The 576716-nt window shown below is 40.1% G+C and overlaps 1 protein-coding gene across 3 annotated transcripts; it reads right to left on the reverse strand.

Moving 5' to 3' along the window:
- Window positions 1–35445: 35445 nt before the first annotated feature.
- On the reverse strand, window positions 35446–448724 carry LOC149163670 (dihydropyrimidinase-like). 3 transcript variants are annotated; one of them, XM_089431798.1, is made up of 13 exons: window positions 448527–448722; window positions 448281–448436; window positions 275322–275373; window positions 274891–275160; window positions 274454–274665; window positions 177795–177915; window positions 177459–177546; window positions 177289–177367; window positions 65452–65539; window positions 65218–65258; window positions 65035–65087; window positions 35869–36025; window positions 35446–35764 (listed from the first exon to the last, which is right to left on the reverse strand). In XM_089431798.1, the coding sequence occupies exons 1-13, from the start codon at window positions 448605–448607 to the stop codon at window positions 35573–35575; spliced, it is 1590 nt and encodes a 529-aa protein (XP_089287924.1). In that variant the 5' UTR covers window positions 448608–448722; the 3' UTR covers window positions 35446–35572. The 3 variants fall into 3 exon arrangements, with proteins under 3 accessions (XP_089287924.1, XP_089287925.1, XP_089287926.1); XM_089431799.1 differs by lacking the exons at window positions 448281–448436; window positions 448527–448722 and adding an exon at window positions 447901–448002; XM_089431800.1 differs by lacking the exons at window positions 177289–177367; window positions 177459–177546; window positions 177795–177915 and having other exon boundaries at window positions 448527–448724.
- Between the last annotated feature and the right edge of the window lie 127992 nt (window positions 448725–576716).

Consider the following 576716-nt stretch of genomic DNA (forward strand, 5'->3'; position numbering starts at 1 on the left):
TGCAACATGAGTACTCCTTGGATGAGGAATTAAATTTTTCATCCAATGAGTACTCCTGCTCGAAATTTGAGTAAAACCTTAGGGAGATAAGTTGAAAATATGAGTTCAAAAAGTAGTTTTATTATTCTTTAATCTTTTTATTTTTTAACTCCAAAAATGGTGAATAATCCCCCATGGTTGACAGCATCATCTTGAATCATGTTGGTTCTTATATAGTTTATTTTGGTTGTATTTTTTTTAGGAGGCCCATTTTAGACCTCAAAATTACCCTAATGAAGACATTCTACGGGTGCATTGTGTTGCTTGGACACACTGCGACCTGAAGACATACAATAAAAAACTTTCGAACTGCGAAAACTGGCGAACATAAAGAAAGAATAAAATTTATGTTTTGCAACCGTGCTCCCCATGTATGACTCCTCCAATGACTGAGCGATAGGATCGTGTGATACATATGGAGGATGCAAAAATCATAGAAAAAATTATTTTTAATGTGTGCGATAGAGTGATGAGGAGCCTAGAAAGATTCAACACATTTCTGATCAGAAGTGGAACTGAACGCAAGACTACGAGAACCTGACATAACCATTAGCTCGGGATGAAGTGCCTTGACAACTTGGGGAAGTTCCAACACCTTAGAAGATGGATCATCAAATATTAGTGGTTTGGAAATATCGAGAGAAGAATAATTAGGATCGTGACCAAGCGAATCAATGAAAAGGTCACGACAATCACGATCATAAAGTTAAATATCGCGAACAGAGGCATCCTCATATTGAAAAAAAGAAATTTCACCCTCTAAATTTTCAGAAATATGAGATGAGATATTGGGGAAAATAAGAATAGAAGATTCTTCCTCTCTGCATTCAGATGAAAAACTGACATTCCACATGCACATGTTCTAAGAATGATCGAAAGTAGTGATGTCATCAGAAACTAAGTTTTCACGAGATTCAACAGGAACGATAGAATCATGGAAAATGTCAGGATAATGCAGAAGAGGTGCAGAAGGAAAAGAATTATCCTTCATCACAAATTCTTGTTTAGATGTAGACTCCCACACATAATCATCATAAATGATATTGCAAGTTGGCTACTCAGCACCAACTCCATCCAAGACTTGATCCTCATGAACATCAAGAGAAAGATTCGAAATAGGTGAACACAATAAATCATCATCTGAAGGACCAAAGGAACCAAAGGATGGAGGACGAGGAGATAACACTTCATCGTATCCATCAAATTCGCAGTCCAAATCTGTGCTGAAATTCTGAGTATGTGGGGTGGGAGAGGATGGTGGTAAATCAATGGATGAATTATCAAGCTCTACCACCTCAACCTGCGGAACTAGAGATATTTGATGAGAAGGCGACAAAGGGTCACTTGAAAAAACAACTTTTTTTGTTGCAGCTTTAGAAGCTCTAATACCGAGGTATGTTGGGAGGGGTTCAAAAGATTCAAGCTTGTGCGGATTATCTGAAATGTGAACAAGATACAAAAATATGGCTATCAATAAAGTCCAATCAACTTCATCGTAAGGAAATTCAAAGAAAAATGAATAAAACGATCGTGAAAATCATGGGTATATTGATCAGGTGCTTTTCATAAATTCAAAATTTTCTTGCATAGAGTTTTACGATCATACATATCAAAATCATGGAACAACTCTGTGACCAGGTGTTCGAAAGAGTGAATGGAGGCTTCATGCAATGTGTTACACCATTCCCTTACACGCCCTTCGAACGTGAGAATGAAAAAACTACAACCAACATCCTCACAGTGGATGTTGTGTTTAGTGCAGAAATCAAGAAAGTGCATGGTGTGCTCAAATAAGGTTGTTTCACCCTCTCCATTGAATTTTAGATTTGAGAAGTCATCAATAATTCGCGCCGACACTTTTAGATTTGTGGGTCTAGAAAAACATGTTGGGGTTTTGATTTGGGGTAAATCCATACATGAGTGCATAAATTCAAACATACTTCATGGGCTCAACTTATCATCTGGCCCTCCTAGCGCCAAAAATGTTGATGGTGTTGGACCCACCAACATTTAGGGGATCTCCCTGATATGAAGTCCCAACTAGACCTCACATCGTTTGGAGTAGGAGTCCCAACAGCGGGGTGTTAATGATCTGCCTTGGTTGCAAATACACATAGAGTGGTGCATGGTGTCTTTGGTGAGAACAAGTGTGTGACCTTGCGGATAGTCAAGTGCGATGCATGAACAGTTCCAACACACGAAGGGAAAAGAGAGTGAGCCCCTTAGAAGAATATAATAGTATGTAGCTTAAAAGGAACACACAAGCATAATGACATCATGAGATAACATGTGGAATAGTCCACAAGTTAAGGTGACAAATTAATACAACAACACGCATTCAACAAGATTCATACAAATGCAAATGAAATAGTTCATAAGCATGAGCATAAGTTAAATAACATACATTGCAAATACAATAAGAATAGTCCTACTATATTCACAACATATGCATGAGAGCGTATCGGCTCTAAGTTTCATTAAAAGTGAAAGTTCCAATCATACATACACCATTGACGAACCACTAGCCCCAATAGTGGAATGTTAAAGTCAGCAACACCTACTCCTAGAAATAAGTATACTCCCTCTACGCTACAGAGAAGCCAAGGCTCTCACGAAACTCCCAATCTCCTCCTAAGCCTAAGCCTAGCCAAAAGCTTGGCTCCCAAAATCCCATTACATGAGTTATGAGGATATATTTATAACAAAAAGGGGTGACTCTTCACATTCCCATTGTGACTCTTGGAATCCCCTCATGACTCTTTAACTTCTTTACAAAATGACTCATTACATTACATCATGACTCTTCACATTACAATATTGATACTTGGAACTTCACTTTACAAATAATTAAAAATAATATTACATTTTACACTCATACCCATATAAGGAAAAATAAGGTAGAGAAAACTTGAAAGCCTAAGAAGACAAAATACTATGATGCTTGAGTTTGGGGAAACTCTAGCTCAGCAACTTCCACTTGATGCTTCTTGGTCACATATTGGTGCCAAGCTCAGTATTGTACGATGACATCCCCAAACTACATGATGGTGTTTAGATGGAAGTGAACTCTAGCCTCCATATCATCCAGGTACAATGACTTGGAGCCAGTTTTAAAATTCCTCTCGAGCAAGAGTAACATTGTTCTAATATGGACATGACCATCGATGTAATTCTGAATGTTTTGTATGTTCAACTCCAAATCCTCCTTGGCGGAAATCTGTCTCAGTTGCTCCAAGTACTCTTCAATCTCTTGCCTGACTTGGTGTCTATGTTTTGCTTCAGTGAGTGATCCAATTGATGGAATCCTATGTTTTTCACCATGAAATACAAACTGTTGTATAACCGTACAAATGAGGCATGAATACTTCCAATGAACAAGGCAACCTTCTTATTATGAATCAATATTCGAACTCTTGCTTTCTCTAGCTTTGTTTATGGCTTCATTTTCTTTGGCAAGTAAAGAAATGCCCCTTTGTATCGCATTGTCCATTCATGCATGGAGACAATGGAAGCTTGTACATTCTTAAGAGTTTTGACAAAGGCTCTGCTTTTCTGCTGCAAACCATGCAAGTAAACAACTGCCTTATGTATGGTTATGAGCTCCTCATAGAGGTACCAAATGGTCTCTCCAAGTGTTGATACTTCACCAAGTATCGCTACTCTCATTTCCTCCAAGTAGACCTGTGTGGACACTGCTTTCTTCGCTATTGCACGATGTTGTTCTATCTCTTGCTGAGAAACCTGTAAGTTCTGTGACAATTACTTATTCTCTGTAGTCAAATATTGTGTTTGATCTTGCTACACCTACAAAGGCCAAGTTAACTTTGGAAATGGCATTTGGATTCTTGCTGGTGTCTGCCATTATCACCCTCCCTTTAGTGAATGCAGGTGATGCGTGATCATTAAGAAAAAAATTTCTTCGTGCTTGTACAATTCTCTTATGGAATTCATCATAAGACAGATTGTACAAGTCCATTACCGGATCGTCATTAAGAGCAACAACATCCCCTTCTTTGCTCGGAGCTAACTATGTTGCTCGAGGTTGTGGAGACTGAACAATGACCTATGGTGCACTCGACATCAGGTCAACATCCTCATTTTGTGGCTCCAATTCCAACTCCATATCTGAAACTTCAATCAAGTCTTCAATCTGCTGAGCAAGCTCTTGATTCAGCATTAGTCCACCCTCCTCCTCTGTTGCTGGCTGGTTTTGTTCTTGCTCTTCAACCTGTATCGACGTTGTTTCTTTTTCTATGGCACCTTTCTTTTCTTCTTCTTACTGCTTCTGCTTCTCTTCTTGCTCTTTCCTCCTCAACTCTCGTTCTTCCTTGAGTTCTTATTCTGCTTGCTTCAATCTTAGTTCTTCTTTCTGCAAGTTCTAATTTTCTCTCTTCCTCCACTCTGATCTCTATATCCTCTACTTCCTCTTCACTTCTGCTTCTAAAGTTGCTTTCATAAGCACTAGATCCGCTTTCATCTTGCAGATTTGTTCTCCCCTCTAACTATCAACAACCTTTCTCTTTCCCTTATCTTGTATGAGATTGAAAATTTCTGTTGGTGCTGCTTCCAGAGTTGTTGCCTTCTGTGGAGTAGCCTGTGAAGTCCTTGCTAAATTGACCAGCTCATGGGGTTTGGAGGCATTGTAGCAATTCCTCCATGGATCCTCCTCCGGCCAATGAAATGTCTCGTTGAGCCACTGAAAGTAAATTCTCACACAGTGGTCTTCGCAAATTTTATGGGGATCATATGGATTAAAGTCTCGGGTATCAAATGCAAACTTCACTATCTCCTTTCCCTTGGTATTCGTGACTTTCAAGTTCTTAATCTCATATAATCCATTTTTCAAAGGAAGAGTGGGCCATGGTGCTTTCTTCTTCCTGTGCAAGGCTGCTAACAACCTTGTGGCGAGATGATATGACACTTCTTGCATGAGAAGCTTGTTGGTGGCATACCTTGGCAAAACGTGTGGTAGATTATCTCTATCGAACACTCTAAAGAATGTGCCACTTGGTGAGGCAAATCAATCTGCGATCTTTACTATTGCCTCCATTGCTCATCGTGACATGCAAGGTTGTTCAAAGATGATCTTGTAAAGCAGGATGGTGAAATGGTTAGTTATTTGTTCCATTACTCCTCGATGGTTGCAATCTGAAATTAGTTTGCAATAGATATGCACGACAATTTATCGTGGTGTCCATGTCTAGTTCATGCCAGGAAAATGATTTTGTGCACATATTGCATCCAGTAAATATGCAGACCTATAAAACCTTGCTTTCTCACCCTTGGGAGGATTTGAGGCCTCTACTACATGGGCTCTCAATTGTCGAGCCAACAGATCTAACCAATTGAATGACTTCCCCTCACTCATAACTTGGTTCAATAAGGCTACTCACCCTTCAAGAAACGTCTCTGTGCTCTAGTGACCATGGATCCTACAAGCTAAGATAACCAAGACCTAGTAGGCCTTCCTGAGAGACTTCATCTTGTATAAATGTGTGGGTGTCTGTCGAAACTTCGATGGCTCTTTCACCCAACCTTTAACAATATCTCTTGTGTTCACATAGCTATTGGTGGCATAGAAATACAAATCCATGAGCTTCACTAGCTCGGGAAAATGATACATGTGTTGATAATCCTCTGCCAGAAAGGTAGCAAGTTTTTGTCCGCTGGAATTGCTCAATGTCATGGTCTTCTCATCAATGTGTGGAACAATCCAGTTGATGACATCTACACATGGGAAGGCTGGATATATGCATGAAACCCTATGTAGTACTAACTACCAGATACTGAGATAAACCTGTCGATCCTCTAGATCTGCCTGAAGGCTCTTTGCTGAAAGAGCTTCATTAACTTGCTTCCATGTTAGTGTTGACTCATTTTCTATAAATAGTTGAGTGTCCACATATACTAGCAAGTCTACTGGCATTTGCTCAACTGCTTCCCCAATACTACTTTTAGTGGTCTCTTTTGAAGCAGATCTCTTTGGTTCCATGGTAATGATGACTGCTGGAGAGAAGTGCTCAACAACTGTGGTATCTGTGGTACAAAAATGACACTCATGGCAAGCAAACACTAGCCTTTTGCAAATCTAACTTCACAACATGATCAAGCAGCAAACTAGACAACTGATGAGAGGGATTGCACTATTTTCATCAACAAGCAAGGGAGACAGATTGTGGGAACTACATATTGCATAGTCCCAACAACCAAGGGTATAGCTTGAGGCTTGCGATTGCGCAATGCACAGTTCAGCCTGGGCATTGACTGGGAGAGATTGCGCATTACGTAGTCTCAATGGCCAAGGTGAAAAGCTGAGTCCTGGAACTGCATAATGCGCAGTTGGGCCAACCTATACTGCACAGTTTGAGAGGAAAATCTCTTAGATTGAGCCTTAGGATTACGTAGTGCCCAGCTGGGCAAGGCAAAATCTGGCCCAGGAAAGTGTAGATATGCCCAGTGGAAGTTTGGAAAACGAGTAGAACTAAGTGATGATGTGAGCTTGGGTGCAAATCTGACTAAGTATGAATGAATCAATGTAGATCAAGTGCAGAAACTGAACAAACATAAAGATAATCAAGTATGTGAGGGCAGTCGTCACAACGACGACCATTGGTGCAAAAACAAGAAAACCATGCGATAATTGTGAAAGGAAAACAACAACTTAGAACAATATTTTCACAAGCTAAAATAATTTGAAACACCAACAATCATGAAGAGAAATAAGACAAACAACCAAAACGACAAAAAGCGATAGAAAAAGCGGCAAAAGACGATAAAAGCGACACTCACTCGTAAAAGTGAGGATGACTGCACCAAAGGTTCCTTGATTCCCTCAAGAATTCTAGAGCTCCAAGATCAAATTTGCAAATGAGCTTTAGAGGCACCGATTAAATAGATTTGAGCGAATTAGGGTTTATGACGTGCATGACTAAAATCAAGGAAAAAGTGACATTTGGAAAAAGTTTCTAAAAATAGCAAGTGTGCCTCCTTCGAGATATTAATAATGGATCCTTATTTTTAGGGATGCTTTTTACTTTTTAGCTTTTTTGATTTTCCGAGGAAACTTGCCATGCATGTTGCTGGGAAAGATTGCGCAATTCTGGGGAACTGGGCAACTTTCTAGCTCAGTGCACTGCGCAGTTTCTAAGCTCAATGAGAGATTGTGCAGTTTCTGGGCTTAGTGCTGGGCTGCCTTCCATGAATGTGCAATTTTTGAGCTCAAGGCTGACTGCTAGTCTAAACTGCGCAATTCCAATCATCAAGGCTGCTTGCCCTCAAGGATTGCGCAGTTTCTAAAGGAAAGACCAGAACTACTGTAAGACTATTCGGGAGAGTAGCTTGTGACTTAGAAATATCAGTTAAGTGTGGAAACAAGAAAACACAAGCACAAATGAAAAGGATAAGTCTCAATCAAAGAGTGAATACCTGAATTAGTGCAAGATAAGCTCCTGTGGATAGGAAGGAAGGCTCCAAAATCAAAGCATAAGAAAAATTTTAGAGGGTAGTTGTAATCGATACAACACAACCTTCATCTATCCTCCTTGGATAGATTCACCATTCCACCTATATCACAAATATACAATTTTCATGAGATATATCATAAAATTTTCAATCATTATTTTTTTTTTACAAACTTTCTTCATATAGAAGCCATGTCTCACAACCTTGAGACTCTTCCCATAATATTGAGATCTTTGCAAGTGGAAATATTCTTAGCTTTAATTATGGTCTTACATTCCATGCCATACCTAAGGAATTCCACCTATAATCTCCATTTTGACTCAGTTAAACAATGTTAGTTTCTCATGCATAAAATATTTTCAACATAACATTACAATGACCACTAAATTGGTTTCCAAGGGCATTCACATAGTCCTTCATTCAATCATTTCAGTTGCATACCATTGAAATAAAACATTCAATATATAAATATATATCATCATAATCATTTTGGAGAATAATCTCCCAATCATACTTTTAATGCAACCAAACAATTCCATTGAGATATCCATCTCAAAATTTATTGGCAATGCATGTTCCCAGTTTACATTCTATGGGGGTGACAAATTCACACCACTCGCTTCAACAATAAAAAACTTTTCAAAACTATTAACAATCAATGCTTTCCATGATATTTAGTCATATAAATTCTTGTTCCACACAAGCTTGCATGCATTTAGTGCATCAAGCATATATATTACTAAGTTTTCAGAAATCATGATCATATGAAATGTAACAATATTTCATGTCGAGAGTTTCACACTCTTACCATACCCTACTAAGTATTTTGTCAAACATGTATTCACATATTAGCCATCCCATGAATATTCATATCCACTAAGGATAATCAACATTTAGGCTTCCCATAATATTTTACATCACTCATAACTAGATGAGAAAATCATTTGTTTTAGCTCTAGAAGCTCATGGGCCAATGCACTTGGCCTTAAGCATTCAATGAATCACACATATCCATGCATTCCCCTGAATGCATTACCAAGATTTCTCTTTTACCTGTGAGTGTATCCCTCATTTATCTAAGTGTTGTCCACCATGATATCTCACACATGCATAGATTTCTAAGATTTCCAAATCTTAGAAATTGAATCCTCTCTAGACCCAATGTTTGAATCATAGCTCTAATGTCACTCTATAACACACCCATAACAAACCCAATTCACTCAAAGCCTTTCTAAGTGCATAAGTGTATAGGCCCAACCTCCAAGGTTATTTTATGGTGACAACATTATCAAAATTCCTCTTCTTTGAACCACCTTAAATTTATTTTCTAAGATACTATCATCTTCTACTTGTAAAGATATTTCCATTGATATAAACTTCATCCAATTCTAAACTCCGGACACAAACATATGTTGATTTGGGGTAGCATCAGATCTAGGCCTCAAATTTTGTAGGGAGGCTTGGGAACATGTATTCTAGAGAACACACAAAGCATTTCGGGAAATTCCACCCAGAGACAATTTTATTAAAATAATTAATATTTTTAATGGGATCCTAAGTCTAAACTTAGGAAATTAAAAATATTAATGGGTATTAATCTAATTGTGGGTGTAACTTCTAGAAGAAGACAAGGATCAAGCTAAAATGATCTTAGCCATTGATTAGATTTTAATCTGGGTCATTGAATGTCAACGAGAAGATTATTTAAGGAAGCTTGAGGGTCATTTGGAAAACACACCGAGAGATCAAGAGATTGAATTTTTGAATTGAGAAGTTCTTAGGAGGAAATTTTGATCAAGTAGATTTCTTGCAATTGAGGGGCAGAGATAGTTGGGTTGGAGTATCTTCTCCAGAGCCTAGGATACGCAACAGAGAGAGGCAAAGAGACACCAGAGGGGTTCACGATGAGCTAGAAGCTCCCAAGCAGAAGCAGCTTAGTCACCCACATAGAAGTCTGAGTTTTGTAGAGGAGCTGACATTTCTGATTTTGGAGGGTTGGAAATTGCTCCAGAAGGCAAGACATTTCCCAATTGAGCTGATGCAGAGCCTCAAAGAGCTCCACACAGGCCCACACTGCGCAGGGGCAGTGTAGTTGTAGCCAGGGATAGTTGATTCAGCTGCTAGAACAACTAGGATTTGCGGGGTTGAGTGAGGTAATCTCACAATTATTCTATGCCAGTTGTATTTCTTTGTAATTGGATTGTTGGGAGGGCATACAGAGATGTATTCAGAAATTAATGCTTAATAATAATAAACCCTTAGACGTACTGCACTGGTTATCCTGCATTAGGTTTTCCGGGGACATTTGTCCAAAAATAACCGTGTCCATTGTGTTGTATTTTCTTTCTTGCTCAATCTCTTGTTTCCACATATAATTTAATTAAGTGAAGGATGCAATGTATGTATTATGATATTTGTTGTAGGAAACTGCAAGTAATTTGTTTAAAGGAATTTAAAAAATAGGAGTAATGCCATCAGTTGCTGCAATAGGGATTCCGGTTGAGGAATTTTCACATGATATTAGCGTTGTAGGTGAAGCAAGAAGAGCAGAGCCGGTATATCCAACACTGAGTAGTAGAGGGAGTTTGAAAAATCTGCATGAGGCAGCAGTTCGAAACCCCAGAGGGTTTGCACAGTTCTTAGTCGGAGCGCTGAAATTTCAAGGCAGTCCCTCTTCGAGTGAGTCGACGGAGAGGACTCCTAGTTTGAATTTTTATCAGGGCAGAGGGAGCAACGCTGAAGTTTTAGCGTGAGAAGAAGTTGGTGGGATGAAAAATTTTTTGTAGGCAGTTTGCTGGGTAGAAAATCGTTAGAAGAGAAGGAAGAAGCATGGTTGAGGAAATTTCTTCCTCAGAAGAATTCCGGCCAAGAATTATGTTTTATTATTCACTGAGTAGCAACAATAAGAAGCAGAGAGGAGTAGTTCAACAATTTTCTTGGCAGAGATGACAACCGAGATACCTCTAGGAGGGAGGTGGGCTGGTTTAGAGTTGTAGTTCGAAATAGCTATAGATGGGCAGGATCCTTGAGGAACCCACCTCTTGGATCAATTCCTTGCTATGAGAGCCCATATCAGAAGTAGCAGGATGTACTAGTGTCAAATGGTGTTGAGGAGTGTCGGGGAGACAGTTGTAGTGGTTACGAGCGCAAGAGACTGAGCAACGCAGAGTAGAGTTAGCAACAATGCAGATGGCATAGACAAGAGGTCAGCAACAACGCAGTAGATTCAGAGGGTCAACGCAGAGATTAGTAGCAGTCAGGGTTCAACATTCACGTGGTATCATACTGAACACAGTTAGTTCAGTAATTTTGGATTTTTTTCTATTCCTGATAGAGTAGCAGCAAAAATTCATAGTGTAGTAGCATTTGGCAGTGGCAGTGCTAGCAACATCACAGATGTATCACTTGAGAGGGAGTTGTAGTACAGATGCAGTGTTGACAGTGGCAGTGTCAGTAATAGTATAGTTGCAGCAGCAACATAGTAGTTGATGGAAAACATGGCAGCCATCAAAAACGCAGAGGATGATGCTTCAAAGTTAGAGAAGTATGTAACAATGTATATTGCTAGAGCACATTCCTCACTAAGAGGGAGTGTTGATTTGGGGTAGCTTAGGGTGTGCTCTAGGCCTCAAATTTTGCATGGAGGACTGGGCACATGTATTCCAAAGAACACAAAAATCATTTTGGGAAATTCCACCTAGAGACAATTTTATTAAAATAATTAATATTTTTTAATGGGACCCAAAGTCTAAACTTAGGAAATTAAAAATAATAATGGGTATTAATCTAATTGTGGGTGTAACTTCTAGAATAAGACAAGGATCAAACTAAAATGATCTTAGCCATGGATTAGATTTTAATATGGGCCGTTGAATGTCAATGAGAAGATTATTTAAGGAAGCTTGAGGGTCATTTGGAAAACACACTGAGAGATCAAGAGATCGAATTTATGAAGTGAGAAGTTCTCAAGAGGAAATTCTGATCAAGTAGATTTCTTGCAGTTGATGGGAAGGGATAGTTGGGTTGGAGTATCTTCTCCATAGCCCAAGATATGCAACAGAGAGAGGTAAAGATACACCATAGGGGTTAACGCTGAGCTAGAAGGGCCCACACAGAGCTTGACGCTGAGCCAAAAGGGCTCATGCAGAAGCAACCTAGTCACTGACGCAGATGTTTGAGTTTTGTAGAGGAGCTAACATTTCTGAGTCAGGAGGGATGGAAATTGCTCCAGAAGGCAAGACGTTTCCTAGTTGAGCTGAGAGCTCCATGCAGGACCACATAGTTACTGCACAGGGGCGGCGTAGTTGTAGCTAGGGGCAATTGATTCAGCTGCCGGAACACTTGGGATTTGCCGGGTAGAGTGAGGTAATCTCACAATTCTTCTCTGCTAGTTGTATTTCTCTGTAACTAGATTGCCTGGAGAGCATCTAGAGTTGTATTAAAAAACTACTAGTTAATAATAATAAAACCTCAGAGATGCTGCACCGATTTTCTCGCATTGAGTTTTTCTGGGGACATTTTTCCAAAAATAACGGTGTCCATTTTGTTGTATTTTCTTTCTTGCTCAGTCTCTTGTTTCCACATATAATTTTATTAAATGAAGGATCCAATGTATGTATTATGATATTTGCCATAGGAAACTGCAAGTAGTTTGTTCAAAGGAATTTAACAAATAGGAGTAATATCATCAGTTGCTGTAGTAGGGATTCTGATCGAGGATTTTTCACAACATATGGCAAAGATCACCTCTCTTAAAGCCACATTAGGATCCATACCATTGGCATGTGGTAGTTCTTTGTTCCCATTCCCCATCTTACAATTCTACGTTAGATAACATGTCAAAATACATACCCAGATGTCACCATTGTGTAGGTTCATGGCTATAGCTAAACACATCAACCTACCCAACCCATTTAGATCTAGGAATTTCCATATAAACCATTTATAAAAGTTCCAAATCTATGGTCTTCTATATTTTCCACCCTCAAGGATACATCTAGATTTCCCAAAACTTCCATATACATTTCAATTTTGGAAAATGCAAACCTTCTGGATTCCTCTTGATCTTAGCCTATCCTAAAAATCCTCTTTTTACAAAAAGGAAGATATCCAAATATTAGGATTTGAAAATTTAAAACCATTCCACATCACCTACCATGGTAGGTGCCACTTTTACCACCACATCGACTCCTTTGCACTATTGTGTCACCTCAACATGCAATTCTAGCTACCCAAGTCAACTACGACATCAACATGCCACATCACCAACATTCATCCATATTGCCATGTCAACAACCATGTTAGTTGACACATCACCCAAACCTATCCACACTAGATAGGCTATGGTTATTCATGTGGGGCTCCATGTGATTGACAGTTCACATGCCACATGGATATCCAAGTCATGTTTCTCAGCATAATGCATGGTTTGGGTCCTTCCACAAGACTCCATGTATCTACCTCAAATTCAACTTACTTAGCTCTAGATCTAGTTTTTCTAATTTTGTCTAAACACTACATTCTAAAAATCCAAAATTCAAAATATCATGTAACTCTTCCATCCAATTGCACATGTGCTAGGTTACAGGTAGCAGGGTTACACTCATTCATACTTATGTACTTTAAAAAAAATTCAAATGCCTCAAAATTCCACACTTGACATATTTTGGATTCACATAATTTTTCACTTAACAAATTTTAAATGCTTAGATCTCAACATTCGAAATGTCCTGGTGCCGATACTTCAACACTTAATAGGTCCCAAATGCTTGGAATTTTGCATTAGGCAGATTCTTAATTTAACTAAATCTCAAATGTTTTACATCCAACTTTTTTGAAATTTCACACACCCCCACCCCTCTCCTACCCCCACCTAGGGCCACAATCATGGTCCCCGCCATCTCATGCAACCAAGCATTGGGGCTTTAAGAGTCAATGCCCAATTTTCCAATTTACAAGCTTCTGATAAGCATTTCAAGCCTACTCTTGAGGAATAAGATTGATTCTAATAGATAAAATACTTTTCCCAAATCCTTCTAAGTGTTTTGACATCATCATTAGCCTGTAAAGGCAACCAAACTCCTTTAATCCACAACATTTAAATAGCAGTTTTCTCTAAGGAGTCAAAAGAGGTTAGTGTTCACAATATTCCCTACCTGAAAGAAACTTCTCACTCTTTTCAAGCCAAATAAACATAGGGTTACAACCAATATAGTACCAACTCAAGGTCAAAATCAAGTCCTACTTTCACAAGAAACATACTCCTTTTAAGGAACAAAAACCAAAATATCCCAAGGCATCTTATCCCAAAACAGGGATACCTTTGAACTTTTCAACCATGTAGTTGTCCCAACATAGATTCTTAATATTCACATCCATTATAAAATCCTGTAATATGAAATAAAGTCTTTCAACAAATTTCCAAACATTCAGGAATTATTCAATGAACCCTTTAACACTTTATATAGTATGTTATGTGAATAATCTTTCCTCTAAGTCTATTTAAAACCAAGATTTTACTCAATCACCTAGGTACACATCAACAATGGGACACTGTTATCATAAACAACAGATTCAAGGCTTTTCTAGCCTATTTGGAGCAATCATATCTCCCATGGTTGAGACTCACTAAGAATCTTACACAACCATCAAACCATCTTGGCTACCCACGAGGTTGAGGGGTTAATATCTAGTGTCTTCTCAATCATAATATCTTACTTGACAAAAGGCAAATTACAACCATAAACATTAAAAGTAACCAAGGCAGAGAATCTACTAGTTCCACACTCATGTAAGCCATTCCATCTATGCTCATAGTCATGAAAATCACATCATAAGAGCACATTAAAGTTCAATGGGTATATGAATGTTACATAGTCATCACAACCAAAATTACCAATTCATACCATGATGATGTCTCACACAGATCAAGATTTCCATTCAACGGGAAGATACATAATATACACAATTCATCAACATCATTTCTATCTCATTGAATATTATTTACGGTATTTACGGTACATATTTAAATTACACAAGGGCAATTATCTGATTAATATGATTAATTGCCTGCAATTGATGAAAAGTGAACCACTTTCCACCCAACCGTAGGCTCAACTATTTGTTTTATCCTATGCAATTATCCATCTTCACTTGTTTTATATATATATATATATATATATATATATATATACATGGTTGATATTGAAATATTTCATTTATGGTTCATGTTCTCCATATTAAAATGCTAATACATGCACCCTCATATTCAAAAGTAGAAACTATACATCCATAGAATGTAATCTCTCTCTCTTTCTATACACCCATTGAAATAATATATTCATCGTTGCCAATAAAATATTATTTTGTTATTAATATATTTTTATTTTAAATATTATATGAACATAGAAAGATTACACATTATGAAATATCAATAATATTATTTTTACATACAATCTATCCATATGAAACAGTGAAGGAATTGCATGTTTTATTTATTTATTTATTTATTTTATTTTTTATTTTTACCTTCAATTACTTTATCTCTATATAAAGTTAATGTAAAACTAGGGTGGAAACTGAAGTATTTTATTTATGGCTGACATTGTTTTTTTTTGTTATCACTATTTTTTTTGTCAATATAAGTATTATTTTAATTTTTTTAAATATAACATTAGGAGACATCTCTTTCATATTGGGCTATAGAGCGCCTCGGTGCAACTAAGGTATAAATAATTATTTTTAAAATACTCTAAATACAAGTAGTACTATTGCAATGCTATTTAACACTACTAAATTTAAAATAATTCAATATATTATTAAATATACATGATTAGTGATATGAACATAAATAATAATAATAATAATAATATTGAAAGGACATGTTTCAAAGGACATGATTGTACATGAAAGATAATCTCCATCTAGTACATATACATAGCCCTATTGTATTCTTACATCATATCAGTTTGTACTCAAACACTTATATGTATTATTATTTATCTTTATGGTGTTTTGACTTTAAATGGCCAAACGCCAGAGGGTGGCTAAAGACCAATATCAAAGAAAATATGGTTGATAAGGTATGACCAATCACCATAATAAAATAATGAGGCTATGATACCAATGTGATAGCCAAACCTTGCTCATGAACTAATATTTAAAAAAAATATGAAATATGAAGAAATCCATAAGGATGAATAATAATATATACTAGTGCTTGAATACAAAATGATATGATACGAGAATACAATGATTGTATATATACTAGATGATATACTATTTTATGAAAAGTCATGTCCTTTCATAATTATTAATTATACTTCTTAATTATCATCATTATTATTTATATTATTTTATACATATTTATATTCATAGCAACTAGTGGTTCATAATTAGTAATATATATTAAGTCATTCATTGTTCTCCCTAATAAATTAAAGCCCATTAAAAATTACTATAAAAATACTATTAATCATTTTTCTAGAAATAGTAACATGTATGTGTGTGTCACATTTATTTTTTTCAATCACAAAACCATAAATTATCTAGACCTCTTCATCTTATTCCATTGAGGCCAAGGTGCCAAATGGATTAAAATTCAACAACCCTATAAATGCATGGATAATGTTGTAGCTTATATTGTGTTTGAAGTTTATTTATCAGTTATATCACTATCGGGAGTTCAAACTCAATGAAACTCCTTTATATTCTTTACCCCCCCCCCCCCTAAAAGTAAAGAAGTATTTTAATTGTGGTAATTGCATAGTGGAATCGCTAAAAGAAAGAATTGTAGAATCGGCCTTGGTGTAGCCAAGGTTGCTATACAAACAAATCAAATCGCTATATAAATGGTTATATGGAGCTAGATCTGATATATATGTGTGTGTGTGTGTGTGATAGCTGCATATTGAAAGAAGGAAGAAACAAAGTAATATATCGGATTCGTAAAAGAAACAAGTGTTAAAGTGTTTAAGATCTGGACCTGAAATATATATATTGCGTTTTATAAAGTTTGGCGGGTCCGCAATGTTATGGATGATTGGTTCCGCTGATAGTGCCGATTGCGATTTGCAATTGCAGGCTGAACCCAAAACATATATACATCGTGTTTAAAAGTCTCGGCGGGTCCGCAGAGCAATGGGTGTTGGTTCCGCCGATTGCGATTTGCAATAGGTTGATCCGATATTTTATATGTTACATTTTAATATTTCTGGCGGGTCCGCTGTATACCATAACACATTATGTACAGGCGTTTGGTTCTGCCGATTGTGATATGCGATGGGCCGGACCTGAAGCATATATATATTATATTGTAAAGTCCTGGAAAGTCTGCGATATCGCATAACGTTTTATATATATATATATATATATATATATATATATGGGGTTCCGCCGATTGCGATATGTGATGGCTGGACCCGATATGGTTTATATGCTATGTTTAATAACTTTGGCGCGTCCGTCTTATCGCAATTTATTAAGGTTTGGGTTGATACACCATTTGAAAGCGCCGATTGTGATTTGCAATAGGAAGTCAATGGAGCATTGAGCAGGCGAACCCTGTGGAATTATGAAACAGATTTAATTCTTTTTGAGTTCCACGGTAAACCAAAGGTTTCCGTTAATTTCATTGTATAAAGGGAAAATCAGTGTTAAACCCAAATTCAAAGAAAAGGAAATTGGTCCAGTTTCTTGGTGTTTTGGCCAATTGAAATGCACATGATACATGCGAAAGCCCAGATTTGTGCACGGCTAACACAATTTATCATGACTAAAATGGATTAATCATTATTTAGGCATATAGAGAGGAACTTGACAGTGGATTAACAGAGCAAGCCAACAGTTATCATCCTCTTCTAAATTGAGTTATGTTCCTATTATTTCACGTTCTTTGAGGTATATTTTACCCTCTGTAAAATCCTGTAATAGTTTTTAATTCAGATAGTTAGGGAAATAGTTTAGTAGTTTGACAGTTTCAGAGATTAGCAACTGTTTCACAAATGTATAAAAGGAGGAAAATTTAGAAAGAAGGGGTGGTTTGAATTTTGGGAGAACCGGGAGACAAGGCCATTGTATTTATGATATAATTGTTGATTAATGAAGAATCAGAAGTTTCCATGCATTTGTTGGGTATGATTTTGTGACTTCTCTGTTATGTGCCATCTTATGTTTTCTTCCTTCAAGTACGGTAATGAAGCTGCAGGTCTTTATTTGCTTAGGTAGATAAAGTTAAAGTTCCTCAAAAGAGCACTCCTATACTTGAAATATTCACCTTTCTTTCTAAGTTATAGATAGTAGTTTCTGTGCAAGGCAGCATATTATCTTTAACTTCTCCAAGAGTCATAGATAGTAGGTTCTGTGTTAAACAACATATTGTCCATGATTCAGTTCTCACCTTCATAATTCTTCTAAGTTACAGATAGTAGTTTTTGCGTAAGGCAGCATACTATTTTTAACTTCTCCAAGCTTTCTTCATTTATCATTCATATTTAGCTAGTCAAATGGCATTATGATATTTCCTTGTCACCTAAGTATTGAGAGTAAAAACCAAGTCTCCAGGTCCTTCATTCGAGAACACAACATACATCTAAGTGACAAATAAGTGACAGTAAATAATATTTATTAATGTCTTAAGCACAATTTCTCTACAACCAAGAAATTGGTTTCTTAAGGTTCAACATTAATTGGTGCCATTGCCGGGGAGAGAAGACACGAACATTTTTCCTTGGGTTTTCAATATTTTACTCTGGTTGTTCAATGAGGAGGAAATGTTTGGCTGTTTTGAAAAAAAGAAATTGAATAAGAGCACTTTTCCTTAGGTTTATTAAGTTTGAAACTGATTCTTGAGAATGACAAGTTTCAGCAGTTGGCTGTACATTCACACCTGTGATTTTCACTTACAACATTGATTGGCGACTCCACTGTACTTTGAAGTTTTTTTTCTTCTGGGTTTTAATGGCTCTCCCTGCATTCTTAGTCCATAAATTTGATCCATTTGATTTTATTGGGATCACTGGCTATCCTCATGATATGCCTGCATTTTCTGCGTGGAATGAGTATCTTCCAAAATTTAGTAGAATGGAATATGAAGATCCAGCTCAACATCTCCAAGAGTTTCATGAATGCATGGAGCAGCAAGGCATCATTCATGAAGATGTGAAGATGAAGTTGTTTTTGTTTTCTTTGGAACAAACACCTAGGGTTTGGTTTAGGTCTCTGCCTCGTTCAAGCATTTCATCTCTGAAGGATTTCCATTCAGTATTCAATTCTTATTGTAGAACTTATTATCCACACAAGTTTCTTTTTGAAGGTTGTTGTGAATATTATGATTTTAAAGAAACTATAAAAGCTCAAGATAATCCTATTGAGGAAACTAATGATCTTGTTGATAATATATCAAGCATTCATAGAAGTTATAGCCAGATTAACTATGAACAAGTCTCTGAAAGCGAGGAACTATAATTTTCTCAAAATGATGTGGAGAAGTTTATAAAGAATTTCTCTTCAATAATCTCCCAAGCAGAGAATTGGTTGACTATGTTCCAAGCAGATTGAGCATCATTTATCAAAATGATGTGGAGAGGTTTATAAAGCATTTCTCTCCAATAATTTCCCAAGCAGAGAATTGGTTGACTTTATTCTAAGCAAATCAAGAGAGTATTCAGATGGAGGAAAATTCAAACATGCATCAAGAATTTCTACTCGGCAGTCGAGAAGAGGAAGAAATAATTAAATTGCAAATAAATCCCCAGAGTTCCTATTTTGTTAAGTTTGATGATCCTCCTATCTATATTGAAAATGGTTTAAATGAGGAACATGACGAAGCTCTTCAAGTGCATTAGTTAGGTGTTGAACATACAGGGAGAAATCAACAAATGGGATATGTTGGACAACAATATATTGAGCCATCTATCATAGCAAAGGAGGCTATCTCATGTGAAAAAGCTGATGTGATAAAGAGATTGTATATTATTGCATTGAAGAAAAAAATGATGCTCATGAATTAGAGGTAAAAAATCTATTTGAAGTTGATCATATGTCATATAGTGATGTGAAAAAATTCATTTTTCTTCCTGAAGTTAGAATTACAAATTATTTATAGTCAAAGCTTAGAGATGAAAAGGGGAGACATGAAAGTGACATAGATCATTTTCTTAAAGATATTGCTGATTGTTCTGTTGAACATATTATCCCAACACAAGGTTTATTTGAGCAAGAACCTTCACACAAAGAATTTCTTTTTTGGAGCTGATCAGGACCATATTTTTCCTTATACTTTTGAAGATCCTGTGGCAGATTACATGGAAGAATTTATTAGCAGTCTACACATATCATTTTGTGGATATACTCTTAATTTTTGTTGTGAGTTGTTTTTATGCATAATTTTTTTTTTTTTTGTTCAGGATGAATTGCATTTTCAAGATTCACTCGCAGAATGGTTCTAGATTAAGCACCCAAATGCTAACCTGGTACCATTGGAAGATTGATTTCACTTGATAGAGATCAATCATATACATATGTAGGAACTTGTACATAAATAATCTCAGGTGTCGAGCATTTGGTTTCCAATTGCAGTTCTTCAGTTTAATCATTAGTTGATGAATAAGTGTGACTTTCCTAGTTGGAAACTAGTTTGCAGAGGTGTCATACTTCAAGATTGTCAGGTTTCAGTTGTGAAATTTCAGGGTTATCGCAGTTTTGGACTCCAAGCCCAACTAAGGCTACTGATCTACGATTCTCAATATTCCGCTATCAAAGTGCAAGAATCTTATCACTACAGATATTGGCATGGGTTCACTATACAAATGTTCACACAGTTAAGCTTGGCGAAGCAATATATGACTTTATGCCCAATGGATAAGGCACTGATCTGCAGTTCTTAGTGCTTCTGGGGCAAAAGCACTATTCCGAGTTGGAGCTAGATGTTGTAGCTTATATTGTGTTTGAAGTTTATTTGTCAGTTATATCACTATCGGGAGTTCAAACTCAATGAAACTCCTTTATATTCTTTACCCCGCCCCCCGGACCCCCCCCCCCCCCCCCCCCCCACAAAGCCTAAAAGTAAAGAAGTATTTTGTTTGTGTTAATTACATAGTGGAATCGCTAAAAGAAAAAATTGTAAAAGAATCGGCCCTGGTGTAGCCAAGGTTGCTATACGAACAAATCAAATTGCTATATAAATGGTTATATGGAGCTAGATCTGATATATGCTGACCTAGGTTGTCATTGATGTCGATATGGCAATATTATAGATACTAGATGATGATATGAAGCCAAGGGGAAGCAGAGCAGATCCATGAAGAAACATGAGCAAGGCCATTAGGAAAGCCAAGCCATGAGCCATCATTGAAAGACATTGCAAAGCCAAAGGAAGACATTGGAGCAAGAGGAGCCACATCGAAGGAGAATTGCATGTAATACATGCCCAAGGAGAACCAAGAGGAAGAAGTCATCAAAAGAGGAGTTAACACATCAGAGGAGTATTATAGAATATAAAAGAAGAGGCATATCGGAAAAACAGAAGCCATCAAAGTATGAAGGTATTAGAGAAGACATTGGAGCTAGAGGAGCAAAATAGAGCTATCGGAGCTATAGGAGGAGCCATATATATATGTCATATATATATGCCAAAGAAGAACATATAGGAGAAGCAAACAGAGCTATCGGAGGAGCAAAACAGAGCTATCGGAGGCATATCAGGACTATCGGGAGAAATATATGCCAAAGAGCCAAAGCAGAGCGGAATATATATATATATATATATATATGGCATATATTTCTCCCGATAGTCCTGATATGCCTCCGATAGCTCTGTTTTGCTCCTCTGATAGCTCTGTTTGCTTCTCCTATATGTTCTATATATATATATATATATATATATATATATATATATATATATATATATGCAGAAGAGTCAAAGGAGGTGGAAGAGTTAAAAGAGGCGGAAAACATATATATGCAATATACACTATCAGAGGCGGCAAATATATATATATATATATCGGCGATATTGTAATTGGTGGGTTCTACTATGAGCCACGACCTGAAACCCCCGACAGCAATATATATGTGCGGACCCGATGAGACATATCTGTTTGGGTGTATAGCCAGGTGAAGTCCACTAAGTGTGTCGAAGCATGGTTTTTTAAGTGTATTTCATATGTATCGTTATATTTGGGCTCTAAGCCTTGCCACATTAAAGCATGCAAATTGCAATAAATAAATATATATATATATATATATGATTGCGATAAAGAATGCGGACCCGCTGCAACACTGCAATATGACCTAATGTTATGTCGCATCTGCCATATCGCAAGTGCTTAAGGCCTTGCCGCATTGGAAACGCCAATTGCGATATATGTTGCGGGCCCGATGGTCCCACTGCAAGGAAACTTAATACTATATCGCGTCCAGCAGGGCCATCGGCCATCGACGATGTCATGAGCTTGACTTATATAGGACTTCCGGAAGCTGCGACTATCAATTGTAATTACACAACGGACCCGATGAAATTATAGATGTGGGCGTAAGGAATTTGAAGTCCGGCCTTAAGCATTCGGTCGGTTTTTTTCCATATATTCCTGTGTATTTCAATATTTGTATTGCCAAGGGTTTTTTAGGATAAAAGCTTATAATAATGGTTCCGTAGTTCAGTGGGCCTAAACAATTGTGATTGCGATTGCGATGGTGATGTGGCATGTGGGGCGTTATTGATTGGTACAGTCTCTCCGTAAATAGTAAAGTCCTGTGTATGAACGTTATTAAAGAAAAAAAAGGGACTTCTCTGATATTGTTTAATAAGCATCATTTCTTGTGTAATTCGGCCTACTCTTCTGAATTAACGTGTCCATGAAGCATTGGTTAATTCGAATAGGCAGAGGAAACTACAGCGACTGAGGAGGGAAGCCAAAGGATCAAGCGAGCGCAGATTAAACTGCAACGACTGAGGAGGAAGTCGAAGAGCCAGCGGAAAGAGGAAACCGATTGTCAGAGGGATCAAGAAGATAAAAAAACAGAGAACAAGGAAAGTTGAATGTTGTGGTTAAAAATCTGGAAGAAACAGAGGTAGCTATAGGGTCCAGCAGAACAGAAAAGGGCCGAAGGACCAACAAAACAGGAGGCATTCGGAGGATGAACATCTCTGCTGATTGTGTTACCCTGTGAAAGACTCAAACTTGTGATGAATTAATCAAGTATGCAATGTAGTATGTAGAACAATTCTGGGATGTAATAAGTAAAGTTTTATCTGACATTGTTTGAAGGGAGAAGTAGCCAACAGAGAAGCAGTCATGCTGAAGCATTTACTGTGATAGTTAGAACAGATGCTTGAACATAAAGTTGGTTCTTATGTAGAGCTTAGTGCAACTAATAGTAGACTCACTAAAGCTGTGTGGAGACATTATCAAAGATCATGAAGGCTATTGCAGACTCTGTGTGGACAATATGAAGAGTTGTAAAGACTCCTTCATAAGAAGACCGGTTGTCATTGATGCTGTAGCATGGAGACTACAGTGAAGTTGTAAACAGACAGAACTCAGTAAAGAAGAGTTCTGGGAGCAGAACATTACTATCAAACATGCCTTGACAAGATTGGGTCAGAACCCTTGGGGTTGGTGCCTCAAAAGTAGGAAGGATTGGTGTCCTTGAGGTTAGTGCCTCAAAAGTTGGAAGAATTGGTGTCCTTGGGGTTGGTGCCTCAAAAATTGGAAGGATTGGTGTCTTTGAGGTTGGTGCCTCAGAACTGGAAGGATTAATGTCTTAGGAGTTGGTGCTCTGGAGGTTGGAGCCTCACAAAAGTCCAAGTTGGTGCTTGGCAACTGATTGCAACCATTTATATATTGTATCTATTTTACTGCAAAGATTATATTAATAAAAACATTTATTCTTGTTGTTCATCCTGTGTTCTGAATATAAATGTTTTTTAATTGGTAAAACAATAATTGAAAAAGAAATACTGATTCACCCCCCCTCTCAGTATTTCCAACAATATATATATATATATATATATATATATATATGGTGATACTCGCATATTGAAACAAGAAAGAAACAAAGTAATATATTAGGTTCGTAAAAGAAACAAGTGTTAAAGTGTATAAGATTTGGACCTGAAATATATATATATATATATTGTGTTTTATAAAGTCCGACAGGTTCGCAATGTTATGGATGATTGGCTCTGCTGATAGTGCCAATTGCGATTTGTGATTGCAAGCCAGACCCGAAACATATATACATTGTGTTTAAAAGTCCCGACGGGTCCGCAGAGCAATGGGTGTTGGTTCCACCGATTGCGATTTGCGATAAGTGGATCTGATATTTTATATGTTACATTTTAATATTTCCGGTGGATCCGCTGTATAACATAACACATTATGTACAGGTGTTTGGTTCTGCCGATTGCGATATGCGATGGGCTGGACCCAAAGCATATATATATTATATTGTAAAGTCCCGGCGGGTCCACGATATCATATAACGTTATATATATATATATATACACCCAATATGGTTTATATGCTATGTTTTATAACTCCGGTGCGTCCATCTTGTCGCAGTTTATTAAAGTTTGGGTTGATACACCATTTGAAAGCGCCGATTGCGATTTGCGATAGGAAGTCAATGGAGCATTGAGCAAGCGGACCCGATGGAATTATGAAACAGATTTAATTCTTTTTGAGTTCCGCAGTAAACCAAAGGTTTGCATTAATTTCGTTGTATAAAGGGAAAATCAGTGTTAAAGCCAAATTCAAAGAAAAGGCAATTGGTCGAGTTTCTTGGTGTTTTGGCCAATTGAAATGCGTCCGATACATGCGAAAGCCCAGATTTACGCATGACGAACATAGTTTATCACGACTAAAATGGATTAATCATTATTTAGGCATATACAAAGGAACTCAACGGCGGATTAACAGAGCAAGCCAACAGTTATCATCCTCTTCTAAATTCAGTTATGTTCCTGTTATTTCATGTTCTTTGAGGTGATTTTTACCCTCTATAAAGTCCTGTAATAGTTTTTAATTCAGATAGTTAGGGAAATAGTTTAGTAGTTTGACAGTTTCAAAGATCAGCAACTGTTTCACAAATGTATAAAAGGACGAAAAATTACAAAGAAGAGGTGGTTCGAATTTTGGGAGAACCGGGAGATAAGGCCATTGTATTCATGATATAACTGTTGATTAATAAAGAATCAGAAGTTTCCATGCATTTGTTGGGTGTGATTTTGTGACTTCTCTATTATGTGCCATCTTATGTTTTCTTCTTTCAAGTACGGTAATGAAGTTGCAGGTCTTTATTTGCTTAGGTAGATAAAGTTAAAGTTCCTTAAAAGAGCGCTCCTGTACTTGAAATTTTCACCTTTCTTTCTAAGTTATAGATAGTAGTTTCTATGCAAGGCAGCATATTATCTTTAACTTCTCCAAGAGTCATAGATAGTAGGTTTTGTGTTAAACAACATATTGTCCATGATTCAATTCTCACCTTCATAATTATTCTAAGTTACAGATAGTAGTTTCTGCATAAGGCATCATACTATTTTTAACTTCTTCAAGCTTTCTTCATTTATCATTCATATTTAGCTAATCAAATGGCATTCTGATATTTTCTTGTCACCTAAGTATTAAGAGTAAAAACCAAGTCTCTAGGTCCTTCATTCGAGAACACAACATATATCTAAGTGACAAATAAGTGATAGTAAATAATATTTATTAATGTCTTAAGCACAATTTCTCGACAACCATGAAATTGGTTTCTTAAGGTTCAACAGATAAAACAATCATGCCATGTAAGCTTTCGATTTTCAAGGTCTCTTTATGACCTCATGAAGATTGATGATTCAAGAGTTGGAGAGGGGGACTAGTCCATTTGTTCACATTTTGAAGAGAAAAACGTAAAGAAGAGTGCATTGGTTCTTTTCCTTCAGGCTCAAAGATCCATTGAGACATTGATATCTTATTAGCGACTTGAATTGTCATGGTGAATAATTTAGTTGGAGTGCTCTAATTAGCTTAGGCCTTGTTAGCCTATGTTTTATTTCTCATCAGTAGAATACATCCTTGGTTTGATAACAATAATTAGAGTGGTTGGTGGAGCTTACGTATATGGGGCCTCATACTTATGCATATGGGGACATTTCCTAATCTTGTGATTTGAGCTTTGACCAAAATATGTTGTGAAAATTGATATAAGGCACCAACTATTTTTTTTTATATACTTATATTAGGGCATATTCCTTACGATTCTTAGACAAATTGACCTTGATAAACATGCCTATACCACTGAGGGATGTAAAACCTCTCAATGCCAAGATAGATGACATCCCCATTAGGCTTGGAGATATGTCCATGATGGGCTGAAATTGAATAGATAGGCTTGAGAATTCAGCCTAGATGTGATAATGTAGCTCAACACTTTTTTCTGCTAAAAAATCTTCGACCCAACAAGGAAACACAACCAAATTGTTTCTGCATAGCAATAGTCCTCGAGGAAAAACCATTTCACAAAAAATTCTATTAAGAGAAAAAAAAACATAAAAAATCCTGCATTAGGCTTTGGGCAATAAGTTCACAAACCTCTCATTTACACCACCATCATGGCCTTTGGAGGAGCTCACCGAAGTGTGCTCTCAATGTATCTCAAACATATAGCTTCATATTTAGTCATAAATATCAACTGGAATTTCTTCAAGGTTATTAGATGTACTGCCTTGTGGCAAAAAATTAAAATAAACTTGTGGGTGTGCTTGGGTTATATTATCTTAAAGACTGCTAAGACACACAATAGGAACTCCAAAATTGGGAAGAATCACACGAGAGCTATTGGACTCATTACGAATCATTATTAGCTCCCTAATCTTCCAGGAAGAAGGTGCAAAAATCACAAGCTAAATAGTTGGAAGGACATAGTAATTGCGATGAGTTAATGACCTAAGGCACATACAACATTAAGCCAAGACATCAAAACTCTTATCTTTCATATGTCTTATTGGGCAATATTCGTAAAACACTAGAATATTGCATTGGCTTGTATCTTTGGACAACCACTCCATAGTTCGATACTCCTAGAAAGAAAAAGGTAATGATAAATCTAAAAATATAACTTAACACATTTGCACAATGAATATATATAGGGAATCTACGATTCTATTCCTTGAATTTAAGTTGAAATGGAAAATAGCTAGAAAGTTCTATAATTTTCAGAACACATTCTACATTGTTGTTCATATAGATACGAGAAACCTAGGGAAGTGTGGCACATACAAATCAATAAAGCAATGTTGAAAATGTTTGCTTTTCAACTTTAGAGAATGGTATGAAATGAAACCCTCAAAGGCCACCTCTTCTTTCTCCTTGTTGTCAACATAGTGAAAAGTTTTTGAGTTTTAGACTTAATCAAAATAGCAAACTGAAGAATGATTCTTTTCACAATGAATTAAAAGGTGTCTTCTTAATTTGTTTTGTTACCCATCACCTGTGGGTGACACTAGACAAAATTTTCTCTTATATGGTCCTAAGCTGGCAACCAACAACCCTTTGCAGCCACCAGATAGTTTGATGTGCTACCATCTCCGCCACTTGAGCTAACCATTATGCTTTCTAGCCCATATTTTATGGTCGTATGTTTGAATGTGGGCCTTCCAACCCCAAAGGTATGGCTTCCATTATGTAGTTGGGTATTTTTGCTTAATTATCATGGACACCTTTTGGGCATGGATTAGTGGAGGGATTCGAAGAAAAGTATGGGCTTGGTTTGTACTTTGGTCCCCTTGTCCAATTTGGTGGTTAACCTTGTATCCTAATTCTGTGGGATCTCCTTTATTGGCTACTAGCTTTAAGAGTGCCACTACATAGGAAATCTCGATTTTCGCTGTGTTTTCCCGCTTTCTGACACCACATACATCACTCGCTCCGCTCATTATAACCCCTTTTGACATATCTCCCATCTGGGTCCACAAGCAGTTAGCCTTCCTCTCCCCTTGTCCACACTTTGGGTCAGGCTTGGAATAATGCCCCAGAAGTCGATGCAACTAAAAAGAAAGAAAAAATCATAATTTGTCCACTCTCAACAGGAAATGTACCATAAAATGAAAAATATGGTCGGGGCATACGAATTTAGCATGTGGGCAAATGCCAAACATGAGCTCTACCCCATCATTATGGCCATCACCCTGGTTCCTAAGGCCCCTCATATTGGCCCCCTTGCATCATTAAGGAACCCATGATTGTCCCAACCCCTAGTGGGCGATGAACTACCCAACCTTAAGGGGGTATTCACTGTTGTACCATTCACATCATGCTCTCATCCCCTGGAGCCCTGAACAATTTTAAAAGAAAAATCAATAAAAGGCAAATGGCATAAGAGGAAGGATGGAAAAACAAGAGTCGGGGTAACTCATGTACCACAATTAATCCTTCCTACATTCATACGCCCAAGTGTGGGCTTCCCTTATGTTAGCTACCCTTGTACTATGGCATGTGGCTTGGGTCTTCCCCTGATTCCCCACTTCATTCCATCATCATATCACATGACACCTGCCACTTGATGGATGTACCATGGACTTATTACTCCCTTAGAGGTTGAAACCACTTAATAGGGTCATTGATTAACCTCCTTCTTGAACTTGGAGACACCTATACACTCTAAATCCCATTATGGAAGGGCATGCCACTACGAAGTGTCCACTTGGTTCCATGGTTTGTAAGCTCATTTACTCAATTACACTAATGATTTGTTGTACTGGAAGGTGAGAAGACACAATGGATATTATATAGAATTATAGGTGGGTCTTCGTCTTGGGGTTTGGTCTCCCCATACAGGGTTCAAGCCCTCCATAGGGTCATATTGACATTTATAGGGTGTGTGTTGAGAGCTATGAGCCTCCACTATAGTAGAGAGCAGATAACCATGCCATGGGATCCTTCAACACCATTCATTGCTTGCTTATGTCCCACTTACTTGATGATGATGATGCACCTGGACCACCTTGCCCAGTCGACTACACACTTGCACCACACACTTGGCAGTTGATTCAAGGCCCAGATGGGGTTGTATCTTACCATGGGAGATAAAGGGAGGGATTGCATCATTGTTCTTACCCTTGCAGATGTGATACAAGTTTGTTTGATTCAGTTGGAGACCCATGAGAATAATTTTGTGCCCCCACAACCACTTGAGAGCACCATAGATCATTTGCTTGGAGATCAAGGGGCCACCCCCATCATCATTATTATTGGAGCCTTCCTACTCATTTTGGCGCATGAGGGACTTCATTTGGATTTCTAAAGGCCCTTCTAGCTATACTTCTATCATTTTGACCCTCTTGTGAGGTCAATTAGTCTTATTTTGGAGCTATTTGTTGGGCTTGTCACCAAAGTATTGTTATATTGCACATTATTTTATTATTAGGGGCATTGTTAGACCATGTTTAGCCATTCGAATCCCTTAGAGGATCATATTAATGTAGGAGAGGAATATCTGATCCCTCATTATCAATTGGATTGGATATCTTATAAAAAAGAATTCAGACCTGCACTTTGGACGAGTTTGGGAGTTCCTAATGCACTTTGATGTTTGGAATAATTACACATTTTTCTCTTGGAGCTTCTTTGGCATGTTTTGGATGGATGGATATATTCTTGTCAACTTGTAAGTGTTTTTGATGTTATTTCTCTTCTATATTAAATGTCTAATGTATGGAATATACTAGCACTTGGATAAAGAAAATATTGCATGCATTACTCATTGTTGATAAGAATGAATGTTCCTAAGGGGTCACTATGTATGTTGTTCCCTTGAAACTCCATCAAGCATTGCCAATAAGTATAAATGTCTAGAGTAACCTTCAAACCTCTTCACTAAGGTTTGAAAAGTTGTAATAGGCCTCCTTGAGATAGAGAAGTTTGAAAAACCAAAGAAATTTAGACTCCAATTCTCCCAAAGGGTATATGCACTGGTCTAATCCTAGGTGATCACCTCAAACTTTCTTTTCCTACTTTTTCCTTTGAATTCCACCCTAGCCTTAGTGGGTCTTCTAGGGAATCAAACACATTTCTTTGTAGCCATCCAATTTTGGAGTGAGTTGGAAGCCATATGTGCTGGTGTGTCCTCTAGAGGTCCTCCATGTTTGATGTCAATCCCACGGTTAGATTGGGAAGTACACCAAGCCCTAGTCATAAGATCATACTTGTCTAGGTTTCTCCTAGGTTAAGGTAGATTTCAAGGGTCTCATTATTAGAAAAACTCAAAGGAAGTTCATAATTTTGAGACCCTTCTCATCCTCCTCATTTGGCCTTGCATGACCGTTGGAAGCAAGATAAAAATTGTAAACTCTAGGTCAAACTTGGATCTTCCCAAGGCTTCTTTGTGATCCGTGTTGACTACTAGACAGAAACTTGATGATTATATGAAGAATCCATTCCCAAAGATGTACCAAATGACACTTGTGCCATCAGATATCATTAGTCAACAGAGTTTTTAAACTTTATTTCTATTTATTATCATCTTACTTGTACCTAGATTCCACACCTTGCGGGGAATTGTAATAGGTGATACTAATAATGATGAGTTTTGAATCTGTAACAAACCTAGGATGTTGAGACTCAATCAACAAACGAGTGCACCTTGGAGTGTTTTTTTGATCTGGTTAATTATCCCTTATTTTTTAGAGGCGAATAATTTTCTAGGTTTTTTCACTCACTTTTAACCCCAAAGTCGAGGTGACAGTTTGAAGGTTAAGCCTCTAAGACATCTTAATGTTTAGAGTCGATGTATATTACCATACTAAATCACAAAAACAAATTCGTGGAAGTTGGTTGGGTATAAGTAGGATTTTTAAATAATTAAAATATTCCCGCAAAATGAGATTTTTTAATTATTTTCTATGTAATGATGTAAATAAGTGGCTTTGGAAAATGTCTGGGGCATATGACTACTTGAAATTCATCCTTAGAGACCCAACATTGTCCTAAGACTCACTTTGAGGGTCAAAAAATAACTTATAGTCTCTCAAAAGCCATTTTTTCTAAGATCAGTGGCAAAAATGAGGAAAAAATTAAAAAAATTCAATAATTGGAAAAAATTATAAAATTTTCCAAAGCCAAAGAAAGTCAAACAAGTGACATAGAAATTAAAGTGAATGTCAAAGGTGATGTGGAAATCATGTGGGGCCCACCAAACAAGACTCAAGTCAAAGTCAAAGTTCCAAGTGGCAAGTCAAGGGGTGGTAAAAAACCAAGTCAAAGGCAGTGAAATTGTTCCACGTTGAAGTTCATGGGACATATGTATGAGCAAAGTTCAAGTTTTGATTTAATCAAATGTTACGATGAATTTAAAGTATAAGGTAAGGTGAGTGAGCAATGGACCCCACCTCAGCTCCCCATAGTCTACGTACAACCAACACTTGAGCATAAAACGCACATGCTAAAAAGGAATTCAACGCAAAAGCAAAAGATGAACACATATTTGGAAGTTTCGATCCAAGGTTTAGTTAAGTAGCAAATTTCATGGAATTTGCTTATTCAACTTGACTAATCAAGCTGCACGTAGCTAGTTATCATCTATGCACATGCCCAGATTGCACGCAACAGTCAAAATATTTCAACGCAGCGCTATGCAAGACAGAGAATAATCCAAGCATCACCCTGAGGATATACAACAGATTTCATGGAGGATATGCAACATATTTCGTGGAGTTAACTCCAACCATTCAATGAATTTCCTTCACTGTTGGCACATGACTATCAAGATTCCAAGTTGCCAGCCACACAATTTACACAACAGTGATGAGAAATCAACACAACCAATTAAGAGTAGTCAACCACAGTCCACGCAAGCTTGATTTGGAGGATACACACAGGATGGTTTACTCCTTAGTTTGTTGGCATGTTGACTAGGAATTTACATAAGCTATTTAAGATACTTGTTCCCCTTTGTTTGTAGTCATTTCTACACATGGCCAACAAGAGGATACATTGATTCTCAATTAGGAAATACGATGCTATAGCTAAGAGAAGAATTCGCTGCCACTTCACAACATGCTACATAAGTTCCTTTGCCACTTGAAACTTGGCATGGTCTTTGGGATTGTCATCAAGCTACACTTATCACTTGGTTTCTCCATTGGGATTGACTCCCATTTGCCTATTTAAATGAAATTTGGCTCTCATATTGTATCATGTAATATGAGCTATTGTGCTTGAGGAGACACTGCGGAATTGTATTCACTACCTGTGATATAATACAACAGTCTTTGGGGTAATTCGTGATGGTGTTATTCTCCTTGCATATGTGGTAAATTCTTGACTTCTTGTTATGCTTCTACTTATTTCCTCATGTCATTGTTTCTTTCATGCTTGTTTCAAGTTATTCTAGTATGCATATGTCTCATATTATCATAGGAATTACTTATTTTCTTTAGAAAAAAAACTCTTTTAGTGGACGTTAGATGTATCTCTAGGAACTTTTTCCATTGCATTTATTTAAATTTCATGTGGATTTAATGATTTGTGGTAAAGTTTTGTATAAGGATCATTCTTTGGTCTAGCTTTTCAAGCGTGAGAAGAAATTCTCGGAGGAATCAACCAATTCTTGAAAAATATTCAAAGAGAACCCACATGTGTTGAATTCCAAAGTCTCATCTATATCTTATTTTTGTCTTGCAAAGATTCTTTCAAGTTTCTTAAAGCTCTTATTTCTTGCATCAGAATATCAAACTTAATTTTTTTTTTTTTTTTTTGCACTTCATTTATCAATATCTAACTATTTCAAAGAGCTAAGTCATGGCTAGTCAAAGTGGAGAGCTTGCTCATACTCTTTGGCTTAGCCTCTTGTAGATTATTTTTGTAACATATTTTGTAGTTTTCCTGAATTAATATTTGTCATGTTGTTGTAATCTTTTCTAACCTGTTCTTTGCAGCTACTTGCGAAATTTATCATCAAAAAACTACTTACAAGTTTGCACACATCACTTTGGGGTTTGAATTTAACGACTATTTCCACCTTTAGGCCGAGTTCTTATTGGACAATGCCATTTTCTTCTTGAGGGAGGCCAAGTTCTTTTATCTATCTCTTTCTATTTCTTGGTCGTGGTCATAGAGGAAGCTTATCCTCTCTTCTTCTTCTTCAAAATCTGAATTTTGTTGAGCCTATTTGGGCCTCAAATTGCATAAATTTTCAGTTTGGAAAGATCTATGGTTTGAAATCAAATTTTTAAAGATTTTCCTTGGATTTTAGAGAAGACTTCATTGTCTTTTCTTCTTGTCACAACTAATAAAATTTCTAATTTTGGAAGCATGGATTTTACCCATTGATATCTCTATCTCTCCACCGTTTGGAGAGGCTTGGTTGTTTGATTTTGTTGGTTTATTTGATTTTGTATGCATATTATCTAATTGAGAAATTAACACAACATGCATCACACTCATTTTGCATGCACTTTAATACTACATGTTTTAAATCCATAACAAGTTCAAATTTTTTGCATGCACCATTTTTTCACTTGATCTTATTTGGCTTGAACATAGTTCCAAGTTTACTTACGCTTCACCATTAAACACATCTTACATGCATCAAGTATTTGGACAAATTTTCTCCATAAAATAACATTCTATTTCATGTCAAGCAAGTACATTTCAAGTTGAAATTAATTTTCATTGTTTGGTTAATTTACTTACATGCCCCAAATATAACTAAAACTTACATCCAGCTTAAGTTGTTTGAATAGACTTTTTAGAGACATTCTACTTCTATTCACTCCTCATTGTGAGATCCAAACCTTTGGGCGAGAATGAGGTCTGAAAACTATAATTCAATTGTAACTTTACTTTAGCGCTAGGTAGTAAAATAAATCAAGAACACCATTTCATCACATTTACTTTACTTGCAAAGTTCTTAAATTTCTTGTCAAGTTGATGGTTAAAAGTCTCACATGCAAATCTTATGTCAATAAGCACTTTGGATGCAAGTATTGTAATCTCTTAATTTTGCAACAAGTTTAGTTTAACTTAATTGTGCTTGGAAATTGGTTTACCCTTGAAGCTTAATTACATATTGCCATTTTGATGGTTATTGGCCTCACTTTCGAGTACTCTTATTTTGTTGCAAACTTAATTGCATGTTGTCATCTTGGTCTAACATTTGAGTTCTTTTTACCATCTCATTTTCACAAGTAAATTTATAATTGTATCCTTTTGAGCAAGATAATTTTCATGCTTTGATTTGTAAATTTGTTCATCTTAAAAATATTTATAATATCTTGTGTTAACAATTTATGGTTTCACTTTTCAAGATTACTTTGGCTTTCCACTTGAAAGCATTTCACTTCATTTTAAGCAAACATAATTTCATTTTTAGAACAGTAATTTATTTGAAGGCACTGGTTGAATGCTCATGTATTGATGGTTGTCATAATTATTTGATTTCATATTGCTTACATCACATTTGCTTATAAATATTTAAGAGTAATCCATAACACTATAACACTCTCTTAGAAATTCACATCTTTAACTTAGTTTTCCTTTAGGGACCACCCCCCTTATCTAACCTAAGAAATAACTTAAACGGAGGGAGTCGGGATTAGCGTGACATCCTTGTATCCTTTTGAGCAGGATAATTTTCATGCTTTGATTTGTAAATTTGTTCATCTTAAAAATATTTATAATATCTTGTGTTAACAATTTATGGTTTCACTTTTCAAGATTACTTTGGCTTTCCACTTGAAAGCATTTCACTTCATTTTAAGCAAACATAATTTCATTTTTAGAACAGTAATTTATTTGAAGGCACTGGTTGAATGCTCATGTATTGATGGTTGTCATAATTATTTGATTTCATATTGCTTACATCACATTTGCTTATAAATATTTAAGAGTAATCCATAACACTATAACACTCTCTTAGAAATTCACATCTTTAACTTAGTTTTCCTTTAGGGACCACCCCCCTTATCTAACCTAAGAAATAACTTAAACGGAGGGAGTCGGGATTAGCGTGACATCCCCTTATTTGAGTTCCCTGCCACCAACCACACCTTGTGAGGTTGAAGGTTTTTCTTACTAATCTGTAGGTAGGTATAGGCGGCAAGAGTAACAGTCCCACATTTTTATCATTCTTTATCCCACAAGGCCACCTAGAAACTTTCTTTCTAAAGGGGCCTTACGTCTAGACCATTCTTCATCAAAGAATATCTCAAATTCCTAGGCCTAAGCCTCCAGTGAGCCTTTCTTAGAGAGCCCCTCACCTTGCTTCTAAAGCAAGCGAACCCTATTATTTGAGTCTCTTTTGTGAATGGGCTCTAGAAATCACTACCTATCCTATCATTGACTCATCATTCCTATTGATTTCTTTATACTAAGACTCCTCCCATAGGTGAAAGTCTATAAAGAGCAGGGGACATCGACTAAGGTGATAGTGGTTCCTTGTTCCATTGTTGCCACTTGATCTAGTAGTAGTAGTCCCTTAGGAACCCTTAGTAGAACCCCTGCTAAATTGAGCGGTAACATCTCTACATAGAGAATTCTTCCTTAAACTCCAACATGTTTAATTCATGTCACCAAGATGATGTTAAATGTCAAAAACACATAATGTAATATGTGTTGCTAATCAATGCAGATTCCACTTGCATTTGGGAGAAAATTAATTTACTATCCAAACATAATTGGTCACAATAAAAAAAAAAACAAAATCCGACAACCAAACTTTCAGTCCATTTGAAGTGTATGCACACTTGATATTTCTAAGAGTGATAATTCTCCACAGATGAGATTTCAGAAAGGCAAATAGACACTTATATTCAACACGATAGAGTAGACCTCATCACAAACTCTGCCTTGAGACAGTCTGCTTGAAATGACATATACACACACACACGGTGTTTCTATCAATTTGACATCTTTCTGTGCCAAGTTTGAAGTTAAAAATATTTGTATTCGTTTTTGTTCCAATATATGAAGCTATAATAGAATCCACTTATCTTTATTGAACTTAGTGGCTTATCATATTAGATTTGTTCCGACAAACATTTTTCGAATGTCATTTGTTTTTCAAATTTGAACGTGAACATGAAACAAGTGACTTAGATTTCAGATACCACTCGATAAACTGGAGCTTTTAAAGAAGACAAGTATGTTGAGTCAATTTTGTCAATGCCATCAAAAAGATAGCCAAAAGGAGGCATGGGTATGTATTGCCCTGATCCTTCCTCAATCATCAATCTGTCATGTTCCCATACAACTTTACCTCTTGAAATTGTAACTTCAACTTTTCCCTGCATGGAAACAAATATAAAACAAATCCAGAAAGTTAAAAATTCAAGCCAACTTCAATTTCTCACTAAAACACTCAAAGAATATTTAAATATTCTGAAATTACCTTTCCTACCCAACCTTCATAGACATTTGTGTCCATCTTTGAGTGATGAGACTTGGCAGTTATTTGAAACGTTGCATTTGGATTCAGTATGATAATGTCTGCATCCGAGTTGGGAAGAATCGCCCCTTTTCTTGGATATATATTGAATATTTGTGCACTGCATAAGGTTTCACTCAAAATATGTGAAATGTAAACTAATAGATGGACATCTGAATTACTCAAAACATGATACAGACCTGTCCAAAATCTACAGATTTAATTTTTTCTGAAACTATATACACTGACTAACAACACGTGCGATCAATTTTAGCTCATACACAACTAGAATCGCTCATCTAACCTAAAATATTACCTTGGTTTTTGAAGTAGAAAGATGGAAAGTTGATCAGTTCAATTTTAATAGCACCAAAATGCGACTGCAAAGTTGCAAACTTTAATGACGAAAGACACTAAATATTTGCAACATTTCGCATTCTTAAGTGCAAAATGTTTCTTTTATAAATATCTGGTTCTGAAAATTCTCCTCAATTGACAATAACAGGCCTAATAAGATTGATTGTATCTATTAAAGTAGATATTAGTTTAATAATGGTCAATTAAGTATTAGGCTTGGGAATTAATAAAGTCTATTTGAGTTTATTTCATCCTTTCTCTGTCTTATTTCACATTACTGTGTATTTCGGTTTATCTCACATTCATAAAGTGGATTGACTCGACTGAGAAAGCTTTTGCTGTCTCACTATTCACAAAACACAAACACAAAGAACTCTTTCGAGTTTTCTTGGTTTCTTTAAGTGCTTGGGTTCAATTTTTTTTTTTCAGCAGCTGTTTTCAGCCATCATTTCCAGAGATCATACAATACAACAGCACAGGCATACACAATCCTGTACGAAATTGCTCAGAGTAGATTTTTTTTGTTTGTAAGAAATTGCTCGACATGCACAATCCTGTATGAAATTATTCAGAGAAGTAGAAAAAGTTTTGTAAAAATTGCTCAGAAAAGTGGAAAATTTTTGTATGAATCCTGTAAGAAATTGCTCAGAGAAGTAGAATTTTTTTTGCAAGAAATTGCTCGGCATACACAATCCTGTACGAAATTGCTTAGAGAAGCAGAAAAGTTGAAAATTTACGGCCCATAATATCTTATTTCTCAGATTCATTGACAGTATAGACGAATTGGAAGAATATTGACGTCAGATTCATTGACAGTATACACGAATTGGAAGTATATTGACGTTTTTTTTCTTATATAGGTGCCCAGATTTGCAGATCTGGAAGTTTTAGCTGTTGATTTCTCTGCAGATCCAAGGAGAAATTGACTCTTTTGATGCTGGTTATTAGCCGATTATTTTGAGCTGTTTGAGGGCAGATCTATCTAGATTATTAATTTTCAGCTATCATATGTAGATACGAGTTTTTTGGGCTGATTTGGGACAAATTCCTCACAAATCTGCGCCTTACATGGTTGCTACAGTCGTCTAGAGCCATCTATTTTTCTGCACTCTTGACTTGTATCTACAGCTTCGTTGTCCAACATCATGCTAAAAGGCAATCATAAATTTTATGGGAAGAACTACAGCTTCGTTGTCCAACATTCATGCTAAAAGGCAATCAGAAGTTTTATGGGAAAAACTACAATATGTGGAAACAACGTATGTTGGCCATTTTTGAGAACAGGTGTTTGTCAGACATCGTTCTTAGCAGAACTAGGTAGATCTTCATAACTATATCCGTTAAGTAAGAGCATCTTCTATTATCTTATGCTGCGTACTTCATCAGTTCCGGGCTGGACATGAGTGGGGCTGCACGGTCTTCAAAGGTTTCATTATGAAGATACAAAATTCACTGCTGCATTTTCTGAGAAATCGATTTTACTTCAGATATGATGTACTCGAGGATTCGGTTCTCAGCGATGCTTGAATATACAATTGCAATTTTCTGTCAACTCTGACGAAATAAACGACAGATCTCACGACTGCGGATATATATTTTCATAAATATTGTAGTCCGAGACTCCGAGCACATCTGAATAGAATAAATTAAAAGACTTGGACGGCATGGTGAGAGCTCATATGGAGACAATTTGTTTGTTTTTGAGTGATATAAAACTGCGTGCCTTTCCAAAGCTATCTCATTGCCTTCTCCCTCAAAGTCTGCAACGGACAACTGTGTATTATTTTATTCAAATATGTTACGTCTGAATCCTGATCAATAAGGATACATTATTATCCGAAAGCCATCTTTGCTACTTCAATCATTTTAATTATGCATAGCGTGGCATGACCTCTTAAAAAAATGCTTTGCAAATAATTTTGCAACTTATCTGCCATAAAGTTGCCTCACGATTTCTTTTCAATTATTTCACACAGTCGCATGACTGTAATTGTTTCTCCAACTGGCAACTATTATTAGCTATGACAAAACAGACACATGTACTGACAGACATCAACTATTATTAGCTATGACAAAACAGACACATGAACTGACAGACATAATAGAGTAGCAGACTTGCTTGGGTAACTCACAATCTACTAGACGTCAAGCGAGGTAATCTCGAAGAATGGAAGTCGAAGGGTAGCACACAACTTGTCCATCAAAAGAAGGTGGATACTGCAGCTCCGTATCAAAAGAATGAGACCATAAGTGACACTATCTTACTGGCACGTCTTTGATGAAAGGTTCTTGACTGTACTCATCACCCATGCCATATGCAAATATTTTGTCTGGAAATTCTTCAAGCATATCAGTCGCACATTCATTCAATAGCTGTAAAAGCATGTTCCTCATTGGGTACAGTAAAGCAGTCATCTATTTTAAGTATGATCCATGTTTGAGGCAGGAGGTTGTTTTGCAATTCAAATGACTTAACATACTCATATTTGCTATTTGCCATCAAATTACATGTCTCGAAGTGGAATGCGCCAGGTTCGGGTTCGCCAGTAAAACTGTGCCCTAGCCAGTGTTTATTAGATAAACTTGACCTTATGTTGGAGTGGAGGTTGTGTCAACAGTTATGGTTAACAGTTGTGGTTTTGAGCACTTAGTATTGGTGACTCATGGTATTGAGTTCGCCGTATTACATGTAGTTGAAGCTGTTAAAAGGCTTGTGTATCCTCCATTGTATTCAAGCCATAGTTGAGCAGTGAAGGCTCAAGTTGTTGGCTGGCTTGGCTGTGTTTTAGTCAAAGACAATAATTGTAATATTCCTAATTAGCCATGGCTAATTGGAATATTCGATTTTGTCCAAATTTTACCTTCTATAGTTATTTGTAAATAAAAAAGTGAGGAAGGAGGATATAACTCACTTTTAGAATAAAAAGTCGCTTTTTAGTAGCACAACGTTGTGACTTAAAGAGAAACCAAGGGGGCCAAAGGGGACGCAGAAATGGAGCCCATGCAGACACATGGAGGGACTTTGCAGGAGGGAAGACACATGTGGCAAGAGGGGAATCACGCAAGAGGAGGTGAGCCTTGGGATTGAGAGAGGCAAAGGCTATAAATGAGGGAGGAGCCCCCTTATTTTGATCATTCTGTGATGAGCATTTGTGATAGTCATTTCGACATGGAGCACACTGACTGTTTAGCTAGTCTGCAGCACTGTTTAGTGCATTGAGTGTCTCTGTTCAGAGATCTCACCCTTAGCCTCGGGGGACTTCGAGAGCCTGCTTGGGCAAGGTATTCCCATTGGCATTTCAGCGGTAGTTACATCATCGTTTTGCAGCAGTAGTGGCAGTGTTTTGGAGGACTGCGCAACACTAGGAGAGGGACGTAGTTCTGAAGGACTGCACAGTATTGTGAGAGGGACGCAGTTCTGGGTTGAGGGTTTGCAGGAGCTTTGGTGCTGAGAGATAGAGCAGGGGATCAGCCCTTGGATATTGGGGAGTTTTGGCAGGGGTTTCAGGCAGGTTTCTGGAGCATCTCATTCAGTGGCAGCGTAGAGCAGTGAGGAACTGCGCAGAACCCCAAGGGGGTGATTTTCGAGGGTCGGCCATTCCACGAGAGCTTTCTGGGTTTCTTGAGTAGAGTCCAATTCCAGAGTTTCAGCCTTTTCTGAGGAGGGGAGCAACCCCAAATCCTCATTTGATTTCTAGTAACAGCAGTAGCATAGTAGTTTCCCAGCAGCTTGGACATAGATCACAGAGGGGCCATTCTTTCGCTATTCTGAGTGTATTTCTTCACTTGCCTAGTGCAAGTAGAGGTGCCATCTTCCTAATCACCTCTTGTACTCATTTTATTACTCAGTATAATAAAATGGCTTAGCATTCTCTCTGCATTTCTTGTGTATTTGCTTATGGTTTATTTGATATATATCGTATCATTGTTATTTGTATCTCTTTGAAGTTTGAACCTTCTCGGCTATTATACCACTTGTGTGTTTCTATTATACTCTTAAACGGAGTCTGGAAAGGGCTAGGTAGCCTCCGGATCTCGTCCTCTTTTTAGAGGCGACATATCTGGTAAATGTCCTTCCAGTCCATCTCTGGTTGGACTTTGCTTGTGTTTGAGGTATATTCTTGATAAGGGATATTACAGTGGTATCAGAGCATAGATCTGGCTCACCCTGTGGAGCTAGCAATCTATGACACTGGGGGAAAAACCCTATATATGTTACAGAGGACGGAGATACAGGGACTCTGGGTGTACGTTGGAGAACACTTACGGAGAGGGAGACTGTGTTCTGGTAGTAGACGCAGAACAGGAGGTGCCTGTAGTAGACGCAGAGCAGAGGGAGCCTGTGGTGGACGCAAAGCAAGGGGCTCCGATGGCGGACGATGACGGGAAGATATTTGCAGATATGCTCCTCAAATCAGTGCAAGATCTGTCGAGGCAGATTGAGGTGATGGGGCAGAGATTCATGACAGTAGAGGCCATACAGCGTGAGAATCCATGGGTTTTTTAGGTTGGTGAGGGATCGGGCGCATCCCACCATTTTCCAAAGCAGCGTGATACTGCACAGCGGGTGGCCTCACATGCCCCTACACGCTCTACCATGCCCACTTTCTTGGGAGCAGACACAAGGGCCGTATCCCAGTGGGAGGCAGAGCCCAGATATATGGGCGATTATTTTGTAGAGTACAAGGTCTATGGGCAGGAGTTCAGGGACACCCTCTCATTCAGAGATTTTGTTCAGCTCCAGCGGGATAGTAGACCCCGCGACCATCACAGAGGGTACTGGCATTACCATGATGGTGACACCCACCATGCAGCGAGTAGATTCCACTTGTCTACGTTTGATGGTTCATCAAATAGTTCGGCAAAGTCTTGGGTGGAGAAGTTGGACATTTACTTCCAGCTTAACCAGATGTCAGAGACAGAGGCCATCAAGGTGGCAACATTGCATTTGGATGGCGAGGCCCAGGATTGGTGGTTTCATGGGATGGTTACACTCGGGCACTTTACAGTGATGACATATGCTGAGTTTACCAGGAGATTGATGGAGTGATTTGACCAGAGGAATTCAGAGCAGCATTTTGTTGAGCTGACAAGGCTCAAACAGACAGGGAGCCCAGAGACCTACATTGCAGATTTCTTGAGGGTCTCCGTGATGGTGCCAGACCTATCCACGACACGGAGGGTCTATATGTATGTTGAGGGGTTAGCAAAGCCACTTCGGGGTCTAGTCCGATCCACTAGACCAGCCACACTCCAGGACGCTATCAGTAGGACCCAGGACTTACAGGATGTCTTACCCCGGACCCGGACACCTTACGCCCAGAGACAGACTTTCCAGTCTAAGGGGAAGGACGTGAGGATTCCACCTCCAAAGGGGAATCCAAGACAAGTACAACTTGACAATGATGCCAGGAGGGAGCTGAAGAAGAAGCGGTTGTGCTTCACATGTCAGGAGCCGTGGGCACCAGGACATAGATGTGCTGCTGGTAAAGCACATTTTATTGAGGTCTTCTCTGAGAGCAGTGGAGAAGAGGATGACGAGGATGATGGGGAGGCAAGAGATAGCCATGCCATACAGGGACCTTTACCACCTCCACCACCAGCAGCAGGAGGTGCACCTTTTGCACCCACCAGAGGGGCCCTTGCAGCATTGCAAGGAGTTCCCAAGTATCTGACGCTACGCGTACGAGGGACGGTACGTGGCCAGCGGGTATCGGTTCTGGTTCACAGTTGGGTGACCCACAACTTCATCAATGCACAGATGGTTGAGCGGAGAGGTATACAGACAGAGAGCTTCGATGGGTTTTCAGTCTTGGTCTCAGGAGATCAGACCATGACGTGTGCTCGTTATGTTCCAGAGCTTTCAGTGACGATGGGCACCAACACATTGACTGACCACTTTTTCGTGGTCGATATTTTGGACACCAACATGATATTGGGTGTTCAGTGGCTTATCACTCTAGTGAAGGTCACGACGGATTGGAAGACCCTAGAGATGGAGTGGGATGATGAGAAGACAGGGAGGCATGAGAAGATATGGGGACAACACACATATCCACCTCAGATTGTTTTGGCTCATTGGATGGAGGCAGTCTTCCGGAAGGGAGACATAGAGTGGGCAGTGGAGCTGCGTGCATCAGAGGCAGGGACTATAGGGCAGTCGGTACATCCAGAGATACAGTCCATCCTTGATCGGTATGCCATAGTGTTTGGGGAGATTCCACCAGGACAACCACCGGATCGGGGGTTTGAGCACACCATCGAGCTAGAGCAGGGCATACAGGCAGTGATCACCACCCCCTATAGGCACCCCAAGGCCTATCGGGATGAGATTGAGAGGGCTATCCAGGAGTTGCTGGCTCTTGGGCACATTCAACCGAGCACGAGTCCTTTTGCTTCTTCTGTGGTGTTGGTGAAGAAGAAGGACGGTATGCTAAGGATGTGCATTGACTACAGGGCCCTGAACAAGAAGACCCTGAAGAACAGGTACCCCATACCCAGGACCGATGAGTTGATGGACAAATTGAGAGGGGCACGTTTCTTCTCAAAGATTGATTTGAGATCGGGATATCATCAGATTCGCGTGAGGGAGCAGGACATTCCCAAGACCGCCTTCAGGTATCACTATGGGCACTTTGAGTTCTTGGTTATGCCTTTTGGGCTAACCAACGCCCCAAATACATTCCAGTCCTACATGAATCACATCTTCCGTAGTCACTTGAGGAAGTTTGTGTTGGTATTCTTCGACGATATTCTCATTTACAGCAAGACTTGGGAGGAGCATCTTCAGCACATGGAGACAGTGTTGCGTATCTTACAGGAGCAGCAGTTCTATGCCAAACTCTCCAAGTGTGAGTTTGGATTGACGGAGATGTTATATCTGGGACACATCATAGGGGTGGACGGAGTGAGATTCCACGAGGAGAAAATCAGGGCCATCAGAGAATGGCCGGAGCCGAGAAACGTGACGGAACTTCGAGGATTCATTGGCATTTGTACGTACTACCGGAAGTTCGTCAAAAGTTTCTCACAGCTTGCTGCACCCCTGATGGACTTGACGAGGAAGGGGGCATTCAGTTGGTCGGATATAGCGCAGCGAGCCTTTGACAGGCTCGAGGAGATTATGAGCAGCTGCCCAGTGCTTGCATTGCTAGATTTTACGCAGCCATTTGTCTTGGAGTGTGATACGTCAGGAGAGGGGATCGGCGCAGTATTGATATAGGGAGGTCACCCTATAGCCTTTGAGAGCCAGAAGCTCCTTCCGCACGAGAGGTTGTATTCTATATACGACAAGGAGATGTTGGCCATCATGCATGCATTGGCTAAGTACCGAAAGTATTTGGTGGGCAACAGGTTTAGGGTGAGGATTGATCACAATAGCCTCAAGTTCTTTTTGGAGCAGAAGCAGTTACAGGAGAGGCAACAGAAGTGGATCAGTAAGATCCAAGCATATGATTTCGACATTGAGTATGTCAAGGGTAAGAACAACGTGGTAGCAGATGCCCTCTCACGTAGACCAGCGACGTTGTCTCTTATGAGCTTGGGTACAAATTGAAGGGCTCGACTCTTAGTAGAGTACTCCAAGGACAGGTTTGCATGTGAGATTCTGGACGGGCAGGTGGCAGATGACATGTACAAGGTGATCGATGAGATCATCTATTACAGGGATCAGATCTTCTTGACTGAGGGGTCTCATCTCAAGAAGAAGATACTCTAGGCATCAAATGACTCACCATTGGTAGGCCATCAGGGGTTTAACAAAACCTATAAGGCCATTAGAGAGAGGTTCTCATGGAAGGGCCTCAAGGAGGACGTACTCCAGCATGTCAGGGAGTGCAATGTTTGCCAGAGGAACAAGGGGGAGAAGAGCCATCCCGCGGGACTATTGCAGCCTCTTCCCATTCCGAAAGGGAAATGGGAGAGTATTTCGATGGACTTCATCACAGGTTTGCCCATGGTATAGGGCAAGGATTGTATCTTTGTCATCGTTGATCGGCTGACGAAGTACACACATTTCTTTGCCATATCCGCACATTATACAACAGCACAGGTGGTCGAGCTGTTCTTCAGGGAGATCTTCAGGCTACATGGTTTTCCTAAGACCATCATCAGTGATAGGGATAGCTGTTTTATGGGCAGGTTTTGGCAGGAGCTTTTCCGATTGGTGGGGAGTTGACACCGAGTACCAGTTATCACCCACAGACGGATGGGCAGACAGAGATAGTTAATAAGTGGCTGGAGGGCTACTTGCGTAACTATGTTAGCGGGCAGCAGCGAGCATAGCTGAAGTGGCTACATATGGGGGAGTATTGCTACAATACTTCACATCACATGTCCATTGGTATGTCACCATTCTATGCCTTGTATGGGTATCATCTTTTATCTTTTGTTGACGTGATGTTTGGTGATAGCAGGGCTCCTAGAGCCAAGATTTGGATCCAAGAGAGTCAGGATATCCTCCGAGCTCTCAAGATTAACATGGCTACAACGTAGAATTAACAGAAGCTGTATGCCGACAGAGGTCGGGTGGAGAGACAGTTCGAAGTAGGGGACATGGTCTACCTACGATTACCACCGTACCGACAGTCGTCGTTGAAGTAGAAGGGGGCTGAGAAGCTCAAGCCCCGCTTTTATGGGCCATACAGGGTGATACGCAAGATTGGACAGGTTGCATATGAGTTGGAGTTGCCCCAAGGTAGCAAGATTCATAACATTTTTCATGTGTCATGCCTGAAAAAGGCATTGGGGCAACAGGGGACGGTGACAGATGAGCTACCACCCATGGATGATGAGGGGCATTTGGTATTGCAGCCGGAGGCTATCATTGATACCAGGGAGAGGCAGCTGCGGAACAGAACGGTCCGGGAATTCATGGTGAGATGGAAGAATTTGCCAGATGAGGATGCCACTTGGGAGAGTGAGAAGATCTTACAGCATCCATCATTTCAGTTGCTTGAGCACAAGCAACATTTTTCCGAGGAGACTGTAATATTCCTAATTAGCCATGGCTAATTGGAATATTCGATTTTGTCCAAATTTTACCTTCTATAGTTATTTGTAAATAAAAAAGTGAGGAAGGAGGATATAACTCACTTTTCGAATAAAAAGTCACTTCCTAGTAGCACAACGTTGTGACTTAAAGGGGAGCCAAGGGGACCAAAGGGGGACACAGAAATGGAGCCCACACAGACACATAGAGGGACTGCGCAGGAGGGAAGACAGACGTGGCAAGAGGGGAATCATGTAGGACGAGGTGAGCCTTGGGATTGAGAGGCAAAGGCTATAAATGAGAGAGGAGCCCCCTCATTTTGATCAATCTGTGATGAGCATTTGTGATAGTCATTTCGACTTGGAGCACGCTGGCTGTTTAGTTAGTCTGTAACACTGTTTAGTGCATTGAGTGTCTCTGTTCGGAGATCTCATGCTTAGTCCCGGGGGACTTCGAGTGCTTGCTCAGGCAAGGTATTCCCATTGGCATTTCAGCAGTAGTTACATTAGCCTTTTGCAGCAGTAGTGGCAGCGTTTTGGAGGACTGCGCAGCATTAGGAGAGGGACATAGTTTTGAAGGACTGCGCAGTACTGGGAGAGGGACGTAGTTCTAGGTTGAGGGTTTGCAGGAGCTTTGGTGCTGAGAGATAGAGCAAGGGATCAACCCTTGCATATTGGGGAGTTTTGGCAAGGGTTTCAGGCAAGTTTCTAGAGCATCTCATTTAGTGGCAGTGCAGAGTAGTGAGGAACTGCACAGAACCCCAAGGGGGTGATTTTCGGGGGTCGGCCATTCCACGAGAGCTTTCAGGGTTTTTTTGGGTTTCTTGAGTAGAGTCCGATTCCAGATTTTTAGCCTTTTTTGAGGAGGGGAGCAGCCCCAAATCCTCATTTGATTTCTAGTAGCAACAGCAGCATAGCAGTTTCCCAGCAGCTTGGACGCGGATCAGAGAGGCGTCATTCTTTCGCCATTCTGAGTGTATTTCTTCACTTGCCTAGTGCAAGTAGAGGTTCCATCTTCCTGATCACTTCCTGTACTCATTTTATTACTTAGTATAATAAAATGGCTTAGCATTATCTCTGCATTTCTTGTGTATCTACTTATGGTTTATTTGATATATATTGTATCATTGTTATTTGTATCTCTTTGAACCTTCTCGGCTATTATACCACTTGTGTGTTTCTATTATACTCTTAGACAGAGTCTGGAAAGGGCCAGGTAGCCTCTGCATCTCGTCCTCTTTTTAGAGGCGACATATCTAGTAAATGCCCTCCCAGTCCATCTCTGGTTGGAGTTTGCTTGTGTTTGAGGTATATTCCTGATAAGGGATATTACAATAATAGATCTATTATTCGCTGTTTTTCCCCAATTGGGATTTCCCAAGATAAATCAGGGTGTACATGGTTTGAATGTTTGTTGCTTGATTATTATATCTATTTCTCTCTAGTGTTTTGAATCCTAACAAGTGGTATCAGAGCTTTGGTTGGCAAGGACCTGGCTGGCTGTTTGAATTGTTCCCATCGATGAAGTGTCCCCAAGAATGGACTTCGTTACACAAACTAGTTGCGCTGGTTGAAGCAATAGTTCGTTGAACAAACCAGTGGTGCCAGTTGAGCAATGGTTCGATGAGGAGCATGATGCGAGTGCATGGGATTGGTGTGATCCCATTCATTGTTTTCTGGTGCGAGCAGCGATAAGGGATTTGTGACCAAGTCCCCGAAGCCACGGTGTTGTTTCAGAACCTAATGTAGATTGGTACCACATATTTGTTCATTTTTGGTAGCAACGGATGTGCTCTAAGTTTCAAATTTTGCAGGGAGGCTTGGGCACATGTATTCTAAAGAACTTAAAAAGTGTTTTGAGAAATTCAACCTAGAAATAGTTTTATTAAAATAATTAATTATTTTAATGGGACCCTAAGTCTAAACTTAGGAAATTAAAATAATTAATGGGTATTGTTGACTTTTGGGTAGCATCGGATGTGCTTTAGCTCCGAAATTTTGTGGAGAGGCTAGAACACATGAGATCTCCAAGACTCAAAAATCGTTTGGGGAAATTCCACCCAGATTTTATTTTATTAAAATAATTAATATTTTTAATGGGGTTCTTAAGTCCAAACTTAGTAAAATTTAAATACTAATGGGTATTAATGAAAATATGGGTGAAAAGTTTCTAAGAGACGAGGATCAAATCTAATTTAATCTTAGCCGTTGATTAGAGACTTAATCTCCACTGTTCATATCTCAACAGGAAAAATATAAAGGAAGACTTGAGAGTCATTTGGAGACACACCAGGCAAATACTCAGTAACCCGAGTGAAATTGATTCTGAAGGAGTAAGAGTTCGATTTCAGAGGGAGAGTTGCTAGGTGAAAGAAGAGGAGGGTATCAGCATCAGTGGGAGACTAAGGAAGAGGGGACACAATGTATCAGAGGAACAACTCAGAGAAGCAGCGCAACAAGGGACGTAGTCCTCACGCAGAGATGATGCAAAGGTGACGCAGTGGAGGCTCGAGGGTCTCTTGAGTGTCAGAATTTCTCCAAAGGGTGGAGGAACATTATCTCAAATGTTTTTTAGAGGTTTCTCTATGTTTTGAAAATCATTCCTTGTAAAGAAATTGTTGCTGAAGAATAAAAAATAAACCCTCATCTGTTGCACCGGTTTTCCCGCCTTGAGTTTTTCCGGATACTATTGTCCAGAAATAATTGTGTTGATGTGATTGATTCTTGTGCTTGTATTTCACTGTTTTTTTCTCTATGCTATTATGTGACATTTGTAGTAGAATCTACTTTTGATGTTTACTGAAGGTTTTGTAAATAACTTATTGTGGAAAATAAATAGGAGAAATAAATCAATTACTGTAGTAGAATTTTGTGTTAGAAATCACGTGGTATCAGAGCAGAGATCGGGCAACAGGGTTATAGAATCTGCAATGAGTCGTGAACATGATGCTGGAGCAGCAACTCAAAATGACTAACGCAGTTCTCCCAAGAAAGAGGAAAGCACGAAGAATATAATGGATCACGACAAATCTTTATTCGCTTCCAGACTGGAAGAAGAAGGCGCTTGCTTGGCAAGTTCTACTTCCTCTGAGGTTTGGTATATTGATAGTGGAGCTTCTGTGCACATTACGGGAATACGAAAATGCTTCTCAAGCACCAAGAAGAACAAATAAACTTCCAAATCACCATGGGAAATAAGTCAAAATGTACCCACATAGGAAGAGGTACTATAGTTTTTCAAACAGAAGCAGGGGATCGGCTTCGAGCTACCAATGTGCTGCATGCGCCTGGATTGGGGATGAACTTACTCTCTGTATCTCAGTTACATAACAAGGGCTATGATGTTTACGTCATAGGGAAAAAAGTATATGTCAAACATCCGAGTTGGAAGAAGGCCAAAATTGGAGTCGGAACTAATAGACCGTATAACTGACAACTATAATCTCCAATGGCATCGATAGGTAGCAGTGGGAAAACATATTTGAATTGACTATGGCACAGAAGGATGGGGCACTTACACCATGGGGCTCTGAGAATTCTCAGAAGAACCGTCACCAGAGTTCTAGAATTAAGTACCAAACGAGACGATGTATGTAGAGGTTTCATTCTGGCAAGTACACCAAAGCAGCTTAGTCCAAAAGTAACAGTAGGGCAAAGAGTGTTCTGGGACTGATACACTCAGATATCTGCGGACCCATGTCCACAAAAGCTCTTAGTGGTGCCGAATACTTCGTCACCTTCATTGATGACCATTCCAGGAAGACTTGGATCTACTTTCGAAAAACCAAGGATGAGGTTTTTGATCAATTCGAAGAGTTTAAAGCTCTAGTTGAGAATCTGACAAGGAAGGGGATAAAATTGTTGCGCTCAGACAATGGTGGAGAATACATTGATAAAGACTTCACTGATTTCTACGCAAGGGAAGGCATCAGAAGAGAATGGACAACTCCATATAATCTGGAGCAGAATGGAGTAGCAGAGAGAAAGAACAAAACTATTGTTGAAGCAGCAAGGTCAATGTTGTATGATCAGGATATGCCCAAATTTCTATGGTCAGAAACATGTATCACACCAGTATATGTTCAGAACAGGACTCCTCACAGGGCATTAGGTAAGATTACTCCGGAGAGTGTCTTCACCGGCTAGAAGCCCGAACTGAGTCATTTCAGAATATTTGGGAGTTTGACATATTGCCATATACCTGAAGAAAAGAGGAAGAAGCTGGATCAAACTGTAGAAAAATGATATCTTGTGGGATATAGCGAGAATGTTTAAGGCATATCGAATCTACCATCCAGGAAATAGAAAGATCGTAGTACGGCGGGATGTAAAGTTCATGGAGGACAGAGCTTTTAGGAAATCCCGAGAAATGCCTTCCGAAGAGAAGTCAAAGTATGATCCATTGGTCCAGCCAATTCAACCACCAGAAACTAGCACCAGTGCTTCTCCAAAGGACAAGAATCCAAAGGCATCATAGCGGGTGGAATCTCAAGAGGAGGAGCAAATGGATCTACCTACTACTAATGGAAAAATGAGCCGGGAACTTCGACAGATACTACGAGATGCAGAGGATTTCATTAGAGCTTATAGGAACAAGAAAAGGGAGCGTAGACAACCAGATAGATACCAAGCTTTGGTGGCTCAGGTTGGAGAACCCTCTAGTTTTCAGGAGGCCATTCAACATCAAGTATGGTTAGATGCTATGGTGGAGGAATACAATTCTATAATGATCAATGATGTCTAGGAAGTGGTACCTAGGCCTCGGGACAGATCAGTTGTAGGTTCGGGATGGATCTATGTTAAGTTATGGTATGTTCTATGCTTATAACAGTTTATTTATCTTTCTTATTATTATCAACAGATTAGCAATCACATGTACATAAAGTAAAGTGTAGATAGAACATTAAATGATCGACAAAAAACAAGCCAAGACAAGAGACACAAGATGTGGCGGCTAGCCAGGGACAAACCCCTATGTGGGGAAACCATTTGATGAAATCTTCTTTTATCTTCAATAATTCAGCAGAGAGAAATAGTACATAAATCTAATTTACATCAGCAGCAGCAAACCCTAGATCAACGACATCAACATCAGCGACATCATCGACATCAGTATCATCGGCATCAGCATCATCGGCATCACCAGCATCAGCGTCATCGACATCACCGGCATCAACGCTAAACTAGGGCAGTCAATATCTTGCAAACCAACCGTCGGATTGGCTTGATTCCTTCAGCAAAAAATGTGGCCTTCTGAGGAGAGTCAGATCCACCTATAGCGCAGTTCAGAGAGGGAGAAAGATGGTCAATGCTGGTCAAACTTCGGATCTGCAGTTGCAGCCCTAAATTTGCGTCCTTCCTTGCACACATGTGAGAGAAGAGCCTTTTTCTGCGCAGTAGGAGAAGAGCCTCTTTTCTGTGCAGGAGAGAGAGAGAGATGTGATGAGAGAGTGTGTCCAAATGAGGAAAAGGCCTCCTATATTTATACACAAATGTTGATGATTGAATAGATGCGACTGTTGGGCTTCTGAGCCTACATGAGTTGTTGGTCAGCTTGATAATTATTCCATAATCAAAATAAATTCATATCTCCATAAATACTTATCGGAATCGGATGATCTTTAGATCAATCCTACACCTCTCGACGAGAGGAATCTAATAAAAATATTATCAGCCATGAATAAGATGACCCACATGGAGTTTGGCCCTAGTTGCCAATTTTAACACTCCCTCTCAACTAGGGAGAACTCCATCTGCAATCTGTCTGTCGGTCGCTAGTATTCATCCATCAAATGCACTGCCCTGTACAACTTGACCCTTGCTCTGCTTTGCTCTATCCTGTCTGCTCTGCTTTGTTCTGTTTTGATCTGCTCTGCTTTGCTCTATTCTGTTCTGCTCTGCTTTGTCCGAATTATGAAGAGGAAGAAATGATCGAGGATGTATCATACTGACTCAAAGTTAGTCTCAGAGTGTGTACCACTGGTCCCAGACCAGTTTCAACCGACCCGAAGTCAGCATCATAGTGGGTAGTGGGTACAACTCCTAACATTGGTCCCAGACCAGTATCATCCTCCACTGACTCAAAGTCATTCTCAAAGTGTGTACCATTGGTCCTAGACCAGTCTCAACCGACCCGAAGTCAGCATCATAGTATGTACCACTCTCACTGGTCCTAGACCAGTCCTCCACTAACCCGAAGTCAGTCTCAGAGTATGTACCACTGGTCCCAGACCAGTCTCAACCGACTCAAAGTCAGCGTCATAGTATGTACCACTCTTACTGGTCCCAGACCAGTCCTCCACTGACTCGAAGTCAGTCTCAGAGTATGTACCACTGGTCCCAGACCAGTCTCAACCGACCCGAAGTCAGCGTCATAGTGCGTACAACTCTTACCACTTGTCCCAAACCAATATCATTGATCCCAGATCAATGAAGGTCATCCTAGCATAGGGAGTACAGTCGATACAACGATGCGTCCATTGGTACTACTATGGTCCCTATCCTCATTTCCCTGCTCATTGATCAGATGAGAGGTACTTCCCATGAGTCCCAGACTGCATGGGTAAGATGCCTCGACAGGAGAACTAATCAATCCTGTCCTCACAGGAGAACTAATCATCCTGCTACACAATCGTCATGGAGAACACATCATCCAGACCTCACAGGAGAACTAATCATCTTGCTATATAATCGTCATGGAGAACACATCATCCAGACCTCACAGGAGAACTAATCATCCCGCTACATAGTTGCCACGGGGTGACACAGGGAAAGTTTTGATTCTTTTACCTCGTTCATCATATGTCGCTCCAAGAAGTACCCCGCACCCCCCCCCGGAGCTCCCAGAGCTCAATACATCATACAGGACCCTCATCAAAGGGTTTTTGAACGACACCAAGTCGTTCTCGGAAAGTCAAAATTTGACCTTTCCTAGGGGCTTTGTCAGAATGTCGGCGACCTGTTCATCTGTACCAATATGTTGGAGCCTTATAGCTCTTCGCTGCACCATATCACGAATATAGTGGTACCTAATATCGATATGCTTGGAGTGATCATGAAATACGGGATTCTCTGATAAACGAATCCCACTCTAGTTGTCACATAGGATCACGGTGGTATCCAATGTAAATCCAAACAGCTCACTGAAGAGCTTTCGCAACTAGACTGCCTCACAGAAGGCTATGCTAGCAGCGATATACTCTGCCTCGGCGGTGCTCAAAGCCACCAACTTCTGCTTCCTGCTCATCCAGGATATCGAAGCAGATCCCAAGGAAAAACAACACCCAGAAGTGCTCTTACGGTCCTCCACATTCCCTGCCCAATCAGCATCAGTGTATCCAAGTAGTCTCACATCTCCGACAGTCTATCTTAACCCATAAGTAATTGTGCCACGAAGATATCTCAACAGATTCTTGGCACCAATCCAATATATGTGGTGAGGTTCAACCATATGTTGACTCAACGTGTTGACTGCGAAGCATATATCTGGATGGGAGTTCACTAAGAACATTAATGCTCTGACGAGTTGACGATACTCGATGGCATTTCGTAAAATAGGTCTAGCAGCGCTACCGCTTAACTTCTTAAAGTCAAGCTCCATCGAGGTAGTAACAGGCTTGCAGTCAACCATACCGAATCTTTCCAATATCTTCACCACATATTTTCTGATAGGAAAATTTCCCTTAGCTTCTGCTAGACTTCAAGTCCTAGGAAATAGTGCATCAGTCCTAGGTCCTTCATTTCAAATTCAGAAGCCAACTCCCTCTTACATTTGTGAATGAGAGGGTCTGCACCTGTTAGAAAGAGGTCATCCACATACAACACCAGTATGAGATGCTTGTCATCTTCAACCTTAATGTAAAGGTTAGGATTGACTTCACTCCTAATGAATCCTAGCTTAATCAAGTAGCTATCGATCCTCTCATACCATGCTCGGGGTGCTTGCTTCAACCCATAGAGAGCCTTCTTCAACCCACATCTAAGTTGCAGGAAACGTGGCCCTAGGGGTCGTTTCCCCAGGGGAAACGAAACGAAACGCGTTTCCCCGTACCGTACGGCCTGGAAACGCGTTTCCAGCCGTACGGGCACGTTTCCCGAAACAGAAACGTGGCCGTACGGCCGGAAACGCGTTTCCAGGCCGTACGGGCCACGTTTCCCCAAAAAAACAGTTGTTTTTTAATTTTAATTTTTTTTTTTAATTTTTTTTTAAATTTTTTTAGGGTTTCCAGGATGTTCTAGAAACCTATTCTAAAGTTATAAAAGAGCAGTTTGTCTCATTCTCTCATCACACTATTCAGCAAGTCGTTTCTCTTGGAGACTGGAAGTGGAATTGGTGCATCATCTTCTTCAGCACCACCATCCACTGTTGAGCATTCTGCTGCTTCTATTTTTTATGAGGATTGTTATGACGAGGATTAGTCTTTTGTGACTTGTCTCTATAGTTCTTGCAGCCTTATAGTCTTTATTGTACTTGCAGCCTCATATACTAATATAAATAAAGGCTGATTTTGGATTTTCCAGTTCCTATATTTTTATTTTCATTATGTGATTATTCATGACTCATGAGTAAATGTGATGTAAATTTAATCTTAATGTTTAAATGTAATAAATTATAATCATATAATGTAAATGTATCATTAATGCTTTATGATTGCACATATATATATTAATAATTTTTAAATATTTTTAATATATATATATATATATATATATATATATTCGCGTTTCCCCGTTTCCAAAATTTGGGGAGGTCGCGTTTCGTATCGCTTCCCGTTTCGGAAACTCGTTTCCGTTTCCCCGTTTCGTGCAACTTAGACCTACATACATGAGATTTTCGATCATAAATCTCAAATAGGTTGCTCCACGTAGACCTCTTCTTTGATCGAACCATGCAAGAACGCGGTCTTGACATCCATCTGATGTAGATTCCATCCTTGTGAAGCCGCAGGGGCTATGATCGAGCGGGTGGTGGTATATCTGGCAACAGGTGCAAATATCTCATCATAGTCTATACCTTCCTTCTGGGAGAAGCCACGAGCGACAAAACGAGCCCTATATTTTTCCGTACTTCCATCTGTTGCATGCTTTATCTTGTAAATCCATTTAGAAGTGACAACTGTTTTGTCCTGGGGTCTGGGAAGTAGTTCCCAGACATCATTCTTCATAATAGACTCATTCTTCGGTCATAGCATCCTTCCATACTTGATGCTTGACGGCATCTGAGAATGATGAAGGCTCATTTTCTATGATCGTGCTCATGATGGTTAGGTATCCTTGATACCTTTTAGGTTTCTTACTTTCACGTAAGGTTCCTCGAGGTGCAGTGTGTCCTTTAGCATCATCGAGTAGCCCCCTAAGCCAAGAGGGCCTCTTCCTAGAAGAGGAAGGCTCAAGTGGATCAATAGAATCCATGGGTTCTTCCACATTAGGCATTGTTTCATTATCCTTTTCTTTCAGTTCCCTGGTGTTGGCTTCTTGAGAGCTCCTCAAAGTTGGAAGATTGTCCACCTTGCTAAGAGCCATATCTTCATCAAAGGTGACATCATGACTAATCACGACTTCCCTTTGACCGGCTACATAGATTCTATAGCCCTTAGTATTTTCACCATAGCCCACAAAGATTCCTTTCTTTCCAAATGCACCCAATTTATTCCTTTTCTCTTTTGGCACATGAAAACATACAGGGCTTCCAAAAATTCTAAAATGAGATACATCAGGTTTCTTACCGGTGAACATTTCTTCAGGAGTCTTGGAACCCAATGCTTGATGAGGGCATCGGTTTTGTACACATACGGCGATGTTTGCAGCTTCGGCCCATAGAAACTTTGGAAGTCTTTGATCATGAAGCATGGCACGGACAACTTCCACAATCATACGGTTCTTCCTTTCCGCCACACCATTCTGTTCAGGAGTATATGGTGTAGTAATCTCCCTCTTGATGCCAGCCTCTTTACAAAAGTCATGAAACTCGTTAGATTCATATTCAGTCCCATTATCAGTTCCTTAAGATTTTGATCTTCTTTTCAGTTTGATTCTTGATCAAGGCTTTGAAGTGTCGAAACCAAGAGAACACTTCATCCTTGTTTTTCCAGAAGTATATCCAAGTCTTTCGAGAATAGTCATCTGTAAAAGTAAGGTAATATGAATATCCTCCCAAGGAGTTCACAGGCATCATACCAGATATGTCTAAGTGAACCAGTTGTAATATATCGGAGGTCTTGCTTTGGCTTGAGGGGAATGGTCCCCTTTTGAGCTTTCCTTCGGCACATCCTGGACATACACCTTCTTTCTCTACTCGGAATTCGGGCATCCCTGTTACCATTTGTCTTACATCGGGTAGAGCTTTATAATGAAGGTGGGCAAACCTCCGATGCCAAAGTTCAGACTGAAGAGGTGTCACGAGACATGACACCTAGCGGACTTCCACTGACCTGATATAATGAATCAACTCAAAACCTAAGAGTGAAGGCATCATTAAAATTATTTTTCCATATACATACCTTACCATTGCTGCAGGTTACCTTGTAGCCTTTGTCTTCCATTGCCGAGATGGACACCAGGGTCTTTTTCAGGTCAGGTACATATAATACATCCTGGAATTTCTAGCCTTATTGAATGGAGGCCACCAAGCGCTTGTTGATAGACTCCCGGATGATCTTCTTTGTTGTGACTTCACCGGTTTCCCATTTGTTCCTGGCAGCGGTGGGTGCATTTGATGGAGGCTCAACAATATTGCCTCTCACATGGTCCAACACTCCTTGATCTTCTAAGGTTAGATCGAGAGACATCTTCCATCTGTGATAGTCAGACTTTTCACGGAGCTTGTCTTCGGCAGGGAAGAGTGTTGAGGACCCCATAGTTCTTTTAGGATAGTCTTCCCAATCTTCTCTTTGGTGATTGCTCTTGCTCTTGCTCGGGTTTTGTCTTCACCTCAGCTCTGATACCATGTTAAGTTATGGTATGTTCTATGCTTATAACAGTTTACTTATCTTTCTTATTATTATCCACAGATTAGCAATCACATGTACATAAAATAAAGTACAGATAGAACATTAAATGATCGACAGAAAACAAGCCAAGATATGAGACACAAGATGTGGCGGCTAGCCAGGGACAAACCCCAATGTGGGGAAACCCTTTGATCAAATCTTCCTTTATCTTCAATAATTCAGTAGAGAGAAATAGTACATAAATCTGATTTACATCAGCAGCAGCAAACCCTAGATCAACAACATCAGCATCAGCGGCATCAGCATCAGTATCATCGGCATCACCAGCATCAGCATCAGTATCATCGGCATCACCGGCATCAGCATCGTCAGCATCACCGGCATCATCGGCATCAACATCATCGGCATCACCGGCATCATCGACATCATCGACATCACCCCTAAACTAGGGCAGTCAATATCTTGCAAACCGACCGTCGGATCGGCTTGATTCCTTCACCAAAAAATGCGGCCTTCTGAGGAGAGTCAGATCCACCTACAGCACAGTTCAGAGATGGAGAAAGATGGTCAACACTGGTCAAACTTCCAATCTGTAGTTGCAGCCCTAAATTTGCGTCCTTCCTTCCACACATGTGAGAGAAGAGTCTCTTTCTGCACAGTAGGAGAAGAGCCTCTTTTCTGCGCAGGAGAGAGAGACATGTGATGAGAGAGCGTGTCCAAATGAGGAAAAGACCTCTTGTATTTATACACAAATGTTGATGATTGAATAGATGCCACTGTTGGGCTTCTGAGCCTACATGAGTTGCTAGTTGGCTTGATAATTATTCCATAATAAAAATAAATTCATATCTCCATAAATACTTATCAGAATCAGATGATCTTTAGATCAATCCTACACCTCTCGACGAGAGGAATCTAATAAAAATATTATCAGCCATGAATAAGATGACCCACATGGAGTTTGACCCTAGTTTCCAATTTTAACAATCTACAAGGTCAAATATGCTGCAGATGGCAGTGTGGAAAAATACAAAGCCAGGTTCGTGGCTAATGGGTATGCTCAGAAGGAAGGGATAGACTACGAAGAAACCTTCGCCTCAGTAGCCAGGGATACTTCTATTAGATCTGTGATATCCCTTGCAGCACAAATGGGGTGGGAGATTCACTAGATGGATGTTAAGACTGCGTTCTTGAACGGGGTGATAGAAGAAGAAGTATACATTAAACAACTAGAGGGTTTTGAGACACATGAGAAGAAAACTAATGTGTGTAGGTTGAAGAAAGCCTTGTATGGGCTTAAACAAGCGCCTAGGGCATGGTACAGTCGAATTGATGGTTACTTGCAGAAGATGGGATTCGTCAAGAGCGATGCAGATCCCAACTCTACTATCTGATTGTAGAGAATGAGCCTCTAATTCTGGTGTTACATGTGGATGACCTTTTCTTAACAGATTCATCCAGGCTCATCAAAGATTGCAAGGAAAACCTAGCTACAAAATTTGACATGAAGGATTTGGGATAGATGCATTATTTTCTGGGGCTGAAAGTTGGCAGCAACAAGATGGAATTTTCCTTGGACAAGGGAGATACGCTACAGAAATTTCAAAAAGATTCAGAATGCAGGGCTGTAGACCCATGGATACTCCAATGATTACCAACTAGAAGAAAATTGATGCGTCTAAAGATAAAGAAGTAGATCCCACCTTGTACAAGCAACTCATAGGATCCCTAATGTATCTGGTCAATACCAGGCTAGAAATTTGTTATGCTATCACCACCCTTAGTCAGTTCATGGTGGAACCGAAGAGGGTACACTGGGTAGCAGCTAAGCATGTTCTCAGATATATACAAGGAACAATTGAGCATGGATTAATGTACCCCCAAGGCAATGATATCAGGCTGAGCGGGTTCATTGACGCAGATTGGGCTAGAAGTTCAATAGATCGGAAAAGTACCACTGGTTGTTGTTTCAACATTGGATCAGGAATGACCTCTTGGTGTAGTAGGAAACAAAAATCCGTAGCTCTGAGCTTAGCTGAAGCTGAATATATGGCAGCTAGCACAACATCATGTGAAGCCATATGGCTTAGGAACTTGCTTTGTGAATCTATTCGGAAGGATGGAAGCGACCAATATTTTGTGTGATAATCAGAGTTGCATCAAGCTCTCTGAGAATCCAATTTTTCATGATCAGTTGAAGCACATTGATATCAGGTGTCACTTCATCAGAGACTGTGTCCAACGAGGGGCAGTACAATTACAGTACACTCCTAGAGGAGAACAGGTGGTAGACATTCTCACCAAGGCTCTAAGAACAACAAAGTTTGTTTATTTCAAGGGGAAGATGGGGATGATTGAGAATTTGTTTTAGTAGAAAAAACAGAGTGCAGTTATTAAGAGGGAGTTGCAGTGCAGTAGTTAGTAGTGACAGTGCTATGGGTAGCATGATGCAGCATATTGAGAGGGAGTTGCAGTACAGATGCAGCATGACAGTGGCAATGTCACGGGCATCAATACAGATTGCAGCAATGCAATGGATGAAGGGCAGCACGCCGAGCATCAGCAACATAGAGGACCGATGCCGTGGATCAATGTGATACTTCTGCTGGGAAATACTGCTAGAGTACATTCCTCGTTAAGAGGGAGTGTTGATTTTTGGGTAGCATCAGATGTGCTCTAGCTTCGAAATTTTGTGGAGGGGCTAGAACACATGAAATCTCCAAGACCCAGAAATCGTTTGGAGAAATTCCACCCGGATTGTATTTTATTAAAATAATTAATATTTTTAATGGGGTTCCTAAGTCTAAACTTCGGAAAATTAAAATATTAATGGGTATTAATGAAAATATGAGTGAGAAGCTTCGAAGAGACGAAGATCAAGTCTAATTTAATCTTAGTCATTGATTAGAGACTAAATCTTGGTTGTTCATGTCTCAACAGGAAAAGTATAAAGGAAGACTTGAGAGTCATTTGGAGACACACAAGGCAAATGCTCAGTAACTCGAGGGAAATCGATTCTCAAGGAGTAAGAGTTCGATTTTAGAGGGAGAGTTGCAGGGTGAAGGAAGAGGAGGGTATCAACATCAGTCAGAGACTGGAAGGAGGGAACATAGTACATCAGATGAACAACTCAAAGAGGCAGCGCAACAAGGGACGTAGTCCTCACGCAGAGATGACGCAAAGGTGATGCAGTGGAGGCTGGAGGGTCTCTTGAGTGTCAGAATTTCTCAAAAGGGTGGAGCAAAATTATCTCAGGCGTTTTCTCAGAGGTTTCTCTATGTTCTGAAAATCATTCCTTGTAAAGAGATTGTTGCTGAAGAATAATAAATAAACGCTCATCTGCTGCACCGGTTTTCCCGCATTGGGTTTTTCCGGGGACTACTATCCAAAAAAACTGTGTTGATGTGATTGATTCTTGTGCTTGTATTTCATTGTTCTTTTCTTTATGCTATTATGTGATATCTGCAGTAGAATTTACTTTTGACGTTTATTAAAGGGTTTTGTAAATAACTTGTTGTGGAAAATAAGTAGGAGAAATAAATCAGTTAATGCAGTAGAATTTCGTGTTAGAAATTTTCTCAGGTATTAATCTAACTATGGGTGTAACTTCTAGAAGAAGACGAGGATCAAGCATAAATGATCTTAGCCATTGATTAGCTTCTAGTCTGGGTCGTTGAATGTCAACGAGGAGATTATTTAAAGAGGCTTGAGGCTCATTTGGAAAACACACTAAGAGAGATCAAGAAGATCGAATTTCTCAGAGAGGGCAACACAATAATTGCTAGAGGAGTGATCGAAGTGATCTTTTGCAGTGAGGGGCAGAGTGTTGATTTGGGGTAGCATCGGATGTGCTCTAGCCACGAAATTTGGTGGAGAGGTTGGGAGTCGGGACACATGAGATCTCCAATACCCAGAAAGGGTTTGGGCAGATTCTAAACAGTTCAGGAGATATTAAAATAATTAATATTTTTAATGAAGTCCCTAAGTCTAAACTTAAGGAAAATAAAATATTAATGTGTATTAATATGAAACTGTGTTAGAATGGTCCAAAAGACATGGATCAAGCCAGATCTAATCTTAGCCGTTGATTAGGGACTTAATCTCGGTCGTTGATATGTCAACAGGAAAAGTATAAGAGGAGGCTTGAGGGTCACTTGGAGAACACACCAGAGTGATCAATCATTCTATTCTCTAGAGCGGGGTTTGCTAAGAGAGATAGAATTAGTGATCGGGAGTTGTAGTTGAGGGGCATTGAGTACAGAGAGACAGAGATAGTGCCAGGAGAGCAGCGCAGTAGTCGGGGAAAGTGACACAGAGCCATCCAGGGCTCACGCAGGGCCACGCAGAGGTAGCCGGGCGCTGCACAGAGGCCAGCGTTGCTAACACAGAGGGCCAGAGGGCTGACGCAGGGCCTCCCAAGGCTGACGCATAACCATCCGGGGTGACGTAGGGCCAACGCTGGGCAGAGAGGGGCTGACGCAGTCCAGAGAGAGGCTGACGCTGAGGTTTTTGGGGCAGATTGGTGCTGAGGAGCTGCTGGAAGAATTATTCGGGGTTTCAGCCAGGAGAAACCCAATGTGGGAAAAACGATACAGCAAGGGAGGTTTTTATTAGTCAACAATTCTTCAGTACAACAAGGTGCCAAACTGGCTTACCCACATAAATGAAAAAAAATAAAAAAAATAAAATAAAATAAAATAAAAAAGGAAAAAAGAAAAAAAATTCTCCATCACTTCTCCCAATTCCAGCGTCAGCCCGACTGACCTCTGCGTGGCTCTTAGACCCTCTACGTCAGCACTAGACCACTCTGCGTCACCCACACAGACCTAGTTAATGACTGCACAGTCTTCTGCTACCTCTGCGTCTACATGAAATGCCCTGCGTCTGCCTCTCCTGCCTCTGCGCTGATCTCTAGTGGCTGATCCTGTCTCTCTGTTCCATACTTGTTGTCTCCTCACTGCTCACCAGACCACTGGTTCAATTTCTCAACTAACTCCGCTCCAGAAATTGAACTTACTGGTCTCCCTCAGTGTATTCTCCAAGTGACCCTCAAGCCTCTTCTTATACTTTTTTCGTTGACAAATCAACGACCGAGATTAAGTCCCTAATCAACGGCTAAGATTAGATCTGGTTTGATCCATGACTTTTGGACCATTCTAACACAGTTTTATATTAATTCACATTAATATTTTAATTTCCCTTAGTTTAGACTTAGGGACTCCATTAAAAATATTAATTATTTTAATATCTCCCAAAATGTTTAGAATCTGCCCAAACACTTTTTGGGTATTGGAGATCTCATGTGCTTTATTCTCTCCACAAATTTTCATGGCTAGAGCACATCCGATGCTACCCCAAATCAACACATTTCCTATTGAGAGTGGCCAAATTATGTTTTTTCTTTTTCTTTTTGAGCTGCATCAACCTCTGGGCATTGTTCCAGGCCCAACCCAAGGTGTGGACAAGGGGAGAGGGAGGCTAACCCTATGTGGACCCAGATGGGAAAATAGATGAATGGGGCCTACATGAGTGGGAGTCATGTATATGGTGTCGGGAAGCGGGACCACGCAACCAAAATTGGGATTTTCCTTGTAGTGCCAACCTTAAAGCTAATGGCCAGTAAAGGAGGTCCCACAAAACTAGGATACAAGGCTAACCCCGAAATCAGGCAGTGGAGACAAGAGTACAAACCTAGCCCACTCTTTCCGCCGAACCCCCCCACCAATCCATGCCCAAAAGTGCCAATGACAAGTAAGGAAAATTACTCAACTATACCAATGAAAAGCCATACCTTTGGGGTCAGGAGGCCCACCTTCAAACATACAATCATAACAAGTGGGCAAGAGGTCACATGGCTGGCTCAGGTGGCGGAGGTAGTGGCACATCGAGCTATCTGGTGGTTGCAAGGGGCTGTTGGCTGCCAATTGAGGACCATCTAGGAGAAAAATGTTCTCCTATATACACTACCCACAGGTGGTGGGTAACAAATACCATTTATAATTGCAATTTAGCATTTTTCTCTCCAAAATTTACCTCCAACATAAGTTGGTTGCATAGAGACTCGGACCCCTTTCTTGATATTCTTTTCCCAAGCTTGTGAGAAGGTAAACATGTGACCATGCAGTTCAGGTATGGTTGAGTTCTGTGTCAGAATGGTGGCACGTGAGTAAACTTGAGGGACTAGGTGGAACTTTGGTAATGAAGCTAAGTTTCTCCACTTGAGGTCCCTTGCTACCATATATATCTTTACAAGGGGAAAACTTTAGAGAGGAAGTTCTCACCTTAGAATAGGCTATAGTAAGTCTAATAAAATTAACCAAGAGCATATCTACATCATACTTTACTTTACTTGCAATACAATTCTCATGCTTATGCTATCTTGAGTTTATTAAGTTTTATTTGCCAATATCATTCACTTTTCAAGTAGCATTTCGCTTTATTTGCAAGTATTGTGTGTTTAACTCTACAAATATTTACATTTCTTGTGCTTGGATCTATTCTCATTTGAAGTTCACTTGGCTTATCTTGAAATGCTTGGAGTTTGTTTAATTATGTTGGATTATCTTTCATTGGTGTAACTTTCCTTCAAGTTATCTTCTTTGAACAACTTTTACTTTCCAAGTGTAATTGTACCTTTACTTGCTTCCATTACATGTTCTTACTTTGCAAGTCTAGTTTCCTTCCTTGAGCAGTTATCTTTTGCAAGTACTTATTTGGCACTCGTCTTAGCATTTCAATTCTTGCAAAAGTTCTATCTTGTTGATATCATTGCTTATTTGTCTTATATATTTGATTATCTCTACACGCTCATGGTTATATCATCTATTTGTTAAAGTATCTAAATGTTGTAATTTGAAGGTTGATATGTCTCTTGATTAACTAATCTTTTCATCTCCTAATACTTGTTTAGTCTCACTGACCATGCCTTAGATTTCCTTTAGGGTCTAAACCCCTTGGCTTCATCTAGGAGAGAGCCTAGACGGAGGAGTCGGGAATTGGGTGACAGCCTCAACTCTTAGCTTGCCCCCAAGGCCACACCAAGTGGAGTTAGGGATTTTCTCCATGCTAACCATAGGAGTGGAATCAGGTGGCAACAATACCCAGACTTAGGCACTTTATTAAATTAAACTCAATTGATAAAAAGACATCACTTTACCAATTAATTGATAAAATGAACTCCTAATTCTAAGAGTCATTTAATGATGATTCCCACAACCTGGATACCTTGCTTTTGCGGAAATACCAATCAATGTTACAATCATCAACAATACAGAAGGTAAATAGAACGTTAGAAGGATGTGACTTTAAATAGCTCTTAATGTAAGGCTTCATATAAAAGGTCACTAACCAAGGTCCTTAAAGGCAAGCATGAAATGTACTTCTTTGTTGGAGGAACCAGTGGAAGATTGAATTTTTACTCATTATTGTCATCTACCTCCTTTTTTCAAAAACTGCCTCTTAATATTTAATACTAGAAGACAGCAGTTACTAGTGGGGGTTGAGCATCTCTGCTGCTATGTGGAACATGGTTGCTTGCTTCATTGTTATTTGAAGGTTAGTGTTATTTGTGTCCCATCAGGTGGTTTTTTTTTATGAGATACAACAAAATACAATCCAGTTTAGAAATGGATTTTATGAAAATAATCAAATAAAATCATAAAAACCCTACTTTATTAATTTTTACTTTCATAAGCAATACAGTGACTGTTGGACAGCTAATCCGTTAGGGTTGGTGTGGAGGAATTCCAACAACCATAGAATTCCAAGAGACCTTTTGGAATATGAAACCAAGGGTATGTGATATGTATTTGTATGTACATCATGTAAATAGATTCTAGAATTGAATCACACGAGTTATCTATATTTCGCCCCTATTATTTTCGTGCGAGTTTAACAGTGAGAAAACTGACTACTGTAATACAGAATTGTTAATAATATTTAGCACAGACTTTTGTCTTATATACATGCCATCCTTAAAATGCCTTCCTTTGTTAAATACTTATTTTCCTTTTCATGATGAGAATTTCTATCAGTCAGACAGGTAGATTCATGGTCCTCTATTTAGTTATATTGATTTTCTTAGCAAAGGGATTGACATATGACTTACAATCATAATGGCAAATGAAACTAATATGGGAGGCTTCTACTCCTCCCCCTTTTGCTGTTGTATTTCCTCAAAGTTTGACAGAAATAACTTGATGTAATTGGGTAAGGGGTATGTTAAATATGACAACAAATTAACTAAAAGAAAACGTAAAATCCGAAATTTACCAAGATAAATAATTGGTGGTTAGAATAATGGGAAACTGATAGTTTTCGTAACGGTGCCTACATTGGTGGTTAGAATAATGGGAAACCGATAGTTTTCGTAATGGTGCCTACTTCACTTATACTGAAGCCCGAGAGTTGAAGTGATGTAAGCCTGATTGAAAATTCCTTTTGATTAATAAAACAACTTACGTTTCCCTGTGGAAGTTTCCTTGATAAACTGTCAGGGTTTTACCACAGAAACACTTGCTTGTTTTCTGTCATTATTTCTTTGTTGTAAATGATTACACAGACTTTGAAAAAGAACAGGGTACATGTAGGAGAACAAAAACGATATATGTTTTGAACCTCTTTGACACTAGACGCGACTCTAAAGCCTCATTCCCTTTAAAATACAGAATGAGAAGCAGCTTTTGCTTAAGATTCCAGTTCCAATTGTATAATGTCTGTCAGGAAAATGCACAAAAGAAAAACATTTTCCTCTAAAAATCATCGTGTAAATGCAATGACAATGAGGTAATAAGAATGTATTAAAATCAAAACTTGGAAGATAAATGCAGTTACTGACCATGCTGTGCTGGTGATACGAACATAATCCATGACTGATATTTGACCAGAGTTCTGGTTCAACAAGTTTTCAGAAAGTTCAGGTTTCACAAGTTAGATATTGGAAAACTAAAATGAGGGCAAAGAATTCCCACTCAAATTCATATAACAGCTATGTGCAACGAACACGTTACTGCTAACTTACCACCATTATATCCCAAATTAAGTGCATCCTTTCTTCAATTCCTGAAATAATTTACAAGAAGAAATAATTTACTGGCAAGCATGTGGAGAAATACAGAAGAATGTCCACTGCACCATAAATTAATTATTCACACCCAGAGAACAAACAGATTAAATACAAAATAACTGCATTAAAGAAAGATCATGTGCAAAAAGGATTTCCCAATCTGAGTTATGAAGCAAAGACAACTTGTACCATTTACACCGTTTGGAATTTTTCGAAAATCATTTAACCCAGCTTCTTTTTGTGTTGAGTTGAATGAGCAGTGATCTGTTCCTACCAACTGCATGCAGTCCACCACAAGGGCTTAATATAGTGGTCTTGGATATAAAAAAATAAAGAAGCTGCAAAATCATGTCTTCAAGTGAGAAAGAAACAAAGCTAACACTTCAATTTAGGTAGCCATTTCATGCATAGGTATCACATGAAAAAAATGCAGTATATAGACTGTAGGAAGGGGAGCAAATATCTTCAGAGAAATAAGAGGTGTCTATGAGTCTATTCAATTAGAAAGTAGTACTTAGTTTATCTCATCCCTTTATAGTAACAAAAGACAAAGAATCTATTACAAAATATTTCACCCACTCATCCATAATGGAAATAAATAAAAATCTCAAATGGGATAGATAAGATAACTTTATCAATATCCAACAAATGACCATAAATAGGTCAATGTGACTGAAGGATACAACCAGTACGACCGCAATGTGAGTGCAACGCATCTCCTAGAAAATGCCAAAGCTAAATGTAGGATAAAATGAAGTAAAGAAGGATACAATAATAGGACAGCCACATTGTTGAAATTTGTAGCTATGGTCGGTCTTCATCAGCAAGGTTTAGCCATATAAATATACAAGAAATGAGAAATATATATGTGGATTCCATGTCAACTTCAAAAGAAGAAAAATTGAATTTTAAATTTTGAATTTTTGCCTCCAAGTGTAAAGTCAGCTTCAAGTCGGCCCCAGTGAAGGGACACACCAATTCAGTTCATTCAACATCTATATATTGACATTCATCCTCTCCATTTGGGCATCAAATCAGATCACTTCAGTTCATATGTGAGGGGTGAAAAGGATGAAATATGAGGCAGAATAAAGGACGAAATCTGAGGCAGACCAAATTCTTCCGAGAAAGACCAAATTCTCTGAGGCAGACCGAAATTTCTGAGGCACAACTCACCAAATTTTTGAGGCTATTCATAGACAGTTTGACCAGGTTTGAACCGGGTTTGATTACTAGTTAGTTTGACTTGATTTGAGTGGAAAATTCAGATTATATTCCTTATTGAATTGGACAAATTTCTCTAAGAAAAGGTTGCTGGGTTTTTACCCTGGTTTGGGGTTTTCCCAGGATATTTTTTGTGTTTCTTGTGTTTGGTAGTCTCTTCATGTTTCTACTGTCATCAATGTTTTTAAAACTGGAACCGTTGACCGGACCAGTCCACCTAATGAACCAGTTTAGTGACCAGAACTGGTCTAACTGGGACTGGTTTGGTCTAAATGAACCGGTTTTAGAAAAATACATTAAATAATTAATTTTTAATGAAACAAAACTATTTTTAAGATTTAAAACCATGATTCCAAGCCAATAGAGACAAAATATGCAAAGTTTTCTCATTTATATACCATGTAAAGGTGAATATATCAAAATGGCACTGAGTGCAATACATATCATCGACAAAATAGCAAAATACATAAGCAATGAGGCTCTAAATGGCCTATAAAGTCCAGAAACAATGCTGCAAGCTATGAGGCCATTGGCCTACTACAAGTCTACAGTGTACACATGATCAATCATCAAGTTCATCACCACTACTAGCTACAGGATCATCATCAGGAGCTACATAAACATCATCTGGTTCAGAGTCTAAGGATGCCTCAGCCTAATCTACAACCTCAGTAGCAATGCCACCAATAACAATAGAAGTGGACCTAATGGAAGCACGAGTTTGTCGACTTGCACGACTAGTGCCTTCCATTGGTTCTTTGCCTTTCCTTGATGCCGCTACTGATCCTGGTTCTGATGCCGCCACAAAATCTACTCCATCCCCCGCTAAAGCCATGTCGATATCAAAATCAGCCTCAAACACATGATCTTCAGTCTTGTCCACCCATTCTGATGTTGGATCAATATCGTCCAACACAATGGGATCTAGATCAGGTGTTTTGTTCATCATTCGGTTGCTCCTCAATCGAAGGTTGTATTGCACGAAAACAAGATCATTTAAGAGTTTTTGTTCCAAACAATTTCTCTTCTTCGTGTGTATGCGCTAAAAAACAGATCAATTGCGCTCACAACCTGAAGCACTGCAAGTTTGGCTAAGGACTCTAATTGCAAACCTTTGCAATTGAGGAGATTGGCCACCAAATGACTCCCACCAATGTGCTGCAAAGAAAAAGACATTAATTAGTAACTTAGTTTATAATTTGAATTGTAAAGAATGTAAACAATTTTAGCTTGAAAAGAAAAACAAATTGGAAATTGGAATTGCTTCCCTGGTTGATCCACATCTTTTGCCATCTTTGCCAAAGGTACCACCTGCCATAGTGAAAACAGTAAGTTGTCTATGTATTTCCAACTGGTCTGCATGGGTAGGGACTGTTGTCGCGCAGATTGACACGACAACGCTCAGACCGGGGGCTGTCACTCTGATCCCCGATCCCTCCGTTTAAGCCTGTCTCCCACGGCTAAGGGGGGTAGACCCTATGAGATGATGAAGACCAATTGCCAAACAGTTGGTTTGGGAGACACGAAACACTACCAGCACTAAAATGATTTTATTAGTTTAGCGGACCAGTGCCTTATGAAATTAATGTTTAAATGACTACTCACTAAATGTTGCGGAGATGTAAACCTTGTAGAGCAATCATTTATCATTAAATAACTCGAATGATGCAAGATATCCAGTGAATTCACAATGCTTTTAACGATGATCTAGCAATTTAAAACTTCGAAAGACAAAGCTCGATACACAACCACGTAATTTAGATGCTAACCAGATATTACATTCATGATCATTTAAGCATGCCAAATCACATAAAAGATGATAAACATTAATCCCACATTAAAATTTTAGCCTCAGCAGAAAAGATAAGAACAAAAGAAATTCCCAGGCTAAGACTGAGATTGCAAATTTTTTATTTTATTTTTTATTTAAAAATTTTATAATTTTTTATTTATTTTTTTATTATTTTTTTATAAAATCTAAAAATTTAAACAATTTAAACCTAAGATCAAAGCTTAAAAAATGAAATTTAAACTAAAAAAAAAATTAATTCCTAATTTAAAATCTAAGTTAAAACCTATTCTAAAGTCAAAAACTAAACTAAAGCAAACATTTTAATTCTAAACAAAAAAAACTTAAAAAAAAAGACTATTGAAATAAATCTAAAATTTTAAAATTATAAAACCTAAATGCTAAAGTTTTAAACCTAAATCTAAAGAATTAATAAAACAAACCAAAACTTGAAACGCATATAATTCTAAATATGAAACAACTAAATCTAAAAAATATTAATACCCTAACTAAAATACGAAATGCAAAAGCCAAATATGTATGATATAACCAAAAACAATCAAAATCCGATTACCTGTTACCGTGCGTGAATGAGAATTATATATTGACGAATTTTGGGTTGGCGCCCACGCTAAAGCCGCTATTTGTCTGCGTGAAGGAAGACTGGGCACGATTCCGCTTGTTAACCAAAGGAATTTCGACGGCGATAAAGATCTTGCAGGCCCACGAAAATTTTCCAGTGGTAGCTACACGCTACGACTTCGCACAATGCCACTGATCCGCAGGTTTTTGCAGGGTCAGTCACCAGGCGGCTTGATGCCTTGATCGTTGCCCTCTCAGTTTTAGCTATTTTCTTTTTTTTGTGCAGTGAAGTTAAATCGATTTTCCTCTTATCACTGTCCACATACACGTCAGAGCTTTACACCATCTTTTGAAACCAGCAACCAGACGGCAGAGAAATAAACGTGTGGGTATGAGTAATACGCTGCGGTGACAGCAGCTATAGAATGGCAAATGATCAATTGATACGTTAAAAAAAAAAATTGAGATTGCGTGGCAAGTATGTGCGGGTGAGGGGAAGTATGGAGACGGCTGAGCAAGTGGAGGCAGCTAGTGCAGAAGTAGTGTGGGTAGAATGCGCATGAACAGGAGCAGAGAAACACGTTGGTTGGTAGCAAATCTATATGCGGGCAGCTTAGTGTGAAATCAATTGTGGAATGGGGAACAACGTGGAGGATCAGAGAGCAGAAGTGAAACAACTTGCTCTGTAAAAATTCTTCCTTCCTGCAAATCACCTCTGGGGAGCAAAAAAGATTTCAGATCTGCAAAACCCTGGACGGCAAAATGATAACCCTGCAGAAAATTGATTTTTCCTTCAGATCTTATCTCAGGCCTATAACCTGCCAGAAAGAAAACAAAGCCCGACAGATATATGCAAAGTTTTAAGACAAAACCCTTCAAAATCAGCTTAGAATCACAAAAATTTTGCAGCTCTAGAAAAAGCCAGATTTGGCGATAACAGCTTTAAATTTTTCAAAATTTTAGAAACTTCAAATTTGCTGTGAAAAGGCTTAGAAAAATCTCTCATGCAAATCAGAAAAATAATTTAAATGATTAACCCAAGGTAAAATCAGCTGGGCTCTGCAAGGAAGAGCCTATGGGAGTTGGCTGGTTCAGCCTAGAACTTCCCCAAACGCCCACCAATCTTCTTCAGTAAGGGTTTTCTGCACACCTTAAATCAACCATCAGTAAAGAGAGCAAAAATGATGCTAGATCTCAAAAAGCAATGGAGATACCTGCCATTACTTCAGAAACCCTAACACCATTCAAACCCTAGCAAGTGAACAAGATACCTGTGCTCACAATACTCTAAGATAAGCTGTTATTAACGGCTGAAAAAATAAAATATGCAGAAATTAAAAATATCACAGCACTTCCAGAGAGTAACACCAACAAGATTTGAACCCCAAAGTCTTCTTTTATTAACCAGAAAACAGATTACAAGAGAGCTTCTTCAGCACAAGACTCACAAATGCAATGATTTGAAATGACCCCCTAAGACCCTATTTAAAGGAAAAAATCCCAACGGCTAGTTCGAGTGATCCATGTCGAAATGATCTCGACCGTCGATGAGGATCAAGACATCTCTTAATCTCATCCGTCGAAATTATTAATTCATTAAAAAATGAAATTTTGCATGTATTTACTCAAAATATTATTATTTTATTATTTTTTTTAGGGTTTTTGCTTTATTTTATAATTTTTTATTTTTTATTATTTTTATTTTATTTTATTATTATTTTTTATTTTTTTATTTTTCAGTTATTTATTTATTTATTTTTTAATTTTTAAATTCATTTTCTAAATGGATCCTCGAACTTAGCCTTTGGAAAAAATTCCCTAGGACCTAGGACTTAGGACTCATGAGGGGGATTAAAACATTTTCTAACCCTCAAGACACTTTACATCATGACTTTTACAATTTACATCTTAAGGGGACAAACCCACTTAACATAGACCCTCATAAACCACCCAGTTCTGCGACACAACTATAATCTAGCAGATTAACACACTAGGATTCTCCTAAAATTTTAATGACAAAATCAATCCCGGCTTTGGGGTCAGGCTGAAGGAAAACTTTGCCGATCATGGATTAGTGAGACAAAAAACCTTCCGGGACGTAGATTATCATTAGAAAGTTAGGTCCACCCAGGCAATTTACATACACGACTCATATCTGCTAAGATTATTTACATTTCATATATGCAGATTGGGTTTACAACATAAATCGATCAAGCTGCTGATGACTGCAGGATGGCACGGACATGTCGATCAAGTGCTACCCCCTTTTGCAAAGAAAAAGGGGGTGCACTGCATGGGTAGTTGACCGGTAGTGGTCAACATCTGGCTCTACTTGGGGACACGTTGTTGCACTGTAGGAATGTGAGAATCCAGAATCTGCACCCATACAACACACAGATAAAAATAAGTATCATCCATCCAAAAAATCATCATATACATTAAGCATAGGAAAGATAAAAGCTCTTCATTTATTAACTATCTAGTAACATGAAAAGTGAATCTAATCCTAAAATAGAAATGAAATGCTGAAAAGACAATGAGTAGGGACAGAAATACAATACAAAGGATGCCTTATGGCATCAGATATCATCTCTGAAGAACAGCTTGAGCATTTGGCCATTCGCTGGTAGATCAAGTGGTTTGCCATCCAATTTGCTCAAGTGGAATGAGTTTGGTCCAGCTATATCTCGAATAATGTAAGGTCCCAGCCACAAACTGTCAAACTTCTTATGTTTTCCTGGTTTCTCATTCTTGCGATCCCAAAGCAATACCATATCTCCAACCTGCAAAGATCTAGATCGAGAACATTTATCAAAGCTTTTCTTAATATTAGATTGATTTTTACATATAGCGTCAAAAGCTGTCCTACGAGCTTCATCTAACTCGACAATCTGATCTATTCTATTCTGAACAACATCTTTATTAGTAGAAAAATTCTGGAGAAGCTGATAAGCTGGCAACTTCAGGTGCACAGGTAAAGTAACATCCAAGCCATAAACTAACTCAAAGGGAGATTTACCAGTAGCCTTCTTCTTAGTGATTCTATCTGCCCATAAAGCATATTTGATTTTGCTGTCCCATGATTTCTTGTTATCTCCTACTATCTTCTTGATAATGGTTATGAGATTTTTGTTACTTGATTCAGCCAAACCATTACCTTGAGGATAGTAATTTGAGGAATGAGATAAGACAATGCCATACTTGAAACAAAAAGATGAAAACTCTAAGGAACTAAAAGCCTTGGCATTGTCGGTAGTGATCTTAGCAGGGACACCAAATCTAGTAATGATGTTATTTTCAATGAAATCCATAATAACCTTTTCAGTGGCATTCTTAGCAGGAATGGCTTCAACCCATTTAGTAAAATAATCCGTAGCAGTCAAAATCCATGAGTAGCCATTGCTAGAATTTTCATGGAACTTCCCTATGAAGTCCAGACCCCAATGCTGAAAAGGTGCCTCTACAATGACAGGTTGTAGAGGAAGGGCAGCAAGCTTCTGTTTCCCAGTGAATAGTTGACAGGCTTGACACGCTCTAACAAACTTGTGCACATCAGAAAAAATCGAAGGCCAATAATAGCCAGCTCTCAGGATTTTGTGGGCGGTAGTTCTAGCAACATAATGACCACCACAAAATCCTGAATGAAACTCAGAAATTAATTTCTTGGACTCAACGTCCTCAACACACCTAAGCACTAAGCCTTCAGGATTTCTCCATCCAAGGCCATCCTTCATAAGGCAATACTTAGTGGCTTTTAGTCTAAGAGCCCTTCTCTTATGAGCAACTAAATGGTTAGGACATGCAAGATTCATCAAGTAATAAACTATGTCCTTATACCACTCATGCTCCGCTAATCTTTGCAACTCTGGCGAAGATAGATCGCTAAGACATAACAAACCAAGGGTCTTTTCATTACCTTCAGTTAACATCTGAGCTAAGCCTTGGCCTTTGATCAACTTGGTGGGTCTGATTTCCAAATCATACTCCTGTATTTTAGTAACCCACCTAGCACGAGTCCCTAAGCAATCGGTTTGAGTTAATATGTCCTTAACAGCAGAATGTGGGATGAAAGCAATGATTTTAGAATAACCCACATAAGTTTTAAAGTGCTTAAGAGACTTAACCAGGGCATAGGCCTGCTTTTCCATGGTATTGTACTTCAATTCGGAATTTTGAAGTGCTCTACTCATGAAAGCAATAGGCTGCTCGTGACCATCTTTATTCTTTTGAAGTAAGACACCGGCAATGGTATCTTCGGAAGCGAAAGAAAAAATCATGAAATCCTTGGAATAATCAGGACTCACTAAGACAGGAGCTTTTGCGATAGCAGATTTGATTTCTTGGAAAGCCTTTTTGCCGTCTTCTTGCCAAACAAATTTTGCATCTTTTTTCAGAAGACTTTGAATAGGCTTGGCTATTTCTGCGTAATTTGGGATGAATCTTCTAATAAAATTTATCTTTCCAAGGAAAGACTGAAGGGACTTAAGATTATGCGGAAGAGGAATCTTTTGGATTGCTTCAATTCTTTCAGGATCAATCTTGATTCCTTCTTTAGAAATAATATGGCCCAGTAATTTCCCTTCCGTTACCCCAAAAACAGACTTAGCCGGATTCAAAGAAATCCCATACTCTCTACATCTATCGAAGACTTGCCTAAGATGATCTATATGACTGATACCATCTTTGGAGAAAACAGTAAGATCATCTTGGTAAATTTCAATAATTTTCCCGATTAACCCTTTGAAGGCATAATCCATAGCCCTTTGGAAAGTAGCCCCAGCGTTTGTTAATCCAAACGGCATTCTAATGTATTCAAAAGTACCCCATGGTGTCGTGAATGTGGTTTTGTGACGATCTTCCCTTTTAACCCAAACTTGATTATACCCAGAAAAACCATCTAGCAGCGACATCATTCCAGAGCCGGTTACTCTTTGCAACAAAGTTTCCATGTTTGGCAAAGGGTAATTATCTTTTTTGCATGCTAGATTAAGGTTTCTAAAATCGACACAAAGTCTTATTGTACCATTCTTTTTCCTAACAATCACCAAATTCGAACACCATGTCGAATGCCTAGTTTGAGCGATGATCCCTGCTGCAAGCATTTTTGCAAGTTCTTTCTGGACCAAGGGGGCTAGCTTAGGATTAATTTGCCTAAGTTTCTGACGAAAGGGTTTAGCATTTTCATCCTTTAAGGGGATAGTATGCTCCATGACATCTTCCCTATAGCCCTTTAATTCATCATAAGAAAAGGCTAAAACATCTCGATATTCGCGAAGTAAATGAGTTAACTTCTTTCTTTCCTCCAAACTAGTACCTTTACCAATTTTAACCATTTTCGGGTTTTCAGAAGTACCAATATTAATTTCGAGGTACTCGCTTGGGTCCATCTTGTTTTCTTCTTTTAGCTTCGTAGCATCATGTCGATCAAAATTTTGCTCAAGAGCAACCACATTCCTAGGAGTAGGATTTATGATATGCTCATGATTTAAAACTCCCTCCTCCTCAGAAACTATCCGGAAATCCTCAAACTCATCTAAACTATTAAGGAAACAAATGACTTGTTTTTCGTCATTAAAAACTTGCCAATGCTCTGAGTTGTCTGGAACAGATGGTCTGAATATTACTTCCATTTTAATCTTATCGTTAATTAATTCATCAGACAACTGGAAAGTAGTAGCAGCTACAGCAAGTTCATCTACCAGACTATTTTGCTCTCTCGGAATTGCTTCGAGGTCAAGGGCATCAAAATGCCCCATAGTATCCCACACAGCATTTCTGTAGTTTCTTAATCTTTGATTTCTGCATGTGAATTTATTCTTAAGCTGCATGATAACTAAATCAGAATCTCCTTTAATGCTAAGCAATCCAACCCTCAAGGACTTGGCCAATTCAAGACCCAACAATATAGCCTCATATTCAGCGACATTGTTGGTTGCCTCAAATTCTAATCGATAGGCAAACTTGAAAATGTGACCAAGGGGAGATCTAAGCACTATTCCCGCACCTTTACCAGCCCTAGATGATGCACCATCAAAGTACATATACCAAACTTTATCCTTGAGACCCTTAATCTTATCATCGGGAGGAATTATAAAATTAGACATGATGGCGTAGTTCCCAATGTCAGATTGCTCCTTAATTATTTCGTTATGAGGTCTCCTAGGATCTTCAACATGAAACTTTCTTTCGGACTCTCTATTTAGTCTTACAAAACCATCACCACTAGGAGAAGGAATCATGGCATATGACCAATTCATTTGAATACTTCCTCCTAGATCAGAGGCCCACTTTCTAGATAACAGCATACCCCAGGCATCAGGCACATCAACAACAACAATATCCATGACAACCATGATGTCTGGGTAAACTGAAAGATGAACTTGCAAATCTTTGATTAAACCATGTACTTCGATTTTCTTAGAATCCATGGCGCATATGTTATAATAGGGTCTAGAAACTCTTAAGTTAAGCTATTCCATGACCCTTTTAGTCATTACACAAGCGGATGCACCAGTGTCCAACATGCAATTATTCAATTTATACCCATTAACTAATAAGGTGATGAAAAAAGGCTGGTGATCTTTGTTATCAGCATCTAAGCTTTGCAGATATATGGAAGCATCATGATAGCCAACTTCCCGAGTCTTCTGTTGAGAAGTATTGACTTAGGACCTTGAATCGCTTTTAGTAACTTGTCTCTTTGGGAAGGGATTTTAGCAATCTCGGAGACAGGAACCCAGATTTTAGCATTGTTATACCAATTTCCCAAATCGACATCTATTCCAGAGTTTACACCAGGGTTAAAAGTTCGAAGGGGTATTTGATTCCCACTTTGATCTTTATCCTTTCTCTGATAGGTCAAACCCTTATCTCTAGCAATTTCCAAGATTTGCTCAGGAGAGGGTTTTTCACCATATAACCTAGCCAAAATATCATCTTCGTTTTCAAGGTTATTTATACTAAACGCTAATGACAGATTCTCAACATCACGACTCGTTTCCTTAACCTCCATCCAATCATCCAAAGACAAAGGAAACTTGCTGCCTACTACATTTATTTGATCGCCTGTTCCAAACATTCCACTATCTAAAATTCTTCTAACAATGGGACAAGTGGCCTCTTCATGAAGAGCATCACAAACCCGACAATAAGGAGGAGCATTATCAACCAAATTAGTCAACGGATTAGGAGGTCTCTGCTCACTAGTTTGACCCTTTCTTTGCCAATTGTTATTTCTATTATTATTGTTTCGAGGTTGAAAATTCTACGTTTGCGATCTTTCCATTTGAATCAACCTATTCTGCAAAGTGGTTATCTCCTTATTATGATTAATTTCCATAGTTTCAATTTTTTGAAGCAATTTTAGAACAAGCTCACTTTCAGGTTCTTGGGCTGCTTTTCCCTTAGGTTCCTTTAGTTTCGTAGCAGCCCTATAGAAACCTGGGATCTCAGACTTTCCAGATGTGGCCTTGTCCTTTTCAAGTTCTATAGCTAAGGATTGGCAATCTCTATAATCATTAAGTTTAGCACGCCTTAATTCATAAGATGGTTCAGGACTAAAGGCATCAATGTAAAAATCTTGGAGAGTTTTATCTGTAGGTTTATAGTCTTGAGGTAATTCTCTAACAATTCCGTTAAACCTTTTATTAAATTCTTCAACATTTTCATCCTCTCTCTTTTTTATTAGGCTAAGAGCTTTTACTAGGTGTCTTCCTTCTCTCTTATCTCCATATTTTTCTTTAAATGCATTAATGATTGACTGTAAAGAGTTAAATGAATTCTGAGGCTTTTCTGCAAACCAATCATAAGCATCGCCTCCTAGAGTTAAGATGAAAAGAGTCATTCTGACATCCTCATGATCAAAATCAGCAGATCTTGCGTATTTAGCCATCCATATGCTAAAATATCGCAAATGAGAGTTAGCACTAATCGCATTATTTCCTTGAAAATTAGGCAATTTATCGATCCCAATAGATGGAATATCGTTGGGATATCTTGGAATATTAGAAAAATCACAAGGGGCATACATATCCATGATGTTGTGCCTAGCTTGACCCTTAAATAACAAATGAATATCAGAGAGGGCTTCTTGACCAAGGTCTACAAGAAGTGTACGAGAAGCGAGTTTGTGTAATCGTACCCTGAGGACCTTTTTAGGATCAGGAGTAGGGTTGCACAGACTGCTTGGATGTCTTCTAGTGTACACTCTTGAAGATAATATATGAAGTGGAGTCGCCACCTGAACAAGAAGTAAAGCAAGGAAGAGCTTGAGATGAAAGAACCAAGGACAGAAAAAAATCTATCCCCGGCAACAGCGCCAAAAAATGTTGTCCCGCAGATTGACACGACAACGCTCAGATCGGGGGCTGTCACTCTGATCCCCGATCCCTCCCTTTAAGCCTGTCTCCCACGGCTAAGGGGGGTTGACCCTATGAGATGATGAAGACCAATTGCCAAACAGTTGGTTTGGGAGACACGAAACACTACCAGCACTAAAATGATTTTATTAGTTTAGTGGACCAGTGCCTTATGAAATTAATGTTTAAATGACTACTCACTAAATGTTGCGGAGATGTAAACCTTGTAGAGCAATCATTTATCATTAAATAACTCAAATGATGCAAGATATCCAGTAAATTCACAACGATTTTCACGATGATCTAGCAATTTAAAACTTTGAAAGACAAAGCTCGATACACAACCACGTAATTTAGATGCTAACCAGATATTACATTCATGATCATTTAAGCATGCCAAATCACATAAAAGATGATAAACATTAATCCCACATTAAAATTTTAGCCTCAGCAGAAAAGATAAGAACAAAAGAAACTCCCAGGCTAAGACTGAGATTGCAAAATTTATTTATTTATTTTTTTTAATTAATTAATTAATTAATTTATATATATATATATTTATTTATTTATTTTTTATTTATTTTTATATTTATTATTTTTTTATAAAATCTAAAAATTGAAACAATTTAAACCTAAGATCAAAGCTTAAAAAATGAAATTTAAACTAAAAAAAAATTAATTCTTAAATTAAAATCTAAGTTAAAACCTATTCTAAAGTCAAAAACTAAACTAAATCAAACATTTTAATTCTAAACGAAAAAAAACTTAAAAAAAAAGACTATTGAAATAAATCTAAAATTTAAAAATTATAAAACCTAAATGCTAAAGTTTTAAACCTAAATCTAAAGAATTAATAAAACAAACCAAAACTTGAAATGCATATAATTCTAAATATGAAACAATTAAATCTAAAAAATATTAATACCCTAACTAAAATACGAAATGCAAAAGCCAAATATGTATGATATAACAAAAAACAATCAAAATTCGATTACCTGTTACAAGCCAAATATGTATGATATAACCAAAAACAATCAAAATTCGATTACCTGTTACGCAAAAATTCGATTACCTGTTACTGTGCGTGAATGAGAATTATATATCGACGAATTTTGGGTTGGCGCCCACGCTGAAGCCGCTGTTTGTCTGCGTGAAGGAAGACTGGGCACGATTCCGCTTGTTAACCAAAGGAATTTCGACGGCGATAAAGATCTTGCAGGCCCACAAAATTTTTCCAGTGGTAGCTACACGCTACGACTTCGCACAATGCCACTGATCCGCAGGTTTTCGCAGGGTCAGTCACCAGGCGGCTTGATGCCTTGATCGTTGCCCTCTCAGTTTTAGCTATTTTCTTTTTTTTGTGCAGTGAAGTTAAATCGATTTTCCTCTTACCACTGTCCACGTACACGTCAGAGCTTTACACCATTTTTTGAAACCAGCAACCAGACGGCAGAGAAATAAACGCGTGGGTATGAGTAATACGCTGCGGTGACAGCAGCTATAGAATGGCAAATGATCAATTGATACGTTAAAAAAAAAAATTGAGTTTGCGTGGCAAGTATGTGTGGGTGAGGGGAAGTATGGAGACGGCTGAGCAAGTGGAGGCAGCCAGTGCAGAAGTAGTGTGGGTAGAAAGCGCGTGAACAGGAGCAGAGAAACACGCTGGTTGGTAGCAAATCTGTATGCAGGCAGCTTAGTGTGAAATCAATTGTGGAATGGGGAAAAACGTGGAGGATCAGAGAGCAGAAGTGAAACAACTTGCTCTGTAAAAATTCTTCCTTCCTGCAAATCACCTCTGGGCAACAAAAAAGATTTCAGATCTGCAAAACCCTGGACGGCAAAATGATAACCCTGCAGAAAATTGATTTTTCCTTCAGATCTTATCTCAGGCCTGTAACCTGCCAAAAAGAAAACAAAGCCCGACAGATATATGAAAAGTTTTAAGACAAAACCCTTCAAAATCAGCTTAGAATCACAAAATTTTGCAGCTCTAGAAAAAGCCAGATTTGGTGATAACAGCTTTAAATTTTTCAGAATTTTAGAAACTTCAAATTTGCTGTGAAAAGGCTTAGAAAAATCTCTCATGCAAACCAGAAAAGTAATTTAAATGATTAACCTAGGGTAAAATTAGCTGGGCTCTGCAAGGAAGAGCCTGTGGGAGTTGGCTGGTTCAGCCTAGAACTTCCCCAAACGCCCACCAATCTTCTTCAGTAAGGGTTTTCTGCACACCTTAAATCAACCATCAGTAAAGAGAGCAGAAATGATGCTAGATCTGAAAAAGCAATGGAGATACCTGCCATTACTTCAGAAACCCTAACACCATTCAAACCCTGGCAAGTGAACAAGATACCTGTGCTCACAATACTCTAAGATAAGCTGTTATTAACGGCTGAAAAAATAAAATATGCAGAAATTAAAAATCTCACAACACTTCCAGAGAGTAACACCAGCAAGATTTGAACCCCAAAGTCTTCTTTTATTAATCAGAAAACAGATTACAAGAGAGCTTCTTCAGCACAAGACTCACAGATGCAATGATCTGAAATGACCCTCTAAGACCCTATTTAAAGGAAAAAATCCCAACGGCTAGTTCGAGTGATCCATGTCGAAATGATCTCGATCGTCGATGAGGATCAAGACATCTCTTAATTTCATCCGTCGAAATTATTAATACATTAAAAAATGAAATTTTGCATGTATTTACTCAAAATATTATTATTTTATTATTTTTTTTAGGGTTTTTGCTTTATTTTATTATTTTATATTTTTTATTATTTTTATTTTATTTTATTATTTTTTTATTTTTCAGTTATTTATTTATTTTTTAATTTTTTAATTTTTAAATTCATTTTCTAAATGGATCCTCGAACTTAGCCTTTGGAAAAAATTCCCTAGGACCTAGGACTTAGAACTCATGAGGGGGATTAAAACATTTTCTAACCCTCAAGACACTTTACATCATGACTTTTACAATTTACATCTTAAGGGGACAAACCCACTTAACATAGACCCTCATAAACCACCCAGTTCTGCGACACAACTATAATCTAGTAGATTAACACACTAGGATTCTCCTAAAATTTTAATGACAAAATCAATCCCGACTTTGGGGTCAGGCTGAAGGAAAACTCTGCCGATCATGGATCGGTGAGACGAAAAACCTTCCGAGACGTAGATTATCATTAGAAAGTTAGGTCCACCCAGGCAATTTACATACACGACTCATATCTGCTAAGACTATTTACATTTCATATATGCAGACTAGGTTTACAACATAAATCGATCAAGCTGCTGATGACTGCAGGATGGCACGGTCATGTCGATCAAGTGCTACCCCCTTTTGCAAAGAAAAAGGGGGTGCACTGCATGGGTAGTTGACCGGTAGTGGTCAACAGGGACCATGCGCTCCAAGCAATCAATCAATCCAGCTCTGACCTCCCCATCATGCAAATCTCCTAGCCGATCTTTATAATGATACTTTGGGTTCAAAAAATACCTAGCTGCATGTATAGGACGATGGAGTTGATTATTCCATCTGTTATCAATGATCTCCCATATACGACCATATTTAGCTAACCTGTCCTTGTAAGCTGCTCGTATCTGCTCCTTTGCCTGATCCATAGCCTCATAAATGTAGTCCATGGCCAATTTTTCCCCATCCACCATCTTTAGCACCTTAACAAGGGGCTCCGTAATTTTCACAAGCTCTATAAACCTTTTTCAAAAAGAATTGTCAAACACTTTCTTTTTGGTGTCTTTTCCATCTTGTCTACGAGCCCACCGAGATTTAGACCATTCTTCGGAAGAAAACATTTTCTGCAAGCTTTTATGTTGAACATTGAGACATTACAACGTGAGGAATTGAGTTGGAAATCTCGTAATTGTAGGCCTAACAAGTCTTTGCCCCTAGTGTTTTTCCTCATTAGGTTCAATACCCATGAGTGGTTGTAAATGTATTTTGTAATGCACTTGGCATGCTCTATAGTGTTTTTTACCCACTCCACTTTTCCTATGTTCTCAAGCATGAGGTCTAGCAATGTGCAGCACATGGAGTCCAAAATATGGTCTTATATTTGGACTCAAGCATCTTTCCAGCAAGAACATAGTTTGAGGCATTATCGGTGATGACTTGCACAACATTCTGCTCCCCAAATTCCTGAATAATGTCATCCAAAAGCTCAAATAGAAGGGTTGCATCCTTCACCTTACTAGATGTATCAACTGATCTCAAAAACATGGTTCCTTGAGGGCAAGAAACAAGGAAATTAATGATAGTGCGGTTCTTTCCATCGGTCCATCCATCTGACATGATGAAACAACCTGTTTTGAGCCATAAATATTTAAACTCAATCAAATACTCATCAATGGAAGATATCACTTTTTGCAAAAGAGCTCCCCTCAAGTCATGCACACTAGGGCCTTTGAAGCTCTTTCCTGCAGCTATAACAGAGTCCCACATAGCTTGGTAATAAGGTGAGCGAGCAACATTAAATGGGATATCTGAATCATACCACCATCTAGCAATGTATTGATGAGAAGTTTCTTTGCATTGTTTTTTCCAATGTTGATCCAAAGTGGGTTGACGATTTGGTTGGGAGGAAGTGGGATTAGAAGAGGCAATGTTGGTAGAAGATAAGAAAAAAATTTGGATGTTTGTTCTCTTTGTTCCTTTTGATGGTTGGCCACAAGAAGGATGAACATAGTGAAGGGGTCATTGGTGGAAGGGAAGAAGTTGAGTCTTGAATCTCATAATCATCATACCCACTCTCTTTCATGGCTTCTAATAATTCCCTCTTCTTTGCAATGCCATCTTGGATGGCCTTCTCCCTAGCCTTATCCTCATAAAACTTTTCAAGCTTGGAAATGTATTCTGCCCTAATAGGACCTAACATTGCATTTGGTGCACCACATGGCATTACTTGGCCTCTTATCCCAGCCAAGTGTTGTTTCAATCTAAGAATACCCCCACCTCCAATAGATTTATGGCATAATTTGCATACCATTTTTCCATCAATTACATCACAATGAGCCCATGCACTGTCCTTTCCTTTTGGAGCCATGTTTGCTTGAAATAATTACAATTTGCAAAGAAATCTGCCATTTAAAAAAAGTTGCAGCTTAGCAACATGGAAAACCAAAGCTAAATTTAGGAAAACAAATGCACATGTTGGCTACAAAATTTGATAGCATAGAACTAGAGATTTGATAGCATAGATGATAGAAGTAAGAAATTTATAAATTTATAACACAAAAAAATTTAATTCATAGACAACAGTCAAATGAAGAATTACCTGGAAATGCAAACTAGCTTCCTTAGCCTCCTCTTGAAGATGCCAACTCCACTGATAGCTACAAACTATCTCCAAAATAGCTCCAAGTCCAACTCCAAAATGACTACTCAAGCAAAAACTCAACAATCTCCAAGCTCCCAAGTAAACTCACAAACACTCATAAACACTCCAAATGAGATGTGTGAGACAAATGAGAAGGAGAAGGGCCTCTTAAAGGCTTGGAGAGGGTGTTTTTGGAGGGAAAGCACCATTACTTTCCATCCAAAACCCCTAAACAACCTTGGAAAAGCCGCTCTGTGGGTCCTCGGTGGGCATGGCAGGTAACCGGTCAATTTAGGACGGAACCGGCCGGTTTGCTACAAACCCGCCAGTTCCGTCCTAAACCGGCCGGTTTGCTACAAACCGGCCAGTTCCGTCCTAAACCGGCCGGTTAGGGCCAAATTCTTGCCAAAAAGCCTCCTTAACCATGTTTTTCAGCCAGTTCCAACCGGTGGCCTTGCTGACTGGTCAGTTAGACCGGTAATCGATTAGCTAGGCCGGTTTTTAAAATTATGACTGTCATTATTGTTTTTACTGTTGAAGAGTCTCTATGAATAATTGCTTAATGATGAAGTGACACAAGATAAATAAAGAAGTAATCATTGGAAGTAATTATCAGTCTAGGAAATCATGAAAAATCAACATGGATTTAGAGCCTATGGTTAAAGAAACAACCATTAAAGTAAGGATGATAAACTTCACTTTGAAATTAGCCCTAGAAGAGAGCCTCGGTCTAGGAGTCCGAATTTGGAAAAGTAATGTCTGCTGGAAGAAGGCCAAGTTCTTTCCAAGGGAAACCTAATTAGTACTATTCATAAATTTGGTTAAAGCCTTGATGGTAGGTATGTTCTCTTCACTAGAAAGGGGTCGAAGCCTATATAAGCAACAGATAACATTAATCATTAGGAGAAAGACCAAAGTTTTTGAAATGTGTAACTAGGTTCGGTCTTCATAATGTCTATTGTATTCATGATTTTATGTATTTGATGAAAAGAGAAAAATAAATTTATTATTTTCATTCTTGATGCATAGCTTTCATGCTCAAGGTAAATTTATTTGTAGGTCAAACACCCATTGAGTGCTTCTAGGTTTGTCATAGAATTATGAAGTCAAAAGAGTCATTGTCATACATGTAAGATCCCTTTGGGCATGTTGTATCTTGTAAAGAAGTTTTTTGTAGAGTCAAAAATGTCATAAAGACCCTCCAAGACCTTGTCAAACAAGTCGGCCTACAAGAAGGATCAAGTCATCCTAATGGACAACAATTCTATGTATAAGAAGGAACTCGATCTCGTTTGGATACACAACAAGCAAGTTCGATCTCCTCAAGAAAGAAGCTTGAAAAGGACGAAAATGAGGGATAAGAAGAAGAAAAGCAAGATCAAAGTTCCTTGATGTCTCTCTCTCTCTTGTGTTAGGGTTTCTAAAGTTGTTGGGCAAGTGGAGTTGCTGGAATGTTGTTGGGCAAGTTGAAGTGCTATAAAGTTTTTGGGCAAGTCGAAGTGCTGGAAAGTTGTTGGGCAAGTCGAAATTGTTGGAAAGTTGTTGGGCAAGTCAAAGTTGTTGGAAAGTTGATGGGCAAGTCAAAGTTACCAGAAATTTGTTGGGCAAGTCAAAGTTGCTAGAAAATTGTTGGGCAAATCAAAGTTGTTGGAAGTTACTGGGTCGAAGTAGCTGGAAATTACTGAAATTGTTGAAAGTTGCTAGGTCAAAGTAGTTGAAAGAAAAGTTCATTAAGAAGAAGTTTGACTTGGTCTTGGAGGGGTCTTTGACAAGGGTATTAGGTCTTGGAATTCGTCATCTAAACATTTCATAAGAAGAGAAGACTTCTGGTGGGTTTTCCTCTCAAAGGAGAGGTTTTGGCCCTGGCTGAGGTGACAAAGCTAAGGTGACAACAACAACAAGAAAACACAAATTGAAGATCATCCAATTGAAGAAGGATAAAAAATGGCCGAGCTCAAGAAAATCATATCGTCTACACATCATCTTCAAGGAAGCAATCTTGGAAGAAAAAGAAGACCTCAAAAACCCTACCTCCATTTGAAGGACTCGACATTTGAAGCACCTTGGGAAGCCTCCACATTCTACAATCATCATCCAAGGAAGCAAGAAAAAGTGTTCATCATCAAAGAGATCAAGGTGATTTTTATCACATTGAAGCAAAGATCACATCTCAAACATCCTTGAAGAAGATCATCAAGGAAGAAACATCATCGGGAAAGCATCAAGTTGAAGATATCATCTTCACTTGATAAGTATCTTTATATTTATGTATGAATCTACCATCAAAATGATTTCCTTCTGCAAGGAGAGCAACAAACTGGTTGGGTCATCAAATTTCCTTTCATGGAAAAAGAGGAAAGATATGATCCTTGTTGACCACTCTGTGTCAACGACCCCATAGCAATACACCCATTTTTTCGCAAAAGGGATCTATCATGTTCGAGTGTTTGCATCATTCAAATTCATCATTATCAGCCATATGTACACTAGAGTTTTATAAACCCATTTTACATTTTGTAATGTAAATGATCCTAGTAGGACAAAAGTATGTAACAACCTAGGTAAGTTTATCTTTCTAATGATGATTTCTATCCTAAGAGATTTTTTGTCTCACCGATTCATGTGTGTTCCTAAACACGGATGATCGGTGAAGTTTTTCCCTCCGGCCTCACCCTAAAGCTAGGGCGGATTTTGTCGTCGGGATTTTAAATGAGTCCTAGAGTTATTTATCGAGTCTTTGTAAAAGTGATTTGAGAATAATTCTAACTATTTGGTTAGATTATTTTATTACAAGTCACTTAGTCTACTAGATCATATTTTGAGTCGCAGAAAATGGATAACTTATTGAGGGTCTATAACGAACGGGTGTTTCCCCTTCATGGGTTGGAAATGTAATATTTCATGTAAATAATATTTTAACTATAATGCTAAAATATTAGAGGGTTGAAAAAATTAATAATCCCCTCGTGAGTCAATTAATTAGATTTTCTGGCTAAAATAAATTAAAATGCTAAAGCCAGAAATTTAATTAATTTAGGTCCTAGGAAAAATTAAATTCTCCAACATTTAAAATTCGTGGGTTTTTAATTTTTAATTTTTGGAGGTCCCCGGCCAAGGGAATATTGAAAATTTCAAGATATTTTGGACCCTTGGACCTTAGTAGTCAATTCAAAGTCAATGTTTTGAGGCAATTAACTCAAAAAAATAATTTTTGAGTTAATTAAAAAGAAATTAAAAGTGAAATTCGAATTTCCTCAAAACGTAACTTAATTTCAATGGTGATGATTAAAAGATCATTTGATCTACATCAACGGTTGAGATTGCTTTGACAGGGATCAAGCTAACTAGCCGTTGAAGAATTTGTCTATAAATTAGGGTCTCCCTCTATTATTTGGATCCAATTATTGAAAGGTGTACTTGCTCTGAGAAAGCTCTCGTAACTTTTTTTTGGTTAATAAAATGCAAATACTTTGGGGTTTCAGACCTTGGTGTTCCTCTTTCAAATTTATGTGGTAATATTGCTCTTAATACTCTATTGCTTTTATTTGTATTTGCTGGAAAGAAAGAAGAAATTATTTTAACATCCACGAGGCTAAAGATAGCCTATGGGACAGATTGCTTCTTCATCTGCTTGATGTATTCGGCCCTTTTTTTGTGAAGCTTCACAATAAATGCTCCCATCTTCTCGACAAACTCCTCGTTAAATAGATTATCCCAAGAGCTAGCTGCCAGCGTATCTACATAACTTTCCCTGTTGTCTTTGAAGGCCTCACATTCTAAAATGAAATGTTTTTCTGTTTCCACTTTTCCGGAAGAACAAAAAATGCATACCCTTTCCTCCCACACTTCCTTTGGCCTTTTCCAGCGCCCTGTTTCACCACGGAGTTGATGAGAATTAGTCCTTAACTGAGCAATAAGAATTTTGGCTCTCCAAGAGATATTGGCCTTTATGTATGCTTTTGGTTGATGATTATGAGTGGGATTAAACACTTCAATATAGTAATTTTTCTTTCTTCCTAGCTCCTTCTCCCAAGTACGTTTGTGGAACTTTTCCATAACAAAAGCTTTTATCTCTTTGCTGTTTATGGGGCACGTGTTCAAGCAAATATCCCATTTACTAAACCATTTGTTATTTTGCTGCATCCAAGTTCTCTTGCTCTTGCACAATCTATCATTAAAGACAACCTTAGGCCATCTACCCTCTTCCATTTGCTCAATTTTTTTTAAATACCTTATGAATCTTTGAGGATTGATTTGTGCACAGGTATCTTGCACAAATTTCTAGGTTTTTAAAATATCATTTTGATTTGATAGAACTAGTAGGTATCTCTATTTCTTGATTATTTATGATTATTTTGAATCTCTATTAATCTAACAATCAGATCTAAGTTTTCAAAAGTTATTATTCAGGATTTGGGCATTTGGGGAAGTCCTCAGTTGGATTGACTCTCAAAATACATAATCTAAAGAACCTATTTTTTTTAATTCCTAAAGTCATCTTACAAAATATTTTATTTGCAAGGTTGTTCTTGGGCTTGTGCCTCTTTAAAGCTTCCAGTTTATTTATAAATATGTGCAAAATTGTTTAGATCTGACAAATAGAGGGCTTTGATCTGTAGATTTGCTAAATCTATAGAACATTATTGTAGATTTGTAAATTTCAAATTTTTTAATTCATTGGGGTTTTGGGTATTTCATATTTTTGTATATACATGCTTTGGGGTTTTCTATCTTTTGCTTGTGCGGGAACAGGTCTGAAGATTGCAGGCGATTTTTGTGGTTTTTGGAGACAGATCCGAGTCTTGGAGGGCAAGATCCGATCTCCATTTTATTTGCAAGTTGAAGAGAAATTCCAAAAAGATCGTGGGAAATTTTTTTAGGGGCCTTGAGGCCCTGCGCTGGCCATCTCTAGCCCCCTGCTCCCTCTTCTTTCCTTCTCGGCTTGGCTTCTCGACCTCCCTTTCTTTGCTCTCAGCCTCCTTCTTCTCGGCCGACTCCATTGCTCCTTCGTCCTCCCTCTTCTCCTCTCGACCCTCACTTCCAACTCTTGACCTCCATTACCCATCTCCCTTAGGGCCTCCTCTTTCCCTTGTCCCCTCGGCCCTCTACCTTTCTCGACCTTCCCTTCTTCTTCTCGGCCCCCTCTACCAGCTGTACGGCCTCCCCTCTTTCTTCTTCTCGGCCTCCCCTCTAAGCCTCCCTCTTCTCACACTTAAGCCTCTCTTGTTTCACTTCCTATCACCATAAATTTTTCCCAAAAAATTCTCAAAAAAATTTAACTTTTTTTTATCAAAAAATTATGAGTTTGCCATTTGGATTTGAAGATTTTCAGTGACTTTCGCAGCTTGTCTCCAAGTATCTTCAAGCCCCTAAGGGCTAACTGGTGCACATCTTCGAAACCCTTACCTCACTTCATTGATATAATTGAAAGCAAGACTAATACGAGCATAGAGTTTAAGTTAGCTGAAGTATAGCTGAAAATCTAGTTTGCATCTTTTACGCAGTACATCTTAGAAATAGAATTATTTTCAGAAACTTTTGCATGCTAAATTGATAAATTTCTGAATATTGTTTCACTGCTTTTTCGATAATTTATTTCTAAGTTTTAAGATCAAATGCATCACTATATAAATAGTTAAACTCAAAAATTTTCTAAATTATTAATTATCAGTTTGTCATTTAAAGTTTTTGTTGTTACACATAGAAAAATTTGAATCTTGAATGGTTATAGGATCAGTGGTTTAAAATAAATTGTTGGCATTGTCATTTGTTCTAAGAGTAGATTACTAGGAATGATATTTCAGGCTTTGATCTGAGTTTAAAGTTTAAACACTTAATCTAATTTCTAAAGTACATTTGTTTTTTACATGCTCATCCATGTTAAAGAAAATGTAACTAGGTTCGGTATTTATACATGTAATTTTGATCTTTGCAATTGTAAAGAAAAGAAATAATATTTTTGAGAATTATAAGAATGAGTTTCTTGCTCATTCCATAGGTCTAGGAAAGTCAAAGAGTCAAAGAGCTCTTCTTGAGCATTTATGAAATGTATATGAGTCAACCTAAAGTCAAGAACAACCCTCCAAGACCAGCACAATCCTCTTGAAAACAAGCAAGCAAAATGATGAAAAGAATAGTCAAGTCGACCAACAAAATTGACATAAATAATAGACACATCGGCTCAAATGAATTGACACAACAATTCATTAACTCATGTTGGCTTGCATGCATGGACGTACACCTATAAATAGGCAGTTGGGGTCACCGCAAAACAACATAGAAGTATCTCACATCTCTCTGAAGAAACTCAGATGGGTATAGGTCTGGACTTCGCATATTTTAAGGAGCACTCTCTCGGATAAAGCACAGTAGAGATACCATATCAGACTCATCTGAAATCTCGTCAAGAAGTCTCAGTCTCCTCTTTGTTACAGGTTTCGGTGCATCGTTGAAGCATCATACTCCTCAGTGAATATGAATTTTGGTATAAGTGCAGTCACAAGCATACACCCTCAGCAAGAAGGATTCCTATCAAACTCTATCTCTGTTTTCATATATCATAAGCACAATCACGATTTTGATGATTGTCGTCTCATTGTCTTGGAATATGCGTGATAAAGAAGATCAATGTGATCTCTATTGTAATGCAGCAGCCATGAAGCTCATAGCTATGATGAGTCTCTTAGTGGAAGTACAGGGATATTCTCAGTGATGTTGCAACAGTAATGTATGTCTCCATGATGCAGTGAAGATGATGATTTCAGTAGTATGAAGAAGAGGATTGGTGGCTTGGTCTTGGAGTGGCTCAGTTAGTCAAGGGTCATGGTCTTGGTGTTCGTCAATTGGAATCTCTATAAGAAGAATTTTATGCGGGTTTTCCTCTCCAAGAGGGAGAGGTTTTGGCCTTGGCAAAATGCCAACTTATTGTGTTCTTGTCTCTTTGTTATGGTAGCTATTTAATTATTAAAGAAGACACACTAATGATTAACAAGCTAAGCATTAATAGTTATCATGTAAAGAAGAATCTCATTAACTCCATGCCCTAGATTCTTCAACATGGTATCAGAGCTATGGTTGTAGTCTAAGGAAGGGCATAAAAGAGACACTTAAGGATCAGCTTCAAGAAGGACATCAAAACAAGTTGAAGGAATTGAAAGATCAGTCTTCAACAAGCAGTATACAACAGCAAGACAATTCAAGATCAATCTCAGTTAAAGTGAAGTCTCAATGCTAGTACTCAGAAGTTGGATCACTCTGAATCTTCAGATGGTTCAAACAGGTACAGGACCTCGGTGATGAAGTTCTCCTCTATCAGTCTCAATGAGCACAGCGAAGTATGATATCTCAGCATTCTTGTGATTACAATACAATCATTGTCTCGACCTCCTCATAATCGCAGTCCTCAACATGCTCATGATGGAGAGATACTAACAAGTCTTGGTATCTTTGTCTCAGTAATCTCTCGGCATAAAAATGATGGTTTCAAAGACCCTATAGCACCACTCAGTTTCGATGGAAAGAATCATGGTAATCCCACAGTAGGGAACAGTCTCATACACATCTCAATAAAATGATAAATCACAATGATGAATTCGATGACAATTTCGAGCTCACAACACAATGCACAATCCGAATGAATAGCACTCATAAGACATCAATGTCTCGGTGCAGTGTTACAGCGATATACTTGTCACAACATTGAATCTTGTAGCATGATGCTCGGATCAGGGCATAAACTTGCTGATGCTAAAGTATAATAAGGTCCACTTGTGTGATGGCAGTATCCCGAGCATGTCAAGAATGTGTTCAGTATAGAAGGAGTCAAAAGTCATGATGCCAGAAGGTCTCCAAAGAAGTTTTGGTAAAAGGATACTAGTGGTTCATGATGGGAAGCTCAAGCAAAAGAAGCATCAAGGTGAAGATCTCCTCTTCACATGCCAAGTAAGTATCTTTCAGTTTGTTGGTTTAATAAATTTGTTTTGCAAGGAAATAGAAATATTCCTCGTGAAAAAGGTCCTTGCATAAAATAAGGAGGATTGTAATAATCCTCATAGAAAGGAGAAATCATTGATGTTTATGGAAAGATCTATGAAGGCCAAGAATTGTTTGAATCCATCAAGAGATTCATAGTATTCATATGATATCACTCAAAAGTCCTCTCATACCTAAATAGCAGAAGAGGAGACATAAAGAGAGATATATGAAATGCTAGATATACTCTTGGAAATTAAAGTAAAGAAGGTCACTTAGACCTACACAATAGTAAAGGTATCAAAGAATGAAGGAACAACTTCATGAGGATCTAGGAAAGATGATGAGAAGGTAGTCATCATTGATGAGCAAGGTAACAAATATCAATAAACAAAGAAGGTTACCTCACCCAACAATTTGTGGTCTCTATGCTAGATAGAGAAAGACAAGTTGCAGTCTATGGTATTAAAGGATAAAAGAATTCAACCATGTGCAGAAAGGAAAAGCAAGGTTGGTCCTCAAGCAAAGGCAAAAATAAGTATAGTGAAGATTCAATGCTATAGAAATATTTTGGAAGCTCATATCACTGAAAGATGGAGGAAGCTAAAGAAAAGGGCCAAGGAAAGAGGGAGTATCAAATCTCTCCTATGAGTAAGATAGTATCCCTCACAAAAGGGTCCTATCATAAGCTCCTAAATCTTGTGTTATAAGATATGACAATGATAATAAGATGCATCATGGCATCATGGAAGCATTAGAAACAAGAGATCATGACATCACCATGGGAACCATGAAGGACAACATCCATGGCAGACAAACATATAGGATACATAGCTCTTGGGAACCTCAATGGACATTGACGAAATAAAGGAGTCATCTAAGGCTCATCATACATCAAGTCAAAAAGGAAACATCTGCCAGTTGGGGATATACAAGATCCTCAAAAATTCTCTGATGGAATCCTCATTGTAGGGTTCACTAATCTAGAGAGGAAGCAAGTGTTTCAACAAGAACTCCAACTTATGGAATCCATGAGATAATGGTGTGATGACATGAAGCAAATCAAGGGATTGAAGATCTCTTCAATCAAGGAAGTTGCTGGAAGAAGCCTAGATGACCTAAAGGTAAAATGAGGTATGTATGCGTGTATTTAATTTTATAATGTCATGTTGTATGGTTGCAAGTAATATAGATCATCACTTCTATCTTAAGAAGCATGATCAAGAGAAAATGATCTCCTCCTCTGAAAAGATGCAAAAAGGCATAAGTCACACTAGATGAAATCAACATAATATGTCCTCATATGAAGTATGAGGTGGTTGACTACAATTAAGAAACTTTGATTGAAAGATTCTGGGAATGGAATGTGTGAGGAAGGAAGAGATTGATATGCAACCCTAATGAAGGCGATCAACATCCAAAAAGACCAAGAAGACTTGACTAGGAAATCTCCCGGAGAGATATGAAGACTTTGATAATGAAGACCCTTGACAATGGATATCTTTGGGAGGTGTGTCAACATGTATGCAGGATGTTGATACCTACAAGAAGATGTCATGATGAAGAGCCATAATATCTGGATGAGTTCATGTAGGGCTACTAGAACAAGACTTGTAAGAACAGAGAAAAGAAGTAGCCATATGAAGAAAGTTCTAGATGTATGCCAAGAAGGCCACTTTCCATGAAGAAAGTTCTAGATGTATGCCAAGAAGGCCACTTTCCATGAAGAAAGGAATGACATGACGGAATAAGAAGGAAAGTGAACGATGGTTTTTGCCCTACAAGGAAGAAGCTCAACTAAATTTCATGACATCAAGGAGAAACTCCTGAAAGAAGCATGGAGAGAAAAGAAGTAGCCATATGAAGAAAGTTCCAGATGTATGCCAAGAAGGCCACTTTCCACGAAGAAAGGAATGACATGACGGAATAAGAAGGAAAGTGAATGATGGTTTTTGCCCTACAAGGAAGAAGCTCAACTAAATTTCATGACATCAAGGAGAGAAGTTGATCAAGCAGCGAAAGGACCCACGAAGTAGAAGTTGTTGATGTATAAAAGAGTCCCTAGCTAAGAGGGAGCTCTGATAGCTCCTTGATCAAGAGGGAGTTTGAATTAGATCACCACTGATTACAAAGGAGATACAATTGTGTTTTTCCACTTCATGTGTCATGCACTAGACCAGGACTAACAGCCATAAATCTAGATGAAGGTTGTGAATGGAAATGTAGACACATGATAGACACAACATTCTTGTCTTCACTTGAGAAGAAAGAATGGGAGGATTGGGTAATCATCTAGCATCCGATACTCTTTGAGGATGTGTAGGGCATCCAAGATAAGAGTAGACAAGAGAACCGATATTCTTTGAGGGTTGGGAACCCAAGATAAGAATAGTCCTAGAAGGTCATACTCAGTGAACACCCAGGTGGGTATGTACCTTGAGAGACAATGATGAAGGTGTCTATAAATCATTGGTTTCGCCAGCATTGTAGCTCATGGTCTCATGGAAAGATGGAGTTGTTAGTCAAGGCCTTGCACTATGACAATGCTGATTGATATGATGCTATACAAATGGGATTACCAATCTGATTCTTGTTATGAGAAATTCTTCAAATTGAGAATAACCAAGTACCATTATGAATACCTCCCTAGTTAAGAGAGAGTGTTGAAGAAAATGTAACTAGTTCGGTATTTATACATGTGATTTTGATCTTTCTACTTGTAAAGAAAAGAAATAATATTTCTGAGAATTATAAGAATGAGTTTCTTGCTCATTCCATAGGTCTAGGAAAGTCAGAGTCAAAGAGCTCTTCTTGAGCAATTATGAAATGCATGTGAGCCAACCTAAAGTCAAGAACAGCCCTCCAAGACCAGCACAATCCTCTTGAAAACAAGCAAGCAAAATGATGAAAAGAATAGTCAAGTCGGCTAGCAAAATTGACATAAAGAATAGACACGTTGGCTCAAATGAATTGACACAACAATTCATTAACTCATGTCGGCTTGCATGCATGGATGTACATCTATAAATAGGCAATTGGGGTCACCGCAAAACAACACAGAAGTATCTCACATCTCTCTGAAGAAACTTGAACGGGTATAGGTCTGGACTTCGCATATTTTAAGGAGCACTCTCTCGAATAAAGCACAGTAGAGATACCATATTGAACTCATTTGATATCTCGTCAGGAAGTCTCAGTCTACTCTTTGTTACAAACCTCGGTGCATTGCTGAAGCATCATACTCCTCAGTGAATATGAATTTCAGTATAAGTGCAGTCACAAGCATACACCCTCTACAAGAAGGATTCCTATCAAACTCTATCTTAGTTTCCATATATCATAAGCACAGTCACGATTTTGCTGATTGTTGTCTCACTATCTCAGAATATACGTGATAAATAAGACCGATGTGATCTCTATTGTAATGTAGCAGCCATGAAGCTCATAGCTATGATGAGTCTCTCAGTGGAAATACAAGGATATTCTCAGTGATGTTGCAACAGTAATGTATGTCTCCATGATGCAGTGAAGATGATAATTTCAGCAGTATGAAGAAGAGGATTGGTGGCTTGGTCTTGGAGTGGCTTAGTTAGTCAAGGGTCATGGTCTTGGTGTTCGTCAAGAATTTTATGTGGGCTTTCCTCTCCAAGAGGAAGAGGTTTTGGCCCTAACAGAATGCCAACTTATTGTGTTCTTGTCTCTTTGTTATGGTAGCTATTTAATGATTAAAGAAGACACGCTAATGATTAACAAGCTAAGCATTAATAGTTATCATGTAAAGAAGAATCTCATTAACTCCATGCCCTAGATTCTTCAACAATCCAGGAAGGATTAATTTAGTTTTATTTATGCATCTAGTGATCTCTGATTGAGTACTCATGCAAATGGATTTTTGAATATAAAGTGTTTTATTTCCAACATTTTACATTGGTTTCCTATTGTGTTTTTAGTAATTATTTGTGCAGACTTCATATTTTACATTGCTGGTATAAGTATTTGTTTTCACATTAAGATCATTTTTCCAAGCCTTAAGTTAAAAAACACTCAAGACATATTTCAGAATAACTCATATTTTAGGCCTTCCTTTCACATCATTTCACTTTGCATTTGCATACTAAGCTAGTACTTGCACATTAAAATTTTACTTCGAAGCATAAGCTTGGTCGATAGAAGCATTGAGGGATCAAACTTAGAACAAACATTTAACTAAAATTAACCAAGTCCTTGCATTTCACCTAGCTTTAAGTTTTGCATTTGCATATAAGATAGTCAAAACATTTAACAACAGTTTCCCATCCATTACTTGGCCTTTATTTCCTTCGCAAGATAGTTGACTCCACAAGGCCGTGGTATCATTTTCCTCAAATCAAATTGAATCCTTCAAAATCTTACGCAATATAAACAAGTATCAGTTGCTTAGTTGTGTCTCCTAGATTGGTTGGTTCCCAACTAATCTTCCCTCATTCCATTTCCATAAGGTCTACCCCCCCTTAGTCTGCTATTGGGAGACAACTCAAACGGACAGATTGGGGATCAAGGTGACAACCCCCGACCTGAGTTGTTGTCGCAGTGCCTAGACATTTTGTGCAACAACATTTTTTGGCACAGTTTCCAGGGATATTTTATTCTCGGCACTTCAATGACATTCTATCTTCATTCTCATCATATCATATTTGTCATTTTTGATGGCAATGCCAACATTTTTTGGCACTGTTGTCAGGGACCAATTTATTGGACCTTGGCTTTATGACAATTCTCATCTTTCATCTTCTATCCTTCATCTTTCATCTCAAGTGTCTGAGTTAGATTTTTGTCCAAGTGGCGACTCCACTTTATTCACTTCTTACAAGGGTTTGCATTAGAAGGAATCCAAGTACCCTGATTAATCCCACTCAAGATCCTGAAAAGGTTTTTAGAGTTCAATTAAACAAGCTCTCTTCCCGTGCACTCCTTGATAATCTTGACAGGAAGCTCTCTCTGAATGCATTTGCTTTTTTCATAGCAAGACATCATGGATGATTTGTATCCTCCTTGCAATTTCGCTAACATTCAAGGTTACTCGCATGACCTTCCTAAAACAGGTATGGATAAATTGCCTTCTTTCCAAGGCAATAATGTGGTAGCTGCTAAAGATCATCTTAATCACTTTAGGCATTTCATTAACAAATGGGGTGGTGCTAATGTTGCTCATGAGGATGTGAGAATGAAGCTCTTTGTGCTCTCTTTGGAAGAGGATGCTTTAGATTGGTTCATCGAAAGGCCTGATCATTCCTTCAATTCATTACAAGCTCTTACTAATGCCTTCAAGGATAAGTTTGGAGATAAGAGGGAAGAAAGGCATCTGGTTAAAGCCCTAAGTATCATAAAGAAAAAATAAAATGAAACTGTTGAGGAATTTAACAGAAGGTTTAATGGTATTGTTAAGGAATTACCTCAAGATTATAAACCTCCTAATAAATCTCTCCGGGACTTCTACATTGATGCTTTTAATGCTGATACCTCTTATGAATTAAGACGTGTTAAAAGTCTTGATTATAAGGAGTGTCAAACTTTAGTCGAAGAGCTTGAGAAGGATATGAAGGCATCTCGAAAATCTGAGGTTCCAGGCTTTGATAGAGCTTCCACAAAGCTAAAAGAGCCTAAGGGTAAAGAAGTTAAGGAATCTGAATATGATCCTATGCAAAAGTTACTTCAAAAGCTTGAAAGCATGGAGCTTAACCAAGCAAAATTAATCTCTAACCATGCCAAAGAGATAAGTACTTTGCAATCTAGGTTGGTCCAAATGGAAAGGCCGCAAGCTCAAAGTTCCCAACCGAGAAATAATAATGCTTGACAGAGGAAAGGGCAATCTAATGAACATCGACCACCAAATCCCCTTGAATCTGTCAATCTTGTTAAGGATGCCCCTCCATATTGTAGGGCTTGTGATGCCTTGCATGAAGAAGCTACTTGCCCCACTATTATGAGAATTGTGGAAAGTGGGATGTTTGGGGCAAGTAACCAGATTGATGTTGTTGGTAGGGAATATCACCTATCAAATGAAGATTGGGAAAGGTTTAAGGAGCATAATCATGATGTCAGGCCTTTCGCATCTTCCTATTGTATCAATAATTTTGACCATGACAATGATCTGCTAGTTAAATTATTCGGTGAAAGGCCCTCTCCAAATCATATTTTAGAAATTACGAAAGATAAGGGACTAACTTATCAAAGAAGGGATAAAGATCAAAGTTTCAAACTGATAATCATGCCCCCCCTTTGAAATTTTAGCCCCGCCTTCCAAAATCTGGGTTCCTGTCACCGAGGTTTTGAAAATCCCTTCCAAAAAGGCTAAGTTGTTAAATGCCATTGAGAATCCTTGTATTAATGTTGCTCAAGGAAAGGCTCATGAGATTGTCTACCAAGATGCTCCTGTGTATTTGCAAAGTATGGATTCTATCAATAATGAGCATCAACCTTTTTTCATTACCTTGATGGTTAATGGTTATAGGTTGTACAATTGCATGTTAGATTCGGGTGCTTCAGCTTGTGTTATGACCAAGAGGGTCATGGAACAACTAAATTTAAGGATTTCCAGGCCTTACTACAACATATGTGCCATGGATTCTAAGAAAATCGAGGTTCATGGGTTAATAAAGGATTTACAAGTCCATTTGTCTGTCTACCCTAACATTATGATCATGATGGACATAGTTGTAGTTGATGTTCCTGATGCTTGGGGTATGCTATTGTCTAGGAAATGGGCCTCTGATCTAGGAGGAAGTATCCAAATGAATTGGTCATATGCTATGATTCCTTCTCCTAGAGGTTCTAGGTTCATTAGACTAAATAGGGAGCTAGAAAGGAGATTCCATGTGGAAGATCCTAAGAGACCCCATAATGAGGTGATCACCGACAAACCTGACTTGGGGAATTACGCTATTTTGTCTAATTCCATAATCCCCTCAGAAGTTAAGGTTGATGAAAAGATAAGTGATCTGAAGAGTCAAGTATGGTATATGCATTTTGATGGTGCATCATCTAGGCATGGTAAAGGTGTTGGGATTGTGTTAAAGTCTCCCCTGGGGCATGTTCTCAAATTTGCCTATAGATTAGAATTTGGAGCAACCAACAACGTGGTTGAGTATGAAGCTTTATTGTTGGGCCTTGAGTTGGCAAAGGCCTTAGGGGTTAAATTGCTTCATATCAAGGGAGACTCTGATTTGGTTATCATGCAAGTTAAAAATAAATTTACTTGTAAGAATCAAAGATTGAGAAACTATCTGAGGACAATGTGGGATATTTTGGAATACTTTGATGCTCTTGACCTTGAAGCTATCCCAAGAGAGTAGAATAGTTTGGCCGATGAGCTTGTTGTAGCCGCATCTACCTTGCAGTTGTCTGATGAATTAGTGAAGGATAAGATTAAAATGGAAATTATTTTCAGACCTTCCGTTCCAAATAACTTAGACCATTGGTAGGTTTTTGACAATGAAAAGAAAGCAATTCGTTTTTTAAATAACTTGGATGGGTTTGAGAATTTTTGGGTATGCTGTAGGGAGGATGGATCTGATGACTATGAAGATATTATAAATCCTACTCCCAGGAATGTTGTTGCCTTAGAGCAACACTTTGATCAGCATGATGCCATAAAGAAGGGAGAAGAAAATAAGATGGATCCTAGTGAATTTATTGAAGTAAATATAGGTACCCCTAGTGACCATAAAATTGTTAAAATTGGTAAGGGTACTAGTAAGGAAGAAAGGAAAAAGATAATCGATTTACTTCATGAATATCGGGATGTCTTAGCATTTTCTTATGATGAGCTAAAAGGTTAAAGGGAAGATATCATGGAGCACACTATCCCTTTAAAGGATGAAAATGCTAAGCCCTTTCGTCAAAAGCTTAGGCAAATAAACCCTAGGTTGGCCCCCTTAGTCCAAAAAGAGCTTGCAAAAAAGCTCACAGCTAGAATCATTGCTCAAACTAGGCATTCAGCATGGTGTTCCAATCTGGGGATTGTTGGAAAGAAGAACGGAACAATTAGACTTTGTGTCGATTTCAGAAACCTTAATCTAACATGTAAGAAGGATAATTACCCTGTGCCAAACATGGGCACTATGTTGCAAAGGATAACGGGTTCTGGAATGATGTCCCTGCTAGATGGTTCTCTGGGTACAATCAAGTTTGGGTTAAGAAAGAGGATCGACACAAAATTACTTTCACCACACCATGGAGTGCATTCGAATACATTCGAATGCCTTTTGGATTAACTAACATTGGGGCTACCTTTCAAAGGGCTATGGACTATGCCTTCAAGGGTTTAATCGGTAAAATTAATGAAATTTATCAAGATGATATAACAGTTTTTGTAAGAATTGTATCAGTCATGTAGGTCGTCTTAGGCAAGTTTTTGATAGATGCAGAGAATTTGGAATCTCTTTGAATCCTATGAAGTCCGTTTTTGGAGTAACAGAAGGGAAGTTGCTTGGTCACATCATTTCCAAGGATGGGATCAAGATTGACCCTGAGAGGGTTGAGGCTATCCAAAAGATTCCTCTCCCTCATAATCTCAAATCCCTTCAGTCTTTTCTTGGGAAAACCAATTCCCTTAGGAGATTTATTCCAAACTACGCAGAAATAGCTAAGCCTATTCAAAGTCTACTGAAAAAGGATGTTAAATTCTTATTGAAAGACAATGGCAAAAAGGATTTTCAGGAAATCAAAGGTGTTATTGCTAAAGCTCCTATCTTAGTTAGTCCCGATTATTCAAAGGATTTCATGATTTTCTCTTTTGCTTCTGAAGATACCATTGTTGGTGTCCTGTTACAAAAGAATAAAGACGGTCACGAACAGCCTATAGCTTTCATGAGTAGAGCGCTTCAGAATTTTGAATTAAATTATACTACCATGGAAAAGCAAGCCTATGCCTTAGTTAAATCTCTTAAGCATTTCAAGACTTATGTGGGTTATTCCAAGATTATTGCTTTTGTCCCACACTCTGTTGTTAAAGATATATTAACTCAAACTGATTGCTTAGGGACTCGTGCTAGGTGGGTTACTAAGATTCAAGAATATGATTTAGAGATTAGACCCACCAAGTTAGTCAAAGGTCAAGGTTTGGCTGAAATGATGACCAAAGGAAATAAAACAACTCTTGGTTTGATTTGTCTTAACGATTCATCTTTGCCTGAGCTGCAAAGATTAGGAGAGCATGAATGGTACAAGGATATTATTTATTACTTGTTAAATATTACATGTCCTAACCATTTAGTTGCTCATAGGAGAAGGGCTCTCAGATTAAAAGCCACTAAGTATTTCCTTATGAAGGATGGCCTTGGATGGAGAAATCCTGAGGGCATTATACTTAGATGTGTTGATGAGATAGAGTCTAAAAAAGTTGATTTCCAAGTTTCATTCAAGATTTTGTGGTGGTCATTAGGTTGCTAGAACTACCGCCCATAAAATCCTTAGAGCTGGTTACTATTGGCCTTCTACTTTTTCTGATGTTCATAAATTTGTTAGAAGTTGCCAAGCTTGCCAACTATTCACAGGGAAGCAAAAGCTAGTTTCCCTGCCCCTACAACCTGTTGTTGTTGAGGCACCTCTTCAGCATTGGGGTTTGGATTTCATCGGGAAATTCCATGAAAATTCTAGCAATGGCTACTCATGGATCTTGACAGCTACCGATTATTTCACTAAATGGGTTGATGCCATTCCTGCTAAGAATGTCACTGAAAAGGTCATAATGAATTTTATTGAAAGTCATATTATTACTAGATTTGGTGTCCCAACTTAAATCACCACCGATAATGCCGAGGCTTTTAGTTCTATAGAGTTTTCATCTTTTCGTTTTAAGCATGGCATTGTGTTATCTCATTCAACTAACTACTGTCCTCAGGGTAATGGTCTGGCTAAATCAAGTAACAAAAATCTTATAACCATTATCAAGAAGATAGTAGGAGATAACAAGCGGTCCTGGGACAGCAAAATCAAGTACGCTTTATGGGCAGATAGGATAACTAAAAAGAAATCTACTGGTCAAAGTCCCTTTGAACTTGCTTATGGCATGGATGCGACATTACCGGTCCATCTTAAATTACCAGCTTACCAACTCCTTCAACATTTTTCTAGTGATAAAGATGCTCTCCAAAATGGGATTGATCAAATTGTGGAGTTGGATGAAATGCACAGGAAAGCTTTTGATAGTATATGCAAGAATCAATCTAACATTAAGAAAATCTTTGAAAAATCTTCTCGGTCTAGATCTTTGCAGGATGGACATATGGTTTTACTATGGGATCGCAAAAATGAAAAACCAGGAAAGCATAAGAAACTTGACAATTTGTGGCTATGACCTTACATCATCCGTGGCATTGCTGGTCCAAATTCATTCCACTTGAGCAAATTGGATGGTGAACCACTTGACTTACCTACAAATGGCCAAATTCTCAAGCTATTCTTCAAAGATAACATTTGATGCCATGGGGCATCCTTTGTATTGTATTTCTAACCTTACACCTTGTTATTTCAGCATTTCATTTTTGTTTTAGGATTAGATTTACTTTTCATGTTAATAAAATTATTGATGAGCTTTTATTTCATGTGCTTGTTGTTATATGATGATATTTGGATGGAGGCTACTTATGTAATTTTGTGTGTTGCTTGGATGTAGATTCTAGATTCTCACATTCCTTCGATGAAGCAAAGTGTCCCCAAGTAGAGCCAAATGTTGACCACTTTGTGTCAACAACCCCATAGCAGTACACCCCCTTCTTCGCAAAAGGGATTTGTCATGTTCGAGTGTTCGCATCATTCAGATTCATCCTTATCAACCATATATACACTGGACTTTTATAAACCCATTTTGCATTTTGTAATGTAAATGATCCTAGTAAGACAAATGTATGTAACAACCTAGGTAAGTTTATCTTTCTGATGATGATTCCTATCCTAGGAGGTTTTTTGTCTCACCGATTCATGTGTGTTTCTAAACACGGATGATTGGCAGAGTTTTTCCCTCTAGCCTCACCCCAAAGCTATTGAAGAATCTAGGGCAGATGGAATTAATGAGATTCTTCTTGTAGTATAACTATTTGTGAAGTATTTGACTTTTGCTTATCTTAGAGTGTGTCTTCTTTAGTTCATTAAATAGTTACCAAAAACAAAGAGACAAGAACACAAAGTGTTGGCATTTTGCCAGGGCCAAAACCTCTCCCTCTTGGAGAGGAAAACCCGCACAAAGTTCTTCTTATAGAGATTCCAATTGATAAACACCAAGACCATGACCCTTGACTGACTGAGCCACTCCAAGACCAAGACACCAATCCTCTTCTTGCATAGCTGTGATCGTCATCATCACTGCACTTTTTCTGAGATCATCATTGTGTTTGCACCACCGAGATCTTGATTGTTGTTGTATCTCGAGATAGAGTATTCTTAGTTAGATCCTTTTCATAACAATGATTACTATGCTCCTCCTTCTTACTTTTATTGAGACTATGACTGTGCTCTTCTTGCATTGAGATCATACTTACCAATGCATCAGAACTATCATCACTATATAACTGCTTCAGAACGGTATGGTTCTCTCTATTGTATATACACCAAGACTTGACTACGTTTTGAATAACTTCGTTGAAGAATGCAATCACAATGAAACAGAGACAGAGTATGACTCAATTTGAATGTCAAGAATATACCTTCACTGTGTTTGAGTATCGAACATATATCTCACAATGATTGCGATAGCGTTGAATGTTGTAATCATTAAAACCCCAAACAGTGATAGCGATTTTGAAACAACGTTTGCGTGGAGATAGTGTAGGGATATCGAGATAGCGTTTGCATGAAAAAAATGTAGGGATACCGAGACAGAGTGTTTTTCCACTGAGACAGAGTACCGATATTACAATCTAATCATATATATATTAAGAGCATGTGCCACTATAATATCCATCGAAGATTATAGAGACCTTTAATTGGAACCCACAACCTTGACTTCATGCGAGATCCCACTGTGCCATCTGAAGTTTCATTGTGTCCCAAAGATTGCTTTTTTTTTTTACTCTGAGATTATATTCTTATTCATAGTGGTTTGACCCACTCATTTAAGACGGCGTGTTATGGTGACCCTCTTATTGAGCCAACATATAATTTGTGTATGCTTTGAAGTTGTCTTCACTATTTTTCACGTCGTTTAGTTGGCAGTTCTCTTCTTTGGAGGATGGTGCTTGTCTTGGAAAGTTGCTTGACACTAGGTCGACCCATGTACATTACATAATTTTGACTCTTTGACTTTCCTAGACCTATGGAATGAGCAAGAAACTCATTCAAAATAATATTTCTTTTTCTTGACAAGTACAAAGATCAAAATTACATTGACAAATACCGGACCTAGTTACACTTTTCTTCAACACTCCCTCTTAACTAGGCAAGTATTTACAATGGTACTTGGTTATTCTCAATCTGAAGAATTTCTCAAGAAAAATCGGATTGGTAATCCCATTTGTATAGCATTATATCAACCAGCATTGTCACAGTGCAAGTCTTGGACTAACAGCTCCATCTCTCCACGAGACCATGAGCTACAATGTTGGCGAGACCAATGATATATAGACACCTTCATCATTGTCTCTCAATGTACATACCCACCCGGGTGTTCACTAAGTATGACCACCTTCTAAGACTATTCTTATCTTGGGTTCTCAGCCCTCAAAGAATATCGATCCCCTTGCCTACTCTTATCTTGGATGCCCTACACATCCTCAAAGAGTATCGGATGTCAGATGATTACCCAATCCTCCCATTCTTTCTTCCCAAGTGAAGACAAGAATGTTGTGTCTATCATGTGTCTATATTTCCATTCATGGCTTTCATCTAGACTTATGGTTATTAGTCCTAGTCTAGTGCATGACACATGACATGGAAAACACAATTGTCACTCCTTTATAATCAGGAGTGATCTTAATTCAAACTCCCACTTGATTAGGGACTTGTCGTAGCTCCCTCTTAGCTAGGGAATCTTCTATATATCAGCAACATTTTCTTTTTGGGTCCTTCAGCTGCCTGATCAATTTCTCTCCTTGATGTCATGAAATTTAGTTGAGCTTCTTCCTTGTAGGGCAACAACCATCGATCACTTTCCTTCTTATTCTGTCATGTCATTCCTTTCTTCATGGAAAGTGGCCTTCTTGGTACATATCTGGAACCTTCTTCACATGGCTACTTCTTTTCTCTCCATGCTTCTTTCAGGAGTTTCCATCCATCACATGAATCTTGGTTGCACTTGTACTTACAAGTCTTGTTCTAGTAGTCCTTAAAACAGTGCGAAAAACACGCATATAGATTTCAATGAATGAATGAATTAATTGATTTACATGAGCAAAATGAAGCTCAATAAGTAATACAGAGATATTTACAGTAATAGAAACATCGAGTTTCTATTAGGAAATAAAAACAACCAGTTTCTTCTAAGAAACTGCTAAAATGATAAAAATAGCAACAACTAATCAGAATGAGCATTAAACACTAAATAGCATTATTCTAATACCCTCCCTTAATGCTCAATCTATTTACAACACCGATAGACCCTCTGAATTTTACAAACTTATCAGGACCAAGAGGCTTGGTGAAGATGTCTGCGAGCTGCTCTGTTGTGGGAACATATCACAACAGAACGGATCCGTCTTCAACAAGTTGGCGAATGTAGTGGCAATGGGTTTCCACATGCTTTGTTCGTTCATGAAAGATTGGATTCTTGGCAAGTTTGAGCACTCCCTGATTATCACAGAACAAGGGAGTAGGACCTGTCTGGGAAACATGCACATCCGCAAGCATACGTTGAAGCAAAACTGCCTCACAAGATGCCTTAACTACTCCCCGATACTCTGCTTCTGTTGAGGAGAGAACCATTGCCTGCTGCTTCTTACTAGTCCAGGTGACAGCACCGAATCCTAGACTAAACACATACCCAGCTGTAGATTTACGATCATCAACTGAACCGACCCAGTCAGAATCTGTGTAACCTCTGAGTATAGGATCGGAACTTCGAGTGTACAGAAGTCCATAATCAAGAGTGCCATGCACATAACATAGCACACAATTCGCTGCTATCCAATGATCAGCCTTAGGAGCTGACATGAAGCGGGAAATGTAGCTCACTGCAAAACTGATGTCAGGTCTAGTGGCAATAAGGTAGATGAGGCTGCCCACTAATTGCCTAAATAAAGTTTCATCCACAAGGGGGGAGAGTGACTAAGCTGAAAGTTTGAGCCCTGGTTCCATTGGAGTCGTGGCCGGTTTGCAATCCTGCATTTTGAACCTGTCCACAAGATTTTTGGCATACTTGGACTGAGAGAGAAAGATGTTGTTCTCAGTCTCCCAGACTTCAACCCCCAAACAGTAATGAGGAAGTCCTATATCTGTCATATCAAAAGTGCTGCACGAATCCTGTTTGATCCCATGGATCAAATATGTTGAGCTGCTCATAATGATAAGGTCATCCACATAGACAACCACAAACAAAATATCATCACCAGTATGCTTGATATACAGGTTTGCATCATATGGACTTCGCTGAAAACCATGATCTATGAGGTACTGATCAATTTTCATGTACCAAACCCGAGGAGCTTGTTTCAATCCATAGAGTGCTTTAACTAATCAACACACTTTTTGTTCTTGACCAGCAACCTTGAATCCTAGACGCTACGTCACGTAGACTTCTTCTTGTAAGTCACCATTTAAGAAAGCACTCTTTACATCCATCTGATGGACTTTCCAATTGAACTGAGCTGCTAGGGCAAGGACAAGCCGTATGGTACTCATCTTCGTTGTAGGATCAAAGGTCTCCTCATAGTCGATGCCTTCCTTCTGTGAGAACCCTTGAGTAACAAGACGAGCTTTATACTTGTCTAGGGTTTTGTCAGCTTTTATTTCACTTTATACACCCATTTGCAGCTAATGGGCTTTTTCCCTGCAGGAAGATCAGAAAGGGTCCAAGTGTGATTCTTCTAAAGACTCTAGAATTCAGCTTTCGTAACCTATTCCCACTCAGGTGTACCCTTAGCCTTTGAATAGATTTGAGGCTCAAAAATACTGTGCAGGTTAGCCATAAGAGCAAAATTTACTGTAGACTGTTGTTTGCTCTTATGTCTAGAAGTTCTACCTTCAAGGAGCTCATTATCCCGAAGATCAGCAATGGTTTTAGCCCACCATTTTTGCCGGAGAGTAGAGGAACCAATATCAGGAGGAGGTGGAGAAGGCTCAGGAACAATAGGAGCAGCAAGAGGAGGGTTATTTTCCAGAGGAAGCTCAGGTAGTGCATCATCAAATACTGATGTTGCATCATCCCTCCCATCAGGTGGACCTACCGAAAGAAGAACATTGTAAGGCTGATCCTATCATCATGAGTTTCTGGCTTTTGGAATCCAACTTAGAACGCTTAGCAGCTGGAATCCAAACATATGCAACTGAGCCAAATACTTTGAGGTGACTGATCTTAGGCTTACGGCTAGACCAAACCTCTTCAGGAGTCTTCCCCTGAACAACCTGAGTAGTTGATCAGTTAAGAAGATAGACAGCAGTAAATACTGCTTCAGCCTAGAATTTGTTTGGAACACTCCTGTGTTGTAACATGGAACAAGCCATTTCAACAATCGTACGGTTGCAGTGTTCGACAACACTATTCTGCTGAGGAGTGTAGGGTGTAGTTAACTGGTGTTTGATGCCATGAGTAGCACAGAAGTTGGAGAAAGCAGAAGAACAAAATTCCCTCCCATTATCTGTCCTAAGAGTTATGATATTACAACCAGACTCTTTTTCAACTAAGGATTTAAACTTCTGAAAGATACTAAAAACATCAGATTTATACTTTAGAAAATACACCCACATCTTTCTACTGAAATCATCTACAATAAGCAAAAAATATTTGCAACTAGTAATAGAAGGTGTATTCATAGGACCACAAATATCAGCATGAATTAACTGGAGTACCTTAGATGCGCGCCAAGATTCTCCATCCTTGAATGAAGACCGATGTTGCTTGCCAGCTTGACAGGCGCCACATACTCCCAATTGCTGATTCTGAATATCAGGTAACCCTAACACAAGTCCCTCTCGAGAGAGCTGAGAGAGATACTGCATGTTTAGATGCCCGTATCGTTGATGCCACAGAGTGCTGATGGGAGAAACACGAGCTACTAGAGCCACTTCTGGAGAATCACCAGTGTCAAGAAGCTTATATAGACCATGATCCTCTAGGCCAACAGCGACCGTAAGACTAGTCTCCCTGTTGATAATGGAGCACTTGTGCGCACTGAACACTACATCAAGCTGAGGAGAGTTCCTCATAATCTAGCTAACAGATAGCAGATTAATTTCCATACCAGGAACATAGTACACATTTAGGAAGATGAGTGTGCGCTCAGCAGACTGGATCTGAACTGTACCTCTGCCAACCACTGTGTACTCTTCACCTTCGCCGAATACCACGGAATCACTGAAAGGTGAGAAGTCAATAAACCAGTCACGCCTGTGAGAGAAATGGCATGATGCACCAGAGTCAATGTACCAGGCAGAAGATGGGACATGATCTGAAGACCTTTTAGTCATAAAGGCGTAAAAGGCAGATTCTGTCTGCTCGGAATGTTCTGCAACATTCGCTGTCTGATGGGGCCCTCCCTGTTTCTTCAGTTCAGAAGCAATCCTCTGTCGACAATCTTTCTTCATGTGTCCGAACTTGTGACAATAATTACACTGCACATTTTTCTTCCTAGCAGGATCAAAAGGCTGAGAAGAACCTTTTTGCTGAAAGGACTGAGAGGACTGATATTTGGCAAGCAAAAGCATTTTCTGAAGAGGCTGATGAAGCACCACTACCAAACTGTTGTTTCCAACAATCCTGCTGCATGAGTTTGGTGCATAACTCCCGAAACTTCAAATCAACATTAGTGGAGGTAATGTTGAGTGTTTCTATGAAGTGCTCATAAGGTTTTGGTAGAATTTTCAGAGTGATGACTACCATATCTTCTTCCTCCATGGTCCGACCAATGGCTTCGAGCTGATCTCTAATATCTTTAATTTTGTTAAGATGTTCCTGTAAAGACATGTTCATCCATCATGATGGAGAACAACTGATTCTTGAGAAAGAAAGCTCTGCTCTTGTCGGATGTCTCGTGCAATTCCTTCAAATGTTGCCAGATTTCGGCAGCTGTCTTGCCGGAAGGAATCTGTGGTAATTGATCATCAGTCAGAGAGAGTTTGAGAAGCATAACAGCCTCTCGATTTCGATCATCAAACTTATCCTGATCTGTACCAGGTGTACCGGGACTGAGCTCTTTTCCTAAAATAAGCTGATCAAGACGCCTGTATTCAAAAATGGTCAACATTCTCTATTTCCAGATGTTATAATTGGTGCCATTAAAGCGCTGATTGCCTTCCAACATCAGATTCGTTAATGAGGCCATCAACACGTTTTTCCAAGACACAGAAAACAACAAAGGAGTCTGGCACGGATTTCAATGTAGATCCCTGCTGATCCGGACAAAAACTGATAGGTGTTGGAAACAAAATTCAAACCCACTGACTCGAAAAAATGAGGTATGGAAAATGATGCACCCAAAAAAATTCTGGCAACTACCCAGTTGAGATATCACAAAACCCACATCAAATCTGTAATCGGAAAAAAATTTCGACAAAAAAAATAAAATACCTGATTCCAACCGCAAACAGAACCGAGAAAAAAAAAATTAGTCGAATTTTCTAATGATCAATATAATTTCCGCGTGACGCTCGCGGGTCTACTAAAGTTCACGGGCAATCTCTAGTCGTGTTGTCCACCGCTGGATTCCCGGCTTTCAAATGCCCAAATCTCGTGACTGTGACTGTGACGGAGGATCGAACCTCTTACCAGACAGAAGAAACAAAACGCCTGAACGGAGACTGAGACGGAGACTGGTGGCCCCTTTTAAGCCTTAAAATAAAAAACAAAACGAAGGCAATTTTCGCTTTCCGCGGGTCAATAATGACTATCTTGGCCAGTAGTAAGATGGCCTCCCGAACAGAACAACAAGAAGCATCCCTACGACGTGCAGCGTTGCCCCAGGTTTCGAATCTCCGGGCCTTCCGAGACAGGGAAAGCGTAAACACCAGACGACTGCAAACGAGAATTTAGAGGGTAATTAACGGTTGATCATACGGAAATATTCAGTGCAACGTCCTCGGATGTCTGACGTCTCAGAGTATTCCAGTGACGGGTATCAAAGACCTCGATGGCCCTAATCAAGCGTCTCTAGTGTCTGTGCAGGGAGAGTCCGTCTCTTGACACGAAGAACAGGTGGACGTGCCGTCTCCAGCCACTGCTTCGCGGGTAAGAGTTGGCAAGCGGTGCGACCAATCGTGACGCCCAGTAAACAACCACAATTTTTCTCAGAATCCACGAAATTTTTCAAACAAAAATTTTTCCAAAAAAAATAGAACCTAAGCTCCGATACCATAAAACAGTGCAAAAAACACACATAAAGATTTCAATGAATGAATGAATTAATTGATTTACATGAGCAAAATGAAGCTCAATAAGTAATACAGAGATATTTACAGTAATAGAAACATCAAGTTTCTATTAGGAAATAGAAACACCCAGTGTCTTCTAAGAAACTGCTAAAATGATAAAAATAGCAACAGCTAATAAAAATGAGCATTAAACAGTAAATAGCATTATTCTAATAGCCCTGCATGAACTCATCCAGATATTATTCAAGAAATTAAAACATTATATTAAATTAAATCATACCTTACGAGATGGCTCTTCATCATCACATCTTCTTGTAGGTATTAACATCCTGCACACGTATTGTCACATCTCCCAAAGATATCCATTATCAAGAGTCTTCATTCTTTTCAGACTTTCATCAGAGCCTTCATATCTTTTTGGGAGATTTCCTAGTCAAATATTCTTGTTTTTTTGGATGTTGATTGCCTTCATCATGGTTGCATATCTCACGATCTCTTCCTTCCTCACACATTCCATAGCTTTCAATGAGAGTTTCTTTATTGTAGTCAATCACCTCATACTTCATATGAGTACATATTATGTTGATTTCATCTAGTGTGACTTATGCCTTTCTGCATCTTTTCAAAGGAAGAGAACCTTTTTCTCTTGATCATGCATCTTAAGTTAGAAGCAAAGATCCATATTACCTGCAACCATATGACATGACATTATAATATTAAACACAAACATACATACCTTATTTTACCTTCAGGTCATCGATGCTTCTTCCAGCAGCTTCCTTGATTGAAAAGATCTTCAATCCCTTGATCTGCTTCATGTCATATCATCATCTCAGGGATTCCATATGTTGAGTTCTTGTTGAAACACTTGCTTCTCTCTAGATTAGTGAACCCTATGATGAGGATTCTATCAGAGAATTTTGAGGATCTTGGATATCCCCAACTGGCAGATGTTTCCTTTTTGACTTTATGTATGTGTTGAAGCCTCGAAAATCGCTGCAACAACATCGGGGATAACCACCCGGTCCGGACCTTAGTACAGCTCCTTTTCCGTTTGGAATAGTGGCTCCGACTGGGGATAATGGGACCAGTTTCCCAGAAATAGATAAACGGGATGGATGGATGATTATAAACTACGCTAGCGATGAGCGAATAACTAAAAACTATTGACAAGAATATGATAACTATGATCTATCCCGAGAACTTATTGAGCTTTTAAAGTGCAGCGCTTGATGATCCATATCTATAAACGGGCATATAGATGACTCCATTTGACAGACATGGACGTTATTTTGTTCATGATTGCTATGCCTAAATAGTTAAGCAAAGCGATTAAAGCAATATTACCACACTTTATCATTTATATCATTGACATATACATGATTTAAAGAAGAGGCACATCATAAAACATCCAATAGTGGAATGAATAAAGATCTGCTGTTACAGCGCATGCATATATTCAACAATAGCAAGAATAATCAAATAACAATTCACATAGCAGGAATGAATTCAGACATAGATAGAAATACCATATGAGTCGCTATAGCACTCCCAAATATCAATCGCTATTTGTAGTTCTTCCTTCAACGCAAAAAACATCCTTAACAAAGACAATAGTGCACAATTGCATAAAGAAGCTTCCTTGTCAAATTAAGAACAACTGGTCTGGTTTCATAAAAGAATATTAACTGAAGCACAGTAGTGCAAACTTCAGTCTTTTTAGTCTGTTACAAAACTTTACGACCCTTTCCAAAACAACGAAAGGGTCTATAAATACTAAACTAATCTAAATATCTAATAAACAGAAATCCTACTTAATTGGCATCAATAACTTTTGATCCTATTTTTGCCATGCGATCTGGCAAGCGGGAGCATGATTCATCAAGTCGGCTGCTTTCCTTTGAATCTGAGCTGACTTATCACAAGCATTGGCTCTACTTCAGGAGGTTTGTTGAGGCGCGAACTGAGCTGGGCAACATAGGTGGCATCCTGAATATCGGGAATTATACACCCGATTGCATCTGTTAAACACTTAAGTGCGGCTCGCTGTGTGTGCGGCTTAATCAGAAAAAGCCAATATGCATCCATAGTTAAACTATTAATCCCAGCGATTAATCTCCCTTTCTCCTCTAAATCAGGATAGCATGATTGTTCCAATGTATTTGTTGTTGTCATCTTTCCTGGTGTACATTGGGAAATCATATTTGCTAAGTAGAGAGTGTTGTTAACTAGATCAACCAGATTGCTGGAAGTTGATTTACACCTTGAAGCTGCCCTTTCTGCTTTCATCACCTGAGTGTGCCATTCTGTGAAAAGTATGTCTTTATATGTTTCTGAAATCTTGGGCAAATTTGCTTCTCTCCCTTGATCAGAATCTTGCCAGTCAAGATATCCAGTTATGATCTCTTCGGCCTGGTCTAACTCATTTCTGACTTTCTCTACTTGCTGATTTATGGATGTCGTAAGCTCACACAATGGCTCTGCCTGAGCGATTTGTTGACACAGGAGCCTAATCTGGGATATCAATGCACTGTTGATTAGTGATGCTTCCTTTCTGAATTCTGCCACTTGTGAAGTGCCCTTTGCTTTTTCGAGCTGCGATGACAATTGAGCGATTTGCTCATCCTTTGTTTTCATCATTTGCTCATTCACTGCTCTTAATTGTGCCAATGCCTCTGACAATTCCTTTTGTTTCTGGATTGCGTTTTGGTCGATCCTTTGCCTTTCTTCCTGCAATTGCTGGGTTAATTGATCATTCATTTGCTGTTGTACCAACAATTGCTCTTCTGCTTGCTCTGCCTTCTGCTTTGATTCAGCCAACTCTGCCTGTAATGCGAAAATTTCTTGGTCCTTAGTCTTCAGTAAAAGACTTACCTCCGATGCCTTGTCGATTGTTGCCGCCAAATAGGCTCCGGCATACTGTGACAATTTTGTTAGGTCATCGGAGGGGTCGAATTCCTCCTTCCAAACCACGCTGCCCATTACAGTTTGTTCTGGAAAAAGGGGAGGTTGATCAATCTTCCTCCTTTTCCTTTGTCTTTTTACCACTGCTCTATGTCTTGGGCTGTAGAAAACATCCAGGGGAGGAATATCTTCTACCTGAAGAATGATTTGGTCGGAGGGGTCTTTTGGTATTACCTCAACATCCTTAGAAATGGGTGGGCCGCTGGTTCCACTTAGAACCGGAGGTGAAGTGATGTCCTGTGTATCATTTGTCTTGGAAGTATCCCCATCTTTTGAACATTCCAATCCACTGATGATGGAATGAAACTGCTGCCATTCCTGGAGTAGATTGGGGTCTATGGTAGTGTCCACATTGATATCGGTGGTGGTCTGTTTCTCCTTTTCGGCTTGGGACTCTTTCCGCACTGTTTCCTGCTCTCTTTTCAGCTGTTCCTCTTGTTCTTTCTTTTGCCTTTCCTCTTGCTCTTTTCTCTGTTGTTCCTCTTTATATTTCCTCTGTTTCTCCTCGTGTGCTCTCTTTTGCCTTTCTTCTTGTTCTTTTCTCTGACTTTCCTCCTGTTCCTTTTTATGATCCTTTGTTACCACCGGAGGTTCCTTTGACTGTTGCCGAAAAGGCTCGCTTGATGATGTCACCGGGGTTGTTGCTAGTAAATCTAGAGGCAGAGTTTACAACCTCTGTTCTCTAAGCTTATTAAACTCAGTCAGCCCTTCATCATTATATTTCATTCGAGCGAGTTCTTTAGCCTGACCTATTGTTTCGACTGAAACGAATAGGTCGTCAAACATATCTTCTTTGTGCTCAAATTTTGTCAATTTGGCCTGTTCTAGTGCATTGTAGGCAACTTTCTTTGGATCATATGGCCTGTTTGGGATAGTCGCCAGAGTTAAAGATTGAAGCTTTGTGGCTTCCTTTTCTGCATGTTTGAGATCATGCAGAGTATAGACACCACACCTGAAGGGAAAAGAGGGCCAGCCCCTCTTCTTTTCTTTCTTGAGAGTTTGTGTAACACTCTCAGCCATAATCTGATAGGCGATTTCTCTTGCTAGCAGCTTATCTGGTATATACAGAGGGAGAACATGTGGGTCGGCTTGGCTGCCGAAAACTCTTATGTAGGTAAATTTTTCTTCTCCAAACCAACTTGCTACCGTTGTTATATCAAACGAAGCTTGATAGGAAATCTTGGGAATGGATTTATCAAAAATAGAATAATGAATAGGCACCATAAAACCATTGCAAATTTGGTACAGATGGTGCTTGTAAGAGGACTTCCATAGTTTCTGGTGGTATATGTGGATAGCCGTGGGATCTTGTGGTGTCCATCTCCAGCCGAGCACGGGGAATTCAGAATTGAAACATAGCGTATCTAAGATATATGCACTGTAACAGAATGAGGGAATTTTCCTTTCAGTGACGATGGTCTGATGTCTAAAATCACGCACAGCTTGTGCTAATTTGTCAGAAAGGATGGTGGCCCAATCCATAATTATACCGTTTACAGCTGCCTCCATTAGAGGAACCATCTCTATGGTAAAATTAGCAGAGTCATGCAATCCCCATAATCTACACATCATTATTCCCGCATAGCAATAAGGAGAAGCAAGAGAATCAACCGAGTACTTACCGGAAGATTCGTGTTTGTGTTTGGCTGGATTTTGTCTCCAATCCCGGATGGGTTCGGATTCAACTTCATTTTCGCTTGCAAACTTCTCCAGGAACGCTTTATTATATATCTTCTCCGGCTCGGGCAAATGATACATTTGCCTTAGATCATCCGGCCTGAACGATCCGAAGATTCTTCCATCTCTAGTGTTGAAAGTTCTGTCCAAGATTGGGATTTCTTGAATCGCCCATCGCACTACGTCCGTGTATGGGAGAATTTGCTCCCTGGCCGCTATTCTGTGAAGGAAAGAGTCGGCTAAATCTTTGAGAGTACAATCAGACTTCCGAGTAGGATCCGCAGTAGCTTCTATTACTGTCTTTTCTGGTTCTTCGGCTTCAATTAGGTTGTAAGTGCCTTGCCAAGTCACTCTGGTGAGTCCCGTGCATGTAGTATCAGATATTAAGCCCTTCTTCTTGTCCACGAGAACTTGTCCCGCAGCTGATGTAGTTGAAGCGCCTGCGGTCTTCTTAGATTTTTTCCCCATCTTATTTAAGCTTCCTTCTATGGATGAATTCTGCACAGCGGCGCAAATATACGTGATACAGAGAAATAGCAATGAAAACTTGCAAGTGATGAGAAAATATGGACAGATGCGTAATAAGGGATTAGCCTTTAAAATGGGCGCGGACACAATCCATGGGAAGATTTTAGGAGCTATGATCACATTAATTGGCCATTGAAAACCTGTCATCTCTTAAATGCCCATTATATCGTTAATAGGCCGAATGATTCATTTAAGCGTGCAGTGGGCATTTTGGCGGTTGAGCGCAGATGAATGATTGCTTAACCGATCAGCTTTAAATATGAATGAACCGTGATATCCCATCACTTTAACGGTTTTTTATTGAAATCTATGCTTATCGCAATCGGGTATCGGGACAACCTTAAACCTTGCTGTATTGACATTATTCACAACCTCCGATCGCCGATAGCGATATCGCATTGCGTCGGGGGTATGACCTGAGCGCCTTTTTATTGTGGATTGGATATTGTCGATCCCTGATTGCGATATCGCATCGCACCGGGGTGGAGAGCTTTGGGCGCATCAAGAATGTTTTGTAGAATATCGCCGAACGCCGATCGCCGATAGCATATCGCATCGGAACTAATGGCATGTGGGTGCTTTAAAACTTGCATAAAGTATCGCCGATTGCCGATTGCGATATCGCATCGGCGGAGATTAATGTGCCGCTTATTTGTATTCCTTATGTCATTGCGATATGCGATCTTGCGATCGCTTTATCGCAATGACAAAGATTTGCTTTATTCCATTTAATGGGTTTTATAAAAAGGGTTTTATATAATGATTTCATTTGATTATCAGTCTTTTTGAAATAATGAAGTATTGATACCAACTAACTTCTAAAGGGACCCATTTCATATAATAAAAAATAAAAAGAATAATAATATGAAATGGGGGGTTGTTGTAGAGCACAACAATTGGCGATTCGCTGGAAGAACCAGTTATCTCTGGAAATCATAGAAATACTTAAGCTTTTTCAGAATAGAGTTTCAATCAAAGGGGAAAATTCTAATATAACTAGATTTCTATGCATTCTGAGTAAAATGAAACTATTTTGTTGACTTCCTCTTTTTTAAGAAAATAAATACATTCTAAGTTTAAAATAGGCCTTTATTGGTTTATAATGGTAAAATAGAATACCTTTCCAAATCAGCTTTTATAGTAAACTCATCTGTCATAGGTAGAGCCTCTGCTGCCAGCAAACATCTATAGTTTCGACAGGGGTACCTTTTAACCATGTGATTGTCCATTGTCCCATCCAATTAAGAGTGTGATTAACAGAATGAATTCAAAATATGTTTTCATATATTGTATTTCATTTCCTTTTCTGTTGTTGATAAGATAAAAAGCCATTGTCCTGGTCTGGTGGCCAGCTGTTGACAATGCCATTCACTGGTAGTAGTCTAACTGAACAAGCTGGCTCGTGATGAGACCCCTTGTCTTGTAATTTCAAGCCATTACCCTGTTTTGGTTTGCAGTATTGGTAATGTCAGATAAACTATTTCCCTATGAATATGGTAAGCAGGCTTGTGATAAGACCTCTTATCTTTAATATCTTATATTTTAGAATTACACTCTGAATAATCATAAACTTTAGTGAATGGGATGAACAATCTTCTCCTTAAGAGTAAATGGATGACAGGGTAAGAGTTGAAGATGCTGAAATTGGAGTGACTTCTATCTTGATATTGATAACCTTTTGAGACCAATTTGAAAACAGAAGATGATTTACAATACTTCTATGCTTTAAGAGGAGTTGACAAAATTTGAATTGTGGTTTCAGAATACAATATAAAACGCCCGCTGCCCGCAACACTGGCAATTATCCTTTTTGGTTAAAAGTTCTATTTATTTAAAAGCAAATATTCATACTAATTTTGTGGGACAACTTTTCAAACACAGCAAAAGGTCAATGGAAGATATCTCACAACCTTATTTTCTAAAAATCCTACAAACTATAAAATCCTACCAAAATGAAAGGAGAAGGGGTTACCTCCTCAATTAAAGAATTTCTTCAAGATAAGGCCATTAACAGGGAGAGAATCTCTCACACCTGATAAATCTTGCAATATAAAGGTTGAATGGCCTATCTTTTCACAGATCTGAAATGGTCCAAGCCATAACTTCTGGAACTTGGAGTGTTTACCCTTGTCCTCATGGGCTTTGTCCCATTTCAGAACTAAATCACCGACTTGGAATTGTTTTGAACCGGATGAGACTGAATCAAAAGCTGCTTTGATGACTTGCTGATGTTTGGCATGGATAACCTTGGCTTTTTCTCTTTCCTCTTCTAATTTTAGAATTTGGTCATGTCTAAACTGAATAGAAGAGGAAGGACTTTCCTCAATAAACTGCACTAGGGCTAAAGAAGGAATAACAAGATTTGTGGGTAGTATTGCTTCTTTTCCATATACAAGATTAAACGGAGAAGTTCCAATAGAAGCTTTCTGTGTTATCCTATCAGCCCATAATGCAAACACTAAGGATTTGTGCCAATTTCTATGATTTTGTTCGATAGTTCGCTTAATGATTTTAATCAGATTCTTATTAGTAGACTCCGCTAAACCATTACCTTGGGGATAGTAATTAGCAGAATACTTTAACTTAAATCATCTTTTAATAGCGAAATCAAACATAACATTGCCTGAGAAATAAGAAGCATTATCAAAAACAAGAGCATTTGGGACACCAAACCTGGTAATGATGAATTGATCTATAAATTCAATGATTGCTTCAGAATTTGCTGCCTTCAAAGGGATTGCCTCCACCCACTTGGTAAAATAATCGGTAGCAGTAAGGATATACTTATGCTGTTTGGAAGAAGGTGGATTAATTTCCCCAATGATATCCAATCCCCATTGCTCAAATGGTTGTTCAATGTTGACTGGTTGCAAAGGGAAAGCCGATTTCTGTTGTCTTCCACTAGAAGTTTGGCAATTAAGGCATTTTCTTACATACTCGTGGGCATCTCTAAATAGAGTGGGCCAATAATATCCAGCATGAAGAATCTTGTGAGCTGTTGTGTCAGCTCCAAAATGTCCTCCTGCTGGTCCATCATGTAACTCCTGCAAAACTTTTTGGGCTTCAGGTTTCTCAAGGCATCTTAATAAAACAGAATCATAATTCTTTTTAAAAAGCACATCATCAATAATTGTATAATTCTTCGCTTTTAACCTAATGGCCCTTTTGTTTTTGTAAGACAAATTTAGAGGTGCATAACCATTCTTTAAATAAAATATTAAATCTGCATATTGAGATCCAGAATCAGTAACACTTATCTGATTGATTTCTTGAGTTTGATCTGTATCGCTTGATTCTGGAATGTTGGATGCTCCTGCCAATATCCTGCAAAAACCTTGGCCCCTAACAATCTTTGCTGGTCTAATTTCTAAGTCATACTCTTGAAGCGCTGTGACCCAATTTGCCCTTTTTTCACCCAGCTCTTTTTGGATTAATAGTTGCCTAACTGCTGGGAAAGGAACTATCACTTTTGTGTGGGTTTTCAAAAGGAAGGGTCTATAATGCTTGACTGCTTTAAATACAGCAAAGGCTTGTTTTTCTACATCAGAGTAATTCAATTCAGCACCCTGAAGATTTGAGCTGAAGAACGAAATGGGTGCTTCCAAATTGTGTTCATTTAGTTGCGTGAGTACTGCAGCATAAGACACGTCGGATGCAATTGTATACAATGTAAAATGATTAGAAAAATTTGGAGTATTCAAGGCTAGGGCATTGATTATTGATTGCTTGATTATATCAAAAGCTTGCTTTTCTGCTGATCCCCACTTAAAGACTGAATTCTTCTTGATCATTGTTTGAAGTGGTAAAATAATTTGAGAAAAATCTGGAACAAATCGTTTAACAAAATTGATCTGGCCTAAAAATGACTGCATCGACTTTTTATTGTGTGGGAAAGGGATTTCAGAGATTTCTTTGATCCGATCAGGATCGATATAAATGCCATCTTTGGATACAATAAAACCTAAGAGTTTTCCTTGATCAAGAGCAAAGAAAGACTTTTTAGGGTTAAGAGAAATACCATATCTTTTGCAACGCTGAAAGATTTGATTTAGATCATGCAAATGATTATACCTCTTCTTAGAGAATACAGTAATATCGTCTAGATAGACGACTACTGTTCTATTAATCAACCCTCTAAAAGCTATATCCATAGCTCTTTGGAATGTCGCTCCTGCATTTATAAGTCCGAAAGGCATTTTCTGATACGCATATGTTCCCCATTTTGTTCTGAATGTGGTTTTAAGTTGGTCATCAGGATGAACCAGAACTTGGTTATATCCTGAGAATCCATCAAGAAAAGACATCAATTCGGAGCCTGCTACTGATTGGAGTATTTGCTCCATAGTAGGTAATGGGAAATTGTCTTTCAAGCTCGCTTTGTTTAAATTTCTGAAATCAATACAAATTCGAATGTCGCCATTTTTCTTTCTGACTGGCACCATATTAGAGACCAAGTTTGAGTGTCGGACAGGAAAAATGATCTTGGCTTTCAAGAGTTTGTTAAGTTCCGACTTTATCTGGCTCTCTAAATTTGGATGTATTTTTCTTAACTTCTGCTGAATCGGTTTCTGATCAGGAAGCATAGGAATGGTATGCTGGATAACAGATGTATCATAAGTCTTCAAATCATCATATTTCCAAGCAAAGACCTGTTTGTTTTTTCTTAACAGTTTAATGAATGCCTCCTTCTCTTCCAAGGAAAGTCCTAATCCTAAATTAATATTCTGAGGAGCATGCTCAGTACCTAGATTTATCAATTCGAACCTAAGGGTAGAACTTTGGAGCTTTGCATTAATTACAGGTTTAAACCTGTCTTTGATATCATAAAGATCTTCGAGCTTTACCACTGGCTTAGGAATTGAATTTTCCTGAGGTGTTTCTTTTATTTGAGAGTCATGCTCATCTTCTTCAATGATTTGATTATCATAGGACTTTTCAGAAGTTAAAAATTGTAAAATATCCTCATCATGGTTGAATACTCTCCAATTAGTGACATTATCGGGAATTGAAGGCCTAAAAATCAATTCTACAGAAAATCTATCAGGGTTGTAGTCTTCAGAAGGTAGAAGCTTGGAAGCTACATTGGCTAGTAAGTCGGCTGCCGAGTTTTGCGACCTAGGAATGGAGGAAATGTTAAATGCTGAAAAGTGTGAGGTAAGATCTTGTACTAGCGATTGATAATGCTTGAGGTGATTTGAAAGACAATGAATTGCATTCCTCACCTGTTTAACAATAATTTCAGAATCGCCGAATACTTTTAGATATTGCACTTTAAGGCCGATTGCTTTATATAATCCCTGGACTAAAGCTTCATATTCGGCTGTGTTGTTAGTGCATTCGAATTCTAACCTACAAGACAGCATTGTCTTTTCTCCTTGTGGACTAACCAAAATGCAACCTGCTCCTGAGCCCTCGCTGGACTTAGAGCCATCAAAATATAAAGACCAAAATAAAGAGGTATTAACAAAAGTATTTACAGTTTTCTCAGCATCATTGAAACATCTAGACTTATCAGTTTGTGAAAAATTTTCAATCTGAGATGTAAAATGATTGCCTGAAAAAGGAGATGGTTGGGCAACAAAGTTGCCAAAGAACGACTTTGACGAATAATTCCCCAGAATGTTGTTGTTGAACGCTACAGGTTGGTTTTCTTGCTCAAATTCAATAACTGTGTGGGTCATATGTTTCTCTCGATCGATCCTTATTTGATTTGGCTTGCCCTTGTAGGGAAGCCACATATGTGACCAATCAGTGGAAATATACCCATGCAATTTTTCGGACCAATCCCTACTCAGAATTAAACCGTAAAATTCAGGTATATCGGCTATTAGGATGTCAATCCTCTGTACTACTCTGGGATCAGCAGACAACCTGATAGTTACGGAATTAATTTCTCCCACAACCTGCACTTTGGTCCTGTCCAACTGTACAATATGAATAGCAGACTTTTGGGGTTCAATGTTCAGTTTAGAGCAAACTGAAGCTGGCATTATGTTAGATGATGCCCCCGAGTCAATTAAACAGTTGTGCAGGTTTCTGTTATAAATCTCATAAGTCAGCAGGAAGGGTGGAGTATGAGAATTCGACCTATCTCCAATTAGAACTGAATCAGTAGCTTCAACCATACCGGGAGGAGGTTGGCCTGAATCATTAGCAACTTTTGCATTGGGAAGAGGTGTAGAAGGAACAACATTCAATTCTTTAAGAAGTAATTTCTGCTGATGTTTTAACTTACTAAGCTCAAACATAGTAATGTTTGCTTTAGTTTTCTTCATGTCATCAACAATGTTATATTCCATTGAATCGGATACCACTAATGTTTTAGATGTTGAAGGAGAATTAGAAGTTGAAGGCTGGTTTTGGGGAACTACTACAGGTGATTTCTTTGGAGGAACTTTTTCCTTTGTTGTGGTAGCACCTGTACTCCTTTTCTTTGAAGTTGCCTGGGCAGGTTCAGAAGTACTTTTACTTCTAGTAGTAACCGGGAAGGCTTCTTCTTCATTATCGGTATCAGAATTGGGGAGTATAAAATCCCACATTCCGTGGCATTCAACTACTTCTTCTTCATCATCAGTTTGTGAGGTTGTTTCCTCTTCCTCTTCTTCTTGCTCTGAATCTGCGTTAGATATGACATTCGGTGGCTTTGGTTCAGTTTTCTTATAAGTCCTAAATGGTCTTTTGTTTGAGGTTTCGGCCACCTGTTTCTTTATTTCAACCATTTCGTTAGACAAAGTTTTCAGGACCTTTTGCAAACCCTCCATGTCATATGGGTCTTTTGGGGTTTTCTTCTTGGAATCCTCTTTGAATGAGACTTTTTTGGCTTTTCTGTCTTCCAAAGCAGCTTTCTTCTCTAGAGCATTGATGCGCTTTTCCACAGCAAGCGCTTCTTTCATATTTTCGGCTAAGGTAGGTTTCCCTGCTCTATCTACAAAGATGGCTATATTGGCAGGCAGAGCTGTTATATACCATTCGCTCCGAATTTGTTCGCTTGGTTTGGAGGCAGTAGGGATTTTATTCAGGAGTGTATTGAATCTAGCATTAAATTCCTTTATTGGTTCCCTATGCTCTATTCTCAGATTGGAGAGGTCGTTTATTAAAGTAGCCAAAGACCTATCATCTCCATATTTGGTAAGAAACTGCTCTTGGCAAGTGTTCCAACTGGTAATGGAACTAGAGGGTAAAGAAAAATACCAGGATCCTGCTGATCCTTGCAAGGTGTAAGGGAAGAGTCTAACAACAACATCTTGTTCTGTTACTCCTTTCAAGTTGACTGCTAACATAAAATTATTAATGTGTTCTTCAACCTGGGTCCCGTCATCTGGGTTAAATTTAGGTAGCCATTTTTCAGGAGCATCTAGTAAAGGATGCAATGGTGCAGGCATGTTGACTGCACCTGGCCTGGTCCATGGGTCTGCCATTATAATAGCAACAGTGGTTGATACTACTGTTGAAATTCCAGATGTATGGGAAGGAAATAATGCTGAGGAATGAGCAGGTTGGGATGTTGAGGCTTCTAATCCCTGGTGAACAACAATATGTAATGGGGGAGTGGATGGTTGACTTTGCAGAGGGGAAGATGCAATGGAGGATGTGGATGAAAGCTCTTCACTATCAGATCCTTCAGTAATTTTCTTCGCCTTTTTCCTTTTGGGTAAAGGGAACTCAGTGGGTTCAATACCGAGTTTTTCGCTCTGAAGTCTAGTGAGAGGATGAGTTAAATTGAACTGCGAAGTCGCACTGCTTTGTGATACCTCAGATTTCTGTGGTGAAATCGAGAAGCTCTGAAGTTTGTGGATAAGAGACTGGACTTCAGGTGATTCAAGACTTAATTGTTCTGGAGTATGATGGGTTTGAGCAGTGGTAGTTGATTCCCCTTCTTCTTGTTTGGATACCAGCGAACCAGTATGCAAATGGGAAGATCGAGGGGATTCGGAGGGAGGATTACTCTTAGAATGGCTTATGGGTTTTGGCTTATGTGCCATTCACAGTCGTTGGCCCTCCTTCTAGCGCCAAAAATGTTGAAGCCTCGAAAATCGCTGCAACAACATCGGGGATAACCACCCGGTCCGGACCTTAGTACAGCTCCTTTTCCGTTTGGAATAGTGGCTCCGACTGGGGATAATGGGACCAGTTTCCCAGAAATAGATAAACGGGATGGATGGATGATTATAAACTACGCTAGCGATGAGCGAATAACTAAAAACTATTGACAAGAATATGATAACTATGATCTATCCCGGGAACTTATTGAGCTTTTAAAGTGCAGCGCTTGATGATCCATATCTATAAACGGGCATATAGATGACTCCATTTGACAGAAATGGACGTTATTCTGTTCATGATTGCTATGCCTAAATAGTTAAGCAAAGCGATTAAAGCAATATTACCACACTTTATCATTTATATCATTGACATATACATGATTTAAAGAAGAGGCACATCATAAAACATCCAATAGTGGAATGAATAAAGATCTGTTGTTACAGCGCATGCATATATTCAACAATAGCAAGAATAATCAAATAACAATTCACATAGCAGGAATGAATTCAGACATAGATAGAAATACCATATGAGTCGCTATAACACTCCCAAATATCAATCGCTATTTGTAGTTCTTCCTTCAACGCAAAAAAACATCCTTAACAAAGACAATAGTGCACAATTGCATAAAGAAGCTTCCTTGTCAAATTAAGAACAACTGGTCTGGTTTCATAAAAGAATATTAACTGAAGCACAGTAGTGCAAACTTCAGTCTTTTTAGTCTGTTACAAAACTTTACGACCCTTTCCAAAACAACGAAAGGGTCTATAAATACTAAACTAATCTAAATATCTAATAAACAGAAATCCTACTTAATTGGCATCAATAACTTTTGATCCTATTTTTGCCATGCGATCTGGCAAGCGGGAGCATGATTCATCAAGTCGGTTGCTTTCCTTTGAATCTGAGCTGACTTATCGCAAGCATTGGCTCTACTTCAGGAGGTTTGTTGAGGCGCGAACTGAGCTGGGCAGCATAGGTGGCATCCTGAATATCGGGAATTATACACCCGATTGCATCTGTTAAACACTTAAGTGCGGCTCGCTGTGTGTGCGGCTTAATCAGAAAAAGCCAATATGCATCCATAGTTAAACTATTAATCCCAGCGATTAATCTCCCTTTCTCCTCTAAATCAGGATAGCATGATTGTTCCAATGTATTTGTTGTTGTCATCTTTCCTGGTGTACATTGGGAAATCATATTTGCTAAGTAGAGAGTGTTGTTAACTAGATCAACCAGATTGCTGGAAGTTGATTTACACCTTGAAGCTGCCCTTTCTACTTTCATCACCTGAGTGTGCCATTCTGTGAAAAGTATGTCTTTATATGTTTCTGAAATCTTGGGCAAATTTGCTTCTCTCCCTTGATCAGAATCTTGCCAGTCAAGATATCCAGTTATGATCTCTTCGGCCTGGTCTAACTCATTTCTGACTTTCTCTACTTGCTGATTTATGGATGTCGTAAGCTCACACAATGGCTTTGCCTGAGCGATTTGTTGACACAGGAGCCTAATCTGGGATATCAATGCACTGTTGATTAGTGATGCTTCCTTTCTGAATTCTGCCACTTGTGAAGTGCCCTTTGCTTTTTCGAGCTGCGATGACAATTGAGCGATTTGCTCATCCTTTGTTTTCATCATTTGCTCATTCGCTGCTCTTAATTGTGCCAATGCCTCTGACAATTCCTTTTGTTTCTGGATTGCGTTTTGGTCGATCCTTTGCCTTTCTTCCTGCAATTGCTGGGTTAATTGATCATTCATTTGCTGTTGTACCAACAATTGCTCTTCTGCTTGCTCTGCCTTCTGCTTTGATTCAGCCAACTCTGCCTGTAATGCGAAAACTTCTTGGTCCTTAGTCTTCAGTAAAAGACTTACCTCCGATGCCTTGTCGATTGTTGCCGCCAAATAGGCTCCGGCATACTATGACAGTTTTGTTAGGTCATCGGAGGGGTCGAATTCCTCCTTCCAAACCACGCTGCCCGTTACAGTTTGTTCTGGAAAAAGGGGAGGTTGATCAATCTTCCTCCTTTTCCTTTGTCTTTTTACCACTGCTCTATGTCTTGGGCTGTAGAAAACATCCAGGGGAGGAATATCTTCTACCTGAAGAATGATTTGGTCGGAGGGGTCTTTTGGTATTACCTCAACATCCTTAGAAATGGGTGGGCCGCTGGTTCCACTTAGAACCAGAGGTGAAGTGATGTCCTGTGTATCATTTGTCTTGGAAGTATCCCCATCTTTTGAACATTCCAATCCACTGATGATGGAATGAAACTGCTGCCATTCCTGGAGTAGATTGGGGTCTATGGTAGTGTCCACATTGATATCGGTGGTGGTCTGTTTCTCCTTTTCGGCTTGGGACTCTTTCCGCACTGTTTCCTGCTCTCTTTTCAGCTGTTCCTCTTGTTCTTTCTTTTGCCTTTCCTCTTGCTCTTTTCTCTGTTGTTCCTCTTTATCTTTCCTCTATTTCTCCTCGTGTGCTCTCTTTTGCCTTTCTTCTTGTTCTTTTCTCTGACTTTCCTCCTGTTCCTTTTTATGATCCTTTGTTACCACCGGAGGTTCCTTTGACTGTTGCCGAAAAGGCTCGCTTGATGATGTCGTCGGGGTTGTTGCTAGTAAATCTAGAGGCAGAGTTTGCAACCTCTGTTCTCTAAGCTTATTAAACTCAGTCAGCCCTTCATCATTATATTTCATTCGAGCGAGTTCTTTAGCCTGGCCTATTGTTTCGACTGAAACGAATAGGTCGTCAAACATATCTTCTTTGTGCTCAAATTTTGTCAATTTGGCCTGTTCTAGTGCATTGTAGGCAACTTTCTTTGGATCATATGGCCTGTTTGGGATAGTCGCCAGAGTTAAAGATTGAAGCTTTGTGGCTTCCTTTTCTGCATGTTTGAGATCATGCAGAGTATAGACACCACACCTGAAGGGAAAAGAGGGCCAGCCCCTCTTCTTTTCTTTCTTGAGAGTTTGTGTAACACTCTCAGCCATAATCTGATAGGCGATTTCTCTTGCTAGCAGCTTATCTGGTATATACAAAGGGAGAACATGTGGGTCGGCTTGGCTGCCGAAAACTCTTATGTAGGTAAATTTTTCTTCTCCAAACCAACTTGCTACCGCTGTTATATCAAACGAAGCTTGATAGGAAATCTTGGGAATGGGTTTATCAAAAATAGAATAATGAATAGGCACCATAAAACCATTGCAAATTTGGTACAGATGGTGCTTGTAAGAGGACTTCCATAATTTCTGGTGGTATATGTGGATAGCCGTGGGATCTTGTGGTGTCCATCTCCAGCAGATCACGGGGAATTCAGAATTGAAACATAGCGTATCTAAGATATATGCACTGTAATAGAATGGGGGAATTTTCCTTTCAGTGACGATGGTCTGATGTCTAAAATCACACACATCTTGTGCTAATTTGTCAGAAAGGATGGTGGCCCAATCAATAATTATACCGTTTACAGCTGCCTCCATTAGAGGAACCATCTCTATGGTAAAATTAGCAGTCATGCAATCCCCATAATCTACACATCATTATTCCCGCATAGCAATAAGGAGAAGCAAGAGAATCAACCGAGTACTTACCGGAAGATTCGTGTTTGTGTTTGGCTGGATTTTGTCTCCAATCCCGGATGGGTTCGGATTCAACTTCATTTTCGCTTGCAAACTTCTCCAGGAACGCTTTATTATATATCTTCTCCGGCTCGGGCAAATGATACATTTGCCTTAGATCATCCGGCCTGAACGATCCGAAGATTCTTCCATCTCTAGTGTTGAAAGTTCTGTCCAAGATTGGGATTTCTTGAATCGCCCATCGCACTACGTCCGTGTATGGGAGAATTTGCTCCCTGGCCGCTATTCTGTGAAGGAAAGAGTCGGCTAAATCTTTGAGAGTACAATCAGACTTCCGAGTAGGATCCGCAGTAGCTTCTATTACCGTCTTTTCTAGTTCTTCGGCTTCAATTAGGTTGTTAGTGCCTTGCCAAGTCACTCTGGTGAGTCCCGTGCATGTAGTATCAGATATTAAGCCCTTCTTCTTATCCACGAGAACTTGTCCCGCAGCTGATGTAGTTGAAGCGCCTGCAGTCTTCTTAGATTTTTTCCCCATCTTATTTAAGCTTCCTTCTATGGATGAATTCTGCACAGCGGCGCAAATATATGTGATACAGAGAAATAGCAATGAAAACTTGCAAGTGATGAGAAAATATGGACAGATGCGTAATAAGGGATTAGCCTTTAAAATGGGCGCGAACACAATCCATGGGAAGATTTTAGGAGCTATGATCACATTAATTGGCTATTGAAAACCTGTCATCTTTTAAATGCCCATTATATCGTTAATAGGCCGAATGATTCATTTAAGCGTGCAGTGGGCATTTTGGCGGTTGAGCGCAGATGAATGATTGCTTAACCGATCAGCATTAAATATGAATGAACCGTGATATCCCATCACTTTAACGGCTTTTTATTGAAATCTGTGCTTATCGCAATCGGGTATCGGGACAACCTTAAACCTTGTTGTATTGACATTATTCACAACCTCCGATCGCCGATAGCGATATCGCATCGCGTCGGGGGTATGACCTGAGCGCCTTTTTATTGTGGATTGGATATTGCCGATCCCTGATTGCGATATCGCATCGCATCGGGGTGGAGAGCTTTGGGCGCATCAAGAATGTTTTGTAGAATATCGCCGAACGCCGATCGCCGATAGCATATCGCATCGGAACTAATGGCATGTGGGTGCTTTAAAACTTGCATAAAGTATCGTCGATTGCCTATTGCGATATCGCATCGGCGGAGATTAATGTGCCGCTTATTTGTATTCCTTATGTCATTGCGATATGCGATCTTGCGATCGCTTTATCGCAATGACAAAGATTTGCTTTATTCCATTTAATGGGTTTTATAAAAAGGGTTTTATATAATGATTTCATTTGATTATCGGTCTTTTTGAAATAATGAAGTATTGATACCAACTAACTTCTAAAGGGACCCATTTCATATAATAAAAAATAAAAAGAATAATAATATGAAATGGGGGGTTGTTGTAGAGCACAACAGTATGATGAGCCTTAGATGACTCCTTTCTTTCCTTTAATGTCCAATGAGGTTCCTGCTATATCCATGTTTGATTCTAGTGGATTTTTTCCTTCATGATTCCCACGAGCTCTTGCTTCCAATTCTTTCATGATGTCACAAATGCATCTTATTATCATGATCATATCTAAAGATTTAGGAGCTTATGATAGGACCCCTTTTTTGAGGAATACCATCTCACTCATAGCGGAGATCTGTTACTCCCTCTTTACTTGGTCCTCTTCTCCAACTTCCTCCATCTTTTTGGCAATATGAACTTCTTTCCATATAGCATTGAACCTTATACTATTCTATCTTGATTAAGGACCAAACCTTTCTTTCCTTTCAGCACATGATTGAGTTCTTTAACCTTTAATACTTTTGTCTAAAACTTGTCTTTCCCTATCTAGCATAGAGCCCAGAAATAGCCGGATCAGGTAACCTTCTTGTTCACCAACATTAGTTACCTCGCTTATCAATGATGACTACCTTCTTATCATCTTTCCTAGATCTTCCAATTGAGATCTCATTAAGATATTCCTTCATTCTTTGATACCTTCAATCAGGTCCAAGAGATATGATCTTCTTTACTTCATTTCAGAGAGTATATCTTCTAGTAATTCACATATCTCTTTTATGTCTCCTTTCTTGCTACATAGGGATGAGAGAACCTTAAGAGTTCCCTCCCATGAATTCAAAGGAGACCATGGTATGTCCACTGACTTCTCTTAACTATAAGGATAATTACAATCCTCCTTTTTCCATGCAAGGACCTTTAAGTGATTTCATACGAATCCTATGAGTCTTCTTGATGCATTCAAACAATTCTTCTCCTTTATAGACGTTTTGCATAGACATCACTGACTTCTCTTATGGGAATTGTATCTATCCTCCTTTCTTATGCAAGGAATTTAGATGACCCAACCGATTCATAGATCTCCTTGCAGACATGAAGTCATTTAACCTAACTCGATTATAAAAATATAATTACTTGATTTGTGAAGACAAAATCTTCACTTTGATCACGTTGATGAAGAAGATGTATGAGGACTTCTTCTTGGATGATCCTTTTTCAAATGAGAAAGCCTTTCATCAGTAGATGATGTGTTGCTTCATCAGATGTTCGTCTTTCATAGTATAGATCAAGATTGTTGCAAGGGTTTCAACTTTCTTCAAGCTGATGTGATCTTCGTTTTGAGGTCCTTCAAGCTATCTTGCTTTGTGGACAACTTGATGAGAGTCTTGATGGCCTTTGATGATGACAATGGAGACAAAAGCTCTTGCTGATGTAGATTGCTCTTTGATCTAGGGTTTGATTCTGCAATGTAGATCTTGACATCCTTTTGGCTTGCTTTGACACCCTGCTAGAAATTTGATCTTTTAATGTCTCTTTTCTGCCCTTTGCCCGACTGTAACCATAGCTCTGATACCATGTTGAAGAATCTAGGGCAGATTGAATTAATGAGATTCTTCTTGCAGTAAAACTATTTGTGAAGTATTTGACTTTTTCTTATCTTAGAGTGTGTCTTCTTTAATTCATTAAATAGTTACCAAAAACAAAGAGACAATAACACAAAGTGTTGGCATTCTACCAGGGCCAAAACCTCTCCTTCTTGGAGAGGAAAACCCACACAAAGTTCTTCTTATAGAGATTCAAATTAATGAACACCAAGACCATGACCCTTGATTGACTAAGCCACTTCAAAACCAAGACACCAATCATCTTCTTGCATAGTTGTGATCGTCATCATCACTGCACTTTTTCTGAGATCATCACTGTGTCTGCACCACCGAGATCTTGATTGTTGTTGTATCTCGAAACAGAGTATTATTAGTTAGATCCTTTTCATCAATGATTACTACGCTCCTCCTTCTTACTTTTATTGAGACTATGATTGTGCTCTTCTTGCATTGAGATCATACTTACCAATGCATCAGAACTGTCATCACTGTATAACGGCTTCAGAACGTATGGATCTCTCTATCGTATATACACCAAGACTTGACTACATTTTGAATAACTTTGTTGAACACTGCAATCACAATGAAACCGAGACAAATTATGATTGAGTTTGAATGCCAAGAATATACATTGACTATGTTTGAGTATTGAACATATATCTCATAGTGATTGCGATGGTGTTGAATGTTGTAATCATTAAAACCCCAGACAGTGATTGCGTTACCAAAACAACGTTTGCGTGGAGACAATGTAGGGATACCGAGACAGTGTTTGCGTGGAGACAATGTAGGGATACCTAGACAAAGTGTTTTTCCATTGAGACAGAGTACCAATATTATAGTGTAATCATATATATATTAAGAGCATGTGCCACTATAATATCCATCGAAGATTATAGAGACCCTCTTTAATCGAAACCTGCAACCTTGACTTCATGCAAGATCCCACTGTGCCATTTGAAGTTTCAATGTGTCCCAAAGTTTGTTTTTTTATTACTCTGAGCTTTTATGCTTATTCATAGTGGTTTGACCCACTCATTTAAGCCAACGTGTCATGGTGACCCTCTTATTGAGCCAACATATAATCTGTGTATGCTTTGAAGTCATCTTCACTATTTTTCACGTCATTTAGTTGGCAGTGCTCTTCTTTAGAGGATGGTGCTTGTCTTGGAGGGTTGCTTGACACTAGGTCGACCCATGTACATTACGTAATTTTGACTCATTGACTTTCCTAGACCTATGGAATGAGCAACAAACTCATTCATAATAATATTTCTTTTTCTTGACAAGTACAAAGATCAAAATTACATTGACAAATATTGAACCTAGTTACACTTTTCTTCAACAAAAGCTAGGGTGGATTTTGTCGTCAGGATCTTAAATGAGTCCTAGTCTTATTTATCGAGTCCCTGTAAAAGTGATTTGGAAATAATTCTAACTATTTGGTTAGATTATTTTATTACAAATCACTTAGTCTACTAGATCATATTTTGAGTCGCAAAAACAAGTAACTTGTTGAGGGTCTATAACGAACAGGTGTTCCCCCTTCATGGGTTAGAAATGTAATATTTCATGTAAATAATATTTTAGCTATAATGCTAAAGTATTAGAGGGTTGGAAAAATTAATAACACCCTCATGAGTCAATTAATTAAATTTTCTGGCTCAAATAAATTAAAATGTTAAAGCCATAAATTTAATTAATTTTGGTCCTAGAAAAAATTAAATTCTTTAACATTTAAAATTCGCGGGTTTAAAGTTTTTAATTTTCGTAGGACCAAAGGAATATTGAAAATCTCAAGATATTTTGAACCTTTGGCCCTTAGTAATTAAGTCAAAGTCAATTTTTTGAGGCAATTAACTCAAAATAATCATTTTTCAGTTAATTAAAAAGAAATTAAAAATGAAATTTGAATTTCCTCGAAAAGTAACTTAATTTCAACGGTGATGATTAGAAGATCATTTGATCTTCATCAATGGTTGAAATTGCTTTGATGGGGATCAAGCCAACTAGCTGTTGGATAATTTACCTATAAATTAAAGGCCTCTCTCCATTATTTGGATCTGATTATTGAATCGTGTACTTGCTCTGAGAAAGCTCTTGTAACATTTTTTTTGGTTAATAAAACGCAAAGACTTTGGGGTTTCAGAGCATGGTGTTCCTCTTTCAAATTTATGTGGTAATATTTCTCTTAATACTCTACTGCTTTTATTTGTATTTGCTAGATAATAGCCTTTGAGGATGATCTATGCACAGGTATCTCGCACAGATTTCTAAGCTTTTAAAATATCATTTTGATTTGATAGAACTAGCAGGTATCTTTATTTCTTAATGATTTTATGATTATTTAGAATCTCTATTAAATTATTAATCTAACAATCAAATCTAAGTTTGCAAAAGTTATTATTCAGGATTTGGTCATTTTGGGAAGTCCTCGGCTAGACCAACTGACTCTCAGATTACAAAATCTAAAGAACCTAATGTTTTTTAATTTCTTAAGTCATCTTAAAAAATATTTTATTTACAGGGTTGTTCTTGGGCTTGTGCCTTTTTAAAACTTCAAGTTTATTTATAAATCTGTGCAAAATTGTTTAGATCTGGCTAACAGAGGACTTCTGCTAGATCTGTAGAATATTATTGTAGATTTGTAAATTTCAATTTTTTTAATTCAATGGGGTTTTGGGTATTTCATACTTTTGTATATACATTGTTAATTTTAGGTATGTTCTATGCTTAGAGCAATTTATTTCAATTTTCATAGTTAGCTCAATATCTTTTCCAGTTTAGCAATCATATCAGCATTAAAGTAAACTACAGATAGAACATAAACATAAATCGCAAAAGACATGCCAAGACAAGAGGACACAAGATGTGGTGCTAGCCAGGGAGAAACCCCAATGTGGGGAACCTTTGATCAATTCTTCTTATATGTTCTTCAATAGTTCAACAAAGAGAGAGAGAGAGAGATAGTACATTTACAACAGAAGTCAACACTTCGACTTTCTAGATAAGAGAATCGATCATCTCTACATGAGATCAGTTGAAGACATGCTGCTTCAACTGATTCTCCAAGCTGACTCCTTCACCTGTCATTGTGCTGCATCTCGTCCATATGTTGCACCTCATTGTGCTGCACCACACTGCACTCATCATCACAGTGCTGGACCTCGTGACCATCCTATGCACTTCACGTTGTTGTTCCTGTCACTGTGTTGTTCTCATCACGGATCTGCACCTCATCATCAATTGCACCTGTCACTATGTTACACCAAATCATACACTCAAGGCATACTCAATACATCATCATCATCATGCTGCAACACCTTGTCGCTACACTACTCACATCAAGCTGCTGCAATACTTCTGTTGCTCTTATCATACAACGTCCACTTTGCTGCAAATGTATATCAGCCTTAGCTGCTTGCTATGGCTTGCAGCCTAGTAGAGCGGCTAGGCTATAGTTACAGATTTCTTCAAGCAGTCCCAAACTAGACCCTAGATAGCAGTTTAGCCCTCTGACTTCTAATCTAATGACAGATGCTCCCAAACGTACCTCATTCATGCTTTTGACCAGCAGTGAGATAGTTGTAGTTATCGCTAGATGTGATAGCGGATGAGGGCATCTTCACGTCTCAGATTAGGGCCTCTTTAGGCCTCCTTACTACGGCTTGAGGAACTCTTCACCATGTCATTAAAGTTACTTCTAGACCTTCCTTTGACGCTATCCCTATGCATCATAAGGCTATGCTATGACTACGGCTAGGGCACTCTTGAATACACTTCCTTTTGACTGTGTCTAGAGCTATTTAAGACCTCCTCTTTCCAGCGTGCTTGAGTCCTTCTCTTGCTGCATAGGACCCTTACTGTGACTAGGGCTACACAGAACTGCAGCTAGGTCTCTTTTAGACCAGCGTGTAGACCTCCCCTCAGGACAGTAGATAGGGGACTGCTTCTAGGGCCAGGACAGCGACCAGATTGTGGCTAAGACACTTCCTTAGGTGTTGCGGCTAGGAGACTGTGTTAAGGTCATCTCCATCGGGTCATCCATGACAACATTATGTTGTAGCCAAGATTTCTCTAGGACAGAGTTTAGGTTTCTCTGCGTTTAGGGCATGACAGCATTAGAACCCTTGTTCCATGACTGTGATAGGAGGCTTCTTCATTAAGCAGCATTAGGGCTTTATTTCCATGCTAGCGTAGGTGTTTCTCCATGATAACAGTAAGGCTTCTTCCATGGTTTCATTAGGCTTCTCCATTGGAGCAACGTAGAGCCTATTCTCCCATGACTGTATTTACATCTAGGGCATGTTTTCTTAGGGCAGCGTATATCCTAGGGCACTCCCTCTAGATCTCATCTTCATTAAACCCAAAACAGGATGAAGAGAGATCACAAGAGTGAGAGTGTCAAATGACTTAAAGTCCTCTTCTATTTATACTAAAACGTAAAGCACAAGAGGGGGTTATTTGGTTGCTGGCCGACCTTGACGAATTGTCCGATAACACAAATAAATTCATATCTCCATGAATACTTATCGGAATTGGATGATCTTTAGATCAATCCTACACCTCTTGATGAGAGGGATCCAAGAAAAATATCAGCATCCATTAATAAGATGACCCACATGGAGTTTGGCCCTAGTTTCCAGTTTTAACACTCCCTCTCAACTAAGAAGAACTCCATCCGCTGATCCATATGTCCGACTGTACTATCTCTGCCATCAGTGCCCTGCTCTACTCTGCTCTGTTTTGCTCTGTTGAACCATGAAGAAGAAGAATTGATTGAGAATGTCTCATACCATTCTCTATTGACCCGAAGTCAGTTTCATCTGAAGAGAGTGTGTCACATCACTCTTATTAACCCAAAGTCAGTTTTATTGATCCCAGATCAATATCACAAGAGAATGTCTCAAACCACTCATATTGATCCTAGATCAGTTTCATTGATCCCAGATCAATGGAGGTCATTCTAGCAATAGGGAGTACGATAGATACAATGATGCATCCATCGATAGTACTACTATGGTCCCTAACCCCATTTCCCTGCTCATTGATCAGATGAGAGGTACTTCCCATGAGTCCCAGACTGCATGGGTAGGATGCCTCGACAGGAGAACTAATCATGCTGTCCACAGGAGAACGAATCATCCTACCCCACAGTCGCCACGGGAGAACTAATCATCCTGGCCCACAAGAGAGCTAATCATCCTGTTTCACAGTTGCCACGGGAAAACTAATCATCCCAGCCCACAGGAGAACTAATCATCCTATTCCACAGTCGCCACGGGGTATCACAAGGGAAGGTTGAACCTGTCATCCTGTACATAGCGCACCACCAGGGGAGGGTGAGTCGCCCTGTGGTCGTATGTTGCTCCAGTAAGTACCCCAAGCCCCCCAGAGGTCCCAGAGCTCAATGCATGCAGCATGCAAGACCCTTATAAGAAGGTCCCTCAACGACACTAAGTCGTTCGAGAAAGTCACAGATTTGACCTTTCCCGGGGCTTTGACAAAATGTCTGCGACCTATACATCAGTCTCAATGCGATGGAGCCTCCTCGTTCATCGACTTACCATATCCTAGATAAGGCAGTATCTGATGTCTATCTGTTGGAGCAATCATCGAATACAGGATTCCTCAATAATCGAATCCCCCTCTGGTTGTCACAAAGAATCACAGTGGTATTCATCATGTGTACAAACAGCGCACTTAAGAGCTTTCGCAACCATGCAGCTTCACATGAGATCATACTCGTAGCTATGTATTCAGTCTCGGCGGTGCTTATAGCAATCGACTTCTGCTTCCTGCTCATCCATGATATCGAAGCAGAATCCAAAGAGAACTAGCACTGAGAAGTGCTCTAGTGATCCTTCACACTGCCTGCCCAGTCAGCATTCGAATAATCATGCAATTTTATATTTCCAGCAGTGTATCTCAATCCATGAGAGATTGTGTCCTAAATATATCTCAGAAGATTCTAGGCACCAATCCAATGAGGCTCAACCAAATATGAGCTCACCATGCTAACTGGAAAACATATGTCCGGACGGAAGTTCACCAGGAACATCAATGCAAATGAGTTTATGAAACTCAAAGGCATTTCCCAAATCTGGCCTGGCATCATCACCATATAACTTCTGAAGGTTAAGATCCTCGAGGTAGTCACGGGCTTGCAGTTTACCATTCCACATCCAAAATCCAACTCCCTCTTACTTTTGTAAGTGAGAGGGTCTGCCCCTGTTTGAAATAGGTTGTCCTCATAAGGTGCCGGTATGAGAGGTCTATCATCCACAAATTTCGGGTAATGGTTTGGATCGGTTTCACTCCTAGTGAATCTCAGCTTCATGAGACAGCTATCAAACCTCTCATACTACGCCCGGGGTGTTTTGCTTCAAGCCATAGAGGGCTTTCTTCCACCTGTATACATGAGATTCTCGATCATGAATCTCAAACTCCTCGGGTTGTTCCAAACCTGTGGACCTGCTGCATGAGGGGAATGGTCCCCTTATAAGATTTTCCTTCGGTACATCTCAAACATGTACCTTCATGCTCTTCTTGAATTCAGGCATCCCTATCACCATCTGACTCACATCGGGTAGGGCCCCATAGGTAGACCTCCAGTGTTTATAGATACGATATTTCAATTGACATGATCCCCAATGGACCATCCTGCAACTCGATACAAATTGCCAACCCTGAACCCATGAGAAAAAGCATCTTTGAAAATTCTATTTTTTAACACGTACCTTTCCATCGATGAATGCCACCCTGAAACCTTTGACTTCCATTTCCGAGATGGACACCAGGTTCTTCTTGCGATTAGGTACATAAAATAGATTCTTGTAAATGAATAGAGTTACCCTCATTCAATTGAGGGGTAACATTCCCTACACCCTTTCCGGGATAGGTGGCATTGACTCCAAGTATAATCCCATGGTTGTTTCCGTCTCTACCAAATTCGAGAGAGCACCCTTCTATCCGATGAGGTGCCTTGAAGCACTACGATCAATAAGCCAGATTCCCAAAGAATCTGAAGGAGAGGGCCAATACAAGATAACGCTTCTTTATCTTATCAGAAAGAACATTTGATTCTTCATACCTGGGGTTCCTTGCTTTCTTTGAAGAGTTGGTCGTTTCCTTGATGACTTGCATTACCTGTCATTCCTTCGATCATTGAAGATGTCTCTGGAATGATTGTTATCATCATCAAGTGATGTGTCCCTACCTCAAACACTCCTTCGCATAATGGCCGAACTTATTACCACCAGGGCATCTGCCTTTCCTTCCACCCTTAGATCCAGACATCCCAATGAAGTGATCTTTAGGTAGGCCATCAGAAACTTTCGCTGCGCCATTCTGATAATATTCTCTGCTTCGACTTCACCCTCAGTGAATTTGAAGAGGGATGAGGAATCCACTGATCCTTTTGTCCTTTCCCAACTGTCTTCGGTGATTGCTCTTTCACTCTAGCTTGGGCATTGTCTTCACCTCACCACTGATACCATGTTAATTTTAGGTATGTTCTATGCTTAGAGCAATTTATTTCAATTTTCATAGTTATTTCAATATCTTTTCCAGATTTGCAATCATATCAGCATTAAAGTAAACTGCAAATAGAACATAAACATAAATCACAAAAGACATGCCAAGACAAGAGGACACAAGATGTGGCGCTAGCCAAGGACAAACCCCAATGTGGGGAAACCCTTGATCAATTCTTCTTATATGTTCTTCAATAGTTCAGCAGCGAGAGAGAGAGAGTACATTTACAACAAAAGTCAACACTTCGACTTTCTGGATAAGAGAATCGATCATCTCTGCATAGATCAGTTGAAGACATGCTGCTTCAACTGATTCTCCCAGGTGACTCCTTCACCTGTCATTGTGCTGCATCTTGTCCATATGTTGCACCCCACCATGCTGCACCACGCTGCACTCATCATCACAGTGCTGGACCTCGTGACCATGCTATGCACTTCATGTTGCTGTTCCTGTCACTGTGTTGTTCTCATCACGGATCTGCACCTCATCATCAGTTGTACCTGTCACTATGTTACACCCAATCATACACTCAAGGCATACTCAATACATCATCATCATCATGCTGCAATACCTTGTTGCTACACTACTCACATCATGCTGCTGCAATACTTCTGTTGCTCTTATCATACAACGTCCACTTTGCTACAAATGTATATCAGCCTTAGCTGCTTGCTATGGCTTGCAGCCTAGCAGAGCAGTTAGGCTATAGCTACAGATTTCTTCAAGCAGTCCCAAACTAGACCCTAGATAGCAGCTTAGCCCTCTAACTTCTAATCTAATGACAATTGCTCCCAAACATACCGCATTCATGCTTTTGACCAGCAGTGAGATAGTTGTAGTTATGGCTAGATGTGACAGCGGATGAGGGCATCTTCACATCTGAGATTAGGGCCTCTTTAGGCCTCCTTACTGCGGCTTGAGGAACTCTTCACCATGTCATTAAAGTTACTTCTAGACCTTCCTTTGACATTGTCCCTGTGCATCATAAGGCTATGGTATGACTGCGGCTAGGGCACTCTTGAATACACTTCCTTTTGACTATGTTTAGAGCTATTTAAGACCTCCTCTTTCTAGCATGTTTGAGTCCTTCTCTTGCTGCATAGAACCCTTAATGACGACGGATTATATCTCCTAGGAGGACTGCGGTTAGGGCAGCATAGAGCCCTTCTTTTGCTACGGAATAAGGCCAGCATTTAGAGTGCATCCAGACTGTGACTAGGGCTACACAGAACTGCAGCTAGGTCTCTTTTAGACCAGCGTGTAGACCTCTCCTCAGGACAGCAGATAGGGGACTGCTTCTAGGGCCAGGACAGCAGCCAGATTGTGGCTAAGACACTTCCTTAAGTGCTGCGGCTAGGAGACTGTGTTAAGGTCATCTCCATAGGGTCATCCATGACAACGTTAGGTTGTAGACAAGATTTCTCTAGGACAGAGTTTAGGTCTCTCTACGTTTAGGGCATGACATCGTTAGAACCCTTGTTCCATGACTGTGATAGGAGGCTTCTTCATTAAGCAGCGTTAGGGCTTTATTTCCATGCCAACGTAGGTGTTTCTCCATGATAACAGTAAGGCTTCTTCCATGGTTGCATTAGGCTTCTCCATTAGAGCAACGTAGAGCCTATTCTCCCATGACTATATTTATATCTAGGGCATGTTTTCTCAGGGCAGTGTATATCCTAGGGCACTCCCTCTAGATCTCATCTTCATCAAACCCAAAATAAGATGAAGAGAGATCACAAAAGTGAGTGTGTCAAATGACTTAAAGTCCTCTTCTATTTATACTAAAACGTAGAGCACAAGAGGGGGTTATTTGGTTGTTGGCCGACCTTGACGAATTGTCCCATAACACAAATAAATTCATATCTCCATGAATACTTATCGGAATCGGATGATCTTTAGATCAATCCTACACCTGTCGATGCGAGGGATCCAAGAAAAATATCAGCTTCCATTAATAAGATGACCCACATGGAATTTGGCCCTAGTTGCCAATTTTAACATGCTTTGAGGTTTTCTATCTTTTGTTTGTGTCGGAACAAATTTGAAGATTGCAGCGATTTTTGTGGATTTTGGAGACAGAACTGGGCCCTGGAGGGCAAGATATGATCTCCATTTTATCTGCAAGTTGAAGAGAAATTCCCAAAAGATCGTGGGAAAATATTTTTTTAGGGGCCTTAAGGCCTTGCACTGACCATCTCCAGCGCCCTACTGCCTCTTCTTTCCTTCTCGGCCTCCCTTTCTTTTCTCTTAGCCTCCTTCTCAATCGGCTCCATTGCTCCTCCGTCCTCCCTCTTCTGCTCTCGGCTTCTCTCTCATCCCTCACTTCCAACTCTCTACCTCCATTCCCCATCTCCCTTACGGCCTTATCTTTCCCTTGTCCCCTCGACCCTCTACCTTTCTCGAACTTCCCTTCTTCTCGACCCCCTCTACCAGCCTTACGACCTCCCCTCTTCCTTCTTCTCGGCCTTGCTCTACTCACCCTTAAGCCTCTCTTCTTTCACTCCCTATCAACATAATTTTTCCCATAAAATTCCCAAAAAAAATTAACAAATTTTTAACAAAAGATTTCTTAAATTTTTTTTCTGAGTTTGGCATTTGGATTTGAAGATTTTCAGTGACTTGGGCAGCTTGTCTCCAAGTATCTTCAAGCCCCTAAGAGCTGACTGGTGCACATCCTCTAAACCCTTACCTCATTTCATTGATCTAATTGAAAGCAAGACCAATACGAGCATAGAGTTTCAATTAGCTGAAGTTACGCTGCAAATCTAGTTTGCATCTTTTACTGTAGTACATTTCAGAAATAGAATTATTTTCAAGAACTTTTGCATGCTAAATTGATAAATTGATAAATTTATGAATATTGTTTCACTGCTTTTTCAATATTTTATTTCTGCGTTTTAAGATCAAATGCATCACTAAATTGGAAATAGTTAAACTCAGAAAATTTCTGAATTATTAGTTATCAGTTTGTCATTTAAAGTTTTTGTTGTTACACCAAAAAATCTGAATCTTGAATGGTTATAGGATCACTAGTTTAAAATAAATTGTTGGCATCGTCATTTGTTTTAAGAGCAGATTACTAGGACTGATATTTCAGGCTTTGATCTAAGTTTAAACACTTAATCTAATTTTTGAAGTACATGTCTTTTACATGCTCATCCAGGAAGGATTAATTTAGTTTTATTTATGCATCTAATGTTCTCTAATTGAGTACCTCATGCAAATGGATTTTTGAATATAAAGTGTTTTATTTCCAACATTTTACATTGGTTTCCTATTGTGTTTTCAGTAATTATTTGTGCAAACTTCATATTTTACATTGCTGGTATAAGTATTTGTTTTCACATTAAGATCATTTTTCTAAGCCTTATGTTAAAAAACACTCAAGACATTTAAGAATAAGTCATATTTTAGGCCTTCCTTTCACATCATTTCACTTTGCATTTGATACTAAGCTAGTACTTTCACATTAAAATTTTACTTCCAAGCATAAACTTGGTCGATAGAAGCATTGAGGGATCAAACTTAAAATAGACATTTAACTAAAATTAACCAAGTTCGTGCATTTCACCTAGCTTTAAGTTTTTCATTTGCATATAAGATAGTCAAATGATTTAGCAGTAGTTTCCCATTCATTACTTGATCTTTATTTCCTTCGCAAGATAGTTGACTCCACAAGGCACTGGTATTGTTTTCCTTAAATCAAATTGAATCCTTCAAATTTTTGCGCAATCTAAACAAGTATTGGTTGCTTAGCTGTGTCTCCCAGATTGGTTGGTTCCCAACTAATCTTCCCTCATTCCATTTCCATAGGGTCTACCCCTCTTAGTCTGCTATTGGGAAACAACTCAAACAGAGAGATTGGGGATTAGGGTGACAACCCCGATCTAAGTCGTTGTCGTGGTACCTAGACATTCTATGTGACAACAATCCTCATAGAGAAAGAAGTTTTTGGACATGTTAAGGGTTCAATCTCCAAACCATCTCAAGAGGAAGTTCAAGCCTAAGTTACCGGAAACGGCTCCTTGACTGGGCAAAACGCCGTTTTCCGTTTCTGATACGTTTTCAGCCCAAAAACGGCTGAAATACGTTTTTTCTGCTTCCAATACGTTTCCGATTTTTTAAAGCCGTTTTTCAGGCGTTTTGATGGGAAAACCCTCCCGTTTAAAGAAAAACGATACGGTTCAGCGAATTTTGATACGTATCCATTGTGGATTCATATGGCTGGAAAGAAAATTGCTCCTCTGCAGCTAGTTAACACGGACAGCTTTTGAAAAAGCAAGTACCTTCATCTCTGTTTTAACTTTTTGTATCCCTGTTATTTAATTCTTGATTCTGTTTATAATGAATTTTTTGTGGAGGCGGTGAAATACTGTAGTTATATCTTACGTATATATAATCTGTTAGGTTTAAATGGAGAAAAGAATCCTAGCATGTTGTTCATGCTATTGAGAATTAGCTTAACTATTGCTCATGAAGAAAGGTATATGCTGTTACAAATTAAATGTGATTGCAGAGTATATGAATGAATTGCGAAGATACTGCAGATAAATTTCAGACTTCTGTTTATAAATTGCATTCTATATAGTTGCATTACAAATTTTCTGGGGACTGTTGCAAGCCCCAGTGAGAATTACAGTCAAGAAATTGGGCAGGGAATTAAGAAAAGTTTTGAGTTCATTACCCCACTGGCCAAGGAAAGCTATCACTATGTTGAGACCTAGCCAAACAAGAGAAATCTAAAGTCTTGAAAGTTGAAACTTGAATCATGAATGTTATAGTGATTTTTAATGATGATGGCAATGTTGAATCATGAATGTTTATGCCATATGGCATATGTTGAAAGTTGAAACTTTGAAATTTGAATCTTGAATTGATGATGATGAATCATGAATCATGATAGATCATAGATGATAATTTAGATTCTGAAATATGAATGGTAATATGAATATTTTATTTTTAATATATATATATATATATATATATATATTTATATATATTTATTATGTGTCGTTTCCTGCCGTATCGTATCCAGATTTTTTGAAAATTTGCCGTATCCGTTTCAAACCCCGTACCCGTATCCGTTTTCTGGTAACTTAGGTTCAAGCACTATCGAAGTATATGAAAAGGGGGATAAGGGCTCAAAGAATCCTCATAGAATCAATCAAGGATTCCCTTAACCCTTATGTAGCAAAGCTGGGGATATCGAAAGAAATCTATGATAAGTTGTTAGAATTATTTTTCATAAGCACTGTAGGAGAAGTTATATCTTTGAAAACCGAGCTATACAAGATGAAGGTATCAAAGGAAGAAGGGATAGCCTCATACCTTATGAGGGTATCACAAATATGAGACCAACTACAAGATTTAGGGGAAATAATGTCCGACAAAGAAATGACCCCCATTGTGCTTAATGCACTACCTGATAATTGGGCCAACTTTGTATCAAGTATCTATGGAAAGAATGAAGCCACTCCATTCAATGAACTTTGGTCATTATGTAAGATTGAAGAAACTAGGTTGAAGGCAAAGAGTGATGTTGGATCAAATGAAAAAGTTCAAGCATATGCTGCCGTGGCCTGAAGAAAAGGAAAGTTTGGAAAGTTTGATCCTCGGAAAAAGAAGAAGATTGATATGTCAAAGATACAATGCTACGAATGTAACGAATATGGGCACTTTAAAAGGAATTGTCCCAAACTCAAGAATGACAACAAGAAAATGAAATAAAATAAAGAAATGAAGCCCATGCCACTAAAGAAGTGGAAGAACCTTAAAAGAAGAAGACAGAGAAGGAGGAGGTGAAAGACCTCTACTATGACTAGAACATACTTGAGTACTTTTCAGTTTTGTAGAAGATAACAATCATGAAAGATGCATTAGAGCTGAGATAGAGATGACATTATCATAGAAGCTTGGAAGGATAGTTGAAGTAGAAATCTTCAAGGTTGAAGCAATCATCATGATAGAAAGAAAGTAGCTCATGGAATCTCCATTAGAAGCATATACGGACAACCGAAGTAGCAGTATATATGGTTGGAAAAAAGTTATCTAGCATTATAGAAGATAAAGAAATCATCATACGTCATCATCATTAGAAAGGAGCACTTGTAGAATAGGGATCACCTAGATCCTCCACTAGAATCTCTATAATAAGGTTCACCTATACTTGGAAGAAGCAAGCGTCTCACTGATAGTCTATAGTCCACCTTCTGTGGGATCCACTGGTAAGGTATGATGACAAAGTTGTGCAGCATGTGGAAGTTGTTTGAAGTACTTTCATCTTAAAACAAGAAACGGAAGCTGTTAAAAGGAGGTCTAGATGACCAAAAGAAGGAAAAGGTATGTATATATTTGAAAAAAACATGTCATCATATAGTTGTAAATAGCTTGGTTGAATTGCTCTACTTCATGGGCATGATCAAAGAAGAAGGATCTTTCCCATTAGAATGATGCATTAAGTCATGATAATGTTCCTTGAACTCTTCTACATATTGATAAGATGAAATCAACATAATATGACCTCATATGGAATATGAGGTAGTTGACAAACATGGTTCCTATGTTGAAAGAACGAGGTAAAGAAGATTATGAGGAAAGCAATATGTGAAGAAAGGAAGAACAGTTCATGAAAGATGCAACTATAGTCACGAAAGATAAGTGATCAACATCCGATAACAAGAAGGATTAGCTATGACATCTCCATGGAGAAGGTATCAAGACCCTGAAAGTTTGTAAAGGAAGGAGACCCTTGACCTTGAATGTCTTGGAGATGGATTCATACATGTCCAAGATGTTGATGTTGCAAGAAGTTCATGTCATGATGAAAGGCCCGCATAAAGAGGTAACTCTGGTTTGATGTTTATTTTGATTTTTGAAATCATCTAGTTGGGTTGAAACAGGGCTACCGAAAGAGAGTTGTAGAAGTTACCTACAACTAGTACTCATGTGAATGGATGGAAGATCCTAAAAGAAACATGACTTAAAAGAGGTAATTGTATGGAGGGTAGCTAGATGTGGACTAGAAGATCATTTTTCGATGAAAAGAAGGATGACATGACTATTGGTTCAACCCTATGGTTCGTTGAAGGGAAGTGATGGAGAAAGATGGTCGATGCCCTACAAAAAAGTTATGATGAAGAAGATGAAATTCATGACATGATACAGAAAGAGGAGCCCTACAAGCAGCTGATAGTACCATGATCCCCACCAAAGAGCAGATACCTGTTGTTGAAAATAAGTCCCTAGTTGAGAGGGAGCTTGGGAAAGTCACTGGCTAAGAGGGAGCTTGGGAAGTCTCTGGTTAAGAGGGAGCTTGAATATATTCCATTTATAGGAATGAGTATATCCTCCCTAGTTGAGAGGGAGAGATAGACACATCATTCTTGTCTTCATGTTATGAAGAAAGAATGGAGGATTGGGTAAGCATCTGGTTTCCGATACTCTTTGAGGATGTGGTAGGGCATCCAATAGGTAAGAGTAGTCGAAGAGGAAATTCCTTGAGGATGTGTTATTCCAAGACAGGAATTGTCCTAGAAGGACATACCTTGTGAACATCTGAGTGGGGTATGTGCCTTAAGAGACAATGATGATGGTGTCTATCAGTGATTGTTTCGCCAACATTGTGCTCTAATCTTGTGGAAAGATAGAGTTGTTAGTCAAGACCTTGCTATGTGACAACGTTGGTTGGTATGATGAGATGCAATAAGGTAAGTTGAAATAATAGCTTATGAGATGGCTTGCCAATTTGACTCTTCTTATGAGAATTCTTCTGTATGAGAATGTCGAAGTACAATGTATGGATTATGAATACCTCCCTGGTAAAGAGGGAGTGTTGAAATGTGTAATTAGGTTCAATCTTCATAATGTCTATTGGAATCATGATTTTATGTATTTGATGAAAAGAGAAAAAGAAATTTATTATTTTCATTCTTGATGCATGGGTTTCATGCTCAAGTTAAATTTATTTGCAGGTCAAGCACCCATTGAGTGTTTCTAGGTTTGTCATAGAATTATGAAGTTAAAAGAGTCAATGTCATAAATGTAAGACCCCTTCAGGCATGTTTTATCTTATGTTGTAGCATTTTTTGGGTTTTGGTAAGTTAGAATCAATTAGTTAAAAAAATGTAAATATATTTCAAAAAATGTTAAGTTAGGATATGGCCAAAAAGAATATTGATTTAAAAAACGTTAGGGATTTTTAATAAACAAGCTCATATCAAATAAAATGCTAGAATAGATGCCCTAAAAAATAAAGGCAAAAACAAAATGTTAGGTTAGAAAGAAAAGAAAAAAACCATAAACTCTGAAAGTGTTGCAAATCTAAATGCCACTACTCTTAGTCTAGTTCAGTGTTGCAAACAATAGTTGTGTGTAGTTTGTTTAGATGCCACACTAGTTTATTTGATCCAATTATATAGTTTAATCATGATTGGATTTGATTTAAATTTGATTGTAAATAGGTAGAAAAAAAATTGGCTCAACAGTTTAATCTGAGCTAATGGAGGAAATAAGGGATAGAGGTAGATTAGTCATAAAAAGGAAATATTGAGTTGCTTACTTAAATGCACTCGGATAAATAAATGAAAATGTGAGGAGTAAAAGGGTAGGTAGACATGTGAAATGTAATTGAAGCATCAAATTGATTTTATCCTAAGTTGTAACATTGGAAAGCAATGCATTCAATAATGGGTTTTAATTAACCGTAAGTTTTAAAAGCATCCATGTTATTTCATAAATGTCTCCATTTATTCATTTCTTCGCCATAACCAGCAGCTATCACTTCTGCCTCACGTGTTAAATACCCCCCACCTTACCTCTCATCCTGCATACTCGCACAAGATCTGATGGCCCACGTCCCTTCTCAGCCTTCATTCACCGTTCGAACTTTATCGGCCGGGGGTTCGAAATGGGCAGTTCCCTAAACTGCCGTCATAAACAACCTTTTCCACGATTTAGTGTTTCGAGAAATAAAATCCTGAAACTACTTAACCGCCTCACCTTAGTCCCAAACGCAGTATATAAGCGATCGTTTACCGCTGCTCCACGTCACACTCCATATTATGTCTACCGTCCAATCAACTATCACCTATCCATTATCCATTCAATTTCGCTCTCGCAAATTTATGATTCAAAGTCCCATTAATTAATCCAGTTAGATAATTAATGTAAAATTTAACCGTTCATCGTCACCCCCGCTCCAATTTTTCCATTATAAACCCTGTTAATTCACGAAAATGGTTACACAGTCCATTTCTGTAACCAAACTGATCATTGAAGGTTTCTTCCCTACAGCTCGACCACTGTCCGACATTAAGCAATTATTTTTCCTGTTCAGGAAACTGACATCCAGGTCCACTTGCTTCTTTTACAATTATACTGTTTTGACTGTGATCACTATGTTTCAGGCCTATTTCCATCATTCTCAGTCTGCAATTCATTTGACAAAATGCCTCCTAAGGGAAAAGAAATTGCAGAAGTCCCAAATCCCTTGATTCATCCACAGGTCAACTTCCATCATACCCCACTGGTCGACAGAGATTGTAAAATTGTTGAGACTTCTTCTCAATTTGATTTATATGAAATCTATTGCTAGATGGAAGATCAACTAATTGATCAGATAGATGAGATAGGGCTCTAGGACTCCCAACTCCCTCACTATATTTTCCCTCAGATACACAGAGCACCTGAATTTGTGAGGAAATTCCATGAATCTTATGATCCCAGTCAGAGAGCAATTATTTCACCCACAGGAGAAATCCTTTGTTTAATCAATTCTGAGTCCATTGAGAAAATGTTGCAAGCCCCTTCTACTACACCAACTCATCCTTTTTCCCATGAGAACCTGATAGAAGCCTATCAAAAACTAGACTTTACTAAAAGATCCCAGACCCTTGAACTTTTTCTAGCTGTTGATAGTCCTCTGCCTAAAAGAAACCCTCCTTATGATTCATCCATGTTCCCTGATAGAACCAAGCAAATCACCTCTATTTTGTCCTATTTGCTTGGTTACAACTCTGATCAATATGTTAATGAAGCCATCCTTGGTTTCTTGTCCATCTTTTCTGTTGATTCTAAACCCACTGTTATTTATGATTTCAGTCATTTCCTAGCTGAAGCAATACATGAGCAATTTGTCAAGTTTAATACTAAAGAAGTATTCAAGTATGCTTCAGTACTTGTATACCTTTTTATATATTTTCAGGGAGACAAATTCCCATTTACTTTACAGAAACTAGATGAGGAAGGAAATCAACAATCAGTGATATTCTGGACTTCAATGGGAATGAAGGAGAAGGAAGAGTTTACATATAAACAGTTCATAGAACTATTTATTCATCCAGCTATCAGTCTTATGAGCAGCACTCTAGTACCAAGGATCAGTGAGGAGATTGTCAAAGTATTACAGTTGGTTGATCAAGCTACAACAGGGGATTGGTATTGCTACCAAAACTATACAGAGATCAGGGTTTATGGTTGTGAGCTTCCACCCTACAAACTGCCCAAGTACCTGCCTATCAGAATCTTTGCACTGGAATACATAAGACAGAGGTTAAATGCAGATGAAGTGCACTTTGTGGCTGCAAAGAAGAAATCACAATTCAAGCTGAAAGCCCAAGTTGGTCCATTCATTTGTAACACCAGGGCAGCAGGAGAGGAAGCAGACAAATTATTAAAGGAGATGAAGTTTGGTCTCAGTTTCACATGGTCTTATGACCCAATGGGAGTGGTTTCTAAACTCAGGCTAGAAAACAAGTTCACTACATATCACCATACAGCCAGGCCTGAAATAGAACAATATAAGAATCAATTGGAATGGACAGAGAACACCCTCCAAGAGGCTGAAGAGCAGGAAGTTTCTACATCAAATGTGCAAACTCCACTTGCACAAGAAAAGTCAGCAAAAAGAGGAAGGGAAGAACAATCTTCTCCTACAACTGAAGCATCAAGCCAAGGCTTCAGAATTGTGCAGAGAAAGAAGAGACCAAGGATCTCTATGATTGTTGGTGCAACAAATGAACCTCAAAAGATAGCATTAGATGGACTTGGAGAGACTATGCTTTATACATAGTCTGGTGGACAATCTACATAGTCCCCAACTCATTCCACTACTTCTCATGAACAGCAGGTAATTCAGACTAGTGGAGGCATTCCGAAGGATAAGGAGGAAGACATTTTTCATGTCTTCAGTGAGATTAAAAGGAGGAATGAAGAATTGAAGTTGAACACTTATACCCAATTCTGGAAGCATTCTTCCAGCTCTCAAGCCAGGCTTCTCTCAGTCTTTGACTCTGAGAAGGGAAAGATGCAGATGGCTTTCTTACAAGCCCAAATTCCACAGCCTAGGACTGCTGCTCACTATCAAAAGCAGACTTCTTTTGAGTTCAATGTGAAGGATGTGCATCCAATTGATCAAATTGAGATGCACAAACAAACTGGGCAGATGATTTCTTCCACCTTGACTAACACTGCCATGAGTTTGTCAAAAATGCAGGTTACCTTGGCCAACACTCAGTCACAACTTAAGTTGGAGAAAGTCTCCTCATTAGCAAAGGACACCAAGATTCAATCCTTGGAAAATCTAGTGCTGAAGATGGGATATGATCCCTCCAACATAAACGCTGCAGAAGAGCTTATTAAGAAGAAGAATGTTGAAGTTGCAGCATTAAAGAAGCAGCTCAAATTGCCAGCCTCTGAGGACCCAATGGCTAAAGAAATTGAAGAAACAGAAAATCAGAAGTCTGACATGATGAAGCTCATCATAGAACAAAATCTGCAGATAAAACAAATGGAGGAGCAGATGGAGAAACTGGTCAAGGAAAAAGAGGAAGTTGTTAAAAAGGCTCAAACTCCAATGGATATAGTCCCCCTTGCAGCAATTCCTACCACCAAGGTTTCTACTTCAGCTACAACATCAACTACAGGTACAGCAGAAGGAGTTGAACAGCTTGCTGAAGCTGTTCAGAACCTGTCTATCCAGACAAGAGAAATTAAGAAACTGAAGGATGAACTCAAGGAGTTACAGCTTATGAAGTCAGTAGCAGACAGTTCACATGCAGCTGAGTTGCACAGAGTCAAAAGTTAGATTGAAGTACTACAAAGGGAACTCAAGGAATCTTTCATTGGAAACAAATTGGGTTTGGCAAAGGAAATTCTGTGGGAAGAAATTATAGAATCAATCAAGGATATTTGGCCCTATATCAAGATAGTGTTTGATTAGAAGGATCTCTTGGAGAAAGCTCAGGAAGTAGTTGAAACTATTACTAAGCAGCTTGACGACATGCCAGAAATTGCTTCTGATATCATCAAGTTCCTGAATTCCAAAGACAGCTATGAGCTTGAGGAATTAGGCATAAGTGACAGAACAACAACTATATTGGAGGTAAAGAAGATCATCACCAAGAAAAACCTCATCCTTTAGCTGCAGGAAAAGTGCAGCAATGTCAATACCATAGTTCAACGATTTTTCAGCAAGATAGAACCCTGCCCTCCATGCTTGTGATTGATGAAAAATTGATGCCAATTGAGGATTATGTTCAAAAGCTGACAGAGGTGGGCAAACATGCAGCTTCAGTTTCAAACATAAGAGGTTCAGCAACACCAACACTTATAGTAAATGCACTCAGGGATACTTTCTTTATTTTGAATGAAATCAGACACATATTTTTAGTAAAACCCACTTTTACTAAATATACAGAGATGGATGAAATTTACAGAAGAGTAACTAAGATATCTATCCCAGAAAAGAAACGCTGGGAAGAATTGACAAATTTACTTGACTAAAGGGTGATCTAACAGCATTTAGCTTTTAAAGGAACAGTCAGCATAGCTTCAACAGTTTTCAATATTTCCAGCAACAGTCATCAATAACTCAGCAACAAAATAGTGCCACATCAACTAGCAGTTTATATTTTTGATTTTGTAATCATCTATTTTTGCAAAACATTTTGAGATAGTTTCTTAGTTCTATTATTGTATAAACAACTCTCCTTCACGAGTTATTAGCGGTGTTCCATGGGGACGCGTCCCCCAGGGTCGCATGCGCACACCCCTCGCACCCCGTGCACCTGGGACAGGGGGACGTTTGAGGAAACATTTCCCCACGTCCCCCTTTTGGGGAGACGCAGGGGGGGCGTTTCCCCAGTGTGGGGGACACGAATCGCCAAAAGGGGGACGCCTCGACGTCCCCCCTCAAAATGGGCTATGTGTGCCCCCTTAAATTTGCTTGTAAACAATGATTTATGACAAGGAAAACCTAGTATTTGACGATATTTCCCTGACTAATGCTATGCAATTCATGGTAATGTTAAATTCTTAAAGTAAAACTGACATTCTCCTTTCATCCTTTTACATAAATTTTTAACATTACCATGAAATGACTCAGGGTGTTTGAAAGTGGTTCCAACCTCATTGGATCTCATATGGAGAAAGTAGAATTTTAGATCTCACTCAAAATCCAGCAGACTTAACAGTTTTTCAGGAATTCAGGATTCGATGGATTGCAATGTTTCCAATGCATTTTGTCATGTACAAGGGGGTATGGAATTAGTATTTAATCAAGAGCACGAAGCCCTCTATGTACTTTAGAGTGACTTTTAGACTCATCACTCCACTGTTTTTGAGTTTTAGCTATATCAATTTACTATTCCAGACTTTAGATTTCAGTATCTATTATAGTCTATTTTTCTTAGTACTAATTAGATTCTAGAATGAAGAATGATGAATTTAAATTTTAAATCAATTTAGAATCTAGAATGATGAATTTAATTTTTAAATCAATGTAGATTCTAGAATGGTGAATAATGAATAATGAATATGGATCAGAGTATTTCATTATTGAATCTCGTGGTCTATGGATGAATCATGTATGTATTAGTAAGGATGATGAGTATGGATCAATGTATTTCATTATTTAATTCAAATATGTATGTATTATTGTATTTATGCTTTCATTATAGAATATGAATTCGATATATATATTAAAAAGGAAAAAAATTATATACCCCAACGTCCCCCTGTCACCCCTAAATTTCCCTAAAATTTGAGGGTACTCCCACACATCCCCTATGTGCGTCTCCCCGCACCCGCGTCCCCCTGTCCCAGAGTCTTGGTGCAACATTGGTTATTAGGGGTTGCACCCTTGAAGAAGCATTTCTAAACATTAAATGTACTTGACTTTTCTGAAACATTAATACAAAGCTAAGGATTCTGAATTCTAATTCATACAGTGTCGTTTTTCTTGTAAGTTTTTCCAGTTATATTCACAATGTTTTTCTTCATATTATTATGTTTTACAGAGATAACTAGGTATGAATAATTGAGTTTCAATCTATTCCTATAAGCTTCTGAAGTGATCATCTATAAAAAGAATGAATTATATTAACTGTCTGTTTAATTAATTCCCTCTTAATTATTAAATCATCAGCATCTTTTGTAAACTTCAACATATTCTGTTAGACCTTCTGAACATGATTTAAAGGTTTTCATACTTATGATTATTGGATGTTCAATTTGAATATTGTAAGAATCATATCATTTCTCCGTTTTTGCTCACCAAAATATAATCTATATCATTGTGTGAATTTTAAAATCAGCCCTCTATTTTAATATTAATATTATTCAAAAGGTTAGGCATCACTGTTTTATATCTGTGTCATACATTGGTCCTCCAAATTAAAACAAAACTCCCAAAACAATTATCTTAGATGCCCTGGCATGATAGCTGACCATTATCATCTCAGAGATACAACATCAATCTGGCACCGTTGTCGAGGACTCAAATTTCATTAAGTTTTCCTGGGGCAACGATAAATATCCTATTCCTTTAAGGTGACTAAAGGTCTAGATAGGTCAAAATCTTTCACCTGGCAACTCCATTGTGCCAAACTGGCACCTTTTAAGCACACTAGATCTCGCTCTGAATCTGGCACAGTTAGTCCTCTGTCAGATCCAAAAAAACTTCTGAGAAAGGCCAGTATCAAAAGAAGACATCAATCATCTTCTTCCACTTCTTTTTGGGTTTTGGTAAGGTAGAATCAATTAGTAAAAAAAAATGAAAATATATTTCAAAAAATGTTAAGTTAGGATATGGACAAAAAGAATATTGATTTTAAAAATGTTAGGGATTTTTAATAAACAAGTCCATATCAAATAAAATGTTAGAATAGATGCCCTAAAAAATGAAGGCAAAAACAAAATGTTAGGTTAGAAAGAAAAGCAAAAAACAATAAACTTTGAAAGTGTTGCAAATCTAAATGCCACTACTCTTAGTCTAGTTCAGTTTTGCAAATAATAGTTGTGTGCAGTTTGTTTAGATGCCACACTAGTTTATTTGATCCAATTATACAGTTTAATCATGATTGGATTTGATTTAAATTTGATTGTAAATAGGTAGAAAATAAAATTGGCTCAACAGTTTAATCTGAGCTAATGGAGGAAATAAGGGATAGAGGTAGATTAGTCATAAAAAGGAAATATTGAGTTGCTAGCTTAAATGCACTCGGATAAATAAATGAAAATGTTAGGAGTAAAAGGGTAGGTAGACATGTGAAATGTAATTGGAGCATCAAATTGATTTTATCCTAAGTTGTAACATTGGAAAGCTATGCATTCAATAATGGGTTTTAATTAACCGTAAGTTTTAAAAGCATCCATGTTATTTCATAAATGTCTCCATTTATTCATTTATTTGCCATAACCCGCAGCTATCACTTCCGCCTCACATGTTAAACACCCCCCACCTTACCTTTCATCCTGCATACTCGCACAAGATCTGATGGCCCACGTCCCTCCTCGGCCCTCATTCACCGTCCGAACTTTATCGACGGGGCAGGGGGGGTTCCGAAATGGGTAGTTTCCTAAACTACCATCATAAACAACCTTTTCCACGTTTTAGTGTTTCGGGACTTAAAATCCCGAAACTACTTACCGCCTCACCTTAGTCCCGAACGTGGTATATAAGCGATCGTTTACCACCACTCCACATCACACTCCATCTCATGTCTACCGTCCAATCAACTGTCACCTATCCATTATCCATTCAATTCTGCTCCCGCGAATTTATGATTCAAAGACCCATTAATTAATCCCGTTGGATAATTAATGCAAAATTTAACCGTTCATTGCCACCCCCGCTCCAATTTTTCCATTATAAACCTTGTTAATTCACGAAAACGGTTACACAGTCCATTTTTGTAACCAAACTGATCATTGAAGGTTTCTTCCCTACAGCTCGACCACTGTCCGACATTAAGCAATTATTTTTCCAGTTCAAGAAACTGACATCTAGGTCCATGATCCGAATTGGATCCATGAAAATTATCAAAATGCTATGATTGTATCAAATCAGGACAGACTTCAAAAACTTGTGAACAAAGAGCTATCTAGAAGGACCTCTGAACAGTGGCAGTTTGTAGCCAGCAAGGAACAACGAGGACCTCGGTCAAAGTGCGCTGACCGAGGCCCATGGAGATCGCGCAGGACGCAAACTAGCAGTTAGGAAGTCCGGATCGAAAAACAGAGGCCATTTCTGATGCGCGATTAGTGCATCACTGGGTAAAACCCCTCGAGAAGAAAAGGCCCCGAGCACTCGGTCGCATGGGAAGCTGGGAAACCATAGGGAAAGCGCTAAAGCGAAAGGCAGGCCCCGCACTCCGAAACCGGTGGAATATCAGGGGCACTTTGGGCAGTAAGCAGATTTGGTAGAGAACAAACGATTCCACACATTGCACGATGCGTGTCCAGCGGATGAAAGAGAAAACCGCCTCTCATCGCAGGCTAACGGTCGAGCAAGTCAACTACGCGATAAGAGTGAACACCGTAGGATCTGGGATCTCCAGATCTAACGACGGAGATTGCGCCCAATGAGAAACCGGATCTGGAGGGAGAAATAAGCTACAACATATAAAAGTTTAAAGTCCGATTTGACCGCTGAGTTGGCAGATGAATCATTACACAGCGTAACCGAAATACCGAACCGTTTGAGGAAGAGCCGGCGCAGTTCGTGAGAGGACAAGTGGCCACTTCCCTATGAGATGTTACGCAAAGGCGATGATGCAGAGGCAGGGAACTCCAAGCGAACAGCAGCAGGCAATCCGAAGAGGCGAAAGAGGAAGCGAATAGTTAGAGGATGGATTGGCTTTAAGCCATGAACGAACAGACAAAGAAAGAGAGCACTATAAGAAAGAAAGAGACAGTGAGACTGAAAGAGACCGAAGAGACAGAAGCAAGAAGCAGAGAACAGAGAGCTGAGCTGACCTAAGGCAGCATCGAGCAGACAGAGCCAGGCTTGAGAGGTTCAAGCAATCCCTGAGAGGATATCTGTCGGGAACTGAGTACCAAATTGGACTCATCCCATTAAGACCAGTGAGGTCGAGACTTGGTAAGGAAGAGTCTGTGCACTCTAGTGGCTTGGGGAATCCAAGAACCACCCTACTGAGCATCATCTGTTTTAGGAGACTCAAATTGAGCTCCTCATTGTAAAAACTCTGTTTTTAAAACACAATAAAAGAAGGCCACCATTGAAAGCTAGACCGGAGACGTAGCCCTGGAGGATAGGGTGAACTCCTTATTAATTTGTTGTGTTTTTGCATTTGCTTACTGGTTTCCATTTTCCAGTGTCTGTGTATTTTGCAATCTGATCGATCCATTGCCTAAGATAACATAGACACACACCAGCACATGAGTCTATAATACCTTCATTCATTAATTAATTAATTGAGATCACTCACGAGTGATTTTAGTTCAAGTGGTATCAGAGCTTTAGGCTGTTAAGGTTAGACAAGCTTGTGTTGGATTAGTTGTTGAATGCTAACTAGATCAAAGCTCAAATTAGGAGAAGGAGAGTTGGTCAAAACTAATCCTGAAATTGGAAGAGTCTATCCTCAGAAGACAATGTCAGAAGAAGGTTCTGTAGGGCCAAACCCTCAATTCATAGATGGTTTCCTAGCCATAAGGTCCATGATAGAAGAAATGTATAAGGACTTTAGAAAACACAAGGATGAAGATGCATCAAGCTCCAAACAGACAAAGGAGAAGATGAATCTTTCCTCCGTGACCACTCAAAAGGCAAAGGGAAAGAAGAACGCTTTCTCACACCTCCTAATAGCCCTGAACATAAAAAGAATGCATCTTCATCCTATCAGAGCTGAGGTGAAGACAAAGCCCAAGCAAGAGTGAAAGAGCAATCACCGAAGATAGTTGGACAAGGACAAAAGGCTCAATGGGTTCCTCATCTCACTTCCCGGCTGAGTACAAGCTCCATGAAAAGTCTGACTATCACAGATGGAAGATGTCTCTTGATCTGACATTGGAAGAAAAAGAAGTGTTTGATTATGTGAAGGGTAAAACCCCTGAGCCTCCATTAAATGCACCAGCCGCTACAAAGAACAAGTACACCAAGGCTAAAGTCAAAACAAAGAAGATCATCAGATATTTCATTGACACGCGTCTGGTGGCCTACATCTCCGATTTGAACACCTCCAAGGAGATCTACGGCAGATTGGTAAGCATGTTCAAGGTTAGTGATGCAAATCAAATTTTTTTTCTCAAAATAAGTTGAAGGATATTTAGAAGGGGAGGAATGAGGATATTCAATCCTACTTCTTAAGGATCACTGAGATGAAGAATGATCTTCTATTGATTGGAGAACTCATTCATGACAGGGAGCTTACTATCACTACCCTTGGAGGGCTCCCACCCGAGTGTACATATTTAGAACCACTATTCTCAATAATGATCGAATTCCGTGATTTGAAGAATTGATGTCAAGATGCATTCAAGAAGAAACAAGAATGGTGGAGCAAGAAATGCCTTCTAATATAGGCAACCCCACTGCTTTCTCCGCTCATGCCAAAAGGAGAAATAATGCAGGGTCTAAAGGTCATTTCAATGGAAAGCCCGGATCTAAGGGTGGAAGGAAGGGCAGGTGCTTTGTTTGCAATAAGTTTGGCCACTATGCAAGGGAGTGTCCAAATAGAAGGGACACATCACATGATGATGATCACAATCACTCCAGGGGCAACTTCAACAACAACAATCAAAGGAATGGCAGGTTCAATGGCAAAGGAAAAAGGAATACGGTACATCATGGAAATAATCAACCCTCCAAGAAAGCAAGGAGCTCTAAGTATGAAGAATCAAATGTTGTTAACAATAAGCAAAAGGAATACTATCTTATATCGGCCCTCTCCACTACCTCGCCTCCGGACACTTTCGGGAATTGGCTAATTGATAGTGGTGCCTCAAGGCACTTCACCGGGTACAAGGAAGCTCTCTCTAATCTGGTAGAGAAGGAGACAAGCTTGGAGATTATTCTTGGAAACGATGCCACCTATCCTGTGAAGGAAGTAAGAAATGTTACCCTTCAATTGAATCAAGGTAACACGATTCATTTACAAGAAGTTCTATATGTACCCAATCTCAAGAAGAACCTGGTATCCGTTTCGACAATAGAAGACAAAGGATACAAGGTGGCATTCATCGATGAAAAGGTATGTGTTTGGAAAAGAAATTTTAAAGATGCTTTTACTCTTGGGTTCCGGGTTGACACTTTGTATCAAGTTGGAGGAAGTCCACTAGGAGCCATGTCTTGCGACATATCTCTAAAATCTGAACTATCGCACCGAAGGTTTGCCCATCTTCATTATAGGGCTCTTCCCGATGTGAGACAGATGGTGACAGGTATGGCTGAGTTCAAAGTAGAGCATGAACGTATATGTTCGAGATGTACCGAGGGAAAACTTACAAGGGGATGATTCCCCTCAAGTAATAGCAAGACCTCAGATTTATCTGGTATGATGTCCATAAGCTCTTGGAAGGATGTAGTATACACCTGGTTTCGTCACTTCAAAGACTATATGGAACAACCCAAGGGGTTTGGGGTTCATGACTAGGAATCACATATATGCAGGTTGAAGAAAGCTATCTATGGATTGAAGCAAGCACCTCGAGCTTGATCTCAGAGGATTGATAGCTATCTGATGAAGATGAGATTCAATAGAAGTGAAATCAATCCAAACCTTTACTTTAAAGTTTAAGGTTGAAGGTGATAAACCTCTCATACTGGTACTTTATGCGGACGACCTCTTTCTGACAGGTGCAGACCCTCTCATTCACAAATGTAAGAGGGAGTTGGATTCAGAATTTGAGATGAAGGACCTAGGGCTGATGCACTACTTCCTAGGGTTAGAGTTATGGCAAAAGCCAGGAAAAATTTTACTATCTCAAGGAAAATTTGTTGTGAAGATATTGGAAAGATTTGGGATGGTGGACTGCAAGCTTGTGACAACCCCGATGGAGCTTAACTTTAAGAAGTTATGCAGTAGTGCTACCGGACCCGAATTGGAAAATGCTTTTGAGTATCGTCAACTCATAGGAGCACTGATGTTCTTGGTGAACTCCTATCCGGATATATGCTTTGTAGTTAACACATTGAGCCAATATATGGTTGAGCCTCATCACACACATTGGATTGGTGCCAAGAATCTTTTGAGATATCTTCGGGGCACAATCACTCATGGATTGAGATACACTACCAAAGATGTGAGGCTGCATGATTATTCTGATGCTGACTGGGCAGGCAGTGTGGTGGATCGCAAGAGCACTTCTAGGTGTTGTTTCTCTTTGGGTTCTGCTTCGATATCCTGGATGAGCAAGAAGCAGAAGTCGGTTGCTTTGAGCACCGCTGAGGCCGAATACATAGCTGCGAGTGTGGCCTCCTGTAAAACTGTCTGGTTGAGGAAGCTCTTCAGTGCACTGTTTGGACATGTGATGGATACCACCGTGATCCTCTGCAACAACCAAAGTGGGATTCGATTAGCAGAGAATCCCATATTTCATGATCGCTCCAAGCACACAGACATTAGGTACCACTTTATCCAGGATATGGTACAATGAGGAGCAATAAGACTCCACGTTAAAATTGGCAACTAGGGCCAAACTCCATGTGGGTCATCTTGTTTATGGCAGCTAGTATTTTTCTTGGATCCCTCTCATCGAGAGGTGTAGGATTGATCTAAAGATCATCCGATTCTAATAAGTATTCATGGAGTTATGAATTTATTTGTGTTTTAAGACAATTCGTCAAGGTCAACCAGCAACTAAATAACACCCACATGTGCTCAACGTTTTAGTATAATAAGGAGATGACTTGAGAGTTATTTCACACACTTCTCTCTTGATTTCTCTCCACTCGCTTTGGGTTTTAGTGGAAGAGAAATCTAGGAGAGGAAGCCTTAAACGTTGGAGGAAAGGAGGTTGCCCTAGCCGCAGCAAAGAAGACAGGCCAGCGAAGCTATGGAAGGGATCTATACGTTGACCTAAAGGAGCCCTTACCTTTGTCATGGAAGAAGTTTAACGCAGCGATGGAGGAGGCCTTAACAAGCCCTAGCCGCAGTCCTAGAGCGGAGATCTAACCCTAGATGTAGTAAAAGAAAGATCCCTAATTGCAGACACCTATACGCTGCCTTAATGAAATCTAACCGCAATCAGGGAAGATATTTATACGCTGTCCCAAGGGTGATCCTAAGTTGTCTATAGGATTCCCTAACCGCAATCAAATAGAAGGTCTTAGTTGCAGCAAGTCATGGGTCTTTTGGAGGGCCGAATTGCTGTAAGGGAGGCCGAGGTAGGGTAGACTGTTTTAGGGTTGCGTAGAGGTGTCTTGGGTGCAAGAAAGGGTAGCGTATGATGCTATATGGAGAGGCCTAAACACAGGTCCTATACTGTTGTGCTAAAGATCCCTAGCTACAGTCAATAAGTATCTAGTCTCACCCTAACTGCAAGAAAGGGTAGCGTATGACGCTATATGGAGAGGCCTAAACACAGGTCCTATACTGTTGTTCTAAAGATCCCTAGCCGCAGTCAATAAGTATCTAGTCTCACCCTAACTGTTGGTCATGAAGCTGGCCGCAGTCCTTATGCGGTTGACTGTGGGATAACATGGAGGATACAGCAATGTGCTCTAACAAACAGAGTTGGAGCAGCATGCCAATAGGTAGGACTGTTGATGGCCTCACCTAAAGGTTGCCCACCAATGCAGCAAATAGAAAATCATCTAAATAACATGATGATACAATTTAGGAAGGTACAGCAATGACATGTGTAATGGGATAGCAGCAAAGGCATGCTAACAGCAGCAATGACATGTGTAATGGGACAGCAGCAATGACATGGTGCAATAGGACAGTAGCAAAGGCATGCTAACAATGGAACAACAGTATGTTAAGCAAGGTGCAATAAGCACATGGTGCAGCAAGCACATGGGACAGTATGGAAAACATAGTGCAGCTATGGCACATGATGGTACACGATGCAGTAAAGTGATGGGTATAGTCAAGATTGATGAAGCATGATGAGATGCAGCATAGTGATGATGGGTGCAGCATGGTGCAGCACGGTGAGGTCCAGCATGATGATGAGGAGCAGCACAATGATAGGTGCAACATGGTGGTGGAGTCACCTAGGAGAATCAGTTGAAGCAGCATGTCTTCAACTGAGTTCAGCTACCTCATGTATCATCTACTTAGAGATGATCTATGCTCTTATTTAGATAAGTCAACATGTTGACTTCTGTTGTATATGTACTATCTCTCTCTTTCTCTGCTGAACTATTGAAGAACATATAAGAAGTGATCAAGGGTTTCCCCACATTGGGGTTTGTCCCTGGCTAGCGCCACATCTTGTGTCCTCTTGTCTTGGCTTGTCTTTTGCAATCTATGTTTATGTTCTATTTGTAATTTACTTTAATGTTGATGTGATTGCTAATCTGGAAAAGATGTTGAGCTAACTGTGAAAATTGAAATAAATTGCTTAAGCATAGAACATACCTAAAATTAACACTCCATCACATTGGGACTGATGAGCAGGTCACTGACATTCTGACAAAGCCCCTGGGAAAGGTCAAAATTCTTGACTTTCCGAGAACGACTAAGAATCGTGGAGAGACCCTCTTATGAGGGTCCTGTATGATATGAACTTTGAGCTCTAGGAGCTCCGGGGGTCTTGGGGTACTTCTTGGAGCAATGAGCAACCATAGGGTGAGTGGTTCAGCCTTCCCCTAGTGGTTTGTTGTGTACAGGGTGAGTGGTTCAGCCTTCCCCTGTGATACCCGTGGTGACAAGTAGGAAAGATGAGTGGTTCATCCTTCTACTGAGACATCCTACCCATGCAGTCTGGGACTCATGGGAAGTACCTCTCATCTGGCCAATGAGTAGGGAAATGACGATAAGGACCATAGTACTACCGATGGACGCATCGTGTACTATTGTACTCCCTATGCTAGGATGACCGATATTGATCTTGGGTCAATTGGAACTGACTCCGGGTTAGTAAGAGTGGTATGACACACTCTCTTTTGATTGGAACTAACTTCGGGTCAGTAAGAGTGGTATGAGACACTCTCTTTCTGGGACTCACTTCAGGTCAATAGAGAATGGTATGATACATTCTCGATCACTTCATCTTCTTCATGGTTCAGCAGAGCACAGCAAAGCAGTGTAGAGCAGTGCATTGATGGCAGAGATAGTACCGACTAGAAGATCGACTAATAGATGGAGTTCTCCCTAGTTGAGAGGGAGTGTTAAAATAGGCAACTAGGGCCAAACTCCATATGGGTCACCTTATTTATGACAGCTAATATTTTTCTTGGATTCCTCTCTCGGAGAGGTGTAGGATTGAACTAAAAATCATCTGATTCTGACATGTATATATGGATGAATTTATTCATATTATTGACAATTTGTCAAGGTCGAATAGCAAGCTAAACAAGCACTTTTACCCCCAGCTCAACCTCAACGTTGCATTTAAATAGAGGAGACCTCAAGTCATTTGAGGAGCACAACATCTCATGATCTCTCTCTCCACTTGTTTGGATTTGTCTTCTCACAAGGAGGGCGTGGTGGAAAGAAAGATCAGAGAAGCACTAGCTGCAGTCAAGAAGAGGCCCAGCAGCAATCAAGAGGAGCCCTAATAAGTAGCAAAAGGAAGGCCCTAATCCGTAGCAAGAGGGAGGCCCTAAGCCGTAGCAAGAGGAGGCCCTAACCACAGCAAGAAGGATCCTTAACATAAGTGTGAAGAAGCCTAGATAGACAGCATAGAAATATGTGTGTTGTAGGTGACAACGTGGCTAATAAGGCAGTTCTAAAGCATGAGCTAAGGACTGATAGCAGGCTTTGAATCCGCAATCATAAGGAGAAGCAGTACGTTGAAGAACTCTGCCCTCAAGACTTAGAACAGATCAGCATAGCGCTAGATACTTATGCGGATTGGGTGCTAACAATTAAACTGAGTTCTTGTAGGCTATATATTGTTGCGTTGATGGTTGTTGGGTGTTGTTTGTTTGAGGACCGTAGACCTAACTTACTGTTGGGCTAGGCCGCAGGCCATAGCCAGCAGCAAGGGTTGTTCTAAGGGTTAAGGACTTGGACAGCGTGGCAGTGGTGGAGTCTCACCTTGGTACACCGTAGCCTAAGAATGCCTGCATTGTTGACTGTGTGGAGAATGAGGGCTGAAGGTTGATGCCCTAACTCATGAAGCTGTGACAGCAACTGCAACAAGAAGACAACAGTGTTTTGAGAGATGTATTGGGTCAAGGTCTGACCATGTTTGGTAAAGTTTAATGAGCATCCTTTTGGTGTCATATGCATGATCTTCTGGGGAGTTGAAGGATCTTCCTAGGAGCAAAACCAACAGTGTAGTTTTTGGGTGCATTGAGCTTACTATTGAAGGCTGAAGTTGACTGGGCTTGACCAAGCCATTTAGAGGAAGACTTTGTCTTGTTTGACCAGCATTGACTTCTCTGGTCAAGGCTTTACTGTTGCTATCATAAAATATCATATTTGTATATTTGTACCATCTCTCTCTCTCTGCTGAACTATTTAAGAATATAAGAAGAATTGATCAAGGGTTTCCCCACATTAGGTTTGTCCATGGCTGGTGCCACATCTTGTGTCCTCTTGTCTTGGCTTGTCTTATATTGTTTATTTTTATGTTCTATCTGCATTTTACTATCATGTTGATGTGATTGCTAATCTGGATATTGATATTGGGCTAATAAGAAAATTGAAGTAAATTTCTCTTAAGCATAAGAACATACCAAAAATTAACAATCTGGCATCCGATGCTCTTTGAGGATAAGATGGGGCATCCAAGATAAGAGTAGTCGTAGAGGACTGATATTCTTTGAGGACTGGCTATCCAAGATACGAATAGTCCAATGGAAGGTCATACTCGGTGAACACTCGGGTGGAGTATGTACCTTGAGAGACAATGATTATGGTGTCTATGAATCATTGGTTTGGCCAGCATTGTGCTCTAATCATGTGGATAAAGCTGTTAGTCAATGCCTTGCTATGTGACAATGTTGGTTGATATGATACTATACAAATGGGTTACCAATCTGACTCTGCTTATGAGAAATTCTTCAGATTGAGAATGACTAAGTACCATTATGAAGACCTACCTAGTTAAGAGGGAGTGTTGAAAAGTGTAACTAGGTTCGGTCTTCATAATGACATGTAATTGTGATTTTTGTAAATGATGAACAGAAGAAAATAAAATTATTATTGTAATGCTTGCTTCATGGGTTTCATGAGCACGAGATTTTATTTTTAGTGGCTCCCATTGTGAGCCTTTAGGAATTGGCAAAAGAATTAATGTCATGTATGAAGAGCCCTTCTTGGGCATGTTACAAATATATATGAGTCTATAGAACTGTCTAGCAACCCTCCAAAGAAAGTACAAGTCCTCCTCTTCATGTTGACTTCAAGAGGAAGAAAATAATTCATGTGTAGTGATGTCTTCTGGAGTCATCTCATTCATGTTTTATTGTATCGACATTTCGAACCAACAGCTGTGGTTCATCATCAAGATCAGATGTGTGAAAAAGTCAGATAATGATGGGGCAATAAATAGAGAACAGGTTGGGATGGTAATGTAAGGAGCCGACAGGTTTGATAATGTTAAGAAATAAATTAAGTTTAATTAATTAAATATCTAATTTTTTTTGTTAAAAGTTTATGTGATATTATATGTTTATATTTCTTTATTTATTTAATTTTTCTTTAGATTTAATTATAATTATTCAAATGTAATATAACATTCTAATATTATGATGTTATTAACTAAAATTTTTAATATTAGTTATTTTTTATAACATTAATAATACCTAATGTTATTATTCTAATATGATATAATGTGACATTATAATATTATAATGTTATTTGTTCATCAACAAAAGTTTTTTGTATTAATTAATTTTGTTGGCATTAGGACTCTACAATAGAAGCAGAGTACATAGCTGCAACAAAAACTTTTACAGATATGTTGTGGATGCAACGATTCCTAGGAGAGATAAGAATAAAGAAGGACAATAATATGCTATATTGTGATAGTCAGAGTGTCATTCACTTGGCGAAAAACCCAACATTTCACTCAAAAACCAAGCACATTGACTTAAGGTACCATTGGATCTGGCATGTGTTGGAGGAATGATAGTTATCCTTGGAAAAAATCCATACAGATAAGAACCCTGCTGATATGCTCACTAAAATTCTACCAAGAAATAAACATGAGTTACATAGAGGTATGGTAGGAATCGGTGTGACTTGATTCAGATTCTTCATTCGGCTTCAAGTGGGAGAATTTTAAATGTGAAGCCGACATAAAGACTCTGGCGCCGACCTCGCCAATGACAACCACTCTCTCACAATCACTCTGACATTGAACCTACTCCCGCCCACCTTCATTGACTTGTAACCTCACTATGTCTCACATATAGAATTCTACATGCTTCTTCATGTTCTATAAATTTGTATTTTCTCTGGCCAAAGAACGCAAGCCAAGGGGCCAAGGCCTCTGAAATGATTTTATTCTCCATCAATAATGTATTTGTGTTGTTCTTCTGTTTCTCCATTTATCTATCTGTTAGATTATGCTCTATTGTTGCTGTCTGAATATGAATCTTCTGTGCTCTATACTAACAAGGTATTCATATGGTGATGGAAGATAATTTGAACAATATAAGAGAAACTCAAGTCTTTTCTAACCTCAGTAGCTGAGTCTCCTCACTAGATAGAAAATGATCTCATCAAGGAGCTCCTGCCCGACGTGCGTTCGAGTCTCAGGCAAGCCAGTTTCAGGGGGAAAATATTGTGGATTGAAACTAATGTGCAGACAATCATTCTTCTCATGATCCTGCTTTATCAAAATCAACAATCCACTTGTTTGAAACAGCACTGCCTTCTCAACATTTGTGTTCAAAACAATGTAATTTCCACTTCCAGTGCAAGGGTAGATGATTGGTGGTCTGTTCGAATCTGTCTCAATTCCAATTCAGCATTCTAGAGAACCCTCTATGCAAATAACATCTCATCTTGATCGGAAAGCATTTTGAATTCAACAATCAAGAAACAGACCCCGTTCCCAAGCACTTCTCACTGCTCGCGAAAATTTGAAATCTTCACAATGACGTTCAGAAACCACCAATCGTTTCGTTGGCCATGTCTGAAGCAGGGAAAATTGCAGTCCAAACTTGCCAACCTTAGCATCATTTGATAAATTTCAATTTCATGAGGACTCTAAATATCAGATCCAGTTAAAGCCGCAGAGAACACAGAGAACAATAGCAGAGGCGACGAGGATATCTAGAGATCTCAGTCATTTTTCTTTTTTCTCTTCAAATGATTATCAGCTCTATCCGAACTTATCAATACATCTTTTTCTTTTTTCTCTTCAAACGATGATTGGCTCTATTCGAACTTATCAATACATCTTGTCAATTCCAACTTTCTGAGTCAAACTTTACAGCTAACGCATGAGCTTCCCAAGCCGCACTGGTGTGTTGGATGATCCCAGCTCAATATTGGTTCTCCAGAACATGGTTACGAGGATCCATGGACTCCTAAAGCTTGATTAGTGGGCCCTCTGTGACAAACAATCTCTTTACTGGTGGTTGTTTTCACTGTAAAGCACTTAGTCGTCGTTGACAATGATCGTACACAAACACACCAACAAACTAACAAATTTCATACTCACACAACAACACACCTACATTGAGCTATGTAGAGAAAACAAAACCTCATATATTTTCCATTTCTCTGGCCCTCCCATAGAGGTTCTCATATCAATAAGAAAAATGTATGCGCAAACATCGTGTATAAATTGACTTATAAATCAATTAATATTTTACACTATAATGCTAAATTATAAAAAGCCACATAAATAGTGGTCATGAGATTCAACAATATAATACAAGATTTGAACCTAAGACTTCTAGTTGGGTGAGACTTTATTTCAATGATCATTGGTTATTAAACTACCCTAAGCAGACCATTCTACCTATATTTTAATGTAAATATGATTCCAAATATTTTATTATAATATTTCTAATTTTCTTATAATATATATTGATTAAAATATATATTAAATCATTTACTTAACATTTCTTTTTTCATTTCTTACTTCTAAGACAAACCCTGTCTTGTGATTTTTTTTAGTATTTATATATTCAAATACTTTTACATCAGATGATGATGGGTCCTGATATAAACTTGAAACGTCTACTGAAAATGACCACAATAAATAAAACTCAGAAAACACAACCTTCAAATTAAGTTCCATATTTTAAAATAGATATATAAATAATGTGTTATTGATAAATTAAAAATATATATATATATATATATATATATATATTATTGATATTATTATAATGACATTACTTTCTATCATTATTGAATTGAGGCTTTTGTGATCCATATCAGGTTTACAAGAGATTTTTCGGTGTAAATCACAAGATCTATCATTTGTCGACGCGTTTCGAACCAACCAGTGTGGTTCATCGTCAAGACAAGTTGAAGAAATAGATCCAGCTACCCTGTCTTGTGATTTTTTTTAGTATTTATATATTCAAATAATTTTACATCAGATGATGATGGGTCCTGATATAAACTTGAAACGTCTATTGAAAATGACCACGGTAAATAAAACTTAGAAAACACAATCTTCAAATTAAGTTCCATATTTTAAAATAGATAGATAAATAATGTGTTATTGATAAATTAAAAATATATATATTTTATTGATATTATTATAACGACATTACTTTCTATCATTATTGAATTGAGGCTTCTGTGATCCATATCAAGTTTACGAGAGATTTTTCGGCGTAAATCACAAGATCTATCATTTGTCGACGCGTTTCGAACCAAGCAGTGTGGTTCATCGTCAGGACAAGTTGAAGAAACAGATCCAGCTATACCGGGCGTTTATCCTCATTCGTACTTTTCACCGCTCTGATCAATGGATGGGAATAAACTACACTCTTTGAAATAAAGTGTATTTGATAAATAAATGAAATTATATCAAATATTTTTCACACCGCCATTTAATGTTTCCACATGGTGAAAATAAAAGGATTAAGTTATTAATTAATTTTTGTTAATCATAATTTTTTTATTATTAAAAGATAAGTATGATTACATAGATAAATGTAAGATAAAAAATTGGTTCTAGAAAACTAAAGACTACAAAATTGTTCCAGTAGCAATCTCTTGCAACAAGTTTGTACCAACAATGTAATATATATGTAGATTTATATAACCATTCAACCTTCAAGACTTATTTAAAACAAGAAATTTTAGATAATACTATTTAAATTGTTGTCCAGAGTTGCAAGAGAGAACTGCAAGAACATCACATTGCAAGATATTCGTAGCAACAACTACCAAAAACCCAAGACTCTTGGATATGGTTACCACAACTTTGTGGTGACGCGTGCCAAGCAAATCCAAACTAAAAAGATGACATGTGTTGAAGATGCACGTCAATCTGAGGTGAAAACTAGAGAAATCTTAGAAGTCAAATTTCTCCACCTTTTGCAAACAGGCCAAGATATTCTCCTACCTTGCAAAGAGTTGGTAATTATCTATCTATTTCTCATGTAAAATAATTATAAAGAGTATCTCCAACTTTTGATGAATAGCCATGGAATGAAAGAAGTAGATCCATCTCTTCCAGAATTTATGCAGACATGGAATCCATTTAAGGTCCTCTAACCCAACCTCTAAAACTGAAAAATACAACTTTTCTCCAAATTCTTTTTTCTCAAGCATTATGATCTTTGTACGAACCTCCTTTGGCACTAAGTCAAAAGAGATACTATTCTTTGTAGCCTTCACACCCAAGATATTGTTGCACTGCAAGTGTATACAAATAGCATGTAGTGGACTTTCTGGTGTCCATATCTCCAACCATATCTGCATCTGTAAATCCTTAAAGAATAGTCTCGTTATGACCAAAACGTAAACAATAATGACTAGTACCCTTGAGATATCTCATAATCCATTTTACTTCTTGCCAAAGTTGTTTGCCTGGATTGGCAAGGAACCTGCTCACTACTCCCACTGAATATGCAATGTTTGGTCGTGTGCATACCATGGCATACATCAAGATGCCAATTGCTGAAGCATAAGGAATCATGTTCATCTCTTCCTTCTCCTTGTCATCACTAGGATATAATTCAGTACTGAGCTTGAAGTGGGTTGCAAGGGGTGTACCAACTGGCTTGACATCCTTCATATTAAACCTGTCAAGCACCTTCTTGATATATTTTTCTTGTGACATCCACAACATTTTATTTTTCCTAAACTCATAATAATCATGCCCAATATCTTTTGTGTTGGACCCAAATCCTTCTTCAGCCTATTGATCATATCCTTATCATGCCCAACAATCAATATGTCATCCACATGCAACAATAATATGATATACTTTCCTTGATCATACCTCTTGATATAGACACAATGGTAGCTTCCAACTTGTGAAAACCATGTTCCAACGTGATTGAATTTATTAATGTTAAATTTATTATGTATTAACATTAATGTTTTAAATATTGCAAAATAATTAAAACATGTAATATAATAAAGAAACTAATTAGGTTTTCTAAATATTATTAATTAATAGTTTTTAAGATATATTGCTAAGGATTTTCCTAAATTTTAATGCTAACTAATGTTCAAATAAAATTATTTGAATTTAATCTTACTAAAGTTCTTTTAGGGATTGAAAGAGTACAAGGAAGGGTTCTTGATTAATGTTATTTATTCAAATATTAATAAAATGATATTAGGGATAGGTGAACCATAAGGAGGACCAAGAGGTAATGGGGCCAGGAGTTCCTAGGAGACGGTAGAAACCCCAATTAGTGTAGGAATCCAATTATCACTTATTTTCCAACTGTCATCGCGGTTGAGGTTATTGGGGTGTTTTCCTATTTCGATAGCTTTTCTAAATTTTCTATGGTGATAGGTCGATTTTGGCCACAACACGCGAGTTTTCTATGCAAATGTGATGATTGGTTTTACTATAGTGCTTGGCCAAAGCTAAGGTTTAGGAACGGTTATGCTTGGTGTCAGCGGCATGTTCTTGAATCGTAATCAATATAAAACGGCCGGTTTCATCAATGTAGGCTTTGCCACATGAACACGGAACCAAATAAACCCCTTTGTGGTGTTTAGGATCAATAGGATCTTTTATTGATTTCAGGCATCTACTGATTGTATTCAAGGGTTTGAAAGTGGTTTTTATATTATTCTTTTTTAAAATGTGTGAAATCTTATCAGTGGTGCCTAGAATGTAGGGTAGGTGAACCTTGCCTGCACAATCATCCATTGGTTGTTTGTTTTTAGGATTCTCCGCTTTTTTGAAAGCTTTGATTCCTTGGTGTCTTCTATATCCATTATTTTCAAAAACATCCAAGAGGTGGTTCTTTTCTTGATCAAAATGATCATGATCTGAAATATGTACCGCCTTGGTAGCTAGAGTGTTGAGCACCCCGAGTTTCTGAGCAGGATGATGGTGAGAGTTGGCATGCACGTAGTGTTTTGTGTGGGTTTTCTTGTGATAGACCTGGTGAGATATTGAGCCATCTTGGTTTCTCTTGATTAGGATGTCAAGAAAGGGAAGGCTACCATTTTCTTCCACTTCCATTGTAAAGTGTATAGAATTTGATTAACTGTTAAGGTGCTCTAGGAATTTGTCCAATTTTTCTTTTCCATGAGGCCAAATGACGTAAGTGTCATCGACAAATCTTTTCCAAAGCTTAGGTTTTAAAGGGGAAGACTCAATGGCTTTGGCTTCAAAATGTTCCATGAACAAATTGGCAATAATGGAGGATAGAGGTGATCCCATGGCCACGCCGCAAGTCTGTTCGTATATATCATCCCTAAAGCTGAAAAAGGTGGATTTCAGACAAATTTCTACTAATTTTGTTGTGTCAAGGTCAATGATTTTGTGGACTACTTCCATGGCTTCATCTATGGGTATATTTGTATAGAGAGCTTTTACATCAAAACTCACTAAGATGTCATTATGGTCTAGTTTTATGTGATTGATCTCATTAATGAAGTGATTGGAGTCCTCGACAAAGGAGCTAGTGTTCCCTACCATAGGTTTAAGCTTCTTACCAAGATGTTTCGCAAGATGGTAAGTAGGACCTCCAATGGTATTGACTATGGGTCTAATGGGGATACCTTCCTTGTGAATTTTAGGGGCTCCATAAATCCTAGGGGTGTAGGGATTGGTTTCAATAAGATTCTTGATATTGTGTTCCTTGCTCATTTTTATTAAGTTATTAACATTTTTGGAGATCTTCCTTATGGGATTCTTTTCTAGTTTAATATAACATCCACTATTGGTTAGGTGGTCTAGCATCTTCTCATTGTAATCTTTTGTGTTCATTATAACAGTAGCACCACCTTTATTAGCTTTCAAGACCACAATGTTAGGGTTTTGGTTTAAGGTCTTGAGAGCAAAGTATTCTTATTTGGAGATATTACTTCTCGGTGGTTTAGCTTTTCTGAGGATGATGGAACAATCCTATCTAATAATCTCTTTAATATTGTCTGGTAAATCCTTAATCCCATAATGTTGCATAAAATGTCTTCTTTGGGGATGGTGCGAGGGGAAATAACAAAATTTAGGCCTCTTTCAAGTAGACTTAAAGTGACTTGGTCAATCTGGGTATTGGAAAGATTTATGATGCTTACTTTCCCAGCATCTGATGTCACTGTCTCACTGTTTCTTTCGATTTCTTGAGTTGTGGATGTTGTCCTATCATCCATTGTGAGATTAGTGTCTTCATTGGGGGCCTTATCATATTTATTGTTCCCCTGTCAAACACCAAATGGATCATTGTTTCATGCTCGTTATTTAATGTTTCCATCTCACCGATTTCTATTTTTGTGGATATGAGCCTAACGCCTATGTCATCGATCTTATCGCATTCTATAGCAGTCCCATTCTTCATAACATCATTGTTCACTAAAATGCTGATTGTATTTTGTTGTTCTGTGGTGGATCATTAGTCCCGCTGTCCAAAGACACAAAGTGCTCTATTCCAGCAAATGTTATGTTTATATGAGGACCTGCGTTAGTCCATATGGATTAACCATCCATTGTGAGATTAGTGTCTTCATTGGGGAACTTATCGTATTTATTGTTCCCGCTGTCAAACACCAAATGGATCATTGTTTCATGCTCGTTATTTAATGTTTCCATCTCACCGATTTCTATTTTCGTGGATATGAGCCTAACGCCTATGTCATCGGTCTTATCGCATTCTATAGCAGTCCCATTCTTCATAACATCATTGTTCACTAAAATGCTGATTGTATTTTGTTGTTCTGTGGTGGATCATTATTCCCTCTGTCCAAAGACGCAGAGTGCTCTATTCCAGCAAATGTTATGTTTATATGAGGACCTGCGTTAGTCCATATGGATTAATGAATCCATATGGACAATCCATATGGACTAACGCATTAATCCATATGGACTAACGCAGGTCCTCATATAAACATAATATTTGCTGGGATAGAGCACTATGCGTCTTTGGACAGCGGGACTAATGATCCACCACAGAACAACAAAATACAATCAGCATTTTAGTGAACAATGATGTTATGAAGAATGGGACAGCTATAGAATGCGATAAGACTGATGACATAAGAGTTAGGCTCATATCCACGGAAATAGAAATCGGTGAGATGGAAACATTAAATAACGAGCATGAAATAATGATCCATTTAGTGTTTGACAGCGGGAACAATAAATACGATAAGGCCCCCAATGAAGACACTAATCTCACAATGGATGATAGGACAGCGTCCACACTCAAGAAATCAAAAGAAGCAGTGAGACAGTGACATCAGATGCTAGGAAAGTAAGCATCATAAATCTTTCCAATACCCAGATTGACCAAGTCACTTTAGGTCTACCTGAGAGAGGCCTAAATTTTGTTATTTCCCCTCGCCCCATCCCCAAAGAATACATTTTATGCAACATTGAGTATTGGACTAAGGATTTACCAGACAATATTAATGAGATTATTAGACAAGATTGTTCCATCATCCTCAGAAAAGATAAACCACCTAGAAGCAATATCTCCAAACAAGAATACCTTGCTCTCAAAACCTTAAACCACAACCCTAACATTGTGGTCTTGAAAGCTGACAAAGGTGGTGCGACTGTTATAATGAACACAAAAGATTACAATGAGAAGATGCTAGACCACCTAACCAATAGTGGATGTTACATTAAACTAGAAAAGAATCCCATAAGGAAGATCTCCAAAAATGTTAATAACTTAATAAAAATGAGCAAGGAACACAATATCAAGAATCTTATTGAAACCAATCCCTAGACCCCTAGGATTTATGGACTCATGGAGCCCCTAAAATTCACAAGGAAGGTATCCCCATTAGACCCATAGTCAATACCATTGGAGGTCCTACTTACTGTCTCGCGTAACATCTTACTAAGAAGCTTAAACCTATGGTAGGGAACACTAGCTCCTTTGTCAAGGACTCCAATCACTTCATTAATGAGATCAAACACATAAAACTAGACCATAATGACATCTTGGTGAGTTTTGATGTAAAAGCTCTCTATACCAATATACCCATAGATGAAGCCATGGAAGTAGTCCACAAAATCATTGATCCTGACATAGCTAAATTAGTAGAAATTTGTCTGAAATCCACCTTTTTCAGCTTTAGGGATGATATGTATGAACAGACTTGTGGTGTGGCCATAAGATCACCTTTATTCCCCCATTATTGCCAATTTGTTCATGGAACATTTTGAAGCCAAAGCCATTGAGTCTTCCCCTTTAAAACCTAAAGCTTTGGAAAAGATTTGTCGATGACACTTACATCATTTGGCCTCATGGAAAAGAAAAATTGGACAAATTCCTAGAACACCTTAACAGTTAATCAAATTCTATCAAGTTTACAATGGAAGTGGAAGAGAATGGCAATCTTCCCTTTCTTGACATCCTAATCAAGAGAAACCAAGATGGCTCAATATCTCACCAGGTCTATCACAAGAAAACCCACACAGAACACTACGTGCATGCCAACTCTCACCATCATCCTGCTCAGAAACTCGGGGTGCTCAGCACTCTAGCTACCAGGGCAGTACATATTTCAGATCATGATCATTTTGATCAAGAAAAGAACCACCTCTTGGATGTTTTTGAAAAGAATGGATATAAAAGACACCAAGGAATCAAAGCTTTCAAAAAAGCGGAGAATCCTAAAAGCAAACAACCAATGGATGATTGTACAGGCAAGGTTCACCTACCCTACATTCTAGGCACCACTGATAATATTTCACACATTTTTAAAAAGAATAATATAAAAACCACTTTCAAACCCTTGAATACAATCAGCAGATGCCTGAAATCGGTAAAAGATCCTATTGATCCTAAACACCACAAAGGGGTTTATTTGGTTCCGTGTTCAGGTGGCAAAGCCTATATTAGTGAAACTGACCATTCTATATTAACTAAGATTCAAGAACATGTCGCTGACATCAAGCATAACCATTCCAAAACCTCAGCTTTGGCCGAGCACTCTAGTAAAACCAATCATCACATTTGCATAGAAAACTCCTGTGTTGTGGCCAAAATCGACCATTACCACCATAGAAAATTGAGAGAAGCTATCGAAATAGGAAAACACCCCAATAATCTCAATCACAATGACAGTTGGAAAATAGGTGATAATTGGACTCCTACACTAACTATGGTTTCTACCGTCTCCTAGGTACTCCCAGGCCTATTATCTCTTGGTCTTCCTTATGGTTCACCTATCCCTAATATCATTTTATTAATATTTGAATAAATAACATTAATCAAGAACCCTTCCTTGTACTCTTTCAATCCCTAAAACAACTTTAGTAAGATTAAATTCAAATAATTTTATTTAAACCTCGGTTAGCATTAAAATTTAGGAAAATACTTAGCAATATATCTTAAAAATTATTAATTAATAAAAATTCAGTTAGTAATATTTAGAAGACCTAATTAGTTTCATTATTATATTACATGTTTTAATTATTTTGCAATATTTAAAACATTAATGTTAATACATAGTAAATTTAACATTAATAATCCTAATGTCAACAAAATTAATTAATACAAAAAACTTTTGTTGATGAACAAATAACATTATAATATTATAATGTCACATTATATCATATTAGAATAATAACATTAGGTATTAATTAATCTTATCAAAAATAACTAATACTAAAACTTTTAGTTAATAACATTATAATGTTACATTATATTTGAATAATTATAATTAAATATAAAGAAAAATAAATAAAGAAATATAAACATATAATATCACATAAACTTATAATAAAAACAAAAAAATAGATATTTAATTAATTAAACTTAATTTATTTCTTAACATTATCAAACCTGTTGACTCCTTACATTACCATCCCAACCTTTCCTCTATTTATTGCCCCATCATTATCTGACTTTTTCACACATCTGACCCTGATCATGAACCACAGAGGTTGGTTTGAAACGTCAATACAATAAAACATGAATGCGATGACTCGGGAAGACATCACTACACAAAATGCAGATTGCAGAAGCCCCAAATCTATAAAAGAATTCATGTCGGCTCTCCAAATAAAGACACACTTATTTAGATGAACATGTCGGCTTATTTATAAGACGAATTACTATATAGACAAGGGCAGGCTCTTCGCATTATACACAGAAAAATCTGAGAATATCTCTGAGATTTTCAGATGTCAATTACTGTTAAAAGTTCGGATGTATCTCTGTGGTTTCAGAAGGGCAATGGCAGTGAATATAAGTTCGGATCACACTCATAAATTCGGTAATCCATTGCAGTGACAATTTCAGATGTTACAGCGACAAATTCAGCAAGAAGCTCAGATAAGCATGTACATAATCTCGGTATAATTGCAATGCGGGTTGGCATAAAGAAAGGTAGATGAAATTTCGGTGATACTACAGTAATGTCTCTTCACTATCTTGGAATTGTATCATAGCAAAGGCCTCAGCATAATATTTGTCTCACAGCTAAGAAGAGATCAGTGTCAGTCCAGAAGAAGGTCACAAGTATGTGACTAGTTCTCGAGGTTATTGCATGAAGAAGGTCTCAGTGTGACTATGATTCAGTACTACTGTTGAAGGAAAAGGAGGAAGAGGACTTGTGTCTTAGTCTTGGAGAGGCTGATAGGTCTAGGGTCTTGGTCTTGGCATTCGTCAATTGGAATCTCTATAAGAAGAAGTTGTGCAGGTTTTCCTCTCAAAGAGTGAGAGATTTTGGCCTTGGCTCATAGCCTACATTCTGTGTCTCTTGTCTATTTATGTTCATGCATTGGTCGCTATTTGATGAAGAAGAACACTAACAACTTAAGAAAAAGAGAAGATCTTAATCTAATGAAGTAAAAATACTCACAAGCAATTAATAAAGAAGAGAAACCACCTAATTCATGATGCCCTAGATTTCTCAAATCTATGTGATTCGAAATTCAGCTAAATCGTTTCTCAAGGAGGTTAAAAAGCAATGCCCTAGCACCTACCTTTCAACAATTACCCACCCAAGATCAATGGACTTTTATAGAAGGAAAACAAATTTCAAACCACTAGGAACATTCATATACTTGTTATTCAATGAGTAACATGCACAAATTTGCAATCTAACAATCTTTTACAATAATATTCAATAATTAGGGCACAAAAAGAAAGAGCTAGTTGCAAAATTTCCACACATTAATCATTATTCATGAAAAAAATTCAACAAAATTTACTTACAAGATAACAAGAGATATATCCAATCCAAGATCAAGAAAGCAGCTCCAAAGGACAATGAGTTTAGCTCCCAAAAATATCGAAATGCATCAAATGAGCTCCAATAGACATCCAAAGAGAAGTGTGAAATTCTCAAGAGAGAGATATCCGAATGTGATGATGTTTTTATACAAATGAGGCTTAGCTTTATTTATATGAGCCTCCATCAACATCGAATTAGCCTAAGATGCCCCTGAAAATATTTTGATGTGCAAAATAGCATGTCTTTGGTGACAAGCCCGCCAAATAGCTCATAAAGTGTAGAATAAGCCATCCAAAATGAAGCCGAAATGATGAAACAATGGTGTAGGAGGGTTGTTGGAGGGCCTCGTTGAGTCCTCAAGGTGCCATAATGAGAGTGAGGGCTCCATGAATGATATTCAAGGGGTGGCCCCTTAATCTCCAAGTAAAACATCATGTGGTACTCCAAAGTGGCTCTAGGGCACAAGTAATCGTCTCATGGGTCTCCTATCGAACGATATCCCTGTATACTGCTACAAATCAAGGCACGAAAGATGGTGATTTCCCTCCCATGTCATCCTTCCCCTCTGGGCCTCAGGGTAGCTGTCAAACCTTGTATATACTGCAAAGCCAGCTGGGGGCACCGCTGGTCCAAGTGCATCACCTCGCATATAATGGGGGGTAATGAACAAGTTGTTGAAGGTGTTGAGGTTGCCCATGGCATGAGATAATGCTCTATCACATGATGGAAACCCATGGCTCTCAACGCTTCCCCTCTAAGTGTCAATAATATGATCCTCTATTAGACTTAGGCCCCAAATAAGTTGCACAGCCCATGATGAAACCACCTGCCAATCCTGTATAAGATCCAATGTGTCTCCTCACCTTCAAATACAATAATTCATTAGTACAATTGAGTGAAAAAGCTTGCTAATCAAGGGCAAAAGTGAGACTTCATAGTGGTTTTCCCTTCCAAATTTGGGGCTTTGAACATGTAATGGTGTTACCTCCCTAGGTAAAAATGGATAATAAACAACTCTATTAGGTGTTACCAACCCCTAAATAGAAGGACATGTCCAGGGTACATCTTTCAAGTGGTAGGTGTCATGTGGATAACGATGAGGTGGATGGGGACACAGGTGTTTCAAGGCCAAGTGCCATGGGCTCAAAGGTGGTAATGATGAGGAATGTCAACTTATTTGGATGTATGAATGTACAGGGGAGCAATTGTGGTACAAGAATTTCTTCAGCCTTTGTTTTTCCACCCTTTCTCATTTGCCTTCTTTTATTAATTTTTCTTTATTTTACTGCTTGGGGCTCTAGGGGATGATAGCATGATGTGTATGATATAACAATGATTAACCCCTTAGGGTGAGGCAGTTCATCTCCCACGAGGGGTTGGGATATACATGGGTTCCTTAATGATGCAGGGGGCACTCATAGGGGCCCTAGGAACCAAGGTGATGGCTATAATGAATCATGATAAGAGGTAGAGCTCATGTTTGGCTTTTGCCCACACCCTAATATATTGTCCTGGCCATTTTTTGCATTTTGTGATATTATTTCCTTTTGTATGTGGCCATATTATGCTCTTATCTCTTTTTTTAGCTGCATCAACCTCTGGGGCATCGTTTCAAGCCCAACCCAAACATGTGGACAAGGGTAGGAGGAAGTACAAGAGCCTTGTGGACCTAGAGACGGAAGATGATGAAATAGGGCATGCAATGTGCGAAGGGGAGTGAAAAATGTAGAACAGGAAAATGGGACGACGCCACCAAAATCAATAATTCCCAAGTAGTGCCCATCCTAAAGTTGCAAGCTAGTCGGGGAGATCCCATGGGACTAGGGTTGAGGATTAACCCCCCAGTTAAGGCAAAGGAACAAGACTATAGTCAAAGCCCTTCCTCCTCCCAAGTCACCCAGTAATCCATACCCAAGTGCCCAAGAAAAACAAGCATAAGCATCCAACTGCATAATGAAAAACCATACCTTTACGATTGGACGGCCCACCTTCAAACATACGATCTCGACAGATAGAGGAGTGGACATATCACTGGCTCAGGGAGCGGAGACATCTTGCACAATATTGGCTACATTGGTGGCTGTCAGGGGCTGTTGGCTGCCAGCTGAAGACAAATCTAGGAGAAAAAATCTCCTATGGGGTCACCCATTGGTGGTGGGTAACAGGGCCAACTTGACTAGGATGTGGGCTGACCTGGCTTCTTTGGAGCTAAAAATTCCATTTTTCAAAATTCAAATTTTCTCTCTTCAAAACCGACATGAAAAACATGTCATATATTTTCTTCTTTTCACAATAGCATGAAGAACATGCTTTATGAGTATTACAAATACATCAAGGGTAAAATATTGATTATGAAGACCGACCATAGCTACAAAATTCAACATGTCCCACCTCTTTGGAGTGTGGGACTGTAATCAGATTCCAGCTATTTTCACTATCTAAAACCTACATGGCAAGTATGTTTATTCTGATTAGATCAGTTATGTCCATTTTTTTCGTCACTCTTCACTAGAAGAGGTATGTGTGTAGCTGTCTGCCAAAGGATCCCTCCTCATTAAGGATGTCAAAGAGGTCACTGCTTATCATACTACGAGTTTATTGCTGCTTTAGTTGCTCTCAGGAAGAGGATATGATTTTATTCTGTATATACCCTTCCATTTTTGGTTCTTTCTTTCTAGCTGCCTTGTAAAAAAAAATTACTCTGTAATATAATAGGTATTTTGCCAAAAAAAACAGGGTGAAACTAGCCTATGGAAATGAACATTCTCTATCTCATGCAACACTTTTTCTACAAAATGAAACATGAAAACAGAAAAGCGTGGAAAGAGATTCGCCTGTAAAAGCCCTGTTGAAAGAGCAGCCTGAAGTGCTTGGTTGTGTCCAGATGACCTTATTGGTGGGCTCATCACGTATCTGCAAATTAAAATATTAAAGCAAAAGGTTAAGAATATAAAATAAACACAAAAAACAGAAGAAACTGCTGTAGTAAGAAAGTTGCACATACTGGGCAGCAATCCTGAAGTCAGGATCCCAAAGCTTAGAATCATCGAGGACTAAACCAGAAACTACTGGCTCTCCTATTACCCTTTGACCTGAAACTCAAGAATTTTAATTCAGCTTTCATTTGTTTTCAAGTAAAATGAGAGTCTGTTAACCATACCAAGCAATCAAAAGACTGGAATATATATTTGCACATACAGTACAAACAATGGGGGTTATTCCTACAGCATTTCCCAAAGGTATAACGTCTGATCTAAATAAGAATAAACTAGTTAATATGTACATAACATATTATTCATAGGAATCTAAAAGAAGATTGTGTCTTGGATGTGAAAGATACCAGATTTACGAGCCCTAACAATTTCATCAAGGGCATCAATGCTCATCACATGGACAACATACAGGGGTGTGTTGACAAACTTTGCTAACCGGATGGCTCTAGCAGTTGCCTCACCTTCCAGCTGCAAAATCAAAATAAAAATGGGTTGTCGTTATAGGCATCCAAATGCTAGGAATCATCACATTTGTTGAAAATGAACATAAGCTGTTTACACATCCATCTGAAATATTGGAGTGTATAAGAATTTTCATAAAATCAATAATCCAAAATAAGGCACACTGGAAAAGACAGAAGTTTCAAACTTTTGAGAATTATCGAAACTTCAACCTATTAGGCTACACTGAAAATCAATTCAGTACAAGTTCCTTTTTGGCTGAAGGCAAAGTGCATACTATGTTGTATTTAAAATTCAAATACTTATGAGCATTTGCATGGGAGAAAATTTTAGAAATATTCATTTCATCTCTAGAAATTTGACTTTCTTAGTACATTTCAAGTTACACAAGTGGAGAAGAAACAGAAACAGAAACTCGTGATATATGAGTTGTCGCTTACACCTCTGAAAGTGTTTTTAAGGCTCTTTCAATAAAACATGTTCTTGAATTTAGCTATGTGAGGAGTGCCTTCAAACACATTGGCTTCTCTGATCAGACATTACCATTTTATAATGCAATAATTTCACATATCACAGTTCATACTAGTCTCTTATTAAATTCATTGCAAAGTTAATAAGGTTAAATTTAAAATTAGACTGACAAAGAGGGCCATGCTAGCATATATTTTCTCCTTGGTTGATGGTCATGGCTTGGTACTCTCTTCGTGGTTGTCCTATTTTGGTTGAGGATTATGAAATGATCTTTGATGCTATTTTTTGCCACATGATGATCACCCTTTACATGGTAGATGTGCCTCGTGTATTAATGTATCAGTGGTTGTTTTGCACATGGCATCATGATGTCATTCTTGGTTGAGGGATGATGGTGAGAGTGCCCTAATGCTTGAAATGTCTATAATGATCCTATTAAGATACTTACAAACTAGAGGGATTTTCATGGAGTGTATTCCTTTAGGATATTGAGATGGTATTTTATGACATGGACTATCATTCCTAGTAGAGCACTTATCACATACGCATGTTTGATGTAGTCCTAGTCATCCCAATGGCCCATTTCGACCTATTTGAGCTTGTGATGGAGCGTCCTAGTGTTTTGAGGATAACTTGGCATAACTGATCTTGACGGAGGTCTACTGCTTGGGCAACCTTGCTTGTTTGGTAATTTTGGCACTTGGATAGATTTGCATACATTGCAACTTTTAAGGAGTCTTTTGACTTAGGCATTAGGACATTGAATTGGTACTTCAATCATTGCCTTGAGAATTCTGATATTGTATTGATTGTTGCAGCATTGCACTAGGTGTTGTGGCATTGCATTGGGCATTGTGACACTACATTATTGTTGAGAAATCTAAAGGGCAAGGATTATAGATATTTTTTGTTTCATGATAACTGCTTGTGATGTCTTTTTACTTATTAGCTTTGTTATTTATTATTATGTGTGTATCATCAAACAGCTACCAAAAAAATAAGAACAAGAACACAGAATATAGGTTGCAAGCCAGGGCCAAAACCTCTCCATTTGAGAGGAAAACCCGCAAATCTCTTCTCTTCCTTATAGATTCTTCAATTGACGAATTCCAAGACCTTAAGACTAACTTCAGAACCCTCCAAGACCAAGACCAACCTCTCCGAATGATGTGCTAAACTTGATCCAATCAAACCCAGTGAAATCTCTTCCAGTAGCACTTCTTCGACCTCTAGCTGCAGAATTTCAGCCTCCACTGCAGATGTAAAATTTCGTCCCCCCCCCCCCCCAAACAGTGGTTACTACCACACGTGTGAGCTTCAATCTGGCTTCAGAGCCTTCCTTTGACCTTCGCTTGCCTTTCCCTCACTTTTGGAGCTTGAGGATTACCCTTGGTGACCTTCACTTGACCTACTTGTCTTCTTTTCTCCAAGATTGAACTTGTAGATAGAAACCCTAGGTCTTGCTGCAGAAACCCTAGTTCTCCTTAGCACGTCTGAGAGAGAGATAACCCAAACAAAGATATTCTTCGTCCTCTTCCTTCTTCATTGCCTTCTTCTTCCTTCTTCTTCGCCAGAATGAGGGATGATTGAATGTCTCAAGGACGACAAGTTCCCTTTATACATAGGCTCTTCAAGGTGGACGTCGCTCTTCCTTTTAGGCCGACTTGCCAGCTGCCAGGCCGACTTGGTCTTGGAGGGTATCTAAACACCTTTTAAGAAAAAAATAATTTTCTTTACAAGTTACAATGTGCCCGATGGGGTCTTCAACTTATTATAATGACTCAACTAACTTCTTGACCTAGGACAAACCCTAGAAGCACTCAATGGGTGGCTGACCTAAAATAAAAGACCTTGAGCATGAAACCCATGCTTCAAAAATAATAATAATATTTTTTCTTTCATTTTACCCTTTACAAGAATCAAAAGTACATTTCATCTATATGAAGACCGAACCTAGTTATGCATTTTTCAACACTCCCTCTTAACTAGGGAGCTATTCATATATGGTACATGGACATTCTCAATCTGAAGAGATCTCATAAGAAGAGTCGGATTGGTAACCCATCTGTAATAGCATCATACCGACCAGCATTCTCACATAGCAAGTGTGAAAATTCCTTAAACCCGGGAATCCCTACTGCAGCAACTGATGATATTTCTCCTACTTGTTAGATTTACATGAACAAGTTATTTGCAGTTTCCTACGGCAAACATCGAAATACATACACTGCAGCCTACACCATTTAAAATAATATGTCGAAACAAGAAACTGAACAATAGAGAAAGATACAACACAAATGACAGTTGTTTTTGGACAAACATCCCCAGAAAAACCCAATGCGGGAAAACCGGTGCAGTAGATCTGAGGGTTTTTATTATTAAGCAGAAGTTATTTCTGAATACAACCTCTAGATGCCTTGCTAGCAATCCAGTATAGAGAATATCACTCGGCAGAAGAAATTAGTGAGATTACCTCACTCTACACTACAAGTCCCAGCTAATCTGACAGCGGAACCAATGAGTCCCCGGCTACTTCTGCGCTGCCCCTGTGTGGGCAGCCTCTAAGGCACTGCGTCACCTCTGCTGGGAATCGATTTGCCCTCTAGAGCTGATTCCAACCCTCCCGGCTCAAAACATCCAACCCTCCAGCAAATTTCGGACTTTTGCATAGGAGGCTCTGCGTGGGCCTTGCGTGAGCCCTTCCTGGCTCTGCGTCACCTTCTCTACCAACTACGCTACCTCCTTTGTGTGTCTCTCTGCCTCTCTACTGAGCAATCTTGGCTCCGAAGAAGATTGTCCAGCCAAAACTCTCTCTGTCCCTCTCTACGTGATCACTACGAAATCACGACGCTACCTCTAGCTTCAACAATTCGATCTGATTGATCAACTCTATGTGTGTCTTCCAAATGACCTCAAGCCTCCTTAAATAATCTCCTCATTGACATTCAACAGCCCAGATTAGAACTAATCAATGGCTAAGATCATTTCTGCTTAATCCTCGTCTTCTTCTAAGAGTTACATCCACAGTTAGATTAACACCCATTAATTATTTTAATTTCCTAAGTTTAGACTTAGGGTCCCATTAAAAATAATTAATTATTTTAATAAAACTGTCTCCGGGTGGAATTTCCCAAAATGCTTTCAGGGTTCTTTGGAATACATGTGCCTAAGCCTCCCAACAAAATTTGAGACTTAGAGCACATTCGATGCTACCAGAAATCAACACTCCCTCTTAGCGAGGAATGTGCTCTAGCAATGCCTCCCACTAAAGCATCACCCTGACTTCATAACATTGTCCTCTACACTGCTGGTGTCTGACATGTTGTCCACCAACTACTGTGCTGCTGCTGCAACTGTATTGTTGTTGACACTGCCACTGTTAACACTGCATCCGTACTACAGCTCCCTCTGAACTTCTACATCTGTGTTGTTGTTGGGAATACCACCACCAACTGCCCCTGCACTGCAAATTGTTGCTGCTACTGCATCAGCAACAAAAAAACATCCCAAATTACTGAACAAGTGTTCAGCATAGATGCATCTCGATGCTAAAGATCTAATTGCTGCTAGTCCCACACTATCCCTCTAAAGCCATTGTGTTGTTGTTGCTACTGCACTGTGCATCCCTGCACTGTTGCAACTCTGCACTACGCTGCTCAAACTTGGCGTTCTAGCCATTGCGTCTGTGTTAAAATTGGCAACTAGGGCCAAAATCCACATGGGTCATCTTATTTATAACAGCTGATATTTTTCTTGGATTCCTCTCTCTGAGAGGTGTAGGATTGATCTAAAGATCATCCCATTCTAAATGTACAAATGAAGTTATGAATTTATTTTGATTATAGACAAATTGTCAAGGTCGGTCAGCAAACTTATGTAGGCTCATGAAGCCCAAGCGACGTGTCTCTTCTATGAAAATTTCTAAACAAAAATTCTATTACTGCAGCAACTGATTTATTTCACCTACTTATTATTCCCAATAAGTTATTTATGAAATCCCTTCAGTAAATATTAAAATAAATTCCACTGTAGATATCACATCATTATACAGAAACAAATATATGCACAAGAATCAATCACATCAACACAGTTATTTTTGGACAATTGTCCCAGGAAAAACCCAATGCGGGAAAACCGATGAAGCAGAGGAGGGTTTTATTAATCTTCAACAATAATCGTTTTTACAGAAAGATTTACATAGACACTGGGAGAAAACACTTGAGACTTTTCTCCGAGACTTTCTAACACCCTAGAGAGCTTCCTTTCTCTACTACGTCAACCCTGCGTATTTTGCGTGGCATTGCGCAGCTCTGGTCCCTCTTTTCGTCATCCTTGCATCTCTCTGATCTGCCTCTCCCTCTGCGGTGTCTCTCAGAGTCCTCGCGTCACCTCTTCTGAGCTCCCTGATTGCTGCTAATCCCCCCTCTTCCTCCACCCTGCTACTCTCCCTCAGAAATCGATCTCCTTCTCTCTGAGAATCAATTTTCCTTGTGATACTGAGTATCTGTTGGTGCGTCTCCAAATGACCCTCAAGTCCTCTTTTATACTTTTCCTGTTGATGAATCAATGGCCGAGATTAAGTCCCTAATCAACGGCTAAGATTAAAACAGACTTGATCCTAGTCTCTTAGAAGCTTATCATCTTTATCTTTATTAATACCCATTAATATTTTTATTCTCCTAAGTTTAGACTTAGGAACCCATTAAAAATATTAATTATTTTAATAACTCCTCATCCGAATGGAATTTCTCAAAACGATTTTTTGGTCTTGGAGATCTCATGTGCCTTAGCCTTTCCTCCAAATTTCAAGGCTAGAGCACATCCGATGCTACCAAAAATCAACACTTCCTCTTAGTGAGGAATGTGCTCTAGCAACGTTTCTCTTATAGAAACATCACACTGATCTTCCGCATCGGTACCTATGTTGATGCTTGGCTTGCTGCCTCACATCCCCTGCACTGCTGCTTCCTGTACTGCTGCCCATGACATTGCCACTGCCACTGCTGCTCCCTCTCAACCTATTGCATCATGTTGCCCATAGCATTGCACTGCTAAATGCTGCACTGCAACACCTGACACTTATCCATTTCTGCTACTGAAATGGATTCTTTACCATCCCCATCTTCTCCCTGAAATAAACAAACTTTGTTCTTCCTAGGGCCTTGGTGAGGATGTCTACCACCTATTCTCCTGTAGGAGTGTAGCTCAACTGTACTGTTGCTCGTTGGACAAAGTCTCTGACAAAGTGACACCTAATATCAATGTGCTTTGACCGATCATGAAACATTGGATTCTCAGAGAGCATGATGCAACTCTGATTATCACACATGATCCTGGTCGCTTAATATGTTCTACTGAATAGGTTCACAAGCAATTTTCTAAGCCATATGGCTTGGCATGAAGCTGTGCTAGCGGCCATATATTCTGCTTCAGCTGAGCTCAGAGCTACGGATTTATGTTTCCTACTGCACCAGGAAGTCATCCCTGATCCAATGTTGAAACAGTACCCAATGGTACTTTTCCAATCTACTGAACTTCTAACCCAATCTGCGTCAGTGAACCCACTCAGCATGATGTCATTGCCTCTAGTGTACAATAGTCCATGCTCGACTGTTCCTTGTATATACCTGAGAACATGTTTGGGTGTTGCCTAATGCGCCCTCTTAGGTTCCACCATGAACTAACTAAGGGTGTTGATAGCGTAACAAATGTCTGGCCTAGTATTGACCAGATACATCAGGGATCCTATGAGCTGCCTCTACAAGGTGGGATTAGCATCTTTATCTTTTGATGCATCAATTTTTTTCCAATTAGTGATCATTGGAGTAGCCATAGGCCTACAATCCTGCATCTTGAATCTCTTCAGGATTTCTGTAGCATATCTCCCTTGTCCAAGGAAGATCTCACCCTCCTGCTGCCAAATTTCCAACCCCAGGAAATAATGCATCCGTCCCAAATCCTTCATGTCGAATTCTGTGGCTAGATTCTTCTTGCAGTCCTTGATGATCCTATCAAGAAGAGATCATCCACATATAATACTAGGACTAGATGCTCATTCGAGAAAACTAGATAGTAGAGATTAGGATCTGCATCACTCTTGACAAACCCCATCCTCTGCAAGTAGCCATCAATTCGACCATACCATGCTCTAGGTGCCTATTTAAGCCCATACAAGGCTTTCTTTAATCTGCATACATGAGATTTCTTCTCATGTGTCTCAAAACCCTCTGGCTGTTCAATGTATACCTCCTCTTCTATCACCCCATTCAAGAATGTCATCTTGACATCTATATGGTGAATCTCCCACCCCATCTGTGCTGCAAGGGATATCACAGTTCTAATAGAAGTATACCTGGCTACTGGGGCGAAGTTTTCTTCGTAGTCTATCCCTTCCTTCTGAGCATACCCCTTAGCCACAAACCTGGCTTCATATTTCTCCACACTGCCATCTGCAGCATATTTGACTTTGTAGATCCATCTCGAACCTACCACTGACCTATCCTGAGGCCTAGGTACCACTTCCCAGACATCATTGACCATTATAGAATTGTATTCCTCCACCATAGCATCTACCCATACTTGATGTTGAACAACCTCCTGAAAACTAGACGGTTCCCCAACTTGAGCTACTAGGGCTTCGTATCTGGCTGCCTGTCTTCGCTCCCATTTATCATTCTTGGGTACACCAATGAAGTCCTTGCATCCCATAGAATATGTCGAAGTTCTCGACTCGTTCTTCCACTGGTAGTGGGTACATCTATCAGCTCTTCCTCTTCATGAGATTCCTCCTGTTCTGAAGGAGAATTTATGGTACTAGTTTCAGTTGGTTGAAGTGGTTTGACCAACGGCTCATCTTTTGACTGCTCCTCGAAAGGCATTTCTCAAGATTTTTTGAAAGCTCTATCCTCCATGAACTTTACATCTCGCCGAACTACTACCTTCCAGCGCCCTGGAAGATAGACTCTGTATGCCTTAACATTCTCGCTATATCCCACAAGATATCCTTTCTCTGTAGTTTGATCTAACTTCTTCCTCTTCTCCTCGGGTATACAGCAACATGCTAAACTCCCAAATATCTTGAAATGACTAACTTCAGGAATCTTCCTGGTGAAGACCTTCTCTGGAGTAATCTTGCCCAATGCCCTATGAGGAGTTCTATTATGGACATAATCTGTCGTGCTGCATGCTTCTACCCATAGGAATTTTGGCATATCCTAATCATACATCATTGCCCTACTTGCTTCCACAATAGTCTTGTTCTTCCTTTCTGCTACTCCATTCTCCTCTGGATTGTAGGGAGTTATCCGCTCTCTTATGATGCCCTCCCTAGCGCAAAAATCGGTGAAGTCCTTGTCAACATACTCTCCACCATTGTCTGAGCACAACACTTTTATTTTCTTTCCTGTCAGATTCTTCACAAGAGCCTTGAACTCTTTGAATCGACCGAAAACCTCATTTTGGTTTTCAAAAAGTAGATCCAAGTCTTCCTAGAATGATCATTGATGAAGGTGACGAAGTATTCGGCACCACTAAGAACTTTTGTGGACATCAGTCGCAAATGTCTGAGTGTATCAATCCTAGCACACTCCTGGCCCTATTGTTACTTCTTGGAAAAGCTGCTTTGGCATACTTGCCCAAAGCACACCCTTTGCATACATCATCTCATTCAGTACTAAGATCTGGAACTCCTGTTACAGTATTTTTGAGAATTCTCAGAGCCCCATGGTGCACACATCCCATCCTTTTGTGCCATAGTTCATTCAAATCCTTTGTTGGAATTTCTAAGTCTGATGCGTTAGAAACCATTCATGCACTTTACTGATTTATTCCTACCTACTTGTTCTGTTAATTAACAAGTTATTTACCATTTAAATACTAGAAATAAATACAAATGCATGCTCAACACATTACAGATCATCAACTAAAGGAAATAGAAACAAGCACACAAGTGACACCGTTGTTTTAGGACTAATGTCCCCGAAAAAACCCAATGCGGGAAAATCGGTGCAGCGATCTGAGGGTTTGATTTATTAAGCAGTTTCAGAATACAATCTGGGTGCCAAATCCGGCTCACCCAACAGATAAAAATCTCGGCAGTAGTACCTCTCTACTCGGAAGCAGATATTTTGGCTAAAACCCCGGATAAACACTCTGGCAGCTCCACAGTTCCAATCTGTCACACAAAACCCCAGCGTCAGCCTCTCTCTGGCCCAGCGTTAGCCCAGCGTCACTCCGGCTTGGCCTGCGTCAGCCTCTAGAGGCACTGCGTCAGCCCTCTGGCCCTCTGCGTCACCCACGCTAGCCCTCTGAGGCACTGTGCAGCTCCTGCCTACCGCTGCGTGAACCTTGGCTGGCTCTGAGTGAAACCTTGGTTGCTTCTGCGTCCCTCTCTCCGGCTACTGCATTGATCCTCCCAGTGCTATCTCTGCCTCTCTGCTTCTGTATTCACTGCCCCTCAGTTGCAACTCTGATCACTCTCTCAACTTTCGCAGGAAACCCAACCCTAGAAAATCGAAATCTTGATCTCTTGGTGTCTTCTCCAAATGACCCTCAAGCCTCCTCCTATACTTCTCGTTGACAAATCAACGGCCAAGATTAAGTCCCTAATCAACCGCTAAGAATAGATCTGGCTTGATCCATGACTTTTGGACCATTCTAACACAGTTTTATATTAATTCACATTAATATTTTATTTTCCCTAAGTTTAGACTTAGGGACTCCATTGAAAATATTAATTATTTTAATATCTCCCAAACTGTTTAGAATCTGCCCAAACCCTTTTTGGGTATTGGAGATCTCATGTGCCTTAGCCTCTCCACCAATTTTCTTGACTAGAGCACATCCGATGCTACCCCAAATCAACACTCCCTCTTAGCGAAGACTGTGCTCTAGTAATACTCCTCACTGAGCATCACCCTGATCATCCGGCATCGGTCCCTGAGTTGATGTTAGGCCTGTTGCTCAACATCCTCTACACTATTGCATCCTTTATTGCTACCCATGGCTCTGCCACTGCCACTACTGCATCCGTACAGCAACTCCCTTTGCATCCGTGCTGCTACCCATGGCCCTGCCACTGCCACTGCCACTGCTGCATCTACACTGCAACCCCCCTCATCATGCTGCATTGTGTTGCCCATAGCACTACCACTAATAACTATTGCACTGCAACTCATTTACTAAGAAGTAACTGATCTCCCAACTCTGACATCTCTGTCAGGCTAGAAACACTCCTGATGCTGAAGCTCCCTTTGTCGCTGACAAGTGCTCCCTCTCTAACCTTTGCGCTGCTACAACAACTCTGTGCATCTTGCACCGTTGCACACCTCTCTGTGCCATCCTACACTAGTGCAACACTCTCGTGCCTCTCGCACTGTTACACCCTGCTAGCCTCGCGCTATCCTAGAAATCCTGCACTGTAGCTCCCTTTATCGCTCCATCCGCATCCGTCTCTACTGACATCACCAGTACTGCTACTCCTCTTCGTGGCTCCCGTAGCAAGGTCTAATCCAAGAGGCTGGGTACCTTGAAAATCCTGCCCCTCATCACCTATAGTCCGCCTGACTACAGCTCGATGTCTCCCTACTTCTTCTGAAGTGGCACATGAGCACTCATGGCACAATCATCGTCTGTCTCCACTTCCTTCTCTACCCTTGTTGGCGCTACCTTGGTCTCGAAGGCCTCACCCTTACTCTTCTTCCTTGGACACTGGGTCACATAATGACTTAGCTCCCCACAATGGAAGCATTTGACCTTGGAGAGGTCCTTCTTCCGTTTCTCATGTTTTCCCTCAGATGCTAGGGCAACATCTTCCTCCTTTTTTATTCTGATACCCTTGCCGCTGCTTCCCACCTTGCTCAGCCTTCTGATCTCTTCTTGGCAAAGAGCAGCCCACATTTCCTCCCAATCTGGAAGGGTCGCCCTGCCCAGTATGCTCTAGAAAAACACCTCCCAGTCTTCTCAGACTGCATTTAGGGATGTTCTCACCATCAATTCTGGATCCGGCATTGCCCCTATGGAAGTAAGTTGATCCTGGATCTCCTTCAATCGACCGAGGAATGGGTCGATCTGTTCTCCCTTCTTCATCTGGTATGATCGCAATTGATTTTCTAGTAGCATCTTCCTCTACACGGAAGTATGCTGATACAACTTGGTCAGGGCCTCCCACATCTCCTATGTCGTGTTCTTCTCGGCAATATGTGGTACTATATGATCCTTGACCCCGTCAAGGATGATACTCTTAGCCCTCGCCATTGCATCCTCATACCTGTCGTTATCAGCCGAGTCAACTGGGATAGCTATCGTCCTCAAGGCGAAGTGCTTGACACAATTCCTGTCTAGTACGGATAAGATTTTGGCCTTCCAGACTACGAAGTTTGAGGCTTCGTCCAGTCTGTCCTGGTCTCTTACTCTGTGTAGTGCCATTTCGCTGCTCCTCTACTTCCCTCCTGGAAGTTCTCGGTATGACTCCTCTGAGCCTCAATTTCCCTCCTGGAAACCCTTCTGCCAATGTCGAGATGCCCCTCTCCAATCGTCTGTGCAACTGCAACACTGATCTAGATTCTTTGGCTAGAAACCCACCTAGGCAGTAGCTCCCTCTACCTTGGCCTTGCCCTGTTAGGTACTGTTCTAACTACAGTACCCCACCAACTCCACTCTACAACTTACCCATAGCCTCCTAAACCCCAGCAAACTGAAGGTTAGAGCTCCTAGGCTCTACGCAATCCCAGCATTGGCAAATTAGCCTCATCATCCAACTACATCAGCCCTCCTGGCCTCTACGTGGCTCTGCATGAGCCTGCCTTTGCCTCTCTCAGCCTCTGCGCTGCCTCTTCCTGGCTCAATCTTGATGACACAAGCACTATGTCACCCCTTCCTTGCTACTACTCTGCTAGGAACAACATTTGTCACTCAGGACAGTTGTTTTTTGCTGTTGTTGCTTTGTTCGGCTAATGTCCTCAGTTCTCCTGTGATCTCCAACCACCCTCTGATACCATGTTGGAATTTCTAAGTCTGACACGTTAGAAACCCTTCATGCACTTTTCTGATTTATTCCTACCTACTTGTTCTATTAATTAACAAGTTATTTACCATGTAAATACTGGAAATAAATACAAATGGATGTTGACCACATTACAGATCATACAATGAAGGAAATAGAAACGAGCACACAAGTGACACCGTTGCTTTTGGACTAATGTGCCCGGAAAAACCCAATGCGGGAAAACCAGTGCAGCTATCTGAGGGTTTGATTTATTAAGCAGTTTCAGAATACAATCTGGGTGCCAAATCTGGCTCACCCAACAGAGAAAAATCTCGGCAATAGTACTTCTCTACTTGGAAGCAGATATTCCAGCTAAAACCTTGGATAAACACTCCGGCAATTCCACAGCTCCAATATGCCCCACGAAACCCTAGCGTCAACCTCTAGGGACTGCGCCAGCTTCTTTGGCCCAGTGTTAGCCCAACGTCACTCCGGCTTGGCCTGCGTCAGCCTCTGGCGGCACTGCGTCATCCATCTGACCCTCTGTGTCACCCACACTGGCCCTCTGAGGCAATGCGCAGCTACTGGCTGCCTCTGCGTGAGCCCTGGTTGGCTCTCCATGAACCCTTGGCTGCTTCTGCGTCCCTCTCTCCAATTACTGCGCTGATCCTCCCGTTGCTATCTCTGCCTCTCTGCTTCTGTATTCACTGCCCCTCAACTGCAACTCTGATCACTCTCTCAACTTTCTCAACAAAACAAGCCCCAGAAAGTCGAAATCTTGATCTCTTGGTATGTTCTCCAAGTGACCCTCAAGCCTCCTCTTATACTTTTCTTGTTGACAAATCAATGGCCGAGATTAAGTCCCTAATCAACGGCTAAAATTAGATCTAGCTTGATCCATGACTTTTGGACCATTCTAACACAGTTTTATATTAATTCACATTAATATTTTATTTTCCCTGAGTTTAGACTTAGGGACTCCATTAAAAATATTAATTATTTTAATATCTCCCAAACTGTTTAGAATATGCCCAAACTCTTTCTGGGTATTGGAGATCTCATGTGCCTTAGCCTCTCCACCAATTTTCGTGGCTAGAGCACATCTGATGCTACCCCAAATCAACATCCTTGTCACCATTACTGCTTATCAGTGCCATTGGTGATTCTAGCTGCAACCTGTACAACCTATTACTTCTAATTCCGATCTGGATCTTCTTTTTCCAACTCAAGTGTTTGATGTATACTTTCTCTTTAATGAAGAAAACGTCATAGCCTTTGTTTCGAAGTCGAGATACAGAAAGTAAGTTCATCCCCAGTCCTAGCACATGCAGCACATTGGTAGCTCGAAACCGTTCTCCTGTTTCCATATGAAAAACTATAGTACCTTTCCCCACTAGAGTACACTTTGCCTTATTCCCCATGGTGATCTGAAAATTCATTCTTTCTTCCTGATAATCTGAAAAACATTCTTGGATTCTTGTCATATGCCAAGAAGCTCCACTGCCTATATACCAAACCTTCGAGGAGGCAAAGCTTGCTATGCAAGCAACTTCTTCTTCCAATCTGGAAGCCAACATAGAATAATCATAATTTCTGTCTCTTGTGCATTCTTCTGAAAATCTGCACGAGTCTCCTTGAGTGGATGCCTTTGCATCATGCTCTTGACCCATAATTGATTTTCCCTTCCTGTCGCCGAATCTTTGCTCTAATACCATGTGAAAATTTCTAAACAGAAATTCTATTATTGCAACAACTGATTTATTTCACCTACTTATTATTCCCAATAAGTTATTTATGAAATCCCTTCAGTAAATATTAAAATAAATTCTACTACAGATATCACATCATTATACATAAACAAATATATGCACAAGAATCAATCACATCAACACAGTTATTTTTGGACAATTGTCCCTGGAAAAACCCAATGCGGGAAAACCAGTGCAGTAGAGGAGGGTTTTATTAATCTTCAGCAACAATCGCTTTTACAGAAAGATTTACATAGACACTAGGAGAAAACACGTGAGACTTTTCTTCGAGACTTTCTGACACGCTGGAGAGCTTCCTTTCTCTACTGTGTCAACCCTGCGTGGCTCTGCGCAGCTCTGGTCCCTCTCTGCGTCATCCCTACGTCTCCCTCTGTGTTGTCTCTCAGAGTCCCTGTGTCACCTCTTCTGAGCTCCTTGATTGCTACTAATCCCCCCTCTTCCTCCACCCTGCTACTCTCTCTCTGAAATCGATCTCATTCTCTCTGAGAATCGAATTTCCTTGGGATACTGAATATCTGTTGGTGCGCCTTCAAATGACCCTCAAGTCTTATTTTATACTTTTTATGTTGATGAATCAACAGCCGAGATTAAGTCCCTAATATTAAGTCCTTAATCAACGGCTAAGATTAAAACAGACTTGATCCTCGTCTCTTAGAAGCTTCTCATCCTTATCTTTATTAATACCCATTAATATTTTTATTTTCCTAAGTTTAGACTTAGGAATCTATTAAAAATATTAATTATTTTAATAACTCCTCATCCGGACGGAATTTCTCAAAACGATTTCTGGGTCTTGGAGATTTCATGTGCCTTAGCCTCTCTTCCAAATTTCAAGGCTAGAGCACATCCGATGCTACCAAAAATCATCATCTTCAGCCACCACAATTTAAATAAATAGAGGAGGATTCCAACCTCATTACATACATTTTCTTGAGTATTTTTGGAGCTCACACTTGGAGGGGTTAATCTCTGTTTTGACCGCAGATTAGAGGCAAACTCAGCAAAGGCAGAAGAGGGTTGTTGGAGCACCTCTTGAAGACTGTTTGGGGGCCGAAATGATCAGATGCACAGGTTGAGGTTATTGGTATAGTTCTAGGCTGTTTTGAGATGAGATGTGGCTTATCTTCCATAGGAAAGAAGGTCGCAGAAGGACTGGTGTATTACTGTGGATCTGAGCTTGAGATAGGGCATCATGGTGGGAGAAATTCATCCAAGTTTACTGTGAAGATGACGCCGCACCAGCTGGGCAGTCTAGAGGCATGTTACATGTATTTTCTATGCATATTTGTGTGGGTTTTTACCTCTGTTCTAATGCCGCAGGTAAGAGTTGAACCTAAAGAAACAGGCATATTGTTTGATGGATGAAAGGTCTTGTTTAGGGCCTTCTCTCTGAGCCAAAGTCACTAAAAGGAGGCCGCAGTCCTTATTGTAGGTAACAATCGGGTGGAGGGACTGTTTGAGTGAGCCGAGAAAGCTAGGTAAGCTCCCCTACCCTAGCCACAGTCATTCCGAGGAGCAGTGCAGTGATCAGGGGTATTTTCCCTCGGTTAGAAGGTCGATCATCCTTGCTGTAGCAATCAGATTGCTGTAGGACTGTTGTGAAGTATATCAAGGCCTATATCAGGGTTGAGAAAGGGCTTGAAGGGAAGGAAAGGGTGACAGGTGTTTAGACAAGGAAAACACTGAGATTGAAGCAGTTGAAAGGAGGAGTTTTGGACCTGTTATGTGGGATAGTGGTGGACTGAATGTAACCCTAACCAGATCAAGCTTCTATAACAGTATGTCATCAGCTTTGCATTTTGAGTCATCTACTTATCTAAGGGCAGTACTATTGGGCAACTTAATTTTGACTTTGAAGTCTTGTACTCTCTCTCTCTGCTGATCATTTGATATTAATATAAGAAGATTTGATCAAGGTTTTTCCATGGATTGAGCCATATCCTTGTGTTTTATTGTCTTGACTTGTCTTCCTCATTTATTGTTTATGTTCTTTCTACAGTTACTGTCAATGAGATTATGTATTTGATTGCTAATGGAGATTAAATAGGATTAATACATGGGCTGATGTAGATCATTGAAGTGACTATCCTAAGCAAAGAACATGTTAATCAAAATTTAACATGGTATCAGAACTCAGGCAAGCACAAGCCCAAGTAAGAGAAAGAGCAATCACTTGGAAGTTTGTTGATAAGTATTCATGATCTCCTTCTGGAAATCTGAAGGTGGAAGTAGACCAGCTCGATAATAATAATTGGAAGTAGACCAGCTCGACTCCTCAATGACTTTGTCAAGTATTTTTTCAGTAACAACAGTAATATTGCCTGTCATCTCTAGGTCTTACAATGACTAAATTTTGTGCAATGATTCAATGTGGCCTATCAGTCAGCTATAACTCTGTTGAATTGAATAAAGGATGGTAGACGGTATGTTTGCACCTGTATATATTGTTCCTGTTCGCACAAGCTATTGTTGTACCTTTGACCTTGACATCTTGGATAAGGGATGAAGTACTTTTGGAATCCTCATTCTTAAAGAACAGTTACAAGAACTAGGCATCGGTAAAGTCACTTGGGAGGATTTCTAGTCAAAGATTAGGATGTGCATCTTGATCGCAATAATTCAATCCATGATAGCAAGGAAGAACCTCACCATCTGGTGGACGAATCTGTATCCAAGTCTCTGGAGGAATTCAAATAAAAAATGGATCAACAAAGGAATATTTGCTACAACAACTTCTGCCCAAGCTTGCACCATTATTATTATCTCCATGACAATAGTTCAACATGTCCAAGAAAAGGAGATGGCTGCAGTACCCTTGTCTTCTCTGTATGTTGATATGATTGAACCTAAGCAGTAGTTGATGTCAGACTTCCTCCGACCCTTCTCAACACATCATTGCAATCTTCTCTAAGATATTCAGAGGGAGCTATGATTAAGAGGGAGTTGATTTCTCCCTTAACTTAAAGGTCTGATGAGATAGAGAAGCTGTTGGTCTGCATATGTATATCTTGTGGGATCCCCGGTGTTCTTGATAAACACCCCATCAGTAATATTCCTCACTATGAATTCTCTGAGTCAATCTATGGAAGAGCCTAGTATATTGGATAATTGTTTATTGAGATATCTCTGAGATTCTATTTATAATCTAAGATACACTGCTGGTATCTAAGATTCCTTGAGTATTTTCAAGCTGGCTCGGCTGGCAGTGTGATGGATGGAAAGAGCACATCTAGTGCTATATCTCTTGATTCAGTTGCTCTGGTAGCATTACTGAGGCTGAATGTATATAGCAGCAAGTATGGCTTATTATGAAGCCAGTTGGTTGAGGAAACTCTTCAATGAGTTGTTTGGACATGTACTGGATACCACCGTGATCTTTTGCGACAACCTAAGTGGTATCCGATTTTCTGAGAATCCCGTGTTTCATGATCGCTCCAAGCATATAGATATCAGGTACCACTTTATCCGGGATATGATACAACAAAGAGCAATAAGGCAACATCACATTGGGACTGATGAGCAGGTCACCGATATTCTGACAAAGCCCCTAGGGAAGGTCAAATTCTTGGCCTTCCGAGAACGACTTGGAGTCATGGAAAGACCCTCTTATGAGGGTCCTATATGAGATGGACATTGAGGTCTGGGAGCTCCGGGGGGCTTGGGGTACTTCTTGGAGCAGTGAGCAACCATAGGGTGAGTGGTTCAGCCTTCCCCTAGTGGTTTGTTGTGTACAGGGTGAGTCTTTCATCCTTCCCCTATGATACCCCTTGGCGACATGTAGGCAGGACAAGTGGTTCATCCTTCTCCTGCTGAGACATCCTACCCATGCAACCTGGGACTCATGGGAAGTACCTCTCATCTGGCCAATGAATAGGGAAATGAGGATAGGGACCATACGATTACCAATGGATGCATTGTGTACTAGCGTACTCCCTATGCTAGGATGATCAATATTGATTTGGGATCAATGGGAACTGACTTTGGGTCAGTAAGAGTGGTATGAGACACTCTCTTTTGATTGGAACTTACTTCGGGTCAGTAAGAGCAGTATGAGACACTCTCTTTTGATTGGGACTAACTTCGGGTCAGTAGAGAATGGTATGATACATTCTCGATCACTTCTTCTTCATAGTTCAGCAGAGTAGTGCAGAGCAATGCATGGATGGCAGAGATAGTACAGATTGGCAGATGGATTAGCAGATGGAGTTCTCCCTAGTTGAGAGGGAGTGTTAAAATTGGCAACTAGGGCCAAACTCCACATGGGTCATCTCATTTATGACAGCTGATATTTTTCTTGGATTCCTCTCTCTGAGAGGTATAGGATTGATCTAAATATCATCCCATTCTGACATGTACAAATGAAGTTATTAATTTATTTTGATTATGGAAAAATTGTCAAGGTCGACCAGCAAACTTATGTAGGCTCATGTAGCCCAAGCTACGTGTCTCTTCACCCACCACAATTTATATAAATAGAGGAGGATTCCAACCTCATTACATACATTTTCTTGAGTATTTTTGGAGCTCGCACTTGGAGGGGTTAATCTCTGTTTTGACCGCAGATTAGAGGCAAACTTGGCGAAGGCAGAAGAGGGTTGTTGGAGCACCTCTTAAAGACAGTTTGGGGGCCGAATTGATCAGATGCACACGCTGAGGTTACTGGTATAGTTCTAGACTGTTTTGAGATGAGATGTGGCTTATCTTCCATAGGACCGAAGGCCGCAGAAGGATTGGCGTATTACTGTGGATCTGAGCTTGAGATAGGGCATCATGTTGGGAGAAATTCATCCAAGTTTACTGTGAAGACGAGGTCGCACCAGCTGGGCAGTCTAAAGGCATGTTACATGTATTTTCTATGCATATTTGTGTGGGTTTTTGCCTCTGTTCTAATGCCGCAGGTAGGAGCTGAACCTAAAGCAGCAGGCATATTGTTTGATGGATGAAAGGCCTCGTTTAGGGCCTTCTCTCTGAGCCACAATCACTAAAAGGAGACCGCAATCCTTATTGTAGGTAACAATCAGGTGGAGGGATTGTTTGAGTGATTCGAGAAAGCTAGGTAAGCTCCCCTACCCTAGCCACAGTCACTCCAAGGAGAAGTGCAGTGATCAGGGGCGTTTTCCCTTGGTTAGAAGGTTGATCATCCTTGTTGTAGTAATCAAATTGTTGTAGGGTTGTTGTGAAGTATATCAAGGCCTACATCAGGGTTGAGAAAGGGCTTGAAGGGCAACAAAGGGTCACAGGTGTTTAGACAAGGAAACACTGAGATTGAAGCAGTTGAAAGGAGGAGTTTTGGACCTGTTATGTGGGATAGTGGTGGACTAAATGTAACCCTAACCAAATGAAGCTTCTATAACAGTATGTCATCAGCTTTGAATTTTGAGCCATCTACTTATCTATTGGGCAAGTTAATTTTGACTTTGAAGTCTTGTACTCTCTCTCTCTCTCTCTGTTGATCATTTGATATTAAAAAAAGAAGATTTGATCAAGGGTTTTCCCCATCTTGGGGTTTTTCCCTGGCTTGAGCCATATCCTTGTGTTTTATAGTCTTGGCTTGTCTTCCTCATTTATTGTTTATGTTCCTTCTTCAGTTATTGTCAATGAGATGATGTATTTGATTGCTAAAGGAAATAAAATAGGATTAATACATGGGCTGATGTAGATCATTGAAGTGACTGTCCTAAGCAAAAAACATGTTAATCAAAATTTAACAATTTATCACTCCAACACTCCTTTGCACCAACTGGCACCAGTCCATCCTTCAACTTCTAATCTGGGCTCCTATATCAAGGTATTGATCCAAGAGGTGGGCTCCTCAAGGATCCTGCCCATTTGTAGCTCTTTCAAACTACAGTTGTAAATCAGCCCACCTCCCTCTTAGAGGTATCTCAACTGTCATGGCAAACTCCTCCTCCTCAATCTTCGCAGGTGCAGCCTTTGGATCGTGCTTCTCATATTTTTCCTTCTTCCTGAGAGGCAATTGTGTTGCGTAGTGACCCATCTCACCACACCTGAAGCATTTGATCTTCAAGATGTCCTTCTTCCACCTTCGTTGCTCCCACTGCCCCTTGGATGCAACATTCTCTTCCTCCTCCTTAGGCATCGACCCACTACTGTTGCTTCTGTCAAGCTTACACTTGACCAAGTCTCTCCTCAGCTCCTCTTGCTTAAGATTTGCCCACATACTATCCCAGTCTGGCAAGGCTACCCTACCTAGGACACTCTAGACAGAGACTTGCCACTCTTCTGAGACTGAGTTTATGGCCAGTCTCACCATCTCGAAACCTTGAGGTGTAGACCCCACAGCTGCTAACTCATCTTGGGTCTCTTGAAGCTTCGTGAGGAACGGATCTATGCACTCCCCCTTCTGCATCTGCGCAAATCTCAGTTTCTTCTCTAAGTATCTCTTCTGCTACTCAAAGGATCCTTGATACAACATTGCCAAGGCATCCAACATCTCCTTAGCAGTTCTTCTGCTAGCGACGTGACAAACGACGTGATCCTTTACTCCATCTAGGATCATCCTCTTGGCCTTCGCCATTTATGCCTCCTACTTCTTTAGCGGATCTGGATTTGCAAGCACAACCACCATGCTGTCGACATAGGTCTTGAGAGAATGCTCATCTAGAAGGAATGACATCCTTGCCTTCCAGATGACGTAGTTGGATGCCCCATCCAACCTGTCCTAATCTCTCACCCCATTGGTTTCCATCTCTGCCACAAAAATGTCGAACTACTCCTCTCTGTTTCTTACTGTTGTTGCTCAGCCAATAAGAAAACAGACTTCTTGGTAGGAAGTCTACTGAGGAAAAAATCTCTCATTGTGCTTCTCCTCTCTCTTTTGACGTCTTTCAGCCCAGCAATCTGCATGTTGAAAAACTGCGTCCCACCAGCTCTTCCTCACGTTGAGGATCAGTGTTGCTCCCTCTGCCACGACAAGATCTCGATCTGGAAGCCCTTCCTCTCTGTCAATTCACTCAGAGAGAGACTTTCCTCGAAACTTCAACGCTCCGAGCTTGGACAGCGCAATCCCTCCGAGGATTCGAATTGATGCCTCATGCAACTATTTCGATCTCATTTCCTTCTCAGCACTTGGTTCTTTGGCATTATTCTTCTTGTCTCACCTGCACTGCTTTTATTCCATGTGAAAATTCTTTGAACCTAGGAATCCCTACTACAACAACTGATGATATTTCTCCTACTCGTTAGATTTACATGAACAAGTTATTTGCAGTTTGCTACAGCAAACATCGAAATACACACAATGCAGCCTATACCATTTAAATTAATATGCCGAAAACAGAAACTGAACAATAGAGAGATACAACACAAATGACACAGTTGTTTTTGGACAAACCTCCCCATGAAAAACCCAATGCGGGAAAACCGGTGCAGCAGATCTGAGGGCTTTTATTATTAAGAAGAATTTATTTCTAAATACAACCTTTGGATGCCTTGCTGGCAATCCATTACAAAGAATATCATTCGGCAGAAGAAATTAGTGAGATTACCTCACTCTACATTGCAAGTCCCGGCTGATCCGGCAGCTGAACCAATGAGTCCTCGGCTACTTTTGTGTTGCCCCTGTGTGGGCAGCCTCTAAGGCACTGCGTCACCTCTGTTGGGAATCGATTTGCTCTCTGGAGCTGATTCCAACCCTCTTGGCTCAAAACATCCAGCCCTCCAACAAATTTCGGACTTTTGCGTAGGAGGCTCTGTGCTGCTTTGTGTGGGCCCTGCGTGATCCCTTGCTAGTTGTGCATCACCCTCTTTGCCAACTGTGTTGCCTCCTCTATGTGTCTCTCTGCCTCTCTGCTGAGTATTCTTGGCTCCGGAGAAGATCCTCTAGCCAAAACTCTCTATACCCCTCTCTGCGTGATCACTAATGAAATCACTGTGTTGCCTCTAGCTTCAGCGATTCGATCTGTGACTGACCAACTCTTTGTGTGTCTTCCAAATGACCCTCAAGCCTCCTGTTAGTGTCAGTCAGTTCAGCCTATCACCAGTGATCAAATATGCCCTTACAAGGTGTTGTTAAGGTGTCAAGTCAAATTTTTGTCATTTCAAAGAATCTTCAAATAAAAATTTAGTCACTGGCCATTGTGTCGAGGTCACTGTTGCTCCCTTCACTTACTCATGGTCTTCATCACTCATCATGGTCATTGTCTTCTTCAAGGTATCATATCTTCATTTAAGTGTCTTGGGTCATGAAATGGTTAAATTCCTCATTTTAGGTCATGGTTTAGGGTTTCACTCCATGTGTCGTCATGATACCATATGTCAAAACAAAAACATGTCCATCATGTGAGTCAGTCGATAAAGGAAGTTAGCAGCTTACGGAAAGCAAAATAAAGGTAAAGGCAATGTTTTATTTCAAATAAGACAATGTTGCAGTACACTACCTCGTCTGATCATTTCTCAAAGGGACATATGATGTCATGCCACTACCAAAGCAAAAATCAACTTTCAAGCTACAAAGGACCATCCAAAGCATCAAAAGGGTTTCATTTCATCATTCACAAGTTTAAGCATCTCCTTGGCAAGTAAATAAACATCTGGCACCTCTTATGCATCCTTCATTTTGAAGAACTCAATGAAAATCCCTCTCCTAGGGTTTCGCTGTGCTTTTGGTCTCCAAATGCTTTTGCTTCATTGCGGTGAGAAAAATCCTAGTTTTTATGTTCCATAACCCCCAAAAATACCTTATATACCCCTCCCAACCATTTCCCATACCCATTCCCTTCATTTCCCCTCATTTTCCCTAAACCCTAGCTCAATGTTGCGTTTTTGCAAATTTCTAGGTTAGGACTGTGTTTTGGACTTTTCCACACCTTTCCCTCACTCTTTTCAAGAAATTCCACCTCCTTACACTCCCTAACATCTATCCCTACCACCCAAAATTTTCCCAAGAATTTAGAAATCCCCTAACCCCTTCATTCCCCTCCATCTACAAGACTATCTCAAATCCCCTGTTTTCCTAAAACTAAACCCTAATTCTTCCTCCTAGTGAGCTAGGGTTTCACATTGGAAGTAGAGGCCACACACACTGACAAGAAGAAGTACAATAATGGAGGACATGTCTGAAGAGTTGAGCCATCTAACATCAAAGAGATCAGTGCCTCACAAACTCATCAAGAGGTCATTTGCCACACAGGGACGGTTTTTCTTCAAAGTGTGTTTTTGACCAAATGGAGATGAATTTACAAAAGTGGAAGAGGTTTTTGTCAATCATATACCAAGGGACAAAAACCTCCTTCATTTTTTACACAAGTATCATATATTGGGAGATATGAAACTTTCTTGGAGACCTATGTCAGAAAATAAAAAAATTTCAAGTTAATTTCTTGTTTTAGTCATGATTTTGTGGCACAGATTACAAGCAAATGAAAATGAATTTCCAGAAACAGAGAGAGGTTTTTATCACAACATCCTTATTTACAAAAACCTCTCTTAGTGTTCCAAACAGCGTTATGGTTAGAGACATAGCACTCCATCTTTGAGCCATAAAAACCCAAAATTTTGACCCTGCCAAGGCGTTGCGCTTTTCCCTTAGGCCACCATTTGAGGAAAGGTCTACATTTTTGGAAAGCTCTTGCCATCTTCTAAAAACCCATTTACTCAGATTTTGCAGAGGTAACTTAGTTTTGGAGAAAAATGCAAAAAAGTGGCAAAAAACTAGCATTCTTGACCCTTTTTTGACAGGGCCCTCACTCCTGGAGCGACCTTTGGAGAATGGATTTTTGAAGGCCTTCCCATGGTCCAAATTCAAACATTCAAACTGTTCTGGAACTAGACTTAAAGGGCTAGTTGACCATTCTCTCAGTTTTGTATTTTGACCCCAGGAAGGCACCTCAAAATCAGCTCAAAGTCAGCGCTGCGCTTCTGCACTTTTCTGTGTTTTAATTTGTAAATTTCACTGTGTAAAATTTCTAGTTTCCAGTTTGACTTGGTCAAAATCAAACCTCTTTATGTAATGGCACTAATTTCGAGGATATGTAATGTAGGCATGAATAAATGTACATCATAGGTTGTTTTTTATGTTTGTTAGGCCTCATAAAAGAAGCAAACTCATAAACAAACTCTCCATGAAGTGTTTGAGTTTCACCTTCTCACTCTCCCCTGTTGGTTGAGAGAATCTTGGAGTCAGTTCCTCCACCAATGAATTCGACTCTTGAACGTGGGCAAGTGGTCTAGGAGAGTCTATATGTATCATTTTTCTTCAGGGGAAGAGAGTTGAACTTTTTGTAAAGGAAGCTTTGCATGTAATCATCTTTTCAGCTAATATAGAGACAGGTTGCAGCTATTTTCAAGGAACTCTAGCCTAGTGAGTTCATGATGCTTGTACTTCATTCTATTTGTTTTCTAATGGTTTAAATATCTTTATCTACATGATATCTCTTCTTTCTATGAATGCCTTACAGTGAAATATACAGAATTCTTGTTTTTCAAGCTCTGTTATCTGGTTTTCATAGTTATGTTTATGTCTTCCTAAGCTAATGAAATCATGTTTACTTATGTTCATTAGTTTCTTCTACACTTTCTCCGCTATACTACACGGACAATATTCAAAATACACCATGGATTCTAATACCTAGCTCCTTCTCATATTTGCTCCTACACTCCTACAACATAGACTTATTTATGGCTCCAAACCCTAAGTTCAGCAAACCCTAAAACTCAAATTTTCACAAACAAACAAACAAATACACATATCTAGCCTAAAATTCATTTTCTTTAAAGCCATATCACTAATAAGAGACTTACAGAGATCCCTCTCATGCTCAACAGGGCTAGCTACTGAGCTGAAGTGGTTTGAGGTTACCCTTCTCGATTTCCTTTTCGGCCTAGGAGATTTTAAGGACTAACACCTCCTTAAATAATCTCCTCGTTGACATTCAACGGCCCAGATTAGAAACTAATCAATGGCTAAGATCATTTCTACTTGATCTTTGTCTTCTTCTAGAAGTTACACCCACAGTTAGATTAATACCCATTAATTATTTTAATTTCTGAAGTTCAAACTTAGGGTTCCATTAAAAATAATTAATTATTTTAATAAAACAGTTTCCGACTGGAATTTCCCAAAACGCTTTATGGGTTATTTGGAATACATGTGCCCAAGCCTCCCTGCAAAATTTGAGTCTTACGAGCACATTCGATGCTACCAAAAATCAACAACAAGGCCTTGACTAACAGCTCTATCTCTCCACAAGATCAGAGCACGATGTTGGCAAGGCCAATGATTTATAGACACCATCATCATTGTCTCTCAAAGTACATACTCCCCTCGGGTGTTCACAAAATATGACCTTGTTTGGACTATTCTTATCTTGGATAACCAGTCCTCAAAGAATATCGTTCACAACTACTCTCATCTTGGATGCCCTACCACATCCTTAGAGAGTATCGGATGCCAAATGTTTACCCAATCCTCCATTTTGTCTTCCCAAGTGAACACAAGAATGATGTGCCTATCTCTCCCTCTCAACTAGGGAGGATATATCAACCAAACCAAGCTTGTCTCTCAAATACATAAGCTTCATATTAGGAAGAGATTGTGTCAATATGTCAGCTACCTACTCATCAGTGGAGATATACTATAGTTGCAATACACCATCTTGTACTAGCTTCCGAATATAGTGATATTTGTTGTTGATAAGCTTTGTCTTTCCATGAAATATTGGGTCTTTAGACAATCGTATACAACTGGTGTTATCACAATGTATCATTCTAGGGTCTGTTGTCGCGCAGATTGACACGACAACGCTCAGACCGGGGGCTGTCACTCTGATCCCCGATCCCTCCGTTTAAGCCTGTCTCCCGCAGCTAAGGGGGGCAGACCCTATGAAGTGATGAAGACCAACTGTCGACCAGTTGGCTGGGAGACATGAAGCACTAAAAATGACTTTGTGAAGTTAAATGACCAGTGCCTTGTGGAGTAAATTTTTGATCGTTTAATTATCAGATGCTGCAACAATATAAACCATGCAGAGCAAGCACCTATCATGAAAGCTAGAACGACGAAAGATATTGATTGAAACAACCACGATCACCAAAACGAGAGAAGATGCTTCAACGATGATCCAGCGATTAAAGCTTTAAAAGATAAAACTTGATTTTAAACGCTAGCCAGATATCACATTTATGCGACAATTTTTTTTTTTTTTAAATAGTCATTCAAGCACACGCAAATGATAAACATTAGATAATTTCCCGAGAACAACAGCATCTGGCCGAAGAAAATTTCCACAATATTTTTATACTTTTTCAAAATTTTATTTTATTTTTTATTTATTATTTATTATTCAAAATGAACTAAATCAAAAATTAAAATCCTAAACTTAAATTTTTTTTTTTTTTAATGAAACTATTTCAAATAAACTAAAACCTATGCTTAAAAGAAAATATTATTACTATGAATTTTCAAAAGAAACTTTCAAATCTAAAATATATCAAAACCCTAAAAAAGAAATTTATATAAAAATCTAAATAAAAATTAATTAATCTAATACTTAATATACAAAATAAAACTAAATCTAAAACCTAAGGATTATAAATGAATGCTTTTTATTCTTTTATTTTTTTATTTTTTATATTAGAAAAAACCCTAAAAAGAAAACGATTTATTATTAAAATCTAAAAATTAAAATCTAACAAAACTTAAATCTAAAGACTAACTAAAATCTATTTTAAATATAAAACAAAACTATAAAAAATTTAAATCTAAATCTAATCGAAACCTGAACTAAAGCGTAACCACTAAAAACCTATATCATAAATCTAAGCAATCAAAAAATGTGTTAATAAACTATCATACGACGGCGCCTAAACTGACAGAGGGAAAAACAAAAAATCGCGATCCCGGCTCAGAGACAGAGTGCGTGAATGAGAAGTTCGAGTACAGGTGACTGCGGCAGGAGGAAAATAAAACGGCTTGAAGCACACACCAGACAAACTGCAATGATATTCAGAAACAATCCGAAAATGAAAACACTGAATCATAACCTTGGCTCAACGAAAGGGATGAATGCGCAAATGGAAACCTCGACGAAAGAACAGTCAATGGCAGTGGACAGAAAGGAAATTAAATCGGTTTAACGTTTTCGTAGCACAGATCGATGGCAAATGCGTAAAGAGTTTCAATGTGATAGCAGATGACAACGATGGATAAAACATGAACTAGCTCGAAGCTTACTTGACCAATTATGATGACGCGTCCCGATTTATACCTTTCGCATTCGATGGAAGCCAAAGCTGATCGCGTATCCAGAAATCTCCTCACAGCAAACTTCGAAAGTTAGTCAGCCCACGTGAACTGAAAGGAGAAATTCATGACTCGAGCTTTATTCATGCCTGTCACGCTCTAGCGTCTGCTGAATCAGCGTGAAGATTAACCTGAGTAACTGAGCCAGTTCTGCGTTGAATGATGTCGGACAACTTCGATTTTTTGACTGCTCAGATTTGAAACGGCCTTGGTGACTGAATGGATGGACGTGATGAGGACAACTGAAGCCGATGTATGGAAATGGTGAAAATGCAGATACGATGGTGGGGAGAAAAGCAGTGAAAGATGGCCACGATTTTCAGCAGAGGATTGCTATAATCTGGGCAGCCGCGAACTCCTGAAAATCTGATCTTGATGAAAACCCTATACATGAAAACAAAACCCTAATGAAAACTGCATAAAGCAAAAAAAAATTGAAACCCTAGATTAACTTAATTAATTTACAGATTTTGGCCCCTTAACAGCGAGATTCAGCAATGAGCACAGAAATAATTTAAAGAATAAAAATTTCACGTTTTCACTGTGAAGAACTTCAGAAAATCTCTCATGCAAATTAGAAAAATAAACTGAATGATAGACCCAAGATCAAATCCAACTGGGCTCAGCAAAAAAAAAATGCTTGCGGGAGTTGGTTGGTTCAGCCGAGAACTTCCCCTAACGCCCGGCAATCTTCTTCAGTAAGAGTTTTCCTGCACAGCTCACTTCAACCATCAGTAAAGAGAGAAAAAATGCTGCTAGATCTCAAAAAGTAATGGAGATACCTGCCATTACTTCAGAAACCCTAACAGCACTTAAACCCTAGCAAGTGAACAAGATACCTGTGCTCACAATACTCTACAATAAGCTATTATTAATGGCTGAAACATAAAATATGCAGAAACTAAATTAGCTCACAGCACTTCCAGAGAGTAACACCAGCAAGATTTGGACCCCAAAGTCTTCTTTTATTAACCACAAACAGATTTACAAGAGAGCTTCTGCAGTACCAGACTCACAGATCCAATTGATCTGAACTGACCCCTAGCACCCTACTTAAAGGAAATGATCCCAACAGCTAGTTCGAGTGATCCATGTCGAAATGATCTCGACCGTCGATGGAGATCAAGACATCTCTTTATCTCATCCGTCGAATTATTAAAAAAAAAAAAAAAAAATTGCATGCATTCACTTAAAATATTATTATTTTATTATTTAGGGTTTTTGTCTTATTTTATAATTTTTTTTTATTATTATTATTATTTTTTTTTTTTTTTTTTTTTTTTTTTTTTATTTATTTTATTATTTTATTATTTTATTTATTTTCTTAAATGGATCATCAAACTAAGCCTTTGGAAACATCACCTAGGACCTAGGACTTAGGACTCATGAGGGGATTTAAAACATTTTTCAACCCTCAAGACACATTACATCATGACTTTTACAATTTACATCTCAAGGGGACAAACCCACTTAATACATAGACCCTCACAAATCACCCAGTTCTGCGACACAACTATAATCTAGCAGATTAACACACTAGGATTCTCCTAAAGTTCTAATGACAAAATCCATCCCGGCTTTGGGGTCAGGTTGAAGGAAAACTCTGCCGATCATGGATCGGTGAGACGAAAAACCTTCCGGGACATAGATTACCATTAGAAAGTTAGGTCCACCTAGGCAAATTTACATACACAACTCATATCTGCTAAGATTATTTACAATTCATACATGCAGACTGGGTTTACAATCAAAATGATTAAGCTGCTGATGACTGCAGGATGGCATGGACACGTCGATCAGGTGCTGCCCCTTTTTGCAAAGAAAAGGGGGTGTACTGCATGGGTAGTTGACCGGTAGTGGTCAACATCTGGCTCTACTTGGGGACACGTTGCTGCTTGCAGGAATGTGAGAATCCAGAATCTGCATCCATACAACACAAAAATAAGTAGCGTCCATCCAAAAAATCATCATATACATTAAGCACATGAAAGATAAAAGTTCTTCATTTATTAACTATCTAAAGCAGAAATAAAAATGCGGAAAAAACAAGGAGTAGGGTTAGAAATACGATACAAAGGATGCCCCATGGCATCAGATGTGTTCAATAAAGTGCATACTGAGCATTTGCCTGCTTTCAGGCAAATCTGTCGACTGCTTGTCGGATGTGCCATGTCCAATTTTGCATATGGTAGGACTTTTTCCTATCCGCAAATCAAGCTGCTCGCGACCGTCTGATGCATCAAATCTTCTTCTCATTCTCTTTCTCTTGCGCTTTTTCTTTCTGGCAGGTTGAATTACTGATGACCTGGAACTTTCTGTTTCAAAACTATCAGATGAAGTATGTAAGATATGCGTGATATGTCTTTCTTTATCCTGCATCTGATCTTTATCATTCTTAAGTCTATCTGGATCACCTTCAATTAACCATCTTTCAATCGAATCAATAACCTCCTCATAATAAGATGGAACTTGTTGCAACAAATGAGAAGGCTCCTGGTCTATTGATGTCCCCTGGTCTCTCTTATCCTCTGACCATTGTTGAAACTTTTGAACCTGTGTTTTAATGGCATCCATCTGACTAGAGTGTTCAACCTTTATAGCACTGATTTGTCTGGCATGATGTTCTTTCATGTCTTTTATTACTTTATCGTTCTTTTCCTTCATGTTCATCAAGCAATGCTGCATGGAATTTATTTCTTCTCTATGATTTGCTTGCATGTTAGCCAACTGATTATTATGATTGAACGTCATGATAGTCATTTCCTCATCCATAGTTAATAGCTTATTTTGCATAGAATCAATTTCCCTATCATGATCAGCTTTCATGGTCACCATATTTTCCTCTAATCCTGACAGCTTGCTATGCATGATTCTAATTTCTGTTTCATATTTAGTTTTCATGTCCTCAATTTCTCTAGCATGCTGATTTTGCACAATCTCCATCTCCCTATTACGTTTTTCCAGGTGGGTGCATAAAGTTTTGACATCATTGCCATAATTAATTTGATTACTCTCCATATTTTTTACCAACGTCATTATATCTCGCATAATTTGCTTTTGCTCTTCCTTTTCATTGTCATTTGTCCCTGATTTTCCACTATCATGATTTGCAATAGTTCCGGTTGATGACACATTCTGATCTTGAAATCTTTCTTCAACAGCTGGACCTTTTGTAAGATTACTTTCTTTCTGTTGCACAATTTGAGGGGCAGAAGGCAAGCTGTTTAGATAACCATATCTATCTTTAAAAGCATCGACAATGTCTTGTAAAGAAGTGAAAGATTCCTTAGGAAAATTGTTAAACCAAATCAAAGCATCATCTTCTAAAGAAAGGACAAATAGGCGCATCTTGATATCTTCATGATTAAACTGAGGGGGTCTACAATATATGATCATGATGCGAGTAAACAAGCCTAGATGCCTTCTAACAGCGATTGGATCACCACCTGAAAAAATAGGTAATTTAGGAATGGCCTCCTCCGGAAAATCATGGAGACGGTCAGTAAAACGACATGGTTTAAATGAATAGTCCATGATGAATAATAAGGGATTAAAAGGATGATAGAACGAGACCTCTGCTCAAGAAAGTCAATAGATGAAAGAAGTGGAGTCGCCACTTGAACAATAAATCTAATTCTAAGATCCAAAAAGGAACCAGCAAGCAGATATGAGGAAGGCTTCTTGTCTGGGAAAAATGAGAAAATGGAGTCGCCACCCAAACAAGAAACAAACCAAAGAGATACTGCTGATATGACGAAAAATAAGGCAATGAAAGATCCAAATGATAAGCAAGAAGGTTGAATCTGCCAACTCAAATGAGAGATGAGAAAGATGAGAAGATGAATGTCGATGAAACTCCAAGAACAGAAAAACTCTGTCCCTGGCAACGGGGCCAAAAAATGTTGGCGTTGCCGGGCCAGATGAAAAGATAAAAAAGAGAAGGATGATTGTCGTTGAAACACCGAGAACAAAGTATCCCCGGCAACGGCGCCAAAAAATGTTGTCGCGCAGATTGACACGACAACGCTCAGACCGGGGGCTGTCACTCTAATCCCCGATCCCTCCGTTTAAGCCTGTCTCCCGCGGCTAAGGGGGTAGACCCTATGAGGTGATGAAGACCAACTGTCGACCAGTTGGCTGGGAGACACGAAGCACTAAAAATGACTTTGTGAAGTTAAATGACCAGTGCCTTGTGGAGTAAATTTTTGATCGTTTAATTATCAGATGTTGCAACAATATAAACCATGCAGAGCAAGCACCTATCATGAAAGCTAGAACGACGAAAGATATTGATTGAAACAACCACGATCACCAAAACGAGAGAAGATGCTTAAACGATGATCCAGCGATTAAAGCTTCAAAAGATAAAACTTGATTTTAAACGCTAGCCAGATATCACATTTATGCGGCAAAATTTTTTAAATAGTCATTCAAGCACACGCAAATGATAAACATTTATCCCACATTAGATAATTTCCCGAGAACAACAGCATCTGGCCGAAGAAAATTTCCACAATATTTTTATACTTTTTCAAAATTTTATTTTATTTTTTATTTATTATTTATTATTCAAAATGAACTAAATCAAAAATTAAAATCCTAAACTTAAATTTTTTTTTTTTTTTTAATGAAACTATTTAAAATAAACTAAAACCTATGCTTAAAAGAAAATATTATTACTATGAATTTTCAAAAGAAACTTTAAAATCTAAAATATATCAAAACCCTAAAAAAGAAATTTATATAAAAATCTAAATAAAAATTAATTAATCTAAAACTTAATATACAAAATAAAACTAAATCTAAAACCTAAGGATTATAAATGAATGCTTTTAAGTTTTTATTCTTTTATTTTTTATTTTTTATATTAGAAAAAACCCTAAAAAGAAAACGATTTATTATTAAAATCTAAAAATTAAAAGCTAACAAAACTTAAATCTAAAGATTAATTAAAATCTATTTTAAATATAAAACAAAACTATAAAAAATTTAAATCTAAATCTAATCGAAACCTGAACTAAAGCGTAACCACTAAAAACCTATATCATAAATCTAAGCAATCAAAAAATGTGTTAATAAACTATCATACGACGGCGCCTAAACTGACAGAGGGAAAAACAAAAAATCGCGATCCCAGCTCAGAGACTGAGTGCGTGAATGAGAAGTTCGAGTACAGGTGACTGCGGCAGGAGGAAAATGAAACGGCTTGAAGCACACACCAGACAAACTGCAATGATATTCAGAAACAATCCGAAAATGAAAACACTGAATCATATCCTTGGCTCAACGAAAGGGATGAATGCGCAAATGGAAACCTCGACGAAAGAACAGTCAATGGCGGCGGACAAAAAGGAAATTAAATCGGTTTAACGTTTTCGTAGCACAGATCGATGGCAAATGCGTAAAGAGTTTCAATGTGATAGCAGATGACAGCGATGGATAAAACATGATCTAGCTCGAAGCTTACCTGACCAATTATGATGACGCGTCCCGATTTATACATTTCGCATTCGATGGAAGCCAAAGCTAATCGCGTATCCAGAAATCTCCTCACAGCAAACTTCGAAAGTTAGTCAGCCCACGTGAACTGAAAGGAGAAATTCATGACTCGAGCTTTATTCATGCCCGTCACGCTCTGGCGTCTGCTGAATCAGCGTGAAGATTAACCCGAGTAACTGAGCCAGTTCTGCGTTGAATGATGTCGGACAACTTCGATTTTTTGACTGCTCAGATTTGAAACGGCCTTGGTGACTGAATGGATGGACGTGATGAGGACAACTGAAGCCGATGTATGGAAATGGTGAAAATGCAGATACGATGGTGGGGAGAAAAGCAGTGAAAGATGGCCACGATTTTAAGCAGAGGATTGCTATAATCTGGGCAGCCGCGAACTCCTGAAAATCTAATCTTGATGAAAACCCTGTACATGAAAACAAAACCCTAATGAAAACTGCATAAAGCAAAAAAAAATTGAAACCCTAGATTAACTTAATTAATTTACAGATTTTGGCCCCTTAACAGCCAGATTCAGCAATGAGCACAGAAATAATTTAAAGAATAAAAATTTCAGGTTTTCACTGTGAAGAACTTCAGAAAATCTCTCATGCAAATTAGAAAAATAAACTGAATGATAGACCCAGGATCAAATCCAACTGGGCTTAGCAAAAAAAAAAATGCTTGCGGGAGTTGGCTGGTTCAGCCGAGAACTTCCCCTAACGCCCGGCAATCTTCTTCAGTAAGAGTTTTCCTGCACAGCTCACTTCAACCATCAGTAAAGAGTGAAAAAATGCTGCTAGATCTCAAAAAGTAATGGAGATACCTGCCATTACTTCAGAAACCCTAACAGCACTTAAACCCTAGCAAGTGAACAAGATACCTGTGCTCACAATACTCTACAATAAGCTATTATTAATGGCTGAAACATAAAATATGCAGAAACTAAATTAGCTCACAGCACTTCCAGAGAGTAACACCAGCAAGATTTGGACCCCAAAGTCTTCTTTTATTAACCAGAAACAGATTTACAAGAGAGCTTCTTCAGTACCAGACTCACAGATCCAATTGATCTGAACTGACCCCTAGCACCCTACTTAAAGGAAATGATCCCAACGGCTAGTTCGAGTGATCCATGTCAAAATGATCTCGACCGTCGATGGAGATCAAGACATCTCTTAATCTCATCCGTCGAATTATTAAAAAAAATATATATATTTTGCATGCATTCACTTAAAATATTATTATTTTATTATTTAGGGTTTTTGTCTTATTTTATAATTTTTTATTATTATTATTATTATTTTTTTTTTATTTTTTTTTTATTTTTTAATTTTTATTTATTTTATTTATTTTCTTAAATGGATCATCAAACAAAGCCTTTGGAAACATCACCTAGGACCTAGGACTTAGGACTCATGAGGGGATTTAAAACATTTTTCAACCCTCGAGACACATTACATCATGACTTTTACAATTTACATCTCAAGGGGACAAACCCATTTAATACATAGACCCTCACAAATCACCCAGTTCTGCGACACAACTATAATCTAGCAGATTAACACACTAGGATTCTCCTAAAGTTCTAATGACAAAATCCATCCCGGCTTTGGGGTCAGGTTGAAGGAAAACTCTGCCGATCATGGATCGGTGAGACGAAAAACCTTCCGGGACGTAGATTACCATTAAAAAGTTAGGTCCACCTAGGCAAATTTACATACACAACTCATATCTGCTAAGATTATTTACAATTCATACATGCAGACTGGGTTTACAATCAAAATGATTAAGTTGCTGATGACTGCAGGATGGCATGGACACGTCGATCAGGCGCTGCCCCTTTTTGCAAAGAAAAGGGGGTGTACTGCATGGGTAGTTGACCGGTAGTGGTCAACAGGGTCCATAGGTCCTGCAAATAGGTCAGATAGCAGCTTCCTTAACAAGACTGCTTCTCTTCTTACTTCAAGATTGCAATATACTCAGCCTCAACACTACTCAAAGAAACTGTATCTTGTTTTCTGCTCATCCATGAGACCATGGAGGATCCCCGAAGCAATAAAGCCGATAGCTTGTTGACTTAATGTAGAAATACACGATAGGTATTTGTAATAATAATTTATTATATATATAAAAATGTACAAGTGATGTTGAATGTCACAATGAAGACCCGCATATATACCTAGGCAGGTGTCCTTTCGTGACCGAACATGTCTTTTAGACATGCCTTTTCACTTAACTTGATGACTATTTAACATAATCATCATTTCATTATTTATTATTTATATTTATTTTATTTTAAACAATTTATATTCATAACATTGCCCCTTCCTTCAAAAGCTTTGTCCTCAAAGCTTTATTGTTGACAGTTTTCTTCACTTTGCTCATGTCATTTTGATCAGTGTGACCAGTCACTCGTACTAATATTTGTTATTTTGCTTTCGTCATATTTTTTTTTGCTGGTATTATTTTGGAAATAGTTTTTTTTTTAATAATAATACTATTATTATTATTATTATTATTAATACCATTATCTCATGTATTTATACAAGTATTGTTAAATGTGCCCCGAGTGCAATGAGCAATCTCACTATTATCATTCATGTTGTTCTAACGTTTTGGCAGCTTTTGACTAAACCAAACTAGGCGAGAGCCACTTAGCCCTCGACTCTTCCTCATCATCATGTAATGTGTAAGGAGTCGAAAGCCTCCCAGTTTGTTCTCATTTAGAGTCACTCCGTTGGTCCACGTCCGGTAGAAAAACTTTCCAAACCATCCAGCTTCGATTGTATTGCATAAGCCAATCGATATCGTCTGATGAGAAGTTGTTCACGTTGTTGCCAATGGGGTTCATGTTTTTCTTCAACACCACATACGGGACGCACACTGGAACCGCCTTTCCAAAAATCGAGACGACATCAATGCCACAGTCAATGTCGTAGGGTTTCAGGACCATTTGAAAAGCTGGCAGCTGTCGACCGTCCGAAGAAACAGCCGCGTGGGAATGAAGCTTTTCGAAGATCTAGTGTGCTAGGACGGGAAATTTTTTAGCGTCCTCGTCTAGGTTTGCCAAGTTCATTCATCCGCAGTGTTCCATCTTTTTGAAAACTCGACCCACGCTGTAATTATGTGGTAACTTGTTTCGAGCCACGCTATATGGTGTATCAATGGAACTTATATATATCGAGCCACATGAACTGATGCAACATTTACGCACGATCCATGCTCGAATCAATGCTAGAACTTGTTCACACTTCGACCGGGCATGCCGCTCAAGCACACTGCTTGACGAAATACTCACCATCAGCTTCGTAGCCCAACACTTAGTGAGCCGAAATGCGTCAAATCCAAAAAGTGCCAACTCTGCTGAGGTTTTCAAATCAAGCCCTACATACCACAGCAAACTATCTCTTAAACGTAGAGCGTGGACGACCATGACCAGCAACAAGTGGCCACTCGCTGCATTCTCTCGCTTTGCTAATTTCTCCATAATACGATCAATTTTTTTAGCTTCACTAGGTAGACGAAATCCTTCAAGAAACTCACAAATTAACCTATCAAATTTCATACCAGCAACGTTCATTGCATCTACATAAGCATGCATAACAGCAAAAGGGAATTCTTCATGCTGACCCAAAAAAATCACCAATCAACGCCTTATCCAAGCCAGATGTTGTTCTTAGAAAATGTACTATTGCCTGGGGTGTCTTCTCGACCAACCTATTAGACAGAAGATAGTCAACAACCTTATTAGCCTTCCTATTGAACTCTGCAATTGCAAATTCCATTGTTGATTTATGAGCCTTAGCCTTCTGAAACTGACTAGGTATGTCCTCTTTGATCCTAAATTCATCTGTTGGTAGAATCCCAGCTGAACTAGACTCCTTTTCAGGAGTGTACTATTGATTGTATGCTCCTTTGTTACTTGATGAGCATTTTCCCACGTTACTAACTATTTTAGGACATTCACAAGACATTGTAGTGATGCTACTTTTATGGATGTGTTCTGCGCAAGAGTTATGGAGCTGGGATCTGTATTTAATGTACCTTGTACAATTCCTGACAGAGCATTGACCATTCGCTCAAACCGATTGGTAGCCTCTAAATCACAGTCGTAGTTCACAAATATATCTGTGAGCATGTGAGAATCCTTGTTGACTTTTTTAGCATCTTCCTCTTGTAAATCCTGAGGCAACTTATCCCACTGAACATCATCAACCAAACGGAAACACTCTTCCAGATCTTCAAATCTCATTTTAATGTCCATATCATTATATTCACAGATTCTTTGTCTCCTTCTAAATCAACAATTTTGATATCTTCCCCTTCACCATAAGTGGCATTGTTTCCTCCACTTTTACTGTGTGAATTCATATTTCTCTCCATTATCATAATTAGCCACTTTCACTTCCCTTTTATCATCATAATCAGAATCAATAATCTTCACATCTTCATCATCTTCATCTAGATCATCATCTTGATCTATATCACCCTCATCCACATCAAGATCATCTTCAACTGGATCCTCATCTTGATCAATATCGTTTTCATATTCGTCGTTATCTATCACATCTTCATGTTCATTATCATCATTTTGATCAAAATCTTCTTCCCCTGTTTCACCTTGTTTCGTTTCTTCACTGTTGCTATCATCTTCCTTATTATCGATTTCCTTTAGATATGCTTTAACTTCGGCATATGATTTTCCCCATTGCTGAAACTTTTCTTGAATTTTACTAAACTGCTCAACGTATTCAGGCTGAAAAATTAACGACATATTGTGCACCGAACAATGTTCAAGGACTCGCATGGTTATATAGTGCGACATGGCTCTGATACCACTGAAGCAACAAAACTAATAGCTTGTTGACTTAATGTAGAAATACACACTAGGTATTTGTAATAATAATTTATTATATATATAAAAATGTACAAGTGATGTTAAATGTTACAATGAGGACCTGCATATATACCTAGGCAGGTGTCCTTTCGTGACCGGGCATGTCTTTTAGACATGCCTTTTCACTTAACTTAATGACTATTTAACGTAATCATCATTTCATTATTTATTCTTTATATTTATTTTATTTTATACAGTTTATGTTCACAACAATCCCAAACGGAAACATCCTCCTGTAGTGCTCCTTCCATCTTGCTCACTGCCTCCCCAATCAGAATCTGTATATCCAATTAGTTCGACATCATTCCTTCTATCATACTTTAGGCAGTAGTGGATGGCTCCTCGCAGATATCTCAGAATATGTTTTGTTGCTATCCAATGATCATGCTTCCGCTCCCCTTAGAATTGACTGAGAACATTCACTGCAAAGCATATGTCTGGTCGAGTATTCACCAAGTACATCAGTGAGCCAATCAATTGTCTACACTTGGAAGGATCTACTGGGCTCAATTCGAAACTCCTTAGTCTTTTCAAGTTTGTGATCATTGGAGTTGTCATTGGTTTGCAATCCATCATGTAAAACCTCTTCAACATCTTGATCACATACTTCCCTTGACCTAGATAAATCTTATCGGGTCCATGCCAAACTTCTAGTCCCAAATAGTAATGCATCAACCCTAGATCCTTCATGTCAAATTATGTTGCTAATTGCTTCTTACATTCTTCAATTCGACCTTCTACACCTGTCAAGTGAAGATCATCTACATACAGAAGAATGATTACTGACCCTTCACAACCTCAATATAAAGGTTCAGATCAGCAGAACTCTGCATGAAGCCTAACCTCTAAAGGTATGCATCCATTCTAGCATACCATGCCCTTGGTGCTTGTTTGAGGCCATATAATGCCTTCTTCAATCTGCAAACATATGGCTTTCTTTCTTTAACTTCAATATAGACTTCCTCATCAATTGTGTCATTCATAAATGTAGTCTTGACATCCATTTGCTGGATGTTCCATCCCATCGATGCTGCCAAAGAGACCAATGAACGTATAGTTGTATACCTTGTTGTCGGAGCAAATGTCTCTTCATAGTCGATGCCTTCAAGTTAAGAGAAACCCCTAGCCACAAATCTTGCGTTATACTTGTCAATACTTCCATCTGCTGCATGTTTGATCTTATAGATCCATTTGGAAGTTACCACATATTTGTCATCGGACCTAGGCACGATCTCCCAAACTCCATTCTTCATTATAGATTGATATTCTTCATTCATGGCATCCTTCCATTCTTGATGATTGACAGCTTCTTCAAAATTGGATGGCTTTGCTTCTATTAGTTTTGTTATGTAGGCTACATACCAAAAATATCGTTTGGGCTTCTTTCTTTCCCTGAATGAGCCCTGAGTTGCTCCATGACCCTCTGCATCAAGTAGTGTTGACTTCAACCAATTAGGTCTCTTTCTTGATTCGAGAATGACCACAGGTTGAATAGGTTCACTGGGACCTTCATCTTCATGGTGAGATTGTTCTTTTTCCCTATCAACATCCTCTTCAAATACTGGAAGTTCTTCATCATTAGAGTCCATGGAAAGTTCCTTTGATTTCTTGAATTCAATACTTTCATCACATATGACATCTCAACTGACTTCTATATGGTGTCCTCCCTTTATGTAGATTCTATAGACCTTAGAGGAGTTGTTGTAGCCAACAAATGTTCCTCTCATGCCTAATGGATCCAGCGTCTTTATTTTGTCCTTCGGTATATGAATATATATAAGACAACCAAAGATTCAGAGATGATCTATAGTTGGTTTCTTCCCAATGAATACTTCTTCGGGAGTTCTGTTATCCAATGACATGTAAGGACTTCGATTTTGAATATATCCGGTTGTCTTCGTGGCTTCTCCCCACAGAAATTTCGGTAGATCTTGATTATGCAATATTGCTTTTACACTTTCTTCAATAGATCGGTTCTTTCACTCTACAACTCCATTTTGTTCTGAATTATATGGGACTATCAACTCCCTCTTAATCCCAGATTCCTTACAGAAAGCTATAATTTCCTTGGATGTATACTCTCCTCCATTATCGGATCTTAGTACCTTGATTTTCCTTTCTGTAAGGTTTTCCACTTCATCTTTGAATTCTTGAAATTTTGTAAATAATTCGTCCTTGGATTTCATCAAGTAAACTGTTAATTTTAGATAACAATTGTATGTTCCTTCCGAGCAGCGGAAGATGTTCCTACAAGAAACGCGCTGAGAAAAATCAGGATGTAGAACGGTGAAGGCATAGATCCCTTCCTCACCAGAATACAGAAAATCCAAGATCAGTGTGCAGTCGTGGGAGCAGCGCCTCAACCTACAGAGCTTATATGTTTGGCCCTAAACAATGTCTCAGAGGAATAGCAAGTCTTTGTCTACATCATTTTGGGACGAGACACATTACCAGGGTGGGGCAGGATGTGGCCATACCTGTAGCAGAAAGAGATGAGGCGAGCTCTAGTAAAGATCTTGATCAGCTGGAATAGCAGTATGGGTTCAAAAGGTAAGAAGGAAGAGGAGAATGTCGCCCTTGCATCAAAGGGTCTAAGTCAGTGACAGGGGGAGAAGAAGAAAAAGAGGGAGTTATTTAAGGTCAAGTGCTTCAGGTGTGGCAAGTTTGGCCACTACAATACTCAGTGTCCTCTTTGTAAGAAGGACAAGCAGGAGAAGCAGGACTAGGCGGCGGCATCCGCAGAGATAGACACATTATCCTCCAGGTTGGAGGAATATTTCGCCATGTTTGCAGTGATACCTCCAGCAGTGAGGTGGGGCGATATGGAGCTATAGTTCCAGAGTTGCACAAAGGTTGGGCAAGGTCATGTTGTCGCACAGAATGTCTATGCACTGCGATAATGACTCAGATCAGGGGCTGTCACCCTGATCTCCAATCTCTCCGTTTAAGTTGTCTCCCTATAGCAGGCTAAGGGGAGTAGACCCAACGAAAATGGAATGAAGGAGAACTAGTTGGAAATCAACCAGTTTGGGAGACACAGTGAAGCGACCAAGTACTTGATTTAGATTTAGCAAGATTTACAGGATTTGATTAAATTTTAAGCAATTGATGCCAATGCCTTATGGAGTCAACTATCTTGCTAGGAAATTTAGGACCAAGTAATTGATTTGCAACTGCTGCTTGGATGAATGACTATCTTATATGAAGTGCAGATCCTAAAGCTAATAATATGAGATGCAAGAATCTTGGTTAATTTTGGTTAAATGCCAAGTTTTAACCCTTCAATCATTTCTATATTGAGCATGATTTTGTCGTAATTGGCAGAAAGAAAATAAGGTGAAGTACACTAAGGTATGATTAATGATACCTCTCCTAAAAATCTAACATACCCAGTGCCTCCGGCGTTGCAGAGAGCTGTCGCTCTGACGACTGCAAGGTCACCGTTTTAAGTACTATTAAAAGAAGGCTTCTCAAGCAAAAATGGTGGATACCTATCTCTCTATCGACCAAGCTTACACTTGAAAGTAAATTTTATTCATGCAAAACTAACTTATATGCAAATGCACCAGATGATGAGAAGAAGTTAAACCCGAGGATTAGAAACACTTGTGTCGCAAAAGCCCTTAACACCAAAATAAAATGCTCGTTTTATTGGATGAAGACTTAAAAATAAACCCTAAAAATATTACAATTAAACCACAAGCTTATTTGAAATCTTTTTGATACAATTAAAGAGAACAAAAACTTCTTTGCAATCAATGTCAACAGATGCTCAAAAAATACTTAGTTTATGAAACAAAAAATATGCACTTTATCACAATTCCATGACATAGTACTTGATTTTCATAAATTAGTTTTTAGGACAACAGTAAGAAAAACTTTATGACAACAGCAATATGACAATGAAAATAATAAGCTATCAATGATATCTTTATGCCAAAAATTTACCAAAAAGTTTCCAAACTTGCCCACATCAATTATCAAAAATTTTCAACCTGTTATGATGTGATTTCCAGAATTATGTCAGATCTTATATACTTATTACAGCCAGCAATTAAAACATGAAATAAGCCTAATGATGAATGTCCAACTCAAGAAATTAATTCCTTAATGTATTAGACAACTTAGGAACTGATTTTACGCTAACCCACATGAAATTTTGCCATTGCTATATTTCAGACTTCAGAAACAAAGTTATTCAGAGATAACAGTGACCCAAAATGTAGATCTAAGCCAAATTGTTGATACATATCAAACATAAATGACTTATTAATGTATTTAGCATTTTTTTAGTTAATTTCAAACCACTTAGATGTGTTTCTCACCACTATTAAAAAGGTATATGACTGTTGTAGCAAACAGTGAGGAAAAAGATGGTTCAGAGATCAAACCTTAGGCCCTAGGCCTTGAAGATCACTTGCCCAACTTGCCAAAAAAAATTCAATATCTAAAACACAAATTTTTAACAAAATTTCTGCAAAAAACCACCCACCAATGATCAGCTTCAGAAAATTAAATATTTAAATCAGAAATGGAGCAAGGGGAATCTAGGGCCAATGAGAGCTAGCACTAGGCCCAATAGAACTAGCATTGGGCTAGGAGAAGGCAGATTTGGGCTTAGGAGCCCCAAAACTTGAAACCCTTATTCTGAAAAAATTATTTTGCTTCAGATCTTCAAAGTTATTGCAAAATCTTTAATGTTTGGCCCTGCAAAAATATTTGGGACAAGATATTGCCCTCCAGGGCCTAGATCTGTCTCAAAACCCCTAGATCTGCTTGAAAAAATCTCAGATCTGAAGATTTACTTCGCTGATTTCTCAGATCTATTCCTGCACACAATTTTTGAGCCCAAATCTTGCCCTCCAGAGTCTAGATCTAGCTCAAATTTGAAGATTTTCTTGGTTGATTTTCTTAGATCTATTCCTGCACAAGTGAAAAGAGGAAAAAGCCAAAACTAATATGTACAAAAATAGAGAAAATCCCAAAAACCCAAGTGTTAAAATTCAAAATTTCAGATCTACACAAGTAAATAACAGATCTATACAAATAATTTACAGATCTATCAAATCTGAAGAGTATGAGTCCAACTCCGCTCTCAGATCTGATAATCTAAGGCTCTTAATAGCCAGATCTATTAAAATTTCCACAAAATATTTGAAAGATTTTGAAATTTTAGAGAGGTACTAGCCCAAAAACACCTTGCAGAAAAAACATTATCGTTAGATAAATCTTGAGGCTTATATGAAGTAGGCTCTTCAGAAAATATGTGTTGAGAGTTGGCTGGTCCAACCGAGTACTATCCCCAAACGCTCAATAAGAACTTGAGAGATCTTCTGCAAACACTAGATCAACCATCAAATCAAGTAGAGAAATGGAACAACAATAAAATTTTTAAGAAATAGAGATACCTGCTACTTCAATCAAAATTAAAAATGTTACCCTAAATCCAACAAAGTGAATAAGATAGATGTATTCAGATTATTCTAAGAGAGCTATTGTTTGACAGTTTTCACATAATATTACCATAAATTCATGAAGAGGAACACTACACCACGTTGAAACCCCAAAAACTTTTGCATTAAATCAAAAAAGTATACAAGAGAGCTTGAGAGCTTAGTACACGATTCAAAGATCAGTTTGTTTGACTGACGAAAGACTTCCTATTTAAAGATAAATCTTCCAACAGCTAGTTCGAGTGATCTTTGTCAAAGCAATCTCGACCATTGATGAGGATCAAAATTTCTTTTAATCTCATTCGTCGAAAATTTAAATTCTTGATGAAATTCAAATTTTTCAATTAAATACATTTCAATTAATTCAAAAATTAAATTTTTGAATTAATTTCTTCAAAATTTTGACTTTGACTTAACCCCAAAGACCAAAGGCTTAAAATTTAGCAAAATAATTAATTTACCTTAGTCCCGGGATGTTTTAAAATTTGAATTTAAAGGACCGACGAATTATGCCTTTCGAGATTTGAAATTTTACTAGAACCTAAAATTAATTAAATTTTTGACTTAAGATTCTAATTAATTTTGGCCAGAAAATTTAATTAATTAACCTATGAGGATATAAATTATTTTTCCAACCCTCAAGACACTTTACATCGTGATTTTCACATTTTTTACATCTCAAGGAGGAAAACCCATTTGCAAAAGACCCTCACGGACTACCCAATTCTGCGACACAAATATAATCCAGCAGACCAAGCAATTTGTAATAAAATAACCTAACGAAATAGTTAAGATTATTCCCAAATTAATTTTACATAAACTTGATCTAGAACGTTAGGACTCCCCTAAGATCCCAGCGACAAAATCCATTTCAGCTTTGGGGTAAGGCTAAAAGAAAACTCTGTCGACTATCCGAGAATGTAGATCGTCACCAGAAAAGTAGGTTTACCTACATAGTTACATACATGACACAGATCTGCTGAGATTATTTACATTATACACATGCAAAATGGGTTTACATTATAAGGTGATGATCAAGCTAATGATGATAGCTGGATGGCATGAACACATCGATCAGGAGCTATCCCTTTTGCGAAAAAAGGGGGTGTACTGCTATGGGTCATTGACACGTAGTGGTCAACAAGTCAATTCAGGTGTCCTCATGGATTATTACCTTGCTACAAAGGCCCAAAGTATTCAGTAGCATGATGGATCAGTGTTAGCGATGCAATCAGATTCCAAAGTGATCGTCGCAGACTAGATGTAGTCAGATGTTGAGGAGCGCAGAGCAGTGTTGACAACAAAGCATGAGGCTCAGTAGCAAATTCAGCAACAGCGCAAATTCCCCAATTGACAGTGCAAAGGCTAGTAGTATTCAGATGCTCAGGAGACAGATGCAACACAAAAATAGTTGATTCAGTATTTCAAATGCTTCTCAGTTGCAGTAGTAGCAACAACAGTTGAGAGGGAGTTGTACCACAGATGCAGACTTGGCAGCAATACATGATGTACAGTGCAGTGTCAGCAGTAGCACAGATGCAGCAATAGCGTTGCACAGTGGTTGTTGGGCAGTAGCAAGTAGTCACAGTGGCCAGACATAAGCAGCGTGTACAGAGGGTGATGCAAAGACAGGGTGTTGGAGCAATTCAGTGCTAGAACACCTTCCTCGCTAAGAGGGAGTGTTAGTTTTTGTAGCATCAGATAATGTTCTAGTCTCGACAGTTGTCAAAGAGGTTAAGAAACTCTAGGACTCCATAACCCAGAAAAGGTTTCAAGAAAATCCACCTAGAGATGCCTTAATTAAGTTAATTAATCAGTAATTAAATGTTTCCTAGGTCTAACTTAGGAAAAATGATTAATTAACAGGAATTAATTGAGAAAGGTGAGATTTCTCTAGAAACTTACATGGATTGACTAGGAAATAATCTCAGTCATTGATTAAGATTTAATCTTGGTTGTTGGCGTCCCAACTAGAGATTATAAGAAGTCGTTGGGTAGATGGAGAAACAGACTTGAGATTGATTTCCTTGGTCAGTTCAATTTTCCAGAGAGTAGCAGTTGTCGCCGGAAGAGTTCAAGCCAGAGTAGGAAAGAAGAGACAGAGAGGGGCAGAGACAGTGAATCCAGAGGAATTTTTCCAGTTTTGAAGAGTCAAAAAGACGAAGCCGAGATTTTTCACCAGGAGGATGTGCAGAGGCAGCGCAGAGCCTCAAGAGGGCAATTTGATTTTGCTCGGGAGAAAGTTGTTTTCAGTTCCAAAGGTCCGGAAGAGTTTCCAGAGTGCCGGAGAGAGTTTCTCAGTCAGCAGCAGGAAAGATGGCTAGATTGGCAATTGATTCAGGCAGAGCATGAAAGGGTCTACGCTAGGGTGACAAAGGGCTTGAACAATGTTGGTTTGACGGCTAGCTTTTCAAAGGTCATTCAGTGTCAGAATTACTAAGAGAGGGTAATTTCCCTCAGAGAATTTTTGCCAGTATTTCTCTTGGATAGATTCGCCAGTTTGGCAATATTTATTGTAATCATAATTTCTCACTATTGCTTAATAATAAAAACCCTCAATTATTGCACATGTTTTCCCAGGTTTGGTTTTTCCGGGGACTCTTGTCCAAAAATACTTTGTTGTGTGTGTGCCAGTATTTTCTCAGATTCCAGATTATCTTCCGCAATAATTTTATTTATGAAGATTGCAGTGTGATTAATTCATTGTTGTCGTAACAATAAACTGCATAATTAATTCACAGTTAGAAGAATTTCCAGTTGCTGCAATAGAACTTCATTGGTGAAATTTTCACATGGTATTAGAGCAATTTTGATCAGATGGGAAGCTCAGAAGCGGAAGCAGAAAAATTCGTTGTTAGAGGGAGCAGCAAAAAGATTTTTCTGGGAGCTACACAATGCCCAGCCAAGCAGTGTGAATTGCTAGAGAAATTCGATTTTTTTCAATGCAAGGTTGTAGAAAACTTCGGTTTGCCAATTTGAGTAGTTCCAGCAGGAAGAGGGAACAACAGTCCAGTATTTTCGCTAGGAAGATTCCTTGTTTGGGCACAAAAGGGTTTTGTCGCAGTTTGCTAAAGCAGAATCAGCATCAGATGGAAGAGAAATTGCACACACAGAGGGAAATTTCTCTCAGAGGGTTTCTAGCCTAGAAATCCAAATTTCCAATTGCAGTTGACAGTAGTTGCAAGCAGATTGTCTCACTCCAAAAGGGAGTGTGAATAGCAGATTCAACAGCCAAACAAGTGAAAGAGGGAGTGTTTCATTTCAATTTCGGATATGGCCATAGTTGGGATTAGAGATTGAGATAGGTTGGAGGGAGCCTCCAACCATGTCATATGGAAGGCTAGGATGTCCTTGTTAGATGAATATGGCCTAAAGACCTATACAAATAATGTTGTGGCAGTACCCACCGATGCAGATCAGCGAAAGGAGTACAGGAAAGAGATGACAAAGGTGAAGCGACTGATCTTGGATGGAGTCTGGGACCATATAGTCTTGCATATATCAGCCAAGAATACGACCAAGGAGATATGGGATGCTCTCGCTTAGATATATCAGAATCCTTCTGAGCAACGAAAGGTGTTCCTTCCAGAGAAGCTGAGAAACATCAGGATGTAGAAGGGTGAAGGCATAGATCCCTTCCTCACCAGAATTCAAGAAATCATGAATCAACTTGCAGCCATGGGGAAAACGCCTCAACCTATAGAGCTTGTACGTTTGGCCCTAAACAAGTTCTCAAAGGAATGGCAAGTCTTTGTCCAGAGCATTTTAGGACGAGACACATTACCAGTGTGGGACATGATGTGGTCAGACCTGCAGCATGAGGAGATGAGGCAAGCTCTAGTAAAGAGCTCCATCAGCAGAAGCAGTAGTACAGGTTTTAAAGGTGAGAAGGGAGAGGAGAATGTGGCCCTTGCATGAAAGGGTCCCAGTCAGGGACAGGTGGAGAAGAAGAAAAAGAAGGAGCTATCTAAGGTCAAGTGCTTCAGGTGTGGCAAGTTTGGCCACTATAGTACTCAGTGTCCTCTCAGGAAAAAGGACAAGCAAGAGAAGCAGGACCAAGTGATAGCATCCGCAGAGATAAACAAATTGTCCTCAAGATTGGAGGAAAATTTCAACATGTTTGTAGTTGTACCCCTAGGAGTGAGGTGGGGCGATATGGAGCTATAATCCCAGAGTTGCGCAGAGGTAGGGTAGGGTCCATTGAGGTGTCCTCCTCATGGATTATTACCTTGCTACTGGGGCCCACAGTATTCAATCGCAGGATGGATCAATGTCATTGATTCAGTCAGATTCCAAAGTGACAGTTGCAGACTAGTTGTAGTCAGATGCTGAGGAGCACAAAGAAGTGTTGACAACAGAGCATGAGGCTCAGTAACAGAGTCAGCAGCAGCGCAGATTCCCCAATGGGTAGTGCAAAGGCTAGTAGGAGTCAGATGCTCAGAAGATAGATGTAGCACAGAGACACAGTTCATTCAATATTTCAGATGCTTCTCATTTGCGGTAGTAGCAGCAACAGTTGAGACGGAGTTGCAATGTAGATGCATTGTTGGCAGCAGTACAAGATGTACAGTGCAGTGTAAGCAACAACACAGATGCAGCATCAAATTTGTTCAGTGGTTGATGGGCAGTGGCAGGTGCTCACAGTGGCCAGACATCAGCAATGTGTACAAAGGGTGATGCAGAGACAGGGTGTTGGAGCAATTCAGCACTAGAACACCTTCCTCGCTAAGAGGGAGTGTTAGTTTTGTAGCATATGTTGGTGTTCTAGTCTCAACAGTTGTCAAAGAGGCTAAGAAACACTAGGACTCCATAACCCATAAAAGATTTCAGGAAAATTCACCTAAAGATGCCTTAATTAAGTTAATTAATCAGTAACTAAATGTTTCTTAAGCCTAACTTAGGAAAAACGATTAATTAACAAGAATTAATTAAGGAAGGGGAGATTGCTCTAGAAACTCACACAAATTGACTAGGAAATAATCTCAGTCATTGATTAAGATTTAATCTTGGCCGTTGGAGACCCAACTGGAGATTATAAGAAGTCAATGGGTAGATGGAGAAACAGACTTGAGATCGATTTCCTTGGGTAGTTCGATTTTCCAAAAAGCAGCAGTGGTTGTTGGAAGAGTTCAACCCAAAGAAGGGAAGCAAAGACACAGACGGGTAGAGACAGTGAGTCCGAGGAGTTTTTCTAGTTCAAAGAGTCTGAATGAAGAGGCCGAGATTTTTCTCCAGGAGGCTACACAATGGCAACGCAAAGCCTCAAGAGTGCAATTTGATTTCGTTGGAGAGCAACTTGTTTTCAATTCCAGAGGCCAGGAAGTGTTTGTAGAGTGTTGGAGACAGTTTCCTAGCCAACAACAGGCAAGACGGCTAGATTGGCAGTTGATTCAGGCAGAGCATGAAAGGGTTTGCACTAGGGTAATGCAAGGCCTACGCAATGTTGGTTGGAAGGCTAGCTTTTCAGAGGTCAAATAGTGTCAGAATTGCTCGAAGAGAGGGTAATTTCCCTCAGAGAACTTTTGTCAGTATTTCTCTTGGATAGATTCACCAGTTTGGCGATATTTATTGTGATCAAAATCTCTCACTGCTGCTTAATAATAAAAACCCTCAGTTGTTGCACTGGTTTTCCCAAGTTGAGTTTTCCCGGGGACTTTTGTCTAAAAATAGCAGTGTTGTGTGTACCAATATTTTCTCAGTTTCCAATTTATCTTTAGCAGTAATTTTATTTGTGAATATTGCAGTCTAATTAATTTACAGTTAGAAGAATTAATTCCAGTGGTTGCAATAGAATTTTAGTGGTGAAATTTTCACATTGTCATCCATTAATCACTTGGACAAATGCATCCCATTTCTTTGAGAACCTAATTAGAGTAGTTCTCACGAGCTCATGATGATCTATCTTTTCTCCGACAGTTACTAACTCATCCTTGACAAGTCTAAGCCTGGTGAGATAACTGACAACACCTTCTCCTTTGTTCTGCTTGGGTTTTTTTAGCTTCACTTTGAGGATCAACTCCCTCTTTAGAGTAGCATTCTTGAACAACTTCAGGATGGCATCCCACATACACTTGCACGTATCCAATTCTGCAATATATAGAACAACGTGCTATTTAACCCCATCTTGGATAATATGCCTAGCCTTGGCATCCTCCTTGCGCAGGTCACTAACTGTGCCAAATTTTTCGGTACGGCAACAACTGTCATTGCATATTCCTTCAGTCCATGCTCCTCCAACAATAATAAAATTTTGGATTTCCAGATACCAAAGTTCGATGCACCATCAAGTCTATCCTAATCCCTCAATCCAGCTGAAGCCATTTCTAAAACCCTCGAAAAATAAACTACAATAAATCTGAAGAGATCTATCTATGTGAGAACCTTTGATTTCTCCTTCGAAACCCTTGCGCTCAGATCACCAATAACCTCAGTGCTTCAATGCTTTGATACCCATGTGAATTTTTTGACTACCCAGAAGATGATATTAACTCAGTTAATTATTTCCTATTACTTGTTCACGGAAAATTAAATATTTCTCTCGAAGTAAGGAATAATAACATGAACAACACCATTCACAAAAATAAATTGCAACAAAATACACGAGGAACTAATCACACAATTTACACAAGTATTTTTGGACAAACGTCCCTGTAAAAACCCCAATGTGGGGAAAACCAATTTTCGGATGTAAGGGTTTATATATTATCTTTAGCAAAAACTGCTATTGAGAAATCACAACTGCTTGCCTGACACAGGAAAAGCCGGAAATATTTTATCTTCACTTGTACTAATCAAATTACCCTAGAAAAGTCCACGGCTTCCCTTTATACAATTCGCACTACCTTCAACAACTTGCACTAGAACTCTAGCAATTCACACTGCCCTCTGGAAACTCGATCTGTCTCCTAGAAAACTCGATTTACCATCTTGGCAATTCGCACCTCTTCTGACAAACTCACATTGGCCTCTCGAAGACTCGCATTGCCTCCTAGAAATAAACTCAGCCTCTACTCCTACGAATTTACTGAGCATATCAGCCTCCTTAAGCTCATGGCCTTACTAGAAAAAACTCACCCTCTTGTAAAAAATAATGATAGCAAAATCTCTAGAAAATCTTCTCCCAATCACTGTTGTTGAAACCCTCCTAATGTCTCGTTGAAAATCACATACTCAATATGTCTCAAAAGTTGCCCATCGATTCCCTTTATAATATTTCATTCACAAATGAACGGCCATGATTAGAAGTTCACTTGATCCAATCGATGGCTAATATCAACTTAGAAACTTTCCCAAACTTCTAGAGTTGCACCAGAGTTCCACAATTAATGGCTAAGATCAACTTAGAAACTTTCCAAAAACTTCGAGTAGTTCATATTGTGCACCAGAGTTGCTTTAACTGGCCAGCCTCTTGGAGGATATGAACTTGCAAAAGCCCTTGAAGAGCTAAAAGTTGGTGAAATTTTACTAAATTGCATAGGGGCGAGATATGATATAGACCTTCTCAAGTTGATTTCTTATGCTATAAATATTCCTGTCATTACTAGCAATGGTGCTAGTGTTGTGGATCAGTGTTCCAAGTCTTTCAACAGACATATCTATTGCCCATGTGGCTGGGAATTTACATAGGAAAGAGGTACCAATACTACCCGTGAAAGAGCATTTGCCTTACTTGCATTCATTATACTTAGAAGGTTGTTCTTACTAAACCAGCCAATAGTTTCTTTCATGGTCTGCGTGAAAATTTTTAAATAGAAATCCAACTGCATTGATTAATATTATTTCTTCTACTTATTAACTCAAAAATAAGTTATTCACAGTGTTTCTACAGCGAATATTGAAATAGATTCTACTGCAGCCTTCACAATTAAATCACTGCGGAGAGTGAACGCAAAGAAAAAAACTAGCACAAGAATAACCACGATAACAATTATTTTTGGACAATAGTCCTTGGAAAAACCCAATGTGGGAAAACCGGTGTAGCAAAAGAGGGTTTCTTTATTGTTCTTCAGCAAAAATCTCATGTATGTTGAAGTTTGTAAGTCTAATAGTTAGAAACCCTCCATGCACTTTACTGATTTATTCCTACCTACTTGTTCTGTTAATTAACAAGTTATTTACCATGTAAATCACGAAAATAAATACAAGTGCATGCTCAACACATTACAGATCATCAATTGAAGGAAATAGAAACAAGCACACAAGTGACACCGTTATTTTTGGACGAATGTCCCCGGAAAAACACAATGCGGGAAAACCGGTGTAGCTATTTGAGGGTTTTATTATTAAGCAGTTCTTTTCTAATTACACTAGGTGCCAAACTGGCTAACCCGACAAAGATAAAAATCTGGCATCAATACCTCTCTTAGGAAATAGGTATTCAAAAAGCCTGCTCCACGAAATCCCTCTCCAGCACAATCTGAAGCTCAGGTCAGCCCTACTGGCCTCTGCGTCAGCTTGAAACCCTCTACGTCAACCTACTGAGGCTCTACACAGCCTCTCTGGCTCTCTGCATCACTTCTGCAACCTCTGCGTGGATGACGCAAACCCTTCTAGCTCTGCGCAGTCTCTACTACCTTTGCGTGGCTCCCTCTAGCTCTGCGTCTACCTCACTCTGCTTTTGCACTGGTTTCTCGGCCCTGTCCCTACCTCTCTGCCTCATACTCACTGCCCCTCGCTGCAACTGATCACTAATTCTATCTCTCTTAGCAAACCCCGCTCTAGAGAATAGAATGACTGATAACTCTAATGTGTTTTCCAAGTGACCCTCAAGCCTCCTCTTAAACTTTTCTCGTTGACAAATCAACAGTCGAGATTAAGTCCCTAATCAATAGCTAAGATTAGATCTAGCTTGATCCATGTCTTTTGGACCATTCTAACACAATTTTATATTAATTCACATTAATATTTTATTTTCCCTAAGTTTAGAATTAGGGACTCCATTACAAATATTAATTATTTTAATATCTCCTAAACTGTTTGGAATCTGCCCAAACCCTTTCTGGGTATTGAAGATCTCATGCGCCTTAGCCTCTCCACCAATTTCCGTGGCTAGAGCACATCCGATGCTACCCCAAATCAACTCTCCCTCTTAGCGAGGATTATGCTCTAGTAATACTCCTCACTAAGCATCACCCTAATCATCCAGCATTGGTCCCTGTACTAATGCTAGGCCTACTGCCCACCATCCTCTGCATTGTTGCATCCTGTATTGCTACCCATGGCCCTGCCACTGCCACTGCTGCACCAGTATTGCAACTCCATTTGCATCTGTGTTGCTGCCCATGGCCCTGCGATTGCCACTACTGCATCTGCACTGCAACCCCTCTCATCATGTTGCATCGTGCTTCCCATAGCACTACCACTGCTAACTGCTGCACTGCAACTCAATTACTAAGAAGTAACTAATCTCCCAACTCTGTCATCTCTGTCAAGCTAGACACACTCTTGATGTTGAAACTCCCTCTGCCGCTGACAAGTGCTCCCTCTCTGACCTCTGCGTTGTTGCAACAACTCCCTCGATCTCGCACAGTTGCACACCTCTCTATGCCATCTTGCAATGGTGCAACACTCCCATGCCTCTCGCACTGTTGCAACCTGCTAGCCTCATGTTGTCCTAGGAATACTGCATTGTAGCTTTATCTACCGCTTCATCTGCATCGATCTCTACCCACATCCGCCAATCCTGTTACTCCTCTTCGGGGCTTCCGTAGTATGCTCTAATCCAAGAGGTTGGGTACCTCAAGGATCCTGTCCCTCATCGCCTGTAGTCTGTCTGACTACAGCTCGATGTCTCCCCACTTCCGCTCAAGTGGCGTGTGTGTACTCATGGCATAGTCATCATCTGTCTCCACTTCCTTCTCTGCCCTTACTGGCATAGCCTTGGTCTCGGAGGCCTCTCCCTTGTTCTTCTTCCTTCGACACTAGGTCGCATAATGACCCAGCTCCCCACAGTGGAAGCATTTGATCTTGGAGAGGTCATTCGTCTGTTTCTCTTGCTTTCCCTCAGATGCTAGGGCAACATCCTCCTCCTCCACCTTCTTGACTCTGATCCCCATGCCGCTGCCTCCCGCCTTGCTTAGCTTTTTGATCTCTTCTTGGCGAAGAGCCGCCCACATTTCCTCCCAATGTGGAAGGGTCGCTCTGCCTAGTATACTCTGGACAAATACCTCCCAGTCTTCTGAGACTACATTCAGGGTTGTTCTCACCATCAATTCCTGATCCGACATGGCCCCTATGGAAGTCAGCTGATCCTGGATCTCATTCAGTCGACCGAGGAAGGTGTCGATAGGTTCTCCCTTCTTCATCTCGTATCACCGCAACTAATTTTCTAGTAACATCCTTCTCTGCACAGAAGTATGTTGATACAATTTCTTTAGGGCCTCCCACATCTCATTTGTCGTTTCCTTCCCGACAACGTGTGGTACTACATAGTCCTTTACCCTGTCAAGGATGATGCACTTGTCCCTCGCCATTGCCTCCTCATACTTGTCGTTATCAGCCAGTGCTTTAAAAAACGGCCGGCTCGGAACCGACTCAACCGAGTTGGTCCAAGCCAGCCTTGGATTTTTGGACTAATGTCCCCGAAAAAACCCAATGCGGGAAAACCGATGTAAATATCTGAAGGTTTTATTATTAAGCAGCCCTTTTCTGAGTACACTAGGTGCCAAACTGGCTAACCCGACAGAGATAAAAATCTGGCAACAATACCTCTCTTTGGAAACAGGTATTCGAAAAGCCTGCTCCACGAAATCCCTCTCCAGCACAATCTGAAGCTCAGTGTCTGCCCCGCTGGCCTCAGTGTTAGCTTGAAACCCTCTACGTCAACCTACTGAGGCTCTACACAGCCTCTCTGGCTCTCTGCGTCACTGCTGCAGCCTCTGCGTCGATGACATAGGCCCTTCTAGCTCTGTGCAGTCTCTGCTACCTCTGCGTGGCTCCCTCTAGCTTTGCGTCTGCCTCTCTCTGCTTCTGCGTTGGTCTCTCGGCACTGTCCCTGCCTCTCTACCTCGTACTCACTGCCCCTCGCTGCAACTGATCACTGATTCTATCTCTCTTAGCAAACCCCGCTCTAGAGAATAGAATGACTGATCACTCTGGTGTATTTTCCAAATGACCCTCAAGCCTCCTCTAATACTTTTCTCGTTGACAAATCAACGGCTAAGATTAAGTCCCTAATCAACGGCTAAGATTAGATCTGGCTTGATCCATGTCTTTTGGACCATTCTAACACAGTTTTATATTAATTCACATTAATATTTTATTTTCCATAAGTTTAGACTTAGGGACTCCATTAAAAATATTAATTATTTTAATATCTCGTAAACTGTTTGGAATCTGCCCAAACCCTTTCTGGGTATTGGGGATCTCATGTGCCTTAGTTTCTCCACCAATTTTTGTGGCTAGAGCACATCTAATGCTACCCCAAATCAACACTCCCTCTTAGTGAGGATTGTCCTCTAGTAATACTCCTCACTGAGCATCACTTTGATCATCCGGCATCAGTCCCTGCGCTAATCCTAGGCCTGCTGCCCAACATCCTCTGCACTGTTGCATCCTGTACTGCTACCCATGGCCCTGCCACTGCCTATTGAAGTTTCTAAGTTTACTTAGCTTAGAAACCCTTCATGCACTTTTTCTGTTTTATTCCTACCTACTAGTTATTTTTCTTTAACAAGTTATTTACAAAGTAAATACTAAAAATAAACACCAGCGCATGCTCAACATATTACAGATCAGCAACCAAAAGAAACAAGAACAAACATACCAGATGACACCATTACTTTTTGACAAATGTCCCTGGAAAAACCCAATGCGGGAAAACCGGTGTAGTGATTGTTGACCACTACCGGTCAACTACCCATGCAGTACACCACCCTTTTCTTGGCAAAAAGGCGCAGCACCTGATCGACATATCCATGCCAGCCTGCAGTCATCAGCAGCTTGATCATTTTGATTGTAAACCCAGTCTGCATGTATGAATTGTAAATAATCTTAGCAGACATGAGTCGTATATGTGTATTGCCTAGGTGGACCTAACGTTCTAGTGGTAATCTACGTCCCGGAAGGTTTTTCGTCTCACCGATCCATGGATCGGCAGAGTTTTCCTTCAAACCTAACCCCAAAGCCGGGATGGATTTTGTCATTGGAACTTTAGGAGAATCCTAGTGTGTTGATCTGCTAGATTATAGTTGTGTCGCAGAAACTGGGTGTTTTGTGAGGGTCTGTATTAAGTGGGTTTGTCCCCTTGAGATGTAAATTGTAAAAAGTCATCATGAAATGTGTCTTGAGGGTTGAAAATGTTTTAAATCCCCTCGTGAGTCCTAAGTCCTAGGTCCTAGGTGATGTTTCCAAAGGCTTAGTTCGATGATCCATTTAAAAAATGAAATAAAATAATAAAATAAATAAAAATTTAAAAAAAAAAATGAAATAAATAAAAAAAATAATAAAAAATTTAAAAATTTAAAAATTTTAAAAATAATAATAAAATAATAAATAATAAAAAAATTAAAAATTTAAAAATTAAAAAATAATAATATTTTAAGTGAATAAATCGACGGATGAGATCAAGAGATGTCTTGATCCTCATCAACGGTCGAGATCATTTCTACATGGATCACTCGAACTAGCCGTTGGGATCATTTCCTTTAAATAGGGTCTTAGGTGGTCATTTCAGATTCATTGGATCTGTGAGTCTAATACTGAAGAAGCTCTCTTGTAAATCTGTTTCTGGTTAATAAAAGAAGACTTTGGGGTCCATATCTTGCTGGTGTTACTCTCTTAAAATGCTGTGAGATTGTTTCATTTTCTGCATATGTTATTTTCAGCCGTTAATAATAGCTTTTTGTAGAGTATTGTGAGCACAGGTATCTTGTTCACTTGCTGGGGTTTGGGTGCTGTTAGGGTTTCTGAAGTAATGGCAGGTACTCCATTACTTCCTGAGATCTAGCAGCATTTTTGCCCTCTTTATTGACAGTTGTTTTGAGCTGTGCAGAAAACATCATTGAAGGAAATTTTGTGGGCGTTCGGGGAAGTTCTCGGCTGAACCAGCCAACTCCCGCAAGCATTTTGTGTTGAGCCCAGTTGGATTTGATCCTGGGTCTATCATTCGGTTTATTTTTCTAAGTTTGCATGAGAGATTTTCTGAAGTTCTTCACAGTGACGATCTGAAATTTCTGTTCTTTAAAATGTTTTCCGTGCTTACTGCTCAATCTGGCTGTTAAAGGGCCAAATCTGTAAATTAATTAGCTGATCTAGAGTTTCAAATTTTTTACAGTTTTCATTAGGGTTCTATTTTTCTTTTGCAGGCATAGGGTTTTGTCTCTTTGCAATAATGGGTCAAGCAATCTAGAGGTTCGGGGTTTCAACTCGTTCCCAGCCATTAGAAAGCTAATATTAGTTTGCCCGAGATTGAATAGCTGCTATCAGTATCAGAATTATTGGAAGAATCCATTTGGGTTCGCAAGAGGCCACGTTGTTGTTACATGGGTAGGGTTCTTTAAGGAGAGAGCCATCTTGTATCCTGATTTGCTGGTGTGAATCGCCTGTATTAGTGAAGACCCTGAATACGTCTCTTTCCACGCAACATCAATTGATCAGACGTTTTTATGAGAAGTTTCAGTTAGATATCAGATGCAAGCGTGCAAGGCATCATTTTGGCCATAAAGGGTTACTCCACATCGTTTTCAAGCCGCCGGCACCGTCAGAAGAAGCGTCCCCAATACCAGACGTGGATACCCTCCAGCGTAAGCATTTGACGGCGGCAGAAAAGAACAACTGAGGATCCCGATTGCAGTTGTTTTGCATCATGATTTCGACGCGATTAATCTGACGGCTAGCATCCGAATCCAGTCGAAGTCTTTAAACAGAAATTCTTCAGAATACAATTTATAAAATAAATAAAAAAGGGAATACATATATCGATGAAGCAATGTGAGGGATCATCCAACGCCAGTCAATCACTGCATATCACGCATTGATCCACGCCAGCGTCATCATATAGCTGTAGCAGAACCTGTTGACACAAAGCCGGTTTATTTCCAGCGTGGATTTACGTGGAAACAAGGTACCCGCTGGCGTATTCTCTTACGGCAAATCAAATCAGGTAATGCGTGGATTGTTCAGCGTTCAGGTAAGCTCATTCATTTTTCCTGTCCGCCGCATTGCCTGTGCCCTCATTCGAAAGTTTTCTGAAACGAGCCCCTTAGTTTATCCATAGCATATTGCCGTCGGTGGTGTACATGTTTATTTCTTGCAGCTGTTCGATGCGTTTGATTTTTGTTATTTATTTCATAGCGTAGGTTTAGTTTAGGTTTAGAATTTAAGTTTTGTTTTTTCTTATGGTTGTTTAAAATTTAGACTTTAGATTTAAAATTTATTAGATTTTAATTTATTAGATTTCAATTAGTTTTTTTTTGGACTTAACTTTCGTTAGAATTTAATTTTAGATTTTAATTTTAGATTTGAATTTAAATTAACGTAGATTTTATTTTACTTTTAGTTTAGGTTTTCTTTATATTTAGATTTTAACTTAGTCTTTTAAATTTTGCTTTTAAATATAAAATATAAAAAGGTTAAATTTTTGATTTAGATTTGTTTTAGTTAGTTTTTAATGTGTTAGCTTTAGTTTTAATTTTTTTTATATGGTTAGATTTTAGATTTAGGTTTTAGGAAATTTAAATTTTTAATTTAGGAATTAACCTTTTATTTAATAAAAATTAAAAAAAAAAAATTGAAAAAAGTAAAGTAAAAAAAATTGAAAAATTTTGCGGAAATTTTTCTTTGTCAGATCCAGTTATTTTTCGGGAATTGTCTTTCATGCTGAGATTTGAATTTTCAAGTCGAGATGCGAAGTTGATATCTGGTTAATGGTTTATGATTCGTGGTGGTTTAAAGCATTCATCTTTTTAAATTTTCAGTTGCTGGATATCGTTTTGGTCATTTTAAGAGCATTATGATTTGGCTGATGATAGATGATTGCTGTTCACGATTTATTTTTCTATATCATTTAACAAGTAATCGTTCTAATAATAATCTCTTAAGGCACTGGTCTGCTCAATTAATTAAATCATTTTAGTGCTTATCTGGTGTTTTTCATATCGTGTCTCGTAACCAACTGGTCGACAGTTGGTCTCATCATCTCTCAGGGACTACCCCCCTTAGCCGCGGGAGACAGGCTTAAACGGAGGGATCGGGGATCAGAGCGACAGCCCCCGGTCTGAGGGTTGTCGTGTCAATCCGCGCGACAACAGTGATCTAAGGGTTTTCTTATTAAGCAATATCAGAGTACAATCTGGGTGCCGAAACTGGCCTACCCAACAAATAATTTCCTTAGCAACTATACCTCACAGCTTGAGAGAAATCTCCTGGCTGAAACCCCGAAAAATCCTTCCGGCTGTAAAAATTTATGTTTTCCCACCCCGGTTTTCGGTTTCTCCTTATTTCTCCCATGTAATTAAATGCCCATTCCCATAACCATACATTTAACAGACTGAAAAAAATAAATATTGTTGAAAACACAAATTCTGGAAATTTTTCAGAATGCTGGAAATTGCAGAATTAAAAATCAGCAATCAAAAACAGCCATTAAAACACATTAAAACACTGATATTTTTGGTCAACTTGACCCTGGAAAAACCCCCTACAACTCTTGGGGAAAACCAGTTTGAGAGCTCTTCTTTATTTCTGAAAATTGTCTTTTTACAGTGAGAATTATTCAGCAAAAAATCAGCAAGCAAATTTACAACTTATCTCCTTTCCCGTGCCTCACAGCAATCTGGAAATTACAGCAAACAGGACAGCAATAAATGTTGTACGGCCTTCGTTTTGTGTGCAGAAAAATCAGCAAACTGCTCCTCGATTTTTGTGCAAAAATCTGTCTTTCACTATGTGCTGAATCAGCTGTACACATCTGCTCAACTGCTGCCTTGGAATGTGTGCCAAGCTGCTGTCTCCTTCTCCTCCCTGCTCAGAAATCTCTCTTGCTCTCTTGCTCTCCTTCTCCCAATCTGCTCATGAAAGAATGAATGACCTTTTCCTCCTTTTCCTCCTTTAATATAACTCCAAGTGACTTTTGGGTGATCCAAGTGACTTTTGGGTGATCTCTAAATCCAATGGCTGAAATAGATTTAGATCAATGGTTGAGATTAAATGCTCATTTAAATCTCACTTTCTATTTTTTAATTCACCATACTTTAATAAAGACCCACTTAGTCATTTATTTCCAAAGTCACTTTTCCTTTCTAATTTTTCATTTACTTTAAAATTAGACTTAGTAACTTTATCACTTAAAGTCACTTTTAAATTAGATTTAACTTTATAAAATTATAAAGTCACTTTAGGAGAAAAATTAAATTCTTTTGGACACTTTTCCCTAGGCCAAAGATCAAAGCCTAAGGGAACCACCTGTCCTCCGGTACCAAATTTCAACACTCCCTCTTACCGAGGAAGGTGTTCCTCACCACACCCATCTTGTCTCTGAAGTAGACATGCTTGCCCCGTGGTAAGGCTTTGGTAAGAATATCTGCAACCTGCTCATCAGTGGAAATATACTCAAGTTTCACAACTCCCTTCTGAACATAGTCTCTGATGAAATGATATCTGATCCCGATATGCTTTGACCTGTCATGAAATACTGGATTCTCCGTGAGTTTAATGCAACTCTGATTATCACAGTAAATCACTGAAGGTCTCAACGGCTGACCAAATAAGCCAAACAACATCTTGTGAAGCCAGATGGCCTCACAACTAGCTAGACTGGCTGCCATATACTCTGCTTCCGCTGAACTCAGTGCTACTGACTGCTGCTTCCGGCTGAACCATGACACTACTGCTGAACCCAACCCAAAACAACACCCTGAAGTGCTCTTCCTATCAGAAGCACAACCTGCCCAATCAGAATCAGTGTATCCTGCCAATCTCACTCCATCTCCCTGCCTGTAGTCCAGACCATAATCCACTGTCCCCTGCAAGTACCGCAAAATGTGTTTTGCAGCCACCCAGTGAACCTTCCTAGGCTCACACATAAACTGACTCATCGTGTTGACTACAAAACAGATATCTGGTCTAGTGTTGACCAAATACATCAAGGAACCAATCAGTTGCATGTACAATGTGGGATCCACCAACTCGGAATCCGAAGCATGAAGCTTCTTCCAGTTGGTGATCATCGGTGTCGACATGGGTCTACAATCCTCCATGTGGAATCTGCTAAGGATGTCCACAATATACTTCCCCTGCCCCAGGAAGAAATGCCCCTCCTCCTGCCACACCTCCAAACCCAAAAAGTAATGCATCAGGCCGATGTCCTTCATCTCAAACTCCGCCGCAAGATCTCTCTTGCAATGCTCTATGAGTCTCTCTGCACCTGTAATGATCAAGTCATCCACATACAGCACCAGAATGAGAGGCTCCTCACCAATCACAATAAAGTAAAGGTTCGGATCTGCCTCACTCTTTGTGAAACCCATCCCCTACAAGTATGCATCTATCCTGGAGTACCAAGCTCTGGGAGCTTGCTTCAGGCCATAAAGGGCCTTCTTCAATCTGCACACATGGGACTCCTTCCCATGCACCTCAAAGCCCTGTGGTTGCTCAATGTACACCTCCTCCTGTATGAAGCGATTGAGAAATGCGGTCTTCACATCCATCTGGTGGATCTTCCAACCCATCTCTGCTGCTATCGATATAATGGAGCGGATCGAAGTATATCGAGCCACGGGAGCGAAGGTCTCCTCATAATCAACTCCCTCTACCTGGGAGAACCCTCTAGCCACAAACCTCGCTTTGAATTTCTCAATGCTGCCATCTGCAGCATGCTTTACCTTGTAAAGCCATCTGGAAGTAACCACGGATTTGCCCTCAGGCCTCGGCACCACCTCCCAAACATCATTCCTCATGATAGAAGAATACTCTTCCTGCATGGCCTCTCTCCAGACCTGCTGGCTAGCTGCCTCCTCATAGCTAGAAGGCTCAGAGTCAAGGATGCTGGTAACCATCGCCATATAGCTACAAAACCTCTCAGGTGGTCTACTCTCTCTGACCGGCCTCTTTGGCTCAGCAACAGATGTGGCATCTCTCAAGGTGTCCTGAAGCCACTTGGGCTTCCTCTTCCCTGAGCGCACTTCTCCCACCGGAGAATGAAACTCCTCCTCCTCATCATCATCAGTAGCCTGAACTCCTGACTGTTTGTCTGCTGTCCTCCTGCCTGCACCTGAACCTGTAGAAGCTGAGGTACCGTGTGAACTGTCCATCAGTGGACTCCCTAGTGAACTGCTCTGTGAACTGCTCTGCATGCTGCCCGGAGCACCACCCCTCTAGCTCGATGAGCCACTGCTCACTGACGGACCTGACATCCTCATAGATGTTCCTCCTGATCCTTCTGATCCCTGCCCACTGGATCCCTGCGACTGACTCACTGCTACTGAGGGTCTGGCTGATCCAGATACTCTAACTCCCGTGACCTCCTAAAGGCCCTGTCCTCCTCGAACTTCACATCCCGTCTGACAACAACTCTCCTCTGTGCAGGAATGTAAATCCGAAAGGCCTTTGAGGTCTCACTGTAGCCCACAAAGATACCCTTCTCTGCGGTGGGCTCTAGTTTGGTCCTCTTCTCCTTGGGTATATAGGAGTATGTGATGCACCCAAAGATACGAAGATGACCAATATCAGGCTTCTTCCCAGAGAAAGCCTCCTCCGGAGTCATGTGCCCCAAGGCACGATGCGGACTCCTGTTCTGCAAGTAAACAGCTGTGTTGCAGGCTTCTGCCCACAAGAACAATGGCAACCCCTGATCATGTAACATGGCTTTGGCAGCCCCTATGATGGATCTGTTCTTCCTCTCCGCAACCCCATTCTGCTGGGGGTTGTAAGGAACAGTGAACTCCCTCCTAATGCCTGCCTCCGCACAATAGTCAACAAACTCTCCAAGGGTGTACTCTCCTCCATTGTTCGACCTCAGGGACTTGATCTTTCGACCTGTCTGAGTCTCCACAAGAGCTCTGAACTCCTGAAACCGCTTGAAGACCTCACTCTTAGTCTTCAAAAAATAAATCCAGGTCCTCTTGGAGTGATCATCAATGAATAAAACATAGTACTCATATCCACTCAAGGAAACATGAGACATCGGACCGCTCACATCGGAATGAATCAAATCAAGTATCCCAGTCGCTCTGCTGTCACTGCTGGGAAAAGGGGATTTGGCAAACTTGCCCATCGCACAACCTCTGCAAGTATCAAAGCGATCAGTACTGAAATCTGGCACACCTGTAGTGATCTCCCGCAATGTCCTCAAGGCTCCATGATACATGTGTCCCATCCTGCGGTGCCAAATCTCACACAACTCAGAACTGCTAGCTCTGCTGTCGGTACTACTGCTCAATGCCAAAAGGGGTTGAAATGCAAACTTGTACACCTTTGCATGGCGTACACCTATCACTCTAGCTGAATCAGCTGGAGTGCCCCTGGGATACATCAACACCTGTCCTCCTCTGAACAGTACCTCATATCCTCTGTCCTCCAAAGCTGAGACGGATATGAGGTTCTTCCTCATCCCTGGCACATAAAGAACCTCTGACACCTTCAAGGGAGGTTTGGACTCCCTCTGAAATGTCACTGTCCCCACCCCGACCGCTCTAACAACTCTATCATCATCGAGTACTACCTCAATATCAGTGCCACTCTCTGAAAGCTCTGAGAAGTACTCACGGACACCTGTCATGTGACGTGAAGCCCCACTGTCCACATACCAGATACCTGAAGATGCTCCGCTAATCGAGGGAAAAGCATGCTCCCTCTGAACCTGTGTAGCAGGTGATCCTGCACTAGAGGACTCACACGTAGTGAACGCAAACTCTCGGTCAAAACGACCAGCAAAGTCCTCAATCTCTGTTGAAGCTGCCACATCCTGGTTCTTCCCCTTCTTCTTCTTCTTCTCCGGACACACAACTGCATAGTGTCCCATCTTTTGACAATTCCAAAACTTCACCTTGGAATAGTCCTTCTGTGTGTTCCCCTGTTTACCTTTACCTTTGCCTTTGCCCCCACCACTGCTTGTGGAAGCCTGCTTCTTCCCTTTGCCTTTCTTGCCTCCGACCATCAGTGCTACATCCTCATCCTGCTCAACTGGCTTGGCTGCCCCAAGCTGACCTTTCCTAATCTCTGTCTGAATGCAATCATCCCAAAACCTCTCCCATGTGGGAAGGGTCTCACATGCACAAACCCCATCAGCAAAGTTCAACCATGAACGGGGGAGGCCATTCACTGCAATCCGCACCAACTCAGTGGGTGGAATGGCCTCTCCAATCGCTGCCAACTCATCTCTCACATTGGTAATCTTTGTGAGATATCCAGCTGCACTATCATTCCCCATCTTAATGTTCTTCAGCTTCTCCTTCAAGACCATCTTCCGATTCTCATTGGTACTCTGGTAGAGATTGGACAATGCTGTCCACATCTCATGGGCATTGCTCTTTCCTCTCACATGATGAATGCAATGGTCTTTGATTCCGTCTAGAATCAGCCTCTTACCCTTATTGTTCTTCTTTTTATACTCAGCCAACTGAGTAACATCAGTGGGCACAACAACAGGGTTCTATGCGGTATGCACCATGATATCCCAGACTTCTGCCTCCTCAAAGATACTCTGCATTCTCTCCTTCCACACACTGTAATTTGTATGCCCATCCAACCTATCCTCCACCCTCAATCCCAATGACATCTTGCTGTCCTAAAACTGAAAAATAACACTGCTGTGGTAAAGATAAAACTGCTGTTTATGAAAAAATCAGCTTGCTGGAATTTTCTGAGTGAAAAATTAGCAACTGTAATTTTTCCTTTTGCTGTCCCAAACTGCCCTTCAGCACTCAAGCTCTGATACCATGTAGAAATTTCTGTTTTCCCACCCCGGTTTTCAGTTTCTCCTTATTTCTCCCATGTAGTTAAATGCCCATTCTCATAACCATACATTTAATAGACTGGAAAAAATAAATATTGCTGAAAACACAAATTCTGGAAATTTTTCAGAATGCTGGAAATTGCAGAATTAAAAATCAGCAATCAAAAACAGCCATTAAAACACTGATATTTTTGGTCAACTTGACCCTGGAAAAACCCCCTACAACTCTTGGGGAAAACCAGTTTGAGAGCTCTTCTTTATTTCTGAAAATTGTCTTTTTACAGTGAGAATTATTCAGCAAAAAATCAGCAAGCAAATTTACAACTTATCTCCTTTCCCGTGCCGCACAGCAATCTGGAAATTACAGCAAACAGGACAGCAATAAATGTTGTACGGCCTCCGTTTTGTGTGCAGAAAAATCAGCAAACTACTCCTCGATTTTTGTGCAAAAATCTACCTTTCACTATGTGCTGAATCAGCTGTACAAATCTGCTCAACTGCTGCCTTGGAATGTGTGCCAAGCTGCTGTCTCCTTCTCCTCCCTGCTCAGAAATCTCTCTTGCTCTCTTGCTCTCCTTCTCCCAATCTGCTCATGAAAAAATGAATGATCTTTTCCTCCTTTTCCTCCTTTAATATAACTCCAAGTGACTTTTGGGTGATCCAAGTGACTTTTGGGTGATCTCTAAATCCAATGGCTGAAATAGATTTAGATCAATGGTTGAGATTAAATGTTCATTTAAATCTCACTTTCTATTTTTTAATTCACCCCACTTTAATAAAGACCCACTTAGTCATTTATTTCCAAAGTCACTTTTCCTTTCTAATTTTTCATTTACTTTAAAATTAGACTTAGTAACTTTATCACTTAAAGTCACTTTTAAATTAGATTTAACTTTATAAAATTATAAAGTCACTTTAGGAAAAAAATTAAATTCTTTTGGACACTTTTCCCTAGGCCAAAGATCAAAGCCTAAGGGAACCACCTGTCCTCCAGTACCAAATTTCAACACCGGCAGCTCCTCAGCACAAAACTGCTCTGCAACCCAGCGTCTGCCCAATCTAGACTACGTCAGCCCCTCTCTGTCTCATGTTGGCCCTACGTCAGCCTTTCCTGGCCTGCATCAGCCCAACGAGGCCCTGCGTCAGCTTTCTGGGCCTCTAAGTCAGACACGCTGGCCTCTCTAGTGCTCTGCACAGCACTTGGCTTCCTCTGCGTGGCCCTGTGTGAACCCTTGTTGGCTCTGCGTCACTCTCCTTGGCTGTTGTGCTGCTCTCCCAGCACAATCTCTGCCTTCTTTGTTTCTCTGTACTCAATGCCCCTCAGCTGCTCTCTCGATCACTGATTCTATCTCTTAACAATCCCCGCTCTAGAGAATAGAATCACTGATCACTCTAGTGTACTTTCCAAGTGACCCTCAAGCCTCCTCTTATACTTTTCCTGTTGACATCTCAACGACCGAGATTAAGTCCCTAATCAACAGCTAAGATTAGATCTAGCTTGATCCATGTCTTTTGGACCACTCTAACACAGATTCATATTAATACTCATTAATATTTTATTTTCCTAAGTTTAGACTTAGGGACTCCATTAAAAATATTAATTATTTTAATATCTCCTGATCTGTTTAGAATCTGCCCAAACCCTTTCTGGGTATTGGAGATCTCATGTGCCCCAAACTCTCCATCAAATTCCAAAGCAAGAGCATATCCGATGCTACCCCAAATCAACACTCCCTCTTAGCGAGGACTGTGCTCTAGCAATACTCCTCACTGAGTATTACTCTGATCATCTGGCATCGGTACTTGCGCTGATGCTAGGCCTTCCTACCCAACATCCTCTGCATTGTTGCATCCTGTATTGTTGCCCATGGTTTTGCCACTGCCACTGTTGCATCTATACGACAGCTCCCTCTACATCCATGTTGTTGTTGGTCCTTTCTCCCAGCACCACATCCGCACTGCACCTCCTCTCATCATGTTGCATCGTGCTGCCCACTATTGCACTACAACTCAGTTACTGAGAAGTAAGTAACTAATCTCCCAACTGACCTCCCTATTGGGCTAGAGACACCCACTGATGCTGAAGCTCCCTCTGCCGCTGACAAGTGCTCCCTCTCTGACCTCTGCACTGCTGCAACAACTCCCTGCATCACACACCGTTGCACACCTCTCTGTGCCATCCTACACTGGTGCAACAGTCCTATGCCTCTCGCACTGCTGCAGCCTGTTAGCCTCACATTATCTCGAGACTCCTACATTGTAGCTCTGTCTGCCGCTCCATCCGCATCTGTCTCTACCCACATCAACCAGTCCTGCTACTCCTCGTCGAGGCTCCTACAGTAAGGTCTTATCCAAGAGGCTGGGTACCTTAAGGATCCTGCCCCTCATCGCCTGTAGTCCTCCTGACTACAACTCAATGTCTCCCCACTTCCGCTCAAGTGGTGCGTGTGCACTCATGGCACAGTCATCATCTGTCAAAACTTCCTTCTCTGCCTGTGCTGACACTGCCTTAGTCTCAGAAGACTCTCCCTTACTCTTCTTCCTTGGGCACTGGGTCACATAATGACCCATCTCCTCACAATGGAAGCACTTGATCTTGGACAGATCTTTCTTCTTCCTCTTCTCCTGCTTTCCCTCAGATGCTAGGGCCACATCCTCCTCCTCCTGCTTGACCTTAATCCCTTTGTTGCTGCTACCTGTCTTCAACTGCCATCTGATCTCTTCCTGGCAAAGAGCTGCCCACATCTCGTCCCAAGGTAGGAGAGTCCCTCTGCCCAGGATACTTTGGACAAACATTTCCCAATCTTCTGAGACAGCATTCAGGGTTGTCCTCACCATAGCTCCTGATCCGGTGTCACTCCTATAGCAATCAACTAGTCTCGGATCTCATTCAGTCCTCTGAGGAAGGTGTCAATCAATTGACCCTTCATCATCTGATATGACCTCATCTGGTTCTCCAGCAGCATTCTTCTCTGCACGAAAGTATGCTGGTACAAGTTCTTGAGAGCCTCCCACATCTCGACTGTCGTTTCCTTCTCGGCTATATGTGGTACCACATGATCCTTGACCCCATCAAGGATAATGCCCTTGGCCCTCGCCATCGCCTGTTCATACTTGTCGTTATCATTGGGGTCAACTAGGATAGCTATAACCTTCAAGGCGAAGTTTTTGACACGATTCCTGTCAAGCACTGATAAGATTCTGGCCTTCCAGACTGCGAAGTTTGATGCTCCGTCCAGTCTATCATGGTCTCTTACCCCGTGTAGGGCCATGACGCTCCTCTACTTCCCTCCTGGAAGTTCTCTGTTCGACTCCTCCGAGTCTCTACTTCCCATCTGGAAGTTCTCTTTTGGACTCCCTCTGAGTCCTGATTTCCCTCCTGGAAATCCTTTTGCCGCTTGTCGAGATGCCCCCTACTCTGATCGTCTTGTGCAACTGCATTGTTGATCCAGGTTCCTCGGCTAGAAACCCTCGGTAACAACTCCTCTGGCCCTACTCTGTCAAGTACTATTCTGACTACAATACCTCACCAACTCCACTCTGCAATATTTCTGCAGCCTTCTAGACTCCAGCAACTGCCTCTCTGTGAACTGCGTCAGCCCCTCTCTGCCTCACGCTGGCTCTACGTCACCCCAGATGGGTTTGCGTCAACCCTAGGATGCCTTGCGTCAGCCCTCTGGCCCTCTGCGTCAGCAATGCTAGCCTCTCAAAGGCTAAACGCAGCTATCGGCTTCTTCTGCGTGGCTCCGGCTGGCTCTGTGTTACACTTCTTGGCTTCTGCGCTGCTAGAAACAACTTCTGTCACCTCGGGACAGTTGTTTTCTGCTGCTATTGCTCCGCTCGGCTAATGTCTTTTAGTCCTCCTGTGATTTGCAATCACGCTCTAATACCATGTTGAAGTTTCTAAGTTTACTTAGCTTAGAAACCCTTCATGCACTTTTTCTGATTTATTCCTACCTACTTGTTATTTTCCTTTAACAAGCTATTTACAAAGTAAATACTGAAAATAAACACCAATGCATGCTCAACATATTACAAATTAGCAACCAAAAGAAACAAGAACAAACACACCACATGACACCATTATTTTTGGACCAATGTCCCCGAAAAACCCAATGCGGGAAAACCGGTATAGCTATCTGAGGGTTTTCTTATTAAGCAATATCAGAGTACAATCTGGCTGTCGAAACTGGCTTGCCCAACAAAAAATTTCCTTAGAAGCTATAACTCACAGCTTGAGAGAAATCTACTAGCTGAAACCCGGGAAAATCCTTCTGGCAGTTCCTCAGCACAAAACCGCTCTGCAACCCCAGGGTCTGCCCAATCTAGACTGCGTCAGCCCCTCTCTGTCTCATGCTGGCCCTACGTCAGCCTTTCTTGGCCTGCATCAGCCCAAGGAGGCCCTGCGTCAGCTTTCTGTACCTCTGCGTCAGACACGCTGGCCTCTCTAGTGATCTACGCAGCACTTGGCTACCTTTGCGTGGCCCTGCGTGAGCCCTTACTGGCTCTGCGTCACTCTCCTTGGTTGTTGCGCTGCTCTACCAGCATAATCTCTGCTTTCTCTGTTTCTCTGTACTCAATGCCCCTCAGTTGCTCTCCCGATCACTGATTCTATCTCTCTTAGCAAACCCTGCTCAAGAGAATAGAATCACTGATCACTTTGGTGTACTCTCCAAGTGACCCTCAAGCCTCCTCTTATACTTTTCCTGTTGAGATCTCAACGGCCGAAATTAAGTCCCTAATAAACGGCTAAGATTAGATCTGGGTTGATCCATGTCATTTGGACCACTCTAACACAAATTCATATTAATACAAATTAATATTTTATTTTCCCTAAGTTTAGACTTACAGACTCCATTAAAAATATTAATTATTTTAATATCTCCTGATTTGTTTAGAATTTGCCCAAACCCTTTCTGGGTATTGGAGATCTCATGTGCCCCAACCTCTCCACCAAATTTCGTGGCTAGAGCACATCTGATGCTACCCCAAATCAACACTACCACTGCTACATCTGTACTGCAACTCCCCCTACATCTGTGCTGCTGCCCATGGCCCTACCATTGCCACTGCTACATCTACATTGCAACCCCTCTCATCATGCTACATCATGCTGCCCATAGCACTACCACTGCTAACTGTTGCACTGCAACTTAGTAACTGAGAAGTAACTGATCTCCCAACTCTGACATCTCCATCAGGCTAGAAACACTCCTGATGCTGAAGCTCCCTCTGCCGCTGACAAGTGCTCCCTCTCTGACCTCTGCGTTGCTGCAACCACTCCATGCATCTTGCACTGTGCCATCCTGCACTAGTGCAACACTCTCGTGCCTCTCGCACTGTTGCAACCTGCTAGCCTCGCGTTGTCCTGAGAATATTGCACTGTAGCCTTCTCTGCTACTTCATCCGCATCCCTCTCTACCCACATCCACCAGTCCTGCTACTCCTCTTCAGGGCTCCCGTAACATGTTCTAATCCAAGAGGTTGGGTACCTCAAGGATCCTACCCCTCATCACTTGTAGTCCATCTGACTACAGCTCGATGTCTCCCCACTTCCGCTCAAGTGGCGTGTGTGCACTCATGGCACAGTCATCGTCTGTCTCCACTTCCTTCTCTGCCCTTGTTGGTGCTACCTTGGTCTCAGAGGCCTCTCCCTTGTTCTTCTTCCTTCGACACTGGGTCGCATAATGACCCAGCTCCGCACAGTGGAAGCATTTGATCTTGGAGAGGTCCCCCTTCTTTTGTTTCTCTTGCTTTCCCTTAGATGTTAGGGCAACATCCTCCTCCTCCTCCTTGACTCTGATCCCCTTGCCACTGCTTCCTGTCTTGCTCAGCCTTTTGATCTCTTCTTGGCGAAGAGCCGCCCACATTTCCTCCCAATGTGGAAGGGTCGCTCTGCCCACTATACACTGGACAAATACCTCCTAGTCTTCTGACACTGTTTTCAAGGTTGTTCTTACCATCAATCCCTGATCCGGCGTGGCCCCTATGGAAGTCAGCTGATGTCGAATCTCATTCAGTGGACCAAGGAATGTCTCGATCGGTCCTCCCTTCTTCATCTGGTATGACCGCAAATGATTTTCTAGTGACATCCTTCTGTGCACAGAAGTATGCGGGTACAATTTCTTTAGGGCCTCCCACATCTCATTTGTCGTTTCCTTCTCGGCAATGTGTGGTACTACATGGTCCTTGACCCCATCAAGGATGATGCTCTTGCCCCTCGCCATTGCCTCCTCGTACTTGTCGTTATCAGATGGGTCTACTAGGATCGCTATCGTCCTCAAGGCAAAGTCCTTGACATGATTTCTGTCAAGTACGGATAAGATTATGGCCTTCAAGACTGTGAAGTTTGAGGCTTCGTCCAATCTGTCCTGGTCTCTTACTCCATGTAGTGCCATGCTGCTCTTCTACTTCCCTCGTGGAAGTTCTCAATGTGACTCCCTTTGAGCCTTGATTTCCCTCCTGGAAACCCTTATGCCAATGTCGAGATGCCCCCTACTCTGATCATCTGTGCAACTGCACCACTGATCCGGATTTCTCGGCTAGAAACCCTCGATAGCAATTCCCTCCGCCTTGGCCTTGCCCTGTTAGGTACTGTTCTAACTACAGTACCCCACCAACTCCACTCTGCAACTTACCCACAGCCTCCTAAACCCTAGCAACCTGAAGGTGAGAGCTCCTAGGCTCTGCACAGTCCTGGCTCCAGTAAACTAGCTCCCTCAGCGAACTGCGTCAGCCCTTCTGGCCTCTGCATTAGCCTATCTTTGCCTCCTTCAGCCTCGCGCAGCCTCTTCTTGGCTCGAACTTGATGACGGAGGCACTGCATCACCCTTTCCTCGCTCCTTTGCTGCTAGGAACAACTTCTATCCCTCGGGACAGCTGTTTTCTGCTGCTGCTGCTCTGCTCTGCTGATGTCATCAGTTCTCTTGTGATCTGCAACCACCCTCTAGTACCATGTTGAAGTTTCTAAGTCTAACAGTTAGACACCCTCTATGCACTTTACTGATTTATTCCTACCTACTTATTCTATTAATTAACAAGTTATTTACCATGTAAATCCTGAAAATAAATACAAGTGCATGCTCAACACATTACAAATCATCAACTAAAGGAAATAGAAACAAGCACACAAGTGACACCATTACTTTTGGAATAATGTCCACGGAAAAAACCATTGCGGGAAAACCAGTGTAGCTATCTGAGGTTCTTATTGTTAAGCAGTTCTTTTCTAAGTACACTAGGTGCCAAACTGGCTAACCCAACAAAGATAAAAATCTGGCAGCAATACCTCTCTTCGAAAACAGGTATTCGAAAAGCCTACTCAACGAAATCCCTCTCCAGCGCAATCTGAAGCTCAACGTCAGCCCTACTGGCCTCTGCGATAGCTTGAAACCCTCTGCATCAACCTACTAAGGCTCTACAAAGCCTCTCTGGCTCTCTGCATCACTCTTGCAGCCTCTGCGTCAATGATGCAGGCCCTTCTAGCTCTGCACAGTCTCTGCTGCCTCTATGTTGCTCCCTCTGGCTTTGCGTCTACCTCTCTATGCTTCTGCACTGGTCTCTCGGCACTGTCCCTGCCTCTCTACCTCGTACTCACTGCCCCTCGCTGCAACTGATCATTGATTTTATCTCTCTTAGCAAACCCCGCTCTAGAGAATAGAATGACTGATCACTCTGGTGTACTTTCAGAGTAACCCTCAAGCCTCCTCTTATACTTTTCTCGTTGACAAATCAACGGTCGAGATTAAGTCCCCAATCAATGGCTAAGATTAGATCTCGCTTGATCCATGTCTTTTGGACCATTCTAACACAGTTTTATATTAATTCACATTAACATTTTATTTTCCCTAAGTTTAGACTTAGGGACTCAATTAAAAATGTTAATTATTTTAATATCTCCTAAACTGTTTGGAATCTGCCAAAACCCTATCTGGGTATTGGAGATCTCATGTGCCTTAGCCTCTCCACCCATTTTCGTGACTAGAGTACATCCGATGCTACCCCAAATCAACAATCCCTCTTAGCGAGGATTATGCTCTAGTAATACTCCTCACTGAGCATCACTCTGATCATACAGCATTGGTCCCTGCACTGATGTTAGGCCTGCTGCCCAACATCCTCTACACTGCTACCCATGGCCCTAGCACTGCCACTGCTACATCCGTAGTGCAACTCCCTCTGCATCTGTGTTGCTGCCCATGGCCCTACCATTGCCACTGCTGCATCTGCACTACAACCCCTCTCATCATGTTGCATCGCGTTGCCCATAGCACTACCACTGCTAACTGTTGTACTACAACTCAGTTACTAAGAAGTTAGTCACTGATCTCCCAACTCTGACATCTGCATCAAGCTAGAAACACTCCTGATGTTGAAGCTCCCTCTGTCGCTGACAAGTGGTCCCTCTCTGACCTCTGTGTTGCTGCAACAACTCCCTGCATCTTGCACCATTGCAGACATCTCTGTGCCATCCTGCACTGGTGCAACACTATTGTGCCTCTCGCCCTGTTGCAACCTGCTAACCTCACGCTATCCCGGGAATACTGCACTGTAGCTTTCTCTGCCGCTTCATCCACATCCGTCTCTACCCACATCCGCCAGTCCTGCTACTCCTCTTCGGGGCTCCCGTAGCATGCTCTAATCCAAGAAGCTGGGTAACTCGAGGATCTTGCCCCTCATCGCCTGTAGTCCGTTTGACTATAGCTCGATGTCTCCCCACTTCCGCTCAAGTGGCGTGTGTGCACTCATGGCACAGTCATCGTCTGTCTCCACTTCCTTCTCTGCCCTTGCTGGCGCTGCCTTGGTCTAGGAGGCCTCTCCCTTGTTCTTCTTCCTTCGACACTGGGTCGCATAATGACCCAGCTCCCCACAGTGGAAGCATTTGATCTTGGAGAGGTCCCTCTTCTTTTGTTTTTCTTGCTTTCCCTTAGATGTTAGGGCAACATCCTCCTCCTCCTCCTTGACTCTAATCCCCTTGTCGCTGCTTCCCGTCTTGCTTAGCCTTCTGATCTCTTCTTGGCGAAGAGCCGCCCACATTTCCTCCCAATGTGGAAGGGTCGCTTTGCCCACTATACACTGGACAAATACCTCCCAGTCTTCTGAGACTGCTTTCAAGGTTGTTCTCACCATCAATTCCTGATCCGGCGTGGCCCCTATGGAAGTCAGCTGATCTCGGATCTCATTCAGTCGACCGAGGAAGGTCTCGATCGGTCCTCCCTTCTTCATCTGGTATCACCGCAACTGATTTTATAGTAACATCATTTTGTGCACAGAAGTATGCGGGTACAATTTCTTTAGGGCCTCCCACATCTCATTTGTCGTTTCCTTCTCGGCAATGTGTGGTACTACATGGTCCTTGACCCTGTCAAGGATGATGATTTGGCCCTCGCCATTGCCTCCTCGTACTTGTCATTATCAGTTGGGTCCATTGGGATCGCTATCGTCCTCAAGGCGAAGTGCTTGACACGATTTCTGTCAAGTACGGATAAGATTCTGGCCTTCTAGACTGCGAAGTTTGAGGCTCTGTCCAGTCTGTCCTGGTCTCTTACTTTGTGTAGTGCCATGCTGCTCTTCTACTTCCCTCAGGGAAGTTCTCGATGTGACTCCCTCTAAGCCTTGATTTCCCTCCTGGAAACCCTTATGTCGATGTCGAGATGCCCCCTACTCTGATCATCTATGCAACTGTACCACTAATCTAGATTTCTCGGCTAGAAACCCTCGGTAGCAACTCCCTCCTCCTTGGCCTTGCCCTGTTAGGTATTGTTCTGACAAAAGTACCCAACCAGCTCCACTCTGCAACTTACCCACAGCCTCCTAAACCCCAACAACCTAAAGGTGAGAGCTCCTAGGCTCTCCGCAGTCTTGGCACTAGCAAACTAGCTCCCTCAGCCAACTGCGTCAGCCCTCCTGACCTCTGTGTGGCTCTACGTGAGCCTGTCTTTGCCTCCTTCAGCCTCTGCGCAGCCTCTTCTTGGCTCGAACTTGATGACGTAGGCACTGCATCACCCATGCCTCGCTCCTTTGTTGCTAGGAACAGCTTTTGTCGCTTGGGACAGTTGTTTTCTGCTGTTATTGCTCGGCTCTGTTGATGTCCTCAGTTCTCCTGTGATCTGCAACCACCCTCTGAAACCATGTTGAAGTTTCTAAGTCTAACAGTTAGACACCCTCCATGCACTTTATTGATTTATTCCTACCTACTTGTTCTGTTAATTAACATCTTATTTACCATGTAAATCCTGAAAATAAATACAAGTGCATGCTCAACACATTACAGATCATCAACTGAAGGAAATAGAAACAAGCACACAAGTGACACCGTTATTTTTGGACTAATGTCCCCGGAAAAACCCAATACGAGAACACCGATGTAGCTATCTGAGGCTTTTATTATTAAGCAGTTCTTTTTTTAGTACACTAGGTGCCAAACTAGCTAACCCGACAAAGATAAAAATCTGGCAACAATACCTCTCTTCGAAAACAGGTATTCGGAAAGCCTAATCCATGAAATCCCTCCCCAGCACAATCTGAAGCTCAGCGTCAGCTCTGCTAGCCTCTACGTCAACTTGAAACCCTCTATGTCAACCTACTGAGGCTCTACACAGCCTCACTGGCTCTCTGCATCACTCATGCAGCCTCTGCTTGGATGACGTAGGCCCTTCTGGCTCGCGCAACCTCTGCTGCCTCTGTGTGGCTCCCTCTGGCTCTTCATCTGCCTCTCTCTGCTTCTGCACTGGTCTCGACACTGTCCCGACCTCTCTGCCTCGAACTCACTACCCCTCGCTGTAACTAATCACTGATTCTATCTCTCTTAGCAAACCCCACTCTAGAGAATAGAATGATTGATCACTCTGATGTATTTTCCAAGTGACCCTCAAGCCTCCTCTTATACTTTTCTCGTTGACAAATCAACGACCAAGATTAAGTCCCTAATCAACAGCGGGAAACCCAGTGTAGCTATTTGAGGTTTTTATTGTTAAGCAGTTCTTTTCTAAGTACACTAGGTGCCAAACTGGCTAACCCGACAAAGATAAAAATCTGGCAGCAATACCTCTCTTCGAAAACAGGTATTCGAAAAGCCTACTCCACGAAATCCCTCTCCAGCGCAATCTGAAGCTCAACATCAGCCCTGCTGGCCTTTGCGATAGCTTGAAACCCTCTGCGTAAACCTACTAAGGCTCTACACAGCCTCTCTGGCTCTCTGCATCACTCTTGCAGCCTCTGCGTCGATGACGTAGACCCTTCTAGCTTTGCACAGTCTCTGTTGCCTCTGTGTTGCTCCCTCTGGCTTTGCGTCTGCCTCTCTCTGCTTCTGCACTGGTCTCTCGGCATTGTCCCTGCCTCTCTGCCTCGTACTCACTGCCCCTCGCTACCACTGATCATTGATTCTATCTCTCTTAGCAAACCCCGCTCTAGAGAATAGAATGACTGATCACTCTGGTGTATTTTCCAAGTAACCCTCAAGCCTCCTCTTATACTTTTCTCGTTGACAAATCAACAGCCGAGATTAAGTCCCTAATCAACGGCTAAGATTAGATCTGGCTTGATCCATGTCTCTTGGACCATTCTAACACAGTTTTATATTAATTCACATTAACATTTTATTTTCCCTAAGTTTAGACTTAGGGACTCCATTAAAAATATTAATTATTTTAATATCTCCTAAACTGTTTGGAATCTGCCAAAACCCTATCTGAGTATTGGAGATCTCATGTGCCTTAGCCTCTCCACCCATTTTCGTGACTAGAGTACATCCGATGCTACCCCAAAATCAACACTATGCTCTAGTAATACTCCTCACTGAGCATCACTCTGATCATACAGCATTGGTCCCTGCGTTGATGTTAGGCCTGCTGCCCAACATCCTCTACACTGCTGCATCCTACACTGCTACCCATGGCCCTAGCACTGCCACTGCTGCATCCGTACTGCGACTCCCTCTGCATCTGTGTTGTTACCCATGGCCCTACCATTGCCACTGCTGCATCTGCACTACAACCCCTCTCATCATGCTGCATTGTGCTGCCCATAGCACTACCACTGCTAACTATTGTACTACAACTCAGTTACTAAGAAGTAAGTCACTGATCTCCCAACTCTGACATCTGCATCAGGCTAGAAACACTCCTGATGTTGAAGCTCCCTCTGTCGCTGACAAGTACTCCCTCTCTGACCTCTGCATTGCTGCAACAATTCCCTGCATCTCGCACCATTGCAGACATCTCTGTGCCATCCTGCACTGGTGCAACACTCTCGTGCCTCTCGCACTATTGCAACCTGCTAACCTCACGCTATCCTGGGAATACTACACTGTAGCTTTCTCTGCCGCTTCATCCGCATCCATCTCTACCCACATCCGCCACTCCTGCTACTCCTCTTCGGAGCTCCCATAGCATGCTCTAATCCAAGAAGCTACGTACCTCGAGAATCTTGCCCCTCATCGCCTGTAGTCCGTCTGACTACAGCTCGATGTCTCCCCACTTCCGCTCAAGTGGCGTGTGTGCACTCCGTTAGCGCTCGAATTTGCCCCAGGCTGAGGAAGGCGAAACTCAAGGCAACATCAAACCAAGCTCAGCCTGGTAGCTAGCCCTACGAGGACAGGAGAGGGCTCTCTCTGGGTCTATCTCGGCAAGAGGTCTTCAAAGGGGCTGAGATGACCGATATGAATTCTGATTTTAGGCTAGTAAATTGATAAGATAGTTTGATTTAAGATTTTTAGGGTTTTGTTGGAAAACAGGGAAAGGCAATTTTGGGTGCGGGGATGTGACACAGTTTTTGCAGAGGTCTTTTTGGGGCAAGGTAGGCAATCGTCATGATGTCTTAAAAGGAATTGAATGGATAGAAATGACTGGTGAGGAGCTAAGGAGAGCGAGAAAATTTCAGAAGTTCTCCTTAAACAGATGAAAACATAGATATAAAACAAACTTAAAGGCAGAGCATACAAGATTATGAATTCTACCTTAACACTTCATTTGTTTAATTTGCAGAAGAGAATAGTAGGAAAATGATACACATAACAAACTTACAAGTACATGAGAGAAACACACCATCAACACAAATAACCACAGGAATCCCAAATAGTGCTGCAAAACCCTGGTCTTTCCTTTGCCAAAATTGCTGAGATACAATGTGTAATACAATGTAAGCTTATCCCCCAAGAGTCCAACCATGAAAATGACTAAGAAAGTACATAATATAGGCAAGCTAACACATTTCCTTGCCTCTAGGGGTCGAGCTCATCATCCTAGGAGCTGTTTCAACCAATTCTAAACTGAGCACTACAATCTAGGCAGTCAAAACAACTTGCCTCTATAAGTTAGGAAACCAATTCATTCATTAATTTTTTGCTATTTTATGAATGAATCTTCTAAAATAGGTAAAAAAGTGTCATGTCAACATGAAAATACATTAGTTACATCAAAGAGGGTGAAAAATCCCATCAAAAGTCAAAACTAGTCAAAAGTTGCGTTGTCCTGAGCTGTAGATGAAAAACTGGCAAATTTCCCTGATGCGTAGCGCGCCTTTGAGCCCACTTTTGGGGCACTTCCCGGCATCCAAATGAGGCTCAAGTGGACTTGTTGGAAAGGTCTGGATGTCTACTCTCCAGCCCAAGTGGAATTTCTCAATTTGGTGCCCATTTGCCCCTCCAAAAATGCAATCTCCCAAGACTGCTTCCTGTGTGTCCAAAAAGTGGCAGAAGGTCATTTTTTGCTTTTTTGACCTTTTGGGGGCCCAAATCTCAATGAAATGTCTTGGCAATGGCTGAGCAAGTGTAATTTGTCATGACAAATCCAAAAATGCAGAGTTTTTGTGAAATGGACCTCCCCATCTTCAGGGTAGCGCGCGGCGCGCTACGCGTTGAGGGCAAAAACCTGTTTTTAGCAACAAAAAAAAATTCAAAATTGACCAAAATTGCTCCAAATTTTCTGAATTTTGAGCTGGGGGTGTATCATTGAGCACCATGCTCCTTCAAGGAGGCTTCGGCCAAAATCTGAAGTGGATCGGGCCTTTTCCTCCGTTTTAGTGCCTTGGCCAATCGTCCTTTGAGTACCTTCATTTTCGCTTTGCACACATGCATGCGAGCCCAATAATGATTCTTCATGTGGCGGAGCATATCTTTGTCCCTGTTTGCCTTGGCTAGCAACTTCTCTAAATGAGTGTTCACCCGGATGAGCATAGACCCTTGCTCAATAGGTGTCAAATCACTTGGTCTCTTGCGGGCCAAGTTTTGGTCTTTTCGGATTCGCCGCAACTCATCAAGAGTGTGTTCATCTTCTAGCTGCTTGTTACGCTGCTCCAAGTAGTTGATTGTCCAATTGGCCGTTTCCAATTTCTGTTGCAACAAGCGATTTTCAGCCTTCTGTTGTTGAATGATCTCCTTTAGCTCCGAGCTAGGAGAACTGATGTCAAGGTCAATAATGTCTATGTCCGGATCACTTGATGGTCCCTCATCAATCATGGGCTGCTTGCCTCTCTCCTGTACCTGTGCTGCTGTCGAAAGCGAGGCCCCTTCCACCTGATGTGGAGATAACACTCGCTGTGCTGATGAAGAAGGCGAGACCCCTTCCACCTGGTGTGGAGATAATACTCGCCGTGCAGATGCAAATAAGGCCCTGTGGCCTCTCTGATATGTAACACATGCTGGAGTGCTGACATGCTTGGGCTCTGGAATGTGAAACTGATGTGAAGGCCCTCCCTCATCATGGACAATCTCAGGGGGTGGCTGTGGCACCGTGAAGAAGTCGCGAGAGATGAAATCCTCCCAAGCAATACCCTGCTGTGCCAACTGATGCATCACTATGATCTCGATCAGTGCATAATGATATATACTCTTGTGTTGCTGTGCGGGGTTCTTCCTTTGCACTAAGGGCACCATCCTCTCTATATTTCGGCACATGAAAAATGGAATGTTCATCATTCGTACCCGGGTGAAATGCATCAACAAACGGATATGGTACGAATATAAACGTGAAAATCTGCCCTCACAAGTGAAATAGCGCATAATGAGCCTCATCAAGGGTGCATACTCATCCCTTAGGAATCTGAAAGGAAAAACAGCAGTTAGGTGTCTCATACACCCGGGTTTGATATATGGTTCATAATGAAATCTATCTAGTTGCTGGCGCTTGTTCCACTCCTCCTCAACATTTGGTATCCCGGTGGCTTGAGCAACAATTTCGGGTGATAGGGTGAAGTCCACTCCTGCAAGGTTCACCTGACCATTGTGCAAATGTAGGACAAACAAGCGGACTAGTTCTCTGTGATGTTGAATTTGCGAGATCCGCTCACAATATCCAAAGCATGATTGATACTGAAAACATGTCATTGCAAGTGGACAATCTTGCAACTGAGCCAAAGAAGTGGGCTCCTCCCTGACATGCTGACCACCTTTACCACCCTTATGATGCCTCCTTGGCACTTCTATCTCCGGTGTCGAATCACTGTCATAACTCTGCTCATAATCTGATTCGGTTTCTGACATGGTTTTGAAGGCAAGATGGCTGAAATGTATTGCTGACTTTGCACCCAATTAACTGTTGTTTGACTTTTGCAAATGTTGTCACCAAGGGGACATAAATACAAGGGGATTGTTAGGGAAAGGGGAACATGATGGAATTAGGGACAATAAACATAAATAAGGAATTTAGGGAAGGCAACATGGGAAATCATAATATTGTGGGATTTTAAGGCGAAGTAGGGTTTGGGAACTTAGTAGGTTTTAGGGATTTTAGATAGGAAGATTATAAAATTTTATGGGAAAATTTGAAGGAGAATGTTGGTGAAGATGAGGGAAAAGACGGATCAAAAATGGACAACCTTGGACAGCAAAATACTTTGAAACCCTAGCACAACTAAGTCTTTAAATTTTCCACAGCAATGTAGGGTTTTAATTTCTCATTTTCATGGCATTTTTAACATATTAATTTCTCATTCATCTTGCAAAACCAAAACTAGCCATGGAGGAGAGGCCTACCTGAAATTTGCTTGAGAGAAAAGAGGATTTGGTAGCTTGCTGGCAGTTTATTGGGCGAAAAACCCAACGCGTAGCGCACCTTGCCCAACGCGTAGCGCCCCTCTGGTGCGTAGCGCCTGAGTAAAAATGCACTGGAAAAGTCGCGCTGATGCGTAGCGCGCCTCAGCTGATGCGTAGCGCGCCCCTGAAACTGCCCAATTTGCTCAATGACTCTTGAAATCGCCTTTGCAAGGATTCACTTGGCTTGTGAGAGGCAAATGAGTTGCTATTGAAGAGTGATGTGCTTTTATAGGCTCCTTTTTTATTTTTATTTGCCCAAAACCCACTTTATAATGTTTGAGTGTTGACACTTTTTGAATTAATTGGCTCTGACTTCTGGTTTCCTTTTTTAGAAAAAAAATTGGTTGAAATGATGATTTCTTCTGAAAATTTTTGCAGGGATGGCTTCTGAGATGCTTTGGCAAAGGAGACCAAGGCTGCGCTTCAATATTTGGAGAATTTGAAATTTTGACAATTTTTTACAAAAACGAGATAATGACCTTTGTTTTTCAAAAACAGAGTTTTGAAAACAAGGTGAAAATTTAGCTGTACAATAATGAGAATTATTGAAATGATGTTTTATGAAGGACATCCCTCTGGCCTGCTGGTCCTTTATGACCTCTCAAGACAAAAATTGACTCAACCCTAGACCTAAGACCTCGAAATTTAAAACAAGATGAATGACCCTTTGAAGATTTTATTTACTTGAACAAACCTGAACCAGCAGTGCCAAACAGGAGGGGAATAAAAGCCACAAACTCCTCCACCAGAGTTATGGCATGCCTAACAGAATGCAACATGATCACACTGATGGGACACCTAATCATGAAATGCAAAGAGCTTTGATCTCTGGTGGAGGGCTACTAGACTGACTCTAACATTGGCTCCAATGGGGATGGTAGCTCCTTGGAGATGCCAAGAACCTCAGACCTCTGGGAGAGCAGACCAGTGCGTTCAACCATTGGGCGATGGAGTCATTATTTACTCATTTGACACAAACTTTGACAGTTTTGGTGACTACAAATTTGACTGAAAATTGGACACAACTTTGACCCAAACTAACTCAATTTTGGACAGAAAATGAACTGATAAAACCAACTTGACAAACCTCAAACCAACCAATCTTCATCTTCAGAATTATAGCCTTCACCGCGGGCCCCAGACTGAGGATGAAAGATCAGTACACACATGCGATAAAACAGAAGTAAAACGGTATGTACAATGATGATGACAAGAGCAGAAAATGCTCAGACATGGTACCTTTTTAGCAGCCGACCATTGACCGACCCTCCGGGATAATCATCTCCGTTCATTTCCTTGAGAAGAAAAGCATTTTGGCCACGATATGTTGCGATCTTGTAGGGACCCTTCCATAAATTGTCAAATTTGTCGTGCTTCCCTTTGTCTTCATTCCGAGCATCCCACCTCAAAACCACATCATCTATTTGGAAGTCATCTAGTTTTGCCTTCCTATCATAAATCTTTTTTATGCGCTCTTGCAGCTTGAGAGTATTTTGAAGTACTTCCTCCCGTGTCTGCTGTAAATGGATCATTTGATTAATCCGCCTCTACATGGGATCTTCCTCACTACCAGCTTCTTGAAGCAATTTGACCACCGGAATAGCAAGCAAAGTAGGAAACACTGTGTCTGTCCCGTACACCAACTCAAAATGAGACATGCCAATTGACTTTTTCTGACTTACCCTATCAGCCCATAGTGCATTCACTAACTTTTTGTGCCAGCTCTTCTTATTGATTTCCAGCAACTTTTTAATGATATTTACCAAGGACTTATTTGAAGATTCTGCCAACCCATTTCCTTGTGGATGATAGGCGGTAGAATGCCCCAAGCTGATATAGTATTTGTAGCAAAAGTCAACCATTCTCTTTGATTTGAATGCTGCTGCATTATCTGTGATTAACTTACTAGGACAGCCAAAACGTGACAGTATATTATTTTCAAGGAAAGAAATAATTACCGTATCCGTGGCCTGCCGGGTGGGAATGGCTTCAATCCATTTTGTGAAGTAATCTGTAGCTGTCAATATCCATCTATGCTGTCCTGACGATGGCGGATGAATTTCGCCGATAAAATCCAAGCCCCACTACTGAAATGGTGCGCTGACCTCAATTGGTTTGAGAGGCAATGGCTGTAATTTCTGTTTCCCTTGAAAAATTTGACACTCGTGACAATTCTTGACAGCTTTATATACATCTGAAAACAATGAAGGCCAATAAAAACCTGCCCTTAGGATCTCACCGGTCTTCTTTCTTACGGGCACCAAATTTGATATCCAATCGGAAAATCTGATAGGCACTATCATCCCAGACTTGTACAACCTGTTCACTTCTTTTTCTATCAATGGCAGCAATTTAGGATTGATTCTCCTCAACTTTTGACGGAAAGGTTTCTGATTTGGCTTTATAGGAATAGTATGTTGAATGATATTGGTGTCATATGTTTTCAGATCTGAGTAATCCCATGCAAAAACATTAGAAAATGAAGATAACAATCTGATATACTCTTCCTTTACCTTTGGTGACAATGACTTAGATAGCTTTACCATCTTAGGATTTTCAGCTGTCCCAATATTTACCTCTTCAACACCTTTTTCAGTCGGTCTTAATGTCGGTTTGCGGGCCACATCATCTTGATCAAACAGCTCCTCTAAAGGAATCAATCCCTTAGGAATAAAATTATCCTTAAGTTGCAGCACATCCATTTGATTTACTTCATCTGATTCTGTATCTATGGAGGTATCTTTAAACTCACCTTCAATCTGCAAAAAATCTTTGATTTCTTCATCATCCTGAAAGACTTGCCAACATCTTTGATTATCCGGAACTGTGGGGCGGTGTTTCACATAAATCTCAAATTTGTTGCTGGAATTCATTGGAATTTTTAAGTTACTTGCTGCCTTGGCCAGCGCATCCGCAACACCATTTTGTATGCGGGGCACACATGTCAAAGTATGTTCAGAAAATAATTTCAAAATATCTAGGACAGCATTTCGATATGCCCTCATACGAGGATGCTTGGCCTGAAACTCACCTTTAACTTGCTTTATCACCAACTCGGAATCACCATAGACTGCAATCTTCTTTGCTTTCAGCTTGCGAAGAATTTTAAGGCCAGCAATGAGAGCCTCATATTCTGCCTCATTATTTGAACAATCGAATGCTAGTTTATAAGAACACACTCTCACCTTGCTTGGGACTTTGTCTCGGGCAGAAAAGGGACTTCGAATCCACACACCAATACCAGCACCATCGCTGCCCACAGCGCCATCAAAATCCATGGTCCAAAGACCATCTTCATCTTCTTCCAAGTGCTGAAACTGTGTTGCCTCTGTTTTTTCTGTTTGCTGCCCCTTAGCTTCAGCTGTTTGCTTCATGGCAGCTGGCTTTTCTTCTCTTTCCTTTTGCAGAACTTCTCTAAAATTTTCAGTAATCTCTGGTATATCCTCTGCCTGAACTAACTGACTATCTATCTCATTAAAATTATCAACAAACAAAACAAACGACTCCAAATCTGTATGTACATAATTTACAGGATGATTTATTGGCTTTTCTTTGCTAGTTATCATGTATTTCATCTTTTGCTCCCGATATAACTTTATCATTTGACCAAAGACTGGAATTGTAGCATAAGAAAAATCTAGCTGAAGTGTACCTTTCAACTTAGCTCCCCAAGATCTTGAAAGCAACATACCAAAACGCGGAGGAATATCCACCACAACCACATCCATCAAGACATTCTTAGCTGGAATTTGATCTAGGCTTACCACCAAGTCCTTGATCAATCCGATACACTTTACCCGGCTGGAATCAAATGAATACAAATCATGATATTTTCTTGTTATGTCTAATCCCAGCTTTTCCATGATTGCTTTCGGCATCAAATTGTGCGAAGCACCCGAGTCAAACATAGCATTATGTAAAACATACTCATGCAACCTCAAACTGATATAGAAGGGAGGAACATCACTTTCAGGAGACTCACCATCTAAAGCAAGCCCAAAAATTAATTCCGGCTGATCATCTTCTACATTTACCGTGTCAAGCATTGGATCAATATTCAGAATTTTGGAGATTTGACCTCGGTAGCTGCTGTTTTTCATGATTTCAGTGAATGGAATAGACACTTTCAGCTTTGAAATTTCATTCTCCAAACTAAATGCTGAAACCTTTTCACCTTCTTTGGTCGGAACTTCTCTTCTTTCAACTTTATCCCTCAATGTGCTTGGTGGCTGATTTACCTTATCTGCTGAAGATGATTGACCTGCTGGGGGATCAATTATCTCTTTTCCTTTTTCCTGTGGGGAAGCTGAATCATTTTTTGCTGAAGTATCTTTCTTCTTCTGAATGGGATTTATGGGAACAGCTCGATTTCTTAATTGTTTCTGCTGAGCAGACAAAGCATTGAGATATCCTCTTTGGTACTCCTCTGATTCTTCCTCAAGCGCTGCATCATTTGATAAGATATAATTCTCATCTTGATGGATGATGGAGTTTCTCACAAATTCTTCTTCTTCTGTAATATAGGTAGGCAAATCATCAGGAGTGAAAAAGTGATTTTCCTCCCCTATAGTATCACCTTCATCCTCGGATTCTTGGCTAACAAAATTCTGCTGAAGCGGAGGTTTTATTTGCTGCTGAACTGCTGACTCTTGTGCCCTTGTTTCACGCTGCTTAATTTTGTATTGTGGCTGCTGCGGACCTCGGAAATTAGGATTGCGAATCTGCGGCTCCGGCTTGTCGAGATGGACCTTTTCGAGCATCCTTTCTACCTTTTCTACCTTGCGAAGGAGCTGATCTGATGTAGAAGCTTCTTCTTTGATTGTCACTCGTTTTTCGGCTTTCATCCTTGCTCTTTTATCATTCAAATTCGCTTCAACACTAACAGCGATTTTCTGCATATCCTCCAAGGTAGGCGGATCTCTATCTCGCAATGAATAAGCCATCTCCGGATCAAATCCATCCGCGAATTTGAGAAGAGCTGATTTTCTAGATGGTCTTAAGTCATCCGGAATAGCATTATAAACTGTGTTAAATCTGATAATATAATCTTGGACAGACTCACCATGATTACGTTTGAGATTGTTGTACTCGGCATTGATCTGAAGTGGATCCTTTCTGATTTCCCATCGGTCTAGAAACTGTCTCTGAAGTTCATCCAATGTGGGTATGCTTCTAGCTGTCAAACCTCTGAACCATTTTCTTACTTCTCCTCCGAATGTTTGCACAAACAAACGCATAGTTACATCTTCTTCATCTATCTCATATAAATCAAAAAAAGTTGCCATTTTGTCTATATGCTGCTGAGCGGAAACACTTTGAGGAGTGCCATCAAACATGGGAATTTTGCTCTGATAATCAGCTGGCATATCATGCAGATTTTGAGGAAGAGCAAGAGGAGCAAACCGAGCAGCCATTGCTTTAGGTAGATTGGGTCTAGGAGTAGTAGGTGGAGTAGGTGTAGCTGTAGTATGAGGGGTATGGGGAGGTGTAGGCGGAGGAGAAGCGATATGGGATGAAGAGGGAGAATTGACTGTAGTTTCAGGATGTGTGACTATAGGGGAAATAGAAATAAAAGGAGGATTGGTCTGCTCGTGCGGAACAGAAGCCGTGATAGTAGATCCAATATTGACAGATACAGTTTCGAGGAAATCAGCAAGATTAGTGACTTGGATATCTGTCTGAAGGTGTCTTAGGATGAAATTTTCAACCAATTTATTGTGTCTCTCGATTTCAAGGGCAGCAGCAAAATCAGGATTGAGGACTAGGGAATCGAGTGCACTTTCAGATTTGGTTTTGAACAGGGACAACTCGAAGCTCTCGTCAAAATTAATGTCTTCAAAATACTTAAAAACAGTTGGACATGAGTGAGATTTGAATATATGACTAGAATCTGAAGCCAGCTTGGATATTCTCAAAATATCAAGGAACAAATAGCCAATCAGCCTGTGAAAACTCTCAACTTATCATCAAAAGTTCAGAGTTTACAAATGTACTGGGGTAAAATGCAAATGAAGTGTTGTATTCACAAGCTCACGGAGATTGACTGAAGCAGCGTTTATCTACTTTCGCTTATGCAAAGCAAAAGCGTTTCGAAGGCTACCTGGCATATCTTCAGACTCCGTCTAAGACTTATGAAATAAACACATCAACCCGCAAACAAGTTGTTCTCCCCAGTATGGTCGCCAATATGTTAGCGCTTGAATTTGCCTCAGGCTGAGGAAGGCGAAACTCAAGGCAACATCAAACCAAGCTCAACCTCGTAGCTAGCCCTATGAGGACAAGAGAGGGCTCTCTCCGGGTCTATCTCGGTAAGAGGTCTTCAAAGGGGCTGAGATGACCGATATGAATACTGATTAGGCTAGTAAATTGATAAGATAGTTTGATTTAAGATTTTTAGGGTTTTGTTGAAAAACAGGGAAAGGCAATTTTGGGTGCCGAGATGTGACACAGTTTTTGCAGAGGTCTTTTTGGGGCAAGGTAGGCAATCGTCATGATGTCTTTAAAGGAATTGAATGGATAGAAATGACTGGTGAGGAGCTAAGGAGAGTGAGAAAATTTCAGGAGTTCTCCTTAAACAGATGAAAACATAGATATAAAACAAACTTAAAGGCAGAGCATACAAGATTATGAATTCTACCTTAACACTTCATTTGTTTAATTTGCAGAAGAGAATAGTAGGAAAATGATACACATAACAAACTTACAAGTACATGAGAGAAACACACCATCAACACAAATAACCACAGGAATCCCTAATAGTGCTGCAAAACCCTGGTCTTTCCTTTGCAAAATTGCTGAGATACAATGTGTAATACAGTCTAAGCTTATCCCCCAAGAGTCCAACCATGAAAATGACTAAGAAAGTACATAATATAGGCAAGCTAACACATTTCCTTGCCTCTAAGGGTCGAGCTCATCATCCTAGGAGCTGTTTCAACCAATTCTAAACTGAGCACTACAATCTAGGCAGTCAAAACAACTTGTCTCTATAAGTTAGAAACCATTCATTCATTAATTTTTTGCTATTTTATGAATGAATCTTCTAGAATAGGTAAAAAAGTGTCATGTCATCATGAAAATACATTAGTTACATCAAAGAGGGTGAAAAATCCCATGAAAAGTCAAAACTAGTCAAAAGCTGCATTGTCCTGAGTTGTAGATGAAAAACTGGCAAATTTCCCTGATGCGTAGCGCGCCATTTCTCTACGCGTAGCACGCCTTTGAGCCCACTTTTGGGGCACTTCCCGGCATCCAAATGAGGCTCAAGTGGGCATAAATACAAAGGGATTGTTAGGGAAAGGGGAACATGAGGGAATTAGGGACAATAAACATAAATAAGGAATTTAGGGAAGGCAACATGGGAAATCATAATATTGTGGGATTTTAAGGTGAAGTAGGGTTTGGGAACTTAGTAGGTTTTATGGATTTTAGAGAGGAAGATTATAAAATTTTATGGGAAAATTTGAAGGAGAATGTTGGTGAAGATGAGGGAAAAGAGGGATCAAAAATGGGCAACCTTGGACAGCAAAATACTTTGAAACCCTAGCACAACTAAGTCTTTAAATTTTCCACAGCAATGTAGGGTTTTAATTTCTCATTTTCATGGCATTTTTAACATATTAATTTCTCATTCATCTTGCAAAACCAAAACTAGCCATGGAGGAGAGGCCTACCTGAAATTTGCTTGAGAGAAAAGAGGATTTGGTAGCTTGCTGGCAGTTTATTGGGCGAAAAACCCAACGCGTAGCGCACCTTGCCCAACACGTAGCGCCCCTCTGGTGCGTAGCGCCTGAGTAAAAATGCACTGGAAAAGTCGCGCTGATGCGTAGTGCGCCCTGGGTGCGTAGCACGCCTCAGCTGATGCGTAGCGCGCCCCTGAAACTGCCCAATTTGCTCAATGACTCTTGAAATCGCCTTTGCAAGGATTCACTTGGCTTGTGAGAGGCAAATGAGTTGCTAATGAAGAGTGATGTGCTTTTATAGGCTCCTTTTTTATTTTAATTTGCCCAAAACCCACTTTATAATGTTTGAGTGTTGACACTTTTTGAATTAATTGGCTCTGACTTCTGGTTTCCTTTTTTTGAAAAAAAATTGGTTGAAATGATGATTTCTTCTGAAAATTTTTGCAGGGATGGCTTCTGAGATGCTTTGGCAAAGGAGACCAAGGTTGCGCTTCAATATTTGGAGAATTTAAAATTTTGACAATTTTTTACAAAAACGAGATAATGACCTTTGTTTTTCAAAAACAGAGTTTTGAAAACAAGGTGAAAATTTAGCTGTACAATAATGAGAATTATTAAAATGATGTTTTATGAAGGACATCCCTCTGGCCTGCTAGTCCTTTATGACCTCTCAAGACAAAAATTGACTCAACCCTATACCTAAGACCTCGAAATTTAAAACAAGATGAATGACCCTTTGAAGATTTTATTTACTTAAACAAACCTGAACCAGCAGTGCCAAACAGAAGGGGAATAAAAGCCACAAACTCCTCCACCAGAGTTATGGCATGCCTAACGGAATGCAACATGATCACACTGATGGGACACCTAATCATGAAATGCAAAGAGCTTTGATCTCTGGTGGAGGGCTACTAGACCGACTCTAACACACTCATGGCACAGTCATCGTCTGTCTCCACTTCCTTCTCTGCCCTTGTTGGTGCTGCCTTGGTCTGGGAGGCCTCTCCCTTGTTCTTCTTCCTTCGACACTGGGTCGCATAATGACCCAGCTCCCCACAGTGGAAGCATTTGATCTTGGAGAGGTCCCTCTTCTTTTGTTTCTCTTGCTTTCCCTTAGATGTTAGGGCAACATCCTCCTCCTCCTCCTTGACTCTGATCCCCTTGCCGCTGCTTCCTGTCTTGCTCAGCCTTCTGATCTCTTCTTGGCGAAGAGCCGCCCACATTTCCTCCCAATGTGGAAGGGTCGCTCTGCCCACTATACACTGGACAAATACCTCCTAGTCCTCTGACACTGTTTTCAAGGTTGTTCTCACCATCAATCCCTGATCCGGCATGGCCCCTATGGAAGTTAGCTGATCTCGGATCTCATTCAGTCGACCGAGGAATGTCTCGATCGGTCCTCCCTTCTTCATCTGGTATGACCGCAAATGATTTTCTAGTGACATCCTTCTGTACACAGAAGTATGCGAGTACAATTTCTTTAGGGCCTCCCACATCTCATTTGTCGTTTCCTTCTCGGCAATGTGTGGTTCTACACAGTCCTTGACCCCGTCAAGGATGATGCCCTTGGCCCTCGCCATTGCCTCCTCGTACTTGTCATTATCAGCTGGGTCAATTGGGATCGCTATTGTCCTCAAGGCGAAGTGCTTGACACAATTTCTGTCAAGTACGAATAAGATTCTGGCCTTCCAGACTGCGAAGTTTGAGGTTCCGTCCAATCTGTCCTGGTCTTTTACTCTGTGTAGTGCCATGCTGCTCTTCTACTTCCCTCAGGGAAGTTCTCGATGTGACTCCCTCTGAGCCTTGATTTCCCTCCTGGAAACCCTTATGTCGATGTCGAGATGCCCCTAACCTGATCATCTATGCAACTGCACCACTGATCTGGATTTCTCCACTAGAAACCCTCCGTAGCAACTCCCTCCTCCTTGGCCTTGTCCCGTTAGGTATTGTTCTGACAAAAGTACCTAACCAGTTGCACTCTGCAACTTACCCACAGCCTCCTAAACCCCAGCAACCTAAAGGTGGGAGCTCCTAGGCTCTGCGCAGTCTTGGCACTAGCAAACTAGCTCCCTCAGCGAATTGCGTCAGCCCTCCTGGCCTCTGCGTGGCTCTACGTGAGCCTGTCTTTGCCTCCTTCAGCCTCTGCGCAGCCTCTTCTTAGCTCAAACTTGATGACGTAGGCACTGCATCACCCCTGCCTCGCTCCTTTGCTGCTAGGAACAGCGTTTGTCGCTTGGGACAGCTGTTTTCTGCTGTTATTGCTCGACTCTGTTGATGTCCTCAGTTCTCCTGTGATCTGCAACCACCCTCTGATACCATGTTGAAGTTTCTCAGTCTAACAGTTAGACACCCTCCATGCACTTTACTGATTTATTCCTACCTACTTGTTCTGTTAATTAATAACTTATTTACCATGTAAATCCTGAAAATAAATACAAGTGCATGCTCAACACATTACAGATCATCAACTGAAGGAAATAGAAACAAGCACACAAGTGACACCGTTATTTTTGGACTAATGTCCCCAGAAAAACCCAATACGAGAACACCGGTGTAGCTATTTGAGGCTTTTATTATTAAGCAGTTCTTTTTTGAGTACACTAGGTGCCAAACTGGCTAACCCGACAGAGATAAAAATCTGGCAACAATACCACTCTTCGGAAACAGGTATTCAGAAAACCTAATCCATGAAATCCCTCTCCAGCGCAATCTAAAGCTTAGCATCAGCTCTGCTAGCCTCTACGTCAACTTGAAACCCTCTATGTCAACCTACTGAGGCTCTACACAGCCTCACTGGCTCTCTACATCACTCATGCAGCCTCTGCGTGGATGACGTAGGCCGTTCTGGCTTGCGCAATCTCTGCTGCCTCTGCATGGCTCCCTCTGACTCTGCGTCTGCCTCTCTCTGCTTCTGCACTGGTCTCGGCACTGTCCCTACCTCTCTGCCTTGAACTCACTACCCCTCGCTGTAACTAATCACTGATTTTATCTCTCTTAGCAAACCCCGCTCTAGAGAATAGAATGACTGATCACTCTGATGTATTTTCCAAGTGACCCTCAAGCCTCCTCTTATGCTTTTCTCGTTGACAAATCAACGACCAAGATTAAGTCCCTAATCAACAGCTAAGATTAGATCTGGCTTGATCAATGTCTTTTGGACCATTCTAACATAATTTTATATTAATTCGCATTAATATTTTATTTTCCCTAAGTTTAGACTTAGGGACTCCATTAAAAATATTAATTATTTTAATATCTCCTAAATTGTTTGGAATCTGCCCAAACCCTTTCTGGGTATTGGAGAACTCATGTGCCTTAGCCTCTCCACCAATTTCGTGGCTAGAGCACATCTGATGCTACCCCAAATCAACACTCCCTCTTAGCGAGGATTATGCTCTAGTAATACTCCTCACTGAGCATCACTCTGATCATTCGGCATCAGTCCCTGCGCTGATGCTAGGCCTGCTACCCAACATCCTCTGCACTACTGCATCTTGTACTGCTACCCATGGCCCTACCACTGCCACTGCTGCATCCGTACTACAACTCCCTCTGCATCTGTGTTGTTGCCCATGGCTCTGCCATTGCCACTGTTGCATCTGCACTGCAACCCCTCATCACGCTGCATTTTGCTGCCCATAGCACTACCACTGCTAACTGCTGCACTGCAACTCCGTTACTAAGAAGTAAGTAATTGATCTCCCAACTCTAACATCTCCGTCAGGCTAGAAACACTCCTGATGCTGAAGCTCCCTCTACCGCTTCCAAGTGCTCCCTCTCTTATCTCTGCGTTGCTGCAACAACTCCCTAGATCTCGCACCGTTGCACACCTCTCTATGCCATCTTGCATTGGTGCAACACTCCCATGCCTCTCGCACTGTTGCAACCTGCTAGCCTCGCGTTGTCCTAGGAAAACTGCATTGTAGCTTTCTCTGCCGCTTCATCCGCATCCGTCTCTACCCACATCCACCAGTCCTGCTACTCCTCTTCAGGGCTCCCATAACATGCTCTAATCCAAGAGGTTTGGTACCTCGAGGATCCTGTCGCTCATCGGATGTAGTCCGTCTAACTACAGCTCGATGTCTCCCCACTTCCGCTCAAGTGGTGTGTGTGCACTCATGGCACAGTCATCGTTTGTCTACACTTCCTTCTCTGCCCTTGTTGGCGTTGCCTTGGTCTTGGATGCCTCTCCCTTGTTCTTCTTCCTCCGACACTAGGTTGCATGATGACCCAGCGCCCCACAGTGGAAGCATTTGATCTTGGAGAGGTCCTTCTTCCATTTCTCTTGCTTTCCCTCAAATGTTAGGGCAACATCCTCCTCCTCCTCCTTCTTGACTCTGATCCCCTTGCCACTGCTTCCCACTTTGCTTAGCCTTCTGATCTCTTCTTGGCGAAGAAATGCCCACATTTCCTGCCTATGTGGAAGGGTCGCTCTACCCAGTATACTCTGGACAAATACCTCCCAGTCTTCTGAGACTGCTTTCAAGGTTGTTCTCACCATCAATTCCTGATCCGTTGTGGCCCCTATGGAAGTCAGTTGATCCCAGATCTCATTCAGTCGACTGAGGAAGGTGTCAATCGGTTCTCCCTTCTTCATCTGGTATGATAGCAACTGATTTTCTAGTAACATCCTTCTCTGCACAGAAGTATGCTGGTACAATTTCTTTAGGGCCGCCCATGTCTCATTTTTCATTTCCTACTCAGTAATGTGTGGTACTACATGGTCCTCAACCCTGTCAAGGATGATGCTCTTGGTCCTCGCCATTGCCTCCTCGTACTTGTCGTTATCAGCTGGGTCAACTGTGATCGCTATTGTCCTCAAGGCGAAGTGCTTGACATGATTTCTGTCAAGTACGGATAAGATTTTGGCCTTCCAGACTGCGAAGTTTAAGGCTTCGTCCAATCTGTCCTGGTCTCTTTCTCCGTGTAGTGTCATACTGCTCTTCTACTTCCCTCCTGGAAGTTCTCGATTTCACTCCCTTTGAGCCTTGATTTCCCTCCTGGAAACCCTTATGTCGATGTCGAGATGCCCCCTACTTTGATCGTTTGTGCAACTACACCATTGATATGGATTTCTCGACTAGAAACCCTCAGTAGCAACTCCCTCCTCCTTGGCCTTGCCCTGTTAGGCACTGTTCTGACTAGAGTACCCCACCAGCTCCACTCTGCAACTTACCCACAGCCTCCTAAACCCTAGCAACCTGAATGTGAGATCTCCTAAGCTCTACGCAGTCCTGGCACTGGCAAACTAGCTCCCTCAGCCAATTGCGTCAACCCTCCTGGCCTCTGCGTGGCTCTGCGTGAGCCCGTCTTTTCCTCCTTCAGCCTCTGTGCAGCCTCTTCTTGGCTCAAACTTGATGACACAGGCACTGCATCACCCCTTCCTTGTTGCTTTGCTGCTAGGAACAACTTCTGTCACTCGGGACAACTGTTTTTTGTTGCTATTGTTCTGCTCTGCCGATGTCCTCAGTTCTCCTATGATCTGCAACCACACTTTGATACCATATTGAAGTTTCTAAGTCTAACAGTTAGAAACCCTCCATGCACTTTACTGATTTATTCCTACCTACTTGTTATGTTAATTAACAAGTTATTTACCATGTAAATCCTGAAAATAGACAAAAGTTCATGCTCAACACATTACAAATCATCAACTGAAGGAAATAGAAACAAGCAGACAAGTGACACCATTATTTTTGGACTAATGTCCCTGGAAAAACCCAATGCGGGAAAGTCGGTGTAGCTATCTGAGAGTTTCATTATTAAGCAATTCTTTTCTGAGTACACTAAGTGCCAAACTGGCTAACCTGACAGAGATAAAAATCAGGCAGCGATACCTCTTTTCGGAAACAGGTATTCGGAAAGCCTACTCCACGAAATCCCTCCCCAGCATAATTTGAAGCTCAGCACCAGCCCTGCTGTCCTCTGCATCAGCTTAAAACCCTCTACATCAACCTACCGAGGCTCTACACAACCTCTCTGGCTCTCTACGTCACTCCTACAGCCTCTGCGTGGATGACGCAGGCCCTTCTGGCTCTGCGCAGTCTCTGTTGCCTCTACGTGGCTCCCTCTGGCTTTGTGTCTGCCTTTCTCTGCTTTTGCATTGGTCTCTCGGCATTGTCCCTGCCTCTCTGTCTCGTACTCACTGCCCCTCGCTGCAGCTGATCACTGATTCTATCTCTCTTAGCAAATCCCCGCTCTAGAGAATAGAATGACTGATCACTCTGATGTATTTTCCAAGTGACCCTCAAGCCTCCTCTTATACTTTTCTCGTTGACAAATCAACGGCTAAGATTAGATTTGGCTTGATCAATGTCTTTTGGACCATTCTAACATAGTTTTATATTAATTCACATTAATATTTTATTTTCCCTAAGTTTAGACTTGGGGACTCCATTAAAAATATTAATTATTTTACTATCTCTTAAACTATTTGGAATCTGCCCAAACCCTTTCTAGGTATTGGAGATCTCATGTGCCTTAGCTTCTCCACCAATTTTCGTGGCTAGAGCACATCCGATGCTACCCCAAATCAACAATGTACAAGATACAACCAGCAAAATAGGACAGGATTCTCTGTGAGAAATATTACAGACTCTTCTCGACGAGTTTCTGATCCAGGAGAGTAGCTTCTGCCCCTTCTGCGTCTCACTGCGTCAGCCCTTGCATGAGAACTGCGTAGTGCCAGCATCGCACTGCCTCTGCGTTGTCCCTCCTTTGCGTCACAGCCTCTACGTTGTCCTCCCTCTGCGTCACAACCTCTACGTTGTCCTCCCTTTGCGCCTAACCTCCCGACTGATGCTGATACCCTCTCTCTCTCCTTCTCACCTGCAACTCTCCCTCGATTTTCTCTTGCCGAACTTCGACCAATGAGAAAATCGATCTTACTTGAGTAACTGAGTATCTGCCTCTGGTGTGTTTTCCAAATGCCCCTCGATGTCATCCTTATAATCTACAGTTGAGAACCAAGGGCCCAAATTAGATTCTAATCAATGGCTCAGATCATTTAGACTCAATCTTCGTCTTCTTCTAGAAGTTACACCCACAGTTTAAATTAATTTCCTAAGTTTAGACTTAGGGACCCATTAAAAATAATTAATTATTTTAATAAAATTTTCTCCAGGTGGAATTTCCCAAAACGGTTTCTGGGTATTTGTGGAATACATATGTCTAAGCCTACCTGCAAAATTCGATACTTCGATCACATCCGATGCTACCAGAAATGAACAGTCTGCAATGCGTTGATTCTTATCTTTTTCTTACCAATACACTCTATTGCTCATGATATAGTCAAAATTAGCAAAGCCACTTTGACCAACATTGAAATATGTTTACAACATGCACAAGACAAAATCGAGTTTCTCCAGCTCAAATCACAGCTTCAACAAGATGAACTACAAGAAAGGAATCAACATTTTGAACTGATTTTTGCTCAAAACAATTCGTTGTTTGAAATTAATTCCCATCAGAAATCTGAACATGAACATAATAATGATGCCATTTCGGAAGCATATTCACATGAAGATATAGAGGTTTCATTTGCATTTCCCAAGCCCATGATCAAAACTTGGGAAGAAATCATCAACAAGCATAGAATTGGTCTCGAATATGAAAAGTAAATGACCTATCACATTTCGGACTACTCCAAACCAATCTAGTTTCAGAGTGTTGGGTTCATCAAGATAGTTCATCTTCACCTATTCCACCTCCTCTTCATATTATCAAATGCCAACATTGCAATCGAGTTGGCCATTAGAAAGATCAATGTTTTGATCTTCAACCTTGTGAGCATTGCAGAAAAATCTCATAATTCAGACAGATGTTCCAAACATAAGAATCCTGCAAGAGCGTAGATTCACCTCGGATGGATCGCTTCTTGGTGAAGTTCTTCAACGGCCAAGAAGATATATTGGTCATAACATAGAGTTCATTCTCAAGTATTGACACATCTTGCAGTGGAGAGAATTTCATCTTCTCACCTTGTATCTAACAGGGGGGAATTCATAGTCAGCTACAAGTTTCAAAGTCATATCAAGCAAGCCTAAACCAAAGCCAGCTGCCAGAGCCTAGAACTAGAGTTAACGAAAGCCAGATTCAAAGATGTAGCTAGAGACAGATTCATGTTCCATGTGCGTGATTTGGTTGGTGGCCAACCTTAAACCACCACTGGCCAAAGGTTTCGGCTTCTGCTACCCATTTCATCAGTCTGTGGTCATCTTTAAACCATCATCTGGGAGCACTTCCACTTTGCAGTAGACTTCAGCTTTTAGCCAGATTCAGAATTTTTCCACGAACTACTTCAAGCCAAGTTATAGAGTTGGTGGTCAGCCTTAAACCACCACCAGTAGAAGACTTCGGCCTCTGCTCCCTCATTTGGTTTGTGGCCTTCCTTAAACCACCATTTCAGAGAGCACATCCAACCATTGGTTGTTATCCACCTTTGTATTTCAGCTCTCTTCTTGGACTCGTCTACACCCTTTTGAATTAAGGGGGGAATGTTGGAAACATAATCTTCTTGGGTTATGTAATCTTGGTATATTCACTTGAGAAGAAGGAAAAAAGCCTCAAGTGAAGGCCAATAGCCATAGAAGTCCAAGAGACCTCTTGGAATATGAAACCAAGGGTTACACAAATTGTATTACTGTGCATCATATGAATGAGAAATGTATATCACGTTTATCATTAATCTGCTGTCCAGTTTCGTGAGTGAGTTTAACACTATGTTTGGGTGGAACATCCCTCTTCTAGAACCAGTTGGTGGAAAATTCAAGACCAATAAGTGTTCATGAATATATATGTAAATTGTATTGAATTAAAGCTGAATTATTATGGTTTATGTCATGATTTGAATTAATTTCTGGTTTGTTCGGTTCTACCTGCTTGTATTGTCCTATATTTATGATTATGGTCTGATGGATAATTGAATGGTTTCATTGTGATGCATACAAGTGTACTGTCATGCATATGGTAATTAATTAATAACTGAACAGTGAGATATGGTGACAGAGCAAAAATTAGTGAGAATTTGGGTGGTGAAGAAAGTACTTCATATCCTCAATGTGTACAGAGGGTATTGGGTACATTACAAGTATATGATTAAATGATCTATAATGGATCTTTGCCAATTTTAGTCGTCCCCACTTCACATCACTTCTAATTGTGATCAATCCTAACTTTTCCTTATTCATGAATTGTTTGCATGAATAACACTTGCTAACGCTCATCACATGTTTATTACATTAACAAATCCACAAGTTGGATGTCATATTATGACACTGCACATCATTTTAAAACCACTCAGGACACGTCACTACTGTAATAACCAGAAACAAATGGAATCCAAAGACTAAGCCTCTAACATACATCGTGGATGCTTCAACTTTTAATGATGTAAAAGAAATGGGTTCATGATAAACCAGCTGGAAAATATATCTGCTATTTCCAGCACATATCACATGCTTGAGATATTTGATCTCAAAAAAGATAAACGAAAACAAAAAAGAAAATAAATCTGAGGGATAGGGGATAGAAATGGCAGCATGATGTATGCTAGAAATAATATAAGAAAACAGTATGTTTTGTAGTATTTACAAATATTTTTGAGTAGATACCATTGAAGGCCTGGAAAGAGCATGACCCTCCGGGCCAGTTATACCCAGTTTAATCATTTGAGATTGTCCTTCTGCTACTGCATCCCCATTCTCAGCATGAACTTGAGCTAAGGCGCCTAAATCCTTGCACATTTTGAAACCTTTCAGGAGTACTTCATCATTTACCATGAGAGACCCTTTGTATGCCATAAAAAATTTGAAGGAATTGATACCTGCCAAGGTAAGAGCATCTCCAGTTAATATTCAACAAACAAACATCTGCAGTCACTTCTTTCAATCATCAACTTGCATATCCTTTATATTCTTGTAAAATTACCTACTCTGTATTATGTAATCCATTACCACTCTAAGCAAACAGGATTCCATTCACCCCTGAAAAGTTCCAGCTCAGAGGCATGGTTCAAGTTCTCTAGACATAGAAAAGAGAGGGATCTAACCTTTCTCCTTAACAAGGATTTCCATGTCTCTAGCAACACCATCATTCCAAGTTGTAATAGCCACGTGAAAACCATAATCCATGCAAGATTTCTCTGCCTTCTTTGTATAGGCTTCAAAGCCCTCAGCAAGGCTACCATTGGATGGGATTACAAAGTCAATGTGCATTGTTGTTCCTCCTGCTAATGCTGCTGCCTGACCACTAAAAAAATCATCAATGGCTGTTTGGCCCATGAAAGGCATCTCCAAGTGAGTGTGAGGATCAATACCACCTGTTTCATACCACAATAATCATATCACTCACTAAAAATATAATGACGTGTACAACAAAAGACAATCAAACACTTGGTGACTTTGTAGCTAGCATATTATTGGGAATGAGTGCCAAACAATAATTTGTGTGCTTTCAAAGTTATGACCAGTAAGAAATCACCTGGCATGACATATTTTCCACTGGCATCAAGGATACGCACTTCATCTGCAACCTGAATAAATAAACGATAAAAGTTCAGGACTTGTCCTTGACCATTTACTGTGACAGATTTATTTATGAGATTGTAATTCATGTTAATTTATATTCAAGAACCTTGTTAAGCCCACAAAATATAAAAGCAGATTTAACCATGTCAACACTCGGAAAAAACAAGAGAGAGAGCAGTCAAGCCGACTAAGAAGTTGTATCAGAGGCAAGAATTTGAATTTGGAAAATAAAGCGCATATTTTTTCTTCTCCTCTTGGCTCCAATGCAGTCACCAAAGAGGGCTTAACCCTCTCTACCCTGATGTGTCTTTCTAAGCTACGCTGGATATTGAAGCTTATGGATTTAGGATTTGATGAGTAGAAAGACTTCTTAAGGGAAAATATTAGGTGAAATCTCCCCCCGAGGCTATGGATAATGCATATCTGTAAAAGTCTTAGTTGGGTACTGTTACCCACCAAAATGTTGAATTTTTGTAGCTAAGGTCAGTATTCAAGTCAACAAAGTCAAAGGAAACTAAAAAATTATTTTTGAGTTCAGGTCAGCCCCAGACAGTCAGGTCAGCTCCACCATATAATGGGTTTGACCCTTGGTCAAAACCCTCCTTATATCACCTCTATATATTGACCAGTTGACATCCTTCATTTGGCATCAATTTGGATCATCTTTTCTTCTGTTTTCTGTTCACACGTGCAAAGGAGAGAGAGAGTTAAGACCAGCAAAGTTTACCCAAAGTTTGACTTGCTTTGACCAGCGTTGACTGTGAATTATCTGGTCTGTTTGACCTGCACTGACCGAACCTTCTACTGCTCTATTTGACAGAAGTTTGAATGAGGAAAGTTGACTGAAATTCTAAATCAGATGACCAGAATTCCTGAGGCAGTTCCAGGGCCAAAATTCGGCATGTTGACCAGAGTTGTGTTAGTTTTTGGTCGCATCAGAAGTGCCCTGGCCTTGAAAATCGGTGGATAGGCCAAGGCACATGAGTTCTAAAGAACCCAAAAAACATTTGGCAAAATTCCACCTGGATTGTATTTTATTAAAATAATTAATATTTTTAATGGACTTCCTAACTCTAAACTTAGGAAAATTAAAATATTAATGGGTATTAATCAAAATATGGGTGAGAGTGATCTAGAAGGCAGATCAAGTCATGTTTTAATCTTAGCCGTTGATTAGAGACTTAATCTCGGCTGTTGAAGACTCAACAGGAAAAGTATAAAATGGAGGCTTGAGGTTCATTTCGAAACACACAGGGAGAGAACGAATTGATCTGGAGTTCGATTTTTGGGGCTAGGAAGCTAAGAAATTCGAACTAGGTGATCATTCAGCAGCAGAGGGTAGTGAGAATCTGGGAGGACTTTTTGGAGAACACTGACAGAGAGGCGGAGAGAACATGCAGAGAGGCAGTGCAGTAGTCGGGAGAGCTGACGCTGGGCCAGTCTGGGCCCACACAGCCTTGACACAAAGCCAGAAGGGCCAGCGCAGAGGGGAAAGCTACCTGTCACGTAGAAGCCGGAACTACCGGGAACTGTCGTAACAGCTAGGATAGCTAACGCAGAGGGCAGAAGAGCTGACGTAGAGCCTGAAAGTCTAATGTAGAGCCTACGCAAGGTCAACTCAAAAAGTAGTCGGGGTTAGCCAGTCTTGTTGCCGGATCAGCCGGAATTTTGCCGGGTGAAGTGAGGTAAAACTCACTCAAATTTTCCGCCAGTATTTTCTCTGTAATGGATTGCTAGATGAGCATCCTAGATTTGTATTCAGATATTTCTCCTGCATAATAATAAACCCTCAGAACTGTTGCACAGGTTTTCCGACATTGGGTTTTTCCAATGACTATTGTGTCCAAAAATAAGTGTCCTATGTATCTTGTTCTTTGCTCTGTTTTCTATTTCATGAGATCAAATATTTAATTAGTGAAGGTTGCAGAAGTAATTTGCTTCAGTATTCAGAAGAATAACTTGATGAATGTAATTTAAAAATTAAGTAGGTGAAGTAGATTCAGATTTGTCGCAGTAGGGGTTCCTTCACTATAGGAATTTTCACATGGTATCAAAGCATTGATTTTGAAACAGGAAGAGTAGATCCAGTGTTGAGCAGTGAGGCCAAAAGCTGCACTTGGCAGCAATTCGAATCCCCTTGAAGGGATTGCATAGTCCTTGTCGGGAAGCAGATTCGAGGAAATTTCTCTCTTAGTGAGACGATAGAGAGGTACGATTTCCAATTTGTGACTTTGCAGAGGCAGAGGGAGTGACGCAGAGCCTCAGTGCAATGCTTGAAGGGCGCAGTTTTTGTCAGGGCAGAAATCTGCTAGAAAAGAACGAAGACACGTAGAAGGGGAATTTTCTCCTCAGAGAACTTTCCACCAAAAAGTTCGAATTTCTCACTTGTTGAGCAACTGAGTAGTGCTAAACAGTGACTAGAGGAGTCAGTTCGACAGTTGGGTGAGATGGCATCACATGGGCTCAGAGATCAGGACAGGTTGGACGGAGCCTCCAACTATGTCATATGGAAGACCAGAATCTTAGCTGTTCTGGAGGAATATGATCTCGAGGCCTACGTCAAAAGTGTTGTAGTTGTTCCTGCTGACAATGATCAAAAGAAGAAGTACAAGGCCGAGCAGGGGAAGGCAAAGAGGCTCATTCTCGATGGAGTTCAAGATCATGTGGTCTCACACTTGCAGGGCAAGGATACAACCCGGGAGATGTGGGAAGTTTTGTCGTCTTTGTATGAAGGCTCTTCCGAATAGCGGAAGATGTATTTAGAGCAGAAGTTGCAGTGGACTTTGATGCAGAAAGGAGAAGGGGTGAACCTCTATCTTCAACGTCTTTAGGACACTACAGACGAGCTTGATGCAGTGGGGTCCACTCCTCAGCGAACCGCGATGGTGAGGATAGCCCTGAATGGAGTCTCAGATGAATGGCAAGTTTTCATCCAAAGCATATTGGGCAGGGAGAAACTATCTTCATGGAAGGAGATGTGGGTGGCTCTTCAACAGGAGGAGTTAAGGAGGGACGTAGTGAAGGTCAACCTCAATGGCAGCAATGGGAGTGGCACAAAGACGAAGGAGGAGGAGGAAAACGCAGCTCTAGCATCGAAGGGACAGCAGAAGCCGAAGCGGAAAAGGACATTTCGAAGGTGAAATGTTTCAGATGTGGCAAGATGGGTCACTTTACATCTCAATGTCCTTTGAAGCAAAAGGATAAGGATCAGAAGCATGATCCAAAGGTTGCAGCCGCGAAGATAAACAAGGAAGAGTATGCCATGAGTGCCCATGCATCTCCAAGAGGGAGATGGGGCGATACTGAGTTGTAGTCGGGAGGACTACATGTGGGCAGGATCCTTGAGGAGTCCCCCTCTTGGATCAATTCCTTGCTACGGGAACCCAAGATTCAGCAGTAGTGCGATGAACTTAGTGTCAAATGATATAGTGGAGTGTTTGGAGGACAGATGCAGTAGCTTGGGACAAGAGACTGATCAGCACAGAGCAAGGTTGGCAGCAGTGCAGATGACACAGTGCAGAAGTCAGCAGCAGCGCAGAAGATTCAAAGGGTCAATAGCAGTCAGATTCCAACATTCATCGTATTATACTGAACACAGTTAAGTTCAATTAATTTTGGATGTTTTTCAGTTGCTTCTCTTCGCAACTGAGTTGCAGTATGGATGCAGTGTTGGCAGTGGCAGTGCTAGTAGCATAGTAGATGCAGCATTTGAGAGGGAGTTGTAGTATAGATGCAGTAGTGGCAGTGGCAGTGTCATGCGCAGCAGTACAGTAGCAGCAACAGCACAGTATTGGTGGCAACAACAGTGCAGAAAGGAGGTGCTTCAGAAATAGATCAACATGCAATTGGACATTGTTGCTAGAGCACATTCCCCGCTAAGAGGGAGTGTTAGTTTTTGGTAGCCTAGGAAGTGCTTTAGCCTTGAAAATTGGTGGAGAGGCTAAGGCACATGAGTTCTAAAGAACCCAGAAACCGTCTGGCGAAATTCCACCTAGATTGTATTTTATTAAAATAATTAATATTTTTAATGGAGTTCCTAAGTCTAAACTTAGGAATATTAAAATATTAATGGGTATTAATCCAAATATGGGTGAGAATGATCTAGAAGGTGGATCAAGTCATGTTTTAATCTTAATCGTTGATTATAGACTTAATCTCGGTCATTGAAGACTCAACAGGAAAAATATAAAATGGAGGCTTGGGGTTCATTTGGAAACACACACGGAGAGAAAGAATTGATCTGGAGTTCGATTTCTAGGGCTAGGAAGCTGAGAAATTCAAACTAGGTGATCATTCAGCAGTAGAGGGGCAGTGAGAATCCGGGAGAAGGACTTTCTGGAGAATACTGACAAAGAGGTGGAGAGAGCTTGTAGAGAGGCAGCGCAGTAGCCGGGAGAGCTGACGTTGGGCCAGTCTGGGCCCACGCAGCCTTGACGCAGAGCCAAAAGGGCCAGTGTAGAGGGGAAAGTTGCCTGTCATGCAGAAGCCGGAACTATCGGGAACTGATGGAACTGCCGCGATAGCTGACACAAAGGGCAGAAGAGCTGACGCAGAGCATGAAAGGCTGATGCAGTTCCTATGCAGGGCTAGCGCGGAAGTAGTCGGGGTTAGCCAGTCTTGTTGTCGGATCAGTGGGAATTTTGCTGGTTGAAGTGAGATAAAACTCACTCAGATTTTCCGCCAGTATTTTCTCTATAAATGATTCCTAGATGAGCATCCTAGATTTGTATTCAGATATTTCTCCTACATAATAATAAACCCTCAAAACTGTTGCACCGGTTCTCCCGCATTTTGTTTTGTCGGGGACTATTGTGTCCAAAAATAAGTGTGTCCTATGTATCTTGTTCTTTGCTCTATTTTCTGTTTCATGAGATGAAATATTTAATTAGTGAAGGCTGCAGAAGTAATTTGGTTCAATATTCAGAAGAATAACTTGATGAAGGTAATTTAAAAATCAAGTAGGTGAAGTAGATTCAGATTTGCTGCAGTAGGGATTCCTTCAGTGTAGGAATTTTCACAAGTTGACCAGAAGTTGTGGAGGCCAAAATTCAACCTGTTTGGCCAAATTTGACTGCCTGTAGCAGAAGACAGTTTTCTCTCTTTTGACCAGGTTTGACCTATATATTTTGGTTGGTCAGTTTGACCAAGTTTGACTGGGATATTTAGATTGTACATTTGTTGAATTGGACAAATTTCTCCTAAGAAAAGATTGTTGGGTTTCCCCGGGTAGAATTTTTGTGTCTCTTGTACAAGTTTATTTTACTATGATCTTTATTGTCGTTCTGCATTTTATGGTTGAAATTTTCTAAAGTATAATTGCTTAATGATCTGGGATGTGCTAAAGTAACAACAATATCATTGGAATTAATTATCTGCAATGAAAAATTGTGCTTGTCTCTACTGCAATTGTAAAATCAACATGGAATCAGAGCTTTGGTGAAGGAAAGGGCATTGAGATCACCCCTGATGACACTTTCTTCTGCATTCTAATCTTTTGACCATATCTTTGACCATGGGTTCATCTACTAAGAAGGAGAATATGTTGGAAGGTGCTACAAATTTTAGGGTTTGGAAGACAAGGATTGATCTCATTCTTGAAGAAAATGATGTTATGAATCATGCGAAAGGCAAGGTCACTGAACCACAAGATAATGAAGGAAAAGCAAGGTACTAGAAGTCTGAAATTACAGCTAAGAGCATTCTTGTTGAATCCATTAGAGACCACTTGATTCCATATGTTTCAGGGCTAGAAACTTCAAAACATATGTATGATGTTCTAGTGGGATTGTGTACCATCAATAACATTGGTCAGAAAATGACCTTGAAAAACTAAGTTTGTGATCTTTAAATGACTAGAGATGATATGGTGGCTTCCTACTTCATGAGAATCTCTCAATTGAGAGATCAACTTCAGGCTATTGGAGAAAGCATTGACGAGACAAAACTTGTGACTACAACTCTTAATGGTCTACCTGATTCATGGGATGCATTTGCATCTAGCAGTTGTGGTAGAACAAAAATTCCAAGTTTTGACCGGCTATGGTCCTCATGTACTCAAGAGGAATCTCAACTAGTATAGAAAGGGAAGATTCAAAGACCTCAAGATGGTGATTCTCAAGCATTTGCAGCCCATTCTAATAATGGCAAAGGAAGAAGAAATATTGGAAAGTTTCAGAAAAGGAATGCAGGAAAAAGACCTGCTCCCTCTCAAGGAAAGAAGGATATGTCAAAGATTCAATGTTTTTGTTGCCACAAGTTTGGTCACTATCAAGACAAGTGCCTTAAAGGCAAGGAAAATAGGAAGAGGAAGGGCAAGCAGCATGTTTCTGCTACAAAAATTGATGCTAAGCATAAGAAGTCAAGGAATGGCAATACAAATGACGATAATTATTTCTGCTTTTCTGCCCTTGTCAGTTCTATTGTAGACCACAATGACATTTGGTTAGTGGATAGTGGTGCCTGTTATCCACCACCCGTGGGTGCCCATAGGAGAATGTTTTCTCCTAGACAATCCTCAGCCAGCAGCCCCTTGCAGCCACCAGATAGCTCGATGTGCCATCATCTCTGCCACCTAAGCCAGCCATTATGATCCTCGCCCATCTATCATGATCGTATGTTTGAAGGTGGGCCTTCCAACCCCAAAGGTATGGCTTTCATTATGTAGTTGGGTATTTTTGCTTACTTATCATGGACACTTTTGGGCATGGATTAGTGGGGGGATTCGGCGGAAAGAATGGGCTTGGTTTGTACTCTTGTCCCCTTGTCCAATTTGGTGGTTAAGTTTGTATCCTAGTCTCGTGGGATCTCGTTTATTGCCTACTAGCTTTAGGAATGTCATTACATGGGAAATCCCGATTTGGTTGTGTGGTCCTACTTCTCGACACCACAAACATCATTCCCCTCCGCTCATTATAACCCCTTTTCACATATTTCCCATCCAGGTCCACATTTGTCCATTGGGTTCACAAGGAGTTAGCCTCCCCCTCCCCATGCCCACACTTTGGGTCAAGCATGGAACGATGCCCTGGTGGTTGATGCAGCGAAAAAGAAAGTAAAAAGCATGATTTGGCCACTCTCAATAGGAAAATGTACCATAAAATGCAAAAGATGGCAAAGAAATACAAATTTAGTACGTAGGCAAAAGCCATCACGAACACTACCCCTATCATCATGGCCATCACCCTGGTTCCTAGGGGGGCCCTCATATTGGCCCCCTGCATCATTAAGGAACCCATAATTGTCCCAACCCCTAGTGGGAGATGAACTGCCCAACCTTAAAGGGGGGATATTCACTGCTATGTCATTCACATCATGCTCTCATCCCCTGGAGCCCCGAGCAGTTTTAAAAGAAAAATCAATAAAGGGCAAAAGGCATATGAAGAAGGGTGGAAAAACAAAGGTCGGGGTAACTCGTGTACCATGATTGCTCACTCTTGCATTCATATACCAAAGTGTGGGCTTCCCTTATCTTAGCTACCCTTGTACTATGGCATGTGGCTTGGAGCCTACCCCTGATGCCCCACTCTGTTCCATCATTGTATCAAATGACACCTGCCACTTGATGGATGTCTCTTAGAGGATGAAACCAATGTTGCACAACTTGTACTCACATAAGACTCATCTAGCTATTGACTCGGCGACCCATATAAGACTTGAGAATGACCAATATAAGATTTGTATAAGAGTCGGCAAAATACAGAGAAAAAAAAAAACTTAAAATATGGTAAATTTTAAGCACAAAAAAGAAAAATAAAAATTGAATTTTGAGGGTCTCCGTTGGTCGTATGCAAGTCCTATGCGAGTTATATGCGGTTCTTCACAGGTTCAATGCAGGTAGCCGAGTTTTATATGTGTTTTGACAAGTACGAGTAGAAATCGCGGGTTTTATGCGAGTGACTTGTCTCGCTATAAAACTCGTCAAGGCTCGCGAGTACTCGCAGGTCTTATAAGAGTCATGCTACACTAGTTGAAACCACCTAATGGGGTCCTTGATTAACCCTCTTCTTGAACTTGGAGGCACATGTACACTCTAAAGCCTGGTTAGTTTTGGTAGCATCGGATGTGTTCTAGCCACGAAATTTTGTGGAGAGGCTAGAATAGATGAGATCTCCAAAACCCAGAAATCATTTCTAGAAATTCTGCCTAAAAGTGTCTCAATTAGATTATTAACCGTTTTTTTAAATATTGTCTAAACTTAGGGAATATGGTTAATTAATCAATATTAATTGCAATAAGGTGAGAATCATCTAGAAACTCACACGGATCGACCTAGAGATGATCCTGGCCATTGATTGATTTTTAATCTTGGTCGTTGGTGCTCCAACAGTGGCTTATAAGAGGAAGCGGATGTGGTGATGGAGAGATCATCCAATGCAAATACTCAGTTGCCCAGGCAATTCGATTTTATCAGTAGCAGTAGCTCAGCAGAGAAGATAGAGTCAGAGGGTGAGTAGCTGGTGGAAGAGAAGAGCAGTATCATTCTGGGAGGAAGATTTTCAATTCCCGGAAGTGTCGAAGGAGGGAAGGTCGAAATCTTCAGAGGGCTAATGTAGGCTCTGCACAGAGGTGACGCAGGGAGCTCATCACAGAGGGTGGGGTAGCTATTTCGGAGGCAAAAAATCGCTGTGGGGTGAGAGAAAATTCCCACAATATTTTTGCCATTATTTTCCTCACATTAGATTGCCAATTGGGCATCTAAATTATTGTACTCGGAATTGTTGTTGAATACTTATAATAAAACCCTCATCTGCTGCACCGGTTTTCCCAAGTTGGGTGTTTCCGAGGACAATTGTCCAAAAATAACTGTCGAAATTATTGTTTGTGCTAGAATTTCTTAGTTTCCAGTATTTTATTTTCCGCAGAAATTTTATGGTGAAACTTGTAGCTGTGATTTTATTTGTTATTTGTCATAGCAAATAAACTGCATAATTAATTTTTGAGTTAGAAGAATAATTTCCAGTAGCTGCAATAGATAAAATTTCACAAGCCCATTATGGAAGGGCATACCTATTAGTTTTTGTAGCATTGAATGTGTTCTAGCCACGAAATTTGGTGGAGAGGCTAGAATACATGAGATCTCCAAAACCCAAAAATCGTTTATGGAAAATCCGCCTAGAAGTGTCTCAATTATATTATTAACCGTTTTTTGAATATTTCCTAAGTCTAAACATAGGGAATATGGTTAATTAATTAGTATTAATTGAGATAAGGTGAGAATCATCTAGAAACTCACACAGATCGATCCAGAGATGATCCTAGCCATTGATTAAGTTTAATCTTAGTTGTTGGTGCTCCAACAGTGGATTATAAGAGGAAATTGATGTGGTGATGGAAGATACACTAGTACAGATACTCAATTGCCCTAGAGGGTGGGAGCTCCTTAGGTTTGTCGAAGACCAGCTAGTGGCGATCTAATACTTGTTGCATATAGGGATGAATGAGAGGAGTGGATTCAATGGCATGAATGGCATTAAATTGTGCTATTATCCCATGAAGGCTCTTTTTTAAAAGCTTCTCCATTCAATGTGAGTTTATGATAGGAGCAACTGCCTGGAGTCCCAGTAGTGTATGAGTGTTGTCATTATGCTTAAAGCTCATATATAACTCCTGCAAGTCCATTGTGATAGGGCCCAATGTGCAAAGCCATTCAGCACTGAGGACAATGTCACAATCGCCCATTTCAATAGCAAACATGTGGGTTTTGAGGCTATAATCCCCCATTTGAAGCTTAATATTTTCATAGTGGCCTTCATATTTCATGGTCCCCCCATCAGCAATAAGGACATGGAAATTAGATACCGCCCTGACAAAACAATGAACTGCTTCTGCTACTCTCTTATGGACAAAGTTATGTGTGTTTCCACTATCAATCAGCACCACTACTGGTTGATGCTTATTAAAACTTAATAAAACCCCATATTTTGAGAGTCTGGAGAGAAGAAATGTCGGCGAACGCATGGAGTGAGATAATCGGCTCATCTGGTGTAGCTGGAGTATCAGTGTCCGAGCTTGTTAGGGGTTCACCCTCTTCCTACTAAGTGACTTCAGTGGATGGAGTTGCATCAGCAGCGTTGTTTTCAGTGGCGTCAATTTGAAAGATTTTTGGTTCCTTGCATTTATCTCCCAGGGAGTATTTGTCATCAAAACAATAGCAGAGTCCTTGTTTCTTTCTTTCAGCCATTTCTGTCAGTGACACTTTTTGAACCTTGAGTGTTTGGGTGGGACTCGTAGCTGGGGTGGGACATGCCTGTGCAACAAATTTGGACAATTGGATTGGGCATTTAAAGCGACTTCTACCTCTAAGACCTTGTTGCATGCTTCCAACCAAGTAGTTGGGTGATGCATTCTAACATGGGCTTGGATAGCTTTCTTTAAGCCACTAATGAAACATTCCAAGTAAAAGGCATCTCCTAGTCCTTCAATCCGGATGGCCAATTGTTCAAAGGCTGCAATGTAGTCCCATATTGTACCTGTTTGCCTGAGCTTAGTGAGACGACCCAAAAAGTGAGATTCCCAATCAAAGTGGTCACAAATGGCTTTGGAGAACATGTTCCAAGTTGGCCTCCCTGGATAGCATTTCTGATACCACTGCCACCACTCTTGGTCCAAGTAAAGAGCTCCCACATGTAGTTTAGTTTCATCTTCCCAAATATTGTTAAGGCGGAAATATTGTTCCATTTGTGCCACCCATACCGTCGGGTTAGAGCCATCAAATTTGTACATGTCCAGCTTGGGTGTCTGGTGGCTTGAATATTGGTGACCTCCATGGAAATGAATGTGATGGCTAGATTCTCCTTCTACATGTGCATCAACACTATGTTCTTCCCTTATGGGTTCACGAGAGATCTGCAGGGCAGTCAATGTTTCTAGGATTTTGTCAATGGATGCCTGGAAGTTATCAAGTCTTTTCTCAAGAGCTTCGACTCTCTCTATTGCCTTCTCCACAACCATAACTTAAGACCTAGTGTTGTACATACACTAGCCCTGGTCAAATTTTGATCTTACTTAAGAGTAACATGGTTGGAAAGAGGCCAAGCTCAAGAGTCTAGTGATGTGGGTCACTTGAAGTTGTGTTGGGAAAAAATTGGGGCTGCATGTAAATTGGGGGCTTACAAGTGACTGTTACCACTGCAATCAACTAGTCACCTTGAATATTATGGGCTAGGTCTCTTGCAAGAGTCTTGAGATGCCCTAGACCTTTTTTTTTACTCTGAAAGTTGTTTTACTCCCGATTGATCAATATTGCAGTGGCTGAATTCCATAATGTTTGATACTGCTAAATATCCTGCGAAAATCGGGCCTAGACTATAGTAACAAAAACACCAAGGTCTTGGTACTGCAGAATGTGCTGCGACAATGTGATCTGAACTATGGCAACCAAAACCCTCATTGCACAAAGAGACTGGTCTACGCTATGAAAACTCCAACTGTTGAATCTGATTTGTACAGCGGTGGCAGAACCCCAACGACTAGATCTAATTTGGACAGCAACGGACGAACCCCAACTGTTGAATCTAATTTGGACGAAAAGGTAGGGGCCAATCTTCAAATAGCTGAGGGAACAATGGTCTCAAAGGAGTTTCAGGTCCTACAAATTGTAATATACGCAGGGGTTGTGGGAAAAACTCTAAGGTAACCCCGAACCTCTTTGAAATTGAAAGTTGGCCCTTCAACCTGGAGAGGGATCTCTCCCTAAAACTCAGCTACCCAAGGTCATAGTGGTATAAGGCTTGCAATAAGTCTTATGGCCAGATTTATTTAAGAATGATTGAGTTTGGTTGGACTATGAGAAAATTCCACCATTGGGCATGGAGTCTGACCCAATCAGGCTTATATAACAACAGTTTTCAATGAGAAAAACACAAAAGCAAGGTAGTGATAATTCCTTTGACACTTTAAGGAATTCGAAAGAAAAATGAAGGAAATCAGTGCAGTGGTTAAGTGAAAAAAACAATTGTTAAATGTCTGAAAATAAATAAACAGGAGCATAAACATATGAGTCCCAATTTCAAACACTCAGTATTTCAGACATGAGGAAAATATTAAACCAAGAAGACAGACAGGGAATCATAACATAAGAATTTCTGCAAACTGCTCATGAAGACTGCTTTCATTAAAATATGATCAATAATACACAAAAGATGTTAATTTTTCCAAAAGTTTCCAACCCTTTTTTCTTCTACAGTCACTGCTTATATAGACAATAATAACTAAATAGGTTTGTCTCTAAAATTAATTACAGTAATCCAAAAATAACAATACATATCTCTTAGATACATGCATGTAAAAATATCTTCTAAACATATCTGATTTTTAATCAAAACAACTTGTTGAAATCTGTGCTAAAAATGGGGCTAAGAAAATGTATCATTGTTATGCCTCCTTCGTTGTAAAACAGGCCTTGTCATCCCTCCAAAATCGGTCTTCTTGTTGTGTAGCTCTTGCCTTCTCAGGTATCCATCCTGTAATTCGTTGATAATGTCGTTGTCAATCCTTTAGCTGTCTACACTGATGATTTCACTGACGGGCCGACTGTCAACGCTTTCTTTCAGATTGTTCTCCAAAATGCGCTGACAATGAAACTGTAAACGCTCCTCTACACCTTTTTGTGTTAAAATGCTGACAAGCGCTTTATCAGTGCCAGATCAAAATTTCACTTTGATAGTGAAAAAACCAAAAAACCCAAAAAAGATGGCAACTAACTCTCAACTAAGGGTACTAGCTACTTCCAACAAAACGTCCACCTGAGCCATCCTCTGTCTTTTGCTCTGTCTAGTCTCCATGGGGATTTTCTTCTTGGTTGCCTTTGTTTTCTTCGACCCTTTTGAACTTGTAGCTTTATCCCTGTTTATGATTAGGTCTTTTAGTGGAATATTATCCACATCTATGACTTCTTTAGCAAGGTCAGGGTTTTGCTTCAACTTTATATTCAGTCTCAATTTGTTTAAGGGCCTGGTGTGAGGTTTTTTACCTCCTTTGAACATCTCAAACAAGGTGGGTTCTTTTTCAATTGGAACTTCTTCATCATGAGGTTCAACCCTCTTTCTTTTGGTTTTCTCTAGTAGCTGACTTTCTGTAGGTGAACCTTCATCAGGTGGACCTTCAGCATGAGGGTTCTTGGTAGGAGAATTCACAGTAGGAGAAATATTTGTAGTGGGAGGAGGGTTTACAGTAGGTTGTGCTTTTCTAAGCCTGTCACTTCTTCTAGAATAAAATTTGGGTATTTTAGGAACAGAAGGTGAGGGTTTCTCTTCCTTCTTTCGACTTCTGGTTTGTACAGTGGAAGTGCCCTGAGAGGAGGTTCCTGCCTGAGGGTTCTTGATTTTTTTGGTACCCTTTTTCCTTCCTCGTTTAGACTTAGGGGGTTGGGGTTGAAATCCTCCCCATAACAGAAAATGACTCCATGTTCTTCCAGCCTTTGCCAACTGATTTTCAATTAATAATTTAATTAAAGCCTTATGATAAATGAAGTGTGGAGATGAGTCTGTTCTAGCCCGAACTCGAGCAACCATATGTTTCAGACTTTCTAATAAAATATGTTAAATTGGCAGCTAGGGCCAAACTCCATGTGGGTCAGCATATTTATGGCAGCTAATATTTTTATTGGATCCCTCTTATCGAGAGTTGTAGGATTGATCTAAAGATCATCTGATTTCGATAAGTATTTATGGAGATATGAATTTATTTTTGATTATGATTTATTATCTAGCCGACCAGCAACTTATGTAGGCTCAAGAAGCCCAAACGTCATGTCTATTCAACTTATACGTTTTGGTATAAATAGAAGAGGATTTGAAGTCATTTGGACACTCTTCATGTGATCTCTTCTCCACGGCTGGGTTTTTGGAGAAGGAGAAAACGCTAAGAGTATTTGCTATGATGCCCTAACCGCAGTAGCATAATGATCTAGATCTAAACACTGCTATGGAAGAAACCCTAGAAGTTGTCTCTAAATACGCAACAGCAGGAAGGCTCAAGATCTCAAAACGCAGTCCAAGAAGAAACCTACGTTGCCTTACAGATCTAGCAATGTGTAATCTGGGCAGCCATGGCATTATGGTGAAATGCAGTTATGGTGAACGTTGTGGCATTATGGTGAAACACAGTCCTAGCAATGTCTAGATTGAAGCAGTAGTCAACGTGATGAAAATGCCACAGATAGCGTAGGCCTGTTCATGTCATATGAATATGGAACCACGTTATATGAAACCACATATATATACGCAATATGGAACCACGCTATACGCAGTCCATACAACGCGCAACACTACCACATAGACCATACAACGCATTATGTATATACGTTGGAAATATAAATGTTGGATATATACACTGGACATTATGTATATGCACTGGAAGTATATACGTTGGATATATACGCTGGGCATTATCTATATACGCTGGAAATATAACGTTGAATATATACGTTAGATATACCATGCAGTGATACACAATTAGGGGATCGTACGCGGTATGGAACACAGTCACCTAGACACAATCATATGTATATACGCTGGAAGTATATACATTGGATATATATGCTGGGCATTATGTATATACGTTGAATATATACGTTGGATATACCACGCAGTCATACACAGTCATGGGATCATACGCGGTATGGAACACAGTCACCTAGACACAGTGATATGTATATACGCTAGAAGTATATACGTTGGATATATACGTTGGGCATTATGTATATACGCTAGAAATATATACACTGAATATATACGCTGGATATACCACGCAGTCATACATAGTCATGGGATCATACGCGGTATGGAACACAGTCACCTAGACACAGTCATATGTATATACGCTTCATGATGTATGGAATGGTCATATATATTATGAGAGCAGTCATATAATATATATAATCTACTTCAGTCATAACTGCAGTCCAGCATGGTTATGAAGAACGCTGGTCATATAAACAGTGATAAGCAAATAATGGGACTGCATGCTTTGCTAGGCTGCAAGCCATAGCAAGCAGCTAAGGCTGATATACAGAAGGATAGTAAAGGCAGCATGATGATATGAGCATCAGATAGCAGAATGATGTAAGCATAGGACAGCATGATGATGATGCATAGGCAGCATTATAAGATCATGAACATGAAGGGCAGCAGCATGATAAGATCATGGACATGGGCAGCATGATGATAATCACAACTATTGCAGCATGGCGTCATATGCAGTGATGCAGCAAGTGGACCTAGATGTAGTACTATGATAGGTGAAGCCGTCACCTTGGAGAATCAGTTGAAGCAGAATGTCTTCAACTGATCTCATCGTTATACGAAATGATCTATGCTAGATCTAGATAAGTCAAAGTGTTGACGTCTATTGTAAATGTACTATCTCTCTCTCTCTCTTTCTCTGCTGAACTTTGAAGAACATAAAAGAAGAATTGATCAAGGGTTTCCCCACACATTGTGGGGTTTGTCCCTGGCTAGCGCCACATCTTGTGTCCTCTTGTCTTGGCTTGTCTTCTGCGATTTATATTCATGTTCTATCTGTAGTTTACTTTATGCTGATGTGATTGCTAATATGGAAAAAGAAATTAAATAAATTGCTCTAGCATAGAACATACCTAAACTTAACATGGAATCAGAGCTGAGGTGAAGACAATGTCCAAGTAAGAGTGAAAGAGCAATCACGAAGACAGTTGGGACAAGATAGAAGGATCAATGGGTTCCTCATAATTCACCTAGAGTGAATTCGAAGCAGAGAATGTTATCAGAATGACGCAGTGGAAGTTTCTGATGGCCTACCTAAAGATCTGGGAAGTTCGGATCTAAGGGTGGAAGGAAAGGTAGATGTCTTGATGATAAGTTCGGCCCTTATGCAAAGGAGTGTCCGAATGACAGAGTTGCAGGTCATCAAGGATACGACCGTCTCTTCAAAGAAAGCAAGGAACCCAGAATCACTTTTATGTACCTGATCGCAAGAAGAACCTGGTGTCCATTTCGGAAATGGAAGACAAAGGTTTCAGGGTGGCACTCATCGATGGAAAGGTACGTGTTTGAAATAGAATTTTCAAAGATGCTATTAAGTTCAGGGTTGTATTAAGTTACAGTAAGTCCACTGGGGACCATGTCCATTGACACATAGCACTGGAGCTCTGTCAGTCAGATGGTGACAAGGAAGCCTGAATTCAAAAAGAGCATGAAAGTACATGTCTGAGATGTACCGAAGGAAAATCTTACAAGGGGACCATTCCCCTCATGTAGTAGGTCCACAGGTTTGAAACAACCCGTGGAGTTTGAGATTCTTGAACGGGAATCTCATGTATACAGGTAGAAGAAAGCCCTCTATGGCTTGAAGCAAGACACCCCAGGCATAGTATGAGAGGATCAGCAGCTGTCTGATGAAGCTGAGATTCACTAGGAGTGAAATCGAACCAAACCATCCGAAGGTTGTGGATGACAGACCTCTCATACCGGCACCTATGTCTGACAGGTGTAGACCCTCTCATTTGTAGAAGACAGAGGGAGTTGGATTTCGAATGTGGAAAGATAAACTGCAAGCCTGTGACTACCTCGAGGATCTTAACTTTCAAGAAGATTATATGGTAGTAATGTCAGACCAAATTTGGGAAATGCCTCTGAGTTTCATAAACTCATTCGCATTGATGTTCTTGGAGAACCTTCATCCGGGCATGTGCACTACAGTTAGGATGGGGAGCTCATATTTGGTTGAGCCTCACTATATTGGTGCCAAGAATCTTCTGAGATGTCTTCAGGACACAATCTCTCATGGATTGAGATACACTACCGGAAATATGAAACTACATGATTATTCAAATGCTGATTGGGCAGGCAGTGTGGAGGATCAGTGGAGCACTTCTTAGTGTTGTTTCTCTTTGGATTCTGCTTCGATATCATGGATGAGCAGGAAGCAGAAGTCGGTTGTCATAAGCACCGTCGAGACCGGATAGATATCTACGAGTATGATCTCGTATGAAGCTGCCTGGTTGGGGAAGCTCTTCAGTGAGCTGTTTGTACACATACCACTATGATTCTCTGTAACAACCAGAGGTGGGATTCGATTATTGAGGAATCCCGTATTCATCAATTGCTCCAGCAGATAGACATCATATACTACCTTATCTGGGATATGGTAAGTCGATGAGCAAGGAGGCTCCATCGCATTAAGATGATGTACAGGTCGATACACCTTGTCAAAGCCCCGGGGAAAGATCTAATCTGTGATTTTCCCAAACGACTTGGAGTCGTCAAGAAACCCTTGTACAAGGGTCCTGCATGTTGCATACATTGAGCTCTGGGAGCTCTGGGGGCTTGCGGTTCTTACTGGAGCAACATACGACCACAGGGTGACTCACCCTCCCCTGGTGGTGCGCACTGGAACAAGATGATTCGCTCTCTTGTGGAACAGGATGATTTGCTCTCCCGTGTAGCCGGATGATTAGTTCTCCTATGAGGCCTGGATTGATGTGTTCTCCTGTGAGGCCTGGATTGATGTGTTCTCCATGGCGATTGTAACAGGATTGATGAGTTCTCCTGTGAGGCCTGGATTGATGTGTTCTCCATGGCGATTGTAGCAAGATTGATGTGTTCTCCTGTGAGGCCTGGATTGATGTGTTCTCCATGGCGATTGTAGCAGGATTGATGTGTTCTCCTGTGAGACCTGGATTGATGTGTTCTCCATGGCGATTGTAGCAGGATTGATGTGTTCTCCTATGAGGACGGGATTAATTAAGTTCTCCTATCGAGGCATCCTACCCATGCAGTCTGGGACTCATGGGAAGTACCTCTCATCTGATCAATGAGCAGGGAAATGAAGTTAGGGACCATAGTAGTACCGATGGATGCATCGTTGTATCTACCGTACTCCCTACGCTAGGATGAACTCCATTGATCTGGGATCAATGATACTGGTCTGGGACCAATGGTAGGAGTTGTACCTACTATGATGCTGACTTCGAGTCGGTTGACACTGGTCTAGGACCAATGGTACATACTCTGAGACTGACTTTGTGTCAGTGCAGGACTAGTCTGGGACCAGTGAGAGTGGTACATACTATGACGCTGACTTCGGGTTGGTTGAGACTGGTTTGGGACCAGTGATACCCTCTCTAAGCCTGCAATACTGGTCTGGGACCAATGGTAGGAGTGGTACCCACTATGACGCTAACTTTGGGTTGGTTGAGACTGGTCTGGGACCAGTGGTACGCACTCTGAGATTGACTTCGGGTCAGTGGAGAATGGAATGAGACATTCTCGATCAATTCTTCTTCTTCATAGTTTAGCAGACCAGAGCTGAGCAGAGTAGAGCAGAGCCAGTGGAGCTAAGCAGACCAAAGCAGAGCCAGTAGAGCAGAGCTGAGCAGACCAGAGCAGGGCCAACAGAGCTGGGCAGAGTAGAGCAGAGCTAGCAGAGCTTAGCAGAACTGGGCAGAGCACTGATGGTAGAGATAGTACAGTCGGACTTACGGATCAACAGATGGAGTTCCCCCTAATTGAGAGGGAGTATTAAATTGGCAACTAGGGCCAAACTCCATGTGGGTCAACTTATTTATGGCAGCTGATATTTTTATCGGATCCCTCTCGTCAAGAGGTGTAGGATTGATCTAAAGATCATCCAATTTCGATAAGTATTTATGGAGATATGAATTTATTTTTGATTATGGATTTATTATCTAGCCGACCAGCAACTTATGTAGGCTCAAGAAGCCCAAATGTCATGTCTATTCAACTTATACGCTTTGGTATAAATAGAAGAGGATTTGAAGTCATTTGGACACTCTTCATGTGATCTCTTCTCCACGGCTGGGTTTTTGGAGAAGGAGAAAACGCTAAGAGTATTTGCTATAATGCCCTAACCGCAGTAGCATAATGATCTAGATCTAAACACTGCTATGGAAGAAACCCTAGAAGCTATCTCTAAATAAGCAGTAACAAGAAGGTTCAAGATCTCATAACGCAGTCCAAGAAGAAACCTACATTGCCTTGCAGATCTAGCAGTGTGTAATCTAGGCAGCCATGGCATTATGGTGAAATGCAGTTATGGTGAACGCTGTGGCATTATGGTGAAACACAGTCCTGGCAATGTCTAGATTGAAGCAGTAGTCAACGTGATGAAATGTCGCAGATAGCGTAGGCCTGTTCATGTCATATGAATATGGAACCACGTTATATGAAACCACATACATATACGCAATATGGAACCACGCTATATGCAGTCCATACAACACACAACACTACCACGCAGACCATACAACTCATTATGTATATACGCTGGAAATATATACGCTGAAATATATATGTTGGATATACCACGCAGTGATACACAGTCATGGGATCATACACGGTATGGAACACAGTCACCTAGACACAGTCATATGTATATACGCTGGAAGTATATACATTGGATATATACGCTGGGCATTATGTATATATGCTGGAAATATATATGCTGAATATATACATTGGATATACCACACAGTCATACACAGTCATGTGATCATACGCAGTATGGAACACAGTCACCTAGACACAGTGATATGTATATACGCTAGAAGTATATACATTGGATATATATGCTGGGCATTATGTATATAAGCTGGAAACATATATGCTGAATATATACGTTGGATATACCAGGCAGTCATACACAGTCATGGGATCATACGTAGTATGGAACACAGTCATATGTATATACGCTTCATGATGTATGGAACGGTCATATATATTATGAGAGCAGTCGTATAATATATATAATCTACTTCAGTCATAACTACAGTCCAGCTGCCAGCATGGTTATGAAGAACGTTGGTCATATAAACAGTGATAAGCAAATAATGGGACTGCATGCTTTGCTAGGCTACAAGCCATAGCAAGCAGCTAACGCTGATATACAGAAGGATAGTAAAGGCAACATGATGATATGAGCATCGGACAGCAAAATGATGTAAGCATAGGACAACATGATGATGATGCATAGGCAGCATTATAAGATCATGAACATGAAGGGCGGCAGCATCATAAGATCATGGACATGGGCAGCATGATGATAATCACAACTATTGCAGCATGGCGTCATATGCAGTGATGCAACAAGTGGACCTAGATGCAGGTACTATGATAGGTGAAGCCGTCACCTTGGAGAATCAGTTGAAGCAGAATGTCTTCAACTGATCTCATCGTTATACAAAATGATCTATGCTAAATCTAGATAAGTCAAGTGTTGACGTCTATTGTAAATGTACTATCTCTCTCTCTCTCTTTCTTTGTTGAACTTTGAAGAACATAAAAGAAGAATTGATCAAGGGTTTCCCCACATATTGTGGGGTTTGTCCCTGGCTAGCGCCACATCTTGTGTTCTCTTGTCTTGGCTTGTCTTCTGCGATTTATATTCATGTTCTATCTGCAGTTTACTTTATGCTGATGTGATTGCTAATATGGAAAATGAAATTGAATAAATTGCTCTAGCATAGAACATACCTAAACTTAACAAAATAACATGCATTCATTCTCAATTGTCCTGCCAGATGAGCCAAGAAACGAAAGTGATATAGGTTTACCTAGTTATAGCGACCTTCACATGTGAAATACGACTGGGTAATTCATAGCAGCCCATCCCATTTGTCTTCCAACCAAGACCTCTGCACCCTTGCCTTCCAATTCCTTTCTTTGAATTCGGTTTTTAGGAAGAAAGGCATGTCAATCCCAGCTAAGACATGGCTCCTAAAGGCTCTTTCTCCATCTGTAGGCAAAGTTGTGACCTCTGAAATCAAGTCCTCTGTCACCTAGAATGAAATCCCTCCAACCTCCACACGCTGACCATCGAAACCCTGGGCAAATTCTCATGCAACCTCATCGTGGAAGTTGGTGCATCATTTGAAAAATTCCTCCCATCCAACCTGTTGAAACTGTTGTTGAATGTCCAAGTAAATCTCAAGAAGATCAGGCGCCTTTGGTTCAATTTTATTTAACCTCCCGCTTTTCCCCATTGTCTTTACGTCTGGTGATCACGCAGAAGAAAGGATCGGGATTCGATCTTGGATCTCCGCCAAGTAACTTCAACCGAATGGGTATCCAGCGATTAAAGTTAACAAAAATCACAATTGAAACGGGTAAATTACCATATGGGAAAACAATGATGTTCAGGCATGTGTTAGATAACTGATTGATGGGTAAAACAAATATTTAACCCTTTAATGATTACAAAATAACTGCATACCTCTTCAGCGGCGGAAAACACTCTTTCAGCACATACCTTTCACCTTTCGGATTTAACATAACATGATCGGATAATAATCACCTTTTTGCTGACGTGGAACATGTCAGCGTATTTCAAAATTGAAATTTCAAATTTCAACGTTTGGCATTGATACTCTAGTTACCAGCAAATACCCGATAATGTTGACACTCTCGTTGTCAGCGTATTTTTCTATAATAAAAAAATTACCGAACTCACAATAGTGCTAATAGTCCCGATATCAGCATTGTTTCCTGTTTATTACAAATATTTCGTTGACACTGTAATTGTCAACATTAAAAAAGAAAAAATCAAACTTAAATAAATGTGATAACAAATAGTACTTGACCCAATCTTTCAGGGCGCTAACTAAGGAGGATGGATCATACCCTTAGTCGTACTACCTGACTACCCTATTGTACGTGCGAGTAATCTCCCTGATTATTGTTCTCAATGTACTGTAGCAACAAGATGTCTAACGGCTTATCTAAGGTTAGGTTTCAAGTTACCCTAAGAGGGGCTTCTCATATACCCAAGGGTACATGAAAGTGCAGTCTGTGCATAGTTTTGTCTAATGCGCTACTACTCGAAGGGGTACCCATGGGGGTTACAAGGGAGTCCAACAAGTGTGACTAGCTCCTGTAGTCCCTGCATGTATGCCTCCCAAAATCCGTAGGTTTATGCATTCAACAATAGATCCCATGGTTTAAAAATGTCGGAACACATCACTAGCCTAAAAAAAATTCTAGGAAAATTGGAGGTACAGCTAGCCCTAGGAAAGTGCTCTGATACCACTTGTTATGCACTTGACTTGTGAGAAAACCAAAATACCATAAATACGAAACAATATGGCCCAAAACACAGAAATATCACATGAAATGAGACAAGCTGCAAAGATATTTTATTATTCAGAAGCAGAATATAATGTTCACTTGCCTCTTCAAGGGGGAAAACGCCAATAGAGCAGAGCTCAATTAAAATAAGACTCGATGATTTTTCCTTTGCTATCTATGACTATTTATAGCTTTATGACATCCAAAACCCTAACTATTAGTGGTCCCTTGCATAATATGGGTTAACCACTTTATTTATTAACTATGGCATGTTTATAACTAATTGTGGTCCCTTTTCTATAATGTCGGTCAGCCACTTACAATTATTATTAATGCGGATAACCTCTTACAGGCTTTATTGACTCAACTAACTATGACTCTAACTAGGCCCTTTGGGTTTAATACATAAATAAAGGGGTTAGGGTTGGACTCTAACAATCACCCACTAGGGGTTGGGGCAATCATGGGTTTCTTAATGATAGAGGGGGGCTCGTCTAGGTCCCATAAGAACCAAGGTGATGGCCATGGGTAAGAGGTAGAGCTCATGTTTAGCTTTTTCCCACGTGCTAAATTTATATGTCCCGACCATCTTTTGCATTTTGTTGTACATTTCCTGTTGAGAGTGGCCAAATTATGCTTTTTCTTTTCTTTTTAGCTGCATCAACCTTTGGGCATCGTTCCAGGCCCGACCTAAGGTGTGGACAAGGGGAGGGGAAGGCCAACTCTACGTGGACCCAGTGGACACATGTGGACCCAGATGGAAAAGGAGATGAATGGGGTTAAAATGAGTGGAAGGGGGTGATGTATATGGTGTGAGGAGGTGGGACCACACAACCAAAATCAGAATTTCCCATGTAGTGCCAACCCTAAACTAATTTCCAATAAAGGAGATCCTGCAAGACTAGGATACAAGGCTAACCACAAAATCGAGCAATGGAGACAAGAGTACAGACCTAGCCCACTCCTTCAGCGGAATCCCCCCACCAATCCATGCACAAAAATGCCCATGACAAGTAAAGAAAATTATTCAACTATATCAATGAAAACCCATACCTTCGGGGTCGGGAAACCCACCTTCAAACATACAATCATAACAAGTGAAGTGGGACCACATGGCTTGACTCAAGTGGCGGAAACAATGGCACATCGAGCTATCTGGTGGCTGCAAGGTGTTGTTGACTGCTGGTTGAGGACCATCTAGGAAAAAACATTTCTCCTATATACACTACCCACAAGTGGTGGGTAACAAGGTTGATTCTCTCTCTCTCTCTCACACGTGCGAAGATAAGGCTAGGGTTTTGCAGCTACAAGGTCGAAGTTGTCAAGTTGCAGAAAGAAGGTCGAAATTGGTGGAAGAAAGGACTTTTAGGTCACCTACTAGCCCTAGAAGGAGAAGCAACCCAAGCGAAGGAACAAGGAAGCCTTGGAAGCCCTAATTTCCCTCACACATGTGAAAGCAACAACTGTTAAGCCGAAAATTTCAGACCTACAGCGAAGGCTGAAATTATGTAGCTGGGGGTTGAAATTGTGTAGCTAGAAGAGATTTGACTGGGTTTGACTTGGATAGAAGAAGCACATCATCAAGAAGGTTTGGCTTGGTCTTGGAAGGGTATTGGTCTTGGTCTAGAGGTCTTGGAATTTGTCATTTGAAGAATCTATAAGAAGAGAAGATATTTGTGGGTTTTCCTCTCAAGAGGAGAGGTTTTGGCCCTGGCTTGTAGCCTACATCCTGTGTTCTTGTGTACTATTGATCTTCATGTTTTTGGTAGTTGTTTGATGATAAGAACAATATAATAATAAGTGAAGCTAAAAATCAAGAAAAAAAAGTAAAAAGACATCAGAAGCAGTTATCAAGTATAAGAGAAATGACCCTAATTATAGCACTATTGATTTCTCAACACGTTATACTAGAAGGAATCAAGGTATCTTGGTTAATCCCACTCTGGATCCTAAAAAGGCCCTTAGAGTTTCATTAAACAAGTTCAATACTAGCAAACATCTTTCTTTTCTCGAACAAGAAGCCCTCCCTGATATCCATTTGCTTTTTCCTAGCCCGCTTGAGCAAGACATCATGGACTTGTTCTCCCTTTGTAACTTTGTTAACATTCAAGGTCATCCTCATGATCTTCCAGAGCATGGTATTGACAAGTTGCCCTCTTTCCAAGGCAATAATGCAATTAATGTTGATGATCATCTCAGAGCTTTTAAAGCTTCCTCGGGTAGATACACTAGCAGAGCTAATTATAATCATGAAGATGTAAAGATGAAGCTCGTTGTTCTCTCTTAGGAAGAATATGTGTTAGATTGGTTTATGGAAAAGCATGATAACTCATTTGATTCATTACAAATGTTGGTTGATGCTTGTTGTCGCACGAAGTGTCTACGCAGCGTGACAATGCTCTGAATCAGGGCTGTCACTCTTAAATCCTTACTCACTCCGTTTAGACTCTCCTAGACAAGTCAAGGGGGGTAGTCCCTAGGTGAATAGATGAGGATAGCCTGTGAAAAACAGACTCTAAGAGATTTTAATGATGGATAACTTGATGAATTTAAATGATTAAATCAGATGATATAGATTAAACGCCAAAATAAACAAGACACGATCACAAGATTGAAACAATTATAGACCAGTGCCTTCGATATTTGAATCAACCATCAATAAAACAAACTATCCAAAACGATTTTCAATATGTGATGAAAAAGTGACAATAACATTGCGGCATGCAAAGAATTCCAGATCTAAAATGATTATCGTTGATGACCAAAAATTAATCAATCTTTTCCAAAAGCCAATATGATTTATCGCACTAGACTATAGAAGAATCGTGAGAAATGCATTTAATAACACTAAAGAACTTTAAATTTTAATTTTAATTATTCTTTAGGCAATAATGTTTAATGGTAACTGAAAAATTTTAAATCTTTTAATGCAACGAAACAATGAAAAGGGATAAAATAACAAATTTAATGGGCCATAGGCCACATTTAAATTTTCTTAACGTTAAAGCACAAACCCTTTTTATTTTATTTTAAAATCCTTAATCACCAAAGTTGAAAAAAAAATTATGATTTTTTAAATGTTTAGGATTTTAAATATTTTTAGATTGTTTAGACTTTTGAAATTTTATATTTTTTTAGATTTAAAATTTTTAATGTTTAGGATTTTTAAAAAATTTTAGATTTTTTAATTCTTTAATGGGGTTTTTTAAATGTTTTAGATTTTTTAATGAAAAATTAAAGTAAAAAGGTGAAAATAAAAAAAATAAAGTAAATCAAAATTTTTATTTTTTTAATTTTTGTTGAAGTCATAAGTTAAATTTAATGAAACTAAAAATATAATACATACGTTAACCTCAAATAATACAAACGTAAAACTAAACAAAATAAAATCAAAATAAATCACAACTATACAAAATGAAGAAAATCGAGAACACAACCAAATCAAACCCTAATCCTACGCATACATAGAAAATAATAAAAAAAATTGAATGTTTGTTTGGTGTGTGCAGGTCGATAAGAGGGCGAGGCAACGCAGTGAAGGAGGAGATACGCAGAAAGGGAAACGTGTTGGAAACTACGCGCAGGCAGAGGAGGATGCACGGAATGAGGGTTTGGACGGAGGGATATGTGAAGGGGGGGCGAGCTGCGTGAGGGTTGAAGTTATGGCAGCGGAAATGGTAGATACGAGGGTTTGGTTTGCAGGTTCTAGAGCAGCGTGGGAAGGGCGCAGATATGTTTGGAAAGGATTGGCAGCATGGCGAGGGGCTCGTATGGCAGCAGCGGAAGATTTAATTTTTTAAAGGATCCACAAATTTTACCTCTGGAAAATTTAAATTTACCTAGGACCTATGAGGGGATAAATTATTTTTCTAACCCTCAAGACATTTTACATCATAATTTTCACGTTTTTTACATCTCAAAGGGGAAAACCCATTTGGACGAGACCCTCACAGACTACCCATTTTTGCGACACAAATATAATCTAACAGATCAAGCAATTTGTAATAAAATAACCTAATCAAATAGTTAGGATTATTCCCAAATCACTTTTACATAGACTCGAACTAGCACACTAGAACTCCCCTAACATTCTGGTGACAAAATCCATTATGGCTTTGGGGTAAGGCTGAAGGAAAACTCTGTCGACCATGGATCGGTGAGACAAAAAACCTTCCGGAATGTAGATCATCATCAAAAAATGAGGTTTACCTAGGCAATTACATACACGACACAGATCTGCTGAGATTATTTACAATTTACACATGCAGCAAGGGTTTACAATATAACATGATCAGGCTGATTATGATAGTCGAACAGCATGGACACGTTGTTCAAGCGCTATCCCTTTTGGAAAAAAGGGGGTGTACTGCTATGGGTCGTTGACACGTAGTGGTCAACATCTAGCTCTACTTGGGGACACGTTGCTGCACTGTAGGAATGTGAGAATCCAGAATCTACATCCACGCAACACACAACATAACATAAGTAGCGTCCATCCAAAAATAATCATATAACGTTAAGCACAGGAAATATATAAGCTCTTCATTTATTAATTAGCCTAAAAACATGAAAAACACAAATCTACATGCAAAATGAAATACTAAAATAACAGGGCATAAGGTTAGAAATACAATACAAAGATGCCCCATGGCATTAGATGCGTTCAATATAGTGCATATTGAGCATTTGCCTGCTTTCAAGCAAATCTGTCGGTTGTTTCTCGAATGTGCCATGTCCAATTCTGCATATGGTAGGACTTTTTCCTATTCGAAAATCAAGCTGCTTACAGCTATCTGATGCGTCAAATCATTTTCTCGTTCTCTTTCTTTTACGTCTTTTCTTTGTGGAAGGCTGTATAACTGATGATGTGGAACATTCTGCTTCAAAATTCTCAGATGAAGATATGCATGACATGTCTCTCTTCATTCTGCATCTGATGCTTATCAATTTCAATTTTGTCCGGGTCACCTTCAATTAACCACTTTTCCATGGAACAAATGACCTCCTCATAATAAGATGGAGCTTGCTGCAGCAGATAAGGAGGCTTTTGATCTATTGACGTCTCCTTGTTTCTTTCATCCTCTGACCACTGTTGAAATTTCTGTACCTGTATTGTAATGGCATCCATCTGGCTAGAGTGTTCAACCTTCATAGCACTGATTTCCCTGGCATGGTCTTCCTTCATGCTCAATAACTTATTCTAAAGATGTATCTGACTAGCTTCCATATCTTTTATTACTTTGTCATTCTTTGCCTTTATGGTCATCAAGCAATGTTGCATAGAGTTTCTCTTTCTTATGATTTGCTTGCATGGTAGCCAACTGATTATTATAATCGAATGTCATGATGGTCATTTCTTCATCCATAGTTAATAACTTGTTTCGCATAGAATTAATTTCCCTATCATGATTAGCTTTCATGGTTTCCATCTCCTTATCTCGCTTTTCCAGGTGGGTGTATAAAATTATCATATCATTGATGTAATCGGTTACAAATTTTTCTTGATTAATCTCCACATTTTTTACCAGCCGCATTAGTTCCTCTATAGTTTGCTTCTAATTTTTCCCTTTCATTGTCGACAATGATTTGAAAATTTGTCCCTGCCTTTCCACTATCATGGATTTGATCTGCAACGGTACAGGTGGATGGCACATTCTGATATGGAGAATTGTCTTGAAATCTTTCATCGACAGTTGAATCCTTCACAAAATCACTTTCATTCTATTGCATAATTTTAGGGGCACAAGGCGAGCTATCTTGATAACCATATCTATCTTTAAAAGCATGAACGATGTCTTGTAAAGAAGTGAAAGAATCTTCAGGACAATTATTAAACCAATTCAAAGCATCACCCTCTAAAGAAAAGACAAATAAACGCATTTTGACATCTTCATGATCATATTGAGGAGAACTACAATATATGAGCATTATACGAGAAAACCTGCATAGATGCTTTCTAATGGCAACTGAATCACCACTCGAGAACAAAGACAATTTATGAATGGCCACTTCCGGCATATCATGGAGAACATCAGTAAAATGACACGAGGTAAATGAATAATCCATGATAAACAATGAGCGACCGAATGGATGATAGAGAGAGATCTCTGCTCAAGAAAATCAAGAGATCCACTAGAAGCGAGCTTCTAGTATAAATTCTTGTAAGAAATGAAAGAAGTGGGGCCGCCACTTGAACATGAATCTAACTCTAAGATCCAAAAGACAACAAACAACCGGATATAAGGGGGGCTTCTTGTCTGGGAAATAATAAATGGAAGAAATGGAGTCGCCACCCAAACAAGAAACGAACCGAGAAGTCCAAGTGCTAAAGGTGCAGATGAAACGATTAACGAGATGACGAAAGATAGGGTGATGAAAAGATCCAATGATGCTAGGAAATGTTATGTCGCTTGACAGGCTAATGAATGGCGGAAAAGATGAGATGATTAAAACGATGTCGAGAAACCAAGGACAAAAAAACCCTATCCCCGACAACAGCGCCAAAAATGTTGTAGTTGCCGGCTCAAATGAATGATAGAAATATGAAAGATGAATGATGAATGTCGTAAAGCCTAGGTCCAATAAATCGGTCCCCGGCAACGGTGCCAAAAAATGTTGTCACACGAAGTATCTAGGCAGCGCAACAACGCTCAAAGTAAGGCTTGTCACTCTTAAATCCTTACCCACTCCGTTTAGACTCTCTCCTGGACAAGTCAAGGGGGGTAGTCCCTAGGTGAATAGATGAGGATAGCCTGTGAAAAACAGACACGACCACAAGATTGAAACAATTATAGACCAATGCCTTCGATATTTTAATCAACCATCAATAAAACAAGCTATCCAAAATGATTTTCAATATGTGATGAAAAAGTGACAATAACACTGCGGCATGCAAAGAATTCCAGATCTAAAATGATTATTGTTGATGACCAAGAATCAATCAATCTTTTGCAAAAGCCAATATGATTTATCGCACTAGACTATAGAAAAATCGTGAAAAATGCATTTAATAACACTAAGGAACTTTAAATTTTAATTTTAATTATTCTTTAGGCAATAATGTTTAACGGTAACTGAAAATTTTAAAATCTTTTAATGCGACAGAACAATGAAAAGGAATAAAATAAAAATTTTAATGGACCATAGGCCACATTTAAATTTTCTTAATGTTAAAGCACAAACCCTTTTTATTTTATTTTAAAATCCTTAATCACCAAAGTTAAAACAAAAAAAACAAAAATTATGATTTTTTAAAATGTTTAAGATTTTAAATATTTTTAGATTTTTTAGACTTTTGAAATTTTATATTTTTTTGGATTTAAAATTTTTAATGTTTAGGATTTTTTAAAAAATTTAGATTTTTTAATTCTTTAATGGGGTTTTTTAAATGTTTTAGATTTTTTAATGAAAAATTAAAGTAAAAAGGTGAAATAAAAAAAAAAATAAACTAAATCAAAATTTTTGTTTTTTTTTTATTTTTGTTGAAGTCATAAGTTAAAATTTAATGAAACTAAAAATATAATACATACGTTAACCCCAAATAATACAAATGTAAAACTAAACAAGATGAAATCACAATAAATCACAACTATACAAAATAAAGAAAATCGAGAGCACAACCAAATCTAACCCTAATCCTACGCATACATAGAAAATAATAAAAAAAATTGAATGTTTGTTTGGTGTGTGTGGGTCGATAGGAGGGCGAGGCAGCGTAGTGGAGGAGATACGCAGAAAGGGCAGTGTGTTGGAAACTATGCGCAGGCAGAGGAGGATGCACGGAATGAGGGTTTGGACAGAGGGATATGTGAAGGGCAGGCGAGCTGCGTGAGGGTTGAAGTTATGGCAGCGGAAATGGTAGCGGCAAGGGTTTGTTTTGCAGGTTTTGGAGCAGCATGGAAAGGATGCAGATATGTATGGAAGGGATTGGCAGCGTGGAGAGGGGCTCGTATGGCAACAGCGAAAGACTACGTGAGAGAGAAGAGATGCGTGGACCGGCAGAGAAGAATGGGCAGTTGCGACTATGGATGGACAGCATTGAAGCTTTGCAGGAGGAATGGCCAACAAAGGTTATGAAAGGAATGTAGATCGATTTGCAGGTTAGTGGGATAGTAGCAGCGAAGGTTGTTGTCAAGTGCGGCAATGGCAGATTGTTCAGCGAAAAGGATATAGCTGGGGAAATATGCAGGTTGACGGAATACAAATGAGGATTCGATGAGATGGGGCAGTGTGAGCAGGGTTTCGATGGCGACTGAGAGAAGGGATGCACGAAGGAGTATGAGGGAGGTTGGAGCTATAGGAAACACAGAGGGGTTTTACACAGTATGTCTTTAAAAAAAATCCAAAATTTTTCTGTAAAGATGAAACCCCAGGCAGCAGCAGACAGATAGCCCAGGAAACCCTTAAAACTCTCCAGAGATCTTAATAAAAATTTTAAATCCTTCTGCTTCAGATTCGCCTGATGAAAACCCCAAAAAAAAATCCAGATCTGAAATAAATACCCCTGCAAGAGCTGATTCTGAGGCCAAATCTTACTCTTCAAGGCCTAGATTTGGCTTCAAACAAAAATTCTCCTTCAGATCTGCGACCTGTGATGACAGAAACAAAACACCCAACACCCAGAAACAAAATATACAATGATGAAATTAAAACCCCAAAAACCCAGTTAAGTAATTACAGTAATTACAAGCTGAAGGCTCTAAGTAGCCAGATCTATCATTATGCCAAACATTTTTTTTTTTAATTTTAAAGTGAAGTGCTTCAGAGAAAACCCTTCATGCATCAACAATGGAAGTTCTAATGACAAGCCTGGGATTCAATCAAGTTGGGCCCTTCAGAAAATGCTAATCGGGAGTTGGTTGGTCCAACTGAAAACTTCCCCGAACGCCCGACAATCTCAAAATCAAAAATTTCCTGCACAACTCAATTCAACCATTAATGTAGAGAGAAAAAATGACAATAAAATTCAGATTCAATGGAGATACCTGCCATTATATTCAGAATTTAGACTACCATTCAAACCCTAGTGATCAAGCAAGATACATGTGCTTAAACCACTCTTTAGAAAGCTACTATCAATGGCTGAAAAGGAAATCTATGCATGAAAATAAAACATCTTACAACATTTCCACGAAGAGTAACACTAGTAGAAATTAACCCCAAAGTCTTTCTTTATTGCACATGAAAAACGATTACAAGAGAGCTTTCACTTAGCACACGACTCCAAGATCGAATGCCCTCAACTGACAACTGACCCCCTATTTAAAGATAAATTTCCCAACGGCTAGTTCGAGTGATCCTTGTCAAAGCGATCTCGACCGTTGATGAGGATAAAAATTTCTTTTAATCTCATCTGTCGAAATTTTAAATATTGAGGAAATTTCGAATTTTTCAATTAAATGCATTTTAATATATTCAAAAATTAAAATTTTGCATTTATTTCCTCAAAACTTTGACTTTGACTTAACCCCAGGGACCTAAGACATAAAATTTAGCAAAATAATCAACTAACCTTAGTCCCTAGACCAATGAAAATTTAATTTTTTAAAGGATCCACGAATTTTATCTCTGGAAAATTTAAATTTACCTAGGACCTATGAGGGGATAAATTATTTTTCTAACCCTCAAGACATTTTACATCATGATTTTCACGTTTTTTACATCTCAATTGGGAAAACCCATTTGGACAAGACCCTCACGGACTATCCATTTCTGCGACGCAAATATAATCTAGCAGATCAAGCAATTTGTAATAAAATAACCTAACCAAATAGTTAGGATTATTCCCAAATCACTTTTACATAGACTCGATCTAACACACTAGGACTCCCCTAACATTCTGGTGACAAAATCCATTCTGGCTTTGGGGTAAGGCTAAAGGAAAACTCTGTTGACCATGGATCGGTGAAACAAAAAACCTTCCGGAAAGTAGATTGTCATCAAAAAATTAGGTTTACCTAGGCAATTACATACACGACACAGACCTGTTGAGATTATTTACAATTTACACATGCAGCAAGGGTTTACAATATAAGATGATCAGGCTGATTATGATAGTCGAACGGCACAGACACGTTGATCAAGCGCTATCCCTTTTGCGAAAAAAGGGGGTGTACTGCTATGGGTCATTGACACGTAGTGGTCAATAATGCTTTTAAGGATAAATATGGCGATAAGAGAGAAGGAAGGTATTTACTTATATCTATTAGTGATATAAAGAAGAAAGAAAATGAGACTGCAGCCGAATTCAATAAAAGGTTTAATGGTATTGTTAAAGAATTACATCAAGATTATAAACCTACTGATAAGTCTCTGTTGGAATATTATCTCGATGCATTTAATGTTGATACTTCTTACGAGTTAAGATGTGCTAAGCCTACTGATTATAAGACTACCCAGACTTTAGCTGAAGAATTGGAACAATGTAGGAAAGCATCTGGGAAGTCTGAGATTCCAGGCTTTGATAAAGGTCCAAGTAAGTCTCGTGAATCTAAAGGAAAAGAAATCAAAGAAGTTGACCATGATCCCATTAAATAATTGACGCAATTAATTAAGGATATGAAAATTGAACATGCAAGAGAAATGAACGCTATGCAAGCTAGGTTGATCCAAATGGAAAGATCACAAGCGCAAAATTTTCAACCTAGAAATAATAATAATGCATGGAAAAAAAGGACCTCTCCAAATGAACAGAGACTGCCAAATCCGTTAGAATCCACAAACATTGTTGATCAACCTTTGCCATATTGTAGATCTTGTGAATGCTTCCATGATGAGGACTCTTGTGCTTTTGCAAAAGGAATCCAAGATGGTGGACAAAAAGGAACAAGTGAACAAATTAATGTAATCAATCACAGTTCTCACTTGCGTTCGAAAGATGTAGATCATGATATGGAAATGCTCCCTTCTGTAGGAATTTACAGGGTAAGTTCCTCAGAAAGAACACCAAAAGGACACCGCTCACAACCAGATCTCAAATCAATACACCAGTATTTTTGACGTGGTTAAAACCCTCAAAGAGGGAAACAGTCCACGGCCTGAGCCAACGTGGCCACTTCAGGCAATTTATTAATCAAAGAATGAAAATTTACATAAGCTTTCTCTCATAGACGGATTACCCAAACAATGACCCTCCATGCGCTTTAAATAGAACTCATGGACCAATCGGGTGTCAAGCCACGGATCAAGTGTCGGTAATACCGAGGAGAGAGTGAACCGTCGGATCACTACATATCGTGACCGTCGGATTGTAAGTTACAAAATGTACAACGGTAAAGAAACACACTTTACCTAACTCTATACTAGACCAAGTTGAACTTAACTATTTCCTATGTGTCGGAATATCCTAACATCCCCCCTTAAGAACAACTTGGGATAGGATTGAAGGATTTACAAATATGACACAATAGGAGAAGGAAGGAGGCACTAGAGCCTATCCCCCCTTAGTGACAACTTCCTGAACTCCAAGCATATATCGAAGTTTAGTGAACTTCGCCTCTGTGAGAGCCTTTGTGAAGATGTCTGCAACCTGATCATCTGTTGAACAATATTGCACTTCAAGAACATGGTCATGAATGAGCTTTCTGATGAAGTGCATGTGTAGTTCAATGTGTTTGCTGCGCTGATGCTGGACTGGATCTTTGCATAGCTGAATGGCACTTTGATTATCACACCAAAGTGTGGTTGGATGCTGCTGCTCAAAGCCAAACTCTGATAGGATCTGACGAAGCCACAAGGCTTCCTTACTAGCTTCCACGGCACCACGATACTCTGCTTCTGCTGACGAAAGAGAAATGGCAGCCTGTTTCTTACAAGCCCATGTAATAGGTCCTGAACCAAGAGTGAAGACATAACCGGCAGTAGACTTCTGATCATCAGGGTCACCAGCCCAATCAGAATCAGTGAAACCAACTAATAGAGGAGCTGCTTTGGCACTGTAATGAATCCCAAACTGTATTGTACCTCGAACATAACGAAGTATTCTTTTAGCTGCTTTCCAATGACTTTCACGGGGGTTTTGCATAAAACGAGCAACAAGGCCAACAGCAAAGGAAAGGTCAGGACGATTATGGGTTAAATACAAGAGTTTACCTACAAGTTGACGGTATAAGGTAGCATCAACTTCAGGAGAAGTACAAGAGACTGAAAGTTTGACTCCAGACTGAAAGGGAGAAGGGGCTGGCTTACAGTCTTCCATGTGAAAATGACGAAGAATATCACAAGCATACTTGGACTGGGAAAGGGAAATACCCTCCTTGGATTGCAAGACTTGAAGACCGAGAAAATAGTGTAAGTGCCCTAAGTCTGTCATTTCAAATTTCTTTTTAAGGCTGGACTTCACATGGTTTATAAGGTTGGGATCACTACCAGTAAGAATAAGATCATCAACATAAAGAACAAGGATGATAAGAGAGTTGCCCACTTTCTTGGTGTAGACAGTATTGTCAGAATAACACCTAGAAAAGCCAGATTCTAAAAGAAAGCTATCCATTTTGGCATACCAAGCCCGAGGAGCTTGCTTGAGACCATAAAGAGATTTCTTAAGTCGACATACAAGGCTGGAGTCTGTTTGGATGAAGCCAATGGGTTGTTCCATATAGATTTCTTCATGCAAGTCCCCATGCAAGAAGGCAGATTTAACATCCATCTGATGGACTTCCCATTTTAAAGAGGCAGCAAGGGAAAGAACAAGGCGGATAGAGTTCATTTTGGCAACAGGGGAGAAGGTTTCAGTGTAGTCAATGCCTTCAACCTGTGAAAAGCCCTTAGCAACAAGACGAGCTTTATGTTTATCAACTTTCCCATCTGGTCCATACTTGGTTCTGTAAACCCATTTACATCTAACAAGTTTGCGTCCCTTTGGTAGAGGAACAAGATCCCATGTATCATTTGCCAACAATGAATGATATTCTTCATTCATAGCTGCTTCCCAATGTGGATGGCCTGAAGCTTCTGCAAAAGTGTCAGGATCATGATTTACTTGAGCTTGAGCCAGTAAAGAAGAGGCTCTTTCAAACTGAGAACGTGTACGTCGCTGATCTGTAGGATCACCGGCAAGATCACCTGCTGCATCCCGAGTAGCACGGACCCATCTTGGAAGTTGAGGATCCTGAGAAGGTGGGGGAGGATTGTCATCCTCACTTTCATCATCTGAAGAAGAAATGTTTTCAAAAGTAGAAGAGATAGGAAGAGGTGGCACATCCGCCGGACTAGGCTCGCAGGCCGATTTATTTTCATCAAATTTTACATCTCTTCTAATGATAACATTTTTGGACTTAAATGGAATAAGTCTATAACCTTTTACATCTTCAGAATATCCAACAAAAGTACATTTCTCACTCTTAGGTTCTAAAGCTTTATGCTTTTCATCTGGAATATGGGCCCATGCTTCACTTCCAAAAACACGAAAGTGACTTACATCTGGTTTAATGGAACTCCAAGCTTCTTCTGGAGTGATATTCTTTAGAACCTTAGTAGGAGTGCGATTTATTATATAATTTGCACAATTAATTGCTTCGGCCCAAAAACTAAGACTGAGTCCTTTAGATTGCAGCATACAATTAGCCATTTCCTTTAAGGTGCGATTTTTCCTTTCAGCTACACCATTTTGTTGTGGAGTGTATGGAACAGTATGTTGCATTTGAATTCCATTTTCGGTGCAAAAGTTGATGAATGTGTTTTTAACATATTCTCCACCATTATCAGTTCTTAGCTTAAGAATTTGATGTCCAGATTGTTTTTCAACAAAGGCTTTGAAGGCCAAAAAAGTGTTAAATACTTCGCTCTTGAGTTTTAAGAAGTATACCCAAGTGCGTCTGGAGAAATCATCAATGAAAGTTAAGAAATACTTGCAGCCAGAGAATGAAGCAACAGGAAGTGGACCACATAAATCACTGTGCACAAGCTGTAAAGGGGCTGAGGCGTGCCAAGAGGCACGTTTTTCAAAACTGTCCCGATGATGTTTTCCGAGTACACATCCGGAACAAACACCATCTCTGCAAGATACCATAGGAAGACCTGTCACCATATTTTCTTTACATAGATGCTGAAGGGAGTGATAGTTTAAGTGACCAAATCGCTCATGCCAAAGTGTGCTCACTTCATCATTATGAGCAACAAATACTGAGGGAAGATTTGATGACCCAAAGTTGTGAAACTTATACAACCTTGTGGAATCATCAGCAATACCAGTAGCTAGAATCTGTTTAGGATCTCTTAGATCCTTGATTACAACATCATGAGGTGAAAATTCAACAATTTTACCTTCTCCTGAATGAGTTATCTGATATACAGATAGAAGGTTGCAGGATAAGGTTGGAACACATAATACATCATTAAACTGACCATTGTCTAGATGAACAATTCCAGTCCCTACAACATTAAGAGATCTATCATCACCAACATATATATTTTTGGTGTTACAATCATTTAAAGAAGAAAACATGGCTTTGTTTTTGGCCATGTGATAAGAGGCTCCAGAATCAATGAGCCACTCATGAGAATGAGAAGAAGAAGATACATTTAATGCATAACCAGACTGAGATGATTGACAACGACATGCAGAAAGTGCCATTCCTGAAGATGAAGTTGAAGTTGAAGTTGAAGTTGAAGAATGCTCCACATGGATTTTATGTTTCTTCATTGCGGCTTCCAAGGCTTCCATCTTCTTAAAGCATTTAGATTCTAAGTGGCCATCTCGATTACAAAAGTTACAATGTCTATCAGTCTTCTTCCATTTGTTTTTATTGGTCTTATCATTTTGCTGAAATGATCTTTCATTTTGAGGGTGAGTTTGCTTAGGACCCTTGTTTGGTTTAGGACCATTCTTTTTAGGATATGACTTCTTAGGATTCTTTGAATTTGGTTGCTGCTGGGCGGCTAACACTTTCTTGGAAGAGTTTCCAAGATTAAGAAGACCAAGGTGTAAGAGTTTTTCTTGTTCTCTTATTAAAGAATCACAAAAAAAGTCAAAGGAAGGGGCCTTGTAGTCTTTTCCTTGACAAATGAAAGCTTCCCTTGTAGAATGGAAGGTGGAAACAAATACAGAGTAGGCTGGTCCCAACTTAGTAAGGATGGAATAAATAAGGTTACTATCTTCTTTCTTAACCTTAACACCTTCCAAGAGATATCTAAGTGTCTTGAATTTGGACAAGAAATCTTCAATGCAAGAAAAATTATTAGGATCCAATGTAAGCAACTCATTTTCAAGTTGATGGGCTCTAATTTCATTTTTAATCCCAAAAACTTTAGTGATTTGTTCCAATGCTTCATGAGGAGTATCAAGTTCTGCAATATGGAATCTAAGATCAGGCGAAATAGACATCCCTATCAAACCACGTGCTTGATCTTGTCTATTTTCCCATTTTGCAGCCTTGTCTTCATCTTTTGGTTTCTTCTCTTGGCCTGTGGCTATTCTGTAGAGACCTTTACTTCTAAGTAAATCTTCCATGTAGGATATCCATTGGAAGTAGTTAGTGCTGTCAAGAATGACTTGGCATGGACTTTCCATTTTAAAAAAAATTGAAGCTGAAGATGCTGAAAGTAAGTGTTCCAATGGATAGATCTCGAAAAGTTAGGCTGTTTTAAAAAAAACGGCTCTGAAAAAGGCTTCCGGATGAAGAAGTTATGGCTTTTTGAAAAAAAATTGTTGAAGTTGCCGGCAAAGTGCGCGAATGTGCGGGAATGAAAAAAAACGCCCCCACAAAATGGAAATTTGAACCCAAGACCTCTACTCTCTTAAAATAGCTTTGAACCAATTGAGCTATACAAAAAATTTGAGAGAGAGAGAGAGAGAGCGGGGGGGGGCCTTGGGTTGCGTGCTTGCCTTGAGAAAGCTCTTTTTTCCTACAAAACAAAAACACAAAACCCAACACGAATATGCAAAGAAAAACGAACCTTACGGCTCGAAGTTAGCTTTAGCCGGAAACTAAATATTTTTCTCAATGTTTCTGATTTTCCAAGATCACACTAAGGTGCAGGGAAAAGAGCATACGCATGAGAAAAAAAAACTTCCTTTCTGTTTCTGATTTGCCCAGATCGCACAGAGTCGCAGGGCAAAGAGCATACGCAGAAATGAAAGGTATAGATCCGGTAATTAAAAAAAGCTAAATAAACAGAAACCGAAATAACCAGAGAGAAAATAACAGTAAACTGCAGATAAACACTGTATACCTCCAGATCTTAAAAATGACGCAGATAGGGCTACCGGAAACCTTTTCGCGTGAAACGAAAGGGGTTCCTCACTGGAACAGATGCTCCGAACACAACAGAGCAGTCCTCTCGGCCCGAAAGCAGTCAGAAACAGTAGATCTAGGAAACGACAACCGCATGCAGTTCTACCGGCTTCAGATTTGGATCACCAACGGACGCGGCCCTCAAATAGCTTTGATACCATGTAGGAATTTACAGGGTAAGTTCCTCAGAAAGAACACCAAAAGGACACCGCTCACAACCAGATCTCAAATCAATACACCAGTATTTTTGACGTGGTTAAAACCCTCAAAGAGGGAAACAATCCACGGCCTGAGCCAACGTGGCCACTTCAGGCAATTTATTAATCAAAGAATGAAAATTTACATAAGCTTTCTCTCATAGACGGATTACCCAAACAATGACCCTCCATGTAAATAGAACTCATGGACCAATCGGGTGTCAAGCCACGGATCAAGTGTCGGTAATACCGAGGAGAGAGTGAACCGTCGGATCACTACATATCGTGACCGTCGGATTGTAAGTTACAAAATGTACAACGATAAAGAAACACACTTTACCTAACTCTATACTAGACCAAGTTGAACTTAACTATTTCCTATGTGTCGGAATATCCTAACATCCCCCCTTAAGAACAACTTGGGATAGGATTGAAGGATTTACAAATATGACACAATAGGAGAAGGAAGGAGGCACTAGAGCCTATACCTTCATCCTTTTCCATTAATAATTTCAGTGATGAGAAAGATGCAATTACAGAATTGTATGGAGAGAAGCCATCTCAGGAACAAATCTTGGAGATCGCGAAGTATGGGGTACAGTTATCAAAGGAGAAATAGAGATCAAAGCAAGGGACAAACTGCTTCTAAGACTTATCATTCTGGTTTGAAAATTAATTGGGTCACATGGATCAATAATGCGAATATTTATGGGGTGGCACGAGGGGGAGGGATTCTCATTAATCCCAAAGGAATCATTGAATTTAGATATGCTTGGGGGCTTGGATGGAAGACAAACAACCAAGCGGAAGTGTATGCCTTGCTCCGGGGCCTTACCCTGGCAGAAAGAATGGGCATAAAAACAATTCAGGTACTAGAAGATTCCATGATCATTATTAGACATATGATCAATACTACAACAGCTAAGAACACTACCCTTAACCAAATCATTAAGAGAGACCAGAATTTGCTACCCTCCTTTGACTCGATGTCCTTCTACCATGTTTTGAGAGGAAATAACCAAGAAGCTGATAGGCAAGCCAATAAGGCATGTCAGCTGGGGGAAGAAAAATGCATATTGAATGAAGTCGAGAGCACGACCAATATCCCTTAAGAATGTTGAAAAATGACATTTGCAAGATGACGATAAAGGCCCGAAGGAGGGCAAGGAAAGTAAAAAATTTAAAAAGTTTGAATCTTGGGGAATTATTGTTTCTCTATCCACCCCTATGTTCCCCTCTAGTCTATTTCTCCCCCCCCTTCCTTCTCCCCACTCCCCTTCCTTCTTATTTAACTCCCCCCCACCCTTCTCCTCTCTATTCCCCTTCCCCTTCCCCGGTGGCCACCTACATTCCGCCCATCCCCGCCATGATCTCCTCCCCGGGCATCACAATCCCCTCAACCCTTGAGCCTTGTCCCATCATCCCATGCTTGTTCGTGACTGCCATGGAGCCTCGTGGCATGTTTGTCCTCCTCCTTCAGTCGTGATGTGTCGACGTGCGACACCTTGGTACCACATTTGTTCTAGTTTGGAGCCTCAGCGTGTGTCTTCAATTCCCTCGCCCTGGTTCTTGGGGTAAAGGACAACACTTCACCTCGGGCCTCTACAGAAGAATGGGAATTACGGAGCATAATTCGGGCACGCAGAGAAGCCTTGCTCACTCGTGGGAGGTTAGTCTGGCTAGATAGAATCGATCAGGAGCAGGGTGGGGAATTAATGGTGGATGGCAGAGACATGATGGAGAATTATCGAGATCCTGGCTACATCATCTTCATCGCTCAGCTCTGCATCAGTGCTCTGTCCAGCAATAGCTATAAAAGGCATAACGGTATGTTGAATTTGTATGATTTAAGGTTATTTGGTGAGAAGGTGGCCTCTACAAAATCCTAGCAGCTTGAGCCGAGGCTGCTATTTATGAGTTTTGGTGTCAGGGGTGATGGGCTGTATGTAATTGTGGGTCTGTCTAAGAGTTGAGGTTTTGGGTGTAATTGAGAGTCTGAGTGTTGTTGAAGGTCTGTGTGCTTTCACGGGTCTGTGTGCAATTGAGGTTCAATGTGTTGTTATGGGTATGTGTGCAATTGAGGGGTTGTGTGCACCCGAGAATTTGTATGACACTGGGTGGGATGTAGTTACTCTCCTGACGTGGGCGGAGATTTGGAGCCAGAATTCAGGAGCTGAATTATTTGTCGAACAGTGGAGTGAAGTTGGGTTGAGCACAGTTGTCGGGGAACAAGACTATAACCACTGGGTCTACGAGGGTGCTTGGCTGGAGGACAGCGGGGAGGAAAGAGACCAAAATTTTTGGAGTTGTTTAAAAAGTCAAAAAATGGAGGCTAGTATGCAGAATGTTGTAGCCTATTCATGGTCGAGATCCTGGGGTAGCCACAGGCCAAGGTCTGGGGGGGCGTGAGATGGCTCTTCTTTGACGGGTGGAAGGAATAGACTATCCTGCATCACTTGTGTGTAGGATCATTGGGAGCTGAGCGAGGCTCCGAAGAAGTCTTTTTTGGCCTAGACCTAAACAGTCCAACACCAATGGACATCTAATCTCACTTGTTTCCTTTTTTCACCCATTATCTATATGATGCAATGTAAATGTATATATCTATTGTCTCAATTTTGTAGTATATATAGTTGTAAGAGCATCGGAATGAGGATCTTTTTGTGGGCAGAAAAGACACATCCTCAGTAGCAGAATTGCAAAACAAATGAAACACTACCAGCTCTTTGAAGGCTTGGTTATTTTGATGTAAATTCCCAGTTTTTGTTGCGAACGGGCACGATTTTTAATATAAATCTATACTCATTCTGGTTAAAAAGAATAATGTGAAGATTTATGTTCCTTTCCTTGAACTTTTGAAGATCCCATCTCAAAGAGCTGAATTCTTGAAAGCTATCGGCATAAGTCAACAAGACAAAGTTGATGTGCACTCTAAGGATGAAGAAATTAAGAAAAAGGATCTAAGTTGTTACATGACAAATGAAGATCACTAGCATTTCTTTTGTTGAATTTCCATGATCTTGGGTCTAGGTTAGAATCTTAAAAACCTCTGACGCTACCAAAGCAAGAATCTCAACAAGAACTACTTTGTACAGCGGAAAATATAAAGCAGTGAATCACATATGCACAAGTATACACAATTTTTAACAAATATTGTACAATAATGTACAACCCAATCTTCGTTATACTAAACCAATCTTAATAATACAACTGTTGATTTTTGGTAGCATTGGATGTGCTCTAACCATGAAAATTGGTGGAGAGGCTAAGGCACATGAGATCTCCAAAACCCAGAAATTGTTTGGAGAAATTCCACACGGATAAAGAGATATTAAAATAATTAATATTTTTAATGGGTTCCTACGTCTAAACTTAGAAAAATAAAAATATTAATGTGTATTAATATAGTATGGGTGAGAAAGTTCTAAATAACGAGGATCAAACCTGATCTAATCGTATCCGTTGATTAGGGACTTGATCTCAGTTGTTGAATCATCAACAGGAAAAGTATAAGAGGAGGCTTGAGGGTCAGTTGGAGTCACACCAAGAGAGATCAAGAATTCGATTTTTTGGGGCTGGGTTTGCTGAGGAAATCGAGTTAGAGATCAGTTGCAGTGAGGGGCAGTGCAGCGAAGGATTTTGATCCAAGCCTAAAGAATATATATCAGAGAGGCAGCAAAGTACCGGAAGAGGCAGTGCAAAGCCTAGGACGGCTACAGCAAAGGCTAAGGAGGCCAACGTAGAGGATGCAAAAACCATAGAGGCAGACGCAGAGGACGCAGAAGCTGTAGACGCTGACATTGGGCTGAAGAGGTTGCGTTGAAGAGGTTTTGTGGGGCAGACTGAGAGCAGATTATCTGGGAGAGGGTGACGTAGTTCCAGAGAGGGTGACACAGTTCCAGAGGAGTGCTTGGAGCAGCGTTCGCTGTCCAGCACCAACAGTCAGAGTCACTGTGGGGTTGTTCATCCGGTTGTTGATTTTCCAGAATATCTGTCTTCGGAGAGAGGCACTACTACCAAGGATATTCTCTGAAGGGTGAGCTATTTCTGGCACCCTAGTTGTATTCAGAAATCTACTTAATAATAAAACCCTCATATATGCTACACTTGTTTTCCCGCATTGGGTTTTTTCGAGGACAATTGTCCAAAAATAACGGTGTCCCTTGCGTTGTCTCAGTTTATTTCAATTGTTTATCTATATATTTATGAAGGTTGCAATTGTGTTTACTTCGATTTTATGTTATTAAATAACTTGTTAATGTAAAGAACAAGTAGGAGATAGTAAACCAAATATTGCAGTGGGGGATTTTGATGTGTTAGATTCAGAAATTTTCACAACAACAGTCTATGGAATACAAGATACAATGACAATCTTCGTTGCAGCTTCTATGTCGTATCTTGTCCTGTCTGTCCTTCGCTGCAGCTTCCATGTCGTGTCTTGTCCTGTCGGTCCTTCGCTTTCATACAGCTCTCCAGCTGCCCCTTAGTCCTTCAAAGGACAACACATAGAAACTCCAGGAGGGCTGCCACCTAACACTGTTGCAAGTCAATTCTGCTATATGTACACGGGCTTATCCAATCTTCTCTCTAGGTTGGCCAATACTTGAGCTCCAATCTGCCAATCTAGCAATCACTTTTGTCCATCAAAGTGCTACACATTAGGCACCAACTTCACCCAATCTTCAGCTCTCTTCGTCACTTCAAGATTTGCTGTCTAGGGCTACTTTGGGTAGCCAACATGCTACCCTCCACCAGATTAATGGCACCCAATACTTCACTGTGAAATCTGCTCCTAGTTGGGGTTTCTTCACGCCCAAGACAACCCCAACAAATGTTTCCCATAGGCTACTTATCAAACTGATCCAAAACTGGTCAAAACTATGATCCAACACAAGATAACATTGCTCCAAGTCTGTTATCACTGTTGTCCCTGGTTAGGGCATCATGGCATGCTGCATCGGCCGTGAAACATACACCCAAACAACCTCCTAACACTGCGGCTTGGTCCCTCCTCTTTGTGGTTGTCCTATGCAGGAGTATAGGGCTAAAACTAGCCCCTATACTCACCCAATGGCCCACTGTTTAGGGCTCAGCCTCCCTGCACTCCTGCCTATGCAATCCGTTGTCCAAAACAGTGTTGAATCTTGCCTTAACTCAGTCACAGCAGACCTGCGGTTTCCCTTTTCTAACTCGGCCCTCCTACAGGATGAGACAGCCTCCACGCAGTCACAAAAAGGCTCCCCAAACATTCATTTTCTTCCTCGTTGGCCTACTTCTTTTCTTGCAACCAAACAGTGGTAATTCTCCTCTCTTCCATGCTAGAATGTCTTCTATCTGCAGCCCAAACTAAGGTAGGTATGCCGAGTTCCTTTTCTCTTTCAATGAGCTCTTATGTTGCACAAATTTGGATGCTTCAAATGACCTCATCTCACCTCCTATATATACACATAGATAGGGCTTCTCAAAACATCATCATAGGGCTTGTACAACTGTCACATGCCTTCTTAACACCAAGCCAACCTAGACTCCTCATGTGCAAACCCAACCATAAACTTCAAAAATTCATATCTCACTAAGGACAACTCGGAATTCGACGATTCTCTAAGTGTTGGATTCTCCTTTCCACCCTCTATCATCTCATCCCATCACATGTCCAAAGTTCTCCATGGAATTGCCCCAAATCACGATGGGTGCAAAACCCCAAGCTTTGGTTCCAAGCCCACAAGTGACTCTTGTGGTGCTTTTCCCTCCAAACCCCGAACCCATAGGGCTTGGAGTACCTCCCAAGTTACTCAAAAATCAACATCTTCGTGACTTTGTTGACGAATGATCGCATGTTGCATAATTGTATGTTGGATTTAGAGGCTTCGACTAATGTTATGACTAAAAAAGTCATGGAACAATTGAATTTAAGCATATCAAGGCCTTAACACAATATATGCTCCATGGATTCGAAGAAGATCGAAGTTCTTGGCATTATCAAAAATTTAGAAGTTCGCTTAGTAGTATATCCCTACAAGATGATTATTATGGATATGGCTATTATAGACGTACCTAACATATGGGGAATGCTTCTATCTTGAAAATTTGTAGTAGATCTTGGTGGGTGCATTCAGTTGGACTTATCTTATGCTACCATCCCTTCAGCTGATGGTGGTATGGTCAGGCTCTACAGAGAAGTTGAAAGGAGGTATCATGTTGAGAATCCAAGGGAGCCCAACAATGCAAATGTCAGTCGATCGCTCATACAGGATTGCAAATTGCAATGCAATGTTAAGAGATGACTTTGAGTCTGTGATAAGAAGAGCCCAAGATTACACATCATCAATTACGAATGAGAAAAGAAAGAGAAAGAAATTTGATAAATCTACGCAATACAACATTGGAATACTTCAAGATCCTAAAAGGTTCAAGATTAAACAAAGCACATCACAAAAGCAGCCAATGGATCCACTTGTGAGCAAACAAGTTCTCTAGATTGGACTTCAAAGATGACATCTCATGCCATAGGGCATCTTTTGTATTGTATTTCTAACCCTATTCTCCTAGAGTAGGTTTCAAATCTGTCATTAGAGTAGGTTTCATTTAAATATTTATGTTTAATAGATTTAGACTTCATTGTTAGAGTATAAATTTCTAGTCCAACATTTGATATTTCATGATGATTTTGATGCATATTTGAATGGATATATGTCTAATATACTTTGTTTTCTTGGATGCAAATTTTGGATTCTCACATTCCTTCATTAAAGCAACGTGTCCCCAAGTAAAGCCAGATGTTAACCATGCATATGTCAACAATTCCAAGAAGCAGAGGACACAGCAGTGGATAAAAAAATTTAGTCATTATCATCATTGTAATCCCAAATTCTGCAATTTCATTTTAAAAATGATTCTATGATGGCTATGAATCCATGTAAAAACATCTAGGTAAACCTTTGATTCTTAACAAAGGGTTTCACTCTAGGGAGATGTTTTTCCTCCGCCAATTATTCGCGTTTATGAACCCAAATAATTGGCAGAATTTTTCTCCCAAGCATCCCCCAAAGCTAGAGTGGAATTCTCTAGTAAGGTCTTAGGTGAGTCTTATTGTTATCGAGTCTATGTATTTTTATCATACTAGATCATGTGTCTTGTGTCGCAGAATTTGGTTGAGTCTAAGAGGTCATTGTAAAATTCCCCTTCTAAAAGGTTGTCTATGTGAAATCTTGATGTAAACTGTTGTTTAGGAATATTTTTGGTGAATGGTTACTCATAATTAGACACCATTGCCAAAATATTTTTTAGACCCACTTAGAGGGTGGAAAATATGTTTAATCCCCTCTTGAGTCTTTTTATTTATTTTCTGGTATAAAATTAAAATGAATTAGCCAGCAATTATCGAAAATAAATAAAATGAGAGAGAAATTAATTTCTCGCCAAGTGGAAAAAATCATCAAAAATTATTGAGGACCTTTTTCAAAGGGAAAAAATCAAGTTAAAATCAAAAGACCTCATTTCCGAGGCCGAATGTCCCAATCCAGAAATTCTTTGGACAAGAAAGACTATTTTTCCACCAAAATCAAATTTCTTGGACCAGGTGGTTGACTAAATGCACAAGTTACAATAATTCTATATTTTGAAGATTCTCCATGGTGAAACATGAATCTCCGATCACTCGCGATTAATCGCAAGTTAAACTTTGCTCTTCCCTCAAATGATCTGATTCAACTCTGGGCGAGTCAAACTCGCGTTGACCGAGTTTGACTCATGGTCAACATGAGTTTGACTTGCAACACACCAATTAATTGTGATTTAGACAACTGAGGCTATTTTCAGCCCTCAACTAGGGGAGCACAGGTTTTAACTTTTAGGGTTTAGGCATTTTTCATTGTGTGGTTTAATTAGGTTAAAAATTAAACGTCAGTTTGTAATTGACTTCTCACTACTCAAGCTCGCAACTCATACACCGAGAAGGTAATAGAGGTAGGGTTTCAGTTTCAGTTTACTCCATGTAATAGAGTCATAGTGTAGTAGAGGCATAGTGTGTAGTGTACTCCAGTATAGCTTCAGTGTGTTCTCTGTCAAAGATTTCAGTAGCAAACCATTATTGTATCATTTCAACATCAATCAAGATATTTCAGTTACTGCTTTTTTAAGGATTAGTATGCAATATTTTATAAACTTTTAGAAGTCGATGCTTTTGGTTCTATGTAGTCACTGGTTAGGAGTCAGGGCTCAGTATTTTGGATCATGTTTGGACTCATAACATATATGAGATACTTATTCATTCATGATATTTTGGACATCTATTGATATTATGCATTGTTTGGACATGGCTTTATTGAATATCAATGAAAAATGTTTTTTTTAATTCCATATGTGTATATCTTTATTTATTGAATTCACCGATTTTTTCCCGATTTTTCCCCAATCCAATTAAAACTCTTCGCTCTTTTGCCTCGCCGATTTATTGTCAATTCTGAGTCTGGTAACATTGATTCTCCAAGGTAACAAAATCAACCAGAAGTTCCATTTTGGCCCATCCAACTCAAATTGCAAGGAGATCAAATTTTTTTGGGGATTTGTGCAGCAGTTACCAATGGACAAGAATAATTTAACAAGGATCAAGCCTTGGATCAAGTCAAACTATCTGTTTTTCCACTTGGAGAGGTCTCGCACACTCATTTTTCTATACAAGGAAGTTATTAAGCTCCTCATTTATGATGATGTATCGATCAGAAAATCTTAAGCAAGTTGTGAGTCAAGTTGTTGGATGTAATTTTTATTTTGCAATAATAATATCAAAGTCTTTAGGGGTTTATTCGTGATGGTGTTCCTTTTCTTCTTCTTGTGGTAATGCTATTATGAATCATGCTCTTAATGCTCCACTGAATATTATTTCATTAGCCAGCAATTGGATTATCTATTTGCACAGGTATCTTGCATTAAGTACTGGGTTTAGAAAAGCATTCTAGATCACTCGATCTAGCAAGTATCTCTAGATCTTCAAGGTTTTAATGTGTATCTAGTCCCCTTTTGATCTAATAACTTCATTTCAAGTGTGTAGAGATTTTATGGTATTCAAAATCTTCGGCGTGAGGGGAAATCTTCAGTTGGACCAACCAACTCCCAAGACAAGAGGTTCAAAAGCCCTCTTATCTAACGATTTGTGTGCAGTGATTTGGCCATGGCTCTAAATTAAAAATCTTTCTTAAATTATTCTGAAATTAAATTGTGTAATAAAGTTAGATTTTCTTATTAGAGCTTGATAGTTTTATTGTGAATAATTTTGTAAATAATTTTACTAGCCCTTGTATTTTATTTTCCTAGTGTACATAATTAGTGGGGTTTTATTTCTTAATTTGAATTTCTCTATAAATATTTGTGGATAGCTAGCCTTTTGTGACTATGTAGGTGCTACATCATCAGATCAAAGTTAATTTGATTTCCTGGAAGGATCAAGCCCTCATCTAGCCTAACGGCTAGGGTTTGGGCATTGAATCACCATTAAGGAAAGTCGTCCACCTTAAGGATCAAGGCTACAAGGGTTATAAGCCTAGATCTAGCCTTAAGAGGCCTAGATCCATCATCCTAGCCTCTCAATCCATCAATGCTCAAGCATATTTGGAGGTTGCTAGCCCTATAAGGGGTTAGATCTCATTGCATCAAGGGTTTGACATTTTTTAGAATTATTTGCAAATTCAACACATTACAGATCATCAAATGAAGGAAACAAAACAAGCACACAAGTGACACTGTTGTTTTTGGACCAAGGTCCCCGTAAAAACCCAATGCGGGAAAACTGGTGCAACTATCTGAGGGTTTTAATTATTAACCAGTTTCAGAATACAATCTAGGTGCCAAAACCGTTTCACCCAACAGAGAATAATCTCGGCGGTAGTACTTCTCCGTCAGAGACAGGTGTTCCGGCTGAAATCCCGGATAAACACTCCGACGGCTCCCAGCTCCAATATGCCCCACGAAAACCCCAGCATCAGCCTCAAGGGACTGCGCCAGCCCTTAGAGCCTCTACGTCACCCACGCTGGCTCTCTGAGGCATTGCGCAGCTCCTGGCTGCCTCTGCGTGAGCCCTGGTTGGCTCTGCATGAACCTCTGGCTGGCTCTGCGTCCCTCTCTCCCGACTTCTGCGTTGATCCTCCTGGTACTATCTCTGCCTCTCTGCTTCTGTATTCACTGCCCCTTAGTTGCAACTCTGATCACTCTTTCGACTTCCTCAGCAAACCCTGCCCCAGAAAATCGAAATCTTGATCAACTCGATGTGTTCTCCAAGTGACCCTCAAGCCTCCTCTTATACTTTTCTCATTGACAATTCAACGGCCAAGATTAAGTCCCTAATCAACGGCTAAGACTAATTCTGGCTTGATCCATGACTTTTGGACGCTTCTAACATAGTTTTATATTAAGTCACATTAATATTTTATTTTCCCTAAGTTTAGACTTCGGGACTCCATTAAAAATATTAATTATTTTAATATCTCTCAAACTGTTTAGAATCTACCCAAACCATTTCTAGGTATTGGAGATTTCATGTGCTTTAGCCTCTCCACCAATTTTCGTGGCTAGAGCACATCTGATGCTACCCCAAATCAACACTCCCTTTTAGCAAGGACTGCGCTCTAGTAATACTCCTCACTAAGCATCACACTGATCATCCGGCATCGATCCCTGTGTTGTTGTTAGGCCTGCTGCCCAACAGCATCTGCACTGTTGCATCATGTACTGCTACCCATGGCCCTGCCACTGCCAATATTGCATCTGTACGGCAGCTCCCTCTGCATTTGTGTTGCTACGCATGGCCTTGCCACTACCACTGATGCATCTGCATTGCAACCCCTCTCATCGTGCTGCCCATAACACTGCCACTACTAATTGCTGCACTGCAACTCAGTTACTGAGAAGCAAGTAACTGATCTCCCAACTCTGACATCTCCGTCAGGCTAGAAACACTCCCGATGCTGAAGCTCCCTCTATCACTGACAAGCTCTGACCCCTGCACTGCTGCATCAACTCTGTGCATCTCGCACTGCTGCCTCACATTGTCCTAGGACTCCTGCACTGTAGCTCCTTTTATCTCTCCATTCGCATCCGTCTCTACTGATATCGGCCAGCACTGTTACTCCTCTTCAGGGCTCCCGTAGCCAGGTATAATCCGAGAGGTTGGGTACCTCAAGGATCCTACCCCTCATCGACTGTAGTCCGTCTAACTACAGCTCGATGTCTCCCCACTTCCGCTCAAGTGGCGTGTGAGCACTCATGGCATAGTCAACATTTGTCTCCACTTCCTTCTCTGCCCTTGCTAGAGTAGCCTTGGTCTCGTAAGCCTCTCCTTTGCTCTTCTTCCTCGAGCACTGGCTCGCATAGTGACCCAGTTCCCCATAGTTGAAGCATTTGACCTTGGAGAGGTCCTTCTTCTTTCATTTCTCCTGCTTTCCCTCAGATGCTAGGGCAGCATCCTCCTCTTCCTCCTTGATTATGATCCCCTTGTCGCTGCTTCCCGCCTTGCTTAGCCTTCTAATCTCTTCTTGGCGAAGAGCTGCCCACATTTCCTCCCAATTTGGAAGGGTTGCCTTGCCCAATATGCTCTGGACAAACACCTCCCAATCTTCTGAGACTACGTTCAGGGTTGTTCTCACCATCAATTCTTAATCCGGCGTGGCCCCTATGGAAGTCAGCTAATCCCGGATCTCCTTCAATCGACCGAGGAAGGTGTCGATTTGTTCTCCCTTCTGCATCTGGTATGACCGCAACTGATTTTCTAGTAGCATCTTACTCTGCATGGAAGTATGTTGATACAACTTCTTTAGGGCCTCCCACATCTCGTTTGCCGTATGCTTCTCGGGTGTGGTACTACATGGTCCTTGACCCCATCAAGGATGATGCTCTTGGCCCTCGCCATTGCATCCTCGTACTTATCGTTATCAGTCGGGTCAACTGGGACCGCTATTGTCCTCAAGGCGAAGTGCTTGAGACGGTTCTTATCTAGAACGGATAAAATTATGGCCTTCCAGACTACGAAGTTTGAGGCTTCGTCCAGTCTATCCTGGTCTCTTACCCTGTTCACTGCCATCCCGCTACTCCTCTACTTCCCTTCTCGAAGTTCTCGGTGTGACTCCCTCTAAGCCAAGATTTCCCTCCTGGAAACCCCTCTTCCAATGTCAAGATGCCCCCACTTGGATCCTTACTGCAGCTGCACCACTGATCCGGATTTCTTGGCTAGAAATCCACGGTAGCAACTCCCTCCTCCTTGGTCTTGCCCTGTTAGGTACTGTTCCGACTATAATACCCCACCAGCTCCACTCTGCAACTTACCCACAACCTCCTAAGCTCAACAAACTGAAGGTTAGAGCTTCTAGGCTTTGCGCAATCCTGGCACTAGCATAATCTGCACCTCCTGGCCACAGGCGTCAATCCTTCCTGACGGAGAAAGATGACCGGACACTGTGTAGGTCGAGTCTGCTCCTCTCTGCCACTGCGCTGATCCTCTTCCCGGATCAAACTTGATGACGCAAGCACTACGTCACCCCTTCCTTGTTGCTCCTCTACTAGGAACATCTTCTGTCACTCGGGACAGTTGTTTTCTGTTGCTGCTGCTCTACTCGACTGGTGCCCTCAGTTCTCCTGTGATTTGCAACTTCGCTCTGATACCATGTTGGAATTTCTAAGTCTAACTATTAGAAACCCTTCATGTACTTTTCTGATTTATTTCTGCCTACTCGTCCTGATTAATTAACAAGCTATTTACCATGTAAATACTGAAAATAAATACAAGTACATGCTCAACACATTACAGATCATCAACTGAAGGAAACAAAACAAGCACACATGTGACACTGTTGTTTTTGGATCAATGTCCCCAGAAAAACCCAATGCGAGAGAACCAATGCAACTATCTGAGGGTTTTAGTTATTAAGCAGTTTCAAAATACAATCTGGGTGCCAAAACCAGCTCACCCAACAGAGAATAATCTCAGCAATAGTACTTCTTAGTCGAAGACAGATGTTCCAGCTGAAACCCCGGATAAACACTCCGACAGCTCCCAACTCCAATCTGCCCCACGAAAACACCAGCATCAGCCTCTAGGGACTGCGCCAGCCCTTAGAGCCTCTACGTCACCCACGCTAGCTCTCTGAGGCACTACATAGCTCCTAGCTAACTCTACATGAGCCCTGGCTGGCTCTGCGTGAGCCCTGGCTGGCTCTGCGTGAACCCTGGCTGGCTCTGCGTGAACCTCTCCCGACTTTTGCGTTGATCCTCCTAGTACTATCTCTGCCTCTCTACTTCTGTATTCACTGCCCCTCAGCTACAACCCTAATCACTCTTTCGACTTCCTCAGCAAACCCTGCCCCAGAAACTCGAAATCTTGATCAACTTGGTGTGTTCTCCAAGTGACCCTCAAGCCTCCTCTTATACTTTTCTCGTTGACAATTCGACGGCCGAGATTAAGTCCCTAATCAATGGCTAAGATTAATTCTGGCTTGATCCATGACTTTTGGACCCTTCTAACACAGTTTTATATTAATTCACATTAATATTTTATTTTCCTTAAGTTTAGATTTAGGGACTCCATTAAAAATATTAATTATTTTAATATCTCTCAAACTGTTTAGAATCTGCCCAAACCATTTCTGGGTACTGGAGATCTCATGCCCTTTAGCCTCTCCACCGAGTTTCATGGCTAGAGCACATCCGATGCTACCCCAAATCAACATTGACAAATTACAAGAAGAGACTGATTACAAGTCATTACAAGCTAGCCACAAAGGGTTTTGACTCTTTTGAGGGCTTGTAGCCCTAGCTGCAGGCATAAGGGGGGCTTAAGAGCCCTAGCCGTAGGCCTGAATAGGACATAGAAACCTAGCCGCAGCCCTTTTTGGGTCCCCAAAACCCTAATGCAGACATTGGAGACTTAAAAAATTTCATTGCAATTTATTTTGGACTAATTCCTTTGTGTTGCAGGCCTAATTGGAACGTTGTCAATGTTTGTTTGTGGCTTTCATTAAGAAATTGGCAAATACAACTAATCCATTGCAATTTATTGACTAACCTTTTGTTGCAGAATTGTGGGAGGGTTTTTATATTTTTGTTTGGCTTGGGGATCTTGTCTCTCTCATCAACTAGCCCTCTAGGCCTAGCCGCAGGCCTAGAGGCCTCCTTTTCCCTTGGCCACATCCATTTTCAAGGTCTGATCATTTTGTTTGTAGCCTTGCAGGTAGAACGTGGAGGTTTTCAAGAGGGTTGGGCACCTTTTTGCGACTCCAAAGTTGCAACTTGTGGTCTTATCCTAGGATATCATCCCTTGAGGGCTCTATTTCTCTCATCCGTGGCCCATTCAGTGACTGTCTACAATCAGATCTGAACTGAACTTCGTTGCAGATCCTAATCATAAGATTGACACCTAATAATAAGCCTTAAAAACATTAATAAATAACACATAACAATTGTAAGATTAATCACAAGTATTTGGCTATCATCTTATGCAATTTTGGTGACTAACTTGGGTTGTTAGAGGTCTGATATAACATTTCAGAGGTCTGATCCCATTCTACAGTGGCGTTACATTGGCATTCGCCTTGCATCTAGCACTAGAATTGGTTACTGAACTTTGTGTACTGAAAGTCTGGTGCATATTTGGCAAATTAATCATCAGCAGAAGATTGGCATTTGCTTCTTGGTTCAGCTCTTGTCAAGGATAGCCTTTGTTTTGGTTACTAACTCTCTTACCCTCATCTCTTCACTAATTTTACCATCTTATAGTTGCATCTCTAGTTGCATTGAATTGCATAAGTGTTTCTCTCTTGCAAATTGCATTGCATGGTTAAATCCTCTTGTTGCATTTCATTATCTAATCTCACTGTTAGCAATCTCAACTAGTTGTTTGTTGTTGTGCTCTTGCAATCTTGAAAGACCTCTCTTGTTCTAATTTGCTAATCTAATAAGTGAAGGAAAAATTATTAATAAGGAGGCATTGCTATCATTTCTTGTTCCATTGAATTACATGAAAGTGCTTTTGTAATTGAATCTTGTAATCTTGGTTGACAGGTGATAATTGAGATATATTGGTTACAAGTGATTACTCTTATTGAAGCATTTTTCATATTTGTAATATCATTGAAGCAAATCCTAAAGTGATCATTTTTCATTCTCATCCTAGATTAGACTTGCATGATTAAAATTTACCTCCAAGCATAAGCTTGGTTGATAGAAATTTAGGGCCACCTTCTCTCCCAATTTGCGATGCTTGACCCTTGCACAAAAGTTAAAATGGGTGACCTTGCAATTCTCTTGCGGGCAATCCCTTGTAGGAACGGAGGCATTTAGGTTGTTAGAACTCCAAGGTAGGTATCATTAATGAAGCCTTAGCCTCCTTCCCCTGGACTTCTTTCTACAACCTTGTGCGAGACTTGCTTAAAAACAATTGAAGAGAAGGCTCTCACCTAGACTAGGCATACAACTAAAAATAATCAGAATTTTGCATTTCACATTAGGTAGATCTTGCATTCATCATCAACCATTGATAGTTGGGATTTACATTGTTGTTCTCATAATTTCAATCTCTATTCTCTTTGGTGCTAACTTTACTTCGCAACATTTGTTTATCTAGTAACTTGATACATTAATCATCGTTGTGCAAGTGTTTAATTTAATTTGGGCATTTAAGGCACTGATCTCTCACTGACATATTTTAAGATCTAATTTACTCCATTTTGTTGTGCTCAATAATCTTGCTTCCCATATAATTTCAACTCAAGTTGCTAAGATATTCATTTGTATCTCCTAAACTTGTTGATCCCCAACAAGTTCCTCATCCATTTCACCTTTAGGAACTACCCCCCTTAGCTTGCTTTATGAGATAGCTTAAACGGAGTGAGTAGGGATCAGAGTGATAGCCCCTACTCTAAGCGCTGCGCCTTGGGGGTACACTCTAGGCGACAACAATTCCCACCCCCTTTACTGCATACCTAGCATCATTACCAAGCTCCACATGTAAATTTGAGTCTTTCTCTATCAGTCTATTAATTAACCCCTATGCCTCTACCATATGATGTGATGCACAACTATCCAAGTACGAAGCACTCCTTGTGATGGTGCTAATAGTTGAATAGGATACAAATGAGAAGTCCTTGAATTTCGCTGCAAACTCATCAAGTTGAACCTCATTTGATGTTGTTGCCTACTACAACTTCCCCTTCCCTTTCTTCTTCTCCAAACACTGTGATGCATAGTGCCCATTCTTGTGGAAAATGAAGCACCTTAGCTTGCTCAAGTCCTTCTTCTTTCCTAATTGAGAGGTTATCGCCTCACTATTATCCTTGGAACCCTTTCCTTTGCCTTCTTGACAATATTGAGCAAGGCCAGATTATTCTCTTCATCTCCCTACCTATTGGCTTTAAACTCCTCTAGAGTCTCTTCCTAGATGCAGTCATCCCAAAGCCTTTCCCAATAGGGAAGATGTTCCCAAGCACAAATCCCCTTGACAAATGGTTCCCATGACTTGGGAAAACCATTCAGTGGCACATTTATAAGCTCTCATTCTCAACCTTCTCCCCAATGGTAGCAAGTTGATTTGGTGTCTAAGTGATCCTCACAATGTAATTGGTAATGCTAACAAAGCTTGACATCTTAATGGATTTGAGCTTGTTTCTCAAGATCATCTTCATGTTCATGTTATCATTCTAGAAAAGGTCCACTAGAGCTTTATGTTGAGATTGGTAGCTTGGGAGGTACTCCAAGCCCTAGGGTTCGGGATTTGGAGGAATGAGCGCCACAAAATTGGTTTGTGGGCTTAGAACCTGTTGCACCTATTTTGTCACAAGTCCAAGGAAGAAGTTGTACAAAAATTTTCAAAGTCAGAATCATCAGTCAGTTTTTATGTAATTGTAAACCCAATTTCTACAAATTATAATGTAAATGATGCTAGTACAGCTATTTAATTATGTAACAACCTAGTTAAGCCTATGATTTTGGCTACAAATTTCATCCTAGGAGGTTTTTCGTCTCATCGCATTGTGAGTGTTTCTAAACACGGATAATCGGCAGAGTTTTTCCCTCTAGCTTAAACCCCAAAGCTAGGGTGATATTTATTGACAAAGTCCTAGGTGAGTCCTAATGTTATATTGAATATTTGTAAAAGTGGTTTGGGAATAATTTAAGCTATTTGGCTAAATTATTTTATTACATATCACTTGGTCTACTAGATCATATTGTGTCACAGAATCGGGTAAATATTATGAGGGTCTATAATGAATGGGTATTCCCCCTTTGAGGGTTGAATTTGCAATATCTAATGTAAAAAATACTTTAGTGCATCATCCCTCACAATTAAACACCATGGCTAAAGCATTTGAGGGTGGAAAAATTAATTAATCCCCTCATGTGTCAATTAATTAATTTTTCTGGGAAAAATTAAATTAAATCTAAGCCAAAAAGTTAATTAATTTGGTGTCAAAGAAAAAATTTAGAGAAAATGATTTCTCCAAGTGGAAAATAGACAAAAAATATTTGGGTCAAAAAGAAGTCAATTTTTGGAGGTCACCCACCAAGGAAAAAATGGATTTTTTAAGAAAAATTAAGCCCTTGCAAACGTTGGAAAATGTAACTAGGTTTGGTCTTCATAATTTTACTTGAAGGCAAAATGTAATATATTTGCCAAAAGGAATTTTATTATTATTGAAATGGACTTATTAAAGCATGGGTTTCATGCTTGGGTCATTTGTATTAGTTCAAGCCTCCATTGTAGGCTTTAGGGTATTTGTCAAAAGTCGTTTATTCTTTGACTCCTCCATCAAGTCATCCCCTTCAGCAAAGCAATCTACTCGGCCTCTTCAAAGTCCTCAAGAAATTCTTCATCAAAGTCTTCAAGTCGGCCTCAAAAGAATTATTATTAAAAGAACACATGTCGGCTAAATTAAAGGACACGTCTCTTCATAATACTTGTCAGCTCATTTAGGACAAACGAACCATGTATACTAGCTTGGGATTTTCGCATTTCATCAATTCAGAGCTCGCAATCTCAAAGAAATTTCAGTGATCACAAAGAGGAAGTTTCAGTATATCTCAGAGGAAGTTTCGGTGAAATCTCAGAGACAATTTTGGTGCTAATTACAGTGAGATGTTCGGGTCTCAGTGAGACATACCCTTGATGTTGTCACAGGTAGGAAATGTGAATTGTTCAATCTACCACAATTCGGTGCCAATATTGTCTTGGTGTAACTACAGTATAGTGGGCTCGGTGCCACCACAGAATTGAAGTCTATCGTTGCTATGACCTCAAAGATATTGCAGTGATGTTGTATTTGATGTTAACACAGTGAAAGAAAGAAGGGTGACTTGATGGAGGTAGTCTCGAGTCTAGATTGTAAGCGTCTTGGTCGTCTTATCTTAGAATCTACTGAAGAAAGAATTTGTGACTGGTTTTCCCCTCGAAGGGTGTTTTTCCCTAGCAGCGTGCCTATATCTTGTGTTCTCTTCTTTTGTTGTTTGGCATTGATCTTGATGATAAGAAAAGATAATTAAAAAATCTAATACTAAAAATGAAAACATCACAAGTTGATGTCATAATAAGGGAAATGGTTTTAACTGCCAACTCCTAGGATTTCCCAATTTGGTATCAAAGCTATGGCCAAAGGTTAAAGGAATTTTGAAGAACACTCATCCATCGTTGAAGCAGTGTCAGTGAATCGGTTTCAGTGCTCTAACAAAGGGGATCAAGCTCGGACATGACAAAAGTCTCGGTATCATTACAAGAAATGTAGATCATCTCTCACTGGAGTTCAGATATCACTATACAGATTTCGGTGCAAATATAATGTGAAGGCTTGCTCAAGACAATTTCGGTGACACCTCAGTAAATAGTTTGGATTACAGAGAAGATGCTTTAGAGTTCGGATTACAAAGAAGATGCTTCAGAGTTTGGATTACAATGAGAGGTTCGGTGTAATCTCAGAGAGGATGCTTCAGGAGCTTGGATTAGGCACAGTAGGAGGATCTCGGTACTACCACAGGCAGAAGAAGAAGGGTCTCGGTGCTAACTCAGTCACCATGTCAACACAGTCTCGGTGCTACCTTTGTTTGACACTATTCCAGTGACCTCAATTAATATCACATGACCACAGTGACCTCAACTAGGTGATATTTCAATGATGCTAGTGCAGTAAATAAGACTCAGTGCTATCACAGTAATATAAGTTTCGGTGCTATGAATACATTTCAGCCTTATTACAGTGGTGCCTATCACAGAGAATAAGTCTTGGTAAAACTACTGTGATGCCTGTCATAAGAAGTATCACTACAATGGTACCTGTCATGGTCATAAGGAGAATTCGGGCTCAAGTAATATATGGTTGAAGTACTATAAGAGCTAAGGTATTGTTATGGTTATTGATATATGTAAGATCAAAACAATGAAGTAGAATATACTACTGCCTGTAGAGATATATCAAGGCTCTGAGATGATAATACTAGCACAAGGAACAAGCTTGAAGGAAACCCTCTTTGAGGATCTGAGTACAACGAACCAAGTAAGTATTGTTACTACAACAAATCCAATAAGTTATCAAATCAGAGGTATGTAATCACAAGGTACGTGTGTACATAAGATTTTAGTTTTTCAATGATCCTTGTTTATGGCTACTCTAAGGTGAAGTTTACAACATGCATCCTTATCTTCTAGAATGTCAAGTAGAAGTCCTTGATTGAAAGAAGGAATAACCTTTATAGGATTCCATCATCCATGATTATGTAGGAGATCTAATTTAAAAAATTAAATCATATTCATGGTATCACATGTTCTGCTTGAAAGCATGTATTACAAGTATAAAAGACCTTGGCTTACACTTCAAGGAATTCCTACAAGGTTTGTCAAGAAACATCTTCAGGTATGTATTAGACCGTACATCTTATAAAATTCTTCATCTTATTTTGAAATTTGTGAAACTAACATCGTTATGTCCAGCTCTCTTGAATCATAATGATTCTTGTTCTAGGTAATTTATCACTTACCCCTCCTCATATTCTTCATTGATTTTTGTAGAACCCTAGACAAGTTCTTTGCAAAACCCTAACCTAAAAGGATGTTGACAATGTGTGAAACCCTAGCCTGCTTAGGGTTATTGTGAAATACTATATGAAGTTCTTGTTGATAATGTCATGTTTGGGATTTCAGTATGATCATGAAATCTTAACTTGTTAAGGTTGAATGATGTTTGTCTGAGATCTCGAACCTTTGAAGTTTTGGTATTGTAGGGTTTGCTTTGCTATGTTATGAAACCCTAGATTCTTAGGGTTTGGCTGGGTCTATAAGAAAAACCCTTGTTATAGAGTCCTAGGAATGAAACCCTAGGTATGTGTCCATTTGGTTGAAACCCTAGACTGTTCTAGGATGGGATATGTCTAATATATTAATGTTGTCTAACATATGATGTGCCTATGCATGATGATGAAGTCCTAGATGTATGAGTTGACCTATTTGTCGGTGGTCATGAATCCTAGGGTTTGGAACTAAGCCCTAGTCAAAGTTTGTCTTTCTAGGATGATAGTATTCTAGGGTTTTGGAGTTAAACCTTAGTAGAAGTAAAAATCTCTGATGTATGATGACAATATGATAATTTGAGATTTGTGTAAGATTGTTGAAATTTGAGTTTTGGTTGGGATTGATGGTTGATCGGAAATCTAGGGTTTGCAACTAACCCTAGTGGAAGTTGGTCATGTTAATGACTAAGCTGTGATTGGTTTTGATTGACTCTTTTGTATGAAATCTAGGATTTGTATGAAACCCTAGTGAGAAGTCTAACATATGAATTTTGAAAAGTTGTTAGATGCTTTGTAGATCTATATTTGTTTGAATTGTTTCTAGGGTTTGCTATATGTTGAAGTAAGGTATGTGTTAGAATTGGCAACTAGGGCCAAACTCCACATGGGTCATCTTATTTATGACAGCTGATATTCTCCTTGGATTCCTCTCTCCGAGAGGTGTAGGATTGATCTAAAGATCATCCAATTTCGACATGTACAAATGAAGTTATGAATTTATTTTGATTATGGACAAATTGTCAAGGTCGGCCAGTGAACTTATGTAGGCTCAGAAGCCCAACAGTCACATCTATTCATCCTCAACGTTTACTATAAATACATGATGCATTAGTCTCATTTGGACACAGTCATCCTCACACATCTCTCTCTCTCCTCATCTGATTGGGTACACATTTTCTCGGCATCTTTCTCTCTCACATGTGCAAAGGAAAGGAGAACGAAATTTTGTTTTGGGCGTTGACCAAATTTCAGGAAGTGTTTTGACCAGCGTTGACCTATTTGACTGCATTTTTGGGTGAGATACTTCTGTTTAGGTAGGCCACATTTTTTGGCACAAAAATCGAGGTCAAATGTTGACTTTGACCAGCGTTGACTACAGCTAGGGCTAACCGCAAGGTTGGCTGTTTGACCAGGTTTGACTAGACTATTTTGGGTTGTTTTGAAGGCTGATTCATCTTGCTGTTTGGTGTTGGAATTTCTAAGTCTAACTATTAGAAACCCTTCATGTACTTTTCTGATTTATTTCTACCTACTTGTTCTGATTAATTAACAAGTTATTTACCATGTAAATACTAAAAATAAATACAAGTACATGCTCAACACATTACAGATCATCAACTGAAGGAAACAAAACAAGCACACAAGTGACACCGTTGTTTTTGGACCAATGTCCCCAGAAAAACCCAATGCGGGAAAACCGATGCAGTTATCTGAGGGTTTTATTAAAATGTAGTTTCTGAATACAATCTGGGTGCCAAAACCGGCTCACCCAACAGAGAATAATCTCGGGAGCAGTACCTCTCCTTCGGAGATAGATATTTCAGCTGAAACCCCGAATAAATACTTTCAGCTTCCAACGCCAATCTGCCCCATGAAAACCCCAGTGTCATCGTCTAGGGACTGCGTCAGCGCTTTCTAGCCCAACGTCACCCTAGCTCGCCCTGCGTCAGCCTCTGGAGGCATTGCATCAGACCTTAGAGCCTCTGCGTCACCCACGCTGGCTCTCTAAGGCACTGCGCAGCTCCTGGTTGCCTCTGCATGAGCCTTGGCTGCCTCTGCATGAGCCCTGGCTGCCTCTGCGTGAACCTCTGGCTGGCTCCACGTCGACCTCTCCCAACTTCTGCGCTGATGCTCTTGGTACTATCTCTGCCTATCTGCTTCTGTATTCACTGCCCCTCAACTGCAACTCTGATCACTCTTTCGACTTCCTCAGCAAACCCTGCCCCAAAAAATCGAAATCTTGATCAACTCGGTGTGTTCTCCAAGTGACCCTCAAGCCTCCTCTTAGACTTTTCTCGTTGACAATTCAACAGTCGAGATTAAGTCCCTAATCAACAACTAAGATTAACTCTGGCTTGATCCATGACTTTTGGACCATTCTAACACAGCTTTATATTAATACACATTAATATTTTATTTTCCCTAAGTTTAGACTTAGCAACTCCATTAAAAATATTAATTATTTTAATATCTCTCAAATTGTTTAGAGTCTGCCCAAAGCATTTATGGGTATTGGAGATCTCATGTGCCTTAGCCTCTCCACCAAGTTTCGAGGCTAGAGCACATCCGATGCTACCCCAAATCAACATTTGGAGGCCGAAGTTGACCATTTTTTTTAGGGTCAAATCTGCCCTGTTGACCAGCATTGACTTTTTTGGTTGTCTCTTTTACTGCTGTTACATAATATCAAATTTTTAAATTGTACTCTCTCTCTGTTGAACTATTGAAGACTAAAAGAAGAATTGATCAAGGGTTTCCCCACATTGGAGTTTGTCCTTGGCTGGTGCCACATCTTGTGTCCTCTTGTCTTGGCTGGTCTTCTACTGTTTATGATTATGTTCTATCTGCATTTTACTATCATGTTGATCTGATTCCTAATCTGGATATTGATATTGGGCTAATAAAGAAATTGAAGTAAAATTGCTCTATAGCATAAAACCTAAGTAACTGGATTCGTTCTATAGGGCCCACGAATCCGAATCTGTCGTGTCCGACACGATTCTCTCAAAATTCGTGTCCAAAAAACATGACACGTCGTGTCCTATTTTGACACGTCGAATCCCCCAGCGTGTCACGATTTTGGCAGCATGTCACGATTTTGGAAATCGTGTCCTGTTTTCCACGACTCGTTAGGCAGCAAAAGTGACTTGCGCGGGTATGAAAAGGCCGCATTTGGTCATTACAGCCACGCATATTTTCTTTGGCAAGCATTTTGGCAGCGTAATGATCAAGTCTAGGCCCTAGTATTGATATGCTATTCATGATAATGTTAAATTCTTAAAGTAAAAGTCATCCTTTTACTTAAATTTTTAACATTACCATGAAATGACTCAGGATGTTTGAGAGTGGTTCCGGCCTCATTGGATTTCATATGGAGAAAGTAGAATTTTAGATTTCATTCAAAATCCAGCAGACTTATCAGTTTTTCAGGATTTTAGGATCGGGGGATTGCAATGTTTCCATTGAATTTTGTCACGTATTAGGGTATGGAACTCGTATTTAATCAAGAGCACCAAGCCAGGAGCTTCTGAAAATGTCGCTCCTGCTCCCGTTTTCACTCCCGCTCCCTGCTTTCGCTGCTGCTCCCAAGTAACATTGTTCATGATGATATGGGTCTGGACACTAGCGTTGAGTTGGCATTGGCCAACATGGATCTCAATTATCCAATGCTAGAGCCTGTTAGATTTGATGACTTAGAGGGGTCATCCTCCACACCAGCAAATGCAGAGGCGACTATGGATACAGGGGAGGAGGAGGATGCAGAGGAGAGCAGTGGGGACAATGATGATGAGGACATTGATGCTGATTCTGATGCTGATTGATGCCTTGAGGCTTGTATACCTGTAGTTGTTTTATATTTTCTATTTCTATTTGCCATTGGCATTGCACCAGCACTACCTATGTAACACATTTTGATTTGATGACTTAATGAGAAAACTACAGTTGTCAGTGTGTTTATCTTACTATCTTGTAGTTGTAAGTTGTCTTTCAGTTATGAATTATGAATCATGATTTATGTGCCCAGTACCACTGACATGTATTTGAATTTTGTATGTACTATGCATGCTAATAGCTATAGATGAAGATCTATGTTTGAAATCAATAATTTAATTAAAATTTGTGTAAGAAATATCTAATTTTTAATATATATATATATATCTTTTAATAAAATAACATATAACAAATCCTACGTGTCCTGTTCCGGGGGGTCAACGTGTCTGAATCCGACACCACGAATCTCGAATCCCCGTGTCAGGTAACTTAGCATAAAACATACCATTGTTGCCTAAAATTAACATGGTATCAGAGGTGAGGTGAAGACAAAGTCCAAGCAAGAGTGACAGAGGAATCACCAAAGACAGTTGGACAAGGACAAAAGGCTCAATGGGTTCCTCATCCCACTTCCCGGCTAAAGACAAGCTCCATGATAAATCTGACTATCATGGATGGAAGATATCTCTTTATTTGACCTTGGAAGAACAAGAAGTGATGGATTATGTGAAGGGTAAAATCCCTGAGCCTCCTTCAAATGCACCGGCTGCTACGAAGACCAAGTACAATAGGGCTGAAGTCAAAGCAAAGAAGATTGACAAGCGTCTGGTGGCCTACATCTCCAAATTGAAGACCTCCAAAGAGATCTACGACAAGTTAATCACCATGTTCAAGGTTAGTAATGCTAATCAAATTCTATTTCTCAAAAATAAGTTGAAGGATATTAAGAAGGGCAAGGACGAGGATATTCAATCCTACTTCTTAAGGATCACTAAGATCAAGAATGATCTACTTTCGATTGGAGAAGTCATTCCTGACAAAGAACATACTCTCACCACTCTTGGAGGACTCCCACCAGAATGGTATGTATTTAGAACCACTATACTCAACAATGATCGAATTCTAGGGTTTGAAGAATTGATGTCGAGATGCATTCAAGAAGAAACAAGAATGGTGGAGCAAGAAATGTCTTCTAATAGAAGCAACCCCATACCATTCTCCGCTCATGCGAAAAGGAGAAATAATGCAGGGTCTAAAGGTCATTTCCATGGAAACCCTGAATCTAAGGGAGAAAGGAAGGGCAGGTGCTTTGTTTGCAATAAGTTTGGCCACTATGCAAGGGAGTGTCCAAATAGAAGGGACACATCGCATGATGATGATCACAATCATTCCAGGGGCAAATTCAACAACAACGATCAAAGGAATGGCAGGTCCAATGGCAAGGGAAAAAGGAATGCGGAACATCAAGGAAATGGTCGACCCTCCAAGAAAGCAAGGAACTCCAGGTATGAAGAATCAAATGTTGTTAACAATAAGCAAAAGGAATACTATCTTATATCGGCCCTCTCCACTACCTCTCCATCAGACACTTTAGCGAATTGGCTAATTGATAGTGGTGCCTCAAGGCACTTCACCGGATACAAGGAAGCCCTCTCTAATCTGATAGAAAAGGAGACAAACTTGGAGATCATCCTTGGAGACGATGCCACCTATCTCGTGAAGGGAGTAGGAAATGTTACCCTTCAATTGAATCAAGGTAACACTATTCATTTACAAGAAGTACGATACGTACCTGATCTCAAGAAGAACCTAGTGTCCATTTCGGCAATGGAAGATAAAGGATTCAAGGTGGCATTCATCGATGGAAAGCTACGTGTTTGGAAAAGAAATTTTAAAGATGCTTTTACTCTTGGGTTTAGGGTTGACACATTGTATCAAGTTGAAGGAAGTCCATTGGGAGCCATGTCTTATGACACATCTCTACAATCTGAACTATGGCACCGGAGGTTTGCCCATCTTCATTATAAGGTCCTACCCGATGTGAGACAGATGATGACAAGTATGCCCGAGTTCAAAGTAGAGCATGAAGGTGTATGTCCGGATGTGCCGAAGGAAAAATTACAAGGGGGCAATTCCCCTCAAGTAATAGCAAGACCACAAATATATTGCAATTGATCCACTCTGACATATCTGGTATGATGCTCGTAAACTCTTTGGGAGGATACTTACATTATCTCACCTTTACGAAGGATTATTCTCACAAGACCTGGATCTACTTCTTGAAGAAAAATGAAGTGTTCACTTGGTTCCGACACTTCAAAGCCTTGATCAAAAACCAATCCAAGAAGAAAATCAAAATATTAAGCACTGATAATGGGATCGTGTACGAATCCAATGAATTCCAATATTATTGCAGAGAAGTTGGCATTAAGAGGGAGACTACAACGCCATACACTCCTAAGCAAAATGGTGTGGCTGAAAAGAAGAATCGCACTATTGTAGACGTTTTTCATGCCATGCTTCATGATCAAGGGCTTATGAAGTTCCTATGGGTTAAAGCTGCAAATACCGTCGCGTATGTTGAAAACCGATGCCCTCATGAAGCATTGGACTCCAAGACTCCCTAAGAAATGTTCACTGGTAAGAAACCCGATGTCTCTCATTTTAGAATTTACGAAAGCCCCATATATTTTCATGTGTCGAAAGGGAAAAGAATCAAATTGGGTGCATCTGGGAAGAAAGGAGTCTTTGTGGGCTATAGTGAAAATTCTAAGGGATATAGAATTTATGTGGCTGGTCAAAGGGGAGTTGAGATAAGTCATGATGTCACCTTTGATGAAGATATGGCCCTCAGAAAGATCAACAACCTTCCTATTCCAAGGAAGGACAAAGAAGCTGACACCAGAAAACAGGGTGCAAAAGAAGATGAAACGATGTCGAATGTTGATGAACCTACGGATCCTATTGATCCTCCTCCTCAAGAGCCCTCCTCCTCCAAGAGGAGACCCTCATGGTTTAGGGAGACTCTCGAAGATGCCGAGAGACATATTGCACCAAGGGGGACTTTCCATGGAAGCAAGAAGCCTAACAGGTATCAGGGATACTTGACCATCATGAGCACTATCATTCAAAATGAGCCTTCATCATTTGAAGAAGTCGTGAAGCAACAAGTACAGAAGGATGCTATGAATGAAGAATACGAGTCAATTATGAAGAATGATGTCTCTGATGTGGTCCCTAGATCCCAAGACAAATCGGTTGTCACCGCTAAGTGGCTCTACAAAATCAAGCATGGAGCTAATGGAAGTGCAGAAAAATTCAAGCTCGTCTTGTTGCTCGAGGCTTCTCTCAAAAGGAAGGTGTAGATTACAATGAAATATTTTCACCTGTTGCCCGATACACCACCATCCGCTCGATCATAGCCCTTGCTACCTCACAAAGATGGAACCTACATCAAATGGATGTCAAGACCACTTTCTTGCATGGTTCAATCAAAGAGGAAGTCTTTGTGGAACAACCCGAGGGGTTTGAGGTTCATGACTGGGAATCTCATGTATGCAGGTTGAAGAAAGCTCTCTATGGTTTGAAGCAAGCACCCCGGGCTTGGTATGAGAGGATCGACAGCTATCTAATGAAGCTAAGATTCACTAGAAGTGAAGTCGATCCGAACCTTTACTTTAAGGTTGAAAATGATAAACCTCTCATTCTGGTACTTTATGTGGACGACCACTTTCTGACAGGTGCAGACCCTCTCATTCACAATTGTAAGAGGGAGTTGGCTTTTGAATTTGAGATGAAGAACCTAGGGCCGATGCACTACTTCCTAGGGTTGGAGGCCTGGCAAAAGCCAGGTGAAATTTTGCTATCTCAAGGAAAATATGTTGTGAAAATATTGGAAAGATTTGGGATGGTAGACTCCATGCCTGTGACTACCTCGATGGAACTCAACTTTAAGAAGTTATGTGGTAGTGTTGCCGGACCTGAATTGGGAAAAGCTTCTGAGTATTGTCAACTCATAGGAGCACTGATGTTCTTGGTGAACACCCGTCCGGAGATATGTTTTGCAATTAACACATTGAGCCAATATATGGTTGAGCCTCATCATATACATTGGATTGGTGCCAAGAATCTTCTGAGATATCTTCGGGGCACAATCACTCATGCACTGAGATACACTGCCGAAGATGTGAGGCTCCATGGTTATTCTGATGCTAATTGGGCTAGCAATATGGTGGATCGCAAGAGCACTTCTGGATGTTGTTTTTCTTTGGGTTCTGCTTTGATACCCTGGATGAGCAGGAAGCAGAAATCGATTGCCTTGACCACCGCTGAGACCAAATACATAGCTTCTAGAAATGTTGTCTGGTTGAGGAAGCTCTTTAGTGAGTTGTTTAGACATGTGCTAGATACCACTGTGATCCTCTGCAACAACTAGAGTGGGATCCGATTATCAGAGAATCTTGTGTTTCATGATCGCTCCAAGCAAATAGATATTAGGTACCACTTTATCCAAGATATGGTACAACAACGAGCAATAAGGCTCCATCACATTGGGACTGATGAGAAGGTCATCGATATTCTAAGAAAGCCTCTGGGGAAGGTCAAGTTCTTGGCCTTCCGAGAACGACTTGTGAGTCGTGGAGAGACCCTTTTATGAGGGTCTTGTATGATATGGACATTGAGCTCTGGGAGTTCCGGGGGGCTTGGGGTACTTCTTGGAGCGATGAGCAACCATAGGGTGAGTGGTTCAGACTTCCCCTAGTGGTTTGCTATGTACAGGGTGAGTGGTTCAGCCTTCCCCTGTGATACCCCTTAGCGACATGTAGGCAAGATGAGTGGTTCATCCTTCTCCTGCTGAGACATCCTACTCATGTAGTCTGGGACTGTTAGGGTCCCACCCTAACCCCCTTATTTATGTCATGGGATCACGTCATAGTCAAGAGTCAATAAAGCCCATATTAATATTTGTAAATGGTTAACCCGCAATTAATGACGGGACCACAGTTAGTTGCAAATGGGCCGTAGTATTAGATAGATGGTATTAATAAAACCCACGGTATTGGCTCGTGGTATTGCATGTATGAGTCATATATAAAGGATAGAGACTCCCTGCGAGGAGCATCGTGTCTTATTTTGTAGTCGAGCTCTGCTCTATTGGAGGTTGCCCCCTCGAAGAGGCAAGTGAACATTACTCTCTGAATAATAAAATCATTGCTATTCTGTGTTCTGGGTATCTTTTCTTCGCATATTCTGTATTTGGGTATCATTTTGCAGGTTAAGAGCATAACAAGTGGTATCAGAGCACTTTCCAGGGCCGGTGGGATCTCCAATTCTTAGCAAAAAAAAAATTCGGCTAGAGACGTGTTCCGGCGTCTTTAAACCACGAGATCTGTCGTTGAGCGCATAAACCTGCGGATTTGGGGAGGCATGCACGCAGGAAATACAAGAGGTGGTCACGTCTGTTGGACTCCCTTGTAACCCCTGTGGGTACCCCTTCGAGTAGTAGCGCATTAGACAGAACTGCGCACGGACTGTCTTCCACGTACCCTCTGGGTATATCGGAAGCCCCCTAGGCTCCCTTGAAACCTCGCCATAGATAAACCGTCGGCCGTCTTGTGGCTACAGTACACCGAGAACAGCACTCGGAGAGATTACTCGCCCGTACGATAGGGTAGTCGGGTTGTACGGCTAAGGGTACGGTAGATCCTCCTTAGTTAGAGCCCTGAAACATTGGGCCGAGTACTACTGCCAGACCCTTATGTATATTGCGATCTGTAGCACCTGACACTCCTCAAGACCATAGTTCCCTTTTCTATCGGGGGATCGCACATCATCTATATCAGATCCGCGTGTGCAAAGGAGTGCAGTAGCAGCAGCAGACATCAGTCCCGCAGTATTGAGTTCGCAGATCAGTCATTCCGATATATTAGATCCAGCCGATCCGCAGCAGCAGTCTGTTCCGCAGCCCAGAGCTATCCGATCCGCCATTCAAATCTCTCAGATCCACCAGATCGGAGTTGTTGTGAAGGGTTCCTATACCGGGGTATAATTTTCGCAGGACTTTTGGCCGCATTGACATTTTGAGGATTTGGCGACTGCAGTATTGATCAGGAAGGAGTAAAACTCCGTTAGGAGTTTTCAAAAAAAAAAAAATTTGAGATCTTCCGGGGCGCTTATTGGTGATCTAGCCCATCAGAATCAGGACGACGAGCTGAGCACGGTGGTACCATTCAATTATTAGTGAAAAAAATTTCGGCGGTCCCAATTGTTCATCAGGTTGGTGTATGGTAGAAACTAGAGCCCAAGCGATGGCCAATGAAAGGATGGACAAACTTGAAGAATCCATGCAAACCCTCAACAATAAGCTTAACGGACTATGTATCCAGGTCCAGCAATTAATCCCGAAGGGCAAGGAGCAAGCCCACGAGGAGGCGTATAATGGCCATGAATACAATGAGGGTGAGTCTAGCCACTCTCCTCACGTCTAGCACACCCACCAACCACCCAGTCAGCGACCTCCCAAGTTGGATATGCATAAATTTGACGGTTCACACCCGTCGGCATGGATAGCACAAATGGACCAGTATTTCAAACTAAATCGTATCTTAGATGATGCGACTCAGCTTATGTTGGGGAGCATGTACTTGGACAATGAAAGGTGGCAATGGTGGGAATGGCATCAACGTTGCAATGGACCTTTTAAGACTTGGAACCAATTTACAAAAGCTCTTCAAAGCCGCTTTGAACAGGAGGACTCTTTTTTGGGTCGTCTTACTAAGCTCCGACAGACGGGTACAGTGGATGAATATATTACAGCTTTTGAAGCCTTAGCCTTCCGCACTTGGGGTCTCTCAGATGTGTTCTACACGGAATGTTTTATCAGCGGTCTTAAAGAAGCCATCAAAGCTCAAGTCTTACTGCACCACCCTCCCACATGGACAAAGGCTTGCAAGGTAGCCCGTAACGTGGAACGTGCATTAGCAGCCCAATACAGTCGCCCAAATTTCTACACTAAAGGTCGCCCCCCACAAGCTCACAACACGACTCAAACACTTAAGGTCCAAAAGATGTCACCTGCGGAAATGGCCGAAAGAAGAAAGCAAGGACTATGTTACTACTGTGATGAAAAATACTCCCCAGGTCATAAATGCAAGGAGCCTAAATTTTTTCAAATAGATGCCACTGACTACAGCTCAACAGAGGAAGATCCACCACTTGAGGAACATGAGGCGCTAGAAGAAGACAACCAAAAGGACAATGTCTCTGACGAACCAGTTATTTCGTTGCATGCGTTGGCAGGGATTTCTTCCCCTCAAACTCTCAAAATCAGAGGTTTTCTTAAACATCGCCCAGTAGTAGTCTTGATTGATAGTGGAAGTACACATAATTTCATCCATCAAAAAGTCGCAGAAGCAGTGCATTGTTTTGTACGAGCAGTTTCTAACTTCCAAGTCCAAATTGCGGATGGGGGCACAATAAAATGTGAAGGCCGCTATGAAAATGTCAAACTTCAAATGGGGGAGTATCAGTTGAAAACCCACATGTTTGCCATACACATGGGGGGTTGCGACATTGTCCTCGGCGCTGAATGGCTCTGCACTCTTGGACCAATCACAATGGATTTCCAGGAGTTATATATGAGTTTTAAGCAGAACAACTCCACACATACCCTCCGTGGACTCCAAGCAGGAGCCCCCTCTATCATCAGCTTGCATAGGATGGGAAAATTGTTAAAAAAGGGCCATCATGGAGTGGTAGCTCAATTTAATGCCATCCAGGTAGTCGACACCAAGTCTCTACCAATTCATCCTAAGATGCAACAGATTTTAAATAACCATCTGTCGGTCTTTGACAAGCCTCATGAGCTTCCACCTCGCAAGGGGAACATGATCATAGCATCACCTTGGTTCCAGGGGCCCAACCCCCAAATGTGCGGCCATACAGATATCCGTTCACCCAAAAGAATGAAATAGAAAAAATAATCAAGGAACTTTTGGAAGTAGGTGTCATTCGTCCCAGCATTAGTCCTTATTCATCCCCAGTGGTCATGGTGCTCAAGAAAGATGGGGAGTGGCGGATGTGTCCCGACTTCAGGGCCCTCAATAAACTGACAGTCAAAGATAAATTTCCCATCCCGGTGGTTGACGATTTGCTGGACAAACTCAATGGGGCTCAATTCTTCACTAAGTTGGATCTTCGCTCAGGCTACCACCAAATTCGCATGAAGGAAGTCAACATTCCCAAGACTGCTTTCAGAACTCATGAAGGCCATTATGAGTTCCTAGTCATGCCATTTGGTCTTTGTAATGCCCCCTCTACTTTTCAGAGCCTTATGAATCACATTCTCAAACCATATCTCAGGAAATTTGTCCTTGTCTTCTTCGATGACATCCTCATCTATAGTGGCACTTGGGCTGCACATCTTCAGCATGTAGATCTACTCTTGCAACTGCTCCGCAAGCATAAATTATTTGTCAAGATGTCCAAGTGTTCGTTTGGCATGGAAGAAGTTGAGTATTTGGGCCACATTGTGGGGCGTGAAGGTGTCAAGGTGGACCCCAAAAAGATCCAGGCAATGCAAGAATGGCCTCAACCTAAGACCTTGAAGAGCTTGAGAGGATTTTTGGGTCTCACAGGCTATTATCGTAAATTTGTCCGCAACTATGGCCGCATAGCAAAGCCCCTCACTCAACTCCTAAAGAAAAATTCCTTCTTCTGGAACGAGGAAGCACAACAGGCATTTACCGCTCTCAAAAACGCCATGTGTCCACTCCAGTCTTAGCACTACCTAACTTCACCAAATCCTTTGTCATTGAATGTGATGCTTCGGGGACAGGTATTGGGGCGGTCTTAATGCAGGAAGGGCGACCTTTGGCCTTCACAAGCCAACAACTAAGTGGGAGGAATCTGGGCCAATCTACCTACGAAAAAGAAATGATGGCCATCTTACATGCAGTCGAGACCTGGTGACCTTACTTATTGGGGCGACGTTTTCAGATCCGCATAGATCATCAAAGTCTTAAATATTTTTTGGAGCAACGCCTATCCTCCCCACAACAAAATAAATGGCTGGCCAAAATGCTGGGATATGGTTATGAGATCATTTACAAGAAAGGGAAAGACAATAGTGTAGCAGATGCATTATCTCGCCAATTTGAGGAAGAAAGTACTCTGCTAGCAATTTCCCTCCCAATTCCAGAGTGGATTGAAGAGGCTCGCAAGGAATGGTTTTCACACCCCGGGCTATCCCAACTCATTTCTCAATTGCAGGTAGATCCAAATTCCACCAAGGGCTACTCGTGGCAGGATGATATTCTTCGCTACAGGGACAGAGTCGTAATAGCACCAACATCCACCCTCAAAAGTCGCATTTTGGCAGAATTGCACTCATCTCCCATTGCAGGACATTCGGGCTTTCAGAAGACGTATGCTCGCACCTGAAGATCATTTTTTTTGGACAGGCATGAAAAAGGACATCCTTACTTTCGTAGCAGAATGCGATGTCTGTCAACGCCACAAAGGGGAAACCGTCAACACACCAAGCACATTACAACCATTGCCCATTCCGACGTCAATTTGGACGAAGGTTTCTATGGATTTCATTACAGGTCTTCCAAAGTCCGGGAACAAGTCAATCATCATGGTGGTTGTGGACCGACTATCGAAGTATGCTCATTTCTGCGCCCTACCCCATCCGTTTACACCAACTTTGGTCGCTCAATCTTTCATGGATCAGATTTTCAAATTGCATGGCATGCCCACTTCTATTGTGTCTGATCGCGACCCGATCTTCACCAGTAATTTTTGGCAGGAACTTTTCAGGATACAAGGCACTCAACTAAAATTCAGCACTTCCTATCATCCGCAAACGGATGGTCAAACTGAAGCCGTCAGCAAATGTCTAGAAACCTACCTTAGGTGTTTCACTTCAGAAAAGCAACACCTTTGGGTACAGTGGTTACCTCTGGCTGAATGGTGGTATAACACCAACTATCATGCCACCACCAAAATGACTCCCTATGAAGCAGTATATGGTCAACTTCCGCCTTCCCCTACTTCTTATCTCAAGGGGTGCTCCAAAGTACAAGCAGAGGATCAACTCCTACAACACCGCACAACCATGCTCGCCCATCTTAGAGAGAATCTTCATCAAGCTCAGAACCGCATGAAGCAACAGGTCGACCAGCATCGCTCAGAGCGCCAATTTCAAGAAGGGGATCAGGTCTTTTTGAGGCTGCAACCATATAAGCAAACATCACTCAAAGACAAAGGTTGTCAAAAGCTCTCTCCAAAATTCTACGGACCATACCAAGTACTTCAGCGCATTGGAGAAGTGGCTTACAAGTTGGCTTTGCCACCTACTGCAAAAATCCATCCAGTTTTCCACGTATCGTGCCTCAAGAAAGTGATTGGGAACAATTGCCGAGTTCAAACCAGTCTACCTGAATTGGACGAAGAAGGGTCAATCTGGCTTCAACCCGAACAGGTTCTAGACACACGAGACAAGCAACTGCGCGGCCGCATGATTAAGGAAGTCCTCGTCAAATGGAAAGACACCTCTCCGGAAGATGCAACTTGGGAACCAGCCACTATTCTTCAGCAGTTTCCGCAGCTTCAGCCTTGAGGACAAGGCTAGTCTTAAGGGAGAGGGCATGTTAGGGTCCCACCCTAACCCCCTTATTTATGTCATGGGATCACGTCATAGTCAAGAGTCAATAAAGCCCATATTAATATTTGTAAATGGTTAACCCGCAATTAATGACGGGACCACAATTAGTTGCAAATGGGCCGTAGCATTAGATAGATGGTATTAATAAAACCCACGGTATTGGCCCGTGGTATTGCATGTATGAGTCATATATAAAGGATAGAGACTCCCTGCGAGGAGCATCGTGTCTTATTTTGTAGTCGAGCTCTGCTCTATTGGAGGTTGCCCCCTCGAAGAGGCAAGTGAACATTACTCTCTGAATAATAAAATCATTGCTATTCTGTGTTCTGGGTATCTTTTCTTCGCATATTCTGTATTTGGGTATCATTTTGCAGGTTAAGAGCATAACAGGGACTCATGGAAGTACCTCTCATCTGGCTAATGAGTAGGGAAATGAGGATAGGGACCATAGTACTACCGATGGACGCATCGTGTCCTACCATACTCCCTATGCTAGGATGACCGATATTGATCTGGGATCAATTAGAACTGACTTCCGGTCAGTAAGAGTGGTACGAGACACTCTCTTTTGATTGGAACTGACTTCGGGTCAGTGAGAGTGGTATGAGACACTCTTTTATTTGGGACTGACTTCGGGTCAATAGAGAATGGCATGATACATTCTCAATCACTTCTTCTTCTTCATAGTTCAGCAGAGCAGAGCAGAGCAATGCACTAATGGCAAAGATATTACAAACTGGCAGATGGATTAGCAGATGGAGTTCTCCCTAGTTGAAAGGGAGTGTTAAAATTGGAAACTAGGGCCAAACTCCACATGGGTCATCTTATTAATGACAGTTGGTATGTTTCTTGGATTCCTCTCTCCAAGAGGTGTAGGATTGATCTATAGATCATCCAATTCCGACATGTACAAATGAAGTTATGAATTTATTTTGATTATGGACAAATTGTCAAGGTTAGCCAGCAAACTTATGTAGGCTCAAAAGCCCAACAGTCACGTTTATTCATCCTCAAAGTTTGCTATAAATACATGATAGCCTCATTTGGAAACACTCATCCTCACACATCTCTCTCTCTCCTCATCTGATTGGGTACGCATTTTCTCGGCAGCTTTCTCTCTCACACGTGCGAAGAAAAGGAGGACGAAATTATGTTTTGGGCGTTGACCAACATTGACCAAATCTCAAGAAGTGTTTTGACCAGTAGCATTGACCTGTTTGACTACGTTTTTGGGTGAAATACTTCTGTTTGGGCAGGCTGCATTTCTAGGCACAGAAATCAAAGTCAAACGTTGACTTTGACCAGCGTTGACTACAGCTAGGGCTGACCACAAGTTTGGTTGTTTTACCAGGATTGACTAGACTGTTTTGGGTTGTTTTGAGGGCTAATTCATCTTGCTGTTTGGAAGTCAAAGTTGACTGAAGTTGACCATTTTGTTGAGGGTCAAATCTGCCCTGTTGACTAGCGTTGACTTTTATGGTTAGGGCTCTTTTACCGTTGTTACAAAATATCAGATTTGTAAATTGTACTATATCTCTCTGCTGAATTATTGAAGACTAAAAGAAGAATTGATCAAGGGTTTCCCCACATTGGGGTTTGTCCCTGGCTGGTGCCACATCTTGTGTCCTCTTGTCTTGGCTTGTCTTCTACTATTTATGTTTGTGTTCTATCTACATTTTACTATCATGTTGATTTGATTACTAATATGGATATTGATATTGGGCTAATAAAGAAATTGAAGTAAAATTGCTCTAAAGCATAGGACATAACATTGTTGCCTAAAATTAACAGTATGTCATACCTTTGGAAGAAACATTGAAACCCTAGACGTAATGAAAGTTGATTATGATGTAGTCTACGATTTATGACAAAGTTCCTAGCAAGATGTTGAAGAGTATAAGCCTGGGTATCTAATATGTATAAAGTTGAAATGCTTCCGTGATTCTGATATGGCTAACTTCATGCTTCTATAGATTTGGTTGTACTTGCTATCTAAGTTGTGCAGGTACACAATCTTCAATATGGTGAAGATGATCGTTGATGTGACAAGCATGATGAGGATAATGATAACTCTGATGAAATGGTTGGAAGCCATGAAATATTCTCTGATGTCGAAAAGAAGAGGTTGATCTCCCTGAGGAAGCATGAATAGAAGAGATCTCCCTAAGATTAAGAGGGAGACTGGATAATAAGATGCTCCCTGGTTAAGAGGGAGAGTATAGCTTGATTTTGATTGAATAATGAATTTCAGACGATATGTTGTTGCATGAGAAGTAGGAAAGCATATGATTGAGGAATCTTTTATCAAAGATTCGGTTGATAATCCTACTGAGTTGAGAAGCAGCAGCTAGAACGACCTCGGAGGTTTGTACTTGATTATGTACATCTGAAAGTATATTATTGATTGGGGTTGTGTTTGTACACGTAAATATCTCGAAGGTTTTTGATAGTATGTTGGTTACCGATCAGTGTGATCAACATAGATTTGTGGTCCTTGATCTGCTAGATCAAGGGGTGTTGAGGCTTTATGAGTGAAGCATTGTCTGGGAGGATATATGGTCGGCACATTGTGTTGAAGTCTAGGTCTCGGAGTTGGAAAGGTGGCGTTGGTCACTGACACACCCCTGGATTTTTGGGTCGGTGGTTAACAAGTAAGCCTGATGGTACCTAGAGGGGCTGAAAGCTTGAGTCCATCTTAGTCCCACCCAGATAGATTGCCCTGGTCAGGAATCTAGTCCGTGGCATTGCGGTGCCTAAATTGTTGAGAGACCAATGGATAGATTGCCCTAGTCAGGAATCTAGTCTATGGCATTACGGTGCCTAACTTGTTGAGAGACCAATGGATAGATTGCCCTGGTCAGGAATCTAGTCCATGGCATTCTGGTGCCTAAACTTCTTCATAGATGATGTTGTTTGAGATCTTCCATGTACCTCTTTGGTTATATGTAAATATGAATACCTCCCTAGTTAAGAGGGAGTGTTGGAAAATGTAACTAGGTTCGGTCTTCATAATTGTACTTGAAGTCAAAATGTAATATATTTGTCAAAAGGAATTTTATTATTATTGAAATTGACTTATTAAAGCATGGGTTTCATGCTTGGGTCATTTGTATTAGTTCAAGCCTCCATTGTAGGCTTTAGGTTATTTGTCAAAGTCATTTATTGTTTGACTCCTCCATCAAGTCATCCCCTTCAGCAAAGTAATCTACTCGGCCTCTTCAAAGTCCTCAAGAAAGTCTTCATCAAAGTCTTCAAGTCAGCCTCAAAAGAATTATTATTAAAAGAACACATGTCGACTCAATTAAAGGACACATCTCTTCATAATACATGTCGACTTATTTAGGACGAACGTACCACTATAAATACCAACCTGGGATCTTCGCATGTCACCAATTCAGAGCTCGCGATCTCAGAGAAATTTTGGTGATCACAGAGAGCAAGTTTCAGTATATCTCAAAGGAAGTTTCGGTGAAATCTCAGAGACAATTTCGGTGCTAATTACAGTAAGAAGTTCGGGTCTCAGTGAGACATACCCTCGGTGCTATCACAGTTAAGGAAATGTGGATTGTCCATCTACCACAGTTCAGTGCCAATATTGTCACGGTGTAAGTACAGTATGGTAGGCTCGGTGCCACCACCAAATTGAAGTCTATCGTTGTTATGACCTCAAAGATATTGCAATGATGTTGTATTCGATCTTAACACAGTGAAACAAAGAAGGTTGACTTGATGGAGGTAGTCTCAAGTCTAGATTGTAAGGGTCTTGGTCGTCACATCTTTGAATGTATTGAAGGAAGAATTTGTGATTGGGTTTTCCCCTCGAAGGGGGTTTTGCCCTAGCAACGTGCCTATATCTTGTGTTCTCTTCTTTTGTTGTTTGTCATTAATCTTGATGATAAGAAAAGATGATTAAGAAATCTAATACTAAAACTGAAAACATCACAATTTAATGTCATAATAAGGGAAATCGTTTTAACTGCCAACTCCTAGGATTTCCCAACAAGAAATTAATCCAAAATATTTATTTTTGGATTAATAAAAAATGGTTTTTATGAGAAATTTGAAAATTCCTCAAAAATAAATATTTTCGACGGTTGAGATTATTTGGACAAGGATCAAGCCAACTAGCCGTTATTTTTCATCTAGAGGATTTCTCTATAAATTAAAAGCCATTTGCTTCTCTATTCATGAGGAAAACTCTAACTTTGGTCTATGTAATTTTGTAACACTAGTGTTGTTCCACTGATTTGCTGGGAATGTTTGAAATATCATAATAAAAGACTTTGGGGTTCAATTCATGGTATTCTTTGTCCGATGATCTGCGGTATGTGTTGGATATGTGCTTTCCTATATTGTGAATAAAAATTTATAAGCTTGTTTATTCATTAGATGGTGATAAGAACATTCTATTGGTAGATTTTGGGTCTATCTTAAGTGATTTGATTCCCCATATTTCTAACACGAGTGGGATACTACAAATCGATTCCAAACACCAAACCTCCAAAGGCCAGAGTTGGTGATGGGACTTGCTTTCATATTGCTTGTATCCTCCTACACTACGGGCGTATGGGTGACGCATCCAAAGATTTGAACACGGGTGGAATACTGCAAATCGATTCCAAACACCAAAACTCCAGAGGCCGAAGTTGGTGATGGGACTTGCTTTCATCAACTTTTCTTGAAGAAAATAGAGTTTGCAAGTTCCCCACCCTTAGACTCCAAGTTCATAGACTTTGGACAAAAGCCAACCTTGTCTGGGCTCCGAGAATTTTGTTTGATTTCTTACTTCGCTAAGGTTGTGGGAAAGACCATAACTTTCGAAACACATTTGATCTATTGCCATTGTTCATCATTTAAAAATTTATTTCTCAAAAATATTTTATTTTCACAAGCATTGTATATTCGTAAATTATTTTTGCAGAATAACTTTTGTAAATAAATTTCTCTAACCCTTGTTTTGTAATGGTTGGGGTTTTGGGTTTTTATTTGAATTTTGTATATATTGGGGTTTTGGGTATTTTATTTTCATTTGTGCAGGAGAGCTTCAAGAAGATTTATAGGGGTTTGAGCTAGATATAGGCCCTTGAGGTAAGATCTAGTCTCCAAAAATTTTCCAGGGGCTAGCATCTAAGGATTTTGCAGTGAATTTTGGGCAAATATTGAAGATCTTAAGCAAATTCAAATTTTTGGCAAGGGTTTCATAATTTTTTTTGCCCTTCTTGGCTCAGCATCAAAATTGTCAACCTAGCAATCAACCCTCCTCCTCTTTCCAGCTTAGCCACAGGCCTAATCTAGGCTTTCTCTCCTTCCCCTGTCGTCAACCTTCTAGGGTTGCATTAGCCCTATCGCAAGCCTACTCGGCCTTCCTCCCTTAGCATGGCCCTTATTCCTCCTTGCCACAAGCTATAAAGCCTCTTTCCCTACCAAGGCCAACCCTCTAACCCTCTATCCCCTCTTCGTCCTCCTTGTATGCCCTCTGCAGCTCCCTTTACCTTTGCGGCAGCCTCTTGGAGGCTATCCCTAAGGTGTCGCAAGCTTCTAAGAGGCCTTGGCCTTGAGCCGCAGGCCTTTAGGACCTTGATCCCTCCTCACCGTGGTCCCTCCTTGGCCTTTAGCCCTTCTCTTAGCCTTATTTTACCTCATATTTATCTTTGATCAATCATCGTTTTATTTTTGGGCTAACAATTGATGTTGTTGCAGAGAATTTGGCCACATTTTTGTGGTTGCAGGCAACCTCTTCATTGGAGAAAATTTGGGCATGTGGGCTAGCCTTCTTCTAGGCTTAGGGCCTATTGGTTTGCCTCCTAAACTCTTCATACCCTCATTGTTTTACTACAACGAGATAATCTTTTCGTAGCAGTTATAAAATATTCATATAAGTAGCATAAAATTAATTTGCAAACTATCCAACACATTGATAAGTCACTTAAGCATATTGGGCCTTCATCATTTGAACAAATTTTCATGATTGTCATGTCTACTTGAAGGCATACTGAAGTCTGATTATAGCTTAACAATGGCATCATAAAAGGCATTTGTCTCTTGGCTTATCTAGCATCTGGTTTACATTGCATAGGCAAAGTGATTTGGTTCCTAACTGTGAAAATTCGAGAATCCCACCCGAATCAACTACTACAGCAACTAATTAACCTTCTCCTATCTGTTAATTACTTAAACAAATTATTCACTGCTTCCTACAGCATATATCGAAGCTAATACAACTGCAACCTTCACTTAATTAATTAATTTTCCCAAAACAAAACAAAAAACAATAGAGAAAGATACACACAAATGATAGTTTTTTTTGGACAAATGTCCCCGAAAAAACCCAATGCGAGAAAATCGATGCAGCAAATCTGAGGGTTTTTATTATTATGCAAAAGTGTTCTGAATACAACTCTAGATGCCCTCCCGGCAATCCAATTACAGAGAAAATCACTTGGCAAGAAAGATTGGTGAGATTACCTCACTCAACACTATTGATCCCGGCTGATCCGGCAGCTGAACTGGAAGTTCCCCAGCTACTTCTGCGTTGCCCCTGCGTGGGCCCTACGTCAGCCTCTAAGTCATTGCGTCAGCCCAACTGAGAATCGATCTACCTTCAAGAGCCTTTTCTAGCCCTCCCGACTCAAAAACATCAACTCCTTCAGCAAATTCACACCTCTGCGTGGGGCCTGCGTGAGCACTTCCTGGCTATACGTCACCCTCTTTGCCCTCTGTGTTGCCTCTTTTGTGTGTCTTTCTGCCTCTCTACTGAGTATTCTTGGCTCTGGAGAAGATCCTCTAGCCAAAACTATCTCTGCCCTCTCTGCAACAGCTCACTATCGAAATTCACCCGGCAGTTGTTCTACTTCAGAAAATTGAACTTTTGAACTCTCTGTGTGTCTTTCCAAGTGACCCTCAAGCCTCCTTAAATAATCTCCTTGTTGACATTCAACGGCCCAGATTAGAAGCTAATCAATGGCTAAGATCATGTCTGCTTGATCTTCCTTTATTTCTAGAAGTTACACCCACAGTTTATATTAATACCCTTTAATTAGTTTATTTTCCCAAGTTTAGCCTTAAGGTCCCTTTAAAAATAATTAATTATTTTAATAAAACTCTTTCTAAGTGGAATTTCCCAAAACGCTTTCTGGGTTCTTTGGAATACATGTGCCCAAGCCCCCTCCGCAAAATTTGAGACTTAGAGCACATTCGATGCTACCAGAAATCAATAACCCCTCTTAGAGAGGAATGTGCTCTAACAATGCCTTCAATCTGAAGCATCACACTGACTTCATAACATCATCCTTTGCATTGTTGATGTCTGACTTTTTGTCCATCAACTACTGTGCAAATGTTGCATCTGTACTGTTGTTGACCCTGACACTGTCAACACTGCATCCGTACTACAGCTCCCTCTGAATTTCTGCATTTGTGTTGTTGTTGGCACTGCCAATGCCAACTGTTGCTACTACTCCATCAGCAACAGAAAAATATCCCAAATTACTTAATTAATTGTGTTCAGTATGATACCATGTGAAAGTTGGAACCTGACTGCTACTAGTCTCTGCGCTGACCCTCTGAATCTTTTTTGTTGTTGTTGACCTCTGCTATGTGCCATCTGCACTACTGCCAACTCTGCTCTGTGTTGTTCAGTCTCTGGCGCTCCTAGCTACTGCAACTTTCTCTCCGACATTCCTCGGCACCATCCGACACTAGTCCATCTTGGTACTTCTGATCTGGGCTCCCGTAGCAAGGAATTGATCCAAGAGGTGGGCTCCTCAAGGATCCTGCCCATATGTAGCTCTTTGAATTACAACACCAAATCAGCCCACCTCCCTCCTGGAGGTATCTCGACTGTCAGGGAGAAGTCGTCCTCCTCGATCTTCACAGGTGCAGCCTTCAGATCATGCTTCTCATCTTTGTCCTTCTTCCTCAGAAGACATTGAGTTGCGTGTGACCCATCTCACCACACCTGAAGCACTTTATCTTCGAGACGTCCTCCTTACGTCTCCGCTGCTCTTGTTGTCCCTTTGATGCAAGGGCTGCATTATCCTCCTCCTCCTTGGGCTTCGACCCACTACTGCTACTTCCATCAAGCTTACACTTGACCAAGTCTCTCCTCAGCTCCTCTTGTTTTAGAGCTGCCCACATCTCATCCCAATTCGACAAAGTCGCCCTGCCCAGGATACTCTGGACAAAGACTTGCCACTCATCTGAGACTGAATTGAGGGCTAGTCTAACCAACTTTGAGTCTTGAGGTGTAGACCCCACAGCAGATAACTCATCACGGGTCTCCTGAAGCTTCGTGAGGAATGGATCCACACGGTCCCCCTTTTACATCTGAGCAGATCTCATCTTCTGCTCCAAGTACATCCTTTGTTGCTTGGAAGATCCCTGATATAGCGTAGACAACGCATCCCACATCTCCTTAGCAGTCCCTCTGCTAGCGATGTGACAGACAACATGATCCTTCACTTCGTCGAGGATCATTCTTTTTGCCTTTACCATTTCAACTCGGTACTTCTTCAAGGGATCTACATTTGCAAGCACAACCACCACGTTGTCGACATATGTCTTGAGAGCATGCTCATCTAGAAGGAATAACATTCTAGCCTTCAAGATGACATAGTTGGATGCTCCATCCAACCTATCCTAATCTCTCAAGCCACTGGTCACCATTTCTACCACAAGAACTGTCGAATGACCTCCTCTCTCCTCTGCGAAGCACTAGACTGGCCTACGCACTCCCTGTTGGAGCTTGTAGATCTTCCCCTCTCCGCTGCTGCTCAGCAAGTGAGATTTGACCTCCTTGGTTGGAAGTCCTCTGAGGAAGAAATTCCCTCAACCATGCTTCTCCCTTCTCTTCTGACATCTTTCTGCCCAGCAAAACGGCCTGCAGAAGAGATTGCGTCCCACCAACTGCTCCTCATGCTGAGGCTTCAGCACTGCTCCCTCTGCCACGGCAAGATCTCGATCTGGTAGCCCTTCTCTCTGTCGACTCACTCAGAGAGAGACTGCCTCGAAATTCAGCCCTTCAGCTAGGACTGCGCAAACCCTCTAGGGTTTCGAACTGCTGCCTCCTGCAGCTTTTTCAATCTCCCTCTTCTACTCAGTGTTGGGTTCTCTGGCACTGTTCTTCTTGCTTCACCTGCACTAGCTCTGATACCATGTGAAAATTCGAGAATCCCACCCGAATCAACTACTGCAGCAACTGATTAAACTTCTCCTATCTATTAATTATTGAAACAAATTATTTATTATTTCCTGCAACAAATATTGAAGCTAATACAACTACAGTCTTCACTTAATTAAGTATTTTGCCCAAAACAATAGAGAAAGATACAAGCAAGTGACAGTATTTTTCGGACAAATGTCCCCGAAAAAACCTAATGCAGGAAACAGGTGCAGCAGATCTAAGGGTTTTTATTATTATGCATAAGTATTCTGAATACAACTCTGGCTGCCCTCCCAGCAATCGAGATACAAAGAAAATCACTTGGCAAGAAACACTGGTGAGATTACCTCACTCAACACTGTTGATCCCAGCTGATCTAGCAGCTGAACTACGAGTTCCCCGGAGAATTCTGCGATGCCCCTGCGTCAGCCTCTAAGTCACTGCGTCAACCCAACTAAGAATCAATCTGCTTTCAGGAGCCTTTTCCAGCCCTCCCGGCTCAGAGACGTCAACTACCTCACAAAATTCAGACCTCTATGTTGGAAGCTGTTGCGCTGCTCTGCGTGGGGCCTGCGTGAGCCTTCTTGGCTTTGCATCACCCTCTCTGCCCTCTGTGTTGCCTCCTCTATGTGTCTTTCTACCTCTTTGCTAAGTATTCTTGGCTTTGGAGAAGATCCTCCAGCCAAAACTATCTGTACCCCTCTCTGCAACAGCCCACTATCGAAATTCACCCAGCAATTGTTGTACTTCAAAAAATCAAACTTTTGAACTCCCTGTGTGTCTTTCCAAGTGACCCTCAAGCCTCTGGAGAAGTGATGAGGTGATTTCTTGCAGTGAGGGGAAGAGATAGTTTCCGGTTGGAGAGTTTCCTAATCCGGGGATACATCGCAAAGAAGGGAGAGAAAGATCCAAAATAGGCAACATAGAGCCACGTTGGGGAGCGTAAGGCCACGCAGACGCACTGCAGAGCCTGAGAGGAGATCCGAAATTCGCTGGAGAATCAAGTTCCAGAGCCAAAAGTCGGGGTGTGAGACCGAGAGGGCGGAAAGTCGAAGTTCCAAAGGCAAATCAATCAGCCAAAGGAGTGACGCAATCCCCAGAAGCTGTGACGCAGAGCAGCGTAGTGATTGCGCAGAAACTACGCAGAGGAAACTAGGGGCTAGCCATTCAGTGGTTGCATCAGTGTTGGATCGCCAGTGATAGTGTGAGGTATATCGCATTCATCTCTCTATCAGTGAGATTCTCTGTATTGGATAGCCAGCAAGGCATCCAAAGATTGTATTAGGAAATCACTGCTTAATAATACAAAGTTCAAACCCTCAACTACTGCACCAGTTTTCCCACATTGGGTTTTCTAGGGACATTTGTCCAAAAACAATGGTGTCACTTGTGTGTGTGTTATTTCTTCTTGTTCAGTTCTTGTTTACGCATATTATTTATGTTGCGAAGGTTACAGTTTTATTTACTTCGATATTTACAGTAGAACACAGTAAATAACTTGCATGGATTAATAAGTAGTTGAAGTAATATCAGTTTGTTGTAATAGGGATCTGGGTCACATGGTATTAGAGCGCAGGTGACACAAGAGAGCAGACCGGAAGAGCCCAGCGTTGAAGAGAAGGAGCGAGATCGAAGTGTTGCGTAGGCAACAGATCGAACCCCAAAGGGATTGCTGTTAAAATTGGCAACTAGGGCCAAACTCCATGTGGGTCATCTTATTTATGGCAGCTGATATTTTTCTTGGATCCCTCTCATCAAGAGGTGTAGGATTGATCTAAAGATCATCCGATTCCGATAAGTATTCATGGAGTTATGAATTTGTTTGTGTTATAAGACAATTCGTCAAGGTCGGCCAGCAACCAAATAAACCCCACATGTGCTCACTGTTTTAGTATAAAAAGAGATGACTTGAGAATCATTTCTCACACACACTTCTATCTTGATTTCTCTCTGCTTGTCTTGGGTTTTAGTGGAAGAGAAATCTAGGAGTGGAAGCCCTAGACATTGGAGGAAAAGAGGTTGCCCTAGACGCAGATGGAAGGCAGCCCTAACACTATCCTAAGGCAGCCCTAACCTATGCTATCTCAAGTGTAACCTAGCCGCAATCAAGATAAGGATATACGCTGCCCTAATAGGTCCTAGCCGCAGCAAAGTCATGGGTCTTTTGGAGGATTGAGTTGCTGTTAGGAGGGCCTAGGAGCTAGGCTAGAAGGCAGCAATCCAAGGCCTACTTCAGCGAAGGAGAAGGGACGTTAAGGTCACCCTTGTGACCACTTGAAGAGGCAGCAAGGTCCGTGTGAAAGCCGCAGGCCTGTAAGTATTGTTTTGATGGTCAAAACAACCCTCTACATGGAGTTGTAGGTGTCTCCTCAACCAGCGAGGTCACCTACCTTGTAAAGAAAGGGAGGCCGCATAATTCAAGGTGAGTTATGGGCTGATCGTTGGACTGCTGTAGGTTACAAGAGGGTGCCCTAACCAGTGATCGAATTCTATCCATGAACAGCAATACAGAGATGTTGGATACTGCCACATAGGAGCTGCAATGTCACTAACAAATAGGACAATGGGACAGCAGCATGTTGGGACGGCAACTTTGATGGGACAGCCCAATGACATAGGACAGCTATGACAATTGTGCAGCAGTGGCACAAGTGGGACAGCTGCTAACTAGTGCAGCAAAATAAATAGTACAGCAAGGTACATAATATTGTATAGATGCATGGGACAGCAAGGTACATAGTGTTGTATAGATACATGGGACAGCTGTGACATGGCAGCAAAGGTACATGGGACAGTAGCAAGCATGGACAGCATGGCAAGCATGGATAGCAGCGAGCATGGTGAAGCATGGACAGCATGGCAAGCATGGTGCAGCATGCAAGCATGGTGAAGCATGGACAGCATAGCAAGCATGGTGCTGCAAGCACATGAGACATGTTGTATGACAACATGGTTATGACACATGGGACAGCAGTGCAGCAGTATGATGTGTACAGCATGGTCATCAGGTCCAGCATTGTGATGATGGGTGCAGCATGGTGCATCATGATGACGGGATGCAGCAAAATGATAGGTGGAGTCACCTTGGAGAGTCAGTTGAAACAGCATGTCTTCAACTGATCTCATGTATCAACTTCTTAGAGATTATCTATGCTCTTATCTAGGTAAGTCAAAACTGTTGATTTCTATTGTAAATTTACTATCTCTCTCTCTCTCTCTCTCTTTCTCTGTTGAACTATTGAAAAACATAAAAGAAGAATTGATCAAGAGTTTCCCCACATTGGGGTTTGTCCCTGGCTAGCGCCACATCTTGTGTCCTCTTGTCTTGGCTTGTCTTTTGCGATTTATGTTTATGTTCTATCTGTAGTTTATTTTAATGTTGATGTGATTGCTAATCTGGAAAAGATATTGAGCTAACTGTGAAAATTGAAATAAACTTCTCTAAGCATGGAACATACCTAAAATTCACATGGTATCAAAGATGATGTGAAGACAATGCCCAAGCAAGAGTGAAAGAGCAATCACCACAGACAGTTGGGAAAGGACAAAAGGATCAATGGATTTCTCATCCCTCTTCAAATTCGCCAAGGGTGAAGTCGAAGCAGAGAACATTATTAGAATGGCGCAGTGGAAGCTTCTGATGGCCTACCTAAAGACCACTTCATTGGGAAGTCCGGATCTAAGGGTGGAAAGAAAGACAGATGCCTTGTTTGTAATAAGTTCAACCATTATGCGAAGGAGTGTCTGAATGGCAGGGACACATCTCTTGATGAAGATAACAATCATTCCAGGGACATCTTCAATGATCAAGGGAATGACAGGTAATGTAGGTCATCAAGGAAACGGCCGACTCTTCAAGAAAGCAAGGAACCCCAGGTATGAAGAATCAAATGTTGTTTCTGATAAGATAAAGAAGTGTTATCTTGTATTGGCCCTCTCCTTCAAATTCTTTGGGAATCTGGCTTATTGATTGTAGTGCTTCAAGGAACTTCATCGGATAGGAGGGTGCTCTCTCTAATTTAGTAGAGATGGAAACAATCGTGGGATTATACTTGGAGCCAATGCCACCTATCCCGGAAAGGGTGTAGGGAATGTTACCCCTCAATTGAATGAGGGTAACTCGATTCATTTACAAGAATCTCTTTTGTGTACCTGATCGCAAGAAGAACCTGGTGACCATTTCGGAAATGGAAGTCAAAGGTTTCAGGGTGGCATTCATCGATGGAAAGGTACGTATTTGAAAATGGAATTTTTCACAAATGCTTTTGAGTTCAGGGTTGTATCAAGTTGCAGGAGGTCCATTGGGGATCATGTCAGTTGTCACATCTCATCTATAGCACCGAAGGTCTACTTATCATGGGACCCTACCCGATGTGAGTCGGATGATCACAGGAATGCCTGAATTCAAAAAGAGCATGAAGGTACATGTCTGAGATGTACCAAAAGAAAATCTTACAAGGGGACCATTCCTCTCATGTAACAGGTCCACAAGTTTGGAACAACCTAAGGGGTTTGAGATTCATAATTGGGAATCTCATGTATGCAGGTGGAAGAAAGCCCTTTATGGCTTGAAGCAAAACACCCCGGGCATAGTATGAGAGGATTCATAGTTTTCTGATGAAGTTGAGACTCAATAGGAGTGAAGTCGATCTAAACCATTGCTTGAAGGTTGTGGATGATAGACCTCTCATACCGGCACCTTTTGAGGACAACCTATTTCTGTCAAGTGCAGACCCTCTCATTTGCAGAAGTAAGAGGGAGTTAGATTCCGGATTTGGAATAGTGAACAGCAAGCCCGCAACTACCTCGATGGAGCTTAACTTTCAGAAGTTATGTGGTAGGGATACCGGACCTGATTTGGGAAATGCCTCTGAGTTTCACAAACTCATACTAGCATTGATGTTCTTGGTGAACTCCCGTCCGGATATATGTTTTGCAGTTAGCATGATGAGCTCATATATGGTTGAGCCTCACTGGATTGGTGCCAAGAATTTTCCGAGATATCTTCAGGGCACAATCTCTCATGGATTGAGATACACTACCGGAAATGTGAAGCTGCATGATTATTCGAATACTGACTGGGCAGGTAGTGTGGAGAATCGCAAGAGCACTTCCGAGTGTTGGTTCTCTTCGGGTTTTATTCGATATCTTGGATGAGAAGGAAGCAGAAGTCGGTTGCTATAAGCACCACTGAGACCGAATACATAGCTACGAGTATGATCTCGTGTGAAGTTTCCTGGTTATGGAAGCTCTTCAGCGAGCTATTTGTACACATGATGGATACCACCGGGATCCTCTATGTCAACCGGGGGGGGGGATTCGCTTATTGAGGAATCCTGTATTCTATGATTGCTCCAGCATATAGATATCAGATACTACCTTATCTGGGATATGGTATGTCGATGAGCGAGGAGGCTCTATCACATTGAGACTGATGTACAGGTTGCAGACATTCTGTCAAAGCCCCGGGAAAAGGTCAAATTTGTGACTTTACCGAACGACTTGGAGTCGTTAAGAGACCTTCTTATAAAGGTCCTGCATGATGCATGCATTGAGCTCTGGGAGCTCCGGGGGGCTTGGGGTACTACTTCGAGCCACAAGCGACCATAGGGCGACTCACCCTCCCCTAATGGTGCGCTGTGTACAGGGTGAATGGCTCAGCCTTCCCCTGTGATACCCCAAAGCGACTTAGGGACAAAATGAATGGTTCTCTTGTCAAGGCATCCTACCCATGCAGTCTGGGACTCATGGGAAGTACCTCTCATTTGGCCAATGAGCAGGGAAATGGGCTTACGGACCATAGTAGTACTATCAATGGACGCATCGTTGTATCTACTGTACTCCATATGTTAGGATGACCTCCATTGATCTAGGATCAATGAAACTAATTTGGGATCAGTATGAGTGGTTTGAGACACTCTCTTGTGATATTGATCTAAGATCAATAAAATTGACTTCGGGTAAGTAGAGAATGGTACGAGACATTCTCGATCAATTCTTCTTCTTCATGGTTCAGCAGAGCAGTGCAGTGTAGGACACTGATGGCAAAGATAGTACAGTCAGACATATGGATCAATGGATGGAGTTCTCCCTAGTTAAGAGGGAGTGTTAAAATTGGCAACTAGGGCCAAACTCTATGTGGGTCATCATATTTATTGCAGCTCATATTTTTCTTGGATCCCTCTCATCGAGAGGTGTAGGATTGATCTAAAGATCATCCGATTCCAATAAGTATTCATGGAGTTATGAATTTATTTGTGTTATAAGACAATTCGTCAAGGTCGGCCAGCAACCAAATAAACCCCACATGTGCTCAACGTTTTAGTATAAAAGGAGATGACTTGAGAGTCATTTCTCACACACACTTCTATCTTGATTTCTCTCCACTTGTCTTGGGTTTTAGTGGAAGAGAAATCTAGGAGTGGAAGCCCTAGACATTGGAGGAAAAGAGGTTGCCCTAGACGCAGATGGAAGGCAACCCTAACACTATCCTAAGGCAGCCCTAACCTATGCTATCTCAAGGGTAACCTAGCCGCAGTCAAGATAAGGATATACGCTGCCCTAATAGGTCCTAGCCGCAACAAAGTCATGGGTCTTTTGGAGGACTAAGCTACTGTTAGGAGGGCCTAGGAGCTGGGCTAGAAGGAAGCAATCCAAGGCCTACTTCAGCGAAGGAGAAGGGACTTTAAGGTCACCCTTGTGACCACTTGAAGAGGCAGCAAGGTCCGTGTGAAAGCCGCAGGCCTGTAAGTATTGTTTTGATGGTCAAAACAACCCTCTACATGGAGCTATAGGTGTCTCCTCAACTAGTGAGGTCACCTACCTTGTAAAGAAAGGGAGATCGCATAATTCAAGGTGAGTTATGCACTGATCGTTGGACTGTTGTAGGTTACGAGAGGGTGCCCTAACCAGTGATCGAATTCTGTCCATGAACAGAAATACAGAGATGTTGGACACTGCCACATAGGAGCTGCAAATGTCACTAACAAATACGACAATGGGACAGCAGCATGTTGGGACGGCAACTTTGATGGGACAGCCCAATGACAGAGGACAGCTATGACAATTGTGCAACAATGGCATAAGTGTGACCGCTGCTAACTAGTGCAGCAAAGTAAATAGGACAGCAAGGCACATAGGGTTGTATAGATGCATGGAACAACAAGGTACATAGTGATGTATAGATGCAGGGGACAGCAAGGTACATAGTGTTGTATATATACATGGGGCAGTTGTGACATGGCAGCAAAGGTACATGGGATAGCAGCAAAGCATGGTGAAGCATGGATAGCATAGCAAGCATAGTGTAGCATGGCAAGCATGGATAGCATGGACAGCATGGATAGCAGTGGCAAGCATGGTGTTGCAAGCACATGAGACATGTTGTATGACAACATGGTTATGACACATGGGACAGCAATGCAGCAGTATGATGTGTACAGCATGGTCATGAGGTCCAGCATTGTGATGATGGGTGCAGCATGATGCGAGATGCAGCAAAATGATAGGTGAAGGAGTCACTTTGGAGAATGAGTTGAAGCAGCATGTCTTCAACTGATCTCATGTATCATCTTCTTAGAGATGATCTATGCTCTTATCTAGATATGTCAAAAGTGTTGACTTCTGTTGTAAATGTACTATCTTTCTCTCTCTCTGCTAAACTATTGAAGAACATAAAAGAAGAATTGATCAAGGGTTTCCCCACATTGGGGTTTGTCCCTGGGTAGCGCCACATCTTATGTCCTCTTGTCTTGGCTTGTCTTCTGCGATTTATGTTTATGTTCTATCTGCAGTTTATTTTAATGCTAGTGTGAATGCTAATCTGGAAAAGATATTGAGCTAACTGTGAAAATTGAAATAAATTGCTCTAAGCATAGAACATACCTAAAATTCACAATTGTACAGTCCAGGCCAAGAGGGAAAGATTCTCGAGGAAAATCTCTCTCTCAGTTGATAGAGAGAAAAGATTTCTAGATTGAGATTTGCTAGCAGCAGAGGGAGCAGCGCAGAGCAGTTTCTGGTGTGATGAAGTTTTCTGCAGCAGTTGTTGGGGAAGAAAAACGTCATAAGCGGGAAGGAGACACTATTTTGAGGGAATTCTTCCTCAAAAGACTTCCAGGGAAGAAGTCTGAATTCTCATTTGTTGAGCAGTAGTAGAGAGGAGCAGATCTACTAACTTCAGCAGGGAGTGTGTAGGCCAACGCAGCAGCAGCGCAGAGGAGAGAGGAGGCAGTTCAACATTTTGTTGGAAGAGATGGTGGCTAACGGGCTGAGAGATCAAGATCGGTTGGATGGAGCATCCGACTATGTGATCTGGAAGGCTAGGATCTCATGCCTTCTAGATGAGAATGATCTCAAGATGTACGTCAACAGTGTGGTAGTTGTACCCGGTGATGCAAATCCACTCAAAGAGTACAAGGCCAAGATGGCGAAGGCCAAGCGGTTGATCCTCGATGGAGTGAGGGATCATGTTGTATGTCACATTGCTAGCAAAGGGACAACCAAAGAGATGTGGGATGCCTTGGATACACTATATCAGGATCTTCCGAGCAACAGAAGATGTACTTGGAGGAGAAGCTGAGATCAACTAAGATGGAGAGAGTGGAACACATTGATCCGTTCCTATCAAAGCTTCATGAAGTCCAAGATCAACTGGCAGCTGTAGGATCAACACCTCAGCCTACAGAGATGATGAGGTTGGCCCTAAATTCAGTTTCAGAAGAATGGCAAGTGTTTGTCCAAAGTGTCCTAGGCAGAGAGAAATTGTCAAATTGGGAAGGAAAGTGGGTCGCTCTTCAACAAGAAGAGATGAGGCGAGACTTAGTCAAGTGCAAACTTGATGGCAGCAGCAACAGTGGGACGAAGCCCGAGGAGGAGGAAGAGAATGCAACCCTTGCATCTAAGGGGTAGGAGGAGCAGCGGAAGAAGAAGAAAGATGTTTCAAAGATCAAATGTATCCGGTGTGGTGAATTTGGTCACTACGCTATGCAGTGTCCTCTCAAGAAGAAGGAAAAGGATGAGAAGCATGATCCACAAGCTGCAGCTGCAAAGATCGAGGAAGAGAATTTCACCATGGTTGTGCAGATACCTCCAGGGGAGAGGTGGGGTGATCTAGTACTGTAGTTTGAAAGAACCGCAGATGGGTAGGATCCTTGAGGAATCCACCTCTTCGATCAATACCTTGCTACGGGAACCCATATCAGAAGTAGCAGGATGGACCGGGTCAGTTGATGCAAAGGAGTGTAGGAGTGACAGTTGCAGTAGCTAGGAGCGCCAGACTCTGAACAGCGCAAAGCTAGTGTTAGCAGTAGTGCAATTGGCACAGAGCACAATCAGCAACAGCGCAGTAGCTTCAATGACGGCGTAGATAATAGCAGCAGTCAAAACTCCAACAGCAGATGCATCACGCTGAACACCTTTGGTTCAGTATTATGGATGCTTTTTCGTTGTTGTTGCAGCAACAATAGCAGTTGGAGAGGGTTGCAGTGCATATGCAAAGTTGGCAGTGGCAAGGTCAACAACAGCACAAATGCAACATTTGCGCAGTAGTTGGTGGGCAGTGATGTCAGACATCAGAAGCACAGAGGGAGATGTTACAGAATCTGGGTGATGCTTCAGCAGGTTGCATTACTAAAGCACATTCCTCGCTAAGCAAGTTTTGATTTCTGGTAGCATTGAATGTGCTCTAAGCCTCAAATTTTGCAGGGTGGTTAGGACACATGTATTCAACAATACCCAGAAATCGTTTTGGGAAATTCTACCTGGAGAAGGTTTTGTTAAAATAATTAATTATTTTTAATGGATGCCTAAGTCTAAACTTAGGAAATTAAAATAATTAAAGGGTATTAATTAAACTGGGGGTGAAACTTCTAGAAGAAGACGAGGATCAAGTCAAAATGATATGAGCCATTGATTAGAATCTAATATGGGTTGTTGGTTCTCAACGAGAAGATTATAAGAAGAGGCTTGATGAGCATTTGGAAGACACATCAAGTAAGAGATCAAGAGATCGATTTCTGAAGAGAGCAGCACAGCAGTTGCTAGAGAAGTGATCGAGGTGATTTCTTGCAGTGAGGGGCAGAGATAGTTTCCGGTTGGAGAGTTTCCTGATCCGAGGATACATTGCAGAGAAGGCAGAGAGAGATCCAGAAGAGGCAGCGTAGAGCCACGTTGGGCAGCGTAGGGCCACGCAGAGGCAGCGCAGAGCCTAAGAGGAGATCTGAAATTTGCTGGAGAATCGAGTTCTAGAACCAAAAGCCGGGGTGTGAGACCAAGAGGGCAGAAAGTCAAAGTTCCAAAGGCAAATCAATCAACCAAAGGAGTGACGTAGTCCCCAAAAGCTGTGACGCAGAGCAGCGCAGTGATTGTGCAGAAACTACATAGAGGCAGCTAGGGGCTAGCCATTCAGTGGTTGGATCAATGTTGGATCGCCAGTGATAGTGTGAGGTATATCTCACTCATCTCTTTGTCAGTCAGATTCTCTGTATTGGATAGCCAGCAAGGCATCCAAAGATTGTATTTAGAAATTACTGCTTAATAATACAAACCCTCAGTTGTTGTTCCGATTTTCCCACATTGGGTTTTTCTGGGGACATTTGTCCAAAAACAACGGTGTCACTTGTATGTGTGCTATTTCTTCTTGCTCAGTTCCTGTTTCTGCATATTATTTATGTTGTGAAGGTTGCAGTTGTATTTACTTCGATATTTACAGTAGAACACAGTAAATAACTTGCATGGATTAATAAGTAGGAGAAGTAATATCAGTTTGCTGCAATAGGGATTTGGGTCACCAGATTTGCACATTGTACCCACTGCCACAACTCGGATTACCTAGCCACTCCTGCCATCCATATAGCCCTGTGTTCTATTGTACGCAACTCAACCTGCAAACTCCGCGACTTTTGTCCTACTAATAGCAGATCAAACCTGTCTCTTGCACGGGTTCGCAGAACCTGGCGGCAACGACTTAGAAATTGTTGGACATTAGATAAACTAATGCTCCCCGTGTGTTTCGTGCATGGACTAACAGCCTCTCGTGGATCCTTATCTCTGGCGATGTGATCGTTGACTAACACCTGCGAGTTTTGGTCTAACGGAAATTGTGATTCCCAACAAGTCGTATCACGTAGGTCACGAGTTTGATACACACTCGGCTCCCGTTGGGGGGGAGATTGTTGTACATTGGATAAACCAACGGTCCCCGTGTCTTTCGTGACATGGACTAACCGCCTCTCGTGGATCCTTATCTCTAGCGATGTGATCGTTAACTAACACCTGCAGGTTTTGGTCTAACGGAAATCGTGATTCCCAACAGAAACTGGGTTGTTTCTCAACCCTTTTTCCTTCACGCACAACTTGATGATTGGGCTTTTCTATCCCCCCCCGCAACGACTCCTTTTTCTCTGTCAATGGCAGCTTACCTTTCGACCAACACTAGACCCTCACGTGTTGTAGTGCTTTTCCTCAACCCTGCAGTTGTTCCTTGGCATCCCACTTTAAAATCTTAATTTTTTTGCTTTCATGATCACCCTACATGAATTGTCTACAACCGAAACTTTTTCCTACGAGCCACTACACCCTTTCTCATCTTTTGTTTTTACCTTTGTCTTTTTAGCCAGCCAGTACTCTATAGTCTTCTTCCTTGGACAATGTACAGCCATGTAACGTCTTTTTGTACAACAACTCCCTCTTTGTTGTGCATTTAAATTTTATTTACTACCAGTTGATTCTCTACGCCTACGACTTGCACTCGATTGTGCGTACATACTTCACTTATTACCACTTAAATCTAGCTCTTGTGCAGTATTTAGATATTGGTTTTTAGAAGCTATGCTCTAATACCATGTTAAATTTCCTTGACCCTAGCAACCTAGCCAATTGCTAGCAAATTCCTTGCAGTAATATTTAATTATTATGCAAATCTATTAGATAAAAGACACACCCAAGATCTTAACAAAATAAACAATGGAAGCAAAATCATACACCAATCTCATTCACATGCACACATAATATTTATGCCCTTCAAATCAGCTCTTCATTCAAATAACTTCATAACTTACAAGGGCTCCCTTCCTGGGATAATAGCCCACTGAGGAAAATACAAATACAACAAGAAACTTGGAGTTATCCCAGTTAATTACAACCCTCTATAAAAATTTCCTTCAATCTTGCTAGTTGATCTAGATTTGTCTCTCTTGCTACCCCTTGCACTCTTCCTCAAACCCTACACACTTGAATGGAAGTCCTTCTCCACCCAATCACTGATATCTCACTCTCATTGTGTCTTATGCTCAAGATGTGTGTTCTCCCTTAGCTAGCCTTCTTTTTATAAGTTTGAATATTGACTGAATCCACAACCCAAATCTCTCCGAAGTGATTGACAGTTGAGATTAGATATGAACATCAGTTGTGATCAACAGTTGAGATTCATCTAATTCAATAATGCAAGTAATCTTTGCATTTCATTATATAAACTCACTTTTTCTTATACAAGTCAATTACTTTAATTATTAAAGTAGTTGCTAAGGTTAAGGGTTAATTAGGCGACTTCCACACACCTAGACACTTAGGCCTATATGAAAGTACTTGCCTTAACTACTCTCATCGATAGAAACAAAGAAGATTATTTATAGCCATAGAGTAATCTTTAGAGAGGTTAAAAAGCCTCCAAATTAGGAAGATCTAGTTTGAGATGGAAGATGGAGAATCTAACTAAGCATAAGAAGATGAACCTTAAACCTCAATCTTGAGTTTTGTTCTATTGAAAATTTGGCAGCTCAGGGATGACTTTCTAAAAATAGAAAGTCTCAAGTATGACTTTCCAAAAATAATAAATCACCTTGCATCAATTGGTAATCAAATATTGTTGATGAAAAATCCCTTATAATCATCAATCAATCCTAATAGTTCAATTTCAACTTAATCGTCAATATTATTATTATTATTATTAAAAAGAAATTCAAGTCACTCAATCATGGCTCTCAATAATGTTCTCTTACACTCTCATTATTGGCATGGCATATTCCTCTTACACTCTCATTAATGCTCTTACACTCTCTTACACTCAATTAAAGCATGTCATAAAAGATTCTCTTACACTCTCTTACACTCAATAAAAGCATGTCATAAAAGATTCCTCTTATGCACTCTTTAATGCATATGTTACACTCTCTCTTAAAAGCATAAGTTACAAAGGCATGCATACCTCCTTAATGGCATGAGTTACATTTCCTAAATGGGCATGAGTTACACTCCTCTTGGCATGCAAGTTACTCCTCCTTTATGGCATGGATTCGTTGCTCCTCCTATATATATGTGCTCATTCTTTCTCCCCTCACTATTTGTGCATTCTGAAAGAAGAATTCGAACTTGAGAGAGAGTTGGAGAGAGTTGAAGAAAATTGTGAGAGAGAGACTTGGAGAGTAAGAGCAAAACTTGGTGAGCCAAGGTTGATTCAGTGCTTCAGTGTTTCAGTGTTGATTCAGTTGAAGGGAAGGTTGATTCAGTGTGTGCATCTGTTGCTGCTATAAGTGATGCTCATGCTACAGCTTGTTCATATTTGGGTGAACTTACTCCTCTTGATCTCTCACTATACTCTGTATCTCTGTTGAATAATTGATATTTCATAGAAGAATCTAGTTGGGTTTTTCCCTGATTATTGGACCTAAATTCCCTGTGTCTCATTTTCTTCTTGGTTGTCTTCTTTTTTAATAGAAGAAAACAACATCCTTTTATTAATTAAAACAAAATAATATACAAAGTCTACAGTTATAACTCGATTACCATGATACAATAGAGAGCAGATTTCAAAATTAATTGAATTGACCAGTTACTATAGTGAGCGGAATACAAGAATTCCACATAGAGTGGCTATTGGAGACAGCCGAGAAAACAAAAAGAAAACTAGTAGGGTCTTCAATAAAACATAACATACAGCAAAGCAAAAATATGGCAGACAGAGGAACAGTGGCATTGTATCATCCAAGCCAGACTGGATTCAATGGCTTTCTTACAATCCAGCTACCTGGTGTAAGAAAAGTGCAGGGAGACAGATTCATTAGAGTAGGATGGATCCAACATAGATTGTTGATCTGTTGTCAATGAGCTCATAGTGAATCTGCCAAGGAGTGGCAAAGCATCCTCACTTGGGTAGTCGATCAGCAAGGGCATTTTGTTCCCGATATATATGGCATAATTGAATAGAAGAGAAAGATGCCTTCAACCTCTGAATCTGCTCCATCCAGTGAATAAGAGCAAACACATGCAAAGTCGCCCTCCTATTGGCCCAGTCAATCGTGAACTTCGAGTCTCGGGCTACCAGAATGTCCTCCATGACAAGCCATTTAGCACATTTCAAAGTCCCCCATAGCGCCAACACCTCAGCTCTATTGTTAGTACCATGACCCCCGGACCAATAGAATTGATAGACCATCGATGGGCTCATGGAAATAATGACACTATAGCCACACAGTCCATTCATTGGGGCACCATCGAAATAGCCTACAGTGTGATGTGAGTCAATTTTCTTGTGAGGATGTGACGATGGCGACGAGTTGGGTTGGAAGGGTCGATTTCCATAAATGAAGCCACAATTTTGGAGGAACTGTCCCTGAAATCTGGGATTTTATTCTTAAAAGTGATACCATTCCTACAAACCAGATTCCCCATAAAATGTATAGTGGGATGGCCTTGTATATAGGATTGTGAGTAGTCCAACAAACAACACAATCAAAAATGGATGAGCTTTCCACCGTGGGAATGGTCCCAAGAGCATTGCAGACCTCTTCCTGAATAAATATAGTAGCAAGGCAAGTAAGAAGAAGATGTGTGGTATCCTCGTGTTGATTTGCATAGTGGACATTGTCTAGGGCCCAAAAATCCTCTTTTTTCCAAATTCTCCCAAGTGAGAATTCTGTTGTGAATGGCGAACCAAGAGAAACACTTCATTTTCGTAGGAACGTTCCACTTCCACATTCTGGTCAGCGAGTCATTTTGAGGTTTGGGCCTCTGCTTAATGTGAATGTACCTATATGTCTTCTATTGTACATTTGATTTATGTTCTATCTACAATTGTTTATCTAATATTGCAGCATAAAGAAGTTTTGTAATAAGTGACTGTTACAACATAGAACATCAGAACTTCAACATGGTATCAGAGCTCTTGTGAAGGCAAGTTCCATTTGCAGCTCTCTTTCTGCTGTAATATCTCTTGTTGTTCACTCTATTTGTAGCTCACTTTCTGCTAAAATATCTCTAGTTGTTCACTCCATTTGCAGCTCACTTTTTGCTGAAATATCTCTCGTTGTCCATTCTATTTACAGTTATCTTTCTACTAAAATATATCCTGTTGTCCACTCTATTTACAGGATTTCATTTCACTGCTGAAATTCACTGCTAAAATTTTACTGCTGAAATTTTATTGTTGAATTTTACAACTGAAATTTTACTATTGAAATTTTGTTGTTGAAATTTTACTGCTATTGTTCTTCCAAAATTTCAAGGAACCCAAGATATTATAACAATTTTGCAGATAGTAATCGTTAAATTTAGTTGACAACGGGATGTTTTATGCTTAGCACAATTACTTCAATGTTCCTTAAGCTGCCCAATAGTAATTTCCAATTTAGATTTTCAGTAGCAATCACATTAACCATTAATCACATTGACAGTAAAAGTAGATAGAACATAAAACAATATGCAGAAGACAGGCCAAGACAAGAGGACACCATATTGGGCGGATGCCAGGAAAAAACCCCAAGATGGGGAAAACCCTTTGATCAATTCTTCCTATTATTATATCAAAATGTTCAGCAGAGAGAGAGAATACAAAAGTCAAATTGACTTGCCCAATTCAAAGTCAAAACAGCCCTGTCAATTTATGCAGTCAAACTTCAGCCCTAACTAGAAAGTCAATGTTCATCGAAGAAGCAATAGAATGTCCTCAAAAGAGCTCGGTCTTCCCCAATCAAACCTGGCCTGATCAAGAGGTCAAAGTCAGCCCAAAACAGTGACAAAGTCAACAATCAAACTTGTTCAAACTGTTGTCTGAAATCTGCAGTCAACCTGCAATTTGGTCTACGGTCAAAGTGCTCAGAAAACCTCAATTTCTGTGCCAAAAGTTGCGTCCTGCTAAGATAGAAATATCCCCAAAACATCGAATTCAAATGATGCCCAGAAGGTGTTGGTCAAAAACTGCAATCAACTCTGTAATTTCAGCCCTATAATTCAGCTTCTGAAATTCGTCCTTCTTGATCCACACGTGTGAGAGAGAAGAATGCCCAATGTAGTACGAACCAATGAGAGAAGGAGAGAGAATGTGTGAGTGAAGAAGATGCCAAATGAGGTGAAAGGTCACTTGTATTTATACAAGTTGTTGAAGGTGAAGTGACACATCCATTGGGCTTTCTGAGCCTACATCATGATGTGGCCGACCTTGACAATTTGCACATGTGCAAGCATAAATTCAAAATCACACTTCTACTTGTCCAAATGAAATGATCTTTATATCAATTTTGGCCCTCTCAAAAAGAGGAATTTAATGCAATCATCATCTTCATCAAATGAGTTGTCCTACGGTGGAATTTGGCCCTAGTTGCCAATTTTAACACTCCCTCCGAACTAGGGAGAATTCCACCTTCCAATCCATCCATCATCATCATCAACCATCATGCCATCTTGTCGTCATGTACCATCTCTGTCATCTCATCTCTACTCTGTTGAACCATGATGTAATAATGAAGAAGAATTGATCAAGAGTGAGTCACAAGACCTTACCACTCTCCAATGACAAAGGTCAGTTCAGAGGTAAAACCTCAATTGATCCCAGATCAAGTTGTTGAACACCATGCATCCTCGACATAGGGAGTACGGCAATACACGATGCATCCATCGGTAGTGTTATTGTCCCCATCCATGTTTCCCAACTCATTGGCCAAATGAGAGGTACTTCCCATGAGTCTCGGACTACATGGGTAGGATGTATGCTAGGGCATCAACAAGAGAAGGTGAACCAGTCATCCTGCTCATATGCCAAAGAAGAAGTTGAACCACTCCTCCTATGCATATGTCAATCGTTGGGGAAGGTGAACCACTCACCCTACACACATGTCTACCATCATGGGGTATCACAGGGGAAGGTGAACCACTCACCTTGTACACAGTGCACCAATAGGGGAAGGTGAACCACTCACCCTATGGTCGCTCATAGCTCCAAGAAGTACCCCAAGCCCCCAGGAGCTCCCAGAGCTCAATGTCCAACTCAAGCAGGACCCTCAAGAGGAGGGTCTTTCCACAACTCCAAGTCTCTCTCGGAAGGCTAAGAATTTGACCTTCCCTAAGGCGTTCGTGAGGATATCTGCGACCTACTCATCAATCCCAATGGGTTGGAGCCTTAATGCTCCCCGCTATACCATATCCCAGATAAAGTGGTACCTGATATCAATGTGCTTGGAGCAGTCGTTGAACACAGGATTCTCTAAAAGGCGAATCCCACTTTGGTTGTCGCAGTAGATCGCGGTGGTATCCATCACATGCTCAAATAGCTCACTAAAGAGCTTCCTCAACCAAACAGCTTCACAACATGCTAAGACATCACGAAAGCATGTTGTCCCGTGTTTTTCATCTATTGTATGTGCAGGTAATAGGTCTATGGCAACCAAGAGATTGTTGGAGTTCTCGTGACCTCCCATTCAAGTAGCTTCGTCCACTTCTTCAAGAGATCATGTCCTAGTTGGAGCCAGATGTTACTTACCATTTTGTGAGTGATATCCCTAGAAGAAAAAATTTCTCTGGGACGGTCCTCAGCCGGCAGCCCCTTGCAACCACCAACTAGCTTGTTGTGCCACTTCTCCGCCACCTGAGCCAGCCATGTGGTCCCTCACCCATCTGCCATGATCGTATGTTTGAAGGTGGGCCTCCCAAACCTAAAGGTATGCCTTGTCATTTGGTAATTGAGTATTGTCGTTTGTTTATCATGGACACTTCTGGGCATGGATTAATGGGGGGATTCAACAGAAAGAGTGGGCTAGGTTTGTTCTTTTCTCCCCTAGACCCCTTTTGGATGTTAACTTGGATTCTAGTCCCATAGAATCTCTTTTATTGACCCTTCGGCTTTAGGGATAGTATTACATGGGAAACCCTGATTTTGGTTGCGTGGTCCCGCTCCCTCATCCACATATATTACTCCATTTTTGCTCATTATAGCCCCATTTATCATTTCTCCCACCTGGGTCCACATTCCTCCACTGGGTCCATATAGGGCTAGTTTTCCCCTTGCCCTTGCCGACACCTTGGGTCGGGCCTGGAATGATGACTCGGAGGTTGATGCAGCTAAAAAGAAAAGTAAAGGCATAATTAACCACATTCAACAGGAAAATGTACCACAAAATGCAAAAGATGGTCGAGACAAACACATTTAGCACGTGGGCAAAATCCAATACATGAGCTCTACCCGATCATCATGCCCATCACCCTAGTTCCTACAGGCCGTAGATGAGCCTCCTTTATCATTTAGGAACCCATGATTGTCCCAACCCCTACTGGGCAATGAACCGCCCTACCTTAAAGGGGGTATCCACTGCCACATCTCACACATCATGCTCTTACCCCTTGAGCCCCGAGCAGTTAATTAAAGAAAAATCACAAAAGGCAAAGGCATATAAAGAAGGGTGGAAAACCAAGGTCGGGGCACCTCATGTACCATTGCTCCCACCTATACATTATATACCCAAGTGTGGGCCTCCCTTTTACTAGCTACCCTTGTACACCAGCATGTGGCCCAGGGCTACCCCTTTACATTCCCTACTTCATTCATCTCTTTACCACATGCCACCACCTTTTAAAGGATATACCTTGGACATATTATCCCCTTTAGAAGTAGAAACCACCTAATAGGTGTGAAATTTTATCTATTGCAGCTACAGGAAATTATTCTTCTAACTGGAAACTTCATTATGTAGTTTATTTGCTACGCCAAACAACGAATAAAATCACAGCTGCAATTTTCACCATAAAAATACTATGGAAAATAAAATACCGAAAACTTAGAAATTCTAGCACACGCATAAGAATTTTGACACAGTTATTTTTGGACAATTGTCCTCGGAAAAACCCAACTTGGGAAAACCAATCCAGTAGATGACGGTTTTATTATTAATCTTCGGCAACAATTCTGAGTACAATAATTTAGATGCCTGATTGGCAATCTAATCTGAGGAAAATATTGGCAAAAATATCATGAAAATTTTCTCTCAACCCACAACTATTTTCTGCCTCTGAAATTGCCTACCTAGCCTCTGCGCTGAGCTCCCTGCATCACCCTCTACGCAGAGCTTACGCTGGCCCTTTGCAAATTTCGGCCTTCTTTCCTTTACCTCTTCCGGGGACTGGAAATCTTCCTCCTGAAAAGTTGTTGCCCTCCTCTTCCACCTGCTACTCAACCTCTGGCTTTATCTTCTCTGTTGTGTTGTTGCTACTAAGAAAACCGAACTGGCTCAGCAACTGAGTATCTGCACTGGTGTATTCTCCATCACCACATTGACTTCCTCTTATAATCCATTGTTGGAGCACCAACGACCAAGATTAAAACTTAATCAATGGCTAGGATCATCTTTGGATAGAGTTGTGTGAGTTTCTAGATGATTCTCACCTTATCTCAATTAATATTGATTAATTAACCATATTTCCTAAGTTTAGACTTAGGAAATATTTGAAAATTAGTTAATAATCTAATTGGGACATTGTTAGGCGGAATTTCCAGAAACGATTCTGGGTTTTGGAGATCTCATGTATTCTAGCCTCTCCACCAAATTCCATGGCTAGAACACATTTGATGCTACAAAAACTAACACTCCCTCTTAGCAAGGAATGTGTGTTATAGTGCTACTGCACACCCTATCTTTGCATCATCTCCTGTCATGCTACTAATGTCTGCCCATACTGCCCACCAACCACTACGCAACTCTAATATGCGTTGCATCTATGCTGCTGCTGGCACTACCATACTGTTGCCAACATCGCATCTGCACTGCAACTCCCTCTCATTTGTTGTTGCTGCAATTGAAAAGCATCCAAAATAGTATGCCCCTGCTACTGAAACGGGTTCTCCACCATAACCATTTGTTCTCTAAAATAGACGAACTTGGCTCTCCCTAGAGCTTTCGTGAGTATAATAGCAACTTGCTCTTCTATGGGAACATATTGTAGCTAGACTGCTCCACGTTGTACACAATCTCTGATGAAGTCACACTGAATATCGATGTGTTTCGACCTGTCATGAAACACTAGATTTTCATAGAACTTTATGCAACTCTATTTATCACAATAGACATTGGTCGCCTCCATCCTCTGCCTAAACAAGCTTACTAGATGCTTCCGAAGCCATATAGCTTCGCACGTAGTTATGCTGGTTGCCATATACTATGCTTCTGTAGAGCTTAGTGCTACTGACTTTTGCCTCCTGCTACACCAAGAAGCCATCCCTGATCCAACACTAAAGCAGTACACAGAGGTACTGTGATTGCTCAAACTAGCAGGGGACCTAAAGGGCAAATACTAGACCAAGGGCAAGAAATGAAGACTTAGCCCACTGTCACCTCAACTAAGGCTCCCTTCTATTTACGGACTTTCACCAATGGGAGGAGACTCAGTATATTATGGAGTCACCGATGAAGGATAAATCAATGAATGGATGTAGAGTGACCCAAATAATCCCGTTTCCAGAAGAGCTTGAAGATGCAGCTTGCTTGCTTCTAAGCAAGGTACAATGTCATCTAGGAAAGGAATGGAGGATTTGAGGGTTAGGTTTATGGGATATGACTTGTGAAGGAGTTTCCAAATCCCTAAAATCCTTATTGAAATTGGTATCCCGAATGGTTCTTGAAGAATTGTCTTTTCAAACGAATGGGACCACACAGGGCCAAGTGGACCCAGTCTAGGATAGGAGGAAAGAATATGGCAACCATTGATGTTCTTACCCTAGACAAGGTGGGGGAAAGGATCAAAGAAAGAATTTTCACTTAGAGGTGTTGAATTGATCCTATGAGGCACTAACCTTGGGGCTCTTAGGGCAAAGTTTGATCTCAAAGTTAGGGCTTGGCTTTTCTCACAACTCCACCGTCAGAATGGCCTCAAATTTGGAGATCTTAAGGAGACACCAGTGTAGGAGGGCTAGGAGATAAAACTTTTTGGAGGGATAGTTCGTTGGAAAAATGATGCCCTAAGTGACCCAATTTGGCTAGACCTAGGAAAAGGTGAAAAGGATATGATTTTAGGTGACCACCATAGATCAATGCCTTAGTCTTGGGAGAATGGAGGCTATGATAAATATGAGTGAATATCTTTGGTTCTTGGTCAAGGAAGCCACAAGTCCACTTCGCTAGCTTTCTAGGTGATCCAAGAGGATCCTCAAAATGCTCAAAGTTCAAAAGTCTCAGATGCTCGTGAAGCCGGCGCCAAAGCGAAGAGCTCATCGCGCTAATTCTGGTAGTATATTCAGTTTCGAAAATGGCCTCCATATGAAAGAGAAAAAGCACTTTGAAGCTTATGGCAAACAGGTAAAACAAATTGAGCCTTGCAGGCCAAGTGGCAAGTCAAAGTCAACGCAGGTGGTCAAAGTCAAGAGAGGTCGAATTGGCATGGGTCGGGGTTGAACCCCTAACCTCCGTTGTGTTATTGCAAAACCTTACCAATACACCATGTGTTTGATTTATTAAAACATTGGCGCATAATGGTTTTTATGTTATTGTAATATGGCAAGTAGGGGTAGGGTGGCAGAGATCGCCAGATCCGGCGGCCCACCAACCCAAGGACTATGGATATTAGCGCTCACATATAACGAAGGTAGCATTAATACCATGGCGCGGAGTGTTATTATGTGACACGGGAGGTGGCAGTCCAACGGCGCGGAGTGTTATTATGTGACACGGGAGGTGGCAGTCCAACGGCGCGGAGTATGGGATATGGCAACAGTTATGTGGCAACGGAGACATGAATTATATGGCAAGTCAATACACTGTCAGAATACATAACCACTGGGAAAGCAGATCCGGTCACATGCCATGACACTGGTTGAAGTTTGTTCCACCGTCAGAGTTTGGTTACAATATATACACATTCGGCGAACCTAAAACATTAATACGATATCCTATGTATTAAATACAATGCGCCAAAATAAAATACAGTTATAACATATGGTTTTAAACCATATGAAAATGCACCACATTTTATTTGTTACAACTAAATGCCATCTTTGCCATTCAAAGCTCGGGAGGTCCGCGAATTTGACCCCAAGACCTGCCCGAGACCTTATAAAATTATATGCCATTACGCCATCAACAAGGAAGTTGCACAGAGAATCTGCGAATTTTATATTATTTGTGCCTGCAAATGCCTTTTTGGGCATAACTTGGCCATCCTTGGGCCTTTTTGAGAATGGAGAGTTGCGTTGGAGAGAAGAGGCCGAGGCCTTCATTCTAATAGTAACCAACAGTGCCTGCGTGCACAGTCCAAATTGGTGAAATTTCATGTAAAGAGCCTTTTTGAGCATTCCTAATATAACAAACGCCCATTGGAAGCGAACTCGGAGATGTAGTCCAGGAGGGACGAACTTCGTCATGAATGTTTGTTGTGTTTGCTTCTTTTCTTGTTGCTGCTCATGTTTATTTTCAATTCTCAAGTTTATGTTTAAGGCACTTAAAAACTCGATTTTCTCTCATTCATTCACATAAAAGCAACCTTAGTTAATATTTGGTGAAATTGAGCAAATAATCAATCTTGTGTTTCGGATCACTAGGTCAAAGAGAAGCAAATCTTGCAACTTTTATACTTCGATGTCCAAAAGGTGATGGCTTATCAAGGTCAATTTGTTGATAGAATTACCCCTAGGAGATTTCGTTCACATTACATGGCCCATTCATTGAGAGATGTTATAATAGAGACAAAATTCCACAATTTAAAGCAGTAAATGCATGCAGCAATTAGCCCTAAGAATAGCGAAAATCTCAGTCCAATGTATATGACAAAGTAAAACAAGAATAACATTAAAAGCATGTACTTACATGTAATAGAATATATCCAACCATCCACAATTTGACAAGAGAGAAGCTCCAAGATAAGATAAACCAAATCCACACATCAAAATTCATCCATAAAGCTCAAATTCATCCACTAAGAAAAAGTGTGAAATTCTCAAGAGAGAGAAGAGATCCAATCCAAAGTGATGATGAGCAAATGAACTCATCTCACTTGTATTTATACACTAACAAAGAGTTCGAATTAGCCTCCTTAGCCTACATAAGCCCCAAAATAAAATAATGTTCTAATAATCCAACTTTTGGTGACAAGCCCACCAAAGTAGCTCATAAATGAAAGAATAAGCCTCTCAAGAGGTCAAATAATAATCTATGCATGTCATACGGCCCTCTAAGAGCCCTAATGAGGTCCATGGGTGCCATAATGAAGAGTAGGACCCTCAAAAGTAGTGGACAAGGGGTTGGCCCCTTGTAATAACCTATGGTGCTCCAAATGACATGTGGGGGCACAGAGGTGTCCTCATGGGTCTCCAAACAAATTGAAGATGCATATAGATCGATTGCAAGGGTTAGGATGATTGTGTTGGTGATGCAACATCCTCATGCAAGTCCTGGATCATCTGCCAAGTGTATGGTGCAAATCTGGGGCCAACTAGACATAATGGATCGAGTGCATCTTCCTCATCCAATAAGTGAACCACAAGCGATCTTTGAATGGCTATGGGGATCCACGGAGTGTTGTCTGTTGTTGTGGAGGCCCATGGATCTCAACACACACCCTACATGTGCCAATGTAGCCCTCTAGAGGATTAGGACCCCGTATAGAGAGACCAACCCCAAGATGGAGACCATCTGCAATCCTGCATAAGATCAAATGTGTCCCCTAGCCTTCCAGCACAACAAGTCATTAGAGAAATAGAGTAAATGAGCTTATCAATCATGGACCATAGGTGGGGACTTCATAATGGCCTTCCCTTCCATAATGGGCTCCAAGATGTGCCAATGTCTCTTAAACTCCAAATGGGGTTAACCAAGAATCCTATTAGGTGGTTTCAACTTCTAAAAGGGATAATATATTCAAGGTACATCCTTCAAAACGTGGTGGCATGTGGCAAATAGGTGAATGAAGTAGGAGATGAGAAGGGGCCACCTTAGGTCACATACAAGGGTACAAGGGTAGCTAATAAGAGGGAAGCCCACACTTGGGTTTATAATGTATAAGAGGGAGCAATCGTGGTACATGAAGTGCCCCGGCCTTGATTTTTCCACCCTTCTTTATATTCAAGGTACATCCTTCAAAACATGGTGGCATGTGGCAAATAGGTGAATGAAGTAGGAGATGAGAAGGGGCAACCTTAGGTCACATACAAGGGTACAAGGGTAGCTAATAAGAGGGAAGCCCACACTTGGGTTTATAATGTATAGGAGGGAGCAATCATGGTACATGAAGTGCCCCGGCCTTGATTTTTCCACCCTTCTTTATATGCCTTTTGCCTTTTTATGATTTTCTTTGATTAACTGCTTGGGGCTCAAGGGGTAAGAGCATGATGTATAAGATATAACAATTAATACCCCCTTTTAAGGTAGGGTGGTTCATCGCCCACCAGGGGTTGAGACAATCATGGGTTCCTATATGATGAAGGAGGTTCATCGATCCTGTAGGAACCAGGGTGATGGCCATGATGATGGAGTAGAGCTCATGTATTAGCTTTTGCCCACATGTTAAACGTGTTTGTCCTAGCCATCTTTTGCATTTTGTGGTATATTTTCCTCTTGAACATGACCAAATATGCTTTTATCTTTCTTCTTAGCTACATCAACCTCTGAGGCATCATTCCAAGCCTGACCCAAGGTGTGGGCAAGGGGAAGGGGCAAGCTAATCCTATGTGGACCCAGCGGGGGAATGTGGACCCAGGTGGGAGAAATGATGAATGGGTACTAATGAGTGGAAAGAGAATAATATAAGTGGATAAGGGAGTGGGACCACACAACCAAAAACGAGGTTTCCCATAAAATACCATCCCTAAAGCCAAATGGTCAGTAAAAGAGATCCCACGGGACTAGAATGCAAGGCTAATATCCAAAAGGGTCTAGGGGACAAGGGCACAGACCTAACCCATTCTTTCCGCCAAATCCCCCCATTAATCCATGCCCATAATTGTCCATGATAAGCAAACAACAATACTCAACTACCAAATGACAAGGCATACCTTTAGGTTCGGGAGGTCCACTTTCACACATACAATCATGGCAGATGGGCGAGGGACCACATGGTTGGCTCAGATGGTGGAGAAATGGCACAATGAGCTAGCTAGTGGTTGCAAGGGGCTGTTGGCTGCCGGTTGAGGACCATCTTGGAGAACAAAAAATTCTCCTAGGGATATCACCCACAAAATGGTGGGTAACAGGTACTTTTCCTGTCCACTAAACTTCTTGCCCAATCTGCATTCGTGTACCCACAAAGTCTAACATCATCCCCTCGAGTATATTTCAACCCATACTCGACTGTGTCGCGAATATACCTCAAAATATGCCTTGTTGTTGCCCAATGTACCCTCTTCGATTCTCCCATGAACTGACTAAGGGTATTGACTGCGAAGCGACTATCTGGACTAGTGTTTACCAAATACATAAGAGACCCAATGAGTTGTCTAAACAAGGTGGGGTCGACATCCTTGTCATATGATGCATCTATCTTCTTCCAATTGGTAATCATGAGTGTAGACATTGGTCTGCAATCCTGCATTCTGAACCTCTTCAGAATATCTGTATCGTATCTTCCTTGCCCAAGGAAGATCTCCCCATCCTTCTGCCACACATCCAATTCTAGGTAATAATGCATCAACAGCAAATCCTTCATGTCAAATTCTGCTGCCAAGTTCCTCTTGCAGTCCTCTATGAGCCCTGATGATCCTGTCAAAAAGAGATCATCCACATACAAAACTAGAATGAGTGGCTCACCCTCTACCATCAAATAGTAAAGGTTGGGATCTGTGTCACTCTTGACGAATCCCATCTACTGCAAGTAGTTGTCAATCCTACCATACCATGCCCTGGGAGCCTGCTTGAGTCCGTATAGAGCTTTCTTCAATCTGCACACATGAGTGTGCCTCTCATGAGTCTCAAAGCCCTCTAGTTGTTCTATGTACACTTCTTCCTCTATCACCCCATCCCAAAAGGTTGTCTTAACGTCCATTTGATGAATCTACTCTCCCATTTGAGCTACTAGAGATATAACTGACCAGATAGAAGTGTATCTGGCAACTGGGGCGAAGGTCTCCTCATAATCTATCCCCTCTATTTGTGCATACCCCTTTGCTACAAACCTAGGCTTGTACTTTTCCACACTGTTGTCTGCCACGTATTTGATCTTATAGATCCATCTAGAACCTACAACTGATCTATCTTCCGGCCTTGGCACTACCTCCCAAACATCATTCGTCATGATAGAGCTATACTCTTTTATGATGGCATCTACACACACCTGATGTTGTGCACCCTCCTGAAAGTTGGAAGGTTATGCAAACTGAGCCACCAAGGCTTGGTACCTGTCAAATTGTTTGCATTGTCTTTTGTTTGTCCTAGGAATTCCAATAAACTCCTCTGCATCTCTCAATGTTTGACAAACCTCTCTGCTGGCTCAACCACTAGTCGTGGGAAGTTTTGTCAGCTCCTCCTCATCCTGTCTCTATTGCTCCATCTATTGAGAACTCCCCGAATTCCCTGCACCTGAGGGAATACTAATGTTGGTCACAATACTTGATCCTTGTGACTGTCCTCCTACCTGTCCCACTAGCTGCCCCTGTTGTTGGACCAAAGGAGCTTCTGGTGACTGATTATGATCACCTGTAGGCATCTCACGAGATCTCTTGAAAGCTCGGTCCTCCATGAACTTCATGTCTCGCCTTACTATCTTCCTATTTCTAGGAATGTAGATTTTGTATGCCTTTGCAGTTTCATTGTACCCAATGAAGAACCCCTTCTCTGCAGTTTGATCCAGTTTGGTCCGTTTATCATCTAACACGTGGCCATAAGCAATGCTACCAAAAATTCTGAAGTGGCTAACTTCAGCCTTCTTCCCTGTGAAAACTCCTTCTGATGTTTTCTTCTCTAATGCTCTATGAGGAGTCCTGTTCTGAATATATACTGTCGTGTTACATGCTTCTTCCCACAGGAATCTGGGTAGGTCGTGGTCATATAACATAGCCTTTGCAGCTCCAACAATGGTTTTGTTTTAACTTTTTTCGCTCTACTACACCATTCTGTTGTAGGTTCTATGGAGTTGTCCATTCTCTCTTGATGCCTTCCTTCGCACAATAATTTGTGAAGTCCTTATCAATATATTTTCCACCATTATATGAGTGAAGCACCTTGATCTTCTTCCCTGTTGCATTCTCCACAAGAGCTTTACACTATCTGAAACGATCGAAGACCTTGTTGATTTGCGGTAGCATCGGATGTGCTCTAGCCAAGAAAATTGGTGGAGAGGCTAAGGCACATGAGATCTCCAAGACCCAGAAATCATTTGGGGCAATTCCATCCCGATGGAGAGATATTAAAATAATTAATATTTTTAATGGGGTTCCTAAGTATAAACTTAAGAAAATTAAAATATTATTCTGTATTAATATAATATGGGTGAGAAAGTTCTAAATGACGAGGATAAAGCCAAATCTAATCTTAATTGTTGATTAGGGACTTAATCTCGGTCATTCAATCGTCAACAGGAAAAGTATAAGAGAAGGATTGAGGGTTAGTTGGAGATACACCAAGCTGATTAGTTAATTTGATTTTCTAGAGCAGGGATTGCTGAGAAATCGAGTTAGTGATCTGTTGCAGCAAGGGGCAATTCGGCAGGAGGCTAAGAATACATATCAGAGGCAGAAAAAGTGCCAAAGAGACAGCGAAAAGCCTAGGAAGGTTGACGCAGAGGCAGCAAAGGCTGACGTAGAGGCCACAAGGGTTGACGCAGAGGCTGAAGAGGCCAGCGTAGAGGACGCAGAGGGCCAAGAAGCTGACGCAGAAGCCGCAGAGGCTGACGCAGGAAACGCAGAGGACCAAGAGGCTAACGCAAAAGCCACAGAGGCTGACGCAAAAGCCGCAGAGGCTAACGCAGGCAACGCAAAGAGCTGCAGAGCTGACGCTGAGTTGAAGAGGCTGCGTTGAGGTGATTTCGTGGGACAGACTAGGAGTTGATCAACTAGCACGGAGTCGTAGGAGGGTGACGCAGTTCCAGAAGATAGCTTGGAGCAACTCTCGATGTCCAACTAAGGAACAGTAGTTCTTGTGGGGCCAATCATCTGGTTGCTGATTAACCGGAATATCTGTCTCCGGAGAAAGGTACTTCTACTGAGGATAATCTCTGAAGGGTGAGTCGTTTCTAGCACCCTAGTTGTATTCAAAAAACTACATAATAATAAAACCCTCATATCTACTGCATCGGTTTTCCTGCATTGGGTTTTTCTGGGGACGATTGTCCAAAAATAACGGTGTCCCTTATGTTGTCTCAGTTTATTTCAGTTGTTGATCTATATGTTTGTGAAGGTTGCAATTGTGTTTATTTCGATATTTATGCATATAAATAACTTGTTCATGTAAAGAACAAGTAGGAGATAATAAACCAAATATTGCAGTAAGGGTTTCTAATGTGTTAGATTCATAAATTTCAACATGGTTTCAGAGCGATTGCAGATCACAAGAGGACTGAAGACACCAGCAGAAGAAATCTGAAATTTGCAGTAGAAGCAGTTGTCCAGAGAGAGCATTGCTCCAGAGCTGAAGCAGCAAGAGGAGTGATGCAGTGCTAAGAGGGTGACGCAGAGCCTGCGTCAACATTTTGAGCAAGGAGGAGAGTCAGCCCAGAGGCAGAGGAGGGGCAGATCAGGACTACGCAGTGCCCGGTCATCTTTCTCAGTCAGAAGGATCAACGCTGAGGCCAAGAGGAGTTGATCTAGCTCTCACTGTGATTGCGTAGAGCCAGAAGGGCTCATATTCTTCAGTTGTCGGGGCTAAGGGAGCTATGCAAATTGTGATTTGAGGAGTTGGTGGGGCGTTGTTTCTGTCTATATAGAACAGTTTCTAAGGAGACAGAGCTAAGATAGAGGGAATCACTACCTCGACGGGTTTCTAGCCAAGGAATCTAGAGCCGAGTTGCAGTTGCAAGGAGGATTGGAGAGGAACGATTCGATAGTTGGCCAAAGGATTTCCAGAAGGGAAATCAGGACTTAGAGGAAGATTTCCAAGAGGAAAGTCGAGACTCAAAGGGAGTCCAGAAGAGGAGCTGAAATGGCAGTTAACGGACTAAGGAATTAAGACAAGTTAGACGGGGCTTCCAACTTTGTCATCTGGAAGGCCAGGATCCTGGTAGTCCTGGATCGACATCACATCAAGGACTTTGCCTTGAGAACCATGGCTATCCCAATTGACCTAGCTGAGAACAAGAAGTATGAGGATGCAATGGCGAGGCGAAGTGCATGATCTTAAACGGGGTCAAAGATCATGTCATACCACATATTGCTGAGAAGAACACAACAAAGGAGATGTGGGACACCCTGACCACCTTATACCAGGGCTCTTCCGTGCAAAGAAAGATGCTATTGGAGAATCAACTGCGGTCATATCAGATGCAGAAGGGAGAGCAGATAGATCCATTCCTTCTCAGGTTGCAGGAGATTCGCGACCAGCTTACTTTCGTGGGGTCTACACCGGATCCAGAATTTATGGTCAGGATTGCCCTGAATGCAGTCTCCGAGGAGTGGGAGACATTTGTCCAAAGTATTTTGGGCAGGGCTACTCTTCCCGGTTGGGAAGAGATGTGGGCATATCTTTGCCAGGAAGAGATCAGGATGATGACCAAGGCGAGGAGTAGTGGCAAGGGAGTTCGAATCAAGAAAGAGGAGGAGAAGGATGCGACTCTAGCATCTGTGGGGCAGCAAGGGAAGAGGAAGAAGAAGGACATCTCCAAGGTTAAGCGCTTCCATTATGGGGAGCTGGGACATCATGCATCCCAGTGTCCAAGGAAGAAAAATAAGGGAGAGACTTCCGATTCAAAGGCAGCGCCAGCTAAGGCGGAGAAAGAGGTCGAGACTGATGACGATTATGCCATGAGTGCTCATGCACCTCTAAAGAAGAGGTGGGGAGACATCGAGTTGTAGTCAAGAGGACTACATACTAGGGGCAGGATCCTTGAGGTGCCCAAACCCTTGGATCACATCCAGTTACGGGAGCCCTTAACGACAGTAGCATGATGACAGGTGTCGGGTGGAGCAAAGTGTAGTGGAGCAGCAAGGCAATGCTTGAGTACAAAATTCTGAGGCAACGAAGTGGAGGTTGCAGCGGTGCGAGAGGCACAGAGGTGTATGAAGTAGCGGAGTGGCAGCAGAGGGAGAATAGGATAGCAACAGAGGCAGCTTCAGCATCACGAGGCTTCCAGACTGACTGGGATGTCAGTGTTTGGGAGAAGTCAGTTACCTCCTTCTCGGTAACTGAGTTGCAGTGCAGAAATTAGTAGTGGCAGTGCTAGGGGCAGCGTGGGCAGCATGTTGAGAGGGAGCTGCAGTACAGATGTAGCAGTGGCAGTGGTAGTGTCATGGGCAGTAGTACAGGGAGCAGCAGTGCAGAGGATGTGAGGCAGCAGGCCAAGCATCAGCACAAGTACCAATGCGAAGGATCAGTGTGATGTTTCTATGATGGAGCATTACTAGAGCACATTCCTCGCTAAGAGGGAGTGTTGATTTGTGGTAGCATCAGATGTTCTCTAGCCATGAAAATTGGTGGAGAGGCTAAGGCACATGAGATCTCCAAGACCCAGAAATCGTTTGGGGAAATTCCACCCAATGGAGAGATATTAAAATAATTAATATTTTTAATGGGTTTCCAAGTATAAACTCAGGAAAATTAAAATATTAACGTGTATTAATTTAATATGGGTGAGAAAGTTCTAAATGACGAGGATCAAGCCAAATCTAATCTTAGCCGTTGATTAGGGACTTAATCTCGGACATTAAATCGTCAACAAGAAAAGTATAAGAGGAGGCTTGAAGGTCAGTTGGAGATACACCAAGTTGATCAGTCAATTCAATTTTCTGGCGCAGGGTTTGTTGAGATATCAAGTTAGTGATCTATTGCAGCGAGGGGCAATTCAGCAGGAGGTTGAGGATACATATCAGAGAGGGAGAGAAAGTTCCAAAGAGACAACGCGGAGCCTAGGAAGGCTAACGCAAAGGCAACAAGAGTTGACGCAGAGGCTGAAGAGGCCAGTGCAGAGGACGCAGAGGGCCAAGAGGCTGACGTAAAAGCCACCGAGGCTGACGCAGGCATCGCAAAGAGCTGCAGAGCTGACATTGAGTTGAAGAGGCTGCACTGAGGTGATTTCGTGGGACAGACTAGGAGTTGATCAGCTAACGCAAAGCTGTAGGAGGGTGACGTAGTTCCAGAAGATAGCTTGGAGCAGCTCTCCCTGTCCAGCTAAGAAACAGTAGAATTTGTTGTGGGGCCAATCATCTGGTTGCTGATTAACCGGAATATCTGTCTCCGGAGAAAGGTACTTCTGTCGAGGATAATCTCTGAAGGGTGAGCCATTTTTAGCACCCTAGTTGTATTCAAAAAACTGCATAATAATAAAACCCTCATATCTACTGCACCGGTTTTTCCCGCATTGGGTTTCTCTGGGGACGATTGTCCAAAAATAACGGTGTCCCTTTTGTTGTCTCAGTTTATTTCAGTTGTTGATCTGTATGTTTGTGAAGGCTGCAATTGTGTTTATTTCAATATTTATGCATATAAATAACTTGTAATGTAAAGAACAAGTAGGAGATAATAAACCAGATATTGCAGTAGGGGTTTCAAATGTGTTAGATTCAGAAATTTTAACAAAGCTCATCCTTGGTCTTCAAGAAGTAGATCCAGGTTTTCCTGGAATGGTCATCAATAAAGGTGACAAAATATTTAGCACCACTGAGAGCTCTAGTGGACATCGATCCGCAAATATCTAAGTGTATGAGTCCTAACACGCCATCAGCTCTATTGTCACTTCTTGGAAATGTTGCCTTAGCATACTTCCCAAGTACACATCATCGTGATTCGTGCCAAGTTTTGGAATCCCTGTTACCTTTTCTCTGAGTATCTTGAGTGCTCCATGGTGTAGATGTCCCATTCTCCTATGCCATAACTCATTCATCTCCTTCCCACTGCTACTGTCACTGCCTATTAGTGCCATTGGAGAATCAATTTGTAACTGGTACAATTTGTTACTTCTAACTCCAATTTGTTACCTACGAAGTGAATATCATACCCCTTATCCTGTAACTGGGATACTGAAATCAGGTTCATAACCAATCTTGTCACATGCAATACATCTGTAGCAATGGTGCTTGCTCCTGACTCCCTATGCAAATCTATGGTACCTCTCCCTACTGGAGCACATTTCGTTTTGTTTCCCACAATAATCTGGAAGTCCATCTTCTTCTCTTTGCAGCTAGAGAAATATTCTCTAACACCTGCCATGTGAGCTTATGCTCCACTGTCTATCTACCAGACTCCCTGTGACACTGATCCTACTAAGCAAGCAAATTCATCCTCCAATCTAGAAGACAAATCTGAAGTGTCCTGAATGTTACTTATGTCCATGGCTATGAAGAAGAATTTATAGTTCTATTACTTTTTTCCCCCGTGATGTTGTCTTTGCTCTAGTGAACTACTGCAAAAACCCTCTGCGTCTAACTAGAGATCTGCTCAACAAGAAAATTTGAGTTGTTCCCTCTACCTCTAGGTCCACTTTGTCTAGAAGAATCGAATTTTTTTGTCCCTCTTAGGAAAAATTGGTCTTCCTCAAGCAATTCGGCGTCCTAGCACAAAAAGACTCCGCTGCCCACAGGAATTTCGACCTGTTGCCCACACTGAGTAGCTAAATTCCTTCTTTTCACTTTTGAGCTCTCCGGTTGATCAATTGTGCTCAGCGTGAAATTTTATTTGTTGCAGCTACTGGAAATTATTGTTCTAACTGAAAACTTAATTATGTAGTTTATTTGCTATGGCAAACAACGAATAAAATCACAACTACAATTTTCACAATAAAAATACTGCGGAAAATAAAATACTAGAAACTGAGAAATTCTAGCACACACATAAGAATTTGACACAGTTATTTTTGGACAATTGTCCCTAGAAAAACCCAACTTGGGAAAATAGGTGCAGTAGATGAGGGTTGTATTATTAATCTTTAGCGTCAATTCTGAGTACAATAATTTAGATGCCCAATTGGCAATCTAATCCAAAGAAAACACTGGCAAAAATATCGTGAGAATTTTCTCCCACCCCACAGCTATTTTCTGCCTTCGAAATTACCTCCCTAGCCTTTACGTTGAGCTCCCTGCGTCATCCTCTGTGCAAAGATTATGCTGGCCCTCTGCAAATTTGGCCTTCCTTCCTTTGCCTCTTTCAGGGACTGGAAATCTTCCTCCCGAAATGTTTTGTTTCCCTCCTCTTCCACATGATACTCACCCTCTGGCTCTATCTTCTCTGTTGAGCTGCTGCTACTGAGAAAATCGAACTGTCTGGGCAACTGAGTATCTGCACTGGTGTATTCTCCATCACCACATCGACTTCCTCTTATAATCCACTGTTGGAGCACCAACAACCAAGATTAAAACTTAATCAATGGCTAGGATCATCTCTGGATCGATTCGTGTGAGTTTCTAAATGATTCTCACCTTATCTCAATTAGTATTCATTAATTAACCATATTTCCTAAGCTTAGACTTAGGAAATATTTAAAAATCAGTTAATAATCTAATTGAGACACTTCTAGGCGGAATTTCTAGAAACAATTTCTAGGTTTTGGAGATCTCATGTATTCTAGCCTCTCCACCCAATTTCATGCCTAGAACACATCTGATGCTACAAAAACTAACAATAGGATACTTGGTTAACCCCATTTGGAGAGCTTGGAGACATTAGCACATGACAAAGCCCATTATGGAAGGGCATGCCATTATGAAGTCCCCACCTGCCGTCCATGGTGTGTAAGCACTTTTACTCGATTTTCTTGATGACTTGTTGTATTGGAAGACTAGGTTTATGCATTGGATCTTATGCAGGATTGCACGTGGTCTCCATCTTGGGTTTGGTCTCCCAATATGGGTACCTAACCCTCCAGAGGGCTACATTGGCAGATGTAGGGTGTGTGTTGAGAGCCATGGGCCTCCACAACAGTAGACAACACTCCATGGATCCCCAAAGATGTTTAGAGATTGCTCGAGATTCACCTATTGGACGAGGAAGATGCACCCAATTCACCTTTGCTCAGCCAGCCCCACAGTTGTACCATGCACTTGGCAAATGACCCAGGACTTGTATGCTGATGTGGCATCACTTACACCATCATCTGAGCCCTTACAGATGGTCTACAGGCATCTTCGACTTACTTGGAAACCCATGAGGTCACTTGTGTGCTCTCACACCCATTGAGAGCACCAATAATTTATTATGTGGAGAACAATGGGCCAACCCCTTGCCCATTACTTTTGAAAGTCCAATTCATCATTTTAGCAATTATGGACTTCATTAAGCCTCTTAAAGAGCCCAGTGACCTGCATTATTGATTATTCGACCTCTTGAGAGGCTTGTTATTTTGTTTATGAGCTAGTTTGGTGGGCTTGTCCCCAAAAGTTAGTTTTTTGCACATTATTTTTATTTGATTAGCTAATGTAGGCTCAAATAGGTAAATCAAACTCATTAGGAGAGTATAAATACAAATTATGGGAGTTCATTTCTCATCATCACTTAGATTGGGATCATTCTGTGTCTTGAGAATTTCGCATTTCCTTCTTGGTGGACGAAATTGGAGCATGGATGAATTTTGATGTTTGGATTGCAATTTTTTATCTTGGAGCTTTTTAATTGGCAAATGTATTGATGGTTGGATATATTCTCTTACATGTAAGTACAATTTTGATGTTATTTTCTTTTACTTTGTCACATACATTGATCATGGGATTTTCGCTATTTTAGGGCTAATTGTTGCATGCATTTACTGCTTCATTGTGGAATTATGTTTCTATATAGCATATCTCTATGTATGGGCCATGTTTGTTGAACAAATTTTCCTAGAGATCGAAGTTATCTTGATAAGTCATCTCGATTGCAAACAAAGTAAAAACCCTTTAAGGTCACTCTCTTTTTTTTTTTGTCCTAATGCTAAATGAAGTTGCCCTTAAAGCCTCCTTGAGCTAGAAACGAGATCCACTCTCATAATTCTTCTTGACTCCATATCCCCAAAGGAATTAGGCACTGATCCACCATAAGGTGATCACCTTAAAACCTCTTTTTCTTCACTTTTCCCCCTTTTTTCTAGGTCTAGCCACACTGGGCCACCTAGGGCATCATTTTCCCGACAAAGTAGCCATAGAAAAAGTTCGATCTCCTGGCCTCTACTGCGCTAGTGTGTCCTCAAGGTCTCCTCCAAATTTGAAGAAATTCCGACGGTGGGATTGCGACATATCCCAAACCCTATCTCTGGAACCAAACTTTGCCCTAGTGTTCCCTAGGCTAGTACCTCATAGGATCAATTTGGCACCTCTAAGTGGAAACTCTTGTTTTGATCCTTTCCCCTTCCTTGTTTAGGTTAAGATCATCATTGGTTGCTAAACTCCCTCCCCTTAACCTAGGTTGGGCCCACTTGGCCCCATGTGGTCCCATTTCTCATCAAAGACAATTCTTCCAAGACGACTCGAGAATCCAAGTTTTGCAAGGATTTTAGGGATTGGGAAACTCCTTTACAAGTCATATTCCCTTAACCTAGCCCTTAAATCCTCACCTTCTTCTCCTAGAAAGCTTTGTACCTTGCTTGGAGAGCAAGCAATCTCTATCCTTAATCTCATTCTAAGGAAAGGATCATTAAGGTCACTTTACATCCATTTGTTGATTCATCCATCACAAGTGACTTTCTATATACGGGATCTCCTCCCATCAATGCAATTTCGTAAAGAGTAGGCAGTCTTAGCTGAGGTGACAGTGGGCCAAGTCTCCAACGTTGCCCTTGATCTGGCAATTGTCTCTTAAGGAGTCCCTTTTAGGCCCCCTACTAGTTTGAGCGGTAACATTTTGGCATCATTGACAGGGACACAAAACATGTGTTTTTCTCCCCATACAACATATTGACATAACATTATTGGCGACTCCATTGGAAAAACGAAGTCCTAGATCTTCATTAAGCTTCAGAGTCAATGCTTGAAGGATGAAGCAAACGTTTGTGAAGGCACTTTCAATCACCCTGTTGACTCCACATATGATCCCCATAGAATATTCAAAACCATGTGGGATTGGGCAGCAAGATGTGAAAATTCGAGAATCCCACTCGAATCACCTGCTGCAGCAATTGATTAAACTTCTCCTATTTGTTAAATGCTGAAACAAATTATTTATTGTTTCCTACAGCAAATATCGAAGCTAACACACTGCAACCTTCACTTAATTAATTAATTTGCCAAAAACAAGAACAGGACAATAGAGAAAAATCCACACAAGTGACACAGTATTTTTTGGACAAATGTCCTTGGAAAAACCCAATGCGGGAAAACCGGTGCAACAGCTCTGAGGGTTTTTATTATTATGCAGTAGTTTCTTAATACAACTCTAGATGCCCTTCCTGCAATCCAGTTACAGAAAAAATAAATTGGCATAAAAACTTAGTGAGATTACGTCACTCTACCCAACAATTTTGGTTGTTCCGGCAGCTGAACCAACTATCCCCGGCTATTTCTGCGTTATCCCTGTGTAGGCTTTGCGTCAACCTCAACAAAAGTTGTGTTATCCGATCTGGGAAAATTTTGCTCTCTGGAGCAATTTCCAGCCCTCTCGACTCAGAAATCTCAGCGCCCCAACAAATTTCGGATTTCTACACTGGAAAACTGCGTTGCTTCTACGTGAGCCCTTCTAGCTTTGCGTCAGCTCTGCGTGGGCCCTTCTGGCCTAGCGTCAACCCCTCCTGGGTCTGCACTGCCTCTTCTTGGTGTCTCTCTGCCTCTATGCTGCTGATCTTGGGTCCTGGAGAAGATACTCCAACCCAGCTATCCTTGCCCCTCACTACAAAAGCTCACTATCGAAAATCTCCCGGTAGTTGCTCAGCTTCAGAAAATCGATTCTCTGAACTCTCTCTATGTGTCCTTCTAAGTGACCCTCAAACCTCCTTAAATAATCTCCTCGTTGACATTCAACAGCCCAGATTAAAAGCTAATCAATGGCTAAGATCATTTTTGCTTGATCCTCGTCTTCTTCTAGAAGCTACACCCACAGTTTATATTAATACCCTTTAATTATTTTATTTTCCTAAGTTTAGACTTAGGTTCCCATTAAAAATAATTAATTATTTTAATACAATTGTTTCTAGGTGGAATTTCCCAAAACGATTTTTGGGTTCTTTGGAATACATGTGCCTAAGCCTCCCTGCAAAATTTGAGACTTAGAGCACATCGGATGCTACCAGAAATCAACGCAAGACGCCCAGCATTGGATACTAAAGGGATCCTGGGATAACCAAATGTCATTTATCATATTCATGGGGTAACCTTGCCTAGGTTTGATGATGACCCATCTTCAACAGTTGACCATGTGGCTAGTTTCATGGCATATATTTCAAAGGCCAACATTGTTCATGAAGATGTTCAAATTCATCAGTTCCTCATCTCTATTGGGATCGGCTTGAAAAATCATGCAAACTTAAAAGTATATCTTCTTTATCCACTTTGGTTGACCGCTTCTTGGCACACGAGAAGCTCAAACTAAAGGTGGTTGAAGATGTCATTCAACGCCTAAATTTGTTTAAGGCACTGAACTTAAGTGCCTCCTCCATTCCTCCGCACCAATTAATTGCTAAGCATTATAAATGGTTGCCCAAGTTTGATGGAAACAGTGTCGATGACGAGAAATATATGGTTGACTTTATATGGGAAGATTTGCAGATTACGGTTCTGAAATGAAGCCTAAGTTGTGCTTGGTGAAAACAGAAAGAAGAGAAGATGTTTTTCCTTCTAGGACATGCTTTAAGATCTCCTTGGTGTGAGCAAGGGTATTGTTTTCCCTAGCTTGGGTTTTGGAAAGCTAGAGGATTGTACTGGCTTTGCGATAAGGCTATGATATGTACATTAACTTCACATGTATGCATATTGATGAAATTTCCAATTGTCAAATACTTGTGTGAAATGCATATTTGATTTTCAGTCATCTACATTCTTCATGGTTTGTAATTTTTGTATTCTTTTGTCTAGCGGATTTGACAAAAGTAAAGGACAAATATGTCAAGTGATATAACATTATAACTGAAGAATACAAGGGCAGATTTACAACTATTTTTATAGTTGTCGTAAGTGTTTTCAAATCTGTTATATGCATAATAATATATTCCTTAGAAAGCTAAAACTTATTGGAACGCAGTGGTATATGTTCTATTCAATTGCCTAGTGGTTTAAGGCTGTTAAAAGTTGAAATCTCTTTTGCTGCTTCTGCTGTTTTGGTTATATTTCATAACAGCCCCAAGGCTGAAAATTCTTAATAGGTTTAATATCCACGAAACCTCTAAGAGGTGAAATTTATGTTTCGCATTAAAAGTCTACAATCCAGAAATTTATACATGGTATCAAAGCTTTTGTGGCTGATATCACTCTAGGTGTAAGAGAGAGTTTGTATTTCAGCTAAAAATTACCTAGGAGAGGTACTGACCTTGTTTGAGATTGTTGGGTTTGACACCCTAGGTTGCTTGGCAGAAGCACTTGGACCTGTTGCACCCATTTTGTCACAAGTCTGAGGAAGCAGTGTACAAATTTTTTTCAATGATCAGAATCATCAACTAGCCACATGATATATCAATGTAAACCCAATTTCTGCAAATTGCAATGTAAATGATGCTAATATGACCGTTTAATTATGTAACAACACCTAGGTAAGCCTCTGATTTTGGCAACGAATTTCATTCTAGGAGGTTTTTTAACCTCACCACATTATGTGTGTTTCTAAACACAAATAATCGACACAATTTTTCTTCCAACTTAAACCCCAAAGCTAAGGTGGAATTCATTGACAAGGTCTTAGGTGAGTCATAATGTTATATCGAGTCTTTCTAAAAGTGGTTTGAGAATAATTTAAGCCAAATTCACTTGGTCTACTAGATCATATTGTGTCGTAGGATTGGGTAATTATTTTGAGAGTCTATATGTAAATGTGTATTCCCCCTTTGAGAGTTGAATCATTTTGTAATATTTGATGTAAAAAATATTTTAGTGCATGGTCTCTCATACTTAGACACCATGGCTAAAATTTTAGGGTGGAAAAATATTAATCCCCTCTTGTGTCAAATAATTAATTTTTCCGTCAAAAATAAAATTAAATTCTAAGCCAGAAAATTAATTAATTTAGAGTCAAAATTAATTTTAGAGAAATTAAATCTTCTCCAAGTGGAAAATTCGTGGGTCAAAGTAAAATCAAATTTTGGAGATCCCCCACCAAGGCAAAAATGGATATTTTAAGAAAAATTAAGCCCTTGGACCTTGGTGGTTAAGTCAAAATCAAAATTTTGAGGAAATTAATCCAAAAAAATAAATTTTTGAATTAATAAAAAATAGGTTTTATGAGTAATTCAAATTTTTCTCAAAATAAATATTTTCGACCGCAGAGATTAAAAGATTATCAAAATTTTATCAACAATCGAGATTATTTTGACAGGGATGAAGCCAACTAGCCGTTATTTTCTATTTGGAGGGATTTCTCTATAAATAGAATCCATTTTTCTTCTCAAATCACAACGATTCTGGACGATGTAATTTTGTAACACTGGTATTGAGCCATTGCTCTATTGGGAACGTTTGATGTCATAATAAAAAGACTTTGGGGTTCAATTAATGGTGTTTTTTGTCCATTGATCTGTCGTACGTGCTACTTGTGTGTTTTCTTATATTGTACTAAAAAAAAAATTAAAATTTTGTTATTTCATTTGTCGGTGACAAGAGCATTTTATTGGGTAATTTTGGGTTTATCTCAGGTGATTTGATTCACTATATGATCTAACAAGTTTGCTTGAGGAAATATATAGAGATTTGAAGGTACACCGGCCCTTGGACTCCAAGTTCACAGACTTTGGAAAAGAGTCGACCTTGTTTAGGCTCCGGGAATTTTTATATGGTTTTCTTACTTCGCTAAAGATTGTGGTCAATACTCTAACTTTGGAAAAACGCATTGATCCATTGTCATTATTAAAAACAAAAAACCCTCAAAAAGAAATTATTTTACAAGCATTGTATATTTGTAAATATTTTATATATAATTTTGTAAAAAAGAAAATGTAAAATATTTTTCTAACCCTTGTTTTGCAGCGATTGGGGTTTGGGGTTTATTTTGAATTTTGTATATATTGGGGTTTGGTAAAATTTTATTTCATTTGTGCAAATAAGCCTCAAGGTGATCAAGAAAATTTTGCGTGAGGTTTTGAGCTAGATCTAGGCCCTTGAGGTTAAGATCTAGCCTCAAATTTGATTTTGCAGGCCAAGTATTCAACATTTTCACAGAAAATTTGTGGAGAAAATTTTATTGCAGGATATCATTTTTTTTAGCCTTTCAGCCCAAGCCCCTCTCTTCCTTAGCCCTAGTCATGCCCTTCTAGGCTCTCTTAAAGGCCTCAGCTTCCCTTTTCGGGAGTCGCTTGGCCTCCTAACAGCAGCCCTTAGGGCTTGGCCACAGTGCCTAAGGGGCATCTTTCCTTAACCGCATGCCTAGAAAGGCTTGCAATTGCCTTTCTTAGTGGCTTTTAACCATGGCCGCAAGCCTTAAAGGCCTTCCCTTAGCCTCCTCCTCCTTCCGTGAGCCCTCCACTACCTCCTTTCTCGTTTTTGTAGGCCCTAAGACCTCTTTTCCTTAGGCCACAGCCCTTCTTACACCTTGACGTCAAGCCCTAGGGCTTCCTCCTTCATTTTCCCTAGCATAGGCCTAATAGGCCTTCACTACCCTAGCCATGGGATTATTAAGCCTTGCCTTTCCCTCTATAGCCCTAACGCTAGCCTTCTAGGCCTAGTGTTGCCTTCCCCTTGCCTTCATTGGCTCTTTTCAGCCATTGCATTGGGTTGATAGTTGATTTTTCCCTCTAACTCTTCGTGATTGCAGGAGGATTCATGAGATTTTGAGCTAACATTGGTGGTCACAGGTGGTCACTCCATTAGAGAAGCTTTGGGCAAGTCTTCTAGTCATCTTCTAGGCCTAAAGACCAAGTGGTTTGCTTCCTAAACGCTTTACTTCCTCACTGTTTTATTTACAGCTATCTAATCATCTGATAAAAATGACAAAAGACTCATTTAAGTGGCCTAAAATTTACTGATAAGTTGTCCACAATATTGCTAAGTCACTTGCATCAATTGGGCATTCATTGTTTGGCTTGTTTCATGAAAATTTGAGGACTGTCATAAGCATATTAAGGTCTGATCATAACAGTGGCATTGGCATCTAAAAGAACCTAATTCATTGAGAAGTTTGTGTTGGCAAAGTAGTCTAGCATTTGGGCTACCTCATTTGCATTTTTGCACTCATATGCACTTCATCTTTGCATCCTAAAGTGCTCTAAATTAAATTTACTGTTGTCATAACACTTGAGCCTAAGTTGCATAAGGTTTCTAGCATTGGTTTAGGTCTTATTAATAATCATAGCTCATTGTGGAAAGGTGTTGTTTACATTGCTTACATTGTTGAAGTGATTTGGAAATTGGTGAAGTTATCTCATTGCTAATAAGAACACTAACACATTGTCGTTTCTTGTGAGTTTCATAATATTCGAAGTTACAAATTTGCACTTAATAAGCTCACTCACAAAGCACCTAAGCCTAAGATTTAATATCTCTTTGAATGGTTAATTGGTCATTGGACTTGAGCATATTTGTATCTCTTGTTCTTACACATTAGCATTTGGAATCTAATTGTTCTTTATATAGTTGGCATTGTGACTGATATAACTTGGAGAATTGCTAATTGTGTTTGGAATAACATTAATAACCTAAGTTGCCTATCTCTTGAGCAAGTGTTTATTGGCATCTTGTATTATCTCAGATAAGTACCTTGGTTAACTATTCTAACTTCTAAGTAATATCTCGGTGATAAGTGCTCTAATATATTTTACTTGTCATCATTGTCATTATTGTTTCATGGTTAGTATCTGTTGTGGATGATAATTTTATCTTTGGCATATTAGCACTAAGAGCATCTATCTTGTTCTCAATTTGTACTTGAGCAATTATCTCTTGGTCATCTTTTTTAGCACTAGTAAAATTGAGCACTTTATCTTGCGTATAAAATTGTCCTTCATTCGCTATGTACTTTTGTGCAATAACTAAAGATAAAGGATCATAAGCAATCTTAACTAAAGATCACTCGATCATCTTGCTTTGCATTCTAGGCCTAGTTGTGCATTAATCAACTTACCTCCAAGCATAAGCTTCGTTGATAGAGAGATAGGAACACCCTTCATCTCTTAGCTTGCAAACACTAGACCCTCTCTAGTGGTTAAAATGGAAACCTTGTAGTCGTCAAAGCCACAATCTCTACAGAGCCGGAGGCACCAAGTACGTTAGATTTCAAGGGGAGGTATCGTTAACCAAGCCTTTGCTTGCTTCACCTTGACTTCTCTCTCCAAACTACTTTTGAGACTAGCCTCGAAATAGATAAGGATTAAGGGATACATTTAATAAATAGAGATTATTTCCATCTCACCTAGATTATAGGGCTTGCATCTCATCTAGGATAACAAATCATCTAAACAGCGATTGTTCATTTGATCATTTGGTATTTAATTGATCTAAAGCAAGTAATTGACTCCATAAGGCACCAGCGTCACATATTAATCTAATCTAATCCTTAAAACTTGTTAAATCAACCAAGTGGTTAGGCCATTCAATCGTGTCTCCCGGACTTGTTGGTTGCCAACAAGCCTTGCATTCTCATATTCCATAGGGACTACCCCCCATAGCCTGTTGTTGGGAGTTAGCTAGAACAGAGAGGTCAGAGATCAAAGTGACAGCCCCCGACTTGAGTCGTTGTCGCATTGTGCCTGTACAATTTGAGCGACAACATTTTCTAGCGTCGTTGTCGAGGAGAGGTTTATCTTGTTATAGGTGTTTTAGTGACAATCTCTCTAATCTTCCTATCATTTTCATCTTCTTTAGGCCATCAATCGCCACACATTTTCTGGCGTCGTTGCCGGAGATAGATTTTTTTGTCCTTGGTCCTCACGACATTTTTTCAATCTTTTCATTTAAGTCGGAAACGCCAAACTTTTGTGCAATAACTAAAGATAAAGGATCATAAGCAATCTTAACTAAAGATCACTCGATCATCTTGCTTTGCATTCTAGGCCTAGTTGTGCATTAATCAACTTACCTCCAAGCATAAGCTTCGTTGATAGAGAGATAGGAACACCCTTCATCTCTTAGCTTGCAAACACTAGACCCTCTCTAGTGGTTAAAATGGAAACCTTGTAGTCGTCAAAGCCACAATCTCTACAGAGCCGGAGGCACCAAGTACGTTAGATTTCAAGGGGAGGTATCGTTAACCAAGCCTTTGCTTGCTTCACCTTGACTTCTCTCTCCAAACTACTTTTGAGACTAGCCTCAAAATAGATAAGGATTAAGGGATACATTTAATAAATAGAGATTATTTCCATCTCACCTAGATTATAGGGCTTGCATCTCATCTAGGATAACAAATCATCTAAACAGCGATTGTTCATTTGATCATTTGGTATTTAATTGATCTAAAGCAAGTAATTGACTCCATAAGGCACCAGCGTCACATATTAATCTAATCTAATCCTTAAAACTTGTTAAATCAACCAAGTGGTTAGGCCATTCAATCGTGTCTCCCGGACTTGTTGGTTGCCAACAAGCCTTGCATTCTCATATTCCATAGGGACTACCCCCCATAGCCTGTTGTTGGGAGACAGCTAGAACAGAGAGGTCAGAGATCAAAGTGACAGCCCCCGACTTGAGTCGTTGTCGCATTGTGCCTGTACAATTTGAGCGACAACATTTTCTAGCGTCGTTGTCGAGGAGAGGTTTATCTTGTTATAGGTGTTTTAGTGACAATCTCTCTAATCTTCCTATCATTTTCATCTTCTTTAGGCCATCAATCGCCACACATTTTCTGGCGTCGTTGCCGGAGATAGATTTTTTTGTCCTTGGTCCTCACGACATTTTTTCAATCTTTTCATTTAAGTCGGAAACGCCAAACATATTTTGGCGTCGTTGTCGGGGATAAGTTTGTCTTGTTCTCAGCACTTCAAGGACATCTTTCTCTTCATATCATCATCGTTTCATCTTCTCTCTTCACCAATATTTTCATCATTTTTGTATATGCACCTTTAGCACCTGACGTTTGGGTTAATTTCCTATTTGAGTGGTGACTCCATTGATTCATCCATTCACAAGAGCTTATACTAGAAGAAATCCTAGTAGCTTGGTTAACCCCGCTCCTGATCCTGAAAAGGCTTTAAAAGCTCGGTTAAACAAATTACATTCTAGTAAGCATTTATTCTTTCTCGGACAGGAAGCCCTCCTTGACATCCACTTGCTTCAGGGATAGAGTTTTTCTCTTCCTATTTCTCGACTAACTTTTTGGTTTTCACCTTTTGGATTTTAGAGTTAGATTCATGTTCAAGTGGAAACTCCACTTCTTTCATTTTCTACAAAGAATTTATGCTAAAAGCTCGCTTCTTGGAGACATCTTGTTTTTCTTGAACAAGCATCTCTCTCTGACATCCATTCGCCCCTTTTCCCTTTAAGCAAGTCATCATGGATGGCTTGCTTGCCCCTTGTGATTTTACTAACTTTCAAGGTTATCCTCATGATTTTCCAAATGAAATCATCGATGCCAACGAGGAGGTTCCTCTTTTTTAGGGAAACAATGCCTATAGTGCCGAGATGCACCTCAAGAATTTCAACCTCTGTATAGACAAGTGTCGCCTATATTCTGACCATGAAGATGTATGGATAAGGCTTTTTATTACCACCTTAACTGAAGATGCTATGGATTGGTTCTTTGAGTTCCCTAATAAAACCTTTGACTCTTTACAATCAAGTATTGATGCCTTTAAGATAAATATGGAGATAAAGAAAGGATTCAAGCAAATGTGCCACATCAATCTTTTCCGTATTGCAAACCTTGTGAGAGTTTTCATGATGAATCCACTTGTGTCGTTGCAAAGAGAAACCTTGGTAGTGGAAAGGCAGGGACAAAGGATCAAATTAATATTGATGATAAAAAAGAAAATGATAAGCATCTTATCAAACAATTAACGCAAATGATTGAAGACACGCAGTTCAGTCAAACACAATTGATGAAAACGGTGGAACTTAATCAAGCAAGATTAATAGTTGATCACACCAAAGAAATGAGTTCTATGAAAGCTAATCAGATCACTCTTTAGAATAGATTGTTGGCTATAGAGGAAAGGCATGCTAAAGAAATGGAGGCTATGATGTCCAATATGCAAAATCATTTGATTGCCATAAAAGCAAATAATGATAAAGTGATAAAAACTATGGAAGAAAATCATGTCAAAGAAGTCACTACTATGAAAGTCGAGCATTCTAGTCAAGTAACTGCTATTCAAAATAAGCTGGATGAAATCGAAAGATCACAAATTCGGAGATCCCAGCTTGATCCAGATGACCCAGGTAGGAAGGAAACTGAAGGAAATCAAGTTGATGCTTGCAAGATTCTGATTAATCCCTTGGCCTAGACAAAGCAGGTTCATGAAAAAGAAGAAGAGCATGTCACAGAAATCTTGGATGTTCCAAATTTTCCATATGAGTGTTTTCCAAATCAAATAGAAAGTTATACACCAACCACATCATCATCAACGTCATAGACTGTTGTTGGGAGACAGCTAGAACGGAGAGGTCGGAGATCAGAGTGACAACCCCCGACCTGAGTCATTGTCGCACCGTGCGTATATAATCTGAGCAACAACAGGACCCTTGAAAGGGTTTTGTCTACTACATACGCTATTGTCTTTTATGCACTTGAGACTTGTTCAAGATGTGTAAGTTGACTTTCAGTCTCAAAGAATGTGAAAGGTTGGATGAAGCTCCCAATTTTGTTCCTTGGAAGCTCAGACTCCAATACCTATCAACAAAGCCGAGCTTTGGAAGCACATTGTGAAAAAGATTCTAGAACCTACAAATCCAATACAATTGGCCTTTCATCATAAGAAGGAAAAGCCAAATTGAAGAGAGTCATTATTGATTTTATGAAGTATTAATTCCTCTCACACACAATAGAAAAGAAGACAAGTAATAAAATATTTGAAGCCCTAATTGAGTTATTTCAAAACTCTTGTGCTTCTTGACATATGCTATAGTGGAACCAACTTTCAGTCGTTCAAATAAACAAGACAGAGATTATGGTGATTTACTTGACTAATATAACTAATTTGAAAGACCAATTGGCTACCATTGGAACAACAATGGAGGACTAGGAGTTGGTGTCCATTGCCTTAAAAGCACTTACTCATACCTAAATGCCTTTTGTTCAGGGTGTTTGTGCTCCAAATACCTTGCCAAAGTTTCCAAAACATTGGGTTGATCATGTACTGGAAGAAATTATATTGCAATCTCATTCAAAGCAACAAGGGAAAGTAGATGTTATTGGTCTCGTCAAGAAGATGAAGAAGGGCAGCAAAAAAGGCTATAAGAAAAAGGCACATATACAAGAAAGGACTTGAGCAAGGTAGAGTGTCTACACTATGTTTGGGGGTGTTTCATGACATTTGAGGTAAATAGACTATGATTAGCCCCTAGATGATCCATGATGGATTTACACATGGGAGATGGCTTGTGATACATTTACACATTAGAGATGGCTTACTCAAAGATTGTTTGACCTTAATTGGGTGGTTGCATTGTATTCTTCCCTAGGGCATTGGAGATTTCCTCGCAACTTTGATGACATTCTCGATGATGGTTACATGGAGATGCTTGCTCTCTTGGAGAACACCCAACTTAGGAGAAGGATCATTTTGCACCTTGGAGGAGGGCATTAGGCACCAAACAATATAGGGTAGAGTGGATATATGCATGGAGTCTTGGACTTGACTCAAGGGCGTGCACGTTGCAATAGTGTTCATGCAAAGGAGTGGACCAAGTGGAGTAAATGGCCTAGAAGGATTGTTGGAGTCCTTGGAGGCTTACATGAGTATTGGACACAACCTGGAAAGCACCTATGCATTTGAAGCCTTTCTTATGGTCAACATTACCTTGGAGATTGACATGTATACCCTTGAAGTGTAGTGCTCCACATGCATGAGCCTACATGTGTTATTGTAGGTCGCTTCTAAGCACTAAGGCCCACAATTGTATTGTTGGCCTCCCTTACCTCTCATATATAGAGAGAAAGGAGAAAATTCTTTCATTCATCATCATCATCATTGTACTCATTATTTTGCACTTTTCTTGGAGTAAGGCACTAGGGTCCATAAGGAAACCCTAGGAGTAATTATGAAGAATATAGAAGATGTCTTTGTTGGACGATAAATGTGAGATGCTAGGGTTTACTCTCATGAAGACATTTTGATCACTATCACTCATTCATTCTTGTTCATTTTTGTGTAGGGTTGTGATCAAGAGGAGGGCACCACTTCTCCTCTCTCTCTTATATCTTCTTATGTACTTGATCTCTTTCTCTCCCTCCCTCCCTCTCTCACGGAGTTGTTAGGGTTTCTTGAGCTTGTTGGAGCATCTTGAAGACTAGGGCATAGGGTTTCATCCCTTGGAAATTAGGGTTTTGAAATGAAACCCTAGATTGTACTTGGTAAACAGAAAAGAAAAAAAAAGATGTTTTTCCTTAGAGGACATGCTTGTGAGATGCATGTTTGTTGGATATCCTTGGTGCGAAGTAGAGTTTTCATTGTTTTCCTTAGCTAGGGTTTTAGAAAGCTAGAGTATTGTAATAGCCTTGGGATAAGGTTGTGGTATGTACATGAACTTTATCTTTATGCATATTAATGAAGTTTTCAACTAACCAATCCTTGTGTAAATTGTAGACTTGACTTTCAACCATCTATATTCTTCATGATTTGTAGTTTACAGCACTATATGTCTTGCTAATTTGACATATGTTGAGGTTGAATACATTAAGTGATTTAACATTATAATTAGAGAATATAGGGGAAGATTTTATTGCTATTTTTACAGCTGTCAAAAGTGTTTTCAGATTGTTATCTATACTAAGATCGCCCTAGACAGCTGAAACTTATTGAAGTCATTGGTAGGTCATGTCTAGTTTCGCTTTGCCAAACATTGGCTTTTGCAAAACTTCATGATAAAAAAATGGAAAAATTAAGAAGCAATTGCAAAAGCTTACAAAGCTAGGAGTAAGCAAGCCAAATGTGTTCCTTTGCAAATCACTAGCCATGCTAGTTCTGAAGAAGGGTGATACTTGACAAACGTGTCTATATTATCGCGGATTAAATAAAATCACCATAAACAATTGGTATTATTTTCCAAGACTCAAGGATTTGGTTGACCAACTTCAAAAAGCACGGTATCTTACCAAGTTGGATTTGTACTACGTGTTATGTAGCTTTCTTGTATTATAACTAGCGCACCCATATAAATTAAATTACTGGTAAATGTCGATAGGCATCAAAACACTGATCTCATGATACATTTCAAATTACCAAGATTAATAAAAATCATAAAAATTAACTAAATTATAACTTTATTTTAAATTATTATTATTAATTATAAAAATAATATATATATGAGTTAAACATATATATATTTAAAAAAACAACAAGATTCTTAACTACAAAGATTCACCCCGACTTTACTATTGAGATTCCTAACCTGTAAACAAGCTTTGTTACAATACCATGGGCCAATCAAATGGTTTATCAATACCACATGCCCAAAAAACCATAACTCACTTCATAGACAAAATATTTTACATATATTTAATTTAATTTTATAACATTTTTTAACATTGAAAAGCGAAAAGGACATAATTACCTTTGAGATAAATCTCAACTCTCTATCCTTGTGTCTACTTAAAATATTTTTTGGATATTTCGTAGAGATTAAACCCCTACTATCCATCTATTAATTATTGACAATTAAATTATAATTCTAGAAGCCCTATTCCAAAATAGACATCCCTATTGGTGTAATGAACAAGCCAAGTGTGTTGGTATGAAAATCACCAATCATGTTAGTTCTAAAGAAAGGTGATACTTGACAAATATGTGTAGATTATCAAGTATTGAATAAAATCACCCTAAAGAATGGGTATCATTTGCAAAGGATCAAGGATTTGGTCGACCAATTTCTAAAATCCTAGCATCTTCCCAAGTTGGATTTTGTATTCCAAGTCATGTAACTTATTATATCACAATTAACAAGCCAAGTATTGCTATGCAAATAATTGGTTGTTCTAGTTCTAAAGGAAGCCAATACTTGACAAATGTGTGTAGATTATTAGGGATTAAATAAAATCACCATAAAGAATAGGTATCATTTACCAAGGTTCAAGAATTTGGTTGATCAACATTGAAAAGCCTAGTTGCCCCAAGAGGTGTTCTTTATAGGCTAGTGTGAATAAATATTTTTGAGCTCAATATGGAGTTGACATGTGTCAGCTTAGAAAAAATATTAATAACAAAAAAAAATCAATGTTAGCCATAAATAGAATTTTTCAATATCCACCTTAAGTAAAATATTTGATATCGACTTTATGTGTGTGTGTGCGTGTTTGTGTTTTCAAAATAATAATAATAAAAATATATATATTATATTCCACCTATTAGTGTTATATATATATATATGGTGAAAACTTTTTTATATTGAAAAACCTTGAGGAAAGATTTGCACCTCAAGGGATTTGATCCCTCTCAGTGCATAATAGATCTAGAGTTAAGATGGACCTTTGCCAATATCATACCAAGTGGGATTTGTACTTTGTGTTATGTAGTTTATTATCATTATGAACATATATATTTACTTGTTCATGAATGGTTACATATAGCACTCATTTCTGGGGAGGCTAGAGAGGGAGTAGTCATTATCGACCCTGATGAACAAATGGTTTTGCAAAATGCTTGGGGACTTGGAAAAGCCACAAACAATCACGTCAAGTTTCTTTCCCTTTGGAAAGGATTGGAGCTAGCCTCAGATCGAAGAATCAAGCAAATTACTGTTTTCGGGGATCCTCTATTGGTTATAAGGCAATTTACTAAAGCAAAGAGATCCTCCTCCTCTTCTACCTTGATTCTCAAGATACATACCACATTGATAAAATTTGGCAAAGTTAAATTTTTCTATATTCTTAGAAATCTGAATTCAAGTGTGTATGAAATGGCAAAAAGAGGATCCTCATTGTCCCAAGGGATCCTTGAAATCAATGCAAAATATATTTATACCCAGTTCCAAAAATTAAAAGTAATCATTTTATCCTAAGGAATGCGGGAAGGTGGTCCAAGGACACACCTTCCCAGGCTTCAAATATCAATGAATTAGCAAAAGGCTCCTGAAGGTAGGGTCAAGTCCAAGTCTTTAATCAGCCTAAGTCCAAGTGGCAATCTAAGGCGAACATGTGGCTCCTGTCACTCATTCTCTACTGTCATTTCGTATTAAATATTTATATAACAAAATTAATGCTCCCTCCTTTGGTCGTGGCGAATCCTTCATATCAAAGCATGGTGGTTTCACCTCTAATGTTCGGCATGAGCATAAGGTCACTTCGCCTTTGTCTTGGTGTGATTTTCACCGTGATGGGAGATCTTTGGCCTCTACAAGGCTCGCATTCCAATTACAGGTATAATTATATATGGCTCTATGGATTTCGTTGGCACTCCTATCTAGATTTTCAGGCATATGCTGCAGGGATTAGGAAACCGAGTCTTACTAGCAGTGGTGTCCTGGTTCTCTCTGCCCTCAGCCCTTTTTGGGCTGGCAGGCATTTTATTGTTCTCTTCACAGTTGGTTTCATGGCTGGGCTAGATACCGCACAAACTAGCAGGGGACCTAAAAGGGGTTCCTATGAAGACAACTGCTAGGTCAAGGGCAACTATGGAGACTTAGCCCACTGTCACCATAGCTAAGACTCCCTACTCTTTGCGGACTTTCAACAATGGGAGGAGACTCGGTAGTTGGGAGGTCACTTATAAAGTATAGATCAATGAAGCGGCGAAGTACCTCAAACGATTCCTTTCCAAAAGTGTTTGAAGGATAGGGCTTGTCTGCTCTTCAAGCAAGGTACTTGATCTTCTAGGGAAGGGGGATCAGGATTGGAGGGTTGAGGTAGAAGTATAAGACATAATAAAGATGTTCTCAATCCCTAAAATCTTTATGAGAACTTGAATTCTCAAGTAGTCCTTACTATATAGGCTTTGGTGAAGAATGGGACTGCACGAGGCCAAGTGGACCCAACCCAGGTTAGGGTATGGATTTTGGCAACCAATGATGTTCTTAACCTGGCCAATGTGAGGGGAAAGGATCAAACAAGAATTTTCTCCCAAAGATGTCAAATTGATCCTACTAGATTCTAGCCTTGGGAACACTTAGGAAAAACTTGATCCTAGAGCTAGGGTTTGAGGTATCTGGAGATTCCACCGTCAGAATTGCTTCAACTTGGAGGAGAGCAAGGGGACCCACCAGCGGAATTGTATCTCGGAGATCAAAGTTTTATTGTGGCTAGTTTCTCGGGGAATTGATGCCCTAGTTGACCTAATGAGGTTAGACCTATGGAGAAAGGGAAAAGGGGTAAAAAGAGGGTTAAAATGATCACCCTTTTTGAGGGACCAATGCCTAATTCACTTGAAGATATGGAGTCAAGGATGATAATGAAGAAAGATTTAGTTTCTCGTTCAAGGAGGCTCCAAAAGTCAACTTTGTCCAATGTTAGAGGAAAGAGAAGAAAAATGACTTTCAAGCATTTATACTTCATACAAATGGTGCAAACTTATCAAGATAACATGATCTCTAGGAGATTCCATTCATCTAACAATGGCCCATACAAAGAATAAGCTAAATAGACATATAATTCCAGATTTCGTAAAAGCAGCAATTAGCCCTAATTATAGCGAAATTCAAATGTATGTAGCAACAAAAAGAATAGCGTTAAATTTGCAGTTACGATGTTAGAGAGTTTATCCAACCAGAGTCACGTTTGCAAATAAGAAGCTCCAAGACAGAAATAGCCCAAATCCATACATCAAAATTCATCCATCATCCAAAATAATCCTCCAAGGAAATAAGGGCAAAATTCTCTAAAGATAGGGAGATCCCAAGTCAAGTGATGATACAAATGAATCCAACTAACTCCTATTTATACACCAATTAGGTGTTCCATTTAGCTAATGAGCCTACATTAGCCCCTAAAAATAAAATAATGTGCAAATGACCTAACTTTGGTGACAAGCCCACCAAACTAGCTCACAAATGAAAAGATAAGCTTCTCAAGAGGATAAATAATAATATATGCATGTCGTAGGGCACTCTAAGAGGCCTACTGAGGTCCATGAGTGCCACAATGAATAATATGACCCTCAAAAGCAGTGGACAAGGGGTTGGCCCCTTGTAATAACCTACGATGCTCCAAATGATTGTGGAGGCACACAAGTGTCCTCATGGGTCTCCAAACAAGTCGAAGATGCCTGTAGGTTGCCCTCAAGGGCTAGGATGACAATGTAGGAGATGCCACATCATCGTAGAAGTCTTGGATCATCTGCCAAGTGTGTGGTGTAGATCTGGGACCAGCTAGGCATGATGGATCAGGTGCATCCTCCTTGTCCAATAACTGAACTACGAGCAATCTCTAAATGGTTGTGGGGATCCATGAAGTGCAATTTGCTGCTATGGAGGCCCATGGCTCTCAACGCTCACCCTATATGTGCCAATGTAGCCCTCTGGAGGATTAGGACCCTGTATAGGGAGACCAAACCCCAAATGGAAACCATCTGCAATCCTGCATAAGATCCAATGCGTCCCCTAGGCTTCCAGTACAACAAGTCATTAGAGAAATCGAGTAAATGAGCTTACCTAATCATGGACCACAGGTGGGGACTTCATAATGGCCTGCCCTTCCATAATGGGCTTTGGGTGTGCCAATGTCTCCTAAACTCCCAATGGGGTTAACCAAGTACCCTATTAGGTGGTTTCTGCTTCTAAAGGGGATAATATAGTCAAGGTACATTCATCAAAAGGTGGTGGCATGTGGTAGATAGGTGAATGATGTAGGGAATGAGAGGAGGCAACCCTAGGTCACATGTTGGGACACAAGGGTAGCCAATAAGAGGGAAGCCCACACTTGGGTTTATAATGTATAGGAGGGAGCAATCGTGGAACAGACATGTCGTGGCCTTGATTTTTCCACCCTTCTTTTATGCCTTTTGCCTTTTTTATGATTCTATTTGATTGATTGCTCGGGGCTCAAGGGGTTAAAGCATGATGTGTAAGATATAGCAGTGAATTCCCTCCTTTAAGGTGGGGCGGTTCATTGCCTCCCTAGAGGTTGGGACAATCATGGCTTCTTATATGATAAGGAAGGTTCATAGAACCTGTTGGAACCAGGGTAATGGCCATGATGATGGGGTAGAGCTTCATGTAATCGCTTTTGCCCACGCGCTAAACGTTTTTGTCCCGACCATATTTTGCATTTTGTGGTACTTTTCCTGTTGAATGTGGCCATATATGCTTTTGACTTTCTTTTTAGCTGCATCAATCTCCGGGCTTCATTCCAAGCCATGTCCCAAGGTGTGGGCGAGGGGAAGGGGTGGGCTGACCCTATGTGGACCCGAGGGAGGAATGTGGACCTAGGTGGGAAAAGTGATGGAAGGGGTAATAATGAATGGAAAGGGGGTAATATAAGTGAATAAGGGAGCGGGACCATGTAACCAAAATTGGGGTTTCCCATGAAATACCATCCCTGAAACCAAGTGGTCAATAAAAGTGATCCCACGGGACTAGAATCCAAGGTGAAGTCCTAAAAGGGGTCTAGGGGACAGAAGCACAAACCTAGCCCATTCTTTCCGCCAAATCCCCCCATTAATCCATAACCAGAAGTGTCCATGATAAGCAAACTAGATGCAATGGCCCATCTTGTATTAAAAGAAGCATAGGGATATTAGCATGCATGCTAGGCATGCATATGATAGCTACATATGCATACATTTCCTGTACTATACTAGTATACATCAGTGTTGCACAAATCGGCAAAAAATCACGATAATATTGTATTATCGTGATTTTTTCAAATTAGCGATTAAATCGAGAGTAAAAATCGGGATTTTTTTTGGCCGATTTTTTCGAAAAAATCACAATTTTTACTCAAAAAATCGTTGAGGCGTCGGACAGCGCATGTTTATTAAGATAAAACGATTTTTTTTAGTTCATTTCAACAGCAGAGGGCGCATTGGAGCTCGGAAAGTTGGAGAAATAGAGACTTGGAGATTTTGGAGCTAAATCAACTACCTAGATTTTGTAACTTTGTTTTTTTTTTCATGTTTTTGGTTGGGTTTAGAATGGGGTTTTGTCCAATGTAATTTTTTTTTAGTTTTTTTGGTTGGGTTTGGAATAGGCCCATGGGGTTTCTGACATTTGTCCAATGTATTTTTTTTGTTGTTGTTTGGTTGGGTTTGGAATAGGGTTTCTTAAATTGTATGTAATTTTTTTTTAGTTTTTGTAAAATGTAAATAGTAAAATACTAAATTGTAAGTTTGTAACTTGTAACTACTAAATTGTAATCCTTATTTTCCCATAGGTTCACCGAAACACTATTCAAGTTTTCAACTTCAAAGTTCAAAATCAACATGCCAAGGAAATTGGACCCTTTTTGGGAATTTGGTGAACCTGCTGCTCAGAATGATAAAATAAACTTGTCTTGCAAGTTGTGTGGGCACCATATGTCCAGAGGGGTGTACAGATTGAAATATCACATTGCACAAATCCCTGGATTTGATGTAGGGCCTTACTCAAATACAAATCCTGAATTCATCCGAAGAGCCATGAAAGCATTGGAAACTTTAGACCACACTAGAGAGGCCAAACAAGAAATGAAGAGGCAACTAAGAAAGTCAGCTGAACAAGGAAGTGGCAGTGGTTCTACTGCAGCATCAACCAACCCGGTAGCTGCTTCATCATTTTTTGTTCCTCGAACCACACCTGGTTCACAGCGATCTATCAGTTCAATGCTAAAACAAACTGAAAAAGAACAAGCTGACAAATTGTTGGCAAAATTTCTCTTTTGGAGTGATATTCCTTTCAGCATTGTAAGGAATTATCCATTTTTCCAGCCTGCTCTTGATGCTATTGCAACTGTTGGCCCAGACATGAGAGGATTCCTTTCAGCATTGTAAGGAATTATCCCTGCTCTTGATGCTATTGCAACTGTTGGCCCAGGGTACAAAATCCCTTCCTATCATGACATGAGAGGCCGGATTCTTCAAAATGAAAAGCTTGACTGCACCAAAAGATTGGAGGATTTTAGGGAATCATGGGCACAAACAAGGTGCACTGTGATGTCAGATGGTTGGACTGACCAAAAGGGGAGAACCCTTATAAAATTTTGGTTAGTTGTCCCAAAAGGACTATGTTTATCAAATCTGTTGATGCATCTGCACAAATCAAAGATGTAAGAACTTTATGTGATTTGCTAGATGTGTCTATTTTGGAGGTGGGTGCAGAAAATGTTGTCCAAGTCATAACGGACAATGCTGCAAATTATGTTGTTGCTGGCAGGATGCTTATGGACAAGCATCCTACTTTATTTTGGACACCTTGTGCTACACCCTGTATTGATTTGATGTTGGAGGACATAGGGAAAATTCCCTTTGTCAAAGACATTGTTGAGTCATCTAAAAGCATTACAAAATTTATATATAATCATACATCTGTGCTTAGCTTGATGAGAAGATTCACCAACAACAAAGAGTTGGTGTGCTCCGCCATTACACGGTTTGCCACCAGTTCCATATCTCTTCAATCCCTCTTGAATTCTATGTGGGATGTGAAGAGAATGTTTCTTTTAGAGGAATGGCGTGCTTTGCCAATGAGCCGCAAACCAGAGGGAGAGTCCATATGCAGACTAGTTTCATATCAGGAAGACTTCCGGGAGAGAGTGCAGGGGGTGTGCGCCATTACTGAACCTTTGGTAAAAGTTCTTCGGTTAGCTGATGGTGAGAAGCCTGCAATGGGCTATTTGTATGAGGCCATGGACACGGCGAAAAAATTCATTCGGGCCTACTATGATGATAAGGGAGATGAGGGGTTTCAGAGACAACTCCTCCTATAGGGAGTGATTGATGAATGATGAAACAACACACTCCATCGTCCCATTCATGCTGCTGGGATTTTCCTAAACCCCGCATTTTCTTACGCATGTGGGTTCATATTTGATGCTGAGATCATGGATGGATTCTTAATCTGTGTCCAGAGGATGGTGCGATCTCCAGCAGAACGTACAGAAATCTCTAAAAAAATTGAGACATATAGGATGGCAGGTGGCACATTTGGCTTTGACATGGTTGTGACTAATAGAACAATTAAAATGCCAGGTATTTTTTAGTTTGTTTCAAATTTCATTGTCTCTTCAAATTCCATTTTTTTCTTATGTTTATTTAAAATTTTATTTGTAATTTTGTTGTAGATGCATGGTGGAGAATGTATGGTGCCAGGGTACCCCTTTTGCAAAAGCTTGCCATTTGGATCCTCAGCCAAACATGTAGCTCCTTAGGATGTGAGCGCAATTGGAGTGTATTTGAAAAAATACACAACAAGAAGCACAACAGGTTAACACTTAAAAATTTAAAATATTGCAAATTTCCAAATAAATTTTTGAATTCATTAAACAATATTTTTTTTATAATTATTAATTTATTATTTCATGATCTTTGTACAGGTTGGAGTCCCAGCGACTTAATGACATGGTCTACGTCTACTACAATCTTCGATTGTGGGTGAGGCAACTTGAGAGGACACCTGATATGGAGGCCATCTCATTGGATGGGATTGACACCACTGCTGCATGGAGGGTTGAGTCCGAGAGGCCTCTCATGGAGTTTGTTGATGATCGGTTAGTGCAGGATGTAGTGGAGGGGGAGGAGCAAGAGCAGGAGGAGCGGGAAGAGTTGGAGCAACAAGAGGAGGAGGTGACACCACCTGCCCGGGCTACCCCTGCCACCGATAGAGGACGTGGTCTACCTCCTATAGCTCCTACTCCTAGTTCTTCAAGTTCTAGAGCACAGCAGACTCCACTGCCAATTCCACCAGCACCAGCATCTACATCTAGAGGGAAAGGGAAAGCTATGGCATTTTCTCGCAAAAAGGGCAGAGGAAATCAATAGTATTAGACTTTAGTTATTTTGTTCATTTCATTGTATATGACATTATGACTCATAAGATACATTATTATATTTTTTGTTGATATTTTGAGGCTGAGTTAGGACTCGGGAGTCAGGACTTACTATTCAGGACATGATTCACTGTTATGTGTGATTTTAGCACTAGAAATGATATTAAACATCTTATATATTAGTTCTTTTATCATATTTATGTGTCAATGTATTTATTTTATGTTGTAGATGGTTTAGATATTAAAAAAATTGAAAAAAAATGAATATTTTTGTACCAAACTATTTTTTCCTGATTATTACCGATTTTTTCCCGATTATTACGACTTTTCCGATTTTTTCCCCGTGCCGAAATTATCCCGATAACGATTAGTGCAACATTGGTATACATATTGGTTAATATCATTAAAATGTGTCTATATTTAGGATAATGAATTAACTAGTGAAATAAATACCTAACTTACAAAAACATAGTGGGGTACTTGACCATAATATATGTATATAATTCTATTATATAAAATTAAAAATAAATGCAATGTATTAAACTAAATACAAAGGAATTATATATATATATACTAACAAAAAGAAACTATATGGGCTTGGTTTTTTGAGGGAGCGCGCGCGGAGCTGGAGCGAGGGTTTGGAGAATCGCAGCAGCAGCAGCTTCGCCTTGGCCTGGGCCGCGAGGCCTGTTTTGGGGCCTGGCCTCCGCCATGGCCCATTCTGATCCATCATCTGGGGATGCAGAGAAAGCTTTCTCTGATTTGGTAAAATCTCTGCCCCCTGTCCGTCCGAAGCCAGCAACATCCAAATTTGTTAAGAAACTTGATACACTCCAAGAAGTTCAGTTACCTCCTTCTCTTCCACGAATGGCAGCTTTATCTCTAGCAGAAAAAGGGCTCATTGGGCAGTTCACAGGCTTATGGCCCTCACCAAAGACAGTCCAGAGATGGGTGGAAAGGAACTGGTCTGATAAAACTCAAGGAAAGATTTCGATTCGATTCTGCGGCAAAGGCTATTATACCTTCCATTTTGAAACCAAAGCAGATAAGGATCTGATATTTAGAAACGGGCCCTATTTTATGGACTCTCGAGGGTTATATCTGAACAAATGGACCCCTGATTTCGACCCTGAACTCGATATTCCGAATGCGGTTCCGGTTTGGGTCCGTCTTCCCCATCTCCCCCTGCACTGCTGGGGAGATGACTCGGTAAAAGCAATAAGGAATGCAGTCGGCAAGTACATCGACAGAAGCGAGCCTAAAGATAACATGCAAGCTTGTGCAAGGATTTGCGTAGAAGTGGACCTTGGGAAAGGCCTACCAGAAGCCATCAAGCTGAAGGTGGATGACTGGAGCTACATACAGCAGCTGGACTACGAGCAAATTCCATTTAAATGTAAGGTATGTCATGAATACGGCCATTTTGCCAATAGATGCTCTAAAAATACTAATCTTGACTCTGAAGATCAAGGAGATCAGTGGGAAACTGTGAAAAAAAAGAAAGCAGCACCTCAGGCAAAACAAGATCCACCTCCTGAACAACCGGGACCCTCCTCTCCTCGCCCCACCTCTCCATCTTTTAACCCTCCTGGACCTTCCCTTGACTCTTCCTTCCCCTCCTCTTCCAACCCTTTCCTTATTTTATCCTCTGATGATCCTCAGACTGATCAGCCATCTTCGAATCTGATTGAGCCCCCCTTGATTTCTTCGACCCCCTCTCAGCCCGTCATTGATCCTCCCCCCCTCAGAACCACCAGAAGTTCCTCCAAAGACTTTGGCTCCTCCGGTGATATCCACAAGAAACCTGGACCAGGCAGAAAGTCAGCCAAGCAGCATCGGGAAGAAAGCACGCAAAAGGACATAGCCCTAGGGATCCAAACTCCTATGGAATCTTTCATTACAGGTTCACAAGAGAAAGATACAGCAGGTAAAGAACATGAGAGGCGAGCACCTCCTCGCTCGAACGCCTCATGATGAAGCTTTTATCTTGGAACAGCAGGGGTATGGGGCACCCCTCCAAATCAGCTGCCCTACGAGATCTTCTTCAAACAGAAAGACCTGAAATTGTTCTGATACAGGAAACCAAGCAAAGTCAGAGCGAAATGCAAATAATTATAGAAGCCCAAAAAAATTTCTCAGGGGCCAGTAGCAACTCCAGAGGAGCCTCTGGAGGAATCACAACCATGTGGAATAAGCAGTACTGGGACTGCAAATCCTTTGTCCTCAATCAAAACTGGGTTAGGACCAACCTTATCAACAAGGAAGAGAGCTGTGACTTAATCATTTATAATGTCTATATCCCCAACCATTACCGGGAAAAGGAACAATGTTGGAAGGATTTGAAGGAAGAAATAGACAAGGAGCAGAACCCAAATGTTATTCTTGCTGGAGACTTCAATTTAATTCTTCATGCGAATGAGAAAAGGGGGGGCACCTTCACCCCCGACCCCTCCAGAAGACAGCTGGAAATGATAATGGCTGAACATGAACTGATGGATATCATTCCAAAAAATAGGAAATATACTTGGAACAACAGAAGATTGGGGCCAGGCAACATTATGGAAAGGTTGGACAGAATACTGGTCAATGTTTCCCTTCTCTCCTCCTTTGCCGCAGGCCACACCAAAATTCTCAGTGCCACAGCCTCAGATCACTTCCCCATTCTCTTAACGCTGGACTCCCACGCTCATTTGGGACCAATTCCGTTCAGGTACAATCCCTTGTGGAGAGACAGCGCTGAGGCCGAGGCTATCATAGAAGAAACTTGGAAGCAACACGTTGAAGGTTCCCCAAATCATATTTGGGAAACAAAACTTCGAAACATAAGGAAGGCACTCAAGGATTGGGCAAAAGCCAGCTATCAAGAGCCAGAAAAAATAAGGAAAAAACTACAGCAGGATTTGGAAGAGATCCACAAACAAATAGAGGACCATGGATTCACTCATCAGCTGAAAAGTAAGGAATGGGAGGTTCAGGGACAGCTAATTCAAATAAAGAGAGCGGAAGAGATCAAATGGAGGATCAAGTCAAGAGAATTATGGTTAAAGGAAGGTGATAAAAATACGGCATACTTTCATAAGCAGGCCACAGCAAAAAAAACAAGGAACAATGTTACCACTATTACTGATAGTCAAGGCAGCCAGCATAATGACCAAGAATCTATAAAAAGAGCTGCCTTCCTCCATTACAATTGTCTCCTCACAGAAAATCAAGGAGACGCTGACTATTCGGCCTTCCTTAAGCATCTTCCGGAAAAAATCTCTGTTGAGGAGAATGACAGGTTAAACAGTGAAATTACAGAGGAGGAGATCAGAAAAGCCATCTGGACTTTACAACCAGACAAGTCCCCAGGTCCAGACGGTTTCCCAATAAATTTTTACAGGGACCATTGGCATTTGATAAAAAAAGATCTTGTTAAAATGATGAAAGGAATCCAAAGGAAAAAGAAAATGGGGGGCTTCACAAATTCAACTTTTCTCGCCCTCATTCCTAAGGAAAACCGCCCCACTTCTTTCTCCAGATTTAGACCTATTTCTTTGTGTAACACTTCTTACAAGATCTTTGCAAAAATTATAGCAGCCAGGCTCCAGCCACTTCTCCCTTCCCTTATATCTGAAAATCAAGGAGGCTTCATGTCCAACAGGCAAATTCATGATACCATCACCTTGGTTCAAGAAGCTATCCACTCCAGCACATCTAGGCAGGAGAAAGGCTTCGTTCTTAAGCTAGATTTAGCCAACGCATTCGATCGAGTAAGACACTCCTTCTTGTTCGCTGTCTTGAGGAAAATGGGATTTAATTCTGCCTTCATCAGCACCATTGCCGCTTGTATCTCTGGCCCCTGGATCTCGCCTCTCATAAACGGCCGCCCTTGCGATGCTTTTCAATCCTCAAGAGGGCTAAGGCAAGGTTGCCCTCTTTCCCCCTATCTTTTCATCTTGATGGCTGAATCCTTTAGCAGCACCCTTGAACACAACAGAAGAGTTGGCCTCATCTCTGGTATCAAGTTTGGAAACGGAGTGAAAAATATCAATCACTCTCAATTTGCTGACGACACTCTGCTTATTGGTGGGGCATCCACTACTATAGCAAGGCGCTTCAAAATCCTCCTCGATCAATTTATGGCGTGCTCAGGAGGAGAAGTCAACTTCCAAAAAAGTTGCATCTATGGATGGAACATCTCCAATCAAACAGCCCACAGTATTGCTAACATCTTTGGAGTTGTCTTCAAAGCAACCTGGGACCACTTTACCTACCTTGGGATGCCGGTCACCATGGGCTCTCTAAAAGCCACCACCTGGAATGAAATAATAGACAAAGTCAAAAGGAAGGTTCAGCAATGGGGAACTCAATGGCTTAACCCAGCTGGCAGATTAATTTTGCTCAAATCAGGTATCTCCTCCTTACCTTTATACCGATTCACTCTTTATCAAGCTCCTGCTTCTTTTCACTATAAGCTGGAAACCGCCCTCCGCAATTTTTTATGGCAAGGAGGGAAAAAAGAAAAAAATAGATTCAATTTGGTCAATTGGAAAAGCGTAATACAATCTCCAGATAGAGGTGGGTTGGGAATCAGAGCTCCTAAAATTCTAAATCTCGCATTTGGGATTAAAATGGCTTGGAGGCTAATTAATGAACCAAAAGCCTGGTGGAAACAGGTCATTGAATGCAAATATCTCTCTGACAATAGACAAAGACTCCTTGAAACTGATATTCCCAATAGAGATTCTACCAAAATCTGGCACCTCTGTAAGAAAGCAATCCCCACTCTCATTCAAAACACCTCAAAGATTCCGGGGGAAGGGAGCAGTATAAATTATGCCACTGATAAAATTATGGGTTTCCAACCTCTAAATACTGTTGAAGAAGCCATTCCCTTCATCCTCTATCTTAACAGCAAAGGCATTCAGAGGCTGGACCAAATTTCAAAATGGGATGCTGATACTGGAGCTTGGACTAGCTGGGACTTTCCAGTTATTCCCCCACACTTGGAATCAAGCTATCAAGCCCTCCATAAAAATCTTCAGAACAGAGCCCCCATTAAAAAAGGAGCAGCAGATGGGTTTAGATGGGACCCCACGGGCTCAAGCTATACCATCAAATCTGGCTATCAATTCATTTGCAACAACACTTACCAGACTCCCGCCTGGAATCAATGGAGAACAATATGGAAATCTGAGGCCATCCCCAAGGTCAAATTCTTCATCTGGTTGCTGTTAAAGGGCAGAATCCTCACTTCGGAAAACCTAAGAAAGAGAGGGATACATGGACCTTCAATCTGCCCTAATTGTTGCTCTGAGGAGGAAACCATCCACCATCTATTCCTTGATTGCATCTTCGCGAAGAAATGCTGGACCATCATGTCCAACTTGGGCCATATAACATGGCAACCTCAGCAAAACATTGCAGAGACAATCCAAGATTGGAGAAGGAATTGCCCTTGGAAAGATAAAAGGAGCAAGATAGTCAAAAGAACTTGGGATATCATACCTCACAACCTTCTTTGGAAAATCTGGCTCACAAGAAACAAGAAAATCTTTCAAAACAAAGAGGGCAATGTTTGGAAGACATGCAACAATGCTCACCTCTTGGCGCAGGAGACGATGGCAGCCAAATACTCAGGAACAATTAAAGCAACAGACTATTCAGTTGAGGAGAGGCTCATGATCAAGCATATTCTAGGTCGTTCAGGTCATCAACAGAGTATTCAGAGAACTGACAGACAGCATCAACACCAGACCAGGGATTGGGAAATTAGACTACCAACCCAGGATTACAAGAGGTGGATCCAGAGTAACAACTGCCCAATTTTATACTTTGATGGCGCCTCAAAGTCCAACCCAGGACCAGCAGGCGCAGGAGGTGTTATCATTGATGAATTAGGAGAAGAAATCTGCAACTACGAATGGAGTTTGGGGGAAAAAACAAATAATAATGCAGAGGCTCTAGCACTATATCAAGGGTTGTTGCAATTAAAAAGCATGGGGATTAGAAAAGCTCTTGTTTTAGGAGACTCCTCCATAGTCATTGGCCTCATGAACCATCACCGGATATCTCCAAACAGTAATCTTCAGCAACATATCCAACGCATCAATCTCCTCACCAAACACTTTGAAAAAATCAGATTCTGCCATATCCTTCGCACGCTCAATGGGGAAGCGGATAAACATGCGAATAACGCAGTTGGACATCCAGAAGGTGCATTGAGGCACAATCACAAAGATTTTTTCCAGCCTCTGCCATGAAGCAGGCCGACCCTGACATTGCCCAGGCACGCAGATCCAGCAAGCGTGTGACGGGCATGGTTACAACAGTCCCAGGACACTTGACAGAGAGTATGAAGCGCATAAACAGTCTCATTCAGGCCTTGATTCAAAGAATAACTGACATCCCGAGAAAAAACAATCACCTCAGCGAAGGACGGAAGAACGATTGCACTGCTCCAGCAAATCGACTTAGAGATTTAGGAAAATATCTTAATAATACAGAGGATCCGACTTCTGCAATGCATTCAGGCCATGGTTGGTTCCGTTCCATAAATACGGGCAGAGGAAAGCAAAGACTTGTCATACATTGCTATGAGCAAGAGCAGCTTCGCTGGAATGAAGAAGGCGCACTTGTCCAGAGTCGAAGACGAAATCAATCTCTGGTATCGCCATTCCTTGCTTTGATTATCTCTTCTCTAATCTTTATCGTGGTGCTTTTCAGGAATAGTTTCAGTGGGAAGGCGAGAACTACTGCTCCATTCCTTCATCAATCTCTGTTTTATTTACTTCACCTCTGCTGGCCGTCCTCCATGTTTCAAACTTGCCCCTTTAGTACGCCCCTCTCTGGTTCATTCTCTCTAATCTCCAGTATTTCCCCTTCAAGTTTGCGCGCTATCATCCAGCCTCTCTTTTATTTCCCTTCTCTCACTCAGAAAGTGAGAGCTGTTAGCACGACCCCCTTTTGTTTATTCTCCCTAACCTTCAGAACTCCTCCTTCAACCCTGCGCATCATCATCCGGCCCTTCTTATTCTTCTCCCGCAGCAAAGAGGAGTTAGCAGCCCACCACAGTGAAATCGGCCCTCAGAGAATCCAAGCCCAAGTAGTGATGGAACGTCCTGAGCAATGCTTTCATTGCCGCGATCTTCAGGCCGAATTTGAAGAGGTCAGAGCTCAACAAAGGATATTGGAAGATCAAGTTCGGAACATGGAAGCCAGGCACGCTGAACAGATCCGGAGCCTGGAAGCCAAATTTGATGAGCAGTTCAGAATTTTACACAGCAAATACCGCACAGAAATGAACCTGTTTCTCCACCGAGTTCATACACTTCATGAGCAGTTCAACGGACTCAGCAATAGATGCATTCACGCTGAGGAATCGCTGGCAATCTTAAGGGAAATCATGGAAGCAAAGCAGAAAGATAAATCAACATCCTCAAGTGCAAAGCCAATGGAAGCAGACCAGAACCCAGAGGATTCCACAGCGAGAAAGATCAGTCGTATTGACATTGATTAACTATGTGCTGCAAATGCAAGTTTTGGTGCCACCAGTATGTCCGAATTTATAGTAGCAATAGATGTTTTTTAGCTAGAAGTTATAGAAATCAATTCAAGGACAGGAACCTCAGGTTTTCTCCTTGGATTTGTAATGCTCTCGAAGCAATCTATGTATGGCTTCATGCCTTATTCCCTTTTTCAATCAATATATAGCAGCCGATCTTGTCAAAAAAAAACAAAAAGAAACTATATATGAAATGAAAAGAAATTAACATGAAGAGAAAGTATACCTATGTATTAAAGTATGATTTAAAATAGAGCCATAATATTATAAAAAGATAACTTAAAATAAGCAAAAGGAACTGTAACATAATAAAAGGGATACATGAAGGGCAGTACTTTTATTAAGTCGGTAACCGCTTCCATACACTTCTGAAATTATCCAATTAAAGATGGTGGAGAAATTCGAAGCGGTGGAGTAACCTCCCCAGTATAAGAGGAGGTAAGGAACCGAAGAGAAGGGAGGGAAAATTCTGATACAGAGGGAGACAGAGGAGAAATTTTGGGGAAATTGATAGAGAAACAGTAGGAAATTATCACAGTGTTACTAATAGAAGGCATTATAAGCTCAATTGTTCTTGAAGTTTTGGGCGGGGGGGTCAGAGTACCTCGAATTTGAAGCACTTTGGAGCTGGGTACTGAAGTTGTGCTCAATTTGGCAGGGAGGTTTTGGTCGTTTTGGCAATGCAATGGAAGCAAGAGTCGCAACATAGCAGAGACATCTTCAACCATAGAACTCCAGAGCAACTGCCAGAAACACCATCAGACAGAATTCCAAGTACTATCAAACGAATAATTAGATTTTGAATTCTCTGTTTAATCTGAATAACAATTTTGTTAAATTCTGCTAATAGAAAATTAGGGCTTTTTCTAAGTAGAAGTTCCATTAAATTTTGTTAATTGTGTACATTACATTCTGGTATTAGAGCAGGTTCAAACTCTGAGACCTTATAAATAGTGTAAGAATTGTATTGTGTATATAAACTATATCCATGTAGAGAAATCAACTCCTTAATTATGGTCATCGAGCTTTTTTTTATTCCCTATCTGTCTATGTGTTCTCAATTATGAAATATGTATATATATGCCCATCAACATTAGGAATTTGGTCACCGCAACCATTGTATGCTCTCTTGTGCGTTGGACGTTTCTGTTTTCTTTTTTTTTAATATAAGTTCCCCGCACATTAGGACAACCAAAACCTCAAGCGTGTAAAACTCCACCCAACTCATCAGGAATTTGGCAGCCTTGGGGCAATATTGATATATTCATATATGATTATAATGGGCGGTGTTGTTTTGGGGTTATTCTTTTTGGAGATTATGATTATTTGTGATATACTCTGGAAAATATGTAGTCAAAATATAGTTTTGTTCTGGAATCAGTCATACAAGTTGGTGTTTAAAAGAGAGTTTAAATGTGTGATTTAAATGTTTATTAAAAGCCCTGTCTATTGTTTGTAATATTAGTTCAGGGTAAACAACTCAAATTTGAAAGCATAAGAAGTGAGTGGAAGGTGTTATTAGCACGATCATTCAATTTTGGTTATAAAGCATAGCTTTATTTCAAAGTAGAGGGTTTAACAACCTCTACCGCGAACTAACTTCAACTATCGCGAATTGATCAAAAGTGTTGGATATTGATACCATAATGAGGGAAAGGGATGAGCTACGGTCCCACCGGTTCCGTCAATCGGCGTATGAGACCACGATTTATCTCACTTTTGGAGATCTTATAAGGAATTTAAAATTTAAATTCTAATTGTAATTAGATTTTATAACAGTTTAGTTTAATTTCCATTTCCATAAAAGAAACATTATAACAAGTCAATGTAAATTTACTCATAGTATGAATTAATAATAAGATTTTAACTTTTTATATCTTGATTTTCACTAGTTGGTTAGAGAGAGGACCGACGACTTATTCTCCTCTTAGCGCGTACATGTAATTCTCGACTGCACTTAGCTCGACCACTAGGGAGTTTACTCGCTAGGACAAAGTTTTTCCTTGATGCATAGTTCATTCATTTTCTGCGGCAATAAGATTTTAACTTCTTATATTTTGATTTTCTAGTTCCTGATTTGGAACAATGATTAACTACAACACATTTAGAAAGTCTCCCCTCATCTAGCATAACCCTACATTTTATTTCATGTCGCTTACAGGGCAAAGAACGAGAGCATTAATTTAAATGTCGTAAGATATTAATAACAGGTGGTTTGTATTGTTTGGTAAAGTCGTCGTCAACCCAGCCAATGTTGTGATATGCGAGTGAGACCATGGTTTGAATTCTAATATCGCGGATTTAATGGTCGCTAGAGGTTGCAAACAAATGGAACAAGGACCGACTCTCACGAAATAATTAGTTAAATAAAAGCTCACGCCAAGGTGAAAGTTATTTGATTTTTACGGACTTCAAAATAAAATTATGTGGAAATATTTGAATTCAGGGAAACTGGGTAGTATAGTTCAATCTACGACAATAACGAATTTTTTTAAATACAAATAAATAAATTTATCTGAGTTGTTATCGGTATTATTAGGTGGTGGCTTCCACTGGGTTCAATCCCGGCAATCGCGAGTTTTGTTTTTAAATACAAGTGAATAAATTAACGAGAGTTGTTATTGGTATTGATGCGCTTATATAACAGCAGAAAAAATTGGGCGGCGTTGCATTTTGTTTTAACTTTTTGAATTATAAGGTTTTTCATAATGATACTTTAATTTTAATGTGATGGTCAAGTTAAATTTTAAATTAGCATATGATCTTTTGTTTGGAATGAGGATTTATTTTCGTAAAAAGATTTGTCTATTAATCTTTTGTTTCCTATTAACACCATGGCATGTATGTAAATACCACAGAATGAACCTTAAATTGTATCATGGGAGAGCCATCTGGCGTTGGAACAGGTTAATACTCATCCATCGTCGATACCTTGGAATGGTCAGCCTCGAACCATATGGTCTGGACCACGAAACCCGATAGGGTAATGCGTGTGTCCACCCAAAGCATTTAACATTGCAACGTATTCGCTAGGCATTAAACATTGTAATGTATTTACCCAGAAATTTCACGTCATAATGTATCTGCCATACATATATACATATGCGTAATATAACAAGTTGTAGAGTAATGTATAACACCTGTTGTGGAATTGAAGTCATGTCTTACATTCGGTCTATATATATTTGTTAGGCAAAGGCTACTTAGAAAATTAATAATGTCATTAATGAAGATATCCAAAGTTAATAACCCCTTTCATAACCGCAGTAAGGACTAGAAAATACTACGCAAATATTATGAAGTAATACTATGGTCTATAATGACCCATGCATTTTGTTAAGTATTATCACACATCAGAATAGATCACCATGCATTAGGCCAGGGAAGTATCGATACCACCCTCCTTGACCTCAATACCAGTAAGACCTGCCTGCAAGTAAAAATAGCAACAACAACAAAAAACTATACCCGTATGGGAGCTTGAATTTACGAAAATTATATTTATTAAATCTAAATCATACCTCATATTTTAATAATTTTATTATGTATCCAAGAAAAACCAATGATGGTAAGGACATATCAATGACGACTAAGTGATTGGGTAGCATCGCTAACACCACCACCATCGTCATCACCATCACCATCACCACCACCACCACCGAGACCATCATCAACGCCAATCGCTTCAACACTTGAGTTAATCGTTATAATGCGTTCATTGGAAGCCATCTTGGAAACATTAAAAGAGCTAATACCAAAAAAGAGCAACCTCAACTTGAAAAAAAAAATCCAGCGGAACCCAAAGATTTGATTATAGACAATCAAAGGAAGATATCTATAGGGAGCTGCAGAAAATTAACCTCCCAGAATTTTCAGGAGGATGAGCTGGAGAACGTGTTGAAGCATGGTTAGAAGGAATGAACAGATGTTTTAACTTTTGCGCTAAGAGAGTACTCTTCTACTTCCAAGACGAATTGTTGTATTTCAGTTGAATTAGAGTGCCTTGATTTGGTGGGGAAATCTGGAAAAACAATTACACCTCACAACGAATAATGTTCCCTAGGAGTTGTTCAAGGAAATATTCCGCACCAAGTACTTGCCACGTAATTTTCAAGAGCAGCAAGTCGAAGCCTTTCATACGCTAGTCCAAGGTAACAAAACAATGGAGGAATATGAGATAAGGTTTATGGAGCTTGTGGAATATATTCATTATCTAGATATTGACGAACGTCAAGATGAGCGCTTCGTATATGGATTAAATCCTCGAATCAGGGCCATGGTTTGGATGTGGAAACCATCATCAGTAGCCGGGCCAGTTGAATGTGGTCGTTACGTAGAGGAGCATATGGGGATAAAATGGGATATCAGGCCGACAGAACCCCCACAGCCAAGATTTCCAAGAAAGACTCCCCAAAATTTCTTCAGGGGGAGTAACTCGAGACCACCTCCTTATGGTAATAGATTTACCCCAAGAGGAGTAGGAGCAAGAGCTCCCATAACAATTAACACTATAGTTGTTGAATCATCAAACACAGGCCCATGTAAATCTCGAGGAACTACTAATAGAGGAAGAAAAGCGAGAGGAAGTAGCACAAGAGGACGGAGTTCTTGGTCTAGAAACTCACATCGGACTAAACGGAACTGTCCCAGGTTAATTGTTTGGGATGTGGAGGACCGCACTTTCAACATGATTGTCCAGAAGCCCCGTCAAGTATAATGCATAGAACAGGAAAAGAACCATTATCAAATACCCAAGGCAATCATAGAATCCATGCAGTAATCAACAACAATCAGGCAGCACATCAGTCCACTGTAGTGGAATCCTCAGGTACTATTAACGGTATAAAACTCAAAATATTATTTGATACTGGTGCCACTGATAGTTTCATTTCATCATATGCATTAAATAAATGTGGGTTGGCAGCTTGCAAGCAAAACGATTTCAGACAGGTGGAAATGGCTTCAGGAGAACTTCAGTCCGTAGACTTAAGTGTTGAGGAATGCAGAGTTGATCTAGGGATTTGTTCGACTAAGTTAAAAGTTTATGTCACAGCCCTAGGAACTTATGACCTCGTCATAGAGATGGACTAGTTAGAAGCTCATCAAGCATGGGTAGACTGTTACGAGAAAACAATTCTCTGTATAAATGATGAAGGAGAAATGATCCAAATCCAAGGTATTAGAAGGAAAGTATCTTTACGCTTCATCTCAGCAATGCAAATGAAGCGTTGCTTAAGAAAATGTTGTCAGGTATATGCATGCCAAAAAGTAAACAAGGAGAAAGGACCGTCCTTAGAACAATATCCAATGTTATCCGAATATTCAGATGTTTTTCCAAAGGAATTACCAGGATTACCTCCTAAAATAGAGTTGGATCTCACAATAGAATTGAAACCTAATACAAAACCATTTTCTAAGACACCCTACAAAATGACAGCTCCTGAACTTCAAGAATTACAAATTCACCTGAAGGAACTACTAGATATAGAACACATCCGACCTAGTACCTCGCCTTGGGGTGCACCTGTAATTTTTGTCTAGAAGAAGGATGGTTCCTTGCGGTTATGCATAGACTACCGAGACTTAAATCGAGCTACAATAAAGAATCGGTATTTGATGCCTCGAATTGATGACCTCTTTGACCAAATAAAAGGTGCTTATGTCTTTTCAAAAATCGATCTATGATCAGGCTACCATCAATTAAGAATTAAGGAAAGCAATATCTCTAAGACTGCATTCTGAACACCCTTTGGGCATTATTCACTGTGGTACCATTTGGGTTGACCAATGCACCAGCAGTGTTCATGAACCTTATGAACAACGTTTTCCGTAAATATCTCGATCAATTTGTACAAGTCTTCTTAGATAATATTCTCATCTACTCCAAAAATGAGAAAGAGCATAAAGAACATTTGCAGATAGTATTATTTTGCCTCAGAGAACACCAGTTATATGAAAAGTTATCCAAGTGTTCTTTCTTTCAGAAGAAGATTCATTACTTGGGTCATATCATATCTGATGAAGGAATCTCAGTAGATCCTAAGAAGGTAAAGGCAATCAATGAATGGTCGATACCGAAAAATGCACATGAAGTGTGAAGCTTTATGGATTTAGCTAGCTCCTATCAAAGGTTTGTAGAAGGATTCTCCAAAATTGAAAAGCATATCACAACCCTCTAGTGTAAAGGAGTTAAATATGAATGGACTGAGGAATGTCATAGAGCATTTTCTGAACTTAAAAGATTGTTGACCAATGCACCAATCTAACGAGTACCTGATATGGACAAAGACTTTGTTGTGTGTGCTGATACATCCAAGTAAGGATTAGGTGCATTATTAATGCAAGACAGACAAGTAATAGCGTATGCCTCAAGAAAGTTAAAGCCTCATGAAGAACTCTATGCCGCTCACGATTTAGAATTAGTCGTTGTAGTGTTAGCTTTAAAGATATGGAGACACTATCTAGTAGAAAAAAGCTTTATGCTCAAAAGCGACCATCAAAATTTACAATATCTGTTTACTCAAAGGGACTTGAATGCTAAACAAATACAATGGAGTGAATTCCTAAGTGAGTGTGAATTTGGAATTTCATTCATTAAAGAAAAAGAAAATGTAGTGGCAGATGCTTTAAGTAGAAGACTTCAAATATTTTCCCTCATACCTATCAAGGTAGACTTAAAGCAACAAGTGCTAGAACATCTCTTGAGAGACAGTTGGTATTTGAAAGTAAAATCCAAGCTCGATAGTAAAAATCCAAAAGAGCCTAAATTTGAGGGATATGAACTAGAAGATGATGGAATTTTGTGATTCCATGAAAGAATGTACATTCCTAATAGTGAGGATCTCCGAAACACCATCCTTAAGGAAGCCCATAGAGCATTGTAATGAGCACATCCTAGCGTACAAAAAATGTACGCTGATACAAAGAAACTCTTCTTTTGGCCATGTACGAAACGCGATATTCTCCAATTCGTGGAAAAATGTCTTGAATGTCAGCAAGTGAAGGCTAACCATTGTCACCCAGCAGGTCTCCTACAACCTTACGACATTCCTATTGACCAAATGGGAGATAATTTCCAGGGATTTTATCGTCAGGTTACCTCTTACTCCACAAAGGCATAATGTCATTCTGGTTGTGGTGGATAAATTAACGAAAAGCACCCATTTCATTCCCGTAAGAGATACTTACGAAGTTGTTGACATAGCTCGAGTATTCATAAATGAAATTATCAGATTTCATAGAGTACCTAAGAAGATCATATCAAATAGAGCTTCACGATTCACTTCAATATTTTGGACTTGTATGCAATCAGCCTTAGGAACTCAACTAAATTTAAGTACATCTTATCATCATGAGACTGATGGACAAACAGAAAGGGTAAACCAAGTACTAGAAGATATGCTGAGGATGTACGTTATGGATCAGCAATCACACTGGGAAAAGTACTTGCCCTTAGTAGAATTTGCATATAATAACAGTACCACAGCTCAATCGAGATGCCTCCATTTGAAGCATTGTACGGAAAACCTTGCAGAACGTCATTAAGTTGGGACAGGTTAGAAGATCAGAGAATAGTGGGACCGAAATTAATTCAAGAGATGGAAAAACAGGTGAAACAAATTAGGCAATAATTGAAAGATGCACAAGATAGTCAAAAGAGTTTTGTGGATGCACATAGAATAGATAGGAATTATGAAGTAGGAGATCAGGTTTTCATCCGCATCAGATCAAATAAAAGCACTATCTGATTCAAAAAAGTGATGAAACTGTCACCTCAATTTATTGGACCATTCAAAGTCCTGGAAAAAGTTGGACCTGTCGCCTATCGTCTTGCACTTCCACCCCACTTGCATAAAGTTCATAATGTATTTCATGTATTTGTATTAAGACATTACATAGCTGACAAATCTCATAACCTTCAATGGAAGGAACTGCAGGTATCGGACGAGGGAACCATTTCAGTCGAACCATTACATATACTGGAACGTAGGGTTCGGCAGCTTAGGAACCGCCTGGTAAACCAAGTTAAGGTCCAGTGGGACAAGTATAGCCCTAGATCAGCTACCTAGGAAGATACAAAGATCATATGTCAAAGATACCCCAACTTATGTTAATTTTGAAGAACTTAAAGCCATATTTTGTATATATTTACTTTACTTTAAATCAGATACTTAAAACTATTTTGAGATGATCACATGTAAAAATGAAATTTTTATGTTACTGGAACATGATATATGTTATTTGCTTAATTCTACTGGTACGTGGATACCAATATGAAATATGTTATTTAAATTAACATTGCTGAATTATGGATACCAATATGAAGTTTAGTAATTGATTAACCTTGCTATGAAATCTAAATTATGAATTATGTTATGAATGAGAGAGATATAACTTTATTTCATTTATGTATATCGACATGATTGATGAGATAGAGAAAAAAGAATGACTGCGTTTAATATGAAAGTTAACTTACAGATATATGGACTGGATATGGCTAAATACGTTATATGAACACAAAGATCAATATCGTAGATAGCAACATATGTGAAATGCACAGAAAATGTTATTTAAATACAATTTATTTTGAATATATTGATGCATATGTTATAATATGTGGACAAGTGTTTACATTGCAGATAACATTGTTACCAAAACGATCACGTGATGACAAAACTTTAAGAACAATTGAAACTCAATGAGATTCCATGATAGGTTATTGACCCTGGTCCCACTAGGAGGGGTGGAGATATTACCCATCATTTATCCTCCAAAACCTAAAGTCGTGGAAGAACTGTGCGAGTCACGCTCCCCTAGACGTGTGATGATGACTGTCTGATGTCTACTGAGAAATCAGGTCGATATAGTCAATGTTGTCACCCTTGAGGTCTATGAATGGTTAGGTCAGTGTAACTGACGCCATGGCATATTCCAATAGAGGATGGATAGGATGGGAGCAGAAGAGATTAGGAAGGATAAGATGATTCTAAATAGTTTGAGAATTCGGCTGGGGTAGAGCATAACTATTAAAGTTACAAAACTATAAATGTTCAAAACACAAATTTTAAAGTGTCCTCACCTTAAACGAAAATTCAATTATGGAACATAGTCCTTACATGATTATAATAATTGCTAAATAATTACTAATACACTTTATCTAACCTAACTTCAGGACAAAGTCTTCCAGAGGAGGGGTGTATGTAACGACCCATCTCGAATTAAAGGAAGCATAGGGGTATTAGCATGCACGCGAAATATGCATATGATAGCTACATATGCATGCATCGCCTGTACTGTACTAATATACATATTGGTTAATATCATTAAAATGTGTCTATATATTTAGGATAACAAATTAATTAGTGAAATAAATACCTAACTTACAAAAACATAGTGGGGTACTTGACCATAATATATACATATAATTCTATTATATAAAAGTAAAAATGAATGCAATGTATTAAACTAAATACAAAGGAAATATATATATATATATATATATATATATATATTCTAACAAAAAGAAACTATATATGAAATGAAAATAAATTAACATATAAAGAAAGTATGCCTATGTATTAAAGTATGATTTAAAATAGAGCCATAATGTTATAAAAGGATAACTTAAAATAAGCAAAAGGAACCGTAACATAATAAAAGGGATACATAAAGGGAAGTAATTGTATTAAGTCGATAACTGCTTCCACACACTTCTGAAATTATCCAATTAAAGAAGATGGAGAAATTCGAAGCGATGGAGTAACCTCCCCAGTATAAGAGGAGGTAAGGAACTGTAGAGAAGGGAGGGAAAATTTTGACACAAAAGGAGACAAAGGAGAAATTTTGGGGAAATTGATAGAGAGACAGTAGGAAATTATCACAGTGTTACTGATAAAAGGCATTCTAAGCTCAATTGTTCTTGAAGTTTTAGGCACGGGGGCCAGAGTAACTTGAATTTGAAGTACTTTGGAGCTAGGTACTGAAGTTGTGCTCAGTTTAGCAAGGAGATTTTGGTCGTTTTGGTAACGCAACGGGAGCAAGAGTCGCGACAGAGCAGAGACATCTTCAACCATAACTCCAGAGCGACCGCCAAAAACACCATCAAACAGAATTCCAAGTGAGTACTATCAAACAAATAATTAATTCTCTGTTTAATCTGAATAACAATTTTGTTAAACTTTGCTAATAGAAAATTAGGGCATTTTCTGAGTAGCAGTTCCATTAAATTTTGTTAATTGGGTACCTTACACTGCAAGACTCAATTTCAAAATGACAAGGCATAATTTTAGCTTTGGGAGGCCCACCTTCAAACATACGATCATGGCAAATGGGCGAGGGACCACATGGCCGGATCAGGTGGTGGAGAAATGGCATAGTGAGCTAGCTGATGGCTGCAAGGGGATGCTAGTTGCTGGTTGAGGACTATCTTGGCGAAAAATATCTCCTAGGGATATTACCCACAAAATAGTGGGTAACATCTGGCTCCAGCTGAGACGCAACCTCTCGAAGAAGTGAGCGAAGCTCATCGAACGGGAGGTCACGAGAACTCCAGCAATCTCTTAGCTACCGTAGACCTGTCTATGCCAAGTTTAACTTCCTTCCCCTTTTCCTTCTTCCTGTATTCTTTCCTAAGAGGATCCTTCTTTCGATTTACTTTTATTGGAGGATTCTTTTTGGGAGGAATTTTGGGACAGATTCTTTAAGAGAGACTTACTTAGGTAAGGGATCTTCCTTAGGTGATTCTTTAGGAGGTGACGGGTCTTTGTCCTTTTCATTTTGGTAATATTGGACCCCTCAGCACTAAGAATAAGTTCTTCCTTTTCTTCTTTGAGGGTGACCTCACTAATGGGAGGATACATGTATGATCCTCCTAGCAAAATGTTGAAGACATCAGCTTCCATGAGATTGGCTTGCTCATTTGTTTACTCATCCTCACTCTCATCCTCTTCACTTTCCTCATCATCTGATGAAGAGTTTGGCTCAACAACATTAGTTGGGGCCAATGTGTTCGGCATTTGAGAAGAGCTAGGCCTATCTTCTTTATTTTTCTTCTTGGGAAAAGGTTTTCCTTTCCAAGGCGGTGATTTTATTCATAACAAGCCTATCACATGCATTGGCTTCTTTGGTGAATATATCCATTTTTTTAGAATAGCGAAGAGAACGTCTTCATGTTGATCTATTAAAATTGGCAACTAGGGCCAAACTCCATGTGGGTCACCTTATTTATGGAAGCTAATATTTTTCCTAGATTCCTCTTGTTGAGAGGTGTAAGATTGATCTAAAGATCATCCGATTCCGACAAGTATTTATGGAGATATGAATTTATTTGTATTTACTTGACAAATTGTCAAGGTCAGCCATCAGCTAAATGTGTAGCACACATGCCCAGCGAATCATATAAATACAAGTGAGGTTGATTCATTATCAACTCATCTCATCTCAACTCATCTTCTCTCTCCTCATCTTATTGGGCAAGCAAAGTAGCAGCTTCTCTCACACGTGCAAGAAGAAGGACGAATTAGGGCAGCGTTGACTGAATTAGGGCAGCGTTGATTGATTTAGGGCAACACTGACTTTTTTGGGGGTTGCATTGACCAAGTGCTGGGTTTTTTATGGAGCATTGACCAAGGGTTGACCTGCGGTGACTTTTTGGGGGCTGCGTTGACTGGTTAGGGCTGACCGCAAATTGTTGAACTTTGACTGTTGTTTGACTGAGTATTGTGGACTATTTTGGGTTTCTGAAGATAGATGTTGAAAACCGAGTTCTTCAAGTTGACTAGAAGTCAATCCGGGGCTGGTTTGACCAAGTTTGACTTTTTTTATTTAGGGTTTGTTGCTGCTGTTATAAAATTACAGAATTCTGAATTGTATTATTTCTCTTTGTTGAACTATTGAAGATTAAAGAAAAATTGATCAAAGGGTTTCACTGCATTGGGGTTTGTCCTTCGCTAGCCGCCACATCTTGTGTCTCTTGTCTTGGCTTGTTTTTTATCAATCGTTTAATGTTCTATCTGCACTTTACTTTATGTTTATGTGATTGCTAAACAATGGCTAATAAAAAGATTTGAAGTAAACTGCTCTAAGCATAGAACATACTATAATTTAACATGATCTTTGGGTTTCTCCTTCTTGGTTTCAAATTTAGCTCTAGGGTGGTCATTGATGTCAACCTTTGATATTCGCAAGTTTTCTTCAACTTCCATTGCTATTTCTTTAGCCTCGGCCAAGGTGGAAGGTTTCTTATCCCTCAACACATAGGTGAGGTGGCCACAGACGACCTTTATGAATTTGTCAGGAATATTAGTGTCAAATGGCCTCAATCGATCAGGTATATCTTTGACTAACCTATCAAACTTTTGAATGAATTCTCATACGTCATCCCTTCCCTTGGTTATTTGGTAGAACTTTTCAATATTAAAGGTCCCTTGGCAAATACCTGACCACCTTTTCATGAATAATTCCTCAAATTCATCGGAGTCCTTGATGCACCCTGGGGGAAGGCTAAGATACATTCCCTTGCTTGTCCCTCAAGTGATAAGGCAAAAAGCATCATGATTCTATCTTCATCGAATATCAATCTAGGAGACAAATGCCAGTAGAACTCTTCAATAAAACCATGGGCAGTCCAAGTGGTATCCCCTTTGATATTGGGCAACCATCGATTAAATTTTTCAGGTAATGGCTTGGGATCGTTGCTGAATTTCAAAGGGGCAAAGACACTAACCAAGTGTCTTTCACTTTTGGTCATCTTGGGTTGATCCCTTTCGGAGTCAGTGCTTGAAGTAGATGCCATTTCTGGAGATTGATTACTGACTTTCTCGAATTCGAGGAAAAGGGAGGTTCCAACGGGTGATGGAGATCGCTTTCCCCTTTTTGCAACAGCCCTAGTCAAAGGAGGAATGTTGTCGCCTTCAAGTGAACAAGGGGATTAGACAATGAGTGGAGTTGCCAAAGGAATATTTATAAATGTCGTCAATGAATGAATTCCTCAATGATTCACTATGGAGGTCGACCTGCTTCCTCCCTGGCAACGGCGACAAAATGTTACAGGGGACATAAAAGGGTTCCTATGAGGACAACTGCTAGGTCAAGGGAAACTATGGAGGCTTAGCCCACTATCACCACAGCTACGACTCCCTACTCTTTACGGACTTTCACCGATGGGAGGGGACCTGGTAGTTGGGAGGTCACTTGTAAAGTATAGATCAATGAAGGGGCGGACTGACTCAAATGATTCCTTTCCAGAATAGTTTGAAGGATAGGACTTGCTTGCTCTTCAAGTAAGAGGCTTGATCTTCTAGGGAAAGGGATGAGGATTGGAGGGTTGATGTAGTAGTATAAGACTTAATAAAGATGTTCTCAATCCCTAAAATCTTTATGCGAACTTGGATTCTCGAGTAGTGCTTGCTATATAGGCTTTGGTGAAGAATGGGATCGCACGAGGCCAAGTGGACCCAACCCAGGTTAGGGAATGGATTTTGGCAACCAATGATGTTCTTAACCTTGCCAAGGTGAGGGGAAAGGATCAAACAAGAATTTTCTCCCAAAGATGTCAAATTGATCCTACTCGGTCCTAGCCTTGGGAACACTTAGGCAAAACTTGATCCTAGAGCTATGGCTTGAGGTATCTGGAGATTGCACCTTCAAAATCGCTTTAAATTTGGAGGAGAGCAAGGAGACCCACCAACGCAGTTGTATCTAGGAGATCAAAGTTTTCTTGTGGCCAGTTTCCCGGGAAATTGATGCCCTAGGTGACCTAATGAGGCTAGACCTAGGGAGAAAGGGAAAAGGGGTAAAAAGAGGGTTAAAATGATCACCCTTTTTGAGGGACCAGTGCCTAATTCACTTGGGGATATCGAGTCAAGGACAATAATGAAGAAATATTTAGTTTCTCATTCAAAGAGGCTCCAAAAGTCAACTTCGTCCAATGTTAGAGGAAAGAGAAGAAAAGTGACTTTCAAGCATTTATAATTCATACAAATGGTGCAAGATTATCAAGATAACATGATCTCTAGGAGATTTCATTCATCTAACAATGGCCCATACAAAGAATAAGCTAAATAGACACATAATTCCACATTTCATACATGCAGCAATTAGCCCTAATTATAGCGAAATTCAAATGTATGCAGCAACAAGAAAAATAAGATTAAATTTGAACTTACAATGTTAGAGAGTATATCCAACCAGCATCACATTTGCAAATTAGAAGCTCCAAGATAGAAATAGCCCAAATCCATACATCAAAATTCATCCAACATCCAAAATAATCTAAGTTGCAGGAAACGCTGGCAGGGGAGAAGTTTCGTATGAAAACGGAAACAAAACGCGTACGGTACGGCCCCAGAAACGTGTTTCTGGCCATACTGGCATGTTTCTCGAGGTGGAAACGTGGCCAGTACAGCAAAAAACGCGTTTCTGGGCCGTACGACGTCGTTTCCACATGCCACTTGACTTTTTTTTAATTTTTTTTAATTAATTTGTCTTCTAATATTTAATTAGGTTTTTATAATCCCTTCTAGTTGCTTCTAGATGCCTGTCTAAAGTTATAAAAGTGAACTTTTGCCCTAGTGTTGATATGCAGTTCATGGTAATGTTAAATTCTTAAAGTAAAAGTGATATTCTCCTTTATTTTCATTTTCATCCTTTTACTTAAATTTTTAACATTACCATGAAATGACTCAGGATGTTTGAGAGTGGTTTCGCCCTCATTGGATTTCATATGGAGAAAGTAGAATCTTAGATTTCACTCAAAATCAAGCAGACTTATCTATTTTTCAGGATTTCAGGATTGGGGGGATTGCAATGTTTCCATTGGATTTTATCATGTAGTAGGGTATGGAACTTGTATTTAATCAAGAGAACCAAGCCCTCTATGCAGGGGAGACTCCCAATAATCAAGAGCATGTAGGGTACTAGGGTATGAAACTTGTATTTAATCAAGGCACTAAGGTCATTTGACTATGTAGGAGGAGACTCCCAATCAAGCACAAGACAAGAAATTAGAAATTTCTCGTGGCTGATTTTGGATATTTCTATTTTCATTATGTGATCATTCATGAGTAAATGTGATGTAAATTTAGAGACTTACAGTTTATGCATTAACAATTGACAATTTTATCATAATGTAATAAATTAGAATGTATCGTATATGCTTTATGATTGCACATATTTCTTAGATGTCCTAATATATATATATATATATATATATATATATATATATATATTCATATTCGCGTTTCCCTGTTTCCAAAATTTGGGGGGTCACGTTTCGTACCCGTGCCCATTTCGGAAACTCGTACTCATTTCCCCGTTTCGTGCAACCTTGAAAATAATCCTCCAAGGAAAAAAGTGTGAAATTCTCCAAAGATAGAGAGATCCCAAGTCAAGTGATGATACAAATGAATCCAACTAACTCTTATTTATACACCAATTAGGAGTTTGATTTAGCTAATGAGCCTACATTAGCCCCTAAAAATAAAATAATGTGCAAATGACCTAACTTTGGTGACAAGCCCACCAAACTAGCTCACAAATGAAAAGATAAGCCTCTCAAGAGGACAAATAATAATCTATGCATGTCGTAGGGCCCTCTAAGAGGCCTAATGAGGTCCATGGGTGCCACAATGAAGAATAGGACCCTCAAAAGCAGTGGACAAGGGGTTGGCCCCTTGTAATAACCTATGGTGCTCCAAATGACTGTGGGGGTACACAAGTGTCCTCATGGGTCTCCAAACAAATCGAAGATGCCTATAGGTTGCCCTCAAGGGCTAGGATGACAATGTAGGAGATGCCACATCATTGTAGAAGTCCTAGATCATCTACCAAGTGTGTGGTGTAGATCTGGGGCCAGCTGGGCATGATGGATCAGGTGCATCCTCCTCGTCCAATAAGTGAACCACGAGCAATCTCTAAATGGTTGTGGGGATCCATGAAGTACAATTTGCTGCTGTGGAGGCCCATGGCTCTCAACGCTCACCCTATATGTGCCAATGTAGCCCTCTGGAGGATTAGGACCCTGTATATACTATAGGGAGACCAAACCCCTAATGGAAACCATCTACAATCCTACATAAGATCTAATGCATCCCCTAGGGTTCTAGTACAACAAGTCATTAGAGAAATCGAGTAAATGAACTTAACTAATCAAGGACCACAAATGGAGACTTCATAATGGCCTTCCCTTCCATACTGAGCTTTGGGTGTGCCAATGTCTCCTAAACTCCCAATGGAGTTAACCAAGTACCATATTAGGTGGTTTCTACTTCTAAAGGGGATAATATAGTCAAGGTACATCCGTCAAAAGGTGGTGGCATGTGATAGATAGGTGAATGATGTAGAGAATGAGAGGGAGCAGCCCTGGGTCACACTTGGGACACAAGGGTAGCCAATAAGAGGGAAACCCACACTTGGGTTTATAATGTATAGGAGGGAGCAATTGTGGTACATGCGGTGCCCCGAACTTGATTTTTCCACCCTTCCTTTATGCCTTTTGCCTTTTTTGTGAATTTTTTTTATTGACTGCTCGGGGCTCAAGGGGTTAGAGCATGATGTGTAAGATATAGCAGTGAATTCCCCCCTTTAAGGTGGGGCAATTCATTTCCCCCCAGGGGTTGGGGCAATCATGGTTTCCTATATAGTCAGGAAGGTTCATAGAACCTGTTAGAACCAGGGAGATGGCCATGATGATGGGGTAGAGCTTCATGTAATGGCTTTTGCCCACGTGCTAAATGTCTTTGTCCCGACCATCTTTTGCATTTTGTGGTACTTTTCCTATTGAATGTGGCCATATATGTTTTTGACTTTCTTTTTAGTTGCATCAACCTCCGGGATTCATTCCAAACCATGACCCAAGGTGTGGGCAAGGGGAAGGGGTGACCCTATGTGGACCCGATGGAGGAATGTGGACTCAAGTGGGAGAAGTGATGGATGGGGCAATAATAAATGGAAAGGGGGTAATATAAGTGGATAAGGGAGCAGGACCACGCAACCAAAATGGGGGTTTCCCATGAAATACCATCCCTTAAACCAAGTGGTCAGTAAAAGAGATCCCACGAGACTAGAATCCAAGGTGAAGTCCTAAAAGGGATTTAGGGTACAGAAGCACAGACCTAGCCCATTTTTTTCCGCCGAATCCCCCAATTAATCCATACCCAGAAGTGTCAATGACAAGCAAACTAAAAGACTCAATTTCAAAATGACAAGGCATACCTTTAGCTTTGGGAGGCCCACCTTCAAACATACGATCATGGCAGATGGGCGAGGGACCACATGGTCGGCTCAGTTGGCAGAGAAATGACACAGTGAGCTAGCTGATGGCTGCAAGGGGTTGTTGCCTGTCGGCTGAGGAACATCTTGGAGAAAAAAATTCTCCTAGGGATATTACCCAGAAAATAGTGGGTAACATCTAGCTCCAACTGGGACGTTATCTCTCGAAAAAGTGGGTGAAGCTCCTCGAACGAGAGGTCATGAAAACTCTAGCAATCTCTTGCCTACCATAGACCTGTCACCTTTACATACAATGGATGGACAAAACCGCGCAGCATGCTTTCGTGGCATCTCATGATTGCACATGCTAATATGTTAGGCCATAAAATCGACGGAAATATCAATATATGCAGATTTTAATCTAAGTGCAGCTAATCTACCATGAGAAATATCATATGATGTTATTTCTAATGCAAAATTCAACATGTAATGCAAAATTCAACATGGTTTGCTAAGAGAGATAGAATCAGTGATAGGGAGAGCAATTGAGGGGCATTGAGTACAGAGAGACGGAGAGGCAGAGATAGTGTCGGGAGAGAAGTAGAGCAACTAGAAAGAGAGACGCAGGAGCAGCCAGTGCTCACGCAAGGCCACGCAGAGGCAGCTAAGTGTTGCGTAGAGCACCAGAGAGACCAGCGTAGCTGACGCAGAGGCTCAAAGAGCTGACACGGGGCCTCCTGGGGCTGACACAGGCCAAGATAGCTGACGCAGGGCCAATGTTGGGCTAGGAGAGGCTGACGCAGTCCAGATTGGGCAGACGTTGGGGTTTCTGGGGTAGATTGGTGCTGAGTAGCTACCAGAAGGATTATTCAGGGTTTCAGCCAGTAGATTTGTCAGAAACTGAGAGGTATTACTGCCAAGGAAATTCTCTGTTGGGTAGGCCAGTTTCGGCACCTAGATTGTACTCTGATATTGCTTAATAAGAAAACTCTCAGATAGTTGCACCGGTTTTCCCACATTGGGTTTTTCCGGGGACATTAGTCCAAAAATAATGGTGTCATATGGTGTGTTTGTTCTTGTTTCTTTTAGTTGATGATCTGTAATATGTTGAGCATGCATTGGTGATTATTTTCAATATTTACTTTGTAAATAACTTGTAAGGAAAAATAACAAGTAGGTAGGAATAAATCCATGAAGGGTTTCTAACTAAGTAAACCTAGAAACTTCAACAGTCAAGAATATTAGCGTCAGATGACCTCAATCGATCAAGTATATCTTTGACTACCCTATCAAACTTTTAAATGAATTCTCGTATGTCTTCCCTTCCCTTGGTAATTTGGTAGAACTTTTCAATATTAAAGGTCCCTTGGGCATTACATGACCAACTTTTCATGAATAATTCCTCAAATTCATCGGAGTCCTTGATGCACCCAAGGGGAAGGCTAAGATACCATTCCCTTGCTTGTCCCTCAAGTGATAAGGCAAACATCATCATGATTTTATTTTCATCGAATATCAATCTAGGGGACAAACGGCAGTAGAATTCTTCAATAAAACCATGGGCAGTCCAAGTGGCATCCCCTTTGAATTTGGGCAACCATCGGTTAAATTTTTCAGGTAATGACTTGGGTTGTTGTTGAATTTCAAAGGGGCAAAGACACTAACCAAGTGTCTTTCACTTTTGGTCATCTTGGGTTGATCCCTTTCGGAGTCAGTGCTTGAAGTAGATGCCATTTCTGGACATTGATAACTGACTTTCTTGAATTCAGGGAAAAGGGAGGTTCCAACGGGTGATGGAGATCGCTTTCCCCTTTTTGCACCGGCCCTAATCAAAGGAGGAATGTTGTCGCCATCAAGTAAACAAGGGGATTGGACAATGAGTGGAGTCACCAGAGGAATATTTATAAATGTCGTCATTGAATGAATTCCTCAATGATTCACTAGGGAAGTAGACATACTCCCTCCCCAGCAACGGCGCCAAAATGTTACCGCACAAACTAGCAGGGGACCTAAAAGGGGTTCCTATGAGGACAACTTCTAGGTTAAGGTCAACTATGGAGACTTAGCCCACTGTCACCACAACTAAGACTCCCTACTCTTTACAGACTTTCACCAATGGGAGGAGACCTGGTAGTTTGGAGGTCACTTGTAAAGTATAGATCAATGAAGGGGCGGAGTGACTCAAATGATTCCTTTCCAGAAGAGTTTGAAGGATAGGGCTTGCTTGCTTTTCAAGCAAGGGGCTTGATCTTCTAGGGAAAGGGGATCAAGATTGGAGGGTTGAGGTAGAAGTATAAGACATAATAAAGATGTTCTCAATCCCTAAAATCCTTATGAGAACTTGGATTCTCGAATAGTCCTTGCTATATAGGCTTTGGTGAAGAATGGGACTGCACGAGGCCAAGTGGACCCAGCCCAGGTTAGGGAATGGATTTTGGCAAGCAATGATGTTCTTAACCTGGCCAAGGTGAGGGGAAAAGATCAAACAAGAATTTTCTCCCAAAGATGTCATTAGGCTTTGGTGAAGAATGGGACCACACGAGGCCAAGTGGACCCAGCGCGAATTAGGGAATGGATCTTGGCAACCAATAATGTTCTTAACCTGGCCAAGGTGAGGGGAAAGGATCAAACAAGAATTTTCTCCCAAAGATGTCAAATTGATCCTACTAGGTTCTAGCCTTGGGAACACCTAGGCAAAACTTGATCCTAGAGCTAGGGCTTGAGGTATCCAGAGATTCCACCATCAGAATTGCTTCAAATTTGGAGGAGAGCAAGGGGACCCACCAACGCAGTTGTATCTAGGAGATTAAAGTTTTCTTGTGGCCAGTTTCCCGGGAAATTGATGCCCTAGGTGACCTAATGAGGCTAGACCTAGGGAGAAAGGGAAAAGGGGTAAAAAGAGGGTTAAAATGATCACCCTTTTTGAGGGACCAATGCCTAATTCACTTGGGGATATGGAGTCAAGGATAATAATGAAGAAAGATTTAGTTTCTTGTTCAAGGAGGCTCCAAAAGTCAACTTCGTCCAATGTTAGAGGAAAGAGAAGAAAAGTGACTTTCAAGCATTTGTACTTCATACAAATGGTGCAAGCTTATCAAGATAACATGATCTCTAGGAGATTCCATTCATCTAACGATGACCCATACAAAGAATAAGCTAAATAGAGACATAATTCCACATTTCGTACATGCAGCAATTAGCCCTAATTATAACGAAATTCAAATGTATGTAGCAACAAGAAAAATAGCGTTAAAATTGCACTTATGATGTTAGAGAGTATATCCAACCAGCATCACGTTTGCAAATAAGAAGCTCCAAGATAGAAATAGCCCAAATCCATACATCAAAATTCATCCATTATCCAAAATAATCCTCCAAGGAAAAAAGTGTGAAATTCTCTAAAGATAGAGAGATCCCAAGTCAAGTGATGATATAAATGAATCCAACTAACTCCTATTTATACACCAATTAGGAGTTTGATTTAGCTAATGAGCCTACATTAGCCCCTAAAAATAAAATAACGTGCAAATGACCTAACTTTGGTGACAAGCCCACCAAACTAGCTCACAAATGAAAAGATAAGCCTCTCAAGAGGACACATAATAATCTATGCATGTCGTAGGGCCCTCTAAGAGACCTAATGAGATTCATGGGTGCCACAATGAAGAAGAGGACCCTTAAAAGCAGTGGACAAAGGGTTGGCCCCTTGTAATAACCGTGGTGCTCCAAATCACTGTGGGGGCACACAAGTGTCCTCATGGGTTTCCAAACAAGTCGAAGATCCCTGTAGGTTGCCCTCAAGGGCTAGGATGACAATGTAGGAGATGTCGCATCATCATAGAAGTCCTAGATCATCTGCCAAGTGTGTGGTGAAGATCTAGGGCCACTGGGCAAGATGGATCAGGTGCATCCTCCTCGTCCAATAAGTGAACCACGAGCAATCTTTGAATCGCTATGGGGATCCATGAAGTGCAATCTACTGCTGTGAAGGCCCATAGCTCTCAACACTCACCCTATATGTGCCAATGTAGCCCTCTGGAGGATTAGAACCCTGTATAGGGAGACCAAACCCCAAATAGAAACCATTTGCAATCTTGCATAAGATCCAATACGTCCCCTAGGCTTCCGATACAACAATTCATTAGAGAAATCGAGTAAATGAGTTTACCTAATCATGGACCATAGGTTGGGACTTCATAATGGCCTGCCCTTCCATAATGGGCTTTGGGTGTGCCAATGTCTCCTAAACTCCCAATGGGGTTAACCAAATACCATATTAGGTGGTTTCTGCTTCTAAAGGGGATAATATAGTCAAGGTACATTCGTTAAAAGGTGGTGGCATGTGATAGATAGATGAATGATGCAAGGAATGAGAGGGGGTAGCCCTGGGTCACATGCTAGGACATAAGGGTAGCCAATAAGAGGGAAGCCCACACTTGGGTTTATAATGAGGAAGGAGCAATCGTGGTACATGAGGTGCTTCGACCTTGATTTTTCCACCCTTCTTTTATGCTTTTTAATGATTTTCTTTGATTGACTGCTCGGGCTCAAGGGGTTAGAGCATGATGTGTAAGATATAGCAGTGAATTCCCCCCTTTAAGGTGGGGCGGTTCATTGCCCCCCAGGGGTTGGAACAATCATGGGTTCCTATATGATGAGGAAGGTTCATAGAACCTGTTGGAACGAAGGTGATGGCCATGATGATGGGGTAGAGCTTCATGTAATGGCTTTTGCCCATGCTAAATGTTTTTGTCCCAACCATCTTTTGCATTTTGTGGTACTTTTTCTGTTGAATGTGACCATATATGCCTTTGACTTTCTTTTTAGCTGCATCAACCTCTGAGCTTCATTCAAGTCATGACCCAAGGTGTGGGCAAAGGGAAGGGGTGAGCTGACCCTATGTGGACTCGATGGAGGAATGTGGACCCAGGTGGGAGAAATGTGGACTCGATGGAGGAATGTGGACCCAGGTGGGAGAAGTGATGGATGGGGTAATAATGAATGGAAAGGGGGTAATATAAGTGGATAAGGGAGCAGGACCACGCAACCAAAATCAGGGTTTCCCATGAAATACCATCCCTGAAACCAAGTGGTCAGTAAAAGAGATCCCACGAGACTATAATCCAAGGTGAATTCCTAAAAGGGGTCTAGGGGACAGAAGCACAGACCTAGTCCATTCTTTCCGTTGAATCCTCCCCATTAATCCATACCCAGAAGTGTCCATGATAAGCAAACTACAAATCTCAATTTCAAAAGGACAAGGCATACCTTTAGCTTTGGGAGGCCCACCTTCAAACATACGATCATGGCAGATGGACGAGGGACCACATGGCTGACTCAGGTGGTAGAGAAATGGCACAGTGAGCTAGTAAATGGCTACAAGGGGTTGTTGGCTATCAGTTGAGGAACATCTTGGAAAAAAAAATTCTCCTAGGGATATTACCCACAAAATAGTGGGTAACAGGCTCCATGAGACCATCAAGGCCTCAAAGATGATAAACAAGCTTATAGACTCCACGCAAGCCTTGTTCTCCACAATCAATAAACTGGACGACTTAATAGAGCATCAGCGGTGCTCTTTCCAGTCCTTTGCAGAGGACAAAATTCTAAAGCATAACACTTCCACGGATTCCTTGTTGGCCAGGATAAATGCTGAGGTCCAACAGCTTACTGAGCGAGTGGCGATCTTGGAGGCTTCTAATGTGCGAAGGGTTGTTGAGGAGGGTGGCATTGTTGGTGCTTGTGCTAGGTGTAGAAGGGGTCATAGAGCTCGTGACATGGAGGACTTCGAGCATGGCCCGTAGTGACATTTCATCCTGGTCCTGAATTTAGTTCGTATAAAATGGATATAAATTTTTTTTGTAATGTAAAACCCAGTGATGATAGCATGCAAGTTTTTTTTTTGCTAGGCTCTTTTTGTAGAATATACAACATCTTTTTTGTTTGAGGAGTATTGCATGTAATGATGACAATAAACATTTTGTTTACTCATTCGAAGATCTCCTTTTGTTGTGACTCAAGATGTAAGGGTACTCACCCTAAACCCAGACTTTTATTAATACCAGCATAGAACCATCTTAAATACAAATCTAATATGAGCCAAGAGGGATCCAATCTCTTTAAGTGCAAATTTTTTTATGAGCCCACATTATTTCAATGTTTTGAATAGTTATTTAATTTTTTATTTTTTTTAGATTTTTTTAAATTTTTATTTTGGCATATATGAACAAGATTTCAACTTTGATGACGGACGGACATACTTACACATCTACTGGGATGTAAAATGAGCCTCTCGGCTCAAACATCCTACACCAAACTTTGTATCATCTTACATATTTAATACATTTATTATTTTATCCTATTGTATATATTATTCCTCACAATGTGACCTTAAATATTCTGTGGCGATCTAACTACGTTCATTACAAGTGATCAGCTTGTTCCCTGAGGCATGTGGCCATCTCCACTTTTGCTTTGTCTTGTGGCCATTCTCTCCCTCTGGCTGCTTGCCATTCTAGTTCCATGGCCTGTGGCCTTCTCCCTGGCTAGCAGTCATTCTAATTCCCTGGCCTGTGTCAATTTTCTCTCTGGCTGAGATACACATCTAACTCCCTGGCCTGCAGCCATACCCCCCATCCCCACTTGCATCATCTGACCATTTGTCTCTCTGCCCATGGTAATTTTATTTTCTCTTTTCTGGCAACAATTTAAAATTTAAGAGAGAGAGATGTTGAAGAAAGTAGACCAATCTTGGATATTGCGCTTCCAGTATCTAAATAAACTCTGATTTGGAGCACAGAAAAATGGTTTGAAAAATAATAAATACAGCGGTCTAACTGAAAAATAAAAGAAACATCTCAGGCCGTCAAGCTCTAAGGCTTGTAATCATTATAATATGTTTGAATATTCCAACTACATTGTTGATTTCATTAATCTCTCACTGCTGCGACTGTTAAAAGTGCTGTCATTGTTCGGCAAGGTGATCAATTAACTTGGATTATGATCGAGCTTGAATTGACCTTGTTCGCCAACATAATTCGAGCAGTTTATTGTCAAATATCCGTGAGGCTTTTTTATATTCTTCCAAAAAATCCATGGAAAAGCAAGATAGGGTTTACCAGTTCCCACTAGTTATTGTCCTCCCTTTTGGTACAGGATCCATGTTTATACTTATCTTTCCTAATTTAAAATACAGCGAAAAATCTCTCATGCTCGACACTAGAAATTGAATACTCTCTTCTAATGTTGAGTTTGCAATTCTGTCAAGGGGTTCAGGTTCAGGACAGATGCACCAGGCAGGTGTAAATCAATGAGGAAGTCGCAAATGAGTGACAGATGTTGGAATCACATTGCCGTTACACCAAAACCGGTAGGTGTTACTAATCGAACACATCACAAGGGTTAATGGATTCTCGAGAGACTGTTAGGCACATGTCGCAAAACAACACGGGCTGGATTCTCGAGAGACTGTTAGGCACATGTCGCAAAACAACACGGGGAGCCGTGACTTTCATTCTTCCAACAATCTCCCCCGCGTAATTAGGGTGTGTTTTGAACTCGATACTTTGGCGCTGATACCACTGGTTGGAATCACAGTTGCTGTTACATCAAAAACCCACTAGTGTTAGTACATGAACAGATCACTAAAGTTAATGGATCAGGAGGCTGTTAGACACATTTCGAACAGGCGGCAAGTTGACTTTCATTCTTCCAACAATAGATTCAGTCCATTTCCAGATGAGACGGTCCCATGAATGCATAAACTGAGATCGAAACCGTCAGATTTCCTATTTAGTTGCATTTGGTGGTTCTACCTTCAATTCTATCTAAAAGTGAATATGCCAATTAAAATCAGAAGTACAAGTCCAACTAGGAGGAGGAAGAACAATGTTAATGGAACAGAAATCTCAGACAAGGAATATGCCATTACAGTAGAATGATTGCAATTGAGGGCGTCGCATGCGTCAAAACCACATACCAGATAGGATCCACAATGCATGACACAGAAACCGCTGGCCATGTTAGAAAATGGAGTTTCCATCCTTATCCCTAGCATGGGAAAACTAGAAGGGCTAGCTACTTGGGTAAACCTAAAGGCCAATGGAATGTTATAGCAAGTAGGCCTAAAAAAGTACAGAGTGACAAAAATCCACCTCAAGGTATTTGTGCCACACTGCAACGATTCGCAGATGATATCAGAAATCATCTTGGGTAAATTCAAAAAAGGACACTGCGAATCGTGAGTACAAAACAAACGGGTCCACAAACCTGAATGCTTGGTTGAACAGCAACAATAACTTCATCTTCGATGTAAACATCTGCCAATTGAGGGCGTCGCATGGGTCAAAACCACATACCAGATAGGATCCTCAATGCATGACACAGAAACCGCTGGCCATGGTTAGAAAATGGAGTTTCCACCCTTATCCCTAGCATGGGAAAACTAGAAGGGCTAGCTACTTGGGTAAACCTAAAGGCCAGTGGAATGTTATAGCAAGTAGGCCTAAAAAAGTACAGAGTGACAAAAATCCACCTCAAGGTATTTGTGCCACTGTGCAACGATTCGCAGATGATATCAGAAATCATCTTGGGTAAATTCAAAAAAGGACACTGCGAATCGTGAGTACAAAACAAACGGGTCCACAAACCTGAATGCTTGGTTGAACAGCAACAATAACTCCATCTTCGATGTAAACATCTGCCAATTGCTGGCGGTCAGCATTCACAACAGTTCCTCCTTTGATCAACAATTTTGAGGAGGAAGTTTTATCCATGCATTCCCATTCTTCTGCAGCAGTGCATATCTGACAGTAAAATCCAATTCATAGAATTTGTATTAGAATTTATTATTATGATTTTTCTGATTATGTAAGCTAAGATAGTGTATTGCTTACTCCAGTTTCAGCTATTCCATAGCTGATTTGAAGGCAAAACACATATGCTATTAAAAGCAAAACCCCCATTCTGCAACTCATCCTTCCACTTTGCCCACTCTAATTGAATCCTTCCACTTCGCCCACGCTAATTGAGTCAACCGCCATCTTATGCTATATATTATTCCTATTCCGTGTATAACTACCCTGTTATATGGAATCTTCAACGCTCGGCTTGTCAAATTTCATCGATAACAAAGGCGGAATATAATGTGATGTAAATAAATTTTATCTTGGCAATTAAGTTAATCCATGCATTTTGAATCAATTTCCTTTTGGTCATTATACATGCATGATGCTTTTTATTTCATTGATGAAAGGGAATTTTTTATTTATGGAATTTAAAAATTAATATAAATTTATAGAAGGGTGGGAAAATATTAAAAAAAAAAATTACCTAAAAAATTTTAATTATTATTATCTAATTTTAAGGTCATTGGTAACCTAGACACTAAATTGTGATAAGGGATCCTCCATGCAGTGATAAAATTTTATTTATAAATTAATTATTATTATCTGAGATTAAGCGGGCAAGCTAGACACCAAATGGTGACAAAGGACCCATCTCTAATTATTATTATCTAATTTTAAGGTTTTGTGCAAGCTAGACACCAAATGGTGACAAGGGACCCACCTCCATGTAGTGATAAAATTTTATTTATAAATTAATTATTATTATCTAATTTTAAGGTTACAGGCAAGCTAGACACCAAATGGTGACAAGGGACCCACCTCTAGTTATTATTATCTAACACCAAATGGTGACAAGGGACCCACCTCCATGTAGTGATAAAATTTTATTTATAAATTAATTATTATTATCTAATTTTAAGGTTACAGGCAAGCTAGACACCAAATGGTGACAAGGGACCCACCTCTAATTATTATTATCTAACACCAAATGGTGACAAGGGACCCACCTCTAATTATTATTATCTAACACCAAATGGTGACAAGGGACCCACCTCTAATTATTATTATCTAACACCAAATGGTGACAAGGGACCCACCTCTAATTATTATTATCTAATAAGGTTACAGGCAAGCTAGACACCAAATGGTGACAAGGAACCCACCTCCATGCAGTGATTTGACTACTAAACCTAGAAAAGCATACATACTCTAACCCCCTCTGGTTTTGAACTTGTGACCTCTTAGGAGGAAACACGTGCTCTTAACCATTAGGCCCACTCAAGTTGTATATGGATAGAGTTTAATAAATATCTATTTATGACATGAATGTAATGATGAATGGAATTTCTCCTTGTGGGGTTTCTTGAATGTAAAACCCTATGTCTCTTGCTTGATATATGTTTAACCTTATTTGTTGTCAAGTTACTAATCCCAAATTTTGGTATTAAAGTTGGATTTGGGTGAGTTGTATTTTTGTTGCAGGGTTGTTTTTAAAGATTGTTAATGATATGGGAGTTCTGTGTATTTATTGGAGACTTTATGTGTTACTAGACTAATGAGTTGATCCATTATTTATAAAAACAGACAAGGCCACGAGTTAAATGCAAGTTAGTAATTACTATGTCTGAATAGGTCATTGCATTGGGAAGCACTCATCACAACAATCACCTCAAGATGCGTGAGGAATACTACACCACGTAATGAATTATTATGCGACAATATTGGATTTTAATCCCAATATTTGGTTTATGCTTCTCTAAGAGGTTTTCATTATGCATTTCATTTATGAAACAATCCATTTAAAAATGATCATCTCATCTTTATATATCTCAACTCAAGTGCTAGTTGATACATTTATTATGGCTTATGTTGTATATAGAGACGAATATGGCTAGGATATGTAAGCTCATAGGAGTTAGTTAAGATCAATTTGGTCTAATGTGTCTTTAAGTAATATGTATTTTTTTAGTGTGTTTCCTTAGCATGTATTAATATGTATTAATTTGCATTTGCAATTATCTAATCTAATGATCACAATACATAAAATGATTTAACAATTCATATTCTTCCTGATACCAATGACTACTTTAATCAGTGGCTTTAACACTTAATTGGTCCACAATCTCTATTTAATTAGCATGGGGGATAGTTTGCTAATAATTGATACTGAGAAATTCATATATATATAAATATATAGATATATATCCCTTCTATGTTAATATATTGCTTCAAATGGACCATGTTTATGAAAAAATATCATGTGTGCCAATTTTCCATTTATCCCCCAAAATGTTCATATAGTGATGGCAACAAATAAGGATGGAGTATTATCAAACTTTTATAGTTTCAAAAATTTCTCCATGAGCTCATAACACATTTGTGGTGCATGTTTCCAAACCTACATTAGGAAAAAAAATCAATTGATGGTTGGGGCATGTGTTGTTTCATGATTTGATGGTGAGTGACATCAAAAAGAATATCTTAAAATTATGATTAGAGGAAGCCAAAAGAAAGATAGGTGATGCAGTGGCATTCAAAAGGATAAGAACAACTTGAAAATCAGAGAATAGGTAGTCTCATGAGATTGGAGGAGGAAACAACTATGGTTACATACCTGCAACAAAAGAAAGTGTTCAACATGAGGACTTATTTGTAGGATGAGAAGAATGAAGCCAAAAAAGAGAAAAAGGTAAATATATCCTCAAGGCAATAGATATGTTTAATGTATTATGAGATGAATTCATATATGGGTTGTTAAAGAAATAAATGAAGATGCTTCCTTGTAGTTGATGAACCCAACATACAAATTGAATAGAATCAATAAAAAAATTGGCTAACAAAGAATAACAAAGCCTTTGAAGAGCTTAAGTTTTGTGATTTATAGCACTATAGCCTAGACATAGGCGAAGATCAAAGTGATTTTTTTTGTATGGGATTTTGATCTGAATTGGATCCCCGCAAAAATTATTTTTTAGACTTTGTAATAAGCACTTAATTGTTTTTTGGGAAAAATTGAGGAAATGTACAAAAATTTCCTTAGAAATCGAAATGAACCATTGTGATGGTTGGCTTTCCAAGGAAACCCATTAAAAGTGAAGGTTGAGATGAAGAAGGCCATTTAATGGAAGAGAAGAAAGCAAAGACTAAGAGGAAATGAAGGAGGGTAATTCCATAGAGGAGAGGCTAACAACTCAAAAATCATAGGGAAAGGGAGAAATTGTGCCTGGACATGTGTGAACAAAGATTGTTGCTAAGTTCAATCCACCTGTAAAAAAAAAATTGCTAGCAAGTAAAATGTATAAGGTTTCTTATGCATAGCTCACCCATTTTTTTAATAAATTCCTCTTAATGAAAATCCCTTAGAATTTAGTTATCTTCATAGTTGGGTTTGCAAGAACATCTCAGTGTCCCTGCTTGTTGTTATGGCTTGAATAAGTACCGGAGAATTAGAATCTTCGATTGCTAGTAGGATTTTTTGTGTGATGTGTTTTATAATTGTTTGTTCTCTTTTGTTTGATTTTTCACTCGAGACCTACTAATTCTCTTTAATGGCTCTAGCACCATTCTTGTTCTTAACTAAATAACTCAATTACATTAATCATTTGGTTCTTTACTTGACAAGCTACAACATTTATTAATACCTTGGGAATTGCTCATTTTTTGAATTTGACGGTTCATTCTCTTAATACCCATGGCTTGGTATCACGGCTAATTAATCACTAGGATAATTTATGTGCACGTGAGTCAAATAATGGGAGCTTGTACTCATCCCCCATGCACAGATTGGCCTCATATATACTAAATGACACGATCCATACATCATAGCTCAATCTTATCTTTACTCAATTCATCGGTGTGCATTTTTATTGGGTAAACCATTTGTTATAGTAGTTTTCCTCTAATTTGTTTATTGTAGTATATACTCACAACCAACCACGTGATCACAAAATAGTATGCATGTTCTATATTGATTGTAGTCAATGAGACATGTTGACAACAACAACCTATGAACCTCCACCTATAACATTCCTATTTCAACTACTATGTCCATTCATATGAGTTAATGAGTGATGTGATTGTTGGTCTCTTGAACCATTTGCTTCAACACTATTGGCATCATTCTCTCCCTAAACATTAGGGCATCATCCTTGTTACTTCCAAATACACCCTCTCATGAGTATGATGTTGTTGTTTGCATGAGCTCTCTTGCTCATATTCCTCATACTTAGACCACCTCTACCAATTTTCTCCTTTAGATTCATGATGATCTTACCTTACATCACTCTTCAGCCACGGTATATCAACTGTTATCTCTTACACCTTAGATGACACATGCACTAGTAGACAATACAATTTGGTTTCTTTGCACATGGCCATAGTACTTTGGTTTGTATTATTTTCTTCACTTCTTGTGTTGTGCTCTCGTATATGGGTTTGATACTTAGACATAACGTTATAATTCTTGAGCTAGTTTTGAATGTGGGAAACAATGTAGTGTGCCCTAATAACACTTCATAGCATTAATAATTTTACTATTGGCCTCACCATACCATGGGGGCACAGTTATCCTTTATAAGTGTCTTCAAGTCTCAAGTCAAGTTGTACTACTAGGAATTTGGTTAAGGTGGTGTGTTTCACATCCTAATCATGCTTAACACTATCCATCTTTTTCCACATTTCACTTCCATTCTATTCATAAAAGGTTATTCTAATTCATGTTTGACTCCTCAATTGTAACTTGGCTAGGTCTAATTAGAAAAGCCTAAATTAGATATGACAAAAAGACTAGAGGTGAAGAGTGAATAAAATGTTAAAAGCCAAAATATGATAAAGTTTGAGCTATGCATCCTCACCATGAGGCCAATGCCCATAGTCTCATGCTTGTTTATAAGTATTGAAATAGGGACTTGATAAATGAAAGTGAGAAAGTGAAAAAAGAAAGAAAAAGGAAAAGAATAAGAAACAATGCCAAATAAGTGGTAACTCAAAGTTAAAACTCCCTCTTAAAGGCTTCTATATTAAATCATGTCTCATGAAAGCTAATTAAACAAGCCTAAAGACCTATACATCATCTTACATGACGTTGATGGTCAACATATGGATTTTTCCCTTTCCCCTTCCATAAGTTATCCATCATATCTCCTACCTCTAACTAAGTGACTTAGGAAATATGTGTCTCTCAAGATTTATCTTGTGTATAGAGGCTAAGGTTGTTGTTTGGTAACTTAATTGACCTTAAATCACTTACATGAATTATCAACTAGGGCTAGTAAATTGATAAAGTGTATGTGCACTATATGTGCTAGAAGTCTTTTATTACTCACACAAATTCTAAATTAAATTAAGTTATTGAGATGCACATGTCTTCTATGATTAAATTAGTTATTCCTAGAAAATAAGATTAACTCTATAATGATGATCACACTCTCTTGCTTCCAAACAAAACTACTTTTGCTTATAAAATTCCACACTTTGCTTTGAAATAAAAATCTCACACTTTAGCATAAACGTAAATCAATCTCACACTTGACATAAATGAAAATTAGTCTCACACTTTGCATTATATACACACACATTTGTAAAAATGAAAACTACCATTAATCTCATTACACATATGTATAAATAGAAGTCACACTTGCATGAAAATAAAATGAAACCAACTATTAGTTAAACACACTCACACTTGCTTAAATTAAAGATCACACATGCTTGAAATTTAATCGTTCAATTCTGTGAAAAAATCCATTGTCTATAAGAAAGATAAAGTTTTGTCTATTTAATTGAAATGTAAAATTATGTCATTGTTGCTATTCTCTATCCATGTGCATCCAAAATATCTGAATAAAAATTATTAGTAGAATGGTCTCGACTTAAATCTGAAAGAAATTGAAAATGCAATTCCTCAATCTAATAAACAAAAATCTATGGAAAATATAAAGCTAATTCTTAACTGCTAAAACAAAATAGAAATCCTTACTGTCTCGAGGGGGGCCTCCACGAGATGTAGGCAATCACTACGTTATCGATCAAGCGCCTAACCATGCATGAACGCTTACTAAGAAAATGAAATGATTCTTTTAAAAACGGAGTATTTAAAACCAAATTTTAGTTTTAGTCTCACTGACACGTCCTTACTATCATTATTTTCATTTTTGTCGAGAGGAATATTTATAGAGCTCATGGCAATTATTGTTCAAAGCTACACCTAATCCCTATCAACAAAAACTAAATTTAACTTGAAAAGATAACATCACATAATTCACTCATGATTTTCTATTATCAAAGCAAATCATGAGGCATAAATCTCATTCTCTCTTGCTTGTTTCCGCCTACGGAGGTTGACATTGCCTTTGACTGCATTACTAGGACATGTTTCCATCGATATGGTTCATGAGAGTAGGAGGAAATCGTTGAGTGCATCAATTGCCACGTACCCATATATTTCGCTTCTCAGCTGGCACCTTGGAACCTGTCAAACCACAGACTTGGCTGCAGAATCATTATAATTCGGTAGTTGAAGTAAACATTAAACTAAATAATAAAGAACATTATCATTTTATGAAATAAAAGACAATTGTATACCTGCCATGTCATAATTCCTGTAACTTGATGCCCAATGTGTTATTATGAAGATAAAAAATAAATAGATGGGGTGAAAAAGGATGTCAAAAAGAAGAAATTGTGAGGTTCAACATTCCCCCACATAGAGGTCATTGCATGTCCTCATGCAAAAATTCAAAATTGATGAACCCTTCTTGTTACTGAACTTCTTCAGATACTTGAGCCAAAACTTCTAGATTTGTCTTCCTTGTTTTCTTCTCGGTGATTGCCATTCTCAGTTTCTTCATCGGAATCTTATACTTCAGACTAATGACTTTTCTCTTAAGTTATTTTTTCTTTCCTTTCGGCTTCTTATTCTTCTCGTACCGTAGACCAAGATGTAAGAGAATGTTTTCATTCTTGGTTCTCTATATTTCATTATGCACTTTTAATGTTTCATGCTCCTATTTTAAGTGCCTATTTAGTGTCTCCAATTCATAAATCTCTTGTTTGAGAGTATTTATAATTGGAGGTTCTTGTGGACTATCAGAATGAATTTATTTTTCCTGATTTGAAGAGGATGCAGTGGCCTTTTCTGTAGCTCTCTTATCCAAAGATTTAATATAATCATATTTCCTATTAGACCAGGTCAATTTCAGATGTTCTTCTTGTTGATCTAGAAATTGATGACAAAATGGTTGGTGATGGAGCCCTTGGTTCTTCTTCTTCCTCCAGATTGACAAATTTGTGGACTATCGAAATTGCTCCTTCATTATTTTATTGAGTCTTCCACTCCTCCTTACAGTGGATGAGGTTTTAGTAAGAGGAATTTGCTTTTGAATTTTCCTTTGTTTTGTCTTCGCTTGCTTTGTTTCCTCTGTTTTTCTTTTGGGTGTGCTTTCTTCCTTATCACTAGCTTCCTTTCTTCTAACATTTTTCTTTTTGGGATTCTCTAATAAATCTGCAAGGGGGGTTTCATCTTCTGAGGGCTGCACTTGTTGTGGAGGTAGGTCATCTTTAGGGTTTATAGATAACCTTATTCTACTTCTCTTTATTTTTTTGCTGGGTTCTTCCTGTTCTACCTCTTTAAAGTGGTTTCTGACTAAGAAACTTTCCCAATCATCTCCTATATTTTTGAGGTGGGCTTCAATCAACATTTTTATCAGACCGTGATGATACATGGTATTCTCAATAGATTGTATTTTTCTTTGAGTGTTACCGGTCATTTTCTTCAAACTATTGAGTAAGAAATAAGGCAAATTAATTTCATTCCCCTCAAGGAAATGCATCATCAAACATGCATGATAGAAAAACATACTAGCAAATCTACCTTCACAAGTAATAATTTTTTTGAATGACCAACAGTAAATTTTTCCATTTGTTTTTAAGAGTTGTAATTGGGATACCTTTCTTAAAGACTGAAGTGTCCATACCTGGGTTTTTGAGAAATGTTTTCCATTCACTTCCTTCAATTCCTCTGTTCTTGAACCATCTTTCACCAACCCTAGGTAGCCTAGTTACTTCTGTTATGAAGGATTCTGTCAATACTATCTTCACATCTCCAATTTCTTCTTAAACTTCATCGAATGATTGGGCAAAGGAATTTGTAACTTCTTTGTCATAGCCATCAATTTTCTCTATAAACTCCAACCATTGTGCCTGTTGTAACATTTTTCTAGCTTGTGGATAACCCTCCACGAATTTATTCCATCCAGCGCTGTCTTCACAACAACCCCCATGTTGGATAAGTCTTAACTCGCAACTGCTTCTTTTGACAGGGTTATGGAGCAAAAATGGCTTCGGAAATCAGAGTATGGATGAGAGAGAAATTGTCAATTGAATGGAGTGAAAAGGGTTTCGGGAAAACAGAGTATGAATGAGGGCAGAATTATCAATGGAGCAAGGTTTATTGAGTGGATTATCTACACAATTATGAGCGATGAATGGGCTTATGGCCAACTTCATTGACAAGACAAAGTATTTATGGTTAAGTCTGAAGTTGGAATAGTAATGATTATTTTAAGTGGTGGTAGCAACATCTATTTTATTTCATAATTTAATGTTTCTTACCTTTATTATTTAATCTAATATTTACATACCTTTAGATTCATGATTCTGATGTTTTGATTGATCTTTGTAGGTTTTCCTTGGATGCCTTCAACTGCAAGCTTGATCATCTTCTTCTTATGCCAAGATCTTCAATTGTCCTAGTTGATCCCTGTCAATATCAGTTGCAGAATTTTGTTAAAGTTGCAGATTCTCAACAATTCCGTAGTTGCTTATTTTGAAAAGAAAAAGAGGGTTACAAAGAAAATGGGATTAGAACAAGGTTTAAAAATAAAATCTACGATGCCAAGAGTACTTGGTTTTCACCCTAGATTTTATGTATAAACATGCCAACAATGTTGGTTTTCATGTTTATACAATATATATATATATATATATATATATATATATATATATATATATATATATATATATATATATATATATATATATATATAGATATATTATCTTTTATAAAACAAAAGGCTTTTGCGAGTCAAGTTGGAGAGGAAGGAGAATCCTTCCAAACCACCTTCAAATCAATATTTCCTTTCAGATGTTTAACAAACTCCTCCCTTGTCAATTGTTTGTGATAAATCCTCAATCGATGACCATTTACAAGGAAGGTCGATTTTTCTTCATCAATAGTTATAATCCTGACTGCACCATTATCAAAGGCAATTTCAATCTCATAAGGCCCAAGCTAATGAGTTTGAAAATTTCCTTGGAAATCTTTAAACTTTGAGTCAAAAAGTAATGCCCAATTTCCTGGCTGAAATTTCCTTTCTTTTATGAACTTGTCATGCCTCCTGGATCTTTGTTGTTGAACTATGTTGGTTCTTTGAATATCATTATGTCTCATCTCATCAAGTTCATTTAGTTACTTCATCCTTTGTTTTTGTGCTTTAGATAGATCAAGACCTAATTTGATTATTGTCTTGAAGGTCTTTACCTGGAACTCAATAGGAAATAGGACTTTCTTCCCATAAACAAGTTCATAGGGAGTATGTCATGTGGTGTTTCTCCATGTGGTACGATATGCCCATAAAACTTCTGGAAGATTTTCTGCCCAATCTCTTCTATGCAGATGCACAGTCTTGGTAAGAATTGCTTCAATTACTTTAATGGTGGATTCCACCTATCCATTTGCTTGTGGATAATATGGAGTGGAATTTTGGTGTTTGATTTTTTATTCCTCCATTATCTTCTGTACCATCTTGGATGTAAATTGAGTACCTTGATTTGTCACAATTTCCCTTGGGACACCAAAATGGGTAAAAATATCCTCGAAAAGAAATGAAACTACAACATTTGCAATAGCAAAAGGAAGTGCTTTAGCTTCTACCCATTTTGTAACATAACCAGTGAAAACAAGAATGTACTTTTTTGTCTTGATGGTGGATTAATTGGACCAACAAAATCTAGAGCCCATTTCTCGAAAGGTTTAATGAGTACCTGAGATTGTAGAGGCATTTCATTTGAAGGAACAAGTTTCCTCATTCTTTGACAATTATCACATCTCTTAGCATATTCCTTGGCATCTTTAAAAAGGGAAGGCCAATAATATCCTAAAAGAAGGACTTTGTAAGCAGTTCTTTTATTAGCGAAATGTCCTCCACATGGTTCGTTGTGACAAGCCTTTAATATCTCTGGTACTTCATCTTCTCTAACACATCTCTTAATGATTAAAGCATGTCCTGTTTTGTATAACTCTTCATTTATCCATGAATAGGATGCACTAGTTTGAATAACCTTTCTTTTCTCTCTAGGAGACAAGTATGTTGGTAACTTCCTTGTAGCCAAATGTAGAAATTTTGAATAAATGACACTTTTCACAGAGATTATCCCGATTATACACTATTGCGGAATACATGCATAATACATAACCTCCTCTACGTTGATCATCAATTTTGCGGAATGAAAAACAATGAAACATCAATTACATGCACACATTAACACAGTATGTAACCCGGGGAAAACATATAGTTGAAAACCCCACACTATCAGTATATTATATTGATTGAGAACATGTAACAACACATAGTACAATGCTCCTCACAAGTACTCAGTACTATCTCCACCTGTTACACACAAACTAGCTTAGATCTGATGCCTCAAATCTCCTCCACTGTTTGCCTGCCTCCACTACGCAATACTGCATGAGAAATAATGATGAATGGCTGAAGCAAACTCGTATTTCCTTGGCTAAACCACGCAATCCTCATTGGCAATACTCAATCCCACTGGTTGTGCAAGATCTCATGCACAACTATAGTCACAACTGATAGCAATCTCAACCTCTAACACCTGTCTCCACTGAACTGTCCATGCACTGAGTTAAATGATGTATTCTTTAGTTAATTTATGGGTTAATAATTAGTGAATTAATTAACTTAATTCACATCACTCATCACTAGTGTATTTGCAATTAAACTAAATACAACTAGTTCAACCAAGTCAAACTGAACACAACTCCATCAACTCCTCAATCAACTCCACCAAACTCAACCACATGAGTTCTAATTGAAGTCCACCATGCAATAGCTCAACTGACCCACAAGAAAAGCGTATTTCCTTCTGACAGCTGCATGTGCCACATCTGTAGCTCAAACTGAAGTGCTCCAAGAGGATAAGATAATGTTTATAGTCCAAATATTATTATGAGCTAATAATATTCGACTGTTCTATTTTTAGCCTGGCAGTCTAAAAATAGAAACCGCCCATATGTCTAAAAATAGAAGTCCATCTATTTTTACCAACATGACCAATCATCCACAAATAGCATCCTGCAACTCATAGACCATGATCCATATGTCTAAAAATAGACATAGTCTAAAAATAGACTTTGCGCCAAAAATAGCCTGCGGCCCACTTAGTGAAGGCGACTTCTTTCCACTAAGCTCCATCATCTTGTTGCATTCTCAACACTCCCTCTCAACAAGATATGGATTATCAGCAACCCCTATCCTGCCTCGGTGGTATTCGAATTTTCTCCTGGTGAGCGCCTTCGTCAAGATATCAGCATCCTGATCCTCCGTTGGAATGTATGAAAGTAACATGATTCTCCGCTGCACACAATCTCTGATATGATGGTACCTGATGTCAATGTGCTTGGATCTATCATGAAATACTGGATTAGCTGAGAGTTTAATGCAACTTTGGTTATCACAATAAATCATTGTAGGCTCCAAGTATGAACCGAACAACCCGACCAGGATCTTCCTCATCCATATAGCCTCGCATGCAGCCAAACTTGCTACCATATACTCGGCCTCTGCTGAACTGAGTGCCACGGATCTCTGCTTCCTGCTGTACCAAGAAACTGCTGTTGACCCGATACTGAAGACCCCTCCAGATGTGCTCTTTCTGTCCGTTGGGCTCCCTGCCCAATCTACATTCGTGAAGCCACATAGCTTCACCTCATCCTCCTGTCTGTACCACAATCCATATCTCGATGTGCCTCTAAGATAACGCAATACATGCTTTCCTGCCTTCCAGAAGAGCTTGGTTGGCTTAACCATAGCTTGTGAAAGCTGGTTAACAGCATAGCATATATCGGGTCGTGTATTGACCAGATACATAAGCGACCCCACCAACTGTCGATAAATAGTGGCATCCACTACCTCCACCGAAGTAGCATCCTCCTTCCTCCAACCTCCAGGAAGAGGAGTATCAACAGGCTTGCAGCCATGCATGTTGAACTTCTCCAGTATCTCCCGAGCATACTTACCCTGAGAAACAAATAGCCCATCACTGCGCTGCCAAATTTCCAAACCCAGGAAATAATGAAGGAGGCCCAAGTCCTTCATCTCAAACTCCTTTGCAAGATCATCCTTGCATGAAAGTATCAACAGCTCAACACCTGTTAGAATCAAATCATCTACATAAAGTACAATGATAAGCAACTTACCCTCCACCACAATCTGGTATAGGTTAGGATCCGCCTCACTCTTGGAGAATCCAGGTCCGGTGAAATAACTGTCTATCCGTGTGTACCAAGCACGTGGTGCTTGTTTCAACCCATACAACGCTCTCTTGAGCCTGCACACATGCGACTCATTACTGAAGATCTCGAAACCTTCGGGCTACTCTATGTACACCTCCTCCTCAATGACTTCGTTAAGGAACACAATCTTCACATCCATCTGATGAATGTGCCACCCCATCTGCGCTGAGAGAGAAAGAATCGTCCGTATGGAAGAATACCTTAAGACAGGTGCAAAGGTCTCCTCATAATCGATCCCCTCTATCTGTGAAAAGCCTCGGGCAACAAATCTTTCCTTGTACTTCTCCACACTCCCATCAGCTGCCTGCTTCACTTTGTAGATCCATCTCGAACCCACCACTGATTTCCCTTTTGGTCTTGGGACAATCTCCCATGCACTGTTTCTGACAATCGAATCATACTCTTCCACCATGGCATCTACCCATGCGGGGTCCTCCACAACTTCCTCGAAAGAGGATGGCTCAGTGACGACACATTTGCTCACAAGAGCCATGTATCCAGTGTACCGATCAGGTGACTGTCTCTATCTACGTTGAGTTATAGGTGGTCCTACAACCTTCTCTGCATCTTGAGCTAGTCGCTCAGCTTCTGTAATGCGCTTTCGCCCTCTGATGGTTGGCGCTGCCTGAGTGGTCACTTCCACTCCATGAACTTCGTCCTGTGGCTGATCCACGTCCTGAAGCTCATCCTTAGGAACTAATAGCTCCTCATCTACATGCAAGTGTGGCTCCCTCTCAAGCGAACACTTCATGGCTTTCTCCTCCTGAAATTTTATATCCCGTCGCACAACAGTCTTGCCACTGTCTGGAAAATACACACGATAGTTGTGGGGCGTATCAGTGTACCCCACAAATATCCCAACCTCTGCGGTCGGCTCCAGCTTCTTCCTGGCATCCTTCGTCACATGCATGTAAACGTTAGCACCAAAAATCCTCAAATGAGAAATATCAGGCCTCTTACCAGAATAAGCCTCCTCGGGTGTACTCATGCCAAGTATCCTGTGAGGACAACGGTTCTGCACATATACTGCAGTATTGCATGCTTCCACCCACAAGTGAAGGGGTAGGCCCTGATCATGCAACATTGCTCGTGCAACACCCACGATCGTTCTGTTCTTCCGCTCAGCAACCCCGTTCTGCTGTGGGTTATGGGGAGCTATGATCTCTCTTCGAATCCCTTCTGCGCTGCAGAAGTCCTTGAACTCGCCAGAGATGTATTCACCACCATTGTCGCTCCTAAGAGCCTTCACCTTCTTCCCCAACCCCTTCTCAACCAGTGATTTGAACTCACAGAACTTTGAGTATGTCTCGCTCTTCTTCTGCATGAAGAAGATCCAACACTTCCGAGAGAAAATCATCAACAAAGATCACATAGTACCTGTGCTTTGTTGTCGAAGCTACTGAGAAAGGTCCACACACGTCTGTGTGAATTCTCTCAAGGATCATTGTGGCGCGACTATCCTTCTCGTGAAAGGTGGCTTTCACAAATTTTCCCAAAGTACACCCCTTGCACTGATCTGACTGTGCAAGAGTGCCTTTAGGAAGCCCTGTATTAATCTGTTGTAGTATCTTCAAGGCTCCATGGTGAAGGTGGCCCAATCTCCTGTGCCACAGCTCGCCATCATCCCGGCTCACCAATCCTTCTACCTTGCATGCCATTGCTGCGCAGCCATCTACATGCAACTGATAAAGATTCCTGACTCGAACCCCTATCTTCCGGGTTTCTCCAGTTGTCTTACTGCACAGGAAAGCCTTTCCCTCGCTGAAAACAACATCATATCTCTTATCTTCTAACATCGCCACAGAGATAAGATTCTTCTTCAATCCTGGAACATGCATCACTTCCTTCAATACGAAGGGTTTACCAGACTCCCTCTCAAAGGAAATGGTACCGATACCGGTCACACTTTATCTACCATCATCGCCCATCTCGATGTGCACTCCAAGATCTTTCTCTTCCAGACCAGAAAACAAATCTCGATCTCCTGTCATGTGAAAAGATGCACCACTGTCCAAGAACCATACCGATCCCATCACACTTGATACCAAGCATGCGATCAACGAAAAATCAAGCTCAAACTGCGAGGCTAAGGCCTCTCCTGCTGCAGATCCAGCAACTTGCTTATTTTTCTTCTTCTGCGGACAATTTGTGGCATAGTGTCCGTGCTGGTGACAGTGAAAGCACTTCACCTTGGACATGTCCTGCTTCTTGCCTTTCGCACCGAAATGAGAAGATTTCTTGTTCTTCCCCTTCTTTGCTTTGGTAGCCAAAGCGCAATTTTCTTCATCAGTTTCCTTTGATGAAGATCCATCCCTGATATTCTGCCTGATCTCCTCTTGCATAAGATCTGACCAAAGTCTCTCCCATCCTGGCAATTTCTCCTGACCATTGACAGAGTCCTGATAGGAATGCCAACTCTTCGGAAGACCAAGGGGAGCCAAGCTCACCAAGTCCTCATCATCGACAGCCACCCCCACACTTCCCAGCTCATCCCTGCATTGAGTGAACTTCGTGAGATACTTGGGCATACTGTCTCCTTTCTCACACTTAATGTTTCTGAGTTTATCCTTGAGCGCCAACTTCCTCTGGTCGCTCTTGCTTTGGAATAGATCTGTCAATTCTTTCCACATCGAGTATGGAGAAGCCTTTCCATGCAGGCTGGACACAATGTGATCCTTCACGCCCTCCAACAGAATCCTTCGACACTTTGTTGTCTTCTTTTGCTAAGCATCAACTTGAGCAGTATCAGTAGGCTCTGGGACATTAGCCTCTATGAACTCCTTCAGCCCATTATCATCTAACACCGCCTCCATCCTCTCTTTCCATGCAATATAGTTCGAGTTTCCCTTAAGAGCATACTCCAATTGCAATCCGTTGAAAGACATTTCAACTTTGACACCAAGAAAACACTGCTGCAAATTCGAATTCCACCAGCTCAAAACTCAACCGCTTCTGATCTAAAATTCGTGAGAACAAAGTATTTCTCATACAGAGATTGACTGTATGGGCTTTTATCGGATATCTCACCTTCCAAGGGAAGGATGAATCCAGAGGCTACCTGGCCCGATTATAGACTCTGCCTGAAGAAATAAAATGTAAACACTTTCTGAATAGTAGATCTGATGATCAACAGCTCTGATACCATGTAGAAATTTTGAATAATATGACACTTATTCACAGAGATTATCCTGATTATACACTATTTCGGAATACATGCATAATACATAACCTCCTCTACGTTGATCATCAATTTTGCGGAATTAAAAACAATGAAACATCAATCGCATGCACACATTAACACAATATGTAACCCGGGGAAAGCATACAGCTGAAAACCCCACACTATCTGTATATTATATTGATTGAGAACATGTAACAATACATAGTAAAATAATCCTCACAAGTACTCAGTAATATCTCCACCTGTTACACACAAACTAGCTCAAATGTGATGCCTCAAATCTCCTCCATTGTTTGCCTGCCTCCACTGCGCAATCCTGCATGAGAAATAATGATGAATGGTTAAAGCAAACTCGTATTTCCTTGGCTGAACCACGCAATCCTCATTGGCAATACTCAATCCCATTGATTGTGCAAGATCTCATGGACAACATAGTCACAACTGATAGCAATCTCAACCTCTAACACCTGTCTCCACTGAACTGTCCATGCACTGAGTTAACTAATGTATTCTTTAGTTGCTTTATGAGTTAATAATTAGTGAATTAATTAACTTAATTCACATCACTCATCACTAGTGTATTTGCAGTTAAACTAAATACAACTAGTTCAACCAAGTCAAACTAAACACAACTCCTTCAACTCCTCAATCAACTCCACCAAACTCAACCACATGAGTTCTAACTGAAGTCCACCATGCAATAGCTCAACTGACCCACAAGGAAAGCGTATTTCCTCCTGACAGCTGCATGTGCCACATCTGTAGCTCAAACTGAAGTGCTCCAAGAGGATAAGATAATGTTTATAGTCCAAATATTATTATGAGCTAATAATATTCGATTGTTCTATTTTTAGCCTGGCAGTCTAAAAATAGAAACCGCCCATATGTCTAAAAATAGAAGTCCATCTATTTTTACCAACATGACCAATCATCCACAAATAGCATCCTGCAACTCATAGACCATGATCCATATGTCTAAAAATAGACATAGTCTAAAAATAGACTTTGCGCCAAAAATATCCTGCGGGCCCACTTAGTGAAGGCGACTTCTTTCCATTAAGCTCCATCATCTTGTTGCATTCTCAACACCAAATAATTAGCAATATCTGCAAACCAAGGAGATTTAATAAATACTACAAAAAGACATTCATCAGGAAAACGATCTTCTACAAGAACATAGTTATTATCATTTTGAATCCTAGATAGAAAATCAACAACTGTATTTTGTTTTCCAGGTTGATCCAAAATAGTAATATTTAATTCTTGTAACAACAATAACCATCTTGTAATTATTCCATTAGTGATTGGTTTATTCATTAAATATCTAATTGCAGAATGGTCTGTATGTATGAAGGTTTCATAACTAGTGATGTAATGTCTGAATTTATTGATGGCATGGACAATAACTAAAAACTCCTTTTCTGTTACAGTGTAATTTAACTCTGCAAGAGTCAAATTTTTACTGGTGTAGTAAATGGCATAAGGAGTTAAATCCTTTTGTCCTAATACAACTCCTAAAGTTGTATCAGAGGCATCAATCGAAATGTGAAAAGGTAGTTTCCAATTTGGTCCTCTTAGAATGGGTGCTTCAGAAATATTTTCTTTCAATGTTTCAAAAGCTTTTTGGCAATCAGAATTCCAGATGAATTCACAATCTTTTGTGAGCAATTTGAAAAGTGGAGAGGCAATTTTTGTAAAGTTTTCTATGAATCTTCTATAATAACCAGTAAAACCAAGAAAACTTCTAACATCTCTTTGAAAATTTGGAATTTATAATTTAAAAATAACTTCTACTTTAGATGTATCCAGTGTAATTCCATTTCCTGAAATACAACGTCCTAAAACAATTCCCTCAGTAAACATCATAAAATATTTTTCATGGCTTAATGAGAGATTTTCTTCTTTACATCTAATGAGAACTTTTTCCAAATTTTTAAGAGCTTCTTCAAAGGAATTTCCATAAACAGTAAAATCATCCATATAGACTTCCACACAATCATGAATTAGATCAGAGAAAATCCCTAAAACTGCCCTTTGGAATGTTGCAGGTGCATTACATAACCCAAAGGGAAGTACTCGATAGGCATAGGTTCCCCATGGACAGGTAAAAGTGGTTTTATCTTGATATTCTAGCGCTACTTGGATCTGGTTATATCCACAAAAATCATCCAAGAATGAGAAATATTTCTTTCCTGCCAATGTATCTAAAACTTGATCTATAAAAGGAAGCGGAAAATGATCTTTTAAGGTGGCTTTATTCAATTCCCTATAGTCAATGCATACTCTCCATTTACCATTCTTTTTAGGAACAATTACCAATGGTGAAACCCACTTGCTATCCGATACTAAATAAATGAAATTCACATTTAACAATTTTTGTAGTTCCACTTTAACAATTTCCCTTAAATTTGGATTCATTCTTCTCTGAGGTTGTCGGATTGGTTTGGCATTTTCTTCAATGTAGATATGATGTATGCAAGTCTTGGATCAATTCCTTTTATGCAAATGCATTCCATGCATAAGCAGAGGAGTGTTCTTGTAACATTTTTATTAGTTCTTTCTTTTGAAATTCTTCAAGATTATTATTGATATTCAAAGTTTTTTTATGGGAATATTTCTATTAAAGAATTGCCAATTTTTTCCATAGAATGTAAAGACAATTGACGAGATGGTAAATATTCAATATTACATTGTTCTTGAAAACTTTGATTAGATTCACAATATGAGAAAGAATCATTATTTTCCATTAAATTCAAAATCTGATCTTCTTCATCTATTTGTGAAGTAACAAAGATTGGTCATATATCAATATCATCATCTATCCATTATTCACTTTCTACCTCTATTGGTGTTTTTGCAGGAGGATATAATGTGAATTTCTTTGTTGAAATTCCATCAGAAATAAACATATAACCAGATATACAACTTATAAAAGCATCGAGTGTAGTTAATTATGGTCTTCCTAGAATCAATGGATGTCCCCCTAAATTATTCTTGGGTGTTAGAATCATAAAGTCAATAGGATACTCCCAAGAATATAAGGATACAAATATGTCTTCTAATACATCATCAGGTTTGATGACAGATGTATCTGCTAATTGCAATAATGTAGGTGTATAATGAAGATTAGGAAGTTTCAATTGATTCATAGTTTGTTTAGTCATGATGTTTATAACTGCTCCTAAATCAATTAATGTATTTTGAATTTTGACACCATTGATGTGTGTTTTCACAATGGGACTTCTTGGATCAAGATATTTCCGAATTCTTGTTTTTCCCATCATGATATCTCCAATTTTTCCAACTAACTGAATTCTTTTGACTTATTTTCTCTTTCTTCCCGGCCTTTTAATACTTAACTCCCTAATTGTCTTTGCAAATATTGGTATTTCTTTGATAGATTGTAACAAAGGAATTTCTATGCAAACATTCTTCAGTTCATCTATCATATCATAATAAGGCAATAAAATTTGTTTTTCTACCCTTTATCAATTTTCAATCTTTCAGGAAAAGGTGGTGTTTGAACAGAAACTGACGGTTGTTCTATAACGGGAGTTGAGTTTATTGGAATATCATTAAATGTGTAGGGGTGGTTTGTTTTTGAGATTTTTCCTCTTAATGAAGAGATTTCTCTTCCTCAGTGAGATTTTATTTTTCAGATTCCTGAATAACAACTGATGGTGACTTATTTTCCATTACTCTACGAGATCTATGTTGGACATTGTTTAGATCTATTGGAGTTATCATGTAAGTTTGGAAATTTGTCCTTCCATATTGTAAACATGTTGTGAATTTTTATTATTATTTGGGTTTGGAAGTGGTTGGGCAGGCAATTGATTTGATCTTTGAGGAAATGGTAATTGTTATATAGTAATTTGTCTCACTCCATGTCTCATACCCTGAGCTGTCGAACTTTGCCCAAAATGTCGCAAAGTAACAAAAGCTGTCCATGAATTCACCATGAAAAACATTGATCAAATCATCCTTGAAGAAAAGAAGAAGAAATGCCTTGAAGTAATTCTGAAAGAGATTGTTAAAAAACCCTATTTGCAAGCCCAATTCTACTTTTAGCATGCAAACCTATGTTGGTACCCTTTGGTCTAACTCGTGACTAGAGCTGGCAGTGCGACTTTGGATAGGAAAATCCATGCTAATCCTCTTCAGGTAATTTCTCCAAAAATGGAGCAGAAGCTTCTCTTACTAGAAGCCTTGAGAATGACGAGTTGGGTATTGTTGAATAAGGATATGGTCGAGTTCTCCCATTTTGAGCCCTTGATACTACCTTTAGGGATATTCCCCTTAATATGTGGACCTTCTTCCCCCTTTTATGGAACCCTAACTCCCTCTCCTTCCCTATAAATTCATTCCCTTACACGCTCAAATGGTTGGTCAGACTAGATTGGTCATGTTTCTGCTAAATTGTGCCTAATTGCTGCAAATTTGTGAAGGAGAAAGGAGAGCTTGAGAAGTCTTGTCTTGGACTTAGAAACCCATCCTGAAGGAGGCTTCCAACATCAAGGCAGTGGTTGTATGCTTCCCTCTTGTGTTTATTATTAATACAATTCATGTTTACTTTCCATAAGCGTGTAAATGATTACTTGCTTAGTATGATGCTCCTTGATCTGTCATATGGTTTACATTAGAATGCATATGCTATGTTTTTCCTTTGTTGTCTTTGTTTGATCTCTCTTGCAGGTATTTGTTCACAACAGAATAGCGAGGATCAAGCTTGGAAGTGAGGAGATCGAGATCGACATTGAAAAATGTCTACATTGGAGTGAGGTAGGCCATATTTCCTCTCTCATGTCATTCTGATTTAAACTAGGAGAGGTTTGTTTGTTTGTTTGTTTGTTTTTTTTTTTTTTGTTTTTTTGTTTTCCAGTTGTTACTAGATCCAATCATTGGACTAGAGGGATTGCTTCTATCCGTAGAAGGGATTCCCTAGATAACAGTAATGAAAGTTATGGATTTGGATTTTGAGGTTGAGTTGGTTGAACAGGCTGAGGAAAATATTGTGGTCGAAAAACAGGGTAAGGTTGTTGATATTGAGGGTATTTGCTATAAGGATTTTTCCATCCCTATGCCCAAGGTTGAGGCCAATATTTCCAAGGCATGGGTGCAGTCCAATTGCTTTGTGATGGTTGTGCAAATGTTTGAGTGTTAAAACCTTGAGTCATATTTGGTTGTGAATTTTGCCATGGTCTCTTAGCAATAAAACATAGGGGTTCTACTTGATTTGGTATTACTTCCTCTTGATAAAAAACTTTAAGACTTAGTATTGAAGGACATTACTTTGTGTCATGATTTTATGAACATATAACACAGGTTTCTACACTTTTCAAGTCAAGAGGGCATTCTCTCAAAGCATGTTTTTTTCTACATTTGGGACAAAATATAGATAATGCAACATTTTCAACATTTTGCTTGTTTTGTACTTTAAGGGTATCTATTTGTTCACTAAGACTCCCCAAAATATTTGTTTTAAAATTGTCAAGCAAATTGCCTAATTCAACCCTACTTACTGTCCCAGTTGTAGATTTATTAATCCTAGACATGACAGGGTCTCTTGGATTTTTCCCAGTTCTTGCTTTACCTCTTGAAATGTGTATGCATAACTCACAAATATCTCCAAATGTTAACTGAGAAATATCTCCCTTACCCATCAAATTGAGAAGATCAATCCACTCATCTCTGATGGATTTTAATAAGAGAGCTTTCAAAGTTTCTTCATCTAGATTATGCATTTTAGCCCTTTTAACATTATAAGAAAATATTTCAATGAAATCTTCAATATTTTCATCTTCTTTTTGCATCATTTTAAAGACTTCATCTTTAATATTATGGGGCATACAATAGTCCTTATATTTCTCTAAGAATATAGTTTTCATTTGTTCCCATGTTCTTATAGAATGTGCTTCTAATCCCATGAACCATTTTAATGTTGCATCCTTAAGAGTTGTTGGAAACAATTTCAACTTTTGAGTGTCAAGCAAGTAGTCATAAGATCTACACAAGACTTCAAATTCAAAGAGAAATGTTTTAGGATCTTCACTCCTTAATCCATGAAAATTTGGAAGGATGGAGGATGAGATATTTTTCATTGTGGCTATGGTATCCTCATCGAGGATGGGAAATCCAAAGGGTTCTGGATCTCCTCTACCACCTCCTCTTCCTCTTCCTCCACCTCTTCCACCTCCCCTATTTCCTCCTCTTCCTCCTCCAATCCTAGGTTGTTCACCATTCACATTATGTACCTCTCCTTCCCCTTCTCCAGCCATTGTAGATTCTTTAGAACTAATGTATGGTTCCAAAATTGGATTTTCTAGTTCCTCTTCTAGTTCTTCTGGTTCTTGTATCAATGGTAGGTTAAAATAAGTTTCTTCCTTCTCTTCTTCACTAGGGACTTCTAGTTATTTTCCTAGAAGTTGCTCTCCAGTTGAAGATAGAAAAATTACTCCTTCTGTTGGGGATGTAGGATCCTCTTATTCTATTACAGCTTCAGTTGATGAAGTTGGTGAATCTCTAGGTTGGATTTCAGATGTAAGTACCTTAGGAAGTTTGTGTTTTTTTCCAGTGGATGGAATATGAGTTTAGGTGGATGGTGTGCCACTATGAGGTCGTGGTGGGGTGAGTGATGATGTTGGGATTAAGCTTCTATCTCTAGAATCTCTTTCTCTATGCATATCATACTTTTTAAGTAAAAAGAAAAAGACTCCTATATACACTTCCCCATAAATGATGCCAAAATGTTTGGTAACTTAATTGACCTTAAATTACTTACACTCATTATCAACCAGGGCTAGTAAACTGATGAAGTTTATGTGCACTGTATGTGCTATAAGTCTTTTATTACTCACACAAATTATAAATTAAATTGAGTTATCAAGATGCACGTGTCTTCTATGATTAAATTAGTTATTCCTAGAAAATAAGATTAACTCTACAGTGATGATCACACTCTCTTGCTTTCAAACAAAACTACTTTTGCTTATAAAATTCCACACTTTGCTTTGAAATAAAATATCACACTTCAAAGTTCGCCTGGGGTAGCTCAAGTGGTAGTGGCCGTGGAAATGAAGTCTCACCGAACCTGAAGTCTTGGGTTCAAATCTTGTGCTACCCTTCCCCGTAGTAGAGTGAATAATGGGGACATGTAAACACGAAAATTGGAGAGTCCTACCAAGCTTACAAAAAAAATATCTCACATGTCAGCGTAAATGTAAATCAATCTCACACTTGACATAAATGAAAAGTAATCTCACACTTTGCATTATATACACACTCATTTGTAGAAATGTAAATTAATATTAATCTCATTAAACATATATATAAATAGAAATCACACTTGCAAGAAAATAAAATGAAACCAACTCTTACTTAAACACACTCACACTTGCTTAAATTAAATATCGCACATGCTTGAAATTTAATCATTCAATTTTGCGAATAAATCCACTATCTATAAGAAAGATAAGGTTCTGTCTACTTAATTGTAATGTAAAACTATGTCATTGTTGCTATGCTCTCTCCATATGCATCCAAAATCTCTGAATAAAAATGATTAGTAGAATGGTCTCGACTTAAATCTGAAAGAAATTGAAAATGCAATTACTCAATCTAATAAATAGAAATCTATGGAAAATATAAAGTTGATTCCTAATTGCTAAAACAAAATAGAAATCCTTATTGTTTTGAGGGGATCCTCCATGAGAAACAGGAAATCACTATGCTCTCAATCAAGCACTTAACCACGCATGAACGCTTATTGAGAAAATGAAATGGTTATTTTAAAAACAGAGTATTAATAACAGAGTTTCAGTCTCACTATCGTGTCCTTGCTATCACTATTTTTATTTCTGCTAAGAGGCATATTTATAGAGCTCATGGCAATTAATTGTTCAGAGCTATACACCTAATACCTATCAATAGAAACTAAATTTAACTTGAAAAGATAACATCACATAATTCGCTCATGATTTGTTATTATCAAAGCAAATCATGAGGCATAAATCTCGTTCTTGCTCACCTATTGCCGCCTACTGAGGTTGAATTCACCTTTGATCGCAATACTAGGACATGTTTCCATCAATCTAGTTCATGAGAGTAGGAGGAAATCGTTGAGTGCATAAATTTCCACCTACCCATATATTTCGCTTCCCAGCCGGCACCTTGGAGCCTGTCAAACCACGAACTTGGCTACAGAATCGTGTATTAGTTGCTGAACCATTGTAATTCGGTAACTGAAGTAAACATTAAACTAAATAATAAATAACATTATCATTTTATGAAATAAAAGACAATTGTATACCTGAAATGTCATAATTCTTATAACTTAAGAAGTAATTGTGAGGTTCAACAGTTGTTCTCCCATTGTAAAACTTAAGAAAAGTTTACTTGCGTTATGTTGTTTCCAGAGGAAATCTATGTTAGAGGTTAGATCCACCACTATAATCATGCACCTTGCATTAGGATCTATGTACACACACTTAGGGTGACATCTATCCTTGGGACCCATGTACCACAACTCAAGATTTGTGTGTTAACCTGAGGATTTATGACATTGCATTGGAATTTTTGATGCTACTTGGGGATCCATGGACCTATATATAGGAATATCTATCTACATAGGGATTCATGCCTTGTTTCTTGGGATCTATGTACTTCATTAGGATACATGTAACTACTTTGGGATTGTGACAATGCGTTGAACAATTATCGAGACTCCATGTCATCACTATTTGCCACATGGACCATTCCTAGAGAACACCCTCGTTTTGGTAAACCATTATTCCCATACAAGTGGCTTATCGTGCTTTAGTGACCATGTGTGTGAGGTTGTTGAAGTTGTTTATGAGGTGGTTCTAGAAGGTTATAGGTAGTTGTAGTTGTTTACAAGTTGTTTTCAATTGGATATGACCCATTTTACCATTTTGTTTAGGGAGCACCTAGATTGAGGTGCCACACATGCCATTCATCATGAGAGCACTTCACTTGATGTCCCATACGTGTGCTTTTGATGTCATAACTTTATGGAGAACATTTCAGTCTGAGATGTAATTATATTCCTTGTTTCATGGGGTTGTTGAGAAAATGCCTTGTTACTAGGACCTCTTATTGAACATGCACATACTTTTTGGAGATTTTTAGTCTTTTTTATGAAGGGTCCACTTGTGGAGGAGCACTCATGGACCACATGTGTGACTTTTTATTAGTAATTGAGCATTCTGTGGAGGGTGTTGCTACCATGGAGGACATATTTGATGGTTTTGTGGTCACACATAGTATTTTTCCCATGGGTTTGCATGAGATCATGGTATTGGATGATGGTACATACTAGCACATTTATTTTCCCATTCTATAAAGGGGCACCTTATCTACATAAGGAGGGAACCTCCTTTTTTGTACTTGCTTGAGGATGAATTGAAAGAGACTAGTCCATTTTTGCTTCTATTGTGAGTATTGTTTCATATTAGTGTGTTTAAGGGTATATTACAAGACATTATTATTTTCGAGCATGCTGGAGGAGGGAGATGATACAAGGTTATAGAAGGTCCCCATGCTCCATTGAGAAGGCGATTGAGGTATATTTTTTGTTTCCCAATTCCTTGTGATCATCTAGTTACGTTTCTCTTGCATCGAGTGTGGACATCCTAGGTTTCTTCCTTCTTGCATTAGGCCAATCTTAGAGTTTATCTCGTAGTGCTTGAGAGTGGATTCTCTAGGGACCACCCCACTAACCAAACTTGAAGGTTTTATTATCTTAATCATTGCTCAATATTCAATCCTCATTGGTGTCTACGACTATGAAAATTTAGACAAAAAAGCACACGCATAAGTGGATCTATGACCCCATAGCCCAATGATAGGCACTAGTCTTCTTCCTTTACTTCTTTAACCAAAAGCTTAAATTTATCTCATTTTACCTTTTTTTTTCACTTTAGGAAGTTTCAAGTTTTATTTCCATAGATTTAGATGGCCAAAATCCAAACCTTGAAGCTAATTACTTAGGTCTAGTTTGGATTTGGATGATTTTTGCTAATGATTGCTCAAGAGTTGGATTTAATCATGATTTTCATAGATGTGTTGGTTCATCCTTTGACAAGTACCTAACTAGATAAACTAAAGTTACATCTTGCTTAAATCTTGAATATATTGGATGGATCTAAAAATAATTGATCAGTAAACTTATATGCGCCCAATTCTAACTTCCTTTGAGTTCATATCATATGGCTTTGATAATGGAAATTATAAGATAATTCACTTGTGGCATAAGTGTTTGAAGATAATTTTCTTAAGAGACCCATTTATTTGGCGTAAACATTTACATTTGAGCATCATTTAAGCATTTAATGATTACAACAATCCTATCTAATGAATCTATTGATTTATAGTGGAACAAATTTTCATTAAGCTGAACATCTCACGTGAATTGGGTTTTTCATGGTTGGAAATTTGTTGTTAAAAGAGTTTGAAGGTTAGTTAACCTTTAACTGGAAGTATGCTAGTATATTAAGGTATTATATTATGTAACCATCTCACAAAATAGAAGAAAAGATAGATCAACGACTTCAAAATCAGCCTCTTCGAGGGGGAAACCTCCTTTACATTACACAAATGAATGATTCTTGGATGATATAATTGACAAAACCTCCTTTCTATATATAGGAGTCTAAGGGGTCACAATATAATCAAAGTCGAAATAACAATAATAATATAAGGGCACAACAATAACAATAGTGGGATTCTATGGGGCACAATAATAACAATATGGGGACAATAGGGGAACAACAATAACAATAAGGGTTACACTAACAATAGTAATGGGGGAAGCACTAGTATTATAGGGACCTAACATGCCCCTCTCCTTCAAAAAAGTGTTGTACTCAATGCTTGAGTAGGTCTAGATGCTTCTGTATAAAATTCTCACCCTCCCATGTAGAATCTTTAGCGGGTAAGTTCTTCCACTTGATGAGATACTCCGAAATTGATCGATTTCGTAGCTGTCGAGTTCTTGTTTCTGTGACTGCTTTAGGTTCCAATATGATTTTTCCTTCCTCGTCAAGTTCTAGACATAATGTTTTAACTGGAAGTTTGTCACCTATAACCTTATTTAAGCATGAAACATGGAAAACTCGGTGCACTCGGGAAGCTGCAGGAAGCTCCAATTTGTATGCCATAGTACCAATTTTTTGCAACACCTTGTACGAGCATTTTGGTGATAATTGATTATCCTTCTTAGCTTGCTTGAGGGATATTTGTTTATATGGTTGTAGCTATAGGAATACCCAGTCACCTACATCAAAACTTCTTTCGCTACGATGTTGATCTACCTGTTGTTTCATTCTATTATGCGCCAAAGTGAGGTTATCCTTTAAGAGTTGGAGAACTTGTTGTTGATGCTCAATGTGATCTTCCACTGCTTGAACCTTGGAATTTTCTATTAAATATGATGTGATGGATGGTGGATGATATCCATAAAGTGCCATAAATGGGGTCATTTTTTCTACAGTGTGGAAGGAAGTGGTATACTACCATTCAGCCAGAGGAGACCATTTGACCCATTGTGTCTATTTATTAGATACAAAGCAACAAAGATATCCTTCCAAACATTTGTTTACTATCTCAGTTTGCCCATCAGATTGAGGATGATAAGATGAGCTATGAGCTAAGTGAGTACCAAGACAAGAAAATAATTTTGTCCAAAAATTTCCAGTGAAAATGGGATCTGTGTCGCTTACAATAATCTTTGGGTTTCCATGTAGATTTTGAATTGTTTCCATAAATTTAGTAGAAACTGTATTGGATTTAAATGGATGTGATAATGCATAAAAGTGTGCATACTTGGTAAGTCTGTCAACTACCACCGTGATGACACTCTTTCCTTCGGACTTGGGCAAGCCTGTGATAACATCTATTGAAACCTCCTCCCAACATTGGCTTGGAATGGATAATGGTTGTAATATACCTGGGGTCTTAATTGTTTCAAATTTATTTTGTTGGTAAAACGAAAATTCCGCCACAAACTTTTGAATATTCGATTTAAGGCCATCCCAAACAAATTCCTTCTAACTAATTTTTCAAACCAAACTTATGCAAAATTTAAAAAAAACTACACACATTTTTTCACTTTGTAGGAGCTCGATATTGAATATGTTGTATCTCCATAATTTTGGATCTCCAAGATCTGAAATTGCGTCTTGCGGTATCCCTATGAGTCCTCTTTCCAACCCCGCAATTCTGATCAAGATTGGATTCTCCAAGGAAGAGTTATACCAAATCTCGCACGATGACCTGATTATAAACTGGTTCATTAGAGTGAACTTGTACGAATTTCCATGTGTCGCTGTTTCGACCTTAAGACGACCTTAAGACCCGATACACAGAAAACTATAGGTTGTCCTCTTTCGATAACTTTTTACGAAATTTCAATATGATGCTTAGAGCGAAAGTTATGATGATTTCCCCAGGTCAATTGTTTGAGATGTAATTCGGGAGCCTGCAAAAACCCTAACTTCCTTGGATCCTATCTCCGAAAATATAGCAATAAAATATCTGAAATTCGGATCCGAGGTTCATCGAGATTTCGGCTCATGTGGGTTTTAATTTCCTCTTCTGAATCGTCGTAGAAAAAAAGCTATAGCGAAAATTCCATGATGACATGTTTGGAGCAGCGAAACCCTAGAATCCAAAGCTCTGATACCAAATATTATGTAACCAACTCAAAAAATAGAACAAAATATAGATCAACGAATTCAAATCAACCTTTTCGACGGGGCAACTTCCTTTACATTACACAAATGAATGATTCTTGGATGATACAAATGACAAACCCTGTTTTCTATATATAGGAGTCTAAGGGGTCACAATATAATCAAAGTTGACATAACAATAATAATATGAGGGCACAACAATAACAATAGTGGGCTTCTATGGGGCACAATAATAACAATATGGGGACAATAGGGGAACAACAAAAATAATAAGGGCTACACTGACAATAGTAATGGGGGAAGCACTAGTATTATAGGGATTTGACATATTCATCTTATATCATTATTGATATACAGATAAGAAAACAAATAAATAACCTAATCTTTTTAATGCATGCTCTCACATACAAATTCAAGACAAATATATTCTTCATTTTTTGTTATTTTCACTAGTGGTACATATTGTTAACAATATCTAATTTAAAGATAATTCATTGGACTATGTTACACATCGTAAGTAGCTCATTCAATGCTTAAATGTTGTGATAACTCTCTAACTAGGATCCATTTTATTTCATAATTGTTAGTCTAGTTCAAAAATACATACTCTTTTTTGTTGCTCAAGAATAACTTTTTCCCCTTGGAAAAATCGTAATTTTCATTAATAGGAAAATTACATGTTGTAGATGCGATGAGCATATGCAAAATATAGTGGTTGTGTGCCAGTCCAAAATTTAAGAGCCAAAAATATGTTCTCCATGCAGGGAGACAGTCTTTTAATAGTACTGTATAAAACACTTCAAAAAATTTTACTCTACGCAGAGAGTATTCCTGAGGACATGTACTGAAATATATATAAACTGAAATAAAACAGTCGAATATCAAATGATTTCAGGCTCCTGTTGAGCCTGATCTGCCTGGTCCATATATGGGCGGTGGTAGTGTTGTCCCTTAAGAAACTAATTTCCTGGCTGTGTAGAAATTATGCTTAAAACATTAATGTTTATAATTATTTTCACTTGTTTGTCACTTAATTGTATGTTGTATTCTCAAATGAAGGACCTGAAAGACTTGGTTTTAAACCCTCAATACTTAGGTGACATGAAAATCTCAGAATGCCATTTGAAGAAATCTTGAAGAAGTCATAGACAATATGTTGTTTTACATAGAATCTACTATCTGTGACACTTGGAGAAGTTAAAGATAATATGTTGTCTTACACAGAAACTACTATCTGTAACTTAGAAGAATTGCAGAGGTGGGAACTTCAAGTATAGGAGCGCTCTTTTAAGGGATTTTAACTTTGTTTACATAAGAAAATAAAGACCTGCAACTTCATTACCATACTTAAAGGAAGAAAACATTTGATGACACATAATATATAAATCACAAAATCATACCCAACAATGTGTGGAAAACTTCTGATTCTTTCATTAATCAACAATTTTATCAAGAATACAGTGGCCTAGTCTCCAGGTTCTCCAAAGTTCGAACCCTTTCTCTGTAAATTTTCCTCTTTTTATACATTATGAGACAGTTGGTAATCACCAAAACTGTCAAACTACTTAACTATTCTCCTAACTGTCTAAAGTAAAAATTATTACAAAATATTGCACAGAGGGTAAAAGACACCTCATTCACAAGAAATTAAAATAACAGGAAGTAACAGAAATTAGAAGGTGATGGTTGTTTGTTGTTCGAATATGTGGCTTGAGTATGTGGTTTGAGTGTTATTCTGCAAGATGTATCCCTGTAGATGTCCTAATGAAAGTTAGACTATTTTAACACAACAAACTACAACTTTGAGAGAACTCCGTGTGTGGACTTGGGCCCACATATGTATCGGAAATGTTCTGATTGGCTAAAACATAAAGAAACCCTTATGGCCCACATATATATCGGAGTGCTCTGTGGTGGAAACACTAAGAAACTTGGCCAATCACCAAGGAACTGAAAAGGATTTAGACTCTGTTTTGTAAACTTATCATGTTCGCATGAGCTGTGCACGATCACCATCCGATCACACATTCAATAAACGGTCTGATCCTTTGGAACTCAACAAAACTTTAAACCTGTTGAGCTAAACCTTACCGCGTCCGCTTTTTCAATGAGCCTTTGACTCCCATACGGACCAGACAGGAAATAAAACTGCCAATTAATGATTTATCAGGTCCGACTTTAAAGATAAAACCCAATTACTTTTCGACCTGATATCCATCGAATCCCGTCTCTTTAAATGGACGGCTGCAATTGTCCCGGACTTCAGCGAATTAAACTGTATTTCATACATCATCGTGTTCGATTTCCAAAATAAAACCTGTTTTAGTTAACCGCGCGATTATCGTCGGATCTGTGGCCTGTTGATCAAACGACCCAAATCTTCTCGCGGGTTTCTCACATTCACGGGGGAAAAGAATGTACGAGAGCTTCAACGAGGTTGAACCCCCGTAGTAATTTTAGGCCACACATTGCGGTCACCCATGTTAATGTCATGGTCAATTGCGGGGGTTGAAATTTAATTAATCTTCGCGCTCATTGCTTCCCCACAACACACCTCAACGTACTTATCAAGCTATCACTTGATCGCGCCTCTTGAAGCTGCATGACCTTTAGACAATGGGTCGGGCCCATTGTATTTTGATTTTTTTTTAAATAATTACATACATAATATTTGATTTTGTGTTATTTATTTATTTATTTATTTTTCTTTTTAAATATTATCAGGTAACCTTAAGTGACAATGAATGCTACAACATCTGGCTCCACCTAGGGATGGTGATTCTGCCACAGGGGCGCTAAGAACCATAGATCAGTGCCTTCACCTTGGGCATGGAGTCATATATTGCTTAACCAATTCAAATTCTATGGCATTTGTACACTGAATTCACTCCAGTATCTACAATGATAGGATGCTTGTGCTTCAGAACTGGAAACATTGCTTGAGGTACTGCCAATTGACAGGCAGTTGTAGAGTTTCACCATCAAGATTCTTTGAACTGAACACTTGAGCATTGTTTGTTATGACTTTGACAGGGCATCCAAGTCTGCTGAACATGCTTTCCTCATATGTCTTGAGATCCTCATAGGACCAAGCCAAAACATCAGTGTATTGCCTGAAAAGCTTAATATATCTCTCCTTATAATTAAGTGAAACTTCCTTGAACAATTTGACCAGCTTGGGCTCCTTCTGGGTTCCAATATTGTGATCTTGAATCTGTTCATCCTGTGAAAGGAAACCATCACATGTTCCTTCTTTAGAATAGGCTCCATCAAAGAAGCACTTTCACACCCCTTCTGTTTGCAACTCTGTATTTACACAGGATGAAGTAAGATGTTTCTGGTTATCTTCAGCCAATTCTGCATTGTCATGCAGCATGAAGCAAGAAAAGTCATCCTTTTCCTGTATATATATAGGTGAATTACCTGCTTCGTTATTTGTGATTGTTTTAATAAATCTTGTTTCTCTGTACAACCTCCTTTCTTCCCCACCAAAAATTGGTATGACAGCATAAGAAAAATCCAGTTTCAAAATACCACCCAATTTAGCCCCCCATGACCTAGATAGTAACATTCCAAACCTAGCAAGGATATTTGCTACCACTATATCCATTACCAAACTTTTGGCTAGAATCCGGGCCAGTGACACCACCATATCTTTAATGCCCCCCAGACACTTGACTTTATGTGAATCAAAAGAATACAAGTCTCTGTAAGGTTTAGTAACTTGTAGGTTTAGCTGTTTCATCATTGATAATGGCATAAGGTTATGTGAGGCTCTTGAATCAAACATACAATTGTGCAAGAGTAAATCATGAACCAATAAAGAAATGTAGAAAGGAGGTGTTGAAGAATTTACCTCCTCCACACGTGAACCAAAAACCACTACTGGTTTATCTTCTTGCAAATTTACAATGTCATTTATATTCACATTCTGAGATAGATTGATAAACTCTGTAATTTCTCTTTGATAAGCTGGTGTTTTAACCAACTTTGTGAGGGGTACCTGAATTCTGGTCTTTTCTAACTCTTTTGTGAAGCTAAACACATGGATCTGTTTAGTATTCCTTTCATTCTCATCTTCAATTTTCTTCATGACTGAAATCTCTTGTGGAATGGAAACAAGTTTCTCTAAAGGAATTTTTTCACTTTTGTCTTGAGAGGACTTACCTTGAAGCATTTGAGTCTTGCTACTTGTATTCTGCTACTGCTTTCCTTTATTCAATTGTTTTGCAAGTTGTGGTTCTTGTTCTTGTGGAGTCGCCTTTTGTAAGGGAGCTGGAACTTGTTGCTCACCTTCATCTTATTGACTTCTAGATCTTTTCCTTGATCTCAAGTTATATTTCTTATGTAGTTATGCCTGCATAAAATCATAAAACCACTTCCAACATTCATCAATTTCATTATCATCATAAATGACATATGTTTCACTACATTCTCCTCCCTCAACACCTATTTCATCTTCATCTACTGCATACAATGTGAAAATATGGTCATCATGATCCTTGGAATGCTCTGGTACTCCATCAGGATCTGCCTCTATATACAGTGGTGCTTGAATCTGATCTTGATCTTTTCTCTCCCTCTGTAAAATTTGCAGAGGTTTTCTTCTATATTGAGGATTAAAATTTCTATTTTGTTGTACTTGTCTCTGAGAATTATTACTCTCTAATTCCAATTTAATCAATTTATTAGACAAATTTCTAATTACATTATTCATATCCTCTAATGTTTGATCTTGAGAGGATTCTACTTTAGCCTTTCCCTTATCTTGGATAGGTTGTGCATCTGGTGTTTTACCTGCAGCCACCAGATTTGCTTCTATCTCTAATGCATCTGTTTGGATCTGATCAAGGGTTGGGGATCTTCTCTCCCTCAATGTGAATCCAAAATTTGACTCAAAAGCCCCTGCAAAAGTTATTTTTGCACCAGCAGGAGGGGGCTTAATCTCCATTGGAAGACTATTGTACAATTTATTGAACCTTCTGATGAATTCAGCAACACCTTCATCAGATTTCTTCTTGATAGCATTAAACTCTGTGAGTGAATACCCATGGTCTCTTTTTTCTCCCCATCTCTGGGTGAACATGCGGTCCATCTCTTCCCATGTTGTAATAGAGTTATTAGGAAGCCCTTCAAACCATTTTCTTGCTTCTCCATCCAAGGATTGGACAAAAAGTCTTAGAACAACATCCAGGTGTTCAACATTTAGGTTTTCTGCGAAATTAAAAAATAATGATATATGATTCTCTGTTGTTTGTTCATCCTCCCCTATGAAATGAGGAAGAATCTTGAAGTATTCTTGTGGCATTTGATTCAACTGTTGTGGCAATTGAATAGGTGCATACCTATTCATCAAAAATGCAGGTGCTTCCATATTTGCTCCTGAATTTACTGAACCTTGATTACCAGCAAATGTGGAACTTGACTGAGGGGTAAATGGAGTGTGCAGAGGTGGTAATGTAGTTATAGGTTCAGGCTGAATAACTATAGCAGATACTGAAAAAGAAACAGACTCTAAAGATTGTTCCTGACAGTTGGGTTCTTGGAATGAATTGGATGTAGAAGGTGACTCTTGGTCAATAAAAGATGAATGTGAAAGATGTGATGAATTGCTGCCTGGTGCAGAGAGTGTAGGACTTGGTGTAAGTGGAGTTTTAGGCCTTCCAACCCTCTTGGAAACTATCCTCTCAAGATCTGAAAAGGCTTGAACTTTCTGCTGTGAAGTATCTGACCTTGTATGGGGTCTCTTTGGAGCCAGAGTCATTGTTTTTGTTCAAAACAGCCAAACATTTCCTCCTCATTGAACAACCAGAGGAAAATATTGAAAACCTAGGGAAAAGTGTTCTTGTCTTCTCTCCCCAGCAACGACGTCAATTAATGTTGTCCCTTAAGAAACCAATTTCCTGGCTGTGTAGAAACCGTGCTTAAGACATTAATGTTTATAATTATTGTCACTTGTTTGTCACTTAATTGTATGTTTTATTCTCAAATGAATGACCTGAAAGACTTGGTTTTAAACCCTCAATACTTAGGTGACATGAAAATATCAGAATGCCATTTGATTGCTAAATATAAATGATGAATGAAGAAAAATTGAAGAAGTCATAGACAATATGCTGTTTTACATAGAATCTACTATCTATGACACTTGGAGAAGTTAAAGATAATATGTTGTCTTACACAAAAACTACTATCTGTAACTTAGAAGAATTTCAGAGGTGGGAACTTCAAGTATAGGAGGGCTGCTTTAAGGGAGTTTAACTTCATTTACATAAGAAAATAAAGACATGCAACTTCATTACCATACTTAAAGGAAGAAAACATTTGATGACACAAAACAGAGAAGTCACAAAATCATACCCAACAATGTGTGGAAAACTTCTGATTCTTTCATTAAGCAATAGTTTTATCAAGAATACAGTGGCCTAGTCTCTAGGTTCTCCAAAGTTCGAACGCTTTATCTGTAAATTTTCCTCTTTTTATACATTATGAGACAGTTGGTAATCACCAAAACTTTCAAACTGCTTAACTATTCTCCTAACTGTCTAAAGTAAAAATTATTACAGAATATTACATAGAAGCTAAAAGAAACCTCATTCTCAAGAAAATAAAATAACAGGAAGTAACAGAAATTAGAAGGTGATGGTTGTTCGTTGTTCGAATCTGTGGCTTGAGTATGTGGTTTGAGTGTTATTTTGCAAGCTGTAGCCCTATAGATGTCCCGATGACAGTTAGACTATTTTAACACAACAAAATGCAACTTTACAAGAACTCTGTGTGTGGGCTTGGGCCCACATATGTATCGGAAATGTTCTAATTGGCTAAAACATAAAGAAACCCTTGTGGCCCACATATATATCGGGAGTGCTTTGATTGGTGGAAACACTAAGAAACCTGGCTAATCACCACGGAATTGAAAAGGATTTAGACTCTAGTTTGTAAACTTACCATGTCCGCCTGAGCTACGCGCGATCACTGTTCGATCACACATTCAATAAACGGTCCGATCCTTCGGAACTCAACAAAAATGTAAACATGTTGAACTAAACCTTATCGTGTCCGATTCTTCAACGACCCTTTGACTCCCGTACGGACCTCATAGGAAATAAAACTGGCAGTTAATGATTTATCGGGTCCGACTTTAAAGATAAAACCCGATTACTTTTTGACTCGATATCCATCGGATCCGGTCTCTTTCGCTAGACGGCTGCGATTGGCTTGGACTTTAGCGAATTAAATTGTATTTCATACATCATCGAGTCTGATTTCCAAAATAAACCTTGTTCTAGTTAACTACGCGATTACCGTCAGATCTGTGGCCTATTGTCGAGATCTTCTCACAGGTTTCTCACATTCGCGGGGGTAAAGAATGTACGAGAGCTTCAACGAGGTTGAACCCTCGCAGTAATTTCAGGCCACACATTGCAATCACCCATGCTAACGTCATGGTCAACTGTAGGTGTTGAACTTTATTTAATCTTCATGCTCATTGCTTCCCCGCAGCACACCTCAACGTACTTATCAAGCTATTGCTTGATCGTGCCTCTTGAACTTGCATGACTTTTAGACAATGGGTCGGGCCCATTGTCTTTTGATTTTTTTTTTTTAAATAATTACATACATAATATTTGATTTTGTTTATTTATTTATCTTTTTAAATATTATCAAGTAACCTCAAGTGAAAATGAATGCTACAATAGGTAGTATTGGTACGGTTCACCTCCCCACTGCTCCTGGATCATCCAGATGTTGCATGGCCTGATCGCTGCCTCTTTGGAAAGTTTGTCAGCGATGGAGTTCCGTTCCCTGTATATGTGGTGACAAACAAAATTGTCAAAGTATGTGATGTATCTATGCACTTCATCCAATATATGTCGCAATGTGAATGCATGACATGTTGTGGTTTTGTTAATCCAGTCACATACAATTTTCGAGTCACCAAATACTTGTAGATTATGATAGTCTTTTTCAATTGCAAATTGGATGAGGTATTTGGCCATGGTGAGTTCAACAAAATTGTTTGTACCATTTCCAAGTCCCATTTGAATATGATAATGATGTGTATCTGAAATATATAGGACAACCCCACCTCCACATCCTATTTCTTGTGCTGATCCATCAAAGTATGCCCAGGGTTGTGAGTGATCGATGGACTCGGGAATGATGTTCCTAGGTGGAGAGGCAGCCAAGTCCTCAGGAAGTGAACTGTAATCGGCTATAATTCTAGCTGTGATGGATGGCCAATGAGGGGCGGTGTCCCGGAAAATAGAGCAGTTCCTTGCTATCCAGATTTCCCAACTAATGAGTAGGGGGAGGTTTCTAGCTTTGGGCGGTGTTACAGACGACCACCAATTTGCCCATGCTTCCTTGGTAGTCTGACCCCTCCAATTGATAGGTGAGAGAGTGTGTGTAAGAATGGAGTTCCAAAGATCAATTGTAACAGGACAGGAGAGGAAGAGGTGATCCAAAGATTCAGTGTTGTCCTTACATAGGCAGCACCAGTAAGGTCCATATAGCCCTCTTCTAGACAAGTTGTTACCCGTTGGCACCTTATTTTTCAATATAGACCACATAAGTAATCTAGTTTGGGGAGGTGCTTTAAGCTTCCACATATCCTTCCACCATGTTTCAATGTGTTGTGGCTTGTGTCTATTGGCCAGTTGTAGATACCCCTCTTTTGGGGAGTACCGACCATTTTTGGTGATGGCCCATGTGATCTCATCTTCCCCTTCTCTTAGTCGAATGTGGGATTCCTTGAGAGCTGTAGTGTAGGTACTCCAAGCTTGGTGCCACTAAATAGGAAGGAGCAAGCTGTGGGCTGTCTTCCAAGCTTGGTGGAGAAAGGTCGATCTCTCCAGATCCGCAATGTGCACTATGTGGGTGATACCTTTCTCGTTGAGGTTCTGGAGTAAGCCCTGAGGTAGCTGATGTGCATTCCCACATCCTATCCAAGGGTCTCGGCCGATTTGGATGGATGTCCCATCAGATATTCTCCAAGTTAGGTCGTCCCGAATAAGAGGCATCGAGCTCAGAACCGCTTTCCAGATATTTGAGATCCCTGATTTGTTCCAACTTGTTAGTCTCAGCCAATCCATTGGCCTTAATGGAGAAATATATTTAGCGACTGCGATTTTGGTCTAGAGACTGTTGGAGGTAATTAATTGCCACCCTAGCTTGGCCGCCAGTGCTGAGGAAAAATCCTCCAATTTTTTAATACCCCACCCCCCCCCCCCATTTCTTTGGGATAGACAGAAGATCCCATCTTGCCCATGCATATATCCTTCCTATTTGATTACCTTTCCACAGGAATCTGCAACAGAGGTTTTGTATTCGGTTGAGAATGCCTCTTGGGATCCATGCGAGGGACATCCAATATACCGGGGTGGCCTCCAATACCACTTTGATGAGCACCAATCTTCCGGCTCTGGAGAGATGTTTATGGTACCATATGTTGAGTCTTTTCTCAAGCTTGGAGATCAACCATATCCAGTCTGCAATTTTATATCCAAGCGGTTTCAGTCTGTAACCCAGGTACCAGAGGCCTCCATCTATCTGGGTCAGAGTGAAAGGGAACCTTTGAATCGCAAAGTGTATCTCGTGGGGGGAGCATTCTGATACCATTATTGTGGACTTAGAGTTGTTAATGGTCATGCCAGTAGCGGTTTTGAAAAGATTGATGGTGTTTTGTATGGTAGTGAGGTCACCGATTCCTCCATTTAGAAACATTAGTACATCATCCACGAAAAGGAGGTGAGTTATAGTACAACCCTCTGATATTCTGATTCCCGAGAGTCTGCCTCTATGGTGCATGTCCTTGATCAGTCTGCTTAGCCCTTCCATGACTAGGAGAAAGAGTAGAGGAGACAGTGGACACCCCTGTCTGAGACCTCTTTCAGAGCCAAAGAAGGGTGATGCAGCCCCATTAATCAGTACACTGAAGGATATATTGGTGATGCAACACATGATCCATTTAATAACTCCCACTGGAAATCCTAAATGAGTAAGAAGCATTCTGAGGTAAAGCCAACTTACCCTGTCGAAGGCTTTCGAGAGATCAGCTTTGAGGATCATTCCCTTGATCTTCCTGGTTTGGATGGAGTGCAGTACTTCCTGGGTAGTGCCTATGGCTTCATGAATCTGTCGATCTTGTAGGAAGGCAAATTTCTCTAATGATATGTGGTTGGATAGGATGGGATGGAGGTGATTTGCAATGATTTTGTATAGGAAATTGCAGAGGGAGATGGGTTGAAAGTCATTGAAGGATGATGGATTATCTGATTTGGGGATGAGGGCAATGAAGGTGGAGTTAATAGCCCCATGCATACGCCCAATCTTCCTGCATTCCTCGATGACCTTGAGTAGGTCATTTCCGAGTATGTCAAAAAAGGCTAGGTAGAACTCTACAAACCATCCATCTGGGCCAGGGCTCTTGTCCTTTTTAAACCATTTTAGTGTGGCCTCGAGCTCCCCTAAAATGAATTCTCTGTTAATCTGCTTGGCTTCCTCATTTTCAATGAATTGAGGGAACAGTTGCACTACTCTAATGACCTCTGCTAGGGTAGCGTTAGGGGGGGCCTGATAGACCTGCTTGAAGTGTGAGGTGGCTAGGGAGACTAGGTGAGGGAAGGTATCAACCTCTGCTCCTTGCTCATTTGTCAGTTTCCATATGGTATTAATGACCCTCCTTCCATTAGAAAATTTGTGGAAAAATTTGGAATTATCATCCCCTTCCCTCAGCCATATAGCTCTACTCCTCAGTCTCCAGGTTTCCTCCTTATCCTTGAGAATGTTTCCTCTTATGACTGTTAATTCAGTGAGCTTATCCCTAAGCTCATTTGAAGGGAAGGTGCCTCCACTGTTATCCTCTAGGTTGGCTATCTCTAGTTCAATCTCATTTAACCGATGCTCTTCGGCACACCTCTTGTTGTGAGCCCAAATCTTGGATAGCTTCTTCAATTCCTTCATATTGGCCACGAATCCTTCAGTGATGTTCCCTCCTCTTGCCGGTGGGTGAGCCTTCCAAAAGTCTGTGACAAGGCGGATGTAGGAGTTATCTTTCAACCATGTGGAGTTGAATTTGAAAGGAGCTCTAGGTTTGCTAATATTGCCACGGATTTCAAGGTGAATTGGCAGATGGTCTGAGAGTCCGCCGGATCCCACCCATTGGTGATAAGTGTAACCCTGCTCCAGAAATTGTTCCTTGATGAGGAATCGGTCCAGTCTCCTAGCAAGGCTGGCCTCCCCGCTTCTTTTGTTCCTCCATGTAGGGGCTAGTTTGGCAGATGGGATATCTATGAGCTTGTGAAGGTCGAGGAGCTGCTCAAAGAAACCCGCTAAGGGGTCGGCTTGAGCATGGTGACCCCAAGATTCCGAGTAGCCTAGGGAGAAATTTAGGTCTCCTCCTAGAATGATATTATCAGACTGAAAAATATTGGCTGCCAAAATCCTTTCCCAGAATTTCTCTCTATGATGGTAGGGCCCATATATATTTATCATTCTAATCTCAACTCCTAGCTCAGTCGAGTATAAGTCCACCCCTATGAACCCTATACCCCCCCAGGAACCCAATAGATTAATTGTGCGGGGGTTGTATCCCAGGGCAATGCCCCCCGAGTGTCCATTTACATCAATGGCTTGGAAATGCCATCCTAGGAGCATAGATTCCAATAGAGGAGAAATGATAGCAGCCACACCCAAGGTTTCCTGTAGAAAGACCATATCACTCGGCTCCTTTTGGAGAAGCCTCCTTAGCACTAGTTTTTTCTTGGGACTAGCAATTCCTCTGCAATTGAAGGAGAGAACCTTCATGGGGGAGACTCCTGATCCGAATGGAAAATGGCATCAACCCATGGTACTCATCCACCCATATTATTCATTGACCCATGGAATTTACCCATGGTATTGTAAATGGCATCTGCCCGTGGTATTGTAAAACCCACCCATGGTATTCATTCACCCATGGAATTGACCCGTGGTATTGTAACTGAAAAAGACTGTAAGTAGCAAGTCACATTTTGTAAAAGGACAGATTGTCCGCCACAATGTAGCCTTTATAGTTATTATCGGTTTTAATAAAAAGTTTCTTTGTGGTGTTGTTTATTGGGAATTCTCCTCTTTTTCTTCTGGCAATTCAAGTTTTCAGATCTTGGGGGTCTCTCCTCCCAAGATCCATTTCAATCTTTTAGATCTTGGGGGCTTCCTCCCAAGATCCGGATCAGTGGTATCAGAGCAGGTTACGATTCCATGGGAATGAGAGTTTCATGCATATTTCAGTCTTAATTTTTTTGCAGAAATATTCAACAAACTTTAGGCATGTGCTACGACCTCCATAGAGCACTTTCTTGGGCCGAGCAAGAAGAATTTTTCTTTTTTCATTTTTTTGCAGGAATTGTTTTTTTGGGCGGCGAGTTTGCAGGTCAGATCTGAAAAATTTGGTACAAAATTTACAAAAAAAAATATCATATTTGGATTCCTTGCGAAAAAATACCAAAATTCAAAAAAAAAATCGGCCGAATCAAAGTCCGGATGAGGGAGATATTGCTGATTTAAATCAGCTACGTTGTAGAATTTTTTCTGACGACAATTGGTGGACGATGACTCTCCTATCTTTTTTTGAAGTTTTTGGTGTAGAATTTTTTCAGAAAAAGGATTTTAGATCTGAGCTCCTCTTGAAAAATCACCCAATTTCAAAAAAAAAAAGGGTCGAATCAGAGTTCGGATGTGGGAGATATCATTGATTTAAAATCAGCTATTTTTTCAGAACTTTTATGACGACAGAATTGTTGCAGCGCGAATCTAAGATTCTAGAGTGTCCAGATAAGGATTTCCATCACATGGGAAGATGAAAAATGGTCCTTCTGCTTCCAAAAATAGGTTATAATAAATATTCTAAGTTATATTGACTGAGTTATACCCATTTTAATTCTGGAGCAGCATTTGGAGTGGGTTCCCATTGGAGACGTGCCCTCCCACCCCACTTTAGTAGGCACCTGCTTCACATTCATCAGTTTCAACATAACAACATTCGACTTGGGTTATTTGGAGATGTGCCCTCCCACCCCAGGCTATGTAGGCACCTGCTACTTCATCAGCAACCAACATCACGGTTATGGGTCATCCACAAACCCACACTTCATTGAAGTCCATTTGCTAGGCCGCACACTATTAGTATCACAGTTGGTTACAAGCATTACAGGGTATCTCTATCCTCGGATCTTCGTTTATCATGGTTTTGGGTTAACCACATAAAACCCTTATCTTCAGTGGCTCTTCATATTCAACAAAGGCTTTGCAGGAGGGAACTTTACGCAATGGGGAACATTGCTTCTTAAGGAGGGAGGAATGATCCGAATGGAAAATGGCATCAACCCATGGTACTCATCCACCCATATTATTCATCGACCCATGGAATTTACCCATGGTATTGTAAATTGCATCCGCCCGTGGTATTGTAAAACCCACCCATGGTATTCATTCACCCATGGAATTGACCTGTGGTATTGTAACTGAAAAATATTATAAGTAACAAGTCACATTTTGTAAAAGGACAGATTGTTTGCCACAATGTAGCCTTTATAGTTATTATCACTTTTAATAAAAAGTTTCTTTGTGGTGTTGTTTATTGCGCATTCTCCTCTTTTTCTTCTGGCAATTCAAGTTTTCAGATCTTGGGGGTCTCTCCTCCCAAGATCCATTTCAATATTTTAGATCTTGGGGGCCTCCTCCCAAGATCCGGATCAACTCCTAAGGAGGGCTCTGTGCTCTAAGGACCCTATCAAGTGAAAGTTGTTTCCCGGAGGCCACCTCCATTCCTGCCTTCTGTTTAGCTTTTGACAGGGAGGAAGGTCTGCCTCGGGGGAGCTTCGGAGTGGAGGAGGAAGGTGTAAGACCAATGCCAATAACATCCAACATTGGTGCATGAGTATGTGATCGGAGATGATATCGATGGGGAGCGGGGTCAGATCCAGGGATTGATACCTTTGGTGGCTCCGGTATGGTCGAGGGCGCAGTTGGTGAGGGAACAAGAATATGAGGAATGAGGGGGCTTTCCAGGTGGTTTAAACAGAGATGAGGATTGTCCAGATTCAGCCCAGGTTGCTTAGAGATTTCCTTATGTGCAGATGAATAAATAATGGATGCAGAGTAAGGGTTAGGATTGGACATACCCGAAGATAGTGCGACTCTAGCGGCCGCCTTAGACCTGGTCAGTGGAGGTGAAGGTGGCCGAAGGGGTGCATTCCTGCGCTTCTTCAGTGTCGACGAGGCAAGCTTGGATCCGTCTGCACCAGTGTCCATCATATCGGCCCCATCCGAGTGTTCCTCCTGTGTCTGTGCCCCCGTTGATGAGGTCTTCCCTTTGTTTCCCATATTTGATTTCGTGAGGAGAGGGAAGTCCTTGTAGAGGTGTCCAACCTTATGGCAACATCTGCAGTGAAAGGGGACCCCCTCATAGTCCAGTATCTGGATCCGGTTGTAATTCCTCCAGCGGAGCATGACTTTTTCTTGTAAACCACCTCTAATGTCCAGGTGAACCAATAGTCTTGCATAGGCCATGACCCCCGTAGAGAGATAGGATCTGTCATAATCCAGGTATGTCCCCAGAGAATTACCAATTCTTCTGAAAATATCCTCGGTCCAGAAGTGGAGAGGCAGACCAGGAAGCTGAACCCATATTGGCCCCGCCCCAAGTTGTTCTCTGTCCGGATCAAACAATGGACTCCATCTCCTTAGCATGACCGGGGCTTGTTCGATGTGTCAGAAGGAGGATAGGGCCTAGTTAATGTGTTTAGATAGCGCGAAACATAGGGTGAACTAGCCACGAACAAAGGTTTGTACGATAGGAAGATCTGCCAAGTGATGGCCCCAAATTTCCACAACCCACTGTTTGAGTCTTGTTGCGGTGTCCTTCTTGACCCTGAGCCTGCCGACCAGGACTGTCGCTGCCATATCCATGGTGTCTTTCCACTGAAAGTCTTCTTCCCAATCAATGAAGACTTCCTGTGTCCTAGGCTTGACACACCTTTTCTTCTTCTCATGGGTAGGCTCCACTTCCTCAGATCCCTCAAGGGTTTCTTTGAGATTAGGGTTTGGAGGGGTAGGGTTAGGGTTAGGGTTTGGAGGTAATGGTGTAGAGCCAGAAGGGAAGGTTTCCGAGAGAGGAGGGATAGTAGTATAGCTGCTGGATGACTGAGCAGGCTCCAAGGGTGGGGAAGAGTGAGCAGAAAAGGGCAGAGCTTCTCTGTGCGGGGACTGAGATGGGTAGTGTGAGGCTGCTGAGGGGTGGAGGGAGGATAAGCCAGAAGATCCAGCCGCCTGTTCAGAGCCAGTAGTCCTGGGGCCGAAATGATGGGGGATCGGCGTCAGGGGAGTCGTAGTGGAAGCCAGCCAGGTCACAGGAACCTCCGGGAGGTCGATAACGGCGTTGGGCTGTCCCGATAGTGACGGAAGCGGAGCGATAACCTCAGTGAGCTCCCTACTAAATGGAAAATATGCCTCGTTGCTGGTCTGTCTGCCGAAAATGGAGATGCCCTCAAGGGGGTCCTTCGAATAATCTATAAGGTCACCCTCCATTGTTGCTCTGGGGGTTATGCCAGCTGTCGTCGTAAACTGGAGAAACTGACACAGGTGGAGACCAAACCCTACAGCGCTAAACTGAAAACGCTAGCTCGAGTCATCGTTTCGGGAGGTAAGCAGGAAACGAAGAAACGGGGGTCGTCGGCTGGTTACGGGCAAGTTGCAGCGGAAACAGACCTAGTCTGCGGCCTGGGCTCAAGTGTACAGCGGAGGGCCTACACTGTGTCATGGCATGGTTGCGCTAGCTCTGTCTTCGCCATCCTCATCCAACTAGAAAAACTCTTAAGTGCCAATATGATCAGTCCTCATGGGTTTTTCATCTATGATGACATAAACATTAAAGCCACATAATAACAAGTATAATTACTCCTCGAGAATAACTTAAATATAGGGGCAATTTTTTTTATGTTGATTTTCGATTAGTTCAATTGTACTAGAATCATGTTACATTAAAATCATCAATTCGAGTTTGTAAACTTGTGAAGTGTAATGCACAATATATGTTAGGTCTTGGTTTCTATCTTAATCTATTGAAATCTGACATGAAAGTAAAGCTTTTATCTATGAAAATCATTGGAAAAAATAACTAACTCAATACAACCATGGTTCGAAAACATATATAGATATTTATACCTGTAACAATCCTCGGTTAAAGTTTCATGTAATAAAGGATAATGAAGGCAAAATAAGACCAAGGCCATGAGACATGTATTCCAAGCTAAATGTTGGGCAAGCACTATAGTGGGCATCAGTTTTGGTTTATTTATGGCTATGGAAATTGGCAAAGGCATTGGCAAAGACAAAGAGGAAATAATTGGCATTTAATTAGGAAAATAAAGGAAAACATGAGAAAAGTAAGGTGAAGGGACACAAATTTTCATGTTAAGGAAATGAGAAGGAATGAAAAAAAAAGAGACATCAATAATAAAAAGGCATCAAAGAAATAGTTCACAATTTATTTATTTTATTTATTTATTTTTTGGCTTGGATCAGTTTTGAGAGAGAGAGAGCTCCAAGAGGAGAAAGAAAGAAATAAAACAAAGATAAGCAAAAGAAAACAAAGGAAGGAAAAGGATAAGCAAAGGAAAGTGAAGGAAACTAAGGAGAAGTTTGGATCAACAACTTTAGCAGGAAGATATTGCAGGTAACAGGTTGCATGTGTGATTTCCTTGTTGGGATGTGAATGCATGGTCCATGCATTTGTTTATTTGGTTCATTTATTGTCATTGGCATGGGTTTTTCTTAGTTTGATAGTGGTTTCAACCTTGCCTTTTCATTTCATGGATAACCATGGTGTGATGGGATTCATTCTTGGTTGAAATTTGGATTGCTGAAAGGTTTTAGAACCGGGTGAGGTGATCTCAAGAAAAATCCTGAGGGTTGGAGGTGGAGATGGTTTTCCCCGGGAAGCCCTCGAAAGGTGGGTGGAGACAGGAAAATTCCTCAAGGTATGGTGAAGAAATTCTGAGGCATCCAAGATCGGTTTAGCTGAGATCACAATAACTTGAGGGTGGAGGTGGTTTAACCTTTGGAGTCCCTAGTTGATTATGTCTTGGTTTATCCCATGAGATCCCACATTCATGCTTAGAATATGGCGTGGGGGTGATTGTGTGAAAGAAAGATTTGGTTCAACCCAATCTATGGTAGGGTGGTACGTGGAAGTCCCTAACTTAGTTGGCTTTTGCATATGTTAATAAGAGTTATTTTCTTGTTGTGATGTATGAGCACTTTTACTTGTTATTGTGTTGATTTTATGGTTGATTTGTCATGGTTAATATTTTGGTTATGTGTTGGTTATAAGCATGGTTTTATGATTGTGCTATAGCTATGGATCTTGTTCATGATTTAATAAGTATTTGAATGGTTGATGAATGCATGGGCTAACAAGTGTTGTTGCATATACTTGAGAGGGCATTAGACATTCTCGGTGATTCTCAGATGAAGTTCATGAATTTATGATCAAATATGCATTCTTGACCTGTAACTTACATGTTTACCATATGTTTTATGAATTGTCTATCATGTTCTAGGTAGTCTAGGTCAAGTTCTTGCTTCAAGTTTGAATGTTTAGCATTGTTATCATCTTAATCAAGATTCTGGAAAGTTACAGGCAGTTTGGGGTAGTGGTCTGGAGGCTAGCCTGAAAAAGTGGCTCAGCTCATAGAACCACAGGCACAAAATTGGAGGATTTAGGTCATAACCGCATGGAAGCAGGGTTGTGCATGCGATTAGGGCCTCATAACTGTACTCTTGCCTTATTGTGCGTGTAGTTGGGGGATTGGCTTAAGGTAAAGCAGTTCCAGGTCAAGATCTAGTCATCAAAGGTTGTGGATTGACTTCTGGGTGATCTAGTGCTCCTAAGGGGTATCAATAAGTTGTTAGTTTGTAGGCCCCACTTCCATAATTGGAACTTGTAGGTCGGATCATGTTATAGTAGCACTTAGCCTCATATTTACTCTGGGAGCTTGTAAAAATGGGTAAATATTGGGAGGAGGTGTTACAATATCATGTATAGAATTGTTATGAAATAGACTTATAAGTGTAGTGCAAAGTTTGATTGATTGCAAATAACTATTTTTATTGAATGAAAAGATCCATATGATCAGCCTTCACTATATTGACACACAATCAAATTAAAGTTTAAGGGTCAAATTCAAATTTCAATGAATCAAACACACTAACTATAAGCAATCTAAACAATGAAAAATATAAAACATAAACTTAAGTGATCACTTGTCTAATGAACTGTCTGCTAGTCTGCAAATAAATAAGATCAGTCTGAAATGAAATGAAACTAATGAAGAAAATGAAAGAGCGCAATATGCTTCCTTGTCTCAGGGAGTCCTTCCTAGCTTGGTCACATGTGCAAGAAGTAAAACAATACTCTAAATCATTGTAGATATCATTATGAATGCATTCATAAATAACACATCACACTAGAATTAAAGGATCATCAAACAAAGCTTATATTACTTGTTAGAATGTTTCCATATAGCTATACTTTTTTTCATTGTAGGGTTCATGGATATTTATACAGCTTATGACATAGTCTGTTGAGAATATAATTGCAAAGTTTTAGAACAAAATAAATAAATTCTAGATCTTATGGATCTACAAATCAGATCTAGCAAATCTGAATGAGAAATTCATGGTAATACGCATGAATTTCTTATATGAGATCTTCATGAATCCTCAAGCTTGACTTTCGTGATTGAATCCACGAGTTATGTCTTCGAATTCTTGTCCCAAATTGTGTGTTTTGCTAGCTACTCTACCATTGTTACTTTGGCAACACTCTATTGCTTGATTGTAGCATTGACTGTACTCTTGTGAAGTTGGAGACATTGTTGGGTAGAATTCAACACATGGAAACCTTATGCTTTATTTTCGCCACATCCTCCAACCTTCACTTTTGTTGAATCGTGACTGCAACTATGTCAACCTATGATTTCGCTATAGGATTGAAAACCAACTACAAAATGTGTTATTTTCTATATCCATCACAATTTGAATTATTTTAATAAAGAAACATATAAAAATATAAAAGAATGGACATATTTACCTTGAAAATCTCCATTTGTAACATCTATAGCTCATACATGATTCTTATGCAAAAATGATAGCAATGGACTGTGAAGTGATGGCTATGGTAAGCTTCTAAGAATAAAATAGACAAAACTAAATTCAAAAAAAAAAATCGAGACTCGATACCAGTTTAAATGATTAATTGACCCATTAAACGGATCATGTTTAAAATGTTTACATTGATCTAATATTATGTTTGAGACTAATGATCTAGCAATAGTTTAATGTGCTTTCAAGTGCTTTTAATGCATCCATATTTCATTGAAATTGATTATTGAAATCTTATTTGACTAAATATAAGTAATGTTGTCCTAAATCTAATATAAAAATAATGATAAGTTTGAGGCTAAATCCACCTAATAATTACACCTAAACTCACTTATGTATATGCTTTTAATATCTTCAAGTTAGTGTTATTTAATTGTTCGTAAACCTCTTAAAGGCTAGTGGTATTTTGGAGTTTCAAGCACTTAATGACAAGCTTTTTTGACATTGAAGAAGAGTGATGTTGAATGATAACACAACTCATACTTTGGCACTTTTACATCACATTCTTCAATTCAATGGTTGAGCGTCAATATGATATCTCTCTTTTTTTTTGTATCTAAACACAACTCATTGATCTCATTTTGAGTTATTGTTTACTTTGAAGTTACATGGTTGATGTATGATAAAAAGCAAATTTTATTTATTCATTCATAATTGTCTAAAGTCATTTGAATCACAACATAAGCACACTCTATAACTTGTTAGTTTTTGGTAACAACGGATAGGTGTTCTAGTCTATGTGGTGTCTATGAGGCTAAGGAACACATTTTCTCCATTACGCAAAATAGGTTTCACAAGAAACACCTCAATTAGATTAATTAGCCAATTATTAATTATTTCCCTAAGTCTAACTTAGGAAAACTAGTTAATTAAATCAAATTAATTGAGGAAAATTTATTTTGCTCTAGAGACTTCTGAAAAAGTTACTTCACGGAGTCAAGATGATCTTAGCCATCGATTATGATTAGTTCATGGTCGTTGGTTGCTCAACAAGATATTATAAGAGCAAGTTGTAGAAATTTTGAATAATATAACACTTATTCACAAAGATTATCCTGATTATACACTATTTGCGGAATGCATGCAGAATACATAACCTCCTCTACCATTGATCAACAATTTGCGGAATTAAGAAACAATCGCATGCTCACATTGAAACATCAATCACACATATCAACACAGTATGTAACAGGGAAAGCATACAACTGAAAACCCCCAACTATCTGTATATTATAATGATAGAGAACATGTAACAATACATAGTACAATACTCCTCACAAGTACTCAGTACTATCTCCACCTGCTACACACAAAACTAGCTCAGATCTGAATAAGTCACAGGTTCAAATCTCCTCCACTGTTTGCCTGCCTCTACTGCGCAATCCAAGTTGAGAATAGATCTGATCCAAGCTCATTTTCCCTTGGCCTGTACTGCGCAATCCTCATTGGCAATCTCAATCAATGATTGTGCAAATCTCATGCACAGCTATAGTCACAATTGATAGTAGTCTTGCTCTTTCACCCACCTCTAACACTTGTCTCCACTGAACTGTCCATGCACTGAGTTAACTGATGTATTCTTTAGTTGATTTATGAGTTAATAATTAGTGAATTAATTAATAATTAATTCACCTCACTCATCACTAGTGTATTTGACAGTTAGACTAAATACAACTAGTTCAACTAAGTCAAACTGAACACAACTCCATCAACTCCTCAATCAACTCCACCAAACTCAATCAATTGAGTTCTAACTGAAGTCCATCATGCAATAGCTCAACTAACCCATAAGAAAAGCATATTTCCTTCTGGCAGTTGCATGTGCCACATCCGTAGCTCGAACTGAAGTGCTGCAAGAGGATAAGATAATGTTTATAGTCCAAATATTATTAAGATCTAATAATATTCGACTGTTCTATTTTTAGACTGGCAGTCTAAAAATAGACTCCGCCCATATGTCTAAAAATAGAGGTCCATCTATTTTTACCAACATGACCAATCATCGACAAATAGCATCCTACAACTCATAGACCATGATCCATATGTCTAAAAATAGACATAGCTTAAAAATAGACTTTGCGCCAAAAATAGCCCGCGGGCCCACTTAGTGAAGGCGACGTCTTTTCACTAAGCTCCATCATCTTGTTGCATTTTCAACACAAGTCAATGGGGTTTGGAGAGACAAACTTGCGCAGTTCAACGTACCCAGTTGTAGTGATTAGAAAGGGCGCAATTGAAGCAGAGGGAGACACCAACAACAAGGGTTTCAACTGAGAATTTGGGAGGAGATTTTAGGGGGATATTTCCACAGTGGTTCTAGTCTAGTGATAGAAAGGGAGGCCAAATTTATAGGCTATACCAGGAGGTGTGAATTACCTAGTTGTAGATCTGGGCAACAAATTGATTTCCAGTTTTTGTAGAGAGATAGGTGTTGGAGGAAGTGTGAGTTTCCTAGTGCAAGTTGCAGGCAGATGAAGGAGGTGTAGGAACTTTTTTTTGTAGCCATGCGAGTTCCATTTGGGTCGTATGAATTCCAGATTTTTCCAGTGTACAAAGAAAGCAGGAAGTGTGAATACCACTAAGGAGGCTAAGTTTATTTTGTAGAGGAAATTTGTGTTTCTAGATTATTCTTTTGGCAGTGGAGAACATTTCTTGGAGCTTTTCCAGTGAGAGGAAAGCAATTGTTTTTCTCATATTACTAAAGATTTTTTAATAATAAAACCCTCATCCGTTGAACTTGTTTTCCCCACAATGGGATTTTTCCAGGGACTATTGTCCAAAAATATTGATGTCAAATTTTTATGTGTGTGCATTATTTTTTTAGTTCCTATATTTAAATTTGTGAAGACTGCAATAGTGAATTAAACATTATTTGTTGTAATAATTTCTAACGAAAAATAAACTGCATAAGCTAGATGAATAATTTTTTGTTGCTACAATTAAGGAAATTTCACATGATATCAAAGTAGATCTAGGCGCAGAAGGTTTACCAAAATAAATCAGTGTAGGGCACAGGAAGAGATAAACATGAGGGTTGAAATCCAGTTTTATTTTAGCCTAGTTTTATATCTTCAGAAATTTCTCCAGTTTATTTTAGTTTCACAAATTTCTAGATATTTCGCAGCAGAATTAAGAGATCATGATAGGTTGGATAGAGCCTTCAACTTTGGCATTTGGAAGGCTAGGGTGTCATTCCTTTTGGATGAGTATGGTCTGATGGAGTTTGAAAAGAGAATCATTGTCATACCGAAAAATCCATAACAGCTGGAACTATAAAAAGGAGAATACCAAAACAAGGAGGATGATCATTGATGGAGTTAAAGACCACATCCTTTCACATATTGTAGAGAAAGGGGAAATGGAGGAAATGTGGGATTCCATTATCAAATTATACTATGGTCCTAAAACAAGAAGATGATTCTCAAGGAAAATTTGAGGGCCGTCAAGATGCATAAGGGTGAAGATGTGACTTCTTATCTCACCATAGTTTGACTTGTCAGGAACGAATTGGATGCATAGGGGACAAACCAAGTGATGACAAGCTAGTGCACATAGTACTCAATGGGTTCTCAGAGGAATGGAGCATGTTAATCCAAGTGATTTATGGGTGAGACAAGCTTCCATATTGGGATCACCTATGGAGTGATTTCACTTAGGAGGAGCTAAGGTTCAACCTAGTCAATGGCACCAGTAGTAGCAAAAAGGCACCGCAAGTGGAGACAGATCAAGAGAAGATGGCCGTAGAAGGGAAGGGAAAGGTGAAGAAGGGTCCCAATAAGGGACAAGGCTCAAATGGAGTGAAGAAGAAGAAGGACCTATTAAAGGTCAAGTGTATTGGTTGCAGTCAACATGGTCACTATGTCAGCCAATGTCCCAAATAGAAGAAGGACAAGAAGGGGAAGCATACATTGCTTCAACAGACATTGAGGATTTGTCTTCCAAACTAGAAGATGAATTCGCTCTCAGAGCTTGCCTCTCTAGATGCATATCCACATGTGTCTAGTACATAGATAGTTGAGCATCAACACATATGACATGGTGAGAAATTACTTCTCCGGTTATAAGGAGGAGGAGATGGACTTCCAGATCTATATGGGAAATAAGATGAAGTGTACTCCAATAGGGAGAGGTACCATCAACATTCAGAGGGAGTCAAGTAAGAACACAAGTGTTACAAATAAACTGCATGTGTCAGGATTGTGTATGAATTTGATTTTAGTATTTGTAATACAATATAATTGGTACCTTAGTGGGGCAAAAGGTGTACATTATACATCAGAGCTGGAAGAAGGTCAAACAGATTGGGCTTTGAAGCAACAAGTTATTCAAGTTGTAGTTCAATTATCCAAGGGAACTAATCAACAATATTAGCAGTGGAAAACACTTGATAGAATTGTGGCATAAGAGGATGGGACAATTACACCATGGAGTAATCAAATTTCCTAGAGAGACTGTAACTGGGGTTTCATAATTAAGAACATAACATGATGACATGTGCAAAGGGTGCATACTTAGGAATTTTGCAATGGAAACATTCCCAAGGAGTGATAGTAGAGCCAATGGGGTGTTGCAGTTAGTAAACTCAAACATTTGTGGCCCTATGTCCACCAGATCTCTCAGAGGGTACGAGTATTTCATGACCTTAATATATGACTTCTCTAAGAAAACCTGGATCTACTTTTTGAAGACCAAGGATGAGGTCTTCAGTCGCTTCCAAGAGTTTAAGGCTCTTGTGGAGAATATAAGAGGTAAAAACATCAAGGTGCTTGGTACGAATAATGGAGATGAGTATATAGACAAGGACTTCATGACGTTCTGTGAAAAGGAGGGAATGAAGAGAGAATGGACAAATCCATACAATCCACAAAAAAATGGAGTAGTGGAGTGGAAGAGAAAGACAATTATTAGGACAACAAAGGCGATGTTATATGACTCAGATATGCCTAAGTTTTTATGGGTAGAGGAATGCAGCACAACAATGTATATACAAAATAGGGTTCCTCACAGAGTGTTGGGGAAGATAACACCAAATGAAGTATTCATAGGGAAGAAGCCAAAGGTCAGGCACTCAGGATCTTTGGCAGCATAGCATTCTATCATGTATCGGATGAAAAACACACCAAATTGGATCAAGCTGGAGAGAAAGGATTTTTTTTTTGTCAGAGTGAAAGATCCAAGGCATACATGATCTATTTTCCTAGTAACAGGAGGATCATCGTGAGATGGGACGTGGATTTCCTAGAGGAGAAAGCCTTCAAGAGATCTCGTGAGTTAGCAACAGACGATCATAATGGGCCAGCAGAATATCCAAGGGTTGAGCAATAACTGCAGGGACAACAGAGTACTAGTATAGTTACCAACACGAGCACTAGCTCAAGTGCTAGAGGTATTGTAAGTTCACAACAGATGAAGAAACAAGGGTAGTATGAGGATCTTGAAGCTCTAACCACCACCAGCGGAAGAAGAAGCAGAGAGGTGCTCTAGACGTTGAAGGATGCACAAAAGTTTGTGCAAGCTCCTAGATCGAGCAATAGAGAGCGCAAACAACTACACAGGTACAAGATGTTGGTGATGGAGGTCGTCGAAAAAAATCCTTCCAGTTATGAGGAGTCTGCACAAAATTAGGTGTGGTAGGATTCCATGGTGGAGGAGTATAACTCCATCATGATCAATGATGTATGTGAGGTTATGCCTAGACCAGTGGATAGGGCAGTGGTCGGCTCCAGATGGATTTATAAGATCAAGTATGCTACATATGGAAACATAGAGAAGTATAAGGCTAGGTTCATGGAAAAGGGGCATGCAAAGAAGGAAGACATATGTTACGAGGATACCTTCTCTCCAGTAGCCAAATATACCTCTATATGGGTAATGATATCAGTAGCAGCAGAAATGGGACGACAGATTCACCAAATGGATGTCAAGACCGCATTCTTGAACAGGGTGATAGATAGGAGGGGTATATCAAACAACCAAAGGGTTTTGAGATGCATGAGAGAGACACACATGCGTGAAAGCTGAAGAGGTGCTATATAGGCTCAAACAAGCTCCCAGGGCATGGTATGGTCGGATTAACAACTACTTGCAACATATGAGATTTCTGAAGAGAAAAGCTAATTCCAACCTCTAATATCTAATGGTAAGAGGTGAGCCACTCATATTGGTTTTATATGTGGATGATATCTTCTTGATAAGGTCATCAGGGTTCATAGAGGACTGCAAGAGGGACTTGGAAATAGAGTTTGAGATGAAGGACTTGGTACTGATGCATTACTTTCTGGGACTAGAGGTATGATAGATGGATGGGGAGATCTTCCTTAGGCAAGGGAGATATACTAAGGAGATCTTGAAGAGATTCAAGATGCAGGATTGTATACCCATGTCCATGCCCATGATTAATAACTAAAGGAAGATACATCCATCGGAGGACACAAATGTGGACCCAAAATTGTATAGGTAGCTCATTATATCTCTTATGTATCTGGTCAACACAAGGTCAAACATCTGTTTCACAATCAACACTCTTAGTCAGTTCATGGTGGAGCCAAATAGGGTGCACTAGACAACAAAGAGACACATTTTGAGGTACTTTAGTGGCACATTTGAGTATGGGTTATGATATGCTCGAGGTGATGGTCTCAGTTTTTGTGGATATATAGATGCATACTGGGCAGAAAATTTAGTGGATCATAAAATAACCTCAGAGTGTTGCTTCAGTATGGGATCAGGGATTGTCTCTTGGTGCAACAAAAAGAAGAAGTACATGGCACTAAGTTCTATAGAGGCAGAATACATGGCGGTTAGCATGGACACATGCAAAGCTATTTGGTTTCAGAAGCTTCTCATGGGTTTGTTTAGTCAGTGGTTAGATTTGAAAAATATATACTATGATAATAAGAGTTGCATCAAGCTCTCTGAGAATCCAAGGTTTCATGATAGGTCGAAGAATATTAACATTAGATACCTTTTCATTAGAGATTATGTGTAGTGTGTGTTAGTTCAACTACAACATGCTTCCGCAGATTTTTAGATTGTGGATATTCTCACGAAGGCCTTGGGTAAGGCAAAGTTTGTCTACTTCAGGGATAAGATGGGAGTAGTGGAGAACACCTTGCTCGCTAGGAGGGAGTGTTAGTTTTTGGTAGCAACGAACATCTTTCTAGTCTCTATGGTGTATGAGGCTAAGGAACATAATTTCTCCAATACCCAAAAAAATTTCACAAGAAACACCTCAATTAAATTAATTAACCAATTATTAATTATCTCCCTAAGTCTAACTTATGAAAACTAGTTAATTAAATCATATTAATTGAGGAAAATCTATTTTTCTCTAGAGACTTATGGAAAAATCACTTGATGGGGTCAAGATGATCTTATCCATTGGTTGTGATTAGATCATGGTCGTTGGTTGCTCAATGAGAGATTATTAGAACACATTGATGGGGTTTGGAGAGACACACTTGAGTAGTTCGACTTACCGAGTTGTAGTGATTACCAAGGGCACAATTGAAGCAGAAGGAGACACTAGTAGGAAGATTTTTGGAAAAGAATTTGGGAGGAGATTTTTGGAGGAGATTTCCATAGTGATTCTAGCTTAGCAGTAATAGGAAGGGAGCCTGAATTTATCTCCAGAGAGGTCGTACCAATAGGTGTGAATTAACCAATGTATAAATCTAGGTAGTAGATCGATTTTCATTTGTCAGAGATAGGTGTCGGAGGAAGTGCGAGTTATAGGTAGAAGAAGGAGGTGCAAGAATGCTTTTCTGCACTAGTGCGACTTTCAGTTGGGTCATACGACTTCCAAATTTTTTCTAGTGCACAAAGTAATGAAGTGTGAATAACACTGAGAAGGACGAGTTTATTTTACAAAGGAAACTTGTGTTTCCATATTATTTTTTTGGTAGTGGAGAAAATTTCTCGGAGCTTTGCAGTGAGTGGCAAGGAGTTGTATTTCTTAGATTTCTAAGGATTTTTTAATAATAAAACCCTCTTCTGCTGAACTGGTTTTCCCCACATTGGGGTTTTTCCAGGGGCTATTATCCATAAATACTGGTTTCAAATTTTTATGTGTGTGCATTATTTTCTCAATTCCTGTATTTAAATTTGTGAATATTGCAAAAGTGAATTAACCATTATTTGTCGTAATAATTTCTGAAGACAAATAAACTGCATAAGTTAGAATATTAGTTTATGGTTGTTGCAATTAAGGAAAATTTCAAATAGCTTATGTCTCATTTGAAGCTTATTAAAATATTAGTGGTTTGATAAACACATTACTCACTTAATATTTTTTCACATCCTAAAAATTTGGTTATTAATCAATATATCTCTTTGTAAATTCAAGCTAGGAAAGCACAAGTATTGTACAATGATTTAGCTTGATTGATCAATAGGGTCTCCCCCCCCTGACTACGATACTTCTTATATTAGTCTAAAGAGTAGGACAAGGCCATTGAGGTGACATGCAGTGGCTTTCTTGAGAGTTTCCTCTAGACTCTTTTGTTGGGGTTAAGAATTTTCCTCTTAGGAGAGAGTTTGAGTGGTAATATTTTGGTGTTACTGTCAAGTACAAAGCCCATTCCTTGGGTTATTAGAAGTTTTATTTAACACTTTGATGAGCATGATTCAATGATCTATCTAATTTACTCATTTAGTAACTATATTAAGGGGAATAAGCCCCTTACCCTTATAGATTTTAAGGACTTGTTTCTTGTAGTGTGAAGCAAAAAATAATTGAAGGCTTTGAGAATTTACCTTGGTGATTCCACTTCAATTTGGTATAATATGAGAGTTGAAGAATTGAAGCATGAGATTGGATATGTGCTCCAAGTACTTGTTCAAATATATCAAGAGTTCCACATAAAGTCCACCATGAAGATGTACTTGACCCTAATAGTTTATTTCATAGAAATTATAAGTCAATTATATCATATATCATATCATTATTAAGGTCATGAATGAATCACATATTATTTTTGAGGAAGTTTGGATGTATATATTTATATGTACTTTGAAAGGTAACTTACCTATTCTACCATATTCAAATCATTTAAAAGGTAACTTACCTTTGTGTTTTCCAATTCCCCTTTTTAGTTTCCTAATGAAATTTGCTTCTTCTACATCTAAATCATTATTTGGAGTTCCTTCCACCTTGAACAGTTTGTTTGTTGTCTTCTTTGTGGCTTTAAAATCCACTTCTCTCAATGATGGTTTGTATTCTGTATATTTTTTCATTTCGTATGTTGTAAGAGTGCTATGTAGTTCCTCCATTGTCATCTTGGTCAAATCCTTGGTTTCTTCTATGGTAGATACCTTGGCATCGTATTTCAAGGGAAGCGATCTCATGATGTTTTGTACAACCAAAGGATCTTCAAGTTTTTCTTCTAATCCATTGACGAAGTTGATAACTTCATCCATTCTAAGTATGTAAGTCACAACATCTTCTCTTTCATCCATTTTCAGATTTTCAAACTAAGTTCTATATTTTTGAAGTTTGACCTACTTGAAATTTTCACCACCTCCATACAAAGTTTTAAATTTATCCCAACCTTATTTGGTTGTGGTACATGTCATCACCCTGGAGTTAATGTTTCTTAAAAAACTACCCATGATGGTATGAAAAGATTTTGAATTACAACTAAACAACTTCTTCTCATTAAGATCAATAGGAGGATTTTTAGGAACTTTGTAACCATTTATGATGGAGAGCCAAACATCCACTCCTAAAGCCTCCAAGTAGGTTTCCATACAACTACTCCATAGCGGGTAATAATTTCCATCAAAGACCACAATTTTTCTTGAAGAGATGCCTTCCATTTCCATATCTGCTCACGGTCTTCCCTCCAGTGATTAGACTATTATAAGGTAACATGGTCTGAGACCAATTCTTGGAAATATTGAAGGGGGGTGAATCAATATTTCATAAGTTTCAACAAGTTAAGTATCAAAATGATTTATTAATAACATCACATCAAATGAGCACAATCTCTCTATCTCTCTCTATATATACACATACACACACACACACACACAAAGGAAGCAATAACTTTCAGTTTACCAGCTACAACTGGAAGGGCTACAACCCCAAGACTTACCAACTCCTACTAGAAGGAGGCGACAACCTCCTAAAGTAAGCTACAACTTCCTTCCCTAGCACCACCCTTCCACCCTATAGAATAGAAGATAAAATAATATCTTCTTGGGCTCCCATACAAGGGACAATTGCCCAACTGAAAAAAAAATGCAAATAGTAATACTTTTCCAACTTCAGATCTTCCCCTTGTCATACCAATAATTCAAGTAAGAAGTGCATACCTTAGATCACCAAACCCACAAACGATCTTACACCAAATTTATTCAAGATCAATATCAAGATTTGCTTCCAAAAGAGGTCTTCAACAAAATTTAAAATCAACTCTTAAGGTCTACTTCAAATTTGCTCTCAAGGGGTCTTCAATATCTACTCCAAGTCTGCTCCACAACTACTTAAAGGAGGCTTCAAGTTATGCTATAAGGAAGATCAAGAAGTCTGGTTCAAGGTTTCCTCAATAAATTTTAGAATTGATCCAAGGTATACTTAAGAGATGTCGCCAAATTCTGCTCCAAAAGTCTTCAATGTTATGCTCCAAAAGGTGTCAAGTTTACTTCAAAAAGATCGCTTCAATGCTACCATAAATATACTACACATATGAATTCAAGCCTTCCCAAAATACTTGAAAAATGTATACAAAGGGTTGATCATAAAATCCTCCCAAAAAAAAAAACTTGCTGAAAATCTTGCTCAAGGTTTGCTCTATGGTACATCCAAAGTTCTGTTCTAGGTCTTTGAATAGGCTGAGTTCTGTCACAGGTAAACCCTAGTTGTAGGTCCAAAATTACCCACAGAAGGTCAAGTCTTGGTTGGAGGTGTTGAGCTTCAGATAGGTGAATACATGCCTGAATTTATTCCCAGAGCTTGGTTTTGAGCGTTGCCTCAGGGATGAATATGAGGCACACAAGGTTGAAGGTTAACCACAAACCAAAATTTTGCCTCTTCCATAGGTTGAGACGTATTCAAAAAGGGACTAAAATTTGTGCTACATGAAAGGACAAAAATAGTGTTACAAGGGAGCCAAGTTCTGCTCCAATTATATACGAAAGAGATGTTCCAAGATAAGATAACCCTCCAAAAACCTTAAGCTACAAACAAAGATAAAATAAAAAAGAATATGTACCTTCATACATTTCGTTGAGCACAAGGCCTCAAAAATATGTGTCTCAGGCTCATCCTTTTTCCTCAGATCCCCAAACTTACTTCAATTTCCCATGACTAAGGTAATATATAGTGGATGGGAGAGCTTAGTTTGGGGTCGACCTGCCTAATGAAACATTGTGTATTTTACTGGAGCTGACGTGATATTTTTGTAAGGAAAAATGACTATATTTGAAGTTGACCTAATGAATATGAACCGACTTGTTTAAGGTAGGTTTAAGATACCTAAAAAAATCAATATTTTGACTTCCACCTCATATTCTATAAATGTGATTAGGATAGAAGGATTTTGGTCAATAGTTTTGCCTTTCTTGAAGGAGTTGCAATGAGATATTAAAAGCATAAATTTTCTAGTGTAAAACCCATTAATTCTGGCATCAAATTATTTTCTCTCCAATTAGGAGGACCCAAAAAATGTGTCACCTATCAAATGAAATGCATGACAAGGGTTATCACTCTAGGAGGTCCCTGTTTCCAAAATTATTAAACTGTGCACACAATTTACCAAAACAAGGGTGGCAACATTCACCCTTTGACATCAATGACAAATTATTCCAACAATTGGAGTGATCAGGAGCTCAAGACCAAGTGTCGAAAATGCTCAATTTTGAAAGTGCTAAGAACTGGTTTGAACCTGAACGACCGCATAGAGATCATCCTCCTGATTCTGGTGCCATTAATGGTTTGAAAAATGGTCTTCGTATGAGGAAGTTATGCCAAAAAGAAGAATTGCCCAATAACACTGAAATTTTGATTTTTTTCCAAAAATTTAAAATAAAATATTCCATAGAATATTTCTTAAAATATTCCTTTCGGAGCAACCAATAACAGCCTGCCACGTGGCAAGCCGGGAGGCCACCACATGGCCTGGGTGACATCAGACTTACGTTTGCGCATTTTTAAAAGTTTGGGCGCAGGATGAGTTTCAACTAGAGACCTTCCAAATATTACACATATATATTACCAATGATCCAAAGCCACGAGTTTTGTCATGGTGGCGGGTTAAACGGTATATAAAGTTGGTATTACATCTGGGCAGGGCCCGAAGGGGGCCAGCCCCCATATCACATGCCGCGACCCATAACCACGGGCCATAACACATAACTGTCGGCGCCAACTAAACGGTCACCATGTATTGTGGTCACTTTGCAAGTTTGGCGGGTTTGTATTAAATCAAACGGCCAGTTAACCTGAATGTTATGGCGCTAACTCCTATGTAAAATCGCTGACCCATAAACCGTTCACATGTGCCATAAATCCAACAGCAGTTAAGGCGTAGTTAGACTGGCGGGAATATTGGCGGAGTGCCAAATTTGGGCGGTCCCACCTGTTAGACTCCGTCTCATGTCAGAGATAGATTCTTCTTCAAAACCCTGTTTCGAAGAAGAAATCATTAATATGTAATTTGTCATGATGTTCTAGAGCTCTACAGTTCTTCAAATGGCACTGACTTCAAAATCCTATTCCTGCACTTCAAGACGGGCAAATAGTTAGTGATGTATTTTATCATTGAAAGCTTGTCTCTAATAATCACAAATCCTGTTGGCCGAAGGATCCGGTCCATTTCTAAAAGCAAGTCTTCTACGCTGCAGCCTTTCTCATAGATATCAGAGAAGAGAGTCCAGGCATTAAGGAGATCATAAGTACGAAGATGAGTTGAAAATGATTCACACCTGTAATCAGATTGCCAAGACGAGATGTCATTCTTGTGGCTATTTTTGCCGACTTCCGATCGATCACCCTGGTTTGCATAACACAGTGCATGGCAATATGAGAAATGTTAAATTCATTTCAGAATCAGAGGAGATTGATATTGATGACAGAAGGTATGCATGGGGGGAAACAAGATTGGCAGAAATGTGCAATATGCATTGCAAAAAACAAGGCAGGGGCCACATTCATTTGGTCCCATGCCCAGAAAACTGCACCAGCAAGCTCTATGATGGTTCCAGGCACGAGACTAGGAAATATGGTCCCGACCTGGATGTACCCAAGGATGAGATGAGTCATGAGACATATTGGAAATATATTAGATTCGTTGATCCTTGCACAGAGGAAGAGCAAAACGAGTTTGGCCTCTGCAATCACTATTGCAGATCAGAGGAGCATGAAGATCTTTCCTAGGGTCATATTGGAAAACGAAGAAAGAAATTAAAAGTGAAGGATGAAAAACTCAAACTGCCTCCAGTCATTGCTTTTGATGCAGCTGAGATTCGTGAAAGAGACTGGTGCCATGTTGTCACCTGCCATTTGGATGATCCTTGTGCATACACATGGCGTCTTCAGAACTTTGTAATTGGTGAACATATTTTGAAGCCATGATTGGAGGATCCAACACCAGTGAAGTCTTGCAGTATCAGTGCATGCGGCAATTTTGCAGTGCTTGGAACAGAAGGAGGATGGTTTGAGCGGTTTAATCTTCAATCGGGGATTAGTCGAGGGACATATATTGATATAGGGGAAAAAACGACAATGTGCACACAATGGAGCAGTGGTTGGTCTGGCATGTGATGCTACAAATGCCCTTTTAATAAGTGGAGGCCATAACGAAGACATTAAGGTTTGGGATTTCAAGGGGCGTGAGCTAAAGTTCCGATGGGAAATTGAGGTCCCATTAATTAAGACCGTATATCACCCAGGAAATGGTATTCTAGCGACTGCAGCAGATGATATGATTCTTCGTTCACTCGATGTCACTGCCATGCGACTTGTGCGCATATTTATTGGGCACATGGACCGTGTCACTGATTTGTGGGAAGTGGTTGTTGTCATCTAGTATGGATGAGACCCATGAAAACTTAGAACATTCCTCATCAACATACAGTATGCGCGAGCCATAGCAGCAGCACGAAAGATTGATTATCATAAAGCCCACCATTTCAGTTAACCTGTGTTAACTGAACTATCTGCGGGACTATCTGCACTTCTACAGTTAATTAACTGGAGTCTTTTCAGGGCAAGCTGGTATTTCAGTAAAGGAGCCATAACTTTGGCTAGGAAAGTCCTTTTTGGACGATTTTTTTTTTTTCGATTTTGAGTAATCAGATGATTCTGAAGCCATTGGCACAGGTCAGAGAGAAATCAGAGGTCGTTCGTAGGTGTTTTTTCTCCGTGGAAGTTTTAGGAGCCACTAGGGCCCATTATTGTGGGAGCTGTATAGGGTTGCAGGTACCCATTGGATGAGAACCAGTCGTCACTCCTGACTGAGTTGAGCGTTCTGAATCCATTTTTATAGTCCATTTCACCTGTTAAGGCTTGTATTCAGCTCTACAATCATTTTGAGATTTTAATGAAGTCAAGGACATGCCCATTAGGGAGCCTTGGACACGACAGATGTAGCCCAGGAGGGGTGAACTATGTCATCATATGCTATTGGATCTGTGGTTGAGTTTTCTTAATGAACAAATCTATTTTAGTATGTTAAACAGAGAAATGAATTAATTCTACTACACTTAAAAGGGTCATAAACAACTGTATAGGGTTGCAGGTACCCATTGGATGAGAATTAGTAGTCATTCCTTACTGATTTGAGCGTTCTGAATCCATTTTTACAGTCCATTTCACCTGTTAATTCTTGTCTTCAACTATACAATCATTTTGATCTTTTAATCAAATCAAGGACACGCCCATTTGGGAGCCTTGGACCCAGCAGATGTAGCCTAGGAGGGGTGAACTGTGTCATCATATGCTATTGCATTTGTGGTTCAGTTTTCTTACAGAACAAATCTGTTTGAGTATGTTAAACAGAGAAATGAATTAATTCTACTACACTTAAAAGGGTCATAAACAACTGAAAAACTCATTTGTATATTGTTGCAGGTATTGTGGGAGCTGTATAGGGTTGCAGGTACCCATTGGATAAGAACAAGTAGTCATTCTTGATTGATTTGAGCGTTCTGGATCCATTTGTACAGTCCATTTCACATGTTAAGGCTTGTATTCAGCTGTACAATCATTTTGAGCTTTTAATCAAATCAAGGACATGCCCGTTTGGGAGCCTTGGACTTGACAGATGTAGCCCAGGAGGGGTGAACTGTGTCATCATATGTTATTGCATCTATGGTTGAGTTTTCTTACAGAACAAATCTGTTTTAGTATGTTAAACAGAGAAATGAATTAATTCTACTACTTAAAAGGGTCATAAACAACTGAAAAACTCATTTGTTTTTAACTGCAAGACATGTACATCTTTTAAACATGTATGTTTACTGAATTGAATACCTTGCAAAGCATTTACAAATACTTTCATATTCAGATCAAGTTGGTATCAAAGCTATGTTGTTGTTTCTTTGTATCAAAAGGAGTCAAATAAACTATAGACAGAGCCTGAAATGAGCCAAGTAGCCTTCGAAATGCTCTTGTTATACAATTGCAAAGTAGATAAACGCTCTTTTCAGTCAATCTCTGGTGTAGTTGTCTTTTGATTGTTTTTGTGAAAGGATATTTTCACTGTCTTGCAAGTTTTGATGCTTACCAGGCTGAAACTTCAGAGAGGGGAAGGACATTTGACTAGAGAATGAGAGAATCCTCAGTCAAGGAGGGCCAGGGTGCCATTATCTCCACCTTCAGATTCACCCTCAAGAGCCTCAATAGAAGTTATTACTCATAAGGAATATAGTTTGCTTGAATAAGATTTTCCTTGGATTTGTGTGTTATTGGCTGCTTGAATGTGATGGTTGTAAAGACATTTGGGTGAAAAAGCTTTGTCATTTGTTTTGAAAAGCTTTAAGAACATTGTTGAAGTTAATTTGTTCATTACCATTATAATGACAACTTCATCAAGTGAAGATTCCTCCTTCGCAAGGTTCTTCAATGAGGATATGAAGTGACAATTCCTTATCTTGAAGGACAATTCCTTATCTTGAAGGATATGGTGCAGATCCTGTTTGAGGATAGAAGAGAAAGCACAGTGCTTCATGAGAAATTGTTGGCCATGAAGCAGGAGAAGGAAGAAATTCTTCAAAGATTGCATGATATGGATTTGTAGCTTCATCAAGCCTAAGAGGCTTTGACCAAGAACATGCATGAGAAAGAGGTAATTCATTCTGATTTGTCTTTAGTTTCCTCTTTAGAAAGATGTGTTGGATCTTTCGAAAAACATACAAGGGGAGTAGGATCCAAATTAATGATTTAGATGGGTTATGAAGGCAAAGGATTAGGAAAGCATGCACAAGGCATGATTGAACCCCTTTCTGTTGAGGAACGACCCAAGAATCTTGGACTTGGTTATGTGCAATTTAATGGCGAAGACTCAAAATCCATGAAGGCATGTGAGGCTAATTCAAAGAGAACTTTTATTCCAAGTTCCATGAGGCAAACATGTCAAATTTGTTTCAAAGATGATTTTCATTGCTTTAAGCCTTTGTTACAGCAGGAAGATGGTAGACATGCAGCTTATGGAAAGCATGCAATTTTAGGCAGTTTTCAAGACAATAACGATGATGTTAGTGTGCAATTGAAAACTGGAGCCTCTACTAGTTCATCTCCTCATGGAAGCAAAAAGGATGAACATGCAAAGCAACATAAGAGGTATAAATCTACTCATGATCGATTTGATTGTGTTTCTACAAGGCATGAAAATTTTACATGCTTTAATGGAAGAAAGATTCCTTGTATATATTGTGGTCAATTTAATCATGTTTCGAGATGCTGGATGAGGAAGAAAACATACAGGGAACAGATGAAGCAAGGACTACCTTCAAGGAAGGTGCATAAGATTTGCACTTTTTGCCAAAAGAAGGGACATGTTGTCTCTCATTGTTGGACTTTACATCCAACTCGTCATCCCACACACATGAAGCAAGATGACAAGAAGATTGGTGAAGGAAGAACCACATATTCCATTATTGATGTGGAACGGGAAGTTTCAAATGAGGAAAAGTTGCAGCAGCAAAAGTCGCCATGGAAGTGGCTTGGTGAGAAGTGGATGGACTTCTTGACACAATAAGACGTACTCCTTTTGTACATATGTAAATTTCGGATGTATGCATGTATTCTATGCTGTAATATATTGTTTGTTTTGAGCCATCTTAGATCATTGATCAAGGCAGTATTGTTCAGTTTTATTCTGTAATTTTCTCACCAGAAAATTTTTGTGTGAGTGCAAGAAAGACAGTTGTGGACAGCCGGAAAAACGCATTCAGAAGGGAAATGTCAATTTCTTTCATTTGTGGTTCAAAGTCATTTTCCATGCAAAGCAAATTTTTGAAGGGTTGAAGAGAAGAGGATGTTCATTCTCTCATTGTCTGTACTACAGTTCAGTTCAGCATTTCAGTAAGATTTTGGGGACCAAAAGCCTCTCATTTGGGAGGTGTGATCAAGAGCTCAAGACCAAGTGTCGAAAATGCTCAATTTTGAAAGTGTTCAGAACTGGTTCGAACCTGAATGACCAGATAGAGCTCGTCCTCCTGATTCTGGTGTCATGAACGGTTTGAAAAATAGTGTCTGTTTGGGGAAGTTATGCCAAAAAGAAGAATTGCTCAATAACACTGAAATTTTGAATTTTTTCAAAAATTTTAAAATAAAATATTCCATAGAATATTTCTAATTTTTTTTTGGGGCAACCAATAGCAGGCCGCCACGTGGCCTAGGTGACATCAGCCTTACGTTGGTGCAATTTTAAAATTTCTAGGCGGAGGATGCGTTTCGAACACGAGACCTTCCAAATATGAAGCATATGTATTACGGATGAGCCAAAACCGAGAGTTTTTGTTATCGTGGCGGGTTAAATGGTATATAAAGTTGGTATTACATTTGGGCGGGGCCCCAAGGGGGCCAGCCCCCATATCACATGCCGCGGCCCATAACCATGGGCGATAACACATATCCGCTGGCGCCAACTAAACGGTCACCGTGTATTGTGGTCACATTGCAGGTTTGGCGGGTTTGTATTAAATCAAACGGCCAGTTAACCTGAATGTTCTTGCACTAACTCCTATGTAAAACCGCCGACCCATAAACCGTTCACATGCGCCATAAATCCAACAGCAGTTAAGGCGCAGTTAGACTGGCGGGAATATTGGCAGAGTGCCAACTTTGGGCGGTCCCGCCATATTTGGCGGGACTATTGAACTTCTACAGTTAGTTAACTGGAGTCTTTTAAGGGCAAATTCGCAGTTCAGTGAAGGAGCCATAACTTTGGCTAGGAAAGTCCTTTTTGGATGATTTTTTTTTTTGATTTTGAGTAATCAAATGATTCTGAAGCCAGTGGCATAGGTTAGAGAGCGACCAGAGGTCTTTTATAGGTGTTTTTGCTCCGTGGAAGTTCTAGGAGCCACTAGGGCCCAGTATTGTGGGAGCTGTATAGGGTTGCAGGTACCCATTGGATGAGAACCAATAGTCATTTCTGACTACTTTTGAGCTTTTTGAATCCATTTTTATAGTCCATTTTTCCTATTAAGGCTTGTATTTAGCTGTACAATCATTTTGAGATTTTAATCAAATTAAGGACATGCCCATTTGGGAGCCTTGGACCCGGCAGATGTAGTCCAGGAGGGGTGAACTGTGTCATCATATGCTATTGCATCTATGGTTGAGTTTTCTTACAGAACAAATCTGTTTTAGTATGTTAAACAGAGAAATGAATTAATTCTACTACACTTAAAAGGGTCATAAACAACTGAAAAACTCATTTGTTTTTAACTGCAAGACATGTACACCTTTTAAACATGTATGTTTACTGAATTGAATACCTTGCAAAGCATTTACAAGTACTTTCATATTCAGATCATAGAGGGTGCTCAACACTTGTTGAATGTGCTTTAAATGATACTCAGAGGTTCCACTGAATATGAGTGCATCATCCAAATATATGACCACATAGGAAATGGTGAATGGATATAAGATATCATCCATCACCCTCATCAACATTGTTCGGGCATTAATTAAGCCAAAAGACGCAAACAACCACTCAAAGAAACCCTATTCAGACTTGAAGCTTATATTACATTAATTAATTTGCATGATTTGTACATGGTCATAACCTATCTTTAAATGAATATTACTAAAACTCTTGTGACCCTTTCAATGACAGAGAAAATCGTCAATCTAGGCGATTAAACACTGATTTTTGATTGTGATGTTATTCAATATTTGTAATCAATACAGGTTACTATGTCTCTTCCTTCTTTTGAAATAGCACAATCAAACTCTTGCAAGGTAAGAAGCTTGGTAAAATGTGGCACATTCGTATTATCTTAATTTTTGCATTTGATCTCCTCGTTCTCTATAACAAAGTATTTATATATTGAGCTATCATGTAGAGGGAAACTTGGTGTCAAACCAGTTGCATGCTTTATTTGATAGTGTAGAGGTGCCTTATAGATGAGGTGAAGATATCTTTGTATCATTTCATCATATTGTCCATCTACTTCCATTATGTGGAGAGACCCTTTACAAAGGCCTTATCTCTTGTGGTGATCTTCCATTCACCTTACAATTGAACCAGAAGATGAAAATAATCCCCTTTTTAGATATTTCTACTACATTGAATAGTAGTGATTATCGAGATTATAGTAGTCAAGGTTATCTATAGCACCATATAGAGCTAACCTCCCAAAGTAATAATGAACTACAGGGCCTAGAATCATAAACAACATGATTCTCACACATATGTGAGTGTCCTAAAATGACATCATAAACTTCAAGTGGTAAAACATCACATAATACCTCATCTTTGAAGGGATTTATTGGGAATGTGTTACATGTGTTATATTATTTTCATGGCTATCTCCAAGTGTTGTTCATATTCACCAAGGTGGTCATTGTTATAACATATTTTCCCACACTTGCTTGGAGATGCATTTACTGGCCTAGACATCATATCTTTGTTCCCAATGCAGAGTTGTTTTCCCCAATGGACTTTTTAAAAACACGTTTTGAGTTCATATACACACACTTGTCACTTTGGCATTATATGTATGTTTGCAACTCTCCCAAAGGAAACTCGCATATGCCTTCAAAATGAACTACATAAATTTAAATATTGACATAATAACATCTTTTGGGGTGGGGTTTACAAGTTTGACTAGGAGCCACCTTCTACTGCTTGTATTTTAATGACCTTAACCACTTATTGGGAGTATAAATTGATGCCAAGTGTGGAGGAGGATCAGATTCCCCTAATATTAGTCTACATTACATTAGAAAAATTCCCCTAATATTAGTCTGCATTGCAAGTGCTTTCAAGCACTCTCCAAGCCAAGAAACCCTTGTTTATCAGAATTATCAATACCAATTATCAAAATTTATGTTGATGATGAAATGAATGTAGCAATAATAAGCAACATGACACAATATATTGCAAAGTGCATAATAACATGAAGTAGCCCAAACTCCATTAATGAATGGAACAATGAAAATAATACCATATGCAAAGTAGTGCAAACTTGTTTGAGTGGTACTAGCTTATCTCTTAGAAGAGTGTAGTTGGCTACGTTCATTCAAAAAATGCCTCTTAGAGGAGGCTAAAACTGTGAGCACTTAAGAGACTAGCTGATATATCAACTTCCCTATGTTACAAATTTCACAACTCCATTTCAAGTGTTTCTTAGACCATTACAATGCTTGTTCCAAGTTGTATGTTTTTGGAAAACCTCATAATCAAAGTTTTCTAGGTAGGGTAAATCACTAAAAAAGCATGGGAAATACCTAAGAAAGGCACTGGAAGTTCTATACTTATAATTTTTTTGTAAAACTAACTAGGAATATGATTCTTTTGAGTCTATGACATGCTTGGCTAATAACCTATATCAACCTGGATTAAAAATCTTTTGAAACTCTGTTAGACACACATGGGCAACAAGAACAATATGAAAGATAAAACATGAGAATACAATTTTTATTAACAAATGATATACATATATAGTACATTATGTGACCGTTGGGTTTCATATCCCAAGGTCTCTTGGACTCCTTTTGTCCATTCGGCTTCCACGCTAACCCATTGAGGATTAGGTGTCCAGCATTCCCCCCCTAATCCGAAGGGTTATGTATGAGTCCAAGAAGAGAGCTGTAATACAAAATGTGCAAAAATGCATGGCAACACAAGGTTGAATGTGCTCTCTGAAATGTTGGTATAAAGGGCGGTGGTTTAAGGATGACCACCAACACTGGAACGCTTAGTGCAGTTCCCAGAACTCTTCCAAAACTGGTAAGAAACTGAAGTCTTCTGCTAGAGGAAGTGCTCCTATTGTTTTGAAGAGGGAAACCTTCAACCATGAAAGGGAGGTCTCACCCCGTATAAAAGGGAGAACTTCAACCTGAAAAGGGAAGTCTCAACCTGTGATGGTTTAAGGATGACCAACAACTCTGGAATGCTTAATGAAATTCCTGGAACTCTTCCAAAACTGGAAAGAAGTTGGAGTCTTCTGCTAGAGGAAGTGTTCACAATTTTGTTCCTGGAATTCTTCCGACACTGGCAAGAAGCTGAAGTCTTCTGCTAGAGGAAGTGTCCCAGATTACCAACTGAAGGCATGATCCCGGGCATCTTTGTCTCTGGCTACAACTCTGAAACTGGTGTGGCAGGTTGTGGCTCAGGCTCACTTGATGTGACTTTGAAGCTTGTAGATGACCATCATTTCCCCCCTGTCAGATACAAGGTGAGATGATGGAGAAAACTCAACTGCAAGACTGTTCAATACTCTGGAACAAGTTCTGACATGTGTTTGGAATATCTTCTTGGCTGTTGATGCCCATTGCCAAGAAGCAATCCATCCAATATGAATCTTTGTTCTTGCAGGATGTTTGTTTCTGAAGCATCTGTGTGAAGAATGGGTGGTTTTATGACAGTGCTTACATGGATGAAGATCAAAACAGTGATATTTTAGATGGCCAACTCGATCACAGTGTTGGCATTTCACAATCTATTGTTGTTGCTGTGGAATAGGGGCAGAATCTAGAACAGTTGGATGTGAGCTTTCATGAGGAGCAGGTGAACTATCATGAATGAATCTAGCACTCTGAAACTGAATGGGCTTTGAGTAGTCTGGAATATGAAAGGACAAGTCCTTGTCATATCCAAGACCAGTTCTGTGCTTGTTGTGGACAAGCTGTTCCCAAGGTCCGATGATGGGCTTGGGAAGTGCAGACTGAGTTTCTGCATCTGCATGTAACCTTGCTGCTTTATGGGAGTCTGTTTCAATCTTTTGAACAAAAACAGGTTTAGAATGATGATTCCTCTGTTTTAATTCTTCTTGCTGTAGCTTTGTCTCAAGCTGCAAAAACTCAATATTCTCATGTGCATTTTGGAGACAAATTTTAATATTGGAAAGAGAGGTTTTGTTGATCTTAACCATCTCATCAACAGTGGAAAGTATTAAATTATTCAGTAGTTTCAATACATCATCTATTCTATCCATTTCAGACCAATATAATCAGAGAAGTGATGTTATCTTTAGCTACAAATTGGTCTATAAAATGATAAATAATTGCAACTATTAGATGAGTAGCAGGATACCAATATCACCAAGTCATTGTAGCAGACAACACATTACCAATTTCAATGTAGCAAATGACTCGCTGCTTTAATGTACTTCTCAAATTATTCAAACTACTCACACTGTGAAAAAGAGAGTCAATATTTGACTTTCTTTGCAAATGAAATTTGTTGACAGTCTTAGTAGAGCCTGGTTTGTGTCATCAAGATACTAAATACAATCAATTGCAAGGAAGCTAGATCGAACCCTGAAAACTGATTTCTCATCGCTGAACTAAAGCTTCAAAAGAATCAAGTATCTTCACCTAGTGTTAGAATTAGGAAAATTCTGAAACGATCAACAATGTATCTTTAATGCAGTGATTTGTCAAACCCCTTTTTGGAAGGTCAAAACTCAATAATTCTTCAAATTTAACATTTGTTTGCAAAGTAATGTCATCATTGATTTCAAATCCTCAACTAGCAATGGCCCCTGGATTTGTCCCCTTCGCGAATGAAACACAAGGAATACAATTTAGATGCAGATCATCTATGGATATAATGAGTATTTCAGCCTCCAATTTGACTCCTTAATAAATTTGGCATAGGCAATATATTTGGAACACAAACTCGCCCTTGACACCTTGAGATTTCAGAGCACAATTAAATATGAAAACACAACTCAATCCTCAGGTAATGTGACAAATAATACATCCCTTATTGTCTGATCCTAAACCCTGTGATATGTAATTTAAACTTCAGATCTAGAAAATTAGATGAAGAACTGTTTTATTTTTTAGCCATAACATACTTGTTCCTTCATTTAATATAACTTAGAAATTACAAAATATAGCAGAGCTTTAACATTTGACGAGGGAAACCTGGTGTAATTTCTCCACAAAGATCTTAGCCTTTGACAGTCAGATGGAGCCAAGAATAAACAATTTTTTGTTTGCTATGTTCAGCCCTTTTTCGTTGGTGTAAACACTAGCAAGAAACCCAACCTCTTCACTGTTGTAGCAGCTCCCACACACTGATGCTCTGTGTGACTCGGCCTTCCTAATGGAAGAAATATATATCTGAAAAAATATGCAGAGCGCTTGAGAAAGCAGACTTGACTTCCACACTCATTGAAGTTTCTGTTCAATGCTTTAAACACTGTGTATATAATGCAAATTGTTTCACCGAATCATATATATATATATATAAGGAGAGCACCAAGAGTACTGCATTATGGAGAACACCGAATTATACAGGCACACGTTCAAGGAAGTTGAGGCATATCAATGTAATCTTCAACGCTCATGTGCAGAATAAGAACAAGGAACCAATCCTTTGTGAGAAGACTTGGTCACAAAAGCTAGAATAAATACAAAACGTTAACTCTTTCCTTTTGGGATGAAATCTTCATCCTTCACTGAAGTCAGCTGGAAGTTAGTTTCCTCTTGCAAAACAAATAATGCAAGTCCGAGTGACTTCCAATAGCTACAACAATGATACCAACATAATGACACCAACGCACGAGGTTCAACTTAACTTATTGCTTCAACACATAAATTCCATATCGGGAGTCATTTAAGAGTCCGCATAAATTCTAGGGATGCAGAGAATCAACCATCGACACTTAATAATGAGCATATAAAACTTCAGCGTAAATGTAATTTGGCACGGAAATATATATGACAGGACGCATGTGCGTTTGGTAACCAGAAAGGATGGGTGTGATTGGTAGCCGAAATAGGAAATGTTAAAGCAAAAATGGCAGATCTGTCAAGCTGAGCTCTGATCCAACATATCGAATATGCTACCATACAGATGCATCACTGAGCGTAATTTCATTTCCAGTTTTTAAAATGAGTAGCACAGAAAACTATGCATGGTTTGAGTTATGATTGATTTTTGTAAGCATTCTTTGAGAACTTTAAGGTTTGAGTCTACTCAGAAAGAGACAATTACCATAAGCAAGACGTGCTAGCACAAAATGAAGAATGCTCTCCAACATATTTTGAAATGAGTTTACTGAACTCTATTGATCAAGAACCAAGCACATTCACCAAGCCATAACCCAGATGGAGACCATTACAGGAGATGAACATGTATGAAGGAGCTTTAACTGAGCATGAAGCATTAATATATACTCGTATTCAGAGATCAACCGATAAGCTCAAGATTTCAACTCATGACCCATAATCTCAAGCCTTATATCATTAGTCATCGGCATTTCCTTTGATTGAATGAACGTATACTAACCAGACAGCCAAGGAGTCCATGATCCCTTCCAAAACACATCTCCACGCATGAAAAGAAGGTCACAACATATCTCCACGCATCAACAGCACATCTCCATGCATGAAAAGAAGGTCACAACACATCTCCATGCATCACAACACATCATGGAATTGGCGAAGCTGGAAAAGAACACCTTACAGGCCCGTTCTATGCTTTTACATGAACATCACTCTGATACTTGTCAACTCCTGTATGGAGCGAGCACAAACGCCGAACCACCGCAGGGAACACATTTACATCAAGGAATCAGAAACCTTGGTCTTCGCTCGGCATGGTTGAACAAAGGAATCACTTTGATACCAATAGCGCTCTAATGATTACATAAAAGGAGCAGCGTCTAAATTCATAAAAGACCATATAGGCATAGTACTACAATCATTACATAAAAAGGAGTAGTGTCTATGATACCAAGCAGATACGAAAGCACCAGCGATATGGCGACATTCAAATAGTGTGGCAGTATTGGACTGTGTATTCAAACGTTTGAGTCTCCGAATAATTTCGAACAAAGTCGGTTCGCCTTCCCATAAGCGATCTCCCCTCACCATTTATTCTCATCCATATCTCATAACCCAGAGTACAGGCACGTTATTCCAATCACATGTCATAATAGCTTGGACAATGCTGGCAGTGTAAGGCAGAGGAACGTTTCATCGTTCAAGTGAATATGGTAGATAGGGGTTAGAGATGTCAGTCAGCAGCGGATTTCAGGCAGAAAATTCTCAGGAGGTAGCGCATGCAATGTCAGGAGCAGCTAATTATATGGAGGAGTAGTGCAGGCAGTGTCAGGAGTATGGAGGCGCTTCTATATGAAGAGAAGACACCAACAACGGTATTAACAGGCTGCAGCTAAAATTTAGCTGAAGAAATATTCATGAAGTTCATGGCAGAAATAACTTGCACAGAAATGCCATAAAACAAATGGCTCAAATTAATTATGTAGGGCAGGAATACGCATGCTCTGATACCATGTTAAACACACATGGGCAGCAAGAACAATATGAAAGATAAAACATGAGAGTACAATTTTTATTAACAAATGATGTACATATATAGTACATTATGTGACCATTGGGTTTCACATCGCAAGGTCTCTTGGACTCCTTTTGTCCATTCGGCTTCCACACTACCCATTGAGGATTAGGTGTCCAACAAAATCTAGGCTACTGATTACAAGTTGCGTTCCAAAAGTTTGTGAGTTGTGTGAATTGATTGAGTGGTGTCTAGAATTTCTTAATGATAAGCACAAAATAATTATGTAGGATGGGGTGGAGGAAGCTAATATATCACATACTACAATTATGTTTAGGAGAATGTTGAAGTTCCCAAATCATAGGAAAATATCCAATATGTCTTAGGTTATTCCTTTTAGAATGTTCATAGTGGTGGGTCTTTACGTTGAACAAATGGATGGTGCAATCAAAATACGAGGTTGGGAGATGTTGTCACTCAAATTGTATAGGCACTGTGACAATGACTTAGGTCAAGGGCTGTCACTTTGATACCCAACCTCTCTATTCTAGTTGTTTCCCAACAACAACCTATGGGGGGTAGTCCCTGTGGAAATGTGAAGATGAAGGACAAGTTGGAAACCAACAAGTCCGAGAGACATGATTGAAAGGCCGAACTACTTGGTTAAATTTAGGAAGACTTAACGATTATATTAGATTTAAATGTGAGACGAGTTCCTTATGAAGTCAACTTATTGCTTATTATAAATTTGATGCGAAGTAATCGGATGAACAATCACTGCTTGGATGCTTCACTATCCTAGATGTAGTGCAAATCCTACAAGCTAGGTGAAATACAAAATCTTGGTTGATTTTAAGTTAGATGCCTATTCTAAGTGTAACCTTCCCCTTAACTATTTTGGAACTAGTATCTAGAGTAGGTTGTGGGATAGAAGCCAATGGGAAGCAAGCAAAGGATTGATTAACGATACCTGCCCCTGTGTTCCAACCACCCTATGCCTCCGATGCTGCAGAGACTGTGGCTCTGAAGACTGCAAGGTCACCGTGTTAACCACTAGAAAGGTGTTGAATCCCTCAAGCTAAATTGAGAAAGGGTGGCCCTAAATGTCTGTCATCCAAGCTTATGCTTGGAGTTATGTTATTAATGTAACTAGAATTAGGATGCTTGTGCAAGGTGTTGAGTGAGTCTTGAGTTAAGATTTTTTGTGTGATTCAAGTACTTGATGTTGATTATCTTATAACAAGAGTACTTAATAATATGCTAAAAGAAAATCTTAAACAATATCAAGTGCAAAATGATACAGGTGCCAACAATAGATAAGATATATCCACAATATAATTGCTTAAGTATCCAAAAGATATATGCTCTTAAATAAAAGATCACCAATATGAGAGATATTATCCACAAGAGATATTAACCAATGAACCATGATAATTGATAGAGTGCAAGAGTTATTATCATTCACAATAGATATTCAATATGAACCATAAACCATAAACCATAAACCATAAACAATTAAAGCACTTATTTAATTAGAACAATTAGTTAATGATTCCTTGGTGACAAGATGCTAAAGCTATATAAACCATTCAACAAGATGTGCTTAATGCCAATATCCACTTAGATGCTTCAAAAGATATGGAACAATACTATTAGTGAAATTACCAAGATAATGCCAAAGTTGCAATTAGATTTTTCAATGCCCACAATTATTTGAGATATATGATTAGATCAACAAGGTCCTCAAGATCTTCATTGCCAATGTGTAGCCAATATATTAGCTTAATTGAGAAATCATTTAACAAGATTATGAGACTATGAGATTTAGTTTTCAAGTGATTTTAGAGAGTGGTCTTAGTGTGTACTTTGAAGCTTAGGAAAACTTACACCTAGCAAATGTGTCAGTGCTCTCACAACAAATGGAAACCAATAGAAATTATACTTCAATATTTAATGTTACCCATGTTAGTTATGCTCAATACATAATTAAACAATTCCAGAAAATTAAATGAGCCACAATTAATATCTTATGACAACAATGAGTTATTTTTGTCCACAGTGAGATATCAAATGGCAAACAAACCCAGAACTCTCCTTTTTATCTCACTTTAGATGACAATTAACAAATAGAGACAAAAATGCTTATGTTATTGATTCGTATAAGAACTTAATATTCATATCAATCATAAATGATAGTTAGTGAAATAGGTGAATTACACTCAAACAAAAGTTTCCCAATATGTGAAGTTACCTCCTTAGTAAGCTAGGCAAATTATGAAGATCACTTGCCCAAGTTACCAATTTTTTTTCCAATGACTTGATGCATGAAAACACAAAACTTGAGCCAAAATATCACTACAAAACTCACCAATATTCAGTCTAGAAATAAAATTCACCCACAAAGATGGAAAGAGAGCAAAGGAAGGAAGAGAGACTAAATAGAGGGACGAGGGACAAAAATTGGCCAAGGGAAGGAGACGACTAGGGCCAAGAGGCCTTAGAGGCCTACGACACAAGGGAAAAAGCCCTGAGAGGCTCATGACAGGCCCAAGATGGACACCACTAGGTTGAATAGAGGTTTGAGAGGCCCCTAAGGGTTGCGGCCTAGGGCTTTAAGGCCCTTAAGGCTTGCGTCTACCTTAAGAAGGGGGGACGAGGTGCTGAAGGAGAGGAGGAGGGAAGCTGTGAGGAGAAGGGAGGCAAAGGAGGGTAGATGGAGGGATAAGGAGGAGGAGAAAGGGAGGAAGGAGAAGGCTGAGAAGGAGAAAAGGGAGGAAGGAGGAAGGAGAAGGTTGATAAGGAGAAAATGGAAGGAGGCTGAGGCCTTTTTGCCTCATGACCAGGCCTAAAAAGGGGCCACGACAAGCCCTAAAGGGATGATGTCAACAAGGAGAAGAGGCTAAGGCATTCTAGGGCTCATGGAAAGGGATAAAAAGCCCAAAAAAATGGCAAACACTAGGGGAAAGAGGGCTAGATGGCTGGCTTGAGGGAGCATGTTGGGCCTCAGAGGCTTGGAAATTTCAAAACCATAGCCAAAAAAATTGATCTACTTCAGATCTTCAATACTTCTGCAAATTTTTTAGTTGTTGGCCCTGCAAAAAAATAGTAGAGGCTAGATCTTACCCTCAAGGGCCTAGATCTAGCTCTAATCCTGAAATTTTCCTTTGATCTCACCTTCACAAATAAATTTACAATAGCCCAAAACCCCTATATATACAAAAATTTCAAAATTTCGTAACCCTTGAAAACCCCAGCTACAAAACAAGGGTAGAAAATAAAATAATTTACAAAATAATTATACAAAATATACAAGTGTACAATGTTTAAAAAAAATAAAATTAGAATATAATTTTTGTAAATTTTAGACAACGACTAAATGTGTTTCAAAAAATAAATGCCAAACCATAGCCTTAAAAAAGTTAGAAAACCACCCCGGATGCGGGTGAATAGGGAGGTGATCAATGTGATGGGACAGGGGTGGTGGGAGGCGGCTCGACACCTGCCCACCCTGTACGTGAAGAGGAATGTAAAGCGGGGGAGGGCAGCCTGGCATGTAGGCCTTCACATTCTCCCGTTAAGTGCCGCAGGTTCAGTTGTTAATGTGTCGGCTCTCGCATGCTGTGATCTGCAAGCGATGGCGGTCTTCATCAATGAGGCAGTTATGGTGTGGGTTAATCGAGAAAGGGAAGACAACTATAAGGAAGAGCAAGGTAATGCTAGCGCGATGCAGATAGGTGAGGTGTTAGGCTGGGTCCTCTCTGTCAATTTTGCGCCTGAAGCGGAGTTGTTGTGTATGGTTTATGCTATTTCTCTCTGGGGCACTGGCCGGAGTTCGAGCTCTGGGAAGTGGCCTCTATTTTCGAGTCTCGGGTGCATTGGTCCTGTTTCGAGCAAAGATTTTGGAAAGGAGGGAGGGGACTTCGCAGGAAACAGCCTCTCCGCTCCCACTGGCTCCAAGATTTTCAGTCTTAAGGTGGGCGGCATTCCCTCTGTTATGTTATATTCCTCCCTCAGCTCGAACCTCCGGGACATTGACTCTGTTCTGTGCGCGATCGTTCAGTCTTCTCCTACCACTGTGGGCTTTCGAGGATTCAGTGTAGTGTTTGGTGGATATCCGTTTGAGGCCTCTCCTATTATGGCCCGCCTTCGACAGAGAGTGGGTTGCCGCCGTGGCCAACCTAGGCGTGCCCCCAATGAATCCAATTCGGACTCCCTGGCCACCAGCGAGTTGTTCATTGGGCGTTATCCGAGCACCCGTATCGGACGAGGAAGGCGCCGAGCAACCAATCTGCCTCCAGGGCCACCCTCGACAACTGGGTCTGACATTTTTACCTTTGACAGTTCGCTTCATCGGCCACAAGTCTCTGCTCACATCACGGTGATGTTTTACGAAACCATGCAATTGGGAGGCACTGATGATCATATGGGAGGTTCGGGAGATGCTGATGGTCCTCCCCCTACATTCCAACTTGGCATTGGTATGGTGCCACAACCTACACAAGCGGAACCAGGAAGAACTATTCGAGACACGGAGATGCAACTTGCCGATCCTGGTCCCTCTGCTCAGTTCAACGCTCCTGCTGAAGATGAACAGCAATTCAGATGGTTTCGAATTGTGGAGGAACAATCTGATGAGTAGCATGCTTTTGCTGGAGGTAATCCTCCTTCTTTTTGTTCCAGTTTTGGATATCCTCGGCTGCTTCTTAGTTATCCGGGTTCTAGGTCTCTTCCGGCTGCTGATGAACGGGTCTCCTGGTTTTGATTGGGATGTATGGGACTCTATGGGTGGTTTTGTTTTCGGTTATGGGTTTCTTCGCCTCTGGAGGGAGGCTTTTGTTGGTTTTTCTTGGAATGATGGCTCTTCTTCAGAGCATTGTATTGACTTCGGTCACCCTGTAAATACCTTCTCTTCTACTTAATAGAATTAATTTTACATAAAAAAAAAGTTAGAAAACCATATAAAATGTTCATGATCCAAACAAGTGAGTCTGTGCCCACAGTTTGTGAACTTGGAGCCCAAGGGCTGGGGAAACTACAAACACTATATATTTTCTCAAGAATAAACCATTAGAACAACAATGAATCAAATCACCTAAGATAAGTCCAAAACTTACCAATAGAATGTTCTTATCATCTACAATGAAATAACGATTTAATAAAATTTTAGAGCACAATATAGGAATGTATGTACCCAACACAAACCACAAATAAACAGAACATAAACACCATGAACTACACCCCAAACTATTTTATTATGATAATTAAAATGTTCCTAGCAGGAGGATAGCTTTACATAAGCTTTTACAAAGTTACATTAGCCAAAAATCGGTTGGCTTAAGACACAAATTACCTCTAATTTATAGATAAATCGTCAAAGTGGAAAATAACGACTAGTTGGCTTGATCCCTGTTGAAATAATATCGGTTGTTGATAAATCTTTGATGATCCTTTAATCTCTGCCGTTGAAATATATATATATATATATATATATATATATATATATATATATATATATATATATATATATATATATATATATATATATATATATGTTTTGGTAGGTAAGCACCCACGGGGGATTTGAACTAGTGACTTATCGTAAGGAGTGCCTTAACAGTGCACCCATTCATCGTCAATACAAAACCCCGTGGGCTTCGTTGAAATAATTATTTTTGAGGAATTTTTGAATTTATCACTAAACCCATTTTTTATTAACTCGAAAATAATTATTTTGAGCTAATTTCCTCAAAAAATTGTCTTTAACTTAACCACCAAGGCCCAAGGGTCCAATTTTTCTTGAAATTTTCAATATTCCCTTGGTGGGGGACCTCCAACCCTTTTTTTTAAGACCCACAAATTTTTTCACTTGGAGAATTTTATTTCTCTAACATTTTGATTTTTTTACTCTAATTAATTTTAGCTTAGGATTAATTTTATTTTTTGCTAAAAAAATTAATTAATTCACACTTGTGGAGATTAATTATTTTTCCACCCTCAAATATTTTAGCCATGGTGTCTAAGTATGAGGTACCATGCACTAAAATATTTTTTACATAAGACTTTACAAAATTCAATCCTCAAAGGGGGAATATCCGTTCGTTATAGACCCTCAAAATACATACCCAATTTTGCGACACAATATGATTTAGTAGACCAAGTGACTTGTAATAAAATAATTTAGCCAATTAGCTTAAATTATTCCCTAATCACTTTTACAAAAGGCTTGACTAAAACACTAGGAATCACCTAATACTTCGACGATAAATTCCCCCTAGCTTTGGGGTGAGGGTGGAGGGAAACACTCTGTCAATTATCCGTGTTTAGAAACACGGATGAACCAATGAGGCGAAAAACCTCCTAGGATGAAATTCGTCGCCAAAATAATAGGCTTACCTAAGTTGTTACATACATACACAATCTTACTAGTATCATTTACATTACAAATTTTGCAGAATGGGTTTATAATGACTCAAAAAAGTTAATAGTTTATGATCTTGATCCTTTGAAAAATATGGCACAACTACTTCCTTGGAACCATGAAAAAATGTGTGCAATAGGAGAAAAATAGCATTTGGATATTATTGATATGGTATACCAATATAAAGAAATACAATGGTTAATCACCTAGATAATAGGATAGGGGTTCACCTCATTCATAGGTGGGTACGTGGTTGATCATGGAGAAATGATTTCAAATGATATTTTTCACTAATTATTAACTTTTACAAGAACAATAAATTTTATATGTCCTCCCTTTTTATCTCTACCCTAGTTTATGGTGTGGATTTCGATGGCTCTCCGAAGGCTGATGTGAATATACACAATGAACCGTTTACTTTGGGCATCATTATTTTGGAAACATGGAGATCAACACCATTTCTTTATGAAACCCAAAACTATTTCATCACACATTATTCACGGGAGGGAACCTAATTACAATTCCGCAAAGGAAAGAAATTTCTAATTGGGAAATGAAAGTATTTTAATGAATAGTATTTCAAATATATTAGAGTGCATGGTATTGATGGGTGTTGATTTTGTCTAGAGAATGTGGTTTGTGATTGATTCTTTCTAATTGACATAACTAGGTGTTGAGGTATTGCCATTAATGTCAAAGTAATAATTAAGCATAGTCGTGAAGCTAGAAGCAACCCTAGAATTAAATCAAGATTTTGGTGGATGGAACTAAGGCAAACACAAGAATGGATTACACCATCTTGTAGTGCTCACTAATACCTTTCCAGTGGTATGTGGTACACCCCCTAACTCCTCATGGGTAGGAGATATAAATTTTTGAAATGCATATATTGATTTCCATGCCAAAGCTTAGGTTGGCTCAGGTAGTTTCCAAACATCCTTGATTTGAGGGCTCAAGATCACTATAAATATGTTGTCTCCTTCCTCAATTATGCCAAGTAAGTCAATTGAGCTCAAGGAAGAATTCAAACCCATGGAAGAAGCATTTGAAGAGTTTCATACCTCATGAACCAAGACAAAAAGAAGCAAGGAGTTTGAGAAGAAATTTTGAAGGAATTTTTTGTTTTTGGTTAGGGACTATCAAATAAATCCTTAGTCTCGACCTATTTGTAGCCTAATACCTCGGCCCTATGGAAGCATTAGACTCGACCTGTTTTTAGCCTTAAACCTCAACCCTTTGGAATCGTAATTTTAGCATGCTTGAGCCTCAGTCCTTGGACCCTATGGCAACTTTTTCTTTAGCGTTTGTATCCCTAGTCTCATTTTGTTTTGAAGCATCTCTTAAAGTAGTTTTGGAGCATGTCTTAAAGAAGTTTTGGAACCTATCTTAGAGAGGTTTTGGAGTTTGTATTGAAGTGGTTTTAGAGCCTATTTTGGAGCAGTTTTTTAGTAGTTTTGGAGATTATTTTGGACTAGTTTTGGATAGGTTGGTGCCTAAAGAGGACTGGTGTCCTCATTCTATTTTTTGGTATGGGCCTAGGCTTGGTCAAGAGGATTGATGTCCTCGTTCTATTGCCAAGTTGGTGATTAGTCTTGTACAAAAGGATTTGTGTCCTCATTTGACACCTTGTAGCTTGAATTTGTGACAGAGGATTAGTGTCCTCATCATTATAAATTGAAAATATTCAAGTGATTTCTTTTTATTTTAAAGTTTGGTGTACTTGCATGGTTTATGTTTTTCAATTGTGATAGACTAGCTTAAATTTTAAACCAATAAAATTTAAATGAAATATTGTTTCACCCCCCCTTTAGTATTTATGTCAGGCCAGGTTATCCAGGTGGATATTGGTGGCCACCCACCTATTCCACTTGGACCCCCACCATTGTTTCTTTCAGTTTTTCAGTTTCCTTATTTGTAGCACAATTTACTATTTTTGGCAGTTTTTCGGGTCCTGAACTTCCGGAGCCGTTTTGAGGTCCTAAACGACGTTTTTTTGGAAAAAACTGGGCCAACATGGGTAAATGATTAATTTTGGCCATTCAAAAGTTGTAGTCCTCAGATAGATATTTCTAACGAGGTATTGTGCGCATCAAATGGAGATCGTATGCCAAAGTTACGACCCCAGGAAGTTGATGTACCAATTTACCCAAACGGGGCCCATAGTTTGGTGCTTCATCTCCTAGGGTTAGCGTTTTTGATGTTTAGGGTTTTCCATTGTTTCTCAACAATAAATAGGCCTTTGAGCTTCATTGTAACACAGTTTAGAGGCATGTAGCCGCCACATCTCTTCTAAGAGATAAGTTACCATCAACAGAGCTAGTCTTATTTCCATTTTGTTTGTAAGCATATTTAAATATTTGATATTAATGAAATGAAGTGTTATTTATGATGCATCTCTGCATTTATGGTTATATTTGTAATTTGTTGCATTCTTGTTTAAATCTGCATTAGTGGTATCAAAGGAGTATGCTCTTTCTCTTTTTTTCTTTGCATGTCCCTAATGAGGTTGGGATATAAGGAGTTAGGGCTCGATCTGGTTGAACCTTTGCAAGATCAGCCTCAAAAAACCCGACAATTGCCCATGGGGGAAGAAAAGAAAGATGAGGGAGCAAGACATCCTATCAAAATATTGCTTGAGAAGGCCCTCGAGAAATAAAGGAACGTGATGATGGATAACTTTGCCCATATCCTTCAACGGTTGCCCATTGGCGGCACATCCACATCCAACAGCCACTCTGGAGGCTCCAATTCTTTTAAGGTACAAGTAAACTTTGACATTCCCATATTTGAGGGCCAAATAGATGCATATGTCGTAGATAAATGGTTAAATCTACTAGAAGGATAGTTTTTTGTTCATGATTTTTCCAGTCGGGGAAATATTACTTTTTCTCTTCTCAAAGCCCCCCCCCACGTCAAGGACTGGTGGGCAACCTACTGTGAGCAAAAGGATGAAAGTATGACCTCGCTATTTTCAGCCACTCCCACTTGGAATTCATTTCGGGACGCCTTCAAGGAGCAGTGCTACCCTGTTGGGAGCTATGAGGATAAATACATAAAGTGGACCACGTTGTGGCAGGGAAGGGACCAATATGTGCCGAATTTTACTAATGTTTTTCATACCCTTCACATGAATTTGGGTATCAAGGATTGTAAGAAACATTTGGTACTAAAGTATCGTGACTTCCTACACAGATACATCCAGGACGTGATGGAGTTCCTGGACATCTCCTCATTCAGAACGACGTACCGATACGCCATTAACATCGAGTAGAAGTTTAAACAGAAGAAGCGGGACTTTGGATCTGTGAATCCGAAGCAAGGGAAAGGTTCCCCCAAACCGCAGAACAAAGGACAAAGCCAAGGCGAGACAACCCATGACAACCCGCCAAAGCCGCAAGCAAAGAACAACACCGCAAAGATGAAGAAGGACATAGGAAAGTGGTGTGAGTTCCATAAGAGCTCCACTCACAACACAAGTGAGTGTCAGGCCAAGCAGTCACTGGCGGCTAAGCTGAAGGCTTCAAAATCAATGCATGTTCTGAATTCGAGTCAGAACCTCACAAGGGGAATGACAAAGGGAAGTAGATTATTGATGTGAAGGCCATTGTCACCATCGCCACCATGAAGATCCAAAAGGAGTAACCTAAAGATCTAGAGGAGGAGAAGCGTTTCTTCCACTCCTAGATGTGGGTAAAGGGTTCCCTGCTTCAGTTGATTATCAATAGCGGAAGCCAAAAGAACCTCATTTTAATAGAGGTTGTGAAGTGGATGGGCTTATCGACCATATCACACCCACAACTATAAACCATCGAGTGGCTTGACCAAGGACGGATCTTCACGTGAGCCAATAGTGTCACCTTCCATACAATATCAAGCACTTCACAGATGAGGTATTACATGACGTTGCTCCCCTTGATGTTTGTGATGTATTATTAGGACAACTATACTTGTGGAAGCGACATGTTATGTATGAGTCAAGGCCTCACATTGTTATTGATACCTTGGGAAATAAGTTGTATAGGATACCGGAGGTAGCATCGCCAACGCCATCTCTTTGGTTACTGCAAAAAAATGCAGTAATCTCATTTCCAAAACCGGAAAATTTGTTTTCCTGATGATACATCCTCATGGAAAGAAGAAGACGGTGGCCACAACCTCCAGATAGGGTCCCTCTACACGACAACAATAGATGGACAAGGTCATGGAGGAGTATGAGGAGATATTCACCTCCCCCACAGGGGTGCCTCTGCATTGTCAGGTCAAGCACTCCGACAATTTGACCCCAAGTGCATCGTTGCACAATGGACCAATCTATTGGCGCTCCCTTCTGGAGAATGATGAAATCAAGAAGCAGATTTAGGATTTGCTTCATAAAGGTCACATCCGGCCAAGTTAATCGCCCTATGGGAGCCTGATCGTGTTGGTACAGAAGAAGAATGGGTCTTGGAGACTCTGTATTGACTATCAGGTGTTGAACAAGATCACTGTCCAGAATAGTTTCCTGATCCCACAGATTGATGACCTTCTGGACCAACTCAAAGGGGGAAATATTTCAGCAAGATCAACTGAAGTTCGAATATCACCAGGTACCAATCGAACCCTTCGATGTGTGGAAGATTTCCTTCAAAGCGAAGGAGGGCCTTTTCGAATGGTTGGTTATGCCTTTCGGGTTGACGAATGCTCCTGCCACCTTCATGAGGCTTATGGATGACATCTTGCAGCCATTCAAAAACTCATTTATAGTGTTATACTTGGATGACATCCTAATATTTAGCCAAAGTTGGGAAGAGCACCTCCACCACATCTGACAGGTTCTCCAAACACTGCGGCAACATAAGCTATGTGCCAATTTGGAGAAATGCACTTTTGGCATGACCCAGGTTCAGTATCTGATATACATTATTGATGAACGGGGGGTGCATGTGGATCCAGCCAAGATCCAAGTCATTCAGGATTGGCCAGCTCCAACCACTTTGATAGATCTCCGCAACTTTCTGGGTCTTGCTAATTTCTACCACAGGTTCGTGTTGGGGTTCTCTCATATCACTTTGCCCTTGAGTCAAGTCACCAAGGGAGAAGCAAAAGCAAAATTATTTTGGTCTGAATATTAACAGAAGGCATTCACAGAGTTGAAACATTGCTTATGCTCTGCACGAGTGCTCACATTACCATACTTGCAACAACCATTTGAGATCGAGACAGATGCCTCTGACTATGCTATTGGGGCTGTTACACAACAATTTGTCACCGTCCCTGCTACCCCTCTCCCGTATCTTGGAGGACTCATTCCAGGACCTATGAGAAGTGACATGGCCTAAAAACACTTGCATTACATTCCTCTGAACATGAGCTTTGTTTTCCCTGAAGACATCTCCTGCTGAAAAACCCTAAAAATAGCCCTTTTTCCATTGGCGCGGTTCCATAGTGCAGCCCTCGCGCCAATGGGGGAAATCCTCCAAAGAGGGCGCGCCAGTTGGCGCTCTGTCATAGAGTCGCACCCGCGCCAACCATAATTAGTGGTGTTTTTTAACAAACAAACGGCGGAAGTTTCATCCTAACAAATTCCTGGACTGAATCTATCTTGAGTTGGGTGGGTTGGCTATGGATTTCCATAGAGAGGAAGTGGTTTGCCACCTCTCATGGAAGCTTCCTTGATGATATGGCCAATCCCATGATTATTGGTGATGATCCCAACTCCCCTTCCTCCATTTATAAAAGCTTGCCCATTTCCTTTGCAAGCTAGTTTTTGGAGTTGGATAGTTAGAGAGTTGGATAGTTTTTAGTTTCCAGAGATTTAGAATTCCAAATTCCCAAGAGCTTCATGCTGTAAGAGTCTTCTTGATTCCCTTAAGGCCAAATCCAAGCAAGGAGATTATTGTCCAAGATCCAAAGAGAGAGAGGCTTGTCCTTATTCCCGACAGGCTTTGCGAGACATGTGCTGCTGACCCGCCAAAGGAGAATCCAGCGTCAGAACTTTGGTTGTATTCTTCTTTGATTGATTATTAATGAATGACTATTGGTTATGGTTCCACTCTTGTTATTATTTGTGATGATGATGAGTTATGTCCTTTCTGACTGACATATAGTTGCATACGCTGGATTTTATGCTTGTGTTTGTGTCGTTCTTTGCATGTGCAGGTGTCTATTCACGGAGATCGTGAGGATTGTGATCTGCCAGAGTGAAGGAATGGGAGCACCACCTCTTTTACAAGCACTAGCGTTGGAATCCAGGTAGGCCTTCATCACTGGTCTATTAATTTGCAATTAAGAACTTGCGCTGTAGTGTTGTATGATTGTTGCTAGACCCGGTCTGGGCTAGTAGGGATCACCTCTGTCCGCAGAGGGGATTTACCTCCACAACAATTTGGAAACTCCATTGGGGAGCTTGTCTTGCCTTTTTGGTTGTTTCTTGGTTTTTACCTGCTTGGTCAGCCTTCTGGGTTGAGTCCTTTTGCTGTTTCTTTCTTCTTGGTTTACCTGGGTATTGTTGGCCTAGCTTTGGATCGCTTATTTTTTATTTTTGCATAGCAAACTTTACTGGCGCGCTTTTATAGCGTCACAGTTGCGCCAATTGGCGCTAGTTTCTCATATACAACCCGCACCAATCATTAAAAGGTGCTATTTGCAGCCTGACAATCGCGCTAGGCCTGGGAACTTTTGAAGTTTGCTCAGATTTGAGCCTCCTGAGCTTGGTTTTTTGTTCTGGGTACCTTTTTTTTTCGACTGCTTGAGTGTGTTGGAGTCTTCTTTGACTAGCTTTAACCTTTACCCTTTGGGTGTTTGCCATTTTCTATCGATTTCACGTTTCTAGCCCTAGGGCATCTAGTGGCTTTGTGTGTCGAGCCTTCCTTAGGAGTTTTGGTCTTCTATTGGTCCAGTCGACTTTCTGATCGCTCCCTTGCACTCGTTTAGTGGTTGTTAATCATTTCATTGCATTGTTTGAGTGACCTACCTCTTTTTCACTTGAACTCCGCTTTGTTTCGTTTTGGGCCTAGATTACACGGCTCATTTGTGTCTTTGGGACTTTTCTCATTTTTGAAGGACTGCTTTGGCATTTAGGGATCTGATTGTGTTTGCATTGAGTGAAATTTGTGTTTTTACTCTTTTATTATCATTTCTCAAAGTTTGTTTAGTGCATCTTGCCATCAATTTTTAAAGAAAAAACAATCTCTTTTGCTTTTTATTAAGTTAATGTGAATTAGAGCTTTTCGTTGTTATTAGTGATTAGTGACTTTGAAGAAAAGTTTGTTAATTTCCATTAGCTGCATTAGAGATATTGTTGATTGTTCTGTGATCATTTCGTTTGCGTGAAAACTCTCAACTCTCTCGTAGCTAGCATTCATCGAATGAAATGATATATTGTGGCATGTAGTTTGCATTTAGGAAATTTTGAAACATTACATATGGTAAGGCCTGAAAACTGAGACGTAATCCAAGATCAACGTTAAAATGAACTGAATAAATCTAACAACGCATTGGAACATAACGCACACATTTAGAGGTCTAGGCTAGAGACGTGCTCCGGCGTCGTTAAACCTAGTCACTTTTGTTTCACTCAAGGTTGGGTGATTCCTCCTTTCATGACTCAATAGTGGTCTAGTACGGATTTGAGCTCCCACGTACCATCGAGTATATGGGGAGACCCCACTAGGTTATCATCCTTTATCCATAGGAAGCCGTGTCTACCGCCTTACAAGCCGTAACGCACCGAACACAGCATTCGGGAAGATTGACTACTGTACGGAAAGTCCTTGGTTTTCACATGACTGCCAAGGTGTATATGCAATTTTACGGATTTGTTTGGTAAACCTTTTGCCTAGTTCTCCAGAGTAGTCACTTTCGTTCCTTTTCAGACTCCCTAAAAGAAAAGGTCCATCTGAGCACTTGTCACTTCAGGCTCATTAAACATTCGAAGGCAACTAGAGTCATCTTTTTGTCCTTTTCTCGACTCTTTAAATATGAAAAGGTCAAGTTATGTCCTTGTGTCTTAAGATTTATTCGACTACGTTCACATCTACCCTGTTAGATCTCGTTTTCAATGGTAACCTTCCCCGAGTCTACCGGCCAAGGTTTTCCCCCAGATGGAAACCCTAGTCCATTTCCTTCTTTTGGAAATGTCGGTACTCCGTATATGGCAACTTTGTCCTTGCTTGGGTTAACCATCGGGTTGCCTGTTTAGTTGTTCTCAACCTCTGTGGTCTCTAATGTCTCAACTACTGGTCAATCAGTTCCTCCACCCGAACAACATCATGCTGATTCCAAGGTGGACCTCTCCCCGTCTTCACTTGTTTCTACGTCCTTATCTTCTACTTCGCCTGGTGAAAGTCTGGATTCAAGTAACCAGGTGGCTAAGAAGAAGAAGAAGAAGATGAAGAAGAATACGAAGAAGAAGAAGTCTCATAAGCGAGAGGATAAAAGTGCAGTTACTGCTCCAAGTCCATCCCAGGTTGAAACACCTTCCGCCCCCCCGAGGAAGGTTAAGTTTCCTTGTAAGTTGTGCAAGGGTGACCATCTTCTTCGTGATTGTCCTGGTATTCACAGGATCCTAGAAGTATGGTCTCGCGATCCGGCTTATCCCTCATCGCCCTCTGAAGCTCATGACGATGCCACCCTATCAACGGGTAGTGGTAAGTAGAAAGGGAAGATTCGATTCCCCTGTAGGCTATGTGAAGTCAACCATCCCCTTCACCTTTCTCCACTCATGGATAAAGCTTCCGCTGTTTTGGAAAGTCTTACAGCTTCTTCACCCCAACTTCCCGTTGGTTATCAGAGGCTCTCTTCTGACCCCCTCCCTGTGGATAACGAGATTGAATTAGATTCTTCTCTTGTTCGGGCTCCTCTTCCCGAACCTGGCTGTGCCGAGCTTGCTCCAGACCAACCATTGGTCGGAGATAGTATCGACTTGGGTTCACCACCTATTGATTACTCTGTTCCAGAGGTGCATCATGATTCTACTGCTCATGTTCTTCTCGTCTCGTCAGATTCTCCTGAGTCTGAGAACGACCCTCCTATCCTCGCTGATCAAGAGGGTCTTTCTTCATCTCGTGTAGCGCAGGGGGGCAATCATACGATTCCCCCACCAAGTAGTTCGGTCGTTTCCTTCGCCTGGAGTCATTTGACTACATTCCGCCTTCCATCCCATGTGCCTTTCCAGATTATAGTACATGCCTATGATAAGGCAGTACCTGGCACTGTCTTGGATGAGGGTGAATCTGTTAGTCTCATGCCTTTCACTACTTGGAAAGCTTTGGGCTCCCCACAACTTGTGCCAGTCACACAAAATCTGTTGGCATTTGACGGAGGAACCAGTCAATCGTTAGGGATCCTCCCAAAGTTTCTTGTTACTTTGGGAGGCAAAACCGTCTGTATAGACGTACTGGTTACCCAAGGTGCTTTAGATTTCAGTCTTCTCCTTGGTCGTGACTATGTTTATGCCATGGGGGCCCTCGTCTCTTCACTTTTCCGTGTGGTTTTCTTTCCACACGATGGAAGAATCGTGACTATAGATCAATTATCATTCTTTAGTCCCCCGGTGCCTCCTGCGCAGTTGCCATCCCCTCCTGGTTTTTATCCACCGGTTGTATCTGCCCCACCGCAGGTCAACTACGTGGCTACTTATCCCGTGCCTGTATCCAGTGATGGTGCCGTCGTGCATAGTGTCCTGGGGGCATTGGGTCCTGACTTCCAAGACGTTTTCCTTCCACTGGGAGTGACACTCTTGGAAGCAATGAATTCCTGTTCATTATGATGAACTTCGTTCGGAGCATAGTTCGTTTTCCTATGTCAAGCTCCTTAAAAAATGAAACTAGGTCTGGTCGGAGCATAGTTCCTTTCCTATGTCAAGCTCCTTAAAAAATGAAACTAGGTCTGGTCGGAGCATAGTTCACTTTCCTATGTCAAGATCCTTAAAAAATGAAACTGGGTTTGGATGGAGCATAGTTCGCTTTCCTATGTCAAGCTCCTTAAAAAATGAAACTGGGTTTGGATGGAGCATAGTTCGTTTTCCTATGTCAAGCTCCTTAACAAATGAAACTAGGTGTCACGAGGATAGTTCTTTTAAGTATGTCAACCTCGTTAAAATAATGAAACATGAGCTCATGCAATTCGAGTGTGATCACAATATTGTCAACCTTCACTCCATTTTCAATGGACTAAAGCTTGGGGGTCATGTACCTCGAATTGAGACATCATGCTGGGGGGCATGCGCATTTCCCTTGTTTTCAAGCATAGTTTGCATGTGTGTGCTTTTAAGCTTGCATAAAAATAAAATCCATTTCCCTTGTTTCCAAGCATAGTTTGCATATGTGTTGTCATGTGTGCTTTTAAGCTTGCGTAAAAATAAAATATGTGATTAAATACATTTCGCATTGGGTTGTTTGTTATGCAACTGATACATTAGATTACATTTGTGTTAGACATCTGCATAGCATATAAAAACATCATCACATGTAAAAGATCCATCCAAATAGGCATATGTATATATATATATATATATATATATATATATATATATATATATGTCGAAATGTTTGCACAACGTGCATCACATAGATCAAAAAATAATACATGTTCGTCTTAATACATTCAGAGACGACATGTCTCTCAAAAAATATGCATAAAAATAAACCTAGGTGTCTAATCCCTGTGGTGCTCATGATAGCACGTCACCGCACGCACTAGGCGTCTCAAAAGACGGTGGATGCGACTGGGCACTCCCACTGTATGTCTCTGATACGCTAGTGGGACATCTGCCAGCCGGGCATAATCTGGAATCCCCCGGGCGATTCCCTCGAGGTTCTGGATCAGCTCCCCTCCCTCGGCACCCTCTTCCTGAGGGTCAGCTGCAGGCTGGTTTCTCCGCGAAATAGGGGACATGCCGGCTGGTCTCTCTGGGCCAACATCTGCATACACATATAACTGTTGTTAGAACGAACATGTATTAACAAAAAAAATCATAACAAATAAAATCAAAAAGAGGTCATACCCAGCTCCTCATCCCACTCATCTCCCTCTGGCAGTGGGAGATCCGGGTCACCTGTGAAGTCAGTCCCTGCATACGACCAATCCTCGACCACGATCAGCTGGCGACGGAGCCACCCAAAGAACTCTGGCCTCTAGGACATCTGTTGGCCTCCTCCCCCTCTGGGCATCAACGCTGCCCAGCGAGCCATTCTCGGCTCTCGTGGCACCGGATCAGCTACGATGGCCCCCTGGCCCTGAAAGATTGGTAATCGTTCCAGAATGAACGATACCAGGATAGAACCGTAGCCAAACTGTTTCAGTTGGCCTCGCTTACATTTTGTAAGCTGTCTCTTCATGTTTGCAGTAACTGCTGTGGCCCAATAAAAAATAGTGGGATTCAGACACTCTGTGGCCAATATGAGTTGGTTCTTTGTTGCCTCGTGGGGTGCCTGCGCCCCTGCAGCCCATGTGATGGTAAATAACACCGCCTTGAGTGTTAAATCCTAAATGGTGGCAATATCCACCTTTGCACTCCCGGACCCGAATTGTGCCCCTAGGCACACCCGTTCCATCACCTCGCCCATCTTTTCGCCAGATGGTCTGCTCCCTGTCAGTATGGGCACCGGACCTCTGCGTGACAACCCCGTGATGAAATAGATGTTAGAAACATCCAGTTCCAACACTTGATCTCGTATACGGAACACTTGCTCGTGTTCGTCCCAAAGATTGATCAAGTACTGCAAGAGCTCAGGTTGAGCTCGTAAGTAAGAGGTCAGGAATTATTTTTTTAGCCCGCAATTTCTAAGGGCTTCCATGAAACCTTCGTTTGCAATGGCCAATTCGTCCACACTGTCATGCTCCCTTTCCTTCCATTGGACTACCATTTTGTTCGTTTCCCTGCATCCACATGATCAAAAAATATTAATTAGATCTTTGGTAAACCTAGAAATGCATCGAAATCAGTTTAAAAATGTTGAAATTTGAAAAACCAATACGCTCGGCCGTTGGCGCGGGCCTTTGGAGGGAAAAGTCCCATTGGCGGGGGTCTGTGCCCGATACCCACGCCAATGGGTGTAGCCCTAGTTTTTCAAATTCCCTCCACAGAGGTTGATGGAGCAAGCAAAAACGACTAAAAAATGGACTAAAATGAAGTATGAGAAGGTGCCTCTTACCTGGAACTGACGACGCTCCCAATGGTAGCACGGATTTGTCGCAATCGTCACATGAAGATTGCACACCGAAAGCACTACTGTCGCTCTCCAATGAGGTAAAAGTAAAATGTAAATTTGATTTTTACCATTTTGACATATTTATAACTTTTTTAACTCCAAGTAGGTTTTAAAAGTTGATTTTTATGGATATTTTAATATATTTTTGTCGAAAATAGGTTTTACACTTGCTTTTATGCAGCGAAAAGTTTTTATGTGACTTAGACGATGAAACAAGTTGTATTTTATACTTTTTCGGACTCGGTAAATACACAAAAAAGTCATTCTGGAGTCATCTTTCAGCTCTTTTCTGACTCATAAAAGATGAAAAGATTGCCGAGTATTTTTTCCTTTTTGACTCGTTAAAGAGGATAAAAATGGAGGTATACTTTCAGCTCTTTTCCGACCGTCTAAATATGAAAAGATTGCCGAGTTATTCCTCTTGACTCATTAAATATAAATAAGAGGCAGTCGTCTTTAAACTCTTTTCCGACCGTGTAAAGTACTACTCGATCGTTATGGTTGGGCGGTTCTTTCGAGCATTGTTTTCTACTTTTTCGGGCTCGAGAGACACAACTTTACGAAAAAGGACACCCCTGGAGTTTACTTTTCTGCTGTCTTTTCAAACTCTCTAAACATGAAAAGACGCTGAGTTCTTCCTCTATCAGGCTCATTAAAACTTGATGACATTGGATTCCGTCGAAATGACGCTTTACAAGCATATGCTATCCCCGCCAAGCTTGTTGATAAAAATAACTGGGGTACTTGCCAGAAATGGTGGGGAAAATAGAACCACAATCATTGTCGTGTCGACAGTATGTCGCTCTTGAACATGGCACTTTTCTTCATTCGTGTCTGGGTGGGGACATCTCATCTCGTTTTTCACTCGTCTCCGTGGGTTTGGGTGATCCTGTTTGACCTCTCATCTGCTCTTTGCCTTGTCGCCATGACCTATGATCGATTGATGTCAAATACTGCCAAGTCCACTGTCATGCCGCTGATATGTTCAAGAGAATTTAACCTCTGCAAAATAACAACCTCCCTCTGATAAATCACATAATCCTGATTCACAACAACCTTATCGTCCTTTGTCTCATGTTGATGATGTGGGAAACACTATGGCCCACCTTCGATCAAGGTCACTTCTTGTCGACTTCAGCTCATTATCCAGGAGGTTGATCTAGAGACTCCCTTTTGGTGTCTTGGAGCCTGCATGCCTCAATGGCAGGTTCTTTGCATTCGACGCGAGGTTTTCATCATTGACTTCCGATCAGATGATTCTACGAGTGTTTGACGCCAGCTCACTGATTCACACGCCGTATATTGTACCTATAGTACCTTGAGGGCCATTGTCATTATTGGTGGTACCTCTCGCGTCTATTAACAACTTTCACCATTGGCTGGTAAGCGGACAATTTTCCTGCATGTTCGACTTCGAATCCTATATTCGCATGCTTGAACTTGTACTTTGTTTGGATCGAGATGGAGCGCAAGACCCTGGATTTTGTCTGTTGGGATCCAGGCTGCGATTTTGTGGATTATTATGATTATTACATGACTTATTCATTGGATGGCTGCGACCATGCCTGAGTCTATTTATCGATCCTCACCGGATGGCTGTGCCCATACCTTAGATCTGGATTGTTATGTACTCTGTTATGGATGGCTGCGCCCATACCACATATATCATGTATTTGAGATATCAGTTGTACTACTCTACGCAGGTTTTTCAGCGACAGTGTTTCGGTTGGACATGTTCTCGTAAAGCATTTACACCCCTCTCTCTCTCGGGCCTCATGCTTTAGGGGGCATCTGTTACGCAGCAATTTTTCACTGTCCCTGCTACCCCTCTCCCGTATCTTGGAGGAATCATTCCGGGACCTATGAGAAGTGACATGGCCTAAAAACACTTGCATTACTTTCCTCTGAACATGAGCTTTGTTTGCCCTGAAGACATCTCCTGTTGAAAAACCTTAAAAGTAGCCCTTTTTCCATTGGCGCGGTTCCATAGTGCAGCCCTCGCGCCAGTGGGGGAAATCCTCCAAAGAGGGCGCGCCAGTTGGCACTCTGTCATAGAGTCGCACCCGCGCCAACCATAATCAGTGGTGTTTTTTAACAAACAAATGGCAGAAGTTTCATCCTAACAAATTCTTGGACTGAATCTATCTTGAGTTGGGTGGGTTGGCTACGGATTTCCATAGAGAGGAAGTGGTTTGCCACCTCTCATGGAAGCTTCCTTGATGATATGGCCAATCCCATGATTATTGGTGATGATCCCAACTCCCCTTCCTCCATTTATAAAAGCTTGCCCATTTCCTTTGCAAGCTATTTTTTGGAGTTAGATAGTTAGAGAGTTGGATAGTTTTTAGTTTCCAGAGATTCAGAATTCCAAATTCCCAAGAGCTTCATGCTGCAAGAGCCTTCTTGATTCCCTTAAGGCCAAATCCAAGCAAGGAGATTATTGTCCAAGATCCAAAGAGAGAGAGGCTTGTCCTTATTCCTGACAGGCTTTGCGAGACATGTGCTGCTGACCCGCCAAAGGAGAATCCAACGTCAGAACTTTGGTTGTATTCTTCTTTGATTGATTATTAATGAACGACTATTGGTTATGGTTCCACTCTTGTTATTATTTGTGATGATGATGAGTTATGTCCTTTCTGACTGACATATAGTTGCATATGCTGGATTTTATGCTTGTGTTTGTGTCGTTCTTTGCATGTGCAGGTGTCTATTCATGGAGATCGTGAGGATTGTGATCTGCTGGAGCGAAGGAACGGGAGCACCACCTCTTCTACAAGCACTAGCATTGGAATCCAGGTAGGCCTTCATCACTGGTCTATTAATTTGCAATTAGGAACTTGCGCTGTAGCGTTGTATGATTGTTGCTAGACCCGATCTGGGCTAGTAGGGATCGCCTCTGTCTGCAGAGGGGATTTACCTCCACAACAGGGGCAATCCTTACTCAACAGGGACATCCAGTGGCATATCATAGTGAGACACTTTCAGACACAGCCCAGAAGTATCCCACATATGACAAAGAGATGTATTCCATTGTCCAGGCCTACTGACAATGGAAGCATTACATTTTGGGGAAGGAAACAGTCATCCACATAGACCACCGACCCTTGTAGTTCATACAGATGCAAGGGAATTTGCAGAATGATCGCCATCAAAAGTGGTCCACATACCTGCAACAGTTCCATTTGAATATCAAGTACAAGAAGGGAAACACCAATAACGTTGCAGATTGCCTCAGCTGATGACCGATCATTATGTTAACCACTGTGCTCAACTCTTGGGGGCACAAGACTTTTGATTGGCCACTTCTCTACAAAAGCAATCAAGAATTCAGCCACACATACCAAATGCTCTTGGAGGGTCAGCAAGTTCCAAATTTTCACCTCCAGGATGCCCTGTTATGTGACCTAGGACACCTTTATGTTCCTTCAAGTGAGTGTGCCAAGATGATTTGGGAAGCGCACTACAGTCAGGCCGTTGAGCACTTTGGGGTTGAGAAAATGGTGGTAGTACTGCAGAATTATTTCTATTGTCCGAATCTTCGACAGGATGTGGGGAAGTACATCAGATCCTGCACTGCCTGCACCATTGCCAAACTGACCATCACGAAGCAATGCCTCTATACTCTGTTGCCTACCCCTAGTCAACCTTGGGAATCCATTTCAATGGATTACATGTCGAGCCTTCCTTCTACGAAGCATGGAAACGACTGTGTTTTTGTGGTCATCGACAGATTCTCGAAGATGGCCATTATGGAGGATCACAAGAAGAATATCACAGCAGAAGCCATTGCTAAACTCTTCTTTGAACGAGTGTGGGTACACTTTGGGATCCCACAATATATCATCTCAGATCAAGACAATAGGTTCCTTAGTACATTTTGGTCCAGCATCTCAAGCTCACTAAGTCCACAACTTTCCATCCCCAAACGAATGGCCAGACAGAGGTCGTTAACAGGATGATCGTACACATTCTGTGCATGTACAACTCAAAGCATCCACGCACATGGGATGAAAGCTTCAACTATGTCTAGCACAGCTATAACCGGGCTCTCCACAACTCGACTGGCCACAACCCATTTTAGGTGGGCTTGGGATTCCAGCCACTATGTCCCATTGATGTGGCCATACCATTTGCAACTACTCAGGCATATTCGTCTCATGTCCAATCTGAAGCCGATAAGGCAAACAACTTCATTGAGCACATCCAAGATATCTGCCAAAAGGTCCACGACATTCTGGAGAAATACAATGCCAAGTACAAGAAACAACATGATTGACATTGGGTTCCACACAAGTTTCAGGTGGGCCACAAAGTCTGGTTGTATTTGCAGAAGGAATGCCTTACCGGAGCCTATCGGAAACTCAGACCACTCTTAAATGGTCCTTACACCACTACTAAGGTAGTGGGAGACAATGAATTTGAGCTCAATATTTCCCCATTCCTTGGCCTACACCCAATGTTCAATGTGGACCGTTTTCGACCATACTTCCCACCATTGTTGGACACATTAGAGATTGAAGAAAAACTCACACCTATAGAGTTAAATCTAGACTGCGTGGAATAAGACACAACTGATTGGATCATGAACATGTAGATCAAGAACACCTGGTAACAAAGGATCCACCTATATTGAGCTGTCAAAGCAAGCCAACTCCTTCACCAAGGACCAAGTTCATCAAAAGTTTCCTTATCTCACGGAGGAACTCAACGCAATGGGGACCATTGATTCCTAAGGGGGGAGGAATGATCCATGTTGATATTGGTGACCACTTGCCTATTCAACTTGGACCCCACCACTGTTTCTTTATTTATAGCACAATTTACTATTTTTGGAAAATTTTTAGGTCCTGAACTTGCAAATCCGTTTTGAGGCCCTAAAAGATGTTTTTTGGGAAAACTAGGGCCAACATGGGTTTCTAAATGATGCTGGCCATTCAAAATTTGTAGTCCTCAGATAGATTTTTCTAACGAGGTATTGTGCGCGTCAAACAAAGATCGTATGCCAAAGTTATGACCCTGGGAAGTTGATGTACCAATTTACCCAAACGAAACCCATAGTTTGATGCTTCATCTCCTAGGGTTAGGTTTTTGGATGTTTAGGGTTTTCCATTGTTTCTCAATAATAAATAGGCCTTTGAGCTTCATTGTAACACAGTCCAAAGACATGTAACTGCCACATCTCTTCTTAGAGATAAGCTACCATCGCCCGAGATAGTCTTATTTCATTCTGTTTGTAAGCATATTTCAGTATTTGATATTAATGAAATGCAGTGTTATTTCTGCTGCATCTCTGTATTTATGGTTATATCTATAATTTGTTGCATTCCTGTTTAAATTTGGATCACCAGAGGTAACTCCATAAATTGAATCGATTTACATTAAGATAGAACATGGATATATACATGGAGAGAGAGACTATTGGGTTTCATCTCCTAATGTCTCTTCGTCTTCAAATTCCGTTTATTTTACTCTTTACAATATTTTCATGGATTTACCTAATCCCAAATATTACGTGTCAACATTCCACCCCTTAATGTGAAGGGATGTTGGTGAGTCAAAGCATCATTCTGAATCTTTCAAACTTTTCTCTTCCAAGCACTTTGGTGAAGATGTCTGCAATCTGCTCATTTGGGGAACAATGTCGTAGGTGGATTGTTTTGGACTACACATGATGTCGAATCAAATGGTATTTTGTATAAGATTTATCAATCAAAAGAGGAGTTGATTACACATGTTTCTCCTGCAAGTCTTGTAAAATTTTCCTGAGCCACACAATTTCCTTCATTGCTTTAGTTGCTGCCACATACACTGCTTCAGTTGTGGAATCCGCTAGAACTAATTATTTACATGACCTCCAAGAGATAGCTCCTCAATCTTCTGAAGAAGATGTGTGCCTTGCTGATAAACAAAGAATCATGCACAAGCTTCTTCTAGAGGAAGAGGTGGCCGAAGAGGAAGAGGAAGAAATAATTTTAGAGGTAGGGGGGAAGCCATTTCCAATGAGAAAGGTTTGATCTTCATTGCATACGATGCAATAGAGATGGACATGATGCTTGTGAAAATTCCTCAAACCTAGGAATTCCCACTGAAACACTGATGATATTTCTTCTACTTTTTAGATTTACATGAACAAGTTATTTGCAATTTCCTAAGGTAAACATTGAAATACATACACTGCAACCTGCACCATTTAAATAATATGTCGAAATAAGAAACTAACCAATAGAGAATATACACACAAATGACATAGTTGTTTTTGGAAAAATGTCCCTGGAAAAACCCAATGCGGGAAAACCGGTGCAGCATATCGGAGGGTTTATTATTAAGTTGAAGTATTTATGAATACAATCAAATCAAGTTACAGAGAAAATCACTTAGCAAAATAAACTGGTGAGATTATCTCGCTTTACATTACATGTCCGGGCTGATCCGACAACTGAACTAATGAGTTTCCCGGCTACTTCTGCGCTGCCCCTACGTGGGCCCTGTGTCAACCTCTAAATCCCTGCTTACACTCAACTGGGAATCTATTTTCCCTCACCAACATTTTCTAGCCCTCCCGACTTAGAAATGTTAGCCTCCTCGACAAACTTAGACTTCTGCGCTGGAGGCCTCTACGCTACTCTACGTGGGGCTTGCGTGAGCCCTTCCTGGCTCTGGGTCACCCTCGCTGCCCTTTGCGATGCCTTCTTTATGTGTCTCTCTGCCTCTCTGCTGAGTATTCTTGGTTCTAGAGAAGATCCTCCTTGCCAAAACTCCCTCTGCCCCTCTCTGCGTGATCACTACAAATTACTGCGTTGCCTCTAACTTCAGCAATTCGATCTCACTGATCAACTCTCTGTGTATTTCCAAATGACCCTCAAGACTCCTTAAATAATCTTCTCAATAACATTCAATGACCCAGATTAGAAGTTAATCAATGGATAAGATCATTTCTGCTTGATCCTTGTCTTCTTCTAGAAGTTACACACATAGTTAGATTAATACCCATTAATTATTTTAATTTCCTAATTTTAGACTTAGTGTCCTATTAAAAATAATTAATTATTTTAATAAAACTGTCTCTAGGTGGAATTTCCCAAAATTCTTTCTGGGTTCTTTGGAATGCATGTGCCCAAGCCTCCTTGCAAAATTTAATACTTAGAGCACATCCGATGCTAATAGAAAACTACACTCCCACTTAGCGAGGAATGTGCTCTAGCAATGCCTCCCACTGAAGCATCACCCTGACTTCATAACATCGTCCTTTGCACTACTGATGTCTAACATGCTATCCACCAACTACTGCGTTGCTACTGTAACTGTACTGTTGCTGACACTGTCACTGTCAACATTGCATCCGTACTACAACTCCCTCTGAATTTCTGCATTCGTGCTGCTGCTGGAACTGCCTCTGTCAATTGCCTTTGCAATGCAAACTGTTGCTGCTACTGCATCGGCAATTGAAAAACATCCCAAATTACTGAACAAGCGTTCAATATAGATGCATCTCGATTCCGAAGATCTAACTACTTCTAGTCCCACACTATCCTTTTGAAGCAACTACGCTGCTGCTGCTAATGCACTGTACCTCCCTGCACTGCTGCAACTTTTCACTACGCTGCTTAGACTTAGCGTTCTAGCCACTCCATTTGTCGCTTCAAAACTCCTCTGCACCATATGACACTGGTCCATCCTGCTACTTATTATTTGGGCTCCTGTAGCAAGGAATTGATTCGAGAGGTGGGCTCCTCAAGGATCCTGCCCATCTGTACCTCTTTCGAACTACAATTGCAAATCAACCCACCTCCCTCCTGGAGGTATCTCAACTGTCATGGAAAACTCCTCCTTCTTAATCTTTACGAATGCAGCCTTCAGATCGTGCTTCTTGTCTTTGTCCTTCTTCCTGGGAGGACATTGTATTGCGTAGTGACCCATTTCACCACACCTTAAGCATTTGATCTTCGAGACGTCCTTCTTCTGCCTCCACTGCTCCTGTTTCCCCTTCGATGCGAGGGCTACATTCTTATCCTCTTCCTTGAGATTCAACCCACTACTACTGTTTCTGTCAAGTTTTCACTTGACCAAGTATTTTCTCAGCTCCTCTTGCTTGAGAGCTAACCACATCTCATCCCAATTTGGGAAAGTCACTCGAGCAAGGATACTCTGGAAAAAGACTTGCCACTCATTCGAGACTAAATTGAGGGCTAGTGTAACCAACTCAGACCTTTGAGGTGTAGATCCCACAATGGCTAACTCGTCCCAGGTCTCCTGAAGCTTCGTGAGGAATGGATCTATGCGTTCCCCCTTCTGCATCTGTGTAGATCTCAATTTCTGATCTAAGTACATCTTTCATTGCTTTGAAGATCCATGATACAACATAGACAATGCATCCCACATATCCTTAATAGTCCCTCTACTCGCGATGTGACAGACTACATGATCCTTCACTCTGTTGAGGATCATTCTCTTTGCCTTCACCATTTCTGCTTGGTACTTCTTCAGCGGATCTTGATTTGTAGGCAAGACCACCACGTTGTCGACATAGGTCTTGAGGGAGTGCTTATCTTGAAAGAATGACATCCTTGCCTTCCAGATGACATTGTTGGATGCTCCATCCAATATATCGTGATTACTAAAACCAATGTTTGCCATCTCTGCCTCGAAAATGTCAATCTACTGCTCTCTACTTCCTATTGTTGCTGCTCATCCAACATGAAAACAAACTTCTTGGTAGGAAGTCTATTGAGGAAAAATTCCCTCACTGTGCTTCTCCTCTCTTCTGATGTCTTTCTACCCAGCAAAAATGATCTGCAGAAAAACTGCGTCCCACCAGCTCTTCTTCATGCTGAGGATCAATGCTACTTCCTCTTCCACGACAAGATTTCGACCTGGAAGCCCTTCTCTCTATCGACTCACTTAAAGAGAAACTGCCTCGAAATTCAGCCCTCCAACTAGGACTACGCAAACCCCTATGGGGATTCAAACTGCTGCCTCCTGTAGCTTTTTCAAACTCCTTCTCTGCTCAGCGTAGGGTTCTTTGGCACTGTTCTTCTTGTCTCACGTGAACTGCTAAGATACCATGTGAAAATTCCTTAAACCCGAGAATTCCTACTGTAGCACTGATGATATTTCTTCTACTTGTTAGAATTACATGAACAAGTTATTTGTAGTTTCTTATGACAAACATTGAAATACATACACTGTAGCCTACACCATTCAAATAATATGTTAAAACAAGAAACTGAACAATAGAGAAAGATAAACACAAATGATACAGTTGTTTTTGGACAAATGTCCCCCGAAAAACCCAATGCGGGAAAACCAGTGCAACATATATGAGGGTTTTATTATTAAGCTAAAGTATTTTTGAATACAATCTCTGGATGCCCTTCCAACAATCCAGTTACAGAGAAAATGACTTAGTAGAATAAACTGGTGAGATTACCTCACTCTACACTGCAAGTCTCGGATGATCTGACAGCTGAACCAACAAGTTCCTTGGCTACTTCTGCACTACCCCTGCATGGGCCCTGCCTCTAAATCCTTGCGTCAAATCAACTGGGAATCGATTTGCCCTCATAATCCTTTTCCAGCCCTCCCGGCTCAGAAACATTAGCCTCCTTGGCAAAGTTGGACTTCTGCACTAGAGGCCTCTACGCTGCTCTGCGTGGGGCCTGCGTCAGCCCTTCCTGGCTCTGTGTCACCCTCTTTGCCCTCTGTGCTGCATCCTCTGTGTGTCTCCCTAGCTCTCTGCTGGGTATTCTTGGCTCCGGAGAAGATCCTCCAACCAAAACTCCCTCTCCCCCTCTCTCCGTGATCGCTACAAATCACTGTGTTGCCTCTAGCTTCAAAAATTGGATCTCACTAATGAAATCTCTGTGTGCTTTCCAAATGACCATAAAGCCTCCTTAAATAATCTTCTTGTTGAAATTCAATGATCCAGATTAGAAGTTAATCAATGGATAAGATCATTTTTGCTTGATCCTCATATTCTTCTAGAAGTTACACCCACAGTTAGATTAATACCCATTAATTATTTTAATTTCCTAAGTTTAGACTTATGGTCCCATTAAAAATAATTAATTATTTTAATAAAAATGTCTCTGAGTGGAATTTCCCAAAACACTTTCTGGGTTCTTTGAAATACATGTGCCCAAGCCTCCTTTCAAAATTTGAGACTTAGATCACATCTGATGCTACTAGAAATCAACAATGCTTCCACATGAAAGCTTCCTTCGGACATAATCGAGCAGGAAAGAAATGAAGAAAATGGTAAAACACCTCACAAAGGAAAAGGAAAAAAACTTGAGTCTGCTCATTATGTTGTGGCACATTGCAACTTTGGAATAACTAAAGTCTTATTCAATGTTTCATTTGCATCATGGAAAGATGATTGGTTGCTTGATTCGGGAGGAACTTGCCACATGACTTTGAAAAGAGATTTCTTTGAGGAATTCACTGACAATGTTTATGGAGCAATATACTTTGCATACAAGTCAAAACTCAAGCCATCAGGGATTAGCACTATCAGGTTCAACCTACTTGGACTTCCAGACTTTCTTCTATATGATGTTTTATACCTCTCAGAGCTGAGGAGAAACTTGTTATCTTTGGTGCACATCCGCTAGAAGGGACTCTCCATTCACAAATTTGATGGCAAGGTAGAGGTCAGAAAAGCAACAGATCACTCACTTGTCATGACGAGGATAAAATAATAAAGAGTTATGAAGCTGCAAGGAACCTCTACTCATGCACATAACTTCTCATATAGTTCTCACTATGATGGGTACATTTTCGTCAAGTATTTTATGGCATGCTAGATTGGGACACTTGAACTATGACAACCTTCATTTGTTGAATAAAAATGGTGTTACTAGTTTGTCTACAATTCCCAGGAAACTTAAGCAATGTGATGCTTGTATTCTAGGAAAACACATCAAACAATCTTTTCATGATTCTCATTCTAGAGCACATAGAAAACTTGAACTCATTCATTTTGATTTGTGTGGCCCAATGTCTGTTCCTTCTGCAAATGGAAATAAATATAGGATGACATTTATTGATGACTACACCAGAATGTGTTGGGTTTATTTATTGAAGAACAAATGTGAAGCTTTTGAAACATTCAATAACTTTCATGAATGCATTGAAAATGATGCACAATCTCATGTTGGAGCTATTCGTACTGATAATGGAAAAGAATATACATCAAACAAATTTGAAAACTATCATCGTCAACATGGGATCAAACATAAAAAAATCGTGCCTTATAATCCTCAACAGAATGGAGTATCTATAAGAATGAATGGGACAATCTTAAATATGGAACGTTCCATGTTTTTTTTCAAGAATGTTGAACTGATGTTTTGGGATGATGCAACCCTATGTGCAGTGTATATAAAGAATAAGTGTCCATCTAATGCTATTAGAAACAAGACCCCATATGAAATGTTGTAGGGCCCAATGCAGGAAAACCAGTGCAGAATATCTGAGGGTTTTATTATTAAGCTGAAGTATTTCTGAATACAAAATCATCCAGTTATAGGGAAAATCACTTAGCAGAAGAAACTGGTGAGATTATCTCACTTTACACTACAAGTCTTGGTTGATTCGACAACTGAACTAATGAGTTTCCTGGCTACTTCTGCGCTGCCCCTATGTCGGCCCCGTGTCAACCTCTAAATCCCTGCTTTAACTCAACTGGGAATCGATTTTCCCTTAGAAGCCTTTTCTAGCCCTCTCGACTCAGAAACATCCGCCTCCTGGAGGCCTCTACGCTGCTATGCGTGTGGCCTGCGTGAGCCCTTCCTGCCTCTGCATCACCCTCTCTGCCCTTTGCGATGCGTTCTTTGTGTGTCTCTCGTCCTCTCTGCTAAGTATTCTTGGTTCGAGAGAAGATCCTCCTGCCAAAACTCCCTCTGCTCCTCTCTGCGTGATCACTACAATTACTACTTTGCCTCTAGCTTCAGCAATTCGATCTGACTGATCAACTCTCTGTGTGTTTCAAAATGACCCTTAAGCCTCCTTAAATAGTCTTCTCATTGACATTCAATGACCCAGATTATAAGTTAATCAATGGCTAAGATCATTTCTGCTTGATCCTTGTCTTCTTCTAGAAGTTACAACCACAGTTAGATTAATACCCATTAATTATTTTAATGTCCTAATTTTAGACTTAGTGTCCTATTAAAAATAATTAATTATTTTAATAAAACTGTCTCTCGGTGGAATTTCCAAAAATGCTTTCTGGGTTCTTTTGAATGCATGTGCCCAAGCCTCCTTGCAGAATTTGAGACTTAGAGCACATTCGATGCTACCAGAAAACTACACTCCCTCTTAGCGAGGAATGTGCTCTAGCAATGCCTCCCACTGAAGCATCACCCTGACTTCATAACATCGTCTTTTGTGCTACTGATGTCTAACATGTTGTCCACCAACTACTGTGCTGCTGCTGACACTGTCATTGTCAACATTGCATCTGTACTACAACTCCCTCTGAATTTCTACATTCATGCTACTGCTGACACTGCCACTGCCAATTGCCTCTGCAATGCAAACTGTTGTTGCTACTGCATCAACAATTGAAAAACATCCCAAATTACTGAACAAGTGTTCAATATAGATGCATCTCGATGCCGATGATCTAACTACTGCTAGTCCTACGCTATCCTTCTGCAGCCACTACGCTGCTGCTGCTAATGCATTGTACCTCCCTGCACTGCTGCATCTCTGCACTACGTTGCTCATACTTGGCATTCTAGCCACTCCATCTATCACTTCAACACTCCTCTGCACCATATGACACCAGTCCATCCTACTACTTCTTATCTGGATTCATGTAGCAAGGAATTGGTTCAAGAGGTGGGATCCTCAAGGATCCTGCCCATGGGCTCCTGTAGCAAGGAATTGGTTCAAGAGGTGGGATCCTCAAGGATACTGCCCATCTGTAGCTCTTTCGAACTACAATTTCAAATCAACCCACCTCCCTTCCCGAGGTATCTCAACTGTCATGGAAAACTCCTCCTTCTCAATCTTTGTGGGTGCAGCCTTCGGATCATGCTTCTTGTCTTTGTCCTTCTTCCCGAGAGGACATTGTGTTGTGTAGTGACCCATTTCACCACACCTAGAGCATTTTATCTTCGAGACGTCCTTCTTCTGCCTCCACTGCTCCTATTACCCCTTTGATGCAAGGGTTGCATTCTTATCCTCCTCCTTGGGATTCAACCTACTACTATTGTTTCTGTCACGTTTACACTTGACCAAGTCTTTCCTTAGCTCCTCTTGCTTGAGAGCTACCCACATCTCATCCCAATTCGGGAAAGTCGCCTGAGCAAGGATACTCTGGACAAAGACTTGCCACTCGTTCGAGACTGAATTGAGGGCTAGTGTAACCAACTCAGACCCTTGAGGTGTAGATCCAACAACTGCTAATTTGTCCCAGGTCTCCTGAAGCTTTGTGATGAATGGATCTATGCGTTCCCCCTTATGCATCTGTGTAGATCTCAATTTCTACTCTAAGTACATCTTTCGATGCTTTGAAGATCCATGATACAACATAGACAATGCAACCCACATATCCTTAACAGTACCTCTGCTAACGATGTGACAGAATACATGATCCTTCACTCTGTTGAGGATCATTCTCTTTCCTTCACCATTTCTGCTTGGTTCTTCTTAAACGGATCTTGATTTGTAGGCAAAACCACCACGCTGTCGACATACGTCTTGAGGGAGTGCTTATCTAGAAAGAATGACATCCTTGCCTTCCAGATGACATAGTTAGATGCTCCATCCAATATATTGTGATCCCTCAAACCAATGTTTGCCATCTCTGCCTCGAAAATTTCAATCTACTGCTTTCTACTTCCTATTGTCGCTACTAAGCCAACATGAAAACAAACTTCTTGGCAGGAAGTCTGCTGAGGAAAAATTCCCTCACTCTGCTTCTCCTCTCTTCTGACGTCTTTCTACCCAGCAAAAACAACCTGTAGAAAAACTGCATCCCACCCGCTCTTCTTTACGCTAAATATCAATGTTGCTTCCTCTTCCATGACAAGATTTTGATTTGGAATCCCTTCTCTCTAACGATTCACTTAGAGAGGATCTGCCTCGAAATTTAGCCCTCCATCTAGGACTGCGCAAACCCCTATGGGGATTCGAACTGCTGCCTCCTGCAAATTTTTCGAACTCCTTCTCTACTCAGCGTTGGGTTCTCTGGCACTTTTCTTCTTGTCTCATGTGCACTACTCAGATACCATGTGAAAATTCCTTAAACCCGAGAATTCCTACTACAACACTGATGATATTTCTTCTACTTATTAGATTTACATGAACAAGTTATTTGCAGTTTCTTATGACAAACATCGAAATACATACACTGTAGCTTAGACCATTTAATTAATATGCTAAAACAAGAAACTGAACAATAGAGAAAGATATACACAAATGACACAGTTGTTTTTGGACAAATGTCCCTGGAAAAGCCCAATGCGGGAAAACTGTGCAACATATATGAGGGTTTTATTATTAAGCTGAAGTATTTCTAAATACAATCTCTGGATGCCCTTCCAACAATCCAGTTACAGAGAAAATCACTCAGTAGAATAAACTAGTGAGATTTCCTCACTCTACACTACAAATCTCCGCTGATCCAACAACTAAACCAACACTCTGCACTGCCCCTGCGTGGGGTCTTGCCTCTAAATCCTTTCGTCAACTCAACTAGGAATCGATTTTCCCTCATAATCCTTTTCCAGCCCTCCCAACTCAGAAACATTAGCCTCCTTGACAAACTTGGACTTCTGTGCTAGAGGCCTCTACGCTACTCTGTGTGGGGCCTGCGTGAGCACTTCCTCGCTCTGTGTCACCCGCTTTGCCCTCTATGTTGCCTCCTCTATGTGTCTCTCTACCTCTCTGCTGAGTATTCTTGGCTCCAGAGAGGATCCTCCAACCAAAACTCCCTCTGCCCCTCTCTTTGTGATCGCTACAAATCACTGCGTTGCCTCTAGCTTCAAAAATTAGATCTGACTGATGAAATCTCTGTGTGTTTTACAAATGACCCTAAAGCCTCCTTAAATAATCTTCTCGTTGACATTAAATGATCTAGATTAGAAGTTAATCAATGGATAAGATCATTTTTTCTTGATCCTCGTATTCTTCTAGAAGTGACACCCACAGTTAGATTAATACCCATTAATTATTTTAATTTCCTAAGTTTAGACTTAGGGTCCCATTAAAAATAATTAATTATTTTAATAAAACTGTCTCTGAGTGGAATTTCCCAAAACACTTTCTAGGTTATTTGAAATACATGTGCCCAAGCCTCCCTGCAAAATTTGAGACTTAGAGCACATTTGATGCTACTAGAAATCAACAATGCTTCCACATGAAAGCTTCCTTCGGACATAATTGAGCAGTAAAGAAATGAAGGAAATGATAAAACACCTCACAAAGGAAAAGGAAAAAAACTTGAGTCTGCTCATTATGTTGTGGCACATTGCAACATTGGAGTAACTAAAGTCTTATTCAATGCTTCACTTGCTTCATGGAATGATGATTGGTTACTTGATTTAGGAGCAACTTGCCAAATGACTTTCAGAAGAGATTTCTTTGAGGAATTCACTGACAATGTTGATGGATCAATATACTTTGCATACAAGTCAAAACTCAAGTCATCAGGGCTTGCCACTATTAGGTTCAAACTACTTGGACTTCTAGACTTTCTTTTATATGATGTTTTATACCTCTCAGAGCTGAGGGGAAACATGTTGTCTTTGGTCCACATTCGCTAGAAGGGACTCTCCATTCACATATTTGATGGCAAGGTAGAGGTCAGAAAAGCAACAGATCACTCACTTGTCATGACGGGGATAAACTAAGAAAGAGTTCTGAAGCTACAAGGAACCTCTACTCATGCACATACCTACTCATATAGTTCTCACTATGATGAAGGTACATTTTCGTCAAGTCTTTTATGGCATGCTAGATTAGGACACTCGAACTATGACAACCTTTCATTTGTTGAATAAAAACGGTGTTACTAGTTTGTCTACAATTCCCAGGAAACTTAAGCAATGTGATGCTTGTATTCTAGGAAAACACATCAAACAATCTTTTCATGATTCTCATTCTAGAGCACATAGAAAACTTGAACTCATTCATTTTGATTTGTGTGGCCCAATGCTTGTTCCTTCTGCAAATGGAAATAAATATAGGACGACATTTATTCATGACTACACCAGAATGTGTTGGGTTTATTTATTGAATAACAAATGTGAAGCTTTTGAAACATTCAAGAACTTTCATGCATGCATTGAAAATGATGCACAATCTCATGTTGGATCTATTCGTAATGATAATGGAAAAGAATATACATCAAACAGATTTGAAAACTATCAACGCCAACATGGGATCAAACATAAAACAAATGTGCCTTATAATCCCCAACAGAACGGAGTATCTGAAAGAATGAACAGGACAATCTTAAATATGGTATGTTCCATGTTGTTTTTCAAGAATGTTAAACTGATGTTTTGGGTTGATGTAGCCTTATGTGCAGTGTATATAAAGAAGAGGTGTCCATCTAATGCTATTAGAAACAAGACCCCCTATGAAATGTTGTATGACCGAATGCGGGAAAACCGGTGCAGCATATCTGAGGGTTTTATTATTAAGCTGAAGTATTTCTGAATACAAACTCATCTAGTTATAGATAAAATAACTTAGCAGAAGAAACTGGTGAGATTATCTCACTTTACACTACAAGTCTTGGTTGATCCGACAACTGAACTAATGAGTTTCCTAGCTACTTTTGCACTGCCCCTATGTGGGCCCTATGTCAACCTATAAATCCCTATTTTAACTCAACTGGGAATCGATTTTCCCTAAGAAGCCTTTTCCAACCCTCTCGACTCAGAAACGTCAGCCTCCTCGACAATCTTAGACTTTTGCGCTGGAGGCCTTTACGCTACTCTGCGTGGGGCTTGCGTGAGCCCTTCCTGGCTCTGCGTCATGCTCTCTATCCTTTGCGATGTCTTATTTGTGTGTCTCTCTGCCTCTCTGCTAAGTATTCTTGGTTCGAGAGAAGATCCTCCTGCCAAAACTCCCTTTGCCCCTCTCTATGTGATCATTGCAAATTACTGCATTGCCTCTAGCTTCAAAAATTCGATCTGACTGATCAACTCTCTGTGTGTTTCCAAATGACCCTCAAGCCTCCTTAAATAATATTCTCGTTGACATTCAATGACCCAGATTAGAAGTTAATCAATGGCTAAGATCATTTCTACTTGATCCTCGTCTTCTTCTAGAAGTTACACCCATATTTAGATTAATACCCATTAATTATTTTAGTTTCCTAATTTTAGACTTAGTGTCCTATTAAAAATAATTAATTATTTTAATAAAACTGTCTCTGGGTGGAATTTCCCAAAACGCTTTCTGGGTTATTTGGAATGCATGTGCCCAAGCCTCCTTGCAAAATTTGAGACTTAGAGCACATTTGATGCCACCAGAAAACTACACTCCCTCTTAGCAAGGAATGTGCTCTAACAATGCCTCCCACTAAAGCATCACCCTGACTTCATAACGTCATCTTTTGCGCTACTGATGTCTAACATGCTATCCACCAACTACTGTACTGCTGCTGCAATTGTGTTGTTGCTGACACTGTCACTATCAACATTGCATCCGTACTACAACTCCCTCTGAATTTCTACATTCGTGCTGCTGCTAGCACTGGCACTGCCAACTACCTCTGTAATGCAAACTATTGCTGCTACTGCATTAACAATTGAAAATCATCCCAAATTATTGAACAAGTGTTCAATATAGATGCATCTCGATGTCAAAGATCTAACTACTGCTAGTCCCACGCTATCCTTCTGAAGCCACTACGCTGTTGCTGCTAATGCACTGTACCTCCCTACAATGCTGCAACTCTGCACTACGCTACTCAGACTTGGTGTTCTAGCCATTCCATCTGTCTCTCCAACACTCCTCTGCACCATATGACACTGGTCCATCGCGCTACTTCTTATTTGGGCTCCTGTAGCAAGGAATTGATTCAAGAGGTGGGCTCCTCAAGGATCCTTCCCATCTGTAGCTCTTTCGAACTACAATTGCAAATCAGCCCACCTCCCTCTTGGAGGTATCTCGACTGTCATGGAAGAATCCTCCTTCTCAATATTTGCGGGTGCAGCCTTCAGATCATGCTTCTCGTCTTTGTCCTTCTTCCTGAGAGGAAATTGTGTTTTGTAGTGACCCATTTCACCACACTTGAAGCATTTGATCTTCGAGACATCCTTCTTCCGCCTCCACTACTCCTGTTTCCCCTCTGATGCAAGGGTTGCATTCTTATCCTCCTCCTTGGGATTCAACCCACTACTGTTGTTTCTGTCAAGTTTACACTTGACGAAGTCTTTCCTCAGCTCCTCTTTCTTGAGAGCTACCCAAATCTCATCCCAATTCAGGAAGGTCGCTCGAGCAAGGATACTCTGGAAAAAGACTTGCCAATCATCCAAGACTGAATTGAGGGCTAGTGTAACCAACTTAGACCCTTGAGGTGTAGATCCATAACTGCTAACTCGTCCTAGGTCTCCTGAAGCTTTGTGAGGAATGGATATATGTGTTCCCCCTTCTGCACCTGTGTAGATCTCAATTTCTGCTCTAAGTACATCTTTTGCTGCTTTGAAGATCCATGATACAACGTAGACAATGCATCACACGTATCCTTAACAATGCCTCTGCTAACGATGTGACAGACTACATGATCCTTCACTCTATTGAGGATCATTCTCTTTGCCTTCATAATTTCTGCTTGGTACTTCTTCAGCGGATCTTGATCTATAGGCACAATCACCACGTTGTCGACATAGGTCTTGAGGGAGTGCTTATCTAGAAATAATGACATCCTTGCCTTCCAGATGATATAGTTGGATGCTCCATCCAATCTATCCTAATCCCTCAAACCAATGTTTGCCATCTCTGCCTCAAAAATGTCAATCTACTGCTCTCTGCTTCTTATTGCTGTTGCTTAGCCAACATTAAAACAAACTTCTTTGCAGGAAGTCTACTGAGGAAAAATTCCCTCACTGTGCTTCTCCTCTCTTCTGACGTCTTTTTACCCAGCAAAAGAAACCTGCAGAAAAACTGCGTCCCACCAGCTCTTCTTCACACCGAGGATCAATGTTGCTTCCTCTTCCATGACAAGATTTCGATCTGGAAGCCCTTCTCTCTATCGATTCACTTAGAGAGAAAGTGCCTCAAAATTCAACCCCCCAAATAGGATTGTACAAATCCCCACGGGGATTCGAACTGCTGCCTCCTGTAGCTTTTTCGAACTCCTTCTCTGCTCAGTGCTGGGTTCTCTGGCACTGTTCTTCTTGTCTCATGTGCACTGCTCAGATGCCATATAAAAATTCCTTAAACCCTAGAATTCCTATTGCAACACTAATGATATTTCTTCTACTCATTAGATTTACATGAACAAGTTATTTTCAGTTTCCTACAACAAACATCGAAATACATATACTGTAGCCTACACCATTTGAATAATATGCTAAAACAAGAAACTGAACAATAGAGAAAGATACACACAATGACACAGTTGTTTTTTGTTCAAATATCCCTGGAGAAATCCAATGCAGGAAAATCGGTGCAACATATCTAAGGGTTTTATTATTAAGCTGAAGTATTTTTTAATACAATCTCTAGATTCCCTTCCAACAATCCAGTTACAGATAAAATCACTTAGTAGAATAAACCGGTGAGATTACCTCACTCTACACTGCAAGTCTCGGCTGATCCGACAGTTGAACCAACAAGTTCCCTGACTACTTCTACACAGCCCTTGCATGGGCCCTACCTCTATATCCTTGCGTCAACTCAAATGGGAATCAATTTTCCCTCATAAGCCTTTTCCAGCCCTCCTGGCTCAGAAACGTTAGCCTCCTTAGCAAACTTGGACTTTTGCGCTAGAGGCCTCTACGCTACTCTGCGTGGGGCCTGCGTGAGCCGTTCCTGACTCTGTGTCACCCTCTCTGCCCTCTGTGCTGCCTCCTATGTGTGTATCTCTACCTCTCTACTGAGTACTCTTGGCTCCGGAGAAGATCCTCCAACCAAAACTCCCTCTTCCCCTCTCTCCGTGATCGCTATAAATCACTGCGTTGCCTCTAGCTTCAAAAATTAGATCTGACTGATGAAATCTCTGTGTGTTTTCCAAATGACCTTAAAGCCTCCTTAAATAGCTGTAGAAATTTTGAATAATTTAACACATATTCAACAGAGATTATCCTGATCATGTACTATTGCGGAATACATACACAATACATAAGCTCCTCTACGTTGATCATCAATATAGCAGCATCAATAACAATAAAACATCAAGAGCATTCACACATTAACACAGTATGTAACCGGGGGAAAGAATCTCGCTAAAAACCCCACACTATCTGTATATTAATGATTGAGACCATGTAACATTACAAAGTACAATGCTTATCACAAGAAATCCAGTACCAGCTCCACCTGTTACACACAATACAGCTAAGATTTGATCTCCAAATCTATTCCACTGCTTGCCTGCCTCCACTGCTCAATACCTGCTCAAGAATTGATGAGAATGGTTTACCAAACTAGTATTTCACCTCCAAAGAATCACTCAAACTCTGTAAGATGTGAGCAGAGGCTATAATACTGGGAAAATACATGAGCAAACTCATTGGCATACTCAATCCCTTGATTGTGCAAGATCTGATGCACAACTATAGTCACAACTGATAGCAATCTGATTCTCTAACACCTGTCCCTGCTGAACTGAACATGCACTGACATGCAACTGAGTTAACTGATGTATTCTATAGTTGCATTATGAGTTAATAATTAGTTTAACAACTCATCATTAGTCTATTTGCAGTTAGACTAACTACAACTAGTTTAACCAAGTCAAACTGAACACAACTCCATCAACTCCACCAAACTCAATTGATTGAGTTCTAACTGAAGTCATGCATGCAACAACTCAACTGACTCATAAGAAAAGCGTACTTCCTTCTGACAGCTGCATGGGCCACATTTGTAGCTCAAACTGAAGTGCTCCAAGAGAATAAGATCAAGTTTATAGTCCAAATATTATTATGAGACAATAATATTTGACTTTTCTATTTTTGACAGCCAGTCTAAAAATAGACTTTGATCACTCACACTGTGATCACCCACACTGTGGTCACCCACACTGTGGTCACCCACACTGTGGTCACCCACACTGTGATCACTCACACTGTGGTCACCCACACTATGATCATCCACACTGTGTTCAAAAATAGAACTTGCGCCATAATTTGCCTGCGGGCCCACTTAGTGAAGGCGACTCTTTTCACTAAGCTCCATCATCTTGTTGCAATATCAACACTCCCTCTCGACAAGATATGGATTATTAGCAACCCCTATCCTACCTCGGTGGTACTCGAATTTGCTCCTGGTGAGAGCCTTCGTCAGAATATCAGCATCTTGATCCTCCGTTGGAATGTATGAAAGCAACATGATCCTTCGCTGCACACAATATCTGATTGATGGTACCTGATGTCAATATGCTTAGATCTATCATGAAATACAGGATTAGCCGAGAGTTTAATGCAACTCTGGTTATCACAGTAATCCACAGTAGGATCCAAATGAGAACCGAACAAACCAACCAGGATCTTCCTCATCCATATAGCCTCACATGCAGCCAAACTTGCTGCCATATACTCGGCCTCCGCTGAACTGAGTGCCACGGATCTCTGCTTCCTGTTGTACCAAGAAACTGCTGTCGATCCAATACTAAAGACCCCTCTTGATGTGCTCTTTCTGTCCGTTGGGCTCCCTGCCCAATCTGCATCCGTGAAGCCACATAGATTCACCTCATCCTCCTATCTGTACCACAAACCATATCCTGATGTGCCTCTCAAGTAGCGCAATACATGCTTGCCCGCCTTCCAGAAGAGCTTGGTAGGCTTAACCATAGCTTGTGAAAGCTGGTTAACTACATAGCATATATCAGGTCGTGTATTGACCAAATACATCAGTGACCCCACCAACTGTCGATAAACAGTGGCATCCACTTCTTCTCCCAAAGTGGCATCCTCCTTCCTCCAACCTCCAGGAAGAGGAGTATCAACAGGCTTGCAGCCATGCATGTTGAACTTCTCCAGTATCTCCCGAGCATACTTGCCCTGAGAAACAAACAGTCCACCACTGTGCTGCCATATTTCCAATCCTAGGAAATAGTGAAGGAGGCCCAAGTCCTTCATCTCAAACTCTGTAGCAAGATCCTTCTTGCATGACAGTATCAACAGCTCATCACCCGTTAGAATCAAATCATCAACATACAGTACAATGATAAGCAACTTACCCTCCACCACAATCTGGTATAGGTTAGGATCCACCTCGCTCTTGGAGAATCCAAGTCCTGTGAAATAGCTGTCTATCCGTGTGTACCAAGCACGTGGTGCTTGCTTCAACCCATACAACGCTCTCTTGAGCCTGCACACATGCGACTCGCTGCTAAAGACCTCAAAGCCTTCGGGCTGCTCAATGTACACCTCCTCTTCAATGACTCTGTTGAGGAACGCAGTCTTCACATCCATCTGATGAATGTGCCATCCCATTTGCGCTAAGAGAGCAAGAATCGTCCGTATGGAAGAATACCTTGCAACAGGTGCAAAGGTCTCCTCATAATCGATCCCCTTTATCTGTGAAAAGCCTCGGGCAACAAATCTTGCCTTGTACTTCTCCACACTCCCGTCAGCTGCATGCTTAACTTTGTAGATCCATCTCGAACACACCACTGATTTCCCTTCCGGTCTAGGAACAATCTCCCATGCACTGTTTCTGACAATAGAATCATACTCTTCCACCATGGCATCTACCCATGCGGGATCCTCCACAGCTTCCTCGAAAGAGGATGGCTTAGTCACAACACACTTGCTCATAAGAGCCATGTATCCAGTGTACCGATCAGGTGACTGTCTCTGCCTGCGTTGGGCTGTAGGTGGTCCTACAACTTTCTCTGCATCTTGAGCCAGTCGCTCAGCTTCTGTCAAGCGCTTTCGCCCTCTGATGGTTGGCACTGCATGAGTGGTCTCTTCCACTCCATGAACCTCGTCCTGTGGCTGATCCACGTCCTGAAGCTCATCCTTAGGAACTAATAGCTCCTCATCTGCATGCAAGTGTAGCTCCCTCTCAAGCGAACACTTCATGGCTTTCTCCTCCTGAAATTTTATATCCCATCGCACAACAATTTTACCACTGTCTGGAAAATACACACGATAGTTGTGGGGCATATCAGTGTACCCCACAAATATCCCAACCTCTGCGGTCGGCTCCAACTTCTTCCTGGCATCCTTCGTCACATGCATGTAAACGTTAGCACAAAAAATCCTCAAATGAGAAATATCAGGCCTCTTACCCACATAAACTGTTGTATTGCATGCTTCCACCCACAAGTGAAGGGGTAGGCCCTGATCATGCAACATTGCCCGTGCAGCACCCACAATCGTTCTGTTCTTCCGCTCAGCTACCCTGTTCTGCTGTGGGTTATGGGGAGCTATGAGCTCTCTTTGAATCCCTTCTACCTTGCAGAAATCCTTGAACTCGTCCGAGATGTATTCACCACCATTATCGCTCCTAAGAACCTTCACCTTCTTCCCTGACTCCTCCTCGACCAGTGCTTTGAATTCACAGAACTTTGAATATGTCTCGCTCTTCTTCTGCATGAAGAAGATCCAACACTTACGAGAGAAATCATCAACAAAAATCACATAATACCTGTGTTTTGTTTTCGAAGCAACTGAGAAAGGTCCACACACGTCTGTGTGAATTCTCTCAAGGATCGTCGTGGCGCGACTCTCCTTCTCGTGAAAGGTGGCTTTCACAAACTTCCCCAAAGTACACCCCTTGCACTGATCTGACTGCGCAAGTGTGCCTTTAGGAAGCCCTATAGTGATCTACTGCAGTACCTTCAAGGATCCATGGTGAAGGTGACCCAATCTCCTGTGCCACAACTCGCCATCATCCCGGCTCACCAATCCTTCTGCCTTGCCCGCCATTGCTGCGCATCCATCTACATGCAACTGATAAAGGTTCCTCACTCGAACCCCTATCTTCCGGGTCTCACCAGTTGTCTTGCTGCGCAGGAAAGCCTTTCCCTCCCTAAAAACAACATCATACCCCTTGTCTTCTAACATCGCCACTGAGATGAGATTCTTCGTCAATCCTGGAACATGCATGACTTCCTTCAATACGAAGGGTTTACCAGACTCCCTCTCAAAGGAAATGGTACCGATACCGGTCGCACTGTATCTACCATCATCGCCCATCTCGATGTGCACTCCAAGATCTTTGTCCTCCAGATCAGAGAACAAATCTCTATCTCCCTTCATGTGAAAAGACGCACCACTATCTAAGAACCACACTGATCCCATCACACTTGAAACCAAGCATGCGATCAATGAAAAATCAAGCTCAAACTGTGAGGCTAGAGCCTCTCCCGCTGAAGATCCAGCAGCCTGCTTGTTCTTCTTCTTCTGCGGACAATTAGTGGCATAGTGTTCATGCTGGTGACAGTGAAAACACTTCACCTTGGACATATCCTGCTTCTTGCCTTTCGCACCAGACTGAGAAGCTTTCTTGTTCTTCCCCTTCTTTGCTTTGGTAGCCAAAGCGCAATTCTCTTCATCAGATAACTTTGATGAAGATCCATTCTCACCTTTATTGTTTCTGAGTTTATCCTTGAGCGCCAGGTCACTCTTGCTTTGGAATAACATTTGCAATCCGTTGAAAGACATTTCAACAACACTGCTGCAAATTCGATTTCCACCAGCTCAAACTCAACTGCTTCCGATCTAAAATTCGTGAGAACACAATATTTCTTGTACAGAGATTGACTGTATGGGAATTCACCGGATATCTCACCTTCCAAAGGAAGGATGAATCCAGAGGCTACTTGGCCCGATTACAGACTCTGCCTGAAGAAATAGAATGTAAACACTTCCTGAATAGTAGATCTGATGATCAACAGCTCTGATACCATGTAGAAAATTTTCTACAATTATCTAGCTCGCTCTGATACCATGTAGAAATTTTGAATAATTTAACACATATTCAACAGAGATTATCCTGATCATGTACTATTTCGGAATACATACATAATACATAAGCTCCTCTATGTTGATCATCAATATAGCAGCATCAATAACAATAAAACATCAAGAGCATTCACAAATTAACACAGTATGTAACCCGGGGAAAGCATCTTGCTAAAAACCCCACACTATATGTATATGAATGATTGAGACCATGTAACATTACAAAGTACAATGCTTATCACAAGCAATCCAGTACCAGCTCCACCTGTTACACACAATACAACTAAGATCTGATCTCCAAATCTATTCCACTGCTTGCCTTCCTCCACTGCTCAATACCTGCTCAAGAATTGATGAGAATGGTTTACCAAACTCGTATTTCACCTCCAAAGAATCACTCACACTCTGTAAGACATGAGCAAAGGCTATAATACTGGGCAAATACATGAGCAAACTCATTGGCATACTCAATCCCTTGATTGTGCAAGATCTGATGCACAACTATAGTCACAACTGATAGCAATCTAATTCTCTAACACCTGTCCCTGCTGAACTGAACATGCACTGACATGCAACTGAGTTAACTGATGTATTCTATAGTTGCATTATGAGTTAATAATTAGTTTAACAACTCATCATTAGTCTATTTGCAGTTAGACTAACTACAACTAGTTTAACCAAGTCAAACTGAACACAACTCCATCAACTCCACAATCAACTCCACCAAACTCAATTGATTGAGTTCTAACTGAAGTCATGCATGCAACAACTCAACTGACTCATAAGAAAAGCATAATTCCTTCTGACAGCTGCATGGGCCACATCTGTAGCTCAAACTGAAGTGCTCCAAGAGAATAAGATCAAGTTTATAGTCCAAATATTATTATGAGACAATAATATTTGACTTTTCTATTTTTGACAGCCAGTCTAAACTTAGACTTTGATCACTCACACTGTGATCACCCACACTGTGGTCACCCACACTGTGGTCACCCACACTGTGATCACTCACACTGTGGTCACCCACACTGTGATCATCCACACTGTGATCAAAAATAGAACTTGCGCCATAATTTGCCTGCGGGCCCACTTAGTGAAGGCGACTCTTTTCACTAAGCTCCATCATCTTGTTGCAATCTCAACAATAACATTGACATTCAATTTTCCAGATTAGAATTTAATCAATGGATAAGATCATTTTTGCTTGATCCTCTTATTCTTCTAGAAGTTACACCCACAGTTAGATTAATACCTATTAATTATTTTAATTTCCTAAGTTTAGACTTAGGGTCCCATTAAAAATAATTAATTATTTTAATAAAACTGTCTCTAAGTAGAATTTCCCAAAACACTTTCTGGGTTCTTTGAAATAGATGTGCCCAAGCCTCCCTGCAAAATTTGAGACTTAGAGCACATATGATGCTACTAGAAATCAACAATGCTTCCACATGAAAGCTTCCTTGGGACATAATCGAGAAGGAAAGAAATGAAGGAAATGGTAAAACATTTGACAAAGGAAAAGGAAAAAAACTTGAGTCCGCTCATTATGTTGTGGCACATTGCAACATTGGAGTAACTGAAGTCTTATTCATTGCTTCACTTGCTTCATGGAAAGATGATTGGTTGCTTGATTCAGGAGCAACTTGCCACATGATTTTTAGAAGAGATTTCTTTGAGGAATTCACTGACAATGTTGATGGAGCAATATACTTTTCATACAAGTCAAAACTCAAGCCATCAGGGCTTCGCTCTATCAGGTTCAAACTACTTAGACTTATGACTTTCTTCTATATGATGTTTTATACCTCTCGGAGCTGAGGAGAAACTTGTTGTCTTTGGTCCACATCCGCTAGAAGGGACTCTCCATTCACATATTTGATGGCAAGGTAGAGGTCAGAAAAGCAACAGATCACTCACTTGTCATGATGGGGATAAAATAAGAAAGAGTTCTGAAGCTGCAAGGAACCTCTACTCATGCACATAACTTCTCATATAGTTCTTACTATGATGAAGGTCCATTTCCATCAAGTATTTTATGGCATGCTAGATTGGGACACTTGAACTATGACAACCGTCATTTGTTGAATAAAAATGGTGTTACTAGTTTGTTTACAATTCCCAGGAAACTTAAGCAATGCGATGCTTGTATTCTAGGAAAACACATCAAACAATCTTTTCATTATTCTCATTCTAGAGCAGATAGAAAACTTGAACTCATTCATTTTGATTTGTGTGGCCCAATGCCTATTCCTTCTGCAAATGGAAATAAATATATGATGACATTTATTAATGACTACACTAGAATGTGTTGGGTTTATTTATTAAAGAACAAATGTAAAGCTTTTGAAACATTCAAGAACTTTCATGCATGCATTGAAAATGATGCACAATCGCATGTTGGATCTATTCGTACTGATAATGGAAAAGAATATACATCAAACGAATTTGAAAACTATCATCGCCAACATGGGATCAAACATAAAACAACCGTGCCTTATAATCCCCAACAGAATGGAGTATCTTAAAGAATGAACGGGACAATCTTAAATATGGTACGTTCCATGTTGTTTTTCAAGAATGTTAAACTGATGTTTTGGGTCGATGAAGCCCTATGTGTAGTGTATATAAAGAATAGGTGTCCATCCAATGCTATTAGAAGCAAGACCGCCTATGAAATTTTGTATGACCGAATGCGGGAAAACCAGTGCAGCATATCTGAGAGTTTTATTATTAAGCTGAAGTATTTTTGAATACAAACTCATCCAGTTACAAAGAAAATCACTTAGCAGAAAAAACTGGTGAGATTATCTCGCTTTACACTACAAGTCCTGGCTGATCTGACAACTGAACTAATGAGTTTCCCAGCTACTTTTGCGCTACCCCTACGTGGGCCCTGTGTCAACCTCTAAATCCCTGCTTCAACTCAACTAGGAATTGATTTTCCCTCAGAAGCCTTTTCGAGCCCTCCCGACTCAGAAACATCAGCCTCCTCGGAAACTTAGACCTCTACGCTGCTTTGCGTGGGGCCTGCGTGAGTGCTTCCTCACTCTGTGTCACCCTCTTTTCCTTTTGTGATGCCTCCTCTATGTGTCTCTCTGCCTCTCTTCTGAGTATTCTTAGTTCCAAAGAAGATCCTCCTGCCAAAAATCCCTCTTCCCCTCTTTGCGTGATCACTACAAATTACTGCGTTGCCTCTAGCTTCAACAATTCGATTTGATTGATCAACTCTGTGTGTGTTTCCAAATGACCCTCAATCCTCCTTAAATAATCTTCTCATTGAAATTCAATCAAAAGAGGAGTTGATTACACATGTTTCTCCTGCGAGTCTTCCAAAATTTTCCTGAGCCACACAATTGCCTTCATTTCTTTACTTGTTGCCAGATATACTGCTTCAGTTGTGGAATCTGCTAGAACTAATTATTTACATGACCTCTGAGAGATAGCTCCTCAATCTTTTGAAGAAGATGTGTGCCTTGCACATAAACAAAGAATCATGCACAAGAGGAAGAAATAATTTTAGAGGTAGGGGGGAAGCCATTTCCAAGGAGAAAGGTTTGATCTTCATTGCATACGATGCAATAGAGATGGACATGATGCTTGTGAAAATTCCTCAAACCCAGGAATTCCCACTACAACACTGATGATATTTCTTCTACTTTTTAGATTTACATGAACAAGTTATTTGCAGTTTCCTAAGGTAAACATCGAAATACATACACTGCAACCTACACCATTTAAATAATATGTCGAAATAAGAAACTAACCAATAGAGAAGATACACACAAATGACATAGTTGTTTTTGGAAAAATATCCCTGGAAAAACCCAATGCGGGAAAATCGGTGCAGCATATCTGTGGGTTTTATTATTAAGTTGAAGTATTTCTGAATACAATCAAATCAAGTTATAGAGAAAATCACTTAGCAAAACAAATTGGTGATATTATCTCGCTTTACATTACAAGTCCTGGCTAATCCAACAACTGAACTAATGAGTTTCCCGAATACTTCTGTGCTGCCCCTACGTGGGCCCTGTGCCAACCTCTAAATCCCTGCTTACACTCAACAGGGAATTGATTTTCCCTCACCAGCATTTTCCAGCCCTCCCGACTTAGAAACGTCAGCCTCCTCGGCAAACTTAGACTTCTGCGCTGGAGGCCTCTACGCTACTTTGCGTGGGGCTTGCGTGAGCCCTTCCTGGCTCTGGGTCACCCTATCTGCCCACGATGCCTTCTTTATGTGTCTCTCTGCCTCTCTGTTGAGTATTCTTGGTTCCAGAGAAGATCCTCCTTGCCAAAACTCCCTCTGGCCCTCTCTGCGTGATCACTACAAATTACTGCGTTGCCTCTAGCTTCAGCAATTCGATCTCACTGATCAACTCTCTGTGTGTTTCCAAATGATCCTCATGCCTCCTTAAATAATCTTCTCATTAACATTCAATGACCCAGATTAGAATTTAATCAATGGCTAAGATCATCTCTGCTTGATCCTTGTCTTCTTCTAGAAGTTGCATGCATAGTTAGATTAATACCCATTAATTATTTTAATTTCCTAATTTTAGACTTAGTGTCCTATTAAAAATAATTAATTATTTTAATAAAAATGTCTCTGGGTGGAATTTCCCAAAATGCTTTCTGGGTTCTTTGGAGTGCATGTGCCCAAGCCTCCTTGCAGAATTTAAGACTTAGAGCACATCCGATGCTAACAAAAAATTACACTCCCTCTTAGCGAGGAATGTGCTTTAGCAATGCCTCCCACTGAAGCATCACCCTGACTTCATAACATCGTCTTTTATGCTACTGATGTCTAACATGCTATCCACCAACTACTGCGTTGCTGCTGCAACTATACTGCTACTGACACTGTCACTGTCAACATTGCATCCGCACTACAACTCCCTCTGAATTTCTGCATTCGTGCTGCTGCTGGCATTGCCACTGCCAACTGCCTTTGCAATGCAAACTGTTGCTTCTACTGCATCAACAATTGAAAAACATCCCAAATTACTGAACAAGAGTTCAATATAGATGCATCTCGATGCCAAAGATCTAACTACTTCTAGTCCCACGCTATCCTTTTGAAGCAACTACGCTGCTGCTGCTAATTCACTATACCTCCCTGCACTGCTGCAACTTTTCACTACGCTGCTTAGACTTAGCGTTCTAGCCACTCCATCTGTCGCTTCAACACTCCTCTGCACCATATGACACTGGTCCATCCTTCTACTTCTTATTTGGGCTCTTGTAGCAAGGAATTGATTCGCGAGGTGGGCTCCTCAAGGATCCTGCCCATCTGTAGCTCTTTCGAACTACAATTGCAAATCAACCCACCTCCCTCCTGGAGGTATCTCGACTATCTTGGAAAACTCCTCCTTCTCAATATTTTTGGGTGCAACCTTCAGATCATGCTTCTTGTCTTTATCCTTCTTCCCGAGAGGACATTATGTTGCGTAGTGACCCATTTCATCACACCTTAAGCATTTGATCTTCGAGACATCCTTCTTCTGCCTCCACTGGTCTTGTTTACCCTTCGATGCGAGGGATACATTCTTATCCTCCTCCTCGGGATTCAACCCACTACTACTGTTTCTGTCAAGTTTTCACTTGACCAAGTATTTTCTCAGCTCCTCTTGCTTGAGAGCTACCCACATCTCATCCCAATTTGGGAAAGTCGCTCGAGCAAGGATACTCTGGACAAAGACTTGCCACTCATCTGAGACTAAATTGAGGGCTAGTGTAACCAACTCAGACCCTTGAGGTGTAGATCCCACAATGGCTAACTCGTCCCAGGTCTCCTGAAGCTTTGTGAGGAATGGATCTATGCGTTCCCCCTTCTACATCTGTGTAGATCTCAATTTCTAATCTAAGTATATCTTTCATTGCTTTGAAGATCCATGATACAACATAGACAATGCATCCCACATATCCTTAATAGTCCCTTTGCTAGCGATGTGACGGACTACATGATCCTTCACTCTGTTGAGGATCATTTTCTTTGCCTTCACCATTTCTACTTGGTACTTCTTCAGCGGATCTTGATCTGTAGGCAAGACCACCACACTATCGACATAGGTCTTGAGGGAGTGCTTACCTTGAAAGAATGACATCCTTGCCTTCCAGATGACATAGTTGGATGCTCCATCCAATCTATCGTGATCACTCAAACCAATGTTTGCCATCTCTGCCTCGAAAATGTCAATCTATTGCTCTCTACTTCCTATTGCTGCTGCTCATCCAACATGAAAACAAACTTCTTGGTAGGAAGTCTACTGAGGAAAAATTCCCTCACTGTGCTTCTCCTCTCTTCTGACATCTTTCTACCCAGCAAAAACGATCTGCAGAAAAACTACGTCCCACCAGCTCTTCTTCACGCTGAGGATCAATGCTACTTCCTCTTCCACAACAAGATTTCGATCTGGAAGCCCTTCTCTCTATTGACTCACTTAGAGATAAACTGCCTCAAAATTCAACCCTCCAACTAGGACTACACAAACCCCTATGGGGATTCGAACTGCTGCCTCCTGTAGCTTTTTCGAACTCCTTCTCTGCTCAGTGTAGGGTTCTTTGGCACTGTTCTTCTTGTCTCACGTGAACTGCTAAGATACCATGTGAAAATTCCTTAAACCCGAGAATTCCTACTGCAACAATGATGATATTTCTTCTACTTGTTAGAATTACATGAACAAGTTATTTTCAGTTTCCTATGACAAACATTGAAATACATACACTGTAGCCTACACCATTTAAATAAAATGCTGAAACAAGAAACTGAACAATAGAGAAAGATACACACAAATGATATAGTTCTTTTTGGACAAATGTCCCCAGAAAAACCCAATACGGGAAAACCAGTGCAAAATATATGAGGGTTTTATTATTAAGCTAAAGTATTTTTGAATACAATCTCTGGATGCCCTTCCAACAATCTAGTTACAGAGAAAATCACTTAGTAGAATAAACTGGTGAGATTACCTCACTCTACACTGCAAGTCTCCACTGATCCGATAGCTGAACCAACAAGTTCCCCGGCTACTTTTGCACTACCCCTGCATGGGCCCTATCTCTAAATCCTCGCGTCAAATCAACTGGGAATCCATTTGCCCTCATAAGCCTTTTCTAGCCCTCCCGGCTCAGAAACATTAGCCTCCTCGGCAAAGTTGGACTTCTGCGCTAGAGGCCTCTACACTGCTCTACGTGGGGCCTGCGTCAGCCCTTCTTGGCTCTGTGTCACCCTCTCTGCCCTCTGTTCTACCTCCTATGTGTGTCTCTCTAGCTCTCTGTTGAGTATTCTTGGCTCTGGAGAAGATCCTCCAACCAAAACTCCCTCTCCCCCTCTCTCCGTGATCGCTACAAATCACTGTGTTGCCTCTAGCTTCAAAAATTAGATCTCACTAATGAAATCTCTGTGTGTTTTCCAAATGACCATAAAGCCTCCTTAAATAATCTTCTTGTTGACATTCAATGATCCAGATTAGAAGTTAATCAATGGATAAGATCATTTTTTTTTATCATCATATTCTTCTAGAAGTGACACCCACAGTTAAATTAATACCCATTAATTATTTTAATTTCCTAAGTTTAGACTTATAGTCCCATTAAAAATAATTAATTATTTTAATAAAACTGTCTCTGAGTGGAATTTCCCAAAACACTTTCTGGGTTCTTTGAAATACATGTGCCCAAGCCTCCTTTCAAAATTTGAGACTTAGATCACATCTGATGCTACTAGAAATCAACAATGCTTCCACATGAAAGCTTCCTTCGGACATAATCGAGCAGGAAAGAAATGAAGAAAATGGTAAAACACCTCACAAAGGAAAAGGAAAAAAACTTGAGTCTGCTCATTATGTTGTGGCGCATTGCAACATTGGAATAACTAAAGTCTTATTCAATGTTTCACTTGCATCATGGAAAGATGATTGGTTGCTTGATTCAGGAGCAACTTGCCACATAACTTTGAAAAGAGATTTCTTTGAGGAATTCATTGACAATGTTTATGGAGCAATATACTTTGCATACAAGTCAAAACTCAAGCCATCAGGGATTAGCACTATCAGGTTCAAACTACTTGGACTTCCAGACTTTCTTCTATATGATGTTTTATACCTCTCAGAGCTGAGGAGAAACTTGTCGTCTTTGGTGCACATCCGCTAGAAGGGACTCTCAATTCACATATTTGATGGCAAGGTAGAGGTCAGAAAAACAACAGATCACTCACTTGTCATGACGGGGATAAAAAAATAAAGAGTTATGAAGCTGCAAGGAACCTCTACTCATGCACATAACTTCTCATATAGTTCTCACTATGATGGGTACATTTCCGTCAAGTCTTTTATGGCATGCTAGATTGGGACACTTGAACTATGACAACCGTCATTTGTTGAATAATAATGGTGTTACTAGTTTGTCTACAATTCCCAGGAAACTTAAGCAATGTGATGCTTGAATTCTAGGAAAACACATCAAACAATCTTTTCATTATTCTCATTCTAGAGCAGATAGAAAACTTGAACTCATTCATTTTGATTTGTGTGGCCCAATGCCTATTCCTTATGCAAATGGAAATAAATATATGACGACATTTATTAATGACTACACCAGAATGTGTTCGGTTTATTTATTAAAGAACAAATGTGAAGCTTTTGAAACATTCAAGAACTTTCATGCATGCATTGAAAATGATGCACAATCTCATGTTGGATCTATTCGTACTGATAATGGAAAAGAATATACATCAAATGAATTTGAAAACTATCATCGCCAACATGGGATCAAACATAAAACAACTGTGCCTTATAATCCCCAACAGAATGGAGTATCTGAAATAATGAATGGGACAATCTTAAATATGGTATGTTCCATGTTGTTTTTCAAGAACATTACTCTGATGTTTTGCGTTGATGCAACCCTATGTGTAGTGTATATAAAGAATAGGTGTCCATATAAAGCTATTAGAAACAAGACCCCCTATGAAATGTTGTATGACCTAATGCGGGAAAACTAGTGCAACATATCTGAGAGTTTTATTATTAAGTTGAAGTATTTCTGAATACAAACTCATCCAGTTACAAAGAAAATCACTTAGTAGAAAAAACTGGTGAGATTATCTCGCTTTACACTACAAGTCCTGGCTGATTTGACAACTAAACTAATGAGTTTCCCAGCTACTTTTGCGCTGCCCCTACGTGGGCCCTATGTCAACCTCTAAATCCCTGCTTCAACTCAACTGGGAATTGATTTTCCCTCAGAAGCCTTTTCGAGCCCTCCCGACTCACAAATGTCAGCCTTGTCGGAAACTTAGACCTCTACGTTGCTCTGCATGGGGCCTGCGTGAGCCCTTCCTGGCTCTGCATCACCCTCTTTTCCCTTTGTGATGCCTCATTTGTGTGTCTCTCTGCCTCTCTTCTGAGTATTCTTAGTTCCAGAGAAGATCCTCCTGCCAAAAATCCCTCTTCCCCTCTCTACGTGATCACTACAAATTACTGCGTTGCTTCTAGCTTCAACAATTCGATTTGACTGATCAACTCTATGTGTGTTTCCAAATGACCCTCAAGCCTCCTTAATAATCTTCTCATTGACATTCAGTCCCAGATTAGAAGTTAATCAATGGCTAAGATCATTTCTGCTTGATCCCCGTCTTCTTTAGAAGTTACACCCATAGTTAGATTAGTACCCATTAATTATTTTAATTTCCTAATTTTAGACTTAGTGTCCTATTTAAAATAATTAATTATTTTAATAAAACTGTCTTTGGGTGGAATTTCCAAAATGCTTTCTGGTTTCTTTGGAATCCATGTGCCAAAGCCTCCCTGCAGAATTTGAGACTTAGAGCACATCCGATGCTACCAGAAAACAACACTCCCTCTTAGCGATTAATGTGCTCTAGCAATGCCTCTCACTGAAGCATCACCTTGAATTCATAACATTGTCCTTTGCACTACTGATGTCTAACATGCTGTCCACCAACTAATGTGCTACTGCTGCAAATGTACTGCTGCTGATGCTGTCACTGTCAACATTGCATCCGTACTACAACTCCCTCTGAATTTCTGCATTCATGTTACTGATAGCACTGCGTCTGCAATGCAAACTGCTACTTCTACTGCATCAACAATTGAAAAACATCCCAAATTATTGAACAAGTGTTCAAAATAGATGCATCTCGATGTCGAAGATCTAACTACTTCTAGTTCCACGCTATCCTTCTGAATCCACTACGCTGCTGCTGATAATGCACTGTACCTCCCTGCACTACCGCAACTTTGCACTACGCTGCTCAGACTTGGTGTTCTAGCCACTGCATTTGTCGCTCCATCACTCCTCTGCACCATATGACACTGGTCCATCCTGCTACTTCTTATTTGGGCTCCTGTAGCAAGGAATTGATCCGAGAGGTGGGCTCCTCAAGCATCCTGCCCATTTGTATCTCTTTCGAACTAAAATTGCAAATCAACCCACCTCCCTCTTGGAGGTATCTCGACTGTCATGGAAAAATCCTCCTCCTCAATATTTGCGGGTGAAGCCTTCAGATCATGCTTCTCGTCTTTTTCCTTCTTCCCGAGAGGACATTGTGTTGCGTAGTGACCCATTTCACAACACCTTAAGCATTTGATCTTTGAGACATCCTTCTTCTGCCTCCACTGCTCCTGTTTCCCCTTCGATACAAGGGCTACATTCTTATCCTCCTCCTTGGGATTTAACCCACTACTACTGCTTCTATGAAGTTTACACTTGACCAAGTCTTTCCTCATCTCCTCTTGCTTAAGAGATACCCACATCTCATCCCAATTCAGGAAAGTCGCCCGAGCAAGGATACTCTGGACAAAGACTTGCCACTCATCCGAGACTGAATTGAGGGCTAGTGTAACCAACTCAGAACCTTGAGGTGTAGATCCCACAACTGCTAACTTGTCCC

This window comes from Pinus tabuliformis, chromosome 5_1, assembly GCF_031772625.1.
Source record: "Pinus tabuliformis cultivar Carrire ecotype Pingquan chromosome 5_1, CPIR1, whole genome shotgun sequence".
Lineage (NCBI taxonomy): Eukaryota > Viridiplantae > Streptophyta > Pinopsida > Pinales > Pinaceae > Pinus > Pinus tabuliformis.

Coding starts and splice junctions, on each gene's coding strand:
- LOC149163670 (XM_089431798.1), bottom strand. CDS start 448,607: ATGAGTTGCAGAATGGGGGTTTTGCTTTTAATAGCATATGTGTTTTGC. Junction 275,374..448,280: donor CTGTTCAACCAAGCATTCAG/GTTTGTGGACCC, acceptor TTATTTATTCAG/GTTGCAGATGAAGTGCGTAT. Junction 36,026..65,034: donor CGTATCACCAGCACAGCATG/GTCAGTAACTGC, acceptor AACCTTATGCAG/TGCACAAATATTCAATATAT.